At 33.2% G+C, this 576,716-nt stretch overlaps 27 protein-coding genes, 3 long non-coding RNA genes and 1 other non-coding gene across 62 annotated transcripts; 14 read left to right on the top strand and 17 right to left on the bottom strand.

The window, feature by feature from the left end:
• Positions 1–14,044: 14,044 nt before the first annotated feature.
• Positions 14,045–187,221, top strand: LOC123676731 (headcase protein). 5 transcript variants are annotated; one of them, XM_045612892.1, is made up of 15 exons: positions 14,045–14,178; positions 16,297–16,304; positions 16,358–16,540; positions 17,095–17,199; positions 17,258–17,344; positions 18,024–18,125; positions 18,179–18,277; positions 18,760–18,843; positions 19,491–19,553; positions 19,772–19,867; positions 19,921–20,022; positions 94,299–94,395; positions 182,454–182,642; positions 182,863–183,048; positions 186,417–187,221. In XM_045612892.1, the coding sequence occupies exons 1-15, from the start codon at positions 14,125–14,127 to the stop codon at positions 186,588–186,590; spliced, it is 1,629 nt and encodes a 542-aa protein (XP_045468848.1). In that variant the 5' UTR covers positions 14,045–14,124; the 3' UTR covers positions 186,591–187,221. The 5 variants fall into 5 exon arrangements, with proteins under 5 accessions (XP_045468848.1, XP_045468849.1, XP_045468850.1 ...); XM_045612893.1 differs by having other exon boundaries at positions 14,134–14,178; positions 17,261–17,344; XM_045612894.1 differs by having other exon boundaries at positions 14,134–14,178; positions 19,781–19,867.
• LOC123676732 lies at positions 80,612–81,780 on the bottom strand. Its single transcript, XR_006746999.1, has 2 exons — positions 81,447–81,780; positions 80,612–80,883 (listed from the first exon to the last, which is right to left on the bottom strand). It is a non-coding gene; the product is annotated as an uncharacterized LOC123676732 (long non-coding RNA).
• On the top strand, positions 92,749–92,821 carry Trnaa-agc. The gene has a single exon. It is a non-coding gene; the product is annotated as a tRNA-Ala (tRNA).
• A 63,301-nt stretch (positions 187,222–250,522) lies between the features above and the next one.
• On the bottom strand, positions 250,523–269,034 carry LOC123676847. Of its 2 annotated transcripts, XM_045613105.1 has the most exons (4): positions 268,827–269,034; positions 255,615–255,840; positions 252,150–252,190; positions 250,523–250,710 (listed from the first exon to the last, which is right to left on the bottom strand). In XM_045613105.1, the coding sequence occupies exons 1-3, from the start codon at positions 268,833–268,835 to the stop codon at positions 252,168–252,170; spliced, it is 258 nt and encodes an 85-aa protein (XP_045469061.1). In that variant the 5' UTR covers positions 268,836–269,034; the 3' UTR covers positions 250,523–250,710; positions 252,150–252,167. The 2 variants fall into 2 exon arrangements, with proteins under 2 accessions (XP_045469061.1, XP_045469059.1); XM_045613103.1 differs by lacking the exon at positions 252,150–252,190 and having other exon boundaries at positions 268,827–269,032.
• Positions 269,035–269,089: 55 nt separating this feature from the next.
• On the top strand, positions 269,090–287,029 carry LOC123676842 (sorbitol dehydrogenase-like). Of its 2 annotated transcripts, none has more exons than XM_045613097.1 (10): positions 269,090–269,323; positions 281,011–281,123; positions 281,177–281,210; positions 281,270–281,374; positions 282,482–282,541; positions 282,598–282,757; positions 283,552–283,736; positions 284,532–284,707; positions 285,940–286,061; positions 286,717–287,029. In XM_045613097.1, the coding sequence occupies exons 1-10, from the start codon at positions 269,230–269,232 to the stop codon at positions 286,901–286,903; spliced, it is 1,236 nt and encodes a 411-aa protein (XP_045469053.1). In that variant the 5' UTR covers positions 269,090–269,229; the 3' UTR covers positions 286,904–287,029. The 2 variants fall into 2 exon arrangements, with proteins under 2 accessions (XP_045469053.1, XP_045469054.1); XM_045613098.1 differs by lacking the exon at positions 269,090–269,323 and adding an exon at positions 280,818–280,960.
• Positions 287,030–287,185: 156 nt separating this feature from the next.
• Positions 287,186–296,703, top strand: LOC123676840 (mitogen-activated protein kinase kinase kinase 15). 2 transcript variants are annotated; one of them, XM_045613094.1, is made up of 17 exons: positions 287,186–287,488; positions 287,548–287,753; positions 287,845–288,039; positions 288,102–288,247; positions 288,300–288,787; positions 288,968–289,219; positions 289,540–289,754; positions 290,510–290,688; positions 290,778–290,997; positions 291,084–291,283; positions 291,344–291,510; positions 291,567–291,860; positions 291,975–292,107; positions 294,595–294,675; positions 295,177–295,582; positions 295,810–296,091; positions 296,175–296,703. In XM_045613094.1, exons 1-17 carry the CDS (start codon positions 287,446–287,448, stop codon positions 296,481–296,483), a joined length of 3,816 nt encoding a protein of 1,271 aa, XP_045469050.1. In that variant the 5' UTR covers positions 287,186–287,445; the 3' UTR covers positions 296,484–296,703. The 2 variants fall into 2 exon arrangements, with proteins under 2 accessions (XP_045469050.1, XP_045469051.1); XM_045613095.1 differs by lacking the exon at positions 294,595–294,675.
• LOC123676848 lies at positions 291,523–295,181 on the bottom strand. The gene is made up of 2 exons (XR_006747008.1): positions 294,226–295,181; positions 291,523–291,887 (listed from the first exon to the last, which is right to left on the bottom strand). It is a non-coding gene; the product is annotated as an uncharacterized LOC123676848 (long non-coding RNA).
• Positions 296,704–296,958: 255 nt separating the features above from the next.
• On the bottom strand, positions 296,959–316,034 carry LOC123676845 (muscle-specific protein 20-like). Its single transcript, XM_045613101.1, has 3 exons — positions 315,899–316,034; positions 297,859–298,070; positions 296,959–297,330 (listed from the first exon to the last, which is right to left on the bottom strand). The coding sequence occupies exons 1-3, from the start codon at positions 315,926–315,928 to the stop codon at positions 297,018–297,020; spliced, it is 555 nt and encodes a 184-aa protein (XP_045469057.1). The 5' UTR covers positions 315,929–316,034; the 3' UTR covers positions 296,959–297,017.
• Positions 298,520–299,856, bottom strand: LOC123676843 (cytochrome b5 domain-containing protein 1). The gene has a single exon (XM_045613099.1). It carries the CDS (start codon positions 299,788–299,790, stop codon positions 298,903–298,905), a length of 888 nt encoding a protein of 295 aa, XP_045469055.1. The 5' UTR covers positions 299,791–299,856; the 3' UTR covers positions 298,520–298,902.
• On the top strand, positions 301,212–304,439 carry LOC123676846 (myophilin). The gene is made up of 3 exons (XM_045613102.1): positions 301,212–301,296; positions 303,018–303,305; positions 303,950–304,439. Exons 1-3 carry the CDS (start codon positions 301,288–301,290, stop codon positions 304,163–304,165), a joined length of 513 nt encoding a protein of 170 aa, XP_045469058.1. The 5' UTR covers positions 301,212–301,287; the 3' UTR covers positions 304,166–304,439.
• On the top strand, positions 307,923–314,820 carry LOC123676844. Its single transcript, XM_045613100.1, has 5 exons — positions 307,923–308,242; positions 310,797–310,945; positions 311,728–311,956; positions 313,908–314,057; positions 314,111–314,820. Exons 1-5 carry the CDS (start codon positions 308,173–308,175, stop codon positions 314,290–314,292), a joined length of 780 nt encoding a protein of 259 aa, XP_045469056.1. The 5' UTR covers positions 307,923–308,172; the 3' UTR covers positions 314,293–314,820.
• Positions 316,035–321,515: 5,481 nt separating the features above from the next.
• On the bottom strand, positions 321,516–326,899 carry LOC123675799 (sorbitol dehydrogenase-like). Its single transcript, XM_045611319.1, has 9 exons — positions 326,692–326,899; positions 325,363–325,396; positions 324,808–324,912; positions 324,687–324,746; positions 323,331–323,490; positions 322,279–322,463; positions 322,008–322,186; positions 321,784–321,905; positions 321,516–321,724 (listed from the first exon to the last, which is right to left on the bottom strand). The coding sequence occupies exons 1-9, from the start codon at positions 326,743–326,745 to the stop codon at positions 321,559–321,561; spliced, it is 1,065 nt and encodes a 354-aa protein (XP_045467275.1). The 5' UTR covers positions 326,746–326,899; the 3' UTR covers positions 321,516–321,558.
• A 491-nt stretch (positions 326,900–327,390) lies between these two features.
• Positions 327,391–333,289, bottom strand: LOC123674956. The gene is made up of 8 exons (XM_045610144.1): positions 332,636–333,289; positions 332,149–332,254; positions 331,479–331,666; positions 330,575–331,080; positions 328,894–328,993; positions 328,721–328,822; positions 328,201–328,356; positions 327,391–327,611 (listed from the first exon to the last, which is right to left on the bottom strand). Exons 2-8 carry the CDS (start codon positions 332,201–332,203, stop codon positions 327,540–327,542), a joined length of 1,179 nt encoding a protein of 392 aa, XP_045466100.1. The 5' UTR covers positions 332,204–332,254; positions 332,636–333,289; the 3' UTR covers positions 327,391–327,539.
• Positions 333,290–335,566: 2,277 nt separating this feature from the next.
• LOC123677079 (dmX-like protein 2) lies at positions 335,567–358,176 on the bottom strand. Of its 12 annotated transcripts, none has more exons than XM_045613524.1 (38): positions 357,960–358,176; positions 357,700–357,897; positions 357,259–357,508; positions 355,909–355,947; positions 354,740–354,883; positions 354,546–354,666; positions 354,314–354,496; positions 353,895–354,025; positions 353,625–353,802; positions 353,408–353,566; positions 353,126–353,354; positions 351,982–352,245; positions 351,273–351,924; positions 350,847–351,214; positions 349,538–350,489; positions 348,975–349,382; positions 348,501–348,918; positions 347,011–347,319; positions 346,669–346,955; positions 346,195–346,617; positions 345,758–345,939; positions 345,434–345,671; positions 344,341–344,571; positions 344,028–344,284; positions 343,485–343,622; positions 343,133–343,410; positions 342,822–343,074; positions 340,561–340,752; positions 340,206–340,387; positions 339,902–340,148; positions 339,500–339,751; positions 339,003–339,044; positions 338,252–338,335; positions 337,323–337,383; positions 337,022–337,230; positions 336,900–336,969; positions 336,553–336,845; positions 335,567–336,147 (listed from the first exon to the last, which is right to left on the bottom strand). In XM_045613524.1, exons 1-38 carry the CDS (start codon positions 358,044–358,046, stop codon positions 335,953–335,955), a joined length of 9,204 nt encoding a protein of 3,067 aa, XP_045469480.1. In that variant the 5' UTR covers positions 358,047–358,176; the 3' UTR covers positions 335,567–335,952. The 12 variants fall into 12 exon arrangements, with proteins under 12 accessions (XP_045469480.1, XP_045469483.1, XP_045469482.1 ...); XM_045613527.1 differs by having other exon boundaries at positions 345,467–345,671; XM_045613526.1 differs by having other exon boundaries at positions 351,982–352,239.
• A 344-nt stretch (positions 358,177–358,520) lies between these two features.
• On the top strand, positions 358,521–375,556 carry LOC123677088 (PH and SEC7 domain-containing protein). Of its 3 annotated transcripts, none has more exons than XM_045613552.1 (14): positions 358,521–358,975; positions 368,114–368,180; positions 368,399–368,452; positions 368,756–369,084; positions 369,466–369,677; positions 369,987–370,620; positions 371,229–371,458; positions 371,519–371,712; positions 371,947–372,139; positions 372,200–372,354; positions 373,281–373,509; positions 373,864–374,008; positions 374,623–374,766; positions 374,828–375,556. In XM_045613552.1, the coding sequence occupies exons 1-14, from the start codon at positions 358,841–358,843 to the stop codon at positions 375,074–375,076; spliced, it is 2,970 nt and encodes a 989-aa protein (XP_045469508.1). In that variant the 5' UTR covers positions 358,521–358,840; the 3' UTR covers positions 375,077–375,556. The 3 variants fall into 3 exon arrangements, with proteins under 3 accessions (XP_045469508.1, XP_045469506.1, XP_045469507.1); XM_045613550.1 differs by having other exon boundaries at positions 373,260–373,509; positions 374,611–374,766; XM_045613551.1 differs by having other exon boundaries at positions 358,522–358,975; positions 373,260–373,509.
• Positions 375,557–375,645: 89 nt separating this feature from the next.
• On the bottom strand, positions 375,646–377,961 carry LOC123677089 (uncharacterized protein C16orf52 homolog A). The gene has a single exon (XM_045613553.1). The coding sequence runs from the start codon at positions 377,607–377,609 to the stop codon at positions 377,106–377,108; it is 504 nt and encodes a 167-aa protein (XP_045469509.1). The 5' UTR covers positions 377,610–377,961; the 3' UTR covers positions 375,646–377,105.
• A 6,003-nt stretch (positions 377,962–383,964) lies between these two features.
• On the top strand, positions 383,965–387,878 carry LOC123676883 (YEATS domain-containing protein 2). The gene is made up of 9 exons (XM_045613146.1): positions 383,965–384,153; positions 384,204–384,473; positions 384,552–384,948; positions 385,050–385,195; positions 385,511–385,693; positions 385,754–386,403; positions 386,991–387,243; positions 387,298–387,541; positions 387,704–387,878. Exons 1-9 carry the CDS (start codon positions 384,072–384,074, stop codon positions 387,810–387,812), a joined length of 2,334 nt encoding a protein of 777 aa, XP_045469102.1. The 5' UTR covers positions 383,965–384,071; the 3' UTR covers positions 387,813–387,878.
• Positions 387,879–388,275: 397 nt separating this feature from the next.
• Positions 388,276–395,044, bottom strand: LOC123676882 (DNA polymerase theta). Its single transcript, XM_045613145.1, has 6 exons — positions 393,885–395,044; positions 390,813–393,793; positions 390,361–390,562; positions 389,517–390,163; positions 389,086–389,350; positions 388,276–388,687 (listed from the first exon to the last, which is right to left on the bottom strand). The coding sequence occupies exons 1-6, from the start codon at positions 394,978–394,980 to the stop codon at positions 388,386–388,388; spliced, it is 5,493 nt and encodes a 1,830-aa protein (XP_045469101.1). The 5' UTR covers positions 394,981–395,044; the 3' UTR covers positions 388,276–388,385.
• A 349-nt stretch (positions 395,045–395,393) lies between these two features.
• LOC123676884 (mannosyl-oligosaccharide alpha-1,2-mannosidase IA-like) lies at positions 395,394–429,918 on the top strand. 2 transcript variants are annotated; one of them, XM_045613147.1, is made up of 8 exons: positions 395,394–396,122; positions 421,815–422,033; positions 426,131–426,310; positions 426,539–426,752; positions 427,074–427,298; positions 427,359–427,642; positions 427,698–427,814; positions 428,880–429,918. In XM_045613147.1, the coding sequence occupies exons 1-8, from the start codon at positions 395,553–395,555 to the stop codon at positions 429,000–429,002; spliced, it is 1,932 nt and encodes a 643-aa protein (XP_045469103.1). In that variant the 5' UTR covers positions 395,394–395,552; the 3' UTR covers positions 429,003–429,918. The 2 variants fall into 2 exon arrangements, with proteins under 2 accessions (XP_045469103.1, XP_045469104.1); XM_045613148.1 differs by lacking the exon at positions 395,394–396,122 and adding an exon at positions 408,995–409,382.
• On the bottom strand, positions 396,110–404,215 carry LOC123676885 (catalase-like). Its single transcript, XM_045613149.1, has 4 exons — positions 403,915–404,215; positions 400,878–401,202; positions 397,873–398,202; positions 396,110–397,036 (listed from the first exon to the last, which is right to left on the bottom strand). The coding sequence occupies exons 1-4, from the start codon at positions 403,966–403,968 to the stop codon at positions 396,240–396,242; spliced, it is 1,506 nt and encodes a 501-aa protein (XP_045469105.1). The 5' UTR covers positions 403,969–404,215; the 3' UTR covers positions 396,110–396,239.
• Positions 429,919–431,398: 1,480 nt separating the features above from the next.
• LOC123675102 (xaa-Pro aminopeptidase 1-like) lies at positions 431,399–445,028 on the top strand. The gene is made up of 10 exons (XM_045610350.1): positions 431,399–431,538; positions 440,516–440,886; positions 441,165–441,573; positions 441,915–442,179; positions 442,476–442,743; positions 442,919–443,132; positions 443,452–443,685; positions 443,774–443,842; positions 444,455–444,630; positions 444,686–445,028. The coding sequence occupies exons 1-10, from the start codon at positions 431,493–431,495 to the stop codon at positions 444,893–444,895; spliced, it is 2,262 nt and encodes a 753-aa protein (XP_045466306.1). The 5' UTR covers positions 431,399–431,492; the 3' UTR covers positions 444,896–445,028.
• LOC123675105 (catalase-like) lies at positions 433,728–438,795 on the bottom strand. Its single transcript, XM_045610354.1, has 5 exons — positions 438,633–438,795; positions 438,021–438,321; positions 435,976–436,338; positions 434,363–434,665; positions 433,728–434,291 (listed from the first exon to the last, which is right to left on the bottom strand). Exons 1-5 carry the CDS (start codon positions 438,690–438,692, stop codon positions 433,795–433,797), a joined length of 1,524 nt encoding a protein of 507 aa, XP_045466310.1. The 5' UTR covers positions 438,693–438,795; the 3' UTR covers positions 433,728–433,794.
• Positions 445,029–445,920: 892 nt separating the features above from the next.
• Positions 445,921–509,957, bottom strand: LOC123675100. Of its 3 annotated transcripts, XM_045610346.1 has the most exons (6): positions 509,595–509,957; positions 498,619–498,777; positions 468,536–468,628; positions 451,640–451,939; positions 451,314–451,451; positions 445,921–451,226 (listed from the first exon to the last, which is right to left on the bottom strand). In XM_045610346.1, the coding sequence occupies exons 2-6, from the start codon at positions 498,757–498,759 to the stop codon at positions 446,382–446,384; spliced, it is 5,517 nt and encodes a 1,838-aa protein (XP_045466302.1). In that variant the 5' UTR covers positions 498,760–498,777; positions 509,595–509,957; the 3' UTR covers positions 445,921–446,381. The 3 variants fall into 3 exon arrangements, with proteins under 3 accessions (XP_045466302.1, XP_045466304.1, XP_045466303.1); XM_045610348.1 differs by lacking the exons at positions 498,619–498,777; positions 509,595–509,957 and adding an exon at positions 474,732–474,947; XM_045610347.1 differs by lacking the exons at positions 468,536–468,628; positions 498,619–498,777; positions 509,595–509,957 and adding an exon at positions 458,541–458,873.
• Positions 509,958–516,377: 6,420 nt separating this feature from the next.
• On the top strand, positions 516,378–518,737 carry LOC123675110. The gene is made up of 2 exons (XR_006746755.1): positions 516,378–516,564; positions 518,611–518,737. It is a non-coding gene; the product is annotated as an uncharacterized LOC123675110 (long non-coding RNA).
• On the bottom strand, positions 517,099–519,862 carry LOC123675106 (DNA excision repair protein ERCC-1). Of its 2 annotated transcripts, XM_045610356.1 has the most exons (8): positions 519,695–519,862; positions 519,358–519,635; positions 519,008–519,193; positions 518,531–518,932; positions 518,120–518,469; positions 517,831–518,033; positions 517,595–517,778; positions 517,099–517,473 (listed from the first exon to the last, which is right to left on the bottom strand). In XM_045610356.1, the coding sequence occupies exons 1-4, from the start codon at positions 519,711–519,713 to the stop codon at positions 518,747–518,749; spliced, it is 669 nt and encodes a 222-aa protein (XP_045466312.1). In that variant the 5' UTR covers positions 519,714–519,862; the 3' UTR covers positions 517,099–517,473; positions 517,595–517,778; positions 517,831–518,033; positions 518,120–518,469; positions 518,531–518,746. The 2 variants fall into 2 exon arrangements, with proteins under 2 accessions (XP_045466312.1, XP_045466311.1); XM_045610355.1 differs by lacking the exons at positions 519,008–519,193; positions 519,358–519,635; positions 519,695–519,862 and having other exon boundaries at positions 518,531–518,680.
• Positions 519,863–520,710: 848 nt separating this feature from the next.
• On the bottom strand, positions 520,711–522,983 carry LOC123675109 (uncharacterized protein C16orf52 homolog A-like). Its single transcript, XM_045610360.1, has 2 exons — positions 522,777–522,983; positions 520,711–522,725 (listed from the first exon to the last, which is right to left on the bottom strand). Exons 1-2 carry the CDS (start codon positions 522,834–522,836, stop codon positions 522,315–522,317), a joined length of 471 nt encoding a protein of 156 aa, XP_045466316.1. The 5' UTR covers positions 522,837–522,983; the 3' UTR covers positions 520,711–522,314.
• Positions 522,984–522,990: 7 nt separating this feature from the next.
• Positions 522,991–526,541, top strand: LOC123675103 (dynactin subunit 4). Of its 3 annotated transcripts, none has more exons than XM_045610352.1 (9): positions 522,991–523,125; positions 523,330–523,466; positions 523,528–523,765; positions 523,934–524,079; positions 524,135–524,306; positions 524,363–524,546; positions 525,592–525,820; positions 525,933–526,150; positions 526,269–526,541. In XM_045610352.1, exons 2-9 carry the CDS (start codon positions 523,335–523,337, stop codon positions 526,483–526,485), a joined length of 1,536 nt encoding a protein of 511 aa, XP_045466308.1. In that variant the 5' UTR covers positions 522,991–523,125; positions 523,330–523,334; the 3' UTR covers positions 526,486–526,541. The 3 variants fall into 3 exon arrangements, with proteins under 3 accessions (XP_045466308.1, XP_045466309.1, XP_045466307.1); XM_045610353.1 differs by having other exon boundaries at positions 523,058–523,197; XM_045610351.1 differs by having other exon boundaries at positions 523,077–523,216.
• Positions 526,542–527,949: 1,408 nt separating this feature from the next.
• On the bottom strand, positions 527,950–529,452 carry LOC123675107. Its single transcript, XM_045610357.1, has 3 exons — positions 528,935–529,452; positions 528,694–528,810; positions 527,950–528,585 (listed from the first exon to the last, which is right to left on the bottom strand). The coding sequence occupies exons 1-3, from the start codon at positions 529,182–529,184 to the stop codon at positions 527,984–527,986; spliced, it is 969 nt and encodes a 322-aa protein (XP_045466313.1). The 5' UTR covers positions 529,185–529,452; the 3' UTR covers positions 527,950–527,983.
• Positions 529,453–529,602: 150 nt separating this feature from the next.
• LOC123675101 (zinc finger SWIM domain-containing protein 8 homolog) lies at positions 529,603–569,076 on the top strand. The gene is made up of 12 exons (XM_045610349.1): positions 529,603–530,140; positions 556,291–556,545; positions 558,621–558,784; positions 559,061–559,371; positions 559,463–559,907; positions 559,972–560,205; positions 560,575–561,478; positions 561,621–562,304; positions 562,533–562,949; positions 563,857–565,098; positions 565,353–565,677; positions 566,065–569,076. The coding sequence occupies exons 2-12, from the start codon at positions 556,521–556,523 to the stop codon at positions 566,129–566,131; spliced, it is 4,818 nt and encodes a 1,605-aa protein (XP_045466305.1). The 5' UTR covers positions 529,603–530,140; positions 556,291–556,520; the 3' UTR covers positions 566,132–569,076.
• LOC123675108 (zinc finger BED domain-containing protein 4-like) lies at positions 532,389–533,631 on the top strand. The gene has a single exon (XM_045610359.1). It carries the CDS (start codon positions 532,487–532,489, stop codon positions 533,330–533,332), a length of 846 nt encoding a protein of 281 aa, XP_045466315.1. The 5' UTR covers positions 532,389–532,486; the 3' UTR covers positions 533,333–533,631.
• A 1,552-nt stretch (positions 569,077–570,628) lies between the features above and the next one.
• LOC123674824 lies at positions 570,629–576,297 on the bottom strand. 6 transcript variants are annotated; one of them, XM_045609918.1, is made up of 9 exons: positions 575,629–576,286; positions 572,676–572,894; positions 572,385–572,603; positions 572,071–572,214; positions 571,802–571,864; positions 571,542–571,646; positions 571,268–571,488; positions 571,015–571,174; positions 570,629–570,756 (listed from the first exon to the last, which is right to left on the bottom strand). In XM_045609918.1, exons 2-9 carry the CDS (start codon positions 572,869–572,871, stop codon positions 570,653–570,655), a joined length of 1,212 nt encoding a protein of 403 aa, XP_045465874.1. In that variant the 5' UTR covers positions 572,872–572,894; positions 575,629–576,286; the 3' UTR covers positions 570,629–570,652. The 6 variants fall into 6 exon arrangements, with proteins under 6 accessions (XP_045465874.1, XP_045465876.1, XP_045465877.1 ...); XM_045609920.1 differs by having other exon boundaries at positions 572,071–572,184; positions 575,629–576,284; XM_045609921.1 differs by lacking the exon at positions 575,629–576,286 and having other exon boundaries at positions 572,071–572,184; positions 572,676–573,404.
• Between the last annotated feature and the right edge of the window lie 419 nt (positions 576,298–576,716).

Here is a 576,716-nt window from a genome sequence, read left to right as displayed (position 1 = left end):
GAATAATGTTGCAAATCATTTCACTATATCCAAATCATATTATATTGACAATTGACGTGTGTTGAAATTTTATAGGATCGGAAGTCAGTATAGACAACCACAAAACAAAAAATATAACTGAAAACAATGCAGAAATAAGCTCATTACATCACTGTTTTCAGTACTGTAATCACGATGCTGAAATAGAGAAATCAATAATTATAATAATAATATGAGCTGCAAACATCAAAATTAGTCCCTCCGGCAAGATTTCAAACGAAGATATCGATCAAAATATAGATAAAAATGTACTATGTAACACAAAAAATGTAACCGTTGCATATGTCAATAATTTATGTTATGACGTTCTGTGTGAATGGCAGTAATAAGCTAGATGGAGATTATAGCAACAAAAATAAGCATTAATAGAATGAATGCAACTTTTGAAGCCTTTCATTTCCTTAAATACTTGAAATCAGACATATGTTCTTATAATGTTTTTTTGTTGAAATTATGTTTTTTTGTTGAAATTTCATATGGCAAAGTTTTTTGGTAAGCTAATAAATCACCTTGTGCACAAGGCAGGGCCGTCGCTAGGGGGTAGGCAGGGTAGGCGGTCGCCTAGGGCGGCATTTCAAGCTTAATCAACAAAAATCACATGTGTAGAAATTCAAAGTACCAAATGAGATTTAATTCAGTCAGCAACAACAGGAATGAATACCGACAAATTTAATTAACATCAAAAACCATAAAAGGTCCTCATTATACATTATACTCATAAATATCCAGATGTGTTTACAAGTTATTGAAAAACAAATGCACTCATCAGGCTTGTCGGCATTCCCTTTACGTTGCCGAGTTTATTGCCTCTTGGGGTTCTGGATTATTTTCTTTTCAATTCCCTAATTATAGTGTTGATTCCTCAGAATGGAATGGAAAATATAAGAAAACGATTCCATTTCATCACTTCCAACTGATCCTTCTCAAGAAATATAAGAAGTTTTATTATTTCATACCACATTCCATTTTTTTATAATATTCTTCATTTTTTATATCAAATTAACTAGTGTTGGGCGTGGGCGAATTCGAATTAGATAATGGTTCATCCGCATCATCCGATTGTTTTACTCGATAACCTTAAACAAACAAATTTTCAACCTTTTTTTAAAGTCGCAGGGCCCACTTTAGAGGGGCGGCAAATAATAGAGGGCGGCATTATCTATATTTACTGTAAGAATGAATTGAATTTTTTTTTTTTGATTTGAACGTATTTCACTAATGATTTTTTTTTATCAAATCCACTAATCTTAAACATTTTTGCATCGTGAATATCTGTAATCTATTCGAATTCAAAATAATAGTTCATTCGCATCATTCGGTTGATAAATTTCATCATATCAAAGAAAAAGAAAACGAAGGATCTGAAACCTGAACTCAATTAATATATTTTATCATTTATTCATTAGAATTCAGTTGAGCACGTTTATTGTTTATCACATTCCACTTATCCTAAATCATCTATTGGATTAAAATTTTAATCCATAAAAAATAGAACGGTAGAAACGCTTGATTATCCAATATTGATTTTTAGCATTCTACAGAGTTAGCTTCTATTAGGGCGGCAAAATGGGTCTCTGCCTAGGGCGGCAATTTGGCTAGCGACGGCCCTGGCACAAGGTGTATATGAATAGTTGCGGAAAAATTTAGGTAATGATTCCTTGTCAAAAAATAGGGCGAGTTTTTCATATAACTTTTTTTTGAGTTCCCTCCCAGCTTTGTTACAGCCCCCTAAAGATGGCGCCCGAAAAGTAGTTTTTATTTTTTTCTTAAAAACCAAGAAATTCACGAAAATGAAATAAGTTGACATTTTATGCGGGCAAGAAAGCATTCAACAAATTTTTTGGTGGTGTTCGTCCAAGGGGTAGAAAAAGCCACTCCTCATTCTTGTTTCGGAAAAACTTTTTATATGTTCATATTTCAACATAAAAAAAATTAATTTTGGATAGAGTGATGAATTCTAAAGAAAGTAGGTCTCTTTTAATTCTTTTTAAAATTCACGGTTTTTGTGAAAAAAAATTATTAACAGATAATACGCCTGAGTTGTGGAGATTTAAATAATTTTCAACCCTAAATTCGAAAATAAGCGGATGTCTAAATGATATTTTCATTGAGAACGGGTACAAATATAAAATAAATTGAACAAAAAATAGCAATTATAAACTATTTACAAATAAAAAACTACTTTTCGAGTGCCATCTTCAGGGGGCTGCAACTGAGCAGGGGAAGGATAAAAAAAAGTTTATATGAAAGACCCACCCTATTTTTGACAAGAAATAGCCCTCTAAATTATTTCGCAACTATTCATATAAACCTTTGACTTTCAAAATGAAAAATGGAACTTATGATGAATTTCTCGATATTCGAAGCTGAAAATATGCTGAAACCAATTCAATTATATATGTAATCAATGCAATACAAAATTTACACATTTTTCACTTGAAACTCTGCTTTTAGATATAGAACCACCAAACTGATCATACCCTGAGAAACATTTTCGAAAGTGTTACATCAAATCTGTTCAGTTATTCCGATGTTTAAAACTCTAATAACCCACCTACAGAGTTGCCCACCTATTGCCCCAATTCCCCACTCAATCCAGCCCTAACAACAACCAGCCATACTTGCCTCCTTTCAGTTCCTACCCCTTGCCAGAGCGATGTGTATTATTAGGACAACCCTTCACTTCTTTTATTCCCGTTTTAATCATCCTCTCTTTTTTAATCAGCAATGACTCCACAAAGCAACGTTGACAAGTTGAAAACCGGTATCGTATTCTCTGAAGAGACTTTTTTGAATGGATGTGGATTTTTTGCAGTAATCCGTTGAGAGATGTGGATCAGATGGGGTTTTTCAATTCGGGGGAAATGTGAGACAGGAAGCTGTGGCAGTTAATTGAAAAGTGTTTTGTTTCAAGAACCAATATTCCGTTCGATTACAGAGTGTCAGCCACAATATCGAATTATATGAGTCGCGCAGTGGACATCAGAAGAAATGTTTATTTTGTCGGTTTCTTTCAAAGGCGTGATACTTTTATGAATCAATTCAGTACTATATACAAAAAAATCATACAGTGGTTTAATTTTTCCTCAGATAATATCTCCAATGGTTGCAAAAAATTGAAATGAAGAAGCATATCGGATACTGTCGATACTTAACTATGTCTTACGTTAGACGTCATAAGTCATGCGTCATACGAACGAACGCTAAACCTGCAGGTAAGACTACGATAATCACATCGAAGCAATAAGGGACTTTGCGATGGAGAACTGATCCTTCTATCATTTCCCTACATTGCTATTTTCAAATTTGGAGTCAGTAATGGTCCCAAATTATAAAGTTCCACTCACTGATGACGAATTCTTCCTAATTTTCGATTAATAATAATAATAATAATAAAGTTTATTTGACTATAAAAACAAAATGAACATGCATGATTACTTTCGAGTAGGTTCGTAACCTGAACGCAGCTGTCTTATGGGTTCCGTAAATATTCTATCGATTGCATTTAGATGTAGAATAGCAATTCGAAGGATCCTGAAAAAATTTATGTTGATTGCTTAATTATACCGATTCAGCGATCAGTTCAAAAATTAGTACATTTCATTTTACGTTTGGGACCATCGATCTGTATGAGGTTTTCACTATTATTCATTTTAAAAAGTTCGTCATTTATTAATCATTTCTCTAAGTGGTAGAAAAGTACGGTAAATCAGAGGAATGTTGAGATTGCTTTACTCGTCCTGAATGGTGGTAGAGAAAGAAGTAATTAAACTTTGACAGATCATAAGAAAGCCACGTTGTATAAACCCATCTTAACCAGAACCATAGAAAATTCAAGAAAAATACAATAGTTTTGTTTGTGCTCAAAAAGTAACGCGTAACATTCTTTATTAGTTAAATTAACAATATTATCGAAAATACTTATTGTCTAGCGCCGATTGGTTTGAATGTAACACCCTGTAGTTTTTACATTTTTGGATTAATAAAAATGAGCTGTTTCCAAACATTCGAACCAATTGCCGCTAGATGATAAGAATTTTTGATAATATTATTAATTTAACTAATAAAGAATATTACGCGTTACTTTATGATCACACACAAAACTATTGTATTTTTGTCCACGCTGTTCCAATTGGAATCAACATGTGATACGTTTTTGGAATCAGCTCAGCTAGAGTAATCGGAAAATTGAGACAAAATGGGGGTGTTCAATTAAAAAAAATGACGGTGACGTCATAACTCGGAAGTAATACACCCTGTATATTAGATTATTATTTCAAAATACGGTAAACTAAAATAAAAAATCGACGTGTTTCAGGATTATTTCTTAAAATGGTCTGTTTAGCTAAAAATGAATTTGTTCCATACTTTACGGACAGAGTGTAGACAATATTCTATAATAACAAACTTATTCCTGCAATTCTGCAATGCAGTAACTTGAGAGAAAGAGGCGTAAATCGAAATATTATATTTTCGTCGAATTACCACCTCATAAATCTTTCGCATCAATTTAGGAACACCCTGTATGAATATTTTCAAACGAGTTCAGATATTTTATGACATAAAAGGAAATAACGAACCGTGGTATAAAACTTGCTCTCCAGAAGAAAATAACATAAATACGGCTTTCATTCTTATAAATAATTCACGGATTTCATACCACCCATCGGATCTAATCAGCTAGAAGCTGAGCTTTTATGAGAATTTATATCCGACTAAAGTCGAGCATATCGCGAGATATGTATACTCAAATTTTACGAGACTCTAGTGGGTGCGAACAACATAATTACCATCTAGTTTCTTGTTGCGGTAGGCACCCAACACCAAGAATAATATTCCTCGATACAGGGAACATACACCGGTGCCCACATTGACGACGTCGTTTCTCTAATCTCTCACTAAAAGATCGAATCCATTCTAATCATGGTTTGGAGATAGTGGCGTAGTCAGGATGTTTTTTTTTGGTAAAGAGGAGGTCTAGGAAACTAAACTCAGGAGCAAAAATAACGCAACAAGTTGATTTTTGGTAAAATTTGAAAAATCGTAGTTTTTAAGTTTTACCCCAATTTTCGAAATTTTTCAGAAAACTGTGAATAAAATTATTAATTTCAACTCATATATTCAATATTTTATTAAATGAGAAAAAGTAGAGAAAAGTTATCGACTGTAGGATTGATACAACAAAAATTATTGGGATAAACAGTCAGGTTAAGATTAGAAGACTCTTTTCAATTTATTCGAGCTTTCGCTAACTGTTTTATTAGCATCTTCTGGAATCTATAAAAATATTCAGTGTAACTATCATGTTCACAATAATCTACAAACAGATTATCACTCGGACAATATCAAATGTTAAAATTACTTTTGTGATTTCTATGTTTTAACCTCATTTTGTGACAAATGGTAAAAGTAATTTTGAATTTCGATATTATTGAAGACGAAGAAAATCTGGAGTTTGGTAATTCATTGTTGATGATAACAGTTGCAATTTTAATTTTTGATTATTGTCCGAGCGAAAGCTCGAATGAATTGAAAAGAGTCTTCTAATCTTAACCTGACTGTTTATCCAAATAATTTTTGTTGTTAATTGATGGCTTATTAGTCACTATACAGGGTTAATCAGAAGTTTGTTGTAAAACCCAAACTTAAAACATCCTGTGGAATCGTTTCGTAGTAAAATTTGTTCGAAGTACCAATTTTCCTCAAGAACCATTTCTTTTGAACATTTTGTTTTTTGATTCATGACTTCAGGTGCACTAGATCATTTTGAAGGGTCGAATAAATAGTTTACAAAATTTCAAGAAATGAAGAAATTTTTACTTACAATATGGCTTTGCTCATTGTGCCATAATGTTAGTGGGAAAGCTTAGTTTATCAGTCTAGCAATTAGAAGGCAACAATATGTTGTTGAGTTATAATGATTATCAATCAGCTCAAAATTGATTTACGCGAATTTATTGAATTGAAGTGAAAAATCAAAACAAATCAATTTACCTGTTACGTAAATAACCTAATTAATTTCCCTCTAAAAAATAAAGCAGTACACTATGATACAAAAACAAAATGTTGAAAAGAAATGGATCTTGATGAAAATTGGTAATTCGAACAAATTTCACTACGAAATTTGGGGGTTGAGTGGAGTAGCCTTGGCTAGACTTCGCCCCTAGAATTTTGCTAAATAAAGACACTATTATTATTAAATTATTCCACAAGGACCTTTAAAAATTAGGGTCCAACAACAAACCCTATATAGTGACTAATAAACCAGCACTTAACAAGGAAATTGATATGCAAGTGGAAATTATGAATTTTATCTACAGTTTACTGAAGAAATTTTGAAAATTCATCGAAAAATAAGAAAACCATAAGACTTAAAATTTTACTACATATCAACTTGTTGCGTTATTTTTTGCACCTGAGTGTAGGATATGAAATAAAACTTCTAGGATGTAGTTCTGCTTATTATGCAGAATCACATTGTGTGAGTGAACACCACTCATTTCATACGTAAAATTGACTGGAAGAATAAAAAATATACGTTGAAAAATGAAAAAGTTCTTTCGAAAACAAACTTTTTCTGCAGAAAAATGCAAAAAAAAATAAGGTAAGTAGTTCTTGTCGTCATCATTTTTTTCATAAGAAGCTCATTTTGTCCTCGCGATCGGAAGTGATACCTTCTAATGTCTCTAGCTTTGTAATTTTGATGTTGAATAATAGATGGCCAAACAATTGTGCTCAAAAGTGGATTAAGAATTTGGAATCTAAGTCCAAGAAAAGTTCAGAAAAACGAGTTACAGTAATCACTTCTGAACGAAGGAAATATTTCAAGACTTATTACTTAATACATCATTTTCTTCAGTCCCTTGAGTACTAGGTCCTTGAATTTTCAAAATCAGCATTTTTTGAGATTCAGACGATAACCTTAGTATCTAAAGGTGGGGCTAACCACCCATGCCCCACTCTCCACATCAATGTTTCTCATTCGAAGATCGATTTCATTCTAATCATGTTCTGGAGAGTAACGAACTTCGCCTCAGATCGAACTGCACCCACTGCTTTCATTATTTTCCAGCCATAATTCTGCAATTCAGTTAATTGATCTTTTATTGCTGGCTCGTACGCGCTCGTAAATCCAACCTACATTCCCGCCATTTTGCAGGAATCGAACATGTACAGGCAGTGTTAATTCATGGCTTTGAATAGCGTCTCCCAACGTCGTATCGAGAACTTGATAATTTTAATGTCTGATTCCGAGAACGCGAGATATGGTTGAAATTTGTTTTCGGAATCGATAAATAAAATGGGTACGTAATTGATTTAATTAGAAGAATTGACAAATTTTGAGAACTCAATTACTTGGATATGGTTAATTGTTATAATCAAGGATAGAAAAACGACATAAATTGTTTCCAAGAAAATGAATAATTATTTTTTTATTTTGGCATATGAGACGACACTTTTTGAAACTCATCAACGTTTTGAAACGTTTCTTTATCAATTTGAAATACAGAGATTGTTGTTATACTGAACTGCCTATTTTCCATGTAATTTTCTCCAAGGATGTTTATGGATATATTTTGTTTATTAATTATGGGATAAGACACATACATTATTTCAGAAATTATAAGTAAAAAACTGAAATTTCCCAAAAATCATGGATGATATTCCCGAGGCTGCAACTTCTCCTGGACGTAAGCTACGCCCTTGAAACCTCATTATATTTCAGATCAGAACCCGATGTTCAAAAAGCTTTTTATTTGAGGTGTCTGTGACGAATAATTCAGGAGATATATCGATTTTTAGATGAAAATTCAATTTTTCCCAAATTTCGAGTTCGAATTACCTCAAAACTGTGAGGTCTTCGCAAAATCGGTGAGCGGTTCCAGAATTGACGATCCCTGCTTAGCCGAATTTTGATCTCACCTGAAAAATTTTTTGTCGGAAAATTTTCGTAAAATTTTCCATACTTAACCCTTAGAAAATTGAAAAAAAATCAAAAGTTCCTTAATGGGATTATTGTACCATTTTATCGATTGATTCGACTATGTAGATTACGAAAATGCTGTCAGTTTGGCGATTAGTACCTACACTATTTCAGAAATTAAAGGTAAAAATCTGAAATTTTCGAAAAAAAAATGGATGAAATTCTCGAGGCTGCAACTTATTCTGGACGTAAACTATGCCCTTGAAACCTTACTATGTTTCAGATCAGAATCCGATGTTCAAAAAACGTTTTTATTTGAGGGGTCTTTGACGAATAATTTAGGAGATATAACGATTTTTGGATGGAAATTGAATTTTCTCCCTAATTTCTAGTTCGAATTTCGTCAAAACTGTGAGGTCAACGTAAAATCGGTGAGCGGTGAGCGAATTGACGATGCCTGATTAGCCGAATTTTGATTTCACCTGAAAAATTTCTCGTCGAAAAATTTTCCATATACCCAACCCTTAGAAAATTGAAAAAAATTCAAAAGTTCCTTCATGGGACTATTGTACAATTTTATTGATTGATTCGACTATGCAGATCACGAAAATGCTTGCAGATTGGCGATAATTACAAATTATAGGTAAAAATCTGAAATTTTCGAAAAAAAAATGGATGAAATTCCCGAGTCTGCAACTTCTCCTGGACGTAAGCTACGCCCTTGAAACCTCACTATGTTTCAGATCAGAAACCGATGTTCAAAAAACTCTTGTATTTGAGGGGTCTGTGACGAATAATTTAGGAGATATAACGATTTTTGGATGGAAATAAAATTTTTTCCCAAATTTCGAGTTCGAATTTCCTCAAAACTGTGAGGTCTACACAAAATCGGTGAGCGGTGAGAATGTTCAATAGGTTGATTACAAAGATTATATATATTGTTAACTATCCCGCATTCTTGCGGATTTGCGGGATTGATATTATGGTGCGGGATTGGATTGCTTTGATAAGAGGTATGGCAGAATGAACAGATTTTCCAGTCACAGATTTAGAGAAAAGAATGAATGACACGTGTTGATTGTCAATAATCGAAAAATTACCCATATAAAAGAAAATATTAAAAAATTAGAAGAAACATCCAATATTCATGCGAAATTGTTAAAGATTTTTTAAAATAGAATTTTTTTTTTCAGAATATGGGCGTCAGATTTTTCAGTTTATCTTTGAGGAACTTTTCAACAGATCGTCTGGATACAAAGCTCCGTTCAATGAATGATATAGTGATTAATGTAAAATAGAATGATGCATATAATTATATACATTTATTTTTGAAACACGTTTTATGAAGAAAGAGATGAAAACAACGAGAACCTATGTATATATACGATTACCACCGTGTTGGACCGGCAATAATTTTTCAATTTCTTCAACATTTGAACGCTCATACTACACATAAATCATCAATCAATAATTCCAACATAGTTATGAGATATGAAATAGGGGACTAAGAACCATTCGTTCTGAAATTGTACTTGTTTTATATTTCAGCTTGTGAAATTTATGGGGCAACCCTAATTGAAAATTATATCGTTGGTCAGTGTAGCACCATGTGATGTTTTACAGCTTTTGAGCCCCGTTAATAGAAATCGTATAATGGAAGGCTACCGTTTCATCAAGCTGCAATTGGTGTTAGTGTAATAAATTTTTCAGATAGCCGGCTGGATTGAGCCTTGGTGTTATATGTTGTTCAAACCGTTGATGAATAATGAGAAAAAGTCTCATTGTTCGAAGCTAGAGTAATCCAATTAACGAACTTTCATCAACCAAGTGTCAAAATAGCTTCGAGGGCACACATTTTTCGTTGATTTTTCAATAATGAGACCAAATTAATAATTCTGTTGTGCTATTGATTTTGGACATTTAGTTGTAGTACAACTATAATTTTTTGGATGACATTCAGATAATGCGATTCCCTACTGAAATATACTAACTGACAAAAAACTGCGACACCCAGAAAGAGCTAAAAAACTGCTACACTCAGAAGGAGCTGTTCAAATTTTATTTTTTTTTTTGGTAAAACATAGATAGTATACCCTGGAGTCCATTTATGAAATTTGGAGAAGAACCGAAGGGTTTACAATTCATTTCAATAAATTTGTTAATAATGTGTTTGTCCACCGCGATTATCTATACACTCCCGAAGACGTCTAGGCATTGATGCAATAAGATGGTCTATTTCTTCTTGAGGGAAACCATCTCAAACTACATTTACTTCATGTCTCAGAGCCGCCAAAGTCCGTGGGGGCTGGGGTAAATTTTCAAGCCTTCTACCCAATATGTCCCAAACATGCTCTATAGGCGAAAATATGAGTCGCTTCGAAAAAGTTCAAACAAACTCTGGCAACATGAGGTCGGGCATTTTCTTGCTGAAATATTGGATTCTCGAGACGGTTAAGGTAAGGGAGAACATATGGCTTCACTATTTCTTGAAGGTACGCAGCGCTCTCATGTTACCTCGAATAAAGACTAAAGGTGACCTACTTGCATGTGCAATAGCACCCCATACCATTACACCTACTGTCCGGTGTGCATGACGCTCAACATCAAGCTGAGGTTCACGTCTTTCTGCCCGACGTCGTCTAACCCTTCTTCGGCCATCATGAGCACCCAAATATAATCGAGATTCATCAGAAAAGATGACCAGATGCCATTCCACATTCCAATGTTGACCTTCTCTGCACCACTGTAATCGTTACCGGCGATGCTCAACTGTCAGAGGTAACACAAGATGGGGTCGATAATGCTGCAGTCCAAAAGACCTTATTTGGCGGTAAACCGTTCAGATAATTACAGGATAGCATTGTTCTCCTAAACACTCATCAGCCAAAGATCGAGTTGTCGCAAATCGGTCTCTAATGGCCATAAGTCTTAGACGTCGATCTTGAACTTCATTTGTGCCCCTTTGACGTCCAGTGCCTACCTACTCTTCTTCGAATCAGGGCATTATCAAACCACGCTTGCAACATCTCATAACAGCATTTGGATTTCTGTTTGTACGGTTAGCGATTTCCAAAAATTGCAACCCCGCCTCCCGTAGACCAATAATACGACCTCTTTCAAATTCAGTTAGCTGGCGATAAATTCTGCTTACATGTGCTCTAGGCATTTTAACAACAACTATACATCGACTTTGGATCTCCTCGAATAGCTGGTTTGTTGTGAAATTTAAAAAACTTGTAAACAACGACTACAATATTTAAGTAACAAAAATTGTTTACATGAAAAAAACTTCGATTTTTTTCTCCAAATCCAATCCTTTATTCCTTTAACTATGTTTTACCAAAAAAAAATTTGAAATTTAAACAGCTCCATCTAGGTGTTGCAGTTTCCTTGTTAGTATTTTTCAAAAGACTTGAAGTGTCATATTTTAAGTGGTGGAAGCACCTTACTGATTACTCATTCTCTAGTAGAGCCAGGTTAAAAACATAAAACTTTCATTGTGGGAGAAATTTTGCGGGCTATTTCGAAAGTTATAGAAAACAAAATGATGGGCAAAACCTAAACTAACTGGAAAATTTGGCGCCATATTCCTTGATATATTGCCGACACCTACCCAACTCAAATTCAAACCAAAACTGATTTCTTCTGCGTCCGGCCGTTTCAACTATATGCATATATGATAAGGCGCGTGTTTTATTTTCAATTAAACTAATGGACAGTGGCCGAACTTCCGAAATATTCAGAGCAAAACTAATTGAGTTTAGCAACATGGATTCGCTTTCGACGTGACACGCGAAAAGGGGAGATATTCGAGTCCTGCTGTGGCAGTAAAAAGGAACCGGAAGTGTTTTATAATGAATTCTTTCGGTTATTTCGCCCGTCTCATGCGGATTCACTCGTATGTGTCCGATTTTGACATTCACGTCAGAATTTGGATGATGGGGGAACATTCAATTAGGAAAAACGCACGGATGGCATGGTTTTTCACTGAAAAGATTCGATGAATAGGGTAAATTCGTAATTTTTTTTCCGATGTTATAATATTGAATAGATGTGCATAATTATTTTTGTTATCGAAAAAGTTTGACTTGAATATTTTTGATTGGCTTGAAATCAAGTCAATCTTTCTGACAAATGATTCGAGTCAAATCAAACTGGACAATGGTTACAGGTTAGAAAATTCAAACTGTTTGTCAAACTAGTTTCAAAGAGTTTAGTAGATATGACTTGAATGGGTAAAATACTTATGTTGAATATTGTGGGTACAACAAATACCTACATTAATTTAAAGCAAAAAGAAAATACATTATTTTGATTTTTTTTTAATCAACTTGTCACCTGAAAAGTGAAGTTTTCACTTCAGTACTTCTTAAAAATTGAGTGAATGCTGTAAACAAGAGATCTGGCCCTAGAGTCCCCTGCTAATAAAAATTACAAGTACAATAAAACAAACCGAATATTTTCAACTTTAAGAATGAGGGAGCCGACGTCCAAAAACCATTTTGACAATTTTGGATCCAACGTTTTATGTTGTTACTATCACAAATACTACTCGATCCAGAAGGTGTTGCTTCCTGCGAAAATTCTACTCCATACAAATTTTTGTCACTCTTTATCGAATGTCGCTGAAAAACTAGTTCCAGTATTGGCATTTTTTACCGTTGTTCTTTATTTTCACGTAATTTGCAATTTCCAATTCTCATTGTTCTGAAATCGCCTGCCGCAACATCCAAAAAAAATATGTATAATTCTTTTTCTTGTTGCTTAATTTTGCCTCGTCTACAGATTTTTTCCTCATAGAGTTTGAGGAGGGGGGGATTTTCAAAACTAGACTCAATTTGTTCTGGTACGTATTCCGAGCTGAATGAGCTACATGAAAAAAGTTCAGGTTCAGACATTTCGAGTTCAGACACAACGCACAAAAGACAGGTTTAGACATGCTGCGCAATGTGATATTCAAATTCAACCTGTTTGAAGAAGTTTGATTTTAAGCCAAATCTAAAGATACAGAAATCAAGTCAAGTCAAACTTTTTCAAATAAAAAGTTTTTCAAGTCAAGTCCATTTTGTGAGTAAAATCAAACTAGATTGACTTGAATCTCTAAAGATTATACAGTGCGTTAATAGTGTTCGATCAGTCGATAACTCTTGGAAAGTTTGGGACAGGAGAATGATTCAAATTTTGACGGTTGACAGAAGTTACCTAGTGCATAAGCTTAAATTATTTTTTACTTCACTGGATGCCCCCAAAGTGGCGAAACACGATATTACCCTGTTTTTCTAAATGAAAATAGGTACCCAATTTTTATTATTATTTTTTTTTTTAAATTTAATTTAATTTTTTTCATTAATTCATATGAAATTTTGATTTTGAAATAACCCCACTTGTCATAATTTATTTGTGGTACTTTTTGATATATGCCACTTTATCCAACAAATTTCACGGATATAAAGGTTTAAACTGAAGATCATAACCGTTCTAGATTATTGTTGCTTTTTTTTTAATGAATTCCCGAAAAGGTTTTCTGCAAATTTATGTATCACTCTACAGGTGGTATGAAAAAAACTGCAATGTTTGAAAGATGACCTTCAAAAAATCTCAATGAGTCCATTTAGTCAAATGGCATGCCCTGATATTTTTTTGCTATTCGGATAACAATTAATTTTCTGTTGAGACATTTTGCGCCTAAAATGAATAATTTTTGAAATGCTACGTATTTCATGTTTTGTACGGGGTCTGGCAGTATACATACAGTTTCATAGGAATAAGAAAATGTACTGTATATTACTACATTGTGTACAAAACATGCATTTTAGGTATTACATGTCTCAACAGAAAATGAAGACTATTCACTAGGGTATCCGACAGTCAAAAAGAGAATTCAGGGCATGATATTCGAATAAATGGACATTTTAAAAAAATTGCTGTGTCTTTCGGGCTTCAAATCTTTGGTATGAGTTCATCTCAAAACATATCCAGAAAGTTATGAATTCCCTCTTTCATGCAATATACATACTGGGAAACACATTTCCCCTACTGCACTGGTTCATCTTATATGTAATGATGCTAGAAACATATTCTGAAAAAATTATCGAAAACTCTCACATGATCGATGAGGCATTCAATAGTGCATTAGTATACATTTTTCGTTGTTTCTGTTTATGTGTTTTATTGTGTTATCTACTATGAGTAAAAGAAATGGTCATTTACCTGATGTAAGTTGTGTTTACTTGACATTAGAATAATAAACTTCTTGGTATTCGGATAGATACATAAAAGATTCTCTTTACGATAAAATCAATATCATGTTATTTTGTCAATTTTCTAAGATCTTGCAATAGTGCTTGTTATGCATATTGTTCAATATACCTAGTCCTTTTTATATTCCTATATGATTAATTTTCAATTGAATTAAGTATTGTTGTTCCCTTTTTGCCTCATTCTTGTTTAGATGCTACATTCTTATTTTTTGGTCTCTTTGTTAATTGTAAATTGATTTGTATGTAAATTTCTTTTGGTTAATTCTGTATTTTTATGATTCACATCAAATGAATCGCAAAATGAACAATAGTCGGCCATATAATATCGAATACGTACCTATGAGCTTTGAATGTTTCATCAATAATAAGTTTGTAATATGTGAGATGTGCCTTGGCGCAATTCGAATATATTCCGATTTTTAAATTATTTTCGACTTGAAAGTTCAACATAATGATTTCAAATTATAGCATAGATTTTGTGATGATGTGCAGGACCTTATTATTAGTTTCATTATATTTTTTATTTAGGTTTCAGAAATACGCATAGGTACCTAGATAAACCTCACGAATTATATTCACAATTGAAAAATATTGAATGTGTAAATATGCAATGACAATGAAACTGAACTGCTTAGAAAGATATCCCTCATAAAATATATTTAATATTTATTTTTAATTTTTTATATATTCATCTTCGCCAAACTACTATCTGGGTAACCACCCATCCAGACATCGCCCATAACTGCTTGACTTTGAGGTCATATAAACTGAAAATTTTCGCAAATCACTCATTTTATTGACGCCCTGGATGTTCTAACACCCGAAATCTGAGCTGAATGTGGTGACTATTCTCCGAGTTGTGGAATTTTCTCAAAATGTTTTTTTCTTATATTTTCAGTCATATCATCATGAAATTTTGCATAATTTTCATTTTTGCCGAAAAAGTTGTTCGGATTCGATCTTTATGTGTAAAAATCTCCAAAAACATTGAGTGGACTTGAGTTTTACCTACCGAACACATCCCGCGAAAATAGTGACTTCAATCCTTACCATCACCTGAAATATCACACAAAATAGGATTATTCATTTCACCATGAGGTTAAATTCTTCATTCCTTGGGAAAAGGGATTTCCATTCTTCAGTTTAAACCGAGGTTTAAACTTAGAAAGTTTCCTCTCCTCCAGAATCCGGTTCCTTTTCTAAAGGATGAATATGCTGAATAATTGATACCAGAGCCCTTGGTGCAATATTTCTCAAGACTCTCATCACACCGGTAACAAAAAGTTCCGATAGATCTGAAGTTCCAAACAACGAAGTTTCAGACTGGAGCAGATTCGGAGGATGTTCCTTGAGAAGTACAGAACAAACTCGATATCCACTTCACTTTAATTAATAAGTTTACTTCGATTATCTCCAATTTTCAGAAATACAACGTATATTTTGCTCCTATAACCTGAGTGGTTATTCAAGGCAGGCCTAACAATTGGAATTCTTTATGAAGTTTATCCCGACAAGTCAAAACTTCGATAAGGTATTCAGAAATGGAAGTTTCAAGATTTTGGGAGTCGTATAAAATGTTTTGAAGGCTATAATATGGAATATCAGGTCCATTATATCCATTAAATTGAATTCTGCTCCTTTTGTGGAAATCTTTTCATTTTAGCTCTCTTCAGATAGACAAGTAAAGGCTGAAAAAATCCTCAAATCATGCCATTAAATTTGATAAATTTTTGTTCAGAAATATTATATCTATTGACATAGTTTCTGAACTATTGAATACGGGAAAACTATAAGCAAATATTTATGTTTTCAACGTGTGAAATGATATGGCAATCTTTATAAGCGCATCCACCATTTTTTAAATTGCATACATTCGCAAATCGCAGTTCGCACACAATTGAGATTGGATAAATCGCCGATATTTTATGTTCCTATTATTTGGAAACTGCAAGATCGATCAAGATGATATTTATGATTTTTTTCAAATCAGTACCAACCAATATTTCAGAGAACACTTCTATTTAGTTTTCAATATTTCTGAAAAGTTCCTACCGATTTAATTTTCTTTTTCAGGAGACCCAGTAAGTAACCCTTCTTTTTGAAGTAGAAGTTTATTCTGATATTAGCATTTTAGTGACGATGGTGAGGAGAATTCTAAACCCAAGAAAGAAAAAGATAAAGGACTACAGTCTGAAAAAAAGGCTCCCAAATCAGAAAATACAAAAAAACTCGAAAAGAGAATACCGTTGAAATCTCAAGAAAATTTTGGTTCTACATCCACCAAAGATTCAACTTCAACAACAAATGGAAATGCAGCGTGAGTTTCGAGTTTTTATTCCATAGTTTGCTCAATTTTTAGAGAACCTCTTATGTGTTGAATACGCTTAGGTACTCAATCTATCCCATCAAATGGTTAACCAAGTGATATAAATAGAGACAATTCTAGGATTTGATCTCATTCTGATGACAGCAAAGAGTGCTTTCCAGATCTTACAGATTCCTTAAAATGTTCTAATTATTTTTTTTCATAAAATGTTTTCATTACTTCTTTTTCTTTTATGTTTATGTCCAATAATTTCAGACAGTTTTCCACTGAACGAAATAGTTCAAATGATCAATTTCTATAGTATCCTGAAAAAAATTAAATCCTAGGAGTGAGTTTTGAATATTTCTTTTAACAAGTTTGTATGAGAAGCAGCTATGATCTCATTTGAGTAGACAAAATTTATGTTGGCAGTGTTAGTGGTAGATCAGGCTCACAAAAAGAAAAAAAGAATTCAAGGCGAAAAAGTTTTACACATATAGGACTCTGGACAAAATAAAAGGCATCCCAAAATGTATGCTTTCTCTAATAGAAATTTAAAATTTCAGTGGGCCTTCGACTAATGGCGCCAGTGCAGTTAGACAAACTTCATCTAAAACTGAAAAGAAAGAAATAAAATCTAACAAAAATTGTAATCGTAAGGAGAGCGGAAAGTGAGTCCCGTCTGTGATAATTACAAATTTGTGTAAAAGAAAATGTTCCTTTTTTCAGTAGACAAACTTCGAATAGAGGTCTAGTTTTGGCTGATTTTTTCCCAAAAACGTATAGTGATAGTGTGAGATCCGGCCAACAACGAAGGCGAGTACATTTTCCTAAAATGTCTATAGTTTCGATTAAGATCTATTACAAATATCATATCACAGTTATAACGCAAGAATTTCTACAAATACCAAACCAAATGTCAAGGCAACGTATTCAGAAAAAAAACGCAGCATCTATATTATGCTTGATATTCAATATTTATTAATCTCTCTCACAGATTTATTTGTTGGCAATAAAAATTGTAACGATCTCAAATAAATATTCCTCAATATGTTTAAATATTGTTTGCACCACGTCACTAAATGATCCTGGTACACATTTAGTACTGCCAGTGTTATATCAATTTTTTTAATCGTTAGTTGGTGCATATAATAATTTCAGAGCATAGAGTAAGACTTGATCGGGATATTGAAGTTTCGTGTATTGATAAAACACCAGTACATCAACAAGTTCGAAGAGTATTAGAGTACATGTATCAGTTTTGAAAAGGACTTTGTTGACAAATTAGGTCAAATTTTAAATGAATAATGTGTTTTTACTACTGTCCAAGACTTATTGAGTGTACTGTTATCATCAATTAATATTAAAACATAAGGAATAAATATTAATTTCTTCACTTACTTATTTTCCAACGCTACAGCTACATATTGTGTCTCATTTACTTCTTGAGTTTGAGATACATAACAGTAAAATTCTTCATATCCGAAACTTTCAGACAGCCTTCGACCAATGGTGCCAGTTCAGATAGATTATCTACATCGCTTCATGAGCAAAAAGAAACAAACTCTAAGCCTAATAATTCGAATCCAAATGGAGGGTGAGTCTGGACTTTGTTTGTAACAAAAATGTGTGAGAAAAAAATGTTTCCAGGAGACCCATTCCGAAAACAGAACCAATGATGGTTAATCTTCAGAGTTCAGGTTGTTGTAGTGCTAGAAGATCAGACTCAATGCAAGGGATAAATACGAGGCGAGTAAATTTTACACAATCATTGTTTCATTTCAGGTAAATTGTGGATATCGTATCCAGATATTGGGAACGTATGACAACACTGCAGTAGCATCATTAGAACCTCAGAAAATTCAAGCAAAGATATAAAAAACTAAACACTTATATTTGGTTCATAACATAACAGATCCGACAGCTTTAAAACTTTTGCCAATTTAAGTAGAATAGCTATTCCCAGCTTTGTGTTAAATCTTTTGTTGATAGCGGTGTCACAACCATAGAAAATTCAAGCAGACTGTCAAAGAACCTGAGGGAAGTCAGGAGCTTCTGACGGCTCGTTCATGCATGCTTCAATTGCACCCTTGGAGATCACATGTGTATACCTACATACAGTTAGTTATATAATCCCAAGAATGCAATTGGCACATGAAAGAACGAGCACTCATCTTTTAATTAACTTTATCGCGATATCATTGTTTAATTTTTCCTTTTTGAAATTTCAGTGTTACTTCTACCGAGGGTGCCTGTTCAGCTAGATTATCTTCATCACTTCCTGACAGGAGTGAAATAAATTCGATTGCTGAACGGTGAGTCTTGCGTTTTTTAATAACCAGTTTATGCGAGAGAATAGTATATTCGAAAACAAGTTGCAGAATGGGCTCCTATTCCAACACGAATGCGAAATTCGAAAACGAGCGACGAAGGAGCGAGTTTTGGAACGCATGAGTGTTGGAATTGCCTTCTGCAACGAGTATTAGACGATATTTTCTCTATTTCAGTCAAGTTTTGTAAAAGATTGTCGAAATTCAATGAAAAATTCAGATTATATATTCTAGTGACTTTTGTATTGTATCTTGGCAGTTGGTGTGACTGTTACGAAAATTGACATATTACGGGATTTGAATATGAATCGTATGTTTCGAATTTAGACATAATTTACAATTACACATTGAATTCGTGAATTATGTCTGACGAAATCGATTGGACACTACCAGAATTATGAGAATTTGCGAATACGTAGCAAATCATTTCTCTATATCCCCAAATTATATTATATTGACAATTATTGACGTTTGTTGAAATTTGATAGGATTGGAAGTCAGCATAGACAACCACAAAACGAAAAATATTTCTGAAAACGATGCTGTAATGAGTTCATTACAGCACTGTTTTTTAAAACTGTAATGAACTCATTACGATATAGAAATAGAGAAACAATATTTTTTCATTTCAGTTTGCATGTTTTGGGTGATTTTTTCCAATATTCGAGTACTCCTAGAGCAGGCCCACTACTGGGGTGAGTATATTTCACATCATGGTTGTTTCCAATTCACGTCGCATACTGATCGATATCGTATATTTCCGGTATTTCATATACAGGACTGCAGGTTGAATGTCGAAATTGCAGCTTGCAAAAGAATAGCCACCTCGAAATAAAAACTCATTCAATGCTTATTCATCTCCTCACCTTGATTTTTCTGACGCTTCATCTCAATGTACTTGTAAAATTTTTAGACATTTCAGACGACCTTCTGCGAATTATGCCAGTGTATTGAGACAAAATTCATCGCTTGCTGAGAAGAAAGAAATAAATCCTAAACAAACCGAAGGGTGAGTCTTGAAATTATTAGCAAAAAATACGTGTGACAAAAAAAATTTTTCAGGAGACCCAATCCTGGACGTCCTTCATTTTTGCGTGATTTTCTCCAAAGTTCATGTAGTAGTAGTGTTGCTAGATCGGACTCAACGCAGAAGACGAATTCAGTGTGAGTACATTTCATATTGTTTCATTTCATTTTTGGTCAATCGTATTGTGATATTGCAAAGCTGATAATCATGATAACGAAATTTTATTTCTGGAAAGAGAAAAGTTACGTCCAAAGTGTGCATTATTTTAGGTTCATTTATAAGTTCCTTATTAGCTTCCTTTCAATTTTCTATAATCATGTTCTGTACTGGTTGAGAGCAGTGGCGTACCCAGACATAAGCCTTGGGGGGGTGATAAAGAAAAAAGAATTTCAAATTTTCCTTCTTTTGAGGAAGTTTTCCAAATAATTTTGCTTACTCATAATAATATTGTGATATATAAGGTTGTTACATATAATGGATATTCCTTCTGGGGGGGGGATATATCCCCCTTATCCCCCCCTTGAGTACGCCACTGGTTGAGAGCTAATCATGATTTGAAATCTATAAATTTGAATACTTGATGCTGGTCTTGATTTGAATATTTTTGGTTTACATAATTTCAATATCTAATAATCTCATATTGTTTTGTTTTTATTATTGCAATACCTATAGTTCTTCAGAATATCCCATAACTTAATTAGGTATTCGTACCTTCTTGATATCTGATTATCTGAAATTTTTTTTCTGAAATCTTTTAATATGATTATATCATCATATTCCATTTCGATTTCCTTTTTTCGCACTAATTTAAATTGGCTTTGTTTCCAATATTTGACTCAATCAACAACATGGACATGTCCGTAGTCCTCTGACCATTGGAACAACCCGATAAAAGCAACTCAGTAATATTATGAAATTCAAATGATTCCATATCTACTTGATGAAGGTTTTTGAAGTTGAATACTCAATTATTACAACGTGTAATGCCTTTACTTTTGATATATAAATACGTATAGGTTATATATAGATACATAACTACACAATGGCGAAATTATAATATCAATATATAGAAAAAATTTATTATTATCTAAAATTACGAATACAAGAAAACAGAAGTGAAAATGAAATGTCATAGATAATATATCTTAATTTCCATGGTTAAAATCGATATCAGTGGTCTAGTCTTTTCCCTGGCATGTAATCTAACTAATAGTAGACACCAGTCAATGCAGTGGATTCAGTTTGTTGATTTAGTACATTTTTGAAATATAGGATGAATTTTATACAAATACAAATATTCCGAATCATACGTCAGTTCGTCAGTACTAGTGTTAATTAAATTTTGTAGCTGTTAACTAAAAATTACAGTTTTGAATAATCCATTTTTTTTTGGTCGATACAACCATTTTTTCTTGAAATAATTATATTTCTGGACAAATATTTATTGCATCATTCAAAGTGATAATTCAATATTGATACAGTAATATTATTTTATGTCCTTCATATGAGCCGACAAAAGTAGATATTGTTAGATTTTTTCAATGAGTATAAAAAAAGGCAACTGCTGCTATCGATTTATTTGTATTGCCAGCAGTTCATCCACATTTATCGCTTGAGAGGTTTTCTAGGAATTAGGGAGTGCGCACTGTAAAATGTCGTCCAATAACAGGATCCATTACATCCTTGATAGGAGCAGGAAAAATTTTCTTATTTTGGTTGGAGAAGTAAATATGAAACATTTTTAAATGGTCTTCCGTATTTTTCATCAATCTCAATAGAATCTTGGTATCAAAGCCAATGATCTTTTAAACCTTCTTATCTGGAAAGAACCGCAGAAAATTCAATAAAGGGATGAACAATATCTCGTGACCTCAGTTTTTTTTTTAAATTATATGGCTGATGTTGGCACATAGTTATGAGATGCTTTTATATAATTAAATTTTAATTATTGTCATTTTAATGAACTCTATAAATCTCTGATCTTGTTTCTCTATACCAAAATCCCATATTTATTTCGTTATATCCATATTTGAGGTAATGCCTCGAAAAGAGGAAGAAATTCAATCTTATAAATTGAAAATTTTGGGTATAACTCCATGGGAACATCTTAAGTAAATTACCCGGTATTTTCCTACATAAACGTAAAGAATAGAATATTTATCCCAGAATTAATCATGAACCTGGAACTGTGATTGAAATGGGATGGAACCCAGGAGTGAATTATGTATTTTTCTCTGGCGACAAACAGCGCGAAGAACGCTTTCATTCTATTCAATATTTCAGTCATGTTTCCGACGTTCTATCACAAACATAATAAAAATTTTCAGCCGTTACTCAATACCGCCATAAAGAAAGAAAAATAACAACAATAAAATTTTGACAGTATATTTACTAAAAATACAAGCTCACGTTTATGCATAGGAAATGCTTATTGAACGTCATATTTCAAGTTTATAGATTTAGGGAGCGAATAAATTCGCGCAAATCTATGCAATTTATCCTGGTGCGATTCAAATCATGGGCTGGAAATCGGCCATCTTTCAATATCTCCTATATCCCAACCAAAAATGAACACATTTTTTTACAATATTACTTCGATAACTGTGCCATAACGTTAGCAGATTTTTTCCATTGCTTTTTTTCTACAATTTTATTTCGGTTTTTTTTCAAAATGAATATCAGTTAATTCCATTCAGTAATTTCCTAGTTCAATCGAAAATAGCTTTCAATAGAATGTTATATAATTACGATGAAAAACTTGAATTATCTGGATATTTAAAAAAGCATATACAATTATACCAATCTCTTTTAAAATTCACATGCACAAATTGCAGTAATTAGTTTAATAATGATTGATTTTCTTGTTACAATTGCACTAACGAAGAATATAATATATAATATATATAATTGATGATAAATGATTTTTTATTATTTGAGACTAGATCATAATTTTTCGTGGAATAAATACAAATTGAGTGATTTGAATATAATGAAGAGTAGAATATGACATTGAAAAATATAACTAGCCAACCAGAACGATGGAGCTATCTGAAAGAAGTTGTTTTTTTACAGTTTTCAGTGGCGTCTTATATGTTTTCTCAAATGATGTGTACTTTCCACATACATAAACACCTGAATCAAGGATTTTCAATTCAATATTGTCATTTGGAGAACCTTCGATAGAAAAACAACAATTGCTGTGACACTGAAACAGTAGACTATCGGGGATCTAAATAAATATTTAATTAAATATTCAAATGGTACTCTTCCTCGTCCATACACAGAGGTTCGGATCGAATCTAGTCCTCACGTTCATAGCATTATTGGCGTTATTTTTTTACATTCTTCTATAATTCGTTGCCTCAGCTTCTGCAATGATACTATTGGTGTACAAATTTGTTTCCGTCATTTTGCAATAGATGACTACGGGAAGTGGTAGTTGAAATAAATGGACTTTAGATGTCATACAATAAGCTTAAATATTTTTGAATATAACGCCATTGAAATAGTAGTCTATTTGTGTCTGCATCATTAAATTATTATCGATTAAACATGTCAGCTTACGTCTAAATTCTCCTCATTTGCGAAAGGTTTTGATATTCTGCTTTAATATGAAGAAATCTGGGGCTGAGGCTCATCAAATACTCTTAAATAACTATGGTGGGGCCTCTATTAGTGAAAGAACGTGCCGAAAGTAGTTTCAACGCTTCAAGAACGGTGATTACGACGTCGAAGACCAGAATAGCGGTTTTCGAAAATGCAGAATTGGAGGCATTACTTGATCAAGACTCTTGTTAAACGGAACAAGAATTGGCAGAATCATTGGAAGTGACACAACAAGCCATTTCAAAACGCTTGAAAGTCATGGGAATGATTCAGAAACAAGAAAATTGGGTGTTGTACAAGTTGAAGCCAAGATATGTTGAACGGCGTTTGTTTGCTTGTGAACAGCTGCTTGCAAGTCGAAGATGGAAGGGATTTCTGCATCGCATCAGGAATGGAGACGAAAAATGGGCGCATTACGATAATCCCAAGCGCAGCAAATCATGGGGATATCCCGGTCATGCTTTCAGGCCAAACCGAATCTACACGGTTCCAGGGTCATGCTCAGTATTTGGTGAAACCACCTCGGAGTTGTGTATTATGAGTTGTTAAAACCGACTGAAACAATCACTGGTGGTCGTTATCAAACGAAATTAATGCGTTGGAGCCGAGCATTGAAGAACAAACGGCTGCAATACAACGAGAGACATGAAAAAGTGATTTTACAGCATGACAATGCTCAACCCCATGTTGCGAAAGTGGTCAAGACATACTTGGAAATGTTGAAATGGGAAGTCCTACCCCACCCGCCGTATTCTCCAGATGTTGGTCACTCGGACTATCGCTTGTTTCGAGCAGTGGCACACAGCCTGACTGACCACCAATTCCAGTTTTATGAAAAAGTAAAAAATTGGATCGATTCGTGGATGGCTTATGCTTTGACAGTCTGTCACCGAAAGCAGATCTGATGTTGTAATTTGCGCTCTCGACAAACATGCAGTTTCTTAAAGTTTTCAATTTTTCAATAATTGGCGAATGACTCGAAAACTAGTCAAGAAAGCTATAGAAAACATCCGAACAGGGTGACCATTTGAAATGAGTAAGTTGAACTTGTATTGACTTTGAAAATGACTTTCACCTAACTCAAATGAAGGCACACTGTAAAAAATTCAGAAACCACAATCCGGCAAATACATTTTTTTTTTTTTTAGATTTAACGGACCCACCACGATATATAAAAAAATGAACGATTCTTCGAAGTTTATTTTATTATAGTTCTATTAGCATGGAATCAAGTGTTCCAAGATTGTTAATAAATCTTCCCGAAGTAGGTGCACTAATCCAGCACAAATTACTCAACCCTTCCGGATCCTCCTGAAAATTCCTCCCCAATTCCTCAGACCGTGAATAATTAAGAAAGTACATCATCCACCCTCCGAGATTATATTAATACCCGAACTGATTTTTCAACCTCATTTTCCACACCGCTGTTAATAATCGAACTTCTTTGTTTCCATCTTCGAGTAATTTCAGGAATCCCCACTCCGAAACAAGTTAATGGGTTTTCCGATCACAATACTTTTCGACTTTTTTTAATTACCGGTATTCAAATCATCGGAAATATTTCCCATCCTATTACTCCGACCCCCTTCAATTTTTCAATGAGTGATTGCTTTTATCGAATGATTTTTTAATTTTCTTCAGATAGCGTCTAATCGAATTAAAGGGAGTCTGTTCCTCTCCCTCCCTAATGGGTTTCATGAAAATAATCGGTCATTCGATATTTGGAAGTTTTTACGAAGTATAAAACCGCCAAATAGAGATTGATCTTGCAGGCGTATCCGAATGCGCATTTATCTCATGCTTATAAAATATAAAGTTAATTTCGGACCAACACGGAAGAAATTTCTTAGAAATCGTGCCAAACAAAACCCCCATAATGGATGATGTAATATAAGATTACTTATGAACAAAGGCGTACAACTTTGCTTCCACCGTTTTTCTTCCGAAATTAGAGGTTTCTTGTAGAAAACTGGTTAAACATTCGTGATTCAAAGTATTGTCCATCGCTGGCCACTACTTCCTTCCATTTTTCTGGCAGCGTACGAATCCCGCGTTGAAAAAACTGGTTATCTTTTGAAGCGATCCACGAATCGATCCAATTTTTTACTTCTTCATAAGACCGAAAGGGCTGGTTAGCCAGGCCGTGTGTGATTGATCGAAACAAGTGATAGTCCAAGGGAACAACGTCTGGATAATACGGTGGGTGGGGTAGGACTTCCCATTTCAACGTTTCCAAGTATTTCTTGACCATTTTCGCAACATGGGGTCGAACATTTTCATTCTGTAAAATAACTTCATAATGTCTCTCGTTGTATTGCGGCCGTTTGTCTTTCAATACTCGGCTCAAACGCCTTCATTGCGTTCAATAACGATCGTTTGTGATTGATTCAGTCGGTTTTAACAACTCATTATACACTACGCCGAGCTGGTCCCACCAAATACTGAGCATGACCTTGGAACCGTGTATATTCGGTTTGGCCGTCGACGTGGCCGGGATATCCGTTTGATTTTCTGCGCTTGGGTTCAAATATGAATATGCGATGCAGAAATTCCTTCCATCTTTGCCTTGCAACCAGTAGTTCACAAGTAAACAAGTTCAACATATCTCGGCTTCAACTCGTATGGCACCCAATTTCCTTGTTTCTGAATCATTCCTGTGACTTTCAGGCGTTTTGAAATGGCTTGTTCCGTCACTTCCAATGATCCTGATAGTTCTTGTTGCGTTTGACCCGAGTCTTGATCAAGTAATGCCTCCAATTCTGTAACTTCGAAAACCTTCTCTCTTCTTCCATCATGTTGGTCTTCGTCGTCAAAATCACCGTTCTTGAAGCGTTGAGAACACTCTCGGCATATTCTTTCACTAATAGCGTGTTTAAGAGCATTCGATAAGCCTCAGGCGCAGATTTCTTCATTTTGGAGTAGAAAATTTAAACCTCCCGCAAATAACGAGAATTTGATGGTTTGTAAGCTGACACTTGATGATGCAGACACAAATCGACTAATATTTCGATGACGTTATGTTTTCAAATTCCTAAGCTTATTGTATGACATCTACTATCTATTTATTTCGACCACCACATCTATTGCAAAGAGGCGGAAGCAAAGTTGTACACCAATAAATTTAAAAAAAGTTAATTTCGGACCAACGGGAAAAAAACTTCTTCGAAATTGTGCCAAACAAAACCTCCATAATGGATGATGTAATATAAGATTGCTTCATTCAATTATGTATATAGTCATTTAAAATGTTTCAATATGGTGCAATTGAATTATCATTGGAGTAATTCAAGAGGTCTTATCGATCATTCGGCCATTCAATTAAATAGTGATACAATGTAGCTCAAAAGAAACTCAATGAATTCATCAACAAATTCCTTGTGGCTAAACTCAGTGATGTAGTTATCGAAGAAGAAAATCAAAAATAGTCCAGATATCGTATTTGCTACAATAATCATAGAAAACTTGGAAACATATTGTGATGAAATTGAAAAGGAATGTCACTGAATATACAATTTTTTTACCGTCAAATCCTAGCTCCTATAGTATTAGAGCAATGGCTTATTGAAATTTTGTTTCAGCATCGGAAATCAAAATTTGCAATTTTTGTTGAATCATGAGCACTCCAAATGACGTTGATAGATGAAACGCTTCGTCATTCCGTGATTTAGTATAGCTCATCATGAACACCATTAAGTCATATTCAAATTTCCCGAAAAAAAAACTTAATTTTTTTTGCACCCCAATCTAGCAACACTGACCGCAAAATATTCAAATGAGACCGCTTAAAACTACCACTAACTGCAAAACAAACACTCGCATCCTGAATTCATTATCCTCAATAAAAATTCCCCCATCCTCTGAAAATTATGCACCATCTTAACCGAAACAATTTGAAGTCATTCCGACCGGAAAGCAATTCTGCGATATTCCTCCGAAGGTATATAATTTTTTTCGTGTGAGATAAGCAATCTGATATCTCCGCAATTACATTCACGATTCTGTTTCCCAACGCAGTGGCGGCTCGTGGTACTTCAAACAGGTGAGGGTCGAAGAAGGAAGTAATTTCCACGCCACCTTGATGCTCAGACATATGAGGTTTTAATTCTTGACTCGTGGATCTTTTATACGGAGGTCAATAGCCTAACTAAAACCATAAAAAAGGGAATATCTCCATGTGACTCCTTAATTCGAAACGAAATTATAGATTTTTCCTCTTACATCCATCAGGGATGTAAGATGTAAGATGAAAAATCTATTTTCACATAATTTCTTTAAATAATAATCTACATGGTAGAATGACAATATTTTAATTTGAAAAAAAAATTATGATAACGTTTCGTTTTTCGCGAAAAAATTGATGATATGTTTATTTATTTATTTAAATTAACGTGTCTCGACAGCTATGGTCATTGACACAAGATCACATTGAAAGTAGTCAATATTACATCAAAAAAGATTTAAATAATAGAGTACAGTTCATTATCTTTGAGAAATCGTATGGTTGCTTCGATCTGGATGGGTGAACTTAGTACATCATGCATATGTTTGATATACAAAGAATCGATCTATTTTCGAAATATTCGTGAAGAAAACCACAAAAATTCATTACAAAAGAGGTAAAACTATTTTGGACAAAAATAATTGACCTTCGTGCAGTGCTGCCTTTTACTTATATAATTCTTGAAGAGAAAGAAGATTTACAACTCCGTACGCCGTATCAAGTTTGGTTATCGCAGGAGCGCCAGAGGAGGAATGTTTAACAGAAACGCTGAAAGCCACGTGGTGGTATTCCCTCTTAAACTCTAACTTTTATTTTCAAGAACAAAAACCAATAATCAAATGCAATAACAATTTGTATTTTATAAAACAAAAAAAATGTTTTCTGCTTTCGATCTTGGCTGATGAGTGGTTAAGAGAACAAGGCCACCAGAAACTAATCGAACAGTTTACCGCCCCATAAGGTCTTTTGGACTGCAGCATCATCGACCCCATCTTGTGTTACCCATGATGGTTGAGCATCGCCGGCAATGATTGACGTGGTGCAGAGAACGTCAGCATTGGAATGTGAAATGACATCAAGTCGTATTTTTTGATGAATCTCAATTCTCTTTTGGCGCACTAATGGCCAAAGAAGGGTTAAACGACGTCGGGGAGAAAGACGTGAACCTCAGTTTGATATTGAGCGTCATGTACATACACCGGACAGTAGGCGTTATGGTATGGGGTGCTATTGCATATGCAAGTATACTTTATTATGCGCTCGGGCAACGATTTGAGCGTTTAGAATTAAAGTTGTATAGTTGAAAGGGATGCGCGCTCAATTTGAAAAGTGAAAATTCGAAACTTTGATGGAAATTCGATTAAAAATTAAAAAATGTTTCATATTCAAATAAATAATGTGTCAAAAATTTTACATTTTATTAATTTTCACATGTGAGGCTTGGCCTTAGTTGCCCCATACAACGAGTCGCCTCTGTTGCAATGGCATTCGCGTGATGACCAGCGATACACCTCGATTGTTCAAAACCCCCGTGTCCAAAGGGCGGAACGTGTATGACCCACTAAATCGCGCACAAAGGAATCAGATCTGGCCTTGACATCGGTGTAGCGTAGCACGCCGAGGAAGAAAAAACGCAATTCAATGGGAATTTTAAGAGCTCGAAAAAATAAGAACCCTCCTAGGTTCCCATTCATCCTCCCGTTTCAATGCACCAGGTGTTCCCTTATTACTATGCAAGATCTTCAGCTCCACCCCACAGTTCTGGTTTTACTACTGCGCATAATTCCGTCAAAGATGGGTCATTTGAATTTGAATTAAACTCGGTCTTCTATAGCGCTATTAGTCACCAGTAATAAAACAAAGCTTCTCGTCCTTTCTCTTCTTGAAGATTTTATTATCTGGAGCGGAAAAGTTTGGGGGGTAGAATGAATGGAAGCTGCGGTGATTTCGAACATCTTCTGGTGGTGACACAAGAGAATTGTCTTGATTGATTTGACGTTTGATAGACGTGACGTAATGTGAGATATGGATCTATTTGCTTTTCATGTTTTTCTCACGGCTTATCAATTGTAAAAGTAGAAGCAATTGATTTAAATCATAAAAAAAACTCATTACAGGTCTTCTTTTTGTTTAAGGACTGAAATATGTTTCCCTACGCCTCTTCTATAATTTCTCCAAATTTTTACTGTTGTTCATTTGAGAGAGTTTTCTCACTTCTACATTTCACTATCTTCCTCTATTTGCTTCTTTGAAAAAGCTACTTCCTGTTGTCTGTCTTTCTTGTTCGGATTTGTATTATCTTTCTAAATTCTCTATACTCGTGCGCTTTTAGCGTCTCTATTTTCTTCTTTATTTGTTTGTTTACTTATTTACCAATAGCTTCGATTCTCAATTCCTCTCTGATTTGTTAATTGCTAATATACCATGGGGAACCAACCGCTATTCTGATTACTGTATTCGGTGTACTTTGTATTTGATCTTTCTCTTTGTCTGTCGTTTTATACCAGATTATTCCTGTATACGTAATGCTTGGTATTAGCACAGTTTTCATTATCTTCAGCTTGGTTTCTAAGGAAAGTTTACTTTTAGGGTTAAGTAGCGGGTGCAATTGCCTTTTTTTTTCCTGTTTTCTTCTATCTATTTCATTCTTTCATCTAGATTAACTTCCAGATATTTTGCTTCCTTTTTCCTTTCTATCGTCTGATTTTCTTTCGTTTCCTCCTTTTTCTTTTTTTTACTGTTGTTTCTCCGAAGTATATTGCAACTGTTCTAATCGATATCACTTTGAATGTTCATTTCTTGCAGTTTATCAGTTCATCAGTTTATCTAGATCTATCTGTAACTGCCTAGTAATTGATTTCCACGTTCTCCTGTGGAAGTAAATAGCGGTGTCATTTACTGGGCTATCTCGCATCTAATCATTTTTGGTATGACCGCCATGTACAAGTTGAACAACAGCGATTCTATCACCGATCCTTGGGAAACTTCGGCATCAATTTCTCTGATCGTCGACCTGGTACTATCAATATTCACTCTAAATTTCCTATTTTCCAGGAACGATTTTAGGAACCTCGAAAATTTGGTTGAAAACATCAACTTAATTTTGTATATCAGATTCAAGGTCTGTGATTGTGCTCAGCTGGCATTTAACATTTTCTGCTTGACTATATGGCTTATAGTTATAACCAGTAAATACCTATCCCTTACAGATGTAGTACAGATTTCGGCCTTTGCAGATCCTTTCAAAATTCAAAATCTTTTATATTGAACATAATTTTTATTTATGACTAGTCTTTTTTGAGGTTGATGTTATTGTTTAGTTAAACTTCAATCTCTATTTCTCTCTATTCGTCCTTTTTTTTTCAAAATAGGATGTTGCTTATGTTTCCTCTCCTTGCCTTTGATTGCCTTGAGGTAAATTAGGACTATATGGCAATACAAATTTTAAATACTTAGTATGACTCATATGATAACTTGTCTCGGTATGTAGGTTCACTATAGGTATGTATTTCTAGTTTCTACTGCTAGTATTTTAGCCTAAAACAATTAGACAAAACCTGTACAACCAAGAGGGTTTTATATTCTGGCAGTTGACATATTTTATATAACTTTCGAGGAAAACTGGATTGGTGTATTTTGGCCTCAATGGAACTCCAATCTGAATACACTAGATTTGAATCGTGAACAGAGTTTATGTTTTGTTTTTTTTTAATAGTTAATTTTTTTTTTTTTAATAATGAATTAAAAAGAGGTTCCAAAATAGCTTCATTAGTACAATAATTGTAAACAAGACTAATTTGATATTTACAGACTAGTATTAATCATTTGAAACATTCACAATTCTCATGTTTTCGAAAGCTGTCCATTGAGAACTTGATGATCATGATGATGATAAAGATATCACAAACAAAATTTTAACATTATTGAGGCTAACTCACATTCTTAACCAAATTAAAAAAAATTAGATAATATTCTTCAGTCCACTTTATACCATTTCAATCAGAGGTTTCTCAAAATATATCGAATGCAACTAACTCACTTTTTAATGTATGTCCATGAATTCATGGGTTGAAAATGAGTGATATCAATTATACATAATATAGTATACATAAGTTAATTCGATGAGTAGAAAAGTAGATAATGAAACTATGAAAACGAGAAATGATCACATTTTTCTGTTTCAATTACAAATTCAGATGTGAAAAATCCAATGATTCGATGAAAAGCCAATTACCATACCATTGTTAAAAGTTCTTTTTTTGTCTTTTTTATTGAGTAATGCGCCTTAAATGTAAGTACTTCTCGCAATAAGCGATTAAAAGAAAATTTTGCTATTAGCTCCAAAATATTCAGGAGTTGAAATTCTTATAATTCTAAGGATAAATTTTGACGGCCTAGGCCGGAAAAGCTAATTTTCTGGACCGAGAACAGTCCAGGAAAGTTCGTTGTATATTGACAGATCAGAATACGGGACTAGCGTATTTGGTGGTCTGACTTTATCCCTAGAAAGTAAAAATTCCTGAACGATTGAAGAAAAAGAATATATATTTCTCATTTTGTTATACAGGGTGTTTCCTAAACATGCGGCAAAAATTCAGGGGGTTGTTCCTTGGACTATTTTAAGCATGTTTTGTCCTTGGATGATTTTTGAAAAACCTCTTTGTTTCGAAGATACAGGGCGAACAACATTTTTCATATTTTTAAAATTAATAATAGTTTAAATAAAAATGCGTACCGCACTGTGTTTACTAAGTAGGTACAATTTATTTTTAAATTTGTTTAACAACATTCCAATTACTAAAAACGGCTTAAACCCCTTAGATTATTTCCTATGGGGCCATCTAAAATCATTAGTTTATACCACTCCAGTAGAAAATGTGGAAGACTTGCGAAATCGGATCATTGCTGGGTGTAACTTAATAAGAAATGATCCTGGTGTTTTTGAAAGGGAGAAGGGGAGAAGATTGGATGCTTGTATGCTGGCTAGAGGTGGTCATTTTCAACAGTTTGTGTAGGTTGAGTTGAATTTTCATGTAATTTTTCATAATAAAATGTTATTATCTGAAATTTTGTTTCCCCTATATCTTCGAAACAAATAGGTTTTTCAAAAATCATCAAAGGACAAAATATTCTTAGAATAGTCCAAGGAACAACCCCCTGAATTTTTGCCGCATGTTTAGGAAACACCCTGTATAAGTAACTACCTAAATATTTTCATTCAAGTTGAATTTCCTTAATTTATCATCCGATAATTTCCAATTCTCCTCGTGTTTGATTTTTTCGATTTGCCATTGAATTTCTCCCAAAAAAGGCAGACAATAGATATTTAGTTATCTTTCCCAATGGGAATATCACATGGGAAAACGCAAAGAACCGTTGAACAAAATTTCCGAACGTACACAGCCTCCTGAAAAAGCGATCATTATGAAATCTCCAAACACGCATTCAAATTATCCTACAGTATGCTCTGTTCAGAGAGCCAGGTTGTTATTCCTTGGTTCGTAGAAGTCGCTCACGTGTGATTCGATTCGAATGTGAGTTTCGTTCCATGAATTTGTAAAGGTTAACATTCCCTGTGCATGTTCCTGAAAATGTTTATGTTCGAAATCTTATTGTAGTTCCCATTCGTTAGCGTGAGCTGACTCAGATATCCTTCCCATAAATAGTTGCTAATGCTCCCTATTGTGCTGCTTTTTGTTCGTCTCTAGTGATTAAGACGATTTGCTTTTATTGTTATGATGTTATCTCGTTACTTTCCTAATTATTCGTTGTTGCTGAATTCATATATACTCGTTGTCCCTTCCTTTTTGCTGGATGCAGCTATTCCCTCTTCAGCTGAAAAAGTGAAATGGGAATTAGATGGTGATTCCAGAAAAATTATGAGGTGAACTGAGATTATACACTGGGATAAGCGATATCTTTTTTTTCAATGTATTTTGATTGAACTTTTAGATTTTTTCTGGTCAGAGCCAGAGTATTGAAAATAATAATAATTAGAATATTCCGACTGATATCATCAGTTTAAATGTAACCTGATGAAGCCACAGTCTTGGCAAAACAATTGCCGCAAATATAAAGACTAATTTCTTCGTTTTTATCACATTTAAGTTTATGACATTCAAGATAATATGATCTCAGACAATAAGTATGGCGGTGCTAGTATTAAATTCATATGATTTTTAGTTGGTACCAACCTTCAAACGATACGTGTCAAAATTTGACAGCAGTCCAACCACTAGTTTGTGAGATATAGCGTTGCAAGTGTAGCTACTCTTGTTATTCGAAAAAACGAGGAAAAAAAATTCGTGTGCTGATAAAATATTGCTTTTTAAGGAAAAAAAAAACAAATTAAGCAAAATCTTGAACTAGAGTTTCCGGGGTCTGGACCAGGAAAATCAACTATCATTGATTGGCATGTTAAGTTTAAACGTGGTGAAATGAGCACCGAAGACGGTGAAAGCAAGGGACGCCCTAAAGAGGCTTCGATTTGGTATTGAACTTCTTGATTTCTTGTTGATTTGTGGTTTCTGCTACAGATGTCGAGAAAAAAATTCCGTACTATTCTTTCGAAATTCTCGGGAAAATTCAAATTATCAACAAATCCCTGTCAATAAGCGGTGAGAAATGAGTAAACGAATTCCGGTTCTTATATTCCCGATCTGTAACAATGATTCATATAGATTCGATAAACTATGATCATCGAGAAAAAAGTAGAACTACAAGAAACACTCTGTATATCTCGAAGACAATCTGTCTTCTCACCCGTTTTCGGGCTTATATTTATAGTTTTTTTTTAATTTTCTGAATAATCTCTTAATATCATTTTTTCCTTCAATCGATTGACTGTATATAATGAACATTTTTTTTTCGGAATTTTGTGTCTACTTATGACTTACTTCTGACTTTATTATCGAGTTTCATGCTATAAGGTTCTTCGAAGATTTGCTATCAATATACATAGAAAATTATTCAAATTGTTTCAATTTAAGGGATGAATCCATTTAATAAAATATTTTTTGTAGTTTACAGTTCGATGAAATCTGAGAAATCTCATATAACTCAGAAATTGTTGAATTTCAGGCCCATAAGCCTTTTGAAATTCTTCCACTATTTTAATCCAAATCCAGCACACTAATTAAAAAATAAGTGCTAATTCGAAAACAATTTTCAGGCTAATATTCCTTGTGATAATGTTTTTAAATCCGAAAGTACGACACCCTCCCACATTCTTCTACTTCGAAAATGTGAGGACGGTTTATGTTTAGGATATTAAGAATATCTAAGCCTAGATAATTATACAAATACTAACTACGCATTCTACCGATTTTTTCAGTTTTTATATTGGTTTTATGAAACCTATTTGGAATAATGCTACATTTGAAACAAAGAGTCATTCAGAGTTGAAAATTTAATTATATCAAAGAAGAATTTTTTTTTGTACGTCAGTTCCAAAAATATTGTAGCTTCTTAGAGAATATCGAATAATATTATTATTGTAATTTTCAGAATTCAAATAACCCTAGTTCTACATAAACGTCTCATAAGTACTTGAACTTGGGACACCTTGTATAGAGTTACGATATACAGTATACAATATTTTTAACCACAAAGTCCTAGCACTTATAGTTCCGCAGGAATAAATTTTTAAGATTTCCATGCAGATTTTGGGATTGAAATTCATTAATAAGGATAATAAGGATTATTGTGGCCTATTGAGATATTTCGAGTTGAAAGAGATAATAATGAACCATAGGGTAAGATTTGCTACAGTTCTGTTGAAATAACCAGAAATTCCTCATTGCCATCCCAGACGCCTATGAATTAATGAAAGGAAGGAGCTCCCATATCGGCGTCGGCAGCGTCCTCCTATGCACGATGACGTCGGACACTTCCATTGTGTTTGACATTTCGACATCGGCATTGTTTACGTATTGATAAATCAAACCTGTAATAACAAGCTAGTCGGGCTCTGCACGTATAGGGATGATTGACCGTTGAATGTACCTCTGATGAAGTTTATTCCAGGATCCTGGAATTGCATTCGTGACGTCGCTGAGAACCAGATGATGTTGTTACCATTTGGTGGAGTTGGTGTTCGCCTGTATGGGAGGTGAAAAAACACATTAATAATGATTTGTAGACTGGATGGATTGAATAAAATGCTTTTTGAGGTGATTTCACAATGTTTCGATCGAGTTGTTGGTGATAAAGGGTGTTTTTTTTAAAACTATAGAACTTTAAATTGCAATAAAACAACGATGGATTATTCGATTGACATGAATTTTATTCATCCCCAAGATAATCTTGTGGCATTATATTTAAAATATGAGTTCTGGCATATGACCGCCATGATTGGCTCGGATGTAGTCCAATCTGGACGTCCAATTTTCGATGACTTTTTCCAACATTTGTGGCCGTATATCGACAATAACACGGCGAATGTTGTCTTTCAAATGGTCAAGGGTTTGTGGCTTATCCGCATAGACCAATGACTTTACATAGCCCCACAGAAAGTAGTAAATCACAAGATCTCGGAGGTCCAAAACGTGAAATTAGGCGGTCACCAAACGTGTCTTTCAATAAATCGATTGTGACACGAGCTGTGTGACATGTTGCGCCGTCTTGTTGGAACCACAGCTCCTGGACATCATGGTTGTTCAATTCAGAAACTGAAAAATTAGTAATCATGGCTCTATACCGATCACCATTGACTGTAATGTTCTGGCCATCATCGTTTTCGAAGAAGTACGGACCAATGATTCCACGAGCCCATAAACCGCACCAAAAAGTCAGTTTTTCTGGATGTAACGTTGTTTCGACATATACTTGAGGATTAGCTTCACTCCAAATGCGGCAGTTTTGTTTGTTGACGTAGCCATTCAACCAGAAGTGCGCTTCATCGCTAAACAAAATAAAATGGACGTAGTGCTTGATACGTATTTCGCACAGAACCATTATTTTTGAAATAAAATTGCACTATTTGCAAGCGTTGTTCAGGCGTGAGTCTATTCATGATGAATTGCCAAACCAAACTGAGAATAAATCACTTGACAGCTGTTGATCGGTCGCAATTTCGAACAGTAAAGCCAACTTAAAGTTATATACCTCGAAAAAAAAAACACCCTATATTTTGAAATTTTTAGTGGATCAAAAAATACCGCAAAATTTGTACTATAGTTCAAGAGAGAACACCATCACGCAGCTGCTCGCTTCAAAACGAAATTATAACTATTTTTTCTTATAAATCACTGTTCTCTTCACATAATTTCCTCAAACAAAAATCTACATGGAAGAAAGTAAATATTTTCGATTTGCGAAAATAAAAAAAAAATTGGTAACTTTTCGTTTTTCGCAAAAAAATTGATGATGTGTACTTTGTACAAAGCACTGATATATTATTGAAATATTCGTGAAAAAAAATTACCAACAATCATTACAAAAGAGGTAAAACCATAATTTCGTGTAAGTCATCGTACAGTGCTGCCCTCTACTTATTTGCCGAACACCGTATAAAGTTTGGTCCTCGCAGGAGCGCCAGAGGTAAAATGAATAGGTATCAAAGTTTGACTGATAAGCGAAAATCCACTTGCGGGTTATTTCTCTTAATATTGCTTCGAATAATTAAAGGAAGCGGTAATTAAATGAAAAAAAAAAAATAATCGGATAACGGTGCACTTGAACCCAATCCGCCCGCGCCAGAACTTCGTTGGCTAACGCCTGAGTTATTGTATCATATCGAAAAATAATATATTTAAAAATTTAAAACTCCGAATCTATAAATGTTCAGACTTTGCTTTGAAAAATATTGTACTCACTATCAATTCCACATTTATGTGCTGTAAGGTTTCGAGATGTGGAAATGCCTATAAGCAAGTTTGAGGAAGTTGTTAAATTTTTTTTGAGCATTCATATCAATGTTGTGCTTCTATAATTTCATTAATTTATAATCTCGACAGTATTATGACCAAATCGTGACATTTTGAAAACAGTGAAAACAGCCCATAGGATATGTTTTTAGTAAAATGTTGTTCTGATTGTTTGTGTTCAATCAAATGACCCCAAATTAATTGATTTCATTGAATTTCCACTGGACCAAAATTTTTTCGATAAAACAACGAAAAAATATTTTGGCTGTTCAGCTCGAATCTAGTCATTTGAATGGTTGAACCAACAAAATATTTTTTGCATAATTTTCTTTTTAAGAAAAGAATTATTTCAAAATATAATAACTCGATCGCTCTTCGGCGGTCTTTATTTTTTAATAAATTACTATACTAATTTACAAGCACAAACATGTTCTAAATATTTAAATAGGTTAATCGATTCAATTCGTAGATTGTAGATATGATATTACTATCAAAATTTTCGTAAATTTTTTGTTGATTTTAATTCTCAGTTTGTGAGTCAGAACAACTGGAATTATTTTCAATATTTCTTGATAAAAGTTTACTTGGCATATTATTCGTCATTATACCTTTTCGCACTAGTGCCGGGATCCAAAGTTCCGAAATGTTAGACTACTGTAAAAAAATGTTTTGTAAAACCCGCTCTAAATACAAGACGAATTGTTCACAATGATGAGGAATTCGCAGATTTATAGGCATAAATAAAAATAACTCTTCGAAAATGAATGAAAACCTGCTACGAATTACGATCTAGATAATTATTGCCTAAGGCGATGCAATGTAGTAATATCCGTCAATCACGAAAGTGACTTTATTTACCAAGATAGTTTTCAACCACAAAAACAATCTTACATATTATTTCGAAGAATAATTATATGGAATTATCGGGAAAGAATGATATTTATAAGTAGTTTGCATTTTTGCACGCTGGTTTCAAGTTGAAGCTCGTTATAATTATAACCATTTTATTTTAAATAATCCTAATAAGTTCGTTTATATGCAAAATCTTCTCACTGGTTTCGGAAACACTGCCATCTGAAATATTTTTCCTTATAATCCTAAATATACCAGGTTAAAATTTTTGATTTAGTTGTCAAATAACGACACCAATTCCATGAATATCCTATCACTATGAGATGAAAACAAAATCTTCTAAATATATTCAGAATATATTTGCCACATCCTGCAGTAATGTTGGGCGCACGAACAAAGCTGTATGACAATAATCAGGCTTTTTTTATTGAAAAATTCTAATTTTTCTGATTCTATTTAGGAGAAAACCAATAATGAGTTCATTACAGTGTTTTTCTACTATTTGCTGGCAATAGCTGAAAAAATAAACTGAAGTGACAAGGATCAAATCTTTTGAGAAATAATTTTTCATCATTTAAAAATCATAAATTCTAAAAGAAACATTTCAAACGATTCCGTATTTTATAAAGATAGGAGTGGGGATTGCACGTGAATAAACAATCGAGCGTAAAATACTAACTTCTTTCAAATTTCATTCGAATAAATGAACTCAAACGAGTGAAAAGAAAAGAAGAAATTTAGATTTCCCCGAAATATTTTGTCTATGCGCGTCTGAAATTTTGAATAAGTGAATTAATTGAATTAAGTCTATTCTGCTTGAAATGAAATAGATAAAACTTACCTTCTGTTTCATCAGTTGAACCGAAAAAACAATCATAAAATTTGATTCGTTTCCTTGGTCAATCATATAATCAATACTATCCCTCACAGAAGAATTTAAAAAGAAAACTGAACAACTGAATAAAAAGTAAAATTTTTTATTTAGGTTTCTATCCTTGTAACAAATATTAGACCGTGAGAAAACCTTCCAATAATTCGATATTCGTTTACTTATATTAATCGAAGAAATTTTATATTCTACAATAATTTCTAGTTTTGTGAAAAATTGAAAATTCAGTGATTGTTTTTTGTCGATATTGGACTATTTACTATTCATCTTGAATAATATCAGCTGTTAATGCTAACGAAGTCAGTCCGAATTTTATCACCTACAGGGATTCAGAATTGATTTCTAGGAGTCGAAAAATTCGATATCTATCTGAGTATAAAAAAAAACTATTTGTATTAATGTGAAGAAAAGGACGAATGATGTGATTTTCAGTTCCAATATTATTTCTGACTAGAAGTTGAAAACTGTCGGATACAACATTCGACTTGTGGTACGAAAACTACGAATCAAACCTTTTCCACTGAATGTCATCTATTTTTTTTGTTATTACGAAAGCGACAGCAGCAAAAGTCTTTGAATTCTTCGTAAAAAAAATACAACCCGTCGCAAAAACTCTTTTACCAACTAACATGCTGTGATATATCTCCGGCACCGGAAGCTGCGTCGATTCAACTATCCGACGAAGCCGGCGCCTGCATCCTCTATACGTGGTGCTGCATCCGACGAGGGCGACGCCAACGAGCGTCTCGACGGCCAGCGTCGGTCAGGGCTGATCGAGAGTGAAAGCGGGGGCGCAAGCGTCGACTAAGGAAAGTGAAAAGCTCAACCCCCACCAATTCCCCTACCTTTCGCTTTCAGTCCTTCAGGCAGCCTCCCCTCCAAGATAACTTTCCCCGGCTTGGTGCGATGCGTGTGCATCGCCGACCACGATTTCGCTGCACTGTTGCGGCACGGCAGTAGGCTGTGGAGTGAGCCGCCTGTAAGACGTACAGAGCCAAGGTCACTTTCGTAGGAGTCCAAAGCGGTTTTAGTGGCACGCACGTCGCGCGCCAATTCTCGGTTAAACGTGGATGCAGATAGAGTAGGCATGGCACCGCGACGTCACTTTGGCCAAGTTCAAGGCCTCCTGGGCATCGAATCCCTGGAGGAGACCACCAGCAATGTCACCAGGTGTTGCGTTCCGACTGGAGAGTGTCTTCGCGCCCAACAGCAGCAAATGCTGCACAATAACAATGATCCTATGCTCATTTCTCTGGACGATTTGAGGGACACTGTTCGTGTGACGTGCAACAACGAATTGTGCACCAGCGGACGTTATATGCACCGTGAGTGTTTCGAACAGTGGGAACAGACGGTACTTGCCTATTTAAAAACTTGCGGTAGGGCACGGTCTTGGTCCGAGCGTCAGAGACATCAGAATCTCTGGACGAAAAAAGGCTACGATCTGGCCTACAAAGCCTGTGCCTGTAAATGCGGAAGGGGTCACCTAAAAAAAGACTTAGATTGGATGCCTCCGCCGCCCACGAGTAATATCTTCGGACGTATTGAGGAAATCGACACCGGCAAGAAGAAGAAGAGACGTAATCGTAATTCTAGACCTGTATTAGCTGTCAATACTAATCACAATCTTACAACGGTTATGGAGAGTCGTGGTAGAACAGGAAGTCTTTCATCTAGTAACCGTTCTTCGTCACCACCGGCTTCTGGAAGCGAGCCAAGCATCTCTCCTGTACACGCTCATATGAAGAAGAAGTCGAAGATTGAAATTCCCGAAAGAATACGGTGAGTTTGAGTTACCGGCTTTCAGCATGCAAAACTATAAATTCCATAAATATCACTTATGTAAAACTCACATTTGCACAATCCTTCCAAATTCATGTGATTTTGCGAAACATTGTGTTATCCACTTGTTTACGTCTAGATCCAAAACATTTGTTATCGAAAAAAATCGTTGCTTTATAGTTGACGTCACACTAGATTTTTTTTCAAGATATTTCTCGCCACATTATCCAATTTGAGTGGAGCCAATGTTACTTGTTATATGACCTCTTAATGTGTTTAAAATACGAAGGATAAGAACTAGTGATTCATAATGAGATATTTTTGATTCACTTCAGTTCAAGGAGAATGTCGCAATGTTTCTTCGTGGGTGTAAATAAATATTGAATAGGTATTCATAAGATAGGACATTTAATTTGCATTGAGTTCTCGCCTCGGTTCTCGCCTTTTCGTTTTTATAGTTAATATGTATGTTAATTTCTAATTTTCGAAAACCTGCATACCAAAAATTTTATCATCGGAAGAATCAAAATGATAATCACCGAAGAATAGAACTGAAATATTTATATCTTTACATTGTTAGATATATTTTATATACATATACCTATATAGAATTTAAAGACTTGATTGAAATGAAATAAGTACATAATTTCAAAAATTTTTCGATTCTCCTTCCCCATCGATACATCGTTAAATATATTTTATTAGAATTATAGAGAGTTCACAGACTTGATTGAAATGAAATACGTATTTTATAATTTTTCCAATTCACCTCTAAAAACAAAACAATTTCGTTCACCTTTGGTTTATGACCCATAACAAATGATTTTACAAATGCTGTCAATTTTACATACTCACTCGTGAAGGTTGTTAGATATTTCCGAGGATATTTCCATATTAATCGATTCAATCAATATCACATAACTTAAAAACTATAAGGAGTGGTAATGTTTTGATTTTCTTTGCGTAAGGCTCGACTTAAGGTAATAAAAAAGACATTTCATAGTCCTACTAGGTATTTTAAATGATTTGTTTTTTTTAGATCTACTTTCATAGGTAAACTCGGGTAAATTCTTGCATGAATTGAAATAACTTTGAATTTCTTGAATTCAGAAAGCTAGCAGATTCTCAATAAGTGACTTCCAAAGTGCAAGAAAGTACTAGCGAGGGTACTAGGTACTTAATACATACCTACTTAGGATTTGGGATACAGAACTCGGAATAACTCGGAATATCAAAATCATTTGGCAAAAATTAATATTAAGTTACATAGTGAGAATATGACGTCTTCTAGAGAAATCGAATTTTTATTTATGATAAGTTTGATTCTATTTATATGAGTTCGAGATTTCCTCATTCATTCTTGTGAAACACTGAATTTATGAATGAAATCCGATGGGATATTAGATTTTGAAAAAAATTTATGAATATTTTCTTATGAGACTTCATAGAAATATCGAAAATTTAAGTTTAATCACTAACAGTTGATACCTGAAGGGCTCAATAATCTCTCTGAAACATGCAACAATGATTCCTAACTATTTTTTTATTCATTCTAAAAAAGAAATACCGAGAGAAATACTCAAACCTTGACTTTAACTTTTTCCATATTCTCTGTTTTTCAGTTATGTGTGTAAAATCAATTTCAAGATCGTCGATTTTTTTTCTGAATGAACGCATTTTTTTAATCACTTTTATTTTGAAAAGATAAATTTTTCTACAGCGGTATGTTAAATTTAACTTTCTCCACATAAAAAAAGTGTATGTTATATTCCACTTTTTGAGAAAAGTTCGAAGAAGTATAGATAATAACGCTAAGCCTCATAAATAATATATTTTATAGAAACCTCGATAGAAAAAAACTTAGTTTCACACGTTTTCTATATATTCTGATAAAAACTTATATACTTACAGTCCTCTTACCGAGCCTCTTACCTTTTGAAAAAAATTGTGTGTTAAGATATTTTTTCACTCATTGTATTGTCTGATTTAAAAACATTTGATTCGAAAAAAAAAGAATCGCTCGACACTCTAGTTGTATAGATAATTATTTGAATTATTTTTTTTCGCAGAAGAGAGAATTGATATCTATTTATATAAAAAATATGCTGATCCATTCTATTAATTCTCAATTTTCTGGCACAAAGTAATAAAAAACACAAACATATTATTTGTGTTACTGCCTGTGGATATTTGAATAGGAAAATAGATGAAAACGTGCATCGAATCCCAAAAGGAATTAACAACAATGGCAAATATTCATATTGCCAACCGAACAAATAACAAGTCCTCATTTGAATAATCGAATTTATGCAATGCTGCCTGAATTCTCCATCGTTTCATTCTCGGCTCTTTTGATGTCATTCCCAATCCTGACATTCTAAAAAACAACACCATAAATATATCGATAATGTGCCCGTTCTGACGAAAGACAATTGGTCCAGAAAGACGAGCCAAATCTATTCGTGTGAGGTCATCAATTCGGGAACTGGCCTGTATAAAACCAAAACCTATTTGTGTGGAATGAATTTTCATTAGGGTCTAGTTAGCAGTCGCCTACACTCGTACAGTTATTTATGGAACGTAAAACCAAAACTTCCTGTGAACATGTCGGCTGACCTTCACCGAGAAAAAAAATCACCTACTCGACCGAGCTATCGTATTGCGAAAAGAACTGAGTTATAGAAACTCTATACTTCATGAGCGGCTGATACTGATACTCTCGCGTATCAATAATATCGTTTTTCGGGCAGACGTTCTTCGTATTTCTATCGCTGATAGTTATCTCATAATGAAAGCGCTCTGTTAGAATTTATGTGAAGTTGCAGTAACGTTACGTTTGAAATAATTTAATGATGAAGTTTCAGTTATTATCAGGAGTTTCTGGATATAATGGAGGTATTGATAAAATTCTGCTTTTTTGCGGTCTTTGAGTTATGTCACCGCGTATTAGTTCTTTTACCATTTAGGAAAATCGAGCATTATTTATAAAGGTTAGATTTCACTTAAGTATTTTACTTTTTCTAGGTACTACTCTCTGTAATATTCGAATTTTGAGCCTGGGATTGAAATTTTCAGGATAGGTTCGGATCTCATATGCCACGGTCAAGATCGTTAATTGTAAAAATCCTGCAAGGGTTCCGTGAGAATGACCTTTCGAAACTCTACATTTCTTATAATTTAAAAATTATGAATTCGATCTAAATCAGAATCATAAAAATTTGGGGGAGAATATCGAAAAAAAATTATCTATTAAATTTGTGACCAAAAAACCGACGGATTGAGATTTTGAATGTTGTAAAAAATAGAAATTTTAAGCTTCGTTTCGTATTGATAGCGTCGTCAGATCAGGAAAATGTATTTATATTATAAGAGTTATAATACTTTATTGAAATGAAATAAGTATTTCAGAATTTTTTCAATTCACCTTTAAAAAGAGAACAATTTGGTTCAGCCTAGGTTCATGAGCCATAACGAATGGTTGCACAAAGGCTGTCAATTTTACATACACACTCGTGAAGATTAGTTATTCCGAAGAATCCGAAGATATTTCCATATTAATCAACTCAATCAAAATCAAAAATTTCTTTTCAGTGAGGTACTTAATGAGAAAGTCATTTCATACACTTCAACTAGGAATTTTAAATGAGATGAATCGGAGGATAAATCAGATTTCTTTTAGCTCTACTTTAAGAGGAAAATTCTTGCATCAAGTGGAATTGCATTGAATTCAGAAGGCTATAATTGAGGCTATAGTAGATTCTGGATAATAGTTTCCCAAACTTCACATAATTTTTCTCTGAAATTCATAGAAACTGCAAACAGATCATTAAAAAAAAAATAAAACGCTGTCTCGAAGTCAATAGCTTTTGAGCGCTCGCATTAATGCGCCAATTAACATAACTACCTACATATACAGGGTATTCCTGAGTTGGGGGCACAAACGAAAATGACAGATTCCTCGGACCATTTTAAGAGACAAATCCAATTAAACATTACCGCCAAGTACTTTGTTTTCGAGGTACAGGGTGTTGAAGTTAAATTTTTTTTTCAAATTTTTTCTCATAGCACCTTCCCTAACATAAATTCGGCATAGATATTTCAATTTGAAATTTTTATCTTATGACTCGTGAAGCTCATTTTGTATGCAAATCTACAGTGTGTTATTTTTCTGGGGCAGTGACTGCTTCTTTCCTTCAGAACCTTTTCTTGGCAGACCACTGGTAATTCAGAAAAATACAAATAGAATTTTTGGTCCAGTACTGCACTCTTTGGATTCTTGTATTTTTGTCATATCTGCTTTTGGGAAACAAATTTCAAACAATTCTCTGGTAATCTTCAGAAAAATCGTAAAAAATCTGAAATTTCATAAGATCCAAATAGTAGACTGTGATGAATAAATTAATTATAAGTTTTGGTACTTATTTATCCAATTTGTAGCGGATATTTATACATTTCAAAATTTATTTTTATATTATTCAAAAATATGAAAAAAGTTTACATCAATTCACCCTCTAAAATGCATCATTTTCGAGACATTGAAAAAAAATTGTTTTTTTGCAAATATTTTCGGAATCTTTTATCGTACAGAAAACAGTTTTCGCAAACATTTTCTAATCATAATTAGTTATGTTTTGTGTGTATTTCTTTTTTCAAGTCTTAATTGGTGAACGTTTTGAAGGAATAGTGGATGTTTTCCTCCCCTGTTTTACTTTTATGAAAAAAGTACGTTTTTTGAGACGCTCATTTGAACCGCCAATGTTTTCTACACAAAAAAAGCATTCCTAGTCATACGCTCTAAAGTCGACAATTTTCGAGAAATATAAACTTCTATATTGAAAAACATGGTATTCACTGGTTTTCTTTTTTTTAACACAAAAACTACAGATTAACAATTCAAAATTATTTTTTGAACAACTGAACAATGCTCACGAAAGCTTTCTTTTGTACGATAAAAAGTTCTGGAAATATCTACAAGCGATTTTTTCTTTCAAATTCAACACCCAGTATCTCGAAAATGATGCATTTTAGAGGGTAGGTTAATCGAATTTTTTTTATACTTTGGACGAGCTATCATATCCTGAAGTCCATATATTATGAAACACCCTTTATAGACTCGATAAAGCGCTGTAATCATCACAAAAAATAGAAACACCTGATTTCGAAAACAAAACGTTTGCGGGCCTATGTTTACCGGACTTTTTTTTGCACGATAATTGAAATTGTTCTTTTAATTACACAACCCAACGTCGTCAAAATCAGATCTCTCATAACGGAAATATTAGGCATTGCTTTTGCAATAATCTTCTTCAATGGTTGTTATGATGTTTACAGGACTTTTTTTTTCTTAAAATTGTCCAAGGAATTTTTCATTTTCCTTTGTACCTCTATTTCAGGAACACCCTGCACTGTTCGAGGAACGCACAAAAACTAAAAACATTATCACAAAAACTCCTGAAATTTGTCACAAAAATGTCAATGAAAAATATTCAATATTGGATGAAATTCTCTATCTTCAATTCCATTCGAATTTCCATAAAATTCATACATCCTACAACATCCTCCACGACTTCCGGACCCCGATATCTTTCCTTGGCGGCATCCTCGCTCTTATGAATGAACGCGAACTCTCCTCGTTCCGGTCGGGAAAAACCAAAGGACGACCGCAGCAGCAGCGAGCCTCCAAGCGTCGTCTCCTAAGCTGGCGCGTAATGTTGCGGGGGCGTAAGCCGCGTTAGAGTCGCGTAGGTCAAGGTGAGGAGCCGCGGTAAACAGAGCCCCTATCGATTCACACAGCGTCGGTTTGCCGGGCAAAAATGCACCAGACCGTTGTTTCCTTCGAGGTTGTTACTGCGGAAGAAATCGTGCCAATTCTTGCGGCAGTGGTCTCCAAGGTACCCCAGAAGACGAAATTGAATTGGGATCCGCCTGTTAGGTACTGCAGAGGTTGTAATGAGTTGGTTGGAATGGCTTTTCTTAATTCGTGTGTTCACGTCGTGGGTTGTGAAGTTTGTTTGGATTTTGTTGCTTGACCTTTTGAATTGCAGGAGCTCATTCCCATAGATTTTTGTTTGACAAAAACGATCCTTTTAAAATAGGAATTTGTAAAAATGAAAAATGATTACCGGTTAATTTCAAATGTTTTTGTAGACCTTTATACCCTTAATAAGAAAAGCTGATCAGAAGACTTTGGTCAAAGCTGGTTCCCAAGTTATAGGGTGTTCAAAAAAGACAACGTAAAATCTTCAAGAGTAATATTATCACAACTTTTGAGTCGGGGAACATATATTATCTGAATAGTCTTTTCGCTACTCTGCTGGTGAAATTGCTATTCCCCAATTGATCGCTAAGGTTTTTCTTTAATTTTTCAGCGCTATTTATCTTTTTCATACATGAGTCTACTTTGAACACCATATAACGTAGGGACCAGCCTCGGGACCAGCATTGACCAGTGTCTTCTGATCAGCTTTTTTGATTAAGGACCTAAAGGTCTACTAAAAACTATTCTTACATTTGAAATTAATCAATTAATCATTTTTCATATCTCTAGCTAGTCCTTCAGGAACTACCGAAAGTCCAATTCTATCACGAAAAGATCGAACAAGATTTTTTCTTCATGATGAACTCTTGTTACTGAAATATTAGGTTTTTTTTTCTATATTCCTCCAAAATATCTATGGTTCGGAGGATGATATCAGCACAAAATTTTGCACGGTGATTGAAATTGTTATTTCAAATACACATGCAATATCGTCCAAATCAAATCTCTCATCACGGAAATATAAGGCATTTCTTTTGCAATAATCTTCTTCTATGGTTGTGATGACGTGAGCATGAACTTTTGCAAGAAGATTGATATTGTTGTTTCAATTCTGCTGGTTTTGTGGTCAAAGAAATATTGCTCAAAATTGTAACTTCACCTCTGAATACAAATTTCAACTCCGATGGAATAGGTTTGATCTCAGAGTAATAAACATAGATAGACGGAGCATATGTCATTTTCAGTACCTAAGCAAATTTTGTCACCAATATGAACTATCTTTGTCATGAAGTGCGCGGATACGATATTTCACTCAATTCGCGAGTTTCTCCACGAAGAACGCACTTTTTATGTCCCATAGTGAATCAACGTTTCATATTAACTCAAAATATATTGAAATAAATACCCAAATATATAAAAAATTCAAAACTTCAAGCGCGCCAATCGACGTGAAACAACCGATGACACTAGGAGAGCAAAAGTTGTCAAACCTTGGATTTCAGCAGGTAGATACAAAAAATAACAAATATTCTGCTTATTATAAATTCGACAATTAGGAAAAGTATCGGATTCCAAATGTTCAAATTCGCATATTTAATCGGGAATAACTCAAATAAATATATTTCATTCATAACGATATAGTAAAATTATGGATTTGAAAATATATCACAATTCGACAACGTAATCTAACCATGTTGGGGACATGTAAAAATTGCGCAACTCTCTCTATCTATGTTTATTACTTTATGTTGGATTGAAATTTTCCGGAAAACTGAATTACGAACGGCCCTTTGTCCGATTTTAAGCACTAACGAACATAACCGCTGTAGTTAGAATTTCAAATTTCATGGTGTTTTCGTTTGAGAGTTATCGTGTTCACGAATTCCTGGACAAATGGCGTTTTGAGGACGGATTCATCATCAGTGAGTCGTTGAAGACCATCCCGGCTAGAAATTCGAAAATTACAAATATTTGAAGTAAAATAATTGAGAAAGTAAAAAAAAAATTTGTGACAAAAAGTTCTCGATATCGAAAAAATCATTAAAATTCTTGCAGTGCGTAACTGAACGCTTCATGAAAGATCCCCTCATTTTACGTCTGAAATAACGCAATAGAATAATCCAAACGATCTCTACCGAAGACTAAAAAAAGACACGCAGGATGCGCAAACAACTGGATGTTACAATTCCGTCCTGCAGAACGAATTGTTTTCCGTTCTCACCATTAACATTCTTCGCGTTCGATTATCTCAGCGTTAATTTCATTACTAACCCACTCAGCCAGCCTCCGATGCACTTCTAATTCAATTACCCCGACCTGAACTTTTTATTGCTTCTGTCTACTATCCCGAGTGAGATTTTAATCGACGGCCACTGCCTCCAAGAGGACGCTTTCCCGTTTCTTACTCCGGTGGCATTCTAGACACGTGCAGATTTACCTCGATACGGAAAGTTGCTCCGGCTGAGGCCGTTCGAGGCGCAAAAAATTCCCCGTTTGACATCGGATTACTGTAAAACCTCTCTTGTATACATACATCGATACTCGTTCACCGACTGAATCGAATGGCGATTCGAGATTGTGTTTCGAAAATAAAGATGTGAATGGTCCTGGAAAATTCAGATCGAAGGACCAGAAACGGGAATGATATGAAATCCTTTTTGTTACGTCTGTCTGGATGTGTGGGATCAGATGCGAGTCTGCTGTTCAGCATTGTGGGGTAGAAAAGGAGCTAGAGGTAACGCAAAAAAAACTGTTTACTTTTGGTATACAGGGTCCGGGCCTAGTCCGGGAAGTACGTACTTTCCGGACTAGGCCGGGAAATGCTACTTTCTCAGAGAAAAAGCGTCCAGGAAGTGAGCACTTCCCGGGCGGTTGCCGAAAAAAATAGATTTTTTTCGAAAAAACCGTTCCAATACGTATTATAAAACTGTTTGTGGTTTGAACCAAAAATGTACAAGGTGTTTATGGGAAGATCATGAACTTGTATAACTCAAATTCATCGATAGTCAAGATTTTCAAAGTCCAGCCTTTATTTTTTATTCCTTCAGACAATTCTACTTAAGCAAACCCAATACCTAAAATGGAAACTTCAAAAGTTATCAAGAAATAAATAGTCTAGCGAAACTGAAAGTTGATGTTTCGATAACTAAATTTGAGTTTTTATTCATATCTAGTGGAAAATTTTTACTGGTCTATCGATTCCCAATAATTCCCAGGTACGATTCATGGAATGTCAAATTAATTTATGGAAACACCGAAATTTAATGTTTTCTTTCGGTGCGAACGTAAAGATCATTGGAAATCATGAAACATTCAAATGTCTCTTATATTTTTTCATCAATGGGAAGAAAATATTTCTGATTTCATCACACTCGCTTATGAAATCTCCTGCTTCCAAGTTCATCAAGTGAAATGATTTTACGATAATTGAATTTATGATTATTATGGAAAAATAATTCCTTATTGTAAATGCACCTTCCACTAATTTAAAAATAGAAAAGACGTTGAATTAATCGATACTTCTCCTTCCAAAGTCCGAAGTTTTTTTATAGAATATCTTAGGCTCGATCTTATGCAAATGGCATATATTGCAATACAAATGTCAGTTGTTAGGTATTATAGCGCCAAGATTTCCATTTCATTAAAATAATTAACACATTTGTTCGTCACATTTCTGAAAGGTCCAACTTCTAGAGATATGGCGTCAACAAAGTTATCATTTAGATAGCTCGCTGAAATAAGCTTTTGAGTTTAAAATAATATGTGTGCCTCTATGCTTCCTTCGCTATTAAAATCATCACTACATTGTAAGTTATTTCCCATTTTTCAAGAATTGCTGATTCACGCTCTTGCAGCTCACAACGTATATTCTAAAGAGCTGAAATTCTTATGTTACCATTGATTTTTCAACCCATATCCAATTTCATTGAAATCGAAGGAGCAGAACTATAAAGAAATACCGAGAATTTCACGTTTGTGCTTATTTTACGAGTACCATTTATCTGGAATTGCTGAAATTCCTATATATTACCTACAATCTACATCCCAAACAGGATACTCATATATTGAACTGTTTCAGCCGTTACTAAGTAATAGTTAGTTGATCATGATTGAAACAAGTTTTATAATTTCTATGTTTTCTCTACCAAAAATGTAATATTAACAATTTGGGGACTACATTGTATAGCCTCGCAGTTTCGAACTTATATCAAGTTTATCATCAGACACAGAATATTCCACAAGTATGTATAAGGATTCAGGTACAAAAAAGGATAATGAAAATACTAAAAAAAACGAAAAAATGGCGAAGAAGGAGAAAACATTTCTGATCAAGTTAAATATTTTGGAATATCACAGTTTCGTTTGTTCAGTCATTAATATGTCTGTTCAATAATTTCGATGAAAAGATAATCATCTACTTTTTCATTTATATCATCTTCTTTGTTTTTTACGATGGGGTATACTCCATTTATGGATATTTGTGATATTTTATGCTGAACCCATTGCTTCCATCTAATGTTTTTGTGATTTTTGTTTCAGTTTCGCGGTTTACTTTGGATAATGGCAATATTAAAGCTCTGTGAATCATTGATCGAATTGTTGAGATTTTGAAAGAATATGAGTGGTTTGAATGCATATATGAGTGGATGTGGGTTATCTAAACAAGTTAAATTCAATTGTTCGAGTGTGATTGTCTGAAAGGTCTCAGAATGTTATATGGTTGTTCGTTTGTTTTGGAATTTTAAGTTTGGGTGTAAACTCGCATCAATTCCCATCGAAATCAGTTGAGAATTGTAGAAATTGCTATTAAAAAGTTTTGCGGACACACAGGCCGACATACATAACGAAGTTGTTCAGAATACTCTGAAATCCATTTCGCAATCGTAAACTTAAAATCGAAGAGCAAAATTACAATGACCTCAATGCTTCTCCTCTTTCGGTAGACAGGAAAGCTCATAATGAAAGCTATAGTTCAAGTTCAAGTTCAACCCTCGGTTCAACCATAAAGAATCAGAGACAAACCAAATAATTTTCCACCAAATTTAAGAGTTTTTTTTACCTAATAAAATTGTTTTTAGGAATCAATAGTAGATAAAAAAACGATCAAATAGGTATTTTCGTGGTACACATATATTCATTCCCGAGATAAATTGAATTTCAAACGTTGTTCAGCATCTTCTGCAGCATCCAGACAAAACGACGTATTGGTTTCTGTCTAGCTCGAGACTAATGAGATTATTTATTCGTCGGAAAAGCAATTAAATAATTAGGGACAAATTTCACAGTCGAAGGGTGGTACTCCTGTCGCTGGGAGCAAAAAGAGAGTCTTGTCACATCAGAAGTGGGATTGAAAACCACACAGCGAGAGTCAAATTGGCTACGACGACGTCTAGGTGGTTGATTGGGTTAGTTTGGAGAGACATTCTCAGGGTCGTGGAAAAGTTTCCTTACAGACCTCAACTAATAGAATTCCTTCTCTTACTCCTTTTAGTTTCGGTTGTCTTGAAATTGGAGAGTAATGATCGGAGGTAATAACTCGTAGTCATTCGCAGATAATAGGGATTTTATCTCTGAAATTCTCATCTGAGTTGGATGTAGTGACTAGAATCGTGATGAGGAAAGCTTCTCTCTATGGATGTAACGTTAATGAAACACGAATCTTCAGTGGTCTCTTAGGTATTCATTTTTTGAGTGATTTATAACTTGACAATTTCAGCATTTTATAATATAAGATCATCTATCTATGATGATCAACTCGATCGTTTGGAATCATTCGGAATTTTTTTCATGATAATTTTAAAACCACGTATTAGCTCCAGATGATAACGAAGATCAACAATGAAAGGATTCCCCTAAATATTTGCTGCCCTCCCCCCTTACATGAGCAAAAAATTCAACATGATTTTTAAATTAAACTAGATGAACCTGGAAATCCTGCTCCCCTTTAAAAAAATCCTGGCACCTCCTTGGCCCCCCTATTCTTGAAAGCTGGCGTCGCCACTTGTTCAGAGCAATCTAGCCTTTCCAAATGAAAGCGCCATTGTGTCTTGAGCATACTAGATCTAAATTCACACTTGTACAAAATTCAAGTTGTCGATATTTATATTGAAGTCTAGTGACTATGCCAATATATTGCAGTTTGCTGACAAAATACTTCAATGTTTTCTCAACCTAAATGAATTCTGAGGCATCTTTTCAATTAAATGAACACGTAACAGTCAAAATTGTATACCTGAGATGACACTGACCTGTAACTAACTAAAAACATCTGCACTCAGCGAAAAGTCTTCACTTCGATGAAGATCAAAGAAGCCGACCTGTCACTGTCAATACACAGCATGCGTTGCGAATAAACAGCATTTTTTCGCATCATTGTTGCAGGAATTCACAGTCGTAGGAATTTTCAATCAAAGATACTTACAAGATCAACAATATGCTACATCTCCAATGATTCTACATATAACAGCCATTGGAGGAATTATTGGCCAAAAAATGATATCAAGAGGTGATGTCATTATCTGGTCCAATTGCAAGCCGGAATTCTTCATCATCTTCTTTCTTCCTTAAATATAATAAGAGCAAAGCCTACGTTTGTGACGTAGAGTCTACTTAAAGAAGCAAATCATGTCACTAACATGATCAACAGGAGTATTTTTACTGGTTTACGGGTTGTGAATAGTTTCGAAATATGTATTTTGATCAACAATGCCATTCGAAGCCTCAATTCAATTCAATTTTGTGCTAAACTTGAATTGTTCGACGGAATCTTGGAGAATTCATTATCTATAATCCTGCAACTAAAAATATAATCCTATATCAGATCAAAGCATCCTACCTTCCCTAATTACATCAAGAACAATCCTAGCGATTCAAAGGGAACATTCAACATCTTCAGCTAATTGGCATTATCTTCGACCTGAAGAGAGATTAGATAATTGCGTTCGAACATAATAAATCCTATTGCAGATAACCTATGCCAGCTGAATCGAACTGTTGCTGATCAGTATCTTGAACCCGACCACACTGAACTCCAAACAACATATAGCTAAATGGGATCGTCCATAAGCTAATCCAGTCGCAAATTGCTTCTCCAGATTATTGTTTAGAGCTTTGGCCGGCTTTGAATGTAATAAGTTCGACAATGAAGTTTTGGCATAATTGGTAGAAGGTGGTTTAGTAATATATCAAATAATTGAGAGAAGCTCTTGACTTCCATTTAATACATCTAACAATATTGTGGATCTAATATTATATTTAATGATTCTGTGGATCTATCAGCTATCCATTTACAGACTATGTAGATTTATCAGCAACATGCTAATTTCTTAGCACTATTAGATAAGCGTTATGGTTGAAATATGTACGTAAGATTCACACCTAATTTCTTCGTAGATTATTTAGATTCGATTTTTATTAAGTTGATTCATTATTATTTTCATAAATAATGCCGAATGTGAAAAATAGATTTTGATAGTAAGTACCGGGTTTTTTCACCATAATTTGACCCCCCCTTTAACTATGTGACAAAAAAGGGTACAAAAAAATGTTTTCTACAAAATTTCCACGAAATCGACTAGTGTTTTCTAAAATGATCATCTTAGTAATCAGTTTTCAAGTGGAAGGCTGCGATAATTCGAAATGCTTTTTTTTTGAGTATCTCGTTGGCAACGATATCATATACGTTTTTCATTTCAAATTGGAATTGTATGATTTCGATGCAACTTCATAACTCTCTCCTTGTAGCTTCCTTATTTTTATTGTTTTTCACATGAAACAAAAATATTTCAACTTCTGTGTAGTGCATATTCGATGAATAGTTTCATTCATTGACAAACGTATGTCGTATATCGTTGCCAACGAGATAACTCAAAAAAGGGCATCTTGAATTATCGCAGCCTTCCACTTGAAAACTGATTACTTAGCTTGCCAGGTGGTTCTTGAAATTTGAAACTGTGTGGTACTCAGAATGACAGAGAAAGGGCGACATATGTTATATATTCGTAATCAGGGAAAAAAGAGCTAGTCAAATATAGAAAAAAATACAAATCGTTCCATTAGAAAAAATGAAGTTGCAATCAATATGTTGCCCACTGTGTATATATTTCGTTTTGTGAAATCATTTTAAAAACCACTATTCGATTTCGTGAAACTTTTCTGGAAAACATTTTTTTGTACCTCTTTTAGTTACAAAATTAAAGGGGGGGTCAAATTATGGTGAAAAACCCGGTACATATTCGAATAAAGCCTCACTTTTTCTGGGAATAAAATTTTAAATCAGGAAAAAAGTAATTGAGTCTTTCCTAATCATAATGTTAGTATCACTTTACAGTTGATAATAAAAATAATTTATCTTGCAATATCTTCGCAGTAATCTTCGTGTGAGTGCTATCATCAATAATGCAGTTTTATTCTGAAACTAATTTCTTCATTTTCATGCATGATCTGAAGAGAAAATTTCGAATTACGAAGGAGCTTTATACTTCTGGGTTTTCTAATTTGCAAGGAATATAAATCAACTAAAAATATGGCGAACATGATTAATTTGTTTTTGATAGGACAACATTATTGTTATTGTGTTGAAGTTCCTTGGGTAAAATGTGTTTCCTACGATGTGTTTCGATGATAGCGTTTGACAAAGTGACCTTTACCTGATCCTTGTTTCCACAGCATCTAGAAAATGAATATTGTCATGGCCATTTCACACAGAAAACTGTAATAATGACCCAGGATATTATAATCATTTGCGGTTTTGTTGTTTACGAAGGAAACTGAATATAAACTCACTATCAGGAGTAAGTTATTGATAGTTCTGAATAGCTATTATTTCTCGACTATATTTCATTTCACGATAATGCATAAAACCGACTGCGATGGTCTAGCTCTGTTTTGATCGTGACCTAAGTAACATTTTGAGGAAGGTATAAACAACATCTATCCAAGAAATTCACTGGACTCGTTCGAATAAACAGCTCGAAATAACCGATATATTAATACCTCCTCACATTCTCTAAATAGAAATGATAACTATTTCAATAACAGAATCAACGCTACCTGAGATGAAGGTAATGGAAATAAATGATACTCGAGAGGCTGAACTGCAGCTGCAGATATCATGATGATTTCAAAATTGCAGATTCGATCTGGATGAAAATTTGCATTTGGAAGTAGAACGATAATTTTAACTCTCATGAATGAACACTCAAACGCTTGTTTCTGACTTTAAATCAATGCTTTCCTCATTTGTTTGTTAATAAGGTTCTGAAGCTTTCGTATATACAGCTAGTTCTAGAAGTTCAAGGAGGATAGCTGCACTCATTCTGATTATATTTTTTGAATCAACAGGTCTAATTCGTTTCCGTTCAGAAGTTACAAGAAATTGAAAAAACATTTTTTTTCTTTAAAAATTCTGTCTACCTTCCTCAACAATATACAATAAAAATTGTTCGATATGTCCGCCTTTGGCTTGAATGCAAGCCTCACATCGACTATCTGAAGATTCCGTTACTCGACTAATCAGATATGGGTCGTTCTTATTGGGTATACTGCATTTTGAATTATAGCATGATAGATAAGCTGCTTCTTATGTCCCCGTTAATAAAAATCTAACAGATTGAGATCCGGTGAACTAGATAGCCATGGCATTAGTCCTTTGACCTTTTCATTTATTCGGAAAATATTCATTTAACCAAGCACCTACTTCTTTCTCTCTCTCTTTGTGGTGGTGTGACATCGTGCTGATACCACATATTTGTTAAGCTCTTGTGAAATAGGTTGTGCTGCAACAATTTTTTACAAATCCTCATTTAAACGATCATTTATAACATTTTTTGGAATCATATCATTGTTGAAAGTCAACCCCAATCGTTCTTGTGATTATCTTAATCTTATGGTTAATGAATTTTGCTGTGCTCATACATTTTTATTATATGTTCATCAAAGCTTCCTTAGTAAAACGAGCCTTGTCAGATTACATGACAAGTGAAATAAATCTATTGTTTTGTGTATCTTGTAGAATTGACAAAATTCATATCTACTAGTATAAACATAAATTTTTCATATTCAGGTAACTGCTGAAAGAATACAAATCGGAACTAGATAGCCAACTATGTTCATAGGAAACAAATTTTAAAAATGAGTACAATTATAATCTGTCAAGAACTTGTAAAACACCTTTTATGTGTGAGTGCTTATAGGTACATCAATTTTTTTTACCAGTATTATTTGACCGTATGTACAAACAGACGATTTCTTATGAACAGGTTGAAACAGATAACAATTGAGCACCTCTTTCATTGAGTTTCCACTAGTAAATTTAATGGGTGAAACTAATCGTAGTTTTGAGTTTAACACTTTGTCTAACTCTAAAGAAACCGCTCAAGTTATTTGAAGCGACACCTACCATTTCAACTCCAAACATAGCAAACAATGGTTCTCTTTCGAGTATATTCAGCAGACTTACGGTTATTATACCATCTGAGTTATTATGCCAACTGACGTTTCAGTATAATGTTAGTTTCCCAAAGATGTTATTAAGGAAGTATAAATCTCCAGATATCTACGTCGTCTGGGTATCATTCTCGCCAAATTAGGAGAAAAACTACGAAATTATTACGTTCTACTATTTGGCAGCGACATGCCAGGAATGGCAACATCTCAGCTTGAAACAGGGACTCCGGTATAACGAAATAGGAGAGGATTATATTTATTGAATGGTTCTTCTGAAAGTTGGTTTTATTAAAGCTAGAAATCTTGCTTGCGATTCTGTATACCTAGAAGTTCAAGCGAATCAGCGATATCTTACATGACACCTTAAGATTTTACTATGAGCGTAGCATTTTATCATAGAAGGTGTGGCATAGAAATGTATCTTTATCGTGTTCTCATTTGATTCATATGTATATTCCATAGAAAAGGAAAATTGTGTAATACTTGTTCAGCACTTCAATGGACGATTGCAATGCTTATTTTACTATTATGTGTAATTTAAAGAAAGCTATTCAGAAAGACGTAATTCGGTGCTCTTGAATTTTTCACCAATCTCGATCTTTTCAGCACGTTGATACCCATCAAAGTAATCTCTTTTTTGATCTGACATTTTTCAAAACAAGTTAAATTCTGACTTAAAAGCATTATATACTCCAGCTGAAGGTTCATCAAATTCTCCTTGACTGATTTCTTGTTTATCTCGTAAAATAATAATCGATCAGAAGTTTGTTGAACTTTGGAAAACCTTGTGAAACAGATATACATTTCAGACATCTGCTGCTATTGCTTTGACGTAAGCACGATGTGAGATTATGTTGATGTTTTGTTGTCCCAAAAAACTGATGAAACGAACATGTGAGAATTCGAATCGGCCAGCACTAAATTATTTTTCACATATGTTGGTGGTATGTTAAATTTCGATGACGATGCTATGAGAATACATTCGAAAAGGTTGTCATTGTTTCCTCTCGATTCAAAGTGTAATATGAAAATTTTGCCAAATTCTCTGCTTCTGGCATATCAAATTATTTCGTTGAATTTATTATGCTGTTAGGGTATTAATTTGGATTTATTGTGATTCAACTCCAGACGCATGCTTCAACTTCGGACATGACAAGGTAGAGATGAATCTGTAATATGTGCATGTATATTCATAAAAAAATTATTGAGTTAAATTATTATTTTTATGGTATTGCCTCTAACGACTTTATATCATAAAAAAAATAATGAAGTTATTGAAATGGTAAATTTCAGGTGAGCAGTTTTGAATTTTCCATAAAATTTGATATTTCCTATATAATCTGCCTTGATGTTAGGTATGTTGATTACTATCTCGAGATGAATATTTCATTCATTTGCTTAATGAGAATCCTGAATGTATTTATAATCGTTTCTCATATATAAATCATTCTTTACGGCCGAGTTCGGATATTGTTTTCCATTTTTACTTTTATCATCATATTAATATTCTGAACTAATAAATGCAAAACAAAACCACAGAAATTTTCTAATTAAATTTCACAAAATTTCGCAATATACTCAGTCTTTTGATCACAAATTTGAAACGGAAACTTCCTGGTCTCAGACATTCCATGAAAACATAGAATTTTTGACATATACAAATAATGAATGTAATTCTTGAAAATATCGATTTTTCTGCTTTCGATATAGATTGCGCAAAATCATGGGAGGAAATTCTGCATTCAAATCATTTTGGATTAAATTAATCTTTTTTTTTAATTAAAACACTGCATCATTTTGCCATAAATTCGAAATACTCACCAAAACTCCGTCCTTCTTGTATTTTTCATTTTGCTTAAACCATAGAGCAAATTTTACTGCGAATGTTGATTGACGAAACCAACCGATATATTCGGACGCTGAACCTGATTAACAATTTCTTAAGGCACATTCTGTTTTGGAATTTTCGTGTGAACGATGAATGGCCGGACGTAATCTATTTCAACCTCAAATTCTTCATCAGTGTGTGGAAACCACTAATAACACTCTCGGCTAGTTTGAAAAAAATAAAGACATTATTTTGAGGTGTTCCCTGGCGCAAGCATGCAGCTAAAGATTTAATCAGTCGAACAAAATTCAGGTTTCAATCATTATTATAATGATAGTCGTGGTTTACGCATTACATAAAGTGATAATTTAATATTCACATTGAAAAACATAATATTTAAAATGCCTTCTCCAGGGAAATTCTGGTATGTGTTAACTGAATATTGTTGCGTTGAAGTGGTTGAGAAATTCTGGTAGATGTCAACTGAATAATGTTGCATTGAAGTCCCAACAGTGGTTGATCAGCTTAAAATCATATTCTATGCATAAAAGCACATAACCATAAATATTAATGAAGCCATAACTCGATCTTTCTTATTCTTTATTAGTATTTCAGATAAATATTTATGTGGCTGAGCGTTAACTTGCAGAAAGTCAACAAGTATTAACTCGTTATCTACTTCATATTATATAAATAAGATAAGTGAAAGAACAGCTGCTGGTCGCGGCGAAAAACCCAAGATGCATTCAGCGGTTTTTGAAAATATCTTATAAATAGAATGTTTATTTGCCATAGCGCGCTTGATAACTCTGCGATAACGATTGTGAATAATATGTTTGCGTTTTTTGGTGTACAATGGTATAATTGTTCGGTCATGAGTTTATCGGTTTTATTATGAGAAAAGTGATTGCATTGTACGAGTTCAATTATTACGAGAAGAATTCTTCATTCTGCTATACGCTGAATGGAATCATGATTCTAAGAAGTGTGTCTCATCATTGGGAATGAATGATTCCTTCTCCATCATGAATTGGCTTAAATTTAGATTCCACAAGAAAAGGGGGATTGAAAATACAATGATCCATTCGTGAGTTGATTCTCAAGTTGTTCTAACATTATTCATTTAAATTTGGAGCATAAATTAGATGAATAATCCAAATATTTATATACAATTAAATGAAAAATGATAATTTTCTTTCTGAAGGATTTAACTTAGAAGTGCTCACTCAAGTTATCGCAGTTATTCTGATAGATCTGATTGTTTTATTTCAATGCTGATCTAAGGTACCATGTGGTCTATTTTCATTTTCTACGAAAAAATTCATTTGATATCCCGCAGACTGCGAAAGGTATAAAAAAGGAGAATCATCAACAAGAGCTCTTGGGGGATCGTTAAATGTGCCTATTGGAGACCACATAATTACGTGAGTTGTGATTAATCATGATGCGTGATGTCATTATGGTCGGTTAATAGGTGTATCTATTTCATCTAGTTCAGCTGAAGTTATCAACAACAAATTTCGAATAAATTTAAAACTTTTATTATAATAAATAAACAATAATTTCAACTCGGTGAAATCTGCTGTCATTGAAATATCTGGTATTTCATTTTGATATTCTTTTCGAATTTTTTATAGTTCACTTAAAACAAGCAACACGAAATTCCGCACTAGGGATTGAATTGTTGTTTTATGTCTACATGCAGAAAATCAAAACTTTCGAATCTTTTGTCTCTGAAAAATTAAATACATATTACTTTTTCGATATTCTGCTTGAATTTTTTCTGTGCAAGTGCAGGAGGCATTGATATTCTTCCACGAGTACAAAATTCAAAAACGAGCCACGAAGTTGGTGACCTTTTTTTATGAATGAGAGATAGAATGAGCCTCCTGTACGGATATTATACATTATTTTCTCTAATTCACTGAACTTTCATTGAAATCAATGAGATATTTCCATAAATATCGTTTTTTGAATTGGAAAATGTGTGTTGTCAGAACAGTTTTCTATATCGCAAATTTGACACACAATAGATAAATTAGTGGCTGGAGAGTTCCGAGTACCAACATAATATAAAATAAGGAAATATAACCATTAAATCTTTGCGAATCTAAGATATTTTGTTCTACAAGATGTAGCAGAATGAACAGATTAGCCACAGAATCAGAATAGTATATTCTAGAAAAAGTTGCAGAATGGGCTCCTATTCCAACACGAATAAGGAGCGAGTTTTCGAACGCATGAGTGTTGGAATTGCCTTCTGCAACGAGTATTAGACGATATTTTTTCTATTTCAGTCAAGTTTTGTGAAATATTGTCGAAATTCAATGACAAATTCAGATTATATATCCTAGTTACTTTTGTTTGTATCTTGGCGGTTGAAATTGAAATAATTTACAATTACGAATTGAATTCGTGAATTATGTCTGACGAAATCGATTTAACACCACCAGAATTAAAAGAAACTGCGTATAATGTTGCAAATCATTTCACTATATCCAAATTATATTATATTGACAATTATCGACGTTTGTTGAAATTTGATAGGATTGGAAGTTGGTATAGACAACCACAAAACGAGTAATATAACTGAAAATGTTGCTGTAATGAGTTCATTACAGCACTGTTTTTAGAACTGTAATGAACTCATTACGATACTGAAATAGAGAAAAAAATCTTGTTTTACTGATTTTTATATCCTTCGGTGGTATAACTTATGTGCGCAGTTACGGAATCTATATTCTCCTATTTATCTCTTGTAATGAAAACACACACTATCACTATTCCTGTAACAAGCGTTTTCAACGTGTTTACTAGGAATTGTCGTTGAAATTTAACACTGTTCGAGTAAATATGCTATAAAGTGCTTCGAATTCAATTTAGAATGCTTTCCACACAACTGCATCACATGATTACTCATTATTCTGCATAATCAATCCAAGGTGACACTGATACATGGCGCCAACACTGAGCGTAAACAAACATTGATTATGGTAAATTAAACTATTTGTGTTCGACTTTACAACCCACGCAGTTGTCGTCATTCTCGAAAATTTTGTGCCAATCTGCAGGTGGCTTGCTGCCGCACAGGTCGTTCATCAAATTTGTCAAATGCTTTACTCGGTTCTGCATTAATGCATGGCACGTTGCGATTACGCAAATCAGATAATAGGTATTATACATTCGCAGCTGTTCTATGCCAGGAGTTAGTTGATTGAAAGCTACTTTAAAATTAAATGATGCTCGCAGAGAAAAAGATGAGTGTGTTAAAATTCATCATTACTAATTGTGAGCTATTATTTATTTCATAAGTAGGAAATACTTTCATCTCAGAATATTTGAATTGTAATTGAAGAATTCGTAAACTGACAAACAACTTTAATGTGGCAACACCATTTGATTATACTTAAATAGTAAGACATTATCAATAACTGCAAGCATACCAAAATTGTACTTGTAAGACCCATTTGCCCAATGTATCTAGTGGGAACATTTTGAAGAAAAACTACTTTGAATATCTCCATATTAAGTATGAAATAACTCCACACCTAGTGAGAATTTCTTTTTACTGCTTGAAGCGTTCACAAAACTGTGGATATTTTTTCGCCCTAATGTTACCTAGGCTGTGGCATTGAGTTACGATGTGTCATTTTTCATTCAAATTTGACGTAACCATTTCATTCTTTTCAAAATTGATTATTAAATTTTATTACAATACATCAGATGATTTGATATATTTGTAGTGAAATATGATGATTAACCAGTGGAAATTTCCGTATTTCCACTATGTCCGTAAAGTATGGAACAAATTCATTTTTAGCTAAACAGACCATTTTAAGAAATAATCCTGAAACACTTCGATTTTTTATTTTAATTTACCGTATTTTAAAATAATAATCTGATATATAGGGTGTATTACTTTCGAGTAATGACGTCACCGTCATTTCTTTCAAATGGAACACCCCCATTTTGTCTCAATTTTGTGATTACTCTTGCTGAGCTGATTCCAAAAATGTATCTCATGTTGATTCCAATTGGTACAGGTGGACAAAAATACAATAGTTTTGTGTGTGCTCATAAAGTAACGCGTAACATTCTTTATTAGTTGAATTAACAATATTATCAAAAATACTTATTGTCTAGCGGCAATTGGTTTCAATGTAACCCCCTGTAGTTTATTACATTCACTACATGTTTTTAAATTGATAATAAATAATTTCTTTCATATTCTGTCTGCTAGACCACAAGTACCAAACATGTTTGGAAACAGCTCATTTTTATTAATCTAAAAATGTAACAAACTACAGGGTGTTACATTCAAACTAATTGCCGCTAGACAATAATTATTTTTGATAATACTGTTAATTCAACTAATAAAGAATATTACGCGTTACTTTATGAGCATACACAAAACTATTGTATTTTTGTTCCCCCTGTACCAATTGGAATCAACATGTGATACATTTTTGGAATCAGCTCAGCTAGAGTAATCGGAAAATTGCGACGAAATTTGAAGAAAAATGACGGTGACGTCATTACTTGAAAGTAATTCACCCTGTATATTAGATTATTATTTTAAAATTCGGTAAATTAAAATAAAAAATCGACGTGTTTCAGGATTATTTCTTGAAATGGTCTGTTTAGCTAAAAATGAATTTGTTCCATACTTTACGGACAGTGTATAATGACTCGAATAATATAACAGTATGCTATACAATGCATACTCGTTTTTCGAAATCCAACAAAAATTCTAAGGTTGAGATTATTTCTCTACAACTAATTGTTGATTTTATGATGAAACTAGGAAAATATCCACAGTCTGGCAACAATGCGACAAAACATTTCATTTTGTCATGGCACTGTTAAAATGAACCGACTATAAGATATGATTGAATGAATAATGAACACTGAAAATTTCATAATTATGTGAATGCAATAATTGAAATTGACAGATATTCACATCAGATTCTATATATGATTATCTGCGTTCTATTTCCTTCAGATTAGTTCATTCAACCCAAAAAAAATATTACAAGAACAAAAAGTATAACCAGATGTGGGAAAACACTAAAATAACTCCTACAAAACCATCGTATTCATCTCACTGGTACATAATATCGAGTTAAAAATAACACACCTTACTCGAGCCTCTTATTTACTGACTTCAAATAAGATCATGCTGAATGAACTTCAGTAAACAATAATAGCCATCATTTTTATTTCCTATTTTACAAATATTTATCCATGAATTCACATTATCATAACCGCTGAGCAAATGGAATTCAATGATGTGGTTAAATGCTGGAATGCAATTTTTTTTAATGCTAGACAGTAGCAACGTTATATAGACTATTCGAGACTTTATGAATTATTCATTTGAATTTTACGTCACCAAGACAAAGTCATCGCTATTTATTCTCAGAAAATGAGGAAGAATATCAAATACCCATATATGCAGTTGGGGAAGAGAGAAAGATGTGATGAGATGAGTAATTAAATTATTTTTGGTTATATTTTTTTCAATGAGTTCTGTTTCTTCAAAGCGAAACCGTTTTTTTTTCACTTTTCAGGTTTCTATATGAAAAATAAAAGATACATTATATCAACCCTTACAACGAAAATATTGATGGTCCAAAAATATTTTTATTACATAGATCCCCAGCAATAAAGATATCTAATTAAAAATTAGATTCATATCTCTTTGCTAACAGGAGATATAGAATACTGATCCATTTTGGAGAATTTAGAAAATCAGAAATAATTGTGTTTTTTTAACCAAGTATGATTTGTCTGCATGGATTATTATAAGGAAAAGCTATCTCTATGAGTTATATTGAAGGGACTGCAAAATGATATTTTTGCATATTTCACTCCATTCAAAAGCTTATCTATTAAGTTGGAGGTTTAAAATTAAAGGAGATAAATGCCATTCTCAACATCATATGATCTATTATCAAATCAACAACTGGAATGATATAATGACTCACTACGCAGATAAAGCCATACGTTTCAGTACTCTTGAATGGGTTTTACCTCAATTACATCTTGAAATTGCTATGCAACGTACAACTACAATATAACTGCTAGTTGTTCCTTCTTTAATAACCTGATAGGCTTACACAGCCACCATTATCAACGCTGGAACTATGAATGCTTCAGTTGTATACTAGAATGGGTAATAATGTTCGCGACAGTTGTAACCTCTAACTTATTACCAAACCGACAACACGACAATTTTTACATAGAACAACAATGGATCGTAAAAATAGAAAAACAATGAAAACAAAGATTGAAATTGTATGAAATCGAAATTACGAGGTTAATGCACTTGTAATCAAGAATATGTCCACTTTGTTGTTATTTTAGAACTGCTTTCTGAATGGAATCACTTTGTTATTTCTTTTTTATGAGGTAATATCAGGAAATTGCATTTGAGGACTTTGATATGAGGATAAAAATCATTTGCACTCCATAAAATGAGTTTGTACTGGCTATGGGTAAAACATATTTGTGAATTTGTGGCTCTTGCAGTAGCATTTGAGAAAAATTGAGTGGATATGCAAATAAGTCTTGAATAGTCTTGAGCAACTTTATACGAAGGAATCTGAATCTTGTTGCAGCCCTGCTAGTCGCGATATCTATAAAATTTGGTATTGACACCGATTCATCAGTATTTCTGCAGAAATTTAAGTTTTTTTGGATATACATTTCGCATTGCCAAGGTCTCAATTTTTGACGTTTTACTGCTCCGATCTGGATGAAATTGGGTATAGGTATTTTGGATGGTTCCAAAGGATTTTATGATCGGAGCTAAAAGAAGCATAATTTTGAAATTTGCATTTGTTCTGTCAAAAGTCAAAAAAATCACATTTCAAATGATTTGTTGTTGATTTAACCTCGAAACGGCATTGACAGAAAGACGACGTGAGCGCCATGACAAATGATGCGGTAATCAAGTGAAAAGGGACCAATACCATTAAAATCCAAAGAGGCTAGTCCCTTCAAAAATCGCCACTTTAATCTCAATTTTTCAAGAGTAAGTGAGCACACCAGTGTTTCAGACATCTTAGTTTAACTCATTTCGCGTGAATATTGTATTGTTAGCTGAGAAACATTTAATTCCAAATGTGAACTTGGGTGAGATTGTTTACAAATCTCAGTTAAACAACTTAATCATATTTCATTGTTGAAAGGCAACAATATAATAAGAGGGCCTTTGATATAAAACCTCATTTAACCCATGATGAATGCCTCATCTACTTATCACCGTTAGAATTAATATTGAAGTTGTTTGCAGTACTGATGAAAGCAATATTAAAGGTCAACATCCAGAAGCGTTTTATTCGATGATACTGAACCGGCATTAATCTAAGCCCTCTCATAATAACGAAAACCATTACTTCGAGTACGAATGTCTGGAGAATCTCTCGAATTTCGAAAGCGTAGACTTGCATATCTCCAATATCAGAAAATGATGATATAAACGTAAACCAACCTTAATATTTTTGTTGCCGCAAGAGAACTGAAAATATACAACAATACATAGAGCAGCGTTCATGAAAAGAAATGAAAACGACCCTTTCAGCATAGAAGCCAGGCGAACGCTATCAACATGAATTCGGATACCCCAAGATAAATATTGCAACGTCTTCATCAAGGATTCCAAACCAGGCGGACATAAAACAGCCAATCTATCCGGTGCATCCCAAGGAAAAAGACATGTCTCCCAGCTCCCATTCCGCAAATGACGCAGTGTACCCAGCGTTTTAATTTCTCGCTAGAACAAACCACGAAGAAATGCAGACTAATCTTATTTCGGGTTGTATTTATTCTTTAACAAAACGCGAATAAACAGAACGGCAGCAGAGGCGTATAAAAAGACCATAAAATGTTTTATTTCCTCATCTGGGTGGATCGGGGCTTTACGATATCGAATAAAATGAAGTTACACCTCGACTTGTTCGGAAAGGGAGGGAAGTACTAGCGTTAAAAATAGATGAATTGTTCCTTCTTATATTCATCACGTGCTGGTAGTTATGGGTTGTCGAATTCTCCTGACCTCGCCGTCTGGGTTCGTTTTCATCCTTCACCAGGGTCAAGGGATGGAATAGTCGATAAATCTTTTCTTGAGGAGCGTCCCTTTCAACCGAAGGTTTTATATCAGTTAATTGTTCATTAGTTCCTCTTATAGAGACATCAATTGTACATACAACAAATCCAAATAAGGGTTACAAGCTTTCATATTGATTACGTCACATACATTCAAGATGCATATAAAAAATCAATATTCTTATGACAACAGATTCAACCAAGTTGAGAATCTGCTTGCAGATAAAGGTTTCTCCAATAGGAATGAAACAATTTGAAATCGTTATAATGGCAACCTCGTGCATTATTTTTTGAAATTTCGTATGTCGTTTGTATTCAGTAGGTTGTTGAATTGTTTCATCAAGATCAGTGTTCATTGGTGAATATTGAGTGATATTCAAGATCAATTCGAGAACGGCCTTATTCAATCACTAATGGTGATGAGCCGCCACTGTCCAAGTGTTTTTCAAGCAAAGATCCTTGCAATCGAAAAATGTGTGAAAATGAACCTAAGTAAGTAACTATCAGAAATGTGCTTTGAGCTCAAATATAATTGATTGTGAGATGGTATGGAATGCCAAAGAAAACTAAAGAAAATATACAAAAATAACAATGTCCCTATCATCTGGGTTCCCGGCGTTCCCGGTCACTTGGGAATTAAAGGGAATGAAGAGGCCAACACACTTACCAGAAAAATAACACAAACTTCTTTCATTGACCCAGAACCTTTATGTGGTATAGTTAAATGATCCCATAAGAAAGAGTTGTAGGAGAAGAAAAAAACCTCTGACGGAATCTTCTTTGGTTGAATCATTCCAAAAAGTTTGTTCCAATCTTTGATACTTCAAGATCTAAGAAGTATCTGGAATTTAACAAGAATATCCTACACCTTTTTACTGGGTTCCTTATAGGGCATTGCCGCCTCAGAATGCAACTTATGAGAATCAGTCTAGCAGAAAACAACGAGTGCAAATCCTTGGGAGGAGGAAGCAACTCTGGATCATCTGGTGATGGAATGCATTGCCATCGGTAGCCAATACAAAAATGCTTTGGATAAGAAACTTGAACAAATAGGGAAGTAACCTCCTATAGCCATCTCAGATATCGAACTTCATTAGAAGTCTGGAAATAGAGGGCTAGCTGTAGACTACCACAACTAATTGGGAGAACATGATGGGGAGCACAATCTTTCTAATATAGCCTTTCAATATTTATTTGAAAAAAAAAACAAACTTTTAATGACAACGCATTCAATCAAGTTGAGAATCTGCTTGCAGATATAACACTTTCAAAATAAAAAATAAAAAATTTGTATAGATCGCATCATCAGAAGCATACAAAATTCAAACAAGATACAGAAAGAGAACTCTACACGTCTAACACAGTAAACATTTTGCATCTGGTTTTCAGAACGTTATTTTCATTCGTTCAAAAAAAAATGGGTTATAATGAGAGTTTCATGTTTCATATTTGTACTTCCGATAAAGAACTCCAGTATTCTGGTAGATACGAATTTTTGTTTGGAATTATCAAAACCATAGAACTCCCAAATTTTGATCGTAAACAATATTTATACTCTCAAAAGAAATCGCTCGAAAAATTGTTGGAATAGAAGATCTCGTTGGCCTTTCTCACTTCATCCAGGCTCCAGCAATACTACCAACTTTTACGGTTCATTCTATTCCCTACTTATATGCGTTCAAAATATTTACCGGAAAGAATTCTTCATGCTTGCATCACATGTTTCTATATAAATCTTTCCGTATAGGGTATATGTAGTATGAAAATCCGATCAAAATACTGAAAGCCATTCGTTCTCTATTGCACAAAGGGATATTTTCTGCTAAATTCGGGGTATTTGCGAAATTTTCCAATGAAATTTACGACTTTCTTTCGGAAGACGTTTCCACTGTTCGTAAATATGTCGCAGATTTATGTTACAGACAAATAATGTGTACTTCTTCCAAATCCAGTTTCAACGTACAGAACCAGCGGAGGAAGTCGTCAAAAGTAATGTTCATTTCTCAAAAAAGTCTGGACAAACTAAATAAATAAATAATGTTGTGTTTGTTGGAGAAAACTTCAAGAGAACCATTTAATTCAAGTTTTTTATATCTAGCGAATGAAACGTGCAGATATACATGTACTGTTAAAAGCTGATTTCCTAGAAATTTGATAATATTTCTTATTAAACCGTTGATAATTGTTTGAGAAATTCTTATATGATTATAGAGAACTCATGAGTACATGTAAGCAATCACGTAACATGTAAGGTTCATCAGTTTATCATCTATGAGATCATTAACATTTTCGCAGAAAAAAGTATAATCATTTCAACGCAATAAAATAATAAAGCGGAAATAAGTTATTTTACTTTTTAATCATCAAGATGAATTTCCGACAAGTAAAGACTGAGACAATCAAACACATTTCAACGCAATTACACTGGTTTGTAGTTTTTCAAAAAATCATAATAAAATATTGATTTCGTCATCACATTACATATTCCTACCACGTACAGAAGCTAGGCTACTCAGGTCAACATTAAATGACCGTTAAAAGTGCATTCTCCTCTTCTTGAGTTATACAGGGTGATTTTCTGGTTTTCCCGAAAACTTAGATCCGTCAAAACTTTTGAACCATTATCCCGAATCAATTGAAATTCTCAGGGAATATTGTCTTCAAGTACCTCAAGAAACCGACGTTTTCAGAATTCTGGAAATCCTGGACCGGTTTTATTAATTTTGGTGGTTTTGGTGTTCTTTTGCAAAAATTTCACCCTTATTATGGTTTGGTTTGTTTGGTTCAATGACAAATATTAAAAACGGTTGCGATTGAAAAGGAAAACTGTCAAAAAGGTATTTACTAACATTGTTGTATGATTTTTAATTAGGTAAACAATGAATTCTAGTTTTATTTTTGTTTAGCATAAAATGATGATTTTCTCATTAAATTCAGAATGAAAGATATAATAAATCCTTGTCTGAAATCAATTGAATTAATTATTAAATTGGTTTTTATAGTTTCTTTAGATTCATGTTGAATCTTAGTATCACTTTTGTAGAAGAAAATCTGCTAGTTTTATTCAAATATGTACTATTGATTATCAACTTAACAACCAAAAGGGGGCTCCGGTTGATACGGCATGTAGAAAATATAATACAAGATCAACAAGGGAAAAAACTTTCAGCGTTCCGTTCAAATCTACAAACGTCACCCAAAGATTCATATCATATTATGGTCCAATTCTCTTCAATAGGCTGCCTGCAGAGCTTAAAAACAGTTATCAAAATCCTAGAAGTTTTAAGATCAAAGTAAAACAATTTTTATTAGCGCACCAGAGCTTTTTTAATGAACTTTTCTAGGAAAAAAAAAATCATTTTATATGGTTTCATTCTGGACTTTTTCTCCGGTCCGTTCCTGCCGCCGGGCTGTTGCCTTCATCTCAAAGCCTATGAATTCAAATGTAATTTTTTTGGGAAGAGATAATTAGCACACAAGATACATTTCTTTATGTAGCTTAGGTCGATTTTTCTTCCTTAATATATGCTCATAAAATTTTGTTTTATTTTAAAATTTATTTTTGTAATTGTTGTTACTTACTTCTGAATAAACTTTCTATCTTTCTTTCTTCTTCTTATAACGAAAGTTCATATAGTGAAATCAAATAAGTCGTTGGGGTAATAAATAGTGATGCATACACGCGAAAAACATTACCCTCCCTCTGGGACAGTAGGGTGAAAAATATATGATAGCCGAACGTTCGTGTCTGACGTAATTCCCCTTGAATTCAATTGTCACAAAACTTCCACGAAAGTCCCCCGAACAGCAAATCATCGAAATTAACGAGGCAAATGTGAGAAACTCTAACTCACCTCAAGTTCCTTTGTTAAATAACGAGTGGTCCTGGATAGAGCAGACTTGTTTTATGGAGTTGTTCGAGATACGACATGCCTTCCTAATCCTGCGCAGTGTTATTCCTAAGGCTTAAGCTCTAATTGAATTAATTACTCCAATTAGCCCTCTCCCGAATGTTGTTATTCCTTGACGCTTATTTAAATATTAACGACTTTGACTTTGGCGCGAGTTGAAATTAGCACCGAGATCTTGTGCATGTAGCGCAATTAAAGGAACCTATCCCGAATGTGTGACTGAGGCCGCTGAGGCGTTTGCTCTGCCTCGTCATTGTTTGCTTTTCTAATGGCATGTAACTTAACTTCTCGTGCACAACTTCGATGTGCTTGGTGAAAACTGAAATCTGCATCTTTGTCTTCATACAGTTGATGTTTGGCGAGATTTTCATGCGGTCTGCTATCGTATTCGTAAGATTATGAGATGTCCTGCCACCTGCTCTTTCCATTATAATTGATTAGATCGTTAATTTCAATTTGGCTATGGATGCAGCTGCAGATACTTTATTTGGAAAACAATTATATGAAATATAAGCTTTTGAACGCTGGCGCTGGTTCAATAGTGCGCTAAAAGTGACTTTGCAGACCATCGAACTGTAACAGGTTAATTAAAAATCCCCGGTCTTCCAAAGTAAAACACAATTTTTTGGCAAAATTCGATTTTATTATTCAACATAGTTGTCTTCCAGGGCGATACAGCGATTATAGCGATCTTCCAACTTTTCGGTAACATTTTCGTAGTACGATTTATCTTTTGCTTCAAAATAGGACTCAGTTTCGGCGATAACTTCTTCATTGACACTAAATTTCTTTGCAGCGAGCATTCTTTAGAGGTCTGAGAACAGGAAAAGGTCGCTAGGGGCCAGATCTGGCGAATACGGTGGATGCAGAAGAAATTCGAAGCCCAATTCATACAATTTTGCCATTGTTTTCATTGATTTGTGACACGGCGCAATGTCTTGATGAAACAGCACCTTTTTTCTTCATATGGGGTCGTAAATGGGGTAATATTTAGGTATAACTATAAGGGTGCATGGATGAAGGAGCGATCAAAAGCTCCTGGCTTCACGTCAGCGTTATCCTCCTTTTTTTGAGATATTCTGATTGAATTTCATGTAATCAATCAAATGTTGAAATCTTGAAATAGTTTTTCTCAATATATATTGATACCATTACGTGTAGTTGGGCGGTCAGTCTATTATTTCATGAATTATAGGTAATAATCTGAAATTAAAAATGATAATTTTCTCGAGGCTCCCACTTCATCTGGTCACTTGAAATTTTACTATGTTTTAGATATCAATTAAAAAACTGAAATCTCAACTGATCTGATCTGATGTTACGGAAATAAACGGCCTCTTTTTCTTTTCCAATATTCTTGTCGAATTTTTTTATGGTTTTTATGACAAATGATCTGCATGAAATTCGTTCGCCGGTTCAGTTGTCGAGAAAATTATAGTTTTTTATATTTCTTCTAGACATTCTTCTTGGATTTCCTCTGGTTCTATTACGCGATTAACATGAAATTTTGCACGGAGATTGGAATTGTTATTTTACATCTACTTGCATATCGGTGAAAATCATTCAGTAGCTTTGTAGTTGATGGAGAAGACACAATAGAGAGTTTTAATTTTCGTTTCAGAAAAAACTAGGATGATCCTATGTCAAAGAACTCTTCAGCGATGGTTTACCGTAATTCAGTCAGTTTGAATTAATTTTTGTTTCATTTTTCCTTCATTTCCGTAAATTTGCTGATTTGATAACCATTTCCTGAAATTATTTTGTTCTTCAGATGAAATTTACATCACGTCATGTAAGCTATTAATTCAGCTTGCCGATTTTATTCACAATAAGGAACTTGTATGTTAATAACTATCGTTTTTGTTTTAAGGTTTTCCTGGTTTCTATATCATTGTAGTTATAGAATATTATTTTCCATTTTCTTGGGTATCTATGTGTGGTATATTCAAATGAATTCCTTCCTCTTGAACATTTTCAATATAAATTCAATTCTTTCCAGATAACTGATGCTGATATGAGTATTTACTTTAATCGTATTTGTTCTCGTGATTTTTCATTTTATTGAATGTAAAACTTCAAATCCACAATTTTACTATATCATTATGCATGTGTATTAAATTGAATGAACTATATTTATTTCATTGATTCCCGATTAACTATGACAATTTGAATATTTGGAATATTTTTCCTAATTGTTGAATTTATAAAAAGCAGAATATTTATTATTTTCTGTATCTACATGCTGAAATCCAAGGTTTGGCAACTTTTGCTCTCCTAGTGTCATCGGTTGTTTAACGTCGCTTGAATTTTGTTTTCTGAATTTTTAATTTATTTAGGTATGTATTACAATATAATTTGAGTGAATATGAAACGTTCATTAACTATGGGACATAAGAAGTGCGTTCTTTGTGGAGAAACTCGCGAATTGACTGAAATATCGTATCACTAATATGTTTTAATTTCCGCGCTTCATGTCAAATTTGATAGTTCATGTTGGGGACAAAATTTGCTCACTGAAAGTGACATATGCTCCCTCTATCTATGTTTATTACTCTGAGGTCGAATCCTTCTGGACATGATCCGAAAATATTTGCAATAGATAGATTTTTTTTATGAATTGAGGTATTTTTCAATAAATGAGAAAAATGATGGATCAATGTTTATCAATTTCCAGTGTTTCTAGACAAACCCAAATACTTACTCAAGTAAGCGAACACTGAATACGAGAGAAGTAAAACAAATAAAAATGACAAACTCCGACGCAAACATATTATCAATTTCAAACTATCCAATCGACAAAAAAAAAAAAAATCAATGTCCACCATTGAAATTACCCAGACAGAACGCGTGTAACAAGAATCGGAACGATCAAATTAAATCTGGCTATGTTCTCTGCTACCAGATTAAACAATGGCTAATCGCTAATTTTTTCACGGAATGAGCTACCAAGAATTATCGGAAATTTGATTTGCCAGACAGCTTGTAAATCCGTCAGGCGTAGGGTTGGTCACGTCCCATACGGCACACTGTTAACATTGTGAAATTACCTGCTCGGAGTTTGAACACGAAAGATTCCGTTTATGGCCGCCATTTCAGCGGGTGTCATAATGCACACATCAAATGTGTCTGAGGGTATTGGGTTTTAATACTCGGAGCCGTGGTTGCGCTTGCTTCATGGCTCTTTTTGAATGCGGGAAAGTCGTTTTCATGGCTTAAATTGATCGATAATGAGAACCTGCGATGACTTGAATGGATTCTGTTCGATTTTGGTACTATTGGCAACATTGGCTGTTGATAGATGACACATATCCTAGCGTAGCTACCAGGGAAATGCTCACGGGTGCGCCCATTACAAACTCCAAAAAAAGATGAGAAAAACATATTGTCACCCTCTCACATCATCGTGGAGAGGTGACTCTGCTGCAACGAGGCGACCCCTATAAATCCGCCGAGTCCGAAGTAGAGTGTGGCGTTACACCCATAACGCCATCTCTCTTGAAGACAGAGGCACTACAATAAAAAAGGAATAATAAGGGTGATTGAAATCAAAGGAAAAGTTTAAGGAAACATCCTTCAAGGAGAAGCGCTAAACGTAGACATGTGTTTCGGGCTTTAGGCCCTCATCAGCACGGTGAAATAGAGTTGGGATGAGCAACAAATTCGTGTTAGAGACACATGTCAAGTGGCTCCATCCTGCTGAAACCATGTTCTTTGATTGAAGTCAGGAATGTTCTATGTTCAGGCAACAAATTCAAAATACTTGCACGTTTCTGAAGGGATATGTCGGGATCATCACGAACAAATCGAACAACCTGTTCTACGTTTTCTTTCGTTTTGAATAATTTTGGTCGCCTGGCTATTGGTTTACCTAATATTGATAAAAAGTATCTAGTATTTGACAAAAATTAAAATCGCAATTGTGATGAGCAACTCATAGGAGTGATTCATCTGCTCCTCAAAGAAATAAACATAAATAGAGGAAGCATAATGTCATTTTCAGTAAGCAAATTTTGTCCCAAACATAAACTATCAAATTTGACATGAAGCGAGCGGAAATGAAAACATATCAGTGAAGTGATACGATATTTCACTCAATTCGCGAGTTTCTCAAGAGATCGTACTTCTTATGTCCCATAGTGAATCATATTTACTCCAAATATATTAAAATAAATACCCAAGTATATCAGAAATTCAGAAAACAAACTTGAAGCACGCCAAACGACGTGAAACAACCGATGACACTAGGAGAGCAAAAGTTGTCAAACCTTTGATTTCAGCAGGTAGATACAGAAAATAATTAATATTCTGCTCATTTTAAATTCGACAATTAGAAAAAATATCGGATTGCAAATATTCAAATTTGCATATCTAATTGGGAATCACTCAAATGAATATATTTCATTCAATATAAAATACATTCATAACGATATAGTAAAATTGTGGATTTGAAAATATATCACATCTGACAATGTAATCTAACCATCTTGGGGACATGTAAAAATTGCGTATACTTGCTCTATCTATGTTTATTATTCTATGATCTATTTTCACATATTGGTTTGAAATTTGATTCAGTAAAAAAAATGTATTAGTTTTCATCGAATTTTCAGAATGAGATTTTATATTTAAGTGTCTATAAAAATATGCTAACGAGCATTTTTTCAGCAGCACAGATGAATCAAATTTCCTATCCAGTTCAGCATCGTTTCCAGCTGATTATTACCAACTCATTGGCTTGTTAGCATGTGTCAGATTCTATTCTTCGAATTTATCATATGCCTAGACAGATCCTTCCACATCTGTTTGTGATAAATTCAGCCGCCAAAGAAACTAGATGTTTCAATTTTAGTTCGAACTATGAACGAATGATATTATTAAATTTGGCATTCTCCTCGGATAACAATGTGATATTTGTTCATCTCATCCAATCTAATACCTATTATCGAACATACAAGGCGCAATCAGCAACAACAGCAAGAAACTTGGTTTAACCGGAGTATACGATATTTACACAGCGTCCGTGATTTGTGTTTACACATCGGCCAAATTAATCAAGAAGATCGGAAATTCGGCACGTCTACAGTTCCCAAGGGCGCCCACGTGACCGCTTGCAGGACACTTTGGGGGGAATAAATAGCAATTGTTTTCCCTCATTATTTACTGACAGGGTCCCTGTTGATTTTTGCAACAGCTCTGCCATGCAAGAGGCGTGTTTCATTCTCAATTTGATGTGTTAGTCATCACAATTAATATACAGAGTGTTCCTCAATCAGAGGTGTAATGGAAAATGAAAGATTCCTTACATATCTAATTCCAAGAAAAAATATCATATAAACATGGGAAGCGAACGCTTTGTTTTCGAGATGAAGGTGGTTCTTGTTGTCCTACTTTTTTGTCATATCAGTCTTTCGAATCTTTATTAATCTTCGCTACATATCAGGTAAATAAGTACCAAAACTTATAATTCATTCATCGGTCTAAGCTTACTGAGTCTTTATAATACTTTGGATTTTCCTAAGGATTACTAGAGAATTGTTTGAAATTTTTTTAAAACTACCAGAAACCAAAAAGTGTAGTAATGGACCAAAGTTTCTTTTCACACTTCTCGAAACTACCATTGGTCTACCAATAAAGTGTTCTGGAGGAAAGAAGCGGAGACCGTTCCAGAAAAAATGTCATCCTGTAGATCTGCATTTCAAATTAGCATACCACATGATGAAAACTTTGAATTGAAATGTCTATGCAAAATTTAAGTTGAATATCTGGTGGAAAAAAGGTGCTATGAGGAAAAAATTTGAAAAATATCAAACTTCAACACCCTGTATCTCGAGAACAAAGCGTTTGCAGGACCATGTTCATATGACTTCTAATTATTAAAATGATCCGTAGAACAGGAACAGTAGAAAATTACGTTACGCTATTTCTTTCATCTACAAGATGAAGGCAATAGCCACAACGTAATTTCTTGTATTGCTATCGGTATTTTCAGTTTCAAGTTCAATAGAAGGCAATATTTCTCTGAATAAATCGGAGCTTGAGAGAAAAAAGGAGATCATCAATTTAGAGTCGGTGTTCATAACACATATTTCAGTGTTCCGAATGATATTGGTGAAGAAACCATATTTGTATACCGTGACAGCTTCTGCCGGAAGTTACAATGCTCAAACATTAAGTTTTCTCATATTCAAACAGTACATAAATCCTGGTTGGGTTGAGACCACTTCCTTTCAGTCGAGATAGTGTTAAAAATCGATTTGCCTCTACTCATGCAGCTTGAAATAACTCTTCGCATGTTGAAATTATGAATCCATTTCATCTAAGGCACTCGAGTCACTGCACTCTCATAGAAAGGTATGACAGAAACCACCACTCCTCTGTGCTAGACCCAGACGATATAACTGTGTTTCTACACGATTATATTAGTCGCCTTATTCATGTAATGCATTCCCTCTTGCTACCCATACATTTAACTACTAGACATTTGCGTGCCACTAAATTTAATTTACCCTTTCGCAGTTGAGGATATATGGTGAGAGCTTGGAGAAAAATGTACAAATCTTGATACTGGTACGATGTCAACGAAAATGGCACGGAACGCCCATATCAACATGCGATTTGCGCCATTAACGCACACCGCTGAGAATTTACGTCTAATGGAAAAACGCTGTAAATTTTACATAATCATTTCGTTTCCTCTATAATTTACAACTTGCCTCTGGCCATTCTCGAAAATTTTTGTACATCTTCGTGAAATGATTATTGTGTTCTGCATCAAGATGAAAATTTCCTACGACCATAGAGAATCTGATGAATTCATACGTCCATAGAAAAAAAACATACTCGTTTCTACTACTAGTTTTTATTTCATTTTAATGGAAATTTAATCTTAGGTGCAATTTTTCTCAGCAAAACTTTCGCTGATGGTATGCTCTTATAAAGGGGAAATAAAAATTTCATTTTTTTTTCAGAAACCGTAAAATTTACCAAATTTTCAAAAAAAACTGTCAAAATCCTTTCTCAGATGTCAACAAGAATAGGGAACGAGAGTTTTATGCGTTACCTCTTGATTTTTTCCTCAAGAAAAGAGCCCTTCAATTTTTTTGTGAAAAAAATATTATCGGCATTAGATTTTCCGTGAAAAATTAGGACTATGACTGAATTTCCATTAAAATTAATCGAAGGTTATTGCAGAAATTACCGGGTTTTTCCATGTTATCGTATACAGACAATATCTAGCTTATTCAACAAAAAAATAAAAAAATTGCTTTGTATAACATCAAAGGAACTTTCCAATGATAAAATATAAAAAAGTTTCGTACATTTGACAGCCCTGTGGTAGCTACCCCTCACTTTTAATTTTCAAATGTCACCTCCTGTATATTATCAGTGGAAATTGCATGTCATTCTATTTTTTCATTAATAAAAACATCAACATTTTGTGGAGTATAAATTGCAACCAAAATACCTACTATGCAATTCAAAAAACGAAGAAACATTTAAAACAAGTTTTTGTTATAAAAATTTCGGTTTTTTAAAACATTCATCTACTTCTCATAAGTGAAGTTTGTCAAACATGGGTGGAGGATATTTTTATAAGGATAATTAAATAACGTAAAAGAATTCACAAAATATTAATGTTTTTGTTGTTATAACTGAAAAAATACCAAGTATGTGCAATAGTTGTATTCCAAATAGACTGACACGATATTTTCATTGACAATATACAGGCGGTGCCATTTGAAAATAAAAAGTGAAGGGTGGCTACCACAGGGCTATCTAATGTAAGAACCTTTTTTATGTACTTTGATGTTATTCAAAGCAATTTTTAAATTTTTTAATTATCTTGACAAATAAGCTAGAGATTGCCTGTATACGATAACTTGGGACACCCGGTATATGACTAAAATAAAGACTACAGATGGCTGTAATTCGAAGAGGAAGCATTTTTCGGACATGTGTTTATGTATACTTTTTTTCTCATTTTGATGAGTACTATCACCTCCTGAAATTTTGAGGTAGAAAACATCTCTTAAATCAAAGAAGGGTTAAGAATATTATAAGAATAATACAGCTGTTCTCTTTAAATTTCTTTAGAACACTTTCAGTTCAGAATCGATGGAAATAACTTCATCAATTAAATGCTTAATATAACTCTTTGAAAATGTTACGTGATATTATTATGCAATAAACTTCCACCTCGTTTTAAACTAACAGTTAATGCATGGCTGTCTTCAAGAATGTGTGATTTTATGCACATTCTCGAAGTGTTCAGATTCTATTTTTACTTTCAAGAAACAATGGAGTCAATCTATGTGGGTAGTAGCGTTAAGAACCGATAGTAACATAAGGTTATCCGCTTTGTCAACAGCAAAAAGCCTTCATTATGACGTCAAACATTTTTTATCAATTAAAATCCGTTACGACAACCTCTCTGTATAGTTGAAGCTCCAATCTGCTATGACGAATGCATTTTGCTGGCGATTCAAGAAGAATTTTTCAATTTGAAAATTTTACCTCTTGAAAGCAAAGGGAAAATATCAGATCATTTCTGTGTCCAACTTCATTTTTCAGGTCCCACTCAAAATGCGATCTATTCAATCACATCTTATGTACCCACCTATATACCTGTATATAGGTGATTCTGTGGTGGGTGCAAGGCTTTCAAAAGCACCTTAGGACACATCAGTGCTTTTTTATTTTTCCTTGATATTATGCCAGAATTTTTCATTTCTATAATTCTGATGACGCGGTGAATAAAAAGTTTTGCATAATCTGGGTTATCTAGGGTAACTGATAATTTTGTTCGCTATTGCTTCATTTTGAAGGAAAATATTCTTAAAACTCGTCATTATTCTTCATAATTCAACAGAATGAATATTGTTTTACACTATGCATAGTTTATGATTTTGGAGACTATTGAAAACATTTTGAATATTTCTCGTCGAATTCATTTTGCAGAAATTTCAAATTTCATCAATTTCCGGAAGATTAAATTGATGTTGATTGAGGTTAGGCTTCTTCTCCTCAAATTAAAAAAGCGTGTAATTATCCTGCGAAATCGTAACTAATGGACATCTCTGATTGGAGTGAGGTTCCACCATTCAAATCCTGCAGAATAAAAAATCTATAAAAGATTCCCTCTACATCGGCAAAAACAAAAACGTACGTTCCATTGGGGATTAGCTTATTCTGAGCAAGATTCTCCACTCTCAGAGTTCACCACCAGACTTGCTGCGAAGCTTTTTAGTCCCAGTAATTCTATCCCAGGTGAAAACCTACCAGACTCTATTCATTCTACGGCACTATACGGGCAACTTTGATCCCTTTATCGGAAGAGATTAAGGCCGGTTGTTCAACGCAAAAACTCATGATATTGTGCTCAAATGAGAATTTTAATTGGACTTTCCTAACGCGGATTAGCTTAAATTATTTTTTATGAATCAACAACTCAGGACATTATCTCGTTTTATCGTTTTCTCCCAATATTATTTCACAATTTTTATAGAATCTGGTGAAGAACTACCTTTTTTTGGAAATCATTCATGAACAAATATTCCCAGTATATTTCACAAAATTTTCACGGTGGTGATTGTCATGTGTCTGGTGTCATGTGATTTTTAGTCCAGTATTCGTTCCATCATTGATGTTTGTGAAACTCACAGAAAATCTTCGAAACAAAAATATTTGAATAATTTTATTGTACTACATCAAGTTGACTAGCTTTTGAACGAATTACAATTATGGAATTGAATAGACATGTTGAAAATGCATCATCATACGTTTTAATAATTCAATTTATTCATAAATGAAATCATCTTATTCTAAGTAGGTGAAAACCAACAGAATTAAAGTTTATTTGTTGTCATAATTCTAATATACCAATCTGTTCATTTAACTTCCAAACACTTTCCTGAGAATATTTCCTGACAAACCAGTCCTTGGTCTTCTTATCTGAAGAAAATAAAGTAGTGTTATTATTTTATTATATATTTTATTTATTGAATAGGTTTAAATAAATTATTAGGTGTTTACATAGCTATCAACATAATACCATATCAAATCTAAAAGTTCACCTTCTCGATGTCAGGTATTTCCTAAGACATGAATACTTTAATGGATGTTAAATCATTGAAGTTTAACATCATGAGGCACGTATTCACAAAACGATGAAGTGCTTGCTTGTAAAAATTTCGTATTGAGTGTCATGGCTTGATTGCCGAATTCGACCTAATTTCACATCAATAAATCGAGCCATAAATGAAATCAAAGATTAGTTTATTCGATAGTATTCTTCACAAAACTTTGATCGACCGATCAACATTGAGTTCTATAGTGGATCCAAAAGTGCGCTGAAATTAAACACTGAAATGATGCTGAGTTCCTAGAAATCACAACAGTAAAAGTTTTGTGAAACTCGCTATTAATGGAATCATAGGACATACCGGAAACTTAACACTCTCAATTCCATGAAATCGATGAAACTACTGAAATAAATGAAATTTTATGTTACTTACGAATTTTATTCTGGGTTCGGCCATGGGTTCTGGATCTGGCTGTGGTACTGCACTAGCCAGAGAGAAGAGTGCTACAAGCAACGCAACGAGAACAAGATAGTTGAACTTCATTTTCGACTCAATTGAATCAACAAGCTTGGTTTCGATTTAAATACCCTGGAATTTTTATCATTTTTTCCTGTTGAATTTGATTAACGTTTCCCTATAGATTTCTGATATCCAGTGAGACTTTTTATCAATATTTGATCAACTTCCTTGCAAGAGAAAACATTGTATATTATCATTCTACTTATGCTGATTGTTTCTTGCTTGAGATTCCGTATTATGCGTTTCTTTTTTTAGGTGATTCAGTTTTTACAGGTTGGCATTATCAAGGAATAACTTCGTGATTCATAACCTTTAGGGATTTTAAATATGTAGTCGTGAAATATTTCTTCGAAATGAAATTCTAAAAAATTGAACAAAATGTCTCATTATATTATAGCGAAATACCTCATGAATCGAATTCCGATCAAATATTGTTTTATTTAGAAAAATATTACCTCATTATTCGAATTACTTTACAGAGAAAAATTGAATTCATCTCATTACTTTGAAGAAGTTCTGCCTCAAAAACATAAACGAAAATAGGTTGGAATATTTCAAACGCCCTCTTCGAGTTCGTGCTGACGCTTATTCAGTAAGCGAGAAAAGAGTTCCAGAAAATGGAAATTAATTGCTGCAGAAAACATTTTCATCATTTAACTCTTGATTTTTGCATAATTGGTTAGTGTTTCATTCCCACAGTTTTTCTTGATGTGGTCCATGAAATACCGCTGTGGTCTGGAATTATTTTCGCGACCATTCTGAATAATTCTTTACTTAGGGGAGAAAAACAGGGGCGGTTCATTCACAAAAAATTTCTCATTGAAAATTCCACCGTTTCTCTTGGAACGATTAGGGAATTTGCTAAATGACTCGTGAGAAAAAATGTTTCAAGTTCATAATTAGTCTCAAACACAACGAATTTTCCTCATTTTGATGGGTTTCGAAACCTTTATTCACACCAAGTCGATGAAGCAGAATCGGAATTAGCTTATGCACGAGCTAAGAATAACAAGTGTCTACTGTAAATGAAGTTCAAAAATGTATAGGAGGAACTTTGAAGGTGTTTTCATTCAAAGAGCTCTCTAACAATCATGGATTTTTTCTGAATGTTGAAATATTATGACTGAAATTTCTCCGATATATCAGAACAATTCATATATACATTTTCCGAAATAATTTTTTCTATTTGTATTTGATTCATCGAAAAAAATTGTTAAAAATTGCCTCAAACTAATATTGATATCTTTTTGCAAGGAAAAATATTGAATGAAAATCTTCGATATGTTAGATTGAAATCATATTACTAGTTCAAATTGACACAACCTTCACAAAAATAGAATTTTAAACCACTACACGTGTCGACGTGTCCCGCTATCATAGTAGCATCCTCAGATAGTTAAGGTCGAAGCTATTTTATCCTTACCAATTCTATTCTTATAAGTTGAACATACGAGTTAGATGTCAGTTTCAGATCTAGTAGTGTCAACATCGAAAATATTGAAAAATTCATCAAATTCCAACTAAAACACATAAGAATCAAATCAAAGAATGGATTCTGTGAGTTGAATTCATTGCTCTGTAATACTAACTAACAAAGAAACTGCAACACCTAGAAGTTTTTTACATCAAACCAGCTATTCGAGGAGATCCAAAGTCGATGTTTAGTTAATGTTAAAATGCCTAGAGCAAAATCGAAAAAGAGTAGGACCGGACGTCGAAGGGGCACAAATGAAGTTCAAGATCGACTTCTAAGACTATGGCCATTAGATACCGATTTGCGACAAATCGATCTTTGGCTGATGAGTGGCTAGGAGAACAAGGCCATATTGTAACTGTCCGAATGGTTTACTGCCGGATAAGGTCTTTTGGACTGCAGCATTATGGACCCCATCTTGTGTTACCTCTGACGGTTGAGCATCACCGGCAACGATTACAGTGGTGCAGAGAACCTTTACCGCCGAATAAGGTCTTTTGAACTATTTCACACCTCAATCCTCACATGACAACTGCAGTGCTCACCATATTGTAAGATAACCACTCCTATTTAATTATTAAACAAAGTCCTCAATTCGAGATGCCTTCAGAAGTACTATAAAATAATGTTATCATCTTGAGTCAGGGTCTATACAAAATTGCAAGCAAGATAATATTTGTTCATATATATCTCGAGATGCATCACAATAGCTTCTCAGTGATTCAATTCCCGTTGATAGATAACTCCTCGTTGTGTCATTCTGCCAGAATGGCGACCTGCCTCAATAAGTAAGTTGCGAGGCCAAACAAATATTTTTATCATTGTTAACGTCCTCGTTGCTATGGATTCGTCGGGATCTGATTAGTTCAAGGCCTATAGTTTATGATTCCTATGATGCTTCAGAATGCACTATGGCCATACTTGATGACAAACAATTGATTTATTCAGATTGTTTTGCAAATGTTATCATTCCAGAGGATTCAAGTTGAACTGATCGATGACATTGAGGAATTACTATGTATGTGATCTAAACACTAGGTTTGCGCGCTTCATTCGGGCCTTTTGCGCCACAAGGTTTTAAATTATGGGTTCGACACAGTGATGAAGAATAGATACATATAAAAAAATGACATCAACTCCGTTTTTGACAAGGATTCCCCAATATTTATATAACCACAAGATGGACTGATTTCTTATGACTTTTTTCTCTTATTGGCAAGAAGGTTTGATGAATTTTCGTGAAGTGTCGAGTTCATGCAAAAAAAGTGGAAAAAGTTTTAGTAAACTTAAAAGAGAAAGGTAAATAACAAAAGAAAAATCAATAAAGTCCGAGATAGACATTTTTCGATTTAAAATGTTGTTTTTCTATGATTTGATAACGATATACGTTTATAATGGTATCATCATCAAGTAATATTTTGTTGATTCGAAATATATTCGAATGTACTTCACGTAGAGTTGTGAGTAAATATTTTTGTATCCTACAGCTCTTGAGAGTTCAGTGAATAAATTGGTTTGAAATCGATTGCACTGAATATACAGGAAAGGAAGAGAATTGATTAAAACGTGATATAATAGGGATGTATCAATTTTATGCTACTAAGTACGTCGGTTTAATTTTATTCATCACAAAATATTTTTTCCCTGCTATCATCCGATAAAAACTGCGCAGTAAAATTATATCGTTTAGAATATCCTGTGGGTAATGAAAATCTAATCAGGAAGTTTTTCTTCCATTCTATATCTCTTGGTGAATGATGACATGGTATTCAATGTGGTGAAACAAGAGTTTCATCATGACACAAAAGTAAGGATAACAATAATATTAGCAAGCATTTGTGGATTCACCAGAAAGTATTCACATGATCCACAGCTTCGCTGCACCTTAAAAAGAGAGTGAAATAGAAGCCGAAGTAATGAATGATGCCTGGGATTAACATTCTGTATTTAGTTGACATAATATCGTGCCACATTTCAAGCAATTCCAAAAAAAAAATTACAGCTGCTTGCTTTCATTCCTTGAGGGTCCAGTTATACCACACAGAGCGTAATCTTCCTTCACGAAAACTTACAATCTGAGCTTTAAACGATATCTTAGTGTTGAAAATTGACTTATGGGTATTCGAATCATAATATATAGATTCCGTAGAATCTCCTAATTTTTTTTCTGAGCTCCTTGTATGTATTTGATTAGTATCTGGATGGGTGATTGATTTTTCGGGAACTGCATGTTGCATTTGTTACAAACGTCAATGACTATACGCCATTGATCATCCTCAAGTATACGGTCCAAGAATTTTTAAAATAAAATATCAAGGAAACAAGATCAAAAAATTAATGATTCGAAAAATTAACAAGACATAGACATGAAATTGAACACAAACATTGGTAGGATTAGACCGAACACAATATTTTTACCGCGAACTCGTAGATATTATAGTATATAGTATAGTATAGAATTTTTTTATATATATTATTTTCTCATGTTTATCTTATTCACGGAGAGAAATAGCTTGAGGGTCCTTTGGCGCTGAGGACCTGGGTTCAAATCCGGTGTGAGCTTATTTATTAATAATATTGTTAACAGCTTTTTTGAATTATATGAAGTACATATTTAGCGAGGAAATAATAATCCATAGTATAAATTATGCAGTGTTTCACATTGTGTTGTTGATCTAACATAGGAGATTGTTGAACAGCGTCGTAGTTTACAAGTGAATAGCCGATCATAAACAGTAAAATTCTACGTTTCCTGCCAGTTCACTATTTGTTCGAACTATTTCATTTGGAGTTTGATAACTAGCTACGTGATGTAACTACTTTCTATTAATAGAACCAATTTTGATGTTTACAGTTTCAACTTGGGTACACTCACTGCTATCGAAGTTAACCTTGGCCATGGCCAACTCCTGCTGTTCCGCCGACGCAACCTTCTATTGCCCTCCAAGGTTATGATTTACTAGCGCGCATTTTACTATTACATTCGTGAATTTATTCGTTCCTTGGGGAAAACATCCTTCGGATTTCATCCAGATATAATCTCTTATTTATTCCTGGGCAGTCATTTGCCAAATCTGCAGTTGATTGATGAGAAAATGCACGATTTGTCGAGAACAATATCCAAATTAATCCTGTGAATTTGGGGAAATTTTTTTGAGTGTTATTTGTGATGAAAATATCTATTGGCTGACTTTCATTCTTGGTCATCGAAAAACCCCACATAATGACTTTTTTATTGGTTTATGTTCCACATAACTTCATAAAAGCTTGAAAAACTATAAAATTGTTTGCTCCGAGTTTTGAACCCTGGTTTATTTGGCGTCATTTCAAATCTTCACTATTCATAATTCTATTGAACCTTTTGCGAAATTCATTCATTATCATCGTGAAAATTTTATAATTATTATACATTATCATGAAGCTTTCCAGAAAATTGCTCATAAATTAGCTTTAGACGAGGATAAAATATTTCAAAATGCGTACTATAAAATTAATTCGCCGGATATTCTTCCCACCCTATAAGAACTTATGATAAAATTTTAAATTACGTAATTGAAGATAAAGGAGTAGATAGATATATGTAGAAAAAAATCATAAACATGATTATAAATATAATCTAGTGTCCTTATCTCGAGGAAAATGCAGTACCTACCCATATTGATTTATCTATAAATAGTAAAAACAATAATGTTATTGAACTTCGAGAATTGAGTCATATTGATTGAGTAGAAAAAACCGGTAAGAATCGATCTTTTAAACAACTCTTTCAAGGGATTTTCGAACTTCTTTCTGTGGCTATGTTGGTAATATTGTCTTCTGTACCGAGTAAGGATTCACGGCTTGGCTTAATATTCAAGCTACTTGGCTCAAGCTCAAGTAGCTTGAGCTTGACTTGAAATCAACTCAAGTTCAAGTCAAGTAGTAGTTTTTCAAGGTCAAGTCAAGTAGGTATTTATTTATTAAGTACTTGCCTTAACATTGAAAAACTACTACTCGACTTGAACTTGAGTTGATTTCAAGTCAAGCTCAAGCTACTTGAGCTTGAGCCAAGTAGCTTGAATATTAAGCCAAGCCGTGAATCCCTAATACCAAGGCAGAATTTTGGTTTTTGTTATTCAGTTAATTTTATTTTTTCTGTTCATCGCAACAACATTTTTCGATTTTTAAAAAGGTTTATGATATTTAACCGAAAATCTTTTTTCATTAGTTTCTCATTATAACTGGAATTTTCTATGTCGAACGGCTGCAAATTTTGCATGAAGCTAACATTAAAACGACTCAATCAGAAACAGAAGCCTATGATTCGATTACTTTTTCAACCCTTACAGAAATTTTACAGTTCACGTTTTCAAATATGTATAATCCAAAATCGAAAGTAAAAATTCAATAACAGCAAGAGCTTCAGCAACTTTTCCAAGCTTGCAGATTAATGCTCCTCTTGCGCCCTTGGAAGCCACTCTGTGAAGAACTGATATGAAATGTGATTTATTATGATCTCATTGTAGTTGGTTAGTTAATTCAGATGAAATATTCTGCTAGTCCGAATTGTTGTCTCTACGAAACAATTAGATAGTTTGATTTTTATAAAAAAGAAAAAAATAGATACATAAAAAAAATTGATTAATCAGATTGGTGTCTTCTAGGAACTTGTCAGCCGTTGTTTTTGATAATTTGAGATATTCTACACACTCGCAGAAAATGAGGAAGAAAATAATAAACTATACTGTAAAGTTCACATTCTCTTTTCATTGTGAATGTACCAATATTAGAGAACACATCTACCTTTGGTTGTCTCATATTCCCTCAAATGAAAAATTGTATCCCTTCCGTTGTCATCGATAAAAAATGAGCCAGCCTGAGCCTGGACTTATCCCCGAATGCGAGGATAATCCACCACCGAACGAAAAAACTGTTCGGACTGAAACTTCTTTTCATTAAGTCCATCCGTGGGACATCAGAACGTACTGTACACAGAATGGAATGGAACTTTTCAGTTGTATCGTGTCTGCAATTTTCCGATCGTTTTGTAGCTGGAACCACTCGACACAAAAAACCTTTTATTAGCCATTTGGGGTTTTCAGTTCGAACTATTAGTCAACTCAATTGTGAACATTATCTGAGTGGAGATCCTTGTAAATAACTGTGGGAGTAGCGATGGTACACTGGACGACAAATTGTTGGTGGCAAAGGTGATTTATTTTATGTTGTCTCGTGAGAAATATGAAAGGGACATATGTATAATACATTGCGCAATATTAATATTAATGATGCTTAAACCTTGCTTCATAAAAGGTTTTTTCTATTTTAGTATCGTAATGAGTTCATTACAGTACTAAAAACAGTGCTGTAATGAATCATTACAGTATTGTTTTCAATTATATTTTTCGTTTTGTGGTTGTCTACACTGACTTCCAATCCTATCAAATTTCAACAAAAGTCAATAATTGTCAATATGATATCATTTGGAAATAGTGAAATTATTTGCGACATTATTCGCAATGTCTCTTGATTCTGATGCTGTTGAATCGATTTCATCAGACATAATTCACGAATTTAATGCGTAATAATATATTATTTCAGAATTCGAAACGTACGATTCAAATTAAAATTCCGTAATCTGTCAATTTTCGTAACATCCACACCACCTGCCAAGATACATTACAAAAGTCACTAGGATGTATAATCTGAATTTTTCATTGATTTTCGACAATATTTCACGAAACTTGACTGAAATAGAGGAAAATATCGTCTAATTTCAACACTCATGAGTTTTCGAATTACGCATTCGTGTTGGAATAGGAGTCCATTCTGCAACTTGGTTTAGAATGTACTATTCTGAAATTGTTAAAAATGCCTTCTTTTTCGGAACAAATTCACAGAAAAAATACGCTATTCCAAAATATGGACGCCATCAACTTCTTAGACAAGTGGGAGAAGTTTACAATCATTACATTTTCAGATCGGGAGGTTGTCTTCCCTTTTTCCATTAGCTTCTAGAGAATCTACCTATACTTTCTCATATCTGAAACCGAAGTTTTTCAAAGTACGTCCTTTAAGACTTTACTTTATTTATAGTAATATCAGTGATAAATTCGATATTTTCTGGAATTTCAATTTTTCGGTCTCTCACAGCCCGTTTCAATTTCCCAAAATAATAACAGAAATAATAAAATTTATTTAGAAGAAAACAATATCTCTATTAGTAACAAGTCAAAGTAGTTCAAGATGAAGAACACAAGTTGTCACAGGTATGGTACTAGAAAAACGAAAAATCTGAAGGTACTCCAAACAAAGACTACATTGTTCCAAAGATTTATCTGCACCACTGGACCAAAGATATTCAATTGTATATCACAAAATTTGAAAAATATTAAAAACTACTGCTCCAAAACTCTGTGGAATTATTTTTCTTTTTTTTATTCCTGAGAATATATGTTCGTACCATGACCACACTGAAGAATTTCAAGTTATGCACAACTCCTCATGGAGTTAGGTGCAGTTTATTCAATTCATATAATCATGTTACATCCTGTAGTTGTCAGAGTTATTTAATAAATTTAAGATGAAAAAAAAATTAAATTTAAAAGCTGATAAGTTAAAACTTGAAAAATATCGTTACAATTATCTCTTGTAGACGACAACACAATAATTAAAAATATCTGTACCGGTCTGCTCCCATAAATAGATTTCTCCTCAAAGAACTAAAACATAAATTTTTATTCCAAATATGGGAAGACAAGTCTGGGCATTTAAGCAGTGTTGTTACAGGTATTCTTCGTCATCAACTGTGGTAGGCACCTTCAGATTCTCACCGCTCGTTCTCAGTGGAAAGTTACCATATCCACTGCCTAAAAAAAATGGGAGTTGTTCTAAGAAATTTATTTCCTTACCATTCCATGAATCATATCGAACCTTCCAAGAATCTTGATCGTACTTCCGCGATATCTTGATCATCTTTCCATCCTAAATTCAAGGAGAACGTGACTTGAATTCTTCCCGAACTCATTGAACTGTCAGAATCCAATCTGACGAGCTGAATCTGATTGAATTTTCATGCCCAATATCATTGGCGGTATAACTACCTCGGCGGAATAATAACAAGGAAATTAAATCATTGGAACGCCTCAAAGCGTGGTAAATTGACCAGGTTATCAAAATCACCTCGAACGTACCCGTTTAGCAATTAAGCGCATTGGAATACACTACATTCATAGACTAGCAGACTCCGCGCTCTTGTAATTGCTACTTGTGAGGTCTCAATTGAGGATGACTACGAAGAATAGATTCTTCAAGGTACATAATTACTGGTGGATTTCTTACGATGGCTGGTTTTATCGATGAAAAAAGTTTTAGCAGGGGTTTTTCATTCATAAACTGTAAGGTTGAAATTTTAGGAATGAAATATGTGAACAAGGCCGGCGAGAGTGATTTTGGCGCCTGAAGCAGAGAATTTTTTGGCAGCACTGCCGAAAAAATATCAATAATGATGATAATACATAACTTTTTTCTACCGATCCTGGCAATCATGCCAGAATCAAGGATTAAATATAAAAAGATGGCCAGAAAACTCGACCGAATTTCCGCCGCTCAAATGGAGGCGCCTGAAACGGTCTTTTCACTGTTTCACCCCTAACGACGGTCCTGAATGTGAATGTTTTCAATTTTTGTGCGATTGTTTACCGAACATCACTTTGTGGTGCTGGCTCGATAACTCTCAAACTGAACAACCAAGAAATTTTTAGTGTAAGGAGGGAACTATATCTTGAACTCCGTTTAGAGATTCTACAGATAAAGCCATTGTTTTTCTGATAATTTCAAAACTACCAATTCGATCAAATTTGAATGTTGTATTTAGATGTAAAATAACATGAAGCTGAAACAAGCTTCAAGCAAAATTTCATGGAGATCGCGTCACCAGAAACATATGAAATTCAGGAAAAATAACGAAAAAATGGGGTGACCATACCTTCAATGATTTTGGGGAAATGAATGCATTTTAAAATATAGATATCCAACTGCAAAATTTTGTGCTGATCACATCATCAGATACATAGAAAATCCAAGAAGATTATTATATTCGCCATAGCAAATATTTCCGTCAAAACAGATTTCATTGTTTTGAGATTTTGATTGAATACGCAAAAAATATCAATTACAAGCTCTGTAAAATTTTTTGTGTGGTTAGCCTTATCCAAACTCCAAACCATGAAAATTCAAATAGTATATGAAAAAAACTGTTAAGTCATTGACAGATTCGACTAGGTGGACAATTGATTTGCTTCATAGACAAATGCTAATATTGATATAGCCTGAGGTTTGGATATGTAATAAAAACCACTTAAAGTGTTCATGACCAATTTGGAGATCCCAAATCTATGATACGGATATCTATGTGAATCAATCCACACTTTCTTGAATTTTTTTTATTGTCTTTATTTTATTTTTTCAATTTGTTGTATCCGTGATTAATTTATTGATTTGGGACTTCGGAACATTTATTATTGTTAATATTATCTCACAAATGGGAGAAATATGCCAAAGAATACTTTCGAAAATAATTTTGCGTTGTTTAGAAAAATATTTCAACGTATGTAGTATCAAAGGCAGCTAGTAGAGCTGTTACTATTTCTTAAAGTTTTCAAGGGAAAGAGCAGACAATAGAAAGACCACTGAAACTTCAAAATGATTATGGCAACGATCAACAGCAGTGTTACGGTTTTTTCCTAATTTATCTTTTAAATTGCGGATGTAAAGATTCATAATTGTTTATTTATAAATGAAATGATATATTTTTATACAACTAGAGATTATATTTCTGATTTTGTAATTAATTTGAGGATGAGCTTGATTTTTATCGTTTTTGGATTTCCATACTTCCGATTCTTCATTCTAATTTTGAAAATTATCGCAGTCACAAAACAGGCAGAAAATAAGACGGAAATGCAGATATGGTGCGAAACCAACTATAATCATATCCTGCGTTCCTAATTTCAGCAACGAATTGATAATTCCATGGGAAGATAGTGATAATGAACTAAGGTTTGTGCAAACATTCAAGTGTTTGTATAGTTCACAACAGGAAGACTCCAATTTTTTCAAGGGTTTTGATGGTAAAATAAAACGACTATCGATAACGCAAACACAAGTGGTGTTCGGTATACAGGATCGTCCGTCTGTGTTTGCTTTAACAATTTTAGTCAGGCATCAATTCAAGGCCAACTGGTCTTCTGTTCGCTAGAATGCTCCAGTGCCTTCAAAACAATGTGAAGGTTAAGCGGGCCATTCTTGCATCATTAAGACCCGCATCACATTTCATTTTGCTTTTGTTTTTTTTGCGGCTTGTCCAAAAGCTCCCAAAACAAAGAAGCCAAGGAATATTACGTCATGTCAGGTGTTATATAAGAGTTCGTTCTGGTTGCTTTTTTTTTCGCGAACCAGAATGTTTTTTATTTGAAGTTATAGATCTACCTCATAAATTCCACATGCTTTGTTTCCCTTAGAGAATTTTTAATATATTATGAATGGCAAAAAGTGGATGGATGACCCATGAAAAAATTGTTTTGAAAACAAGGTCAAATTGTACAGGTACTTCACATAAAAATTCACCTTAATGCTCGTTATAGAAATGTCAGTTAAATGTTCAAGACGGTTTTATGCAACTGCTGGATCTTGTTAACCACACCCAATAATAATCTAGGTCGATACTACCTTCTATATTGCAACAAATCAAGTTTGAATATCGGGGGCGTAGCTCAGATGGTAGAGCGCTCGCTTAGCATGCGAGAGGTACCGGGATCGATGCCCGGCGCCTCCAATAATTTTTTAACAGTATTAAAGGATTTCCGAATTGTTTGTTTCAATTGTAACAACCGATATATTTTCCTGTGAAGGGTTTTGGATAGCGTACTGATAAATTGTTGTGATTAAATTTCCAACAGTAATCATCTAGCTTTACTGCAATAATTCTCAAGATGTTGCAGTTGCAGTTAATCCAGAACTTGCTCAGTGAATGTTTCAATCAAGTTCGTAGACCGAAAACAACTACAATCACGAATAACTAACGGGTTCATGTCTAGTAAGTACAGGGGACAATCAGCGCATTCATTCTTATAGAGCTAATTAGCCAATTCCTCCGCTTCATTGAGTAGAACCCAGATAAAGTCACCATCAAGGAACTCCACAGCTGGCAATAAGAACTGGTTGTGAACTTCGCGATTTGTGAACTACATGGGAAATAAAGTTGGGTTAGTTTCGAAGTGTTGTTACTTTGTCCTCAGAGAGCGCTTGTTTCTCACTTCGTAATATTAGATTTGTAACGTTATATCTGTCGCAAACATCGTCGGGCAGATATAAATTCCCCAGCATAATATAATACGAGAAATGTTATTAAATTACGCATTGAATGTAACTTGTTAATATCAAGTCAGGGTGGAATATTGCGATGCTTGTTAGTATTTTCAGAACCCCGTATCTTCATTTAGTTGGAACGCACCTGATGAGAAACTTGTGAGTTCGAAATTCCACGTTTTGAATTATACAACATTCAATATTTTCGTTTTTTTCTGAAATGGTCTTTCTTCTTTACTTTATTTATCATATCAGTAGTGCTCTGAATTTTGTCTGATCGATCTATTTGTTTTGGGCTAGCGAATTAATAATACTTTCGATGTTTTTTCACACTTAACACTATCATCAGAAACTTTTTTTTCTACTTATAAAATCTCTTAATTGAATTAATTTTTCATATGATTATATCAATACTATTATCGATTTTTTTATGGCTGGAATAATTTGTTATGTAGAAAGGAAATAACAATTCATTGATCGATTGATTACCCGGAAAAGCTAATGGTAATAAAAAATAACAATTATTTACTCCCATCAAGATATCTCCATTCTGAAGTAATTGTGATATTGTAATGATTAGAAGTAATGTAACTCTAATGTAAAAACAAATCAGATTAATTGATGAAAGAATCAATTCAACAAAGATATATAAATCAATTCAACAAAGATATATAAACCTTGAACTTAATACCACAAAAAAATTTTTTACACAACAATTGTTTCGTAAATATGTAGGTAGTTACATGTTAACTTCTTCAGGCGAGTATATAACCTATAACTGACCTGAGGAAGTATTTATTGAACATAATATTGTTCGCTATAAAAGCAAAAAGGTTTAAATTTGAAGCTATTTTAATTTTAAACAGTTTCATGATGAATTTTCGTAAAGTAGATTGGACCATGACAATAAAACAATTGTAGTAAAGTTCGATTTTTAATTTCAGAGTTGCTGGAGGTGCTAATGGAATTTTCACTCGTCGACAAGATTTCAGTTCATTCAATTCACTTCCAAAAATCAAGCTGAACTCCTATCAAATTAAGGTAAGTCGAATTTAATTCGTTTCTAAGAACGTTATAGAAGTTGAGCTAAACATCCAACTAATGGTACTTTTTTATTGGTTTACCTGCTTTCAATAAACATTTATTATCATTCTTAAGAGATTTTTGCTGTTAATTAAAAAGAGGTTGATCATCATACTGAAATTCTTTGAAATTCTAAAAATTCTCGTCAAGTTTAATTTCATCTTTCTACTATCAACGACCATTATTATACTGAAGCAAATACTTTTCATCATAATCTTGGCTCATAAAGTCCTGTTCAAACATTTAACGAAGCTCTCATCAGTCTCAACTATTCAGGCGAAAAACACCGATTAACATTGTTCAAATACACAACAATACAATACAGAAATAACACTGCCATTTCAACCGTTACATAAACAAGTATTCCAACGTGTTATATTTAGATGTAAACAAAACCAAACCTGAGCCTAGACACGTTACTTCAGGGAAGTTGCGCCATTCGTAATGTTTTTATAGTGATATTATATGGAAATTCAGCTCTTTTATCCGAATGAATAGGCGTCAATTAAATAACCATGACGTTGACTCACGACAATGCAGTTTTATCTCGGAGTATACATCGTAATATCTTTCCAATATTCACGTAGGTTCTTGGAAATATGTCACAATGTTTTTATAAAACGCCGGACAGTCACGTTTTATGAATTTTATTTACGAGAATGCAGTCGCCAAATGTGAGATTTCTGTTTAAAATACCCAGAATATAAAAGATAATTTCATAAGAATATATCTATATTAGTTAATAATATGGAATAATTTGTGTTGGTTTCTATTTTTATCCTTCTGATTATAAATTATTTTTAATGGGAATTATTGTGATGTTGAGAAAACACTCATCAATTGTCGACGAAGGTAGCAATTTATCGAAAACAGGTTTTGTGTTAATGAATGAGAAATGGAAGTTTCTGTTCAATGCAACCAGTTGTACTGCTGTGGCTTGAAGACGTGGGTAGGTGGAAGAGTAATTACAGGGTTTTTTGAAATTCTCGCGGTTAAAACAAATACTGACTACGCTTATACGTGAACACGTTTTTCTTCGAAAAGTTAACTAGTAGTTAACGGTAACAATTGAAGATGTCCTTATAAGAAAAAATATAGGTATGAACGAATCATATTTATTCAAATTAAAATTTCCGAATCGAAATTATATTCCATAATATAATTCAATTATATTAATTCGAAGGCGACATATACTAGGTGGCTATAATGAAATGAAAAAATCCAATCTAAATCGAATCTTTAAACAGCTGCGTCTTATTTTGAACGAAAATTATCAGTTTTGAAGAAAACAAAAACTAATGCTATCAATGTTTGATTAGTTGAAGTAAATACATACTACTATGACAAAAAAGTTTCGATAATTCGACAATGAATAATATATTAATCGATATTCATTGTATCGCCTTCAGATCTGGGAAAACGCTTAGCCTTCTGAAATTATAATTTCTTTTCAGTCAATAAGTCTCAGAGTTTGTGGCGCACACATGGCAACGCCACTGCAATTTTTTTCTCGATATTACTTAACAATAATTTTTTTCAGGTTAAGAGCATTTCAAAATCAAAGAACGTTTTATTGTCATCATATTGGCCATTAATATGTCGCGATTAGTTTTCTTCTTGTATTTATGTCTCTCAAAGGAACTGGTAGAAGACTGAGAAATTTCGGACGCATGAAGCAAAAATGTCTCTGTAAAAGACTTTTTTTGCAAGTACGGCACTCCTGTGAGTGCATTTTTTCTAAATCTTGTGGAATAATTGTGATCAACATAATTTTTATTGTTCCTAATTTGGTATATCGAATAGGTGAGGACGTATAACTGCCAGATATTAAATTTTTTTTTCTTAAAATAAATGTTTCAGTACTGAAGGTTTGTCTCACATATAATATAATTTTGAAAATGAATTTTTGAATTATTCGTAACCCCTTTAGGGCATTATTATAACATGAATTGGCAATTTGAAGCTTTGTGTGAACACCTAGGTTTAACAAGATTATTGCAAAAGAAATATCCAATATTTCCTTGATAACATCTCCGATTAGGTTTAACTAATCATAAAGCATTCAATCTCACATTCACCATTAAAGGTAAACCGTTAATAAATATAAATAATAATAAATAATATCAGATATGAATGAAAGTTCTCATGAAATAGCGCCAGAGGTTTTTAGATCATCAAATTCTTTTTTTGTTGTTATTGATTTAATTTTAGAGTTCGAGAGAAATTACTGAATCCGTGGTAAAGTTAAAATTAGACATATCTGACTGTCTTATTTATATCAATTTATATCTTTATAATGGTAATCTGTTTATTATCTGATTCATTAATAACTTTATTTACGAGTTGATCATCCTCAAAATTGTGGTAGAATTTTCTTCATGAAATCGGTTGGAAAGAGGTTGAATAAAGTTTTTTATGGCACTTACTTTGTAGGATTTTGTCTTGTGTTATAATTGAATATCCTTAGATGAATCAATCTTTCTTACATAAATATTCATTTCAAAAAGTGAAACTGATAAATTCCATTATTATCTAAACGTCTAAACTTTTTAAGCAAAAATTTCAAACTTTGACACCTTTTATTTATAAACATTTTTCACTTCAACTTACACCTAGTTGGCGCAGTCCAAATTAGTCGTCTGATTCCAATCAAATGTAATGTGAATTACATTACGTATTCATGAATGACAATCATATTGCTTCAAAAAAGATATGTAGGGTTAAGGACGTAACATTATTGTTCTCTTGTAAAATTGGATATTTCATTCAGTTACGATTCACCTTTAAAGGAACAGGTATTCAGTTATGCGGTCTCGAAGGGCGCAAGTAGAACTTGAATGACGAGCCTCCATAAGCTCCTGAGTCACATCAAAGCTTTTCTCATTTTCCATTTTGTACTCCTCCCTTTTTATTGATTCAGAGTACTCTACCCTCATGAAAGAATTAATAAACCAGAGTATGAAATTCACAGTGTTTTTCCCAGAAATTCATCCGATATTACAACCAGCGGCAAATATCCGCTTCCCCTTCAACAGAATTTCGACGTCGAAACATCGAGCGAGGTAGATGCATCCAACCTGAGCCGCTGCATCGGTAGAGATAAGGGCCGAATTCCCGAAAACCAGCCTCAACCCCTGCGTCCGGGTCTGGCCGGCCTACCCCATCGAGGGCATCGTTGCGCCAGCATCTCCCCCCACGCATTATGCGTTTCCAATGCCTACAGGCCTTCCCCACTGCACTCGGCTGGTAACAGGACCCTGCTGCTGATATCCTGGATCGATAATTGGACCTGCTTTTCCCATCAGGATGATTCCCATCCCCCGACGTTTAGTTTCTCTTTCTCCAGTCTCGCGACTGCTGTTTTGTCGTCAAGGGGATTAGTTGGGCGTAATCCCAAATTGAAATTTCCTACTGTTGGGGGTGTTCCTGGTCTTAGTTCTCTATTGGCAGCTAGAGATTGCGAGCTGCAACGTTTGAGAGTAGTATGAGGGGTCAGAGGCAATTCTATTATCTCTGCGTCACTCTTGACCTTTGTTCTGGGAGTTATCGATGCCGTTATTACTGCAAGTTTCGGAGAAGGTTGTTCTAATTCATTTCGGAAGATGTGACAATAGGCTAGATGAAATCCCCTCATATAATCTTATAGATTAAAGGAGGGGATACTTTTCTCGAAAACGAACCCATATTTCGGCATTAAACCTAAGTTGTTAGAAATTATAGCACTTTTTCTAATTTGAATCTAGCCCAATAAAGCTCAAATTTAAGTGTCATGGCGTCTGCTTATGACATAACCTAACCTTTCGTCATCTATAGATATCTATACATACTGAATGAAAAATTCACCAAAATATACTTGATTCTGGTTTATATCCAAATGGCGAGTCCAATTTTTTCTTAAGAAGAGAGAAACAAAGAAAACAAAAATTCGTAAGCTAAACTAAAACAGCACCTTGTAGTTCGAAAACGAAGCGTTTTGCGGGTCCAAGTTCTTTTTGGACTTTTTTTTTTTTAATTATACAAGGAATCTCTCATTTTCCTTTGTACCTCCAATTTTGGAACACCCTTTATATCTACTTGTCATAAGAATAAATGTATATGTCTATTATTTTATTATAACAAAAGTTTCAAGCAGTTTCGAAGGTAATTTTTGGGGATTTCTGAAATATCTCATCATCATAATATTTGATTTTGAAGTCCATTCAAATTTCTCTTCTTAAAAAAAAGGTTGCAATATGGCGAATGCGCTATAAAATTCCTGTGCATAATAATCCACAAAATAAGAATGGCAAAGATGCTTTTCAGTACTTCTCTCTATAAGTATCCTACTTGAGTACCACCTATAAAACTAAATGCTCTGGACGACACTGATTCTAAAAGGACCGGTGCTACTTGCCGTACTGCCAAAGAACTAGAAGGAGATGTTTGAATTTAATTTTTTTTTGGTTGAATATGAATAGTATAGCAAAGAGTAAATGATTCAAATTTGGAGAAAAAAAAAAGAAAGGTTTACAATTTTTTTTAATAAATTTGTTAATAATGTCCACCGCTATTATTTTTACACTCCACAATACGGCATTGATGCAATAAGATGGTCTATTTCTTCTTGAGGGATACTATCCCAAGCTACATCTTATTCAAGTCTCAGAGCCGCCAAAGTCCATGGGGGCTGGGTTAAATTCTCAAGCCTTCTACCCATGATGTCCCAAACAGGTGATATGGGCGAAAGATCGGGGGATCTGGGTGGCCATAGCAAAATATTCACATGAGTCGCTCCGAAAAAGAGAACATATGACTTCACTATTTCTTGAAGGTAACGCATCGCTTTCATATTGCTTCAAATAAAGACTAAAGGTGACCTTCTTGCATGTGCAATAGCACCCCATACCATAACGCCTACTGTCCGGTGAACATGACGCTCAACATCAAACTGAGGTTTGTGCACCCAAGGACAATCGAAAAGACGACTTGATGCCATTTCAATGTAGCAAACAGATTTTAAATAACCATTCAAAAAATAATCGAACCTATAGAAAAATTTCGACATTCCCCATTCAGTCAAGAGCCAAACCTGTCTTGTCACTATTTCAACCAGACATTCCACAAAACGTTTTGTTATCAATCTAGAATTACCAGTTATCAGTGCGCTATAGTGTGCGTAGATGCGAAGTACCTATATGAACACGTACTTTTAAAATATGTAGGTATATCGGACCCTGATTCCTGATAATTTATGGTGAATGGCAAATGATGTCGGTTACGCTCCAAAGAGAGTCGCAGTTTCGAACGACTGACTCCATTTTATGTTCAGCCATCGGTAATGAACCTGTTTTCGCTTGCTCGACTATGTGACGGTTGGGTTTCAATGCAGCAGTTACGTAACCCTACCCAAGCAGGGATTAGTTGACTGACAATGGGTAGGCATGATCAGCGGTGTCAAATTGAAGGTTGGATATTGCTATGGAAAGCTTTGATGCGACGAATACATCAATTATAAATGATGCGGGTAATACGTTCGTTAGTGCGTCTGATTCAATAACAAACAGAAAGAGAAATCAAAATTGATTGATTTTCGGATGCACCCTTTGTCCAACATAATTTAACAGGTATTTAAAATAAATTGTCATTATACAGGGTTAGAACTATTTAGAGGGGCACTAGAGGGATATCAAAAACCGTTAGAGATACAGAGTGGCTTAAATTAGGAAAAGTTGCAATGTTTTGTGATTAGTGTGTTGCTGTTGACAGATCTGAAATATCTCCAATGGTTCTCGAGATATCCCGAGAAACCTAAAAATCGAGATTTTCTTTTTTTCTGTATAACTCATTTGTTTCTGGAGATTACTTCACGAAATTCGGTTTATAGGCATTATTCAATATAGAAATTCTTATGGTGTCTTCAGATTTTTTCTGTTTTCCATTGTTTCACAGACGCGAAAGTCAATTTTTTTTCTAATGGACTCCATATGAGTTCTCCTCATGAGGTGATAAAAAAAATAATTACGAATTCAACAATGTATCACATTCTACAAAAATATCGAGTCTAGCTACGCACGTTTGAACTTCGTTTTTATTTTGTTGTTTAAGCAGTAGGCTGGTGCCGGAATTATCAAATAACTAGTAACTTCGTTCAGTTGTTATGTGAAACCATCACATATATTCAGTAAAAACCTAAATTCTCTTTGATAAGTAACGTGCTATTAATTACATAATCATGCTGATACAAACACTCTATATAACGTACAACTGGTAATGTCTGGAGAAATTGTTTTACATCATTTTGAAAATTCAAGTGATGGTTTCATATAACAAGTGTCAACAAAGTTATTTGACAAATCTGGCTTCAGCTTACTACGTTAATCATTTATCATGTTGATATAACAATGTATTTTCATAACCATTCCATTTGAAGAATTGTCAAATAACTTTGTTGACAGTTGTTATATGAAACCATCACTTGAGTTTTTTTTAATTATGTAGGACAGTTTCTCCAGACATTTCATAAACTGGACTGTCTTTAAATTGAGGATTACTGAATGACTTTTGTTCGAGTGATTTAAAATTCTGTTATACAGGAAAGAAATTTTTGAAATATACGTTATATCAATGTCTTAACTTGATTTTGCAATAACCTTAAAATTGAATTCGAAAAAAGAAGCATAAGCAAGTAGTACTTTGAAAAATTGTGATTATTACGATTGCTAGGAAGCTCACAATATGTGCTTCCTAATGAGTGTCTTGTGAGTTTCTATCATAATGAAATTTTCGGGTAAATCTTATAGAAGTATCAAGTTTAATTCTTAATAATTCGGATTTCCAAAATCGTTGAAAGGAGAGAGAAATATCCTGAATATTCAACAGTATCAGTTTTGAAGTAAAAAAATATGCTAAAGGCTAAATATCATTAAATTCGTCATTTTTTTCCACATACCCTGAGAAAACATGTTTTTCATGCTGAATTCCATTTGGAGGCGAACAATATGAACATATCCATTCTTTCTTACTCCCATCGACATTCAATATCAATGCCAGACATTTCCATTGCTTCTGAAATGAACATCATCGTGTTGTATTTTTCTACTCCGACTGTTACACAATGTGGAAAAACGAATATATGTAGTGACTCTAAACGTCGTTCGAACCACCCAACAAAAATCAATCGTTTTATGTCTGATTCGAACAATCGAAAACACTGTCGGTACGTACAATGGCCGATAATCACGACATCGTTAAAAATTTAACATGCCAGCCATAAGTTTTCTCCAGAACTCGACAGACATTGATTACGTTCAAAGCTTTATTGTATGAATCGAATTTATCTATAATGCAATCTTTGTCGAAACGAAAATCTTTGGTGTAATTCGTGGAACAACACGAGGTACAATGTAGCCTTAATTCCTTCCATATTTATCGCCATGTTTTCGCCTAGTGAAATTTGGCAGATAAGGTCTTTTTGTTGGCCTTGAGAGAGGTGTACGAAATTTAATTAAAACGAAAGTTTACGCTTTCGGGAACTTGGGAAGCACTACCCCGGATCGTCTTGGTTGAAGACTAATTCCATTCTTATCTGCATCCTTTTGGTGCGAGTCTGAAGCCACTTTTATATCAGGACTATTGTTTGAGTTCGCCTTCTTAAGTGAATTCGCATCGGATGTTCGGTTTGATAGCTATGCTCCAGTAACTTTCTCACTTTGACTATAAATTCTGAATTCAATTTAGCCACCGAGAAGGGATTTTTACTGAAATATTATGCTTTCGAATCATGTGATTCAACGGTTCCCTGAAACCCATGAAGAATAGCGAATAAAGTCCACCAAAGTGGAGGAACCGTTAAAATTAGATAGATTCGAAAACTTCGGCTGAAATCTACTACATTTTTCAAGTATGTGTATGTTTGTACGGGTGTTTTTTAGCTGCATGAGATGTTTCGATGGTTGTTGTCTATGGTTTGACAGTTGAAAAGGTCAGACTGTGTTGACATTTCTGTTCAGTAAGGTTTGGCAATTTATCACGAATCGTCTGACGCCAGAACAAAACTTCCAAATAGTGTAAATTCATATTGAAACAAATTAATCTGTTCACGAAGTTCATAGACCTCGTCGTCCATTTTACCGTCAACAAAATCGGCCTAGAGAGCAAACAATTCGTGCAGTTATTGATCGTTTTCGCACTAATTTCTCTCTTCTCAATACAAAACCATCAACAAGATGAAAAATGTGCGTACCAAAGAGAATATTGTTGCTGTAGCGCGAAGTTTTGGAGGAGATATTGAACTTTCGATACGTCGCCGTTCTCAACTTGTTGGCCTTTGACCTTTGACTACGTGTTTCCAAATATTAATCAGCTAAACAGGGATGACATTCGATTTCAACAAGACTGCGTAATTTTCAATACAGTGCGCTCAACCATCAATATATTGTAAAATCAATTTGCTGACAAAATTATTTCCAGAAGTATTTCTGTGAACTTGAGTGGTCTCTTATTATTTCTGCATTTGATATTTTTGCAATATAAGCGAAAGAAAAACACATAAGAAACAATTTATCAATTAAATACGAATTATTTTCGGGAAAGAAAATTATGATATGAAAAGTTGAATGATTATAATTAATTGCCTCATAGTCCAAGACAAAATCGATGATTATAACATTAATATACTTTTATGTCAGAGGTATGTATGAAAAGGATAATGTGAAAAAACAAAGAAAATATAGAATCAAATGAAACGGTCTGAATGTAGAAATAAAAATCTCCAAGAATCGCCAAAAATTGAGGAATGCTGATGTTAACTTTAGGAGTATTATTACCTTCTCCTTCTTATTGCTCCACCATAAAATATTTCAATACTTCACCATTTTCTACGCAAGAGTAAAAATTATCAACAATAACAACAATTATCGTGTAAAAACATCGGATAATAGTCTTCCACATGAAAAAACCAATTTAAAGATGAAATACGATAAATGGTTCCCATCGAATCAGATACGATCGGTATTTTCGGCTATATTTCCACTGGAAATCGGCATTAAACGCTGAGCTCGATTATAAAAAGGCACCGAAACGTTTCTATAAGCTGAAAGGAAAATAACATGAGAATCTCGACATATCGAAGGCAGGTTTGTTATCGCTCTTTGTATTCAGTCGATTTCTATTATTGTTTCGCCTTTCTGCTTGGTTTGGTCCGTCCTGGATCCCTCTGAGAGATTTTGCCAATAAGAAGTGTATCCCAGGAAAACAAGAAGTGATATGACATGATTCCTGACAGGACCGTATTGGGAACATTTTTCGATTTGGCGGAAAAATTGAAATTTTTTTGCTAGTCTATTTCAGACCGTTACATTTATTTCAGATCACCTTATGCAAGCTTTGAGGTTTTAGATGATTGTTCAAAAATAGAGCTGTTTTTTCTATAATCGCTTTTCAAAAGACTTGATAGGAGTTTTGATATTTCAAATCTATTTATACTTTTTTCCTTAATGTATTCCGGAGAATATTACCGTAAAGTTAGTACTGCATTGTAATCAGAAAATCTTTAGTTCGAAAAAGTTAAGTATCATAAAATATGAATACATAAGGTCAATTTATCTGAATAGTTATTTAGAATTATGATACAATTTAATTCATGTGTTGCGATATGTGAAATGCAATTAGTCATCACAACATTTTTATGCAATAATTGTGATAATGTAGCGTAAATAACAAAGCCTTGCATTATATGGCAAAAAGTTGATGACGTTCATGAGTATATTTTCGAGGGAGTATTTGAATCTTGATTAACTGAAAATGTAGTCTTCATATAAGGATTTTCAATTAATTAAATGGATGAAAGATTATTCCTTGACTTATTTCGTAAGCAGTTGATTGAAATGTGAAATATTTCATGCAATGACATGGATTAAAAAGTTTCAAATGAAAGCTTTTTTTTGGTCTAGAAAACATTATTCCAAACTATAGACTGAAGGTAACTCATTCCTACTTGATTATCTAGAAAACATAACATCAGGAATCGCATTTTAGGATACTTTCACTTCAATTCAATTTAATTGATCATTATAAAATAGTTCAGAAAAAAGAATAAACAACATAAATTGCAGAATGAAAAGTTTGAGTATTCTTGTATTCTATCACGTTTTGCATGGACTACTGAACTTGTGATCAAAACTTATCCCTTGAAAAAGTGAAAAAAGTTAAGTGTCAAAAAAACAAAATAAAAGAAAACAGATTACATTTCTGAAATATATATTTTTATTTTGCACAATATCCTTGTCAATTTTTTGTGAAGCTTGATAGCACTAAGATGTTTTCGATTTCATAAGAATTAATAAACTTCTATTTGACGTTTTATAATGGGATTTTTAACATGAAGACTGAAATTCAACTCATTGATTCTAAAGATATAAAAACACCAAGATATACCTACTTCTAATTATTCTTTTCTACGAGTTAAATTCACATTGGTAAGCCTGTAAGGTGACTGATCCACCTCTGCCAATCCACGAAATCCATAACAGAACATCGAATAGTATAAAATCATAGGGCATCGATATTCAGCTCCCCAAGTCTGCCTCTAAAACAATTGCGAAGGAACCAACAGAAAACAACGACATCAGCGTTGTCCTTTAGCAGGAATATTGTGACAATAGAAGTGTGAAACGTGTCCCGAATATCATAAGAAATGTCTAGGCATCGAGGACTATAGGAAACAACCGCCTTGCGGTATCAGACGTGACTGAGGAACGTAGCTTTTTCTATGGAGGGAGTAGGGCGTGCTACCTTTAGCATTGCTAAAAAAAATATAAAAAATAATTTACAAACATAAATTACATAAAATCTTTCGATTATTTCACCTGAATTGAGACGAAATCTCAATCATTTATATCACTTGAATTTTATTGATATTCATCAAGGTTCTCCAAACTTTTGATTGTATAGAATTTTCTAATAGGAATTTAAATTGGTTATAATAGCGATACTTTTTTACAATTATCATTCATTATAACATTTATGTTCAGTTCATACATCGAAAGATACGCACTTCAGCAACGCTTAGAAATTGTTAACTTGTTTCATCGAAATCAGTATTTATTTATTCTTCTTCATTATTTATTCATGAACATTGAGAAATATATAGGAAGAATTTATTAACAATATCATTGAGGTAATCGACACACTAATCGTCATATTGCAGACAAATTTTAAAGCGAATTTTCTTTAGCCGATCCAAGAGTATCAGTACTGAGGCGTAATGGGTAACACTTCCAAATTAGCCATCAACACGATGAAAAGTGAGCCAATTAACTGAATAATGTCGTGAATCGTTCTTGAATTTTTCTCAGTATTCACAATTGAGCGCTATTCTTGTTGAAAGAATTTAACAATTTCTAAACGTTTTGAAACGTGTCTTTTTCAATGATTGAATGTCATAACCAACTGATCAAAAACGACATAACAAATTTCTAAAAGTATTACACAGTGTTATCATTATAATCATTTCAAATTTTAAATCCCTTCGGAAAACCCTTTATTCATAGTGGTATTGTTTTTTGATCAGATCAAGCATCATAGCTTAATGATTTTTATCTCAGAATTTGTTAGTTTTCCGCTGCCAAACACAAATAAGTTCTCCTTCTGGATATTTTCGAAAGAATTCAACATCTATAAAGCGACAAGGATACGGGATATATGAATGAGTCCCTGAAATATTTGTATCTATATTTTTGACCTTTCTCTTTAGTTTCGATAAAATTCCTCTGAAACTCATTAGATGGTGTTGAAAACAAACCTTCACTGTCATTATTGAGACAGTAATAAACATAATTTATGATCGTATTTTCTCAGAGATATGTTATAGTGTGAACAATTTGCATATATTAATTTTCAAAACTGCAATCCGAGCTACTATTAACGATCTTGTTATTCTCCTCCAAAATAGAAGATCTGATTCAGATTAAGTTAATAATGATAATAATAAGAAGAAAAAAGATGACAAGGTTTTTCTTAACTCACCAGATGAAACTCATAGTTTTTGTTCTATATATTACATTTTATAAAATTGAAGTATCTGTCGATCTAGTTCATCTTCCATTTGTGTGTAATTATTTGCTACATTTCTTCAATTATTCGTTGCTCTAGTTCCTGAGTATATAGATGGGAAGTATGTTTTGAATGTAGGGGTTGAATAGAATTTGTACTTATGCTAAGGGAGTGCTTTGAGAATTGTGAGTATTTAGATAGATGGCTGATTAAATTCAATTGTGCTCCTGAGAATTAATACTAATTTTAGATACGTGAGAAAAAAAGGTTTCAAATTGAAAATCACGACAATCAATTAATCATTCAACCTGATGTGCGGATAAAAAAAAGTAAAACGAACAATCAAATCAAAATGTATGATTGATGAATCTGGCCTCTGAAAACTAATCTTGCCCAGAGTACGAAATACTCCCTCCATCCCAATAATTAAATTCATTCCAGATACACCAACTATTCACGAATTTTCATTATAAAAGATTCAGTGCGAAGATGTCAGAATGGGTGCACACTCCGTGGAATAAATTATCTCTATCCTACAGAACATTTCTAAACCGAACACTTCTTTGTCGAAATAAATATATCATTCAGAGTTATCGCAGGGCTTAAGTAGGTCACTGAAAACATGATCTGAATATCCTTTGCACTCTAAGTAGTGTCTTCCCCTTCGTTATAGACGCGTGTTATTCGCACATTGAGACGATGGGACTGCACTTGTTGGATTGTACTGATTCTAAGGACTAATATCCTATGCCGGAGGAAGTTACGTAGTTCAAAAGGGATATTTATTAACTTTTAATGAATTTATTTCATTTCCTCATTACTGAAGTTTCTACAATGTTCAACAAAAATTAAAAATTTTTCATGGAAATCGAAAAAAAAGATTCATTTATTCTAAGGTTGGCTCTAAAACTGTCGTAGTATAAAATATGGTTCGAAAAACCATAACACTCTCATTCGAATATTATTGAATAAACACCATCCACCAAATTTAAAATTTCTCTACATAAAATAACGGAAGTAATAAAAAGAAATTATGGAATTTTTTATACTTTATGACAGCAAACAAAAAATTTAGACAATCAATGAATTCATACCATTTTCAAAGTCATTAACATAGGGTTTTCAATTGGAAAAATATGAAAATCGGGGATAATCTAAATTGAGAATTTATTAGTAATCCACTGAAGATTCCAATCAAATTGGGTCAGAAAATTCCAATTATCCGACAGGAAATGACTAACAAATTTGGGATACTAACGAAATTGAGGCAACCCTTTCCCCAATTTCTGTAATAGGGGCCAACAGCTGTGGGGGATTTGCAAGTGTTTAGGTAGGTATATTATTATTGCTTCGATATCGAATTTAGTATTATTCGGAATATAATTTTTCGAAATTTCGCTGTGATTAAATTTTTCACCATTACAGAGGAATATTGACGTAAATTGAAATGCAAATTGGACGGTGATTATTATTGGGAATTTCGGGAGTATATACTTGTTTTTCACTCTGTACTCACAACTACAGAGGAAATGAATATCATATATTTTGTTGAAGTTTGGAGATTTTTCCCGAAAATTCTAACATTGAAATCATCAGCATTTTTTCTTATTCGACAATCCAATTTTCAGCTTTGTTCTATCGTGTATCACTTCATGTTTGCCTACTCAAACAATTAAATAATATGGCTTCGTTTTTTCTGGTAATGCAACTCAACAAGTCATACAAAAAGCCTTCTTACCTATGTGTTTATGTGAACATGTAATATATTCTCATGCCCTGTCAGAATATTCATGTGAAATTGGATAGAAATTGGATTTTTCAAAGATCAAACTTAAGCATGAAATGTGATCATAACTGATGAAAGACAGAATGAAAACCATTATGGAGAGCAACAAAAAAAATACAGCGATAAAAATGTTTTTGTGCAATATTTTATGATTCAAACATAATTGAATTGATCAAATTTCAACTCGCTCGGATCCATCTTCTTTCAAATATTAGATTTTTGTTTTCAGATATTCTTCTCTAATATCGTATGGTTTTATATATACACGCCAAATCTCAATTCAAATGTATCAATAATCACGAAAATATTCTGTTTTTAGTTTTTCTTTTCCAATATACGTATTTAGTTTTCTATGGATGATGTAACTTGAAATTGTTATTTCGTATAAACCGTCTACATCGTCGGTTTTGTGGTTATAGAAATATTAAGTAATTTTTTTTTATATTTGTCTTCAATAATTTTCTATGCTTCTGGGCTGATCAATATAATATTTTGCAGGATGGATTAAATCGTCATTCTTCATCCAAATGTAAATATTCATTTTGATCGAATGTATACTACGAAAAATTAACAGTAGCGCAAAATTTCGAACAGTTTTATTTATAAAATATCTTTGTGGGATTTTTGAGTAATAAACATATATAGAGGCAGCATATGTCATTTTCAGAAAGGAAATTTCATCCCCAACATGAACCATCAAATTTGACATGAAGCGCGCCGAAATGAAAACACATCAGTGATACGATATTTCACTCAATTCGCAAGTTTCTCAACGAAGAACGTTTTATATTTACTCAAAATAGGTATATTGAAATAAATACTTAAATATATCAGAAATTCAGACAACAAAGTTCAAGCACGCCAAACGATGTGAAACAACCGATGACACTAGGAGAGCAGAAGTTTCCAAACCTTGGATTTCAGCAGTTAAATACAGAGAATAATATTCTGCTTATTATAAATTCGACAATTAGGAAAAGTTTCGGATTACAAATATTCAAATCTGCATATTTACTCGAAAGAATATATTTCATTCAATATTATATACATTCATAACGATATAATAACATTGTGGATTTGAAAATATATCACAATCCGACAACGTAATCTAACCATGTTGGGGACATGTAGAAATTGCTTATACTCCATCTTTCTATGTTTATTACTCTATGGATTTTGCCCATAAATGAACTCAACGAGGCATTTGAGAATTGAACCTACAGTGAAAATTTCAAACATCCAGGTCCTTCTGTTCGATAGTTATCGTGTATACGGACGGACAGAATCGAATTTGGGAAGGATTCATCATCAATAAGTCGAAACTTATCGTTTGAGTCCATCCCTGGCTGAAAATTCAAAAATTGCAGACGAATTGATAGAGCGATAACTCCGAAGAACGCTAAAAAAAAGAAATCTCGCAAATCCCCTTCTTTAACAGATATAACATTCACAACTCCTGTATCAATTACGTATTCATTTTTACTCCAAACCACCAGCCCACGCGGCAACGTATCAGGTTTACTTAAACCTCGGTAGAATATCACGAAACCAAGGAGACGGCCATCACGGCTTATCCTGCTAATCCCAGTTTACGGTACTGCAGGAGCACGAACGTCTCGGCCGCCACTATTTCGATCAGCGCCCTCTATCTCTATTTGGGCCACCTAATTTACAAGGGCGATTATCGAGCTTACATGGCGATATAAAACAGATGCAAAGCAGGCTTAACGCCCGGACTTATTTGCGTCGATTTATGTGAGCCGATTCGGACATGAACAATGAGCTAGACGTGCCGTGATGCCGAATCGCCTCGTTATCAGTACTTCCAACGATCTAATTTCAGGAGACAAGGAGGCCGAAGGAGACGGAGAGATAACGTGAAGTGTTGAAGCCGCTTTACTTTTACGGTTTAATTTTCGTCTGGTTACTTAAGGAAATAAACTTGATCCGTGGAGTTTCTGGGAGGGAAAAATAAGGCGGCCATTCCGCGAATTACCGCAACACGTTTTCGAGGGAATATTTCAGCTTGAATGGCTTGCAGGAAGTTCGCTGTTTCTCGAGTTGAATTTTAAGCACGGCTGATTTTTGATGAAGTTGGCGGTATGATGGAATTAGACGTTGACACAGAAATTCAGCTGGGATGCTATTAGGTCTTGTGTATGAGTCGGTTGTGCTTCCGAGTATGTTGGTAGGGGAAATTAAAAAATTGTTTTCTTCCTTCTCAAAATTTCCGCATGTAAAATGCATGTCAGTCTATTTGAGAGGTTTGGTGTATGTTGGTCCTGCATGTCCGGAAATCCGCAAAAATATGGTATCAGGACCCGGCAAAAATACAAGTCGGGTCCCATCACAGATCTTTTTATTGAACTGGAATTTATTTCCCTACGCCTCCACTATTATTTCTCAAATTTTCTACTGTTGTTTATCTGGGAGTTTTCTTCCTTCTGCATGTCACTTTTTTCTTCTATTTGGTTCTTTGAAAGATGTTTTTCCTTTTGTCTTTATTTCTTATTGAGATATGTATTATCTTCCTTAATTCACTATTTTGTTGCCTTTTAGCCCTTTATTACCTTCTTTATTTGTTTGTATATTTCCACAATAGTTTCAATTTTCAATTCTTCTCTGATTTGTTGGTTGCTTGTATACCAACCGCTAATCTGATTACCATATTTAGTGTACTCTGTAACTGATCTTTCTTGTATTTCGTATCATACCAGGTTACTCCTGCTTACGTAATGCTTGGTATTAGCACTGTATTTATTATCTTTAGCTTTTCTTCTAAAGAAAGTTTACTTTTTGGGTAGAATAGTAGCCTTGCCTTTTTTCTGTTTTCTTCTAGCTGTTTGATCAAATTCATTTGTCTTATTTGATCGTTTGAAAACAATAACCTGTAAGTATTGGTTAGTCTCTCATAAATATGAATGAATAAGTTTTTTAGTGTCGATCTCCAATTGAATAATTTTTTTTCTCATTGGGAAATGTCAACATACCATCTCATCATTTAGAATATGAGATTTGATAACTTCCTTTATGTACTCTCTTGTTTCGTGCAATCGTGCAACACATAATATTAATATAATCTTCTGTAATTCAACAATTTTGAACAAAAATTAATGATGATGATTTCAGGGTTTATATCGAACTTATTGAGGATCATTAGACTAAAAAAAATTGGAAAATTTGAAATACAGAAAATATTAGTAACCGTCAGATTCCTCAGAAATTTTGAGTGTTGAAATGACTATTTTCATGAGAACATTATAGAATTAAATATGATCTGGGAGTCAAACGGGATAGTGTCTGGATGGCATTTAATGTAGTTTAAATGTAAACATTAACAATCCCGGTAAGAAGTCGTTTTCCTAAAATATAACAAATAATCATTTAATTTACCACAAATTTTGAAACTGTGACACGAGCCACACCTCAAAGCTCACATTACGTTACAGATTGTTCAAGATATTCACTTCCCCGAAAATTGGCAAATTAAACGATTTAATAAAATGCAAATATTCGTCCCCTAGGAGGTTTTCGTCACTCTGACTCCACCAGAAGTTATTCGGTGGAGATGAAGAAGCTGCATAAATAACAGACAATCTCTCTTGCGTTCCAGGGTAATTTGCAACTTCTTAGGCTCGTAATCTTCGTTACAGCCTTTTTTATGCGGAGCAGTACACATTCTGGAAGTTGTGCGAAGGAAAGATTTGTGGATGCGAATCGGGATTATCTGTCGCGAGTTTAAGTTACAATTAAATCTAATCTCTCGGCATGAAATGTGATTAAAGCTGGTTTTTTTTGCGAGAGGAGTCGGGTACATAATGGGTTGTGCCGCAGGGTAATATGAATATTATGTTTTCCCTCGATCTGAGGGTTGTGTTGGGTTTTTTCGGCGTCAAGAGACTCGCATTTTATCACATGATAACATCTGAAGGGGTTTCGTGTGTCTTTATAACAAAGCAGAGCCACTACACTTTTAATGCTTTAGGTATTTTGTCTACTGCGGTTTCATCCACTCTCATCATCCAGACTATTTGTTGCATGCAAAAGGTATCTAACATTTTCATGTTCTATTATTTATATTAGGTCTGCTTTCTACACATGCAAACAATGGGTTAATGTTTGTTATTGAAGTTGAGGAAATACCCCACAAAATCATACAGTGTGAATATTCTAAAAAAAAGCAGATATAGAAGATCAGATTAACAGAAATGAAGATGTCTCAAATACTGGTGTGTCCACTGATTTTGTTCAACTGGAGATTCTACGACAACATTTCTAGTACTTCAGTTTTCTTCCGTTGGTGGCGGTATTTTATGAAATGGCCATCTTTCCATTGGAGCGGAATACTTTCCTCAGAAGACGCTAAATGATAACATGTTTTTATTTTCATGGAAACAGCAGTGAAATTTGGTATGAGTGATATGAGAAACGATGCGGAAATCAAGGGAAGTATAGTATATCCAAAGTCATTTGGAGGAAGCCAGAATATTTCGATCATACGAGGGTTGTACAAGTTTCCATAAATTTCAGGGAATTGATTGACTCACAGTACTTTCAAATAAACCCCGTTACACTAGAATGTGTCGATTTGGTTGTTTTCATTGGATAAAATAGTCCACGTTCCGTACGGGTACCAATTTGTTTACTTTCATTGGCTGCAGCTGCGCAACTCTATCACTTCATAATTATCTTTCTTGTGATTCGCATAGATCAGAGAAATTAGCATTTTTGCTATGTTTCGGTTCGTTATGTGAATTGTTTTCAAAGAGATTTGAAGTGTGCCAGAATATTTCTAATATACAAAGGTTTTCAAAGTTCCCAGAAATGTATTAAGAAGCAGGGAATTTATTGTCTTACCAATGCTCTTGAATTAATTCCAGTATGATAGCTGATTATTGTCTATCAAAATAGTATGTATCGATTTGGTCACTTTCATTGCTCTAAATAGTACACGTGCTGTTGCGTTGCAATTTGGTCGCACTTATTGTCAGAAGTTGTGTTCATCTTGAACATCTCACCAAAAAAACAGGTTTGGGAGTTACTAAGAACCGTTTAAGAAAATGTCATCAAAGACCGACGAATTCTACAGTCATCGAGAAAATAAGAGAGGTTTTCAATGATTTGAATGATAACGTTGGGAAAAATTCTGTGACACATGATTTCGCATCCTAAGGACCGTCATACCACTGAAGAAAAAATGATCCTTCTCTGAATGAACACGTCTTTGAAGGAAAAATATGAAATTCATTCAGTCGAAGTTAAGTACACATACAAATTCCTAATTTCATAGTAATCGACTTTTAGAGTAATATTTCTCTGCATTGGATTTTTAGTCTTTAAAATTAATAGAACTGGTTCCCGATGTGAAATGAAAATGTTTTTCTTAAACCTTCTAAAGATTTATGTTTGAAAATAAACTGAAATTGAAAAAAAAAAACAATACAAAAACCAATTAAAACCAGAATAGGTTGTTTCGGTATCCGTTTCGAGATAATCTCCTCGAAAACTTTTTATGGGTTCCTTGAGTCCCGCTAACAAGGAACAGCTCCCTCAATATATTGTTCCAGGAAACAAAATCAAACGCGGCGGCAATTCGGACTTCCCGAAAACTACAGTAATGGCCATTTTATGTTAGAACCGTCTCTTCCTCTAGCAAATCCCATATTAATAACAAAAATTATGACCACATTAAATTTTATATCGAAACTCATACATTCATTCATAAAAAAGCGGCTAAATTTATTCTATTATCGCGGCATTAAAAAGAAGAGCATGGGCCCGTAGCGTAAATTTTACGACATCGAACGTGCAGTTACGTAACAAAAAAATTTACGACTCTCTATCTCTACGGAGACGCCGTCAGTGAAAGAGATGAACGTGAGCAGCATCCCTAACAGGACCGTATTTCTTCTCGTAATTAACATTAATTCCCCATCACGGATGAGGATGTTGCGATTATTCAAAAAGTTTCAGATGTTCGATACAATCATAATAATGTTATGAGGGGACAATAAATCATTTTGATAGTTGTGTATTCTATTGATACTTTTGCTTTTGCTCATTGCCTTACCAGTCCTTTTGAATAAATTCCACTTCGGTAGCTGATTGTCTATTAAAATAGTATGAGTCGATTTGGTCACTTTCATTGCTCAAATTAGTATACGTGATATCACGTTACAATTTGGTCGCTCTTGCACATCTCATCAATAGAACTGGTTTGAGGAGTTATTAAGAGCCGTTTCAGAATATTAATGAATGGATGATCGTAGGGAAAATATAATTTTTTTCTCAGTGGTGGTTTATTATTTCCAATGATAGCTTTGGTTCGGAAGAAAAAATTTAAACCTACCTGAAAATTTCAAATTGGACTGTATGAAATTAAAAGAATCGTCTGTCATTCAGAGTTTTCCTCGGAATCTATAAGAGCTATTAACATTCAGTTTGATACTAAATCCATCATCACATCGTATAGATTCTCCAAGTTTGAGGAACGATCCATGAATTGTTGAGGGTGGAAGACCCGAGTAAAATACATCTTTGTAATTTCGTAAATCTTGTTGTTTCAATAATTTGGATATTCCTTGAGAATGAAATAATAAACCCTACTGTGAAATGAATAGTATTTTTGGGCAGTCGTTTCCCTAACAGATCGACACAAAGTTCATCTTATTATTATTGACTTTATAACATTTTATATATGTTTCTTCTCTACTATAAACTTGCATTCTTCTTCCACATGTATAATTCTAAACAGAAAAATCGATCATAATTAGGATTCATTCAAAAATCTCCTCTCCTTCATCAATTTCTGATTGCCTGGAATACAGTTCTGGCAAAAGTGGAGACCTGTAACCATTAATATTTCGCAATTTCGTTTGCCTGAATAAAATCAGAACAATGAGGTAGTTATATCAACGAAAATTTCACGTTGCGTCCAAATTTACATAAATAGGTCTCGTAAATTGATTACGAACAATAAAGTCATGCATGCGTTGAATACAAATGCATATACAAAGACACGAAACTCAAAACGACATCAGACACACCTTTACTTATGCAAGAGTGAGCCGTTGAAGATTATCCTGATTGGGTGGGACAAAGGGCAGTGGCATACAAATTTATAAATCACTCTTGTTCCGCTCGTCTTATTTTATGGAACAGCTGAAAGAGACATGCCAGAAAGTCGTATTTTCAGTTCAAAACTTGATTTATGAAAATTCCAAGAAAGCTTACTTTTTTATAGCGAAAAACTTAAAATTTTTTTTTGGAAGGTTACTCCCTTAGCCTGTGCGCCACTGTTGAAGTCGCCACATGTGCGTGAAGCTCAAACATTGCGCCGAAACAAGGTGGGCCAAAATAACAATAACCAAGCAGACGTCGTGCCCAAAGGATATTATTTATGTGATATAATGTCCATGATTCAATTGGATACCAGTGTGCATCAGAGTGTGAATAATTATTGGCAAAATAACTATAACTGACTCGAATAACTGTAACTCATGCAACAGTTAATTGGTATTGAGAAAGTGAAGAAAAACCTGTTGTGAAAATCCCTGGTATTTTTGGTCCATATTTTGGATATTGTTGAAATTATTGAATCGTTCGAATATCAAATGTGTTCAACAACAACAACATGCTGCAGAACATTAAAAATGATTTGACGGGTTAAAAATATGAATATTGAAATCCGCCGAGAAAACAAAACGATAAATAACATTATGTGAATGTTTACAATGCTTATATTGTGAATAAAACATGATTTACATATTTATCGCACGATTCTTAATGAGTAGACCCTTTGAAATTACTGTAAACAAAACTCAGAAATAACTTTTCAACTTCGAGTTGTTCATATTAAGTCATATCGTTATGTCGAATGGGCGATCGTTAGAATAAATCAATTGTATTGCTTACTTAAAAAGTCAGCGTTTCTATTGGGTTATAAAATTAACCTATTCAATGAAATAGGTACAGTGGTATATAGAAGTAAACATTTCGAAAGCGCAAATTAGATGATTAATCTCAAGGATTATCGTATCATAAACTGATGAAAATTGGAAAAGGTTTTAATATTAGCACGCACAATATTACTTTGCCAATGAACAATACCATACATATCTCATATAAAGATTTATTGCTTTCTCCTTCGGTTTTTACTCTTTCTGATGTTGCATCTGTTGATATGTCGATGTTCTATTCAGAGTTGGATATACAGGGTTTCCCGTGTTCGAGTGCTTGTCAGACGTTTATGGAGATTGGGATTATGATTTTATTCGATATTATCTACTGAATCAAAGAACTTAAGTTTTTCGGTGTGGTTAGGTTGGGATTTTTTTTCATTTTCTTTATTTAATCCTGAATGACCTTCTGTTTCAAATGTTAAATTTACATTGCAATAATTTGAAAAACGTGAGTTATGACCAAATTTATTTCACGATTTTCGACACAATATTTGAAAAACCCTGTAGGTACCTTATGATATATCTTGAATTCATAAGTGCACGACATTTTACTTATTCGAACTTGGAAAACTCAGATTCCTACTCCAATATGCGAAATATCCACAATTTTCTTATGCTTAAGGGATTAATGATTATTTAATTATTGTATTGGTTTTCACGCTTACATTATTTATTCATTCCGAAAATTGGAAATTTTCCATTATTGTCGTTGATTCTTAGAAATTTAATTCTGAGTTATGTATTTGGAACTATCCTAATAATAGTTATTATTATTAATAGGACGATGGTGAATTAAATTCTAGATAATCACTTTTGTTTGAGTATGAAATTGTTTGATTCTACAATTGTTTCGAATGTTCGTTTTCTGAAGAAATGAATTAATTTTTAAGAAAATATTTCTTGTTTCTAAACAGCATTCATCAAAAGGATCAATAGTGTGTAATACATAACTGTAACTTCCATATATTTCTGGAAGTAATTTCAATTTATCGATGAAGATAAGTTTGCTTATTACTGTTTTATGTAACTATATTTCAATTTATTGTTTTCCAATAATGAAATAAAAAATGTAACCAGGAAGTGAATAATATTTTCCATCAAATGTAAGTATTTAGACGATATATCTTATCCAGAAATAACGTAAACAATTTAACGACTGTATTGTTCGCTAAAAGTCGTTAAAATAAAATTAATAATCTCAATATTTCTACACAATACTGAAAACAACCGGGCCATTTAATTCGACGTATGGTCAAGGAAGTTGTTAAATATTTTATTGACTACAGACAACAAAACTCGTTTCGACGACCGAACTGCTTTGCCAATATGCGCGATATTATGACAAAAATAAGTTTTATGTGCATGTTTTGTAATTAACCCGGTTCATAGGTAATTTTATGTTATTCGAATGAGAAAATGCCATTTGTTTTTAATGAATCAACGAGTATGTACTTCCTCAATGGTGACTTTAATTTATGGTTGGTAACTGAATTCTTACGCAAAGTTGAATGGATTCCAACGCCGAAAAATGGTGCACTCTTTTAGAATAACAACCTTGAGAAGGTATTTCGGTTTGTGTCATTTATGTTAGATAACTAATCTAGATTTTTTTGAAATATATGAAGTTTTGAGCACTCGTTTCTCAAACAGAACTCTCATCGTAATATCTTCAATTTTCGAATTTTGATTCCGGCATTATTTCGTATCATTGATAACTGATGAAAACTTCGTACTCAAATTCTATTATGTTCGACCATCCGGCCGTATACATGATAACTAAAAACATGGAATTTTCGAGTGAGATTCGGATCTAGAATTTTTTCTAAATTCGTTGGAAAAGTTGGAAAAATCCTCAGAGTTGTAAACATAGATAGGGGGAGTATATGTCATTTTCAGTAAGCAAATTTTGTCCTCAAGATTAAGTATCAAATTTGACATGAAGCGCGCGGAAATGAAATCATATCAGTGATACGATATTTCACTCAATTCGCGAGTTTCTCCACAAAGAACGCACTTCTTATGTCCCATAGTGAATCAACGTTCCATATTAACTCAAAAAATATTAAAATAAATACCCAAATATATCAGAAATTCAGAAAACAAACTTCAAGCGCGCTAAACGACGAGAAACAACCGATGACACTAGGAGAGCAAAAGTTGCCAAACCTTGGATTTCAACAGGTAGATGCAGAAAATAATAAATATTGTGCTTATTATAAATTCGAGGATGAGGAAAAATATCGGATTCCAAATATTCAAATTTGCATATTTAATAGGGAATTACTCAAATAAATATATTTCATTCAATAAAATATACATTCATAAGGATATAGTAAAATTGTGGATTTGAAAATATATCACAATCCGACAACGTTATATAACAATGTTGGGGACATGTGAAAATTGTGTATACTCCCTCTATCTATGTTTATGACTCTATGGTTAAGCCATTTAATCATAAAAACAAACATGCTTCCACAACATTGAAAAATTGTTTTATAAAATCAGTGCTTATTTGTGAATACTCAGAAAAATTTAGGAAAAATTCTCGAACGTCATTATTCAGTAAATCGACTCACCATTCGTCGTATTGTAGACGTATGTTTCTCCACACAATTCAAGATACATTTTTCGAAGAATTGTTAAAATAATCACAACTTTTCAATATTCAATTCGGTTCTCGAAAAAAAAAAAGACCAAATGTAGATCCATGTTATGTGATCTTAATATACTCTTGCATATAGAGAGATAACGATCGAAAGGAGGGACTTCATTAAGGATTTAGCAGATACCTCATGAATGAAACGAGCGCCATCAATTCCTCCAGTTCGACGTGAAAAACTTCCCGAAAAGAGATATAAGTAGCGCCATCATTCCGCGAAGAAAATTACTGAAACGGCAATATTCGAATTGGAGCGAGATTTAAGTATCTAAATTCGAAGTAATGGCTGCATAAATATCTCCTAATTGCGTGGAGGAGTAGATCGAAACATTCATAAAAACACAATGCATTTACATTCGTTCATATTTATTGCGAAAAATTGCAGATTTCGCCCGCCATTTTTCAGACGCAGTACTTTTCGCAGACATTTACAAGTTATGGGGGAAAAAGTCGCCCCCTCTCGGCATAAAAAAAGGTGGACTCCACGACGGTGACTGGAGACCGCTAGGGATGATTTAGAGAGTACTTTTCTGTCCGATTCACGGTAAAATAGATGCCCCTACTCGTGCGGTCATGAGAAATTATTGTTGTCGAATGAAAACAAACTTCTACTCCGAATTCAATTCGGGCCGATTGTTCAGGGTAACGGAAAATTCCATTGTTATTGAGATTCCATTGTATCCGGGATTTTCATACGCTAGGCTGAATTTTCTACGTTGTTACGTTCATTGTGGAAATTACTACTATTATTTTTTTTTCCGGGAATAATGGGTTTCAGGAGGCGCATGAGTTAGTCGAACGGAAGCAGTTTATCCCATGAATTTATTTTATTTACTAACGCTGAATAATTTTTATATTTTATGAATTGTTTTTATCGGAGCTCTTCAATACCGAGTTCAATACCAATAATTTTTTGTTCAATATTGTTTTTATCAATTTATATTTATGAAACAAAAGGAAAAAGCTCTCACATGAAGTCAGGAGCTTTTAAGCACTCGTTCATCCATACCCCAATTGCACCCTTTGAGACCACGGATCTGTATATAAAGGGTGAGTCAAAAATGTGTACCGATCTTTCGGGGGGTGATAGTACATAAGAAAATAAGTATATTTTGATGAATAAACTTATGACTCAAAATGCATATTGAGGGAGATATATCCTTCCAAAGTTGATAAAATTTTAAAAAAATTCATCGTATAACTTATAAACAGTGAATGCCACCAGAGTGAAATTACTTATATACTTATTTTTCTGGATCACCATATCTTCTTATGTATGCATGTACTATCACCCCCAGAAACCTCGGTACACATTTTTGACTCACTCTGTAGATCTCCAAGACCTCTCGACTTCAGTTCTTTTCACCCTCTTTTCTAGAAATACTGTTCAGAAATTGGCTATAGTTATTATTACAATTAATTCATACGAAATTTAGCATGGAGCATTAATTTTTTTTACACGCAAAATTACTTAAATTTTCATATTTTGCCTCCAGATTCTATGGTTAAAATATTTGCAATTACATATGGGACACCCTATTACCTACAGGATATTTCTGTTCTTAGATCTTCTTTTGTTTGAGGTCCGGAATTTACATTCCCTACGCCTCTAATTTAATTTCTCCTATTTTCTACTGTTGTCTGATAAGGAGAGTTTCCTCCCTACTTCATGTCACTTTTTCTTCTATTTATTTCTTTGAAAGAGGTATTTCCTCTTATCTGTCATTCTTATTTTGATTTGTAGCATCTTTCTTAATTCCTTATTCTCGTGATCTTTCAGCGTCTCTATTGTCTTCTTCCCTTGTTTGTTGACTATTTCCTCAATAGTTTCAATTTTCAGTTCTTCTCTGATTTGTTGGTTGGTGTTATTTCTGTAGTGAATACCCAAATTTAAAGCGACTTCATTAAAAAAGTTAACTCTTTTGGAGCAGTTCATTCAATTCATCTTGATATGTTAAGAATATAAGTAGCCGATTCGTAAACTCCTTTATTTCAGCGAAATTCGAGAAGATGGACTCGTCAAAATGCAGACTAGAATCCGAATTTTTCATCTAATCGAATTAGAGTTGATTGAATTCGAAATCCTACGCGGAGTCAAATTTTCCTTAACTTATCTCCGAACAAGAAATAACCGATATTCGAGAACTCCGCAGTCAACTGAGAGTTGGCAAATTGAAATAAATCGACTGTTGAAGTTGAAAAAGCTGTCTCAGTTCAGAAACTGCCTTTTTGCATTCACTACCAGGGATGGGGCGACGAGAAAGATAGGAAAGAAAATCAAAACCATTTAGCCGAAATCGATAATAATTAAATTCTGTCAGGACCAGGATTCGTATGCCGGAGAAATCTTGCGTAACTCTTTCAGTTTTTTTTCCCCGCTGGAAGGGATGTTGCTTCATTGAGTTTAAGATTTTCAAATTAGTCAACTCAAGTTGTGGTTTATTCATGGGGTAATGATACTGTAGTTTGAATGAAAAAAGCGTTTGAATTGTTCTGAACTGAAAATTCTTAAGGCGATAAAACATTTCTATATGAGTATTTGTATTCAACCCTTATAATTTGGGGAAATCAACCATTTCAAGATTTTCCACTGAAGTTTATCTCGTACTTTTTGCAATGAAGATGAATTCATCGTAGTACATTACGCATGAATGGAAATATTACGCATGAAGACGAGTAGCAGAGAATTACATACTATTAGTATTATATTATATTATGTAATATATAATAATATAATATATTATATCAGACTGTTATATGTACTTCACCTACCAACAAACTTTAAATTTATTCAGTCTGTGCATTTTGTTTTAAAAAGTTTGCGATTTGTTTACCGTGCGTAATGAACTATTCATTGAGGGTGTAGGTAATTGATTCGCAGCATCCCTTACGTTAGAGCCTCCCTACGACCATATACAATGTGCTAAAATAGCTTGTACTTTAATTTATTCAAACTGTGCATTTGCATTACGAAAACTGTGCGATTGTTTACAGTGCGTAATTGCGTAATGAGATATTTGCTTAGACTAGGTAATTGATTTAAAACACGCATTACGTACTAGCTCACCTTCGACCGAATACAGTATGCTAAAAAGTGTTTATTTTAATTTATTCAAACTGTGGGATTTGTTTACATAAACTGAGATTTGTTCACCATGCGTAATCATTGTGACTGTGTGTTGTGAGTTTTTGCCTGTTTTATACAGTTATCGTAGCTAAAATTGTTCAATAATCTGTAATATTTTTCTTAAATTCAACTCCTCAATTGGAACGTTTATTTAAAGATTAATTTGAATCAAAACGTCAGTTTCGCAGTTCGCTAACGTCTACGCGAGTTGTTTTGCGCAGTATAATTTCACTTTTAGTAAATCTCTTTTCACGGTAATCGATCATTTCGGAAACAATGATTCATTTTCCATTTAAAAATTCTGTATGGGCGAACGAGACCGCAAAAGATCCATTAATAACCAAGGGCTCGAGATGAGGTCCTCGAAACAAATGATGGTCCCAGCAATTAGTAAAGAGATAGCGTATCACATTGTCTCCGGGCTCTTCATTTAGAGAGAAAAGTGGTGAACATCAAAAAGAATATTTGAATTTTTAAGTAATTCTAATCTTTTGATGGACGAACTGAAGGGGTGCATAAGTATTGCTTAATTAAGTGTGCACACCATCGAAAAAACTCCTGGAAGGGAAAGGTAAGTCTATATATTTGTAGGAGTGGATTCGAGAACTTTTTTTTTGTTCGGATTATTATTTCATCAGTGAATAATGTCATTCTGCAGTTTCTTGTGCAGCCCCTCGAAGAAGTTGAGAGTATACATTATTTTGAACATTCCTAATTTCTCGAAAAATAAGTTTTTCCATATAAACTAACCAAAAAAAGCACATAAATATATGAATTTCCTCAAAAAATGAGCCAGAATGAATAAGGTTCCTAATAATAATACTCCGAACAAGTGCAGAAAGAGGTAATACAGTTGAGTGCGGGAATAGTTATTTATAATACAAGTGCAGAAGGCATTGATATTCTTCCACGAGTTCAAAATTCAAAAACGAGCCACGAAGTGGCGAGTTTTGGAATGAACGAGTGGTAGAATGAGCCTTCTGTACGAGTATTATACATTATTTTCTCTAATTCATTGCATTCTCATTGAAATTAATGAAATATTTCCATAAATATAATTTAGTGCTTTTTGCATTGAAAAATGTTGGTTGGCAGAACTGATTTCTTCAAGGCAAATTGATGAATTGACAGATAAAGCCGTGGCGGAAAGTTCGGAGTGCCAACATAGAATAATAAAATATAACCATGAAAACTGTGCGTTTCTGATATATTATCGCACGATTTTGTTCTACAAGATGTGGAAGAATGAATGGAATAACCACAGAATTAGAGAAAGACACTTTCCGCAAAATTAAGAACAACTTTTTTTCCTACAAGCGCTTGAAATAAATTGAAACTCAAAAAATTTGTATTAATTTTTCACATACACATGAATGACAGATGTAATTCTGCATATCGGTACCATAGTTATTTCACCATAGGACATTCTACGCATAGAGACAGAATTTTATTTATTCTTTATTACTTGCGTGCGGAAAAATCTACTGCTATTTATTTCCCGTACAAATGTAGGTACTGAAAAAAATAGCATTGGATTTTCCCGCACTGCGGAAAATATACTCTTTGTGGCTCGAAATGCGTGTAGAAAAAGGGCTGGAAGAGTTTGCTTGTGAAAAAATTAAATCAATATAGGAATAGAATCAAATTCAAAAACCATGGTACAATATCCATATGTACTCGTAAATCAGTCTGGTACAAAATAAAATAATAAGAATAGGAAAGGTAAATGTAATAATGTACTATGAGTCTTGCGAGACATAATCATTGGTGCTTTTTAATCTGCTTCCCTCCATATTACACCGAGTTCATTCTTCTTGGAATTCCTTCAGTGAATTATTCCCCCAAAAGCCAATTTTATCAAGTTCTCGAGGCTGTAATTCTTCAGTCTTTCGGCTGTTTGCTTTTTTGTTTGCACCGCAACTAGAGGTTTAGATATTAAATAACATCCTCCTTTATTATTAAATAGAAGCACGTCATTCCGCAAATTTACGGAGCCAATAATAACTCCGAGCCAGACATCCATAATCATAACGGCACAGGTTGTGATAATGCCAGGCATATTATTATTATTACCACCCCTTAGACGGATGCTTCTCGAATTAGGAGATACATAAAATTAATCATTGAGATCGGGGTGTATATACACTCTAAATCTTCCATCCGTTGCTCAGATAAGGTATGCTATAATTGGATGTAGGTACATCTTAATTAACTAATTAATTAATTTATTAATAACAGGTACCTATTGACTTCTTCAAATATATAATATTCAGCTATTATATTGGAATTGTCAGAAGGCTACATCTGCTACATCAATTAAAAAGCATTAAAAAGGGAATCCACCTTCTGTACAACCGAAATAAATGTACACTTCAACATAAAATGAAATATTTTATTGATGAAACACAGATCAAACCATTTGAATGATTTGTTATAAAATGTTTGGCTTAATTCGACAAATGCAGTGATACTAGTCTTCGGAATAAATGGAGAATAGGATGGATTAGGGCGAAACAGAATTTAATCTTCCGGTTTCAATTATCGATTATATAATGATTTGGAAATACATCTGGAAACATAGGATATTCAACATTATTCCAGAGAATATCATAATCATGGTCCAGTAGAACAGTGTACCAATCAAAACATCTACGCGATACAATATCAAAAAAAATTGGTTTCTCGTTCAATGGCGAAGTGGGAATAGTCACTGTGCTGCGCTGCGGCTTGAATCGATTAGTCAAATAAGTCGCTTTCCAACCGTGAAAGGAGTTCAAATTGAACACGACAGTTTAATCCCATATGAGTACTGTTCTTTGATTATTTATCATCATAATCAAGCCGCAGTGCAGCTCTGTGACCATCCCCACTTCGCCATTGAAAGGGAGCACTCGTTTATTTGATATCGTATCACGGAAATGTTTTGATTGTTACACTATTCTACTAGAACATGAGTATTTTCTGAAATAACGTTGAATATAATATCTTTCAGAATGCACTTCCCTAACCTGTAAGTATAGTTCAAATAAACCATGTGGAATGTATCATTTTTCGAACTTAGGCCGTAGTTGAAACTGTTGAAAGCAAGAATAATATATATTCTCATTATTTTTATCTACGGATCTACAAATAAACCTTACAAACAGATCTTCCAATACAATGAAGAGCTTAATATGTAACCGAAAATCATTACTGCCATTGAAACTTTGTTAAATCTTCTGGCACCAAACATTCGACAATCTAGATACAATGATACCGACTCTGTCATTCATCAAATCGGATCGTCAAAACACATTTGTTCTCAACTATTTATTCAAACTCTGCCTTGCCTTTATGTCATCTCGGAGAAACTGTGTAAGATTGCTAATAAGCGTTTAAACCAACACTCAGTTTCAATATTAACAAACTTTGCTTGTTCGAGGCGCAACCATTTTCAAGTGTTATGTTCGAAAGTGAAACTCTGATGTGTGAGCTGAAGTAATTTGTATGAAGTAAGTACCCGAACGTACACAACAACACCTACGCTGTTCTTGTCCTGGATGAAGGCATAAATTGTTTAATCTTCTGATTAGTTCTTCATTTTCTGGATTATAGAACTGTTAGCTAATTTCTCATTTCAGTCTTGTGCTATAATGGAAAAGTTATTTTCAGTTTCATCTCAAATCTTCATTCCAAACTGTAAGTTGGTTGTGCTTTTTTTTGACAGCTGATGGAGATGAGAAATTCATACAATATTTAGAAGCTAGGATGGCAAATGCTTCCAATTAGTTGTTAGTCATTATATAATTTATAATAATATAATATGATAATAATGTTCCTATACAACCATAAAAAAAGAAAGCACTACCGTAAATCCTGGAGCTTTTGATCGGTGAAGACGCATCACAAATTTTGAAACTGTTGTTTTATATTTTCTTGCAAAATCTCAACTAGATCGGATCTGTTATAACAAAATTATGGCTTTTTTTCTTTTCAATATTCATTTATAATTTTCCTTAAGAAGCTATTCTCATGCTATTTCGCAGTAAGCTAGAAATGGTTATTTTTTATATTCACTAGAAATTTCAACCAGATCGAATCTATAATCACAGAAATATACAACGTGGCTCACTAATTTTCTGCGCGCCGATAAACAATTTTTTTGCAATCTCTTCTCAGATAGCATACGTTTACTTGACTCATCGAATATGGTTTTTCATATATTTAATTATTAGTTTTCTCAACATGTTAAGAGTATTCATTTCGGCAATTCGACTCGTTCACCCAACAATAACGCCTAAGAAGTTTCTGTAGTGTGAAAAAACATAACACATATGAACTCCTTCCAAGAATAACGAAAGATATTATAGCAAAAAATATCTCTTAATTACACTAGACGAGAGCTCGAAAACATCCATTTCGAAGAGACGACATTAATGATATAATAAAATGTGCAGGAATGAGGGCATGGAAATATATAAATGCCTCAGTTAGTTTTATTAATGTATAACTTTTGTACACTGTTTGTTCGTCGTTCATTTGAGCTATGTGAGAAAGCAAGTGGACCTTGTCTTGTCACTATATGGAGAAATAATCATGGAATCATAAAAGACTGTACGATGGGTGATGCGAGTTCTTCGCAGTTTAATTTTTCCCTTCTGAAAAATATGATTGTCGCCAATATAAAATCGAATTATTCAATTACAAATTACCATTGATGATGAAAATAAACAAATTCCGTTGTACTCCAATCTCCTAAATTCACCCGGAAATTTGATTTTCAGCAATTCTGACTCCTACCCTTTCAGCAAACGCCAACCAACCCTCCTCATAATGAATTGCGAAAAATTCCACCCCTGCTGTACACGTGGAAACTGAGTTTTGACCTTGATATTCGACTGTTCCCTTCACGCAACTATGCAAATATCCCCATTCCACCTGAAACTACCCCTGGATGCACCCTAAACAGGGCTTCGTTCACGGCCAGCATAGCAACCCAGACCAGGGATAACTACACTATATCCAATGTTGCGCAATGTAGAGCATTGTGTCGATGGTTAGGACTCGGTGAAATTGCCGGTTGGGGTCCTGCAAAATCAATAAATACTGCGACTGCAATGCAATGCAGGGCTGGACATTGAGCATACCGAAGATTCGATGCATCAGGGGTTTGATAATGATGATTGCTTTCCTTATTGCGAAATGCACCAATCCGAAATAGGATAAATTATGTGATAAATAAGTGAAAACCTATTGCACAAGAGCATTTTCATCTCGACTTTGTGTGAACGGACGTTCCCCGAACAAATTGCTCTATTATTCAGTCACATTCTCTCTAATTTGCAAATTTCGAATGATAAGGTTTGATTCACTGATAAAGAATTCCGAATATCCGACTAGGGGTTTCATAAATGTGACCCTCCGAAATTTTGTTTTCCTGATAATTTCAAACAACAAATTGGATCGACATGAAATTTTGCATTTTGATATAGAAGGGCAATTTCAAACTTAGTGCGAAATGAGAGAATTGAGAGTTGAAAATAAGAAGATTCGATTGATGAAAATCCCAAAATTTGAGTGACAACAGAAATCATATCTATTGGCGCCCAACGTGGGGCACCAATTGATATGGTTTTGACAATGAGGGCTAACTGAGTTTTATCGGTTTACTATTCTGCTAAGATTATCTTAATCTACCAGAAGAAATACACACAAATATTTTCAATGGAGTCACTCTTCGATTAATCCATATTCTATAAACTAACAAAAATCATTCATTTGCCATCGAATCGAGCAAGAAATTAAATATCGGATAATAATATTATTAAAATAATTCGAATTCTTTGAAAGGAATATTGTGGGCGAAGAAATGGATCCTTGTGGAACACCCACTAATTTAACACCTAAGAGCAAGCGAAATTGCGTTACACAATCATTAAGGAATTCCATTTACCGATCCGTTGTAGTGAATTTCCGTATTGCTGAGTAATAATTGTGCTGCATCCGACCCTGCATGCAAGGGGGTAACTACGCATTTCCCCAATTTGCTCACCCTAAAGGCTCGTGGAACAGTGATGAATCATTCTCTCCAATCCGTACCGATTTGAGGATTTCAAAGTGGTATGAGTAATTGGAGGAATACGGAACAGAATTCCAGTTATGGGGTGATGACAAATTCTTTCAAGTTCACTTTCGTTTTTGCTATGGACCATAATATATTGAATATGTGGGGAATTGCTATAATTTTTGTCTTAGCTCACATTTAAGAATGTGCAGCATGTAAAAGTGGCATGCAAAGTATTATTCGCGTCAAGAACTACAGAAACATACAAATTTCATCGGCTTAATTCTGATCCTGCGATATATTTTTAGAAATATCATCAACTTTAAATGGTATTAACAATGTACGATAATATCGAATAAAATTTATTATATCTTAACACAAAATCTCCTTCTCAGCAGAAGGATTTCGGAAGAATAAACCCCTGGTTCTAATCCTTTAACGTGATATGTTTATAAGGAATTTTTCAATGAGTGTTGAGTGTAGCTGTAGGTTATTGTATATGTACACCATAGTTGAAATTTTTTGTGTTTATCAGTCGCATCTTGTTCACTTTTGGACAAAATCAAGTGTGATGCAGTTCCTAAATCATTCCTGATCGAAATGAATTAAATCATCGGCTACGAAAAGTTGATGTTATGATTTTTTCACTAACTTATTCATATCTAATTGATGGTCATGGAATTGATTATGCAAATGACAATAACTTTTCACTTTGAACGTGGTTTTCGTCCACAAATATTGAAGAAAAGAATTAATTAATTTTCTCCAAAAAATACGATATAATTATCGAGCAAAGTATTTTCGAAGAAATTCACAATAAAGTACTTACGAAATATTGATAAACAAGGGGATATTGATGGAAACGAACATAATTGCAAATTCAAGGTCAGAAATTCTCTCCATCGCCTGGTGCGCCTACAGTTATTTCTTAATTATATTTCGAGCTTCTTATCGGCCTATAAGTTTCGTGAAAAATTGAGCCAATTAACTCAATCCTGGAAGGTTGAATTTCTTCACCTGCCTCTCGTAATACTTTAAATTTATGTCGCGTGCCCAAAGAGCACCAGCTGCTGCTAAAAATAAACAATTTCAAACGGAAGCAATGCTTCATTCGAATCGATTTATTTTTCGGGAGTAGTTGAACTAGAAATATTTAATGCTTTAGGCAAATTGCTATGATAAGAGCAAGAGGACGTTCAGTTCCACATTTTGTATATCACTGTTCACTTTTTATTAAAACTGTCATTGTTCTCACATTAACTGTAATAAAATAGACTCGTAATGTGAAAAATTTGTTTATTCGTGTGTATATTCGTAAGTGAAACTTTAAATATTACAGTTATATCAATAACTCCAGATTGATGTATGCCTCAATGAATTGTGCTCGAGTTGAATCATGCATATTTTTGGAACGGAGATTGATTTTCATATTTGTAGCTATTTCGATCTATTATTTTGCTTACGAATACGATTTGTTTTGAGCTGAATTCAATTTTCGAATTTTCATCACAATGGCATTGAGTTTGTGAAGAGTATAATGTTCCTAAATTGGAGGTACAAATGAATATGACAGATTCCTCGGATCATATTAAGAATAAAAAACTATCTGTTAGTCCCTCCTTTTCTCAGGAAGTATAAAAGCTATTTGCATGAAACCTGGTGCAAAAATCAGTTGCTGTACCACAATGATCCTCTAAGCTCGTGAACACGATACATTAATTATGAAGAGAAAAAGATGAGGAAACAAAATTCGAAAAAAATTTATTTCTCAGAATCTTCACTTTTTTTCGTCTATATATATTTTTCTTCACGATTCATTTTGATAAACTGTAGTGTGAAGTTTTCAGTGTTTTTATATTCTGAACTCTTCAAAACTGAAACTGTCAAAATTTCAAGGGGTCAGAATTGAATTGAAAAAACAATATTTCGATTTGATAAAAAGTAAAATGGCTTTTTATCAATCCAAGATGAATTTCCGTCAAGTAGATACAATTCTCATAAACTTTACTACACATAATCATGAAAATAAATTTTAGAACATTCGATATTTTACACTGTGATATGAAGAAAAATAATAGGCTATAGTGGAAATGTTTTATATCTCCAATAATTCCAGCGTAACAACAAGAACAACGTAAAGAGCAATCCGAGGGATAAAGGCTTAATAGCATAGTAGGTTCTTTTGATGACTGTTGAATCTCATTTCGTTTGAAAATAAAAAGAGCAAACCTTTATGACTCACAAAGGAGTACAATGTTGCTACCGCCCAAGCGAACTTAAAATTTAATATTTCTCCAATCTTATTTTTGTGGCTTTCGAAATACTCCTCTGCAGTCTCATATTCCACGGTGTATGAACTTTTTCTTAAAATGGCCGCATAATATGACGGGCTTTCTGCACCTATTATCAGCCATATACGCTTGAGGGAAGTTGTTTGCCGTTTCCTAGAAAATACAAAGGGAACGTTACACGCCATAAGCTCTGCAGGGAGGAATGGGAGCATTTCATTATTTTACGATCAGGAATTCCGACTACAATAATTGTAAAATACACGAGCTCAAGACGAAATATTAAATTTCAGAAAGGTAATAAACATATCTCCTTTACGGTTTATCCTGAAGCAATATGGACTCGAGTCGAGAGATATTTTGAGACACAACAATATCTTTCCGGAAAAATCTCCCTCATAAATATTCACTATCGGAATTCACTCCAGTTTTGAGTATTTAATTTTTGATAATCAATGTTTGTTGTTTCAATTTTTAAAATTTGTTAGCTGCTTATACTCATACGTCTGTTTCCTCATAGGTTTCTTTCAGTTTTAAATATTTAATTTCGTCATTTTAATAGTCTATCCTTGTTTCATCAAAATTTAATTTCTATTGTTTTTTTTACTTCTGCCCTCTAATATTGAATTTCTTAAAAGCCAGAATTCTTCATACACATTTTTGTATTCGTGTACATGAAAAATTGTTCAATAAATTTCGATGAACTTTTTTGTGTGTTTAGAAAAAACCAAGAGAAAAATTATTTTACTCTATGTAGTTATTTCTACTATACTTAAAATATTAACGTTCTTACAAAAAACTATTGCCTACGTATTTTATTATATCATATTCTTCAGGACCAGGAATGTGTGATAACTGCATTGCATATCATGTTTTATTTTCTATAGATAACTAAAAACCACTATAATAATTATGTTATTTCCTGGTCAGTTTGTTATCAGTAAAGTCCTGAATTTATACGGATTGGTTTTCAGGAATTCATATATTGTATATCGAGCTTTGAATATATCTACCTCGTTCCGAAGAGTGAACTTAATGATTATAGAAGTGAATATTATAAAAAATTTGCATTTCAGATAATTATATAATACTTTTCCAACAGCATTCATGACTTTCATCATCCCATTAATAATGTGACATTAAAATGTCAATTCGAAGAACTAATGCTGCGTTTTAAATAAACTAGCAATAATTGACATAAATTCATTTTCAATTGCATGAGTTGTTTTCCTGGCATAAATTTCTATTCGAGCATTTGCACAAATATCTGATTGATCGTCAATATATCAACCAGTTCTTAATATTTGTTCAGCTTTTGAACCAGATGATAAACGGCATTGATAAAATATCATCGAAATTCTTTTACTATACTTGAATCTTTCAATGATCCATAAATCGATGTTTTCAATACTTCACATATTTTCGTTTGAGATATTTCGTAATTCGTCAGTAATAGCAGATACATATGTGAATTCGAAGGATTGTTTAGTAGAATGGATTTCTTTTGGATGTAGTTAGTTCCGACAAATTATTGATAATCCTATATTTCGAGTTGTTTGTTCATTCAATACCTACAGAAACAAATAATCAAATACGTTTCTAAATTTCAAGGTACATATACATTACATGCATCGAAAGTTAAATACATTTGCTTGAATATAACACTGATCATCAAAATCATAAAAACTGTTCATTCAATTTATTATATTTTGACGAATGAGCTAACACCGAGGTCTTAGAGTTATGTCGACAGAAATCATAAAATGTTAGTTCAGTACCATACTCAAAATCAGCAAGCAGGTCAAGATCTTGTGATTTACTTTGTATTGCCTATCCAAATTTTCATTAGCTTCAGATATTGCTGTTTCGTCTGTTTTTGATAGATGTTTCCATGTTCTGAAGACGACGTCATCGAAAATCGATATATCCAAAAACCCAGACCCATAAGTCACCCTAAAATATGTTTCCTTCACATAAGATCCCCCTTATAAATATTGATAAGGTCACGGTTGGTCTGCCCAAATTGACGTTCAATTTAAGTGAAAAAGGTGGGCAAAAACGGTTCGTAAAACCACCGAGGCACACTCACTCCATCTGACCGCAAAGTTTAGAAGCCAGCAGCCCGTGCTGTGCCTAATGGGTACTTGGGAAATATTTTAATGCCGCTGGAGGTAAATAATCCTCTTCAAAATACTCGTGTGGTTGTGTCTGATGTAATGGACGTACATGAACGTAGAATGTTTTTGACGTATTAAATTCCCACCTGTCATGAAACTACTCTCGAGATGTTCAACATAATAGGGTGAATTCTTTTCATGATTGAAATTTTCAGTCTTCATTATTTTTAAGATGTCTAAAAAATGCAATGACATTTGACCAAATTGAGAATATTAGTTTTATTTCGTGGCGGCGCCGCAATGTCATACTTGTCATTTCGAGCTTTTTCCCATTGATTTTGATTTGAATTTGGTTGATGTATTAAGTATCAAATCAACAGATGAGCTCCAAGGATCAGTTTCCTATGTGAAATGAACGTTTGTAATATGTATTTTATCAACTTCTCGTTATAAGAAACATGTACAGAATGTCACTTTGGCGAAAGAAAATATAAAATCCACTAATGACAGGAAAAATATGATAGCACTGAAGGTTTTCTGAATTTTTTTCATGTAAGGCCCTAATTTAAGAAAACAAAGGTACCTAACTCAATTTAATGAACAAGTTGTTTCTATATTATATCTAATAATAATAATAATAATTCAAAGTGCATCCTGTCCAAAGAAAAATGCAAGGAATAATCATCTTGCGAATATTTGTATTTCCTAGGAATTTAACATCTGCAGTGAAATATTCACAAAACGTTCACTAGAATAAATTCAAATATTTGAAATAACAAAATAATCTGTCATAATTTGTTAATAGCGCTACCTACAGATGACATAACGAAGCTTATTTAATATTCTCAAAATTGGTAAAACAAAATCTAATCAGTGCATTCTCCAGGTTTTTAGACATCTTAATTATTTTCCATTTCACGATATCACTTCTTTCCTGAGAGTAAATTTGGGATTACTGCTCTTTGTTCCCTACCTTTGTCTGTTAACAATCTAAACCGATTTCCGTTTTAAGTTGAGAGTATTTTATAACTCTGAATGTGAATTGTTCATCGTCTTCGACGTGTTCAAAGAATAACCTATAAACTTCAACTCGATTTCCTTTATGTTATTCTGTCATCGAGCTGAGAGAAATTTGTTGAGAGTACTCGTATGCAATTCAATGGTATCAAATGACCCATTTTCTCTTATTGAATTTCTTTGATTGTTTGTAATTGAATGGAACACGTTGATTATCGTAACATCAGTTGTGTGTTGGAGTGAACTTTTCTTTAAGATAACAATATTATTAATTATTAATTTAGGTATTAACTGATTGGAAAAAGTACCTATATTTCGTCGAATCTTCTTGGTCTAACTGCTTATGAATTTTGCAGTGCCCATGCAGATGTCATATCAACTGGTATTTTTGTTAGTCGGCCTACTTTCAGTTCAAACATGAAGTAATATGAAGTAATATATTTCAAATTCTTGTGTCTACTAATTGAAAACGAATAGGTCTTATGTTCATATAAATAAGAATTTTCAGAATGAGCGCAATTGTCATCTGTCAAAGTTTGTCATAGAACTTCTAGAACATCCTGTATATAGGTGTTTATGAACTCAAGAAAGATATTTTGGGTATTGATGTTTCGATAAAATTAAGGAGCTACTTTTTGCTCTGAGCTCTTCGTTTTTGAAATTTTGGAAAAAGAATTGTTTTATTGAAAGCCTTTCATATAACTAAAAAAAATTCTGAATAATGAAGTTCAGCAGTCAGCTAACGCTGATTAAATATCACTTTTTGACTGATTTTATCATAGTGAGGTAGAAAAATCATTCTCTACTCCATTTTGCATCAGAACTTGTTGATTCTTCAATATTTCCCAAATCAAAGAAATAGATTCAAGATGAAAAATTTGATATGTAATAGATTTTTTTTTAATTAAATAATCAATTTATGTTCAATATTAATTCGTTTTTATTAGTTATATGAATTCAGGCAGGTGCCTACTGTTAAATTCAGTTCTTCAAATAAATCAAGATTCAAAACAAACACAAGATAGTAGATTGGACTGAGTGTGTAGTGAAATTCTTGAATGGCAGTTGGTATCAATTAGAGTCTTGAGGACAAATTTCATAATAATTATTCAGATTTTAATAATTTCTGGAGGGCTTCTAATTCCAACAGGTCTTAGCTTGAATTTGAAGGTAGAAAAAATCCTGTAAAACACCCTTCTATTTTTCGTCAAATACACATTAAATCCTTCGCATCATTTTATGTATATGCTGCAGTGTAATCAACTGCATATCATTAGCACGTTATTCAAATAATCGTGTTATCATGAACCAATCTCGTAGTACTTTATTGAATTTTCCAATCTCATTCGGAATCATTTCGATCATCCTTTTGGCATGAAAATAACCGAGTATAGCTTCAACCGAATCATCGCATGTCAGCGGATATAATAACAGCCTAAAATCGATGTTACGTCCTATTAGCGCGAAAGAAACATCTCTTGTGACAAGGTTGACGTATAATCTAGCAGTCACTTGGAGATGACAGAGTGGCATGCCCAGATTCAAATCGTTCCAATTTTCCTTTCAAATATCAGCATGCACGAGATGGCGCGGTCACGGTAGAACGAATCAACGAAATACGTCTTTCACACCGTTTTCCACAACATTGGTCTCGAAATAACAAACTACTCTAAAACTGAATTACCTAATAGCTTGGTATAAATAAACATTAGAGTCACTGACCTGTTACCCAATACCTTGCCGAATCATTATTAAATGAAGTTAAAAAAGAGAAAGGATAAAAGGTGTTTACAGATCTACGATAGGTAGTGTAGGTTATTTGTTACCCAAATGAGGTTGTCGGTTATTCTGAATAACAAAGGTTCTATCGGTGGAGATTGGGACGATAATCTGTAATATTCATAAAAAGGATGTTATGAATAAATGAATTTTTAGGTTCACGAAATACTTCAATTTGATGTGTACCTGCCTACGTTGGAGGCCTATTGAGAGAATTTATGCTATATTATTCAACATTTGAATTTTTTACAGGTGTGAGGAAACATCAGATCTCATCGAAATTTTATGAAAAATCCCAATACCATTGTTGAAATTAGTTTCTTCCTTAGTTGTGTGAATCGTTGTATGGAAGATCACAAATTTTAAATCCTTTTTAACAGAACTTAGTTTGTCTGTGAGTATAAACGAAATTTCATATTCAAATTGTTGATAACGTTATCCAAATATTGAGAAAAGTACCGAAGTACTGAAACGGAAGAAATATTTTCTGTAGTACGGTTTACAGGACGGACGGTCAGAATTGTTTTGACTTTGAATTCGTCAAAACCACTCCAACCAACTTGCTCAAAATTGAGAAATTACAAACACTTGTGCTAAATTATATCCTGTTTTTCCTCTGGAGATATTGTGTGGAGAAAAAGGCAAAAAATTGAATTGAAACAATGAGGAAATTACTGACGTGAAGTCAGGAGCTTTTGAGCGCTCGTTCATTAATTCGCCCTTAAAGACCACAGAACTGTGAAGGTATATGAGGTCTCCAAGGGCACAATTTGTGCATGAATGATTGAGCGCTTGAATGCTCCTGAATTCACGTCAATGGTTTCCGAATTATTTTCGATGTTCGTCTCGAATTTTTATGACGTATGACAATATCAGCTAGAAATTTTGCTCGAAATTCACTTCTACATTTCTTATGTTGTTATATAAATTGATAAAATAATAAATAAAATTGTTATATACAATTTATCATTTTGAATAAACTAATATCTATCTAAAAGGGTGTTTTTAGAGAGTGAGTTTTTTTTGAGACATTTTTTTCCGTTGTATTCGTTTTGGTGAAAAAATAGAAGCATTCGATAGAAAGAAGAAAATTACATTATTACTATTATCCAAATACAAGAAATTGAACCGTTTTCGAGATATTCATCGATAACCATGGAATTTATTCCAAAAAAAATCAGGACTCCCCTTCTAAAAACAGCCTTTATAACGATATCAGAAATGTACAAGTCGAGGTACAAGTGTAATGAAAGAATGTATTTCAACAACATAAATTTATGCACGAAATTTCAATCTGGTGGCATTCACCATTTAGAAGTTATGCGGAGATTTTTTTTTATTTGATCAACTTTGGAAGGATATATCTCCCTTGTTATGCATTTCTTGCCATGAGTTTATTCATCAAACTATACTTATTTTTCAATGTACTATCATCCCCAGAAAGCTCGTTACACATTTTTGACTCACCCTGTATATCGCAAAATCTCATCCTGATGGGATTATAAATAATGGATATTTCTCATCAATATTTTTCTTATATTCTCTATGGTTTTGGTGATGTGATCATCTTGTAATTCTGCATGAAGTTTGAAATTATTAGTCAAAGAAATATCTGGTTATGCGATCAGCTTAAAATTATGCAAACAGTTTGAAATTGTCATTCTTCATCAAAAAGCAAAGTTCTATTTCCATTCAAGATTCAAAACTACCCGCAAATTTAAGTTTCTTGGCCCTTCCGTTCGAGAGTTATCGTGTATACGGACAGAATCGAATTTCAATAAGAACTCGTCATCAGCAAGACGAATCTTATCGAGAATGAGCTCTCAAAAACAAGAAATGAAACAGTACACATTTTTATTCTTATTTTGGTTATAACTTAGAATGAAGTTATCCATCATGTTGTTTTCAACTAAGAGAATAGTTCAAGTTCCTGCCAACTGCAATACGAAATCAACGAAATTGAACAAAGTCAAATAACCTCCATACACACACCTGTCTCCCAGCCACTATTTAATTGCTAATAAGTTCATTAATAACGTGGAAACTACGATGGAAAATGCGGAGGTAGAGGAACGAAACTGGGAGTTCCTCATCGAATGTTGAATTGATCAATTATTCAGAGTTAAAGTAAAATATTTGACGTGGAAAATTATGATCGACATCTAACCCTTCATTTCCACAAACTGAACAAAGTTCCATTACGGTAAAATACCCGCAGTTTACTCTATAATCTGCGATGCAGAATGGACGTTCCGCTATCCCTGAAGACATTTATAAATGGATTTTTTGCGTCCCTGTCTTTTCCCTTGACCCAACTTCGTCTTATGTCTGTACCGGGAAAACTGAAAAAACTGAAATGATAAATGGCTGCGTATATTTTTGAATTCCCAGCCGTGTCTAGAGCAACTACGGAATAAATATTTCATAAACACGTAAATTATTTAGCTTGATGTTCAACGGAAATTTATATTGCATGAGGTGAACTTGGACAGAATTTCGTCTGATGTAGGAATTAACCATGTCCTGATGTTTTCGGGTAACCTCAGGGAATGTGGATATCCAGCGGCATTTCTGACATGCTGAAGTGTTTTTTGTTATCTGATATCTACCGAAATCCAAACCCTGTCTAGTGTTTGCTTAATTTAATTACAAAGTTACGATACCGAAGTTCTGATCCGTTATTAGCAAATGCAGGAAATCTGAACTCCGTAATAATTCCTCTTGATAATTGATTTTTTTTTCACAAGGGACTTTAAAATGTGAAAAAATGTTTCAATAATAATGTCGTTCCATATTCTTTTATGAGGTCCGTTTTCTCTGTTGTGTTCCTCACAAATCATTTAAAATACAAATTAGATCGTATTCCAAAAATATCGAGAAAAATATTCTTTGCAGTGGTATGACGATCCTTAGGATGCTAAATCATTTTCTTCAGAACTCGACGTATTATTAGCGACTTTGAAAGTATTTTTTAACATGTACCACAGAATTTTGCCTAACGTCATCGAAATCATTACTATAGACTGTAGAATTCTTCGTCGGTGTTTTGTTAAATTTTCTTTAACGGCTCTTGATAACTCCTCAACCCAGTTCTATTCATTAAATGTGGAAGATAAGCACCACTCCCACCAATAAGAGCTATCAAATGGCCACGTGGCAGCACGTGTACTATTTCGAGAAATGAAAGTGACCAAATTGTCAGATACTATTTCGATAGACAATCAACTAGCATACTGGGATCTATTCAAAAGGACTAGTAAGACAATAAATTCCCTGCTCCCTTAATTAATTAAAATTTCTAGGAACTGGTGTATATTAGAAATATTCTGGCATACTTCAAGTGACTCTGAATATACTGATATAGAGTAAAGAGCTCATTTCATAAGAAAGATAATTAAGAAATTATAGGTGTGTCTAGCTGCAGCCAATGAAAGTAACCAAATCGGCACCCGGCCGGAACGTGGACTATTTTAGCCAATAGAAGCAACCAAATATACTTCTGCTTCCAGAAACGATCCGGGTTTATTACTTTTGACCAATATATCCCATGGTTTCAAATGAAGTGCTGGAAACTTGGGCAACCCTCGTATGATCGAAATATTCTGGCTTCCTCCAAATTACGCATGTATTCATCTGCTTCTAGAATTGTGACTCTTGATTCCGGCTTACCCGACAGCTGTCTTGGTTTTCATGCTTTATAATTAAACATAGGTGTATAAAGCTGAAAAGATAAGAATATAAATACACATGCATTTTATTGCCAATTTCACCTTTTCAAAACTTCTTCCTTAAATTTCATCTGTATAATTAATAATTTTAGTACATGATGATATTTTATGACTCTTCTGAATCTTCCTTTTATTTTCTCCGTCTCCAACAGTGCGCCATTAAAAATCTGATCATAACGGTTGGAGAAATCTAGCACAAGATGAGGACAAATTCGGCCATTATGATTCACACCCTCGTTCCTCGAGTAATTTGTTAAGTCTTCTTGGGGCAAAGCAAATAATAACCCTTGCCATCAGGATGGGATCTTTTGGAGTTTATGACCCCGCTAATGATTCATTCATTTAAACTTTCGAAATTTTAATCCACGCAAACTTCTCTTTCTCGTCTCACGGTGTCCTGTAATTCAGTGTTTAAGATTTTGCACGCGCCAAAGACAGTTATTTTTGAAACAGATGCTCATTAACAACGTGACTGCCACATATTTCAGCAAAAATTGCTGTTGGGGCATTTGGTACTTTCGATGAAAAATTTTATGATGATAAATATAATAAAAGGGTTGTTTTTAATGGGCGCAGAGCGGTAATTTTGTATGAATGAACTTCTTTAATAACTTTCTTCTGTAGGGGAGATAGAAGCATTCGAATACTATATTAGGAGGTATGGAACATATCCCATGCTAATATCTTATGGAAGCCAAAGAACCGACTTCAACGTCACATTGTTGAACAAACGTCGTGAAAGAAGCCAAATTTTGTTCATTTTTGATGTGTTACATGGCCTCATCATTGTGCCTAGTATTTTATCACTTTTCAAGTTAAATGTACCTTACATAAGACTGAGAACTAGAAAAATAATGTTCAAAACTGTTAACGAGAATTCCCCATTGATAACTGCTTAGATACTGTTAACGATTTCCTAAAGGTTTCTGAAACAGACCTACTGAATATCTCAAGAATCTTATTGATCTCCAAACTGTGATATTGAATTTAAACTTGTAATTTTATATCAGATGAGTTGTTCCTATTTGTGTCCCTATTTTGTGTTGTGTTTACGTCGTGTTGTATATTTTTGTATTTTATCTTGTTATAGGTCTATACTTTTTATAGATGTTTAGATTTAAGATTTTCAGTTATATTTCTTTCACACTGCTACATGTAATTAGATTAGGTCTGTTTGTAACAGTATAAATAAATAAATATCGAATCCCTTGACTAACGAAAAAGTGCTAAGAACAGTTACGAGTGTAAAACAGTATATGAAAAATCTATTCAGTTTACTTTTTTCAACGTCTTTCATTTATCCGATTCTCTTCAAGCAATGCTGAACAGAAAAGATTCCTGTGGTGTAACCAAATGTGAAAACCATTCTCTCGGAAAGATCAAGATCAGAGAGAATTTTTTATGAATCGAACTTCATGAACATCGAATACAAAAAGCCGCAAAAACCACGGTCAGTAAACATCTTCGAACGGCAGCAAAGAAATTTACATTTTCCTCCTATAAAGGAAAAGTGAAAACTCCAGGGACAAACAGCGTAATCTATAAGCTGATATCTTGCCTGGCGTTTACCTCAGCAATTCAGACCTTTATTTGTGCCTTTTCTCGGAGACCAGAAGTATAAAACGGAATAACGTCGGTAGACATGGTGGAGTCTGTCAGAATTACCCGGGTTTTACAATGTATTTGTCCGCTCCTCAGCGAGATATACGAAGTTGTACAGCGCATTGTCTTTACGCTTGTCTATGGTCTCAACGTACATTACCTGAACAAACCATCATGTATCTAGCTGAACAATGGGAACTCCTATTATATTAACACCCGCTACAGATAAGACATGACGGCCTGATACGTGAGTAATAATTATTCCTTCTTATGTCGGCTTATCTCGAAAAATGTAATCGTGAATTTCCTCTCACTCCTCCAGGTGCAGTAACTCTTGCAACTTGAAAGAAATAATGCTGGGTTTGTTGAAAAAAGTCAGAATTGTTTTTATGGAATGAGCCAACCCACAACTGGAATGTGATGAAGTATTCGTTTGACTTTTCTGTTATTTCTTGAATTAATGATGACATGGAAGTTAGCAGAAAGGTTCGACTGCAAAGTGTTCGCCGCGAGAATTGTTTTATATTATTTTGAGCGACCAAAATGTGTTGAATTTTTGAACTTTTATCCTGAAATGGTTCCATAGCATCATAGAAAATTCAAACAGAATATCGAAAAAAAATCTTTCATTTCAGTACCAACAGATAACAATTGCAAACTTATTGCAATCATGAAAAAATTTGTGAAGAATATGTAAAAAAAATTATGAAGGCGACAATTGCTGCATTGAGGACCACATATACTTACATACAATTCTGTAGAGAAGTAGGTGTAAAATAGGTCCTTTGAGGATACTAAAAGAAAAATAAAATAATTTCTTTACTTTAGTTTCAAAACGAATTTTACCTTTTTTTTATGTATTTTACGTGTGCTTCAAAATCTTGAAATTATTCTCCTAACGAATTTTTCCTTCTTTTATGTATTTTACGTGTGCTTCAAAATCTTGAAATTATTCTCCTAAAACTCTCATGAATTTTTGAGAAAAAAATTACCACTTAATTCACTCCCTGATCAATTATTTCTAACATGACGAACCATCCAAACACATACATATGAATAAAATTATATGATAATAAATTTTTTCTTCTTTCATTTAATATTAAAGCATATATTATCACAACAAGAGTGTTCAATGAAAATATAGAAAAAAATTAGATGTAGGGTTCATTCGTTCAGGAATAAGAATAAAACATGCAAAAACTTTTCAGTCTGAAACTTTTCGAGAGAAAAATTGTATTCGTAGTATTATCATGATAATTTAAGTTGTCAGGTTGCTGAGAAAGATTCTCCTGAAATTAGGTTCTTCTATTAGTTTTTTTTTGTCTTCAAAATTAATGAATGATTAATGAAGTATAATACGCAACAATAGAATATCACAAAGACCATTAGACCCTTGTAGTCTAAAATTCACATGTCTATCTATATGAACTTATCTACGAAGACTATCATGTAAATTTCTTGTTTTCAGGACAAAACTATGAATTGTGTTTTACTCTGGAAGTTTATCAAATTGAATAATAATTCTGCAACCATTCTTTGACAACTTCCATAAATTCGCTCTGGTTCCTACAAGCCTTGGTAAACTGAATCAATTTTCTGAGAGAATGATATGTTCTCAGATACGGGGACTATAAAATCGTAATTAAGGTTTTAAGGACTTTACTGAACAGTTCCGAGAGAGGCGGCGTTTCTGTTTCGAGTATTTGAATCGGGGAACTAACCCATTGAAATAAATTATTCATTCCTTTGAGAATTACAGGCCTTCAGACTACCAGCACTTTATTCGTATTCATAAAAAGCCCAGAGCTAGTATTCCCCGTCTGCTTCAGCTATTTCGCAAATGAACACTGACCTTTTCTCTATAAGGATCGTAGTTGAAGTGGATTTTTGGTTTTTTTATGTTCCATCTTCATCAAACTACATCATATTGTCATTGCAAACCATCACCCAATAATTCCATAGCGTTTAATCAATGAGATCCAGACTGTAAACCAGTGAGAATGAAGTTATCTCTAAACCATCTGAAACTGGGATGTGTCTCAATAGTAGTATGTCGTGTTTGAGTTTCATGTGTTCGATATCATGGTGTGAGTAGCTATTACGTTGCCAATCAAGTCAAATCGGGCGAATACATCATTTAGCCCAATGATGGCTCAGACGTATCGATCATAATAGTTAGGGGAAAATTCTGTTTGCATAAGAGCTATTCAAAGTGTCGGTAGATCATTATCTTGTCCCTCTCTTAGTTATTCAATCATACAAGACAACAACACCTCCCTGAAATTAATATAATACAAAAAAGTAGGCAGGTACTGGAGCTAGAATAGGTTGAATAAATTCCACTGCTTAAGACGAAGAATACCAGTAGGATTATCTTTAAATTATAAAGATTCCAGAAAACATTAATACTCTTTGGTTCAACTTCAATGTTTCTGCTCCAATTAGAATGTCATATGATTTGAACATTTTCCTTTGTATATCTATGTTCACAGAAGACATATGTTGACAGAAATTTCAATAGAACCAAACAATGACAGAGATATCGACTTTCACGACTATTTTGATGGAATGATTCTGAAAGTCTTTTTCTCTAATTCTGTGGTTATTCCGTTCATTCTTCCACATCTTGTAGAACAAAATCGTGCGAGAATATATCAGAAACGCACAGTTTTCATGGTTATATTTGATTATTATATGTTGGTACTCCGAACTTTCCAACACGGTTTTATCTGTCAATTCTTCAATTTGCCTTAAAGAAATCAGTTCTGCCAACCAACATTTTTCAATGCAAAAATCACTAAATGATATTTATGGAAATATTTCATTAATTTCATTAAAAATGCAATGAATTAGAGAAAATAATGTATAATACTCGTACAGAAGGCTCATTCTACCACTCGTTCATTCAAAAACTCGCCACTTCGTGGCTCGTTTTTGAATTTTGAACTCGTGGAAGAATATCAATGCCTTCTGCACTTGTATTATAAATAACTATTCATGAATCTTATTGACGTTGTTTTCCAAGTAAAATTGAATTGACTCCTGCAGTTTGAATGCAGAACTACAGATTAAATTTATCGAAACGACAAGAATGCAAAACATTGAATGGAATACATTTCATATCATTTGGGTACCTGTTGAGATTCGAATTTAAGAAACAATATTTGCTTTCGAGCAAAATGCCTGAAGGTTTGACAGATATTTCATTATCTATTTGAATATTTGAAATTCTATTCCTATGATACAAAACAATAACCCCTAAAGGAAAATATAAAAGAGAGAAACAGGTAGCAAAGACGAAATCTGTGAATTTTTCTCTCTGCAATGATTCGTAAGATGTTTAGCATTCTTCTCAGGATAAGTCAAATCGAATAATGTGCAAGTATTAGATAATAGCAAGCACTCACACGGAAATGCTTCCAGAGGCATTTTGGCGTCAAGAATATCGTCGAGACGCATCGTGTTTGCCAGACTGTGCCAAGATAACTTGTTCGGAATCTTGGAACAGACGACTTTTCGATTTTATATCGTATCTTCCTGAACATTAGATTTCGGGATATTCCTACACCAACAACAGAATATATTTGTTCACAGAATTCGTTCAGGCATGCCTGAATTATGGAAATATAATAAACATCAATAATATTTTCTGCTTTCAGTTTCGTTCGTTTCAAGCGAAGCTCAAAATGAAAAAAAATGTTTTCGTATTGTGGAATGAAAATTTCGTAAGCTACACAATAACTTTATGAATGAACTATTCAATAAAATTTTCTTCAGTCACCGAACTGACATAAAAAATTTCATTATTTTAATATGATAAAATAAAAGAGGATCACTCAATAGAAATTTAGTTTTTCAGTATCAGACATCTTGAATATTTCAAATTTCTATGGATATTCAAGATAAGAAGTATACAAGGTTTGGCAACTTTTGCTCTCCTAGTGTCATCGGTTGTTTCACGTCGTTTGGCGCGCTTGAAGTTTGTATTCTGAATTTCTGATATATTTAGGTATTGACTGAAGTGCGTTCTTTGTCGAAAAACTCGCGAATTTAGTGAAATATCGTATCACTGATATGTTTTCATTTCCGCGCGCCTCATGTCAAAGTTGATAGCTCCTGTTGGGGACAAAATTTGCTTACTTGCTCCCTCTATCTATGCTTATTACTCTGAGGTTCGATTGAAACATTGAATAATTTTTCTACTCATTTCTTGATCATATCTAAAATATTTAATTTGCATATTGGTACATATGGGTAATATATTATTCTCGTATATTGTACATATTCAGCATGTTTCAAACAAAAGCCCTTAAAAACCGTAGTGAATTAAATTCTTTGTTCTTCTAAGTTGTTCATCAAAGTCATAGAACAATCGTTCACAACGAACCTGAAAAAAAAAACCTGATACCATCTTCTTTTTCATTTCTTTCACGCATAGTTAAATGAACATGCTGCCTACAAAGTTTTTCGTTCCCACATTTTCATTTATCAAATCGTATTAATAGCTTTCATCATTATCAGAGGAAATGAAACGCATGCTCGGCATCAGCTATTGTCGCTCTCGTGCAAACTTGATGAATATTCAAATTCAACCAGTGAATTAATCAAAATCAAAACAGTTATCTATATGGAACGATCAGATTCATTCTACCCATGCTAATGAGAATAGGTCAGTTTGGAAACTGATGGAAAAGAGATTTACCGGAAAGCGATATCGAATGAATTTTTTCACAATATTGGATGGGAATTCATTTTATCTATTCAATTAAATTTTTTAATTTTGCAATAGTTCAGTTGATAAATCTTTCGCCTAGCTAGAATAACTTTGATTCCTTCAATTACCTATAATATAATTCGAAATACGTAGGTTCTGAAAAGCAGAATTGCTTATTGATAAATTTGTTCCATGAAATTCATACTTCTGAAAACAAGTCAATAGCGAAGTTACATAAATCGAACATTGTTAATTACCGGCTTAAATACAAACTTGAAATTGGCGGCTCGATACAGGGTGTCCTCAGACCTCAATGGGATGTACAAATGAAAATGATCAATTTAAGAAAAAATTCCTATGAACACTTGTTCTCAAGATACAAGGTGTTGAAGTTTGATTTTTTTTAAAGTTTTTTTTTCATAGCACCTTTCATCCACAGGTTTTTCAACTCAAATTTGGCATAAGCATTCCTATTTATAGTTTTCATTATGTGATATGCTAATTTTGAATGCAAATCTACAGGGTGTTATTTTTTTAGGAACAATGTCCACTCCCTACCTCCAGAACTTTTTGTAGGTGGACCACTGGTTGTTCAGATTAATGTAAAAAGAAGCTTTGATCCAGTTATACATTTTTTAGTTACTTGTATAGTTTTATTGTATCTATTAATGATTTAAAAAAAAAATTCAAACAATTCTCTAGTTATCTGGTGAAATTCAAATTATAATAAAGATCCTGTTAGTAAACTGTAATGAATGAATTAAGTTTTTTGGTACTTATTTTCCCAATCTGTGGTGAAGATTAATGAAGATTCGATAAAATTATGTAATCATCACGAAAAGGGAGAAATACAAGGAATACCCTATATCTCGAAAACAATGTGTTTGCGGACCCATGTTTATAACACTTTTTTTCTTAAAACTATTCAAGGAATCTCTCATTTTGCTTCGTACTTCATATTTAGGAACACCATGTATAAAAATATATACTTTTTCTAATTTGCCCGGCTTCTCCTTCCACTTGAAGTCGAAACGTTGATCCCAACTTTTAACCGGTCCATCACAATATAACTCCGCATTTTCCGCTGTATCTTCTTCGAATATAATTCAGAAATGGATGAAAGAAAAACCCTTTTCCGAGGTAAAACAGACGGCCGTAAAACGCGCTGAACAGAAATGCCTTCTAGTTTTACGATCGTCTGCCAGGTAGCAGAGACAATATGAGGCATCGCCTGGAAAAAAAAATAAAAAAATTGTTTCAACATCTAGTGCGACCGACATAACAAAGTAAAAGATATGAAGAGAATGCATCTACTTTGATGTAATGTCGTTACGTGAAAAGGTGAACTTTGGCGAACTCGGGGAGAAAAACTCGATGTGTAAGGTGGGAAATCTCTTCGAAACTCCCTGGAAATATGAAAATGGAAACCTGCTGTCAAGGAGTTGTTTCAATTCGCGCTGCTCCTTTTACGTATTCTGAAGTGTGAGTGCGATCAGTGTTGTGAGAAATGTATCACGAAAATATATTTATCTTGATATGTAAATTTTCGATATCGTATACATTCCTTTCAGGGGAAGAAATTGAATTATTTTCAACAATAGGGTGATCTCCAAAGCTTTATCATTTTTTTCTGAGACAAATGTTGCACACGTTTTGTTTCTTGTTTTTTTACTTTTTTTGCAATTCAAATCTTGCCATGAATTATAAATTGTTTTGAGTGACAAAATCTGTTTAAATTTTAAATTTTGTTCGGTGAAACATAGATAGTATAGCAAGGAGTAAATATTTGAATTTGAAGAAAAAATTCTTCACCAAAAAAAATTTTTAATTTAAACAGCTCCTTCTAGGTGTTGCACATTCTTTGTCAGTTAGTATATTAATAATTATACCACATTTATGGTCTGAATTTCTCCTAGTAGATCAGTTTACATGCTTGTAGATTTATTGGAACGTATTAATGACATCGTTCTCCCCAGCTAATATACCTACTTCAAAATGAAGTAGCCCATTACATAAACCAGAACAAGATGTTCTCAATGGAAACTTGAGAAGTTTCATTGTATATTCCCATGATGTCCTAAGTTTTGCCACTAATTATGAGGGATTGATATGATAGTCTGTAACATCGGCATCTCAAAGACTAAAGTGGTTTAAGTTGAAGGTTTAGTGAACAAGTTTCTCTGTAGAATATCAAGATCGATTGTGAAGCCATATTTCATCAGGTAGTAGATGAGGGTTAAAGATTATTTTAATCTTGTTACTACCATTCATCTGAGAACTGAAACATTGTTTTTTTATATCAATAACTCAAGCAAATTCACAATAATGCTTTCTCCTGTTTCATCTCTTATATATATTTTTTTGTTACAGGTGAGAACATAGCAAATATCCTAGTGGAATGTGAGTACCAATTTTTTAAAAATTCACTGATGTCAACCCTAAGAATTCCTTCTACATAACAATCGGTATTCAATCTAATATTACATCCACAAATGATGCATGATGCATTTTCGTGCAACTACTGCCCCTCAAGCATTCAATAAGTCTTTCACAAATCATTTATTGTATCGGTTTTCTTACTAGCTCGGAAGACAGCTCCATGTTTGAAGGTTAATTTGTTTGCCTTTCATTTATCAGATGTAAAATCACTCCAAATATTTAGATTGCACAATTCTGAGTTTAACGATCTCCTTTATTATCATTATAATGTCAGTATATTTATCATCCCGGTGTGTAGGTAGGCAATAAAACTGTTAAATGTCCTTTAATGATGAAAAATTTGTTTTGTTAGTCATCTCGAGTCCAACTTCAAAAGAATAATGAGTTAGATGGCTGAATAAAGATCTCTACCTAAAACAAACACAAGAAAATGTCAAGTGCTAATTGTTTGAGTGGATGTTTAATTGAAGAACGAAATTATAAATGGAAAATTTTAATTCCATAGAACTTGGAGACGTATTGATAGATGAGGCATGTCATTGCATAATTTCACCTCTCTTTGAATGATTAACAATGTCAAGAGATGCTTTTCCATTTGAAAATAACTTTTTTATCGCGTGAAGTATTATCAATAATTGATTTTTAATTTTTATATAAGAATTAGTTGATGTAGAGGGGCTCGAATAATGAATTCCACTTAAGGAGTATTTTCTGCGACCCATTGAACTAAGAAGCGCCAATCATAATAAAAAAAATCAATCAATTCCTAGGAATTAAATTAAAATTCCTGACTTTCTATAGATATGGCAACGTCGCAAAATTTATGTAAAGACTATTCTTCCAGCAACAGTTGAAATCTAATCATAAAATTTCTGATAATTCCTACCAATTCACTATAGACTACGTGAACTGTAGTTTATACATTGGAAAATTGAGGAAAACTCGGAAACTGTTTATCCGATTCCCATAAATTACAATCAACTCTTGTGGACAGTTGACCCACAAATTTGAACGACATGCAACATGCTCTAATGAAAGCATTGCAAACACAGATAATATACATTCGCCTAATTTTTGTGTTCGGAAAGCTCCTGTAATTTAATTATTTACTTGGGTTATTTGATTACGTTCACACTCGTGAATGATAGCTTCGATGATATATTCAGCAAATAAGATGCTCTCATTCACGTAATGAACACGATTGAAATGATGGATATTTTTTTTCTCACTAATGTGGTGGATTTTTCAAGATATGTTTCAATAGGAATGATTTGAACGATTTGAAATAGTAATAATGGCAACACTGTATATATTTTTGTGACATTTCTTATATCCTGTAGTTAATCATTGAAATATGCTTACATGATTCAACAAAGTAAAAAAATTGTTGAATTGTTTTATAAAAACACTAAAAACAGGGCCCATTTGTGAATACTCAGAGAAAATTAAGAAGAAGAACGTAAAACCATATTTGCATACAATACAACTATTAGTGAGTTGTTTAACTGAATAATGTGTCCATGAATTCATCATAAACTTCTTCCAATATTTACAAATTAGCACTAATTTTGATAAAGCCATTCAACAATTTTTAAACGTTGTTGGAGGGTGCCATGATTTAATGACATAAGATACTGAACACAAATGATTAGTTATCTTCAATAAACTACCTGAAAAGAATATTGCAATAATTATAAGGAATTTAAACAATTTTTAATGAGTTATATTTATGAAGAATTCAATTAATTAGTGGATTACATTTGTATTGTTTTCAATAGGCGAGTGCTAAATAAAGTTCATTATTATTATTATTAATCAAAAAATAATTCATAGTTTTGCCATCGTAATCATTTTAAATTGTATCAATGCTATGGGAAAACGCTTTATGATCTTAATGATTTCTTTAATGAGGTGATGGTAGAACCGTATATTCTGCTGAACAAAGAATGATTCCTCCAGGAATATTCATCATCCTTACAACCAGCAGTGTAGAAGAAAGTATGACCGTCTCTGATTAGTTTCCTGATGCTGGATTATATTGTTATCAAATTCCTGTCGGAGTGGAAGGAACGAAACTGCAGAACAAAACAGCGTTGACATTTTATCTCTTTCTGGGAACTCATAATACAAAACAGCTCGTATTTCACCGGTTTTTTGTCACGTCGCTCGCCAGGAAAAATACATCGACATGGAGGCAAGAAAAAGTGATATATATTTTCGCATTGTTAGATGAGAAACAGATTAAAATGGATATTCCCGGTAATCACATCTACTGATCTCCCTCCCTCACTGCCGTAGACAAACAAAAAAGGGGAGAGCATAGTTGAAAAGTTCATTGGCTAGGACGACAAAAAAAAAGGGATAGATAAAATCCCTAATCGCTTGAGTGCCTTATTTGTCGCTCTGCTAAATGATGAACCATTTCCATTATGCATTATTTATCCCACGGCGTATCGTTCCCGATGACAATCCAAGAAGCCAAACCGATTTCACTCGTCGAGACAAAGATCGTACGGTATTGTAGTCGAATAGTCGGGTAAATAGTTGATTTGATCCTATCAAGCATCGGTGGCTTGGATAATCGTTTTCCAGAAGTGGATTATCCGCTTGGAGATCTATAATTGGACAAGTTTTTCATCGAATACTTCGTTTCAATTCATTGTTGCATTAGACAGTCGGGAATTTTTCATCTCCTGATCTGGACCTAACTGATCGATATTTTTTAGTTTGGTCCTTATATGATGTCATCTCTGAATAGGCTCATGCTGGGTGAATCATCTTTTTTCGCGCTCGAACAGCTTCCATTTCGACACAATGTCTGCAATTTTTGATGTTCGAGTCGACATGGTATCAAACAATTAGATTGGACTCGCAGATAAGGATTTCGACTACTGATACCTAGAGTTAATCAAATGGCAGAGTTCTGAAATTTTACTCCCCTCTAAGAAAATACCGATACGATTATGGATTTCGAACATTGATTCCCTAAAGAATTTATGATCAGGGACTCAAGTCCTTTTTCCTTTTCTTGAATGCCAGATTAATAATAGGTACCATGAATATGAAATGAACTATTTTGAAAGTTTCAAGTGCGTAGTATTCGTAGCTATATTTGTATTGAGATGAATGGAACGAAGAATCTATCATTCTATTGTGAACCTATAAATTCGAACAAAAAATGTAATCAAAATTCGACATTGTGACGAATGATAGAACACAAAAGATGAATTTGGGAGGTTTTGATTTTTTAAAAGGTCTATTAAAAATTAAGTTCGTTGTTTCTGGCATAAATTATTATGTTGTTGTCCTCCTCCCAAATTCATCTTTTGCGTTCTATCATTTCGTCACAATGTCGAATTTTGATTAAATTTTTTGTTCGAATTTTGATCCAAAAATGGTCTAAAGCAATTAGGTTCGACTCAATGATGACGAATTTGCTCTGAAATGCGATTCTGACCGCCGAAAACACGATAACAGCCAAATGAGAAGATCGTAAACTCAAAGTTTTCAATGATGGCCTAATATTACTTCAGATTAGTACTTCATCAGCGGTCACCCTTCGTTTCTAACTTTTCCCCGGAAATAATAATGTCCCTAATAGAGACATAATGATTATAATAGGAGAAATAATGACTGTCCCTGGGAACATAATTACTCGTACTATGGTTTTAAGAAGTACAAATTGTCAGAATGTGATCTATTTGATTATTGCTTGATGGCATTTTTCGTATAATTTCCAAGGAGGAATTATAAATGGGAAACATCGAATGAAAAATTTCCCTACAACTCCCCAAACAAACGTGCATGTGTTTTAATCAGTCATTTCTGCATGACGATCAATCAGACCCCATCAAAAATACGCGTTGAATCTCACAGGAAATCTTCTGGACGAAAAATGATTAATAAACTGAGATCTAGGGACCAGATGACTACGTACTTGATAGATGAAATTGTGCTTCAAACACCTCAAAATAAAAATTAGTTTTTGTTATTTTAGAGTAGGTACATTTGTCAATAATGACCTAATATTACCTCGGATTTGTGCTTTATCAGCGCTCACTCCGTTACTAACTTTTCCTCGGGAATAATAATATCCCTAATAGGGACATAATGATTATAATAGGAGAAATAATGACTGTCCCCGGGAACATAATTACTCGTACTATGGTTATAAGAAGTACAAATTGTCAGAATGTGATCTATTTGATTATTGCTTGATGGTATTTTTCGTATAATCTCCAAGGAGTAATTATAAATGGGAAACATCGAATGAAAAATTTCCCTACAACTCCCCAAACAAACGTGAATGTGTTTTAATCAGTCATTTCTGCATGACGATCAATCAGGCCCCATCAAAAATACGCGATGAATCTCACAGGAAATCTTCTGGACGAAAAATGATTAATAAACTGAGGTCCAGGGACCAGATGACTACGTACTCTACATATTTAATTTTCGCTGGGGACCATTAAAATCCGAAATTAATTAGTACGGAGTATGGTCCTTACGTCCGATTTTAATGAAAAACGGCCTGACAAATTCCCCGTGAAATTTTTGAACAAAGAGTTAGAGAACGGGCCGCGGTGCTAACCGGAGAAACAGCTGCGAGGAGCGGCCATAATTTGTCATTTTTTAAATTAGCCCGAAAGCGGGATGGTCACTAATTTGGAGGGGTGCTCTCGTATGGAGTAAATGACGCGTGGAGGAGTGTACGAGACAAGTGAATGACAAGATGGACGGATCTGTCATGGCGGACACCTCAGTTAATAACGGCTATAAGTAGCAGATGAAAGAGGGCGCTGCCATCGGGTACAGGAGATAGTGAGCAGGAGTAATGAAGTGAGAATGGGCTATAACGTTTTCTCAAAGACTGTCGGGCATGGACAGTGTTGCCAGGTCTGGGGATTCTTCTGCAGAACTGGGGAAATTCGAAGTATGGACTACGAAAAAATTTTATGGAACAATCGAAATTTGGAGAAAATCTGATATGGAACCTGTGAAAATTTTCTGATTATTTGAGACAGTTACTTAATTAGGCTATCAATATTTCGCACAAAACGATATACAGAGTGGGCCGCGGTCGATTGTACCCTGGAATTGAAATATCGAATCTGTTAGTAATTTTTGATATAAGTGGCAACGTCGCAGTACAGAAAATGTTTCAGATCGATTAAACATTGGTTCGTACCCAAGGATTTTCAATAAAATCCTACATTTCGTTCTCCCTGAAACTCCAATCGACTGTGGCCCACTCTGTATATACAAGGTGAGTGAAAAATGTGTACCGAGCTTTCTGGGGGTAATAGTATACATTGCGAAATGAGTATAGTTTGATGGATACACTTATGCGTATTATGGAAGATATATCCTTCCAAAGTTAATTAAAAAAATTTCTCCGCATAACTTCTAAACGATAATTGCCACCAGATTGAAATTTCATGCATAAATGTATGTTGTTAAAATACATTTTTTATAACACTTCTACATTTCTGATATTGTTATAAAGGCAGTTTTTAGAGGGTGAGTCATGATTTTTTTGGAACAACTTCTATGGTTATCGATGAATCTCGCGATAAATAAATCTGCTGACTTCATGTTACTACAAAAACTTGAATATCTGGAAACAGTTCGATTTTTGTATTTGGATGAGAATACCTTTTTCGTGTAATTTACTTCGTTTCATCGAATGCTTTTATTTTTTCACCGAAACGGATACTACGGAAGGAGTTGTCCCAAAAATACATGACTCATCCTGTAAAAACTGCCTTTATAATAATATCCAAAATGTAGAATTGTATGAAAATATATATTTCAACAACATACATTTATGCACGATTTGGAAGTTACGAAAAGAATTTTTTTTAATTTTATCAACTTTCGGCCATAAGTTTATGCATCAAACTGTACTTATTTTTCAATTTACAAACACTCCCAGAAAGCTCGGTACACATTTTTGATCCACCCTTCAGTCAATTTCATTTCAAATTAGAAAAAAAAAAGAAATAAAGCTGATGCTATATTTTTCAGGTTTTAATTTATCACATTGCACTCTATCTGAAAATATCGATTATAACTTGAAATATTAATCAATCGATGGATGAGTATTTAAAAAAAAAATTAAACATGAATGGTTTTTTGGTTTTTTTTAATAGTTTCAGAGTAAGTATAGTGGCGATATTCAAGTTTTACGCCATCGGAGCGTTATTTGTGAAAATCCCACAAACCAAATTTGTCTTGGAAGAATTTCGCAGGTTAAATATGGACTCATTTATTATGCGTCAGACTCAAGGAACAATGGCAAGGCGACCATGATTTTCGATGATACTTCCTGATATCCAAAGAGATGCATCATTTTACGTTCCTCGTCAATTTATAACAAGCAAGCTGAATAGACAATGGCTTTTGATTAATTCATTGCCAGCCTACTCTGTCCCACAAGATCGGTATTGAACATAAATTTTTCTTATACAACCGCCTTCTCAGTCGTCTGTACGTCTCCCAATATGGGAATAGGTTATTAAAACGGTGTCTACAGCCTCCGGTCTGCATAGCGATGCAATATGTCGAATGCTGAAATGGAGTGCACACTCAGTACACACCTTGATATGCAGTTACTTCACGCAGGGACGTATTTAATGATAATGATAAATTAATTTCTGTTCGATTTTGCGTTTCTGTCACTATGACATTCCTAAAAGAGGTGCATCGTTTTTTACTAGCTTAAAATATGATATTAAACTTGATTTTGTCAAACCTTGATGTTCGCCTATCATTGTGAGTGTAGGAGAGAAAACTCCCCCCGCAGTTTTCATTTCCCTCTTAAGAGAACATTCACTCAACCCGGAATATTTCAAATGTCATAAGGATAGAGCTGCGTCCGGTCCTTGTGGCCCCTCTGGTCCTCTTTCAAGTGATCCCACCGATTTTTGGGCCTATCCATCGAATACCAAAAATTTTTTCACTGTCCTTGGTGTACCTGAAAAACAGCTTTCTACATTATTTATATTACAGATATAATCAATATTTTCTAGTGTTTCGCGAACTACATCGAGTGAAGAGGTTCGTATAATCGAAATATATTGTCTTTGCTCTAGTGGAATTTGTTACGATTATATCCAATGACATTTCACTCAGCTCGACTCTTCTTTTTTGGCGAACGTCCAAGAATGTTACAATGGGAATTATCCCAATATGGCAAAAGGCGAAACACCAAAACGATTATACCAAGTAGGGAAAAAATTAATTTTTGGCTAAACAGACCATTTCGAGAAATAATCCTGAAACACGTCGATTTTTTATTTTAATTTAACGTATTTTAAAATAATAATCTAATATACAGGGTGAATTACTTTCGAGTAATGACTTCACCGTATTTTTTTTCAAATGGAACTCTTCCATTTTGTCTCAATTATACTATTACTTTAGCTGAGCTGATTCCAAAAATGTATCACATGTTGTTTCCATTTGGTACAGGGTGGACAAAAATACAATAGTATTATGTGTGCTCATAAAGTAACGCGTAACATTCTTTATTAGTTAAATTAACAATATTATCAAAAATACTTATTGTCCAGCGGCAATTGGTTTGAATGTAACACCCTGTAGTTTGTTACATTTTTGGATAAATAAAAATGAGTTTTTTCCAAACATGTTTGGTACTTGTGGTCTAGCAGACAGAATATGAAAGAAATTATTCCTCATCAATTTAAAAAAACATAGTCGTCTAGTTTTTTGTGAAATGTCATTATTTGTTCAGTAATTTATTGGTGTTCAATGACAGTTTAGTACTACAATATTTTTGGTATTCGTGAATGATTTATTTATTGCTTAGATTTAATTTATTATTTTTGTTCACCCTGTACCAATTGGAATCAACTCAGCTAGAGTAATCGGAAAATTGAGACAAAATGAAGGTGTTCCATTTAGAAAAATGACGGTAATGTCATTACTCGAAAGTAATTCAACCTGTATATTAGATTATTATATTGAAATACGGTAAATTAAAATCAAAAATCGACGTGTTTCAGGATTATTTCCTAAAATGGTCTGTTTACCTAAAAATGAATTTGTTCCATACTTTTCTCTAATTCTGTGGTTATTCCGTACATTCTTCCACATCTTGTAGAACAAAATCGTGCGAGAATATATCAGAAACGCACAGTTTTCATGGTTATATTTTATTATTCTATGTTGGCACAGTTCTGCCAACCAACATTTTTCAATGCAAAAATCACTAAATCATATTTATGGAAATATTTCATTAATTTCAATGAAAATGCAATGAATTAGAGAAAATAATATATAATACTCGTACAGAAAGCTCATTCTACCACTCGTTCATTCCAAAACTCGCCACTTCGTGGCTCGTTTTTGAATTTTGAACTCGTGGAAGAATATCAATGCCTTCTGCACTTGTATTATAAATAACTATTCGGACACAGTGTATAATCAGCAATATTTCAGTAGATATATCAACATTCCAATTATTATCAGTCCACCGTGCTCGATGTAATTCTATCTATATTCGATATCAAGAAATAGGTACAGATACTTATATATTTATGAGAATTGGCGGCAAATTTGTTCTTAGAATCCCGTCTGATGCCTATCATCTCTACACAATCATTTTATATCCAGAAAGTAACTATTCCTAATATGCATCAAATCGTTTCGGACGTTATTCCGCATAAATCCTGGACAATGAACCTTCGATAGAAATAACCTCGAACAAAAGCTAACAGTATAGCGCAAAAAGAACAATCGAAACTAATAATATACTTTTTGTCGAGCGTGACTGTCCGACCACTTCCATAAAAATTCCCTTTTTTTTTTCATTTTTCGCCGCTGCAGTCATAACTTTTCGTCATAATTTCCATTCGAGAATGCGAACGCACATTACGAGTCGTTAAAATTGTCCTCCTGTGTAGTCATTGTTTGTATTCGCAAAGTGGGACGCCTATCTTATTTTTTTTTTCCTTTTTATTTTCGTCAGGCTTCGTCTGACCTAAGAGAAATGCAATAAATGGATTGTATATGGCCCAGAGTTCATTACCCAAACATCACAATTGTTTGCATTACGGAGCGAAAAGTAATGGTTTATTAGGTACAGTGGCGTACATGTCTCCGTCGAAAAAAAACTGCTTAGCATGCAGTGGAAGTCTCACTTTATTTTCACGTTCAGTTGCGACGATATTTCTTTTTACCATTTTTTATTTGAAAAAAAAAATTACTCTACAATCCAGACGCAATTTTCTTCTTCTAGTATGATCGCCTTTACGCTGAAATATATGGGCGTAGTTAGAAGTTCATCTTGACTTACTAATGAAAAAGATATATACGTATGAAACTGCATATCAATTATTTTTCAACAGGGAAATTAAATTTGCATGTTCATCGTTGAATTTCCAGCGAAAATATACAACTTCGTTATATTCTGTACTACACAGTATTTATGTTAGTTAGGTTAATGAAGTAGATTGTTTTATTTTATTTCAAATTAAATCTAATAGTGTGTCAATGAATCTTCACCATCATGGCAGGACCGTTAGTAATAATCTATGATAATAATAGTTATTTGAAGATTTACGTTGTCTGCAACATGTGTGATAACTATTAGAAAGGTTTATTGAGAATCGCTGATTTTATGCTATTTAGAAAACTTAATGATAACTGTGAAATGATGAGACATAGTGTAGAAGAATGTAACAGTAATAGCTTATTCATTATACATTTTTTGATGAGTCTTCAGCCCCTAAAATAAGTTTTTATGTAAAACGTTATTTAGAATTCAAGAATCTCTTTTTTCATCAACTGATGTTTCAATTTCAACTCATAGCTAATCGACTAAAGATGGCTGTTCAAGCTGATATCATTAAAGTTCATCACTTGTTTGGTACATAGTACATACTAAATTGAAGTAGAAATGCCTGACATTGTTTTTCTCGGATTCGAATGGATTCAAATTTTAAAAAAATTATATCTTCAGACTATATTACAGTGGGCTATTTAATGTAAACTGAAGCTCTTAGGCCTTTCCTATGACAAACGACAAAAAAAAAACTTATATTCTCCTTGAAATTGCTGAAGAAAATAGAATACGGAGTGCATGTTTCGCTCGTCTATATACACTGTGTCCGTAAAGTATGGAACAAATTCATTTTTAGCTAAACAGACCATTTTGAGAAAAAATCCTGAAACACGTCGATTTTTTATTTTAATTTACTGTATTTTAAAATAATAGTCTAATATACAGGGTGAATTACTTTCGAGTAATGACGTCACCGTCATTTTTTCTGAATGGAACACCCCCATTTTGTCTCAATTTTCCGATTACTCTAGCTGAGCTGATTCCAAAAATGTATCACATGTTGATTCCAATTGGTACAGGGTGGACAAAAATACAATAGTTTTGTGTGTGCTCATAAAGTAACGCGTAACATTCTTTATTAAAATTAACAATATTATCAAAAATACTTACTGTCTAGCGGCAATTGGTTTTAATGAAACACCCTGTAGTTTGAACCATTTTTAGATTAATAAAAATGAGCTGTTTCCAAGCATGTTTGGTACTTGTAGTCTAGCAGACAGAATATGAAAGGAATTATTTCTTAATTTTATACATTTTTATTAATATAAAATGTAACAAACTACAGGGTGTTACATTCAAACCAATTGCCGCTAAAAAATAAGTATTTTTGATAATATTGTTAATTCAACTAATAAAAAATGTTACGCGTTTCTTTATGAGCACACACAAAACTATCGTATTTGTGGTGTATTGTAGGTTATCATTTTTTTGTACCCAAAAATTCTCTGCTCATTTTTGGTTATCCTGTTCATTCAATATCCTTTCAAGTACCTATCACTCATTTGGCATTATTTGTTTCATTTCGTTGCAAAACTTTTGTCGGCGGTTTGTGAGTCTGATTCGGCGCTACTGTGTGAAGTACCTACAAAATTTTGTGCTTGGCTCAGTTGACACATAATGATTAATGACAAAATAAATACATGTAATATCATGACCCGCCATGAACCTATCAAGCCAAGGGACAACGAACGAAACAAATGCACTCTGATGCTAATATCGAATACAAGGCCGCCTAATTTTAAATGCATTGGCTTTCGTCTACGCTACAACATGGCCTACCATAACGCGTTTCATGCTATTCGACAGAATAATATGTGTGGGATAACTCTGCATTTTTTTCGTGTACGATAAACCATTCGCTTGCTACTTTATTTCGCGGATGATTACTTATGCATTTTATGCGATAAAAAAATTGCATTTGTTATTGTGCTACTGCTAACGGAACGTTCCCTCTTTATAATTCGAAAGTTGAAGAATGGGACCTACTGAAGACTGTATAAGAGGCGATATTACTTCCATTCATAAATATGGGCGTGCCTCAATTTCTCTACTGATATTGAGAAATTGCATTTTTATTTTCTTTTTTTTTCACGTCATGTGCAATGCGCCAAGCCTAAGTGTATTCATCTCGTATTCTATGGTCTTCCTGATATCCACATCATTATTTTTTCCCTTGTGAATTGTTCGATCATCGTTTCAAATTGTGTAATCTTCTTTCCATTGCGTTGTTTAGATTGAGTACTATTTTATGTTCTTCAATTTAAGTGAATGATGCATTCGCATAAATTCACTTCCTTTTACGAAATGTGATTATCTGAGGCTGAGAGTGTCTTATTTTGTTTTTAATCACAAGATCTCGGTGGAAAATTATGATCATCACGTCGAGATATAACACGGCCAGAAAACTTTTCTTGCAGAATTGTAACTTCTTTTGCGGAATGTCCAATTCTCAAGATAGACGAGGAATCCACCAACCTGGGTTTTCGTCAACACTACGGGCTACAGCAGCTACATTCTCAGTTGTTCTTGAGCGATGCACACGGTTTCGATCCTTCACACCACTAACTTGTCCAACAGTTTCACTATTGTCGGCCGAGAAGATGCTTCACGACAACCCAAAAGTGCTTTAGTTTTGCGAACGGTGACTGCAAAATTTTCTCCATTTTGTCGTGAATTTTAACAATTTTGAAGCGTGTTTCGTTCCATTTTAGTAATGGCTAGTTTCTACTTTTCAAATGTCAAAAAATAGCAGCTTCCCAAGTGGCAACTGTTCAGATAGCGGGCTTTTCAAAATGGAACTTTCATTCGGAAATCCTTCATTTATTTAATTTCGTTGACTATTTCACGCACTTGTTGAATCAACTAATCAGGAGCTCTAGTCGAGTTTAAATTATTGAATTATTTAAATATTCAAAGACCTATAGGGATATTGAAAGTGTACGAAGTTTCAGAAGGGCAGTTAATGATTTCTTAATGTCTCAATGTTTCTATACCCTATCTGAATATTATGATTGTTGTAAGCATATCAGGTTAGGAAGTTGATATACTTAATATGTTTTAAATAATGGCTAGTATGTGAAATTTTTCCTTCTATTGTTGTTTTATTGACTTGTCCAATACGTATTTGTAATATGTCGCTATGGATGAATAAATTATCCGACTTTTGCCTATACGCGTAGGATTTATCCTCGCCGTCGGCTTCTCACTCCTCGCTAAGAGGAACATTCACTCAATCCCAGATATTTAAAATATCAGAAGGGTAGAGCTCGGTCGTGTCCGGTCCTTGTGGTCCCCCTGGTTGTCGTCGAACTTCTGGTCCTCTTACACGCGATCCTTGGACCTGTCCTTCGCTTCCTAGGAATTTTCTCACCGTCCTTGCAGTACCTAAAAGAACAGCTTTTTGCATTACATTACATATATACTCACTAAGCCCTAGTTGCTTGATATTTCTCTTGAGATTTTTGGGTACTATTCCTGTTGTTGAGATGATAATTGGAATAGTTCTCGTTGATATCATTCCCCACTGGCGCTTTATCTGAAATTCGAGGTCCCTATATTTTGAAATTTTTTCGACCTCTTTTTGACGCAAGTTGTTGTTATTAGGTATTGCTACGTCGATGAGTATAGCTGCCTTTTGATGTTTATCAACTAGCAATATATCTGGCCTGTTGTGAGGGACTGTTTTATCAGTCAAAACTGTACGATCCCAGTACAGTTTATAGCGTTCGTTTTCCAGGATGGTCTCCGGTCGGTACTTGTAGTATGGTACTTTTTCAGCTTGAATTAGTGTTAATTTAGTTGCCATTTCTTGGTGTAATATCTTTGCTACTGCATCGTGTCTCTCTTTATATTCATTTCCTGCAAACATCTGACATCCACCCGTGATATGTTGTATTGTCTCATTTGTTGGACACCCATATCGGCATCGATCGTCGGTAATAGTTCGATCCTTTATGATATGCCTGCAGTAATTTCTAGTTGAGATCACTTGATCTTGGATGGCTAAAAGAAAACCCTCTGTTTCTGGGTACATTGCACCTGATGTGAGCCAATAGTTCGACGCTTCAATGTCGACATGATCCTGGTTCACCTCGTTGAAATGTCTTCCATGCAGGGGCTTCTCTCTCCATCTATCCAATTTTTCTTGGTTTGTCTGGTGGTTGTATGAAAATTGCTCCTTGTGAAGTTGTAAAGGTGTTGATTCGTCTGCTTCACACAGTATTTTGTAGAACTCTGATGTACTTGCTTGATCTCTGAAGTATTCCCGTAGGCTTTCTATCTGCCCACTAGCAAGTTCCATGATGTCCGTAAGACCCCTGCCTCCTTTATTTCTCGGCAGTGTAGTCCTCTCAATGCTGCTTTTCGGATGGTGCTTGTTTGCTTTTGTCATCAACGTTCTCATTTTACGTTGCAAGTTTTCGATGTCTGTTTTGCTCCATGGAACTATACCGAATGAGTATGTTAGAATTGAACATGCATATGTGTTGATGGCTCTCGTCATGTTCCTGCTGTTTAGGTTTGTTTTTAAGATTTTTTTGGTTCTCCTAATGAACTCAGTCGTTAAGTCTTGCTTCATTCTTTGGTGGTTGATTCGTCGATTCTGTTTCATTCCAAGATATTTATAAAGATCATCCAACTTCATTGCTTCTATTTGCTGTCCATTTGCGAGAGTGATCGGTTCATCTTGTATTCTTCCTCTCACTACGCTGAGAGTACGACATTTGTCCAAACCGAATTCCATACCTACATCTTTCGAAAAATGTTCCACTAGCTTGACCATAATTTCTAGGTGGTTCTTATTGCCTGTTATCAGTTTCAAATCATCCATGTACAGCAAATGATTGAGGGTGGTAGTATTATTATTTCCTTTAATGTTGAAACCCTTTTCAGTAGCGTTTAGCTGTTTAGAGAGTGGGTTCAGCGCCAAGCAGAACCATAAAGGGTTCATGGAGTCACCTTGGAAAATTCCCCTCTTAATTGGAATCAGTTTGGTTTTTATGTTTGCCGTGGAAAGCTCGATGTTCGTTTTCCAATTGTCCATTGCAAGCTTTAGAAAATTGGTTATAATTGGATCGATCTTGTATATCTCCAAAATTTTCTTCAGCCAGCCATGTGGAAGTGAGTCGAAAGCCTTCTTATAATCAAAATAAGTCATGAAAAGGTTTCTATGTTTCTTGAAGGCTTGGTTGCATATGATGGAATCTATTACCAGCTGTTCCTTCGATCCTTGTGCATTCTTGGAACATCCTTTCTGCTGTGTTGTTATTATTTTATTTTTCTCGCAATGTTTGTAGATACGAGATGCTAAACATGATGTGATGATTTTGTATATTGTTGGTAGGCATGTTATAGGTCTATATTTTGATGGATCCATAGTGTTTTGAAAATCCTTCGGTATTAGGTAAGTGATACCTGTTGTTAAAAATGTTGGCATTTCTGTTGGATTATGTATTATGTTATTTATGTATTCGACTAGCCTGCCGTGCAGACACCAAAACTTCTTCAACCAGAAGTTGTGAATTCCATCTGGGCCTGGAGATTTCCAATTGTGAGTGTTCTTCAATATTTCCTGTAGTTCTTCAGACGTTATTACACTATGTGGCATATTTTCTATGGTCTCACATGATTTCTCCTCTCTTCTTATCCAATGCGCTTTGGAGTTAAAAGGAGTTGGTGTTGACAGTTGATCGGTCCAAAAACTCTCCATATCTTCGGCGCTTGGAGGACTCACTAATTTAGTTGACGTTTGTTCATTAAGCATTCTATAAAAGTTCTTTTCGGAGTTTTCAAAAATCATATTGTCATGTTTTCGTTTATAGCTCTCATTGTATCTTCTCAGTCGTTCAGAGTATACACTTAATTTTTGTTTGAGTGTATCTAGAGTTTCTTGAGCACTTTTATTGTTGGCGTCGTAATTTGCATGTCGCCTATGGCGATCCATAATTGCATCCACTATTTTCTGTAGTTTTCTCGACGGAGAACCTTTTTCAAATTGTGTTAACCGTCCTATATCTTGTCGGAGGCTATGTACTTTTGCTTCTAGCCTATTTTGCCAATGTGGTTTGTTATGCTGTTTTTTCTGTGCTGGTTGCTCACTTCTAGGTTTTGGCTTCACACCGAGCACTGCTGATATTGTAGAGGCTGCACAGTAGGTAATAAGATGCAATGACTCTAGGTTTTGGTCATTCGAAAAAAACGGTGGAATTATCTCTTTGTTCATTATGTGCAGAATATGTGAGAGTTTTTTCGATGTCTTCAGTCTAGGAAGAATTGGTCGTTTAAGAGGATCAGTACCCTCGAATTCTATAAAATATCTATTCATTGTAACAGATAATTGCTCTAATAGATCTCTTCGACTTTCTTCTCGGTTTTCCATAGTCGCAGTTTGTATATTCCGCCATTGCTCATCTCTTGCTAGTGCCAAATCTCCGCTGTTTTGTTCCTCAGTATTAATTTGTGCATTGATGTTGTGTTGGTTTTCAGCACAATCGTAGTTTTCTTCAATTGTCACTTCGTTGTTAGTGGGGTTCCTATTCTGTAGCCTCAGTTGGACTTCATTTTTTATTGTGTTAAGTCTCTCATCGGGTACAAGTTTATTTCTCAATATGACCCGGTATTGGTCGGCTACTCTTTGTTCAGAAACTTGAAGTTCGGGATAGTTTCTGTGGAATTCTGCAAACAGCTTTTGCCGGTAGCCTATTTTATCCTCTTCCATATTAGTTACTTCATAGTATATGCGCATGATCGTTTCATTTATCGAACTTGTCCATTTCATGCGTCTTCTTGGTAGACCTGCTTGGGTGAGTGCTGGTTGGGGATCCTGCACAGCACCTTCAGCAGTCGGAGAAACTCGTGTTATTCTTCTCCTAGAATGTTGAGATTGTGGAGGCGTAGCATTTTGATCGACAGACGCCCGTCTCCTTAGCACTCTGTCACCGACGTCCCGCATACTGTCATGTCCAGCGCCGGCTCCAGACACGCCCTGACGAACCTCAGGCAGCGGCTCTATATTTCGATTCCTTAAATTCACCATCATTCATGGGTTCCTCCGTGTCGTGGGGGAGACGGCCTTTGATCGCTTTTTACGATCCGCAGAGCTACGGTGGGAGAATTCTTGAGCTGCTTTCCACACGGCTTCGTCCGTTACCCTGGACAGGGACCCTTCGACAGGTTACAGCTTCCCGGGTCAGGGAGCTCCTGGAATCTGCGGTGGGGAATAAATTATTATTATTATTATTATTATTGATAACTCACCAGACTTATCGCGAAAATTCAATAATTTCTGATATAACTATACGTATATTAAAAATTAACATCTGCGGGATTCATAGAGTAATAAACGTAGAGCGAGTATACGCAATTTTTACATGTCCCCAACATGGTAAGATTACGTTGTCGGATTGTGATATATTTTCAAATCCTCAATTTTACTATGTCGTTATTAATGTATATTATATTGAATGAAATATATATATATATATTTGAGTGATACCCGATCAAATATGCAAATTTGAATATTTGGAATCCGATATTTTTCTTAATTGTCGAATTCATAATAAGCAGAATATTTATTATTTTCTGAATCTACCTGCTGAAATCCAAGGTTTGGCAACTTCTGCTCTCCTAGTGTCTCGCTTGAAGTTTGTTTTCTGAATTTCTGATATATTTAGGTATTTATCGCAATATATTTTGAGTTAATATGAAACGTTGATTCACTGCGGGACATAAGATGTGCGTTCTTTGTGGAGAAACTCGCGAATTGAGTGAAATATCGTATCACTTATATGTTTTCATTTCCGCGCGCTCGATGTCAAATTTCAGTTCATGTTGGGGACAAAATTTGCTTACTGAAAATGTCATATGCTCCCTCTACCTATGTTTATTACTCTGAGGCTGGATTCCAAAGAATTCATTATTGTCGAAAAAACATATGTATTGCCCTCCTTTCATTTACCAAAATTCAGTATTCAGCAAAGTTTAACCAGAGATATACACTCAGCATTTTCCATTCTGGAATTTTCATGACCAAATAGTTTTTATGTTAGTCCTTGAACACAAAATAAGGTTCAACCTATTCTCTAGTAACTACAAAGAGAAAACAGGCAGATTTGAATACCTGCGAAATGCTCTGCGGTCTTGTGATCAGGTTCATTTACGTAACCTTCATTACTAAAGTTCAACTATTTGTTCCAACTCAATTATGAATAGCTCATTATGATTGAATTTCGTCGTGGTTTCCGAAACTTCCAGATGGCAGAACTCTCGAGCTTACACATCTATATTTTCCTCGCAAAACTATCCAATTATGCTCGAGTTACGGCCGTCAGGATCAACTCTATAATTGTCCAATGAAACCGTGGGTTCATAATTTCAGCGGAGGAAATATCATACTGGCAATAAATAGAGAATTAGCGTCTACCTACGACGTTGGCACGTCAAATTGAAAATAGGTTAACAATTAGGTAGTTCACCGCTGTGTAATTTATGTTATTCCACAAATATGGTTCGAGAAATCTACCAGTTGGATAAGGAGTAACGTTTCTTCTTGAAAAAAAGCTACCATTTCATGGATTCTCGGAGCAACTGGAATTCTTCTCTGATGGAAAAACGGTGAATTCATTTCATGCATATAAATCGAATCCATATTCGTAGAGAGAAATGACGGGGCTTTGTAAGATGTCTTTTCAATTTTGTCTCGGGAATTATACGCTCAAAACTTGGACTTTCATTATTGTATATTTCGCATCTGAAGTAACAGTTTTGCATTGAATATTTTTGGAGAATAAATTAAACGAAACTGCTTTATCTCAAATTGAAAATAATTTTTGAAATCATCATTCATTTTTGAACAATTTGATCTCTTAATTTTGTTTGTCCGACGTATGGTAAGAAAAATAAAACTTTTTTTTACTACATCAGGGACAATTTGCTAAAATTGCCATGGAATGAGTACATTCCACGGAATATGCTTGCGTATCGGCAAAAATTAAATTAATAGCTCAAATTGATTTCCCCTGTATCTCGAAAGTTAGAACGTTTACGACATACGTTTATTTGAAGTTTTTTGCTGAAAATGCCTCCAAGAATATCCCCCTTAAATATTAGCCCATCATTAAGACACACCCTGTGATCTTGAATAATAGTCATAAAAATATATCTTAATTGAATGTTATTTAGAGGATTATCATATCCTTTTTGTCCAAATGTAGAGACAAATTGTGAATGAATTATCACACTTAAATCATACAGTATTAATAAAAAATATACAGATTAAATCGTATGCTAAGTATATAAATCAAAATTTATCGATGCATATTACCTACCAGCTTGGTACTATTATAAGTAGGTGTAATTATACAGGGTGTTTCCTAAACATGCGGCAAAAATTCAGGGGGTTGTTCCTTGGACTATTCTAAGAATATTTTGTCATTTGATGATTTTTGAAAAACTTATTTGTTTCGAAGATATAGGGGAAACAAAATTTCAGATAATAACATTTTATTATGAAAAATTACATGAAAATTCAACTCAACCTACAAAAACTGTTGAAAATGACCACCTCTAGCCAGCATACAAGCATCCAATCTTCTCCTCATTGACTGCCGAACCCTTTCAAAAACACCAGGATCATTTCTTATTAAGTTACACCCAGCAAACGAATTCAAATGAAAACCGTGTTTAATCAGTATTCCTTTACCATCTGCACTTATCAATTTTTAGTCAAAAAACTGGCCGTTTTTAGTAATTGGAATGTTGTTGAACAAATTTAAAAATAAATTGTACCTACTTAGTAAACACAGTGCGGTACGCATTTTTATTTAAACTATTATTAATTTTAAAAATATGAAAAATGTTGTTCGCCCTGTATCTTCGAAACAAAGAGGTTTTTCAAAAATCATCCAAGGGCAAAACATGCTTAAAATAGTCCAAGGAACAACCCCCTGAATTTTTGCCGCATGTTTAGGAAACACCCTGTATAGAGAAAATTGTTTTTCCATATATCCAATAAGCTTCTCTCACCGAAGCCTTTATATTATCCTATCGACTTCAAATGAATACCTTTTAATATAAAAAATGATCCCAGTATGAAATTTCCAAATTTCTGCCATTATCGTCTTCGTGAAATTCCTAGTTTCAATTAGAGCGGGTTCATTCAACACTGAACTCCTCAGAATTTCATTATCAGATAAGCAAGAGGTTATTTCACATTATCTGTAGACGGAAAGAATGGAAATTTGCCAGTAAAAACCCTGAAGTACATTCGAAAGTTTTCATTGTTCTCAAGGAACCAATTTAAATTAATGTCCTCGTAAACTTTACGTCATCTTATATCACGATGAACTGAAGACGGACGGAATCAATAAAAAAAAATGCGGAATTGGATGGGAGTTAGAACTTTTTGGATTGATGTGTAATTTTATTTTGCTGAGACGTTGAAAGAGTAGGTATGTTTTGTAGATATTGCTTTTCCAACATCTCACGATTTCATTTATTCTAACTAAGCATATTCCAAAGAAAAATATTTCAATTCTGTCACAAAACTTTTTTAAAGTATAAATCTTCGATTGTATAAAACCTGGAAATTGACCGATCCGTGTTTAAAATGTTTTCTCTGAAGAGCTCTCGCATGAAATTCAGTATTTTTTCTAGATTGTGAAAGATGTTAACACATTGAAAGAAACTATTTCTCAGACACTAAATGATAATGATATCTAAGGAATATTGAAATGAAAAAGTTATTAGTGCTTTTTTTTACAACACTGCAGTGCTGAAAATATTTTGAATCGATAGAGCAATAGTTCCCACTCATAGAGTAAAAAACATAGATAGAGGGAGTGTATGCAATTTTTACATGTCCTCAACATGGTTAGATTACGTTGTCGGATTGTGTTATATTTTCAAATTCACAATTTTACTATATCGTTATGAATGTATATTATATTGAATGAAATATATTTATTTGAGTGATTCCCTATTGAATATGCAAATTTGTTGAATACTTGGAATCCGATATTTCTCTTAATTGTCGAATTAATAATATTTATTATTTTCTGTATCTACTTGCTGAAATCCAAAGTTTGGCGCCTTTTGCTCTCCTAGTGTCATCGGTTGTTTCACGTCGTTTGGCGCGCTGGAAGTTTGTTTTCTGAATTTCTGATATATTAGGTATTTATTTATTGAAATAAATATTTTGAGTAAATATGAAACGTTGATTCACTATGGGACATAAAAAGTGCTTTCTTCGTGGAGAAACTGGCGAATTGAGTGAAATATCGTATCACTGATATGTTTTCATTTCCGCGAGCTTCATGTCAAATGTGATAGTTCGTATTGGGGACAAAATTTGCTTACTGAAAATGACATATGTTCCCTCTATCTATGTTTATTACTTTTGAGGTTCCTACTCAAGAAACCAAATTTCCAATGAAATCGTACCTTCCGTTCTACGTAGTCTAGGATTCCATCGACCGTGGCCCACCCTGTATACCTAGTTTGAAAGAAAAGGCTGTGTTAATTTTCGGTGAGAAGAAAATTAAAAATATTTTTCTCTGATTCGAACCTCTTCAGTCAATTAATTTAAACCCAACAAATCAGATATAATTTCATACATCATACAAAATCATGAATGAACGTTATCGTTATCATCGAGTTCTACCTCTGGTTAAGGAAATATCTAGATTTCTCATCTCTCGAAATGGTCCCATTCGAAATCCCTCGATATGCGCCTCAACTTCGTCTTTTATGCATGTAAAGTATGAGTGTAGAACTTCTTAAAGTCTGCACATCACTCTCGTCCGTCATATTTGCTCATGGTTTATGTAGTAACATTTTATTTTACTCGCTTGGTAGCACCTGCGATTTCGCGCCTCTTAGCGCAGTTCGTCTCGCGACACAACTGCAATTTTATAGTCGTCTCCGTTTTATGTTAAGTGTACTCTCGGAATGAAAAAAAGTAGTTGCCAGGATATATTCGAAGATGTGGAGCATATAAATGAATTTGCAGGGAAATGCTCCTTCCTTGAGTGCTTTTTCTTCTAAAAAACTTGAAACATGTATTAAGAGATGTTTTCAAACCAATCAACGTGAAAGACTCGGATCCGATAACTGTCACCATAAACAAGGTCTTACGTCAATAATAATTTTCTATGATTTTCATGTGTTGACATTTCAGAATGAGCAGAACTATAAAACTATTAATAATTCAATAGTATTTGTTCCTGTTTCTAAAATTGATATATTCAATCACTTGAATTCATCAATATGAATTATTAATTTCAGTGTTGTTTCCTCAAGCTTGGTTAATAAATATCATTTTTGAGGGTTAAAAAAAATATATGCATTAATTATGAGAGGTTAATTAAGTCTATTCAACTAAGAAAATTAGTCTCATATGTCATAATAAGATACTATATATATATATATATATATATATATATATATATATATATATATATATATATATATATATTATTCAAATGGTAACTGAAATAACCGTTCGCAGTATTGAACTCTGGAAAACTCAGAAGGAAATAATAGAATTTCAGAAGGCCAATTGTCAAATGAAAAAAAGGGTCAATAGATGGGATTAATCGAAAACCATAAACTTCAAGAAGTCTTCGGTAAGTTCAGAAATTAATAACGAACTGAGCACGATATTAGGCGGATTCAGAAAAAAGGTGGTCGAATTCAACTCCAATATTTATTACTTCAGATCCAACTGAATTATTAACTCCTCTATCGAATTCGTTTTTCATTTTAATCTTCATCCCCCGGTTTATTCCCTGATCGGTTCATCGGAATAAATTTAATTCTTGTTTTCCAGGAAGAGTCTTCACTATTCTTTGAAAGTTTTATTCAATTCGATCTGTTGATATTTAGGAGACAATTTGATGCACTCTGGAGATTAATTGAGAGAAATAAAAACAATCCCTCTAAACCTCCATATATTAAATATGAAATGGATTCGGTCTTTGGTGGAAATTCATTTTATATAAAATAAAACAAAATAATTTTCACTGGACTATTTAATTGTTAGCAACAATTGTTTCACCACACTGTGGCTTCAACAGGCTACATTTTTGACTGATAAGAGTACAGAGTTTTTCGGAAAATAATATAGGAACAAAAATGAGACACTGGCAGAAAAATATTCGATAGGATATCATAATCTTCAAAGTAATATTGGACAGTTTGCCGCCTGGGATTTCCAAACTATCGAAAAAAATTCAGTGAAGGAGATGAATTGAAATGAAATTTGATAGAAATCGCAATTGTTGGAATGGTTGGTTGGTATGGAAATGTATATGTCTATGATAATTATAGTTTGAAAATTTATGAAATATCTGACTGTTTTTTTGGAAAAATATCGGATATACATATTAATATTTTAGACAGTACTTAGGAGTACTTACTCTCCCAGAAATAAGGAGGGTAGAAAAATATTGATTGTCAAAAAATGTCAAATGTTTTATTCACATTGAGAATAATCATTTGCCTAGGCAGGAAAAGTAATATACTATGATGATTGATATATGTCTCCAAAATCAATAATTGTTGTCGGTCTGAGAAAAAATAATTTTATCGCATCAAGATTTCACTTGGGAGTTTTCGATAATACCAATTAACAGAATTTATTGGTCTTCAGTAGCTACTGAAACATCCAAAAAAAGTCATGGTTTTAAATATTGAACATTCGAGGAGGTTAAATTCTGAGAGTCTAGCGAAAATGAAGGAGAATCAATTCAGATAGTCTACTTGTTAATCATCCATTTACATTTCCTACACAAAACATTAGACAGTCAATACTTTTCTTTCCTAGACAAATGCCACTCCGAAACATTAAAAACTCATTATCAGTTCCCGAGTGAAGTAAGCTATAAAATTCGGGTAAGGTAATATCTCAATGGAAGGTTGCAACTCAAGAAGTGAACAACCTGAATGTAGGATGGGGGATCAGCCATTAGTCATATCTGCGAAAAATCTTCCATTATTTGGAAGGCTTCTGCGACGAGCATCCTAATCGGCTTTATTCCACTTTTAATCCTGTCGTTCGCAAGTCGCCACCTCGCAAAATTAAGTCCTAATCAGATCTTCCACCCCGGATTTAGAGAAAACGAAAATCCTCGTAAATGTATTCTCATTCCGAACGAGGGAGCTTCTATTTATAAGGAAAAATAATTTCACGCTATCGCCCACGGGACTAAAATAAAATCTTTTTCGGCAGATGAGGATTAAAGGATATGCTTCCGACATTCGGAACAAGAGTCTCTGGAGCATCGGGAATATAAATCCTGATGATAATATTCTTGTTTGATGAAACCCAAAAAACTCCGGGGCTCTAAGACTTGATCTCTTATATCTGTTTTCGCTGTCGTACGTGAAAGCAAGTAGAAGAACCAATCATGTCAGTTGCAATTTTTACGTCAAAACAACGAGAAATATTTTCTTTCTTTGCCACCGAATATCTCATGGAACAAAAATTTTCATTCGTGTTGGAGGATTTATTAACATTCTAGAACATTATTTTTTTAGTGGACTTAAATTTTTCCTTACGCCTTTTGGCTAATTGATACTGCACTTTTTTTTACAATTGTTTTCGGGGTAAGCTAAACATCCCCCATATGAATTCTCTACTGGTCTCTGTGATTTTTATCTCTTTTTGTTAATAATTTACTTATTTCGTTATTTGTATGTACTTTCCTTCGTTGAATAAACTGTATGTCTTTCTATTTATTATCTTTTCCATAATTTCCATCTTCAGGTCTTCACTTATCTGTTGATGGTTAACGTAGCATGAAGCTCCTATGGTATGTCTAATTATTTAGTTATGTGCAGTAATGGAAGGCATTCTTGGAATTTTTCACATTAAGTTATGTGCTTCCTGCATATGTGATGCTTGCTATTGTAACTGTCTCTATTTTACAATGATAAGTTTCTCGTCGAGTTGATGAATAGGATGAAAACACAGCCTATACCCTTTGTTTAGGCTGTGTTTTCATCCTATTTTCCTCAAATTGTTCGGTAAAACTCAATTGCCTACATATTTGGTTTTCTGATTTTCTGTGATTAAACTGATTGGGACTTTGCGTTAAGCTGCATTATTAATCTTAAGAAATAAAAATCAACTTTTTCAACGTCCTCCTAATGTTATCTAGTCCCTTAAATTATTCATCATCTCTGAGGTATCTGAAACGAAAAATATTAAACAGTAAGGAGCCTATAACCCTTGTGGTAATTTTGCTTCAGAATTTTCTGTTGTTAACTTCGTTCCCTTTATTTGAACTCTCAATTTTTTGATTCCCAGATATTTCCACCAGCTTTATCAGGAATTTCTTCATTTTATAATTTAATCATTAGTGCCAGTGCCATATTTTGTCTAAGATTTCGCAAGCCCAGAACAACGGCTGTTGTACGTTTCGTTATATTCAACTTTTATTTATATCCTCATCAATTCGTCAACTGGACTATCCATTGATTTTTCTGGAATCCTCATTATTATTTGTGTAATATTGCTTTTTTTGTAACGGATTCGATCAGTTTTTTTATATATTATTCACTTTTACTGCTTTCTCATTCACACACGCTTGACTGATGTGCTCAATTGTCTTTGAGAACTGACCAACAGACGAGATTTTTGTATAAATCTTGTCTATTCAAATATATTAAAAAATTTTGAGTTACTATAATGAGCAATTTGTTCATCAGGAATTAATTTCTTGTAGCCTCCTAGAGCCGAAAATTTATGAGAATCAATTTAAGTATATGAATGTATATTCCTTTTTTTGTGAGCTTACAAAACCTGATTATCTATTATCATATCAGTGAACATCATACTGCTTATTGTCTTAGCATAGTTATATAACATCATAATTTTTGAATTGATGAATTTCTCAAGAAGAGTGTAAGCTTTCCAGCTTGGATTCTTTCTGATTTATGTCAACCGATTGTCACATTCTCCGAGCCAAAATTTAGATAAAAAGCCATCAGTGCTTATTTTCAATGCTTTCCTAATTCTGCATATCAACTGTCAAAATTTCTAAAGGGCTAATCGTAAGTTCATTATGGAAACTAATAAACCAATAGTGTTAGATAATCAAGTACCCCCAATATTGGACCATCTGTTGCGAGTGTCGGTTGAATGTGATCCCCCACGTAATCATATCTCGTTTCATTCCTGTCTATATCAGTTGCGTCCATGATCGAAACCTCCGTTACATGATCCGTTGCCTTCGCTCACTTATCTTCCAATAAATCTGCTCACTAATCCATGATGAACGAGACGACGTCGTAAAAGCCCCAGATATTGATTCTACACCGCCCCTCAAAGAAATCACTTCATGAGGTTATTAGGGTTCATCCATTTATTTATCAATCAGGCCCACGTCAAAATTGGCAAGAATGCCCCTTGGTCTCTCGATACAAGAAATTTCCGATTGTCAGTGTTTCGATATCCGGAGCCGGATCCTCTCGGAGTCTGACAACCTCCCCCGCCCTCTATGGAGGTGATTCTTCGTTCGCCGGCATCAGACGAAAATTACGGAATGGATTTGGAAACGGCTCCTCAATAAAGAGTTTTACGTTTCGTAATATCTGAGCTCCCGGATGGCTCGTAAAAATATGAAACGCCCGTTGGATAGATCGATTTTGATTGGGTCCCAATTCTATATTGTAGGAAGAGTTATTGAATTCTTGGATACCTGAAAGTTCCGACGGAATTGATTGCAGATCGTAATACAGCCACCGACGGCTTAGAATTTGCTGATGAAACTTGAATTCGACGGTACGAATCATAGACTTATTATCCTACGTCTATGGTACGAATCAAATGCGCGCATTCGCCATTTTGTGACATTTCAATATATTTTTTTTTTTAATTATCTCTATTTCAGTATCCTAATGAGTTTATTACAATACTAAAAAACAGTGCTGTAATGAACTCATTACAGCATTGTTTTCAGTTATATTTTTCGCTTTGTGATTATCTACACTGACTTCCGATCCTATCAAATATCCAACACACTTCAATTGTCAATATAATATAGTTTCGATATAGTAAAATAATTTGCAACTTTAATCTCAATTCCTCTTGATTCTGGTGGTGTGAAATCGATTTCGTCTGACATAATTCTCGAATTAATTGCATAATTATACATTTTTTCAAAATTCGAAACGTACGATTCATATTCAATTTCCAATCACACCAACCGCCAAGATACAATACAAAAGTCACTAGGATATATACTCTGAATTTTTCATTGAATCTCCACAATGTTTCACAAAACTTGACTGAAATAGAGAAAATATCGTCTAATACTCGTTGCAGAAGGCAATTCCATCACTCATGCGTTTGAAAACTTCTCATCCGTGTTGGAATAGAAGCCCATTCTGCAACTTGTTTCAAAAGATTTTATCTCAATACTCACTCTTTTAATGACTTCTAAGTTTCCGAACTAGACTACCTCAGGATTTAAAAAAAAAATGTACACCAAAGGATTTAAAAAATTATCTAGGTATACAACTCGAGTAATATGAATTTTCGTTTGACTTCTCTCGAAAATCTTCTAGTTCCTATAAATAGCTAATATTGTTGGTGAAGTTATTTTGTCAAAACAGGAGAATATGCTCACCCTTTATATATTTCTTTCATCTGTCATTTTTCAAATGACTTGTTGGCATTCCAAAAAATCTTCTGATTCTGCACCAAGTTTTTTGACAACTGAATATAAAATGAGATTGATCCTACAAATATTTCACGTTCTCAAAGAATTTCATCGTGGACATCCTATCGTAATTCTATAAATGTTCAATTTATAATTCGTTTGAGCGCACATATACACAATCAAAAAAGGTGAATATATATTTTTCCAACTGTTCAAACTGAAACATGAAAGCTTTTTATTTATAACCTCCATTTTTTACGTTTGAATGGTCGAAAATGCAGGTTATTACTATTTTTAATACCTAAAAATATTGTGTGTTGTACAAAAATTCATTTATATCAATGATTCATATTTACCTACCGCCAGTGTCATGAATGTTTAATGCATTTGATTAATTGAACACAAAACTAAATCGGCAATAAATTCATTTTAATTGTATTTTTTATGGGAATTTATCATCGTTATCAATGCGATTTGAAATAAATACTGAAAACTATTTGTAATGCTTCATTTCTCATTGGGACCTAACAATTTTTGAGCGCTCTTTTGCTGAAAAAATCGCTCTTCGATTTCGTTACACTATATATTTACAATAGAATATATATTTTTCGAATTTTGATCTCAAACGATAGGTTCGGCTAACTCACGGCAAATTCCATTTTGTTTGCCCGTCCGTAAATACGCTAACTCCCGAACGAGAAGACTATAAGCTTGAAATTTTCAGTGAAGGTTAGTATCCAATATAAGAGTTAGTTGCCTATAACACATTCTTATTTCATCCTGTAATTTCAAAGAATGAAAATCAAGGAATCAAATTGAAAAAAAAATTTTTTCGCAAATACTTTAAGATGCACTTTCGAATATGCTAAAAAGTTCGTGAGATAACAGGATCGAACAAACCGCTGCGTGAAATCCTTTCCACTACATTTGGAAATATTTATGACCATTTCACATTTTCGACCAATCAACTGGAATCCAATTTTCGAAAGGTCTTTTTTCATCGGGCCTCTATCGATGATCCTATTTACGAGATCCTGGAGATGTTTACACAACCGCCGTCCATCAATAATCATCCCCACTGTTGACAAATGATATCGGATACAAACCAATTTCTCATATTGACAACGTCGTTCCCCTTTAGTGGTTTCTTTTTGCTTCCGATATTTTTTCCTTTGATGTCTGCCGCTTCTTGCCACATCGCCTGTTAGTCCCGCCCCCAATCTGGGTTCTGGTCAGTGTCTAATGGCCACCAAACTTTGCTTTCGATGCCATTAATACTTTTTATGCCCGGACTAGTTTTTGTTTTGTCGATGAATGATATGGGACAGCCTTCTAGACTGGGGATTCACGCTTTTTTGGCTCTTTTTGTTGTTGAATCTGAGCGCAAAACGGTGCAGTCCGATAATAAGTGTCGATTAGCCTAATTCCGATTTGATTTATCTTCGTTGGTTGGGAATGAGCTCACAGAAAAATCATGTCGATTTATACTGATGAAAGCTTGAAAGAACTTGTTCAAAAATTGAGGAATGCACTAACATACAGTTAGCACCTTTTGAGCGCTCGTTCATTTCAACAAAAGGAAAATATGGCCGGAGTTAGAAGATACTAGTGTGGACGATGATATTCAACAAGACGGTGCTACGTGTCACACAAGCAACGAAACAATCATAATTTTACAAGAAAAGTGTCCTTTCAGACTTTATTCTTCAGAGCCACATGAAAGATTAGGTGAAGATGAAATTCTTGAAGTTATCGAGAATATACAGTCACAAATGTGTGAATTGGCCATGAAAAATTTCATGAAGAGAATATTATACTGTAGCAATCTACTCGTTTGTTTTTTCAAAATGAAACCTCTTATTGGAGAACCCCTTATGTAATGCCACCCTTGTTGGCAATGTATTCTTTGAATGAAGACAACACATTTTTTCACTAAGCACTCAACGAGATTTCAACTTTCATATTAATGATAATCCATAAGTCAGAAATAATCAAAATTTTTATACGATATAAAATTACTGAAATTTTATGTTTTCTAGGAATAACTATCAATAAATATCTTTTATTTGTATGATTTTCAAACTCATGCAATCGCAATGAACAGACATATTGTATATTTATTTCACCACTGGCATGACGTCATCGATGACGAATCCGAGATACCAACTGTGACCACCTGGAAAACTACCACACACACAAAATCAGAGTTTGTATTGCCAATCCTTTAATATGTTACCGATGTACTTACTCCGATAGTGCGCATTTATAATGATTGTTTTCGATTAGATGTTCATCTACTAGACTCAGGTTTATTTGAAGTATTAATTCCAAAAGAATATGAATGAATTATAATTAATATACTAGAATATAATGTAGCGTTCGAAATAAAATCCCAAAGTAATTTTTGTGAGCAGTAAAAGAACTATTTTGACTGGCAACGACATTTTCCTTTGATCGCTGACGTCATGTAATTGCTAAAATAACTGCATAATCATTTAAATATCGAACGAATTCTATCAGCGGACCAATATTGGATGAAACCGGACCTCTCAACGTATTTGAATGATTGCCAATTTCACACTATCCGAGATCCACGCATTGATGTTCCCTAATAGTTCGGAAATATACCAATTTTTTTCCGCAAAAAGCATCGACAAAGGCATCCTCGTCTTTTGAAGAGCCGTCTGAAAGGACTGAAAACTCGCTATGCATCAATGTTTACAGAGTCAATTTGAAAATGTACAGGAGTTAAATGGATTGCTCCACGAATAGGTTTGAATGGTACAAGGGTTACGAAATCATATAAAGGAACCTCCACTCCCTTTTTTACAATCTCGGAATGCGATAGGGGTTGCCGGAGACCGTTGGAGGCTGAAAAGATCCATGATTTATATCTCACGCTTCCAGGGCGGCCAACTTAACGTAAGCGGGGTTTCAGACTCCATCAATCCTGAGATTAAAATAGAATGAGATCTGACCAGAGGATGAGTCTTGTTTGCACCCTGATATTTCAATGCTTCGATTTACGACCACTTCGTGAACGTTGATTGTGTATTTTACAAGATGAAATAGGCCTTTTTTTCAATAGTATGGAATCAATGGCTTATCTGATATAATATCACTAGATATACAGATTGAGTCGGGAGGAACTATGCAAAACTCCAGGAGCTTATTGTATACGTGAAAATAATTCAAAAAACTCATATGTTCTATTACGATTCTCATTTGTTCGAGATGAAGTTAAAGTTAGAATTTTTTTCAAGTTTTTCTCTTATAGTATCTACACTTCACAAGATATTCAACTGAAATTTGGCATGAATATTATCATTGATAGTTTACACCATGTGACATGCCAATTTCGATAGCAAATCTACAGGGTGATATTTTCTCTGGAACGCTATCCATTGTTTTCCTCCAGAACTTTTTTTTTTGGTGAGCCACTGTTAATTTGAAGAAATGTAAACAGAATCTTTGTTGATATACTAAACTTTATGTTCTCTTGTAGTTTTATCGTATCTGCTACCGATTTCGAGAAAAATTTTTTGAACGATTATCTCGAAATCCTCAGAACAATCCAACTTGTCATGAAAATTGCAGGTAGTAAGCTGTGGTGAATAAATTCAATATTAGTTTTTCTAGTTATTTTTCCGATCTGTAGCAATGATTCATAAAGATTCGATAAACTCGTATAATCATTACAAAAAATGTATTCAAACTTCAACACCCTGTATCTCGAAAACAAATGAGAATCCTATGAAAATATATTAGTTTTTTTGAATTTTTTTACGTGTACAATACGCTCCTGGAGTTTGGCCCGTTGCTCCCGACTCACCCTGTATAATTAGAACTGCTTAAATTTCATCTCGAGTGGTGTTCAATTTAGCTAGTCCACGAGAAATTTAGTCTAAAACTTAAATATGATAATGTTTGAGGTGTACAATAAAACAACAAAATTCTGGAAAAACCAGGTTTTGTAATAATAAATTAAACCATGTCGATTTTTGAATTAATTTTCATGTTATTGAAAATAACAGTTATTGCAGATCATTATTTGGAGACTATTCGTCTCTATTTCAATAATTCAGTCTGAAAAATGATCTGATCCAAATTCTATTTTTTTAGAAATTTGATTGGCCGCAGATGTATGAATAAGTTTTGAAGGATGTTCTACTTCTAGTTGTAAATATGGTTTTATTTTTTTAGAAGTATGCACTCAAATGATTTGTAATTAATATTAATGGTTGTCTTTATTCTCACATCAATAAACTGTTACATGATAATCACAGGTATAGTAATAAATATGAGAGAAGGTGAAGTCCGGATATAGGCAAACATAATCTGCTCCTCTTAACCTATAATTTTAATAACCTTCAATTAATTTTTCTCAATTAACTCCTTTTTTGGCTAATACTGAAATGGCTCTGTGGTAATGGTTTATTGTTTTTAACTTTTTCATGCTCATTCCTGTATTTTTCTCAGATGTAATTGCCCATTTTGATATTACCTATTATCCCTGAAGTCGTGTTTTTTGTATCTATTTCCTCTTCTGTCATTTGGATTTGTCGGTCTTTTTTCAGGTATAAGAAAACATGAAATAATTCTTTTTTTCTTGATTTTTGGAATGATTGCATCGTCAGAACCATGGAAAATTCGAGACGAATTTCGAAAAAGAAAGTCTAATATTTCAGAGAATTCGGATACGACCAAGTTGAAATTTTGGGTGTGTGAACAGAAAAGCAATCTCAAGCCTGTTGACGAATTTCGTCCTGATAGCGCCATCTTCAGATGGCGCTATCAGGAAACCTTCAGGTTTAATTCTGGCTAGGTGAACCGAATTAAAAAAGTACCCAATCTGATCCTACATAAATCAATTCATCACATCTGACGATTTCTTAATAGAAAATTAGTTAGACATAATTGAAGAAATCAAGATTAAGAACTCTATTACGGACAGTAGTTAGGATATTAATAGATAAAAGCTAAAATAAATTCAGATCAAAGATTGGGCTTGAAAAATACGTACACATGAATTAAATTATAAGTTTCAATAAATAATCTTTTTTTTTCATGTGAATTCGTTTCCTGAATAGTTTACATATTATAGTGAATTATATTACTCGTAAAAGAGAGCTATTCCAAAAACTAGTAAGAAGGCGTGTCCTAGGTTTAGTCAAAATTGGAAAAAAAACAAAAATTCATCAATATCAATAGTTCAATAGTGTGAATAAGTGTAGTGAAATATTACTGGAAAGGTATTCCGAAAACAAGTATAAAAGCGTGTTCCAGATTTAGTCAAAATTAAAAAAAAAAAAACAAAAATTCAAGTGGAAATTATATCAATAGTGTGAATAAGTGTAGTGTATCTAGATCTATTTTTGCAAACAGTTTCACTGATTTTCAGCATGTGTTAAATCAAATCAGAGAAAAGGATCTTTTAGCTATCTCCAGGCTGAAAAATAAGAGTGAAAAATGAATTATCTCGAAAAAATCAATTCGTTGAGTTCGAATTGAATAATTTCGAAAGTGGTTATGGATATAATCTTCGCCAAATTTTTCTGAAAAAGTTGAATTCATAATAATCATTACATTAATCATCATTGAAAATTTGACTTCTGTTTTATTGGTTATTTTATTCGACTTGCTTACCATGACAAAAATTGTTTTAAGGTCCATTCCCACACGAGTACTAAAGATATATTGTGAATATCGGTCAGCTGGATCTCTTTTATATTCGTAGGAAACGATGATTCGAATACCCACTCCCATTCAAAGGAGACCCCAGGTGCCATAATAAGAAACTCGCCCCGTGATTTCATTCAGTAAGTAAACCGGAAAACCCACCCCTCTGATGTTCGTCCCACATTCGAGGTGAGACGAGGTGCTCCTTTACGGAAGTAATAACAGCTCTCCGTACACAAATGAACCCAATGTTCAGCTCCTGAGGGATGTTTTCATGACCCAGAAAGTAAATATTTAAGGATTCCCTAATATCATATTGGATAAACATCAACCCCCCTCCCCTTCACGTGATGTTGTAGGTTTTGCGCCAAGATCAAAGGATCGGTGAAGGATAACCACAAACGACCCTTTTTGCAGATGTCATTTCCCAAGTACAATTAAAATTCTGTGTCCTCAGTGTCCCGCAAAGCTCAGCAGAAACATTTCTGTGATGATCTTAAAAAGGAGATTCACAAGTGATAACCATTTCAATAGACTTTATTTTTATCAAGGAATTCCAGGATTATAGGGGAAGTTGTTATATTCAGTTTTTTAACGATTTAATCCTATAAAGGATCCAATAATGCTATACAGGGTGGCCGTTTGAAAACGAAACAGACGAGATTACAAACGAAATAAAGTTTTTCGATAGAAATGCTCGGACAGGTCGATTTCTGTTCCGAGGGGGACAACTTAAGATGTAGGTTACGGACGCATAGCGCTTCAACCCTTGCTACTACAACCCTCACCCCCAAATTTTGAATAGGGAAGATGGGGTGAGTGATACCTCATTTGAAAGGTATTTTTATACTGATTTCAGCACAGTAATTGTTTTTTCATTTTATGTATTAGTTCTCGAAATATTCTTAACTAAGTATTTGAAAATGAAGTGGTGTTTTTATGGCACTTGTAGTGTTTTGTGAAAAATCGACATTTTGAGCTTCAAAACAACCATGACTGTGGCTTCCTTCCTAACTAACTAACGCATGAATATTTCGAGAACTAATCCCATCTTCCCTATTCAAAAATTGGGGGTGGGGGTTGTAGCAGCAAGGGTTGAAGCGCTATGCGTCCGTAACCTACATCTTAAGTTGTCCCCCTCGAAACAGAAATCGACCTGTCCGAGCATTTCTATCGAAAAACTTTATTTCGTCTGTAATCTCGTCTGTTTCGTTTTCAAATGGCCACCCTGTATATAATTCTAATGGGGCCGTTTTTTAACAATTTAATCCGTAAAGGATCCAATAATGCTATATAATAATCGCTGTTGATGGTCTGGCCCTTTTGGAGGTAATCAATGAATATTATACCTTGCTCATCCCAGAATACTGATGCCATAACCTTGCCAACTGACTGTTGTGTTTTTCCTCGCTTTGCATTCGGTTCATCGTGTGCAGTCCACTCAGCTGACTATGGATTGGCCTCCGGAATTAATTGATGGAGCCATGTTTTCCATTGTCATGAATCGACGCAAAAATTCAGGTTTATTGCACTTAAACAGCTTCAAACACTGCTCAGAATCATTAACACGTTGTTGCTTTTGATCGACTGTGAGCTCGCGCGGCACCCATTTTGCACACAGCTTTCTCATGTACAAAAATTCGTGAATGATATGATGTACACGTTCAGATGATATCTTCACAATGTCTGCTATCTCGATCAACTTCACTTTACGGTCATTCAAAATTATTTTGTGACCTTTTTTGATTTTTTCATCGGTGACAGCCTCTTTTGGGCGTCCACTGCGTTCGCCATCTTCGGTGCTCATTTCACCAAGTTTGAAAAAAATTTGGCATGATTATTCATGTTGACGCATTAAAGAATCCATAAAAATTTAGCATTATTACACATTCATTGCCACAGTTTTTTTCTTGAACCATTCCAAAAGGGTTCAATTGAATACTGATACATGCTTATGTTTTTATTTTCCATTATTTACCTCTTCATATTTTATTAAATTGAGTTTCAATTGTTTCAGACGGAAGATGAGGGCAACCATGGAAACGATGATACACGTTGCTTCATTTTATCCACTCTAGCATCACATAATCGATCCAAGGTCCAATGTGTCCTCTGCGAGGAATATCTGCTAGTTTTCGATAGGTATCCTCTGGTAGATGGCACATTCTTTTTGAGTCCGCGACAACATTCAAAATCCTGTATTGAGGTGAGTTTCTCAAACATATTATACTGTAAAACACTGGCAAAGCCAAATATTTAAATTTTTTCCAATGCTCATTCCCAGACATTGAAGAATAATTTGTTAATATTTCGTATTCGTGTTTCAGTTCAGTCCTACCAAACCAAAATACTGGTTGTGCCACTGTTTCAGAATATTGCAAATTTCAGAAAAATGGAAAAAGCAAATGAATCCTTTTTCTTTCCAGGTGAAAGTAGAGGGACGAACACAGTTTTTGACATGTGTCTGTATGGGATGTTTGGAGGGAAATCCAGGAAGACAGATTTGCTGCAGATTCTGTAACAATCGATGGGATGGTTCATCCTTAGTTCTAGGGACCATGTATTCCTATGATATTTTTGCAGCTATGCCCTGTTGTACAGAACGTATCAAAGTAAGTTGGTTTACCGTCACTTCGTAGTTGTTCATCAATGTCGGTACTTGTTTGGCTCATTGATACAAAACCAAATTATTATATCAAGGCAAAACTGATGCATAGTTTTTGAATATCATTTCAACATCAGTAGTGTCCAAAAAGTAGGCTACATCATAATTAATCAGATAAGATCAATCAGATACCGCGGTAAATTAACGATAATGAGTTGAAGAACGAATTTATCAGTTTGTGACCAACATATAAAACTTCCAAATAGGTTTTCTATTTTACAGCATCGAGTTCTCATAAAATGAAATAAAGTCGGGCCAACAAATGCCTTGTTTTCGAGAAACAGGGTGTTTTTTTTCAAGATTATTGCTCATAGCACCTTCGCTCCACAAAATATTTAATTCAGATTTGATTAGATATTCTAATTTTGAGTTTTTATCATGTGATAATATTGAATGAAAATCATCATAGTGATATTTTTTCTGGAACTGTGCCGGCTTTTGCTTTCAGAAGGTCTTCATCCGCCTTATGAGGAAATTTCAAAATTAAATAACTGAAACAAAATTTTCCTTCCAAGTTGAAAGAAGAGTGGAACTTGGCAATTCTATTTCCACTTTTAAAGGTGGAAATAGAATAACTGTCATCTAATTTCTATCAAATTTCAAACTAAGTTGGCTAGTACTTCAATTCTTAAATCTGAGACATGACTTCATAGTAAATATTCATTTCTGTGGTTTTTTTTTCCACAATAGAACAGAGTTGCATTCAGCCAAAGTACCCAATTTTTTTAATTTCACAGATAATTTTTTTTTTTTAAGATCAAGTTATTCGAAAACGGCGCTTTGTACGAGAAAATATGAAGAATACTTTTATTTTTCAAATTAGCCAAATATTCTTCAATGAACGTTCAAATTACTATTAAGAGTTGGTTTCTTCGAATTTCTGGTATTTTTATGGTATGTTATGTTCATAACAAAGAAACAGAAGAATGTGTATGGAATCTGGTGTTCGGAGAAGATGTATCACATCAAAAAAAAGCTATATTTCAAAAATCATTTCCTTCGATAGAACCATTTACGAGATATAGCCGAAAATCACATTTTTTTAACGATTTTCAACAGCCTGTATCTTTTTAACCGGGCCGAATCGGAAAAAATGGTAAAGGAAAAAAGTGTTTCTTTTGACCTCAGGAATCTTGGGTTAAAATATATGTACAAGTCAAAGACTCACCCTGTATAAAATCAATCAATATTTGAAACATTCTTTTTGATTCTAAACATTTTTTGCTTCGATTCAGATGCACCCGGTATATTCGCGAAGAAATGCAATTTTCCAATATGTATACTATGGCAATTTCCGTTAGCTTTTCTCAGGACTGGTGGATGGTGCTCCCAAAAATAGTTCCTAAAACATACGTATATAGAGTTTTCAATTTCGTACTTGTTTGAGGAAGTGAAAGGTGGCAGACTTATAAATTGACAAATGAATACGGAGAAAATTGTCGATTTCCTCTGCGAAGCACAGTAAGAGCGATATTTGCGAAAGTCCCGTTTCAGATGGAAAGCACCATATGGGAAAACGTATTCACTGTTTGGTATTGGCATTTGACATCGATCATTGCAAATCTAATCTTGGATGTTTCTCAGATATTTTCGCGATAAAGTTCCCCACTTCATCTTACATTCAATGGCAAAACGAGTGCCTCCACGACTTGACTGATCGATTGGAAGACATTTTTGCCATTCGGGACTCTTTGTAACTAGATTGAAAATACAGATATATGCTTCTCGATATTTGGTTATTCGTTGCTGAATATTTGATAGTAGACTTGTTATTCGGTTTGGGAAATTTTCAAAAGTCTGATGTGGAGTTTGGATGAAAGCAGTGAAATGCATAATTTGGCAGTATAATAAATATGAATGTTTATCGAAGTTCCAATAGAACTGGATGATCTGAATTTCGTGCATTATCAGAGTTGTTCGCAAATGTTTTCATATGGAAATTTTATAGTATGGTTTGTCTCGATTAAGTAAAAACAAATATAAGTATAACGATTTCAGTCGAAATTTTTTTTGGATTAGTCTAGAAAATCACTACCATATTATACGCGTAAACATACTAGGTGGTCCAAAAAGGTCCAACGAATCATTTTAGTGGATTCTACGTACAAAAATAGTGGGGGTTGCTCAAGCAATCCCTATACCTGAAATGAATACTTGAGAGTTATCGAGGAAGAACTTTAAATGAGGAAAAACCGCAATTCCTGTTTGGAGTTGTCTGTTGAACTTCCGAAAAACACAGAAAGAAACTAAAATCTTATATTTCATTTCATACAAATTTTTCGCTGGGATTGTTAGGAAATACATAAACCAATACAATTTTCAATTACGAATAATTCATTACAATTCTTGAAATATCAAAATTTAGTTATCGAAACATAGAATTTCAGTTTCTTTCTGTGTCACAGATTACTCCACACAGTTAGAAATTGCAGTTTTTTCATATTTAAATTTCCTCCTCTATAACTCTTTAAATATTCAGTCAAGGTATAGGGTTTGCTTGAGTAATCCCTACTCTATTTATACGTAAAATCGACTGAAATAATAGAAAATATTAGTTCTAATTTGCAAATCTTGAGTTTTGATGAATTTGAGTTGTTTATGTTCATAATCTTCTGATGAACACCCTGTACATTTTTCGTCCAAAAAAGTTGATAATACAACTTATTTGCAGAATCGACAATGATCAAGGTTTTTTCGAAAAAACTTTTTCTGCAAAAATATTTAAAAAAATTTGATATCTCGTCGCCTTTTTTTTTCACCTTTTTTTTCATAAGAATCCCATTAACTCATGAATCGTTGAGTTTTTACCCAAGGTATGGCAAATTCCTGAAATGGTCATCGAAAAAGTTATCTAATGGTTCAATGAATATCTCGGTGTGCCATTTGAAATAAGGAAGAAGTATTCTTTTTCCGGTATAACCGGAAGTTGTGGCGATCTGAAAATATTTTAGCGTGAAAAATCATTATCTCAAACCCTGAAATTCAAATTTTCAGCACAAACTCATGATAAGTTTTACATAAACGTTTAATACGCCATCATGGTGAATCACCCTGAATATAATAGGAACCAACTGGGTGGAATTATCATAATCATCCGTGGCAGAGTGGTTAAGCCGTTGGTTTATCATACCTCTATATCGTACATTGGAGTATTTTTGTTATTTAATTGATGGAATCCTTGTGTTTCAATGATTTGAATATTTTATAAGATATAGGAAATAACAAACCATAGTCTAAAATTTGCAATGTTTTTGTCTTGCTAGTCAATGATTTTATCAAACTCCCTAAATTAACATGAAATCAATTCTTTTTCAGTGCAACTCATGCTTTAAACCCGTGCTACATCCAGCTCAACGCCTCAACTACTTCAGCGACTACAGCCACATGGTTCCCTGCCCTCACTGTCGCACGCTGGATACGCATTTCGTCAAGTCTCTCCAGTACTGCTTCATCCAGAACTCCGTGCGTCCTTTCTCTAGGTGGCCATAGCCCATTGCCCCCGCCAAGGCACCTCAGATGGCACCACCATCACCCTCTCCAGATCCGCTAGATCTGGATCTGGGGCTCCTTTGGCGGGAGTTGGCAGGAATGCGTCTGGATGAGTTTTGCCATATACAGCTCACGAGGTCGCGGTAGACCAAGGCGCACGCGCATAATTCCGTAGGCGGTAATGGTAAATCTCACCGCATTTAGTTTCATTTGTTATTATGTTGTTGCATTTTTAAATTCGCATGTTCGTTGAAAGTAACTTCTTTTTATATTGTTGTATCTCAATTTAACCGGACAGTCAAATCATGTTGCTTCAATTAGGTATCGAAAGATGTTTCCATTAGAGTTTAAATTCAACGAAGTAACGACACTTATACATTATGGTCTTCTGGGGGAATTGTGAGAAGTTGGTTTCAACACATGCTTAATATAAATTCGTTGTGTTATTAGTTTCATTATTATTCGTTCGTTAGCTTTTAGTAAATTTAACTCTAAGTCTTGAGACAAAATATTTAATATATGGAAATGTGATTATATTATGTTAAGTTAGATCAAATTCATTTCACAATGTTTATTATATGCACCCTAGTGCTAAGGAAGAAAAGAAATTAATACACTTTTTCAATTTTTTCATTGGTATATTATTTGCATTGGACTGATGCATGTTTACTGTTTGGTTCCGTGGTCTGTGAGACATATTGATGAATTTTGAAAAATGATTATACATTATGAACTTAGTAATATCTATCGATAAATTATATTTGCTGTGTCCCAATAACTAGTGATAGGTGTGACATAAGACGACGTCCAACGTTTAGGATCAGTCGTCATCAGGGCGTGAGTGTGTTGTTTTTATACCGTTGAAATTCTTCAACATCTAATGCGAGAATCGAGTTGAAAAGAATTGTCGGTCTCCCTGCGAGTAGCACTGCCAATCAGTGGGGGCGGTTGTATTTTTTTTCTTTAATTCTTCGATAGAATTCCGACTGAGAATTTTAAAGTAGGTATAGTTCCCTAGAAAGAACTTAAAAAGGTTAATCAACAATCCTTGAATTCATCGAAAAACTGCTGGTTAAAATTTTTAACCAACTATTCAGTTCTGAAAATAAACATGTCATTGTTGTATTATTGAAAGATAATATATGAGAAAACATAGCGAACAAAAAGCAATAAAAATTATGAAAGCAATAATTACTCATATTGAGTATCATTTGACTTCTATCGATAGTGGTCGACGACATATTTCATTGTGCCAAAAAGTTCTTAACGTTTAACAACCGTCCCCCAAACATTCGCTGCCGCATTCAGTAAGCCTTCCAGAAAATAACGTACAAAAAACTCAACCGCGCTCAGATCTATTTGCAAAATACCTCAAAACAAATACCTCTTTTTCAGATCAGTAAAACAGACCTTAAGGCGGATTTAGGAAATTGCTTCAAGTACAAACGGTTCGTTACTTTTGCAAATTTTATATGATAATGAATAATAATAAATACATTTAACCAATTGTTGAGGGTAATAATAAACTAATTCCTATCTCCGGTTAGCCAAAGTTTAAATCAAGGCGCCTTGATGCTCTCTCAGAAACAAAGTTGACGAAAACAACTCAGGATTTAATCTCATGGTATAGCCGTTGAATAATCTTACTCAGGAATTTTCGACACGATCGTTGATATACAGTCTCAAGTTCAAGACTATTCCTTGTTTCATTGAGAATTGTACAGTTTTTGAGGGTTTTCAATAGACTCCATCTGCTCCATAGTATACCATTCAGGAGAAGGTGGATGAATATTAACCAAAAATATATCAAAATAATAGTACAAGATGATTGTGGTGTGACTGTGACTTTTGTTTCTTAGATATCTCGAGATTTATTTAAACCCAACTCTCATATAAAAACACACTTTTTTAATTATAAAGTTGTTTATCTAGTACTCTGAAAATTATTCGATGTCTAAAATGTTACTGTTGAATATAATAATCATTTCACCCTAATAAAAACCTTGTATATGAGCCATCATGAGTAGATGTTCTAAAGAAATTATTATAAACTGAGATTTCTGAGAAAGCACTAAGGTCATTTATAAACCTACAAACTTGACCGACTTGTTTTTGTACGCGTGGACGAGTGTGCTTCAAAGATTAGTGGCTCTTTATGTATAGTAGCCCTTAGATATCCTAGTATTGTGTCCCCCCCTTTAGAGTAATGCTTGTTTTGCATTCTTAACACCCACAAGAACTATAATATTCACCTGCTTGTGCTACCCCTACCATAGTCTTATGCTCGTATATTGAAACGCATGTTTCAAATTGGAACTTCTTGTAAATCGTTGACATAAAATGGCGGATGGTAGAAAATTTTCAGTGGAACCTTCGAAGTTAAATCACTTAAAACTAGTATCATATATTATGTAATAAGTTATATCAGCCAGATCAATCAAACATTTTTGTTGTCCTCAGACTATCATTCACAGTTTTTCCACACAGAAACGCTCAGAACCATAACCTGAAACCAAATGAAAATAGTGACTCAAGAATTTTTAGGAAGAGCAGTTATTTTGATTACCACTTCATGCTAAAATCAATTTTATTCTCTATCTTGAAAAATTGAATTCTGCAATAGTTTAAGGTCTCTCATTGCCCCAAACTGAATTTTCTTGGTTTCATAATATCTGTTCAGATTAGAAACTGATGTAAATGATGAAAGTGAACGAAATTTACAGTAGAATCCGTCCATTATCTAACAAACTTATGACCTTTAAAAAAAATAACCAATTAAATATCAATCAATAGTTCTATCCAGAAATTGAAAAATATGCAATTGTGATAGTCGAAAATTTTCTTCCATTCTCCGAAAACCATTTAAGTGATCAAGACGACCCCTATCGTCTCTCAAGTTAAGGCCTAAAATTAAGAAATCATTGTTTCAATATTGAAACCTAGTGAAAGGCTTCGAAAAAATTGTAAATATAATGTTTTTGAGCGTATGAGAACCCAAAATAAATTGATCATTTCGAGAACGATTGCATTGTATGAATATAACAATAATCTTAGTGTCGAGTACTCGTAAGTTTAGGACATATATAGTAGTTTTTATACTTGATTGTATGAACATAAAGTTACGAATCTAGGTGTAGTCTTTAAAAGAGGCGTGGGCACCCCAGCTGGTGCGAGGACCAAAAGGTGGCTGCCAGAGCTCGACTCATTCCAAATGAAAGATGTAATCCAAAATGGATGAGCAGACTTGAAGGAAACTGTATGATATTCACCTCAAAATCACCTCATCATTCTCATGGCGAGTTACTTCCGTATTACTTCCTTGTGTTGCTTTGCTGCTTCGAAATTTATTCATCACAATAAGTATCTATCAAATGTCAGATTCGATCTCCTACAAAATTAACCTCTTCTGCCTCAAGAGGTACCTGAAGGTACCGCTTAAGGAAAAGGTACCAATCTATTTTGAAGAGTAAAATAAGACAGTTGCTCAGCAGGTAGCACAATGAAGAAATACTGAATCTAATCACGAAATAAAGACTGTTTTTAATAGTTAAGGCTTCACACACAATCATACATCATTGTTGAATGTCATTCAGTTTCTAGTTGAAATGCAGTCTAGTGTGTCCTCATATCGGTTTGTTTAGCCGTCCCCCATTTACACGAAAAACAATTGAAAAATTCGAAAAAGTAAAGCGAGTGGCTTCATCGACGATATTCCCGAATAAATAAAAACTGTATTCAAACAAAAAAACGGATTCCTTGAAATTATCTACATTCTTCAAGCTGTGTACGTTTTTAAGCATGAAAAGTTGGCAGATTGAAGAGAATTGCTATTCAAATACAATTCATACTAAATCGATAGGAGTCACTGAATTCTCATATCGCGCCCTAGCGATCTTGGGCTTCTTTTCGATAAGGCTGTCGATTCACAATATTTAAAGGCATAATCAGGGTAAGGGTCGTACCACACCACCTTAATTTAACGAGTAGATTGTAGTGTTAGTCGATAGCTTCGCTGCAAGTAGATAATAACATATAATGTATTGATATGATGTGTGTATTTTCGCTTATGTGGTAACTGTTTTTAGTCTCCACCACCAACCATGATGGGGGTAAGAGGGGGGTTGAAGTCGTGGGAAGCTAGAGTCAGAAATTTGGAAGTTTTACTGAGAGACGTTGTGATCTGATCCAAAGTCATGCCTGTTAGGCACAGATGTTTTGTACACATTTTAGGTAGGAGCAAACAAGTGATGGCATTTTACAATTTTGTGATGATATATTTTTGTACAATTGGCTAACGTAGAGTAAGAATCTGAAAAGGAACGCCTCGTCTTATTTTCGACATTTTTCTATTTTTATAATGTGGCTCAACATTGAATTTCTACCATTGATTGAATTACGAGGCGTTCTGAAGAGTGTGATCAAAATTTTAGAGGTACGAATATAACAAGTGATAAATTTTTATATAAAATCAAGAAAAACAAACTATTTGAAATTAAATTTTAAGGATAGAGTTAAGGCCTGAGGCATTCGATATTAAGTTAGGATTCAGGCTGGTCCAGTTGAAAGTTGTATATCTCCTTGAACATATTAGGTATAGAAGTTTGTTGGATGGTTTGGTGTCGTTTTGTGGTCATGGTTGGATGGTTATCCCTTGCTTTTGCATCATGGCTCCAATGGTGTAGCACTCTGATATATATGCCACCATATCAGCCATTCCTTTTTATCTTATTGAAGTACAAATCCATTATAATTGATACCTATTATTGGTTATTTCCTTAGTCTCCGACTAAGTTTGGGTGTTGTAATGTGGAGTCTTTCTTGCTCTATATAAGTATAAGAACTTAAGGAAACTCGACCACTCACTATCTCTCCGATTCAATCACTCCAATTCCATTCATTTCCTCACTAGAAATGAAAAGAACTATATTCCTTCCGCACAAACCCATAGACTTGAATATCATCAATGTCGAGTTTTCTCAACTTCTGTTCTATTCGAGAATTTTTCGTAGAGTAGCCACTATAGGATGCTCCCTCGCTGTTTTCAATTATTATTATTGATATTGGAAAGTGTTGCACGTTGAAAAAGTTAGTTTATGTATGTTGATAGTGTACTGTAGTAGCGGTGGTTAGATCGGCAGAAAAAAGGGTTTTGGCTTCAGCGTTTGGCCGAATGGCGTTACTCGATAGTTAATCTGGTGGTACAAGTAGAGCAAATGCGAGTCAGCCCTATGTTGTTGATGATAGGTCGTTAGATTTATGCAGATGCAACCCGAACTTGAAGTTTTCGTGATTTATATCGAAAAATCCCTCAGAAAGTTCAGTAATATTTCATATCATTGTTTTTTGTTTGAGTGTTATAACACTCGACTCAAATTTAAACGATCAGTCGGGAATTTTCCGAAAATGGCACTATTTACTATAACTATTTATCTTGCAAGTTATGATGTTAACAAAGTAAAGTGAATTTTTTGTCAGAATATATGTTCGGGTTGCACTGCCGAAAAGTAAGTAACAAATCTAAAAGTGATCACTGAATGAGTACAAAATTCTGCCGATCATCCCCGTTTCGGTTTTATTATCTTATCCTCATTATTGACATTTTATTATTCAGAGTTTAGCTTGAGCCGATATTGCCAGAGATTTTGTTTTATACAGATGGGGCAACAGGATATCCGCAATTTATATAATCATTGAATATCTTTATATCCTTTTCATAAACGATTCGTATTGTTATAAAAAAACGATTAGGTAATATTTGTTTTATGAAATATTGCCAATGAACTGGACAATGTATACCAAGAACTATTCTACTATTGGAATACTATATTATTTAGATAATTTATCATCATTCAAATACATGAAAATCATCGTTCTCATTCCATCAGCAAAATAGGAAAATAGAATAATTTTTAACCAACAATATTTAACGTAATTTCTAGTATATTTTATCGTTTAATCATATCTTCGAATTGTATAGAATAATTTTTTGTTATAAGGATCCTCGTTGCTACCATTTTGTCACTGATGATATTTTGTTGAACTGAACTCTTCAAGGATTCCACTTCTTGTCACAAAACACTGTGCCATATGGAAAATCTAGATATCGTGGAGGTCCAGAAGAGTTCAGGTAATTTTATGAAATTATATTCAATTTAAGCTTATTCCAATGGATTCTGTAGTTGAAAAACACAGGCATTTCTTCATTAGTACTGCTACTTCTGAAGGAGCTTGTTTTCGACCCAATCCCTTGGAATCAGCCATATCTACAAAAAAGATATTTTATTGACACTACTAGTACCTATACTCCGCTGGAAAAGCTGATTTGTTCGGTTTTTAGAGTAGTGTAAATTATCTATTTGTAACAATAAGCTAACATATTAGTGACGTGTCCAGTGGATCGACATAAACCTTTTTTTAGGGTACTTAAAAATTGGAACCATTAATTTTGAACAATATGTGTTCATGAATCATGAGGAAGATACTCGAAATCACTTTCTTCCATCATTTTGTTCCATCAAAAATGACTTTGGGTTATGTCGATCTATTATGATTGGATTAAGTACGTGAAATTGTTTTATATGCGTGAAACTTGATATCAGTATGGATATATTTCAGAATGATCGAGCTTTTGACGGCTTTCATATATGTAACACAATGGGGTTATACATTTTTGAAGCGTAATAAATATAACCATTGTCTGAAATTGTCTTTTATTCAATTTTCCCTTCCCATCTCCTCAATGAAAATCCCATTCAAATCAGTGGTTAATAATATGTTCTCAATAAATTGATTCCTTCAACAATGGAACGTAAAATTCAATTATTCGAAAAAGTTGAGATATTAGTCATTGGACCTCAAACTGCTTCAAGAATTATTTTCTTGAAATTCCACAGATATCATAATTAGACTACAGTTGCTGAGTTGTCAATCATTCTTTGGAGAAGTTCCGTTGTGTTCAATATCCTCAAAAATATTCGAAAAAAATGAGTAACTCGTATGTTATAAATACAAGAGAAAAATATAGAAATAACTACATTATTTCAAGTGTACTAATGTTAAAAAATAAATGACAGTAGATAGTTGCATATTTGTTTGACTCGAATCGAGGCAAAATCATAAATGTATTTGAAGACCATTATTATTTTATTGAACTAGAGGATGCCTTTGGCTAACTTCCACATTTCAAAGGGCTATTAAAAAATCAAATCATACAATCAATCACAAAAAAATATGCACCTTAAAAATGAGCGTAACAAGAAAAACTGGAAGATAACATATCCAAACGATGAGTATCAAGATATTTTTAGATATTATTATAATGAAATAGTATATAATAGTTATCTGTTATACAGGGTGGCCATTTGAAAACGAAACAGACGAGATTACAGACGAAATAAAGTTTTTCGATAGAAATGCTCGGACAGGTCGATTTCTGTTCAGAGGGGGACAACTTAAGATGTAGGTTACGGACGCATAGCGCTTCAACCCTTGCTGCTACAACCCCCACCCCCAATTTTTGAATAGGGAAGATGGGGTGAGTGATACCTCAATTTAAAGGTATTTTTATACTGATTTCAGCACAGTAATTGTTTTTTCATTTTATGCATTAGTTCTCGAAATATTCATGCGTTAGTTAGTTAGGAAGGAAGCCACAGTCATGGTTGTTTTGAAGCTCAAATGTCGATTTTTCACAAAACACAACAAGTGCCATGAAAACACCACTTCATTTTCAAATACTTAGTTAAGAATATTTCGAGAACTAATGCATAAAATGAAAAAACAATTACTGTGCTGAAATCAGTATAAAAATACCTTTCAAATGAGGTATCACTCACCCCATCTTCCCTATTCAAAATTTGGGGGTGGGGGTTGTAGTAGCAAGGGTTGAAGCGCTATGCGTCCGTAACCTACATCTTAAGTTGTCCCCCTCGAAACAGAAATCGACCTGTCCGAGCATTTCTATCGAAAAACTTTATTTCGTCTGTAATCTCGTCTGTTTCGTTTTCAAATGGCCACCCTGTATAAGTGGGATAAAGGCATCCTTACTACATGAGTTTATAAGTTGAGAACGAGTATACGAAGCAAGAGTTATGTAATCACACATGTACCTATAGAACAACATTTTATCTACGACAATCTATAATGAACACACGTTATTATTAAATTCTGTGAAACCAAACTGGAAATATCCTGTGCAGAATGGTAATATTGGTTTGTAAGACAATGACATTTATAAGTGATATTTTCGGCTAGTATTTGATGTTTGATCGATATGAGTGATTCAAGTAAACTTCCATCCTATATAGAAGAAACAGCCGATATTGGTTAAATTTAATGTAAGTGCAGTTAATGTCTGAATTATCATCCGAAAATAATCCATTACATAATGAAGTTTGAGTTGTGTAATGAGTTTCATTACATACATGGACCAAATGCAGTTGTCAAATAGCTTCAAAATGAAGCAGTCGTAGATAATGGATATTTCGAATTGTTTAGAAATGTAATTCAGCCTCTCTTATTGCAATTATAATATCTCTTGAAAGATCGAAACATATGTAGCCATTTTAATAAAAGACATTTAGTCGACATAGGGAGCTTTTCTTTTCTCCTTCAGAAAATATTCAATAATCAGTTCTTATTTGGGCAGTTGAAGTTCGAAATTATCTAAGAATAAATGATGATAATAAGAAACAAAAATGTTCCCTACACATGAGTAAGTCAAGCAACGAACTCATTTCTCTCTTAATAAAATCATGTAGGGGGCGACTTCAAGACCAAAATCCTCAAAGAACTTTTCTTGACATTGAAGTGATTCTCCTCAGTTAATTAACTTATCAACCTATGCGGAAAGAACATCTTGTCGATCTTTCCGTGACTGCTGATGACAGTATTTACCATCAGGACTACTTGACTGCTTTTACTGGTCGGAGGTCGTCCATCATCTATGTATTCAAGATGTTTGATCTTTAAGTCACCGTCATCCTTTATTCAAACAAGTCCCCAAAATGCCGGCCTGGATTTACCTCTGGGATTTACGATCGTGATCTGGATTCGCCACCACTTTTCATGTATAAATATTGGCGTGTGTCCGCTCATGTGTCTTGACTCATCTCTCTTGATCGGGCATATTGGAGGCCAGAGGATGGTTCAAGGATGAATGCATAAAATATGAGGGTAGATCTTATAGGTAAGCCGCTGGCTTAAACTGATTGCGATACGTACATACATTTTATTGTAGGGTCTTGAAATGGAAGAGAATCGAATGATGAACATCTCGAGAAATGAGCCGCAATTGAAGTTTTTCTGAGATTATAGAGAGTTGAAAAATTATAACAGATTTACGATAACTCTTTTGTTGAATCTTCTGAATCATAAATTACTGAATGGTAGAAATGTTTCCATAAGAATATTAATGATAACTGTACTTACTGCACGTATCTGAAAAAATAGTGTTTTCCAATAAGAAGTTTCATTCTGATATTAAAAGAGAAAGTATATTTCAAGATGAATCAATGCGTGTTCATTTCATTCTGAAGAGGAAAGTATGCCTTTAACAATGACAGAGGATACCTGCCAAATCGCCGCCATGCAACGTCGGTTGCAGTACCGTATCCTTTTTATGAAACTTTCTATGATTAATTCGCACATTTTCGGCTGTGTCCCCGATAACTTCACGAATACCATCTCGATTGTGTAGCATTGGCATAGAGCTTATCTTTTACTCGGCTCCAGAGAAAGAAGTCTAAAGGTGTTGAATCACAAGATCTTGGTGGCCAATTGTGATCACTTCTTCAGAAAAAACCAAGGCCAAAAAACGTTGGCAATATTGCAATTGTTTCGTTGCTCGTGTGGCACGTAGATGCATCATGTTGAGGATATACATCAATATCTTCCAATTCCGGCCATAAAAAATCATTAATCATAGCTCGGTATCGCAATCCATTCACGTAAAAGTTGTACCAGCCTCATTTTCTAATAATAATTTTTCGAATATTTGATTGATTCGGTCTTCTCTTGATGGAAATTCATTTTAAATAAATAATAATACACTGCTGATTTCCACAAAATTTTGTGGAAATCAGCAGTGTATTATTATTTATTTAAATAATTTTTCGATGTTGTAAAGGGTGTTTTTTTAGAGCTATAGAACTTCGAATTGCAATAAAACAACGATGGATTATTCGATTGACATGAATTTTATAAATTCGCAAGATAATCTTGTGGCATTACATTTTAAATATGATTTCTGGCATATAACCGCCACGGCTGGCTCGGATGTAGTCCAATCTGGACGTCCAATTTTCGATGAATTTTTCCAAAATTTGTGGCCGTATATCGGCAATAACACGGCGAATGTTGTCTTCCTAATGGTCAAGGGTTTGTGGCTTATCCCCATAGACCAATGACTTTACATAGCCCCACAGAAAGTAGTCTAGCGGAGTTAAATCATAAGATCTTGGAGGCCAATTCACAGGTCCAAAACGTGAAATTAGGCGGTCACCAAATGTGTCTTTCAAAAAATCGATTGTGGCACGAGTTGTGTGACATGTTGCGCCGTCTTGTTGGAACTACAGCTTCTGGACATCGTGGTTGTTCAATTCAGGAATGAAAAAGTTAGTAATCATGGCTCTATACCGATCACCATTGACTGTAACGTTCTGGCCATCATCGTTTTTGAAGAAGTACGGACCAATGATTCCACCAGCCCATAAAGCGCACCAAACAGTCAGTTTTTCTGTATGTAACGGTGTTTCGATATACACTTGAGGATTAGCTTCACTGCAAATGCGGCAGTTTTGTTTGTTGACGTAGCCATTCAACCAGAAGTGCGCTTCATCGCTCAACAAAATAAAATGGACGTAGAGCGCGATACCATTATTTTCGAAATAAAATTGCACTATTTGCAGGCGTTTTTCAGGCGTGAGTCTATTTACGATGAATTGCCAAACCAAACTGAGAATAAATCACTTGACAGCTGTTAAATCGGTCCTCATCTCGAACAGTAATGCCAACTTAAAGTTATATACCTCGAAAAAAAACACCCATTAGATGAATTTTCTATGGTTCTGATGGGTCTATTGTCGCGAAATTTCGTAGGGATCTTGAAATTGTTATTTTCATCAATTTTTCAAGTTTTTGGATGACTAGTCGTTCACCATATGCATTCACAAAACTTTCAAAATAAACCCATACCATAACAACCCTCCTATCGTTTCAGAACATGTCAGCACTAAACTTTTCAGGGCCCACGATCAATATATCAGGAATCGGTTAGAAAACGACGCATTTCCCTAAGAAAACCAGCCGGTGTCAAATCCCATCGTCAAATTTTATTTCTGTCCGATGCCCCCTACGATGGACGTTCAAACTTTACGAGGAATTGCGTTCGATTGATTTAGAATGGACGTCCGAAGAATCGGATCGGACCAAAAATGAAATTCCTCAGCAGACCGAGGTGGTCGTGAAAAATATGGCATCCCAATGTCCATCCCGTTTTATCTCACGGTCAATGAAACCGGTGATGTATATTCAAATTCCGGAGAAAGGTTATGACTTCCATTCTAGTCTTGTGCGGAGTGTTGGAAAATACGATAGTTTCTAGCCATTTTTGGAGATAAATGTTCGTCTATGTGTGATAAGGAATGGTTGGCTATTCGTATAGTTGAATTTCACCTTCAACTATGCTATACAATACAGGATTATTCACGAAAAGTTAATCATCAGGTGTTTCCTCAGAATAATAAAAATAGGGGCATATTATGTCATTTTCAGTAAGCAAATTTCATCCCCAACATGAACTGTCAAATCTGACATGGAGCGCGCGGAAATGAAAATATATCAATGATACGATATTTCAATCAATTCGCGAGTGCCTCCACAAAGAACGCACTTCTTATGTCCCATAGTGAATCAATGTTTCATATCAACTCAAAATATATTGAAATAAATACCTAAATATAACAGAAATTCAGAAAACAAACGCGCTAGAAAGCGCGCCAAACGAGGTGAAACAACAGATGACACTAGGAGAGCAAAAGTTGCCAAATCTTGGATTTCAGCAGGTAGATACAGAAAATAATAAATATTCTGCTTATTATAAATTCGAGAATTAGGAAAAATATCGGAATCCAAATATTCAAATTTGCATATTTAATCGGGAATCACTCAAATAAATATATTTCATTCAATATAATATACATTCATAACGATATAGTGAAATTGTGGATTTGAAAATATATCACAATCCGACACCGTAATCTAACCATGTTGGGGACATGTAAAAATTGCGTATACTCCCTCTATCTATGTTTATTAATTTATCGACGTTCCTGAAGAACCAAATAGTATCCATTTTTCAATATTGTCATTAGATGGTTTTGGCAAGCGGACATCCTGGCTAAAATATTTCTGAGTTAGTGTTTTCCAATAAAAGGTTTCATTTTGATATTAAAAAACAAAAAACATTTAGAATATTTTAAGGGAGATCACTGGATGTTTATTTCATTGTAAATGACATCAACAATGGAAAACGAGAATACCCGATTGCACCATATCCTTCTCATGAAATTTTCCATGATTTCTTCGCATATTTCTGGCTGTATATCTCCATCAGAGCCGCATTTATTTATCTGAAGCATTCTTTTGAGGTCTGCAAAAAGCCAGTATTATCTGGGGCTCATTTATAGAAAATTATCTTGGTGGTCAAGCAGTTGGAAACGCATTTCGGTCAATTCGTCCGTGGTTCTCATCGATTTGTGACGAAGAGCATTGTATTAAATGCTCGAAACTCGTTTTTACCATTTTTCAAACAACAACAAATGTAGCGTCGCTTAACCGTCGTCAATCCATACTTGATTCTGAAATTTTCACACGAATCTTTCGAAGATTGATTGGTACTAATAAAAAAAATGGAGTTTAGCACTGACTGTGTCTTTTGTACGTAGACCTGGGATATATTGAATCTGTTATTAACTCGTCAATATTTTAGATAGCTATAATTTTTCTAAATAAATAATTTTTTTTATGCGGACACAATTTTTTCAACCGAATGAATCAATATTTTTTGTTCCCATCCATTTGGCTGAATGTAAATAGATTTACGATGACTAATCACTTGGATCTTCATTCTCAAATAAAATCAATCGATTAAACTCTTTCGTCCGATCGCAAGACGACATGAAGCTACAAACAGAATCGTTATTTATCGAAAAGTTGAAGTAACAACGTCTAGTTTCGTCCGTTAGAATTCATCAAAGCACTTAATCTCGATATATTACCGGACAAGAACTCATCCACGAAGTTTTAATCATTACAGTGAATGGCTCCTGCTCCTTCCAGAGGAAAAGATCCCAATGTTCCCTTATCCAATAAAAACTTTCAGGTTTCAAACGAAGTAACGTTGTTTGTACTAAGAACCGTTTCTAGCATGCGAAACGGAGGGAAATTTGCACGATGGCACGTATCTGATAAATCGAATGGTCAAATCAAAAGGGAACAACATTCACTAAGTTATTCAAAGGGAATTCGAATGACAGATTGGCGGATGCGCCTGGTCTAGAATAATAATTCTACCCAAGACGTTTCCACCCTCTGGTTCGGTGATAACGATGGACAGAATATCGCAAATTCAAGCCTTGATGATACTTGACTGACTGAGGGTAGACAGGAAGGGTAGTTTGTCCGAGATGTCCTGTCGAACCTTGAATACTAAAAGGGGAAATGCTGATTTTTATTCTTACGTGCCCCTGAATATGTATGCAGCTTCGTCGGCCAAGCCTAGTTTAGCTTATTGGATACGTTTCAGTATTTCATCTATTCTTCGTATTTTTTTCTATGTTTTTCGGTTCAATATAATCATGATCTATCAATATGAATTATGGCCAAAAAAAAACCTATTGAACACTTGTGACAAAAAGTAAAATCTATTGAATTATCGCAAAATAGTTCGATGAAGAAAAAATGCATAGAACAGAGTTTTCCAAGCTTAATATTATCAAGTCTGCCTAAACCGTGAATAAATAATATTTTCATGCCCCCCTATTAGTGCTGAAATCTAAGTAGACACAATGTATACTTCAACATCAATCAGAATAAAAACTTCTACGGAAACTGTATTGAAAAGTAAGAGGAGAGTACCTGTATTCCTCTCGAGAAAATGTGTTTTTATAAGTACACCTTTACATTTTTGAACTGATTTACATAATGTTGTATCTTCAGTAGATGTAAATTTTTCTTAAGTTTGATATATTCTGTTATACACGGGCTAGAGACACATCAAAAATCATAAAAACCAGTCCCACCGTTCTAGTTATAAATGGTCTAACTAATCCTCAACTTTATATAGGCATAATCAACGGTGATGATAGGAGCTTCACGGAACTAGTAGTTATTTGTATAGTTGTGGATTATAACAGATTCAAAGCCAAGCTTTTATCAAGTCAATTTGCAATTTCCCAAACGAAATACTACCGATTATAAAGTACGCTTTCATCTCTACTCCACCTCATTTTATATTTCAGAAATAACAATGATAATTGAAAGTACGGCAATAATAAATAAAATATGCTTTATATCCCCTATCGCTGAGTATCCGAAGTTTTCCTATCTCCTCAGATTTTCACTGTCATCGTTCAAGATAATGGCTTTTCTGTCCGTCTTCCTATAAATTTTATAGGATCATTGAGTTTTAAATATGTAGTTTTGCAGCTATATCCAATAAGTGGAATAGCTAAGCTAGGTAGCTACCAAAGCTGGAGGCTCTCCAAGAAGATTGTGATGTTTATTTCCTTTTTATTCCAGCTTTATGATAGATTCTCCACATAAAAGTAGCGCTTCTTTCTTCGTTTCAAACCTGACAAAACAGGTAATAAAATATACTGAGTGTGTCGTAAAACAGAATACTATCGATCCAGTTGAATGTTTCTCCTCTCTGGTCGTTATGAGTTTGTGGAAATTAAGTGTTTTGAATAGAGTGGAGAGTACACTCTCAGGATTTTTGTCTTACTATCCAGATAATCCTGAAATCACTCGGATTGGATCTGGACAATATAGAATAAACTAAAATTATTCAATTTGAAATGTTTGTATTTAAGTATCTTGATGGGTTCTCAATATTGAAAAAATTTCTAAAATGAGTAACTAGATATAATAATAAACTGTGAAAAAAAAAACATGTTTCAATTGCTTTCGAAAATTTTTTGTACGAACAAAAATTTTATTGGCTAACGTGTTGAGCATGGAAAGTTGATGATCTATTAATAAACTAGCGAGAACTGGTCCATCTAGTTTATGTTGAATTCAAGTTGTATTTTTTGTTCATGCAATATTTCTGGGAAGACAGCAGAAATTAAGGGGGTCCTGGGCCCCTAGTGACACCACCGGGTGTACCGCTAACAAAGATAAAAATAAATCAGTCTCGGAGTTTTCCAGATAAACTTATATGGTTGGACTATTTTATGTGGGCTACCCGGTATAAAATGATATCCATAACGCACGTATTTTCCAAAATAAGAATTCAGTTACATTTTGTTCCACCAGAGTACGTAAAAGAAGTCTTTCAAAAAAAAATTCTCATTTGCATTTGATTAACTTGATTTCATTAATTTTTTCTAATGTTGTTTGCATTTTATCAGAAAAAATTCAATTTCGGGAACATAACGCTGCTTCATTTGAGCATAGAAAGAAGGAATCTGAGCAGCTTCTATCGAGAGTAATTTATATCCCACCCCAACCAATTCCGAACTGAATTAAATATGCTTTCAAAAAATTTAGATTAAAAATATACAAAAGCACATTTGTTAAATTGAATGATATTGTTGAGTAGAGGCTCGTTTAATTTTGCTGGAAGTAGACGTTCATGAATTAATTTTAATATTACATCTTCCATTTTCTCTCTTTCTGGGCCATTGTATTTTGCCTGAGTGGGGAAATAGAACGTTGTGAATCATAATGCAAATCATTTTTAATCTTTATGGAGGCAAACAATTCTTATATGCGCATGAAGTCAAGGGGATGAAATTTGGATTAAGAGGGATTGCTTTGAGGGCCTTTTATATTTATTTTTTCGCGGCACAAAATAATCCTTGTCCCAAGTTTGAAAAATTCAGAACTGAGTATACATTGATATACGCATTACTGTTTATGTTCAGATGGTAGTACAATGAAGTAATCAGTTTAGGAAACTAATGCTAGCTTTTTATGGGCTCATTCAACAAACATATAGAATTTTTTGTGAGACTAGTGAAAAATGGTTCATCATTAATTATTTTGACAGATGGTCCAGATTTGTTGTCTAACGAGAGAATAATCGTAAAATTAGTAACTACTGGAGTCAGAAATTAGAGAAATTGAAAACAGCATATCAATATTTTAATACAGTTATGACCGAAAATTGTTGTTTCTCTAATTCTGTGGTTAATCCATCCATTCTGCCACATCTTGTAGAACAAAATCGTACGAGAATATTGCAGATTTGCACACCTAATCTGTCACATTTGTTATACAAAAAACTGTTTGCTCACATAAATTTTTCGATGCGAAAATCATTAGACGATATTTATGGAAATATTCACTATTTGTTGTGCTCAATGGAATAGTATCTGTTTCTTTTTCTATTGATACAAACCATACGATGTTGCATATTTTTGAAATAAGTAAAAATTAAGCTTTCAAAAATAGCACACAAATCTAGTGTTCCCATTTAAAAAAATATAACTGTGGGTCATAGCTTCCTAATTGATAATTCTGCTAAAAATATGAACACGCCACTGGATTCTGTGTAAAAAAAGTGCCCGTATAATGTTTCAATTTCAGAGCTCTATCATCAGTATTAGCGGAGATATAATTTTTTTCGATATCGCCAATTATTCCTTTTTCGCTTATAACTCCAAAACAAAAATAAATTGCCAAAAATGAATACTACTCTCGTCAGTTGCTCAGAAAAACAGAACGAGAATTAGGTATCAAATTTTTTCTTCTCTGTTTCAAAGGTTGTAGTGCTAAAACATCGAAATTTATCCACCCTGTACAATGTAGATATATTATTCCTTCAAAATATTCTTTAAAAAACCTACCAAAATTAAAAATTAACATTATTTTTGAAAAAAAAAATTATCGATCGTCGTACAGTGCTGCTCTCTACTTATTTGCTTATTTTTACGTTCGCAAAAAGAAAGAAGACAAGGCAAATGTACAACTTTGTACACCAGGAGCGCCAGAGAGGTAATAAATGGGTACCAAAGCTTGACTGATACGCGGAAATCCACATGGTGGTAATCCCTCTTAACGTTCTATATTCAAAATTTCAAGTTTCTAGGTAGTTTCGTTCAAAATTTATTGGACGAACAGAATTAAATTCGAGGAAGGTTTCAGCATCAGTGAGTCCTTTGACACCATTACCGGTTTGAAATTCGAAAAATAGAGGCATTGCATCAAAATTATGAAGCGGTTGGGTTTGAGAATGAGCGGTTGAAAACATAAAGTCGAAATTATTCAAAGATGTTTTCCTACACCTGAAAAGCGACATTCCTAGGGAATATTCCGACAATTCAAAATCCCTATTCACCAAACTTCCAAATATATTCGAAATGAATGACAGTCCAAAGTTGTTCAAAACTTTCGGAAAGTGCATTAATAAATTAGCCGTTTCATGTGCTCCCCAGAAATCATTCTGGATAAAAGAGGCAGACTGATCTACATGCATTTTTCAGTACAAACCCGCGTTATAATATTGATTTAGTTGAAGTTAAACTCGGTATGAATGTTTTATGGACTGATATGCAGCGTTGGAGAGCAATCGATAAGTCCAGTGCAGTTTTTCCATCAGAGGGAGACAGGCTGACTGTCCACTCCGCAGAGGTCGTTGTTTCGACAATGATTCCATGAATAACAGATCCTTACCGAATTCGCTGTGAGAGATCAATGCAATGCCCTGAAAACTGTCTGCCGTTGGAACACAAAAGGATCGGGACAGATTCAAGCTTCTATGAAAATTCAATGTCATCAGAGTGCTGACAGGGAACATTGATATGAAAATCGATGATCTTGATTCACTGAATTCCAGCATTTGTTATTCAAGCTTCTCCATTTGTTATCTAGGATGGGACATAGATGGAATTCGCTTTGGTTCGCGAATATATTATTTATCTACGACTGCTTCAATTTGATGCTATTCGACCAATGAATTTAGTCCACTTTTGTTACATAATACATAGGCGTACAACTTTGCTTCCGCTGGTTATACATTTATGATTCGCTGGCTACTACTTTCTCCCATCTTTCGGGTAGCGTACGAATCCCGCGTTGAAAAAACTGGTCATCTTTCGAAGCGATCCACGAATCGATCCAAATTTTCACGATGTACTGGTCAGCCAGGCCGTGTGCCATTGACCGAAACAAGTGATAGTCCGGGGGAGCAATGTCTGGAGAATACCGCGGGTAGGGTAGGACTACCCATTTCAACGTTTCCAAGTATGTCTGGACCACTTTCACAATATGGGGTCGAGCATTGTTATGCTGTAAAATGACTTTATTATGTCTCTCGTTGTATTGCAGCCGTTTGTCTTTCAATGCTCGGCTTAAACGCATTAATTGCTTACGATAATGATCGCCTGTGATTTTTTTCAATCGGTTTTAACAACTCATAATACAGTACGCCTGAGTATGACCCTGGAACCGCGAATATTCGCAGATGTCTTCATATTGAAGCAGAAATGAATCCTGCAAATGATGAGAATTTGGCTCATAGCTAACATGTTTAATAACTTTTTGATGCAGACATAAATCTACTTATCTTTCGATGGTGTTATGTTTATTGTATGATATCTACGATTTATTTATTTCGACTACCACTTACTGCTACAGGCATATTGCAAAACGGTGGAAGCAAAGTTGTACACCTATTAATATTGAACTTAACGTCAAAAGGTGATGTTGGATATGTTGAATAGAACCGACCAAACACAAGAACGTAAGAGTTTTGAAGAAGAAGAAAAGAATTCCTATGAGGACATTATCCCGAAAAAAGCACCTGAGGGTGGCAACAACCCCCAAAAAATTTGTCGTTGGGACCAAAACCAAGCAAATGTCTGATGGGACATAAAACCATAAATTTTAGCAACGAAAATTTGAAAATGAATCAGTTCCACTGAAATTGAAATTTTTCCACTTATCGAAAAACTCAGCGAAAAGTAGGAATAAAATTCATCATCTATAAAGTATCCAAATTCGCTTTCCAATACTCTTTTCATTTTATCAATCTCTAAAAAATATATGGAATTTTTCTTATTGATTATTATATACTTCTCCTCATGCCAAAATATTTTTTTTATAGAGGAAATAATGAACTATAATTCACTGCAGACAATTATAACAACAAGAACAGTCCATTAGTTCCAAACAACGTCTCAGTCAGCTTTCATAATATTCATTTATATTCCATTCATCCTGAATCCAAGTTTCGAAAACTGCTGGTAAATATTTTTCTGTGCAGTGGGAGCAAGGCAACCTGATTAAGTAGAAAACTTCACCTTCCCTAAAGAAGCACCTGCACCAAATTAGCGAGATACAGAAATGATCCCGACGGTGCCACACAGTCTGGATGAAACAAATTTCATTTGTATATTTTTACGAATCTAATTTGTCTTTCGTGTACATTTCGTCTCCGCCAAAAAACTGAATATAATGTTTGCTCAAGTTCATGGAGGAATATGAATTTGAGAACTCTTCTGATTTTATTTCTATAAAACACTCCAGACTGTTTGTTGCTTATATTGTTGGAGAAGACCATAAAAGATCTAGTAAAGAATGGATGATTAATTTGAAATGTTTTGTCGTGTCTGTCGTAGGTACCTATCTAATAGATATCTAACAATATGATAATGTATTATATTATTGCAAAGAAATATATATTGTAGGGCTCTTATTGAAAGATATTTACGCGCTAACGAACTATCCAAGTCTCAATTTTTTCTTCAATTGCATAATACCATTGCGCAGACATTCAACTTAGAGAATAAGAAGAGGAAGAAGAAATTCACGGTGTACAATATGATTTAATGTTTATAACCCAGGTATAAAACTGAGAAAAAGGGAGTTCAGTGTGGTAAGTTACGAGGTGATGACCAGTTGAGTTAGTAGAGTGTTCAAGGATATTTCCAAATGCTGTACTACATTAAAGTTATCGCCTCTGTCGAAAACGCGATACCCCAAACACTCTTTTCTCTATTTCAATAGATTTTCATTGAAATTATTGAAATATTTCCATGAATATCGATTAGTGAATTCTGCAATGAAAAATGTTTGTTGGTAGAACTGATTTCTGTATCACAATTCTGACAGATAATTTATTGATAAATCCATGACAGGAGAGTTTCGAGTACCAACAGATAATAATGAAATATAACCATTAGATCTGTGTGAAATTCGGATTCGATTTTGTTCTGCAAGTTATGAGACAACGAACGGATTTGCCACAGAATTAGAGGAAATATATTCCACGTCTAGTTTTCATCATTCTATCCTATTCGAACGTTTTCCAACTCAATATCAAAGCAACTCGCCCTATTCAGGAGTAAATACCAACGAATCAAGACTGGACAATAAAATTTTCCGAGTTTCTTTCTGAAACGTTCATTTTTTTTTCATAAATCAACAACGCATACCTATCTGGAAGTTAATTAAGTGCTGCTCTAAAAAATAATAAACTCGGGACGTCTATAGGTGGTAGTATTAATTGGAATTCCAGGACGTATAGGGGACCCGCAGATGGGAAAAAAATCAATTCAGAGCGATGGACATTTGTTTTTCTTTATCACGTCCACCACTATTTGAAGTGGAAATATTTCCCATTTTCAATCCCGAACTCTTTGTCGACGACGTTCGTCCGACAGGAATTCAAATGCTTTTGTTTTAAATTTGGTCCCGACTTTTCAAATATGTGGACCCTGTTTCCTTTCCCTTCCACGCATGAGAAAGTTGAGGACTGAGAAAAGATTTGGCCTTCTCGAATAAACAGAATATCAAACAGTTCTAAGGGAAGGAGAATGTCACAATGAAAAAAGTTTACGGGAGGAAGTTGGTTAGTTTCGAAACATCTCATACTGAAGAAAAAGGCCAGTCGGATGTAAAAAATATTTACAGTGAAATGTTTCCAGAGTTTCTTTTTCCGCTATCGAGTTTTGACGTAGGGTTTCTGATTTTCACTGGTGAATAAACATTTTTGATATGAGTGGTTGAAAACTTTCTACATATCAGTCCGCGTAATAAAGCAGATTACTGTTATCTATTGCTAGTTTATTTTAATTCGAAATAAATAATGTATCAATGCCGTGAACAATATTTCTTCTTCACTGAAGAAATAATATAAATATGTACTTCTATGTATGTAGGCTTGGTTAATCGATCGTCTAGAGTTATGATTCGATTACCTGGCCTTTTGTCTTTTTCTCCGTGACTTTGTTGGATTTGTAATAATTAAACTCTTTTGAATTATTTACATCTATTTACAAAGCCACAATTATACAGTACAAAATCAGTATTGAGAAGATCCTAATTACGTCTTAATTAACAAGTTTCTCACTACGATACTGAATTTCTTCTTCAACTCGTTTGTTGATTACTCGAAACGTCTTCGTCGTACTTCAAGTTTTCGGTCGTCTCGTCTCTAACTCGTCTTAATTTAGTCCGCGAACCGTCTTTTCGTCTTACGTCTTAAATTGACCGACCGAACTTGACTCGTCTTCGGCTCAAGTTGAACTGTACCCGTCTTCGGCTCTAATTTTGAACTGTGCCCGTCTTCGGCTTAATTTTAACTGTGCTCTCTCCCAAATCCCGATTGGAACTTACCATGTCTCGAATATCGACCTCCCTTCTTTCGGCTTGACCACACCCTTAGGGAAAGTACCATCCCCTAGTCCAATGAGAGCTTTGCCGTACCGCCCACAAAGATCTTCGCGGATTCCTGGAAATCGAATATTCCCGAAGGACTAGAACCTGATACACAGATGTAACAGATCTGGTACGACCGTATTGTCTTCGAACTTTCTCAACCCCCCAATAAATCTCTTCAAGTTTTACCACTCCATGACATATCTTCGACACCTCGAAGAATTACACATCCTTTTCACATTATATGTAGAATAACAATTCGTTCCCTGTAAATCAATTGAAACTGTCATCCCCTCGACACTAAAAGAAACTAATAGGTCTCCAAGCATCCGGTTGACCATCGCAATTATTTACAGGGAACAATAACTGGATCCTACATGTATGTATAGTATAGGTAATCTTAACGAAGTTTTGTTGATTTATAAAAAAACGCTAATTTTTTATTTTATTATTTTTGACCAGTCTCGGAGACGAGTGCTCAAGAATAATAATTTCAAATTTTTGTCACAATGTTTGTAATTTTATAATTTTGGACCGGGGTTGGTTTCAAATTATGAAGTTCGACTTACTGATACAAATTCTTTCTCAAATGAAATAGTGAATTCGGATGTGAAATATCAATTCAAGCTTCATGCGAAAGTTTTTGGGTATAGAATAACCTGTTGCAGAATTATGGATTTATTTTTTATTTTCATTAGTTTTGAAGTTAATCTACAAACTTCTATTTTTAAATGTACACCATTACAATTTCCATAACAAATTAAATCGCTTTTTTTCCTTTTCAAAATAATATAACATGATATGTAAATTTCCAATCAAACTATAAAAATCATCAAAAGCTTCAGTTTCACAGCAAATAAACATTGCCTATCTATAACAATCTGTGAACTTCAGATAATTAAAATAATTCAACATTAGATTTTTCCTTTGATCACATTTGAAGAACAACAGTTATCATTTTGAAATTGTTGAAATATGGAACAAATCTAACGTTTTCAAATCCGGAGACCTTGGTGGCCACCAGGTATTTTAATTCACAAATTTTTATAGATCTGTACTAGATTGTTTGCCGTGTGGAACTGAAACTTTTGATGGTTGTTATAATTTGATTAGAAATTTATGTTATAATACATGTGTTATATTTTTGAAGAGGAAAAAAAGTGATTTTTTTTTGTTATTTGTAGTTCACCTTCAACTATGCTATACAATACAGAATTATTAACAAAAGGTTTATCATTAGGCCTTCCCTCAGAGTAATTAAGATAGATAGAGGGAGCATATACATATAATTTTCAGTAAGCAAATTTATTCCCCAACATGAACTATCAAATTTGACATAAAGGTGCGCGGAAATGAGAACATATCAGTAATACGATATTTCACTAAATTTACAAGTTTCTCCACTAAGAACGCACCTCTATATCCCATAGTAAATTAAGGTTTCATATTAACTCAAAATATATTGAAATAAATACCTAAATATATCAGAAATTCAGAAAACAAACTTCAAGTGCCAAACGACGTGAAACAACCGATGACACTAGGAAAGCAAAAGTTGCCAAACCTTGGATTTCAGCAGGTAGATACAGAAAATAATAAATATTCTGCTTATTACAAATTCGTCAATTAGGAAAAATATCGGACTCCAAATATTCAAATCTGCACATATAATCGGGAATCACTCAAATAAATATATTTAATTCAATATAATATACATTCATAACGATATAGTAAAATTGTAGATTTGAAAATATATCACAATCCGACAACGTAATCTAACCATGTTGGGGACATGTAAAAATTGAGTATACTTTCTCTATCTATGTTTATGATTCGCCCTCAGATCAAACGATAGTTCCAGTGAGACGAATCCGATATCACATAATAATAGGCCTTTCAAACGGACCACCGTAAATTGTTTGACCATCCTAACTGCAAAGTAGTCCGTTAGATTTTCAAACTCCGTGGGCAGTCAATAATTAAAATTACTCCCAAAATGGAAATGTCACACACAGAAGAGAAGGCTGTATACAGAGACCGGCCATTCTACGGTCAAACTCAGCAATAACAATAAATTGAAATAGTTGCGTATTAGAGTATGACCAACCCCGAAAGCGCCATGCATATTACATGTGATAATAAACAACGTCCCCAGGGTGGAATCCAGGGTGGATCACCCCTTAATCACCTTCCGAACAGAGTCCAATCCGAACTGATCGCGGCTCTTTATGGTTTCCTATTAAAAATAAGTGCTAATTCGTTTAGTTGAATTATTGAAATTTGAATAGGAACCCCCAAGTTCATAACACATAACATTCGGTTTTTCGGCCAGAAAATATTGTTCAACTATTGATCTTGGGGCTATATATTAGGTGTACAACTTTGATTCCGCCATTTTGCAATAGATGGCTGTAGCGTAAAGGGGTAGTCGAAATAAATAGATCGTAGATGTTATACAATAAGCTCAGTTCTTTGTAAACATAACGCCATCGAATTATTAATTCAATTTGTGTTTGCATCAAAAAGCTATTCTCGATTAAAAATGTCAGCTTACGAGTCAAATTATCGTGATTTGCGGGAGGTTTTGATTTTCTGCTTCAATATGAAAAATCTGCTGCTGATGCTCATCGAATGCTCTCATATACCTAAGGTGAAACCGATTTTAGTGAATGAACGTGCCGAGAGTAGTTTTAACGCTTCTACAATAGTGATTTTGACGTTGAATGGCGTGTTCGAAGATGCAGAATTGGAGGCATTACTTGATCAATACTCGTGTCAAACGCAACAAGAATTGGCAGGATCATTGGTAGTAAGACAAAATAATGTACAAACAACGTGAATGACTTGATAAGTGTGCCCGATCAACAACAATGGTTGAAATCTGGTATACTGGCATAAAACGTGGTCGAAGAATTACCGACTATGTTGAACGCTCTGCTTTACCCTAATTCGGATGTTGTTTCAGAAAACTTAAAAAAATTCCACGAAATGCAGTGTGCATTCTATTTACACTATTAATTTTTTAATTCTATTTTCTATTAGAGCTGTTTAAGCGAATTTTTCAATATTTATTTTTTATATTCATAAGGTGTAAATTAGTATGTACTAGCATTTCTAGATGATTCATTCGTTATTCTTTCAAAGTGTATCAATTCTATCAAAAAAAATTTTATTAAAGAATTTGAGGGGTTTTGGTGTCAATATGATGTATAAAGCATGGATTCATCACTACAACCCTGAGTCAAAGAGAAAATCAACTGAGTGAAAAGCAGTAAGTGAAAGCCGAACAAAATTTCAAACATCAGCTGGCAAAGTTACGGCATCCGTATTCTGAGATGTACATGATGCTCATTAGCTATCTTTTCAAAGGTAAAACCATCAAGAAACAGTATTACATATGGTCAAATTGACCTAATTGCTTTTCCAGCTGCTTCATTACCCATCTTATCCTCCAGAACTGGTAACCAATGATTACTTGCTTCAAGCAAACACTCAAACAATGCTCAAGGGAAAGAAATTTTATTCTAACGAAGAAGTGATTGTCGATGTTGAAGCCTATTTTGAAAGCATAGACGAATATTTCTACGAAAAGGTGTTGAGAAGTTAGAGAAACGTTGGAGTACATGTATCAATCTTGAAGGTGACCATGTTGACCAATAAAGTCGAAGTGTTTATACCCTGTGGAACGTTTCATTCACTAAAGAATATTATAAATTGACAAAATTGAAAAATTACCAATACCGAAACATTATTGGATAACAAGGAGAGACCTGTATAAGATGGTAACAGTTTTTAATTCAATCGTATGTCTCATCAAGTCCATATATTCTTGACTTGATTTGACAAGAACAACATTCAAGACAGGAGACTCGAGTTTCAGTTTTGGAATGAAGGTTGAGAAGAATTAATTTTGTTTTAAAACCTCCCTTGCCATCTCCTGCGTCTCAACCCTTGCACATGAAGTACTGCCCTGTACTTATCCCACAGCTTCCAGCTCACGCTGCTGGTTTGGGTCAATAATCTATGCACATTATCAGAGTTGGTTTTACATAATGGCGGACATATGAAGAATAACGGTCCAACGCTGATACCGATATTAGATTTCGGGATGAAATTTTTAATGAGATTCTCATTGTTTATCGGTGCCGCTTTAAGCGATGCTAAAGCTGAAAATATTCTGGAAATTATCCAAAATGCTTGAGTAAATTCGCCAGAGGAAGTTCTGAATTTGTAATCAGTCGGTTTTTCGTGAATAATAGGCCTTTTATAATTTTTGGAAACCGATATAGGTACAGGAAATTTTAAACTGAATGATAAATAGATTCTTTTTGTGCAGTGAATTTTATGTTTCAAAATAATTTGATGTCTTTAGGAGATTCGAATCAGGAAAAAAAGGTACGAATATGTGCGAAAAGACGTATTAGGTTTTTCAATCTACTTCAGTTGAGCTTCCGATTTTATATCAAACTTTATATAATATGGATTGAGAACAAATGAAAAAATTTAATTTCTTGCGAAAATATAGGGTGTCAGTGCTGTAAGCTCACTCCTAGACTAGCGAAGGAGAGTTCTGGGAAGAAAACATTCTTTTTCTGTTTTCTAAATCTATACTGACTTAATACATTTCAGGCCAAACAGTAAAACTTCAATATCATGTCCGTCCATGGTAAGATCTGTGTATCCTAAAATCGTTGTAACAACCTTAACAAAATATATTTCAGAAATATTGCACTCCTTTATTAGCAGGATTATGTAAGACTTTTTCGAACTTTTGAAACTCCAGAGTAAAATGCTACAAGAAATTCAATAGTTCTTTTCAATAGGAATAGTAAAATTTAAAATGGTTATGATGGCAACACTGCATTATTTTTTGTCATTTCTTGTGTTATTTGTACTCAGTAGATTATGCCATTTAATCATGGATATATACAGGCTGCAGCAGAGAAATTGTTATATTGCTTCATCAAAATCAGTACTTATTCGTGAATACTGAAAGAAATTCAACAAGAATCCATGGATGATTTCATTCAGTTAATAGATTCACTATTTCCCGTATTGCAGATGAATTTGAAAGTGGTACCAAATTCGATGCTCACTGAAAGCATCTCGAGAACTATTAGATTTACAGAAAAAATCGATCTCTTCTTTCAAAATAATGAGATATCAGAAAGCAGATTATAGATATCTTGATTCGTTCTAGAGTTACACGTCAATCAAATTCTTTTGCAAAACATAAGGTAACAAAATAAAATAATAATAAAAAATTGATTTTAGAAAATTTAATTTTGAACTGAGATTCACTAATTTGCAATTCAGAAATACCAAATTGTATTTCAGAATTGGTTACATCTATTAAAATTTCGAAAATGATTAATGAATAGCCATATCTATGAAACACCTGTGTTGTTTATTGAGGTTCGTCTGTTGCTGAAAGATATATAGAGGATGTACTTATATCTTCAAAAAATTATTGCAGGCATACATTTTCAGTCTTTTTTTTTTGTTTACAGAATAACCAGACAATGAAATTTGAATCAGTCTTACATTCATGGTATCCTTTAAGAATAGCCAATAAAAATATTGATAGTGTTCAAAATTCATTAGATAGATATAAAATTATTTCTCTCTTCACATAATGCCCAAAGACCATAAAATGTTCAGATTCTGACCAAACGCATTATGTACTCTACAATAATTTATAACTGAGCATTGAAATAAAAATAACAAACTAGTATGACAAAAAACCATGCGTTGAAAATTAATTAATTCAGAGTAATCCCAGTTTTCAGCCATTTTACCAGGAACGAATTACAAAAACTCACAAAATTACACATATATTTTCGAAACAGAATGTGTAAATACGCTGCTGGCTGTGAAACGGGTATCACATTTATCAATATAGAAGCCTGAAGCTGGACAGTTCTGCCACCACACAGAGCTCATTCGATATCAATTAGGTGGAATGAATTTATTGGCGTTATATGCAAATAAGCCAGATTGTCCTTCTAGCCGTCTAGTCTGGACGTAAACACCCATCTCTCCTATTCATTTCGATGTCTCCCGAGTTATCCCAATGTTGAATTAATGGCGACAGGACGTCTCAACCCAAAAATTCAATCAGCAGGATATATAGCTTATTCTGAAAGCTCACAGAATAGTCGGTAAAGGACGACAACATGCGGAGATTTATCGCTATGTATTAGTTCGTATTATTGAAATCAGAGAAATTATTCGTCGATTCCGATATATTTGTTCATTCAATTTGTTTGTAAGTGGAAATACAAGGGTTACTATTTATGTAATGAGAATACAAAAAATAAACAAGTGCATTGGATGCAAAATATTTTCACTGCATTTCAAAATAATCGCCTTTAAGATCTATACACATTTGCATGAGATTGAAGAACCATCATTCGAAATATTTTTCCAGTCAGAAGATGGTAGTTCTAAATCATGCGTTTTGAAGGCCTCAAAATGAAAATCGTTATTCACAAAGTTCATTTTTAATTTCTGAGAAGAGACAGAAGTCATTTAGTGCCAAGTCGAGGCTGTAAGGCGGATAACCCATTGATTCGATTCTTTGTGTGTCCAAAAGTCCAAATACAAATGTCTGTGAGCTCACATTGTCATGATGCAAGGATGATTCGTCGTTTTGGGTTTGCTTCTCTCAATGTACAAACTCAATTTTTCTGTGCTCATCAACAGTTGAAACCAAAGAAATATTGAGATTTTTAGGTAAAAAATGGTTTTCGACCATTTTTTGTTATTCATGTTGATACAAACCATACGATGTTATATATTTTTGAAATCAGGAAAAAATAAGCTCTCAAAAAATGGCACAGAAATCTAGTGTTCCCATTTGAAAAAACATAACTTTGGGTCATAGCTTGGTAATTAAACACCCTTTTGAAAAGACAAGCACGCCACTGGATTCTACGTAAAAAAGTGCCTGTATAATGTTTTAATTTCAGAGCTCTATCATCAGTATAAGCGGAGATATGAATGTTTTTCGATATCACCATTTTTCCAATTTTCGCTTATAACTCGAAAACAAAAGAAGGTGGCCAAAAACGAATACTACCCTTGTTAGTTTGGGAGAATGGGGTATCAGATTTTGTCTATCTCCTCTGGTTTGAAACTTGTAGTGCTAAAACATCGAAAGCCCACCCTGTACAATTGAAAAGATAGTTGAAAATTCTAAGAAAATGGACCCGTTACGGTAAATTTTTACAAAAAGGGCCCCTAGTATTTTTGACTTTTTTATTATTATTCACCAAAGGTACGTTTGAGATTGTTTCACTTATCCTGAAAAGTGGTGAAATCTAAGAAACGCTGATGAGCGAGTAGTAGTTAAACATTGACTGATCACGAGGATGCCACGTGGTATAAACCCCTTTTAATAACCTGGAAACCACGAAATACATCGAAATGGAAATCACATATAGCCAGAATAGCGTTGACACATATTTGGACGATAATCAAGTTGATTGGTTGCCTTAGTCTCCTAGATCTCCCGATCTTTCACCCATTGAACATATCTGGATTATTATGGAGAGATGACCACTGCATATTAGAGATACGTCAAGAGGAAATCGATCGTCTAATAAGAAGTATACCCAGACGTATTTCTTAGTGCAAAAGGCACCGTGGAGGTACAAATATAATTCATTAATCTTTCTTCATTTTTTCCAAAGAAATGTTGTAATAATTTAATTTTTACTTCTTTCTTTTCTCTGTTCCTATGTTTCTTTCTACTGGAAATTTTAAACGCGATATAAAGTGGGAACATCGAATATTTGTCGTTCAGCTATCACAATCCGCGATCTCGAATTTCCTATCGAGTTAATAAAAGAAGTCAGCACTTCCTATGCACGACGTCTCCCCAAAACTAATCCAATCAGGTTTCTTGCTTGTTTGCAGGGGAAAAATGATAATTCTGTTAAGAGTTCTCTTTCTTAATCTTCTTCTTAATAGTCTAGTCCGCTATGAGGACTCAACCTTGCATATTCAAATGACTGGCGACTTGATTTGATTAAAAGTTTTATTCCTTCCTGAAATTTTAATGCTGGGAAAGGATAACCTTGTTAGTGGTGAAATCAATTAGATTCTGTGAGTATCGGGTGGGTACATGATATGATGAGGTTGATGACAGCCTTTGAAAATGTTAACCTTTATCTCGACATATATCGATTTGACTTCTTGTTATATATATATTCTTTTGAGATAGAGCAATACAAAAATTATCAACTTCAAATAACAGAGCATGTGTAGATGTGATTTCAGTATTAGCAGAGGAAATGTAAACAGGTCATTTCAACGTATGATACAAGAGAACAGATAAAAATATCAGCCAAAACTCTGTATCCCCGTATAGGTGTAGTGACTGGTTTGTGGATACGTTTACAGAATAAGCTGACATATTTATATTGAAGGGCTTCCTCTTCAACCAAAACAAAATTTTCTCCATCCTCTCTCTTCACCAATGGTTGACGACTTTATAATTGAATCCTAAAACAAAAAAAGAACCAGAAAGGAGTACTAAATATTAGTTTCCATTATATTGATTTGAAGTTAGCGACTCATTCTAAGAAAGAATCTTAAACTGAATGGTTAGCTTGGAAACCACCATGAAATTTATAAATTGGACAATTATTCACCAAGTGGTCAATGGTTTCTTCTACACCACACTCACATAGTGGGCTATCAATAGAATGCCATTTGAGAAGTTTACTATTACAACGACCATGACCAGTCCTAAGTCGATTTAAAAGACACCAAATTATCCTAGCAAGATTGAAACCTAGAACTTTTTCTGAAGGATCAACGATAAGACTTTTGTTGGAGACATTACAAGAACTCCATTCCGAACGCCAAATTTCCTTATCGCTTTCATTAGATTGAATGAAGGTATTAATCCATAAAGGTTTGCTTGACTTAAATCTAGCAGTCTAGAATCTGGGAGGTAGGATACAATTGGAAATAAGTTTGGGTAGAAATGAAATTTATCCCAAGATTTCTTGACTGCAACCTGTCTACAACTTTCATATAGTGAATTTTTTTGTTCTGATCGGTAAATAGGCTGGGAGTTGTATTGCCAAGAAGAATGATGAATTAACCAAACTTGTTGGATTTAACGATTTTTTTCAATATTTCATATCTAGATTCTTCCAGGTCTCTGTGGAACTTCTCAGAAGCTGAAGGTTTGTACGAATCTGAATAACTGATTGCGTTTTGTTAGGCTTTGTTATTGCGTCCCATCGCCACTTCACTGTTAATTTTTTATCCAACAGCAAATAGTTAGACGTTTCTCTGTGACGGGAAAATTTCTTTCTTGGCCTGGGGCTAGAACTCCCGACCTGCCCTAAGGGATATGTGACTCGACCACCGACCGACCAATGGAAGGTTGAAAACTCCAAGAGGAATTTATGTTTTCATATCCAGCAATCGTTGTTTACTCCAGAATTGTGGGGGTTAAAGAGACTTTCCATTGCTTTATACTTATGGATATAACTTTATATCCCTTCGATGAGTAAGTAAGAAATCTCGAATATTCAAAATTAACCACGTTTTGTCATAAATTCCCATGAATTCCTTTATTCCTCGTGTGAAACCACTTCGGAAATTCCATTTTTTCTCGGGATAAATTCCCGGTGCTCGATAAAAAAAAGTATTCATGCGAATAAATCTGTTCTCTTAAAGGTTCTCATACTCCCTGAAAATCGAAGTTTTAAGTTCGGCTTAATATCCCCAGGAAAAAGCGGTAACAATTCAGCGAACCACCCTCTCCGGAAATTCCACGATGTAATCTCCATCCGACATCTTCAATGTATGACTGCGATCACACATGTTCTTGCACACGCTCTTCCATAATCTTTATGGAAAAAGAATGTTGGGTTGGGATATTCTAACTTAAACTTTTCTCTCATGGGATCTTTTTCCAATTGATGTTGTGTACTCATGTATATGGTTATCAAGGCATTGGAAGTCTAGAATCTTATCTTTTCTAATATTCTCCTATAACGAATTCATAAATATTAATAATTTTCATTTCAGTGAGTTCGACCTTTTCATGTTCTCGTAGTAGGTACGATCCATATTAAATAAAAGGCTAATTGAAAAGTCCCCAGTCTCCCATAGTAAAACACATTTTTTTGGCAAAATTCGTTTTTATTATTCAACATAATTGCCTTCGAGGGTGACACAGCGATTATATGCGATTTTCCAACTTTTCGATACCATTTTTGGAGTACGATTTGTCTTTAGCTTAAAAATAGGCCTCAGTTTCGAAGATTACTTCTTCATTGGCGCTAAATTTCTTTCGAGGTCTGAGAACAGAAGAAAGTAGCTGGGGGCCAGATCTGGCGAATACGGTGGATGCAAGAGCAATTCAAAGCCCAATTTATGCAATTTCGCCATTGTTTCATTGATTTGTGACACGGCGTATTGTCTTGATGAAACACCACCTTTTTTCTTCAAATGGGCCGTTTTCTAAAGATTTCATCCTTTGAACGATCCAATAACGCTATATAATAATCGCTGTTGATGGGAATCAATGAATATTATACCTTTCGCATCCCAGAATACTGATGCCATAACCTTTCCGGCTGACTGTTGTGTTTTTCCTCGCTTCGAATTCGGTCCATCGTATGCAGTCAACTCAGCTGACTGTATATTGGACTCCGGAGTGAGATGATGGAGCCATGTTTCTTCCATTGTCACATATCGACGCAAAAATTCAGGTTTATTGCACTTAAACAGCTTCAGACACTGCTCAGAATCATTAACACGTTGTTGCTTTTGATCCATTCTGATCTTGCGCGGCACCCATTTTGCACACATCTTTCTCATGTACAAATATTCGTGAATGATATGATGTACACGTTCAGATTATATCTTTACAATGTCTGCTATCTCTATCAACACCACTTTACGGTCATTCAAAATTATTTTGTGAACTTTTTTTATTTTTTCGCCCAATTCGTTCGCAGTGCACATTTCACCACGTTTAAACTTAGCATACCAATCCATGAGGTTGGATTATCCTGGTGCAGACCCCGGAAACTCTTCAACAAGCCAAGATTTGGCTTCAACTTTTTTCCCTTCAAAAAGCAATATTTTATCAGCACACGAAAATCTTTTCTTTCCTTTTTTTCGAATAACAAAAGTAGCTACACTCACAACACAATACCCTCACAAACTAATGGTCAGCATCCTATCAAATTTTGACACGTATCGTTTGAAGGTTGGTACTAACTAAAAATCATATGGATTTAATACTAGCACCGCCATCTGTGCATCAGACTGGGGACTTTTCAATTGGCCTAATAGCAATAATAAGGTAGAGTTGTGGGCTAGACAGATTTGCTGGCTGAGTAGATCTGAGGCGCGTTCTAATCACAAATCATACGAATTTCAATCAGTAATGAATAATTAATAAATTTTTTCACCGAGAACTATCCTCAAATTTCAAAATTCTTCGAAATCAGTACTCTAGCGTTTCAAGTCCGATGAACATCATCCTGTCCATTTCATGTATCGATCACGAAACTAATTAACAGCACAGGAGGCTAATTACCGAAACGTAAACACGTCATTTGCATACATGTCATTCTTGACATAACCAAACACAATTGGAATTGTTGACATTGTTGGACCAGACAATAAACTGTTGCTGGGTCCAACGCCTTCTATTTCTGAGTTTTGGATAGAAACATTCCGCGAGTCCAGTTTTGGGCCACTGCTGACACCCTTGTGGTTGGGTTTGCTCCCGATCCTCAAGTCCGGGATTACTCTGGACAGTCGGTAAGTTGGCCAGGAATAACTGGATTCGGTTTTGATAGTGACGTGAGACCGACCGCAGGGTCAGCAGTGGTGGAACTTTGGCTTCACAACTATTTTGCCGGACATCACAAATTCATTAGAATTTAATTCAAATCCCATATCTTCCTGCAATTTTCATGGGAGGGTTTCGGAGGCTAAATTGATTATAAATAGTATTTACGTTGATTTGTTTTGATAGTTTGGAAGAGATTTGCTGGGGATTTAGGGTCCAACAGAAACGTAAACACTACACCTTTTCCAATTGTAATTCAGAAAATCGAAGTTCATTTGCAGAAAAGGCAACATTTATTTTATAATAATTGTTTTAATTTGAGAAAAACGAAATTGAAAATTCCGATAAGGTTAGAAGTTAGAATTCAGAAAAATTTTGTAGAAGAATTTCAAAAAAAGGAAATTCTGATTCAGAGGTTATCAATTCATTTTCAGATAATATAATACGTAATTCAGAACACCAACGAATGTAAGGTATCAGTAAAAATATGCAACACCGGTAGGGATTCATCAAGCCTAGTAGCTTGACATTTCAATCATTTACTTGACTTTTAAATCGTGAAAAATTCACTTGACTTGATATCAATCTACTTGATATTACTTGAGCTTGATATGCACGCGTCGCACGGTATATATTTCTGCAATCTTGTGGGCGCTCATACTAAATTAGGGGATTCCTCGAGCGCCAAGAGACTGAAGCATTTGCCAGTGTGACTTTATTAGTAGTTTTCTCACATTTCTATGAAATCTATTGATATATTTAGGTAGTTTCAGAAATATCTTTCCAAACTTGGTCGAAAGGGCAAAGGATTTTTTATCAACGCTAGTATCTTCAGCTCCTGATGAAAGACAATATTCCAGAGCTCCTCTCACAGTTACAAAAACCCCCAATAGGTTAGGCGACAAATCTATAAGATGCCTCATGAGTCTTAGATCCTGGATTTAAAATTATGAAATCAAGCAAAGCCTTGAGGTTTCTCAATATTAAGAAACTTTATTTTTTTATTATTATTTATTTTGTTTTGATTTATAGTGATTTAATTTATGTTTCTATTTCAAAAAAGTTTCCTTCTCATTTCAACATTTTCTCATTGATGTGACAATACACAAAAAAAATGTTAAAAATCAACTAGCTTGATATGATTAAAATATTTGGTGAATAAGTACTTGACTTGAGATTGAAAAACTACTACTTGACATGAGCTTGACTTGATTTCAAGCCAAGTAGCATGAAAATCAAGCCAAGCCGTGAATCCCTGTTCAGAGCAGTAGCGAATGTGAGGTACCAGTACAAATATGCAACACAACAGGTATGAGATAGAGGTAGTTATGGCTATTCTACCTATTTTCTTTATTAATTCTGAAGAACATGTAACCAATTCTGAATACCAATTTTGCATTTCTGAATTCTAAATTAGTAAGTCTCAGTCAAAATTATATTTAATTGACCAAGAGCAACCAAATTTTGATTCGACTAGGCTGAGACTTTTACAACTAAAACAATAGTGGAATAATAATAATAGTAAAACAATGAACAAAACCGGTCCAATATCGACAATACAATTATAATATTCGTTTTTTTTTGTTGATTTTCGGAGGGGGAGGTTTTTCAAAAAAAATTATACCAAACACACACCCTAATTTTCATCATAGATTCACCCCTTACATTTTTTCGGTGTTATTCAGACACAACCTATATATATAGAAATATGGAAAATGTGCGTTTTCCAAGAGCGCAATTGGCGCATGTACGAACGAGCGCTAAAATACTGCACGTCATTTCTTTCCTCATTTTTTCAGAATTCAATTCGTTCATCCCTCAACTTCCCTTCATTCGATGTGGATTCATGAACATTTCCGTTTGTTCAAGTGATGAAACTGTTTGTGTGGAAACTGAAGTGGCTCGCTTTCATTTAGATAAATGAGAACCTCTCGATGTTTAACTTTCGGCAAAAACATCAAAGAGATGCGCCTCTTTCTGTCGTCCCGCTGCGAGCAATGCAAAATATTTATTTGTGTTAATTATTCAGGCTTGAGCAGTGAGGTGTGAAAAAAAATTTAATAAAAAACGAATTCCTGTCCGAATTGACGGAAAGAAAAGTAGGGTTGTTATTGAGTTCAGCCAACAAGATGATCAAATTGAAATTTCGGTGTGGAATTGTCCTTTAGGTTCCTATGCAATATGGGACAAGAAATCTTTGCGAGCAATAATGTTTTCTTCAGAGAAAAAAAATTTTTTTTTCAGAGAAATAAGGTTTTGACAAACTTTCAAACAAACAAAAAAGTGAAAATCAAAAACTGCAACTAGATAAATATTTTAAGATATTTTCATATTGTCCTCAATAAAATTTTCATTACCTACTCAAATATATTTAAGATGCTACTTTGCAAAGCCTCTTGAAGAAGCAGTATTGCATGATGTCATAAATGAAATTAATTGAATCTTGAAACTGTTGATTATTTCTATTATTACTTGAAGAGAATGGAATAAAAACACTGCAAATATTGAACGATTGTTTAAAATTTCCTCCTATGTAAAACACAAAAATTTTTTGAAAAAAAGAAACGAAAAAGAATTACAAATAATTCAGAATAGAACCTGCAGGCCCTGAAAAGAAGCGAAGCTTGTAAACTACCAGATCATGTTCACAGAACAAAGTTGGAATATTACATATTCGGAGAGAACTATTAAAAAATTCCGGAACTATTGGAGATAAGACTTTGCGATGAAACATATCATATCTAGTATAATAATGAAATTTGATAATTCTGTAAGCCTATTCAGTTTGTATAGAATAAATGTACAATAGGATTTAAATGACTATCAGAAGAAGAATGTTGAACGAAAAGGTTCCTTCAGAACTGTGATATGCAATCCATAGGATAAGAGCCGAAATTTTGTATAAAATTATACGTTCTTTAGTGTCTTTCGGAGAAAACGAAGACAATGTACTTATAAACACTTGAAGCCATGGGAATATTGAGGGAATCAGTTGAAATTAAGCTTTCAAAAAATGGCACATAAATCTAGTGTTCTTATTAAAAAAAATTGGGTTATAGCTTCGTCATTAAGACTCCTGCTAGAAAGACGAACACGACAGTGGATTCTAAGTAAAAGGGTGTCTGTATGATGTTTTGATTTCAGAGCTCTATCATCAGTATCAGCGGGGATATAAGTTTTTTTTCGATATCGCCATTCTTCCAATTTTCTCTTATAAATCGAAAATAAAAGAAGGTGCCCAAAAAATTAATACTGCTCTTGTTATTTTCTCGCAGAAAAAGAGAATGAGGTATCAAATTTTGCTTATCTCCTCTGAATTGAAAGTTGTAATGCTAAAATATCGAAATTTGCCCACCCTGTACAATATGAAGGCATTATGTGAAACCACATTCTTTCTCTCCAACGTAATCATTACTTCTATAATATTAAATATAATTAAATATCTAACTTATAAAATAAGGAAAAAAGAGCACGTTCCATACACCAAAACGACAAACATTGGAGACAACCTTTATAGATGCATTCCATGGTCAGCTGGCTTCTTCTTGCGTCAATTGAACCTTATAAGGATGGAGATTCTAGTTCGAATGAAAAATAAGGCATATCGTGCAGTAAGAGAGGCCCAAGGGTTGTGCGCGCCGAGGAATCGTCGACCACCCGAGCAAATCACTAAAAAAACCGCTACAAATCGGTTTGTTCTCTAAAAGATATTCTACTATAATAAGAAAGCAACCGTTGGAATTCATTATCAACATACTTATTCGATTATGTGCTACACGTGAAAACTCTGACTTAGAATATACTTTTCGGAAATTTCAGCATTCTACATGTCATCCACTTTTGTAAGATACATCAAGGTTGTTATGTGAACGAGCTGACTTGAAGTCCCAATTAGCACAACGCGAGTTACATTCTCAACCACCAATTTGGCGAAATGTTAGTGTGGTTAATCAGTCAAAATCAGTTTCCGGAAATCATTAGCAATTTCGAGCACCTTGAGGGATTAGAAGGGCATTGTGTCACGCTGAGATTATCATTATCGGGTGTTTACCAGAGCATTCGCTAAGGTTTGAATCTCCTGCAGGGATGACGCTTAGACGTTATCGAAATTTGACACCCTAGGGGTTTTAATTATTCTCCGAATCAATACACTTTCACTTGGGTTCTAGTGTTAATTCATTTCGATTGAAAGGAACTCCAAATTGAAATCTGAAATAATGAGATAATCGGCATCCCAAGATTACTATGCCTATTCCAATGGGAATTTGCTACTGCTATAATTTTTCTTTAATTTCTCAATTAAGAGTAAGTATTATATCCGAAGGACCAATATCGAAAACTGAAATCAACACTCTATTTTTCCTTCAACTGGTGGAAAGCGATTGTGTGTTATCAAATTATGATGTAGGCGAATTTCATAAGAAAAAGTAAGAAGTCGGACTTTTCGTCTTCTTTCCATGGATCTAGTAGGCGTTGTCCTACCTAGAAATCCAGGAATGCGGCTTCCATTTCATTGGAAACAATTTATTCTGAAAATAAGAACAGCGTGTATAGGGATTCATCAAGCCAAGTACCTTGACATTTTAACCAACTACTTGACTTGAAAATCAAGCTCGTGAAAAATTACCTACTTGAGCTTGATTTTAGATATTCATTGCTTGACTTGATATCAAGCTACTTGATAATACTTGAGCTTGATATGCACGCATCGCACGGCATATATTTCTGCAATCTCGTGCGCACTTAGACTAAATAAGAGGATTCCTCGAGCGCCGAGAGACCGAAGCATTTCCCAGTGTGACTTTATCAGTAGTTCCACATTTCTATGAAATCTATCGGTAGATTTTGGTAATTTCAAAAATATCTCTTCAAACTTGGCCAAAGATTTTTTATCAACGCCAGCATCCTCAGCTCCTATATTGAGAGACAATTTTCCAGATCTACTCTTAGTTAGAAAAACCCGCAATAGCTTAGGAGACAAATCTATAAGATCCCACATGTTTCTTAGACATCAAACAGAGACTGGAGGTTTCTCCTTATTAAGAAACTTAATTTTTTTATTAGGTTTCATTTTGTTATGTTTTATAGTGATTCAATTTATGTTTTTATTTCAAAGAAGTGGATATATTCGGTTTTTTTATTGAATAAATTTAATAAATAAAAGTGATTTTTGCAAGGTTCCTTCTCATTTCATCATTTTTATTGAAGTAAATATATTAAATAAAACTGCTAAAAATCAAGTAACCTGATAAGATTCAAGTACTTATACCTTAAATAAATACTTGACTTGACTTGAGATCGAAAAATTAACACTTGACTTGAAATCAAGTCAAGCTCAAGCCAAATAGTTTGAAAATCAAGCCAAGCCTTGAATACCTAGCTAGAAATAGGGATGAGGAAGTTGATACGCCGGAAAAAGTAATTGTATAAAGGGTGTCGAATTTGAAATATCGAAGTTGTAGTACCACTGAAGGTATTCTAGATCGATAGAGCAAGAAATCTTATTTTCAATAAAATCGTACTCTACGTTTCCTGTATAAGTGTAGAATAACAGCGACCGTAGCCCACCCTGTATATGTATAAATGTTATTATTGTCAACAAATAATATTGAATTCATGAAATTTTGGTCGACCCTCATCCAATAGATTTTAACTCATTTCTTCCGCAATGTTATGGATAAGAACTAGCTGCAGAAGAGACCTAATTTGTATATAAATGAAATCCTATGCAACTTATGCATTTGAATTGATTTGATGATACAGCATTTAATCCATACATATAATTTCTTCCGCCACTTTCAACCATTTTCGGGGTCCGGAAACCTGCTGAAATCCACTTAAAATTCTGGACTCGGCAATACACGATAAAATTCCCTGCAACGAAAAAGGGTGGAAAGTGACAAATTCAATTGGCAAGGGAAAAGTACTTTCGGCCTTGCACGCAGAGCACACTCGATTATACTAGATCAAAGTATGTGAGCCCGGTGGAAATCTCATTATCAGACCTATCCCGTTCATTTAAATTACATGGGCTACTGAAAAAATGCCAACCAAAATATTTAACCCTATTAAAATACTCTGTAGGAAAGTTATAAATATATTCCGGCCTTTAAATTGCTTTTAAACATCAACCGCAGCCTGGAACCCACTCATCTGGGATATGCCTTTTTGTAGGTCCAAATACACGTTGAAATTGTACCTATTTGTGAAGAGAAGATATAAAATTATCTCACTAGCAAAATAACATGTTTTCAACAATGTAGAAATGGAATTAGGAGCAATCGAAATGTATTAAAAGGAAATCATGATAGTTGTGAAATATTGGAGCCCAATTTCCATATATTAGAGTCTATAAAGGACTTCAGAAGGAATAAACGAATAGGCTTTGAGATATAAAAACAGTGAATAGGAAGGGTTGAAATCTGTTCATACAGAAATTAATACTCTGAAAAAAGAGAAAACAAACAGAATTAAATTAGCAGATTGAACTCAGTAATAAATTGGTTATACAATATGATATTTGAGGTCAAAATCTTCATCTCAAATAAGAGAGAAAATTATCATTAACTCCAAAATTTACTACAATATTGCAGAATATGTAGAATCAATGACAGTATACTGAAATGGCCAAGCTGACAATAATCAAATAAGATACAAATTCATAAAGATTAACTGTTGTATTGATGGCGTCGTCAGAACCATATGAAATTCAAGCAGAATATCGAAAAAAATGGAATAAACACTGACGTGAAATCAGGAGCTTTTGTGTTCTCGTTTATCATGCACCGATTGCGCCCTTAGAGAACACATAACTATGTGTTCAAGAGTGCAATAGACGTATTAATGACTAGGGCTCAAATGCTATTGAATGAATAATATAGTGTTTTCCTCGTTTTACATTATTCTTATGAAAAATATCTATTAGTATAAGGAACTTATTTTTTCCAAAACTCCATCAATCAAGAAGGAAAAAAATAATCTGCACTGAAAAATATAACTTTCTTTTTGAAAGAATAAAGCTGACTTTGGAATTATCTTGAAGTCGAGGTCATGGTTAACACAAAATATGGTAATTTCCTTTCTCTCTTGATACCTAACAATTTTTATTTGTAACATAGTTTGTGAAAAAATTCAATGTCTCAAGTTGAATGCCGCACCCTGTATAGTGATAGGTAGATACTACACTGGTAATTATACCGTATGTTTTGTCAATTTTCAATGAACATTGATTGAATTTTTAGCTCTTTTCTGAACTCATAAATTCATAAAGTAGATAGAATTTGCGCATCCACCATTTCATGAAAGTTCTTTACCTAACAACTAAAGGGTGTTTTTTTCAGAGCTATAGAACTTCAAATTGCAATAAAACAACGATGGATTATTCGATTGACATGGATTTCATTTATTCGTAATCCGTATATCTTGTGGCATTAGATTTTAAATATGATTTCTGGCATATGACCGCCACGGCTGGCTCGGATGTAGTCCAATCTGGACGTCCAATTTTCGTAGACTTTTTCCAACATTAGTGGCAGTATATCGGCAATAACACGGCGAATGTTGTCTTCCAAATGGTCAAGGGTTTGTGGCTTATCCGCATAGACCAATCACTTTACATAGCCCCACAGAAAGTAGTCTAGCGGTGTTAAATCACAAGATCTTGGAGGCCAATTCACAGGTCGAAAACGTGAAATTAGGCGGTCACCAAACGTGTCTTTCAATAAATCGATTGTGGCACGAGCTGTGTGACATGTTGCGCCGTCTTGTTGGAACCTCAGCTCCTGGACATCATGGTTGTTCAATTCAGGAATGAAAAAGTAATCATGGCTCTATACCGATCACCATTGACTGTAACGTTCTGGCCACCATCGTTTTTGAAGAAGTACGGACCAATGATTCCACCAGCCCATTGAGCGCACCAAACAGTCAGTTTTTCTGGAAATAACGGTGTTTCGACATACACTTGAGGATAAGCTTGACTCCAAATGCGGCAGTTTTGTTTGTTGACGTAGCTATTCAACCAGAAGTGCGCTTCATCGCTAAACAAAATAAAATGGACGTGCGCGATACGTATTCCGCACAGAACCATTATTTTCGAAATAAAATTGCACTATTTGCAAGCGTTGTTCAGGCATTAGTCTATTCATGATGAATTGCCAAACCAAACTGAGAATAAATCACTTAACAGCTGTTAAATCGGTTGCCATCTTGAACAGTAATGCCAACTTATATACCTCGAAAAAAAACACGCGTTATTTCAGAAATATGCTCACAAATTTGTGTAGGTTTTTCTTCTTTTCTTTTTTCTAGACTTAACCATCTAGTTATTAAGAGATATGTAATTATTGAATTCATAGCTGTTTCCAAAGGCAGCTAAATCTGTAATAGTAGTAGGATTTTCGCTTTCGCCATTTCATAACATTTAATTTCCTTAGTGATAGTAATAATAAAACATGAAGATGAAATCACATCAAGATTTAGAGCTGACAATATGTGTCACTAATTCAACGTAATTGAAGCGTACTATACATCATCAATTCAAAGATAAATAAAAAGTGTGGGTAACAAAATTACATAGGGACGCGCAAAGGACAGGAAGCAGTTGGGGTTGTCACCAGCCCGTTTGACTCTCTGAGATCCGCTTCCTGTAGACCCTTAATTCCGCAGGCCAAGCCAACTTTGCTGACTCTACACAGATGCGCGAGATAATTCTAGCGTACAGGATGGCAAGGGTGAGAAGAGGAATGACCAGCACCAATTAGGATAACGAAAACAGGTTTTCACTTGAACTCAATCTTATTAGTCCCTAGTTAATAGATTTGCCTACCAACCCTTACGCTCGGAATAATTCTAAGGGACGTTGATTTAATGCCATTATCTTTGAAATTCGATTCGCTTTCATTCGTCGCTATTATGTCTACGAGGATATCAATTTACGATTGGAGATTGGGAGAAACAAACAGGAATATTTATACGGATTGGGTTTGGGTTTGGATCAGGATGACTGTTCGATGAACCTTCGAAAACAACCTTTTAGGATTTTTGTTAGCTACCATTGCTGTCTAATGAGAGATTGATGGGATTCACGGGAATTTTCATTTCAACACTTGCTATTTTATATGTCGATACCTACTCAAAACAGTGATGACTGATGAGTATCGCCAATCAATTGAATATATTATTTCAATATGGGAAAAAAATTAATCTACAAGCTCTGTTTGAAAATGAAATGGACTACCTAAGTACCTACTACTACGACATCACCTTCGACATAATGTCGCTCAACCAAAGCTCAGGTTCATTGATGAATAATTACTTCTGTAATTGAAAATGTAACTTTAAATGTAGTTGTTTGGTTAACATCGCTTTTTTTGCTTTTTTCCTTTTAAATAGTTACTTCTGATGAAAATTTTATATCAATAAGTCGGTAGTATCTAATTTGAATATAATTCAAATAAAAAAAATCTTACAGGATGTTTCCAAATTAGATGTTAACCTTGGAGGACGTGTTAGTATGACTCATTTACTGTCGTATGAGCCATATTTAGTGATAAAAATCTACAGTTTACGAGATATTTGTGTTCTTGTGATTATTAAAAGATTTCACACCTTACTCTATTTCTCAATTTTGATGAGACCAAATTTGATTATAATTTTGGATTACTTTCGTGGCCAGCGAGAAGTCTGGATCTACCACCGTTAGAATAGACGAAGCAGCGAAATTTTAGGCGGAAAGTAAAAACTAAAGAAATAAGAAAGAAGGCAAGTCCTTAAAACAGGCCAATTGAAAAGTACCCGGTTTACTTCTAGTAAAACACATTTTTTTGGCAAAATTCGATTTTATTATTCAACATAGTTGCCTTCGAGGGCGATACAGCGATTATAGCGCTCTTCCAACTTTTCGATACCATTTTTGTAGTACGATTTGTCTATCGCTTCAAAATAGGCCTCAGTTTTGGGATTACTTCTTCATTGGCGCTAAATTTCTTTCAGAGAGCATTCTTTTTAGGTCTGAGAACAGGAAAAAGTCGCTAGGGGCCAGATCTGGCAAATACGGTAGATGCAGAAGCAATTCGAAGCCCAATTCATGCAATTTTGCGATTGTTTTCATTGTTTTATGACACGGCGCATTGTCTTGATGATACAGCACCTTTCTTTCTTCGAATGGGGCCGTTTTTTAACGAGTTCATCGTTTGAACGATCCAATAACTCTATATAATAATCGCTGTTGGTGGTCTGGCCCTTTTGGAGGTGATCAATGGATATTATACCTTGCGCATCCCAGAATACCATAACCTTGTCAGTTGACTGTTGTGTTTTTCCTCGCTTTGGATTCGGTTCATCTTGTGCAGTCCACTCAGCTGACTGTCGATTGAACTCCGGAGTGAAATGATGGAGCCATGTTTCATACTTATTCTTATTCGACATCTAATACAGCATAGTTTTGCTTTTTTCATACATATCATATTCTTTTCTGATGAAAATAAGATCTATCAATACTTTTGCGCATTGTCAGCCACAAAACTAGTGAACACATAAAGTTAGTTTTGCATTTTTTTATAATCTCTGTCAATCTTCAATTTTCTTAAAATTCTACAGTTATACTAGACATTTGCATCTGACATACTCGAATCGAACTAATACTCTTCTTCATGTCGTTTCCTATTTGCTTCGAAGTTTACAAGGTTCAATTAAAGTGGAACGTGTTGGGGTGAAACAGTTGTGGAAATTCTCGTCCTAATTTCTGAGAGGAAAATTGGACTGCATAATAGAGTAGGAGGTTGACATCCGAGACCACGGTTATTATATTCGAACCCTTTGCTGACCAAGTCATCAAAAGATCATGTTTCAGACAAGCTCGATGTCATAAGGGGATAATTAAACTACATATTGAGCTATATCTATCTGTTGCATCTGTTAGATCGTGGATGGAAAAATATGAAATCAAACAAAGCTTGCAGGTTTGTCAATATTAAGAAACTTTGTTTTTTTTTTATTTTTGTTATGATTTATAGTGATTTAATTTATGTTTCTATTTAAAAAAAGTTGATATTTTCGGTTCTTGTATACAATAAGATTAATGAGTAAAAGCTCAAGTCAAGTAGCTTGAAAATTAAGCCAAGCCGTGAATCCCTATTCACAGACTACTCTACTCAGTTAGAAATTGCGAATTTCCTCAGTTCGAGTTTTTCCTCGGTAACAATTAAAGTTTTTCTTTTGAGTATAGGTTTTGCTACATTAACCCTACCCCTTTTTACACGTAGAATTGACTGAAAGAATGAAAAATTCAGGTTATATTTTGAAAATCTTGAGTTTCAATGAATTTGAGTTATCCATGTTCATGATCTTCTCATAAACGTCCTGTAAATTTTTAGCCCAAACTACAAATAGTCTTATAATACTAAGAACATATTAGCAGAGTCGGAAATGGAAAACTTTCTTCCGAAAAAAAGTTTTTGCGTAGAAATATCTGAAAAAATGTGAATCCTCGTCGCAACCATTTTTTTCCTAAGAATCTCAGTTAGTCATTGAACCATTGGGTTTGTACCCAGTTATGGCATATTGCTGAAATTTTCATCAAATAAGTTATCTAATGATGTAATAATATAAATAAATAATATAAAATAATAAAGTCGTAGAGATCTGAGAATATTTTAGGAAGAAAGATCATTTTCTCAAACCCCAATATTTTCAGCACAAATTTATGATTAGTTTTCCATAAACGTCTAATAGTCCACCTGTCCATTGCATGGCCTATAAGTTTCAATTACCCTTCCCAGAAAAATCCTAGCGACGCCCTTGGTGGAATAGCTACTCTCATTATGACAAAATTATTCTTATCATATGATAACAACCGCCCAAAAAAAGTTTCATATCAGAAATAATGAACCGAAATGCAACATCGCAATCCAACAAACACTTGATGCAAATGATCCCGTCGATTCCAACGTTGCAAAGAATCCCTCGACTTTATTCCCGGTGTTAATTTCGCTGTCACTTCTCACACAAGAATTTCGATCGGCCCCTCCGCTTCTTGGTATTCATCGGACACGTGTAATCAAGCCCGATTCCTGCCTTTTGAATTGGGGATCCCCCTCAACTCATTCGCGTTGATCCGGTGGGTCTTCCGTTGGATCAGAATTAATACAGCCCCTCTTGCGACCCCGTTATTCTCCAAGGTAATTGTGGAGTTATTATGTTTCCAAGAATTAATTCCGTTCTACGGTTTCTCATTCGAGATGCGGTATAGCTGTTCTGATTGGTTTGGAGTCGAAGTACTGATGCTCAGAAGGTACTTTCGTGTTCGTAAGACGTGGCTTATTTAATATTTTAGGAATAACTTTTTATATACAGGATGCTGCAGCGATGGCGCCGGTGGTCGACTGTCTATAACAACCATTCAAGGAACTCGAATGAGATGATGTTTAGAAATCAAGTTATTTTAAAATTACACCTCCCAATGAAATCAACGCAAAAAAATAGCCGACCGTTTAAGATACATAGGAGTACAACTTTGCTTCCGCCGTTTTTTTCCAAAATTCTTGGCTTTATTCTAAGGAACTGGTTATACATTTATGATTCAATGTATTGTCCATCGCTGGCCACTACTTTCTCCCATCTTTCGGGCAGCGTACGAATCCCGCGTTGAAGAAGCTGGTCATCTTTTGAAGCGATCCACAAATCTATCCAATTTTTTACTTCCTCATTAGACCGGAAGTGCTGGTCAGCCAGGCCGTGTGACATTGCTCGAAACAACGGCTGGAGAATACGGCGGGTGAGGTAGGACTTCCCATTTCAACGTTTCCAAGTATGTCTTCACCACTTTCGCAACATGGTGTCGAGCATTGTCATGCTGTAAAATCACTTTATCATGTCTCTCGTTGTATTGCGGCCTTTATTTGCGTCCGATAACGATCGCCTGTGATTGTTTCAGTCGGTTTTAAAACTCATAATACACTACGCCGAGCTGCTCCCATCAAATACTGAGCATTACCTTGGAACCGTGAATATTCCGTTTGGCCATCGATGTGGAAGCATGGCCAGGATATCCCCATTATTTTCTGCACTTGGGATGATCATAATGAACTCATTTTTCGTCTCCAATGACAATGTGATGCAGAAATCCTTTCCGTCCTTGCCTTGCAAACAGCTTTTCACAAGCAAACAAACGCCGTTCAACATCTCTTGGCTTCAACTCGTATGGCACCTCATTTCTAAATTATTCCCATGACTTTCAGGCGTTTTGAAATGGCTTGTTGCGTCACTCCCAATGATTCTGTCAATTTTTGTTGCGTTTGACACGAGTCTTGATCAAGTAATGCCTCCAATTTTGCATCTTCGAAAGCCTTCTCTATTCAACCGTCATGCTGGTCTTCGACGTCAAAATCACCGTTTCTGTAGCGTTGAAACCACTCTCTGCACGTTCCTTCACTAATAGCGGTCTCACCATAGGTATTTGAAAGCATTCGATGAGCCTCAGTTGTAGATTTCTTTATATTAAAGCAGAGAATTAAAACCTCCCCCAAACGACGAGAATTTGGCTCGTAAGCAGATATGTTTATTCGAGGACTTTATGATGCAGACACAAACGACTAATATTTCGATAGCGTTATGTTAAAATGCCTAAGCTTATTGTATGATCTACAATATATTTATTTCGACTAACATTTACCGCTGAAGCCATCTATTGCAAAACGGCGGACGCAAAGTTGTAAGCCTATACATTTTCGTCAAAACTAGGTACTTGTAACGATTTGTACTTTTTTTTAATGACAATTTTCCATCTGACGTGAAATAGTCAATTGAATGTATAATAGAATTTCAAGAGGATCGATATATTCAACCAAAGATAGGTGATATGCACAAGGGAAAGGGCGCACAAAAATAAAATTCTTCAAACGTTTCAAAAAAGGTTTGATGAGAGGAACTTAACAAAGACACATACAATACTTAATTAACGTATATTTCTGTTTACGATTTGATTGTTCCTTCTAGTGTTAGGGATGAATAAAATATAAACAATTTCCGGCAAAGTTATGCTTCATCGCCACCAATATATTTAAAAAAGGTCACCCCTCGTAAAAGATTTTTACTGGCGGAATTATAGTGGATTGTGTTAACGTCATCAGCGTCACCTACTAAATGAAATAATTAAATTCAAATGCACCAAAAAGAGTATAAAGGTTTTATGACAGCCAAACTCGTAAAATCCAGACGCGGTCGTATAAGCCTTTAGCGGCGCATTCATATCATACCCATTAAAATTTTATCTTGCATAAATTAGTTGCCAGAAGGGCCGTAGTCGCTGTGAATTGTTAGATGGCGCTCGATCGTTAAATTTCGAATATACGTAATTTATTTTTTCGAAACTGCCGGGAGAAATGTCTTCCGGAATCAGAGGGGTCGGTCTAGGGGATGATAATAAGATATAATATAAATATAACAAGTGGATCCAGAACATCCAGAGGAGGTTGTGCTGCCAGAAGTTCGGCTTCCATTCTGGTGGCACAATTGAGTATGTACTCAACGCAAATTAAATTTTAATAGTTCTCTATATAAATAACTTTATTTGAATTTGACTTATTTAGTATTATAGGATATTGAGTTGGGGAGTTTTTCAATAATAATATTTCCACTTTCATTATTTACTCAAAGTCTGCACAGGTGAAAAACTGCAAAATGGGATTGGAGCTGATCTCAAGTCACAACACAATTGCGGTTGGGGTTCAATCTTCAGCACACATGTCATAACCTCTTTTCTAACCTATTAATGTCATTGAGTGATAGTCAGAGTCACATATTCATAAAGAAGTACAACATAGAATATAGTGTAGGAAACCCAAGATAGACAAAATTTATATATACTTCCATGAATACAGATGAAATTCCGAACTTATTTGGAATTCTGACAAATGCTAATTTTAAATATCGAAACATTAGAATTTCAGAATGTTCAATATTGTGTATCCCTCATGTTATAATTAAATTTTTTTCTGCATACAGAACAATATTTCTGGTCAAATTGAAAGCCCATTATTTTTTTGCAATTTGACATTAAGGATTCTCGGTTTGGCTTGATTTTCAAGTCAAGTCAAGTATTTATTTATCAAGTACTTGAAATATATCAAGCTACTTGATTTTTGGCAGTTTTATTGTGTTGGGTCATATCAATGATAAAATGATGAAATGAGAAAGAACCTTGCAAAAAAAACTTTTATTTATTAAACTTATTGTATAAAAGAACTGAAAATATCAACTTTTTTGAAAAAGAAACATGAATTAAATCACTATAAATCATAACAAAATAATGAAAAATGAAGTTTCTCAATATTGAGAAGCCTCCAGGCTGTCAAATCTTATAGATTTTTCTCCTTACCTACTACGGGTTTTTGCAACTGTAAAAGCTGCTCTGGAAAATTGGCTTTCAAAAGGAGCTGAAGTTGCTGGCGTTGATAAAAAATCCTTCTTTGGTCAAGTTTGGAAAGATATTTTTGAAACTACCAAAATATACAAATAGATTTGTTGAAATGAGAGAAAACAACTAATAAAATCCTACATAGTCTCGGCGCTCGAAGAATCCCCTTATTTAGTCTATGCGCCCACGAGATTGCAGAAATATATACCGTGCAAAACGTGCATATCAAGTTCAAATAATATCAAGTAACTTGATAAAGTCAAGCAATAAATATCTAAAATCAAGTCAAGTCAAGCTCAAGTATGTAATTTTACACGAGTTTAGTTTTCATGTCAAGTAGTTGGTTAAAATGTCAAGCTACCTGGTTCAATGAATCCCTACTTGACATGGATTGACCCATATATTTCCGTGACATCAAAACTGACAGAGTTAAGATTTCGGGTAATGATATAAAATGACAATTTCAAACTCGTTGCAAATTCTTGTTGATGGCATCAGCAGAACCATAGAATATATAAAAAAAAATTTCAATGGTTTTGTGGAAGAAAATATGAAATAACAATTCCAAACTTTACCTATACCAAATATCGTTTTGATCGCGCAATAAGTATTTAAGAAAATTCAAGCAGAATCTCAGAAAAAAAAAATGAGGAACACTGACGTGAAATCAGGAGCTTTTGAGCTCTCGTTCAATGCAAATTCTGTGGTTTCTAGAGGTGCAATTGACACATGAATGACTACGTCATTTGCTTTCTTTATTTTTAACTGTTCTACCTTGATAGGTAGATATTGTTCCAACATTAAGATCTACAATTTCTCTAGATTCACTAAAACACATCTTTCTCATCGATTTACAAATGAACAAACACTATTCGTTCCTCACAGACTATTCTTATTAGATAAATTTTGTTTCTCTAATTCTGTGGTTATTCCGTTCATTCTTCCACATCTTGTAGAACAAAATCGTGCGAGAATATATCAGAAACGCACAGTTTTCATGGTTATATTTTATTATTCTATGTTGGAACTCCGAACTTTCCGCCACGGCTTTATCTGTCAATTCATCAATTTGCCTTAAAGAAATCAGTTCTGCCAACCAACATTTTTCAATGCAAAAATCACTAAATTATATTTATGGAAATATTTCATTAATTTCAATGAAAATGCAATGAATTAGAGAAAATAATGTATAATACTTGTACAGAAGGCTCATTCTACCACTCGTTCATTCCAAAACTCGCCACTTCGTGGCTCGTTTTTGAATTTTGAACTCGTGGAAGAATAGCAATGCCTTCTGCACTTGTATTATAAATAACTATTCCGTGGTAGGTATTAGCTATCGGAAAAATGTTTTAATTGGAGAAGAATAAATAAGAATCATTTATCTATAGCCATTTATGTCTCATTACATGGTGGTGAAGTGAGACAACGAAAAATAATAATTTTATCTCTCGACATGATACAACCATAAAATTCAAAACACGTATTTTACATTGATTAACAATCATGAGTGTGATATTTTTGTACCACAAACTCCCAACCGTAATAGTTCCACTTGATGGTTATTTCAAGATTTTTTTACAGGTTGGGGAACTTTGTGATGAAAGAAGAAATAATGAGCCATGGTGTAGGATTTCCAGTATTTCATTCAAATTATATCATTAATAAGTAACATGTGAACATTAAAAGGTGGTGACATGGTGATAACGACTTGAAGCATTGGTTACTATGAAATTTTCTTGAGAAGTTCTTCTGCATAGTTAAGGATGAGAAATATTTCTTATATCCTATATTTTTTTTCAGTACGGTGGCTTTCAAGAATAGGGGGGCCAAGGAGGGGCCAGGATTTTTTAAGGAGGGCCAAGATGTCCAGGTCCAACTGGTTTACGTAAAAAGCAAAAATTCAGGGGGGGGCTGGTCCCTCTGACTCCCCTATAGCAACGCCACCGTTTCAGTGATAACAAATATTGAGAAGAATTCAATAAAAATAGCCGGAAAACTGTAGATTTTGTCATTGGTTAGTATTTCTAGTCTAGAATGTTGTGATATGAAATCAAGCCAACCCCCTAACGCACGTTTGTGTGTAGTACGTCAATGGGGACGCCTGCGGTAATAAAATGTAGAGCGAACTTTGTGGACGTTTATGCGACTATAAGTTATCATCTCGCGCTTTGTTCGAAGTAATCTAGAGGGCGCTCGTCACTGTTTAATGACATCGTAAATTTCCGCTTTGGTCACCGTCAGGTTCTGAATTCAAAGTTGCCAAAAACCCCCATGGACTAAGGGTTCACAGCTGAGCGCCCAAAGATATATGTTCATCGTATTAAGGACCAATGTAAAAGACCCTTTACGACCTATGTTTGCATATTTAGAGGGCGATAAAAATATTCTTCTATACTCAACTGTTGTGGTGAAACGCTCGGGAAGTGTGGGGGCCCATTTCAAAGGAGATAAAAAAATTAGGGGGGGACAACTGGCTCGAAGACTAACTATGAGAAGGTTGGATCGAATTCTGAAAAACACCCAACAAAATAATTATTTTGTTGGGTGTTGGTATTCATCCATTTCGATTCACACATTGACCTTATTTATATAATTTGTTTATTCATACCTTGAATGAATTTAGGTCCCTAATTGAAAATGTTCGATAGATACTTCCAGATCATTGAAAAAGACATAAAATTTTGATTAATTGAAAGTGCAAGTAAAATAACGAACAGAAAAATTATATTCCACTGACATAACAACCCTATGTGATCTTTAATCTCTACCGAATATGAATCTTACGGCATATTACGGCTCTATGTGGATATAATGGTAATTGAAAAAAATAATAATAAAGGCCAGCGCATTCCCCAATTTGCAGCTATATTACTTGTATGTGCGAATATGGCCCTTCGATATTTTCTGTTTCTATCTTTTCATCCATTCGTTCATTTCGGAACTGCCAAATTTTGATAAAACATCAGAAATATAGAGAATTAAGAAATAATTTCGAAAGACAATTACCCAATATTTTCGACGTATTGAGATTTTGGGCATTGAAATGTAATACCATTTTCAAGCTGATCACTTCTTCAGAAGCATATAAAATTCAAGTAGAATATTGATGAAGAATAACCCAATATTTCCGTGATAAATGATCCCATCCGGTTGATATTTTGCTACCCTTTCCAACATCGCTTTGAGGAAAGCTTGGTACAAGTAGGTCTATTGGAAATGATGGTTTTCAGCAGAGTTTCTACTACGAACTACGTAGCAGAGCTAACAAAATTTTGCAGAGGTAGGGTATGTACTCTTTCTTTATTTCTAATTAGACTTCCAAGGTTTGTGGAAGAAAAGAGGAAAAACTTAGTCGTCCTCGATTTGACTTTCGGCATGCATATTACACTTCTTTTGCGTTGCTATTACAACAATATTCTAGATTGACAACCTCATCTGATGAAAAGGTGAACCTGCAGATATAGCGCAGTTGAATAAATATTCACTAAAATTAATATTAAGTCATCAATATCAGTTACAATCTATAACATAGGAACCTCTGGAGGTATAATTACTGAAGCTGAAGGCGAAACCATCTGTGAAAAATTACCTTAACCATAGATAAATAAAAAAATAGAAATTTCTTAAAGCAATTTCAGCCGTGATAGCTCTATGTTCATCTACTAGTTGGCATAGCAGTTGAAATTATTTTCCGATTTCAATTTTAGATAACATAATTCAAGAACAAGGAATATTCAACCTGTTGGAATCAATATTCATTATTTCAATAGTTATTATTTCATTATGTTGTATCCAGAGATTCAAGTCAATTAATAGAGATTTTGAAATATACATAGCAAATTGGTGCATGCGCTGGTTTGTGTATTTTAGGTTATATTATCTTCTTCAAATTTTATTTTGTTTTTCTACATTCATTTAGTTTTATAGATGGAAAACCCGTTATCTTTTCTATTGAGTGACTCAAAAGAGATAGAAGGTAAAATCCACAGAACTGAACATATTCACCAGTTTAGGCCCCTTTTGCTTTTTGAAATGTAATCAGTTTCTAGTTCTTTCCACTGTTTCGAAAGAAATTAGGACTAATGAAAATACATAATCGAAAATAAATCTTTTAATAAATAGAATACTCACCAAAAATCTAGAGTTATTCGAAAAAAATACGGGTAGATATTTTTTCGTTTGATAAAATTTGAAGTTTAAATATATACATGTTATATCTCTATGTTGTGAGATGAATAATATTGATTAATCCATCAAATTCAATAGCGCGTTTACTCTAAATTTGATTGTATTTTGAAAATAGAAGAAATCATTTTTATGCTAATAAATTGTTGTATGCTTTAAGCTTACAAGAGGTATCACGAAGCCTTAGGACAATTGAGATAGAAAACATTGATAATGTAAACGTCTCTTCTTATTATCATTCCTGTTTTCCAATTGAATCCACAAAGTGATAGGAAAATACCAATGGCCCATTTTCAACTGGTCCAAAAAACGCTGTCATTCATTCTTTGCATCTGACTTCGATCGTTGACACCCCCTTATACGGAAATGATGAAGTGTTTCGAGGATTTATTCCGAATGCTACCCCAGAATCCAGAAAAATCCCCATCACCTGAGATCCAAATCCAAGCAACGAACCCTCGTTCGCGGATCATGGTAACCTATGAATATATAAAATATTAATCTCTTTTATCAAACTGTTGAATGCTCTCCATTCATAAATCACTACCTAATGCCCTTTATTTACATATATCATTTATACCGAATGACATGTAAGCGTTAACTTTCCATGAAAAATACACCTCGACAACAAGAATGAAAAATTGTCAGTGAATGTATAATTTGTTTACGAAAAGCACATCCCTGGTTACTGTTCTTAGAGCGTGAGTCTGTTTTCGTGTGCAGGAGAAATTTCATGTATCTGTTGCATCGATAACAACGTTTCTGATTTGGGAATCAAAACAACAAGCAACTGGGGTCAATTACTGATTTTCAACAATATTATTCCATTCCGTTTTGTTCGTACCGTACATTTTCTGTTATATACTGTGAATAATTCACAAACGCTTTTGTTCCATATTTTTTTCTGAAGCACATTCCTGGACATTTACTTTATCATTTCGTCCCAATGTCTGTAATTCTAGGGATTGGTCTTATTCAGTAATGATGACTCCGTGCTCAAACTCAAGAATGTTCGTCCATCCGACCGTAAACACGATCACTCCTAGAAACTTGAAATTTTCAATGTAGGTTCTAGAAGGGCAAGGTCAAGTTCTTTAGGGTATAATACGAATAAAGTTTTCGTGAATATAACAGATCGAAATTTTGTTTTCCGATTAATTTCAAAACTGAATATATACAAGAGCGTCGAAACCTAGCCTATAGAAAAACTTGTGTCTATTGAACTTTTTGTTTAGAATGGCTTGGACTATAAAAGATCTAAAATTAAGTCAATTTGACAGGGCGCCACTTTCTTCAATAAAGCTTTCGGTGTCCTTTCAAGTAATAGTACATTTTGTTCTAGAGTTATCGTGTATACGGCATCATAATTGATTTTAACGTCAAATTCTTCATCAGTGGGTTAATCAAAAACATTCGATCACACTCGTGTTCAGAAAATTTCAAACATTCGTTCAGAGACATTTTCTGCAGATCTCCTGGAATAAGTCCGCAAAACTGGAGCACAATAATATAAAACAAACTTGAGGCAACTTCAGAAGTTCTCGGGAAATTGTCAGCTTCCCTTCATGGTTCAAAAAAATCCAATTTGGCTATTCTGATAATTGAAAATTGAGTACACCAAAGTTCCATAAAGCCACGCCAATGTACTCCACTTTATCGGTCCACAGAACGATGGCGAACACATTGAAGATTAGGAAATATGAGGATGTGTATGAGCTTTTAGTCCCGTCGTCTAAAATGATGTACTCTTTGATATGTGTTTTCTGTTAGCTGGAAAGCATACACTCTCATCGGATCCGTCTGTTGATGGTAACTGAAATTGAAATCCCTAATTCTTTCTTGCCTCCGGCCATATTATTCATTTTCGTAAAATGTCCTCCATCTTCTCCTCATTTTTTGGCTTATATATGTGCACGATCGTAAAACAAGGATTTATTTGACAAGAAATATCCCTTTCATGATGATAAAATCTGAAGCGTAATAAATTCAGCAAATATTTTTTTTCAGTGAAGAGCATGTCATATCAGCTCTCATTTCAGTTTTCGTTCATTTTCCTCTGCAGTTTCAGTGAAAGAAAAGCTATTATCAAAAACATTTTTTTCAATATGGATAATGTGCTCTATTTTTTTTTTCAATAAACAGAGTAACAAAGCCTTTATTGGACAACGCAAAATTTTCTCTTCATAGAAACGAGAACTCACAAGTCTGTTTGAATAAATTATTGGTATATCAAAATTATCAAAACATCAAAATAAGTGTACATTTAATCAAATTTTCTTAAGGTCACATATACATTCTACTGACAACTAGACTGTACCTAACGGAAAATTAAGTGATGAACATATATGATCACTTTTTTCTTCTTCTTCTTCTTCCACTTTGAATAGGACTATGTCCTGTGTTTTCTGCTTTCTGCCTGTTATTGTGTTTCCTGGGACAACGAGTTCCAGCTCTCTTTCCAACGCTTTGGAGGGCGCCCTAATGGTCTGCGTGTACTGGGTTTTTGTGTTTCCGCCCATTTGGCTAGTCTCTCATCCGGCATCCTCTCCACGTGGTCTCTCCAGAACCTCCTGCGTGCTCTCACCCATCTGACGACATCCTGCACCTCCAGTTCTTCCCTTATGTCTGAACTCCTCACATGGTCTCTGAGTGTTATCCCTTTGATTGATCTTAGTATCCTCATTTCGGTTGTTCTCGCCATTCTCTTCGTTGTCGACGTTTCTGCCCTCGTTTCGGCGGCGTATGTGAGCACTGGTCTCACACACGCTTTGTATATGCGAGTTTTCGCTTTGTGACTCATGGTTTTGTTGTTCCAGACTATATCTCTGAGGCTGCCTCCTATCTTAGCTGCTTTGTGCGCCTGTGTTCGGACTTCTTCTACGATGCATCGTTCACTGGATACTGTCACTCCTAGGTAGATAAATCTTGACACTTGCTCCAGGATTTTTCCGTTAATTACTATCTTGCATCGGATAGGCTCTTTGGCGAAAACCATGGTCTTGGATTTCTCGCATGAGATAATCATATTCAGCTCTTCTGCAGCTTTTGTGAATTCGTATGCAAGGCGCTGGAGGTCATCTTCATCTTCAGCTGCTAGAAAGACGTCGTCAGCATAGCACATGATGTTCAATGAGCGGCGTCCCATCTTATAGCCTGCCCGTATCTTCTTCACTCTTTCAACAATTCGGTCCATTACAAGATTGAAAAGTAGTGGACTCAGGCTGTCCCCTTGTCGTATGCCAGTGGATATGCTGATCTCCTCAGATAATCCACATTGTGTTTTTATCCTGGTGGTGTTGTGGGTATTAAGATGTTTAATAATTCTGATGTATTTTTCAGAGATATTCTTAGCTTGAAGGGTTTCAAGAACGTCGTGGAGTCTAATTCTGTCGAAAGCCTTTGTTAAGTCGAGAAAGCATGTGAACATTGGTTTGTTGAACTCGATTGATTTCTCTATCATTTGCCGCAAAGTAAAAATCGCGTCCACCGTTGACCTGTTGCGTCTGAATCCTTGTTGTTCTTCGGATATATTAACTTGGCTGGAGATTTTATTAGTCAATATCTTAGTGAACAGTTTGTGTGTGGAGTTCAACAGTGTTATGTTTCTATAATTATCAGGGTCCTTTCTTTTGCCCTTCTTGTATATTGGTACGGATAAGCTGGTTTTCCATTCACGAGGCACTTCACCGGTTCTGATGATATTTTGGAAGAGTTTTGTTATTTCTTGATGTATTTCTCTTCCTCCGTATTTGATCATTTCATTTGTGATGTTATCCGTTCCGGGTGATTTCCGATTGATCACTTTTTTACTAGGTATAATGGAAGGTACAATTGTGCTTCTTATTTTGTGTATGCTAATTATCAGCATAAATGGCTTATATTATTTTCTATTTATTCCTCCGTCGATGGAACACATTCAAATGAATGTTCCGGAGAAATTCCTAGATGAATTCTATAGTTTTAGTTAGAATAAATAACACATTTCGGTGACCAAACTATTCAGGGATACTTTTTGGGTACAGAATCCAAAATAGGCTTCAGATTTCGTCTATTGGATCTATTTTTGAGATATGCTATATTTAGCATTTTTATTTTCAACTTTTGTATTTCATGTGATGAATATCACTATTGTGTGTTCGAAAAAATTAATGGATTTAATTTTTTTATTTATTAACGAAAACATATAATGGATATAAGTATTTATCACAGAATTCACATATATTAGTCACTTATCACTCAAAAATGTCCTTTTATATCACTTTCTAGAATGGAGTTTAGATGTTCTCCGTATTTGTTATTTTTAACTAGTGTAAATGTTTCATATTTCTTCTTCAAAGAGTAGAATGATCAACAGAAATTGTATGTTAACGTTATATAAATGAACACATTTCAATTTACGTTTTGACATGGTAATCAAAAGGCACCAATCATCAGATTGTATTCTATCGAACCCATTTTTTGCTGAAAGTCCTTTTATATTGTTATAGAAATGCAGGTTATTTTTCTTGATTCAGTTATAATTGCAGATATTTATTTGGCTAACTCGATTTTAATTTTGAGAAGGAAATTTCTATTTCGACTATAATTTATAATTGATTTCAATTTTTTTGGCTAGTATCAGAACTGACGTCAATTAACTTGAATCTCAAAAACTACAAACTAGAACAGATAACAAAATATCGTGGCGTTTATTGAATAAGGACATTTTGAAAGTACCTAAAATCAGTTGTGGGTTTTCCGGCATCGAATTTTGTTATGAATTTCTTTAGGCTAATTGCAGAATTCAACTTGTTATAGATGTATTCCCCCCATCAAGAATTATCAGTTTTTAGTGCTAATTAAACTGTAAAATAATTAATCATAGAAAACTGAACGATTTGAATAGTATGAAATGTGATTGTGATTTTGAATTTCAAAATCCTTATTAGTTACCGAATCATAAATTTTTTAGAAGGTTCTTCAGGGGTTTGCTAGTGTAAGTTCTGGAAACGATCTTGATAAATCCCAAATTGGTACTGTACCGTAAATGTGTAATAATTAACTTGTGTTTCCTACCGACCTTCTCTCGAACAAGAATCAACTACCTTATAGATTAGTAATTAAAGCAGATCACTAATACTTTATAATTTAAATAGTTTAATCAGAGGGTCACTTTTTTTGTTAAATTGGTTACAAGATTTTGCACACCACTTCTGACCACAATTATTGTACACTCGTTCCAGCAAAATCGAAGTATATTAAGTTAATTCAAGTTGACATTGAAAGTAGTTGGTAAGAAATATTAATTTGAGTCGACTTTCTAGAGGTTAATGAGTAATCACGTGTACTCACCGGTTGTGAATCATATGGTGTTCCGACTATAATATTGTATGGTTTTCATATTTTAATTATGTATTTAATTATTTTTGACTTGAATGGGTGAAAATACATTTTGAATAATATTCATTGATCATACCTGCTACATATGTATGAAATTACCGTACCCATACCAAAATTATCGTGAGAATTATTTTAATAGAGAGAAAATGTGCTTCTGAGGGCTCGTTCCCCGAACAGACGTGTGTTTTTTAGAAAGTTAATCGATTGGAATTTCGAATCATTGTTATTTATCAGTTCTTTCTTCAGCTGTAACTTTTATACTTCATGATTTCTTCATGACTTTTAACAAGGAAAAATATTAAAATTTAATGAATCAGAGAAAATTCAAGACTATTGTATACTAAAAATTATGTATCTCCAAAACTAAGTGTTGGTGGTACCATGTTTTAAGGTCTTTTTTCTCCTAAAATGATCCAAGGAATTTGTCATTTCGTTTGTATCTGCAATTTAAGAATAGCCTGAAGAGCTTAAAATGCTTTACATTACATTCTGAAGGATGTTATATTGAATTATATTCTTCCCAGTGTGAATATATTTTGAAATAGAGACTTTAAAAAGTCTGCAACTTCTGTGCATAAGTGGCATGTGAAGAGATCCAATTCTTTTATGCCAAGAAATTCAATGAATATTTCAAAATATCTTTGTGTATGAATAATATATGTACATACAAAACAAAATATGTAGCCTAATAATTTTAGGTATGAAATGACTAAGCAAAAACTTCTTGAAGCGTTTACAAATTACCCTATTGTTGATATCGAATCACAATGTTGCTGATGTTTGTAATAATTTGACATCCATTTGATTTCATGGTAAAATTTGGAAAAAATCAATAATCGTGCAAGAATGGTGGAAAACGTTTCATGACGTCATTTCATCTGTTATAAATATTCTATAACAAAGATCTGTTCATTTGTCTTTCCATTAGCTGACGCCATAGATTGCTGACACTTCTGCATCGTTAATTTTTATCAAAATGTTCCCTTTTATAGAAAAATGTGAATTGAAATCCAGAATATGTTCACCTAAAAGTGAATGATTGATTTCGAATTTAGTATATGTTATTTCACATAAGGTTATATTTTTGATGTCATTGGCCACTGCAATTAGAAAACTATTTGATTGATTTCAACAAAACGCACCCAGCCTATTGAAAGCTTGAAAAACTGGATTCTGATTTTGAAAGTAGTATTTTTTTAGGAGAAATGAAATAGAGCCGCTATTTTATGCGTTCAAATGAAAATTAATCTCGGTCAGGTACAAGATAAGGCACTGAATTAATGAATTATGTCTATTGGATTGATAAGACTTGGTTGAGGTAACTAATATCGCTAAATTTCTGGGTATGTGATAACCACAACCAAAAAAAATACTTGATCAATCCCTCATTATCATTAATCCTCTTACGTTATCAGACCACAATCCCACTTGATCGAGATTCAGCTATATTGTTGTAGAAGTCCTATTAAGCCTTACCCCGAGGACAACTAAATCTCCTTCCAACCACACAATGTCTTTAATACCGCAGCCATTACTCCCAACAGTAAATATTCCTCCCACGGGTAGTGCATCAAAGAGCAAACACAATGTGCTAATTGAAAATACAAATAGCAATATATTGTAGGAAACGTTCATTGCAACTTGACACAATGGCAGCGCCAAGAAAAGCCGGGATTCTAATCTAGTAGGCCTGCTCGTTTCGGACTAACGCCCGTCATTTGTTATGTTAATGTAGAATATTCGCAGACACCTTACAAATGACTTTTCTTTGTCGGAGTTCCGACGCATCTCGGAGAATGCCAGGATATTATATTCCATCTTTACGTAAGAATTATTCTAATATTGACAGAAGAAAAATTCGAGACGTATTATGTCTTAATCTCAACTCCGGAATCACCGAGTTGAAAACTGAGATGATGAAAGACGTACCAGATACATCTCATCGAGGTTTTTCCTTCTCCCTTCGCATCTCCTTCAGTTTCGGCTCTCGTTTCTGGAGATATCGAATTATTCAACGTTCAAGGTGTTTGTTCATTCTTCTCTTTCTAGATCAGTGAGGTTTTCATTCAATATTATTTGGGTAAATTGTTGCTTTCTCATGTAATGCAGCTACTCTTCGTTGAATGAAAAGCAAAATTAATACGAGGTCAAACTTACTAGACATGTCATAACATTTGAACAGATACATTTCAGGTTCACTCGGAATTTTCGAAAAAATGAAAATAATTATTTGTCATGCTTTTACTTCAATAAGAGATATCAGTTTAATATTCATATTCGCCATGTTCTTAGAGAAATCAATGGATGTTTATTTTATTATTATTCAAATGATAATAATTGGATGATGCAGATGAACCATTATTTAATTCGAATGCGCCCACGTAAACACTAGATAATTTGAAATGAAGAATATCATAAAATAATGAAATGTGGTATGAAATAATAAAACTTCTTATATTTCTTGAGAAGGATCAGTTGGAAGTGATGAAGGAAGCAATATTCTGATTAGAGAATTGAAAAGAAAATAATCCAGAACCTCAAGTGGCAATAAAATTCGGTAACGTAAAGCGAACGCCGACAAGCCTGATTAGTGTATGTGTTTTTTTAGCGTCAATAACTCGTAAACAGCACTATGAGGGGATCACGCCACATCTGGATATTTATGAGTATAATATATCGGGTGTCCCAAGGTGAGTGGCCTATTAGATTATTATGGAAACTATTGATGGTAAAGATTTCAAATTTTGTGGATAGATATTTGGCCATGTAAGGTACATTTTTAAAATAATTTCACATTTCCAGTGTTGCCGGATGTACGACAATTTGGCAACAACTTTGTTATTTTGAATAGGACATCCGGTATTTCTATTTTTTTTATGATACTCCATAAAATATTGAATCTATTCACTCTTACTTGTCCATCCCTATCTTCAACGGTTTTTGAGTTATTAATTATTTTTCGAAATTTTAGATCAAATTGGCGTATTACGGAAATGACTCTAGTTCGTTCAATATTTGAGATTTAAGTCAGAAATTTTGCAAGTCGTTAGATATTGATCTGATCTGTGTCACTGCTCTTGAATTATGGTTGTCAATAATACAGGACGGACCAAAAAAAATCATCATTTGCCAAGTTACAAAACTGTAAAAAAGTCTATTTTTTCAAATTAGACACCTAGTATATTTTTCAATTTTTGGAATCAGTACAACACACTCTACAATTTTTCTATTCACGTCCCTATACCTATCTCAACTGGATTCCGAGTTATATGCGTTATATGTGTATATCTTTCTTGAGCCATTATTTATAGAAAAACCTCGGAACAAAACACCTGTTAGGCAATAATTGTTTATTTTGACATTTATGGATTGAACTGATTCATTGATATATCGATCTATGAACGACAAAGAGAAAATAACAATACAAAAGAAATTAACACTTATTGAATCAATGTGAAATCTAATAAACGCATATAACTCGGAATCCAGTTGAGATAGGTATAGGGACGTGAATAGAAAAATTGTAGAGTGTGTTGTACTGATTCCAAAAATTGAAAAATATACTAGGTGTCTAATTTGAAAAAATAGACTTTTTCACAATTTTGTAACTTGGCAAATGATGAATTTTTTTGGTCCGTCCTGTATTATTGACAACCATAATTCAAAAGCAGTGACACAGATCAGATCAATATCTAACGACTTGCAAAATTTCTGACTTAAATCTCAAATATTGAGCGAACTAGAGTCGTTTTTGTAATACGCCAATTTGATCTAAAATTTCGAAAAATAATTAATAACTCAAAAACCGTTGAAGATAGGGATGGAAAAGTAAGAGTGAATAGATTTAATATTTTATGGAGTATCATAAAAAAAATAGAAATACCGGATGTCCTATTCAAAATAACAAAGTTGTTGCCAAATTGTCGTACATCCGGCAACACTGGAAATGTGAAATTATTTTAAAAATGTACCTTATATGGCCAAATATCTATCCACAAAATTTGAAATTTTTACTATCAATAGTTTCCATAATAATCTAATAGGCCACTCACCTTGGGACACCCGATATAATGCGGCACCTTTGATGGTTTTTGATGTTAATTAAATTTGTCGGTATTCTTTCCCATCGTTGCTGATTGAATCATTTGGTACTTTTAATTTATACACATGTAATTTTTGTTAATCAAGCTTGAAATGGCGCCCTTGAATTTTGCCGCCCTAGGCGACTGCCTACCCTGCCTACCCCCAAGCGACGGCCCTGTGCAGCACCATATCCTTTTCATGACCAATTCGCACATTTGCGGCTGTTTTTCCTCGATAACTTCACAATTTTCATCTTAAGATCTTGAATCGATAGTGGAGCATAATTCCCAAGATGAACAAAAAATCTATGAACCTGGGTTTTCGTAAGCGCTACAGCAGCAACATTCTCAGTTCTTGAGTGACATTACATTTAGATCTTTACGTCACTAACTTGCTCAAATTTTTCAACCAAACGAGAAGGTGCTTCACGACGACCCAAAAGTGCTTTAGTTTTGCTAATTGTGACTACAAAATTTTCCCAATTTTTGTAGTGAATTTTAAATGTTTTCAGTCCGTTAATAAAGCGTATATCGTTCCATTTTAAGTAATGGCGTAATTTTTATTTGTCAAATTTCGAAAGATGACAGTTTTATAAGTGACAGCTGACCAGCTAGCGGACTCTTCAAAATAGAACCACTTATTGGGAAAATCTTTGTCATCTTCATGTATAAAATCTCAAGTCAATGAAAAAGGCTCACAAAATAAGGAAGACATCGATTAGGGACTTCTCAAATGATATAATACTATTCAAAAATCTTCCTTTTGCGCCATGTTCATCGATATGTTTACAGCCCTTCTAGGTAGGCAGATTGTGTTTTTTGCATTACAATATAATGCAACTGCTCCATGTAGTGATTATTTTCTTTATAATCTTATAAAATTTGTAGTACTTCTACTTACGATTTTATTGTTGTATCCCCAGAAAAACTTCCTAATCACGATTTATAAGAAATAAACAACCATTAGAACAGTTAATCCTTTAACGATGTCATTATTCTTCGACTATCTAAGCAGGAAACAGAGTTAACCTTTAAAAGCCTGAATTTACATTTTCACTTTCGATACTAATTTATATTCACCAAAGTACTGTTTTCCTCATTCCCCAAAGATACATATGATTAGTCATTGAAAGGGTAAAAAATACGTCAATTTTCTAAAAACAAATTTAATAAATAACATTGCACAACATCCTTAACATAATTCTTTAAATAATTATTCTAACATTTAACATTTACAATTTCGACAATCCTTGGTAAGAACCATTCGCATTTGAGACAAATAATCCATAATCAGATTGTCGGTACTGCATCAGTAGAATCCAAAGAAACTCCTGTATCCTAAAAATAGAACAAACACTCGTTAGGACTGAAATTCATCTGAATAATAAAATAAAAACTCAAATAATCAGAGCTTTAATATAATACTTGAGAGTAATATTCTCATATATTTCAAATTTTCGATCTGATCTGAAGTTAGTGGGTTCAATACTGGTAATTCCAGATGCCAATCTTCATTTGTGGTTCAAGCCAACGGAAGTGCCTTGATACATTCACAATGTCAAGTTTAATAAACCAAGAAATGTTGATCTATAAGCGAGACGTGATGTATGGAGTGTTATGCAGTTAAAAATGTCCTTGATATGTCTTTAACAGGATTTGCATGGGTAGCAGAGAGAAAAGATTTTTTCCTAATAGAGTTCCGCTTATTCACTTGAGACAAATAATTTATTACAAGAGATTTCAGCTGTTTCTACCAATCTTTTGACCACATTATCTAGTTTCAAACGTTCGAAACTGAAAAAGGAGTCTTTTTCTACTCAATTCAGGAATTCAACGTCATTACCATCAAATGTGATAAAAATCAGCTGAACAGTATGATAAATTTTAAATTATGTGAAAGACTTCGTGATAACACAAGAACTGAGTATAAAAGCCGAGTGCAGACTGCAAATACTGAGCATTAACGAAAGTTGCAGTTCTCGTGAGGAATTTAAGAATAAGCAAAAAAAAAAACAGAAAGGAAAAATATTGTCACACACGTTCAATATGAATTATTCTTAATTAGTATTTCTTAATGCCTTGGTTTTACAATTCTGAATGAATTAAGCTGAGAAATAAATAGAATCCATAAATTTCAATATGTTGAAAAAATTTCCTGTGGTGCAATATGATGTTCTTCCTTCCATTAACGTACGTGATCTACTTAGTCATGAACAACCTCGATACATGAGGAATTCAACCCTAACCTTGTTTTCATAACCTATGGCCTCGCTTGAAACTGAAATAAAAATTCACGATTTGCAACCGTAAAATTCAGTTTTCTGTGAGAAATCAGTCTGATAAACATATACATGAAACTAAATCCCATTATATCGCAATGTCTATTACCCAACCAACTGGAATTGTTCGCTCGTATCTTCACTTGAATTCCTTAAGATTCGAATAAAAATATAAAGAAAACAATTGGTGAATGAATTCAAATTTATATGTATTTCTCATGGGAATCGGATGGTGTCATGAGTGCTTATGAATTTATTTATTTGAGATAATGTTATTTCAATCATTTTCTCACGATATGAGGTGTCGAAGGAATGTGATGAGATCTTATATAACAAAAGCAAGATATATAGGAATGTCCTTCTCGAGTAAAACTGAATAGCCAACATAATATATACAAAATGTTTATTTCATTGATATATGAGGTAGTAAACACAACAATTCAAAATAACAATCATTGAGAACGGTCTTCTTCAACAAATTGCGAAGTTCATACGCACCTTGTCCATTTTGAAACGTTAACGCTGTTTGAGTGAAGGACCTGTAAAGAAATTGAACTAGAAATATCTGAACAGAAAACTAAAAGTTTCCCAGTTTAATGGTGAGACAGCAACAACTTCTACGATGGTTCTGGATGATCTTCTACATTTGTCCAGCAAATAAATATGAAGAACTACATGTACATCTAAGTTTCTACATGAACGAAAATGAGGGATAACTCATTCAAATATGGATTATCTAATGAATATGAGTTTCAACATATTACACTACCATCAAATAATATAATATAAAACTTTATGAAAATCACGAATTAATTTTTATGGTTGGGTTAGTGCAACGAGGTGTTTAAGATTCAATATGAAGAGTTTTTCTGCAGAAGAAAAGTAAATTTTTGATGGTCACTTCAAAACTACTATCTTGTTCAATTATGACATCTTGTTCAGTGCAACAATACATTTTCTTCATTTCAGTATCGTAATGAATTCATAACAGTACTAAAAACAGTGCTGTAATGATTTCATTACAGATTTGTTTTCAGTTTTATTTTTTGTTTGGTGATTGCCTACACTGACCGATCATATCAAATTTCTCCACACGTCAATTGTCAATATAATAAAATTTGGATATAGTGAAATGATTGGCAACATTATTCGCAACTTCTCTTATTTCTGATGGTGTTAAATCGATTTCGTCACAAATAATCCACGAATTTCATGCGTAATTATAAATTATTTCAAAATTCGAAACGTACGATTCAAATTAAAGTTGCATAGTCTGTCAATTTTAGTAACAGTTACACCAACTGCCAAGATACAATACAAAAGTCACTAGGATGTATATGTGAATTTTTCATTGAATTTCGAAAATATTTCACAAAACTCGACTGGAAGAGAGAAAATGTCGTCAAATACTTTTTGCAGAAGGCAATTCCAACACTCATGCGTTCGAATTTCGTATTCGTGTTGGGATAGGAGCCCATTATGCAACTTGTTTTAGAATATACTATTATTATATGTATTGATACATTCTATTATGCATCGTTGTGACAGTAGAAATAGTTGCTTTTTTTAGAGCTCCTTCAGAAAAGTGAGAAAATCACCAGACATTTAGTTTCCAAAAGATTCAATCTACAGATTGTAGTTTTCCTAAGAATCTTCGCTCCTGACAAATGATTATAACAAGATGGACCCCGTCATCTTCATCGGTCTCTCACATCTCTTAAAGTCATTCCAGTCGAGTGAGTTGATGAGCCCCAAATGGGATATTGTGTTTCCATGTCTCGGTGAGCATGAAATCCGCCCATCTCTTCAAGAGTTAGTTCTCCAAGGATGACCTAAACATGTCGATGGAAATGATGGCATCCATTTTAACACGGTCGGACAAAGTAAATAGGTTAGGTTGCATTGTTCAGGGGCGGTCAGTCGATTCGAAGATAACCCAAACTTTCTGACAAAGATAGGAAAGGGACCGATTCTACGGACTCGGATGGCGTCGCATTCAATTCACAAGTTGGCGAGACTGATTAACCAAAACCTCGGAACAAAGACATTTCCCTGGAAGTTTCCCGGGAATTGTTGAACGCCTTCTTGATTAATAAGAATCAAGGATTTGATGAAGTGGAGGGATTAATCATGCATTGCTTCAGGAGGATGGCTTGAGTGTGGCCTGGAATGTCACTTGAATGGCTCTCAGGATGGAATAAATTCGGATATGGAGTTTGGAACAAAAGTTCTCATCAAGAAAATATGATTTCCAGATCCCTGACAGGAATAAACGAATCTTTTACCGATGTTCGCGATGCAAAATAAGATGGAACGATCATAGAAATTATGTGATTGCTTTAAATTCAAGTGGTATTCTGGAATATTTTGTAAAAAAAAATTTCATAAAAAAAGATTATCCATATTTATTTTTCTTCGGTGTTTTTCAAATTATAATGTTCATTTGAAGAATGAAAATGTAGAATCTTGTTCTTTAGTCTTTGACTTTTATTGAACACATATTCATTGAAGAAGCTCAATAGGATCCGCAACAAAGTTTTTTGCAATTTAAATTGTTGTAAAAAGCATCAGATGATTATGTGAAGGAAAAACTAATTGATACCAAAAAGTGATCTGATTCAACTGCTTCAAAATCATCAAAATAAAACTCTAATAGTATGCATGAAATCAAAAACAATATCTTCATAATGCTGAATCCGTATAGGAGTCTTTTTCAATAGGATACGCAACAAATATTTCTGCAATTTAAATTGTTGTAAAAAACATCAGATGATACTTAAATAGTGATCTGACTCAGCTGCTTCAAAATCATCAAAATAAAACTCTAATAGTGAGCACGAACTCAATAACAATATCTTCATAATACTGAAAACTGAATCCGAGTCTATAAACAGAATTCAACGATTTATATCGAGAAAAAACAAGAACGTCAATGAAGCATAAATTTAAAAAAATTATGACAAAAACTATTAAACCAAGGAATTTAAATCCCCGTCATCATCCATTCTTACCGACAAGAAGATAATTTGCCAAACTAGATAATAGAAAAAGAAAAAAATCAACCTTGATGGCCATTTTATCGAGAAATGCAAATCAACTAGAACGAATAGAATTGAAGAATGAATTATTGGAGCTGAAGTATAGGTAGACAATTCATCAACATATCTGCATTTTTATCCTTTCGTTCTTCAATTTACTCAATACTTACAGCGAATTTCTATATGAAAAGTTCAAAAATGTTTCTATTTTGTTATTTTATGTAACATCAAAAAGTTGAAATTCTTGAGTTATCGATAATATGTTCAACGACTCAGGAAGTTTAGAGAAGCAGCTAATGTAGTCGTATCAAACTGTAATTGGCATTATAACATTATTATCTTGTTGAGATGCAGCTTTCTTTCGTGAAACTGATTAGTGAATCTTCCATACTTGATTTTAAGGAAGTAGTTTGTAAGATTATATTTTTTTATGGATGAGTAAGCTTGTAACCACACTTTGTTGGAGTTCAGTGAGTTTCACAATCCTCTTACGACTACTTTGGATTTTAAAATTCTAAACATTAGTATGGATAAATAATTAAACATTTTCTGAAAGCACCTATTTTGTTTAACAATTCACTACGCAAAATTCTTAATCGAACTCATTCTTTGTTAGCAAGAGTGATCAAACAATCTTTTGCTACCAAAGGGTTTGATTTTTCACACACTTAGGTTTTTGTCTTTCGAAAATTTCACATTTCATCATCAAAAACCTTACAAACTTTTAGTTACTTGATGCTAATCATCAAAGAATTAGTCAGGTACCACTTATATCTGCTACAAAACTGAGGCATTCAATAAATTATGAACTAAATTGCATGAGAGACTAATCTAAATGAATTCATTAATGGAATAAGCTGAATGATCGATTCCATATTACTTGATCTGTGAAATGCAAGTTAAATGAGTTTTCGCCACAACTTACTCTGCGCACTTGGGGGTACAAATCCGAATCCTGATGCTCCTACTACTACTCCACTGGTTTCACCGTTGTCTGGTGGTGAAGGTGGAAAGACTACTGGTCCAGGGTTCTGTCTTGGATCTCTAACGGATGTGAGTGCAGAATCCAATGCAAATCCTCCGAACTGGCCGAAGTTTGAAAATTGACCCCTGACAATGGCTGACAGGCAGATGACGAAGAACAAAATTACCTTGAAAAAAAGGAAAATATATTTCAATAAAATATATTAGATTTTGAGGAAATTTCTTATGTTTATCCTTAATTGCCAAAGCTCTGAGCTTCTAAGGCGTATCACAGAGACCTATGAATTGTATTTTATTTTGAATACGTACGCAAAAACTCAACTCGGTTGGATCTGTTGTTACTGAAATATTAGGTTTTTTTCGATAATTATCAGGAACACAATATCTACGGAACCCTCACTCGGATTTTGCCCATCAGCAAATTGAACCTCGGCATTCGTGATTCAAACCTACCCTGAAAGTTTCCAGTTACCTATATTGTTCAGAGTCAGACGGTAGGACATATTTTAACTTGGATCATTTAAGACCTATACCACCTCAAATTTCGAAAATTACAGAGATCGTAATGAAATGGTAGAGCAATACATACAGGAAAACACCTCTGAAAATGAAAGTGTTCAAAAACAAGATGTTCTTTATGGTCTTCAAAGTTGATTTCCATATAACTAGCGACGAACTAACTTGTGAGAAAAAATTTGTTCATCTCAATAATAATTTGATGCTCAATGATATATTTAGGAAACTCAACATATTTCAGAAGATTTCTCAACAGAAAAAATTTACTAAAAAAGCAATAAAGCCTGGAATTTCCTAATCCTAATAATCGGCCAATATATTCTGGAATATCCTCTGCTTAAATATCAACATCTACATTCAGTGGCAGTGCTTTGTGAAGGAAATTATGACTCAGCATCGGTAAAAGACCTAAGGATGCGGATATGTTAATAACTCATTGTGAGAAAAGCTATGTAATTCTATTAAGTATCGAAAAATCATACAGATGTAGAATATTTGGAAGTTAACCTCAAAACAAGATGCTATCTTATCTTGCGAAGTGTAAATTATATCATTATGATCTAATTTTATCACTTAATTAGTAGATTCAAAATTAAGCCATCGAAATACCAGAGCAAATTCGATAATTCCATTGATTGGAAAAAGTGGAAACAAATATAGTATGTGATTAGTTCCTTTAACACCTCCAAACCAAGAAAAAAAAAATACCAGTTGGCTGTTAAGTATACACCAATCCATTTTTTGCCCGTCATTTATTTACAAGCGTTATGAAGTAATTCTGCAAATAACACGTTGGGAGGCATAAAAACTATCGCAGGTCCAGCTGGTAATCAAATTAAGATATACCTGCGGAAATATCGAAAGGAGATCATGACAAGGATATAAAAAATTCGATTAAACCCACTATTGATAAGCAGCCTCATGCGATAACCTTAACGCTGTGATCTACTTTCGAACGTTCTGTTTGCGGAACACAACTACGGCCAATAATTTCAATGTCTTAGTCGCATACTGACGGAGTCTGTGATGCAACGGCAAGTGAACCCTTTCGATAGATCTCGCGACATTGGCAACAATAACCCAGATACGGATTTCTTGGATAATGAGTCGGGCGGATTGAATTTATGCTTAGAGAATGTGCGTTTAGAACGCCCACCTGTGTATGTCGAGAATGCAGAAAGAAAAGCCATCAGAAGTATTATCCATCAAAAAGATTTTCCAAGGCGTTGGTTGCTTATGTATCGGGTGTACCTGTGATTTCCGGACTTAACACTGTTAGATTTTTTCGACATTTCATTATTTTCAGATTATTAAAGTTGTCCTTTAAATGCGACCAAAGGAAAAATCTAACGGTGTTAAATCCGGAAACCTTGGTGACCACCAAATTTTTTAATTATCTGAGGTTCACAGAATATTATAGATAGGCTGATGGTTTTCATTGTTTGATAATAAATTTATATATCATGTTATTTATTATTGAAAGGGGCAAAAAGCGATTTTATTTCTTATAGAAATATTTATGGTTTGCATTTAAAAAACAAAAGTTTGTACTATAAATTCAAAACTGATTCGAATTAAGAACAAATGATCACACCATTGGTTCTATTAAAAAAATTGCCAGGAAAATATTTTTGTTTCATGTTCATAGCACCAGTAATAAAGAAGTTATGAGAACTTTTCATTTCACGCCTTTTTCCAATTTTCTCTCATAGTTGAATTTATGTGGTTTGCACAGTTGGATTTATGAGGTTTGCGGTTTTCACCAAATTAATTCTCTCTAAAATCTCTAAAAAGTTTGAAAATGCGTCATCCATTTTTGACTAGCTCAAATGGATTTTTAGATCCTCTCCCTAGATAACGAATTTTGTGATATCCAATACATCAAATTTACTATTTCCTTATAGAAAAATGGTTATTATATACATAAAGAGTATTCCTTAATTGGAGATACAAAGGAAAATAAGAGATACCCTGGATAATTTTGAGAAAAAAAGTCCTATAAACATGGTCCCGCAAACGCTTTGTTTTCAATTGGGTGTTCCTTGTAGACCTTTTTTTTATATGATAATTAAGAGTTTATCCAATCTTTAGCACAGGCTCGGACTGAGAAAATTTTAATTTTGATGATTCATCTAGTAAATCACCATTTACATAAAACACTGTTTTTGATTGAAAAAATACTGTGCAAGCAAAGCAATGACTAGATGGCATTTTATTCGAAAGTGAAATGGTTGAAAGGTGGTATTCTGACTCTGGTTCTAGTGAAAAAATGATTTCTTGTTTCGAAGACAAAGACGAATCTTTCTACAGAAAAGGTATTGAAAAATTAGAAGAGTATATAAATCACTGTTATGGTTTTTTTTTAAGAAGAAATGAGTTGTTACTCGTTAGGGGACTTATTGAGCAAAGTATCAGGTAGGTAGATATCTTCTCGGGTTACTAAGTAAACTTGACAACAACATAATAACTAGCCATCATCTTTTTGTCGCTGGAAGTCAAGGCATAGAAATTAATCATTATACATTATAATGAATTATTTCGAATCAAAGTTGATGGAACTAGCCATTTCGTGTCAATGCCACATTATTATTCTTAACAGCAAAAACTGTGAAACATAGTAACAAGCGAGAAGATAACGCTTCTTTCTATTGGGTCTTCAATGTCAACGACTGAACGTCAAACTCAAACATTCTTTTCAATGAAATAATCAGAATTTTATTGATTTACAATTCACGCAAAAGTTATTGAAGAATTTGCAACCCACTTTCAAAGAAACTCCTCAAGCAGGCAAAAATAACATAAAATAACATACTTGGATCTGGAACTCTGGAATTATTTCTATGAAAGATTAGCGAAGGAAAACTTGATAGATAAAAGTGATTAATTAATAAACTACTGAAGATACTGACTTAGTTCTTGTTGGAAATGTTAGAGAATAAATAAATAATAAAATGTGTTCCTCTCAAAAAACAATATATCATAACAATCACGAAAACACATTCAATTCAGAAGATGAATCTCTGCAGAATTGATTGCCGAAATGAATGAGCATGTAGAACTTTAATATGTTGGATTACGATGATAAATTAATATAGGTGTCCTAGAAACAAACAGAAGAAGGCATAGATATAATATCACTCGAAAACTTTTGACTTGTGATTTATATACAAAGAAATTACAATGATTTATTATGGGGATAATGATCTTGATAATATGAAAAGGTCTTTCACAGTGCCATAAATAAACCTTGATTTTTTTAGGCTATTCAAACGAATCAAGAACAGAAATGCATATAACTGATATTTTTTTTTTGTCAATCGAATAATTCATCAAAACATGAACTCTCTGAAAATATTTCAATATTTTTTCTGAGTTATTATTGTGTTGGTTTCATCACGTCATCAAATTCAGGGAAAGTATGACTCACTATCGTCTTTACCTTATATCGACTAGAATTGCATATAATCAATGATTTGCCAATATTACTGTGCAGGTACCACATAAAACAACAGTGTGGCGCTATTTTGTAATCGTAATATTACAACATGACCAATAATTCCTTCAATGGCAGTCAGTATATGAGTCCCAAGCACATTGTGTAGATATTTCTCCCTCATCTTCAATTTTATTGTTTTACGATAAAAACTTTGTATAGTTTCGCTTCATAGAGGCTCAACCACAAAATATTAATCGTTGATAATTCAAATCAAAATTTGCAACAAGATATTCATCCAGTATTCCAGTGTTTATGATAAGTTTTTTATCAATTCAAAATATATTAATAATCTTTTTTTCATATTCGAAATAGAAACTATCGCAATTCAAACTAGAGTATCGCAGCTAGGAAATAAACATGATAAACCTCAGAGTTTACATAAGATCAAAACAACTAAGCAGATTATGATTTATGTATCATGAAAATTGTTCTTCGAGAAAAATACCTATTGAAAACATGTACAAGTTTCAGTCGAGATTCCGTGGCATTTTTTGTGATTTATCAAATAAATAATCTTTTATTCCCTTCTACTCAATTTGTGGGTGTCGGCAAATATTGACACTCCGCATTCTTGTGATATTTCCAACAAAAGCAAAGCTTTCCCTCACAACAAAAAATCATATTATGTCTATCCGGTAGGTGTGGTGGATTTTTAATAAGGAGACGAACAATAAACTGATTAAATGTTATGAAGTGTTATGACTACAAAGCAACCTTGGGCGCATAGAATAAGGAAAAAGATGTTGAAATTGAATTTAGCGTGAATACCGATTCGAATATCCAAATAAATAGAAACATTCAATATTTTACTACATAATTTGTACTTGAAATATACGTGACCAGTTGGTTTTCAATTTAATCAGTAAATTATTATAAAATAGAAAAACATATTATTCTCATATCATGGATATTCATGTGGTTTGAGAAGTGTACACGAATATCGTAAAATGTTATGTATCTCCCATTTTCCGTATCTCCCCTGTTTATCTTCAGGTGGCGCTATTTAATAAAATGACCATATTTCCATGGAAACGACAGAATTTGATGTGAGCGACATAGTAAGCCAGGCGGAAAACAAGTCAAATAACGGTAAGCTCCTTTAAATCCAAGAATGCAGCTTCCTTCAAAAGTCACCGGTTTAATCTTAAACTTTTTCAAGAGTGAGTGAACGCATCAGTATTCATAAACAAACAACTGCTCAGGTCTTTCAATTTCTTCTCGGAAAGACATAAAATTGATATCTCAATGTTAAATTAGGCATCAGAGTACTTTTTCGAAACAAATGTAGGAACTTAATTTTAATGAAATGTAATGAACAGGACTGAAACTTCTCTCGATGTAGAGATCTGAAGAGGAATGGGAGAAAAATGTCTTCAATGAATATATACCGGAACACGTTGTCAGGAAGAAGTTATCCTTTCGGTTTTGGACATGCTACCATTCACTACTCAGACAATAAGAGGTTAATTGCAACTAAACTGTGCGCGTCCTTGTCTCGAATCCTTTTAAGTGAAGAGTCTAACGTCAATTATAAATGTGTGTGAACTGAGTATTCTATAACTGAGGAAATAGTAAACAATCCAATTAATTCCAATTTGAATAATATGTCATAATTTTTCAAGGTTCTTACGAAAGAAATCGATGTTCAAAAGATTGAAATGCGAGCGAACAATGGTAATAAATGAAGAAAAATTGTTTTAATAACACTAATTATTCCATTGATACTGAGCACGTAAAGAAGATTATATCAGTGAAAATTCCTCAATGATTCAGATCTCAAGACCTTTTAAGGTCATTTGAGATATTTGTAATGATCTTTGAATATATGTAGTCCATACCTGTCAGTAATCACCATGAATTTTATTTCAAGCCTTCTATCTACTAAAACATTCATTTCATACCCACATCTCCATCTTTTTTAATCAAATTTGTGACATTTTTGCTCAAGAAATTCAAGAATTTATGTCAGATAAATGTTCGATATCATTATCGTCAATTTGACAAGATCGAGAACTGTGACAAAAAAAAACTGTAATAGTATTTAACGCCTCCTCTCTTATGGTCAATAGCCAATTATTTTCTATTAAATTTTGCTTCTTGGCCCAACGCAGTTATTTTCAGCAAAAATACTTAATTGGTGTTGATTAACACAATTCAGGAAACGAAGAATGGAAGTGTTCAAACGCACGTATATCGAATTAAATCGTAACAGAACAGAGTCGATCATTGTGTTCAATACAAATTACAACGAGCAATCAACTATGCCCAAAGCTAAAGGTTTGACTAGTATGCAAGTCATGCTCTGTTTCTTCTGAAGTGGGTTTGTTCTACAGTCTTCATAAATTACCCCAACTGACAGCCAAACGAAGTGAAAAAATTTTTGAGCGATCAGTTTCAGATTACAAAAGTGATAAGGATACATTGTTTGCAAACTTGACTTGAATGAAATCATACATATATTTATTTTGGAAATGGTCATATTCGAACAGAAGAGATGATCAATGTTTTCAGTGGAATTGAAATGTTTTGTCTTCATGTTTATTATGAGAGAAAATTAGTCAAATTGCAAACAGAATAAACAGACTGGAGGAATATTGTTTCAAATATCAATTTCGAAAGAATGTAACTATTTTATTATTTTGTTACTACATTCTCACATAGGAAGTTTTAAACAGTTTAACCATTGTACGTTTATGTGCAGATAAATTTGCTCAGCAATTTTATTTCAATGAATTTGAAAGCGACGACACTTAGTGCCAATTGTTTATACAAACACAGAGTTTAAATAACTTTTCCCATGAAATATTCCTCAATGAATTTCTGAAATTAAAACCATTGTAATTCCATTCTTGTTAACGCCGTGGAAATCAATACATCTTACATAAAATGTCAACCTACAAAAATAAATACATTCACATAATATTTCTTTTTTCTTTCGATTATTTAATATGAATTTGGATAACTTTCTGTTCAATGTAAGAAAACTATCTGAATGAATCCAAGAACGGCAAACACTACATAAACAAAGGTCAAAGTCACCAACATACTACTAATAATAGAAACACCTATTACAAAATCAAATTAATGTGAGTATTTATAATATGAAGCAGATATATGCAAATCGAGTGATTTTTCTTTGAGTCATTTCCATACTCATTGACGAAAACAGTAAGCAAGATGTCATTATAACTATATTAGCGAACTTTGGAATCAACTTGACCCAAAAATAATGGACACATCTTCAATATAATCAATTCAATTGAAAGGCAGTAATATACACTTTTTTCAAGCATATTCTAAACTTCAATTGAATAGATGAATTTGATGGTTCAGCAACATCGTTGAAAAGATGTGGATTTATGAAAAGTAACACTAATAAAGGTAGGAAGCATTCCATTTTTCATCAGTATATTCGTGAACAAAAATGCTGCCAATTAATGTAAATATCTGACTGGCAATCAGACGCTGTCAAAAAATGGAACGGTATAGAAGTGAAAATTCGACAGATGGCCAACGAAAGTTCATTATTTGGACAAATGAAATCGAATTTCTTTCATTTAGAGCTAACCGTATCATCTGCAACACGAACAAGGTTTATAATGCCCTGGAGCACAATCATGTTATTGAAAAAGTGAATTTTTCATTCGTCTCTACTCTCATTATTATAAATTGAATCGAAATATTTGGAAGAATGTGGATATTGAATTTACGATTGTTTAGCTTCTCAGAGAAAAATTTTTGTATGAACATTGATAATAATCCTAGAACTTCATTGGAAAAATGGAAAATGGGAATTTCATACAAATAATCGGGATCATTATGATTATTGGTTATAAGAGTAATTATAGTGCTGGCACCATGTTAACATGCTTCATGAGCGGATAACAGTGATGAGCCCTCATTCAAGTACAAAATTAGATGAAAAAATTTCATTGAAAATGACAAGTAAGTATTTCTTCCAAGTAAAAAAAAATAGACACTTTCGCTTAAAAATAAAAAATAAGTATAAGTAAAAAATTTTGAATTTGATTCTTTATTCTTTCTCGTTATCTGGAAGAAATCTTAACCATCCAGTTTCATCAGTGAAATTTGTTTCCACATCATTAACCAACTGATTTTAATATCTTTTGACCAAACTGTAAATAATTAGAGTGCATGAAGAAGGAAAGTCCTCCAGTTGTTCGAATAACTTTATAATTTTAAATTTTATGTGACAATTAACAATTTAAATTGCATAACCCACTATTATGTCGGTTTGGTGCACAAGAATATAAAAAAGACTTAGTGCTTGAACCAGCGAATAAAACATCGAAGTTCTATTCAAATAGGAACGCCAACAAAAAGCAGAAATGTGTATTAGTTATCCGATAGTACTCGTAACAGTTCAGTGGAACGATTGTTCCAAAATTACCTAATAAACATATTACCGATCAGATAAAATTGGATTGAATCACTCTAAACTATAATCAGATACTCGGATACGACCCTTTCTATTATACTTTCAACAGCACAAAATATTCTTTATTTAGATCACGAGTTTAAAAATAAAGCTGATGAAATTGAATTTTTCGATTAATGGGAAATTACATCAGTGAAATGGATTTAAAGGTGAGTTCTCAAGATCAATACAAAAATTCTTTCAACTTGAAATCTACCTTCATCTGAATAATGTACACATTAACAGATTTTTGGTATCGAAGGCAAACTAACAATTAAACGATATAAAATTTTCTTTGTTATACCTGAATCAGAATTTTTACTCTATGAATTGAAAAAAATATATGCACAATGCCAATGGGTAGAGAAACAAGAATAATTTTTAATTTTCGGTGTTACTTCTCGATCCAAACTTGTCATGATTTTTAATTAATAGATTTTTATTTTAATACGAAATTCTGGATTTTTCTGATGTTAATTTTGTTCTGTATACTTGGCTAACTTCAAAATTTCGGATGATAGTTTTTGATTCAAAATTTTTAACCCATATGAATTTCATAAAAACATTATACTGATTTTAAATTCATTTCTATTATTTTTATCGAATTTATGATGAAAAACCCAATGAAAAAAGGGTATAACACAAATGTTAAAGTGGTAACGAATCTGAATACTCATATAAATTTCATTCATTGATTTAAGAAACAGATTTGAAAATAAAATAAAAAATAAATGAGAATGAGATCAAAATGAAATTAACTGACGATAAATGAAGTAAATTTGTATAAATTGTAGGGATTTTTCTTCTTCAAAACGGCTACTTTCACCTCAAATAATAGAAGGAAGTGAGTTTCTTGTTCATGTTCTTGTCTTTACGAAGCAATTGAAATCATCTATGAATTTGTGTCAACTGTGATAGGAAATATCCACTTGCCTTGGGTCAGTATAAGTAAGGCACAAATTACCCAGCCAATCTACTAGTTTTATCTCTGCAATCCTATTAATGAATATCAGATACGCGGGTGTCGATTTTTCCAAAACTTCACACCTTCGAATGTCGAAAGCATTTGAGCACATTTAGCCTACTTGAATAGTAATTAATTTTCGCATAGATTTCTACAAATTACCATTCAGGTTGCGCCATCATTAGCGATATTTGTTGTAATATCAATTAAAATTCTTTGTTTTCCTAATTATAAAGGCCCTAGGTATATTTGCATCTGAAAATATACCCCTTTTCATTATTAGCTTCTAAGCTAGAACATATAAAAGGAATATTTGAATAATTTATTAATTTCCACAAATTATGAGAAATGAGTAAAATAAGTTCTCCTGATTATTTTAATGTTAGACTCTTATTTCTGGATTTAAGTTTGTGTGAAATTGACGTACAAATAATGTTTTTTTTAAATATTGTTTTTTTTTTATAGTAATCTTTTGAAAGGAGTGTGTGCCAACTTATTCATTTCTTGTACTTCTCGGCTCTATAAGAACATTTCAAAAGTATGAGTGTGTTTGGTTGTATTTGAAACTGTTCGATTGCTTGATGTCACTTTCAATATAAAAAAGGTTATCACCGTCCAACATCTGCCACTTTGCGTTCAGATATGGAATATTCAACCAGTTACCGGGGAATGTGGAAACCAGACTGAATTTCACAAATGGAGATGATTGAAGATGTCTTGATCACCGATCTCAAAATGTAAATAACCTTGTCCACTTTCAAAGGTCGGTAGTTTCTTTGTTTGAACTAGTTGAATAGAAAAAAAAGGAAAAAAGTTCATATTCAGATTTATTCTCAATATTCATCCTTCGATATTTATTATTCATCAGTCAACGTGCTTCTCTGCACGTAACAAAAACTAATAAACATTCATTTATGCAGATTTCATCTCGATTTTTCGGTTTTTTTCAAACAATAAAAGGTCATTTTGAAGCAAAATTAGCAGGGGATTCTAAAGATATATTTAATAATATAATCGTTTAACTGGATATACTTAAGTATTTACTTACATTTCGACTAATTTGTGAGATCGAATACGGATGAATTTGTTTCACTTTCAATTCCGCTGGTAAGAAAATGGTACGAGCAAATAAGAGGATAATCAATAATGCAGTAATTTAGGTATTGATGATTACAGTGAAAGTGAAACAGAGTAACGTTCTATACAATTAAATTCGTAAATCATGCATCGACATGCTCTTCATATCAGCAAAGATAATGGCAGGTTATCACGAATTGCTAAGAAAATCGCTTACTATTATGAACATAAAAAAAGATTCTCTATAAACTACTGGAAAAAAAGTTGGAAAGTGACAATCACATATTGAAAAATTAATATTATATTGAAAAACCAGATATTGTTCCAAACTATAAGGGTAGATTAGTATTCTTCATTCTCAAAACAAAAATATATAAATAATAGACCAAATAGAAATAAAATATTGTATAAATGAATTTAACAGTGTGAAGAGAGAATATTTTGAAGTAAAAACTAACTTATGGTTGACTGACGACAATTATCTCAAGTATTACTTATATTGAAGGATAGCATCGTTGAATTGAAGAATGAGATTGTTCACTTTTTCCTATAATTTAAAAGAATAAATATGCGTTAAGGCAAGGTTAAGTATGCATGGATAGATTGAGGATATTACAATCATACCATCATCAAAGGCAGAATCAATTAAACTTCATTTAACAAATTTGAATTGCTACAGGAATCACGCACATGGCATCCCACTCATTCTCGAGAAATTCCGATGATTATGTAAATAAAATATTTGAATACATTGAAATTCATATTTTCAACATTCAATGCTTCTTCTTTAGTTATTTGTATTTGTTGTCAATGAGAATGAGAGTGGTCCAATAAACTTGACCTGCTAAACGATGAACATAATAGTTTCGTAATATACCCAGAAAACTGCACATCATTTCTCAAAAGTTGTTATAATGTTCGAAAATTATGATTATTTGGCTGTTAATTTGGATGATTATATCAAGTGGAGATACAAAAAGATGACTAAATAGCCATCTGTCGTATTTAAATAGTTATGGATTGTTTAAAGAAAACTATCGAAATATGGGTCATCTTAATTAGTGACAAAAACAAAAATTGCATGAAAAAATTAAATAAGAGAGTCTTGAATAAAAAATTTTGAAATTTCTAATTCCCTTCATTACGAATTAATTTAGTGAAACCATTTGTAAACTGCAAAATTTGACGTGAAAACCATTGGCAGCGAAAAGATCATTTTCATTAATTTAATATTAGATACCCTGAACAAATGAATTTCTTTATGTAATTGTTCATTAAACAACTTCCTGTACTTTCAAAATATGAATTATTCGAAACAAAATTGAAACATTACACACTAATCTGATAATTAATCTAATCAAAAAGATGAACTATCAATTTCAGAATCAACTCGTAACGCTACTAATAAATAGTAGAAATCCAGTTATAGTGGAATGCTCAAGTGGAAAATGAACATACAAACAAACGGAGAAAATCAACTAACCTAGTTATGTTATACAGCTCAAATTGATTTATTTCAAAGAGGTGCATTGTCAAGATGAATAGCGAAAAATATTCAAGATCAATTTTTTGATCTAATTGAGGATGAAATGGATAAAGTAAAAGAATTCATTTTACGACAGGTGGAATAGTAGAAAATAATTTGCTGGGTATAGCTTAGGTTTCACTTTTTATTTGCTTGTCATTTGGAAACACATGATAAGATTTAGGAATGGAGAAATTGAACCAAAACCTAGTATTTGAATTCAAGTTGATTTATCTCAGAACGATCATCAATATGGAAAGTAAAAAAACTGAAAATCAAATTGTTTGATCTGATTAAGGCTTGATTGGGTGAGCAATAAAAATTCATTCCACGATAGGTGGAATTTTAGAAAATTATTCATCATCTTCTTGATAGTGTGTATTTAACTTTGTATGCGCTTTTGATTTGAAAACTTCTATAGAAGAGATAAATTAATATCTAGGTGCATGCAAGCAAATTAAGGATCTAGTTATGCTCTTCACATCGAATTGAATTATTTGAGAGAAGTCTATTGACAAGATGAATAGTAAAAATTTGAGATTATCAATGTTCTGATCTAATTGAGGATGAAATATCATCAAAAGTTGTTTTTTCTACGACAGATACAATAGTGAAAAATGATTCATTATTTACTTTATAGTGTGAATTTCACTTGATTTTGAAAAAAGATTTGTAAAACTGAATAATTTAATCGTATAAACAAATCAAGAATTAACTAACTCAAATAGATTTGATTCTGGTAAGTGCATTGTTTAGATGAATATTGGACAAAGTTTGAAGACCAATGAGATTCAATGAGATCAAAAGAATTCATTTAAAAATTTCTCTTCGAATTTTTTTTTCAATCCTAAATGAAATTGGGGAAATAACGCGTATGAAAAAAATTAGTAAAAATATTAAATACACTAATCGATTTTGCAGAGGGTGAAAAAGTAGAAAATGTAACATCTGCTTAATCTTGTAGATTCCACTTTATATTTACTGTTAAAAAAACTGAAACTGAAGATTCGATAACCATTTAAAATTTTCTCTTAAAAATCACTCGACATCACATAACACTTTTTATGCAACACGCAGATGGGATTCACACTTTTCACTATTTGACCACCAATGCAGCACCAGGTATTGAACACTTACTACTTTCATGTTGATTTAGGGGTGGTTTTCGGCAAGATGAAAAATCTCGATTTTTGGGTTGCTGTCACCAGGGGTGAATCCACGAATGGAACTGTCACAGACACTGAATGGGTTGAAATGGATAAGGGGGCAGTGATCGCTCTTTAGTTATATATCGAAATGCAGCCTCGAAGAGCGAGGCCAACGTGCGGAAGAACGCGATCACATTAAGCAGACGGCGAAGGTCCCCACGTGCTTTACCAGGCGCTGCTGGTAGTGTGGCTTCTTCGATGGGTGCAAGTGAATCGGTCCTTAGCGGCATGCATTGAGGATGCAGTTCGCTGTTTAGCTGTTCCAGTCACCTGGATTTTCCGTAACAGGGAGTTTTCAGGAGTTTCCTAGGAGATGATGTCCATTTTTGCTGATGAATACTAATAATGATTATTTTACGAAGATCCTGGGAAAGTACGTACTGGGAAAGTGTCGAGAAGACAACATTAACAAAGATTCATCATTAGGTAGGTACTTTTAAATATGAATTTCATTTCCTCTATTTCAGTATCGTAATGAGTTCATTACAGTTCTAAAAACAGTGCTGTGATGAACCCATTACAGCATTGTTTTCAGTTAAACTTTTCGTTTTGTGGTTGTCTACACTTACTTTCGATCCTATCAAATTTCAACATACGTAAATTGTCAAAATAATATAATTTGGATAAAGTGAAATGATTTGCAACATTATTTTTAATTCTTTTAATTCTGGTGGTGTTAAATCGATTTCGTCAGACATAATTCACGAATTTAATGCGCAATTATAAATTATTTCAGAATTCGAAACGTACTATTCAAATTCCGTAATCTGATATCAATTTTCGTAACAGTCACACCAACTGTCAATACAAAAGTCACTAGAATATACAATAATCTGAATTTTTCATTTGATTTCGACAATATTTCAGAAAACTTGACTGAAATAGAGAAAATATCGTCTAATACTCGTTGCAGAAGGCAATTCCAACAATCATATCGCTCCTTCGTAGCTCGTATTCAAATTTCGCATTCGTGTTGGAATAGGAGCTCATTCTGCAACTTGGTTCAGAATATACTATTGAGTAAAATGATTACAATTCACTTCCTGAAATGTGTGATTTATGATAATAAAATGTTCAAGAGAAATACTGAAAAAGAAATACCCAATATTACAGTTATTTCGTATTTCATTAGGTTGATATTTTACGTTTTGATTTGGAATAACGATGTTGAGCTCCATCATTACAGTATCGCTAGAATCATAGAAATTCCAAGAAGAATATCAAAGTTGAAATTTTGCGTGTATAGAAATAATATCAATTTCAAGCCTCTTGCAGAATGTCTTGCTGATATCATCAAAAATCAAGAAGAATACTAAAAAAAAGGAAAACACCGACGTGAAGTCAGAAGCTTTAGGGCACTTGTTCATTCATGCATTAATTGTACTTTTGGGGACTACATATTATTATATTTTCAGAATGATAGAAAGTTCGAGAAGAACATTGGAAAATAAATACTGAATACTAAACCCTAAATATTTCCGGGATTACAGAGTAAGTGCGGATAGCGTTAATATAACCACATGAATTCCAAAAAAATATTTAAAAAAATGAGAAAAACAAAGACGTGATTTCAGGAGTTTTAGAAGAGGCGTCGAATAATTTCTGAGCGGAACGATAATCAGGAAATTGTACATAAGACTTCATGTCGTTAATATAATAATAGAATTCAATTCAACGAATTGATTTTTTTATCATTTAGGGGCAAATAAAATTTGAAACTCTCAAGCCCTTTGACGGATTTGGCTTTCTCCGAAACACCGATAGAGCAGAACTTGTCATTTAAGAATCCATCTGAAATATGTTTACTTCTCTACAAAGAAGTCTCAGAGTCCACCGATATTTCAAGGTAGACAGTAAATTTTTCACGAAAAAATGTACAAAATTTTGTTGTAATCAATTGGAATTTATGGAAATATGTAACATAGATACATGCATTCAATATTATGTCGGTATTTATGTTATTTTGAATGTTTTTTCTTGTGGCAATTCAAAGGATATGAGAATTAGACTAATTTCATATTGAGTAACATCATTGAACTTGAAACTTTGTTGTTCTAAATATTTTGTTATAATTTTCATCATTTCCTAGTTATTCTCCACATTGTCGAATATTTCACAATAATTCACAATCTCACTCGAGAATGAACTACGAGTAAATTTGAATATCAATGGATGACAAATCAACAACCTTCATAGTTAATCCAAGAAATTATGTTTGATCTTGAAATATTACTGAAGAATTTTAGGAATGCATGCAATATATTATTTGTGTTTTATCTCCATGAAGAAGATACCACTTCTCAGAATTGGAAAAATCATACTAATTAATATTAAACAGGTTTATTCATGTTTGTCTGTTCGTTGAAGTCACGGAAAAGAAAAGAGATATCTGGAAAAATTTTTGAGGTGAGGTATTTTTCAGTAGGAAACTAATATGTTTTTATTATATTTATTTTTCAAATAAAGTTCCACTAAGAAACTAGAAAAATGAACAAGGAACGTTTTTTTCTTAAATTATCGATAGACCACAGCCATCGATACTGGAGGCTGGAGGTACCTTCTTCTGTGAGTTAATTCGAGGTTCCTGCTCAATGAGAAGTATCAGCGATGATCAGATGAACCTTAGACCACAAATCATCGAAAATCGATGTTTCTGGTGCATTTGGCAAGTAAGTCAATGTTGTGCAGATTACGCAACTGTGAAAGAGATATTGATGATTATTCGTTTATCTAAGTGATAACCTTTTTATAAACGTGCTTTTCATGGTTGTGATTTTCTATGCATTATTTATTTTTATAAGGTACAATCATTCTTCAATTAAAACAATTTCGCACCATTGAACAATTGGAAGAACCTCATCAAGGGCGTTATAAGAAATGATCGATTGAATCAGAACAAACTGAATTCAACTATTGGGATACCTTTTCCGTTAACTAAAGTTTGGCAATAATTCTTTAGAAATATCCTTCCTTTGCATCAGTTGTTTCAAGTATGTTATCTACTTAAAATTCTTTGATGTATTTTGAAGAGCCTGAGGAAATTGATCATTCAAAAAAAGATCACTTGGAGATATTGTCGAATTCTTGGTTTTACTAAGTTGACACCACTGTTCTCTTTGCTAAGGCAGAGTATTCGGTATTTTTTTTTTTATTCACTATTCAGCATGGTTTAATAGCAAACATTCTATTTTGATTTTTAGAATAAATGCAGTTATTTATCTTTGGATTTATTCTGTTCATCAATATCTCAATTATTGATTTCACCTGATACTTCTCATATTGAAAGAAACTACGTTTGTTGTTTACGGAAGTATCAACACACTTTTAAAATGCTCCTCGTATCGATTTCATATTCAAATGTTCACCATTAAAATTCCGATAAATTAGTATTCTAATTGATATAGAAGTGTAAACTATTGGATCATTTTCTGAACATTGCAGGAGTGGAGTTAATAATATTTCGTTACTCTTCCACAATATACCTACTCTATCACGATTACCTAAAAATAATACATATTAACTTTTTCCTAAATCAGCTGCACGGTACAATTCCAATTGCCAGAATTTGTTTTGCAATTGTTCTACGGACCGTATCATTAATTCTTTCTTTCAAAACGGTCATTGAAAATCGCTCTTGATGTATGTTATAGAAAGAGAAGGACCCACAAAGATCGAAACAATGCGGAACGATAAGATATGCTTTATACAATACTTAACAAGAAATATCGGCTACTTCAGCGTGTAGTACTTTCCTCCATGTGATCCAAAACTAATCCAACTTGACAGTACAAGTTCAAGGAAAACAGTATCAACTAGAAACACTCTTTTGCTTAAAAATTTTGTAATTTTTTAGTTTTCAGTTGTTTTGCTTTGTATTTCTTTCATTCTCTGAAACTACAACTCAAGGAATTATTTTAGATTGAAAACTTGAATTTGAAGGCATCTTAACAGCAGTTTGTATAACAATATTGATATATTAGGTTGATTTCTTTCTCTATCTTATTCTATAAGTTAAAAGATTCATATCCTGGCTATCTAAAATATCATTTGAGATTTAACCAGGTCGTATCCGGTCCTCGTCGACCTCCTGATCTCTCCAGCCGTCAGTCTTGTCTAGTGCTTTTCAGGAATTTTCACACCTTCGCTGCTCTGACGATAGAAATGCCCTCTCAATGGTTAAATTGCAAAAATATTTCCCAACGGCCTATTCTAACGTTGATCTTGAAGTTTTCAGATATTATTCCTGTAGTTGAGATGAAAAAATTTCTCTCTAACTCTTCGGCATATACTTCACCAGAGAGAGAAATATATCATCAACTAATATTGGTTTTCACTTTTTTCATTTCCTGCAATTATTTGACTTCCTCCTGAGATACCTACTTTGAATGATTTAATTCCTAAAGGTATCGGTCATCAATTTGAAACTTTTATGATATTGACATCCTCATATAGTTTTAAAAACGATATATGCTAATTTGACAAATATCTATGTTATTAAATCAGAAAAAACTCGAATAATTAATTCCTATTATCACGTGATGAGAAACTAACTGAACTAGGCGAATTTACGATGGAGTCGATTCAAAGTAAGCACGTGTGCAATTAGCATTTTAATTCATTTGCGTTAGTGCTATACTGCGAATTTCAACATTTTCTACATTGAAATATGCTAGTAATTTTTAAAGCCTGAACACTGAATTTAAATCTCAAGCAGATTGCTATAGTGATTGGTTGAACCAATAATAAGAACAAACGATTTAGTACCTTCATGGACTTGATTGTTTATATTTCCAAGTGGATTCTTCATTTTGCGTAGAATTGCATTTTGGCGGACTCGAATTTCATTTGAATATCACATATTAAAAAATTAAAAATATCCATAGATTTGAGGAATTGAAAAATTTGTCAAATAACTCACTCATTTAGTCTAGGAGAAAGTATTCCGTTTTTGGGTAGATTCTGAGTGATATAATATTATGTCAATCAATAAGTCTCGAGCCTGGTGCACACACAGATGGCACCTTTAGGGCTATACCATTTTTTTCTCGTCAGTACCAAGAAGCAGCAAAGTAGATTAACTGTCGCGGCTAACAGTTGGCTGATAATTCAGCCAAGGCAATATACCTTGCTGCCTAGTTGAACAAATGATTTTTTCTCCAATTGGTCATGATGATATGTAGGATTTTAATTTGCAAATTATTACAATTCTCATAATCTTCTTATTATTCCTAAAGTGATAAAATAAAACGAAATTTGATAAAAATCGCAATTATAATTGTAATTGGTTCGTTGCTATGGAAATGTAAGAAAAAAAGATGCTGTTCCATCAAGACAATGCGCCGTATCACAAATCAATGAAAACAATGGCAAAATTGCATGAATTGGGCTTCGAATTGCTTCTGGATCCACCGTTTTCGCCAGATCTGGCCCCCAGCGACTATTTCCTGTTCTCAGACCTCAAAAGAATGCTCGCTGGAAACAAATTTAGCGCCAATGCAGAAGTAATCGCCGAAACAGAGGCCTATTTTGAAGCGAAAGACAAATCGTACTACAAAAATGGTATCGAAAAATTGGAGGATCGCTATAATCGCTGTATCGCCCTCGAAGGCAACTATGTTGATAATAAAATCGAATTTTGCCAAAAAAATGTGTTTTAGTATGATAGAGCGGGGACTTTTCAATTGGCCTGCTACCTCATCAAAATGGCTATCATAATTTTGGTCGGTGTCAAGAACGTTTCGTGCTTTTACTTTTTTTTCCACTGTCTAAATTGCGAAACTTTTCCATGAAAAAATTTTATACCATTTAACAACATAAACCAAAACAACTACATCATGGCGAAAGTGAATATTCATCCATAATTCGGCACCCTATAATCATTATCTTCTCATGAGTTTCGAATTTCTATACACAAAGAGTAAAGACGATAAGACTATCTCGAAAAAAACAATAGCAATTTGAATAATTCGCAAACACGTGTATCCAAGAATAATTTTTCACGAATATGTGCGAAATTCTGCATTCAACAACAGAATTGCGGTTTTGATGGTTGTTCTCGATTCCGTCCAAAACCCGAATTTTCAGTCCATAATCCATTTTTCTGACGTACCTCATTAAAACGGCTCCCATGCACGGGATATTATTATCAGATTTTACCGCATTAGTTTTAATGAAATACATGATTTTGATCGGCGTTAAGAACGTTTGGTGCTTTTACTTTTTTGTCCACAGTCTTCAATTACGAAACTTTACTATGAAAAATAAATTTACCATTTAACAACATAAACCAAAGCCATATAATGGTGATATGTGAATATTTAGTAATATATCACAAGAGCATAGACAATATTCGATTATACACCGATTCATGAGACGTAGTTCGCGAAAAATCACGAAAGCGCAGCTCTAGTGGTGTTTCTCGAACTACGTCGAGTGAAGAGGTTCGTATAATCGAAATATATTGTCTATGCTCGAGTGGTATTCGTTATTATTGTATAACGAATAATTTCAATAACTATAACCAAAGCACTGCATTTTGATAATTCAATGACATTTCACTCAGCTTGACTTTTATTTTTTGGCGAACGTCCAAGAATGTTACCATGGAAATGATCCCAATATGGCAGGAGGTGAAACACCAAAACGATTATACCACGTCGTCAAGTAGTATATTCGCTTATCCATACGCCGTAACTATGGGAAATTTACGGATTATTTTCGCTCATCAGAACATGAGTTGTATAATCTCCTGTAATTTGGTAAAACGCCATATTATACTTATCTTCTCATAAGTTTCGAATTTCTATACACGAAGAGTAAAGACGAGAGGACTAATTCGAAAAAAACAATAGCAATTTGAATAATTCGCAAACACGTGTGTCCAAGAATAATTTTTCACGAACATGTGCGAAATTCTGCATCCAACAACAGAATTGGTTCTGCATGTTCTCGATTCCGCCCAAAACCCGAATTTTCAGTCGATGGCATTCAAATTCGGTAGGTGGTTAATTAATCACCATTGTTCCACACGACTAGTGAAAGCTCATTTAATTTTAAACGCCATTATTTTAATTGTATAGCCGTTAAATGGTGTTCTTATGAACAATTTGAGAAATAATTATTATATGTGAATTGTCCGTGATACTATTAAGAATGCGTTGCGTCAATATTTGAGCAATTCTTCGTTATGGTTGTTACACACCCAATGGATGCAATGAATGTGTGACAGTTTTATATTATTCAAAGTTTCATCAGAGTTCGTTGGAATGATCTGTAGCGTGACAGGATAGTTTCGCTAAAAATTTGAAATTGACGGAGTCCGGTCTAAGTTTGTATCGTTCTTGGACTAGAAACAGAGACACACGTAAAGGTGCTATTGTAACTTATTTGCGTATTCACTCGAGTTAGTGTGAAAGAATTTCATTTATATACATTGTTGACTTCGAGATGAGCACTCAAACTGCAGATATTAGTTGATGACTTTGCTGTACATTCTTCTTATCTCCTTTTACTGGTGGATTTTCTTACCCCTTGAAAATTCACACAGTTCACGTTTTCGAAAAAGTGGAAACCAAAAATTAAATAAAAACAATCTTTAGGTCCGCCGCACCGGTTTTCTCAAAAAGAAGTAGAGCTTTTTATCAAATTCAGTATACAAAAGAATTGAAGAAGTGATTCTTTGTACACAGTTGTTTCATCACTTATTTTGGAAACATTTTTTTGGAGAGCGCGGGAAGCATATAAAAAATAGTCTAAATGGAAAAAATCAATAATAAATAAAATTAAAAAAAATAATTTCCACGAATATTTTGATGTTTACTACAATTATTTCGCCAACTCTGATTCCTTCTTCAGTTTCCATTTAGACTATTTTACTTTGCTTAATTTTATTTACATATAAGTAATGAATTTCCATCAAGTGAGGACAGAATCCTTCAAATAAAAATAAGAAATACATGATTGAATGATTCTATATTTTCCATTTCCATAAATGAGCCATTCAAAGTTGTTTATTTCGGATGAAATTTCAATGAAATTAACAATTTTCTAAATAATTGGTTCACCGGGAGATATTCTATAAATTGAATAATTATCAGTAAAATCTACAATAAATTTTTCTGATAACTTACGAAAAAACGAAAACAAAAAAATTTACATAGAGGATTTTCCAATAATAGGTTTCATTTTGATATTGAGAAAAAAAGGTATATTTAAAGATAAATCATTGAATGTTTATTTTATTGTAAAGAGGTAGGTATGCCATTAAAAATTAGGAAACGATATCAGCCAAATGGCTGACTAAGATTTCAGCACCATATCCTCTTCATGAAATATGGCCTCAAAGAAAAGTCTAAAGGTGTTAGATCAGAAGATCTTGGTGGCCAATTGTGATCACCTCTTCGAGAAATAACACGAGCAGGAAACTCTTCTGGAAAAATTATGATAGTTGGTTGCTTCTGTGGCACGTAGCACCGTTTTGTAAAAAATAAACGCCGTCCACATCAATATCTTTCAATTCCGGCCATATAATCATAGCTCGGTAGCCTAATACCTTCTCCATAACATTTGCACCAGCCAATCACACCACCAGCCCTAAAACAGCGACGCACAAGATTTCGATTGTTCAGATCATTAACTTGTCCCAACAGCTCAAATTTTTCCACCAGTTGCACTTTTGCAGGCCGAGAAGGTGCTTCACCACGACCCAAAAGTGCTTCATTTGGTCTAAATGTGACTGCAAAATTTTTACAATTTTTGTAGAGAATTTTATCAATTTCAATCCTTTTTTTGAAGCGTGTAGTATTCCATTTTTAGTAATGGAGTAATTTTTACTTGTCAAAGGTCAAAATATGACCCTTCAAAGGTGACAGCTGTCCAGATAGCGGGCTATTCTGAATGAACATTCGTCTTACTAATTTGCAACTGATTTCTAAATTTCAGTTCGATCGGATCAATATTCTTCATCTAGGTAAATCATTTGAGACCGCTCTAGGCTCAAAACTCCAGAATATGAGACATTTGGGTTGAATACTTGTTGAATGTTGTTCTCCCACAAGAAACCCGCAAAAATGCAAAGAATAAATTCTTGGAAAATTAATTTCTTGGGAAAATGATGACGCAGAATGAAAAAACATCAGTTGTCACAATTGAAGTAAGCAACTACTTCATAAGCACAAATAAGGATTATCAGAGGTTGAAAGCGTTTGGAAAATTCATCTGTCTAAAATGAATTTTTCATTGCTTTTTTCGATAGTAGCGAGAATTATCCAATTTGCCCAAAAATATCACACATTGATCCTCCAGCTTGCAACTACAATCTATCAATTTCAAAGGCTGGACATAAAGATATCCATTCTTTAGAAATTAAAATCATTAAAACTTGATTTCTTTTTTTTTTGTCCATTCGACAATAGAATTTGTTATGTTTCATTTCAATGAATTGAGATATCTTCTTAAATATCAACGATTAAAATACAATTGTATGAAATTCTCAGTTTTGTACAAATAATTTATATCAATTTTATATTTTACTCATTTCAAAACGGGAACTCAACTATTTAAAAAAATATTCTTCTTCTGCCGATTTGAAAGGTTTATTATCGGAAATATGAAACCAAAATCAATAAAAATCCTCTAAAACATTTCAGCTAACAACTTTCGATCAAGGAAGACTGGTGAAGGGCAGATTTGTAAATATGCAATTTCGTGCAAAGTACCCATGGTTCATAAAATCATATTTATCTCGTAATCCTTGACTTTGACCAAATCACCACATTGTTATTTCAAACTACTTTTTATGGGAAGCTGAAACTCCGTACCATTGAATGTAGAAACAAGATGTCCATGCGTTCTCTTCCATATATTTCGAGAATGAACTATCGGTAGCAAATCAGATTCACATTCCCCTCGTGATTCACCAAGAGGGCTATGCGGAAAATTTAATATTCCAAGGGCGTCTATTCCAAATTTTTCGGAAATACTTCCGTCATCCGTGTTTAATCACCTATCTAATTAATTGATTGCGATGGACGTCCAATCCCACAATAAGGTACTGAAGAAGGAACTTTTGGAAATTGTTCCGACAACCTTCAGACATAGACCACTTTCTTTCGGAATTTAACTGAATTTCGAACTGATCGAGGTCGTTATTTTATTACGATCATATGTGTATTTTCTACTTCCTTATTTCGCTAAACGTCTATACGAAGTCACAAGCTACAGTTTAAACGGAAGACAAGGTTAGTTTCCGCGGGCGTCAATAAATAAGCTAATTCAATTATTAATTTCGTTGGAACAGTGACGCAAATATGCAGATCGGGTGATCTACTTACCTCATGAGAATGTTTAGTAATGATTTTTTGATATTTGTCTTCTGCGTGTACCTAGATAATCAATTAAAGTGCTCCACTGGATTTAAGGTTATCGTATTTAATTGCTTTTACCTACGCAATCGGAAAATTCTTGGTGAAAAAGTGATGCCAATTTTACGCAATTGTTAATATTTCCTCTACCGTGTCTAACCACAAAACTTCAAGTTGCTAGAAATAATTTTTTTTTTAAATAAATCCATGGGTTGTTTCGTATTTCAATTTCAATGTTAGATTCCGAAAAATAATTTTGTGATTTCGTGATTTTCACCTTTAAAATTCAAGTGTAGGTATCCAAAAAATTCAAATTTGAATGAATACCAAATATACTATCTCTTTCTCTACAATTTTTCCAAATACCTATATTGATTATTGATGGATTCTGAAGTGGGAGAGAACGGGCTTTCACAGGATTGAAAATTTTTAGGGTGCATAAAAAAAATTATTTTCCGATTTTTATTTTTTTTGTGAAAGTGTTAATTGATGGCACTGATGAATCCTTGAAAGTTTTTCTATTCAAGTACATGGAAACACCCTGTGGAATTGAAATTAACGGGGTTGAAACACTGAGCAATTATATAATATCAAATTATACAGGTTGATTCCTATCTACGGTACAAAACTTCAGAGAATGATTCATTAGGTCATTTGAAGAAAAAAGGTCCTACCGGAGTTGCTTCGTTTCCGAGATACAGGGCGTTGAATTTAAAAAAGCACGGTAGGTATTCATAAATTAACGTAAATATTTTTTGCAGTTTTTTATTTTATTAGGTTAACAACTAGAAAGACAACTTTTCGGTCTCCTGCGCTATATTCATATAGAGCTCAGTTTTCCAGAAAATAAAACAACTGTTACGCTTTGTCTTCATCAAAGCAGGTGTTCATATGCAATAGAATGGCTTCAATTCTGTCTCTCGAAAACGAAGCTTGATATAAAAAAACACAGGAGACCAAAAAGTTCCATTTTTAGTTGCTCTATCTTTGAAAAACCACAAAAATGCAGTGGCATAATTTTTTCCTTAATAAGTATTGTTGGCTGTTGTGCCCACTGAGGCGCCACTGGACCTAAAAATTTCAATCTAGTTAAAGCTAAATAAGATCATAAATACTTCAAATAACTTCACCAAATTTCAACTAAACTGATTTGAGAATGTTTGATAATAGCTATAAGAAAAAATTGAAAAATGGTGTGAAATGTAAAGTTCTCATAACTTCTTTATTACTGGTGCCATAGACATGAAACAAAAACATTTTACTGACACTTTTTTCAGTAGAATCCATTGTTGTAACCTTTTTTTATTTCAATTAGTTTTTTCCCTTTCTCATAAATAAGGTTGTGGTTTTCACCAAATTAATTCTTTCGAAAAACTAGCTCGAATCGAATTTTGGACACCGAATACATCAGATTTACTTAATGGCAATCAAGAGATAGTTCCAATAGTTTAGTATTACAATTATTCAGTACTTTTGAAAATTGGTAGTGAAATATACATTTCATCAACAGTTGCGAATTATCATAACATCAATTGAATATTATAAAAAGTCACTGTATATGTCAAAATTAGACATTTTGCCGAACAGAATTCGATATGGCAATGTCAGTTTTGAACAACCACTATTAATCTCGTTAAATTCCAGTTGATTTTTTGGCACTCAGAAATGATGACCCAAATCCATTTATTCAAAATCCAATCAGGCACGACAGTTCCCAAGTTTAACATCGGGACTAACTTTTCACCTTTTCAGCTTTCAAAGTATCATGGAGACCACAACATATATTGAAGAGATTTCATTGTGGAGATAAAGGAGAAATTGATAATTTGAGTGCTGTGATTCACGGCATCAACGATTTGAGATTGGTGCTTTATTTCCGAAAAAACATTCCTCAAAAAGTAAATTCGATTCTTTTTAGGAAAATCGACCCATTCCTGTAACTAAACCCAATCGTAAAGATATTGAGAACAAATTGTAAGGAGGTGCTTCTATATACATCTGTTAATTGAAGAGGTATTGGTACAGATGGAATCTGTTGGTATCTGTGGTTCTGACGTGCAATTCTTAGTTAAAGGAAGAATAGGACCTTTTATCATCAAAAAACCTATGGTTATAGGTAATTTTTTTCTTTTTTTCTTACTCAACACTCCTAAACATCTGATACATCTCACAATCATTAAACTTGTTCGAGTAAGGTAAACCTGTTGTATTTCCTATAGCTTCATTACTGTGCCTCCACCTCAGGCACAATATTGTTAATTATTTACTCTACAAGTGATTGGTGGAAGAGTAACTTGACCAAGTGAGAAAATAATGAGAATAATCGTTAATTTATATTGGATAACCTCTCAATGCAAGAAAAATTGGTCAAACGATTTTGTTGCAATCTTCTTGGAGAATCTTCTAGAGAAACATTACTTCTCCCATACACATAAAAATTACCTTATATCGCATCTGGTTACGAACTCCTTTATGGTTAAAGCGAAGTTTTATAGTAACCTTGAAAATTAATTTAATTGGAATAAAAATCCAAAATGAATGTACAGATATAGTATTACAAAAATAATTAGTTCAGCATTGAGTTTATTTTCACAACTTTGGCAGTTTCCGATTTCATCTTTCTGTGACCATGTACCAATACCATGTTACTAAATGAAATTAAACGACATTTCATAGCATGCAAAAATCAGATTTTGGAATCAAAATTAGATATTGAAGATGATATAAGGCAGGCAGGGCTCTTGATACCTATATTTCAGAGGCAGTGCTACAGTGCATAAAAATTTTTAAAATGTTAAAGACACTTTGAAATTCACTCTTCCATTTTTAATGTTTCAGCAATGCTTAATCTTGAAAATTTCTTATATGTTAAAATCAAATCTATTTCATCACATCCTGAATGAAGACGAAAAAAAGAACAATTCTATTTTTTTTTTCAAATTATTCAATCCGGTCTCTAGTTCATATTTCAATGGATTTTTGTCAATTTGATTGTCACTACTAAAAACCTACTCAACACAATTCACTGAATTTTTTTATTTATCAATTGAATATAAATGTGTATATTAAATGAGTTCTCTAATTAGTCTCGACAAAATGATAAGAGTTGCTCATTTGTTAGTTACCTAGTTAGGTAACTAAATGAATGTGATTTCAATATTGATTGATTATGATTGAATTATATTCTCCGATGTAACTAAAATAAAGTACTTTTTTTTCGAAGGACATGAAGGATGTGGCACTGTGGTCAAAACTGGAAAACAAGTTGAAAATCTCAAAATTGGTATACATTTGATTATAATTAATTAATGAATATGTTAATGTGGAACTATTCCTTAGGAGATCGCGTTGCCATAGAACCTGGAGTTCCATGTAGAAAATGTCAGAACTGTAGGGAAGGAAGATATCACCTTTGCCCACAAATTTATTTTTGTGCAACACCACCCGATGATGGCCTACTCCAAAGATTCTATGCGCATGATGCCGATTTTTGTTTCAATTGAGTATTTTTTCATATATTCGTTGCGGGAAGAACTGCATTCATTCACACAAAAATCATGATAATCACCACAATAATACATAGGCGTACGTTTTTTTCCGAAATTCGAGACTTTATTGTAAAAAACTGGTTCACATGCAAACAAAAACAAACGCCGTTCAACATCTCTCGGCTTCAACTTCCCTGTTTCTGAATCATTCCCATGACTTTCAGGCGTTTTGAAATGGCTTGTTGCGTCACTCACAATGATCCTGCCAATCCTTGTTGCGTTTGACACTAATCTTGATCAAGTAATACCTCAAATTCTGCATCTTCGAAAACCTTCTCTATTCCACCGCTGGTCTTAGCGTCAAAATCACCATTCTTGGAGCGTTGAAACCAATCTCGGCACGTTCTTTCACTAATAGCGGCCTCACCATAGGTATTTGAGAGCATTCGATGAGCCTTAGCCACAGATTTCCCCATATTGAAGCATAAAATCAAAACCTTCCGCAAATGACGAGAATTTGGTTTGTAACCTGGCATGTTTAATCGAAAATAACTTTATGATGCATACACAAATCGATTAATATTTCGATGGCGTTATGTTTACAAATACCTAAGCTTATTGTATGACATCTACGATGTATTTATTTCGACATACTTACCGATAATTGGGATACGAAATACAATTTTCTTTAGAAACCATGGTAAATGTAAAATTGAGAATAAAAGCTTGTTAATAAATCAAACAGGCACAAATGGAAACAATTTTCTCGTATAGTTCTCTGTTTTCACTTCATGGATCATTACAGATTAGCAGATAACATGGATTTCGATGAAGGAGCGGCTGTTGAACCCTTAGCATGTGCATGTAGAGCATGCAGGAGAGGAAAAGTAAAAATTGGTTCTAACATTATGATATTGGGATGCGGACCAGTGGGTTTGATGACTCTAATGGCATCAAAAGCTATGGGTGCTGATGGAGTAGTTGTTCTGGGTAATTCCTATGTTGCTCACTTGCAGATCAATCACTAGGTTGAAAAAATGAGCCTTTCATTTCAGAAATATTATACATAGAGAAGGAATACGTCAGTCAAAGAAAACAAAATCAAATATTCTTACAAAAAAATTGAATTCTCCCATATAATTGAATTCACATTCAATAATACCTGAGTAATTGAATCTCTTTCTTGAATAAATTAGGTTGCCTTTGCCTATCATGAAATTTCTCAGGCAACAAATCAAACAATTTAAAGCATACATAAGCCACATTAGACTCCGTAATACTCAGATAATGAGAATTAAGGGTATAGGAATTGTGAGTTTTGCTTTGTTTAGTTATATTGATGTTTTTAGAATTGATAAAATAATTTGGATTCTTACATACAAGTGATAAGCATCTTCCTTAAATGGCAAAATCCGACTAAGGCTTAATATATAAAAAATTAAAAAAATTATCCAATATTTCCTTGGCCACAAAAAGAGCAGATGAATGAAATACAGTTTTGATGAACCTGTCAATGCTAGTCCATCATTGGTTCAAATTCAAAATTCCTTAACCTCTCCTTCATGATACAGTAGTCCAATCTTCCTCTATTTAATGTTGGAGTCAACGATATGCACTTGGCGGTCGCCCTAGAGCGCATCTACGTATCATCAAATGATTGAACAAACTACACTTCATTTTTCGATATACAAAAGTTCTAAAAATTTAGGAATACTTTTTATTAATTTCAAAATTTTGTAATAGTTAGTATATAAGAATATTTTGATAATTTATGCTAAAATATAGATAACAAATTGCATCGCTTGGAAAAATCCAAAGAACTTGGAGCAGATCACATCATAGATATAAGTGGAATGGAGGAAAATGAAATTGTTGAAAAAGTTTTTCAGTTGCTGAATTGTAAACCCTCCATTAGTTTTGAATGTTCAGGAGCAGAACTTTCCGTTCGCATCGGAATGATGGTAAGTTGAAAATCAAATCAAGAAGACAACTCAGGTTTTGCACTACAATTAAAAATTTTTGGTCATATACTTAAAAGTCTTATCTATCAATAATTCACCGGAAGAACGTCACCGCTTGGGACATAAACCCAACCATTCTACGCTCTCCGCTATGGATATGGAGGTGTATATGGCAGGGACACCCAAGATAGGGCACACCATATATCGCTCATCCGAAAGCAATCAAAATTGAGTTGGCAATATTTTTATATTAAGGTTGGCAACAATGACTAACCACAGCTGAGTGTGTTAGCTTAGCCGCCATTATAATATAGAGAGAATGAAGCGAAGTAGATGAACTGGTAGATGTGTGCTGTATAAGAATAAATAAAAGTTATTTTTAAAGCAATATTTTTATTATTACTTTCACAAGCTTCCACCAAATGATTTTTCAATGATAAATTCATATATTTTGAACCATTTCATGGCAGAATCAAGAAATTCAATATTTTTGACAAGTGACACTTTTCTTTTGGATGGGCGATATAATTGTCTGAGAACGCTTTGTCGAAAAAAATAGACTATTGGAAAGTAGGACCTGACAGATCTTGTCCTATTTATTCGACATCCTCAGACTTCCAAGAAATAATATCTAATATTAATTTGATAAAAAATGTTATTTAAAAAAAAACTATAAAACCTCGAATTTCAACATTCTCTACAACAGAAACAATTTTTTTTTTCTATAAAAAAGAAAATTCGTTTAAAACGTAAGGCATTTGAAACAACATTGAATTATAACCTGGAACATATTGCTATATTAAGAATTTTATTCAATTCAATATTTACTGAATAATTTGAAAGAATTTGTCAAATAGACTATTTGTGACGATTACTGAGGTCGATTTGTTTGTTTATTGTGTCTAACTATTATACACTAAATAAATAACTGCAGATAAATACATAATTGTTTCATATTAAATTATCCATTTCCATATATTCATATTTATAAGTATTATTATCATAATCGATTCCAATATTTAAATGTTTAAATTTGAGTAAAACGTCGATTTTAATGGGGAAATATTCCTCAGCTGTGTTCATTTGATAAAGCGACTCTCATTGAAAGGTGTTCTTTTCGCGATTATTGAACTGTACACGGAGGTTTCCCCTATAACTGAGAATTCTAAACCGTGAAGCCCCCAAGTAGGATTTCCATTCAACTGCAGTTTTAAGGAATTGTTTTTCCCCAGGCCACGAGAACGGGTGGCAAATTCATCATCGTGGGATGTGGTGCGGATCAAATGAGACTGCCTTTCATGCCTGCAGCTCTGAGCGAAATTGATATGCTCGGAGTTTTCCGATACGTTAACGAGTGAGTAACTGAGTATATCTGGCGAAAGACTTTATCGAAGATTAAGAGCAATTCTACCTGAACTCTACTGTAAATACTATTACTTTTCAATAGATTATAGAAATAATAATGCAAAATAAATCATTACACAACTATTTCTGATATTTTGTGTACCACACCACAATCCCTCTCCACATCTGGATGCGCCACTGGTTTCAGCTCAATATTTTCAACATCATTCATAACTTCATTAGCTTCGGAATGAATGAATTTCGTTATTGGGTTCGAAGAATCCCTGTAATTACGACTTTTGTGCTTTATATCATAAGCAATTCTCATAGTGATTTATTTCGTATCGAATCCGGAATTTAAAATAATATGTGAATATAAACAATTTCATTTTTTGTAAGCAATTTAAAAAACAGTATCCTGTATCGTGGGTTGCCTGCGGTCAAATTAGTCATGAACCGATTTTGAAATAATTCGTGGAAATACTTTAAAACATAACCATTCTCAACCTTTCATGAGTCAAATGAATCATTTTCCATTATTACCTTGGTAATAACGTAAACGCAATAAATCATACATTTTAAGGTTTCATCCATTTTTTTTTTTAATTTTCACATTCTGTATTTGAATAAAAATTGTCATTAATTTCATATGTAATATTTTCCAGATATCCCACAGCAATTGGATTAATCAGCAGTAAGAAAGTAAAAGCCAAAACAATAATAACTCATCACTTCAGTATGGAAGAAAGTGCTTCAGCTTTTGACATTGCAAGGACTGGAAAATGCAACCCAATAAAAATAATAATACATCCAAATTCAAAATGGAAAGCTTCTGTCTCTTCGAATACCTGATTCGGAATTCTAATCATCCGTTTTTTCCTCTAAATATAGCATTTCTTACGAAAATTAAGTTTTTCAACTCGTTAATATAGGTAATAAACACATTCTGTGAGTTCAATACTTCCAGACTGATCCATTTGAATAAAAAATATTTATTACAAACTTCAAATTCGGGATACATCTCATTATTTGTTCAAATTCGAAAATTACTGAAATTTGTGCTCAAAACAAAACTTATCAGAAATTTAAAAATTATTCGAGTTTAGTTGTCACATTTGACAACTGGCGTCTGACAAGAATCCAATGTCAATATTGTCAATTTGTTATGAAATTGAAATTGAACTTTTCCACCTGTGACATATTTTTTGTTTTTATCCAAAATACTTACTTGGAACCTAAGAAAATTAATCGTACTGTTTATTACTGAAATATTAACCATTCAAACAAAAGTGTCACTAATAAAGCTATGGGAAAATAACACAGGTGCGCTATTACTACAATGTAGACTATATCCAAGGAATTGATATCACTCTCTTGATATTGTTCAAAGAAACATGCCATTACTTCCAACATCGACTCCTTTAGAGCCTGACTCAGGTATTTATATTACAACAATAATAAAGTTGATGTCATCATTTCCCTGCTCCTGTTTTCAGAATGTCGTAGTATTACAGACAGTGTTGGATCTCATTCTGATGTGTCAGGACACACAGTCCAACCTCCAGCTATGGCTAGGCCTCATATGGATGTAGTTTGTGTTATAGATATGTGTCAGATTGATCATCTTGCAGATAGGAAAAAAGCTTTGGATGAGGTGAAACAGGCTTGCCTTCAAGTTGGAGCAAATCTTAATCACATCCAAGTAGGGTAACTGCTACATCAAAGCAATTTTCAAATTCAAACATGAATTTCGTACCTTAGAGATCAGAATATTAAAGATACACTTATTTCAGTTCAAAAATCTTGATTTTGGTGAAGCTAATGTTGTTAGCAGCTTTTATAATGCCGATCTTGCCATAGTTGATCTATCTGTTTTGGTTCAACAGACTACTTTATTTTACCATCTTGGAGTTAGAGAAAGTTTTAATATGAAACAGAATTTACTTATATACAATGATACAGACCGAGATGTCACCTTACGTCTCAAGGTAAACTGAAGTTGTTTTCATCAATATCATTATAATATATTTTAATGTTTTTAATTTTTCAGTTGTCTTGTAGTACTTACACATTTATGTCTTATAAATTGACAGATGATGGAATCATTGTTGCAGCTGGACCTAAAGCAGATGATGGCATTGTTGAAATGTCACAAAAATTAAAAAAATTGCTTCAGGATGTTGAAATACAAACAAAGTCAGTGTTATCACATATGAATAATATAAATATTTAGTATATTTGTTTTTAGAGCTCATATGAAGGAAAAATTTCTCTCTGATTTGAAGAAGATAAAAGAACAGAAAAGTGGACCTGAAAAGAAAGAAGCTCTACACAACATATGTAAAAGATTAGATGACCCTAATGTTTTATCTTCTGATGTTGTGCTAGATATGTTACTATGTTTTCGTGATATCCAAGATTATGACTCTATGGTTCACTTAGTTGACGATCTGCGCACTTTACCTATGACAAGAAAATACCTCAATTCCTATATAAATTTCTTGTATGCTTTTGCACTGAATAGGAGAAAACAAGAAGGAGACAGAGAGAAAGCACTTGAAGTTTGCATTGATGCATTGAAAAAGAAGGAAAACCATTTTCCAGACATGCTATGTTTATGTGGTAGAATATATAAAGATAAATTCACCGAATCCGAGTATCAAGATTCTGACAGTCTGCAACAAGCAACACATTGGTACAGAAAAGGGTTTGAAGTGCAACCAAATGAATATGCAGGTAAAATTATTATTTGTATAATAATTTCTTAGAACATAAAAGGAATTATAATTGTATTCTATATCCCTGAAGAGGTTTCTCAAAAACTGCTTCAAAAATACCTTTTGTTGGAGGTTTTGATAAATAGTATTTATATTTCTATGTTTAAATAGGTACATTAATTCATTTATTTTATTACAGCAATCAACTTGGCTACACTTCTAGTGATTGCAGGTGCAGAAGTTGATAAATCTGAGGAACTTCAGCACATAGGTATGGTTTTGTCTAATTTAATTGGAAAAAAAGGTAGCCTTCCTTCCTTACAAGATTACTGGGATGTTGCCACATATTTTGAATTCTCTGTTCTTTTTCAACAATATGGCAAAGCAGTTCAAGCAGCTGAATGTATGTTCAAATTAAAACCTCCTGATTGGTATCTGAAGTCTACAGTAGGTAGGTCCATTATAAGAGGTGGGGCAATTAAATTAATGGACTTCTGCTTATTTTCAACATTACATAATGTTATAGAATTAATTTGCATTCTTAGACTAAAATTTGAGGAGCAAATGAACTTCTTCAAAAATCATTTGAACTATTTGAGGAACAAATGACCTACTTCAAAAATCATTTGAACTATATGTTGATAAGAGCACCTAGCCTGTTACATAATTGCCTTACCCATTGCCTCCACAAGTTTCATTGGAATTGCCGGACAAAACATTGTCTGGTCTTAGGTTCATGGCAATGTTTTTTGTATGTTCATTTTCCTATAGGCAATATTCAATTAATTGACAGCTATCGCAAACGGAACGATGAAGCAACGCCCGATGAACAAATATTCAATTTTTGGATGGAATTTTTTCTTGAGGCAACTAGACCACCAGAGGAAAGAAGTTTCAGATTTCCAGCTCTAATTTTAGAACCCAGTAAAGAGTATATGCCAAGCCATGTTTGTATAAACTTACAAGCAGAACAACAAACTCTTAAAGTAAGATTGAAAGATTTTTATTATTTGAAAGTGATTTAGAAAATTTTCATCTGATATACTATACTCGATGAGAATTTCACTGGTCAGGACCTTTGCCTGCTTGTTCAAACTCTGGATCATCTAATTTTTTCACAAAATTCGCATCTGAAGTTGAAACTTTGTACTGTGCCAAACCATTTAAATATAAAAACAACAAATTATTTTCTACCCTGAAAATTTCAAGTCTCTAGCCCAGAAGGACGGATAGAATCTATTTCGACAAAGAATTCTTTATCAGTGAATCGAACCCAATTGTTTGGGACCAATCTCGTCTGAATATTCCTCTATAATCACAGATATTTGTATAGAATGATAGCCTACTGTTCTCCTTGAACAAGCAAGCAAAAATGGCTCGTATCACTGTGATGGCTTCTTGAAAGGCTCAAATATTTAAGGAAATATCAATGAATAATTCACCCGGTTGCATGAACCTTCATTAAAATTTAATGCCTCAATTAAAATTTTCATCGTCCAATAAGAGGATCCTATGTGCTACCTGCACCATTTGATGGAAAATTAAAATTTTAATGTGTGTTTCTACAACTAGGTGATAATTAATATAATAAATAAAAAGAACAATGTTAGCTTCAAATAATTTAACTATTTGTATTGAGTTCTCCTTCAAACAATATTTTCTTACAATTTGAATTTTCTACCACACTTTCAAAAATACTTGCCGATTCTCAAAGAATGAAAGTAAATGTTTGTATTTTCAGCTTAGTAATCTTTGCAAAAAGTGCCTTATGGGAGATTGTACACAAATACATGACTGGGAATTCACTGCAAACAGTATTAGAAGTGTCAGTTTCAATAAGAGAGACGAGAGATGTTTCTTCCTATATGTTCATCACAATTCTGATGACTTTCAGATATACTTTCCTTCAGAGGCATGCAGGTGAATTCTATATTCCGCTAAATATTTCCATTGAGGATCATTGAATGGAAATTTGAAAAAGCTAAAATTTTAAACATTTATTTTTCTAGGCAATGTTTTTATGGGCTAATACTTGAACTTACTGATCATCAAGAGGGGCTCATAGAAACAGAACCACCAAGAGAGATTAACTATGAATATGAAACAGATGAAAATGACAAGCGAATTGTATTAGGGAGAGGTACTTATGGAGTGGTCTATGCTGCTAGAGACTTGAACACACAAGTCAGAATAGCAGTAAAAGAAATACCTGAAAAAAATCTAGGAGCAGTATGTTATTTTATTTTCTTAATGAAAAATTGCTATTTCATGTCATATATTCATATATTATTTACTACTGTTCAATACTTTTTTAGGTTCAACCGTTACATGAAGAAATAAGACTGCATTCTCAATTGAGACATCGTAATATTGTCCAGTATTTAGGTTCAAAATCAGAGGACAACTATTTCAAGATATTTATGGAACAAGTGCCTGGAGGTTCCCTTAGCCAGTTATTACGCTCAAAATGGGGTTCCCTGAAATCTAATGAAAAGATAATGGCATATTACACAAGGTAATATATAATGCAATTAATTATCTTCAATATAATAATTCTATAAATTTTTTCACAAAGGCAAATTCTTGAAGGTCTGAAATATTTACATGATCAAAAGATTGTCCATCGTGATATTAAAGGTGACAACGTACTTGTTAATACTTATAGTGGAATAGTGAAAATTTCTGATTTTGGTACCTCCAAACGACTGGCAGGTCTTTGCAGAACAACGGAAACATTTGCAGGTATTTCTTGGGTTTCTTCAACAGCAGAAATTTGGTATAGTGCTATTATTTACTAGGTACTCTTCAGTATATGGCCCCAGAGGTAATCGACAAAGGGCAGCGAGGTTATGGTGCTCCAGCAGATATTTGGTCTTTGGGATGCACTGTGGTTGAAATGGCTACTGGTAAGCCACCGTTCAATGAATTGGGTTCGCCTCAAGCTGCTGTGTTCAAAGTAGGATATTATAAAATTCATCCTGAAGTTCCAAAAGAGCTGTCAGAGGTTGCAAGAAATTTCATTCTCAGATGTTTCGAACCAAACCCTGATAAACGGGCAACAGCAAGTCAACTCTTAGAGGATCCTTTCTTAGGTAATTTGATTTCATTATTCTTGATAGCTTATACACAGAAGATGCAGACTCTCTTTTTTATCAGTATTGTGTGGGTTTTTGTTTTTGCTGTCAGTTTCTGAACTCATTTTGCAGGCTGTGATCGAAAAAAAAATGTACGTCTCAACACAGAACTGAGTAGGAGCGTATCTGTACCTGTAGACAAAGTAAATACAAGGTTACCAGGTTCGAGTGCTCCGAATCAAACTCCAACTACTCCGGATTCTGAGTGAGTAGTGTTTCGAATTATCAATTTTTTTATTGATTACTGGTAAGAGGTTGTCTTGCACCGCAACTTAAATCTCATTACTTAACCTGAATTAATTTTTGTGATAATCATTTTTTCACCACCCTACAAACAAATAGTTGAAGATTTGAGTAATGTTATACGAAAAAAAAAATAAAACACAGCTCCAGAGCTTTTCGTCTGTGTTATCAAAACCCAAAAGTTTTAACATCAAAATAATGTAATATATCTCTATATTATACAAAAATTAAGGGATTGAAAATTCATTTCAGTTAAATATTCATCAATCAAATATTCTCTTCAACAAAGTTCTAGCCCTAAACTGCCAGACTTTGGAAATAATAAATTATAAATCGAAGAAATAATTAGAGCCCTATAGATGAAAGTTTGGGCCTCCATTGTCAACTATTAGATAAAAGATAACAAGTTCCGCTTCTAGTATAATGCAATTTTTTTTTCTTACCTAGATTTCAAATTTTTACATAATTTTTCGTTCAGATTAAAAAGTTTTTTTTGTCATAAGATATAAATGGTGTAATAACACTTTAAATATCGCTATTTTCCTTGCTTTATGAATTCATTTTATCACTCATTTGGATGTTGTTTTATAACTGTAGTACTTGGCTTAGTTTCCTTTAACTTTATTTGGTATTTTGTGTTATAAGAGTAATTGTTCCATTACAATCAAAAATTTCTGTGAATATTTCTACTTACTGCCTCTAGTATAATTCAACTCTTGTATTTACACTAGTTACTTTTACTCGGGAAATTAATATAATCAACTGAACTGTTATATGAAATTACTCATATCATATGAGTTTGCATTATGAGAATCTATTTCTCATTTTCAGAAACAAAGATTGGAGTTTAGTTTTGAAAATAAAGCCTTTGGAGTTTTTCATCATTCTTATATAAATACATTATTGATATCATGAACTTTTAGTGCATTTTAAATTTTCCCAAAAAAAGTTCCTGCACACATAAATTAGAAGAATTTCAAAAGTAGGAAGTTCAATCTCTTTTCCTTTATACAGAGAGGGCCATTGAAAACGAAACAGCGGCTCTGTAAGTCGGCAGAACCGAGTTACATAAAAACGCTCGGACACGTCAACAACATTTTCGAGGGGGACATCTTTCGCGATGAAATTCACACGAAATACATTTCATCCCTCGGAGCTGTGACCGCCACCCCTAAATTTTTAAATGGCACCATATGGCAAGTGATGCCTCATTTGAAAGGTAGTTTCCTTTTTAATATCAAACAACAAAAATAAATTAATTCTATCGATTCGTTTTCGAGATATAGGAACTTGAAGTTGGGAAATAACTTTTTATCCACTCAATCGTTACCATGAAGAGCACTTGAAATTTCAACAAGTTTTTAGATAGAATGTTTCCTGGAAGTTGGATTGGAAGAAGAGGCGCTATAGGGTGGCCAGCCAGATCTCCAGATTTAACCCCACTCGACTTTTTCCTGTGGGGTCACTTGAAAAACAAAATCTATGCAACCGAACCAGAATCTCTGGAAGATTTACGACGTAGAATAATTGAAGAATGCCGTCGAATAACGCCGGAAATGCTACGAAATGTGAGGTGAGTGAGGTCTCATTTTGAACAGAACTTGTACTATGGTATGGAAATGGGTGGTAAACAGTTAGATCATTTAATTCCTTGACAATGATAATTATCTTTGAACAGTTGTAATGTTAGATCTAATTTTTATTGATTGAGTGAATAAAAAGTTATTTCCCAACTTCAAGTTCCTATATCTCGAAAACGAATCGATAGAATTAATTTATTTTTGCTGTTTGATATTAAGAAGGAAACTACCTTTCAATGAGGTATCACTTGCCATATGGTGCCATTTAAAAATTTAGGGGTGGCGGTCACAGCTCCGAGGGATGGAATGTATTTCGGGTGAATTTCATCGCGAACGATGTCCCCCTCGAAAATGTTGTTGACGTGTCCGAGCGTTTTTATATAACTCGGTTCTGCCGACTTACAGAGCCGCTGTTTCGTTTTCAATGGCCCTCTCTGTATAATGCAAACAAAATTTTTTCCTTGCCCTGCTAAACATTGTGACTAATAATTATAACTTACTCTGAGTTCTTTTTTCTGTTGCACTTTGTAAGAATCAATATGTGTTTATAACAATACCTACAAAATCGTGCAAACATAATTCCTTCTTTTCTGCTTACATGGCTCTTTAAGTTAATTAATAATCTCAATGTTTTTTCACTAGAAGTATAAAAATGTATCAATTTTTAGGCAACAATAATGACAAAATTCCGATAATTTTATTTTCTCAATCATTATTCATTCAATGTTTTGATCTTTTTTGTTGAAAAATATAACCATATGTGCTTCCATGTGTTTGCACATTATTTGATTGAAATTGTCAGTAATAATAATTGTAATTAATGTTTTGTGATATGTTTGTGACGTTTTGTTATATTTGTTGTGATTTAGTCGCAACAGTGATTCCAGAAACCAGAGTAAAGGGGCCCTTCTACCACCCATCCATATGCCTAGCACTTTATCATTCAGCAGGTAACCAAATCCTATTCAGTACTCCTAAAAACATTTTTAGGTTAAATTAAAAATCAGAAATTGTCTTGTGTAACTTTAGAGCACCAAATTTAATAGATGATTAAATTAAATTTCAATATTCCCCTTTAAATAAAGTTAACATTTTTTATTATCGAGCATTACATTTCGATGATTTGATCAAACAGTTCAATATTAGTTTATACAAACTGGCGGTTTGTAGAATCAGATTCTACCTTAATTTGAATTCAATCACTTATTGATCATTCAAATTTGATAGCAAATACTCTATTTGTTTTTTGTGCAAGACATTTGAATATTTCATTGAAAAATACTTGTCTCAATTATTTGAGAAATTTATGTTGTTTGAGATGAAATATACCACATCAAAAAACAACTTTAAATAAATATAAAATAAATAATAAATAATCAATATAAATCAAATGAAAGTATGAAATATTATCATTATTATTATTGAAAAAAATTCAATTTTTTTGGTTATAGTCTAGCCTCTACTCCATCCTTAGACATAGAGGCAACTCAAGAATCTCAAGAATATAGACGAAATTCGACTGGTACCCTACTTTCACCAGATGCTGAAGGAGGTGTTGAGACTGACGGCTTTTATCTACTGAAGAAAGATTCTCAAAGACGACAAACTCTCACAAAGGTTCTTAGCCAGGACGGTGCCAAGATATGTGATTTATGGATGTTGAAAATTAAGGAGAAGAATCAGGGACAAACATATCTCACTGTCCAGCACCTTTCTTTGCTAATGGACGGACTGAAAAATTATCTGACTGAAACTTCAACTTCTGTGATAGAAAATGTCATAAGTCGATTAAAAGCTGAGCTTCATTACGAAGAAACTGCTATTAACCAGTTGGAGTTTGCGATTTATCTCTACCAGGTATGTACTGAAATAAAATTCCATAATTTTCACGAAAAAATATTTATGTTCTTTTGAAAAAGTCATTGAAAATTGGTGGAAATATGTATTGACATTGTTTCATCAATGAATATTGATTGGGTAGAATAATGAACTTGGAGTTCATTGACAATATCGAATTAAATGGACGTTTCCATTTATACGTACTTTTTATTTCTTTTTTCTATTTTTATTTATTAAATTTCTAGGAGGCGGTAATTGAAGTACTTAGATCTCATCCAATAAAACCTCATTGGATGTTTGCCTTGGATAACTTAGTAAGAGCAAGTGTACAGGCTGCCATAACAGTACTATCACCTGAATTAGGAGAAAATCTTGCCAACCATAGTTCCCCTAGTACAATTAATTCCTCTAAATCAAGTAAAAGTACAGAAAGCTTTGATGTTCCTGAACAAATTTTACAATTAAGGACTGAGAATAATAGACAATTCCAGGAAATGCTAGACATGCATAAACAACTCCAATCTTTTGTAAGTATAATAAAAATCAAAACAAATAAATAATCGAATGTACAATTATTACAACAATTTTTCTTAGACATTCTTTTTTTCAGATGAAGCAGCTAGTAGATAATACGAATCGTTTATTGAATTGTAGTTGTCAAGCACAAGAAATATTACCTGAAGATCAGAGACTCAAGGTATGGTTGAATCATATAGGCCTCCATGAAGTAGCTCAAAATAAAATATTGGCTGAAGGATATTCTCTGGAAGAAGTCCAACAGCATATTACTAGAGATGATTTGAAGAAATTGAAATTAAGAGGTTCATCAGAATTGCGAGTTTGGATGGCAATAGAACAATATAGGCGAAATGACCACACTACGAATAATAATCGATTGAACAATGGCAATCTTTACTGACAATTTGTAGAGGATAGATTCCAAATGTAGTACTGAATTACTATTTTAAATAGTTCATGTTGAGTGCCTTTTAATAATTTGAGAAAAATTATTTTATTTTTAATTGAAATTTTTAATCCAGTGTAGAATTTCAATATTGTTTAAATTTTGAAATTATATCCTAAGTTATAAATAAGTCTAATATTGTTGACTAATGAATAAATCAGTTGATTTTTTAATATTTTAGTGTTTGCTTTCAATCTTCTATTCGAAACAAATTTTATATTGTAAATCCCATAACTCCATTATTACAGAAAAATTTGGAGAAAACCTGTATCAAAGTTACAAATTGAGAAACATTTGAAAATTCGTACCATAGTGGTTGACAAAACTTTAGGTGGAAAAACCGATTAGACTGCTGAAAGGTTTTGTTTTCATCTAATTGAATTGAAAATTGGAGATTTTTAGGCCTTTTGGATTAAATAAAAGTCTCGAATAATATTCAAAAAATAAATATTTCTTCATATAATAAATAATATTTTCAATACTAAAAACTTATTTGCCCAGAATGATTTTTCTTGAGGCTCCAAAGTTTTGACCAGCTTGAGTGGCACCCTTATTTGTTCCAGCTTGTAGTCCTATGATGCCTTCACTAGCTCTCAATGTTTGTTCTGAAAATTCTCTACGATTTTCTTCTGAAGGCTTTGGTCCTAAACATGGTCCTCTCCATTCTGGATGTTTGTAAGCAGTACGACCAATTGCAAATATCGTTGTAGTAACGAGAACAATATTTTTTTGATCCCATAGATCTGTTGTTTGGAATAGATCAACATCTGCTACTCCGTATTTCACGCAGGCTTTGTGAAATCTAAAACAAGTTTCAAATTCTTAAAAAAAAATCAGGTCATAATAAATTTTGTTTAACAAAATTTGTATTCATTATGAATCAATTATTCTATGTATTATCATCCTTTTTGATCTCAACATTCATCCAACGTTAGAGGAGGACCGGGGGTACAGCACCCCTCAGATTCTTGCTGACCCTCCCTGAAATATCGCATGAGAAAACAAATACAACATAAATTTAACGTAAACTAAATGGATCTAGAAATCTTGCCCCCCCTCCCATTCTTGAAAGCTGGCGTCGCCACTGGTTTTCGGGTTAAGACATTAATGGTTCCATAGCAATTTTATCTTTTTTAAAGAAATATTGTGCGTTGCTTATGCGAATTCAGAAACTAGTGATACAATATCAAAAGTTTAGGGTTTTCCGATAAGAGGCTTCATGTGTATAGCCCACTATCTGAACAGCTTTCACTTTTGAAGCTGTTAACTTTTGACAGTACTGTAGGAGGCTAATTTTAGGAGTGAAGTTGATTTAATACTATATACTTACTGGCTCAAATTATCCATCATTTTATAATCTCCTCCACTTGTATTGATTTTGGTGATGATTCCAGGTTGAAGTCTATTCATCAATTTGCAAAGAATTATTCCATCTCTAAGTGCTATTTCATAGGGGACACCTGGTGGAAACCTCTCACCAATTACGGTTTCAATCCAAGCTTGAGCTTCTTGTTCCTGTTGAGGATCACGCTTGCCGGCAACCTGAAAAGTTTGGTTTCCTTTATTTGAGGCAAAATCGCAATTTATTGAAATAATTCTTGAATAAATATTATCCCTGAAAGTATGAACCCGAGGATAGATACATCCAAAATTTTATAATTCTGAAACTATAACACATTCTCAATGATTTTATGTTGTTTAGTTTTTCAGAAACTATATTTTCACTAGAATTCACACGATTAGTGACTAGAATGACCAAACCTAGCTTCACAGACTTTGAAGTTGTTCTACAAAAAATGGTCATACCAAAACAATATTTATTTCGTAAATGGAATATAACTTCTGTTAATTTTTTTGAATTAATAAGAATATCAGACTGGATGAAAGAGTGCTGCTATCGAAAGTGAGTAGCGTTAGACCAGTTTCGTCTTTTTTGAGATTTCATCAGTACAACCCGAAAAAAATAGATGACAACCAAATGAAAACAGATCGTAGGTAGGTATGTATTTAATTGGCGTCCAGCATATTTATTTATCTTCGGTCGCTCTCTATTACAGCGTTTTTCAATATTTTTATTACATTTTTTAATTACTTTGTCGAAAATATAAGATGGAAGATTTGAGATGGTTAGTTTTTGAAAAGATTTTTTTTATATTCAGTGATAATTTTCGAAGATCAAATACCGAAGAATGCAAAAGTCAATTGATGGACATTGATTGTTTTTTTTTATCTACCTGATATTTGTTCGAAAAACATGTCAGGTAGATACCTATACATTTTGTGAAAAAGCTTCAAATTTCTTCAACATAATATATTCAGTTCTTCTTTTCAATTTCATAAATTGAAATTTCTTACATCTAAGTATGATATAATCTCAAACTCTTTGGTCTTCCGAGTTTTCTTGGAAACTCAATTGCTTGAAGTATTTCTCAAGATCTACATCTACTTCATGTTCTTCTTCTTCTTCTTCTATATCATCACACACACAAGGATCAATTGATTGAAACGTCGGAGTGAGAATCCTATATGGCACTCCATGACCTATTCCAGAAATCTTGTCATCTGATAAATCCTTGTAATAAGTGAACGATTCCTCTTCACCTTGAGAATACTTCAAATCGTCCTTATAGAACAAAAACACAACTGGGATGTAGAAATTTTGAGGCATACCAAACTCAGTAAATTTATCCCTATCATCCACTATACCATTTTCATCCATCGTTTTGTCCAAGTCGATTTCTTGATCGAAATATCTCCAAGCGTAGCTGTCGGGGTCTTTGTTGAAGATGGAGTAACGCTCCTGTATCCTTCTGAATGTATCTTCGCAGCATACATTTATCTGAACTTCATGAAATGTCAGCATGTTGATTATCTTCAAGGATCTCACGCGCTTTGTTAAAATACCAATTTGGTATTGGGGTCGATCCCACCATGGAGGACCATTGATGGCTCGCCATTGTGAGTCGGGAACTTGGCATTGAACGTCTGGAAACGCTCCATTTGGACAGTAGGGCGTTAACACGCCTGTTACTGGGTGGATTCTGTGACGGATGGCTCCAGTTTTTGCATCAAACCAATGGCTTAAGTCTTTTCCAGCTAGGGCAATTAGGGGTTTTACGCAAGCTTGACCTTCATACTGCTTGATTAACGGTGTTATGTCGAATACTTTGCCAAGGACTGATACCCAACAGTCTGTAGCTTTGTTGTGGACAACAACTTCGAATGGAGCTATGTACGGTAGTTTCTTTTTCTCTAGGTTCATAGTTTCAAAAAAATTCTAATTTGTATTAAAACTGTCATATTAAAAAATGACAGTTTTTAGGGAAAGTGATGGTGGAATCTATGAATCATATGTTTACAGAAAATCTTATCAGAATATTGTTTATCTACTATTTTTGAAGGGTGACTTTACCATTTCGTCATGATCTCTGTAATTTTGAGCAGCAAATTGTCCCAAACGATCCGTTTTCAAATTCAAAAGAGGACATTTCCAGGGTAAGTTCGAATTACGAATGCAACTCTCGAAGAAAACTACCTAGAAACTTAAATGTTTCAGGATAGATTCAAAGCTCGAATGATCCGTTGAAGTGTTGATCGCCTAACCAGAATCTGAGAAAATTCAAGAAGCATATCGAATGAAAATACTCAACATTTCTGTGACAATAGATCCTCCCAAGTTGAAATTTTGTGAGCAGATGAATAATTATGGTTTTAAGTAAAATTTCTTGTTGATCGTCTTGAAAACGATACAAAACTGGCAGAATATCGGGAAAAAAACTTATTTTTTTCTTATTTATTTATTGACCCCCTCAGAAACACCATCAAGATAGTAATTACATGTGAAATACAGAAAAGAAAAAGTAAAACAACAGAGAAGAGGAAAAAACTGAAACAAAACGATATAAAAGATCAGAAACTTAATCTATAGCTCAGCCTTTATCTTTTGGAGATCAGTACCTACCTATTGAACAAATCTATTCGAACCTCATTATAAAATTACTATCCTTCTTTTGTTGGAAGTATTATATCATAATCTGTAGATCTACACTAAAAATTGTCTTATCATTATAATATTTCAAAGACAACACGTGACGAGCGATCAAAGCTGAGTCACGTAAGTGAATCAGGAGGGGTTAATTTTTTTGTTAACGTTTCCAAACATTCTTTATTGCAAAAATAAACCAAAACTTGATGACATAAAGTTATTGAATTGGAATCATAAATTATTACAAGTTCCATGAATACAATATTCTCCACAAAAAATTTTAACTCATTTTTTTTTTAATATTTAAATGTTTTTTCATTTGGATTTGAGAACCAACAACTTTCAGTCCAACGCAGCTTTCAGAAATATATTATAAGTTATTTTTTCATATAAGGTGAGATAATCATCTGTGATAACATAGGAAATACTCGAAGTGATAAAATTCCCAAAAGACTTTTTTCAAAAGTTGCGATCAACTACCGAAACCTTCGATAACGTATCCAATTCACTCTTACTTTTTGTTTACGGAAATCAAAGGAGAAATTTCCAATCAATCAATCCGGAAGTAATAAATAATAACATCAGTAGCTTTTTGCTGCAGAAGAACGAACATAAAATTAACTAATTGACGAAATAGCAGAAAATATGAATGATGTTAAAAAACATATGTGTTCCGCCTACGCATGAAACTTACGAATAAAGTCTATCATCTCGAAACAGACGCCTCAGTTAAACTCATTCCGACGCCAAAGATAAACTACCGACGCTCTAATCATGTCTGGCGTAAGTACAATTTGTACAATTTCTGTTCAAACTTTTAGTAATGACATTAAGCAAATAAAATGAAAAAATGTATAATCGAAATCACAATATATCCTTCTTTCTCCTACTAATGTTAAAAATTCAATTAGAAATTTATATGTTTACTACTTAATCTTATTTTGTTTGACAAATGTTCTACATTAACTTTTTTCTCATTTGTTAACCACGAATATATGATGTTGTGTGTCTATTCTTCAGTAGAATTCTATTAATTCACACACATTTCATCAAATCCATTTATTTATTCAAATTGCTATTGTGAAAGTGATCCTTATTTCAATTCTTTTGATGGGATAATTGTTAAATTCTCAATTTACCAATGAATTGAAGAAATATCGAGGTTGTTTTCTAAAAAATCTCAAAGCACTTGTTTCGAAAATTTTCCTTCGATGATGTCTTCTCTCTAGAAATCATTATCGTTACCTACTTGATGAAGGTGTAATTTTTGTTTGTTTTTGGAATCAATCATATCACAACCTCTTAATGAGAAATCTTTCCATATAAATATCCATATTATAAAGATTCAATGAGAAAAATAAAAATATGATCGCCTCTAAGAGTATACAAGATTGAGTATTTCAATTAATGCTCAACATTTAAATGCTTAATCTTTTCATTTATATTTTCCATTGATATTTGAAAATTTTCAGTATAAGCTTCCTAAGATATGATTATATCCTGAACTTGAATACATTTGTGTGCATATAACTGGCATGTTTATGATTCAGGTGCTACCTATTTGCTCTGTAAAAATACTCTTTTCATAATCCAACACCTGTAGGTCGAAAAGTATCAAAATAACCCACTTCATTTGCCAAAACTTGCATTACTAATTGCCTGTCTAAATATAATTTTTTTGTAATTCTTCAACATCGGCGAATTAATCGAAAGATGCCCAAGGAAATTAAGAATACATTCTGGTCAGAGATACAGCATCCAAAGCTTATTTTCTCTGCGGTATTTTCGGAGATGATTCCCTTGCATTTACTTTGAGTTTATGGGTTTTAAAATTAGTTATCTGGAGTAAACGCCTGCATTTGATGTGTGGGATCTAAAAATAATTATTACTTGGAAGTTATACGTTTTTCTATTCACAAAATTTCGAAAAATAGTGGTGTTTGTTCAGATCGATCGATTGTAAATTTCGATACTTGAATCCATTATTTTTTGGAGGTGTTTCTTTGAAACGAGCAGTTTCAATGAACATAAAATCGGATAATTTTTTGTGGTAACATAAAATTTTTACGGACTATAATAAAACAAAAGCTTTAAGCATTATTTCATTTCATGAATTTCGTGAGATAATAACATCAACTATAAAGACGACTGAAATTTGGCTTGAGCTGGTTCTTATAAAAACGAATATAGAGGAATAATTATTGAGATCGCGAAAATATTTCGAAAAAATTTTCAATTTCATTGATTATGTATATCATCGAGTCTTTTGAGAATAGGGAAGTCGCATAATAGAGTGTTAATAGAATTGCTTCAATTTCTGATGACGAGCCAACTGATCAATGAATCCTCAATTTGATACACTTGTTAACCTGTTCCCATCACTCGAATTGGGCGCCAAATATAATATAATTAATCACTTCAAACAACACTTAATTGTTATAAATTCACTTGATAAAGTGGCTCGTTGAATGTTCTTATGTGTTCAACATGAATAATCTCAACAGAAAAGAGACAAACAGCTGGAATCTGAGGTTTTGAACTGGATTTTCGAGGTTCTTGGGGAACCTGTACCAAAAGGGGAATTCGAAGATATTTTGAAAGATGGCGTTGTTCTATGTAATCTAATCAACAAGCTGGCTCCAGGTTCCGTGAAAAAAATCCAATCCAAAGGAACGAATTTCCAGTTGATGGAAAACATTCAACGGTTCCAAGCTGCTATCAAAGCTTATGGTTTGCCCCAGGAAGAAATATTCCAGACTGCAGATTTGTTCGAGAGGAGAAATATTTCACAGGTAAGTCATAGAATAATTTTTTCAACGTATTTTGAAATTTTTAATATTGATTTCTCTAATCAGGATCAGAAACTGAATAGTTTCATATCTCTTATGAAAACAATGGTTGAAAGAAAGAGTATCAAAATTTCTATCATTAAAGAAAACAGCAAACCTCAAATATCGAGAAGATAACTAATCAAATTTGAGATTGCGACCCTCAGTGGATTTTTCGTCGTGGTACTTTAAAATTGTCCACAGAGGACTGAGACTTGAATGTCAAAATAATCCGCAACACCTCGTATACTCGAAAACCGAGAGGAAAATCGAAGAACAAGAACTATAAATTCTTGTTGAATTAATATAAAAAATTCATGAAATTTGGTACAATATCAGTTTGGGAATTATAGTTAGGTGGGTACTAGTTATTGAAATTTATTCTCCTAAGAATATTTTGTATTGAAAAAATTGGCCTATCGTCATCTGAATTTTTCAATTGAAAATAACCTGTAGGCCTGTAGGTACACACAAAAATAAAATTTAATTGAAATTTTAAATTCTGAAAGTAAAAAAAATTATCCTTGAAAATAAAAAAATGAGAATTCACCAAGAGCCTAAAATATCAAATAGATTGTTTCTGGTATTTTAATCTATTATTTTTCTAGGTTGCACTCTCGCTATTCGCCTTAGGCCGTATTACACAAAAGCATCCTGAATGGAATGGACCCACATTAGGGCCCAAAATGGCTGAGAAAAATGAGAGGCATTTCACAGATGAACAACTTAGAGCTCATGAAGGAGAACTGAACCTCCAAATGGGATTTAATAAAGGAGCATCACAATCTGGTCTGGGCTCCTTTGGCAATACAAGGCACATGTAGATAATTGAAATATTTCAAAAAATATTATTTTTATATATCTTCAACTGAAGTCTTGCACATTTGAAGTAACAAATAATTTTCAATGCTTCATTTCTAGTTTAAGCTTACATGTTGGAAATTGTGTTCTTACAGAAATATTGCAAAAAAGTATTATTTTTATAGTGTTAGTCTATTATACGCAAGCTACAAATGTTATTTTTGAGATTCACAGTAAGACATGTTGTAGACCTCAGAAAATGTTGAATCTTAAAGAATAAAGTATTTTAGGATAAAATGTGGGGTTTCGACATTCACCCACAATATGTTTTGGCAGTGGTCCTCATATATCAAAGATTGATGGTTTTTCTAATTTACAAGTTAAAAATCTTTCATCAAACAAACAAATTTTACGAGAATTTTCTGGTTGGAAGCCAGAAACGGAACTTAATGTTTCCGTAAATATATTGAAGAGGAAACGGAATATGAATACTGATCTAGCAGAAAACTTAGACCAAATTGAATTATTAGATCTCAATGTTCAGATTCTGAATGATCTATATCGATTCATACAACTGAATAGTTTTATATATCTTGAAATGAGTACCTACTTCGCAATATTATAAATCATTGAACTTATTATTTGCGAACTTTCATTTTTTATATCACTTCGTCTATTCTATCTTGTTAGAAATTTTATTTTTATTTTTCTACCTAACTGCGGAAATTGAATAAGGATTCATTATATCTCCTTATTTGTCTTTCGAAATTTATTCAGGATAAATTAAATATTAATTCGATATGTTCTGAGAGAATTGAGGATTACTTCCCTAATTTTGAATAGTACATAGGTATATAATTGGCTTTTTCGATTTCATAGTAGAATGTAATTCGACAAAGGAAGTGCCTTGCGTTTGCGAAAAAATATTTTCTGGAGATAATAGTCTTACAAGCCCGAAATTAATTTAGGTTTGAGTGTTGATTTTTTAGTAACGAGAGTCGAGGAAATATAATGCAGTACTCATTTGCAAAGAATTCCAATTCCTATCAATAAACATTTTCAATAAAACAATGACACACTATGAATGATTGCTTACAGTGTTCAGATTCTGAATGATCTATAATCTATATCGATTAATACAACTCCATTCAACTGCTACTCATTTACGATTGGGTCATATCGTTCTTTCATGAATTAATCAACGAAGTAGAACAAAATAGGTAGAAATTCAGCAATTATATAACTTCCATCGCATGCATCTGAATTTTATTCGATTATGATCCAAATGTCGAAAGAAGTTATGCAGGAAATGAATGAAAAAAAAATGGTAAATAGGGCAAAAATGACCATTAACAAATCATAAGTGTTTATCATAATTATCACTGCGAGGTCATTGTGAAAAACGTTTTGGCGAATTTGTCGAAATAGGTACCTACTCTGGTTTATATCACTCACACAGTTTTGAATTGCGATTGATACCATAACAAGAGAAGAGCGGAAAAGAGAACCTATTAGGAACACATTTTTTTTATATTTTATATGATAATTAATCTTCCACAATATTTTGATATCTTGATCGTGATATTGTGATCAGAAAATTTTTGAATAAATTTTTATTTTTCTAGTAACTATTCCTCTCAATAATTATTAACCTTTAAAATAGGAAAAAATTTACATAGGTAGGTACCTACTTCCATTGAATTTTCCATGACTTACATTGCAGATATAGTGTTGAAAAAATATCCGAATGGAAAAATATGTGTGAAATTCATTGATTCGATAAGAAATAATTGGGATTGTTCGAGAAAAAGTTTTTTGAACTTCTGAGTTATAAAAAATTGAAATTGGAAAATTCAAATATTGGAAGAAATTCATAAAATATGGCACCCTTCACAAAACTTATGAATTTTAGAATTCAAACACAAATTTAAGAGAATGATTTATTAGTTGTTTTCTTCATACATCACCAATATAAAATTTCGAAATTTGCATTGAATATTATTGTATTACACCTAAACAGTCGTTAGAAGAAGAGAGATTCTTCGACTTGTAGGAATGAGATCTCGAGCTAATATAATGGGACACTAATAAATTGTGGTATAGCCACTAAAATCTATACAATACCTATTCAATGCAAATGATTATTATTTTTTTCGAGAAAAACTGAGCGTTTACGATATTATGATTCTACACATTTCAAAACATAATTTCAGAAATTAGATTAATGTAGGTACACTCTTTCACTTATGATTATATTCTTTCATAATAAAAAGCACAGCCGAGGTAAGCCAAAATTCACAAAAAACTAGGCAATGCACCAATTTTAGTTCTAGTGCTTTATGGAAATGCGTATAGGAGGTATAGGTAGGTACTCATAATTTATTACAGATTGAAGAATCAGAATCTAAATTGATTAATTTCTGAAAAAGTATTTCATATCTATAACGTTATTTATATCAATATAAATCTCCGTGTGTATCACTCATTTTGAAAATTTCATTCAAATTTTATTTTCACAATAGCTATTATAGATCATAATTCATTAACTTCCTGAGACGTGTGGAGGAGTTTTAAAGCTTTACGCTTGAGTGTTTTGGTTCTTTGCCCGTGATATTTATTCATTAAGTTTATTTTTTATTTTTGGAATCTAGGTCAGGTCATACCTACTGGAGAAAATATTCTTAAAAGTAAGGCAAATCGTATATTAGAACTTCCATAGCTTATTAATATAATTTTTTCGCCTACATTGCTGTCGAATTTTTTCTTGCTCATAACATATCTATTTCGAATAATAATGACAAAACATAATAAGCATGTCTTTTTTAATAGCTCGTTACCCGCACCATCAAATGCTATATAATTTCATCAGCATATAAATATTTTTCGATTATTGCACGGGGAATGGTCTCAAACGATAAGGTGCAACTCATTTATAACGAATCCGTCCTCAAATATATTTCTGGCTGCCCATCTCACGAAAGGAGATGCCTAGAAATTGTAAAATCGATTAAAGGTTCCGTGAATATGGCAGTTCGAAATTTCTTCTAATTTCAGAACATACAGCGTTAAGATTTCGGATGAAGATATAAAATAACACAAATTGTGCAGAATTTGGAGCTTATTATAACCGTAGAAAATGAAAGAAGAATATTGAAAAAAATTCCTGCTAAATTCCAAGCTGAGTACATAATCAGAATATGGAAAATTCAAGATTGGAAAAAATTGCTATTATTTTTATTATTATTTTGGGATTAACAAGTATGATCTAACACACAAATTTTCATGCCGTCTAAATAAAACAACCAACAGTAATGACACTATTTCTCCTTACTTATTGTTGTAGTACCCAGAAATAAAGATATATTCTATTCTATAGTAAATCACATCTCATAAATGAAGAGGTATACAGTTCTTTGGTCTCCAAGGGCGAAATACACGCACGAATTAACGAGAGCTCAAAATTCCTGACTCCAAATCGATGCTCATTTCGAATTTTGATTCATAATTACCTACTTATTTTAGTCTTAAACCACATTTTCGATCAAAATAATATTCATCAATGAATCGGCCTCGAGCTTAACAGGAAGGAAGTTGATAATTAAATTTGTTACGAATTCTATACAAAATTCGAAAAAAGCTGTAATCTACAAGCAGACGAAAAAGTTCTTTAGAATTCAACATCTTTTACAACAAGTATCGCAACTCTTACAAAGCAGGTTGAATTTTATCTTAATCTCATTTTTCAATTTTCGTTGAAAACATTCGATCAAAACCAATTCATTTATTAATTAATTATTTGTACTACTCGACGGTGGAAGTGACTCCTAAGGCGAAGACGACAACAACGGTCAATGAAGATGCTGATATATTACCTAATTTCGTCTGCAAGTATTTCACCTAGTGATATATAAACTGCTAACCGAGATATTCAGATACACAACAATTATGTAATACCGCATGCAACCAGAAAAGTATACAAGTGAAAGTAACCCAAGACACTACCACAATACAGCTTGAGCGGTTCAGTAAGATGTTTCTCACCACCCTATTAGTTTGTTTTTTCTCGGACATTGCATTTGGAGATTATTATAAAGTTCAACGTAAGTATAGAATTTTTTTTCTAATTTTTTCTTTAGTTTTTTCATCAAATATCATTTTTTTTTCTCAATTTTCAAAAACGAACTTTTGAACTGAAATTATTAAAGCCAAAACATTTTTGAATTTTTTCGGTGATTTCACATTGAGTGTATTCAATCAATTCACTACATGTTAAGGCCACTCAACGAGTTATTTTTGAGTTGAACTTGAAGATTTTTATTATCTATTATCATGACTTCATAATTCGATATGGACAAATTCTTCGGTTGAAAGAAGAATTTAACTATTTATACAGCAATTTTCTTTTTTTCACCTTATCTACTGGTTGCTTATGTTTCGATGAAGGAATTTAATTAAGATCAGCTATTGAACATATCAGGTACTGATTTTGTTAATATTTAATTCTGTCTAAATATTGATCTTAGGAAGTGATGAAATATTGTTTATATTTACAACAAAATAGTGCCAAATTGCATTGACGTTTTAACTGTTTTAATTCTGCAGTTCAAGGAATGTTAACATAAACAAACTAGAACTAATCTTAACAAGAATTTTTTGGAGAGAGAGGCTGATATCGATTTTTTTTTCGCAAATTTCGGTGACCTCTTTTATCTTTCATTAGACAATAGAATACCTTTGTATGAAGTTTTCAAAATTCTACCGTGACATTAATAATATCCAATCAATAGCGAAATTTGTAATTGATGGTTAACTTAATTGTATATTTGAGTTGTACCTAATTGGTATGACTAATTAAAGCCTATAGTGAATAAACATTGTTTACCTTTTCGTTCGAAGATTTTTGGAATTAACAACCTTCGCGTTACTTCTATTTCTACAACAAAAAATAGGTTGACATGAAGTAACTCTACCGGTTTTTTCAAGAGAAAGCATTCGATGGGTAAATATAAAATATACGCTGGTTTCCAAACTTGTGTAAATATAGGTAGGCATTATGTACCATATTTCGAAAATGTCAAATGTAGACGAGAAACTATTGCAGTAATTCCAAATGAATATTATTACATCGAGATAATATGTTGAAATCTACTGTGAGAATTCTCAGTTGAAAACATTGCAAAATCGACAGAAAAATTAGATTACGAACCGTATTTGGTGAAACATTGGTTCAATCGAGGCTAACGCACAAGAATTCTTCCTAGTTGAGTTGGTAGTTTTGGATCGGAATATATTCTTGAAAATTATGTACGTACTAATTAGAGTTTCACTTCACTTATGCAAACCTCTTTTCTGATTCTGATATACAGGCTGAGGTTTGAAGTTGTATCTACATTAAAATTAACGATGAATTCCTCCCTTTTTTTATTTACTACCTTTCCAGATTAGGCTCAGGTAAAATCAATCTTAGTGTGAACTTTACTAACTAAGAGATATATTCTTCAATAATAATTAGCATAAAGAAAGCAATTAGAGATAATCCAAAGTCACTATTAGAATACCACAATTTTGAAGGTATTTAAAGATGAATTTTCACTGATTTTTAATTGAAATCAGTGAAAAATTCAACGAATTGCACCTTAATTATATATCCAACCCCTGAACAAGGAAATCCCGTGAACACAGCAATGTTTCCTCGCTCTGTAAAAATGGTATATTAAAAAAGGGTTTCATATGATGAAAGGAAGCTCCAGTTAGGTATATGTAATGTAAAACTTTATGGAATGGAATGGAATGGAATTATTGGTTGGGGCGGCGTGAATGATAATCATTTGGAGAACTTAAATGTAATGCAAAGATGGATACTTAGAATTATTTACGGTAAACCACTCATGTTCTCCAACGATAGTTTGTACAGGGAGTCCGGGATGCTTGATATAAGACAACTCTTCTGTCTCAGTATGCTAATAAATATGAAAAAGTCGAAAATTACTTCCGATCCAGTTGACCACTGTTATAACACCAGAAATAGATCAAGCTCCTTAAACATACCCCGTTGTGAAAAGAATATAGGACAGCGCTGCTGTAACTACCTTGCTCCGAAAGTTTTCAATCAGCTACCCTCGTACATAAAGAAACTCAACAGTTTAAGTTTGTTCAGAAAGATGTCAAGGAAGTGGATAGTATCTATCGGAAGATCAGGATTGATTGCTCTGATCAGCCAAAGGCTGTTCTAGGTGGAACTACAGGAAGCAGAAATATTTCTCGTTTTGTTGTGTATTTTGAGTTTGTTCGTTCACTTGTCAATAAAGGATAGTTAAATCTAGGTTGATTATATCGCGTACAAGCAATAGCTTTCGTAGCTAAAGCTTCTGTGATTAACACTTTATTCACTCCTTTATTTGTTATAATACATGATTTTATTATTATGTGAGCATTTATGTTCTCCACTCATGTTTTGTATTTTCTTACTGTGTATATATGTTGTAATGTAGTCAGTGAAATTATTACTTGAAAACTAAAAGAGCTAAAGCAGGAATTTATTATATACCGCATTAATCCTCAATTTGTAATTTGTCCAAAAATTAAAAAGTTGATATTCGATTCAAAGTTTTTTGTTCATATGAAAATACCACCATTAATGAAAATATTTTCTAGCCGATTTCGTTAAAACATGTCTGAAGGACGACCCAGGATTCATCAATTGTTCTACTCATGCTGTACAAATTTTATTCAACAAGATACCAGAAGGTTTGCCAGAAATCGGATTACCTCCTTTAGACCCCTTACATTTAGATGAACTCAAAGTAAGTTTTTCATGCCATTATTCTCTAAGTTTAAAAAAAGTTATCACATCGATCTCCCTGTTACTTTCAACCATATCCAAAATTTCCACAGTTGGAATTTTGTAGAATCCGAATCCAAAGCTTCACTCGGAAATTGAATTATTCAGTCATTTTGAAGTAATCGCATTGATAACGTTTGTTTGATAATCAAATTGATAGATATTATTGATTGACAATTAAATTATTTTTTATTGTTTATAAGCAGTGCTGGCAAGTCGATATCTCAGGAAGTAATATCAATGTATCAGAAACAATAACAATCCAATGGGAAAGACAAGTAAAGTAGGTAAATGCCCTGCCTCTACAAAACTTTCAACAAGCATACGTGTACTTCCCTGTCCTCAAAATGATGTTGGAATAAAATTATTTAAATGACCGCATCTACTATCTGTAGTTAACTGATGGGATCTCATATATTACTATTTTACTCGAATTGGATATTGAATATCAATAACTATTGTTGCCAACACTGTATATACGACATACTTCCAATATTTCGGAATTGTGCACTAATATTCGTAGGATGAAACCCCTTCAACAAGTTGGAATATTCTTTTGAATAATAAGTATTGAGCTGTTGTGTGAAATACATATGAAGTAGGAATTTTCATTCGATTTGGAACACATTCTGAAACGTCAATTTAAAAAATTGTGGAGATTGATTTTTTCAAGAACTTTATTCCTAATTTTCATTTTCGAGATTCATTCATCTAAATTTAAATAATTATTTTCTGCTTTTACAGATCTTGCAGGGTGGTGGTGGACCTGTGACAGTTAATGCATCTCTCACAAATGTGACAATAAGAGGATTTGGAAAAACGAAGATTCTATATAACAGCGTGGACCCAAAGACATATGATTTCTTAACAAAACTGCATTTGGATAGACTGAGATTGGAAGGTGACTACAAACTACTTGGACGTATTCTTGTTATTCCTTTGAGAGGTAAAGGAAACTGCTGGTTTGATGCAAGTAAGTACAAACTAAATAAATCCAGAAAGGTGTATATTTCAAGACCACTGAGATCCAAAAAAACCTATCAAACCTTTCATAAACATATACATTGAAGTACATATATCCATCAACAATCACCTTATAAATGTATTTTCGAGCAAGAATTCCCTTATCTTGAAAAACTTTCCGAGGAAACTTAAAACATTTATGTCTACTTGATATTTGCATATTGATGAATACTTAGCAGCTTTTTTCGATTAATTCTGATTGCACAGAAATCTCAGTTGATGAAACCTTTAATGCCCATTGCTTCAATATTATAATTAACTTTACACAATTAAATAATTACAAGATGTTTGTTACGTAACTAATTTCGTATGCTTTTCTGGGAATTTATCGATTTCGTCGATCTTTTTATTGCAATTTCTGATCCGTAAAATGAAGATTCGAAGAAACGCGAGAAACCTTATAATGAACAATCATCAGTTCAATCATTTTGCATAATTATTTCACATATCCATTTATTCCATGGAAAATATTCCATTCGCAGAATATTTCACACATTTATTGTGGCATCTCTTCAGTTTCTACTTAACCAACTATAACATATTTTATTTCCAAATAAATCCTTGGAATATTTTGAGAAAATAAACTGAAACATTAACCTAAACAATTTAAGTTTGTAATTTGAAGAATCCAAAAAATCGATAAAATCGGAGAATCAATTTCAAAAAATTGTTTCTCGAAAAACTGACATTTACTTATGAAATTAAAAAAAATAGTGTAACGGTAATAATACTGAATGAAATATTTTGAAAGCAATGTCTTAAGTCTAATATAGTATCGGAGTTATTGTGTCTGAAAATTTCATTCGAATTATGGAATCCCATAGTTTGATATTTATCATGTTTTTTCGTATGACATAATTTTCGATTTTTTATGGAGTATAATTCCTTGAAAAACACTTATTCATCTGAAAAATTCTTTTTCCATATCCAAGATAATCTATATCTATTTTGTTGGGTATTTCAAACTACAATCAACAAGTTCATTCGGTCAATTGAAATTTTGTGAAATCCGCCTTTATTATTTCTTCAAACTTATTCATAGTTCAAACGTAAAATACTTTCTCTAATTCTGTGGTTATTCCGTTCATTCTTCCACATCTTGTAGAACAAAATCGTGCGAGAATATATCAGAAACGCACAGTTTTCATGGTTATATTTTATTATTATATGTTGGTACTCCGAACATTCCGCCACGGCTTTATCTGTCAATTCATCAATTTGCCTTGATGAAATCAGTTCTGCCAACCAACATTTTTCAATGCAAAAATCACTAAATGATATTTATGGAAATATTTCATTGATTTCAATAAAAATGCAATGAATTAGAGAAAATAATGTATAATACTCGTACAGAAGGCTCATTCTACCACTCGTTCTTTCAAAAACTCGGCACTTCGTGGCTCGTTTTTGAATTTTGAACTCGTGGAAGAATATGAATGCCTTCTGCACTTGTATTATAAATAACTATAATAGAAGATTTCGATTCAAAGTAACAGGAGATGAGTTTTATGTGCTTGATGTTCACAAACACAGAATACAGTAATTTCTTGTCCTCTATCAAGATTGATTAACAGTAACCTACTTTTACGATGCTCCATTTGAGCTGAGATTTATTGCTGTATATTTTTGGATTTTCGGTTTAGTTTTGATATGTTCGTGTATTTATAAATATGTTTGAATGAATGAGATTTTTATTTTTGTCACATCAAAACAAATTGTATTGTCATAAATCACGTAAATCGAATTTCAATACGTCTATATACAAAGGAGAGAGAAATATTCCTAAACTACTTATTTCATTATTATTCAATTTTTTTAGATTTTTTGAAACTGGCATCTAATGCTATGTATCCAATTGAAGAATTGAATTGGACAGAAATTAATTATGTCACTTTTTTTAGAAAATATATCGATAGTAGCCAAAAGTGATGTCACGTTGATTAAAAAAGGTGGTTTCACCTTTTACAACATAACTGGAATCCACGTAAAATTCGATATTGGAGGCTTGAAATTCCACATGGGTAATTTGTTTGATGGTATCAAGGCTTTAGGTAAGCTTCGAATAAACAATTGGATTTTTTATAACCAATTAATCGTTTTTCAGAGGAATCAACTAATACTTATTTGAACGCTAATTGGAGACCAGTAGCAGATTCCCTAAATCCAATTTTGACAAAAACAATAGAGGACATCATGATAGGAATATTGAAAACAGTTTTCGATAATCTACCAGCCGACTTTTTCTTAGGGGATATTGGTGAAGATTTGGACAGCAACATTTCGTAGTTTCAGCTCGAATTATTATGACGAAAGCTGTTAAATTCAGCAATATTATGCATCTTTTTGATCGAGCGTTTCTGAGTTATTTCAGAAGTTGGTTGCACTTAAATTTAACTCGACTAGTTATTTGGATCTCATGCCTAATTAGACTTGCATTCCGATGTTATTATTTGGCGTTTTGAATTTCAGCCGAATATTGGAAGTTTCAAGATTTACTTGAGAAAATTATGAAATTCAAATTGAGCTTTAAGATTTCATCACAATCACAAATATTATTTTTAAGGAATAGACGAAATGTAGATATTGTATATATAAGACCTAAATGATATAGGTAAGGGAACAATTTTATGATAGAACAGAAGTGATAGGGTACAAAAAACTATGTACATTTACAAATGTATATCATATTTACTTTCACTTGAATTGAATTTCCAAAAAGTTACAGAATATTCAAATAATTCGAATTTTAAAAAATTAACTAATTTTTCAGTTGGTTTTACAACCAAAACACAAAATAAAAATAAAATAAAATAGTTTCTAAATAAGTTGAGTTTCAATTAATCAATCAATATCTGAATCATCCCATCCATAGTCTTCAAAATAATATATGCCTGGTGTTCGAAAATTGCTGAAAAACATTAATTATATATCAGAGAACTTCATTTGTAGAGTTCGCATCAGCCGAATGTCAAACATATTCACGTTATTAAAACTTGAATTGATGTACCCTCTATTGAAATTTATAAATTATTTATATTTATGCATTGTGAATGTTGTCCTCAAACTTAATTTCAAGGAAAGTGTTGAAGAAATATCCTCATCCATGATTCATTTATCGAGACTAGCCATTTTTATACCTTTTTAACAAAGTACTTTATTGTGATTTGTGGAGAAAAGTTCTGAGCTATATCAAAATCAAACCAATTAATTATTTCGATGGATAATTACACAAAAATATATAACTTGAACCATTCCAGGAAAAAAATTAAATGCCGCTGAAAATTACACAGATTATGTATTGGAATATATATAGAATTCAAATATTGAAAAAAAAAGGTTACCTTACAATATATTTTTATCATATAAACTTTTTCTGGATAGAATTACAGTTGATCGATTCAACCAATAAACATCTACTCAATATAATAAAATTTAATTAATTCAATTTGAGTTATATTTCTAAAATTTCCAGAAATTTGTTTTACACTTCTTGTTCATACTAAACAGAAGTCTGAAATTTCAACTGAATGATAATTTTACTTTAAAAATGAGGTAAAAGAAATAAACACAGACAAACTATCCAGAAAAGAGTAAATGAATTATCTTGGCATCATAAATAGATTGCTGATATTTAAAAATTCGAAATTCCACATTTCATCTGCATGGATACACAAGAAAAATTCGATTTGACAATATTGTACTGGCTGTGTTCCAAATCCATATTCACGAAAAACAGCAAAGTGATGACACTTTCCAAAAATACTTCAACAATCATACATAAACAATTTTCAATTTAATTAGTAACTTGATGAGGAGAATGCAGGATATAAAATAAAAAAGATCACGAATATAAGACAGATAAATAAAGTACCAAACAAAAGCTAACACTGACCTGCCAAAGAGGACGAGAAGGACCGGGCATTTTTGAAAAAAGGGTTAAGTTAATTAGTTCACACTCAACAATGCTGAAGGTTCAGAGTAATACTAGTGGATTTTCCCGTGAAAAGCGTTTTTATAGTGTTCCATTTTCAGTGGCGGCTCGTCCAACGCCTACGCTGGGCCCCATATCGAACACAAATCTGGATGACTCACCTCTTACCTACCTTGTTATGACGTTTTATTTTTGTTGTGATTTCAGTCATTCCCAGAGTGATCCTGATTCAATTGGGAACATTCGCGAAGGATAATATTCTCTCACCATGACAATGACCTAGAATTTGAAGGTACAGAAATAGGCCCTATAAATTGAAACGTGTCGGCTTTGAGTCATTTTTTGATTATTTTAACTTTTTTAATGGTCTGTGGGATCGAGTTGAGAAATTGAAAATGCTCGAAATTCTCTCTCTGAAATCTATTCTGGGAAAGCAACATTTGTTTGTATTTCGGCAAGATGTTCGGGATAATAACCAGAGTACACATGATCATCAGCGATATGGATATTCAAAATGGGTACATTCCTATTTGAGACGGAATCGGATGAAAAACAATCCTAAATGAAGAGAAAAAGTGTTCTGACAAATGATCACAAAGGTATTCTTCAAATTCTTTATGTCGACAAGTTGGTACAATTGTCCTATACATAGAATCACACGAATATTCAGCAACATTTAAATTGTAAGTATTCCCATTTGAATTTTCGCTCCATTTTCTCAGTTCATCTGTGTATTTTGAATTTTGACAATTCATAAAGAAATCGAACCAATAAGGAATTGTTTCGTGTGTCAATGAGCTGAAAATATTAAATTTATAAAAACACGTTGAATCAACTTCAAGAAAATAAGAGCGTTTGAATGCGCTTCCAAATTCAGCAGAAGCCGAAAAGAACATATCTACAAAGATCAAAAGCGAAGGTACGGTTGATATTTCATTCTTTGAATATTGCGGCGTTGAACACTAATAATTCTTACCAGAAGACTACACAGTAAGGAAAGGAAGATATAATTTTAGTATTAGCATGTGGCGTTAAATAGAACAAATCCAACGAGAAAAACCATCAGATACACTTAATGGTAATAACATCAATTTATTGTTGAGATCACACATTTTAAAATTACTTTCAAAAATATCCCAAAAAAAAATGAATATGAAATAAGTTCTTAACTGCAAGGTTACAAAATATAATCCTCAAAAAACTTTTCTTTATTCATAACCAACCACCAAATAGGAATGGCTGAAACAGTTCAATATTCAACAAAATACCCAACCTCAGTTTTCTGGTATATGTACCTGATTCTGATTGTATCATAAATTGGAGGTAGAAGAGAATATGAGAAATTTTTTTTTGGATCATTTAAAGAAAAAAAATACAGGGTGTTTCAATCCTAATTTTCTGTGAATTTTTATTTTAATACTATTTATTTTCGCTAGAGATTATGTAAATAAGTACTAAAACCAATAATTAATTTATTCATCACAGCTCACAAATAGTTTGATTTTTTTTTTCGAAATCGGTTGCAGATGCGACAAAACTATAAGAAACCGAAAAGTGTAGTACTGGACCAAAGTTCCTTTTCACTAGAAAATATCACATGATGAAAACTTTAAACTGGAATATCTATACCAAATTTAAGTTGAATATCTTGTGAAGTGAAGATACTATGAGAAAGACAATAGAAAAAAATCAAACTTTAACACCCTGTTTATTGAAAACAAAGAGTTTGCGAGCCCATATTTATAGAACTCTCTTCTTAAAATGATCCGAGGAATCTGGCCTGTAAAATTTTTTCATTCCTTCAAATTTAAAATTCTACGGAATTTGCAAAATAACAAAAACCCAAACAATTCTCTCGAACTCCTCAGATACAAATTATCATAGAAATTCAGTTAGTAAGCTGTGATGAATAAAAATCAATTATTATTTTGGTGCTTATTTTCCCGATAATGATTGATAAAAATTCGATAAACTAGTATCATCTTCAAAAAAAGTAGAAATACAAGAAACCATTAAATTCAATTAAAATCAGGTACCCAAGAAACTTCTCATTTTCGTTTGTACATTTAAGAACACCCTGTATAAAAAAAATTACGGCCAAATCTTGGCATAGACATTCCCAATTTAGAGTTTACATCTCTTTCCTCTGAGGTTTACATCATGTTATAATGTCAATTTCGATTGCAAACCAACAGTGCTCGCCTTTTCCTCCAAAACATTTTTTTGGTGCACCATTGGTATTTTAAAAGAATGTATAAAGAAACTTTGGTATAGTACCTAGATATACATATACTAACCTTTTTGGTCTCTTGTAGTTTTATCGTATCTGCTACCGAATTCCAGAAAAAAATTTCAAGCAATTCTCTCGAAATTCTCAAGAAAATCCAAATATCGAGGAAATTCAGTAGTAAGATGTGTTGAATTAATTACATAATAAAAATTAAATTATTGGTTTTCGTACTTTTTCCCGATATTTGGCAATAATTCATAAAGATTCGATAAACTCACATTACCTAAAGTAGGACTACAAAAACACCCTGTATCTCGAAAATAAATCGTTAGCAGGCCAATGTTCTCAGTGCTTTTTCTTCAAAATTATCCAAGTAAATCTTTTTTCATTTGTAACTTCAATTCAGAAAGAACATTGTGTAAACTATCGAATCTTCCATCCCTAATCGAGTCCTCTCATTTGAATTTGTCATTCATTATCGAAATACAACAAAGGAAGTAAGTAAGCCATGCTGCCATGCCGCGAAAGGTATGCGAAGAATGCGGAGAAAAGGTATTCGTAGACTCCAACAGGCCCGCTAAACATTAGGAGACCAGAAACGCGAAGAGGTCGTCGACGTATTTGAAATACCAATTTTAAAATCGCACTAAATATCTCAATTCTGACAAACTGTACAATCGCGAAATGAATCTGGCAGGACGTGACACGCAATAAACCTCATCAATATCCCTTGATTTGTTGAGGATAATCTAATATGTGGAATCTGAGTAATTTCGTTCAGTATTCGGTATCGATTGGATGGGCCCATATCGGCCATATCGCATTGGATATCAGAAATATTGGCTAGTTAACGGTTATCTCCTCCTCGACTCTGCTTTCCTGTCAGACCAAATCAGGACCTATTTCAACCGTTATTGGTTGCGGGCATTGATTTGATCGGTTTCTTCGGTTTCCAATGTTCCCGATATTTGGGTTTCGAGGATGCGCACATAGAGCTTTCGAAGGAAAGACAAGCAAGATAGGCACAGGTGAGAAAGAAGTTTCCGAATATCGAATCGAATCGAATGCAACTTTGATGTAATTGACAATGATGGATAACTTGACTTGATAACATGAAAAATGATTTGTGGTAATTTTGAATTAAATATCAAGATTTGTTCTACTTATTTTTTCTTCATTTTAATGAATTTGCATGAATGAAGATTCAAGATATTTTATAAAAACGCTACAATTGATAAGGATTCACCGTTATGATATGACTTAGTTTTTAATTAATCGAATTCGTAATGAGGGATTAAGTAGATAGGTACAGGGTGTTTCACGTAAGCGGGTCATTGAATTTTGTGGCTTATCCTTTGAGTTGAGGCATATTGAAAAATGACTCATCACAATGATAGTATTTTACTGAGGCTATCCAAATATGTTATCGGAAAAACTATCGAACCAAGGAAAGTTATTGGGGGAAAAGCACTTTTCCGAAAAAAATTTTTTGAAAATTTGACTGGTTTTTGAAATAAGAAGGTCTAGGAACAATTTCTGACCTATTACTTATTCATTCGAACTCCCAATTTTCTAGAAAACAGACAATTTTTCCTTGCAAAAACAACTTCATAATATTCTCCCATACTTTCTGAAGGCCCAATCGAATCTGAATACATATTTGTAAATATAGTGGTAGTTTTTTATTTTTTCAAGCAATTCCATTCAAAATCAACTTGAGAAAAATCAGATTCCATATTCGGAAAATATATCTATGTTGTCTATGGTTCTATAAATATCTTATTGTCGAATTCTGAAGTTTTCATTCTCAATTATTAAAGAAGCTAAAATATATAAAGGATGAATTTTCATTCAAAGCTCTCAATATGTTTACTCTTCAAGAAAAAAGTGATATTTTGGAAATAATTTTTCAAGAGTAAACATATTGAGAGCTTCGAATAAAAATTCATGCTTTATATTTCAGCTTTTATTATAATCGATAATGAAAACTTCAAAATTTGACTATCAAATGACCGCTTACGTGAAAGACCCTGTACCTATAAAGGATCAAATATGAAAGAAAAAAATGCGGAAACACTGATGCAAAGTCAGCTTTTGAGCACCCGTTTATTTATGTGACAATTATTACACACCTTTGGAGACTACAGGACTGTATGTAGGCATATACAGGTTTTTCCCGAATTGGAGATACAAACGAAAATGAGATATATTTCATATTATTTCAAGAAAAAAAGCCCAATAAACATGCCAATGCAAACGTGTTGTTACAGGGTATTAAAGTATGATTATTTTCCAAGTTTTTTCTCATAGCATCTGTACTTTATAAATAAGATATTTAACTTAAATTTTGGCCTATATATTCCAATTAAGAGTTAACATTACGTGATATGCCAATTTTGATTGCGAATCTATGGAGTGATCTGGAACAGTGCCCAATTTTTTTCTTAAGAAATTTTTTTGGCGAACCATTGGTAGATTAAGAAAAAATAGAAAGAAACTTTGATCTAGCAAAAACTTTGGTTTCTTGTAGTTTCATCGTATCTGCTACCGTTTCCAACGAAAAAAAAACCGCAATCGCTTTATTTTCGAGATACAGGGTTTTGAAGTTTCTTTTTTTTTCATAGCATCTGCACTTCACAACATAAAGCACGCTCAGAAGCTCCTTTTATTTTGAATTCATGAAAATATTTAGTAATATTTTTCGATATTCTTCTTGGATTTTCTATCTAGCTCATTTGACAAGATAATAAAAAAATAAATAAATTGCTTTGAATAACATCAAAGTACCTACCTTCCCAATGATGAATATAAAAGGTTCTTACATTTGACATCCCTGTGGTAGCTACCCCTAACTTTTTATTTTCAAATGGCAAATGGCTGTATATTGTCAGTGAAAATTGCAAATACTTGGTATTTTTTCATTAATAACAACAAAACATTAACATTTTGTGAATTATGAATTGTAACCAAAATAGTAAGTAATTCAAAAAACGAAGAAACATTTAAATCGAGTGTTCAAAATTATTTACTATCTAATTATTTCCCGTTTTTTTCAAACAGAAAATTCATATAGGTATCTATGTGAAGTTTGTTTGCTTCTGATGAAATTTGATACGATGCTTTGAAATTCATTCTATATCCAAACGAAAATTTTCATATCAATTGATGAGCAATTAGAAATTCGAAAATTACAGTCATTGCCTGTAATTTTCGAATTTTTTGCCAATATTGGTCTCAAACGATATGGTTTAACTATGCTGTACAGTAACGTATAATATGCTTTCATTTTCAAATTGAATAGGTAATCGAAATTTCATAGGTTCAAAATTGATTATATAAATTTAAAAATTAAGCGAATGAAGAAACCACTTTATTGATATTGTTTCATTATTCAAAGATCAGTCTTGTTGGGATATATCAAAATCTTGATTGGATTTCCTTCTCCACTTATTGCTGTTTTGAAAGCTTTGCAAGTATCCTCCATTTTGAATTTATGTGTGATCAAAGGTTTAACATTAATTTTTCCAGTCTTCACCATTTCGATAGACAATGGATAACTAAAAAAAAAAACATATTTATCTTGTAAAATTTAGGTACATAATATTTTGGTACTCACTCATTGCAGTATCTGAATACTCCTCTGATATCAATTTCTCTGATTAGAGCAGAAGTCAAAGGAACTGTCTGTTCGTCTTTACCCATTCCTACAAGAACTGCTGTTCCACCAGTTTTAGTAGACTAAAACAAATATTTTCTTTCAGGGTACACTAGGTATGGTTATGAAGTGTTTTGAAATTTTTTTCATTGGTTATAATATGAAAAAATTCCTGGAAAATTCACCTTGAGGGCTACTCTCACACACATTTCTACTCCAGTGCAATCTAAACTGATAGTTGGTTCCTCTCCCATAATATTGATAATTTCTTTGACAATATCATCTTCAGTCATATTTCTTTCGATTTTAAGAACATGATCGGCGCCAAGTTCCTTTGCCGTTTTCAAGCGAATATCAACCAAATCTATTGGAATGAAAAAATAAATACAAAGAAAAGATGATTTATATAAGTCCAGTTTGAATTGACTAGCGGATTACAAGAACGTTTGACATCACCTGTTATCAAAACTTTTGATGCTCCAAATGCTTTGGCAGCCAACAAGGTAACAAGGCCTATAGGACCTGCTCCAAGAACCAACACAGTGGACCCAACACAGACATTAGCTCTTCTACAAGCATGTACTCCAACTGACAAAGGTTCCATCAGCGCACCTTCTTCAAATGACATGTGATCAGGTATTCTGAAAAAAAAAGGAAACACGACTAACATTTTATTCAGATTCTACATATTATTTTGAATTATTAGTTTTAGGGAAAGTTGAATTCCCAAACAGAGGAAGAAAATAAGAAAAGAACTGATTATAGATGTCGGGAACTTTTGAACGCTCGTTATTCGTGCGCCTATTGTTTTCCTCAAAAGCTAGCAATGCCACCCAAACAATTTCCTCAGTGGTTTCAATTACATTTTGATGAAATTCCCAAGATTTTTACTACTTTTTGCATTTCAGCAATTTCAGTATTTGTAGAAGGAAACTTCTTCTTTTGTTCTCATATCATTTTGATCAATATGAATCTAATTATTCAGCCTTCCAATTTGGAGAATCGAAAATTTTACGATTACTTTTGATGCTAAATGCTGAAAATACGAGTATTACATTTTTACAATAATTAGATCATTACACTGTCGTAAGTTCGCTATGCGCCTAGGTAACTTAGAATCTTTTTTAGTCCAAAAATGAACGAAATGTCGAAGGTCCAAAATTCATTTGTTGTAAACTCAAAAGAATTGTCGCTCTTTTTTTTCTAGGGGATGGCTCTGCTAACGTACCTTATATCTGAAATACCAAAAAAATCATTGAATAACCCTAATAGTTTATGGGTAATTGTTGAAGTCTAAGAAATGGACGGACGGATAGAATTGAATTTGATTGAGCCGCTTCAAAATTCTAAAATTACGTGACGAAATGATATAGCTCTGTTTTATGCACTTTGTACGGGTAACGAACGATCAAAAAGGAGTAATCATCATCATCATTCAGCATTTAAATTCCACTGCTGGACAAAAAGGTTCAAGAAGGAGTATTTCCTTCTCTTGTAGGTATACTCACTTGTGGCAAAAATCTGCTGCGTGACAATAATATCTAGACAAATTTCCATCATCTGGTGGAGTAGCACAGAAGAAAATCTTTGGACAAAGGTGATATGATCCTTCTTTACAGTATGTGCACATTCTGCATGGTACACCTGGTTCAATTGCAACTCTGTCTCCTATCCAAAATAATACAAAAATTCAATAATTTTTATGAGAGAATATTTTTTTTAAAGAATTTCAATTTTTCAGTTGGAAATTTGAATTTCATTAGTCTAATAATTTGCCTTGCAGAGTATATAGATTCCTTTTTTCGGTATATACCTACTAAACTAGACTAACATGACCCTGGAGTCAAAGGTTGCTATTGCTTGAGATAGGATCTGAGATGACTTTCGCATCAACACAAATCTTCCTAAAGGTTCATAGATTGGAGTATTTGACCTTGAAATCCCTTATTTCGTTACAAAATATTTACGCAATTATGAATATATCACGCTTTGAATTATCTACTTATAATAATCATGGCAGTTTAATGTATACCTAATTAATCTTCATCAAATATTGTTTGAGTACAAGAATCTTCAGCAATTTGCAACTCGAATCGTGTAGTCTAAACAAGAGTTTTTTAGAAAACACTTCAACAAATATTACGTAATCACTCAGCGATCTTCAATTATCATTGACACTTCAGATTAATTCGTGATATAAGAATTTGTTAAAGTGCTTTGATTATTTCGATATGAATGCTACTATAAATAATCAAGATATATTTGTAGATCTGAGAATTGTTTTGTTCACAGTAGGTATTACCTCACTGAATTGGTCTTTGTCATTCATAAGGCAGGAGGAGTGTTAAATATGCCATTGTTTATCAACTTGCTTCGCAGCTCATGAACTGTACAGGAGGAGATAATTTTTTTAAAAATAGCATTGCGCCAATTAAGCTTTGAAATTTTAAATTTTCATAAATACACATTTAGTCTTAGAGAAAGTTAATATTTCTAATAATTCAACCTAAGTCATTCCTTGTTATAGTGAGCTATGACAAAATTTTTTCAATTAGAGTTTTCAATCAATAAGAATTCAAATTATTTGTTTTTCAAACGTACAATAACAACGCCATATTTTGACTGACAGGATCATCGAAAAGTGTTACTTTTCCTCCACTGGAGGGAAAAGTGTTGCTATGTCAACGATGAATTACTTTTCCGTCTGCCTGAGAGGGAAGTGTTGCCTAGCAATGTAGATTATTAGAATATGCATTAATATTTTTTTCAGCTAAATTCGAACCAATGGTGAACACAATTCAATGTAATTGCAGGATATTCATTGAGAAGAAAATAATAATATTTTTCTGTAAATAGTTTCATACCTGGCTTCAAATTTTCAACGTTCTTTCCCACTTCAACAACTTGTCCAGATGCTTCGTGACCTGTCATAAAGAAAAATTGAATTCTCTACTGTGTTTATTAATCGCGATGATAAATAATCACCAATAATCATCGGTTTTTCGACCACAAAAGGACCAATTCTTCCCTTAGTCAAGTAATGAACATCAGATCCACAAATTCCCACTACTTCCATTTTCAGGAGAACCTCTGAAATGAAAGATGTAAGAATAAACCTGAATGTTAGTAACATTATAAATACATAAAAATATTCAGCAAGCACCTAAATCTCGAATAAATTTGTATGTAATTATGTTGAAACCTATAAGAAAAGTAAAATGAATAAATGGGTAACATATTTGTAACGCAGTCTAATGCGCTTCATTAAATAAGCGTCACTTCCTTACAGTTTATTTCACGTCTTGTGAGAAAGTGTTGAAGTGTAAAGATTTCAGTTTATCTTGGTTAAATTGAATTTATATTTTAGATTTTTAGGTAGGTATAACAACTTATAAGACTTCGAATAAACTGACTCGAAGTCACATTAGTACTGCTAACCACACTGCGTTATAAATTTATAATTTGTTTGTGAATTATATGAACTAGCACTAGCACCAGCAATATTTCTTGGTCAATGAATAATCAATGTGAAAAACTCACCATTTTCTTTTGGTTTAGGTATTGGTCTCTGTTCCTAAAAATAAATGTCATGAATGAAATATTTGATATAAATTTATACTAGGTATATATGGGAATCATCCAAAAAAAAATCATTAAATAAGTATACCTAACATGAAAAAATAATATAAATACATAGAAAAATATTCTATGCTAATTTGGCGAATGAGATTGTCAATTCTAATAAAAAAAATATATCTATTATTACTTTGTTTAAAATTGAAGTTGTCCATTCAAATTTATAGTTAGCAATTATTCAATTGAACCGTTATTAAAAAAAACTTGTGGTGCAGTAGTACAACAGAGATAATTCTATAATCGATTCTTAGTTAATGTCAATGTTTTTTAGTTGTTGAGTCAAGAACTGATTCATTGCAATAATTAATTAATTTGAAATCGTCATTTTAACCTAATATTTTAATATTATGAATTGAAAATTCTTTGAATTCATAAGCTATTAGCTATAGTGCAAAAGGTGACAGGATGTCATCCAGAATAGCCCGCTCTCTGGACAGCTGTCACTTTTGAAACGCTCATCATTTGACATTTGACAACTAAAACTACGCCATCACTAAAAATGCAACTATACACGCTTCAACAACACATTGAAATTTTTAGCATTCATTAGAAACGCGGTGAAATTTTGAAATTTTTTGAAATTGGGACCTTCTCGATTGCCAATAGAGAAACTGTTGAGCTGATGAATTGCAATTGATAATTTCAAAACGAATGAAGATATTACATCCAAAATTAGTTAAGTATCGCTTTCGAAGGTGTAAAATCCTATTTCATGGTTAATTTTTCAAGAATTTCGATACAATTTCAACATCCTATCTGTTTTCAACCTGTATATTGATATAAAAAGATCAGTTAAAAATGTTTTTGTCATACAATTAAAATCTATAATTTTTCGGAAAGGTCTAAAGAAATAAGCAGCATAAATTTGATTGATTTTAGTAATAAGGGTGTCAGACTTCTAGTTCAATAAATCAAAAATAGAACATAGGCTGTAGGTAAACATTGTATCCACTTGATTTCCGATTTTTAGGATTCTAATTGATTTTGATTTAATTTAAAATTTTAACTAACTGAGAACTAAATTACTTATTACAAATAAGTCAACAAATCATAAGGAATGAAATGATCCTATATATTTGTTCATGTATCAAGTTGAAATCGAGACCCATCAAAATGAGAACAACAAATATAAGTCTCGAATTAAAATCAATAAACCTCAACCTTGAGTTGTACGGTTTCAAAATCGTCCTAACCTCAGTTGAAACAGTATGCAATCCTAAATATAATTCTTACCAGTCTCATATCATTAATGCCGTATAACACAGCAGACAAGTTATCTTTAGCCATTTTTAGAAGTAGAGATTATCAACTGACTGAAATTGTGATCTCTTCTAGACGCTCTGTCACAGCACTGATCGGAAAGTATTATGTTTTACATTCTAGCATAACTATTTTGAAAGTGGGAGAATTTACCAACGCCTAATCTACTTCATTAAATTGGTGTTTGTGTTTCACGTTGTTTTCATTGAGGAGTATCAGGAAATTATTTGTCTAATAAATTGATCACAACGGCATCAGTGCACTATACCCGGTGTTTCAGAAAAAAGTTTGCTACTTTCATTATGTTTCAATATTGAATAGGTAGCTTTTTGTCAGCGAATCATGGAAATGGAATGTTTTGAACAAAAAAATTATGGTTTTCATATGGATTTTGATCTGGACATCCTTTTTGTGTCGTATGGGATGGTCCTATACTAGGTTCTACCATAGTATATCATGGTTCTATCTACTAGTTCGATTTTGATGAGATTTGTTGAGTATATTCGGATTGGGTTGTAAGTAGTTCTATAGTTCTTCTTGCTCGTGCGCAAAATTACTGCGATTTCAATATTACGCGTTATGCTAATTATGACAAAGCATCAACTCTTACTTTTTTCACTAATAGTAAAATATATGTAGGTATAATATATTTTGAAATAAATGATTTAATGAATAATACTATCTTATGTTGTTTGAACATTTTACTATTTGTTTATACAATTATATTGTGTGCGTGTTTAAAAAATTCAGGATGCAATGAAAAAAGGACCTTCAAAAATGTGTGTGAATTATAAATCTATATATAGATGCAACTGCCATACTCAGACATCCTTTTTTCTGAGCGCAACTATTTGCTGAACGGTTGCAAGTGAAGAGAAGACAAACTTATAAACCTGAAAAAAAATTATATCAAAAATAATTCCCAAATTAAAAATTATTCATTTATTGTTTTAGTATTCATAACATGATATTGTTCTTGTATTATCAGCATTAAACTTCAGATGAATCCACAGAAGAAAGTCATATGTTGTCGAATAATAAGTTTTTGCTGGATAATTCACGAAGCTATTTTGGAAAATAAAATTTATGAATATTATTAGTGGTATTGGTTTTAAGGGAATACCTCGAGGAATTCCACCACGTGACTGCTCAGTTCAAAATGATTTTTTTTTTTTACAACCACCGATTTTTATGGGGTTTTTAAACATAATTTCTTTAGACAATAATCGATATTGCAGATTCAATATTTTTAATTTGCGAATGAAAAAAAATTTTGATTCGTGAAGAGAAAGAAGTTGTATTCAATGTACAGTTTCGTACACCGTACAAAGTTTGGTGGTCATCGCATGACCGACAGAGATGAAATGAATTGGTAACAAAGTTTGACTGACACGCGGTAAGCCACTTGATGGTAATCCCTCTTAATAGTAAATTTCACGTTGCGTTGTTTTGACTCATTATCTCATGTAGGAGTGTAATTACCTTCAAAACTAAAGTTGCATCACAGTCAACAAAACCCAGTAAACTCAGACGAAATGGTTTGCTTGTAGTGACCATAAATAGACTTAAAAGGTTACAATTTTTTTTGTTGAATCCGTACCATGGTAAGCAATATAAGGCACTGTTTACTCTTTCACACTGAAATAGAAATACTAATTGAGTTAATTAGTAAGTAGTGTTTATTTTTCGCGCTTGTTCTAAAAACAAGGTATTTCGCTAAATGTTTTGAATAAACGATTTGATAACAAGAATTATATCAAAATCACACGGAAATATCAGGTAATTTTTTTAAATAGTCTGCTTGTATTTTTAATGATTCTGGTGAACCGAACATCAATATTGAAATAATCAGCAGGCAAAATTTCAACTCAATCGAATTTGTTGATATATCAGTTTTGTTTATAATTTAGTTGAACTTTTTTCAAAATTATGTCAACCTGAAAAATACATGGATATATTCAATCTTCTATAAAATGAATAACATTTTCCTATAATAATTCACCTGATTGGCAAGTGATTGGCCACTCATGGCATAAAGAGTAACGCTGCACACACTCACACCACCTAAACATGCAACTCTTGGAAAAGCTTCTAAAGATGCTTGCTGGAAAAATTATTTGGACTATTATTATGCTACTAAGTAAGTAAGTAAGTATAATAAGGAATTAAGCTTACTGCGAAAACGAAATAAACATAACTGAGTAGCATAACAAAGCTTCCTACTGTAGTTGGTACCATTGCCCAAAATATCCATTCAACCAATTGATTCATGCATCTACAAGAATTCTATGTATAAAATAGTTTTCTATAAAATTTCAACTGTGTTACTGTTAATTTATTCCTTGGTTTTTTCGTATATCAACATGTTTTTGTGTATCAACATGTTTCTATCCCTATTAACCGAAATTCTCGTTGGATTCAGAATAACAACACATCCTATAGTCAAGACGTTTCAAAATATAGGATGTCCCAAAAAGTGGTTTCATTTCGATATTAAAAAAAAAAAACGAATATATTTTAAGAGAAATGGATGTTAATTTCATTGTAAAGAGGAAGGTATTCCATTAACGATAGAAAACGATATCATTCAAATAGCAACCTCGACTACTTATGCAACATCATATCCTTTCCATGAAATTTTTCACAACCCATTCGCTGATTTGTAGAGCTGTATGTCACATTTAAGGTCTTGAATTCATTGTAGAGCATTGGCATTGTCCTTCACGTGACCCAAAAAAAAAGTCTAAAGGTGTTAAATCACAAGATCTTGATGGCCAACTGTGATCACCTCTTCGAGAAATAAAACGACCAGGAAACTTTTCTTGCAAGATTGGGATTTTTTCGTTGCGTGTGTGGCACGTAGCGCCGTTTTGCTAAAAATAAACATCTTCCACATCAATTTATTTCAATTCTGGCCATAAAAACTCATTAATCATTCCCAAGATCGACGAGGAATCGACAAACCTGGTTTCGTAAACATACAGGCTGCAACAGCAATATTTTCAGTTGTTCACATGGTTTCTATTTCTCACATCACTAATGTGCTTCGGTTTTACGTAGTGTGACTGCAAAATTGTCTCAATTTCTGTTGTGAATTTTAACAATTTCAATACGTTGTTAGGGATTCACGCCTTGGCTTGATTTTCAAGCTACTTGGCTTGAGCTTGAGTTGATTTCAATTTTGGAAAGATATTTCTGGAACTACCTCAACCTACCAATAGATTTCATAGAAATGTGAGAAAACTACTAATAAAGTTACACTGGCGAATGCTTCAGTCTCTTGGCGCTTGAGGAATCCCCTTATTTTATAAGTCTAAGCGCTCACGAGATTGCATATATATTCCGTGCTACGCGTGCATATCAAGCTCAGTAATATCAAGTAGCTTGATATCAAGTCAAGCAATAAATATCTGAAATTAAGTCAAGCTCAAGTATGTAACTTTTCGAGAGCTTGATTTTCAAGTCAAGTAGTTGGTTAAAATGTCAAGCTACTTGGTTTGATGAATCCCTATGCGTTGTTGAAGCGTGTATCGTTCCGTTTTTAATAATGGCGTAGTTTTTACTTGTCAAATGTCGGAAGATGATAGCTTCAAGGTGGCCAGATGGTGGGCAATTCAAAATGAAATCAATTCTTGGAAAACCCTTTAGAGAAGTCGGCAACAATCTATTTATCTCTTATCAACTTTTTTTCACTCCCGCCTATGTTTTTATGCCGATTTTGTCTTCTCGAAACGTCTCAACTATACTACCAATTATTCATCAAATTTCTCATCTTTCCAAAAGTTATCATTTGCTTACAATGAATCAAGAACCATTTTACTTTACAACAATCCTTAATATCACCATCAAATCTTACTTTTTTATACACATATAATGTTTGATGCAAGCTTTCAAATTGTCATTAATAAATCTTTGTTGAATCCTGCCATCGATTTTTTCCATATCTCTGATATTATCTTCCACTATAATCAACTGAAATTGCATATGAGAGAAAAAATATAGAATGAAGTGAACTTGTATTCCAGCGCTTGAAACGTAAGTGTAAGTTGCGAAGTAAAAAGATATACGAAGTGCATATACTATGTAACGTCCAAAAATAGGTTTGATATATTCATTGAAGAAGAATACAGGAAAATAGTATTCATCTTCGTATCCGAATATTGGCCAGAAGAAAAAGAACAACAGTTGTAGGAATACCATGTTCAATAAAAACACGTATCTTCTTGTGAGTATTGATTTTGATATTTTTTCGTAAGTGCTTGCTTTGATACGATCCAGTTTTGTATAATAGGCATCCTGGTAGTCCATTAGGTCTAGTGCACCCTTTTCGAATTGAAGACAAATCCAAGCAGCCATATATCCCTGAAATTATGGATTATACATAAGAATAAGCATAGTTTATTTGCTAAGAACAAAAAATTTATTGAAAGAGCTTTACACAATACGTCTTTCAATGTCCTGATATACTTTAAAATTTCCTTATAATGAAATTGTTTCATACAGGATAGTTGTTCAGTTTATAACTTCAACTCAGAGTTTGTGTATTATCAAACTCCAATTCAGTTCAATGAATGGATTGTATTGAAAATGAAAATTATAAAAAATTTCATGAGGATTGTTTTAAGTGTAACATCAATTTTCTAATTTTGGAAAAATTCTTAATATCTTGGGATCTCAAAACCATTCACAATAAAAATTCATTGCGAGTTATTGGGAACTTAGGTATATAAAAATTTTTTTTTAATTTCTCTTATACTCACATGTATGGCTCCAACGTTGAGTGAAAAATATTGAATAAACTGTTGCAGGTTGAAGTTCAAAGAGAAATATAGTATTTGAATCAGGAATAAAGCTAAATTATATAATAAGCCCAATTTAAGCAATATCTTGAGAATCCTTATTTTTGCAAGTTCAATTGTAGTCAATCGAACTAAATATAAGGGATCGGCTAAAAAGTAAATGATTCCAAAATAATGTCAATAAACTATACACAATATTTTCTGAAAAAATCTCAGCTACAGCTATAACAAAGTCAATTTATCTAATATGCCTATTATAATGAAGTTGTAGTAACTGCATTCTAATTCACGGGATCTTGATACCTAAATGAATCGTTTTAACAATCATTTTGTCATCTTCAGAAGCAAAACTTACAGTAACTTCTTGGTTCTGAAGATCAAACTTCCTTGAACGCTTATAAATATTCTGTGATTTAATATTACGTCCACAGTGAACTAAACAAAAATTCATATATCTACTATTAATAAGTTTATAGAATTTCATGATAATATGTGTTCTACCCATAATAGTTTTGCAACAATTCTTGAAAATTTTATTCAAAATTCTCGTTCGTTCTTGTGGTGAGCATAAATATTTAGAAACTCTTATCTGGACTAAAGTCAAGAATACTTTCAGCTTGAATATAATTACCTTTGTTATAGTTCAACAGCTCATTCAATCTCTGGAGAAGATAAGAAAAAATCATGGTTAAATTTTTTTTCCAACCAACCTCCTCTAATTGGATAGGCAGATAATCCTATATAATAAATGGTTCCTTACATTGCTTACTTCTATAGTTTAATGTGTATAAGGATATGAAATGAAAAACAATACTGACACGCGCAAATAAATGCTGAGCATATAGTCTAAATGTTATAATAAGAAAAGAATGAGATATAATTAAATATCATTTTAAATTATATCATAAAGTAAAGACTTTTTAATAAAACTAACTTCTTATCGATACTGCAACTAACTAATCAATGTTTTTCAAGAAATAGATTAAACATATTATTTTAGGAGCCGAAAATATTCAATTCCAAAACCCTAAAAAGGGTTTATTAAAGGTTTAAATTTCAAGGAAATTTTCGAAAAGAAAAGAACAGTTTGCAATTCTGCATTACACTAGTTTTCATACCTGAAATAATGTCCAAAAATCAAATGAAACGAAAAATATAAGTGTCCAAGTATTCAATATTTCCTTGGAGTTTGAAATGTTGAAAATTCGCTTCGATGTAATGAATTAAGTGTTATTCAATTATCAAGTGTCTTCTAAGAATTATGGCTGATAATATTAAGTAAGGAAATTACGTAGATAGTGAGTATTAGGTAGTTTTATAACCAGAGAAGGATTAAGATCAATCAGCAGGGTAACAATTCCCAAAGGAAGAAATCAATAGAATGTTCCTTGCTATGATGAGTCCATCGGTGATTTCGAATGAAAAGCAATCCAGAGAAAACAAATGGAAAAATCTTACAGTTAGGTAGGCACACATTTTCCTCAAAATATACAAATATCTCTTATTCAATAGAAGTATTTTTCCTGAAATAATTTTTACCTACCATACTCTCAATTTCGATAGGATTCCTATTAAATAGGATATATCCTAGGGTCGCATAGTACCAAATTCACATGAAAAGGAAAAAAAGGAAGTCTTTCTTCCATTTTTCAACATGCATCATCGCTCAAAGGAAGGAAGCGCTCCTGCACCCCCTTTTTTTTGTCTTGTATTTTCTTTGTTCATCCGATGTTGCATAGGATTTTCAACGTACCTATACTTCCATTTCATTGATAAACATAGGAATATGTCTTCTTTGCTTCTTTCCAGAGCATAAAATGAGTATAATATTTTTCATGGAAAAGGAAATAACTTAATTTCCAAGTATGAAAGAAGAAATTCATATCTAATGAATTCCTTTTATACTTAGAAATCAAGTTATTTCCTTTTCCGTTCGCGTAGTTCAGTTAGCCATAAATATTTTTATAGCGATTTCTCGAAGTTCACCCCTGTAAAAAATTCATTATGTGAAAATGAAGACGATACTAATTCAATAACCCTTATTATTTCCAATTTACGAAGATAGGTTATTGAATAACTCTTGAAAGGGTGGATACATTATTACTAATAGTAAGCGATGAATAATAATCGGTGGAATTATGAATACAATGAATAACATTAAATGGGAAGTATACAGAAATTTATCATTTTTGAGCGCTCGTCGCTCATCAGATCACCAATCGTTCTATCATTTCATCGCAGTATCCGTAATTTTCGAATTTTAAGCCGGGAATGGTCCCAAACGATAAGGTTCGACTTTCTAATGACGAATCTGTTGCCTAATTCTGCCCTTCCCTAAACTTTTACTGATGGGAGGATTCAGATCCTCAAAGCCGCGGTTCAAGTTCGTGCAAAGTTCTGCGTTGATACCATATAAAATAAATACCATAAAAAATTAAGCAGAATATAAAAAAAAATTAGCTAAAAATTCCGTAACAATAGAGATATCCGAACCAGATTTTGTTTTTATCCAAAATTTCAAGTTGACCTCGTCATCACAATTAGGAAAAATTCAAGTGAAATATTGGAAAAGAAAAAGCTAATATTTCTTGATTACAGATCCGATCGGTTTGAGATATAGAAAAATCAATTTTTCTACAAGCGGGCGCTTTTAACTCTTTTTCCTCAGGCATTTTAAGTCAGAAAAGGTCACTTTCCCCCACAGTTCGGGAAGAACCCCTGCTACTTCTTTTCCGCACGGATATGTGTGCGGGAAAGAAATAGCAGGGGATTTTCCCGCACGCAAGTATTAAATAAATTGAATTCTGTCATGTCTCTGTGCACCGAACGCCCAATTAACGTCAAGAATGACATAAATATGGTAACGACTAAGATGCATAGAATACCTGGTGTGTTTACTGATTCGATTTTGTTTCAGACTTTTTGGGAGACCCACCTGTTGCTTTGGTGGTCTGCTTCACCAGAGTTCTGTAAGGGGGCGCTCTTCAAAAAATTTCGAATTCCCGCTATCTGCCAGGTGCCGTTTAAAAAGGAAATACTGATTTTAGACACTGCAAACATTCACAATAAATTACAATTCAGTTCATATCGAATTTTTAATCAAATGAATGGAATATAATGACAGACCATAGAATATAAAATATTATTCTTCTATACTCAAAGTTTACGACAAGAGCGTAGAAATGGGGGGATACTGGGGGTAATTACACGGTGTTCCTAAATTGGAGATACAAATGAATATGACAGATTTCCGGATCATTTTAAGAAAAAAAGTCCTATAACATGAGTCCCCAAACATTTTGTTTTGAGATACATGTGTTAAAGTTTAAGTTTTTTTTCTCGTATAACCTTCCCTTCACAAGATATTTAATTTGAATTGGCCATAGATATTCCAGTTTAAAGTTGTCACCATGTGATATGCTAAATTTGAATGCAAATCTAAGGGGGATATTTTTTCTGGAAGGATACCTGCTTCCTTCCTCCAAAACTATATTTTGGTGAATGGCTGTTAGTTTAGAATAATCGGACCAATAAAATAATCAGATGAGTTATACAAAAATATATCGATTTACACCTCATATAAACATTAAAATTTATTTTCTCTGACCATGTTTGGCTTTTTCAAGAGGTTAACTGACAATTACTGTACATTATGCACTCGATTTAATGTAATGTAATGTTGAGGAAAATTTGGATTCCTTCTTCATTGAAATATGGTGGATGAGCCTATTGACAGATCGAATTTTTCGAAAGTAAATTCATGTTTTTAAGGATAAAGACTAGACGACAAAAATTCCAATCAATCAAAACTTTCTCACAAAAAATATTGAAGACAATTCTTTTTGCCATGCCACATTCAAAATTAATATTTTTGAAGGAATTCATAAAAAAATAAAGTGACATATTGCAACAACATTGTCATATTCAATTTCCTATAATATCGTAACTAATTAATCTTATTTAGTTCAATAAATTTTAATGAATTATCAGAGTAAACACACTTTGTTTTGAATTTTTTCAAACAGGGAGGATATTAAAAAAATGGTCAGTTGAGATGATGATAATTTATAAATAAAATACATACAACATGAACATTTAAAATTCGTTATAGATAAGTATTTCACTCCTATACGCATGAATATATACGAGTAGGTACATTGCAATTATAAGCTTTCTAACAATAATATAAGATTTTCTATGATAATACAGCCATCAAAATACCACAAATAAAATATTAATCGTTCCATTCTCGACGTCACTCTATTCTAAACAAAAGTAAATAAGGAAATTCTGATTCAATCTGCATGCAATCTTTCTTGATTCAAAAAAATATCAATGGAATGGAACCAATTACAATTTTTCAAAGATAACAACTTCTGCAATAAATTTCTAGATTTATTTTAAATTCTTCTTCCAAACAAATGCTTTGAAGCATTTAATGGTGCAGTAATGTTTCCCTATCTGGTAATTGCCGAACTTTCATACTGCCATCTGTTCCACAAGAGAATAACCTTGCACTTGCATCTAGATATAACTGAGTTACTCCTTGACCAATATTCTTGAAAAATGTACTCCTGGAATGTTCAGATGGGAGAGACATCAGGCAGTGTGGTATCGTCACTCCCCAAATCTATAGAAAATAATCATATGTGTAAAGGTTCACTATTTGAACATGAATAAAAAAATATTCAATACTTGATAAATCTAGAACCATCAAAGGTTGAACTGAAAGTTTAAATAATGTTGTCTTTAGAATCATCATACCATCGCGAAATTTGAGATCTGTTATAACATAAATTATTTTATGGTCTAGTAACTCTTGAAAATTATTGTAATTCTTGAATATATCGATAAATGCGAGGTTTTTTCATCATTCTATTATAATCGTATATTCTAAAAATTCCAAGGGTGGTTTTTATATTTCTTGGCTAATGAGCTAGAGAATTCGAATTTTAAAATAATAAAACAGAAAATGGATAACACAAATATCTATTTATCAAATTGAATTATTTGAAAAAATAACTATTAGCATTACCTTAATGTCCCCATCTGCTGACCCTGTCGCAAAATATTCTTCATGAGGATCTAAGGCTATGCATTTTACGGCACTTTCATGAGCCATATACTTGTGCCTTATAACTTTAGACCTAACATCCATTATACATACATCTCCTCTTTTTCCTGTTGAAATAATTATTTGATGTTGTGGAGCAAATACCAAGCTACTAGATCCTTGATCATGGCAAGTGAAAGCTACCACTAAAGCTTTACCGTGAGGTAAGATAGAATCCCAGATAGCGACGTTCTTGCTTTCAGAACTATGACCAGCTGTAATCATTATTTACTTAGAAAAAATCTCTGGTATTTCACATTACATGTTACCTGTGGCTAATAAACTACAAGATCCTAAGAATACAAAGTCGCTGATACCTTTATTATGGCACATGAGCGTCTAAAAATATACAAATTATCATAATTGAATAAGTTTATTTGAGAATACTTACAAAGAAGGGTCTAGTTGCATTAGCACTTAGTCCTACTTGGAATAAACTCAAATTTCCATCGGAGTCAGCCACTCCAAATTTATTTCCATGCTGTGAAAATCTTACCCTCGTAACCTTGGCGTAAGTTCCAGGTGGGCGGGGTGTAGCAACAGGCTGGGCGTGGCCCCATTCCCAGAGTTGTACAGAGCCGTCTTGACCTCCAGTCAAATCTGATCATAATAAATAAGGATTGTTATTTTGAAATATATACATAAAAATGAAGGTTGATCATAGCATTGAGTATTTCATATGATATACTTACATAATGGCAGAAGAGGGTGTGAACTGATCCGTCTCACATTATCAATCTTGTGTTTTTGAAGCTGAAGATATCAAAATAATCACATAGTTATTATGGGGGTCAAGTACATTGGCAAATGACATATTAACATGCTACAAACTGGCTTTCCATCTTCATATCAAAGTAGGAAGTGTTAACAGCAAATGAAAATCAAAGCAGGAAGAGCAAAATCATTTTAAAGGTGGAAAATCAGTTTCATATCATGATGAACATCTGATTTCACTATAACCCTCTGACAGATTTTTCAATAAGCAACTTCTATGCTTGATTAAAGTCTCTATAAGTATCAGGATACATATTTCAATATGTAGTGATTTGTAACTATGTTAGCATGCAATACTTCTATTTCAGGTATTTTGAGTTTTCAGTTTACATCAACTAGCAAAGTAGTATTTTTCTAACGATTCCTTCAATTTTGGGAACAGATTAACTCAACGCCAATCATGCAGGAAAATTTTAGAGTGCTAAGATATACTATACAATTCATTCCAAACCCCAAAGACAGGCATTTTACCAAGTAAATAAACTCTGAAAATCAATGGAAAACACTCAATATTACAGTTATGAGTGATAATTGTAGTTTCATTTGCTTGAGTAAACTGAATAGCATATTAAAGGCCAAATAATTTTTTCAATTTCGTAACAATAACTTTACTTGCAAAGAGCTAACATTTAAGTTTTCGACTTTTGATCGAATGAATTGTAATGAGTGAGAGTGTTTCCACTACAATAAACTTAGAAGTTCAGCTTGGAGCCCTTCCAGACAACATTGTGAAACTAATTTTCAATCTAACATCAACATATCTACAAACGACAAAACACGTAGCAACTAAACATAGGGATAGAACAAGCATTAGACAAAAGGGTAAACTCTTTGGAATAACACACACCGGCCTAAGCATGTGTGCTGAACGCAGTAGAACCAAGTTGACAAAATTTGGATCGTGACACCCTGGGAAGCTTAACCCCTTCATCTAAAGACAAAGGGTTAAGTTTACACATAAAATAGTTGACGGGTTATAAAAATTAATTCTATTATTGAAACAAATTCACACAAACACACTTCAACTCACACTGCAACTCTAAAATCTGGTGTGACATGTATTATATAGAAATACTCAGTGAACCTTAGTTCTCCACATAATTCAATATTTTAAAAATCGCATTGAAAAATTTAAATATTCAACCTGCAGGTAATATTTTATGTAAAAATATTTTCGATTCAACTGAATATGTACAGCATCAGCAATGATAACTCTTGATGAATCGATCAGTTGAAAGATTTATATCACAATAAAAATTTTTTTTTGGTTCATAATTCACTATGACTAGTATCTTTCTGAAATCACCAATTTCCTGCAATTAACACTAATAGTTTCTGAACATAACTATCTTGACGTTGGATAAAACAATTTTTCACTTAATATAACATGTAAAATTTGTATTGTGGAAACTGTATTGTATAAAGAATTTCTGAATCAATCGAAAGTGAATTTACAGTTAAACCTATTGAATTAGTTTCAAACAGATCATTGGCACTTTTTTTTTTTTAATTTGAAAACTAATAAATCTATTAATTATTAGGTTCAATAAAAAAAACATATTAGTTGAATTTTCATATTTTCTTCAACAAAAACTCACCAATTCAACCTCAGGGGAAGTTTGATAACCCTTTGATGAACACTTCAAATGAAAGTTAAGTGTTATTGTTATGCCATTATCATTTTTCTAAGCAAAATATGTCCCAACCCTCAATAAAGCTATCAAAGAGTGTGCCAAAGCACCAGCCTTTGACAATAGCGTCACTATCAGGCGCTATCAATTTATGTATTGATTATAACTTTCTAATTGATATCACTATGAATTTTGGAAAATCATGCATAAAAAAAGTTGGGATCTGCACTTTATATTTTTGTTAAGTTTAATCTATTTCTTTCATTTTGTACGTCAATTTGATTAATTTCTTTAAAAACCATTTGTTTTGCGGACCTTACTCAAAATAAAAATTGTAAAATTAATATGCACTGAATATCTCTCCAGTTGCATTTGTGATAATACCACTTATACCCATCAACCACCTACTTGATGACAAAGAGATTATAATTCAATAAATGAGAGAAGAAAATTATTCTACCTACCACACTAGTACCACGACCACTCTGACTTGGCATTGCACCTGAGGGGCTTCCAGGTTGTGTATCCTTGGCTTTATCTCCTGCACTTTGAATAACAAGGAAAGGAGGTGCACTTGAATCAACTATTTCTTTATTCATATTCAGAATATCCAATTCACATTCATCCTCTAACCAAGCAGGTAGTTCTAGAAGTAGGGATATGTCCATTTCTTGTAATTCCCTAGGGGTTGCAATAACAATCAATCCAGTTGAAACCTGTAGTAAACCCAATTTTGAATCTTAATATATGATTGGTTAGACTTCCACAAAAAAATGTCATGATTCACAAAGTATTAAGAATTTCACTATAAAAAACATTTGAATGGGAAACAAATTATACAAAAATGATTGCCTGCAAAAACTCACCTGATTCAAACTGAAGGAAGCAATGGAATCTTGCTCCTTATGGATAATACGCACAGGCTCTTGGACTGGTGGTTCCGGTTGAGGAGAATCACCATCTATAGAATTAGAAGAACGTCTCTTTCCAAATACTGCTCTTATGAATATATCTTGGACTCCTTCTTGATGAACCAGGTAGGTCCATAGACGACGAGCTGCAGCAGCAGAATTTTTTGTACTGAAGGGTGTATTTTGGGGCTCTAATAGTTGTCTGGAAAAATATGATATTCAATATTTGATAAATTTTACATGATCATCTTTGAAAAACCTGTATTTCTGAATTGGTGGTCCATATGTACTCTCTACAAAACATCCTGGGATGTATTCCAGTGGAGTTTGTCTCATGTCAAGTTCTCTCTTCAATTTTTCTTGCCAATTCGAGATTCTTCTCAAGCAGGAGTGAATCAATGGACTCGCAACTGGTAGTTCAGAAGATTCAATGCCTGCAATCTGAAACAAATAAATCGCCATTATGTCTTTTTAAAAATAAACAGATTTCATTTGAATGTAACATTCACCAGTCAAACTATTCAATAAATTCGATAAATTAGCAGCGTGATATAACTTAAATGAATACCATAGACCTAATATCCATGGATATTAGGTCTATGATGAATACTTACAGTTAAGAAATCATTGAGCTTCATTTGAGCTATCCTCAGACTAGCTAATTTAAGCACAAGCCAAGAGTATGAATTTGGATCCGAATGTTCGGTATTCGTTGATGATAATGCACGAACATTGTTGTCAAAAACATCTTCATCATCGCTTTCTGAATCACTAGATCCTTCTTCTATATCAGCTAATGTCTCCGGCTGAAAAAATTATTAATAAGGGGTGAGATTTCAAGTAAACACAAAAAAATTAAAAATGGTATTTTACATTCCTGAAAAAATCCTTTAATGAATGTTATGCTGCAGGATTTGTAAGCCGTTAAGAAATTCAATCAAATTTCCATGAATTGTATTCAATATCATGTTTACAGTTTAGGGAAATCAATTTTATTTTTTTTAATATTTACTCTATTTTTAGATCCTTTGAAATTCAAAGATCGGATTCCATTGCTAGGAGCTCAGAGGAACCTCTGATATTAGGAGGATCAATACAATATAAATTATTTATTATAACAATTGTTGTGCTACACTGTATTATTCAAAAATTTAAAATATCTGAAGAAGCTACTGTATAGCGAAACAATTGTTATATTAAATAATTAATTTAATTATTAAGTGGATACAGAATAACTATCATATAATTTCTATTAAAATAAATTTCCATCAAGTGAAGACCGAATCAATCTGTGGCGGCTTCTCATAAAGCTCCACATAGCTACAATAAACACAGCACCCGGTAGCCTAGAGGTTAAGAGTGTAGACTCCCTCACCGAGTTGCGACTAGGTGCCGGGTTCGAGTCCCGGCGGCTCCCGATAATAATAAATTCCCCAAGCGTCTGTGACACGGCACACACAAATATACCAAAGTCACACTGATGAGTACGGTGTGTGTGTGCCAGGGACGAAACGCATAAGTAGGCATATGTGAAATCCTACAAATCCAATATGAGATGAAAAAGGTTCAATAAGTTATGGCGGTTTAAAAAAAATGGTGGAGAGTATTTCTCTGTTTATTTGAAAATTTAAAAATTACGTAAAAAATGGCGTACTACTGAACTGTAGTGCCGGCATTTGGAGGTGCCTTAAATGAAACCCATCCGTAACCCCCCGAATTTGGAAATGGCGGACGTTCAAGTAACCAGCAGATGACGACCGTGCGGCTAGGCATCGATCGGGTCCGTTGGTTGCTGGATCGACCACGTGACCGCACTTTACTGAGCAGATCAGCAGCAAGTTATGAGCGATCAATGTTCAGCTGTGCCATCACTGACACACACCTCCAACAGAACTATGATATTATTTGGTATATAAGCTAACTCTTCCGAAAACCAATGAGTATTATAAGACAATATTTTTCCTCCATAAAGAATGAACAATTAATTCAAAACTTTTTAAACTCAACTGAATTATAGAGGAATACTAATATAAATCAATTGCAGTTACAAAAATACACAAAATATATCATTTTGCGTTCAAAAACTTGGAAAACATTCGAAATTTCGATTCTGCCCCTGAAGTAGACAACCCAACAAACACGGAGAGCAGCGTTGTCACTTCTACAATCTATCTGAAGAAATGGGGAAATCTCTTCGAATCGTGAATTGGCAACAAAAAAAAGTTCGATAATAATTATTGCGAAAACACTGCAAATTTTATAATAATAATAATAATAACTATCGTTTATTATTTCCTCTTTCTACGAAAAATATATTGAAATGTCCGAAAAACATTTAATATACAGGGAATCTGGTGAAGATAGAGCAGGTCAAGTATGTGAGTTGGAATATGATTTTTAAAGTTACAGGACACTCGTTTTCGAGATACAGGGTGTTTTCGAAAATTTTGAAAAAATTTAAACAGCTTTAACTTTCATAATGATCAACTGACTTTGGTGATTTTTTGTACAATTTGTTAGTGACATAAGAGAGTTGAGTTTGTGACAAAAAATTATTTCCGAAATTCCAGGACCGTAATAAGCGATTTTAATTGTTTTAATTTGTGGAAAATTGTAGATCAACTGCTGTGGATGCTGCCTCATAGCACAAACAGAATTTAATTTAATCACTAATTCTTCAAAAGTGATTCCAAACCAATTGTCAGAACATTATCAGCTGAAAATTCTAAAATTACAAGCATTGATACTAAATGAAAGAAAGCTCAATACTACCATTATTGTGAGAAAAATTTTCTTTTCATCTATAAACATTCATATTTGTATTTCACCAATTTCCATAAAATGTAACTCAATTTTTAATGAAAAATATTCTTACCTTTGTCAATAAATAAGCCAGTATACTCATTTGTGGTGGCAAGAATTGTTCACGGTATGTGGGTTTATCCTCTTTCATTATTGAAGGTTGATGACCTAAAAGCTTAGTATTGAGCTTTACTCTCTGTTTATTCAACCAGTTTGTTGCTCCTCCTATTTCTTCGGTAGGTGTAGCAGATTGGGACTGATTTGTTCCAGTAGAACCAGAGACACTTGCTGTTCTCAACAATTTTTTTATTCCACCACCAAATAGTCTGAAACAGACATTATCATAAAGTTTTATTATTCTATTATATTGTACCTAACACTTACAGCCCCCAAACTTCTTGAGTAAATTTCTGCCCTGTCACATGATACAATATAATGCAATCACATGTACAGAGCCCGTAGAGAAGTAAAGATAAATAAGTTGCCGTAAAAGCCTCACACAACACAACATTCAGTCTTGGTGTATCTTCGTCTTTTTCTCTGGCTAACAACGATCTCAAGCTAGTAACTCCAGGCCATTTAGAAGGTAAAGTTGTTATATGATGACCCTCATTAATTGAAATTCTTCTTCTTTTTCCCACCAGATGAGTTGCACAAGCATCCTATCAATAATATATCACTTACACATAATGCAGAAAAATAATGTAATAAAATTTTTATTTGCAGATCAACTCACCTTGGCATCTTGAAAACTACTTTTGAATGTATCTGAATCACATAGAGATTGATAAATACAAGCAGATAATGCTATGGCAAGATCTCTAAGTACCAGAAGTTGACTTTGTCCCATTCCAGGTTGAGCAAGTTCCACCATCTGTCAAATAAAAACAAAATATGTTTATAATTGAGAAATAAGATGATTGGTTGGTTTAAGAGGAAAATAAGTATTTTTAATTCTTCTTCTTCTTCAACCAAGACAGTGGTTGCTATGGGGCCGCTCGAGAACTATTTTTAATGATATTTCTGCATTTTATTCATCTATATTTTAAAAGGTTAAAATAAAATATATAATATTATGCAAATATGGTATTTTATTCATTGTAAATATTGCAAACCACACTTGCAATAAAGTGACGAAATGGGGACACTGAATCAAACTAAATGAATGTATTTCTCATTATCTCTCCAATTTCTTCAAAGTTTCTAATATTTTATTCAAATGTGACACGATGTGGGATAGCCATTACTGAACCGTAGTTAAGGATTCATTCAAACTTACTGTGTGGAGCATATCATGGGTGAGGCATTGTAAATATCTTATTGGATCTGCTATAACAGTCTTACTACTAGCAACACTAGCTGCAAGTAATGGTAAACTTGTTGGAAAAGGTAATGGACTCAAGAGCTGATGATGGGTTTTCTCTTGTTGAAGTTCTTGCAACAATAATACCAATTCCATTCTTACTGAAGCTAAACCTCCAGTAGCTCCATGCAAAGAACAATAACTCAACAGTGTTCTCAAAAGAGTTTCGTTCGCTGAAAAGAGAAAATCAATATTTTTCAAAACCGAGAATGAACATTATCAAGGATACCTCTTAGCCACATTCTCCTCTTAACTGCCCTCTGTACTTTGGCTTCGAAATCAAGTTTTTCTTGAATCAAAATTTCGTGAAGAGTAGGCCTAGGATTTACTTCGCCAGGCTCAGGCTCTTGTTCCAAATCCGCCAATTCAGATATTTCAGTTGGACTGTAGTTACAAAGCTGTCTTAGGGCTTCAACTTCTTTTTCTAGCCAAATATAAAGTTGATACCGTAGCTGACCACCTAGCCAAAATGAACACAAACTGTATGTAAATATTGATTATATGACAAAATTTTTTTCATTGCAGAGAATCTTTATTTATGGATGCACAATAGAAATTTGTAATTTTTTAGATAATATTTTCTATGAGTATTGCACTGAATAGCTTATTAGTATCAATATTTTAACGCATAGAGCCTACTGTAAATCACAAGAATGTTAATTACTTCAACAGATACATTCCACTTGGGGTTATTGGTCTCTTCATCGTTAACTTAGTTTCAATTGTAAAGACCAACAACACATTTCAATAAAGAAACATATATCATTGTTAAAAATTTTTCATTGTTTAATAAATAGTGCAGTTGAAATTTGAGCAATAATTTCACAAAAAACAAGTTTTGCAATACTGTGCTCAATAGCATAAGAATGGATTATCATATGAACATATCACTCACAGCCATTTACTAGTTTAGTGACCTTGAATTCCCTAAGATAACAAAATCGTAGTCAAAACGGCGTCTAACGTAAATACAATTTTTGTGAACAAGAATTCTTTCAACTTTGAGTCCTTATATCAAGTATAAAATCATAATGGAAATATTCAGAAATAATGTTCAATTGAAAATATTCCTATCTGAGTAATATCAAAATCCATGAAGTTAGCTACTTTTCATTAGACGTAATATAAAGTTGACTCTACCAGTCACATTTGTTATTATTCAAACCTTTTTAAGTAGCGTTTTTAATATGCATGCTTGTTTTGTTTCCCAGCATTTACTACCTATAACTAAAAAGATCTGTTCGTTAGTAGAAAAACAACATTGAATACACAAGAAAATCCTTGCTGAAAACTCCGTGCGACATTTATTTTAACGAACAGACCTGTTATCCCTGAAGGCAAAAAAAATTGAGTACCATCAACTTCAAATCCAGTGGCTAATGTAGAAAGTTCTTCCATGAGTATTTTAAGGCAGGCTACAAATTTCAACTGTTGTGCCATGATATCAATTTGTTGATATCCATCTTCCTTATCTACATTATCAGGTTCAATTTCTGAGGTTGTTTCCTTTTTAGAACCATCTATGTTCATACTTATCATACCATCTGAACCGTCAGAATCCTAAAAATTGAGGTAAGTAGTACTCATGTGACTACAGAATACATATTAAGTATTAAGAAATTTGAATAAAATGACAATATTGTTACCTTATCATCTTCATCATCACTCCATTTGAGTTCAAAATCATCAGTTTTCACGCCAAAACCAGTAACGGGGGCACCCCAATCCACTGCACAGGATTCTTGATTACTTTCAAGCTTTACACCATCCCAACTGAGAATACCAGTGTCTATCTCAGGTATAGTTTTGATTTCCTTTGGTGTTGAAGCTAAAAATTTTTATCATAGTCAATGATATTTAAAATATTGTATTTGTTACAAATACAAATTAACATTTTGAGAATATGAATGAATTGAAATCTTAATATTATTACAAATTAATTTCCTTGAGTGAGTATTTGAACTGTTCAAATTTTACTGAAGGAACTATCACTTACCCTTGTATACTTTACCTATTCAGGTTGTAAACCTTGTATATAAAGGGAAGGTGACTGTTTCTTCAGTAAAATTTCATTATTATTTACCTGGAGTGTTTTTAGGATCAGCAACAACTAATGGAAGTTTCGACAAAACTTCCAGAGCTAACGCTGGACATCCGGCTCTGAAATGACCATGAGCAGTAGTGAAGTAGAGCTGTCTCTCCAAAGGGGTAATTGATTCTTCCACTACCACTTGTTTTCCACCATGCAACCACACTTTTCTTTGTCCTCTACTGGCAACATGCTGTCTAATCAAAAGAGGATGGGTTCTTAAGTAAATATAGAAATTAAATACATTAGGATTAGTTTCTCTTGGTTCTTTTGTTTCATCATCATGGTATTTGTGTTGTGTTCCAGCATTTCCTATTAACAGTGTGCTAAGTGCAGCTTGATGATCTTTCAATGTCCACAAGGCCATAGAACGCAAAAATGGATCAGGATGTGCTTTACAAATATCTTGATTGTTACCTTTAAAAAAATTAAGATTAAATATTGTACATCTATGGGAGACATTCTTACCATCTTCATCACACCCTAATATCTCTGTATAGAGTAACTTTTTTAGCATATTATCATCTCCTTCGTACAACCGAATGATAATAATAGCTAATTGAATGTCATTTAAACGATTAATACATATTTCAACAGCATCCTTGAGATTTCCAGCAAGTAAAAAGAAAGCTGCAGCATGATCAAATCTTTGCTTTCCCAATAATGCATAGGCATTTTTCAAAGCAGCTCTTCTCCATCTTTCTTCGCTGAAGTTATTTGAGAAGAAATTGGTCATTCTCTCATCATGTTTAGATCTAAAACATATTTTCTCCACAATCTTACTCAATCTTAATTATTTTAATACCTTACCTATAAAGTCCCCACAGTAAACTTTTTTTATTCATGGCTAAATAGTAAAGGGCTGCATCCATCGGATCTTGTTTAGCTTGGAAAGAGGCTTTAGCAAGTACTTGGACACACTGTTTCAAGAGACTCATATTTCTTATCCACCAAGCAACTCCTAATTCTCTCAAAGTAGGCCAAGTAGGCTCTGCTTTTGCATAGCTGGGAATGAGATTTAAAAGCTCTTCTTGACTTTCTGAATGGAAAGCCCAAGCTAAGTTATTTGTTCCAACTCCTTGCTTCTGGAACTGAGCTCTTTGTGCCAATGGAAGACATCTATTAAGAAACATTGTTATAAATATGGAGCTCTTTTTAGAATTGGCATAGTTTTATTTTATTATTTTTCAATCACTTCTTCTTATTAGGTAGGCTTTTTGCAATCAAATAACATTGATAAAATATTTGCACTCCAATTTGAAAGCTCATAGAATTTGAGGAATTATTCGACATCAAATATTTCTAACTGTTATTTAAAATGAGATACAACTATCTCACAAGTCGTAACTAAAATAAGTGTCCGTGAAGTTTTTTTTTGCATTCGTTAGTAACTATTTGTAACATAAAAATTTTCGTTTGTACCTCAAGGACTCTGGTAGAAAAATACCGCATTCCGCTGGGGTGGCAACTTCACGTTTTTTTCGAATTACTATCGGAAGCAAGAGAAAAAATATGAAAATTTTGAAAAAGTGGGTGCTAACTTCGCCCTTTTCGGAGGGATATTTTTTCATTACAGGTAAGGTTAAAAACAAACATTTTTGTATTGATAACAGTACTAATGATGTACTTTCAAACTGAATTTTTTCGAGAAAAATCGGAAAAAAGCGTGAAGTTGGCACCCCAGCGGAATGCGATATTTTTCTACCGTAATCTTTGTGGTACAAACTAAAATTTTGGTGTTACAAAAAGTTATCAACGAGTTACTAACGAATGAAGGAAAAAAATTCTTCATTTTCCAAAAAATGGGTGCTAACTTCGCATTCTAGGAGTGATATTTTTCATTAGTCATTTTTTTGTGCTATTCAATTATATGCAATAATAAATCTTGAAAATTAACTATTGGTAATGAATTGTTAATGGACAGAAGGTTGTTAATGGATACAATTTTTGACACATCTTCTTGATACCTTGTGTTGTACTTGTAAATTGAGTTAATAGTTTAATTAACACTATTTACTTAACACTTCGTTGACACTTAGGACTAGACACAATAGATAGGAGTGTGAATTTTCAAACCCATGTTCTAAGTACCTAGTCAAAATGCCATTGAGATTTATCATTAGGAGTATTTATTGCAATTTGATTACTGCAATTTTGATTTTCCATAAAACAAAAAAGTGATTTAGCAGACTTCATTCTATAAAGGAGTATTGAACATAACCAACTCAAATTCAATATTCACCTGAGCACATATTTGCAATGGAATAGGTTATTATGGTGTGATATTCTGCACTCCTTACCTTAATAAGTAACCATAATGCTTCATGGCCAATAAAAATCTAAGTCCACAGTCATCTAAAGAATCTGCAATAACTTCATCTGGCTGGCCTACAAGATTTTCTTTCGCCATTGCCGACTTAGCAGCATCAATGGCAAATCTTTCAGCTAAATCAGTGTTGCAAGTAGCTACAGTGTCAGCAAGAGCTAATAAATGCATCTGATCCAAACTTGAAAGGCCTGGTAAATGCATATGTGTTAGAAGACGAGACAAAATACGTCCTTGTTTAGGAGTAAAATGTGTTAAACCGACGTGTCTTTCAGATGGACGTCTTTCAAGTCTTGAAACTTCTTGATCTTCCAAAAGAGTATCCAATGATTCTTCCATTACTACATTGTTATCGAAAAGTTCATTGTAATCTTTTTTTTCTTCCTGGACAACTAAAAATTCAAGTAGGTTATTAAATTGCAATGTATTTTTATAAAAGAATAATCACCTGGTCTCTCTTTGTCTGCCGCCAAAAGTGTCCATAATGGTAAAGGCGCAATATTTTGTATTTCATCATAATCTAAAGCAATTTCTCCTATGCTTGCCCTATGTTCAGGACTACCAGCAGGGTAACTGACTGATAAAGTTCTAGCTCTTGCCCAATTTTGTATTTCTTCTGGAGTGTCTTGTGTAGCACCACCAATACACTTAACAAGATGGCCCAAAATTGCCTTCACCCAACGTATTTTTCCTGAATTAAGCAATTCCATCAATTGTTTTGGATGATATTGTGGTAAAACTGGACAGGCTATTCTTGATGCCTCGAACAATCCGTAGTCAGGCATATAATCAATATTTATGTCTTTATTTGCCCTCTTTCTGTCTAAGATTTGAAGATTTACTGAACTAATCCTTCCTATAAAGCAAAAAAATTAATCATCATCAATAACTCAATATTTCACACAAAACACAATATATTTTCCTCATCAAAATTCTAAATTTCTGAAAAACTTCTCAAGTCTGTGATAGTTGATATAAAAGAAACATTGTAAGTGTCAAATTACTACAAACCTAAAGTTGGTACTGCTGCAAGCTTTCTTTGGTTCTCTTGAGTTAAAGTCCTAAAATCAACCTCTCTTCCTGCTCTACAATCTATTTCATCTGTCTCTGTTTTCTGGTCACAATTTTGAGGTTTCCACTGAGTATAAACATGCATTTCAGAGTCCATTCCCACCACTAATATACCATCTCTGACCCAACTAATTTGCATGGGTAGAGCAGGTAAGCCGTCAGCTGTTTCTAGTTCAATTTTCCTTAAAGTCATCCATTTGAAATCGTCAACAAACATAGGTTGTGCAAGAGAACTAGCCTTTCTCAAAATAGGGCGATAATTACTTATAGATTCTTTCATTGCTTTAACATTAGCTTGTGCTAAGTCAGTAGAAAGAGGTGTGTAGAGCATAATCTTACTTCCACATGCTACAGTAAGAATATGAGATCCATCTTCACAAGACACCCAATCTAGTTGGACAATATGCTTTTGAGTTATTGGACAAATATTTCCCATTTCAGCAATGGATTTTCTAAGTGATTGAAGTGTAGTAAAGCTTGGAACTGCTAATAAAGTAGGTTTCATTGGTTCTGCCGATAAAGTGTTAGGTCGATCTTCAGCTAGAGTATGTAAAACCTCATTCAATCTCTGTTGCTTCTTTTTTAAAGTCCTTGAATCATATAGGTAGCTCAAATCAAGATGCCTATCTATATTTATTTTAGGCAAAACAATATTCTTCAAATGGATTACATCTTCAAGTATCCATTCTGTACCACCAGTGCTTTCACATTCATAAATTGCAACACATAAATTAATATATCTTGAGTCATGATCATTTTTATTTGGTCTTGTGAAGCTTTTTCCATATTTATATGCGCACGCTAACCTGCCTGAGTAAGCGACACTAATATTAAGAACCTGTCCTTCTATCTCTATAGCTGATTCCTTGTGCATATTCCATTCAACCCATACCTGAAAAACATTTTGATCAATTGAAATAAAATTTAATAAATTAATAGATTTCGATTTGGTATATACGGTGGAACCAGAAATTAACTCAAACTGAATCATTGATCATGAAAATTTTATTGAACCCACAATTAAGATGTCTAGAAACAGTGGTCGGCACACTCTTAAAAAGTTTAAGGTCTGATTGGCGACTTTTGTAGTGAACAGTCCTCTTAAGTTGATTTCCGCATACTGTTCTATGGTGCTCACATTAAATTACTAGACATCTTACCCAGAAACGCCTTTCAATAAGGTTTGAGTGAATATTTCAACAGTTTTTCATTATGGTATCAGAAAAAAAGTGTTGATTTATTTGCTTACCTTCTTTGTATCAACTTTTTCACCATTTTCTTCAAGCATCATGTGATTATATTGTTTGACTGTTTGTATGTCACTAGAAACAGACCAAAACCTAATTATTCCATCACTGCAAGCTGTTGCAAAGCAATATGGCGCTAAACAAGCAGGATATATCGATGCTGAACTCAAGTGTCCAGCTGCAGGAGCTGCATGAACGATTTCAACGCCCTCTGGTATAGGAAGAATCTGTTTAACTTCTCTTCTGGTTGTGATATTGATATGCGGCGTAACTTTTGCATGTTTCAAATGTAGAGATTCCAAACTATTTCTCCTCGACAGATCATTTTCATCCTGAACTAGATTACAATCAGGTACATACATTTGACTTCCTGTTAACAAAAATAATAAATTACTAACATCAATTAACTGTGATAACCTTGTATATACCTGTTAGAGACATTTCACCTTCATTAGATGCAATTACCAACTTCCACATATGAATGATGGTATTCTGATCTGTACAATCTAGCAGGACTATGAAAAATGGTTCTTCGAAAACCGTGGATTGCTGTAGATCAACCATAGCATCATTTCCAGATAAGTTTATAGGAGTAGTTCTTTGTCCAGTAATTAGCTGTTCTTGATAAACATGAAGGAAAATAGTGTTGTGCCATTGAATAGCTTCCGAAATAGTTTCTAATTGAATTATACACCCTGGTCTGGATGTACTTTGTTGCGATACAATGTTTATATTTTCAAGTAAGGTAGCTTCATCCATTGAGGACAAGTCAGACATGGCACTTTCATTATCTTCATTTTTACGATTTTCTTTAACTGAGAGCTCTGCAAGTAAAGTACGGGCATCAATTACAGCTTGATAAACTCTCAAGCAATGACCATCAGAAGCAACAAAGCAAGCACTTGGGGAGTTTGAAAAGGTTCCTAGTGTACTTGATGGTAGTAGAGTTGGAATCCATGCAACATTACTAAAAGCAGATGGTTCTGGGGAGCTTATTCTTGCTAATTCTGAAATGCCTCCAGATTTAGATAGAGGACCAACTGCATCTACTCTCCATAAAATCAGCTCGCTACAAAATCCCTGAAAAAATACAATCAATTACTAATCTAGAGAATATACTGAGTGAATTCAACTTACACTCTTGCTTTCTGTTTTATTGGAATCAACAATATTGTGATGACTAGTAGTGAGTAATAAAGGTAGAACTGGATGGCATGTAATATCATTAACTCTAAACCTGTGTCCAGAAGCACGACTCCTGTGCCCTATACTGAGTACTTGACTGAACTTCGTATTTTCGGCAAAAGTTAACTCCCACAAATTCAAAGTACCATTATCATGTTTAGTAACTAAAGATACATGTGGGGAAGTGCCTGCCTGTTCCTCCTTAACTTGCTGCTCCTTGAATATAATTAATCATATATGGGTGTGAAGTGACAGACAGATAAATTCCTAACAGAACTCGAAAACTCTCCCAAAGATAAAAAGAATTGCTTAGCTTGTTTCAAGTTTACATATGATAAAATAAGTGGTATTTGGTTATATGCCTATATGATAGTTTTGAAGGGAAGTAAGGAGCTTTTTTATTGAAAGTATGGTACTGTATCTTTCTGCAAACTCAAATATCTGAAGTTTCATGTATTTGAGTAGTTTTTGTTTGGTCAGCTTTAATGTATCTATACAAATAATACAGTAGTAGAAATCGGTTTGGCCCTACATTTTATAAATTCATGAAAAAATTAGCATGGGCACTGAGAAAATTATTATAATAAGTGAAATCTAGAATACCTTTTTGAAATGGCCATTAATTAGGATCAAAATTGGTAAAAGGTTTTCTAAATTTTTGATTTCAGTTGGCGTTTCTTTGTTTCAGTGTTAATTAGCATAGTTTGATGTTTTCGACTATGTTTTTTTCCTACTTGGTGTATTTCTTACAGTTTAAATTCTAACTTATTTCTTTATCAAGTTCTTTGTTCTTGCTTTGTCATTGTTAAAATCATACTAAAAATGATTATAAGCGATAAAGAAAAGTTACAGGACAAAATAGGGTTTTTCAGAATTTTTGTCTGTCAATATGTACACACTTATCTCCGAAAATACTGAACGGATTGTGTTACAGTTTCCACAGATAAATTGAACTTCTTTTTAAGGCTGTTTCTATTGAATTAAGACGAAGGGAAAAATGTAAGAAGTTTTTGAAGATGCTCTTTCGAGTGAATGTGGTCTAATTTATAAATAAGTATTGTTATTATTACAAATTCAATAGTTTTATATATATTACCTCTGAAATTTTCTTATTTTCATTTGATTCTTTGATGATAGGAAGATTATCTTTATTGATACAATCCTTCACTAAATGTTTTAATAAAGGTGCTGCATGATATAAACTGACTGTTGTGGACATACTCATAGAATCACCTATGGGAAAGGCTTGAGGAATTCGTGTGGAAAATGAAACCTGTGCTTGTCTGAAAGAGCCTGGATGATATTCATCCAACCACTCAATTACCCTGAAATGAATAATTTGAATGTGTTGTAGAAAATTTCCTCTTCATAAACTAACCATATAAGAAAACTTCCATCTAAGGGGTGTATACTGAACAATAAATCAGGACTATGATGCCAATCCCTCAAGAGTGTTTCTATACGAGCATCTAATCCATCAGATCCTCCTGATTCTAAAGGTTCCTCTGTGTGATCTTCCATATGAACCGACGTACGTCTATAAAAAGATTTGTTCAAAATATTAAATGAAGTACTATATCAGAATTCATAATTACTTGGTGTATTCTTCCAATAAGGATTCAGCTTGCAGACTGAAGTGCATTTCTTTGTTGTCAAGCCAATGTAGAACAAAAGCAGGTCTAGGATTGCAAAAACTAATATTTGGCACCAGAGGAATATCAGTTTCGGCATTCACACTGGCAGCCAAATGAAAATGTAATCCAGGAGTTACTCCTAAATGAACAAAAACATTTAGTTGAAATTGAACATTTCCTGTGTATTCCAAACATCAAAGTCTATAGCGTAAATTATTTGAATGAATTTACCTGTGCCGTGGTATCCATATGAATGAAAATCATGCACACTGTAAGTTGATGGTAATGTAGGTATTGGAGGAGATGTACCAATAGTTCCTTGTGCCTGATGCTTTGCATGACGACGGATGTGGAAGCAAGTCCTGAGATATGTATTATAATCAATACTGAATTTTTTTTTTAACCTAAATTTTTAGTAATCAGTTATGAAAAGTGCTTTCGAATAATAACCTGCCAATAATAAATTAACTACAATGCTTCAGTTGCAACAATATCAATGAAGTAGAAGGTAAGATACCCTTGCTATAAAAATTATCTTTTTTCCTAATTCAATTTAAATGAGTATTTGAAAACATACATTTATGTATATTTTACAATGATTATACCTAATTTGTCTGTTCACTAGTCTTTTTACACTAACATCCACTTACTTCATATGTTTCAATCTCATCAGAAATCTATGCTTGTGTCGATGTGTTCTAAATTTTGGATGGTTAGCTTGGGGATCTAACTGAGATAAATTAACTAAACCATCTTCTGGAAGCACAGTCTCAACCCACAATCTGCAGATATTATCTTTGCATGATGTTACCAACATATTTGAAACTGACCCTCTAAAAGTATTTGATTAATTTTAAGATCCTTAAAATATATTGGACTTACTTTGGCATGTATTTGCTGGTAGTCCTCCAAGACAAGTGTGTTACAGCTCTAGGATGAGCAATGTAAACAAATGTGTATTCTAACTCCCTTGGCTCTTCAGATGACTTTGAAGTGAATAAAACTAAAATTTTCATACAATATTTTATTGAATCTCTGATTATTTATCACTGAAAAAATAGCTGACATGTTCTTACATTGTTTGTTCTCATACCAAATCTTCACAAGTCTGTCATCCTCTCCACAAGTTGCAAATAACGTACCATCTGGGCTGAAAGCCAAATGTTGCACAGGAATTGCTGTTGTTGCTTTCCATACACACTGCCATGATTGTTCAGGTTCTAAAACCATGTTAAAATTGTTTAATTCATAATAATATAAATACACTAATACAATTATTTAAATTGATTGAGTACATAAAATTTAAATTAGTATATTAATACAAACATTTCATCAACATTTTTCCATATACCAAGGAAAGTAGGAAAAGTTAGCTTGAAATATATATGATCAAAAACAACATAAAAATGTTCTCTATCCAATTTTCACAAAATATCTGTAATTATTACAGTAAAAAGACAAAGTATTCAATGTTATATGACTTATGTGAATTTCAAATTGGACATAATTAAAAACATAAGCACATATTACAATACATAATATCTCTATATAATGTTTCTAATCCTACTAACATATTTATTAGTATGACCAAATCTTATTCGGTTATTAGAATTTAGGATAAAACCTTATTCACCTATAATATCTTCTTTTGAGTAATTATTCAGTTATTATTATCTCACTAAATATTTTCTTGATTTTAATTGAAATCAACTTTTAAGTCAAAATAAAATAAAAAAATATTGGAGAATTTTTAGCAACAATAATTTTCAAGTTACCCTTAGACTTCTAGCCATCAAAATGCTTGAACTGAAATCTCTACTTAGTGGAATTGTTGGCGGAATAAATAGTCTTTTTATGTAAAATATCATAATTAATCTTTAGTCACTGAGAAAGCTTTAGACGAAGAAATAAATTATTTCTGATTCTTCCTTTAAATTTTTTTCTGTTTATTGTCATATGTTTCATCAAGCTAAATTTCCCTTTTAGTTAAATTAGTACAACCTTGAAGTATTATTGAACAGAAACAACTGTTACTGAAAGAAGAATGTTACAAGTTAACCATTCAAGAACCTTTCACATACATTATAGTTTTCAGCGGCCAACTGGACACAGCAGATGAAGAATTTTAAATAAAAAAAACTTATTAAAACGTGATAAGTTTAAAATCTGGAGAAGCATAGAAGCTGAAGCCGAAAATAAGAGTTCACCTTGCAACACCAACATTATCCGTAGACAGATTACTCACTTGGAGTTTTTGGTTTGGTCCTTAATGCCTCTGATGCTTCTTGAGGCAAATATTGTGGATAAAATGTTGAAACAGAGGAAGACAACAGTTAGTGCTTTTTGTTGTGAAAGTGTGCTTATCAAATGATAATGTATTAAACAAATAGGTTTAACATATAAGCATTAGGATACAAGTCTCTCTTGAATTGTGTATATACATTATGAAAATTTAGCAATTAAGCAGACTAAAAGCAGTCCAATAAAACTTCAAATTATTACAGAAATAATAAGTGAAATATCAGACTTGTTAATGATATTTTTATTCTTTGAAATTTTTACTTTTTCATGTTTCAAAATATCACTTTTACAATAACAGAGTAACAAATAAAAAAATTTCAATTACTCCATTAAAGAAAGATGAAGTGTTATACAATTTTATTATCTTCAGAATGAATATTTATGTAAGATGAGTAAGATTTATGTAACGAGTGACTATGTTTGATATTTTCTATCCTGAATCTTCTAGGCCCCTCAGAAGCTTAGAGTTTTTATGAGTAAGAAGGTTCTGTGTAGACTTTGTTACTGTGTGCCCCATCAGTACTTCACGAACATCACTGTTAATTTTTTACTCAACATCCTTTTTTCTGTAGTAGATCACAATCATAAAAACTAATATATTATTTGACAAAAAAAATCCTTATTCCTATGTGGGTATATCCCAATAATTTATTGTATATCTGTTTGCTTTGACTGAGCTAAAATCAACTAACAAATTATAACATTTTTGGGTTTTGTTCAGTATATTTTGATATTCTTAGAGCAAAAATAGAAAAAAAAATTATTCACCAATACCTATATTAAATTTATCAATGAAAATACCAGAATACCTGATGGAATTGATATTGAGCATGTGTAACACACCAAATAAACAACAAGGAATACAAATCAATTCAGAACTGAAATAGTTCATGAGATTTGAGTAACTTATTTCCAATTTATTATTTGTATGATAGGACCTAATTTTCAATTCAGGTCTATGATAATTTCTTAGTGTATCATATGATATTCAATTTAGAATTAAATAAGAATTTTATTCTATTAGCAGTGTAATTTTAAGAAGTAAATAACTAAATTCATTTGTGAAAAAAGTTTTTTTTCAAATTATAAAAGATTGTTACTCGTAACTTCTACTTCAAGCTGTAGTATTTCAAGATCCTTAATTTTTTATCAAAAACAAAAATGTACTGAACTCATCATAATTTCTGAAAATATTCAGTCCAAAATCAGATGAAATTAATGATTATTAGGTACATGAAATTAAATCATTCAAAAAAAAAAAACAACCACTTGATGAATCATGTAAGATAATCACCTGAAGGTGTTTTATCCGAATCTTCAGCATCACCTCCTTCAGAGGTTTCATTTGTTTCGCCACCAAGAGTGAAGGTAACACCTTCATTTTGTGTATCATCTTTTTCCTCAGGAGCAAATGTTTTGAGATGCCATAACTGCACATGTTCACCAGCTGTTAATAGTCTTGTACCTTCAAGGTTCCAACTTAATGTTTTGATAGTGGATTCAGTTTTGAAAGTACCAGTTTGAACCCAGCGATAATCCAGACCCTAAACAGTTTTTTGTGATATAAACTTTAATACATCTAATAATAATAATTAATAAAGAAGTTAATAATTTTTTTTAAATGATTAATTTTATTGGTAATATATGTTTTACAGATCATCAAATAAACAGTGAAAAACAATTTAACACTCATTACTCTCTTGTAGAATTCAAGCTCCTGATTATTTCCACTTACATGGGAGGAGTTATTAGATATTAAAGGTGTTGGCTCATATATACAAACAGTGTTATCATAAGCTGCTGCAATTTTACCAGTATCACTAGAACAATCAATAGCTGTGATTCTAATGTAATCATGCACAGCTCCTGGAATAATTTGCACTCGTTCAAAAGTAGGAGCCAACAAAACTATATTACATCCAGCTGCATAGGCCTTGAAAGAGATATATGTAGAAAAATTAACTATTAAAATCATAAATTACAGGTTGTGCTCACTGTAAATGGGACACCTTCCACACTTCCCACAGCAAAACATTTATCGCCTGCATTACAAGCTCCACTAACAATTTGATGTAGATTCATATTCCTTAAATTTAGAGTTAGTTTTTATAATTCATATTCAATGAAATGTTGAAATATTGCAATTAATTTCAATTAGAGTTTGTCGTTTGTTGATTCCTTGGCAGGAATCAGCTGACCACACTGACAGTAATATATAATATTCTGTGGATGTGCGCGTTCAAATAATATGGGCGTTGTCTGTTGATTTAAAATAGAATATATTTTCAAATTTTCTCTACTTGCAGTTTCAATCAATGAATTTATGGTACGAATTCAATTCAATGGTCTTCTCCTATTTGATTATTAAATTTTTTCAATATTTCATTGTTTTACCTCATGTTTCTTTTAATTTTTACCAACTAGTTTTACATATGAATTAATTTTAATATAATCTTAAAGATCATTTGAATAAAATGAAGAATTTGAATTCGAAAGAATTTCATGTTTTTGTTGTTATTGATTTTCTATGTTTATTGTAACCCCTCCTCAATACGGTCCTGTTTTCCGGATGTCCATCTGCCAAATAATTTTTGATATGATATGAACTGCTATGTTTGATAGGTTTCTTTTATCAAAATTTGGATAGTTTCAGAAAATAAATCAATATTGATTGTTAATATTCTCTAAAATAAGGATATTATTCCGTGGTTAAAAAAGAGGTCATTGCCATTGATACTGTATCCTTTCATTCATTTTAAGTCAAGGAAACGCCACTGGTAACTTAGGGATGTCGGTAAAGAGGTTATGGGAGTAGCAGGAGGAGTCAATTATTTGTTATTTATGGTGCTGTTTTTCGAAATCAATGTTTTTTGAGTATGGCTGAAGAGTTATTAGTGGTTTTAAAACGAAGTGAACAATCTGGACTTGGGTTTTCTTTACTTGGGAAACCAGGATTACCCCCGATAATCTACAATATCTCGGAGGATTCTCCAGCTGCCGAGAGCGGTGAGGTATGTAGTTTACCTTCACTTGTCTATTATCAGTGTTTTTTTACTTTATTAAGTTGAAAACATCTCGAAAATGTTTATCGATATTTCATCAATGTACTATGTACCCAATTCGTTGTCAATAAATGTAAATATGATATTATTTGGCAGCGTTAAATTGATAGCCAAAAATATCGAATTTATTTATTGATTCCATTGGCGTGGCAAAGGGCATATTCGTTAGATGCTGATTTTGAATCTGCATAAAACTATTGCATTTACATCTATAGTACATTCTCACTTAAACAGAATCATTAATATTTAAATGTGAATATCAGTACTACCTTTGCTTCTCAAAACAATCAACAGTAACATAGTAAACTGACATTTCTTCTAAATATTTGAAAATGGTTATCGAAAACAATAGATGCAATTATAGTCATACTATGTAAATTGTATTTACTCCACAGATTTGTCCTTATGAGATGATAGTAGTTGTTCACAGACAGGTCTTAAGAAAAGGATCAAAAAGATGGAAGGGTTTTTGTTGACAGCTTATTACTTATTTGAATTTGTTTTCATAATATTTTTCATTGTAATGAAAAATACGTATACTGTAACAAGACCAGCCTATATTAACCTTCAGTTTATTCGGTTGGTAAGCTAATTTTTATGGTAGTATCGATTTGTTACCAATGTCGCTTACTATTGATATTTGCTCTAATGATTAAGATTTCAGAATGAGCAACGCAAAATATTCTTATGATTTTCTCTATTTCGTATAATAATTGGGTTACTAGTCCTATGATTAAGAGAGAGATTTGGCATGAATATTAACTATTTCTTTTTTTCACTATTTGAATGTTTTATTCATTATAGTAAAGAAAATGTTTTGCTGTTATTACTTTTGCATTTTTGTATCTTCGTGATTCAAAAACCTATTTGATATTTTTATGGTTTGTTTGAAACTATTTGGCTATAGTATTCTGCAACATTCTCTATATATGTAATTGTCCAAAATGGGAATTAATGTCTTTATTATTCTATTTCAGTTCAATATTGTTTTCAATAATAATCAATTCAACTTAGTTCATTGTTTCTTAAAGAGAATAAAAATCACACTGGTCAGCAATCGTTTTTTGATCTGTTAATCCTATCATTCTTATTCCTATGCATAGTAGTGCTTTGGTATTTTTGATTCCCTTTCAAAATTTTCTTGAACTAAAATTTTTAATTTTTGCATCTTGTTGACCTTGCAACAAGGGTTTGAATTTGGGAAAATTTTCTGCATTTTCATAGAAATTGAACCAAGCAGCTTCTCTTATAAAACAATTGCAATATTAGATTTCTTGCATTCATTCTTTGTTATGATGAATAGCGAACAAAAGAAATTAAAGGTGTGGAACTAATTGGTGCAAAGAAATGAAATTAGAGGCTAAGATAAGAGTATAATGGCAGGACTAATTCTGATTTTTCCATTCTGTTTGAATCAGCAATTTAATTATTTGATTTGATCAGAGTTTTATTGTAATGCAAAACAATTTTTTAAACTATTTGTTCGAATCAAAGATCTTAATATACGATCTTCAGTAACCAATATTGCTCATAATGATTTTGATAATTTCCTAACCCGATTTCTGAAACAAAATAATATTATAATTATGTAAGCTAAATAATAAATATTTTATTAGTCGCCTTCAACAAATGACAGATTTAAAACATATGATTTCAAGGTCATTCTATATTTTTATCGTCATTTGCTTTTCGAATTGTATGCTAATACTGATCTTTTTCAAATATTTCAATAAATTTATCCACTAAATTATTAATATACTGGTACCAGTCAGTACATCTTCATGATATAGGGGACACATTTTGAAATTGAATAGCTAATTTCACTTCAAAAAATTATTTCCTGTAATAGGGTGATCTAACCCAACTTCCTAGATTTGGGTTTGAAAGTTGTGTTTTAAAATTATCCAAAGATGAACGAATCGATTTTTATCAACTGTAATAAAAAGTCGCAATGCGGTTCATATGATTCGCAAACATGAGGATTACATGTTCATTGTTCATGCAATGCAGACGGTAGGGATATGCTCATAATATTATCTCACACTGTAATAGCTCAAATAAACTATGCTTTAATTAAATTGAATTTTCGAAGGTGAGTTCAATATTTGTCGCGCTTTATTATTATGCAACTTGAAAGGCTAACTGAATTTAAAGCCCAGTTCTTACGACTCTTTATCAGAAGATTCTCTGAATTTAGGGAAAAAATAAATGCGAAAATTTAGTTGCTCCAAGTTTTGGAATGTGTAGAATTCAAAAATCAAATAACAATCCTCTCTTCTCTTTGGTTGCTACATCGCAACACCTACCAACTTAATAAATCTAGCCATAAATTTCAAAAGGTAAAAATTAAATTAAAATATCTATTTCTCAGGAATTATACAAAATACATTCTGCCTTCAATCATTTTAAAAACTCACTTAGAGGAATTGAAGAAATTATTTTTATTGCAAAGTTAGCACAGTTATTCTTTATACTTTATGACGAAAGTCATTAAGTTTGTGTACCACAATTCCCTTTAACCTTTTTTGTTTGTTTTTGTGTTTGCGTGAGCAATATTTCGTATTCGATGGTGGTAATTATCGAAATTTGAACAGAGAATCGTCAAAAAATAAGGTTTGACCCACTGATGGCGCATCCTTGTTCAAATTCAGTTCTGTCCGTCCGGACGTCTGCAAACACAATATCACTTGAAATCTGCAAAATTGCAGAGAAAATTCGAATCTTAAATGCCGCGGTTAGATTCGTTAAAGGGCAAAACACTCTTTGGGGTTCCGTAAATATAGTGTTTAGAAATGTTGTTTCCCTAATAAATTCAAAAATACGAATTCGATCGATATGAGATGCGTCTAAACCATAGAGTAATAAACATAGATAGAGGGAGTATACGCAATTTTTACATGTCCCCCAACATGGTTAGATTACGTTGTCGGATTGTGATATATTTTCAAATCCACGAGTTTACTATATCTTCATGATATTATATATTATAGTATATTATATTGAATGAGATATATTTATTTGAGTGATTCTCAATTAAATATGCAAATTTGAATATTTGGAATCCGTTATTTTCCCTAATTGTCGAATTTATAATATGCAGAATATTAATTTTTTTCAGTATCTACCTGCCGGAATCCAAGGTTTGGTAACTATTGATCTCCTACTGTCCTCCATTGTTTCAAGTCGTTCGGCGCGCTTGAAGTTTGTTTTCTGAATTTCTGATATATTTAGGTATTCATCTCAATATATTCTGAGTTGATTCGCTATGGATCATAATAATTGCGTCCTTTGTGGAGAAACTCGCGAATTGAGTGAAATATCGTATCACTGATATGTTTTAATTTCCGCGCGCTTCATGTCAAATTTGATAGTTCATGTTGGGGACAAAATTTGCTTACTGAAAATGACATATACTCCCTCTATCTATCTATCTTTATTACTCTGAGTATTCGTCAAATAATCATTTGAATTATTGCCACTGATTATGACATAATACATATTCCTATATACAGTCCTGTGCTCTCCAACGGCGCAATAGGTGCATGAATGAACGAGCGTTGAAAAGCTCCTGACACCAATTCAATAGTTTTCGCTAATGTTGTTCATTGCGATTTATCAAAATTTTAATTGATTATTATTTGACTTTTCGGTAATTCACTGAATTTCCCCTCAATTTAACTAGCATTTTTTAATAATGATAATAATTTATGAAGCCTTATGATATTACTTTCTTCAAAAAGTATTCTCTTAATCAATCAAAATGTGTCGCTTACAACGGGTCGAAAACATTCTCATTTTCATATACCATAAAATACTTATCATTATAAAGAAATTTATTATTGAGAATAAAGTTCCTGTCGAAGTTCATTTCAATATTGCACCTATTAGCTTCACGAAATGCTACAAAAGCGATCTTGAAGTGTTCGAACAATCATGCATACGGTAAACTTATCAAAAATGCTCTGATTTAATGCCCTCCTTAATGATTGTGTGTTAAAAAATCGATATTATAACATTAGTTTGTAATTACATTTTTAGATCGTTTCGAATAGAATCGCGCCTGTAATAGCCTCTCTAGAATAATAATCGTTTCATGCAAGAGGTGATTTTCTGAACGCTTATAAAATTCATCAGAATGATTGACTTTGACAAGAAGTAAAGGTTCAGGGAAGTAACGCGAAGCGTAAATTATCTAAGATTGAAAATTTCGTAAATATTCAATTTTGGTTTACTGAAATATTTGATTTCATTCATTTCAGTTCACTGGAGAAGGTAAAATATGAGAACACTACAAATTTTACACTCTTATTTATTACATTCATACATCAAGATTCAACTGTATCAGTTGACATCGTAATGTATACACATCACAAGAATATAGTCGATCGAATATTGATTAAACCCAGGAATTCTTATTTAATTCATCCTCAGAGTAATAAACATAGATATAGGGAGCATATGTCATTTTCAGTAAGCAAATTTTGTACCCAATATAAACTATCAAATTTGACATGAAGCGCGCGGAAATGAAAACATATCAGTCATACGATATTTCACTCAATTTGCGCGTTCTCAAAAAAGAAAACACATATCAGGTCCCATAGTGAATCAACGTTTCATATTAACCCAAAATATATTGAAATAAATACCTAAATATATCAGAAATTCAGAAAACAAACTTCAAGTGCGCCAAACGACGTGAAACAACCGATGACACTAGGAGAGCAAAAGTTGCCAAACCTTGGATTTCAGCAGGTGGATACAGAAAATAATAAATATTCTGCTTAATATTATAAATTCGACAATTAGGAAAAATATCGGATTCCAAATATTCAAATTTGCATATTTAATCGGTAATCACTCAAATAAATATATTTCATTCAATATAATATACATTCATAAGGATATAGAAAAATTGTGGATTTGAAAATATATCACAATGCGACAACGTAATCTAACCATGATGGGGACATGTAAAAATTGCGGGAGTATACACACTCTATCTATATTTATTAATCTATAAATTCATCTTAAGTTTAAGACAAATATAATGATTTTTATGTTTCTGTGATTCTTCACTAGCTTGAAAAAGACGTCAGATAAACGTCGAAACGTCGCTAGGTGAACCATAGTGTATTATTTGTTCCTTATAGAACCGAAATAATTTCTTTGAATGTAATACAGTTTTTCAATTTCAAAAAACTAATTTAACAATCAATATACCTAGGTATTCATTTAATGGAAAAATATCAATAATCAATATAGTTACTTGGTATTAAAAATCAATTTTCTCCATTTTTCTCAGCTGTAGAACTGATGACAAAATAAATGATATCAATCACATCTAACACAAACAACGGCAATCGTAACCACTAGTAATCTTAATTTGCTCAACATTGGCTTAGGGACAGAGTAGAATTTGTCTGTAGTGCAAATTGTATGGGTAGGAAGCGGCATTATCCAGAAATAGTGAAAGTGGATAAAAACCAACTGGAAACAGGCAAATTTTTGCCACTTCCATTGAAAATGACCAATTTTAAAGATTTGTCAGCAATACATGAACAAAGTATAAGTTGGGAATTCCATCTATGAAATTCAAAGAAAACCCAACAAAAGATTGATTCCTGAAAAAATCATTATCAACATACATCATGAAATATTTTTCACCACAAATCTCTACCTTAGTAAAAACGTTTTTAAGCGTTTTGATAAGACTGTAGACAACGTATGTATGTAGATTGAATAAATTATTAACAAACTAATTTGAGCCCGATTAAAAGATTAGCTTCGAATGACAAACGCCCCTTTTACTTTCATCCAATTTTTTTAAACAAAACTGAATGAATATATCTGCAAAAACCGGTAGAAAATTCGTTCGGTGTTTTCGGAGAGTACAGACAGACAAACATTATTACATAAAAAAACCCTTTTTTGGTGTAGTGTTACCGAGAGTCTTACTCCCTTTGAATAGCCCTCACTCAGTTCTTGTTGAATTCTTTCAATGTACCATTTCATTTTGGTTTATGATTTCTTATAATAAACCTTTGGAATTGTTCAAAAAAAAATTAAACCCCTCCAGAAATGTTCAGTCACTGTTTTGGAATTTTTAGAATCCAAAAATCGAATAAAAAATAATACAAATTTTACACTATGGTTTATTATTTTCTCTTTCAACACAATATATCTCGGATCGTGAAGAAAACACATGATAATTGCAAAGAAAAACAAATTAACGAATATTCAGCGGCGGGATTCGAACCCGGGATCATATTTTGTATTGAAACAGGAAATAATTAACCTTTGATTGATTGAAATTTTCAGTATTTTATGATATGGACTGAAGTAACAGGATATCGTGAAGGACATAGTAGTAGGTTCATAGTAACTGAAAAGGACGGTAAAATTTTCGAATCAATGATAAGGTGGTTATTCAGATAAACATTTTCCTGGTTAGTCTTTTCCAAATCCGTTTGTTACTTGAATGGGAGAAATTCATTGATCTACGTCATACCCAAGGCCATAGGTGTTCCCGTTTGAATTTACAAAATTCACCCCTTAATTCCTCCCACAAGGAAGAATTAAATGGAAGAAAATCCTGCATAAGTAGACTTTCCCCTCAGACCCAACCAAACTTTTATTCGAAAAATTTTTCCTTTTCGATATTTTCGACTGACTCGACTTGAAAAATCACCCGGTACACAGGATTTTCCTAAATTGTAAGTATAAACGGAAATGACAGATTCCTCGGATTTTTTTAAGAAAAAAAAGTTCTATAAACATGGGCCCGCAAACACTTTATTTAAGAGATACAGGGTGTTTTTTTTTCCTAATAGTATCTTCCCTTCTTAGGATTTTTAACTTAATTTTGGCATAGATATTCCAATTTGAAGTGTTAATCATGTGATGTGCTAATTTTGAATGCAAATCCACAGGGTGATTATTTTCTGGAACAGTGGCCGTTTCTTTCCTTCAGAACTTTTTTGGTGGACCACTGGTTATTTAGAATGTTGAAAGAAACTTTGGTCCAGGTCCACTTTTTGGTGACTTGTAATTTTGTCATATCTGCTACTGATTTCGAGAAAAAATTCAAACAGTTCTCTAGTAATCCTCAGGAAAATCCAAATTATGATAAGGATCCAGTTTAAGCTGTGATGAATTAATTAATTATGAGTTTTGGTACTTATTAGTTGCCCAATCTTTATCGAAGATTAATAAAGATTCGATAAACTGGTGTAATCATCACAAAAAAAAGACTACAAGAAACACGTTGTATCTCGAAAACAAAGCGTTTAAGGACCCATGTTCATAGGACTATGTTTTCTTGAAATTATGCCAGTAATCTTCCATTTTCCCTATACTTCAAATTTTGGAACACACTGTATACATTTTATTATTGAAAAATTATTGGTTACAAACTCCGAAATATTATTCTAGAGCCTAAGTCAACTAAACCACCCCCTCCAAATTTTTTCTAGTTACGGCCTTGTTCAGAGTAATACCATTTTAGTTATTCAGTTGAATACTTTTACTTATAAAAATGGTTTGACGAGAAATTTTGAATGAGTTAAATGCAGATTGAAATCAGTTCGAAAAATGATCATAAATTATTTTTAGATTATTGATTTTTAATTCAAACAAATTTTAGCACCTGTCAGCTACAGAAAGTCGGTTATTTTTGAAGCGTTTCATTTTCAGAAGTTGTAAAAAGGTAACTGGAACCTATCTATATTTATCACTTATACTTTTCTCTTAATGCGTAGTCAAAGCCATGGAAATGATTCCGTTTTTGGAATATGTAGATAATGCTACTGCGCTAACTGAAAAATATTAACCAATTTAATTTTTTGGCTAATGTTTCATTCGCATATACTGTTCATTTCCTTGAAAATCAGGAAATATTCAACTAACCTCCAAGTAACCAGACTGTCATAAGTAATGTATGAAATATTTCTATTTTTAGAAGATTACATTAAATATACAATAATGGCGTCTGAAGGAAAATTTGCATTGAACTCAGTAGAAAATTGTACTTGTTGAATTACAAATTTTTGTACTTAAAATTATGTATTTCATTATTACAGGGTCATTCTATCTTCCTCAATATGTTATATACATATTGGGGAAGATAGAATCTACTGAGTTCAATGCAAATACTTGCTTTAATGTATATTATTAGAGCAAGTATACTTCTGAATTGATTATTTTACTAATATTGGATCAATTCCATGAAGTAAAAAGGTATTTGTTGAACTATTACTATTTCCCTTTAAAAATTTCCATGAGAAACACTGCAAAAGCATTCACTTCTTCTTCTGTCGTACAGAATATCTAAATTCATTTTAAAAACAATTAAAAATAAATATTATTGCATAGTGGTCGAACTAAAATTTACAAATTACTAAACAAATATTCACAAAATCTAAACTATTACTGCTCAAACATTGCAGAAGAAAATATTTCAAATATCATTGTCTTAATTGCATTATATTATACAGTATATTATATTATGCTGTATAAATATATATTTTTTATTCAATTTTTTATCTTTTGAATGATATATGTACTTGGATCAGAATCTAAATCTAGTAGAATAAATCGGTGTACGAAATACCGATATCATATGTATATGTATATCAAAATTTCAGTAAACCCTTTTTTTCTTAAAGAAGCCCTGGATTATATAGCTGTCATTTCTATTTAATTCGATTTTATGATTATGCAAACTTCCAGCAGGAGAAATGTTCTCACATGTTTCCAATAGTTTATTATCGAAAACTTTAATGTTGAAACGATATGATAGCATTGAGCATTTCTTTCAATTCCTTTCTATTAGGTCAAATGCGCTTCCAAATCTTGAAACACCCACTGTCTATATCATTTTCTCCACCAAATGTACTTGATCAAAGTTATATTTAAATGATAATTTTTATTAACTTTTCTCTATATGGAGCCTACACATTAACATAGTTCCAAATATGCCCATATTAGAAGAATGATTTTACTATCGCTTCAAAATGTCACTTGTTAACATTTAATTTTTTAATAATCTAATGAATGGTACATTTTTAGTTTTTTATTTTATTTTAGGTTGAGGTTGGCGATGTAATCCTTAGAGTCAATGAAATAGATGTTAATAGATTAAGTACAAAAGAAGGTAATTTTTAAATGATTTTCATTTCTTCAGTTTCATTACTTTTGCTATGAATCAAGCAACTTTTAGTTCAGTATCATCAGTATTCAATAAAGTTCAAAGAAACTGTTGATATTCAACATACATAGTTTCTCTGAAAAAAATGTTTGAAATTTGCTTGAATAGAACTTGTATTTCTTCTTTCCTTTTTTCTGTCTCAAAAAATTTTTTTTTTTTTTTAGTGTTGAAATGCCTTCGATTATCTGAAGACCCAGTTAAACTCAAAATTAAACGTGGTATGTAACATTTTGAAAACTCATTTTCACATTTGTCTTGTTCAACTTTTTCTGTCACATTTTTTTAATGGAATGTCTTTGTGAATATCTGAAAAATTTCATAGTATTTATACAAATAAAAAAGGAGCAGTTCAAGTGAACACTTTTTGATCTTTTTTTCATCATTCTCAGAGCTTATAAACTGTCTGTATCATTATGCTTCCCTAGCAAAAACTAATTTATCACCTCAGCTTATCAGGAAAATAACAAAGTGGATAATAAAACACGATTTTCACAGTTACTAGAGATACTAACATTTTTCAGATCCTAAAATCAAAGCAACAGTTCAAACACATCTACTAACAAACTGCGATGAATCAGAGAGTATTTGCACATCAAAACTCAAAAAATATAGTCCCAATCGCCCTCAGCCTTCTGTGCATCAAACACATGTCTTGAACAAAAGTATCCCAGAGAAAGAGCCTCTACTGATGAATCATGGGGACAATGATCGATTACTATGGCAGCCCCTCTCCAATCAAGAATGCGTCAAAAAGTCGCAACCCAAATTTGAGGCTTATATGATGACCGGAGAAAAAATCCTTAATATATCTAAAATACCCCAATCCACATCATTAGCTAAACACAGAAGGGTAAGTTCTAGGTGTATATCAAATCATTTTCATGCTTTATTTTTCTTTAATATTCCTTTTTTATGGGTAATCCTAATCCCTAACAATTATTTTTGAATATAGGGAGGTTCTTGGGTGTAAATTTCAAAAACAACATAATAATTTCACAAATGCATTTTATATTATGTAATTTAATTGCATGAAAGCATGCTGGATAAAAAAGAACACCCAGTATTTATTTGTAGAATTATTTGAAAATTAATATTTCAGTAAAACTCTCAATAAGCTTATCTGAGTGTTCTTTTTTCTATGTTATTTGTTATGAATCCTGTACTTTCCGTTATTGAATATTATGAAGTGGGTTGCTCATTTTCAATATCATGAGGAACCTTCTCATTATAGATGGCTAATCCAAAGTTTCACAATAACCATTCCAATCAAATGACCCACTCGATGAATAATTCTGTGCCAAATAGTCCCAACGAGTCAGAACTTGGCCAAAAAGTTTATGGAGCAGCATCTTTGACTACTTCCCCTGAATGTGCCACCAGAAGACTTGGTGATACTACTTCCAATACTAATAATTCCTCTGGAAACTATGTGAGAAACAGCAGGTGAGACATCAGTTTATTTTGTTTTATTTAAGTTTGGATTAATATATTGAAAGAAACTAATACAAAGTGCCCTGAGTTAAAATTTGAAAATTGGGATTATGATATTAGGCTGTATGACATTATTAAAGAATCAAAAACTGGTCATGTTAAAGGTATTCTAAAAGTGACATGATTTAAATTATATAGATGCCATAATTTACCTTAAAACATGATTTTATTGGCGAAATAAGGTTTTTTTTAGAAATAGTAGATATATTCACATATTACATCTAGCCCATTACCATGATTATTCTTGAAATTCATTTGTAGGTCGGAGGACCAATTACAAGGCCAAAATTATGACATTGATGAACGGTCCTCGAATGCTGAAGGAAATGATGATATGACTTCTTCATTGAATACTCTCCTGGATACAGCTTCCGACAACACAAATGTCAGTGATGACAGTGATAGGATTGTATGGACTTACAATGCGCCAATAAGTGAAAACGCCAAACATTCACACCAGCTGTCTAATGGCAGCAATTCCTCCCACAGCAACTCCTCTCCAACTTCTCTTAGTCCTCCCCATTCAGAATCTCCAGCCTCTCCCACATCTGTGTCTTCCTCGGTAATGTCTAGCCATTCTGGATCTAGAAAACTACCTTACTCTCTCAACAATTTACCACATCATTCAGTGAATGATGCCAGCATGTCCGAGGCAATCTCGAATATTTCAAGTCCTGATTACCATGATGACGACAGTATGGGAATGCGTGATTGTATTATGGAAATCAGTGATCCAAGTGATAGTGATAGTACACTTTTAGTTTCGGAACCTTACCAAAGGCATCGGGGTAGTGATAATGATCACCGAATTGTTATACAAGTGAAGGGGCCTGACAAAAGTTGTTTCAGGGAGAAACAGAACGAAAATACTGTTACTCCTCAAAATGGATGTGAGGTGTGTATGATTCTGTTAAATAATATTTTACCCCAAGTATTTAATTTTACAAAATATTCTTTTGTATAAATAACATTTAAAAAAAAGATCTTCATTCAGATTGATAAGAAATTGCAGATGCATATTTTTCATTTGGTTCATTACAACTTTTAAACACAATATTACAAAAATAAAATAAAAAAGTATCTTGCTGTAAACTAAAATCAATCAAGTGAGTGTGCTAATAAAAAAAATAACAAATGTTATAAAACCAGAATATTTATTACTAATGGTTTGTAAATTGGAATATCAATTGGGGATTAACAAGTCCATCAAATTGTTGTTCTCTTCACATACACAACCAGATTCTATAATGAATTCTATTCCAGTTACTATTTAATTTGAACTGGTTTCATACTTCATTTGAATAAGGAAAAATGTATAATGGAATAAAATTAAGTACTTGGAAATGGAAACCGTATTTTTTTTTTTTTGATTTTCTAAAAGTAAAAATATATTTTGGAATAAGTGCTTGAAATTTCAAAATATTCAAAAACAGATTAGGCTGTTTGGAGATACTTCAAGTCCTCATAATTCTTTTCTATAACTAAATATCTATATTCTTTCAGATAAATTGTGATCTAATGGAACAAAATTTAGTAGATTATGATTCAAATTGTGATATTAAAAGAGATTCATCTCCTACCTTAATAGAAGATGACAGTGATATAGAAAGCCTGCATAGTTTTCATTATTCTCCTAAAGCAGTGGATGTTCCATCAGCTATTCGGCTGGCTAAGAGATTGTATAGTTTAGACGGTTTCAAGAAATCTGACGTTTCAAGACATTTGAGCAAAAAGTGAGTAATACAGTTTAATGCTGTTTTTTTTATATAACTTGATCATCAATTATTTTCCAGCAATGACTTCAGCAGAGCTGTAGCTGAAGAGTACTTAAAATATTTCGAGTTTGAAAATGATACATTAGATGCAGCCTTGAGGAAATTTTTAAAACAGTTTTCTCTTACGGGGGAAACCCAGGAAAGAGAAAGAGTCTTGGTTCACTTTTCAAAAAGATATTTATTTTGCAATCCTGGCTCTTTTAATTCTCAAGGTATGTCTTTCATTAATGACCTATTCAAATAGTGAAATATAATAATAATAATAATAATAAAATGGTTAATTCTGTATATATATTGCCTTTAACTATAGTTTAATTCACCATACACATGAGATTCTATAATAACTTTCTACTTGTATAACTGAGAATTAGAGAGCATTGAAGCACAATATATCATGTCTTCAGCTTTCATTACCTGAATTTGTCTATAAGAAAAAATGATTTTAGATGCTGTACACACATTGACATGTGCAATTATGCTGCTCAACACAGACCTCCATGGACAAAATATGAATAGAAAAATGACTTGTAATGAATTCATTGATAATTTAGCAGATTTGAATGAAGGAAAGAATTTTCCACGCGAAGTTTTGAAACTAATTTATTATTCGATCAAAAATTACCCATTAGAATGGGCATTGTAAGTATTTCTATTCTAGATGTTGTATTTACATCAGAACACTTATAACTGTTATTTAAGGGATGATTGCACATCACCAGCTCAAAATAAGGTCCATGAACACATTCCATATGGAGTAAATCCATTCTTAGAAATTCCTTCCAATATGAGTACAGTGGAATATAAGAAAGGCTATGTTATGAGGAAATGTTGTTTTGAAACAAATGCTAAAAGAAGTGAGTATGGATCTTTGTTAGTTTGGTGGTTGGTTAATTAAAATATAATAATAACATAGCTTTATGTACTAAAAAGGAAATTGTTAATTTATAAAACTCCAGAAGGAGTGTTCAAACAAAAACTTGATCTTGAGTTCTCAAAGAATAGTAAAGGAGTCATAATCATTTATGAGGTAACATACGTAAATCAGTCCATCCGTTAATATATTTTCTGTTCATACTAAATTCTTCTTCTTTTTGTTTCATTTCAATTGATATTTGGCATTTATTTATTTTTTGAACCCAAGAAGTACACAATCCAAATAAATATAATTCAGAATGTAATCAATAATTCTCAAAAGACGGGCGTATAATTCCAAAAACATTCAAATTCCAGAACATAATAATAATAATAATAAATCATGATTATATTATTGACTAAAAATTAATGAATAGCACCATACATGCTAAATGTTTTATTGCACTCGCTGCTTTGCTTTGCAACAACCATGATAGATCCATATTATTAGCTTTTAAAATCGAATTGAACTCAAAACAGTAAAAAAGATAAAAAGTAATTAAATGAAATTTGGTATCATTAATAAAAATGTGGGACAGATAATTATTTGCATATTGAGTGGTTTATTAGGCTTGAGCTAAATTCTAGCAGTAATAAAAACCTTTTTATGAGCTAATATGTAACACTATAACTTTAACACAAGACACATACCTGTTACATTTGCAGCTTGCTTTTATTGCTGCAAGGATATAATTAAAATGCATGATGCCATTTTGAAGAATTCTCATTGTTCTTCATTTTCTTCTATACAATAATTTCATTACACATATCACACTAATTGAACTAACACAAGTATAAATAGATGTAATCTTAAGGCATGTTGAAATACATAATAGCTTTTTCGAAGGCCTTTGCTGCGTTTTTTTAGCGCCGTTCCACAAACGTAGCTGGAAGATGTTCTACTGTACTCTGAGGGATCTGATGCTGTTCCTTCACAAGGATGAAAATGGCTTCAGAAAAAACGAGATGAGTGACAATCCACATAACGCAATCCGGATACACCATGCATTAGCTACAAAAGCATCTGACTACGTTAAGAAGCAGTATGTTTTTAGGCTGCAGACAGCAGATCAAGCAGAATATTTGTTTCAAACAAGGTGAATATTTGAAGCCAAATTGATTATAATTCATAATAGAATTAGGATAATTTTTATGTCCAAGGTCGCGCCTTTACAAACTTGTTAAAACATAATTTGATTTTGATAATTATGAAGTGATAGTCTTATACCCAGTTGCAGGTAATTCATTAAAATTTAATGCTACCTTAAAATTTTAATTCGCCATTATGACATAGCTGGAGGATGAAAATTTTAATGACAGCATTAAATTTTAATGAACGTTCATGCAATTGGGTGTTACTGAAATAATTTAACCTTCAATGATAAAAAAAAAAATTATTGTATTTGGAAATGAGAAAATTTGCAAATATTGTATGAATGTATTTTTTTTAGTGATTCCAAGGAGCTACAGTCATGGATCGACACAATCAATTTTGTTTGTGCAAGTTTTTCTGCTCCACCTTTAGAAGCAGCTGTGGGTTCTCAGAAAAAATTCCAAAGACCGCTCTTGCCATCTAGTCTTACAAAGTTTCATTTGGTAAGATATTGCTAGTATTAATAGTAATAGAGTATCTTTATAAATGATTTTTACATCGTATTGACCTTCGAAGTGTTCTTCAATGCTTTTGACTAATGCTGGCAACTATTCTATATAGTACAATTTGTGTTTTATCAATTCTTATTCAAATACTGAAGTTGTACCTCAGTTTAAACCATAGAATCCTTATAAGTATTTAACGAATTGTTTCGACAACGATATTTTCATCTTCATAAGTTACTTACAAAAATTTACCAAAATATCTACCTGAATTACAATGACATCATATCTCATATGTATACAGTTCTGTGATCTTAAGGACACAATAGGGGCATGTTGAATTTCAGGAAGATTGCCCCACAGTCTCAATAAGATTTAATGAATGAGCACACAAAAGCTCATAATCAGTACTTTCCTCGAATTTCCTCTTTACTATGGCTCATTAGAATAACTCTCTGAGGAACTTTCTAAAAAATAAGGGTACTTTGAAATGTATATGTTTTGTACCAGCTGATTGGGAACAATACTTGTTGGAATTCATATGAGTCTAAGTTTGTCTTGAATGTCCATAATTTCTAGGACAAGTTTAGGGTGAAATTCAGCTTTTATTTCAGAGGGAACAATTGAGAGATCACGAGGAGAGAGTAACTAGACTTGAAACAGAGTTAGATGAGCATAGAAGGTCCCTACCTGAGAAAGGGTCAAAATCGTTGATAGTCCAAAATTATAAAGAAAAGGAAATTTACCTAAATTTCGAGGTAGAAATTTTTAAGTTTTTCTGTTATCAAGCAAATCAATATATTCATCTAATGTTTTAAGGTAAAGCGATACAGAACCTATGCTTATATACTAAGATCAAGAATGGCTCTATTTCAAGAAGTGACTGAATTGAAAGAAAATAGTATAGGCGAGTTGGATGAGGCTATGGGTGTGACATTAATGGATGAAACAAGTGCATTAGTTCCCCCTCCGATTCCCGATAGAATGTCACCTTCAACAAACAGGCATAGTTACAGACAAGCCATCTATAGTAGAAATACAATCCACAGTGAATCTGAAAATGGTTAAGAATAAATAGAAACATCTTTGAAATCAATTAGTCACGTGCAATTATAAAATACATTGTGACACAAAGGTTTGAATTGAGTTTTCAGGGAACTACATTTTAATCTTTATTAATTTTTACAAATTTTATGCATATTATATAGTAGAAGATTTTAAAATTGAGAAGCCAACATATTCATCACTAAAGATTTTTATATTGATTTTTGAACTTCCTATGAACTCTACTTTGAACTTTTTTGTTACATATAGTGGGGAGGAACCATTTTAAATATCGACATATACCTGTTTATTTAATTTTATATATACATCTAAAATATTGTTTTATTATTTAAAAATAAACTATTGTAAATTGGCAGTATTAATAATTAGTTTTACTTCAAAGAGGAACAAAAGATTAGTGTTAAAATGTTATAAAGTTGTTGAATGAGCGAACTAAGCTCCAAATGGTAATTTAAGAAATAATAAAATTGTATTGATTCGAGATTCCCGCGTTTAATCCCTCATGACCTGAATATTTCTCAATATGAACTATTTCATGGCATCATGTATTATGGGTTGATAAAAAAAATTCATAATGGGAAATTTATATTTCAATACATCATTCTACATAAAAAATTCTTTATCACAGCTAATTGGGGATAATTTCCAAAACAAATCCTAAGAATATGTTCAAATTGCAGGCAATGGAGATATTATACATTTACTTTGATATACATTGCATTACTTGCACTCAACAATTTGAAAATGGGTATTTAAATTGAACATAATACTACAAAGTTCTTTCAGAAGATACTACTTAAATTAAAAATTCGCTTTTTAATTTTTCTTACCAAACTCATAAATCCAACTTCCAAACTGGGCAAAGAATAATACACATTTCATGATATTCATTACTTATTTATGGGAAATTCAACAAAATGTGATTACTACATGTTCAATGTATTATTATTAATGTTTTCAGTCATAAGGAACTGCTGGTATTAACAATTAATTCCCATAGGAATATTTCAAAAATAGTATTTCTTCTCTGAATTTGAATGCTTCAAAGGATTTTTGATTGAATATTTATAAGCCTGAAGAAGAGAAGAAATACTTCTTGAAACATTGTTGCGTGAATGAATTGTTCTCTCTCTCTCTCTCTCTTCAGCCGTTTGACATCCAATGTTGGATATAGGCCTCTTCTAAACTCTTCCATGTTTTCCTATCCCGTGCTTTCTTCATCCACTGATTTTCTGAGATCTCCTTGATGTCATCTCGCCATCTCTTAATTGGTCTCCCAATGCTTCTTTTACTCATGCGTAGTCTCCATTGAGTTATTTTCAATGTCCATCTATTCGGATTCTGGCGTGCAACATGTCCAGCCCACTGCCACTTCAACTTTGCTATCTGCTTTGTGATATCTTTTACTTTTGTCCTCTCCCAAATGATTTTGTTGGAGATTTTATCTTTCAGAGTTACGCCCATCATAGCACTCTCCATGGCTCTTTGGCACACACCCTTTTTTTTCATACTCTTTTTTGTTAGGGTCATAGTTTCTAGCCCGAATTGTTACTACAAGCAATTCCCTGAAAACTTTTTTCATTGATGATGCATTAAAAAAACCAAAAATTGGTTGATGAGTATGCTCATTAAAAATTTTTTTAATAATTTATGTATATATCAAAGGGTTTTGTTTTTTAATATTTTATTCAGGTAAAGTGTGAGCTTTTATATTACCAAACTTATCAACAGTGATGCATTATTTTTTTAATTTAAATGTAAATTAAAGTTTATTCCATACAAAAAATTAATCAAATTAGATTTTAAATTTGAAGCATTATTCACATGGAACTTCGATTATTATATCTTAAGGTAAAAACAGCAATACAAGCACCTTAACCCAAAACTAAATCTGAGTAAATTTGGAATAGACTCTGTGATTATTTTATAACGTTATAAACTATGAATTATGATTTTGTAGAATATTAACAAATTGAAATTATTATCACAGAAGACTGTCATAGATATACAAATCTAAATAAAAAAAAACATTTCAAAAGTGAGGTAAACAAACCTTTCCTGCAAACAATTCTGATATAACAGTTACCCATAATGCTAATACAAATATTATATATGAAATTCCAACTTGGTGGCTATTAGGAAGTTGATAGGGCTGTCCCCCTATCTCATCAACATGAAAACCCATTGGAAATATAACAGCTGCTAAACAAAACAATACCATTGCAGTAAAACCAACCCACCTTGCATATGGTAGTACATTTCTGTCCCAATGAGAAGAAACAAGTAAGATTATTGTTGTTGTTATACATATACATCCGACAAATATACAAACAAGAGCAAGTAACCATTCAGGCTGAAGGTCAGGAGTGAAGCATATTTGAGGTCTGTTATACAAAGTCATACATGTCCACATTAGTCCCAATTGTGTATCACCACCAACATCAGTAATTATCCAATCTGGCAAAGCCAAACTTACTATGGCAAATATATCAGCTGCCATGAACAAAGTTCCTGATATTAATGTTAATTTATCCATGTGGAAAAGTGAATTTTCACAAAAGATATTAATTAAAATCTTGCATTTATTGCATTTCAAGCAGTCTGCTTTGAAACGATATTGAATTATTTAGATTAGGTTTTAACCTTTTGACAGTATCTTATTTATTTTTCTTCTTCTTCTTCAATCCTTTACTATGTGCTGGGTTTGTCACCATCTACACATCGAACAATTTGGACCATCGAGTGGGGTTCAAGTTTTCTAAATTCCAAAAATATTGGCCCCAATTCAAGGTGTTAAATACTGAGCTATTATTGGAGATCAACTTTCTCACGTTACATTTATCTCTCTCTCCCTTTTTTTTTTTTTTTTTTTTTTTTTTTTTTTTTTTTTTTTTTTTTTTTTTTTTTTTTTATTATAATTTTTAATGCAAGGTTTCCGTGGCGCATGTGAAGGTAGGGAAGGGTTCCCTCATGCACACAAAATACAACAAGGAAAGTATCATGAGGGGAAAACCAATTAGGGAACAGATGATACACATAACACATTTATTTTTATTTTATTTATTTTTTTATTTATTTTTTTTTTTTTTTCCTTTATTTTTATAAATGGATTCCTGAGGCCACCAGGAAGTTGTACAATAACCTATAAACGAGAACATTTTCAGAAAAGATCAAATCATAGATGTTAATAGGGTAGGATTTTATGGATTTAACCTCATATAGGTCACTGCAAAACTTCAAACAATTCGACAAGTTTACCCGACAATTGAAGAATATGTGAGGGATATCACCCCTGTCTCCGCAAGCACACAAATCGGTCTGAGCAACATGTATCCTATAAAGATGACAAGGAGAAGAACAGTGGTTAGAGCGCAATCTATTTATAGTGACCACATTGCCTCTAGAGAGCTCCGCATCCAGAAACCAAGGGCGATTGCCTAAGGATCTGGGGTATACATATTGCGAAAAGGTACGGTTTCCCATCAATTCCCTCCATTCACGCTTCCACCTTTCCCAAATGATTCGCTTGAAAGAAGGCCAGAACTCACTAACATGAGCCCTCCTAATAACAGAGTTTTCTGAAGCTGTTTTTGCAAGATTGTCCGCTTTATCATTACCATCTATATTAGTGTGACTTGGAACCCAAACTAGTTTTACATTACAGGAATTATTGCAGAGGTACAGAATATTGTCTCTAATCGCTAGTGTAATATGATCATTACTAGCTGAAATCTTCCACTTAGTAATTTTCTCCAACGCACTCATGGAGTCCGTGATAATAAGAACCTTTTTAAAATTTCTTCTTTTGATTTCCCAGGTCGCCTCAAGGATTGCAATCAGTTCAGCGGAGCAGATGGAAAAGTGATTTGGAAGTCTTTTCGATATTGAGATACCCGTAGGGCTATAAATTCCTATGCCTGTATGAGAAGGGGACTTGGAAGCATCAGTGTAAACTCTGTCGAAACTGGGGAATTTTTCCAGACAAGCAACCTCAAAGGATAAAGCGTTGTCCTGTGAAGACTTTGAGAGCCCAAGGGAGTAGTAGCCAATATGGGTGGTATGGACTTTTAAATCTCTGTCAAAGCAGGGCAGATGAGAGGAGGAGTAAAAGTCTTCGGAGTTAGACAGGAGCGAATGGACCTCTACTATGGGAGGGGGATTACCCAGATTTGACCAGTGTTTAATTGAAGACACCTTTGATAGAACAGGGTCATTATGAAGTCTATACAGCTTGGATAGAAACTTTAACGCAAGGAACTGACGACGAAACTTAAGAGGGAGCTCGTTGCTTTCGGCAAGTATGATTGGGATAGGAGTGGACTTCATGTAGCCCATAGCCACTCTCAAAGCGGCATACTGGATCCTGTCCAATTTCTTCAGAAGAACTTTGGAACATTTTCCGTAGAAAAGGCTGCCATAGTCGAGGAAGGGTCGAATTGTGGCCCTGTATAACAATAGCTGAGTTGCTGGATGACAGCCCCACCAGGTTCTGCACAATGCTCTCATAACATTTATACCCTGAAGAGATTTCGAGCACATATCGGAGATATGTAAAGACCAATTCAAATTCTGATGAATCGAAACGCCCAGGTATTTCACGGAATCAGCCCATGGAATGGCAGTTTTAAAAAGGCGAAGAGGAGGCTTAAGTGGAAGGACCTTATTTTTATGGCAGCATAATGCCTTGGATTTTTCCGGAGATAACTGGAGGGATTTTGCCATTGACCATTTTTCTACCAATACCAAGGCTTTGGACATTTTTTCAAATGCAGAATCAAAGGTAGGACCAGAAGCAATTATTGCCTTATCATCTGCAAATTTCAGAGTTGTAACTCCTGGAACATTCACAACATTTGGGAGATCACTGACGAATATGTTAAAAAGTATTGGAGCCTTTGGGGAGCCCTGAGCCAACCCTATATTCGATTGCTCTGGACCAATAAGTTCCTTTGTAAGGGGATCAACCAGGAATATGTTTCTCTGGACTACAAGAGATCTGATAAGTTCAATAACCGAGAGTGGGAGATCCATAGAAAGTAAAGTACGTTCGAGAAGATCAAACTGAACCGAATCATAGGCCTGTCTGACGTCCAGAAACACCACTATCACGAACTCGTTTCTGAGGAAGGAGGCATAAATCGTTGAAATCAAGAATGAAAGGGCATCATTAACGGACTTTCCCTTACGGAAACCAAACTGTAGTTCACGATCGTCTATCGATTTCTGATACACTCTCTCTAATCTGGTTGCTAACAAAGATTCAAGAACTTTAAGGAGACAGGAGGTGAGAGCAATGGGACGAAAACTCAAGGGGTCCTCTGGGGATTTTCCCGGCTTGCATATGGGAATGATGATAGTATCCTTCAGGGATAATGGAATCTGAGGTGATGAAAGCTGATCATTAAATAACTCAGCTAGCACCTGTTTGGAATGGATTGGGAGAGACTTCAACATATTGTATGTTATACCGTCCTTGCCTGGAGCTGACTCCTTCTTGGACTTAATACACAAGGACAGTTCATCGAGGGTGATAGGGGGAAAAGGAGCAGGAGAGTAGTTAATGGGAGCTGATGACTGAACTGAAGCAGGGGTTGAAAGAGGGCACAGGCGAGAGAGGATTTCTTGACCACAAGTGGGAGAGGAAGTTCGAGGAGCAGAGGGTTTACAACCATATTTGAATCTGGATATATCTGACCACAATTTTCTGCCATTACAAGGCGACAGACCTTCGCAGAAACTTCTGAATGATTCTCTTTTGGCCTTTCTGATCTTAGCTTTGACTGCTGATTGGATGCTTTTAGCTGAGAGAAAGTGCTCCATTGAAGGATTACGAAGGTAAGCTCTGAAAGCATCAGATCTTCTCTTAACAGCCAAAGAGAGATCATCATTCCACCACGATTTCCTATATGTTGGTGAAGAAGGTTGGAAAGGTCTCCTCAAGGGAATGCAGAATTCAGCAGCCTCAACAACTAGATCTCTAAATTCTAGAATGGAATTAGGGCGATTATTCCTAATATTATTGTCAATTACCTCCTGAAATCTGAACCAATCTGCCTGGGCGGTGTTGAACCTTCTGGAGGAAAATCGGGAATGAGAGGGAGGGGACGAGAGAGGGAAAAAACAGAGAGAGATCATAAGTGGAAAATGATCACTTCCTCCAGGGTCAGAAATTACTTCCCATTGGGAGTTAACTCTAAGACAGCTAGAACATAATGTGATATCTGGGGCACTAGGATTTTCGCCTGGTGGGGAGATTCTGGTAGGAGAGCCATTGTTTAGGATACATATATCCTCACCTAGAATAAAATCCTCAAGGACTTTACCACTGGGATTCCGAAAACCAGAACCCCAGATAGGGTTCTGGGCATTAAAATCACCACCAATCATAAATGGGGTAGTTATACTATCCATCAGGTTGCTCCAAAAAGAAATGGGAAGATTGATGTTGGGGGGACAGTACACATTAATGATAGAAAGCAGAGGAGAAGCTACTTTGATACCTTGGAGCTGAACTCTATCAGGAACAAGAAGGTTGGAAAAATCAATTGGAACAAATGGTAGGTCAAGTTTGACTAGAAGGGCAATACCACCACCTCTATCGCTTCGATCCTGTCTGAGAGAGTAGAATCCTGATACCCTGAGATTATGGGATTCATTAAGCCACGTTTCCTGAAGCATGACCACACTGGGGGAGTTCTCTTCTATTAGCAATTTCAGGTTGTCAATGTTAGAGTGAATTGATCTTATGTTCCACTGTATAATGTCTAACATGGTAAGGCCGAGGGAGGTGAGGGAGACTGAGATAAAAGAAGAGAACAGTCGAACAAATTTTAGAACTATATGGACTCTTCAACAGTGGGAATGGGAATGCTATCTTCTAGAACATTTGAAGGATAATTGTTTTTAAATAATACAGAAAGACTCTTTATAAACTCGGAATTTTCTTTATTTTGAAGACGCTTGGAAACAATTTCAAATATTAATTCATCTGAGAGAGGGGAACCAGAAAAGGAAGGTATTTGATCACTCTGAGAATGAGAAGGGCTCCCAAGTATTGGGGATAAGGGAAGGGAAGTGTTGTATAACTGAGATTCATGAAGATCTCGGTCATATCCTGGAGATTGCGGATTTTTCTTCCTTTTCTTATTCAGGGCTGTGGAATAAGAAAGAGGGGTGGAAGACCCATTGTCAAGGAGATTTCTTCTGTCATGGACGGAAATAACAGCAGAATCCCTAACCGAGTTAGTGAGTCTTGAGGGTAGCTGTGGAAACAGCTGAGGCCTCAGATCAAAAGAGAATTGGTCATTACGCAAGAGGGGAGAAGTTGCATTATAATTTTTCGGGATCATTTTAACAGCCTCAAAATATGAAATGTTCTCTACCGCTATTAATCTATTAATTTGTTTCTGGCGTAGAAACTCTGGGCAGGAGCGATCAGTAGAGGCATGTTCTCCAGAGCAGAAAACACACTTCGGATGGGAGGGGTCAGGACATTCTTGTTCCTCATGATTCTCAGCGCAGTTCCTGCAACGTTTAGATTTGGATGGATTGTTACAATTGGCCTTGGTATGTCCATACCTCAGACAATTGTAGCATTGGATAACTGGTCCAACATATAGAGAAACGTGCCTTAAGCAGCCCCAAAGGGCAATCTTTTCTGGGAGATTTTTGCCCTGGAAAGTAAGAATCCAAGTAGAAGAGGGGACGTAGGAAACTATGCCATCAGTGACAGTTCTTCGATTGAGTTGTCGGGCATCTAATATTTTTACTTTGGAGTGGGCATGAAGCTCAATGTCTTCCTTAGTAATTTCTGAACCAACATTTCTAATGATACCTTTGCTTGTAACCATTCTTGAAGGAATAAACACGTCTATTGCAGGGTCACCAGAGAAGGGATTCTCAGTGACAAAATTGTTCGCCCTATCAGGGAGATCAAATTCAATAGATATTCTTTTTTTACCTCTTTTAGCTATATTTTTAATTCCTTTGACATTTGAGGCGGCTAATTTCTTGGCAAAATTCATAGGATGGATATTACCGATATTACCAACAGCATTAGATTCAATTATCACCATAAATGGTCCAAAGTCATTCAAACTGTATTTCAATTCAAGTTTAGATTTTTTGGGGGCATTAGCATTCGATCTAATTAAACGAGAAATTGACTGGGAGAGCTCTTCAGCCTCATTGAGAACTTCCAAGTCATCGGTAAAAATTGCTCTAACCGACTGAATTTCCCTTGAAAGGATAGTTAAGTCAGCTAGGGAGTGATAGTCCTTATTAGAACCATCATTACCTAGGTTCAAATTGTTGAGTATTTTTTGAGATGTAGGTGTTAGTGCATTAAACGCTTTGGGAGACAAAGGCGATCTAGGGGGGTCATCAGACCCCCCCGGGTTCCAATCCATTAAAAAAGGAACTCTTATCAGTAGGTAGAGATGACACCAGAGTTAATATAACTGACCCCAGAAAGTCCTACCTTGAAAATTCAATATACCACAAATAATTAGTGGGAATTAAGAAATTTACTCACACAAATATCAATATATGTTAAGATTATTTAATCAATTTAAAGGAAAATTTATAGGAAGCACGCGCTTATGTCAACGGTTAACCTCCGAATCCATCTTATTTATTTATTATTAGTTTGAACCACAGAGTTAATACTATGGTTCTATATTTTTGTTTTAAGTTGAATTGTTGAATATGAAGAAAATATTCCATCAATTCAATTCTATTGAATAAAATATATATTATATATAAATAAATTATAGTATTGCTCTTAAGATGTTTAGACATCTTATATTGCTCAAAATGATATTTCAATTTATTCTGTTTATTAATTCTATGATTCTGATATATTTACAAAATTCTATGAGCAACCAAATTAGTTTCCTGTCAATATTTGTTATTTAACCTGAATGTTAATTTAATATTTTGAAGGAAGAAGTAAACAATTATTATATTATTAAATTCCAATTAGAACTGAATTACCAAAATGAATGTAAATGATAGTGAAACTGATCCTGATTATGCTACCCACAACATCGCATTGAAAAGAGCTGAAAAATTAAAAGAAGGTATATTCCTGATTGGTTAACGTTATATTTTTTATCCAGATATTTTTCAGAGAGTATTAATTCAGTGGAAAAGATTAAAGAAATACTCAACCAAGAATTCAATAAAGAATTAACTGAACGACAAAATCAATTAGAACAAATTGAGAAACAAATACATAAAACCAGAAAACTTATGCATCTTATGAGATATGTTTTAATAAGTTCATATTATAACAAAAAAGAATTAGAATATAATGGTAATGATGAAGTATTAGCAAAAGCTGAAACCAGCTATCTGTTTGATCAAAATAGGATTCATCCAGCCTTGAAAAAACTACTAGGTAAAACAAAATACTTCTCAAAATTCTAAAAAATGGTAACTATTTTGATTCAATGTCTTAACCCTGGCATGCTTTCAGGTAAAAATGGATCTGCTCCTGATTTTACGATGTGCAGAAGTGCTAGAAGAAATAAAGGAGATAACAAGCCTAATTTGATGGTAGAAAATTTAAATAGTGGTAAATCTAATAATTCCGACAATAAAAGTAACAAACCTTCATCCAGTCATAGTGTAGATGGCAATAGCCACTCTCAACAAAGTACAAATTTCGATAGGAACAGACAGAAAATCAAAAATCAAATAATAGTTGGCAATATTTCTAAATGGATGCCTTCATCCGAAGAAGAAAAATTGACCCATAAGTGGATGGTGTATGTAAGAGGCCCAAAAGAAAATCCTGATGTTTCACACTTCATTGAGAAAGTAGTTTTTTATCTACATCCTTCTTATAAACCAGATGATAAAGTAGAAGTCAGGTAAAAAATTTGACAGATCCCCATTTTACTTTGCAGTTTGAAATGAAATAATGGTAAACATTTCTACAAGTTTGTGATATTATTAAATATTATTATTCTAGTAAACCACCATTTCATCTATCTAGAATGGGATGGGGAGAATTCCCTATAAGATTACAGATATATTTTGTATGCCCCATGAATAAGCCAGTAGATATAGTTCATAATTTAAAATTGGACAAAACTTACTCAGGAAGACAAACTTTAGGTGAGTAATTGGAGTTCATTACCATATTAACATTTTTTCATTAGATTGTTTTTGTAATTCCTTATCATTCGAAATATGGTTATTTTTTATATATTGTACAACATTTTATGAGAAATTGCTCTCTGTATGCATATAATTCAGATTTCCATATAGAAAATATTTCAGAATTGATTCGATATTAATAAACAGGAAATGTACATTATAGTTTGAAGTATTCATTTCATATTAATTGAATAAAGTTGGAAACAACTAAATATATATTCATTATAAAAAAAATAATAAAGTATTAGGGTACATCTAAAATTTTTCTTACAGGAAATGAAACAATTATTGATCTTTATTTATATAATGATAAGCTGAACACCTCATCAGAATCTGAAGATATTCACAGCAATAATATTTCAATGGATTCTATGGTAGGAGATTCAAAAAAGCATGAAATAGTTGCTGTAACTGATATATGCGAAAAAGAAAAACCATCTATGAGTGCTACTAAAGGTTTGTATTATATTTTTATTTCTAACTGAATTGATATTACTTCAATTCAATTTGTTTTAGAAATCATTCCAAATTTTGAACATGATTATTGTACTGAAGATGTGAAACCAAACATGAATGAAATGATTTTGAATAGAAATGAAAGTGTTTCTCTCAATTATGAACATTCGTATAGCTACCCCCCTACCCATGAATTTTTCAATATAGATGTAAAGAAGAGTAAGCCAGAGGCAATTGAGCAAGAAAAAAATCCTCTTATATATGGTTTAGATGATTCATATTCAGAAACATGTTCAGATATGAAAAGAAAGGAACCATTGTTTTATCGTAAAACATTAGTTTATACAACAAAAGAACCTAATAAAAGTAATCAAACCACTTTATTGAATAAAGGCAAAGCTGCTGGAACTAAAAGAAAATCTCAAGATTCCCTACTCAAAAAAATGTATACCAAAAAGTTGTATGCACAAGTTGCTTCTTCCAGTAATCAGAATTCTGAAAAATGTAGTACAGATAGTCTTCAAGTTTACATGAAGCTTCCTAGGAACGATTCCAACATGCTCAAATTCAAAAATTTAGGAGAAGCTTTACCATATATATTCAAGCGTATGCCTCTGATTTTAGATGTCAAAAAAACATTGTTTCCTTTCACAGCTTCTTCTTCAGAGGAATACTATTCTTGGAGTGTATTCAAACAAACAAATGCAGAAGTAAGATATTCCATAGTGTAGAGAAAAAAATTGCAAGACTTCATAAATTAAGGTTCAGCCTGATTAAAGAACAGCTTGAGCTTTTTCAATTTACAATGGGTAGTCTTTCAACAGTTCTTCTATATATTCCATATCAAATTTGATTGAACTGTGAAATTTTATCATCTTTCTGTGCAATAATGGAAAAACTAGTTTGATATAGTGTTGAAAAAATCTGTCAGTTTCAAAAGCATTGTTCGAAAGTTATATAGTTACTTTTTTATTCTGTTAAAAGCCTAATTTTTAGCATCTCACATGCAAAATAAATTTCATATTTAGATCATATTCGTCATATTGATTATTTTCTTGAAATAATTATTTAAAAAATCAAATAATAGTAGGCACTATTTTTAAATGAATACCGTCATCTGGAAAAAAAATGGACAGTATATGTTAGAGGCTCAAAAGGGAAAGAGTTGTTATTTGGGGATTAAAAAGATATATATTTAAAAAAAAATGTTAATATTGAAGAACTTCTGTGTATTTTAATATTTTCATTTGAATCTTATGTCCTATCAGTTCCGTTATTAATGATTTTTACTTTTCAGTGGAGTAGAGCTAAAATAATTAAAAATTTAATAGATATTGAAGAAGTCTATGAACATCAAAAATGGAGTGCCAAGGCAATAATGACATATGGAAAATCCCATGGATATACTCCTAATACTGATTTCAATACACTTGAAAAGAATACAGCTGAAATCAAACTGATAAATAATTGTTTTAGTTCTTCATTGGATATACCTTACAACACTCCTGTATGTACTCCTGACATTTCCTTAGACATCTTAAATGAGTCAGGTATGTGCTAATATTTTGTTCCTAATATTATTATGTATTTGAAACTTATTTTAGTATCTCCAAAGAAGAAAAAATCAAAAATATCATGTGTAAATATAACAGATCCATCTCTTCAAATGGAATGTTCGTATATTCGAGAGGAAGCTCTAGAATGTGGAATTGTTTTGAAAAATGAACAGATTGAAGATAATGTTGTTTTAAATGGAGCAGAGAGAATGATTTTAGAAGCAGTAAAATGTTTAGCTAATCAGCTTGTGAGACGTTCATTACACATAGCAACTACTTCACGTAGTTTTGAGTGAGTATTAATTATTGGTGTAAAGCAAATTTTTACATTGACTGCATCATAATTTTCAATTGAAATGAATTAACGCAAGACCTATGTCAGCAACATAATTTTTTGAATATCATTTAAGTTTTGTATTGGGTGGAATTGCCTTATTAATGAAATTTTTTGTAGTGGGGAAATCAATACTGTGCATTTGCAGAAGGCTATGGAGGAAAGAAAAGAATTAAAGTCTCTCTCACAATTCCGCATCAAACAGACAAATAAGAAATATTTCTTCTAGTCCATATTACCAATAATGCATTGTACATAAATGATAATTGTATTATATTATTAATTACTATTGAAATGGATTTTACATGAACTCTGCCAAAAGGTTTGAAACACTGTGTTTCCCCATCCTTCTCCTAATAATACGCCCTCCAAAGTAATTTGTTTTGATCTAATCAAACTATTCCTGGAGTTTTCTGAGAATTGCGTATTGTTAACGTGTACCTTATATCTGGCTGAAATTTGTATAACACCAAATAGGATTTCCATAACAAGTTTTATTGAATTTGCAGAAACTAATAATATGAGCACATAGATAGACATGGAACCATAGTTGTTCAGAATGGTTTGAAAGGCATTTTTCGAGCAGAAATTGTGAAAAAAAATTTTTTGTTCTGAAAGTAATCACAAAATTTTTCTCTACTTCAGCTAATAAAATTCATGCAATACAAGCATGTTCAAAACAAACATCTGAAGCTTTTTAATAAAATATATTCAGGACATTAATGTATATCAAGTATAAAAAACAATGGGAAATTATTACCTAAAAATTTGATAAGTTCTTCTTTTGATAAAATATAATAATTCAATAAATATCACATTGTTCCCTCAAAGTGCCCCAGGACTCGCCAATCTTGAGCTTCACTGGAAAAGGAACAGAAAGGCTAACTGATTCCATACATTTTTTTAATAAATGTGCGGTTTTGGAAAGATATTTCCTATTGACTTCAAATAGAAGTTCATCATGCAAATGTAGAACTAGAGTTGGTTTTTCTTTTGACTCAAAATTGTCATTAAAACTATCCTCAATCCTCTTCATTGCATTTTTTACAAGATCCGCAGCTGATCCTTGGATAGTTGTATTTACTGCCTGTCTTTCTGCATGACCTTTGAACAAAACATAACGAAAGTTAGTCAAAGCTGAAATCAATTCTGTCCAGCTATCCACTGTGTACAAGAACAGAATGTACTAGAGAGAAATGAAATTTTCAAATAGGTGTTCAGGTTGAAATTGTAGGTCCAAATATCTATATTCTCTTATAACTTGAAAACAGTTGAACTTATGAGGTTGCGGTTTTCCCCAAATGAATTATCTCAAAAATCTAGCCCGAAAATGTGCCATTAATTTTTTCTAGCTCAAAGCGGTTCTGAGATCCCCTCACTAGACAATAAATTTGGGACACTCGATACAATGAAATGAAGAGATTTGTCCGAAATTTCATAAATACGAATTTGAACAAGTGTGTAAAACCTTTGTCGAGATATGTATATAATTTTCAACTTACTTCTTATTGCTGGATTTTCATCCCCGATTAGTGATAGATTTCTCCTTCTGCCAGATATAGTTTCAACAAAACCTTTTTCCCTGCAGTGATCTATAACATTCTGTATATATTTTTTCAGACCAGGATAAGTATTTTTAAAATTTTCCATAAAGGTTGAAGCCTCTTCAACACCAATTTTCAGTTGTTGAGATAATGCTTTACTTCCTATGCCATAAATGATTCCATAACAAATTTGTTTTGTTTGATTTCTTATAATTTCTGTCACCTGAAAAAAAAATGCTGTGAAAATGAATGACTATACGTTTTGATTTTTTTTTGTTCTGGTTCACTTGAAACTGAAAAATGCAATCTTTGCCATGAAAAGAAGATGAAAGTGTGATAATAAAGTAAATACTTTACAATGAAGAAGTGTTCTTGGATTATATACACACCTGTTTTTCAGAAATTTTGTTCCACTTTGCAGCTATGCTCTTAAAAATATCCCCATCCTTATTTAATATATTACGTAAAAGTTCATCACCAGACAAATGAGTCAACATTCTCAATTCTAGTTGACAATAATCAGCTGATATGAAGATATTGTCTTTTTTGGGGATAAAGATGCTTCTGCAGCTTATAGAAACTATCTCCTTGCTAATTGTATTTTCAAAATCGAAGTCTTTAGCTACATTCTGAATATTGGGTTCATGCATGGATATTCTACCAGTTGAAGTATGAGATATATATCTTCCATGCACTCTATTATTCTTTATCATACCTAACAACGGTTGTAACATCTTGCTCAACGTGCAAGATAATTTTCTCCAAATAATTATGAGATTAGATATAGGATGATTACTTTCTTCTAGGATTTGTTTATTTGTACTTGTTCTTTTAGATGTTCTTAATCCTATAGCTTTTGCTATTTCTTTACTAGAAGTGAGTGAAAATTTCCTACCAGCTATACTAAAAATTTTCTGTTCTATGGCTTTAGAACTTGACTTAATAGAAGACATAAGAGATTCCAAGGCAGATATATCAATTCCTATACCTGATATTTCCATTTTTGAAGTAATCAATATTACATCCATTTCTAATTCTGAAATTAACATAATTTTTTTCAATGAATTCAATTGTTTATAGGAGCAAGACATAGAAACAAAATGAAAATACTATTCTGAACTATTATAAAATGAATAACATGATTTGTAATGAATAGAATCTAATTAAAAATGGATTCTACTTGAATCTTTACTGAATTTAAGTGACTTATATCACCACATCATTGTTACTCACCAAATGTTTCAATAACATTATTGGGATACTCCGCAAGTATTTCTTTCATGACAGCCATCAAATTCCAAGTTACTACAGCTTCAACTGATGCTCTCATTCTTGGCTCTATCGAATTTTCTACATTCATACCCAAACTTTGATGACCTCTACAAGTTTCCATTAGTGTTGAAAGGCCTTTAGCTTCAAGGCAATATTTGTTCATCTGAAATCTTTATTTTTATTCACATCTTTGAATTAATGTAATATAAATTTTAATTATAAATAAAAATCCATAACAAATACTCTCAGTGAAAGAATGCCATAAAATAATGAAATAATTCCTTGACAAAAAAAAGAAATTAAGTATGTACATCGAAGAAATCATAAATCCAAAAATTTGTTCTTCAATAGAAGTATTCAGTATATTCAGAATATTATTATACAAGCTATCGAAAGTAGTAAAATCGACATACCATTGAATGGAAATCCTTTTCTCTACCATCTGGTTCAAGTAGCCAGTCCAGTACTTTAGGATCTTCTATTTTTGTGCACACATCAAGGCCAATAGCTTTATTTAACATTAAAATACATTCTTTACTATTAAAGAATTCAACACAATTTTCTTTAATTTGTAGATAATTTTTGAGTATATTGAATTTTTCTTCACAGCCATTATCGTCCATAAATAAATAAAAAACGTGTTTTCCATCCCACGTGATTGCTACTCCATCTACTTTCCTATTTTCAAAAATATATTTATAATTATTTCTAGCAATTTTTTCTACATTCAGTCCTATTTTTGGTGTACCATCTTCTATATTTCTACAAGCTAAAGATAAACAAATTTTTTTTTGGTTTCTCAATTCCATACAGAAGCTTTGGTATAGTTTATGATGTTTACATACATCAATAATAAAAAACTTCGATAAATCAATAGGTTCAGATGACAAATCCTTTTTATCTCTGAAATCAAAAGATGAATCTTGAGATTGTATAGGAATATTCTGATCTGTATCAACTTTTACTTTTTTTGAAATTGGGGCCATTTTTGATTTATGAACTCTTTTTCTGCTATCAACAGATAATGAGGATACTTTTTCAATTGTTTCCTCTAAACTTTCTTCGAATAAATCATCGTTTGAACTGGAATTCAAACTAGATCCATTACTTCTTGGTGTTTCTGATGGTAAGGATATACCACTATCGAAACATATATTCTCATTTTTGGGTAATGGTTCTTTTGGTCTAGAGTCATTTATTATATGTACTTTATTAATTTGAGGTAATATTGATTGAATATTAATCTGCTTATGATTATTTGACACATCCTTTACTGGTTTACTATTAGTTGTTATTTGATTCACTGGATTGTCATGTTTTCTCATTTGTATTGCGGATTCATTGTTTATACTTGGCTCTTCTTTTTCATCTATAGTTTGACCTAAAGTATTTGTTTCCTGTTCTGAATTTTCTTCGTCCTTTTCTGTACCCCATTTTATGTTTTTAACACCCATTTCATGCTCGAGATATTTCCTGGCATCATTCAAAATTAAATTTGCAGCATCTCTTTCAGTCAAACCCTGCTTTCCAGTTATCCAAATAGTTCTTAGTCTATTTCTTTCTTTGAAATCATATTCATTTTCACCTTCTCTTTCTTGAGCATTTTCAAAAGGCATTACTTTATGTAAAATATTTTCTATAGTATAAACATCTGAATTAGCAAGTTGAATTAAATTCTCAATTCCAGCATCATAGAAAGTTCTTGCTTGTTTGCTATTCAAGCAAGGCAACTTCATTAAATCTAACAAATCCCTGCTCACCCCAAACTGGAGCCGATCTTGAAATTGTGAGATAAGAATTTCTACACTAGACCATCCTAATTGTCGGCTGAAAGATGTGACCATTCCAGCAAATGTAGAAGCAGATTGCTGTAGAGACTGAAGTAGACCTCTGTTGCAAGTGAATTTTGTAGCTACTTCATCTAAAGGTTTTTCATTTACCAAGTCCTGCAAAGCCAAAGCTATAAAAAATCTCTTGTGGATTAATAGCTTTGGAGATTCTTGGACTGAACCTCTCGTTGCATTTATTATAAATGATTCTCGAACACCAACTAGTTCACCAACTTTTTTCATACTCAGTGGCAACTTTTCCCAAAATTCCAAATAAAGCATCCAGTCTATTCTTGGCCATTGGTAACATGAACTATAAGGTGTCACTAAATAAATAAGATGCAACTCTGTTTCTAACACAAAGCACTGTCTTGCTTTTTCTAGTTCTGTAAATAATTCCAAACCTTCTCCTGGAGGTAAAGAAGATGATAAGCATGCTTTACCTAAAGCTGTTGGCATATACCTATTCAAGCCATCTTCAGTTTTCTGTAATCTGATAAAATTGAAGTTTTTCAAAAATTCAACCACTTGCGATACTGGACTTAATTTTTCTGAAGTTTCATCTTCTTGTATTGAAATCAGTGTGGATTTAGAGAAAACCTCTAAATCTTCTGGAGATGAGGCAACACCACTAGCTATTATTTCTAGAATAGCTCTCTTAAATTTACTAACATCTTTCAAGCAACTAGAGACAGGTTTTAAAGAAGACTGAGTTAGAAATTTCGCTGTATTATAATCTGATTTTTGACAGATCAGGATACTTTGACCTTCTGTATCTATACCCATCCTACCCGCACGTCCAATCATTTGACGATATGTTAAAATATCAATAGGACGTCCATTGAATATGGGAGATCGAATGATAACTCTTCTAGCAGGTAAATTAACACCAGAAGAAAGAGTTGAAGTTGCAATCAACAACTTTATGCCACCATTTCTGAATCCACCCTCTATGATATCCCTTTCTTCCATTGTCAGACCTGCATGATGAAAAGCTACTCCAAAAGCAACAGTGTTTTTTAATATCCTATCCAAACCTGATGGACAATATTTTAGTTGTTCTAGAATTTCAGATATTTTATCTATGCTCAGGTTTTCATGTAATATTTTACTTAATTCTGAATCTGACTTTCCAATTCTCCAGAAAGCCATTGCAGTTTGTTGTGCTAGATTTTCACACCAATTTTTTGTAGGACAAAATATCAAGACTGAAGATGAAATCTTGATTGTCTCAAGACATAGCTGTAATATATCATCTGTATCTGTGACTAGATCAGGAAAAGTTGATAGCTTTCTCAAAAGTTTGAATTCATTATTATATAGCTCCTTATTGACATAAACCATCTCATGAAGTGGAATTGGTCGGAAGTTTGTAGTGTATAATTCTGCATTTAGCCAATTGGCTAATAAATCTAGATTTGGTAGTGTGGCACTCATTCCAACTATCTGAATTTGTACATTTGTATTTTTAGCCATCACATATTTCAATTTAGTCAATAATAATTCCAACAGATAACCCCTATGAGGGTCACCAATTAAATGCATTTCATCAATAATCACCAATCCTGTAAATATAAATTTGATTAGAAGGCAAATAGATTGTCAAAAAAGTTAATTGTTCAGAACATTACAGGAACAGAACTTTAAACAATTTACCTATGTCTTCCAATTTGTTTTCTTCCATCAACCGATTCACTAAACTGTTGCATTTTTCTATCGTACCAACAGCTAAATGAACAGATTGAAAACCTCCTGGTGGATTATAAGAACCCATGAATCCTTCTACCCTTTTGCCTGATGAACCCAAAAGGTCTTGAAAATAGTATACTTTCTCTCTAACAACTGATATAAAAGGAAGAATAAATAAAACTTTTTTTTTTCGTTCAAAAAGACATTTCATTGCCAATATTTCAGCTACCAAGGTCTTGCCAGCTGAGGTAGGAGCTGAATAAACAAGATTTTTATCTTTATCAAATATACCATCTTTACTTAGACATTCTAATTGCCAATCAAACATTAATGTAATTTTTCGTTTTCGATAGCTCTTCAATACTGATTCGGGTAAACCCCAAGATGACAACAACTGACTGTCTCTAGAATCAATATCAACTGTTAGCTTATCATTTTTAATAATATCCTTACTACAATGTTCTGTTTCTTCCACTTCAAAAATTTCAAGAGGAGTTTCTGGAACTTCAAATGGTTTTTGTGATATTGCATTCCCATTAAATTGAGTATTTATAAGTTTTTCTTCCACTGCTTTATTGTTCAGCCCTGGTGAAATAAAATTATCGGAATTATCATTTATCTTTTTTGAAGGATCTGATAATTCTAGTTCTGAATAATGACCATTATGTATTTTACTTTCTTGATTTATATTATGTGTAAGAAAAAAGACATTTTTCAGAGATTGATTTTCATTGTCTACAGTTATATTATTTTCAGTTGTGTTGTTAGATGATAGTTCCTCAAACTTCTTCTGATCCAATGTGGCATTTCGAAAAACATCATTTTCATTTTGTTTCGAATTATCTTCATTACTATTTTCAATTGGTAAATTATCACCGTATTTAATGGCAGATAATACTTGGGAATTGTAGTCTTGTAAAAATAGGGAATCGTCAAATGATATACTGCTTTGTAATTCCCGGGAACTTCCTTCAATGTCTTGGTTTCGTTGTGTTTTCAATAAATTCTCTGTAACGAAGTTCTCTATTTGAGTTTCGGCAAAATAATCCAAAGTATCATTCATAATATATATTATTTAAATACTTGCGCATTTAAAGTAAAATGAAGAATATGGAATATTTCGTTTATTTTTCTAGTTATGAAGATGAGGTTATATTTTCAAAAATTCACATTGAACTAATTCCAATAATTCCATATTTATGAACTACTTTGTGATGAATATGTATATGTATATATTTACTTATTTTATTAACATAAAAGTTAAACTAATTTCATATATTGATTAATACTATTAAGATAATACTAAATAATAATAAATTATAGAAGAAAATAGAGCAGATTATTTGGTGTAATGTGAAAGATTCACATAATGAAAGTTAAAATCTGTAGTTTCAACCGCTATACATTTTAGTTCGTTAAGATCAAAACTTTTTCTGCATGTCAGATTGCAGAAATGCTTTAAACTATTCTGTTGTCATTTGTCAAGTGCACGGTCAACATAACACATGTCATTTTCATTTGCAGCCACTCTGCTACCGTGAAGAAAACAAATGACACAGGCAGGTGTCAATACAGTTCGGGTAATAGTGTTTATTGAAAGACTGATAACAAATTTTAATTAATTTAATTATAAAAATGACAACAAGTATCTTTCCATCCTATCAAAGGTTAGCAAATAGAATTCCTCTATCCTTTTCCAGGAGATCATTTAGGTCATGCGAAAAATACATTATCTTATTAGTGTTTATAACTTTTGGTTTAGTGTGTTTCGGAACATTATTTTTTTTACCTGAATTTCGAAACTCGGCTACCAGATCTGAAAGTGTTTATAGAGTGTATGATCATTTCAAAAGAGCAGCTCCAGAGCTCTTAATACCTCCTCCACCCTTGGACAACAGTAGAGAGGCACCAAAGTTATTGAGACATGAAATGGATACTCAGGGTGAAGATCCTCATCTAGTTGGGGATCGAGAAAAATTCAGAGCTAAAATTGAACAAGATTCTGAACTGAAAGTTTTGGAGAGACCAGATATTGGTAGATTTTATCGTAGGACCTCCACACCCTCTAATCAGGGGAAGCAAGGATATGCTCATGAATCTGGTATTGTGACCATTCCACCAGCTAGCAGTGATCATTATCCTCTAGTTATTAATGGGGAAGATAGTGACCCAGTTATAAGAGAAAGAAGAAATAAAATCAAAGAAGTAAGTACCTTATATTCTCAGTTGTTTCATTGAATAATTCACAAAATATATCTTATATTTCTGCTAAAAACAATATGTAGATATGTTATAATTGTTCCATAAAAAAATTGAAAATTTTTAAAATCCTTCATGCTTTATAGATTTTCTCAATTTCTCTTTCAAATTATCTCCAAAAGTCTGATCTACATTAGAAAACATTTGCAAAACGTTATTCTTCACTTTTTCACATGTTATTTTTTTAATAGTAGACAGTAAGTTATCTTCAAGTCGTCCTCTTGCAGTGGCATCCAAAACTTTGTTGTAAAAGATATTGGCTTGATGATAATTATTCTCAGTTTTTCCTGTATCATAATGCCCAACATTTCCTTCAATATGTTGTGGTAGTGGATAGTTATAAGGACATTCAGGTGTTTCCCTAAAAGTGTTGGGGTAATAATTTGGAGTACCTCCTTGATTTATTATATTTGCAGCACCATCTCGTTCATAAGTGTTAATTTTAAAGGGGCAATTTATTGGTAGTTGGGCGTAATTTGCTCCCAGTCTGTATCTATGGGCATCAGCATAAGAAAATAAACGACCTTGTAAAAATCTGTCGGGGGAAATCCATATTCCTGGAGTTATATTACTAGGACTGAATGCTAGTTGTTCAACTTCTGCAAAGTAGTTCGAGGGATTTTTATTCAACACCAACTTGCCAACCTTTATCAGAGGATGCTCAGAATGGGGCCACACCTTTGTGATATCAAAGGGATCATAACTTTTTTGTTTAGCCTCTTGTGGAGTCATTAATTGAACGTAAAAAGTCCATGATGGATAATCCTTATTTTCTATTGCATCATAGAGATCTCTGCCATAATAATTTGGATCTTCTCCAGCAATCTGTTGGGCTTCTGCAGGTGTAAGATTCTTAATACCTCAAAAAATAAAATGGTTTATTATATTTTTTAATGTTAAAGTGGATCATTGATTAGCAAATTGTTCATCTAGATTCTCTAATGAAAATATTCAGTACTCTACGATTCAATATCTTTAAACGGCTGAAATACAGGGTGGCCATTTGAAAACGAAACAGACGAGATTACAGACGAAATAAAGTTTTTCGATAGAAATGCTCGGACAGGTCGATTTCTGTTTCGAGGGGGACAACTTAAGATGTAGGTTACGGACGCATAGCGCTTCAACCCTTGCTGCTACAACCCCCACCCCCAATTTTTGAATAGGGAAGATGGGGTGAGTGATACCTCAATTTAAAGGTATTTTTATACTGATTTCAGCACAGTAATTGTTTTTTCATTTTATGCATTAGTTCTCGAAATATTCATGCGTTAGTTAGTTAGGAAGGAAGCCACAGTCATGGTTGTTTTGAAGCTCAAAATGTCGATTTTTCACAAAACACTACAAGTGCCATGAAAACACTACTTCATTTTCAAATACTTTGTTGAAAATATTTCGAGAACTAATGCATAAAATGAAAAAACAATTACTGTGCTGAAATCAGTATAAAAATACCTTTCAAATGAGGTATCACTCACCCCATTTTCCCTATTCAAAATTTGGGGGTGAGGGTTGTAGTAGCAAGGGTTGAAGCGCTATGCGTCCGTAACCTACATCTTAAGTTGTCCCCCTCGAAACAGAAATCGACCTGTCCGAGCATTTCTATCGAAAAACTTTATTTCGTCTGTAATCTCGTCTGTTTCGTTTTCAAATGGCCACCCTGTATAATTTTTCTTTCCAATAGAAACAAACATACCTTGATCGGTTTTGTAATGGAATTTGCAGTAAATGAGCTTCTGGTTCTTATCAACTAATGAGAAAGTATGCGAGCCATATCCATGCATATGCCTATAACTTTTTGGTATTCCCCTGTCAGAAAATAGAAACATAACTTGGTGCACAGATTCTTGTCTAAGAGAAAGGAAGTCCCAAAACTGATTCCATTCTCTCAGGTTCGTAACAGGGTTGGGTTTCTGAGAATGGATGAATTGAGGGAATAAAATGGGGTCCTTGACGAAGAAAATCGGTGTGTTATTTCCAACCAAATCCCAATTGCCCTCTTCTGTATAAAATTTAATTGCAAAACCTGTGAATGAGATTTGATAGATTGATATTTAAATATGTGCATTTTCATTAGTTACAATCGGTTCTGTTATTTCATACAAACGGTGATCTTCTTAGAGATCTGAAAGGGGTCTAAGATTATTAGGACAAAAAACATATATTACAGTCCTACATAAATATGTTGATATTTAGATATAATTGGTTCTTTCGAACATTCATATTCTGTTTTTAATATCAAATTTTTGATTACTTTATTTAAAATTGGGAATGACAAACATTTTACTCGTTGAACGCAGTTTTATCCAGAATTCCAGAATTTATTATCGGAGTAGTAAATTATGAAATATTTCATGGTGTTCTTTTTTATTTTCAATTTCATCGAATAGAAACAATCAGATCAATTCAAACTTATTCGAGATTTCTGTTTTCCTCAAATTTATGATATTTTTATGGCATTCTTTGTTATTGATGTTACTATTGTTTTCGAACTTTCTGATCCATTAATTTTGGTGAATGACAATCTAGGTACTAGTTGATCTTCAAATAAATTTTATTTTCTAATTTCAAATTATACAACATTAAAAAGACTTGTTGTGGAAAAATATGGTAGCATGAAATATGGACATTTGCAGCGTTCCTGTAATTTGTTTGGTAGTAGTGTTCTGGGAAACCTACTACTAATGATGGGAGAATAAATGGTAGTTGGAACCAAAATTTCTGTGAAATGATTCTAACTCACTTTCAATGGAAAGCTAATTAGCATGTTGGACGCGGTCAGTGCTCTCTTTACACTTGTATACTCGTTCGTAATCATTGTGCAGTGCCGTACCTTTCCTCGAAGTAAACTTTCCTTCGACTTTCTAAATAAGGAAAACCATCGATTGATCGTCCGTTAGTGCGCCAAACTGATGGTTGAACTGGAAATAACGGTATCGTTTTTCTCGCTCTCTCTTTAAAAGGAAGTAATTGCGGAAAACTCACCATTATCTCATCGATCTGTGCAATTATTTAAGCACATTATGTCTCTAATTCTTTTAAGACGTCTGCTTTTTTTATTATTTATTCTGTCAAGGAGGAGATCGTTTAATAGACCGCTTGGGATTTTCGAAATAACACTCACGAGTGGTTTGGGCATTATCTATCATTCAACTACAATGCTCCATTTTATTGATTCATATCTCAGAGTAATAAACATAGGTAGAGAGAGCATGTCATTTTTAGTACACAAATTTTGTCCCCAACTTGAACTATCAAATTTGACATGAAGCGCGCGGAAATGAAAACGTATCAGTGATACGATATTTCACTCAATTCACGAATTTCTACACAAAGACGCACTTCTTATGTCCCATAGCGAATCAACGTTTCATATCAACTCAAAATATATTGAAAGAAATACCTGAACATATCAGAAATTCAGAAAACAAACTTCGAGCGCGCCAAACGACTTTAAACAACCGATGACACTAGGAGAGCAAAAGTTGCCAAACCTTGATACAGAAGATGATAAATATTGTGCTTATTATAAATTCGACAATCAGGAAAACTATCAGACTCAAAATATTTAAATTTGCATATTTTATCGGGAATCACTCAAATAAAAATATTTCATTCATAACGATATAGTAAAATTGTGGATTTGAAAATATATCACAATCCGACAACGTAATCTATTCATGTTGGGGTCATGTAAAAATTGCGTTTACTTCCTCTATCTATTTTTATTACTCTATGGCTTTGATCAGTTTTTGAGATACACAGGGTAATACAGGGTGTTTCATTGGTAAATGTACATACGTTAACCTTAGGTAGAGCTATCCTAGACGAGTCCAAAAAACCTATATATGATAGGTCTAATCTTCTCCATGGCCGAGATACAGGGTGGTTTATGAATTCACCAATATTTTCAATTCCTTATAACTTTTGAACCACGCAGTATATTTGATTGATATTTGGAACGAACAATTAACTCTATTAGGTCCTTCGATTAATTGAAAAATTGAAAAAAATCAGGTCCGTATTAGAAAAATATGGGACATCCAAATATCAATCAAATATACTGGGTGGTTCAAAAGTTATAAGGAATTGAAAATATTGGTGAATTCATAAACCACCCTGTATCTCGGCCATGGGGAAGATTAGACCTATCATATATAGGTTTTTTGGACTCGTCTAGGGTAGCTCTTCCTCAGGTTAACGTATATACATTTACCAATGAAACACCCTGTATATTAAGAGGCGCGACCGTTATTACAAAAGTTTTATACAATGAAAATTTCATGTAAAGTGACGGTAAGAAACCCGTTGGCGTTCACTTATTGTTTTGTCATTGTACAATGAAAGACATTATACAGGGTGACCCAAATTCGATGCTCACTTAGAACATCTCAAAAATTATAAGACCCAATTTCTTTTTCCGAAATAATAAGATTTCAGAAAGCACATCATAGATATCTTGATTCGTTCTCGAGTTACAGGGCGTTTCTGAAAAATTTTTGCTGCAAATATTTGGAAAGGTCCTTTTTCAGAAACGCCTTATAACTTGAGAACGAATCAATATCTCTATGATTTGCTTTCTTTTATCTTATTATTTCGAAAAAAGAGATCGGAGGTTGAAGATTTTTTCTTTCAGTCTTATAGTTCTCGGGATGCTTTCAGTGAGAATTCTATTTGGGACACCCTGTACAGTGTTTGTACCTCTTGGGTCCAGATCTGTGTCGGCCGACCCCAAACTGCCAGCCACTCTTGAAAATCTGACCGCAATCGGAGTTTTTTTCCCCATCTCGAAGACTTTGGACGTGGTGTATTTGGTGATGTCATTGGTGACCTCGAAATAACCGAACGCAGCTGAACCTTTGGCGTGAACAACTCTTTCCGGTATTCTTTCCCTGTTGAAGTGAGCCAGGGACTCTATCAGGTTCGAGTCGTAAAGGACGATTGGTCCATGTTCTCCGACAGTGATGCTGCTGGTAGGATGCGTTATCGGTATTCCTTCAGCAGTTGTGATGCATTTCCTTTGGTCCTGCAAATGTTTGTTTAGCATTGGGTGGGAAGGCCAGGAAGAAGTACAGGGTGTCCCAAATTCGATGCCCATTGAAAGCATCTCGAGAACTATAAGACTTACACCCAGTTGCAGTGAAGTTCATCAAAATTTAATGCCGTAATTGAAAATTTAATCCTCCATTAAACGTTGCAGGTAGCCAATAGCTCCTTCTACTGGAGGTTTGAAATTTAAATGATGCCATTGAATTTTAATGAACGTTCCTGCAACTGGATGTTGGGGAAAAATCTTCAAGGATCCCCGAACCCTTTATTCGAAATAATAAGGTATCAAAAACCAGATCAAAGACATCTTGATTCTTCTCGCATTACCAAACAAATTACCGAGAAAAAAAAAAACGTTTTAGAAATTTTCGAATATCTCTAACATAAACCAAGATATAGCGATATATTCGAAAGAGTCATTTTTCAGAAACACTCTGTAACTCGATAACGAATCAAGACATCTATGATCTGCTTAGTTATTTTATTATTATAAAAAAAAGATCGGGGATCTTGAAGATTTTTTTCCAAGGCCAGTTTAATAATCTAAAGTAGTTTCCTTTAGAGATGAAATTTGTTCCAAAAACTAATTTCAAGGCTAGAGGACACTCTAAAGTTTCCTTTAACCTTTAAATTGGTTTTTGGAACACGTTCCATCTCTAAAGGAGACTTTACTTTAGATCATGAAATTAGCCCATATAGTTCTAGAGATGCTTTCAGTGAGCATCGAATTTGGAACACCCTGTACATTTTGAGCGTTAGTTTCCTGAATTTTGAGCTGGAAATGGTCTCAAACGATTAGATTCGACTCACTGATGTCCCCGAATCAATTCTGCCCGGCCGCTAACAGTAATATTTCGTAAATGAACATTTTTTAAAAACACCCGTTAACTATGTAAGGGTAATAACTATGGAGATGCAGTTTTCGCCGATGAGTTTCTCATGAAAATTGGCCCTCAGACACCAACATCTCCATCTAGTATAGAAATACTACTTCTCATTCAAAAGTGTCAAATTCGGCCCACCCTGTACAACGTGAACAGCTGGAAGCCAAGTTCATTTCTGAATTCCAAAATAACTGCGCGCAAATGTTTTTATTTTCGCTTTTCTCGAATTCCTAATTAGCATCGCTCCTAAATTAATTTAGATCGTCACATTAATTATTATTCGATAAAAAATTTACATAAAATTTTCACGTCATATAGATCTAAAAAAAACTCACAATTTGAATGGGATTAATTGAATTTGTTTCTCCTTTATATTGCATAACCTTGAGAATTCCTGATAGTATAATGTTTATATCGGGAATTCTAGTTGAACGACATTTTTTTATCATGATTTGTTAATTATGTTCGATAGAATGAATTATTGGATTGGAATATGGAATCAGCATAACCTAATTTCGTTCAAGTTTTCTTATGAATGCAGTTTTGTAATGTGATAATCTTTAAGAGGTGAAGAAAAATCTTCAGATTGCTATGTGATGTAAATCCATCTTATATTCAGCGAATAATCATTAATTTACTGAAAATTACAGTATTTAGCGATTCTAGAAGAATTTGCTGGGTGTGTTTCTGGGAATTTTATATTTGAAGGAGCTGAAAGTACCATCAGGTTTCACATCACAAAGAAAATTTATTAGAGTTGATTTCATTCATTTAGCAAAACTTTCGTTTAGCAAAAAGTGATATGTTTGTTATTCAAAGGTTAAGCGATAATCAGATAATGAATATTCATTTCGCTATTGATTATGAAAAAGCAAGTCTTTTTCTTCTTCTTCTTTTTGATTATAATAATTTATTTCGTGAACACCAAATATTCCCAAGTTGATGCTTTTCTCGTGTTTTGTATCCGATTGTGAATTGCTAGTATCGCCCGAACTAAAAAAAATCTTACCTCGTCTGAAATATTCATCGTTTAAACAGTGGGAAAATCCAAAGATTGAAAACATATTATTTAGTTGTCGCTCTCCTTCAGACCTTTTTTATCAGTAACACTTAAAGCTTTTTTCAAAGAATTGTTACCAGATTACCAGGTATTGATATTTTTGGACTAAAACTACAATTACTTAAAAAAGATAAAAGCCATTAAATTATTATATTTTTTAACCGAAGGTCCTGAGTTTAAGTTGCCGAATTAATGATACGAAACTAATAACTGAAATAAATTCAATTATATTCAATAGTCAATAGTTTTTCTTAATTGCATCATCTACGTCCTAGTAATATAGTTAACAAGATCTTGTGAAAACTTACTTCACAAGGTCTAATCATTTTTATGTCTTATGTTTCTATAATGGGAAACCCTTTTCGTTCATTTTGTTAATATTTGAGAACTATTTAATGTTTGATATTGATACGTAGACTTCTTTGTCACTTTGGGTTATTGAAAATTGGTTTTCATTGAATTTGAAAATTTTATATTTAATAATTACTTTCGAAGAACGAAATGAGCTTAGACATTTTCGGTTCAACAAAAGTAAAATGAAATAATTTGAATGATTTCAGTATTGATATTTAATCAATCTACACGTACTGATATATACTTATTTTACTACCTTTTCCGAAATATTGAATCAACAAATTAGAGAAATGCACAAGGCGCAATATGCTCAAAAGCATCTGACTTCACGTCAGTGAAAAAAAAATGACTTTCTAACGGGTGAATTCAGAATAAATCAAATGTGACTTACTTTATTGTTTTTTTTCCATCTGGGTAATTGGGTCGTAGAAGGTAAGGGTTTCATTTTTGTTTCAAACAAAACTTAAAACACGTTTGTGCATCTAAACACGTTCGAGTAGAAATGTTTACAAAAAAAATGTTAGCTTCTTAAATATCTAAATAACTGTCTGGAAGAAACGGATATTGTGGGAAAAATAGACACGACATTATCTGTTCTAATCGAATCACCAAAATTTGATGTCTGATTCTTTCTTGCGATATACATGTTTACTGTCTGGAAGCGGGATATATTTTTCCATGCAAGTAACTATAATTTATTGGAAACTGGATAGTTTCTATCGATTGATTGTACAGAAAGTCACTTATCTGTATCTGATGTTGAACTATAAAATTTTAATTTAGTCGTAGATTTTCTACTCAACAGTGTACATATTATTCATTTTTTCGGATACGAGTATCTACATCACTTTTCGAAACAAATAGATTGAATAAACTTCATTCGATCGACAGAAAACTCCAGTATACATAGGAGTCTAGACTAATTTATCTTTTATTGTATCGACTCGATCTTTTCTTGATGGAAATTCATAGAAGAAAAGAAATCAAATTACAGTAATTCTATATCCACTTTTTCAGTTATTCGAAATCTGAATAATCTGCTGTGCAGAGAAACATAAACAGAGAATATAAACCCTAGTTTTCCATATAAACTATAGGTCAAAAAGGCTTCGTTTCGGATTTACAGGGTATTAAAGTTCAATTGAAAAATTAGTTGAATAACTTTATTTTAAATAATAAACAGCTATATTTTTCTTCAGGCTGAAAAACCCAATTAAAGAAGAAATTACAATAGAAATTGAAATTGGCACTATGGCCGAAATAATTGCACTCAATTGGCTCAATTCGAATTATTAAGATGGATTGGACAAGGTGGATCTATTCCATGGCCACCTCGCTTTCCAGATCTGTCGTGTCTGGATTTTTATTTTTGGGGGTACATGAAACAAGTGGTGTACCTTGATGAAAAAAAAATGAAGGAGAAAATTTGATGGAGAGAATTGATGCGGCATCTCTTACCATAAGGCAAAATTTAAAACAATTCAAAGCGGTTAACTTTATGTATACTTAGACGTTCAGTCTGAAGGGTCCACCAGAAGTAATTGACGAAATTTCGAGCAATTTCTGTGAATATGACTATTAAAACTTATTAGAAATTATTTTGTGTTTCTTTTTGGTTTTTCAAATGGACTTTAACACTCTAAATCCAAGACTGATCCTTGCAAAATGTTGATATTGTATGCTCGATCTATTTGTGTAAAAAGTGATTTTATATTTTCATCTTATTCTTCATGATGAATCAGTTTAGGCCTTCAAAAATGTATCATGCAAAATTTCCTGTTGATATGTCGTCGCTAGAACCATAGGTTCTTCAAGTAAAATATCCAAAAGCTCTGATTTTAGATGAAGTCAGAAGATTTTGTGTGCATATACATAGAGCTTCCCATGATATTTTGTATGTACCATAGAAATGTCAAGAAGATTATCAAGAAAATGAGGAAAACATAGTCGTGACGCTAATTCAAGCGCCAATTACACCCTTGGAAATCACATATGCACCATAGAAAATGCAAAAATATTATGAAAAAATCCTAATTTTTCAGACTTAAGGTGCTTCCGATGTATTGAAGCATAGTCGAGACCATAGAAAATTCAAGCGGAATATAGAAAAAAAATAATAAATGTGAATGTGAAGTTAGGAACTTTTGAGCGCTCGTCATTCATTTGCCCTTGGAGATTCCATATACACTTATATGCAATTTAGTGGTGTCTAATGATGCAATTGGCGTATGAATGAAAGAGCGCTCAAAAACCCCTCAGTTTTTGGCAGTGTTTTCCTCATTTTTATTCGGTTATGAAGTAGGAAATTATAAACGATAGTGTGAATTTGTAGCATTTTATTTTTAGCGATGCGTGTCATAAAATCTGAGTTATTAAGAGTGTGATGTCATAATTTCATAGGAAATCTAGAAGTAGATAATAGTTTACATAATATTTAAACCAATATTTCTGTTTGATCACTTCCGTATCAGTAATTCCAGCTCATTTGTCAACAATTATTTAGATCTCTATTTTTTGTTATTCAATGATTATAAATGCTCAGATTTGAGTTTATTTGAAAAAATAATGTTTCAAAATCTCAATATGAAATCCTTTTTTGTAGGATATGGAAGAATGTTATATTCATTGTACAGCTATTGAATTATTATTTGCAATAATGATTTTCTTGGAAACAATTGAAGGTAGGTGTATCAAAATCATTATTGAAATTGTAATGACCTTCATTGTTTGTTTGATAATCTAATTCGTTTTGATGCATAGAAGTGAAGGGTACAACCTAAAATAAAAAGATCTGAAAAACTGTAGCATCATGTGAAAATCGTATAATTATATGTATATGAAATATTATGTTTCATTTGGAATTGAAAACAATTATCGCCGGACTCATACATACAATTTTTATCAGAGAGGTCCTCAAGTACTCTATAAACAATCTTGGGATAAGAAAAAATTACGAAAATAGTAAAACTCTTTGTTCATTTTGTTTTAACGTTATTGGTAGAGTATGGATTCATAAATATAAATCTGATGGATACCGATGACTGAACTAAAATTATTATTATTTATCTTGAAATAAAAAGATGCTATACTAAACACACGTTGCCAAGTATTCATAATTCAATGAAGCGTTGAATACATTCGAATTATGAAATCGATTTCACGAAGTTATCACATGCTTCTTCGTAATACACTCCAGTTTATGTAAAACATAACGATATATTCTCATTATCAGTACTAATTCACCAGATATTGGTTTATTTCAGTACATTGTAAATGATGAATTCATTATAGATTCGGGTTAGTTATTTATAATATCTGAATTGCAAGTGGTTTAAAATAAAATATTGAATGAATTTTCAAGAGGAAAACTTCATATATGAACGTATGTCGTAAACGTGCTAATTTTTTGAAATACAGGGTGGTAAAGTTTCCAGAAAAAATATTTTTTTTATAATTAGAATGATGCTATTGCTGATATCTCGATGAAATTTGGTACACGTTTTCACTGCATCTCGATACATTTTCTGATGTAGGACCAATTTTATTATTTTCACAAGTGAAGTCTGTATAGGTTTTGTATCGAATATTTTTGGAGAAAAAAGGGCTTGGACTCAGCTTTTTATGAAATTTTTGGAAATTTTATTAGTTTTGAAATTCTTGTACATTTCTAAACAATCTCTTGCTTTTACTTTGTCCGGCGCATGGTTTTCGCTTAAAAAAATTAAAATATTTTTACTTCAGGGACAAATTGCCAAAAGTATCATGGGGCGACCATTCCGTGGGAATTGCTTGCGTATCGTCTGAAATTAAATTAAGAGCTCACATTAGTTCAAAAACGATTGAGAATTCAAAAAATATATTTTCGTCGTTCGATTTCTCAATTGAAAAAAAAAACTGAACATCTTAAAAAAACACATTTTCATAAAAAAATCAACATAAAATTTTCAGGAATTGGGCCCCGAATTAAAACGAATTTAATTTTTTTAAGCGAAAACCATGCGCCGGACAAAGTGAAATCAGGAGATAAAATTTGCTCAGAAATAAATGAGAATTTTAAATATAATTATCAATTTGTGAAAACCACTGACGTTCTTGCTCGCAAACGCTTCGTTACCGAACTACAGAGTGTCAAAGTTTCATGATATTTCAGTTTTTTTTATAGCTCTTTCAGTTTTTGATATATTAAGATCAAATTTAAGATATAGAATTTTTATTTTTTAGGTGATGTTTAAGCAAACTTGTCACTTAGATCACAAACCATATACATGTATGCAGAGGTTTTTAATTTTATTGTTATAAGTTCCTACCTTTTGTTAAAAAATTTAATTAAATGTAGCGAATGATTTTACTTATTTCTCGATAACGATAGGAGATGGATAAAAATTACAAGAGACAAAAAAAATGAATGAACAAAATAAAAAATTCATTTCATATCTTCAAATCCACCAGTGGCTTACTACAAAAAACTTTATGGGGCGAAAAAGGGCTTGACCCCTGAAAAGATATCACCCTGTAGCTATAAGCTTGTGAAAACCACCCGGCATAGTGGATGATGTAAACCCTTAAACGTAACCTTATTTCAAATTTGATCTTAATATCTCGGAAACTGAATGAGCTATGAAGAAAAATCAAAAAAATCTTGAAACTTTAACGGACTGTAGTTCGGTAACGAAGCGTTTACGTACACATGTTTACGAGAAAAAAACTAATTATGACTTGAAAAATACTCCTCTGAAATCTTGATACTTTATTTTGAATCACCCTGTATACATTCCAAAAACGTAGTGTGAAATTTTCAGGGGATGTTTAAAATTAGTTCCTTGATCGATTTCCAAACATGAACATCCAACAGTGAATGGGGACGCCACTGGTGAAAATGATAAAATCGTTCCTACATCAGTAAATGTATCTTGATGAAGTAAAAACGTGTTCCAAATTTTACAGAAATATCTGCAAAAGCATCATTGTGGTTATAAAAAAAAATTATATTTTTCAGGAAATCTCACCACCCTGTATCTCAAAAGTTGGTATGTTTACGACATATGTTCATATAAGGTTTTTTCTAAAAATGGCTCCAAGAATACCCCCTTTTAATATCAGCATATCATTAAGGAACACCCTGTATACATTCTAAAAACGTAAACTGTAAAATTTTCAGGGGATGTTTGAAATTTTTTTCTTGGCCAGTTCCCAAAATTCATTATTGACCAAATAATAATAATAAATTATAAAATAATAAAAATAATTTGGCTAACAAACCAAAATTCAGCTACCATATTCTCAGGGGGTCAAACACGATGTTTTGAGATCTCGCTTGTGAAAAGATCGTATCTGTAAATAGAACGCAACTTCAAACATGAACATCCAACAGTGGACCTGTGTTTATTATAGTAAGTAGAATGTAGCAATAATTAGTAATTTTGATTGGCTTCTTGAGACCACGCGATTATATTGGCTCCATTCCACGGCATATCCATCACAGCGATAAAATGTCGATTGATAAATGGCTGATAACTCTTGTGCTCTTCTCCAAATCAGAAATGGTGATGTGATGCCGTTGTCCTGTCGGAAGTAACAGTTCTTTGTTCTGACCCGTGATTCCTGTGTTTGTGTTCGAACGTTACGTGGTGAGAGATGCAGCTCGTCGCTCCCAGCGTGGGGTCTGCGATATTCGTGATGACGTGGACCGGTATATACCTGTCCACCAAGCGACAGGGAGGGCATTCCTCCCCGGGATTCGAACCTCTGCCGAATGTTTCGGCAACCGCCGTTGACGATTTCGATTACGATTACCAGGGAGACGACGCTTCGGTCAGGACTAACGATACTGTGACACAGAGGAGAGATAAAATCAAAGAGGTAACAAGTGATCCAATTGAATAGGTTATTTCGTAGTACAGTTAAAGTACAGTTATCCGGGGGTAGAGTGGAGGGAGACTCATCTGAAAACTCGGTTAATCTTAATTTATACTTTATCCATTCAAAAAAATACACACCGATACTTTGAACCGTTTATTTAAGTTAAAAACATGTAACTAATGCCTCTTAGTCATCTTAAGGGTAGAACAATGTCCGTCGAGGTAGATAATTACCTATGATATGAACTGAATCTTGGAGTCCCTCAGGGTTCTGTTCTTGGGCCGCTTCTGTTCCTGTTATTCGTCAATGATTAACCTGTTGATTTGGGAGAGATAATAGCTGATATTGCAAATGTACCCGACTCCCTTTCATTGCAAAATATGATACGTATACTTTTGTTTGCCCATAACACTTCGATGTTAGCTACTGCTTTGATGGCCTGCAGGAGTTGTATTGCAGGTTAGTGCGGTACTTCTCTCTCTGATGTTTAACATCGACAAGACCCAATGAATTCATTGAGATTCATTAATTTCAAGTCAAACTTGAAATTGAGTCAAACTCAAGTGAATCTCAAACTTTCAAATCGAACTTGTGCAACTCTATTTAGTGTGGCCAAACTACTCCCCTGATTCAGTCCTCTGCGATTTTTCTGATTCTGATAATTTCATTCAACAGTGTTTGGTATAGAGTATTTGATATTGGTACTGTTCCATCGTGAATGAAGAAGAAACGCACCAATTTCCACAAATTAAAAATAAAATTATCATGAAAGAACCACTAGTATTCAAACCAGTTATACATTATGTTTTTTATATTTGTTATTTCTACATTCACGTTAATAAAACGTGATTATATCGTGAATGATTTAACCTATCGATTTCACATGTTTATTTATTGGATTAGTTATTGTTATTGACGAAATTGGTTTGTTTTATTCAATTGAACTTGAAGAAAGTCATTGAAGTTGTGATTTTACGTCAAACCATTCTGTCGAGTCTTTCTGAAAAAAAAGAATATACAGGGTCATGAAACAGTGGCGAGGTGCACCATATCTCTAACTTATTGCTTGAGCACTACGTAATAAAATATTTTTTTTCCGATAATGTATACTCAGTATAATTTGTTAAGTTTCCAATGAATAAGAAATTTTCAAAGAAAACCAGTGGATTTCGCTTCCTAGGGTCAATTTGAACTAAAGAAAACTCTGGAAATTTTCAATCACAAAATTTGTCAACCTGTTTTTATACCCTGTATATCGCAGGTCCATTTCAGATATACCGGTCAAGAGAGTGATTCACGTACCTATATTATTGGACCATAACATTGTAATATCACGTAGAAATCGAAAGAGAAAAAAAAAGAAGAAGATTTTGCCTATCGAAATTACGCAGTTGGTTGTCGTCCAGGAAAAACTGAACACCTTGTGTGTCCGAAAATATTTTTATAACGTAGAGCTCAAGCAATAAGGTACCTATAAAAAAATCAAATTCTTATCTCTTTCCTTCCTAGATAAAGGGAACACCGCAGCCGCTGTGGCTGGACCCGGCATATTGCATTACTCAAATAAGAAGCTAATTTCTAAACCAGTGACACTAATTATTATCGCACACATTAGAGCTGCTCGAAGGAATCTAGGTCGAATTTCATTTGATGAATGAGTAATCTTTTAAGAAACTTAACTGAAGCTCTAAGCATTCCATCCGTAATTATTGCATTGAAATTACAACACAGGAGAAGGCTGTAATTGACGTTATATCGGTGACATTAGGATTGTAACAGGCCAATTGAAGAGTCTCCGATCTACCGTAGTAAAACACATTTTTTTGCCAAAATTAGATTTCATTATTAAACATAGTTGCCTTCAAGGGCGATACAGCGATTATAGCGATCTTCCAACTTCTCGATACGATTTTTGTAGCACGATTTGTCTTTCGCTTCAAAATAGGTCTCAGTTTCGGCGATTACTTCCTCATTGGCGCTAAATTTCTTTCCAGCGAGCATTCTTTTGAGGTTTGAGAACAGGAAAAAGTCGCTGGGGGCCAGATCTGGCGAATACGGTGGATGCAGAAGCAATTCGAAGCCCAATTCATGCAATGTTGCCATCGTATTCATTGATTTGTGACACGTTGTTGTGTTTTTTCTCGCTTTGGATTCGGTTCATCGTGTGCAGTCCACTCAGTTGACTGTCGATTGGACTCCGGAGTGAAATGATGGAGCCATGTTTCATCCATTGTCACAAATCGACGAAAAAATTCAGGTTTATTGCACTTATGAAGACGTACATTTTCAAACTCTGCTCAGAATCATTAACACGTTGTTGCTTTTGATCGATTGTCAGCTCGCGCGGCACCCATTCTGCACGCAGCTTTCTCATGTACAAATATTAGTGAATGATATGATGTACACGTTCAGAAGATATCTTTTTTGTTTTTTTCATCGATGAAAGTCTCTTTTGGGCGTCTACTGCGTTCGCCGTTTTCGGTGCTCATTTCACCACGTTTAAAGCATACCACTCACTGATGGTTGATTTTCCTGATGCAGGAAGCCAAGCCAAGATTTTGCTTCAACTGTATTCGTTCGCTTCAAAAAGCAATATTTTATCAGCACACGCAATTCTTTTTTCCATCTTTTTTTCAAATAACAAAAGTAGCTACACTCACAACGCAATATCTCACAAACTGATGGTCGGACTGCTGTCAAATTTTGATACGTATCGTTTGAAGGTTGGTACAAATTAAAAATTATATGATTTAATGATTTAATACTAGCACCGCCATCTGTGCATTGAACCGGGGACTTAAATTGGCCTAATAATACCTACAAAAGAAAGGAAAGTATGAAAGTGTTTCAAAAATGTTATTGAATATCAGCAATTTATTAATTCTAATGAATGGATTTTGAAGAATCGAAATTTTCATAGATTTTAGGGAATTCCAAATTATCAGGAACATATTTATTTTTATGCTGGAAAGTAAACGGATGATTACTCAACCAGTAAGATGAGAGATGTTTCGACGTTTAAGATCATCAATTGCCATTTTAATAGACGAGTAGATAATTAAACTTTTCCGTCGACCTTATTACTGATGACATGAAGGAATTCGTGATTAGAAAATAATTATTCAACAGAATGAATTCTATGAATTCCATGAACTAATTTTCATAACGTGATATCTTGAGAATATTCTGATTTGAATATTTCAAATGTTTCTTTATCATTTTCAATATTTAACCCCTGAAATATTTGGACCACTCCTTAAATTAACACAGTTCATGTTATGGAGAATATATAAATCCAAAAATCGCCTGTAGTAGGTCGTCTAGAGCTTTTTTGAACACAGCAAGAGGTATACATATTTGTATAAAATTTGTAACATATATAAAGTGACATCTCTCTTTGATTGTAGGGAGCTTGATAATCAGATACATTAAATTCAAGGATTCAAAACCAACAAATTCAATTATTTCGTATAACGATTGACCCAAAATATATTATAATTTTTTGCATTATTGTAAACTATAAATCTATTATTTATGATACAAATCGTGCTGTATATTTTTTGGTAATTATGCTGGACCATAACGAATTTCCTATACAGGATGATTCTTACCAACATGCCTAATATAAATATTTAATTTTTCCGAGATACCAGGTGGTTGAAGTTTAAATATGATTTTTATGTTCTTAACAAATTTTATTTGAAAATTGGCAATTTTATAGGTTTTTGGGCATGAGGAGTGCAAGTTCGAACTCTAATTCAGTTTTGCTAATAGAGAGCACTAGTTACACTTGGTTGTGTTCAGTTAATCAAATAGTATGATCAAAATATTAAAAAACGCAAAATTATACAAGAAAGATACTTTCATTTGTCTAGATCTCCCTTAGAGAGTTAGTTCTTCTTTAGATGGACTACTTCTATTTGATTCATGTAACTAAGTCTCCCCGATTAGTAGGTAATGCCTAATTTAAGCCAAAAAATGTCCAAAACGAAATATCGCTAATTTTTAAAGAGGAGTTGTTTAAACATGAAAATTTTATGGCGAAAATAAAAATTTATATTTAAATTTTAAACACCCGATATCTTGGAAACCAGAAATATTTGTATTTTAGGCAGAAACATCTTATTTGGAGGCCTAGAATCTACAATTCAGAGATAGGCCAATCTTAACGAATGTATCTACATTGAAAATACTTTTATTAAATGCATGGTCGAATTAAGAATTACTGATATAGATTATGAAAAAAATGATCGACATATTATGTTATTCAATTGGATTGTCATGCTCGAAAAAGTTGTTCATAACCACAAAAAATACGGCCAATTTGTTGCAATTGTATTATCTACGATTTCCGTTGAAATGCAGAATGAAAAGCACATCAGGAAATGCTATTCTAGTAGTTCATTATTAGAAATTTATACTAGAAGCGGAAAAGTTTAATCGCAGAAGGAAATGATTCTTTTCTGCGAAATTTGCAACACATTATTTACCTACATGTTCCTCAATCTACAAATGGCATTTGGCTATTTTTCCGCCAATCATGTAATCACTTAGCGTAATACCACGAAGTAAATAATGCTTTTTATCTATTCGGAATCGTTCGAGTGGAAATTTAGATTCAGGCTTACGAATTTAACGAGAACTAAATTGCGCCATTGGATTACCTGATATTTGATAATTACCGGCGTTTTCGAATCTACGTGGTCGTGGGAATCGAACATTCAATGGGATCATTGGTAGATAAAAACAGTTCCAGGAATAGAACGAGCTTAACAAAACACCTTAGTCTGTACCGCTAGTTTTAGTAGGTTGTTACATGGTAGAAAACTTGTAACCCGCATTTTATGGGAATATTTATGGGGTGGAAACCAACACAATTTTGTTTCAATAGCGTAACAAAAGAAAATTCAAGAAGAACATCGAAAAAATTACCCTGTATTTAAACTGAGATTCCTAGTTTTTATGTGAAATAATCTTTTATTTTAGCTGATCAAATCATCAGAAGCATAGAAAGTTGAAGAAGAATATTTGAAGAAAAATACCCAATATTTCCTTGACTACACACCCGATAAGGTTGATATTTTGCGTGTATATACGGGGTAATTCACCGAGATGGCCAATTAGACTTATCATAATTTTGTGCTGAAACATTTCATGTTGGGGTTTGAGAAAATGAGCTGACTCCCAAAAATATTTTCAGACCTCTACAACTTCCGGTTGTACCGAAAACAGACTACTACTTTCTTATTTCAATTGGCACACCCAGTATATTATTGCATCATTAGATAGATGGATTAAATAGATATCTATTAGATAGATAGACACTACATTTTGGCAGAATCGAAAATAAAAAAGGCTTTTTCGAAAAAAACTTTTTCTTGAGAAATATTCAACAAATTGTGAGTCCTCGTCGCCACCATTTTTTTTCATGAGAATCCCATTAACTCATGAGCCGTTGAGTTTACACTCAAGTTATGGCATCTTACTCAAATTGTCATAAAATAATCTAGTTAATGACGCAATCATTTACTGAATGTGCCATTTGAAATAAAGAAGTAGTAGTCTGTTTCCGGTATAACAGGAAGCTGTAGAGGCCTGAAATTATTTTAGGTAAAAAGATGATTGTCTCAAACTCCAATATGCAAATTTTCAACACAGAATTATGATTATTTTTCCATAAAAAGACCAGCGCGGTGAATCACCCTGTATAAGTGCATACCGATTTTTCGCACAAAATTATTTTTGGTGACGAGGCCCATTCTCATATCATTGGCTTTGTTTACAGAAGAACATGACACATTTGGGGCTTAAAAAAATACACTTATGATTAATAAATCAGGAATGTACCACTCAAATATCATTTGTTTTGTGTTTTGTTGTTGGATGTCTGGTGAAATAATTAGACCTCGAATTAGACCGTTTTTCTTGGGAAACGGACCGTATAATAGCAGTAACAAGCACGTTATTGTGTCTCAGTGGAATATAAGTGGTTTCAGTAAGATTGCGTCACCTGCCATACCACCACAAAACACCAACAGTTCCGTTCTATGATTGTCTTCAACGCTCAAGAGTATTGACACAATACTCCACTGCTGTGTTACAATAGTATATTCCAAAACAAGTTGCAGAATGGGTTCCTATTCCAACACGCATGACTGTTGGAATTGCCTTCTGCAACGAGTATTAGACGATATTTTCTCTATTTCAGTCGAGTTTTTTGAAATAATGTCGAAATTCAACTAAAAATTCAGATTATACATCCTAGTGACTTTTGTATTGTATCTTGGCAGTTGGTGTGACTGTTACGAAAATTGACAGATTACGGAATATGAATTTGAATCGTTGTTTCTAGTTTTGAAATAATTTATAATTACGCATTAGATTCGTGAATTATGACTGACGAAATCGATTTAACACCACCAGTATTGAGAGAAATTGCTAATAATGTTCCAAATCATTCCACTATATCCAAATTATATTATATTGACAATTGACGTGTTGAAAGTTGATAGGATCGGAAGTCAGTCTAGACAACCACAAAACTGAAAATATAACTGAAAACAATGCTGAAATGAGTTGATTACAGCACTGTTTTTAGTACTGTGAAGAACTCATTACGATACTCAAATAGAGAAAAATACATTCCATTTGAAATATACTTTGTTCTTCTATTTCCAATTGGGCGATTGAAAAAACAGAGTAATAAAAACGTGGACTGCGATCAAAATCATATTGTTCCATCCATAAATGATCTATGAATATTTATCGTGTAGCGGTTTCATCGATCCTTATTCAAATTTCGTCTTACATCATCCTCGCGAATGATGGAATTGTTTATGAACACGAAGACAAGCTTAAAATCGAGCATTAGGCGTTATTACGTTTTATGACCCTAAATTCAACTGGTTTTGGTCGAGTCCCCCGAGCTCTTGTTTTTTTCTTTTTGGATATTTGCTACTTTCTCGGGTGAATTTTACATGCCTTCGAAACGTTTTTCGAATGCGAATCGTACCGTCGATCGGTCCAGTGGCGTAGAGAGTCCGATGTCAATACACAAGGGTGTGGAAATCTTATTACGGACATTTTATACTGTGTTAAGGATAAGCTTTGCCAAGACTTCAACCGATTTCAAATAAATCCTAAATCTCAAAAACATCTGGGCTCAATATACCTGTGAATACCACATAGAACTCTGCACAGTAGTTTTAGACATTAGAGTGTGAAAACAACAATATTGAAGACTGTTTTTTTGTGTTCTGTCGCCTTTTTTAACGATCAGTAATTACTTGATCAATTTATTTGAATGTACTCGTACCAGCACAAACTTTTTGGCTAGATAAATTCCTGAAGCCATATCGTTTAATTTCTCAATATTGCGATCTCAAATTTAATAGTAGAAATATATCGTGTTGCTTAGAAACGAAATACAAGGTTACTAATTAAGAAGTGCTGGAGAGGTTTTATCACTGATCAAAACGATGCAACGACATCAAAGTGACCAAAGCGCAAGATTCAGTTGACATTTTTATATTCTAATAAAATCAATATACAGGCTGTTTAAACCATTAACCACCAATATGGCTGAGCGCTGAAATTTTCGATTTTTTTTTGGTACAGTATCATTGGGCTCCATTAGAGTAACATTCTCAAATTGTTTGGAATTACACAGGGTGTACCAAAAGAGCGTGAATGACCAAACATATGTTTTTCATATGTAATAACCTACATTTTGCTGAATTTTAGATTGCACGGAATAAATGAACCCAAGTTTGTTCGAAGCTTCGTATGCTTAAAACTTACCGTTTTCGAGATATTTTATTTTTTCATAAATTGGAAGATTTTTGGAAAAACGAAAAACCTTATAACTTCGAAATTAATACATTTATTTGAGTGACATTTTGAAACTGAATATTTAAAGAACGGAGGTTAGTACTGAGTTTTTGATAATAATAATAATAATAATTATTGAGTGCTCCACTGGATGCTCAAAATGAATTGAGATGATTCATTGATTCAAACGTTAATATTAGGATTTTATTTTGTATGTTCTGATGTAATCAGCTTTCACTAGCTAGGATAGGAAATATACAATTTCAAAAGGTTTTAATGACAACGTGTATTATTCTTTGACATTTCTTAAATCATTTTTGTTCAGTAGGTTGTACCAGTAGTCATGGAAAGATTCACGCTTCAACAATGTGCAGAAATTATTTTATCAAAATCAGTGCTCATTTGGGAATGAAATTTAAGAAGAATTCATGTACGCCATTATTCAGTTAATCGACTCATTATTCGTCATACTCACTCTCAAATTTGTCCACAATACTAATAGTTACTCGATTAAGTGAATTATGTCGATCATGAAATTCTTCTTAAATTTCTCTCAGTATCCACAAATCAGCACTGATTGGGATGAAATAATAAAACGATTTCTAAACGTTGTTGAAGCGTGTTTATTTCCATGATTAAATTATATAACCTAGTGAACACAAATGACATAATCAATGTCAAAAATTATACACAGTGTGCCATTATAACCATTTTGAATTGTATTATTCATATTGGAGAACCCTTTACACCCAGCATCAATTCAGAAGGAATAAGAGAATAATATGCTTATTCTTACAGGATAATACTTAGCTTCATAGAACTTATTTGGTTGGATCTGGAAATAATTCCAGGTCACGCCAATGGTCACGCGACTACAACATACCAACCTAACGATTTGCATATCGACTCTGTAGAAATAACAATGGGACATCCCAAGATCCGTAATTCCTATTCACGTTCTCCATTGTACCAATTCTGGCTTGAAAATTTGCAGTCATTTTTTCATCTACAATTCCTTGATGTATTTTTTCACGAGAAAGCCGATTATCCCAATCAAACGATATCAGAATCGTTCGAGAAAATGGGTATCGTAAAAAAAACCTGTAAAATTTAATCATTGGTTTAATTTTTTTTCTGTTAATACAAAATACGCAAAAAAAAATATATATATCAAAATTTAATTAGGCTTTCCAGGGTAAATTTCACACGAACTTTTATGTACCTCAATATTTTCGAATTCTGAGCAAGATTTCTAAAATCCAATGTTCGTGCTAAATGAATATATATACTCATTTTTTTCCTTCATAATTTCGCCGTTTCGAGAAAAACGTATTTTAAAACTTCTCAATATAGAATGCTTCTTTTTCTGCCTTTTTACCCTTGAACAATTTTAATAGTATACTTACAGAAGTAGTCAAAGCACCCAAGTAACAAGAGTAATACCAAATTTAATGATTTTTGCTGCTTTTATTTTCGAGAAAATAAAATCCTTCTCCCAGGTCCTACTTTTTAAATTTTAATGTAACAGTGAGAAAAATTTTTTTGAAAAACATTTATTTGAATTTTCCTCAATATTTTTGATCATCGGAGAATACAGTAGTTAATTATTGACCACTAATTCTGGCACACTGCGTATTCAAATTTTGATTTCTCAAGAAATAGTAGAGTTTGAAGACAACAAAAATAGCGAAAGGCGAGAAAACATATTTCCATAATTATTGGCTGAATTTTTTCGTTTTATCAATTCTCGATTCATTTGAAATATTATTATTATTATTGAAAAATCTTTTCAAATATTTGTTTTCCTGAATTTTTCTACGAAGTGTTATTTTGAGTTGATTATAAATAATTATCATAAGATTGAATATTAATGAAGATTAGTTTCTTAATAAGATCTCAAATAATCCTCGAGTTATCTTGTTTTTTATCATCTCGATAATCTTTTCGTTTCCAATCATTGGGGCTCCGATCAATAAAAATATATTAATCTGCTTTTCTAGAGTATCGATCGTGAATAAAAAGCTTGCACATTTTTTTTTCATGCGATGATTATCTCAAACCTACCTGACTTGAATTGGTAGGATGTGCTTGAAATCAACAAAGCTGATTAACAAAGTATGTTATTTCTCGAAAATTAAACGAGAAGGATCTCAAGGTTGAAAATACAATGGAAAGAACGAATTGTTGGCTATCGAATTTCTTGTGCCAATTTCATAACCCAAGGCTATCTCCTGTCTTATTACATTCGAAGAGATAAAGTTGATTCATAGCTTTTCAAATACAATTACAGGAATTAGACTTTATCGTTTTGAAGAATCACTTTGTTATCGGCTAACTTTTTAGTTTGCTATTTCTGATACGGAACCTTTAGAAATGTAATTATTTCACAATCATCAGATTGAAAACAAAATGAGAAAAACACCGATTGGAAGTTGGTTATTATGGCAATTTACAATTAAAAATCACTCAATAAGTCCCGTATCTGGAGCACAGATGGCAAAGCCAGAGTCAAAATTTCGGAATATAGAATTAAGTGTGAATTAAGATATTGAAGATTAACGACTAGTTTCAGAATAGTTATTTCTCTAATTCTGTGGTTATTCCGTGCATTCTTCCACATCTTGTAGAACAAAATCGTGCGAGAATATATCAGAAACGCACAATTTTCATGGTTATATTTTATTATTCTATGTTGGTACTCCGAACTTTCCGCCACGGCTTTATCTGTCAATTCATCAATTTGCCTTAAAGAAATCAGTTCTGCCAACCAACATTTTTCAATGCAAAAATCACTAAAATATATTTATGGAAATATTTCATTATTTTCAATGAAAATGCAATGAATTAGAGAAAATAATGTATAATACTCGTACAGAAGGCTCATTCTAGCACTCGTTCATTCCAAAACTCGCCACTTCGTGGCTCGTTTTTGAATTTTGAACTCGTGGAAGAATATCAATGCCTTCTGCACTTGTATTATAATAGTTATTTATAATACAAGTGCAGAAGGCATTGATATTCTTCCACGAGTTCAAAATTCAAAAACGAGCCACGAAGTGGCGAGTTTTGGAATGAACGAGTGCTAGAATGAGCCTTCTGTACGAGTATTATACATTATTTTCTCTAATTCATTGCATTTTCATTGAAATTAATGAAATATTTCCATTAAAATATTTTATTGATTTTTGCATTGAAAAATGTTGGTTGGCAGAACTGATTTCTTTAAGGCAAATTGATGAATTGACAGATAAAGCCGTGGCGGAAAGTTCGGAGTACTAACATAGAATAATAAAATATAACCATGAAAACTGTGCGTTTCTGATATATTCTCGCACGATTTTGTTCTACAAGATGTGGAAGCATGAACGGAATAACCACAGAATTAGAGAAAAGTTAGATTGACCGATCAACTCGTTGATTGCAGTTTTGAATATATGGAAATGTCGAAAATGAAACGAAATTGAACACAGAAATGATTTGATCGAGAAAATCACCACGATAAAAGTTTTCTCTATTTCAGTATCGTAATGAGTTCATCACAGTACTAAAAACAGTGCTGTAATTAACTCATTACAGCATTGTTTTCAGTTATATTTTTCAATTTGTGGTTGTCTACAACCACTTCCGATCCTATCAAATTTAAACACACTTCAATTGTCAATATAATATAATTCGGATATAGTGAAATGATTTGCAACATTATTCGCAATTTTTATTAATTCTGGTGGTGTTAAATCGATTTCGTCAGACGTAATTCACGAATTTAATGAGTAATTATAAATTATTTCAAAATTCGAATCGAACGATTCAAATTCCGTAATCTGCCAATTTTCGTAACAGTCACACCAACTGCCAAAATACAATACAAAAGTCACTAGGATGTATTATCGGAATTTTTCATTGAATTTAGACAATTTTTCACAAAACTTGACTGAAATGAAGAAAATATCGTCTAATACAAGCCCATTCTGCAACTTTTTTTAGAATATACTATTCTGAAATGGGTATGTCTAGCTGAAATGTATAGAATTGCATCTTTCCTCAGAGCACTCAACAAACAAATTCGGTAAATTTAAACTGCATAATTCATAAATCTTGTCTTGTGGCTTTCGTCTTCGCTTATTTTTATAAAACAAAAAAAGAAGTGTTTTATTATCGGTACGCTGAGAAAAACACTCAGCCTCATAGATATTTATAATCGTTATATTCAATTGGTTGAGTTTTTTTAAATTGAATTTGCAGTAAGAACATCTATGGTACCAGGTTTTGTTAAACAGGTTCTATAATTATAAGATTATTCGCTGTCTCAAGATCAGATTCCAAGAGGTAATAATATAAGGTTGCAATTGGATGTAGTATAATATTCTGGTGGGAAGAATTTTCTAAAATATTCAGATCCATTAGTAATCGAAAAACAGAAAATTCTTTCCGGTATCTTACTTATCAATTATTGTATTACTTGGACCGTATTTCTTATAAAATGTTCGGTAGAATTCTTAAATTCTTCCCGGGCGACTTTTGGTCTGTCGAATATTTTATCAAATTTTCAAAAAAAAAAAAAAAAAAAATTGGACAACAAAATTTACACGATTTTTCTTTCAGATGGCCCAACATGCCTGGGACAACTATGTGAAGTACGCTTGGGGTAAAAATGAGCTGAGACCTATCAGCAAACATGGACATAGTGCCAGTATTTTTGGCACAATGCCACTGGGGGCTACGATACTCGACGGTTTGGACACCTTGTATATAATGGGGATGGAAAAGGAATTCAAACAAGCTAGGGACTGGGTAGCTAATACTTTAGATCTCAGTCAAATGGTGAGTATTAAAAGAATATAAAAAGATCCTTATATACTATATTAAACTCGTAAGCGCTCCTCCCACCGAAAATCGAACGATTTTGGACCGATTTTGCGGTCGAGTGTTCTCGGCTCTGGGAGAGATACGAGAAAAACTAAAAGTACGGAAAGAAAGAGAAAATGTCGAATTAACTCCCGCGGATATTCCCGTTTCCCGATTTTTCGGGATTACCTGGGAATGAACGGATAAAGTTTGGGAAATTTCCCGACGAATTTCCAGATTCACGTCGACGTGAACGACCAATAGGAAAATACTACGATGTCCTTGGGTAGCAACGAGCCTAGCAACGTCCGCGGCAATTGACGTTTCTAGAATATTTAGGTTTTATATTATTTTTACTGTGTCCATTAGAGGGCTCTTGATGAATAGAACTATTTGAAATATGAATAACTGTATAATAAAATCAAGGATCAATCTAATAATCTATTCAAAATATTCTGACGTTTTAACCAATTCTGTGCTAATTCATGAAATCGTCGAAATACAGAATGAAAATGGGAAACGTCAGATGATATTTTAATGGAAATGTTGAAATTTGGACGAATCGAGAGGAAATATGCAAGAAAAGATGAATCAGATGCGATTTATATCCCTTTTTCCATGTATATTTTATGATATTTTCAAGCGGAATCGTTTTGTGTCAGTGGAAAGCTTGGTTTGCCAGAAGCCTCTACAGGAGTCATTTGGTTATTTGAAAAGTTTTTAACGAGAAATTTGAGGAAATAATAGACTACACCTGTATGTACCGCCCTTTTATGATGGTATTTTTGCGTTTTGTTGATATTTTCATGGAAATTGGTCAAATCTTGAAGCATTCCGTTTCATGTGAATTGTTAAGGTAAATATATCATTTTGGAAAGATATCAGCATTTGAGGCGAAAAAAATTGGTAGGTAGAGATATTTTAATTCGATTTCCCTTATATTTAACGAGTTTTCAAACGAAATTCATGAAAATTCATCAATTTATAGAATCTCTGTCACCAGTTATTTTGACATTATTCCTATAAAGAGCACAAATGCACATAATTATGCAAAGGCATTGTGGCCGGGTCGTTAGGGATGCGGTCGTATAATCTGAGGTCTCTTTTGGGATGCGAGTTCAAATCTTGCAGCAGGTGATAATTTTTTTTTTCTTAATTTTTCGCCAGTTATTAATTTTTATATTATTTGGCGGTGAATGCTTCGGATTATTGAAATGGATCAATTTTTTGTTTAGTCTATTGTGTGAATGATTTCGTAGTATACACATATTATTATGTTTTTCCGATTTTCAAAGTACATATAAGAATAACGATTATACATTGTTTTTTTTCAAGTTGCCTATTGGAGGTTTTTCGATAAATTGACCATATTATACAGGGTGTACAATTTTCGAGCGCCAATTATGCTTTTCTGTAAAATTGAAAACTTATGAAATCTGAAAATTGAAATTTCAAGTTAGATTTCTCTCACATAATTTGCGAAGATATACGTGCGATGAATAACGTTTATACAGAGTGTACAATTTCCGAGATGTCTCTGGAGAACTGAAAACTTTTCTTATAGTTGTCATGTTAGCTCTATAGGTTATCATTCAATTGCATAATTCTTGAAGGTATACAGGTGGGGATTGACGATTATATACAGGGTGTACAATTTTCAAGCGCCAATTATACATTTCTGGAAAATCGAGACCTTATGAAATCTGGAAATTGGAATAAGAGCTTTAGATTTGTTTTCTCTTGCATAATTTGCGAAGATATACGTGCGATGAATATTTTTTATACAGTGCGATATCGATTTTACAGGAGATATGGAAGTATTTATGAATGAATTAAAATATGGATCTATGGGCTATATTGATCAACCTAAAAGGTAGATCTATGGGCTATGATGATCTACCTACAAGGTAGATCTATGGACAACATTGATCTACCTACAAGGTAGATCTGTGGGCAACATTGATCTACCTACAAGGTAGATCTATGGGCAACATTGATCTACCTATTAGGTAGATCTACAGGATATATTGATCTACCTACAAGGTAGATCTATGGGCGTACTAGTATACTATATTAAACTCGTAAGCGCTCCTCCCACCGAAAATCGAACGATTTTGGACCGATTTTGCGGTCGAGTGTTCTCGGCTCTGGGAGAGATATGAGAAAAACTAAAAGTACGGGAAGAAAGAGAAAATGTCGAATTAACTCCCGCGGATATTCCCGTTTCCCGATTTTTCGGGATTACCTGGGAATGAACGGATAAAGTTTGGGAAATTTCCCGACGAATTTCCAGATTCACGTCGACGTGAACGACCAATAGGAAAATACTACGATGTCCTTGGGTAGCAACGGGCCTAGCAACGTCCGCGGCAATTGACGTTTCTAGAATATTTAGGTTTTATATTATTTTTACTGTGTCCATTAGAGGGCTCTTGATGAATAGAACTATTTGAAATATGAATAACTATATGATAAAATCAAGGATCAATCTAATAATCTATTCAAAATATTCTGACGTTTTAACCAATTCTGTGCTCATTCATGAAATCGTCGAAATACAGAATGAAAATGGGAAACGTCAGATGATATTTTAATGGAAATGTTGAAATTTGGACGAATCGAGAGGAAATATGCAAGAAAAGATGAATCAGATGCGATTTATATCCCTTTTTCCATGTATATTTTATGATATTTTCAAGCGGAATCGTTTTGTGTCAGTGGAAAGCTTGGTTTGCCAGAAGCCTCTACAGGAGTCATTTGGTTATTTGAAAAGTTTTTAACGAGAAATTTGAGGAAATAATAGACTACTCCTGTATGTACCGCCCTTTTATGATGGTATTTTTGCGTTTTGTTGATATTTTCATGGAAATTGGTCAAATCTTGAAGCATTCCGTTTCATGTGAATTGTCAAGGTAAATATATCATTTTGGAAAGATATCAGCATTTGAGGCGAAGAAAACTGGTAGGTAGAGATATTTTAATTCGATTTCCTTTATATTTAACGATTTTTTAAACGAAATTCATGAAAATTTATCAATTTATAGAATCTGTCACCAGTTATTTTGACATTATTCCTATAAGAAGCACAAATGCACCTAATTATGCAAAGGCATTTTGGCCGGGTCGTTAGGGATGCGGTCGTACAATCTGAGGTCTCTTTTGGGATGCGAGTTCAAATCTTGCAGCAGGTGATAATTTTTTTTTTCTTAATTTTTCGCCAGTTATTAATTTTTATATTATTTGGCGGTGAATGCTTCGGATTATTGAAATGGATCAATTTTTTGTTTAGTCTATTGTGTGAATGATTTCGTAGTATACACATATAATTATGTTTTTCAAAGTACATATAAGAATAACGATTATACATTGTTTTTTTTCAAGTTGCCTATTGGAGGTTTTTCGATAAATTGACCATATTATACAGGGTGTACAATTTCCGAGCGCCAATTATGCTTTTCTGTAAAATTGAAAACTTATGAAATCTGAAAATTGAAATTTCAAGTTAGATTTCTCTCACATAATTTGCGAAGATATACGTGCGATGAATAACGTTTATACAGAGTGTACAATTTCCGAGATGTCTCTGGAGAACTGAAAACTTTTCTTATAGTTGTCATGTTAGCTCTATAGGTTATCATTCAATTGCATAATTCTTGAAGGTATACAGGTGGGGATTGACGATTATATACAGGGTGTACAATTTTCAAGCGCCAATTATACATTTCTGGAACATCGAGACCTTATGAAATCTGGAAATTGGAATAAGAGCTTTAGATTTGTTTTCTCTTGCATAATTTGCGAAGATATACGTGCAATGAATATTTTTTATACAGTGCGATATCGATTTTACAGGAGATATGGAAGTATTTATGAATGAATTAAAATATGGATCTATGGGCTATATTGATCAACCTAAAAGGTAGATCTATGGGCTATGATGATCTACCTACAAGGTAGATCTATGGACAACATTGATCTACCTATTAGGTAGATCTACAGGATATATTGATCTACCTACAAGGTAGATCTATGGGCGTACTAGTATGATTAATAAATGTATTGTTCTTTTTCAGACAAATGATGTTTCCGTGTTCGAAACGAATATTAGATTTGTTGGTGGTTTGCTTTCTTGCTATGCGTTAACTGGTGATGTTATGTTTAGGGACAAGGCTCAACAAATTGCAGATAAGCTCTTACCAGCCTTCCAAACTCCCACAGGCATTCCATATGCTATTGTTAATTTCAAAACTGGGGTACGTATTCAAAAGTCAAGTACATATGTAATTAAATCAAATACATACTACTCAAACCTTTTTTGTATCACAGTAATTCCCAACATATATTCGAAAGAGGCGAAATAGATACAATAGCTTTCCAACCTGAATATTCATATAAAATTTCATAAAAATTGAAGTAGTAATTCACGGTATATCGAGGTCCTAGACATTTGACGTTTTGCCCATTATTATTTTTTTTTTCAGACTAGCAAAAACTATGGATGGGCTAGTGGTGGATCAAGTATACTGTCAGAGTTTGGTACCCTGCACCTAGAATTTGCTTATCTGAGCGACGTCACTGGTAACCCAATTTATCGTAACAAAGTGGAGAAAATAAGACAAGTTATTCAGAAAACAGATAAACCTAATGGATTGTATCCAAATTACTTCAATCCAAAAACTGGAAAATGGGGACAGCGTAAGTATCACATTCTATTGAAGTGTAATGAACTAACAACTAAATTTCGTTTGAAGAAAATGTTATATGAATCCACGAAACACCGCATTTTCATATGAAAAGAAACACCAAAATAGTAAAGAATCATCATATAATCGTTTGTAATGATATATTGGGATCTCTATTTTCCTCTTAACACCTAATAAATTGGATTCAAGTTAATTGACTAGTTGACAAAAGATTTGATATTCCTTTGATATACCATTAAGCTGTAGCTACCAAAATGGTATCATAATGAAAAATTCCAGACGTAGGTCAATTATTACCATGTTATCGTTCCAGATCACATGTCGATGGGAGCTCTTGGTGACAGTTTTTACGAATACTTATTGAAAGCATGGATACAATCCAACAAGGAAGATAACGAAGTTCGTCAGATGTTTGACGATGCTATGGAAGGTGTTTTCAAGCATATGCTCCAAACATCTCCAAGCGGATTGATGTATTTTTCTGATCTCAAATTTGACCGTCCAGAACACAAAATGGATCACTTGGCATGTTTTTCTGGTAATTTTTAATTTATATTTTGGCCAGAACATTTTATTAATTCATAACAATAATTTCCAGGTGGTCTACTAGCCTTAGGATCCAATACTCTTAAAAATCATATGTCAGATAAATATATGGACGTTGGTAAAGGTATAACAAAGACTTGTCATGAATCTTATGATCGTTCATATACGAAATTGGGACCTGAAGCGTTCAGATTTACGGAGGGCGCTGAAGCTAGAGCGCTCAAAAGTACAGAAAAATACTATATACTCAGACCAGAAGTTATTGAATCATATTTTTATTTATATAGATTAACTAAAGACTCTAAATATAGAGATTGGGCATGGGAGGCAGCACAGGTAACTATTCCCATTTTCTGGAGAACGAACTGGAAATGAATAAATATTTTTTCAGGCTCTGGAGAAGCATTGCAGAGTTAATGGAGGATATACAGGTTTGAAAAATGTGTATACAGAAGAACCTCAACAAGATGATGTGCAGCAGAGTTTCTTTTTAGCAGAAACACTTAAAGTAAGTAATCATGTTATGGTCTATGGAATAACATTGTTTTGAACGTAGTTAAAATTTGCGCATTTTCTGAGCGCCAAATCTACAGTTTGTTTAAAGTCATCAAGGGTAAAATGGACAAAATTATTTTTTTCCCAAAATTGTCATCGATTACTTGTTGAATGATCCGATTTCTAACGTTTTCTATTGCTTACTATCTCACACTTATCAGTCATGAAATAATTGATGTGTTATAATTTTTATTGACGAACCCTTCAGTTTGGAATGTTCCTTCAAGAGTTGAGAAAAAAAGCAAAAATCACAAGTTTGCCGAAAATAAATATTAATTTTTATTATACTAATGAGTTACAACAATACAAACAATTACTCTGAATAAAAAGATGGGTCTTAAACTAATGAGTGCAGGACACACCACCGCCTTTGATGGATATAAATACATGAGTTTGAGGCTATCAGTTCAAACTTATCATGATATAACCTAAGGCTAAGATTGTTCTGAAAATGCTTACCGCACTTGTAGTTAAAATGAACTTGCAAGTTGTTGAAAAAATAAAAATAAAGCTTAAAATAACAATTTTTCATATAATATCCAGCAACAGGGTAAGTTTAAATGTACATTAAATTTAACTATAGATTCTTCTCGTCAAACAAAATACTTTCGTTTTTTTATCATTTTTCCATATTCGGTTCGGTTGAAAAGATACAGGGTGTTAAAATTTTAATTTCATTATTCTAAATATGTTTTCTGAATCGATTTTATTTATTTTCATTTTTGAATAGTTTTATTACTGTTCCTTAATGATAATTAATATATTTATAATGATTTTGATGATTTGATTGATTGATTTTACTTTGAGAGAACGACTGGAAATGAATAACTTTTTACCTGAGTCAAAACTGTAAATGAAAAAAGTGCTTTATTACATGAAAGCTATCTATAGTTGAATTTTATGTATAACTTTGAAACTCACTTTGTTTCAGCATTTTTGTAGTTTCTTATCAGCTCAAACCTCGCATATACCTTTTTTTATTTCTAAAATTTTAACTGACTCATATTTTTTGTTTCAGTACTTGTACTTGATATTCTCAGATGATAATCTGATCTCTCTAGATGAGTGGGTTTTTAATACAGAAGCTCATCCTCTTCCAATCAAAGGAGTGAATCCTTACTACAGAGAGGCGATAGTGTAATGAAAACTAACTTAAAATTGTAAACTAGGTGAATTGAGGTTAATAGTTAAGTAATTTATTTTATTTTAAATGCACTGGGGTGTACAGGATTGAGTAGAGATGACGAGTGGATGGTTTGTTAGAATGAATATGTGATTTTATAATACCTTTAAAAATGTATATAGTTTCTTCTGATAGTTGAAATTGGAAATAATGTTCCAATGGGACAATGTCTCGATTGAGAAAAGTTCACTTTAGAATTTATGAGATTAGATATTTACCTTCAAATTTATTGAAGATTGTAGCTGATATTCTTCATACTTGTTGAAGTAGGGAGTAAAAATAAGTGAGATTTTTTTTTTTCTATTTGCTCTTACCTCTCAAATCGATGAACGCATTTATATTTTCAGGAAATAAGATTTGTTTTCGTTATCTGTATTATGTATGTAACTGAAGGTTCTGTGAATTCTTCAGAATATGGATTTCTTAATTTAGAATTTTAAGTCATAGCAAGTGATATTTGAAATAATTTACATAATTATTGTGTTTGTATTTATAGAAGTTGTTGATAATAGAGTCATATATTTAAAAGTATTTAGCATCAATATATTCCAGTACGAATTGATCTGAGGTAGTTTGTAGGAATTATAAAATGTTTTGATATAAAAAATGAAATTATTCATTATTTTATATTATAAACTCTGAAAATGTTTTCCCAATGGCTCATCAGATAAGTATATTTGAAAGATGATTGCTTTGACTTCAAATTTTCAATTGAGACATTCGAGCCCTATCCATTCAAAGATGTATTTTGTAAAATACAAAATAATTGTAAATATCTATATTATATTTTTAATCCTTTTAACGTTTTGTATAAATCAACTTTTTTTTTTGACTTGAATTACCATATTTATTAAAACTGATTTAAAAAACTCAAGTTTGTTGTTTCATTCAATATTCTCATTCCTTATCCAAATGCTGAGGGAACCTATGAAAAAACACTGGAAATTAAAACTTATTGATGATTGTTACCTCTTTTATCATGAAGTAGGTATCTCAATATGTATGAAAACAAATCATAATAAATAGCAATATTAAATATGTATCCACAAATACGTAACGGTAAGATTCAAATGCTCTGGAACTATGAGAATTAGAATTGTATGACATTTCATGGTGGAATGTCGTCAATTTTTCGTTAAAAAAATTTTTTTGATGCCTTATTTTTTAGCCTTCAAAATCAAAATTTCAGAGCTAGCAGTCAATGAGGTAGAGCAACCGATTTTGGTTCATTATTATCAATATCCTTCTGAATAGGACAAGGAAAACATTTTTGACTCTCTTTGAAATTACCACTTTGCATAATATACAAAAATCGAATAGAAAAAAAATTGCCTTCGCCATTTAGAACTTTTTTATGAGAGATATTTGCATAAAATTTGTTACAAAATTGGTTGTTTCACCGCATTGATCTCCCAAGCTCAAGAACACGATTAATAATTTAAGGGAAAAATCAAAACATTGATGATCTGGTTATGCGATCAAAGAATATTCAATATCGAAAAAAATGTATCCTTATACAATGGTAATTTCTATGATTCAAGTTACCTAGAATATATGCCATTTAAGAAGAGATTTTAAGATATACCAAAGTATTCCATCTATCATTTCATGAATAATAGTAAAGAAGGAATTATGAGAATCGGAAGGTTTTCTTTAGGATTTTTTTCCTTTTGAAATAACTGCTGGTGTTGATTTTGAAAAAGTTATAGTCAGCGTACTAGAAAAAATTTCGCTACCACTCAAAAATATGAGAGAACAGTAATGCGAGTATTATGAAGGGAAAGGAAAAAGGTTTATTTTTTCTTACAAATCCTAAAATGAATATTTTTATACAGGTTTTGAAATTGTTGCTTTTTGTTAATAAATACTTCTCTTATGTTAGTATTAAAATTATGCAAAGAGATGCCTCCAATTTTTTCATATCTGTGCATAAGGATCGGATTACCCAATAATAATTTTTTTCCATTCTGCAGAGTTGATTTTTGGTAGGGCGGCAAATTAGGTATCGGTCTAGGATATATCTATGTTAAAAACCACAGGAACATTGTAGAAGGATTGCGCAATTTTCAAAAAAAAAGATTTCATATTAATTTCTTCGTTTTCAAATTTGAGTGTTTTCGGTCTGTAAGAAACTCAAGACACTTTTTAGTAAGGTGTCTCGATGTAATAGTAAAATTCCTATAAATATGTCAGGCTTCGCTTGAGAAAGTTTCACATGATAAGAAACACTCGGAGGGTGAACGACAACTTTGAGTGAAGAAATCTTGAAAAAGTGGCGCGTGGGGAAAATCAGAATAAGATATTTGAAAATGTTGATTGTCATTGCGCATGCGTAAATCTGTGTGTTCGAATATTTCATACTTCGCGCTCCGTATATTTGTAAATTTATTTTTGCACGAATGTATGCATCGTAACCTCGTTTCGTGACCGTATAGTTTTGTGACAGAAATGTTTGCGAAGGCGTTAAAATGGAATATCATAATTCATTTTTTATGTAAGTTTCTGCTAAACATAAAAAATATTTTATTATGTTAAAAATAGGTATATGATATATAAGGGAAAAAAGAAATATAGTAGTGTTTCATCGAAAAGTCGTAAAGTAATGCAATTTTTTTCTTAAATGGGAATTCAATTTGTATAAAATTGTAAAACGAGATTTTGCGATAACAAAAATTTTCTTAATGTTTGCCTCCGATATTTCGATATTAACATATGCATTTTTATATTCGAAGTCAAATATTTTCAGAAGTTTAACGACACGATAATTTGAATTATATGTTTATTTTTCTTGAGCAGTATACAGCTCATAAAATCTATTTTATGGTCAATAAATCACATAATTTTCTGAAATAAGTCTCAATTCAAGATAAACAAAATAAGAATAATGTAAATTCGTGATCAAATATTTTAATTATGTAAAAATTAAATGAATTGTTCAAGGCAGGTTGCAGTGTAGTTTTTCTCTTTTGAGTCAATGAATGCAAAGCGACAATAATTATTTCTATACTTATAGTTTATTTTAAATTTTTGAAAAAATGATTACAGTTATGCATTATCATGCCTTTCAAAAGAAAAGCGTAGAATTTTAGAGGGGTTCACAACAAAATATCATAGTTGAAGTGAATATTAACTAACAATTCTATTTATGATTGAACTGAAATTAAACGCAGAATAACAACTCAATAAAAAGTTACTTCCTTGAATTTTGCAGGAATGTGCATAGAATGAATAGTCCAATTCAGGATTGATTAAGAGTAAAAATGACTTTATTTCCGCAAAATTTCAATACCATTGTATTTTTCTCGCAATGGCTGCGCCTTTCAAATAATCATTTGGGAATACGATAACTTCCTTATAAGAAAGCACATCGCAAAAATCGATCAATACCCAACCCTAAATCTAGTCGAATCAAGTGAAATGTCACTAATTGTGAAGGAAAAGTTCAAGTTCCGGTTGACCCTATTTTCTACCTCCAGTAATAGTCTTTTACGTTAGAAACAGGAAGAGTTGAAATATATGGATTCAAAGATGTTTGTTAGCATATATTTGCTACTCGATATAGAGACAAATTCTTTTCCAATCGTGTAATTGATATTCAATAGGGATTTTTCAGTTCTACTGAGTTCATTCGCACTGATTATTATGGCAAATGCTGAGATTGCAAAAATGAAAATGCATCAAAGGTTATCATTCAATTATACGTATTTAAGCGAAATAACAATTTCGAATTGAATAACCAATTTTATATAGTTTTTCATTTCATAAGCATTTCAAATAAGTGTGACCTTTTTTATATTCGTTGAAATTAAAAAAAAAAAGAAAATGATTCTGAATATACATACGATTAGAAAAATGAAATTCAATTTAGTGTGAGTCAGATTGATGGATGACTTAGTGGTTAAAATTATCTATCTCATTTCAACATTGAACCGAAATATGAATGAAAATTAGTCAGGAAATTTATTTTTACACTTCGATTAATTCTCGAAAACGATTTAGCTGTCAAAGTTATTTTCATTTAATTAGTGAACTACAACTCGCCTCATAGATTCAAATTTTTAATGTTGTTTTGTTTGAAATTTGGCAGAAAAGTTTTCCTTCTGAGAGCTTGTTCTTTGAACAATTTTTTTTAGTCACTATGACTGTAATTTTAGAATTTTGTGCCGAGTATGGTCTCAACCGATAAGATTTTATTCGCTGATGACGAATACGCCCTCAAATTATATTGTAGATAGGAAAAGTATCTTTCTGTGGAGCATCCTTCTGATGTCTGGAAAAATCCAGTCATTACTGGAGGCCAGATCAGAAAAATAAGCTGGGTGATTAAGCACTTGGAAGCACAATTCGTTCAATTCAGTTTTCATCGATTTGTGACAAAAAGCATTGTCAATACACGAAATTCATTTTTATCCATTTTTCAAACAATAACAAATGTAGCATCACTCAACCTTCAATATCTCGATTTAGACTTAACTTTAAGATTAAGTTCCACAATTTTCATACATTTTACACGTTACAAGGATTTAACTTTGATCTTCGGTTAATATGAAGAATATGCTCACTTTTGAAGTTTCTGGTATCAAATTTCCTGGAAGGTACATTGTGAATATTCCTGAAGAAAATATATGAAAGATAAAAAGATAGGACAGAAAAGGAAATATAGAGAGCAAGAGAACAAAGTAATGTAATGCAAATATAAAACTTTATTAGAAAATACCAAAATTGACAAATTTCAATCCTATCAAATCAATTAAACATGAGCAGAGACATGACTTTTCGCCAGAATTCCTTCCCTAATAAGTCTACCAAAATCTTCATTAACTTGAGCGAAGTTTCTGATCGCTCTTTCTTGTATCACCGCATTGGCCCTACGTAACCAATCCACGATATTATCAACCAATCTTCTCCTTTCCAAAGGGGTCAAAACACGCTCATAAAGCAATCTGGCCTGGCTGAAGTTGTCGTTCAGACCATTATCGTACCTTGCTGCATCACCAGCTATTGGTAGGATGGGAGCCAATGCTTTTGCTCTTAAATCTGATTCCGGGCCTCCAAAGCTGTTTGGGTGGTAGTTTGGAGCGCCTCCTTGACTCTCGAAAGTCATTGTACCGTCTCTGCTGAAATTTTTCATTCGGAAAGGACTGTTGACTGGAAGTTGGTTGCTGTTTACACCTAAGCGGTATCTGTGGGTGTCACCATAATTGAAAAGCCTGCCTTGTAGCATTCTATCTGGGCTGGGTTCTATGCCTAACAAGAAGTCGCTTATTCAGTAATAGTAGGTATGATGATAAATATGAGTTAATTATCTTTATATTCACCTGGTATAAGATGAGCCACATCGAAAGCTATCTGTTCGACTTCTGCGAAATAGTTAACTTGATTCTTATTCAGAACAAATCTCCCAACTTGTATAAGAGGAAAATCGGCATGCAGCCAAACTTTGGTGACATCGAAGGGATCATACGCATAGGTTGCAGCTTGTTCTGGAGTCATTATTTGTACGTAAAAAGTCCAAGAGGGATAATTTCCATTAGCGATACTGTTGTAAAGATCTCTTATTGAGTATTCTGGATCTTCTCCAGCAATCTTTGTCGCTTCATCTGACAGCAAATTTCGTATGCCTATAACAAAATAAGATATGGTATACATATCGTAGAAAGTATAAGAACCAAAAGTAATATTTATTTTCATCTTTTTGTCATTTATGCATTATTAGACCTTGAATTTCGTATGCCTATAACAAAAATAAGATACAGTATAAATTTCGCAGAAAGTATAAGAACCAAAAGTAATATTTATCTTCATCTTTTTGTCATTTATGCATTATTAGACCTTGAATTCTTTCAGGTTTAGTATTATGCCAGAATGTATATATCCATTGAAATTTTATCTGTTTGGTACTCTAAACTTTTAATATTGTACCTAATTAGTGGACTATCAGATTTTTCTCCAAGGAAAATATGCGAAATATGAGCTTCTTAGGTTGATGGTAGAAGGAAAGACACAGGGCAGAAGATCGGTGGGTAGAAGACAGAATTCTTGGCTGAAGGATTTGAGAAGATGGTTTGGTTGCACCTCCACCGACATTTTTAGGACAGCTACATCTAGAGTTTTGATTGCCAGATGGATCGCCAACCTTCGTTAGGAGACGGCGTACTAAGAAGAAGATACTCTGTTCGTGATGATCCCGACCTCCCCATTCTGAAGCTTGCAAGTGTTTTGAATGTGCATAGATCATTGCTACACTGCATTTTTCACAAAGATCTAAAGCTACAACCCTTGTCCAAACGCAATTGGTGCAAGAATTGAAACACCAAGATGCGATTCGGAGGTTAGAATTCGTAAACAAGGAAATTGAGCGCAGTTTTATGTGTTTCTGTCTTCAGTTTGTGAAAGTGATCTCCCGAAGAGGTAATATTCATTACCACCTCTCCTATTTTCTAAAAAACTATATACAGGCTAGAGAAAAACTATTAGTTCCATTAAAAATAAAATTCAGTGACAAGTCGTTTATTCATAACTGTAAATCCCTTTTGGAAGCCTGACAAAGCATGGTATAAGAATACTCTTGAGGGACGGAATACAATAAGTTTCTGGACAATCAAACAATCAGCAAAAACCGACCTCAATACAGAAAACGGAAAACTCAGTTTGAACCTTTTTACAATTACAGTCTCGACTGTTGGAATCTATCATTAACTTTGATTGTGCTCTATACAAGTCTTGATTGAAGTTCTGTTTGTTACTTAGTTTATACGTAATGTAATTATGCATGTAAGACCTATTTTCGAGTGAAATTTTTTTTCTTGATATTCTCTATTGTGGTTGCTGTTTTTGAGTTCCACACCTGTTTTAAGCCCCAATTCTCTAAATAAAAATAATCAAAAATCATGCGCAAGCGTAATGTTTTTAACGGAAACAGCCTACATACCTTGATCACTTAAATAATGAAATTTGCAGTAATAAAATTTTCCCTCAGCATTGACGAAAGCAAACGTGTTCGATCCATAGCCGTGCATATATCTATAACCATCAGGAATACCCCTGTCTGAGAACAATACCATGGTTTGATGGGTTGATTCTGGTCTTAGAGATATGAAGTCCCAAAACATGTCATAGTCAGGTCTAATATGAGTTGTGGGGTTTCTTTTCAAGATGTGGATGAAGCTTGGGAATAAGATGGGGTCTCTTATGAAGAAAATTGGTGTGTTGTTGCCAACAAGATCCCATATACCGTCTTCCGTGTAAAACTTGATTGCGAAACCTCTTACATCTCTTACTGTATCTGGATAACCTGAAAGATAAATTGGGGAAGTGGAAAATTGTCATATTTTTCAATTTTGAAATTTCATAGACTCAGTATGTTGATAAGGTTGTTATTTTTCATGTTACATTCAGTCACTAAAATACATATATGCAACGGATAAAAATAGAAATGAAATATGATTTTTTCGAGAAATATAAAATTACCTGATGATTCAGTTTTTGTTGTTGAGGAATTATAAGGAAAAAAAAATTTAGATATTATGAAAACCTCGTGATATTTGATTCTTTTGAAAAAAATTCAGTGGGTGATTGAATTTTCCCTAACGAATTGGAATATGAATTTGGATCAAAAATTGTGACACGACTGATCATGTATAATTAAATTTTTCTCGTAAAATATAAGAGCTAATAGCTTGGGATTTGGTGTTGAAACTGGCTGTTTTACCACATTGATCCTCCTATAGTTCGAGAACACAATTTATGAACCGAATCAAGTAATCCAATTCATAAAAATTTTTGATCGAGAAATTCACAACATAAGATCATCTAATTCAAAACTAGGTGTTACTAGGTATATACTAAATACAGTGGGTACTTTTCACTGATGAATCCTATAGTCTAAGATCCCGATATAAAACGACCTTCACCGAGATGCTTATTTGATAAAACGTATTTTATATTTAATTTAACATGTCAATAAATGTATCACATATAGGTTGCCTAACAAATTTTAGTCCAGAGTAGGTTTAATTAATAATTAAAAAAAAATTTTTTTTCGAACATTTCACCGGTTTGCTTATTAGATGAATTCAATACCAATCGAAAGTATGAAGCCCATAGAATGTGCAAACGTTAGGTTGCTTATTTTTTTCCGGTCACAACTCTCGGGTTGCCAGGTATAAACAGGTCAATCTATACTAGCATTTTGCAACGGTCTGACTATTTAATCAAAATCAATATAATTAAAGATTATTTCATTATGAACACGGTGGTATAGGGTTGCCTGCGAAAAATCAGTCCAGAATCCCGGTTGTCGAATTTTAAAAAGTTAAATATTGCTGCGAGTGAATGTGTGCGACTGAGAGGTCCCAATCAACCATCTCATGCGATAGAAGAGGACACAGCATAGCAGCTGTTTGAAGTCCGTCCTGTGAAAGAAAGAGAGTGCGCATGCTATTTGTTCTTGGAAATGAAAAGGATAGCGATAGACTCGTATCTCTCAGTCGCACACATTCACTCGCAGCAATATTTAATTTTTTAAAATTCGACAACCGGGATTCTGAACTGATTTTTCGCAGGCAACCCTATACCACCGTGTTCATAATGAAATAATATTCAATTTTATTGATTTTGATTAAATAGTCAGACCGTTGCAAAATGCTAGTATAGATTGACCTGTTTATACCTGGCTACCAGAGAGTTGTGACCGGAAAAAAATAGGCAACCTAACGTTTGCACATTCTATGGGCTTCATACTTTTGATGGGTATAGAATTTATCTAATAAGCAAACCGGTGAAATGTTCGAAAAAAATTTTTTTTTTAATTATTAATTAAACCTACTCTGGACTAAAATTTGTTAGGCAACCCATATGTGATATATTTATTGACATGTTAAATTAAATATAAAATACGTTTTATCAAATAAGCATCTCGGTGAAGGTCGTTTTATATTGGGATCCTATACTACTAGTCTCAATGAATTTTCTTACCCATTTCTCCAGCAACCTGCGAGAACCTAACAGCAATAGGAGTCTTCTTTCCAATGTGAGAAAAAACTTTGGCTGCAGTATATTTGGTGATATCATGGGTGACTTCGAAGTATCCGAAAGCACCAGCTCCTTTAGCATGTACGACCCTTTCAGGAACCCTCTCTCTGCTAAAATGACCCAATTCATCGTACAGATAATAGTCCTGAAAAAGGATTGGCCCTTTCGGTCCTACTGTTAGACTAGCATCTTTGTACGTCAAAGGCTGACCAGTGGTTGTTGTTGCAGATTCAATTTCGGGTTTCTAAAATTAAAAATTGAGAGAAGCACTTACGTGAAGACAGGAGCTTTTGAGCGCTAGCTCACTCATGCGTCTATTGTGCCCTTGGAGACTACAGAACTGAATATAGCTATATGTGGTCTCCGATGGCACATTAATGAGCGAGCACTCACAAAATCCTGACTTTCTTCTTCTTTTGAATGTTTGCTTGAACTTTCAACAGTTCGACAGCACTAAATTTTACATGAAGCAACTGTTATTTTTCATGAAAAGAACCAAAACATTTCTCAGCATTACAAAAATTGAAACAATATACTGTAACTGTAAGTAAATACCTTATTTTTTGTAGAGAACTCAAGGAGTTGGTTGTCTACTGGTGTTCTGATGTTGGACATTTTCGATCCTTATTCTAACTATAGGGACGTACACAAAATAACAAAACAAGCTTTCCGACTCAATTTATAAGCATACGATTTTTTTTCTTTTTTTTTTCGTTTTGAAGATATAACTAACACAATAATATGTAGGTATGATAAATAAAATTTTTAAAAATGATGTTTACAGGATGTTGCGGTTGAGTATAGTGAGCTTTTTCATATGATCTAGTCTAAATAATTCCAAATACATATTATGATCCAAATGTAAAATATTGAAAATTCGTATTACATAATTCAATATTAACTCGCAAGGATTTTATTGAAAAAATGTTTGTGATATTTTCTGTTTTTTATACTCTTTTGTATTCTTCCCATTTCTAAATGAGTAATATTGAAAATTCAGTGGAACCTATTCAATTCGACAAAATAAAAGAAACAAAAGATTTTAGGTCACTCTTATCTTGAGACAATTTTTCATTATTCTTTATTATAAGGAATTGAAAGATTAATTCGAAAATATTGTTGTTTAATTAGTTTACATAGGAATATCTTCATGAAAAAATTGGAAAACAGGACAGGTAAATAACGAATTTATATTCTCGCAAAATATATAGAGAAGGAATAAGGAATTTATTCTATTGGTTGAAGCTTCTGCAAATTCGTGTTATTAATTACACACTTCTTGAAACGTTCTGTATGCCTGGTATTTTCCGATACAATGTGCTGGTTCTGATTGTGGAACGCACCCAAGAACAAAGACAACAAATTGCCAACGCCCTATCATCCAACGATTTCCCATTTATCATGAATACTGGAGAACAGAGTCGGTTTTTTTATTTCAGTTTTGAAGATACCGAACTGGCTAACTTTTTGTTCATGTATTTATTATTTCTTTACAAATAATGAGAAGGGTATTTTTTGGTGTTGATTAAAGAAAAACTCAATACGACAATAGTTTGAATAAGTAATAAGTTAATAGTATAAAATAGTTTTCGAATGAAATTTGATTGAATTTCGAATCTTCGAATTGCCTACGGTTCATTTTTAAACACTAACAGTTTTTTTGGTCAACATTTGATGTTGTAACCTTACGAAAAACACTCTTAGTGCAGATGCATGCTTCAAGGGATGAACGTGAAATTCACAATCACAAGATGTCCCCCTCAAAAAATAAAGACCTTTTGACTTCTGATTATAAATTCTCACCATGATTCATAATTGAGATTAAAAGTACAGTATCTCTGACGTTTTCGAACTTAATACGGACCATGCCAAGTTGTTCCTTCAGATTCGTGCAACACGATAGTCCGTTTGCAGAAGGGAATGCAATCTATTTGGGAATTGTTTACTTTTACCTCTTCACGAATATGATACCCTGGCAACTTGTTGACGTCAAAACAGCAGATACAAGAAGGAGCGAAATGAAATTTTATTCCGTTTCATTTCAATTTTTATTTCAGAAATCTGATTCTTTCCATATTGGAAATAAAAAATTATTCTAAAGAATCTGCACTTGTTTTCTGCTAGAGGTGCTTCCTGAGGCAACAATGCATTACAAGGAATCCAGTTAAGATGTGTAGCATATTCTTGCTAAGATCTGAATCTTAGCATCGAAACTTTGATGTTGCTAGATCTGAGAAGTATCTGAATATTTCTTAGATCTCGCTTATCAAAGTTTCGAAGAATCTTTTTGAATGATTCCATCGGTGTGTTTCACTTTCGAATATTTCCTTCTCTTGACACTTCACATTTCTATACCTATGGGCCACTGAAAGGAGTTTGTGCTCTTAAATTAAAATTATTCTCTTGAAACAAAATCTTCAATTGGTTTTTTTTTCTAGTTCATATTTTACTCATCAACTGTTCACCTTCGAATCACGAAACAAAGCAAATAAGTACACCAGATGCTCAAAAAGTAGAAGAACAAAAGAAACTGGATGCCGTTCGAAAATCTGAAGAGAAGAGGAAGCTCGAAGAAGCACGCAAAGAAGAAGAAAAAGAAAGATCTGAAGAATTACTGAGAATTGAAAGAATGAGAATTTCTGGAGAGCTCAGGAAAGCTTGCTCTAAAAGGGGGAATGCTGTCTTGCCTGCCACAAGGGTGAATACAACCATGGCGTTGCTCCAACTAAGAAAAATTATGAACCAATCAACAGTGATAGGAGAAGATGCAATTGATGGTTACATTATTACATCTGATGATGAACATCAGGTTGGTGATGAGAATTATAAATATAAATTCGTTTCCATTGTATTAATTCAACCATATAATTTGAGTTTGTTTCTTTTTGGGTCACAATACCCTTTATTGCATATAAAAGTATGTTTATTACTTTTTTGGGGATACGTTTACTCACAACAACGTTAGGCTGCCATAATTTTGAATTTGAAATGAAAATGTTTCATTCATTGTTTTGGTCTCTTTAAAAAAAAGGAAGGGATGGGTTTATTGTGATCATGGAAATGTTGTCATTACGTTCGCTTTTTCAGACTGAGTTTGTTAGTGAATATGATCGGAGAAGACAATTTATAACAGGCTTCAGTGGAAGTCATGGAACTGCTATAGTAACACAGGCTAAAGCTGCGTTGTGGACTGATGGAAGATACCATTTAGAAGCTGATGATCAGATGAGCTGCGATTGGTTACTCTTGAGATCTGGTCAAAGAGATATTCCAACAATGTCAGAATGGTTGAAAAAAGAATTTCCAAAAGGTGCTAGAATTGGCGTGGATCCCAAGTTCATTTCAGAGCATATGTGGCAAACATTTATCAGTGATTTCAAGAACACATCTTTAACTTTGGTTCCTATTGGAATTAATCTTATAGATATGATCTGGACCAAAGAAAGACCAACTAAAAGGAATAAGAGTGTTTTTATTCAACAAGAGAAATATGCAGGTAACTTCTTGAGAAACTTATATGAATAATTCTAAAATTTCTAAATAGTTCGAAAAGTTATACTTTTCTACACTTGATTGTTAATATTGTTATTACTTGAACAAACCTCTTGCAAATTTTGGGTACCTTTTTTATTTTTGGCTTCAAAAGTATAAATTCACAAAAAAATACCTAGTTTTTTTTTGGATATTTTGTTCCTTATCAGAAAGAAGAATAATAAAGAACCAATCAATAAATCAATCATGAAAATCAGAATTGTTAAAATAAGAAATTAATTTCTAAAATTTCAAATTGCTGGCTGAAATTGTAAATGTAATTGAATAATTCGGGGTTTTTTGTAGGAAGGTCTTGGATATCAAAAGTGGAAGATCTAAGAAACCAGACCAGGATTTTAGGTGCGGATGCAATAATAGTTACAGCTTTGGATGAAATAGCTTGGTTATTGAATATAAGAGGAAGAGATGTACCTTATTCACCATTCGTGAGAAGCTATGTTCTTGTAGATATGGTTAAAGTAATTTTGTATATAAACCAAACACAAATGATTAAGCACAATGTAAAAGCGCATTTTCTGAATACTGAAGGAGTAAGTGAGCATTCGTTTGAGTAAGTGAGATATCATTAAGTAGTGAGTGAGAGAAAAATACGTTTAGCATATATTAATTATGTTGATAAGAATTTTTACATTGCATTTTTGTGTTGGGTTCTTTTGATTTTTTCGACGAAGTTTTTGTTTTTCTGATGAATAGAAAAAAGCAAAAAGCTAAATTGTGAAAGGAGCGATTAATTTGCGTCATAAAATGTATAAACTGTGTACAATTTGAGCCATTTTTTCGACCATATCTCCATCTGAAAGGTATTTTGTACTTCGGAGCTCTTAATATAAATTTTCTTTTTTTCAGATTCAAAGACTACAACGACGTGTGGACTGATCTTCCAACACAAACTCAAGCATATAATCGTCTTCTCATTCCAACATTATGTGAAATGTCCCTAGGAGCAAGTCATGCAATTTATGAATTGATACCACAGCATAAACAATTCCCAAATCATTCACCGATAATTTATATGAAAGCAGTGAAAAATCCAACAGAAATTGAGGGAATGAAAAATGCCCACATAAGAGATGCTGCAGCTATGTGTGAATTTTTTGCCTATTTGGATGAAAGGGTAGGTTCTTGCAATATAGTGGGTGGTGTAACATGACCACATTAATATCAGAAAGGAAATAAAGAACAATCTTGTATCACAAGTTCTCTCTTGAATAGCCAGACCTGAACTAGAAATACTGTTTTGCTGACCATTCCCAATCAATTCCTTATTTGTATATGTTTACATTTTTCAGTTCAAAGAAAATGATGTATTCACTGAATTAGATTTGGTGAAGACACTTGACGAGTTTCGTTTTGCACAAGAGATGAGTATAGGCAATAGTTTTAGAACTATTGTCGCCTTTGGTACAAATGCTGCTTATCCCCGGTATGAACCTAGGAATATAACGAATAAAGTCATTTTTAACAACAGTACTTTGATATTGGACTCTGGAGGACAATATTTAGGTGAGTTTTAAAATTCTGCATCTATAAATAATATTTCATTTACTTATAACTTTTTTGAGGATGCGTTCTCATCCAATTTTAAGGTGTATCCTGCTCTCTCGTAGGATTGCGGTGTTTCTTGGCGGGACCACTGATGGAGTTATCAAAATGGCAACTCAGTGGCCCCTGCCCAGTACACCTCAAGACTTCATAGTGGAGTAAGGTGATTTGGCCGTAGAACCGTTGGGTCTATGTTCCGAGAGGTGCCGTTCTTACGAGAAGCACACATCCTTCGACGCCATCTTTCGGGCTAGTAAAAAGCAACCAAACTTCGTTTCAGATGGAACTACTGATGTTACCAGAACAATTCATCTAGGAGTTCCAACCCAAGCACAGAGAAGAGCCTATACAAAAGTATTGATAGGACACATTCAGATGTCAACTCTTACGTTTCCTGAAAATCTGCATGTTTCATCAGTGGATGTTTTGGCAAGAGCACCTTTATGGGAAGTTGGCCTAGATTACCTTCACCCTACTAGTCACGGAGTTGGTTCTTTTCTTGCAGTTCATGAATGTAAGAACTCAGATAATTTTAAGTAATACAAAAATTGATATATAAAGTATTACATGAAATGTAATTTTGTTTTCTGATACTTATATAGCTCCTATAAAGGTGGAATTCAAATCTTATGGTAATCAAACTTTCAAACCAGGATATTTTCTATCATTAGGTAGGTGTGAAAATTATATTGATATTTTTGATAATTATGTTCAATAAAAAAATTATCACGAAAAAACATACTGGGAATTCTATAAATTTATATAGATGACCATTGGAAGTTTCGCATTTCTTAAGCCTATAATAGTTTTCCCGAAATAATTTTCAAATCTATTATTTTTTGCCAAGCTTGAAGCTAGTGATAATTCATCCTAAAATAGTAATTTACGTAACAAGTCCGGAAAATAGGGTTTTTTTGGACGAATAGACAAAATTCCAGGACGAGCGTAAGCGAGTCCTGGAAGTCTGTGAGTCCAAAAAAACCATTTTCGGGCGTGTTGCGTACAATATTTTTTCGGCAACCATGTAAAATAACACTATCGCTGCTGCTTTCCATATTTTATTGCGATTGCGATAAAAAAACATGCAAATTTTTGACAACTAATTTCATATGAACTGTCAGTCGTTATCTCGGTTGCTATGTATTCTATGATTCTTTTCCGGCCTAGTCCGGGAAGTACGTACTTTCCGGACTAGGCCGGGAAATGCTACTTTCTCATAAAAAAAGCGTCCGGGAAGTGAGCACTTCCCGGACGGCCGCCGAAAAAATATTTATTGCTTTTAGAACCAGGGTATTATAGTGAAGGTGAATTCGGCGTAAGATTAGAAAATGTTGTTGAAGTAGTCGAAAAAAAATGGTTACCACCAGTTCATGGTTACAAATTTCTGGGATTCAAAGATAGAACTCTGGTGCCTTACAATTCCAAATTACTGGATATGGAACTATTATCATCATTTCATGTAAGCTCGTTTGGAATTTCCTTGATATTTGAATAATTATTTTTTATTGTTTCAGAGGAGGTGGCTGAACAAATATAATAAAAAAATTAGAACGCTTGTAGGATTAGAACTCAAGAAGCAAATGTTGGAGAAAGGATTTCGATGGTTGATGGACAATACTGCCTACATTCCTGAAAATAGTCGAAGCAGTAGATTAGTCTTTCATTCATCACTCTTTTTATTACCTCTTTCGATCATTTTAAAAGTGAATTTTCGATATTTATGACAGTATAACCAAATCAAATGATGGAATTTTTTTTCAATTTCAAATGTCTACTACTTGGTTTCGAAAGACTCCTCATGAAAATTACTTAATTGTATTGATATGATTCGAAGACGCTACTATGAAAAATATATAAGAGATCGAAAATAGAAAATATACAGGGTGTTTCCTAAACATGCGGCAAAAATTCAGGGGGTTGTTCCTTGGACTATTTTAAGCATGTTTTGTCCTTGGATGATTTTTGAAAAACCTCTTTGTTTCGAAGATACAGGGCGAACAACATTTTTCATATTTTTAAAATTAATAATAGTTTAAATAAAAATGCGTACCGCACTGTGTTTACTAAGTAGGTACAATTTATTTTTAAATTTGTTTAACAACATTCCAATTACTAAACCCCTTAGATTATTTCCTATGGGGCCATCTAAAATCATTAGTTTATACCACTCCAGTAGAAAATGTGGAAGACTTGCGAAATCGGATCATTGCTGGGTGTAACTTAATAAGAAATTATCCTGGTGTTTTTGAAAGGGTTCGGCAGTCAATGAGGAGAAGATTGGATGCTTGTATGCTGGCTAGAGGTGGTCATTTTCAACAGTTTTTGTAGGTTGATTTGAATTTTCATGTAATTTTTCATAATAAAATGTTATTATCTGAAATTTTGTTTCCCCTATATCTTCGAAACAAATAGGTTTTTCAAAAATCATCAAAGGACAAAATATTCTTAGAATAGTCCTTGGACTATTCTAAGAATATTTTGTCCTTTGATGATTGTTGTTCCTTGGAACAACCCCCTGAATTTTTGCCGCATGTTTAGGAAACACCCTGTATAAGTGAATCGAAAAATAGATGGAGAAACTGAAGACTTTGAACAATTGGTTGACTTAACTTGAATGATGTCAAGAACTGTTGAAATAATAGGGGCACAAAATTAATAAGTTTCGCCGGCTTGAATTGATAGTTGTAGTAATGATAGCTATACTTCACTACTTATATTGAATAATTGTACTAGGTTTGAAAATAAAGACTTTTTATTCAAAACAATTTTTATTTATACATTCTCATTCAATGTAGGATACAAAAGTAACAAAATATATAGTTTTCTTAGAAGAAATATATTTTTATGAAAAATATATCCCTCTGTAAAAATTTGCTTAGATTATTCTAGAATCTAATTCGATATGAGATCTTTCAGTAGCACCAGTATTCTAAAAGAAAGAAATCAATACAAACAAATTTGATTCATCAAATTGGCAAGATTCAAACATATTTAGATCCAAGTACTACCATCCGCATCCCTTGAAAAATCCCTCATAGAATTTTTTCAACGTAAGACGACATTTTTAATATAAAAATATATACAAATAATTTTAACTTAAAATTAATATCACAAATTCATGATATTTTTGTACAACAGGCATGCGCAACAAAATAATTTTTTCGAATTTAAAATTGCACTCTGGAACATCAGTCGAAATTTAACATTTATTTAAACTTTCGGCTTAAATCGCGACATGTAGTACTCGCAATCAGTACAATATAAGTTACTTAAAACTACGACTTTCTTCCTACACAAGTTACACTTGGTCTTGTCGGGAATACTGTTATTGGCGTTGTTCACTAAAATAGGCGTCACTACAGCCTTCGACATAAGGGGGTCAGTTCTTTCAATATTACTTCCGTCGAAATTCTTCATTGCAGCCAATGGGGGTACTTGATTATAAGTGTCTCTTTCACTATAAGGGGAGGGTACACTCTGGTATGGATCGTATAGTTTTTGGTGCTCCTGATCAGCACTGTAAGTCCTTGATGGGATTCTCTGGTATGCAGGATTTTGATTCGTGTTATAATCACTAGAGGGCACTCTTTGATAAACAGGATTAGGCGTTTGTTTATTCGAATAAGGCACCGACTGGTAAACTCCAGCAGATGTTCTCGAAAGCTGGCTGTGACTTTTCACAGGTTGTGGTGGATGTTGATAGACTGGCCTTGAATGTTGACCATTATAATTTTGTTGCAATATATTTGGAGACTGGCGGCAAATTCCTTCACTACCATAGGAATTTTGAGGATTTTGCTGGGCCATATAACCTGCTGGTGACGACGGTGGGTATGAACTCTGAGGAGAGACATTCTGGGGATAGGAACTTGATGGATGATTGGAATGTAATGAGTTCATCTGGTGTGATTTTTGTTGATAAGGGTGATTGTAGTGAGCACTAGCAGGTAGGTAGGATGGGGTTTGATGTGAATTTTGGAGTGAATAATTGTATGAAGGAGCTTGATGAATTTGTTGAGATTGTTGTGGATGACTGAGTTCTTGTTGTAGTTGGTGGTGAGTCTGAGGTTGTTGATGATGGACCAGTGGTTGTTGTTGTGGATGATGAACCAGTGGTTGCTGTTGTGGATGATGAACCTGTGACTGTTGTTGTGGATGGTGAACTTGTGATTGCTGTTGTGGATGATAAGCCAAAGGCTGTTGTTTATGTTGATTCTGTGGCAACTGTTGTTGATGGTGAACTTGATGTGGCAGATGATCGAAAGCTTCGCCTCTACTAATATATGATGGATGCTGTGGATGGCCAGGATAAGTGACTTGCTGTGGATAATTTGACTGTTGTGAAGCAGAAGGATTCTGGGAGACGTAGTTATAACTATTCATGGCATTTTCTTGATACGATGGACCATAACTGTCATATTGTTGATGATTGCCTTGTGGAGGTTGTTGAGGGACACCAGAAGGAAATTGTGAATATTGATTTCCCGAGTAAAGTGGTTGAGTAGATGGCACACCATTCGATAATGTAGGACCAGTTGGAATAGTATTCCTATTGTGAGCAAAAGCTACACTAGAATAGGCCGATTGGTATTGTATTGGTGCAACAACTTTCTGGGTATCTGTGATTTTAGTGATTAGGTTTGGATTCGCTATTTTAGAATTCTCCATTGTATTCCTCATTGTGATATCAAATAGATTTTCTGATGAGGTTTTGTGTTCTTCCATTGCGGATACGTTATTAAAATCGTTTGATATTCTACCACCATCTTCTGATGAAGTTTTGCTTTCAATTTCACTAGTTTCTGGTTTATTAATAGCTGAACGTAGTACTCTTTCAAGAATTGGATTAGGAATATAACTATCATCTTCTTGATCCTCAGCTGTAGCGACCAAAATCACTTGGTCACAGAAGGACACGCTCTTTTTCTTGCCCAATTTATTCTTCTTACGTTCCTCGATTGCGTTCTGTTTGTTACAATTGAAAGTTTCTTGTAATGAAGCATTTATCCTTTCAACCTCTCTGATTTCTTCAGCAATTTGTTCGGGGGCAATGGATTCCATTTCATGTTTTTTAATCGAAACAGGATTAATCTCTTCATTCAAACTCATAGGAATTTGCTGTGGAGGAATATCTGCAGAAGGTTTAATTTCGAACTTGGATGTCAAATCCCTAACGGATGCAGCTTTCAGACTCAATTCTCCTGGCGTGTAACGCTGTGTGTTGACAACATCACACCCGCCATCATTCCTCTTATTGAAACTTTCTATTCGTTTGATTTTCAGAGCAGCTTGTTTGGCTTGTAATTCCTTCAACCAAGTATCTCCTCCCGGAGAAACTGAACTGATTTCCAGAGGTTGTTTGACAGGTTCGTAGGAGAAGATCTGTTCCCTTTTATTTTGAAGTTGACCTTGTAAACTGTCATTCGCAATTCTTGGTGGAGGTTGTGGGAGATGTTCGTCAAGAGCCGAGAGATCTAATGGAGGGGGTGGAGGGGGAAAATCTTCACTTGCTTGTCTTGAATGTACTGTTGAACCTGCTGGACTTGGATATGGTGGTAGATCCAAACTTTGCAGTAAATGCTTGGGCATAGGACAATCAACTTCATCGACACTAGCAGTATTCAAATGATCAGTAGATCCTTTTGGTTCTCTATGAACGTCAGCTGTTGTCACTAAGGTTGTTGATTGAGTACCATAACTACTCGAACTAGTATTGAAGCTGTTATTACTGTTAGAGCTGTCATTGAATCTTTGCTGCATTTGTTCGAATCTCAGCCTTTCGATTATTGAGGTATCATATTTCATACTGTTATTCAACTCATAAAGATTCTGATACTCGTTCTTGCAATCCTTGATTTCATCATCGGTAAGCGGCTTTGAAGCAGTCAATTGAGATGTAGTTCGCAACGGTGGAGGAGGGGGAACTTTCGGAACACTGAGTATTTTACCAGCACTAGCATAAAAACTTTTCTTCATCAATTTGCTCTTTTTCAGGTTAGGATTCGTATTGTTTGCACTAAATTCTAGATGGCCTTCAGATAAATATCCACTCATAGATTTACTGTTATCAACATTCTCTTTGAGTCCAACATTACTGTCATCAACAGAACTCAATTTAGGAGGAACTTCTGGTGACTTCATTTCTGGATTAGCGTCAGTCAAATCAGGCATGCTTCTATTTTTTCTTTTAATCAATCCTCCCATCAAAAGCTTCCTGCGTATTTTGTGTTGTTTTTTCGACTTGCCATCCTTTTCTTTTTCTTGTTTATCGTTTTTTTCTTCTTTCACTTTAGGCTTGATATCGATAATTTCAGGGGTTAGCGTGAATTCTACAACTCTTTTGCTTCTGTCTTCGCTTCTTGAACGTTTTTCTCTTTTACTATTGTCTTTCTGCTTGGATCTCGAGAAGAAACTACGTGTTTCTTTGAGGGGCTCCTTTTCATTTTTAATTGGTTGGATTGGTTCATCGATATTGATACTCTCGATACGATTTTTTAATAAATCCTTTCTTTTTGGGAGGGTGGCGTATATTTCAATATTTTTATGGGTTGGTTTATCCGGTTGTGGAAGATTGGTCAGTAATTCTTTGCTGTTTTGTCGGGAGTGTTGACCCTTGTCTCTAGAATTTTGACGAGAATGTTTTCCACTGCCACTACTGCCTTCTCTTGTATGCCTTATTTCTGGAGGTGCTGTTTCCTTGTTAGGAGCCGTTTGCGTCATTCTCCTGTGTAAGCTTCTAGCTCTCATGATACAGGTGTTGTGCTTCATTCTGGCTAAAGTAAGCGTTTGGGGATTGTTATATGGAGCATTCATCGCAGCTCTTGCTTTAGTTGCAGCAGCATTACATAAAGCTAAGGCTAGTACGAGATCATGTTCATCTTCAAGTTGTCTTGATTTGACCAACAGCTCATCAGCTTCGTCGCAAAGCACATCGCAACTTTGAGTACCTTGCCCTGACATGTTGTTATAATCTTCTGGAATTTTAGCTAAATGTCCAATTTTCATCATATGTTGCAATGTAGTCATGGTTGAGCTATCGTTAGAGGACAGTGAGTAAGAATCATATCCTGCATCATAAATAGCGCTTCCAGCACTAGATGAGTCACTTTTGACCAACGTTGGACTATCTGGAACATTACCATGAGGCACTTTTCCAACCAGGTAGAGATAAGGATTTTCCATTGTAGTTGAAGACGCAGAAGAAGCGCTGTTTCTATCTCCACTCCAATTACCAGAGTCTCTTCTTCTAGGAAAATTCATACTATCTGACATACCATCGATTCCTGACGAAGATCCATTACTGAGTGTTCTATGAATGTTAACAGAAGGTTTATTTATGGCATCCATGTCTATTTTTCGTACATAAGGTTCTTTGCGACCTACGTAACCATCTGGAACATCGCTTCCATTATGTAAATTATTTTGAATAACGGATAGATTTTGGTATTCGTTGTATGGTTTTGGCAAGGGTGGTTTCTGATTTAACGCACAATCTGGATTGGGAGTGATGGCCCTTCTTGTACTTCCAACATTTGGTTTTTCTGGGCTTGGTGTTACAGAACGACGAACAAAGTTCTGAGGAGGATTCGTTTTCTTAGTCGATGATTTCTGCGGACAGATTTGAGTGATTTGTTTAGGAGCATTTTCAGTGTTGACTGGAGTTCCATCTGGTGTTGCGTATAGGAGTAGAAGAGGTTGGTATCTTCCTTTTCTACATTTTTCCACAACTTGTTCCCAATGTGGACCAACTTGGCGAACAGTGGCATCGTCGAAATAAATCCATACTCTGAGTTTGGTGTGGAAGAAGAATGTTGAGTAATGTTTCCCATAATAGGTGACCACCCCAACAAGATTGTGTGTGCAGTTTTCAGTCCATTTTTTCTCCATGACAGATGTGAATACGTCTCCCAAAAGCATTGTTGTTCCAATTGTGGAGAATACTTCCATTATATGTTCTAAAGATGGCCTTTCGGAATTCCAGACTAGTCCTATTGAGACGATCTCTGGCCAGTTCATCAGAGTTCTAGTAATTTGAATAACGGCACCACAATGGCTCTGGAATTAAAAAAGAGAAAGTATTAATGGAAAAAAAATATCAGAGAAGGTTTGAATGATAATTATATTTTTTGAAGTATAACTTACTGGGCACATTCTCACATCGCCCATATTTCCAGCCTTTCTGAGTAATTGACCAAAAGATGCATGGTTATACGGAGATGCTCTAGCATTTCCATTTCGGACTTGGTAGACTAGAGTGGATGTGGAGACATAGTGCACCATCTGAAAAATAATCTTCATCAGTTCACCCCGAAAAGATAGAGTTAACTGATTATTGGCATAGATAGATTTTTAGTTGAATCTTTCAATATGTAAAATATCATCAGGTTCACTCCTATCATTATATTTTCCACAGTTTCATTATGATATTGGTATTGGAAATTAACCATCAGAAACTGATTTTTACTGACCTGGGTGTATGACAGTGGTTCTGAAGTGGCTCCACAAGATCCACATACTGTTTGTTCTACCAGAGTCATAGCAAATTTCTGATGTGGTATGCAATGTTGTGCATTGCACATGTCTTGGGATTCGCCATGTGCAATGTGCATGTGTATTCTGAGCAGAATGTTCTCGAAACATTCTGCCGCATCATCCATGAATCCCAATTGAAAACGCTGTTGGTCTGAAAAACTTTCAGCCAATGCTTTTCTAAGGGCATCTGGAGGCAGTGCAGATTCATTTGAGAATTGGAGTTGCGAGAAGAGTTCCTATAACAATAAGAAATAAATATTAATATCGTTGTTCAAAATACGTGTTTGTTTTGTACATAATGCTTCAATTAATTTTAGGTAGTAGTAGTTTTTATAGTATCTCAATTGACGATGGTTTGGATAGGAAAATTTGGAGAGTAGGCAGAAGTTAATTGATGCATTACTCGCAATATAATGAAGATTTTGGAAATGTTTAATGAATTTCAGAAATGATACAATAATTCTATTATCATGTTGATATTTGATTTAATTCAGGCACTAAGTTATTGAATTGAAAATCCAGCAATGATCTAAACTGCCATTGATATATAATTAAGACTTTAATTTTGCTCATTTGATGCGCATTAGTGCTGTCAATGTGTAGATTCAGGCAGGCAATGAATGTATTATTCGTCCATCATGTTTTGGTTCACCATAAATAGTCTTATTTTATATTGTACCATATTTTTAATAGATTATTTTCAAGTTTTTGAAATTATTGAGAGTTCTAGAATCTTAGGTAGGTATAATTCGAGGCTTTCGAAGCTTCTTCGCATCAGGTAGAGCTGCAAATTCTTCCGGAAATGCCTTAGTCGTGAGAGGCCAAGATTTAAGAGAGTCGTGCAGTAAAAGTCAGCTCATTTCCAAGAACTGTATCACATCGAGAGACGCCATTGTTGCTTTGTTAGCGAGGTAGGAGAAACTCTCAAGAGTATGACTAATCAAGATTCGTGGCTTAAAATGTCTACGTTTACAAATAGGAATAGTTCAATCACTGTTGTGAAATCAAGACACATTGAGTGGTTTACTGTTAACAAAGGAATGAACTTGAATTCTTAAATATCCACCTCTTTTCATTGCGTGAGTGAAAATTATTCAGATCAGCATGGATAATGTATGAACTTTATGCTCACGATATTATTCAGACCAGCATTAGGTGTGAGCGATTAGAGCACGCTGTCGATATAGATATAAGTGGTTATTATGTCATATCATGGGGGACTTTTCCACCTACACCACTCCCTAATTCAAATATATCTACGACCAACTGAAAAATTGTATTATCTACCAAAAAAAATTGAAAATGAGTCATCAGTGATCATTTTGATTTTTGCAATCGGTTTGGTAATTGGATCATGATAATCTTGATGATTATGTAGTGATATTGAAAATTAATTCGATTTTTTCTCTTTTTTTGTTAAACAACTTGGATCAAATACTTAATGAGTCTGATCATAATGTAAATATTAAGTTCTTTTTATTTTCTGCTGGAATTCACAATAACTTGATAATATCTTCATAAAAGTACTATTATTTTACGAATTCCGTCAATAAGGTCTTTGCTACAGTTTTCATCACTTCAGCTTCCATTTTCTATAAACATATTTATGATAAGTTGCAAGAAAATAATATGTAAAATCATAGACGTCATTCCATATTTCGAAATGAGAGATGAATGGAAAACGCTTAAAAAAATATGTTAATTCACTATAAAGAAGAAATGATTATTTCAAATCTTTGATTATCATTCTTCTCTTGAAACTGATATAGAACCTTTGAACGTGAATATTTAATCGAATAACATCAATCAATATAGCTATTTGTTGATTACTGATCAGCAAATATTGAATTGTGAGGTATAAAGATCAAATATAGAAATGAGAAGATATACAGCGATGAACTTCACAATTGTAGCTTGTAGGTACATAGGAATTGATAACAACTTCAATAGAACTTCATAACACATCGAGTATTGGAAATAAATAATCTGATTATACCAAGAAGTCTCATGTTATAGAGAAGTAATTAATGTTCAATTGGGTATCGAATAATCAAGGTGAGAACTTTGGATTATAAGCAAAATAAAATGGTGATCTATATTGCTATTGGAATTTCGTCATAATTATTGAATTTTTGAGTTTCTAATCATGTGAACTGTAGATAGAGTAATTTTCCTCTTACAACTAATAATTATTTCTGCAAGCAAATATTTCTGTAGCCCATTTCACGGATGAATTAATAATGAGTTCTGAAAGGTTGAATCGATTTCGGCACTGCTATTAACATACTTCAGAAGAAAGTTACACCTGAATTCATATTAGTCAAATCACTGCTTTTGTCTACAACACGCTGAACAATGAACATGTAGGAAAACTACATACTGCATGGTTAGTTCGAAAGATACATAGTTTTTTTCAACTGTTCTTTTTCAAGCTTCATTCAATTTTGTCATATAGGTAATAAAAAAAAGTGAGGAGAAGTACATGGGCAAGCCCACCTAAAAGTAGGTTTTGCAAGTAACGGTACATGGTCGAATGGAGCTAGGTCATAATCTCCAATCTCTCAGCCAAGTCTCTTTATTCATTCACGTTGGTTGCCTCTCATGATAGCACGGATAAAACCGCACAAATTGCAATACAAAACCGGTATTTGAAAACGACAGTACCTCTGGCTATTTTCGGTTATATGGTTGTCATTAATCCAACAGAGATGGCAGACTTTATGGCACGTAAGTCCCGAGAAGGCTTTAGCAAGAGTTTGCCATCAATCGAGAAATTTTCCATCAATTTAAATACGATAGAGAAATTTATCGAACTTTTGTCGATTGCCTCTAAACGCTCTGTATTTTTTGAATTTTGGTTCGACTCAGTGATGACGAATCCGAGGTCAAATTATCTTTTTTTCGATTTTATATTGTTTTAATATTCATAAAAGAATGTATGATTGAATATTCACTTTTAATTCGACTGAATATGCAATAAAGAAAAATATAAGAAAATCGCTGCAAATTTCACAATAGAAAAGCTGTAGAACCCTTGATAAAATTGAATAGCAAAAAAGAAAATATTATATAGGATTGTCCAATAGGAATGTTACAATTTAAAATGGTTATAATGGCAATAATTATTATTATTATTAGTATTATTATTTGATATTTTTATGTCATTTTATTACGGAAAGCTTGGAACTTGTTAAATTGATTCATAGAAATCAGTGCTCATTTATGAATACTGAGAGGAATTTTAAGAATAGTTCATGAACATTATTCAGTTTATCGACTCACTACTCGTCGTTTTGTAGATAATTTTGAAAGTGAAATTGAAATTTGAAGACGTTATTGGTAAGGCTCAGTATTTGGCGTATCTTTCCATAATTAAATCACATAACCTACTGAGTACAAATGACATAATAAATTTGAAAAATAATTTACACTGTTGCAATTATAACCATTCTGAATTGTATAATTCCTAATTAAAAACCTTTTTAAACAAAAAAGGATGAATAAAACACCGTTTGAAATTCCTACATTTACGCATTCTATTGAAAAAAAAAATAAAAATAAATATGAAAAAATCCAATTTAATTTTCATTTTCTGTTATAAAAAAATTCAATTTATTTTTGTTCAGTAGAGTGCGTAGCGTAAATGTAGGGATTTCTAAAAAGAAAGGCCCATAAAGATTCATTGAATATAAATTGCTCCTATTTCTGAAATCTCTTTTATTCATTTATCTTGAAATGTTAAGTATATCGAACTGAGATAGATTAGATATATTATAAAGATATATATTGAAAATATAAACATCGAAGTTTCAAATTTGCAAAATATTCAGGTTAAAATATGAATTTAGGACTATTAGTCTCCACCTAGATATATTAGGAACAATTAACCTTGATTTAATATGCATCCAATCTCTTTATGTATTCATTTATCAAGGACTTTTATAGCCTATCCTTCTCTTTTAAAGTTTCTTATTTCTATATCACGTCATATTCGGGAATAACTATATTATTATGTTATTTACCATATAGGTCTTTGAGAAAGAGAATATACTGATCTAACATTGTGTTATGACTCTTCTTCAATTCCATATTTTCTTAAAAGGTAAAAATTTCAATAATAATTATATTATTCAATTAGGTATATGTATATCAATAAAAAAAATGTCCTGGAAGGCGAAAAGAAGAACATTGTCTCAAAAAATAAGAGTTTTCCATGTCTGTGATATTACTCTCATATTTACTAGATCATCGAACCTATTTACAAAACTTACAAAACTCGCTAATCTGCAATTAATTTTTTCTCATGACTCTTCTCATCATATTTGCTATCCTATTTGTTCCATCTTGAACTCGTATTTGAACTCTTATGTTGAAGTGGAAGGGGCTTCCTTTCAGAATATGGTAGTATTTAGTTTACACAAATTCCAATAATTAAAACAATTAAAAAGAAGACTTTGGATTGAGATTACATCTATCCGTTCACCATAAGACTTACGTCCGCCAGACCTTACTGAAAAGCTTAGAAGAAAGGAAATTCCCATGGGATATTTCCATTGTTTGAGTTTGAGTAATTACCAAAAGTCTCAGAACTCAGTGTCAATGTTTTTTCCTCCATTGAAAATGGACTTGTGTAAGAGAAGCATGGGAATTTCACTCATGGTTTTTAGGTGAAAGATGGCTTCAAGTTCTTCGGGTGATTCATTCCTCTGGCACTTACAGCGAGTATGCAACTGGTTGGTGGTGATTCAGTTCTTCAGATATTCGAAGAAGAATTGAGTCACTCAAATTTTCCATGCAAGAAAGAGGCCAGCTCATAAAAATCGATGGATATGTCAGTAATTGGGATGGACGGATATTTCTCATCGATTTCATTCAGTAGAGAACTGGTTTTGATTAATTGCTCTACATAGTTTAGACCTAAGCAACCAATGGCCAGCCTACGACATATCTTACAGATTGCCAAATTTGTTCACTTTCCTCACAGAGCTTTAATTTCAGGTAACCTTATTGCCTAGCATTACTTTGATCTATTAATCTTCAAATTTGTATGTTTCAAATTGAAAATCGAATTTTCAAGCTGATCGGAAACCATGAACTGCAATAAATTGGTAAGGTGTTGATTCCTCAATTGAACAAACATTATTCAGAATAATGTTTCGACATTTGGTTACAAAAATCTTATCAATCACAGTAGGTAAACAAATAATTTGAATTGTTACCTTTTAAAAATATTGACGGATCTTATCAATCATAGTTAAAACATTTTTGGTCAGAGGAAATTCATTCATATCTTCATAAAAAATTAAAATTGGCATCAACATTTTTTCGATGTTATTTCTAGGAAGCTTTTAGATGGTGCATTTTGTATAAGTCACCATGAGATAACAACTCATCAAGATAAGATATAGGAAATTATCTTCTCCACATCCTTATATGCCCAGACGATATTATTCTGATTAGGCCCTTACTTTGAATTTTTGGAGATAAATTCAAAATGATTGGACAAGTTCATTTTTTAGCGCTCGTTTCCTGAACAGATCATTTCTATCTATAGAACGCAAAAACCTGAAATTTTCAGGGCAGGTTCAGATCTCGTTAATGGACATAATACGGCCTTTGAAAATTTTGTTTTCCTATTAATTTCAAAGCTGCTGATTTGATGAGGGTGAAAATTTGCATTTGAATGTAAAATAACAATTTCAAGCATCGTGCAAAATTTCGTGTTGATCACAGCAATGGAAATTTCGAGTAGAATATCAAAAAAAAAATTAAAAATCGCTATGAGCTTAGATTTAGTAAATATAAACTAACAATTTCAAGCTTCAAGCAAAATTTCATGTTGATTGTGATATCAGAGTCATAAAAAATTCAAGTAAAATACCTATCGAAGGAAAACGCTGACGCTTTTGAGCGGCTGTCCAATAATGCGCCAATTATGCCCTTGGAGACCACATCCAACTATATAAAGTTATGTGGCCTCCAAGGGTACAATTGTCGCAGAATGAAGTGAGTAGAGTTATGAATTCATACGAACAAAATCAATTCCCTAAATATCTCACAACCGCATAACTAAAATCCATTTTTTTTCATTATTCTGGTAGGAATATTCAAGCTGCAATTGCCCTTGAATACCAGGACCAGTGAAAAATTGAGCTCATTTAGAACGAAGCATTCGGTTGTAGAAAAAATATAACAAGTGTATTAGTAATTGGAAAATGGAAATACATCATACACCTACTCTTTGATACATATAGAAAATCATAAACAACTTCAAAGATTTTCAACCTACGAATTAAGAATCCTTCAACAAATTCCTTTCTTTTCACATATTAATATACATATATCCTTCAATAATGAATATATGGGCGCCTGATAAGTATTGGGACATCCTGTATAACTTTATGATTCTGATAAAGTGTGTATTAAAATCATATCTATTCGAATTAAAAACTTAATTGAATTTTTATAGTCAACTATCATTATGAATTGAAACAAAAAATTTTCCTGCATGTTGACTTGTTCTGAAACCTTTTAACAAAGCACATGTACGCCACTGTTTGCATGATATTGGATTCCTTCAAAAATGGAATTGCGTCGAAAATACAAGCTACAATTTTTACTGTCAATAGTTTAGTAATAAATTTATCATTAGAGTTTAAGTATTGAAATTATTACGGTCATAATATAAAAAAAGAGCGAAAAAAAACTTTAAAAATTTAATTTTAGGGTTCATTATGATCAAAGAATTTCAACCCTCTCGAAAAATGTACCTGACTTATCGAGGATCATTTCAAAACTTCTCAGGATTTAAATGGCTTTACGTTTTTTCATACGTACCCTAAAGGCTTTCGTTAGATTGTCGTCCAATACAGGTGCGCTAGATGACCCGCTTGTTTTAATATCCTCACTCTTTTCACTAGTTTTCTTATCACTAACATTACTCGAGATAACAGCAGCAGTCTTCGCGACATTCTGTGTAGGTTTCCGATACCGAAACTTGCTGATCATATTGAAAAATCACTATCGAATTATCATTAAAGAACTAAAGACACAAAACCTAACAGTAACTCTCATGCTACCTGTTGCTATGAGTCAAGATGTTGAACTGAAATGGGAATATAGAGTTGCGTTGAACTTTCGATAGTTCCTTTACTACGAACACTACAACGCGGCTATACGAAGCTGGGTGCACGAGATACAATCATGGTTCTCCTTACCAGGTACAAGAGCCAGAAGGTACGCTGAAGAACTGGAGGTTAGATTGATCAGACTGCGTTTACGTTTCGTGGATTGGGTTTTTTGAAGTTTCTTGGGGTAGAGATGGGTTTCTTCCTTTAGAATTGTCTTTAGAAGTAACATGAGTTTATGAATTGCACTGATGCAAATTATGGACTTTCAGTTTTTGAAAACATATCTAGAAAGTAGTGAAACTTGATAATAATCTCGAGTCATAAAATACAGTTCAAGATTTCATTGGCGTTTATGCTGCAAGAAGACCTAAACCTTTACATGGCGTTTATGTGATTTATCAATTACATCAAATATACAGGGTGTTCTGATTTGTTTCCGACAAACTGAAACGGGTGATAGATCACATCATTTTAAGCAAAAAAGTTCCTATGAACATGGGTCCGGAAATGCTTCGTTTCCGAGATACAGGGTGTTAAAGTTGAAAAAATATTTCGCGTTTTCTTAAATATCTTTCGACTGATTCCAAATGGATGCTTGAAAGTTGGTACATAGGGTTTTTTGAGGTGAGAAATTCAAATTTGTGGTCGATTTGGTTGTATTTTCTAGAGGGCGCCACTGGCAATCATTTCGTCCCCTTTAAACCGTAGCAACTTTTCTGTGCTACCCTGTACGTCATTCTGGACTAAAAAAATCGATTCCCCTGACTTTTCTAGTTAAAAGAGGTATAACTCATTTAAGTTGCTAGGGGCAACCGTTTCAGAGAAAAACGCATTTAAAGCCAAATCCATATTTTTGTAATCTCTAAAACATGTAGAAGCAAATTTGTAATAATTTTAAATTAAATATTTTTCAGAAGTAACAATTTAGAACAAAACAAAATAACATAATAATTTTTAAAGAAGGTGTTCGAAATGTCCACCGTTCTGTTGAATGCACAAATGACATCTTCGAATGATTGTTTTACATTCAACAATTGTTGCGGCAATAGATTTAAAATGGCTATACACAATGACAGATACTTATTAGTGGGCAATAGAAAATCCGCATGCATTTCGCCTTTTCAAAATGAATTTAAATTTAATATTTGAAAAGGAATAATTTCATGAAAGGATTTCGAAGCAGTCAAAACATATTAAATAAAACGCGAATTATTTTTTCAACTTTAACACCCTGTATCTCGGAAACGAAGCATTTCCGGACCCATGTTCATAGGAACTTTTTTGCTTAAAATGATGTGATCTATCACCCATTTCAGTTTGACGGAAACAAATCAGAACACCCTGTATACAGGTTATTCTTAAATAAGAGATAAAAACAAAATTGGCAGAATCCTCTGATTATTTCAAGAAAAAAGTCCTTTAAACAAGATGTCAGAGTTCGATTTTTTCAATTTTTTTCTCATAACGCCTACCCTTCACAAGATATTCAACTTGAATTTGGCATAGAAATTCCAATTTGAAGTTTGCATCATGTGATATGCTAATTTCTAATGCAAATCTACGGGGTGATATTTTTTCTGAAATAGTATCCACTTCTTCTCTCCAGACCTTTTTTTGGTAGACCACTGGTAGTGGAGAAAAATCTAATAAGGAACTATGGTCTAATACTAATACTGCACAAGATCCAGTGAGTGAGCTGTGATGAATAAATTAATTATAAGTTTTGGTACTTATATATCCAATATGTAACGGAGATCAATAAATATTGGATAAATTGGATGAACTCATCACAAAAAGTTGGACTACAAGAAACACCCTGTATAACGAAAAGAAAGCGTTTGCGGGCTCATGGTTATAGAACTTTTTTTTCTTAAAATTATCCAAGGAATCTCCCATTACACCATTACACACTATAAAATTGGAGAGATATAATCAAACAAAGTACTTTCAGCACCTAGACTTAATTTTATAGTTCCAGAATTATTATTTGAAACAAAAAAATATTCGGAAATAGAAATAAACAATCCCAAATTACATTGATTTTTATATTTTTTAATATTAGTTTAGATACCATCATCGAGTAAGATTTGTAATGCTCTCGTATAACTTTTCTGAATTGAATTGTTCTTATTTTATTTTCTTTTTATTTTTCAAATTGAAATTAAATTAAAAATTCCTTTCCCCAAATAGAATAGCTCAGGTCTGAATAGGAATATATTTATAAATCACAAAATATTTCAATCTATTAACTATTGAAAAGTTATGATCAAAGGATGAATTATGAATCTTACAACAAAATCTTTTTTTTCACGTATTACATATAATATATCTTTCGATGAACATATGATGGCTGAATACTGAATCCTGAATAATTTTATGATTCTGGAAAAGGTAATATTTGCAATGCTCTTGTATAACTTTTCTGAATCAAAGTGTCCTTATTTCCTCTTCTTTTTTCTTCTCAAATTAAAATGAAATTCGATATTCTTTCCACCAAATAGTAAAGCTCATATTACGGTAGGTAATAAGTTGCCTTTGAAAAGTATATTAGGTCGAAGACAGTAATCGTAGACAGAGTTAAAGGGCTTTAGACTAAGGAACTCGAGAACTTGTTGCTTGCAACTAAAAGTAAACAAGTTAAAAGACGATATATACCGCCTTTACGTTTCAATGCAATATGTCGAGCTAGTTGACATAACGTCTTGCCTTTTACGTTACCCAGATGATTTTTCCAGCTAGCTAACTGGTTTATAAGCAAATCGCTCGCATTCGAGAATCGAGAGGTCTCTAGTTCACAAAGAACAATGAGATCTAATTTTTCACAATGAGATTATTCATATGAGGGAGTGGTCGTCTCAAGAACATTAGAGACTGAACTCAATGGAAAACTAATTGAATAGGGGATATGCATGATAAAAGCTTAATCAAATAAGTGTTGAATAAACATTATTAGAGAATAAGTAATGAAGAAAAAAGATTCGTGCAAACAAAAACTCAATTGACATATTCGTTCGCATCATTCATAATAAGGAAGGTAGCCAACTTTTTGATTAAAGGTATCTATATAGAAGAGGGTGTCAGATTTGAAGTAGTCCCATTTTGGCTTTTGATTTTTTGCTTTTAAAATTTTTGGATCGTATTTTCGAGCTAAAATGATATTCGATTTATTTAGCAAATATAGTTGACCAGAAGAGCTTTGGATTTTAAACATTCCAAAACGTAAACTATTAATTAATTTTTCCTCGAATATCAAATTTAAAATGCCAAAATCAATGAATTTGATCAATAAAATCATTTATCGACGAAAAATATATTTTATTTTTTTTTTCATTGTTCTAAATTTTAAATATTATTCGTTATAGGAGGTATTTCAGTAGGAATGATACAATTTAAAATGGTTATAACGGTAATGATATGTATTATTTTTTGACATTTTCCATGCCATTTGTAATCATTTAGACGAAAAACTTGGAAAGATTAACAACGTTCAAAAATTGTTGAATTATTTTATCAAAATTGGTACTCATTTCTGAATAATAATAATAAAACTGAGACTTAAATATCCCTCAGTAATCACAAAAGACCTCTGATTTTGATGAAACAATTTCTAAATGTTGTTGAAGCGTGTATCTCTCCATGGAATAATATACTGAGTACAAATGACAAATGTCAAAAATAATACTCAGCGTTGCCAGTATAACCATTTTGAATTGAACATTCCTATTGGAAAATATATAACAATCTTAATGGAAACTATACATTCCAAAACGTTAACTGTATAAATTTCAAGGGGGTTGAAATTTATTTTTCCTCGATCTATTCCAGAGATTTCTTATTCAAAATAATAAACCAAAAAAAGACAATTTCACCCGCAGGTTCATTCTATAAGAAACGTTTCAAGTAGAACATTGATCTCTGTACACGTTATAACATTTCCTACAATTAACAAAATTCACAGCAGCAAAATTTCAGAATATATACGTGGGAAAACCTATCGCCTACCTGAACATTCAAAATTGCGAATGACCCTATAGAATTGGGAATATATCCTCACCTGTGTAACGTGGGAGTTTGGCGTTAACAATAGATTCTTACTACTCACATACTGTTGTTAACAGTATTTGGACGTAGATGAATTGTGTTTCGACAAAATTTATTATTTTCAAACAGGATATATTGCACATTTCCTCACAGGAACTGAGAAGAGTTACATGACATGTAGAAATGAACAAAATTTAGATATTCTTTTTTGCATGAAATTTAGCAAAGCTTTTACCGTCTCTAGAAAAGGAAACTGGATATTCCTTACAGAAAACACGTGTTATTAATTTTTAAATGTTTTATGGATAAACATTTATATAACACTTCAAAATTTATTTCATAACATCGATCTGACATGGAGATATTGGGTGGATGTGTGGGATGACTTAGGCGCCAGCTAAATATTACTCATTGGCATCTTCTAATCTTGAAAAGAAAACAGACGTGTTCAATTCGCATAGAAAAAGGAAGCATTTAGAGACAGAGCGATATTAATGGTCGATTTTCTCTGAAACACGACTAAAATGGGTGTGATATCGATTTGGTTGAGTTGTTTTCCTGACAATATACCTATCGTATCATATCGTAGGAATTAATAATGAATATTTTCAGCGCGTTTATTAATATACATGACCTGTCACGGAAATAAAATACTTGTAGATGTTTTCGAATTACGTGTTATTTTTTATATTCACCTAAAGTGTTTTGAGGTGTTTGAAATATTGAAGAATGAACACATAAACAAGACGTTCAGTTATTTGATTGATCAATTTCACTACAAATTGAAGAGGTCATTGCGATCATGATTTGAAATGGTATCGCATTGTGAAAATATGTAAAAAACAAATTGAAGAACACCAGGGTGAATATGTTGTTAACTAATGTATATAGGTATTACAGTTATCCTCAATTATTATTTAGGAATTGTCATATTGAGAAAATGAATCAACGGAATAATTTGAGCTTGAACTACAAATATTATAAAAATTTAAAACAATACTTACAAAGATTTCCTCATTGACCATTACATCTCACATATGATATTTTCAGAAATATTCCTTAATGTTATATAAAATCTAGTAGGTATATAGGTACGTTTAATATTATCCTGATGATAAATTAGGAATACGACGGTTTTCCAATAAGAATGATACAATTAGAAATTGTTATAATGGCAATACTGTGTGTTATTTTTTATTATTTGTGTTCAGAAAGGTATATACCATTTGGTCATAAAAAGATATACAATTCAAAAACATTTAAAAATGTTTAATTGTTTTATCAAAATCAGTGCTCATTTGTTAACAATGATAGAAATTTAATTCAGTTAATCGACTCGCTTTTTGTCGTACTGTAGAATAATTTGGAAGATAATTTATTGTTCCCGAAAAAAACAATCAGAGAGTGTAAGAATTTTGAATGCAATGATAAATACCAATTTAAAAATTCACAAAGAAAGGAAGATTAGCATCAATATATGTTCACCATTTGAAAATGCAGCAAATTTTAAACAGTTTGGTTATTTAGTTCAAATAAAAAGAAATGAAAGTCGAAATTAATTCAAAAATCTGGAAATTTTGATTAAGAATTTTAAAAAATTCACATTTTCATATAATTCTCAAACTATAAGGGGTAAATTAAGTTGCTTAATATTTTCATGAATTAATTTAATTAATTTTCAAAGAATTCGTAGAATTGCATCGAGTTATCATAGGTCACAAAATGTGCGAGAAATCCAATTCCAAACTTATTAATCATAAGGTTCGAGCACGAAGGAGAATCAGTTCAGTCCATTAACGTCAACATGAAACAGACCACTTAAAGCCTGAAGTGGCACCGTATGGTTGAAACTGACTAATAAGAAACGCTTGGGATAGTTCGAATTCATGAAATTAAATTTTGAAGCTAATGGCACCTGGAACGAGTTGACAGACAAATGTTCGTAAAGTTTTGAAACCATTTATTTGGAGTTAAGAAGTATACCTATTTATCATTTTGACAAGGAATGCGTAATAACAAATTTGAGCATTAATGATGAAATTCAACGCATGAGAGATATGGTTGATCGATTTAATAGCTATCAGATTCACCTGAAATACCAATTAATCTTTAAAAATTAAAAACACTCAAAATGATTATTCCGGTTAAAATTAGTTTGGTAAATAGTTTATATCATCAGAATGTCATACAGTTAAGTAATTTCCTGACGCACCCAATTGTGAATAATATTCGCTATACATAATTATGTTAATAATTCGATAATCCCTTATGAAAGTGCAGATTCATCACTTAGTACAATAAAGGCAATATATCTTTTCATTTTCATCATTAGCAAAAATTTCAGGAGGGGTTAAACTTTCTATCTCGGAAGTATTATTATAAATAATAATACCTAAATTTAAAAAAAAATAATAGAAAATTCTTATCAGAAAATAGCTCTTTTCCTGAGAGCAGAATAAAACTGATTTTTTTCAATGTTGTTTCATACAATTCTCAACATTTGAAAAAAATTGTCGGTAGACTGATTTTTATGAAACCTTTGGATAAAATGGACATATTATTATTAGAAATAATAAGACAAAATCATCATGTAGTAGAAGCCTAAGTAAATAATACTTAAAAATAGTCAGCCTTTCGTTTGATGGACTCATCAGAGTGCATTTTCTAATCTGATCCAAAGTCACGTCTAAGCTGATAAAAATCTTGGGACAGACTCTGAAATATGTATTGCAGATGAGCACAAGTAATTTGTACAGTGGCGTAGAAATTGAAGCTGAGAAATTCAGTGCACACACTTCGTAATTTCTCACCAATAATGGAATATTTATGTACAAAACTAAAAAGTGTGTAATACGATATTTCTCTTGAAAGAACAGTAAATTTTATTGTAATTTATTCTTGCAATATAGGTAGAACGCAATGAAATATTTCTTTATTAATACCTGTACTGAGAATATAAACGAGACTTTCAAATGGCAAGGTTGCATGCTAGTCAGCATCTTTAACATTCCTTCGTCAAGTGTAGATACATCTTAGAGTATCTTTCGATATTGAAGATTAATTGAGAAATGCATTGTTATGAATATAATAATTTGAATGAATTCATATGAAGATCTGTATTGTTATGCTGACAAGAAAAACTGAAGCTACTCATGATTTATAAGATAACCGAGTTATTCAAACCATCAAGGAACTTGACTGTCAATACTAATTTCTAAAATGGAGAAATGTAATGTTCGACTATATCGTGGTGAAAATAATAGTAATTTACGTAACAAGTCCGGAAAATAGGGTTTTTTTGGACGAATAGACAGGACGCTTACGCTCGTCCTGGAAGTCTGTGAGTCCAAAAAAACCATTTTCGGGCGTGTTGCGTACAATATTTTTTCGGCAACCATGTAAAATTACACTATCGCTGCTGCTTTCCATATTTTATTGCGATTGCGATAAAAAACATGCAAATTTTTGACAACTAATTTCATATGAACTGTCAGCCGTTATCTCGGTTGCTATGGATTCTATGATTCTTTTCCGGCCTAGTCCGGAAAGTACGTACTTTCCGGACTAGGCCGGGAAATGCTACTTTCTCAGAGAAAAAGCGTCCGGGAAGTGAGCACTTCCCGGACGGTTGCCGAAAAAATTAATTTTATTTGATACTGGGTGGTAATGGTGAACCTGAAAAGTTTTTTTTTTATTGAATGGAATCGAAAATCAACAGGAAATATATGATATTGACTTCAAAACAAGAGAAAATATAGTACTGTACGTACTACGTACTATCATGACTAATGTTTAATGTTCTCAAGAATTTAACGACATAACTCAATTCACAGTACTGTGAGATGTTCAATTCATATCATCTACCTTTTTTGTATAACAAAAACAAAAAAAAATGTTCTTCATAAATTGAATTGTTTTCTTTCTCTGATGTTACTGTTGCATTGATTTATATGTATTTCACAACAATCGTCTGTATGAACTTCAATTACCATCTGGTAGGCTTAGCTAGCTCATGTAATTGAGAATTCCAAACTTGAACTTCAACTTCTTCATTATGATGTACGCCGTCGCCTTATTGGCAAAGCTGATTCCAAGAAATATTTACGAATTCAAAATTCAGTCACACCTTATGCAAATAAAGCGCGATGTTTACTGTTCAAAGTTGTAATACCCATTTTACATGCAATATAAGATAAATTTATATTCTAATCTTGGTGGCTAGATAGTGGACCTTTAAATCACTAGACCAGCTGAGTCGTCTTAATCAAAAGCGCTTGACACGCTTAGAAAATACCTGAGCGACTCAACGTCAAAGAATTGTTTGTATGCTCTTAGGTAACTTTCTTCAACCAATCACGAACGAGGTCAACTGGTCATAAGGGGCACAGCACGAAGAACATAGCTACAGGCTTCGAGAGGCTGGAACTGAAGACTAGGAACAAAGAGAGTCGGAGAACGAGGAAATTACGGACTAAAAAGTGTAACCAACGACGTCAACCATAAAAAGTTTTACGATCTCTTCGCTAGATGTCAGCACAGGCGCCATTCTGTGATACAACGGCGGGAAATTTAACCTCGATGGAATCGGTGTTGTGTCATAAAACTCACAGCTATTGATTTACGACGTATTGAACAAAGGGTTCTAGACATAATAGTTCGATTTCATTCTATAGTTCCAATAGAAGCTATTGGCTATTGGTCAATGCGAAATTGCGAATTTTGAAGGTTATTATTGCATGAGTTGACTTTGAGTAGGATTAAGATATCTTCAATAGTTCGTCAGACAGCTATAAAGGTTTTGAATGGATATTTGCCAATTGTTGAAAGATACCTATATTCATGGTTGATAATTTCAGAGAGAAATTTCATTATTCATCTGAATTGTTAACAAGTTAGCATATTTATTTTGTTTCATGATCGATTTCAGCTATTTTCCTATCTTTTTTAATGCCATTTTTTTTGCATAATTTCAGGTGAAAAGACTAGTATTGATTTTATTTTGTTTTCACCCTTCGAAATTTGTCGGCTTAATTTTGAGTACTTGAGGCAATCATTCATGCTAAATCCCATTTGGATAGCTGTGGACAGCGGACAGATACAATTTTTGATTCGAATTTCACGAAATACATCGTGAATATTTTTCGCGACTTTGATGTCTTCTAAATTCTTTTGTGAGAATATTTTATGAACTGTGTAATTTGTTATGCCTAGAGGATAAGTACATTGTACCTTGAATCAATGGCCTAGCTGCTGAGACACGTTAATTTGAATTAAAATATAGGATTAAAAATCCTATATTCTTTTTTATCGGTTGGTATAAATATTTTTCTGATTATTTCAGTATTTGATTTATGGACTTCAACTGAACCTTCATGCTTTTTTTAATAAATAATTAATTAAAGGATCATCACAGATATAGTGCAAAATATTAAATTTTTTTCAAATTTACTCATGAACATTATGATTCGCAAAATAAAGTATAAAACATGATGAATTGTTGTTTTCCCCAAATAAGAACAGTGCAATCCCAAATCCTTACAGGCATTGACATTTACCCACTGTATCTTGTAGGGCTGGTCCCTAATATGAACAAATTGATAGTAGTCCCGAACAGGAAGGGATTAACAATGATTATTTAATAAGGAAAAAAGTTAAACTCACCTTTAAGGCACAAAAAATGCAAGAATCTGCCATACAGGCATGGCCCATCAGGTCCCTAAAACTCCGTCTGAAGATATCCAGATGCCACAGCACCTGCAAACAAAATAGCACGTGTCAGCATATGGCAGACTAAAGTTTTCAATCAAGATATCGATATTAACTGGCCAATCTGCTCAATCCCAGTCACCTCGACAGGTGGGGTATGTATGATAAACGAATCTATTCATTGATCAAACAAATAGGCATTATCGTTACCTTGACTAACTATCACCCCTTTTACATCAAGTGTAAAATCAATAATTGATACAATATTCATCTTTTTGGGGGTTTTACAACGCTGTTAATGAAGAATGGTAGGTTATTATTATTTAAATTACTTTGCACCCTACAACAACTAGATAATATCAAAAAAATAACATTTTTATACATACCAGAATAAATGTATTACATATGAGTTCGAAATCCATGTATAGGGTGCTAACAATGCTAACATTTTTCTTTGGCGAAGATCTTTCAGAGAAGTAGTTATTCTCTCTTCAAATGGACCCCACAAAAAAAAAGTTATAGAGGTATCAAAATCGGTGGTTTTTGGTCATATAGGACCTTTCTAAGAAAGTACCAGCTTCTTTTATAGATCTTCGCCAGAGAATAGAGCTTGTAATGAAATAATAGCTGAAATGTAACAGAATCTAAAATAAAATGTTGCACAGAGACACTAGTCCAGTTAAGAAATGAACGGTAGCCAACTTGGGCAAATTAATATTATTTCAAAAACCAGATCTTCTCTTTTTTACATAGAACGATGCCAAACATATATATTTTTTGCATAGTCGTAAAAAGAATTATAAATTTTTTGTTATTCCAACTCTATTGCCATTCAAGATCTTGAAAAGTTGCCATCCAACTCGAGGGGTGAAATTTGCCTCACAAGATGTCTCCCTTCAAATTAAAATAGACTTTTCTCGCTTTTCTCAAAAAGATGAATGTATAATGTAAAATTCCAACAAGAATTATAACAGATATTTACCTCAAAAAAGGCACCTGTTTCGATGTGTTTATTCATTGATTATAATTAAAAAGAACGAGAGCATAATCATAACATAACTATGTTCTTGAAATTCAAGATGTAGAGTAAGCTTTCAAATTTTCAAACCAAATGAGTAGAGTTCAAAAGTTTGATATTATATTCAACGATAAAAAAACCGTTATTTAATTAATGTTTTGAGTGTAACCAGATGATTCTTTGATGTTATGTAGAAAATGTCTTTACTCTTCTTTTTGTTTATATTTTTTTGTATATTTGTTTATACATATTTCAAGATTGCTTTCTTTCCAGAAGTAATGATAATATATATGTAAGGCCCGTAATTAGGTAAAAATTTTCAATAAAAATTTTAGTATTTAGTCATAAAATCTTCCAAGTAACATGCGTAGATATACATATTTCAAGGTCTCAAGGCACTATATCCGAATACCTATCGTATCTGGCACAGTGCGAATGAAATATATGAAAAAATAGGGTAAACGCGTATTCCTATGCTGTTTAACTGTTACCAGAATTCGAACAAACAAGAAATTCCACTAAATAAAAAAAAATCAATTAAAAAACGAACCTTTCTCAGGAAACACCTAGTTATGAAGACTACCGCTAGGATGAGTCAGACAGTCACTTGTTTTAAAACAGTTGAACTATTCACTTCCGCCTGATCCGATTGTAAACTGAAACGCTGAATAATTCATCCCTCTGTTACATCCCAATAAAAATTTCCGTTGATCATGCAGGTGTAACAACCCCCCCTTCGTAGCAGATGCACCAACCATTAAATCATCAGGGGTGAATCATATTTTCGGTCGAATTGGCATCAGAACCTAGTGTGATACACTTTACGGTGAACTTCGACTCCTAGCATCATGATAATTGATAACTTTATTTTAATTATTTATTTATTATTATTCGGTTATTTTCATTAAAATCACACCCAAAATATTTTTATAGAATTCAGAATTGATGTATTTGTATTTTTGATGATCCTAGATTCGATAAATAAGAATATTAAATATATTATGTGTAGGTTTCATTACTGTTTCATTCATTCACGTTCTGTCAGGCAACCCAAAATACATCCTTCGAAGTGTCAAATTATACTCCATGATTGCGTCTGGTCGAGGAAAAGGAGAGTTTCCTTGGATAATAAGATTAGTACTAGATCAATGTTCGTTTTCACTACCAGTGGTCCACTAAAAAAAATATTCAGGAGAAGAAAAAGAGAAAAACGAAAAGCGACTGTTCAAAAAGACATAAGCTTGTAAATTTGCAATCGAAAGTGATATAAACTCTAAATTGGAATGTCTATATTAAATTTCAGTTTAATTCTCTTGTGAAGTGCAAATACTATAAGGAAAAGACTTTAAAAAAATCAAACTTTAACACCCTGTATCTCGAAAGCAAAGCGTTTGCGAGCACATATGTATAGGACTTTTTTATCAAAAAATTATCCGAGAGATCTCTCATTTTCGTTTTTACCTCCAGTTTACGAACATCCTGTATATATAGAGATTTATTTCTACAATACCAACATTGAATTTTCTACAGAAAATATACTCAAAACTTAAAACAAATACAGAAAAATAAATCAACCTTAGAAACGGCAATCAGCACGAATTGAGTGATATACTGAAATAAACTCATGCCTCTAATGATTTATCGATATTATGAATGATTTCCTGTAAAACCTGATGCACAAAATTGTTCAGTAAGTACTCTCGACGAGACTTGAAATGATTCAATTACCTACATCTAATTCCGTTTCATCAAAAACACTCTTCCGTGACACTCAATTAATGTTAAATGTTAATAGGAGAAATTGCTGGGAAGATTATCACATACAAAAAACAATTAATGCACTTTCTTCTTAAAGCTTGCGTCTTAATTAACAATATATTTTCCACATGCGAATTCTAAATTTGAAAATTCACGGTTCACATGATGGTATTGTATAGAGAAATTTGATGAAGTGTCACGAGAGTTATATATGATGAAATTACTTTAAACTTATTACTCAGCCTCCGTAAGGGTGCATTCAATTGCTTGAATATCAGATTCATCTTACATAAGATGAAGCATCTTTGAAAATTTTATGGAATGAATAATTCAATTTTTTTTTTCAAATCAATTAATCAATAATTTTTCTATTTGAGGAGGATCAAACGATGCGCCAATATTTCTTATTGCTCAATCATCTTTTTATAATTATAATGTTCTGCGTACACATATTATTCCTCCTCCTGCAATTAGCCATATGCATTTAAATCTAGATGATGCATACCAAATAGGAAACTCGAATAAATCAACATTAATTAATCACTTCTGTTTAATTTTAATTGTCTAATCCTCCCAGTTGTTTAGTTAATTCGCATTTTTCAAGTCATTATGAAAAATTGATTTTTTTTTAAATCGAAACAATTACCTTTCTGATTTATTCAATTACTCACTGGTTAAGATATAAATATGAGTTTCCTAGATAATATTTATATGAATAACAGTTGCCTTAAAGCGGATAAAAGGTTAAATTCTTTCCTGTCGTTTTCTGTTTGAGGGAGTAAATATTGCTAGTAAATGAGTAATTTCCGCTGACACAGGAAACTGATTGTAAGTTACAAAAATATCGATGGTGGAACAAACTGTTATTATATTAAAAACACATTTATTTTGCATGCAAGTGTTACCTTTTGTTGAAATTCATTGATATTGCTGATGATGGTGTCGAATATAATTATGGAAATATTTAAGAATATTGTATCAAATTACTACAAAATAAAGGTACAATATACAAAATTAAGGACATCTGGACGAAATAAAAGGACTTAAAAATTGAATGAATGCCTCCCCCTACCATAACATAAGTCAAATCTTTATATAAGCACAGATGATGACAATGAATTTGATTGCGTAAAACGCATAATGTGATTCATGTTTTAAAGATGGATCAAGCAATAATATCGTTCAACGACAATGGTAACAGCATCATAAATAGAAAGTTTCATGAACACATAAAACATCATACTGTTCTCCGTCATAAATATCAAGAACAATCACATTGAGTCAATTCAATTGTGTTCAATGTCTTGTATTGTATTGTATTATTTATTGTAAATTTTATATTTCTCATCTATTCTCGGAAAGATGATTTGCGAAAGCTAAGAATTATTGAGAATAAATCGAAAATAATTCGAATAACAGAAAGAAAAGAAAAGTTTGAATTTTCACTATCTTACATTCTCAAGGATGGAAAAGCAGAAGTTATGATATTCACTTTCACCGGAATGAAAGATCCGATAACTCACGGAATTAGAAAAGTGAATGATCCGATTATCTCTTAATTTCGAAATATCCCTTATACATATCACGATATATGATATTCAGTTTCCAATTCCAATAGCAGTAACTGAAACGTATAATACACAAAAATAATAATGAGCATATCATATCTCATACCACTTTGAATGGTAGTTATAGATTGAATTACACTTGTGCCATTCAGCTGTCTCTGAGCATTTCTACACATTGTTGTTAACATGGTAGTTTCTAATTTTTGCTCTATAAGCTAGAACAAAAACTGCAGTGTATATTGTTATGTAATTGATGATGATAGTAAATTTGATACCGAAAATTATATTAACGTAAATATTTTTCCTCGTGATATGCCTGAAATAATAGATCCTTATTTTGTTGTTTTAATTTTGAACTTGAATCGCTAAAAAATTGTTGATTGATTCCTGGTATACATGGAAATAACCTATTTTCGGTTCTCATATAGATTTTCCATGATTGAGCAATTTGCTAATACAGATTTGTTGTTTGTGCTTGTTGATTTTCTGTAGGAATAGCCGAAAAATTCAATCTTCTTCACATTTATTAAATTAAATTTATAGGAAACGACTATATGTATTACTTGCCGCGCATGACAACGTCGAACTTGAGTTCAATGCAAGAACAAGAAGGGATTCTGTGAAAAAGTATGGAGAGCATGTGTGCCAATTTTTCCATAAGATATTACTACTTGAAGAAAAATTTTGGAACAGTACCTACGAAAACCATTCAAATGGTGACACTCAATGCTTTTGGTTTATTATTTTCAATGATAATTTCACAGTGTGAAAGTGAATTGAAAAGAATCCATCTGTCCACCGTCCAGAGCATTTTCGGAAACTAAGAGAATTATTGGCATGAAATTTGGCACAAAAATTAATTGCTATACTTCATTGATACCCCCAACCCCAGTTCGATCCATGAATTTTCAAAAAATCCAATAAATCATGGAATCATATTTAACAAAAATGCATTTCTCAGAAAATTAACATTACATAATCATGAAATTGAAAGGATAAATTGCTACAATGATACTTGGTACAATATTTTTTACAGCAATATCCTAGCACTTACAGTTTACGAGATGTGAATTATTGAAATTTTTATTCGGATTTCGGAACTAATGACTCTGGGTTCGAATCCCGGGTTTGGATATTGATTAAAAATGTTGACATTGTTATTTTTCGCAGGGAATTTGCATTGGATATGGAAATAATAAACCATAATCTAAAATTTGCAGTGTTTTGTACTTAAAACTAGGAAATAATGTGACAAAGACTAGTAAAACCACGAAAAGAAATGACCATATACTTAATGATACCCTACATTTATAATGATATATATAAGTAAATTCAAGGGCAATCATTAGTCTCTTCGTAGGTAACAATTTTATACAATTCATGACTAAAAATCATAGAACAAGTCGAAATATTGAAAACAATCAAAAAGTTCTGAACTGGACATAGATTATCTCGTGAATTGCAGTTATATGCACTTGTATCGCTTTGTAGGTACATAATATTATAGTTTTTTACAAGTGCAGTGTATGAAGGTATCATTGTAATTGTATATTAAGCTAAACATAGAAAATTCAAAGTGGACCTTGACCATTTGGCAGGTATGTTCGATTTTCAAATGTGAATTGTCAACAACCAAATTATCGACAAAGTTGAAACAAAATCTACACATCTGAAAAGATTTTGTTTCAACTGTTTTGTTTACCTCCAGTATCCCTCAAAGGAACACACAGGTCTTAAGTCAACATGGCCACCACAAAACAGTCGACCAAGGCAATATGCAAATAAACGTAAACAAATCTGGACTTACTTTTGATATCTGAAACAGAGCCCTGGCTCTAGAGGCCTTTCCTTTCGTCATCTTTCCAAATCCGTCGTCAAAAACGATTTCCCATAGATATTTCCCGGAAAAACCGCCAATTTCTACATGGTAAACCAAGTAAACATCACTTTCAGGGACAGGTTCGTGAACAAAATACAGACAGAGGTTTCGAGATACGACCACAAAAGCCGGTCGAGCGAGCTCACTGTACCTGCACAGGTGTAACGGAGCGAGGCCCCTTCTTAGGGGGGACAAGGGGGTCGCACCTCACGAGCGGGGCTAGTGTCTTGGTGTCGACCAAATAGCGGGCTCTGGGGCCTTTAAAATTCAACATGGTGGCGAAGGAAGAGGCAGACAGGAAGATTCGATTTTAATATTGTTTTTGGGTAGTTTTGATGGTACTGCTCGATGCAATTTGAATTTGAAAATGTTAAATTAATAGAGTAATGAACATAGATAAAGAAAGTATACGCAATTTTTACATGTCCCCAACATGGTTAGATTACGTTGTCGGATTGTGATGTATTTTCAAATCCACAATTTTACTATATCGTTATGAATGTATAACATATTGAATGAAATATATTTATTTGAGCGAATCTCAATTGAATATCAAATTTGAATCCGATATTTTTCCTAATTGTCGATTTTATTATAAGCAAAATATTTATTATTTTCTGGAACTAGGTACCCAAAGAAATTCAAAGTTTGGCAACTTTTGCTCTCCTAGTGGCATCGGTTGTTTCACGTCGTTTGGCGCGCTTGAAGTTTGTTTTATGAATTTCTGATATATTTAGGTATTTATTTCAATATATTTTGAGTCAATATTGGTTTACAACTGTATACCAGAACGATTGAACATAATAAAGAAAGAGGAACTTAAGAAGATACTGAAAAGCTTCCTGATAAAAAAAGCTTATTATAGCATGGAAAAATTCTGGAAATTCAAATTTGCTCACTTATAATGTTCGTCTGAATTGTTTAAGTTAAATTGTCCATATGTCTTCATACCTTTTATGTATGTGTATATATATTTACTGACACACCATGTAATATTTGATGGGCTTTATTATTCATTATGTTAATAGTTAACATCTGAATAAATTACTATTATTATTAATATGAAACGTTGATTCACTATTGGACATATGAATTGCATTCTTTGTGGAGAAACTCGCGAATTGAGTGAAATATCGAATCACTGATATGTTTTCATTTCCGCGCGCTTCATGTCGAATTTAGTAGTTCATGTTGGGGACAAAATTTGCTTACTGAAAATGACATATGTTCCCTCTATCTATATGTTTATTACCCTGAGGCATTTCCAAAGGGATTTTGAAATAGATCTTCCACCAAGAGAATAACTCTAACCTCACAATATTATGTTCATTACTTGTTCATGTATTTCAGTATACACTGTGTCCCTAAATTAAGGAACAAATTCATTTTTAGCTAAACAGACCATTTTAAGAAATGATCCTGAAACAAGTCGATTTTTTATTTCAATTTACCGTATTTTAAAATAATAATATATTATACAGGGTGAATTACTTTTGAGTAATGACGTCACCGTCATTTTTTTTAAATGGAACACCCCATTTTGTCTCAATTTTCCGATTACTCTAGCTGAGCTGATTCAAAAATTTATCACATGTTGATTCCAATTGGTACAGGGTGGACAAAAATACAATAGTTTTGTTTGTGCTCTCAAAATGACGTGTAACATTCTTTATTAGTTAAAAAACTAAATTAACAATATTATCAAAAGTACTTATTGTCTAACGGCAATTGGTTTGAATGTAACACCCTGTAGTCGTTACATTTTTAGATTAATAAAAATGAGCTGGTTCCAAACATGTTTGGTACTTGTGGTCTAGCAGACAGAATATGAAAGAAATCATTTCTTATTTTTATACATTTTTATTAATCTAAAAATGTAACAAACTACAGGGTTTTACATTCAAACCAATTGCCGCTAGACAATAAGTATTTTTGATAATATTGTTAATTTAACTAATAAAAAATGTTACGCGTAACTTTATGAGCAAACACAAAACTATTGTATTTTTGTCCACCCTGTACCAATTGGAATCAACATGTGATACATTTTTGGAATCAGCTCAGCTAGAGTAATCGGAAAATTGAGACAAAATGGGGGTGTTCCATTTAAAAATATGACCGTGACGTCATTACTCGAAAGTAATTCACCCTGTATATTAGATTATTATTTTAAAATACGGTAAATTAAAATAAAAAATCCACGTGTTTCAGGATTATTTCTTAAAATGGTCTGTTTAGCTAAAAATGAATTTGTTCCATACTTTACGGACACAGTGTATAACATATTGAATGAAATATATTTATTTGAGTGATTCTTAATTGAATATGCAAATTTGAATATTTGGAATCTGATATCTTCCTAATTGTCGAATTTATAATAAGCAGAATATTTATTATTTTCTGTATATACCTGCTGAAATCTAAGGTTTAGCAACTTTTGCTCTTCTAGTGTCATCGGTTGTTTCACGTCGTTTGGCGCGCTTGAAGTTTGTTTTCTGAATTTTTGATATATTTAGATATTTATTTCAATATATTTTGAGTCAATAGGAAACGTTGATTCACATAAGAATGGGACATAAGAAGTGCATTATTTGTGGAGAAACTCGCGAATTGAGGGAAATATCGTACCACTGAAATGTTTTCATTTCCGCGCGCTTCATGTCGAACTTTAAAGTTCATGTTGGAGACAAAATTTGCTTACTGAAAATGACATATGCACATGCACCCTCTATCTATGTTTATTACTCGAAGGTATTTCCTAAGTGATTTTGAAATAGATCTCCCGCCAAGAGAATAACTCTAACCTGACAATATTATGTTTATTAGGTACTTGTTCACGTACTTAGGTATAAGTAAAAAGAATTTTTATAGTGCTAACCGAAAATCATGTCAAATAGTACAAACCATATGTCATTGAATTGAATTAACTATAAATGGTTCGAAAAAAATCTCATTCATCAATACCTCAAATCTTTTATTTATGTTCCTGTAATAATTCCAAGTAATCCAAGTGTATACGTAGAATTAAAATACGTTGAGCACACTTTACCCATCCATGTAAGACATCTGTTGTGGTTAGCGTGAAATAAACATTCACCATGCCTGGTGTTCATGAGTATTATTTCAATTACGACTGAAAAGGATAATGAAGTAGTAAGGATACATATCAGTTATATTCTTAATTGGTGCCTCGTTAGGAAATTAAGGGGAAACAGATTTTTGTTGAGCCTAAAGACTCAAGAAACTGCAAATTTGTAAAATTCGACCGGAATGTCTTTGTATTAACTTTTTCTCAATGAAGACAAAGTTGGCATATAGGTACTCAGTAAGAAAATAATATTTATTTATGGACTAGTCCCGTGAAAAATCTATTTCTGTGAAGGAAGCTGGGTTTTTTTTTACAAAATTCAAAGCGAATTCTGAAGACAATATTCACATTCAGAAGAGGTTAAAAAGAGAAATTGTCCGAAATCTATAGTAGATGCAAAAACTGAATTTAAATACAGAATAGGAATAAAATGCATGATTGAGATTACTCGTTTCATCACTACTTTCGGCGCTAATCAACATCTTTGCTGTACCAAACAGGTGCATTATAAAACGCATTGGTGGCTGGAAATCTAGCAATGTTGCAGAGAGTAGTGAAAATTCGCAAAAGGTATGCATTTCAAACTATCCTGAATAACTATGATTTCGTATCTGTGGGTCCATACACCCTTGTATTGTAGCATTCTTCACTTCTACTCTATTTATGCTATTTCACAGGAATATGGTATGGTCTGGTTTGAGCCGTAGATAGTCCCATAGGACCATATACGAGAATTTCATATAGTCCTATGGGACTATCTACGGCTCAACTATCTACTACTACGACTATCTAAAGTTGAAATTCTCGGAATTTTCATATCTCGCGTTCTATTGGAAAGATCTTGATGGAAATTAGTGATAATATTTGCTTCAAGCAGTTAGTGGTTCCATGATTATAGCTGAGATCTGAATATTTCGCATTCTACTAGTCAGGTTTTCATGAAATTTTTTATAAATAAAAAAAAAAGGTTTCAACAGAATTTAGTCTTTTTAAATAGTATGCATGTGCAAATCAGAACTTCTCCGGAAATAAGACTTGGACAGCTGATTTTTTAGAAGTGAAGAACAAGGTGGCATATTGACACATTCATTGGCAGGGTTTTTTTGGATGTCCTTTTCACTGTTTCCCTTTTTGTTATTAATGTCCAACTAACGAGGAAAAATTTCAAATTGCAGAGTATATTATAAGCAAGAGATGTTGATCCAGTCAAGTTGAAATTCAGTAGGTGGAGTATAAGACTTAGACAACCAATGCATGAAATCCCTGGCGCCAAGCCAGTACCTTTCTTTAATTTGTGTGGTATCAAAATATATTCATGATGCTCATAAAATTTTTTGATACCCCAATATATTCACGATGCTCGTCAAATACTTATGTCATATAGGAACAAAGGACTTCCATTTTCAAATGACTAAAACTTTACTGCATGTGGGTGTAGTAACCAGAAACGGTCATCTCCAAATCGTCTTCTAGACGTGATCCAACTCACAATATTATGATCACAATAAAAATAAATTGAAGAGATATGAATGTTATTTTTAGATGTAATATTTGATTATCAGTATTTTCTTTTACTGAATATTATCGCATACACAACAAACTATATCATTAAAGATATCACTTCAAGTAGTAAACACAATTGCAGTGAAATAGTACAGGATTAAGTCCAAAAACGTATCACCAAATGGTGTTTTTCATTACGACCATCCTAGACTTGTGTCAGATCTCTCAATTCAGAGATTGTAGCAGTTGTGTTAGTCAATGGTTGTGTTCTGAAAAGGCTTTGCGAACCCAAGACTTGTCAGCGATTTCACGACATGACAACCCCGTCCTCCGTAGACCAATAATTCGACCTCTTTCAAATTCACTTAGCTGGCGATAAATTCCGCGTATACGTAATCTAGGCATTTTAACAACTGAACATCGACTTTGGATCTCCTCGAAGAGCTGATTTGTTGTAAAATTTAAAAAACTTGCAAAAAACTACTACAATATTCGAGTAACAGAAATTGTTTACATGAAAAAACCTTCACGATTTTTTTCTCCGAATTCAATCATTTACTCCTTGCTATATTATCTATATTTCCCAAAAAACAAATTGAAATTTAAACTGCTCCTTCTGGGAGATGATGTTTCTTTGTCATTTAGTTAGTATAGTAGTAGATAGTAATTTAATAAAATTGCTTTTCACCAATCAGTACATTTGTTCTCACTAGAATTAGTTAACCGTGTCATGTACGTATTCGTATTGTTCGTATATTCTTGGTTTTAGTTTAGCACTAATCCGTCATTATCAAACTAGGGTATCAACATCAAAAAAGTTTAACTAACCAATATATTTTCATCCTCTTCTGATATAACTATCTTTGACTATGATTCAAAATTACAGCATGCATACAGACTATTGAATGTCTGGTCTTGAGATCATTATGATCTAGGTTACAAATGAAAGTTTTTGCTCCCATAACACCACGTAACTAATGATCAATCCCATTATCTGCCGAATTCAATGTGCGATAAATATCTCTCAATGGTGATCAAAGCAATTTCCAGTAATAATGATTGTTTGGATACAGGAATTGCAACGAAACCTGAGAAATGATAGATTAGATTTGTACTCGCTTACAATCGAGTGAACCATTGTTTTTAGGAGACTGCATTTTATTTCATTCAATCAAATTGGATTTTAATTATTGGTTTTGGTGTGAGAACAGTCATGGTACTTGTAGTATTTAGAGAAGAGATGCATAGATAACGTAGACGGTCTATAGAATTTTTTTTGGGATGTATTCCATGTAGGTAGTTTGATGTAATTGCTTTACTACTTATGTTATCATTGAGTACATTATACCCTTAAGCAAATAATTTAAATCCTTTATGAAATTGGCAATTCTTGAAGAATCCCGTTGATGTTAGATTGCCTGTAGCAAAAATTGTCTAATTATCAACTTTCTGTAAAATTATACCATACTCAGACGGCATGTCTGCGAGCATTCTCATTAATTTCGTCTTTTCTAAAAATTGAACAAACGGGTTTTGTATCGGTATTTATCTCTGGTACATTTACCAAAAGAGCTGACTTTTTATCTTCCACTTGAGTTACTAATATATTGATAAGTTCTTGTCGTCGGCATACAGCAAATACATCGAATGTAAATGCAAATTTGTGATCATGAATAAATTTCAAAGCATCTTTTCTAGCCAGAATTATGGACTTTTTTGGCTGATATTCTTTCGATCCTTGCTTCAAATTCCTATTCCACAAAATTATGTTAATTTTGGAAATTAATATTACTATTTACCATCAAAGACTTCTTTACCATTGAATATTTGGAACTTAAGAACTAGCAGAAAAGAGAGAATTTCATTAATTCATACCACACAGTATTCTGCCATCCATCTTCACAAAATTTTGGAACTCTTTGTCATGGAAAGTTCGTGAACTTTTTAGCAATAAGTTGTCTATTGCCTATTTTGCTAATTTAAATTTTTTTCTCGAAATCGGAGGCAGATACGATAAAACTACAAGAAATCAAAAAGTGTAGTACTGGATATAAGAATCTTTTAACATTTTTCTAAACTACCAGCGCTCCATCAAAGAAAAGTTCCGGAGCAAAGAAACGGGCACTGTTCCAGAAAAAATATCACCCTGTAGATTTAGATTTAATTAGGGAGGTTACGTTTCACTGCGACCTAATGGTCTATTGTGCCCCCCATCAGAGCTATTCTCTCCATAACGTAATCTACAGCTCGCCTTCCAGTTCCAGAGTTCTGATGAACTCCAATATCTAGGATGGCTTCAAGGAGGCTAATTCCTCACTTCTATAAGTTTCGTGTCCAAGGCAGGTTTTGCGTTGGCTAGCGATGGCGAGGCATTCTGTCACCAGGTGATCCGGAGTTTCTTCCTCCTTGACACAGAATCTGCACTCGTCATTTTCTGTTAGACCCATTCTCATGAGTTGTTTCCTAAGGCGGCAATGCCCAGCGAGGAATCCAGTGAGGAGGTGTAGCATATTCTTACTAATATCCAGATACTTCTTGGATCTTGTAGAGTCAAAGTTTCAAAGAAACTTTTTGGAGTCATCCAGACCAGGAAGATTCCGCCGGAGTTTTTCTCTTTCGGTTACCACTTTTTCCTGAAACTCTTTCTTGTAGGTGCATTTGTCTACATCACAGAAAGGTTCCGGGCCGATGAAAGGAGTTTGTGCTCCTTTTCTGGCAAGTGTGTTGGCCTCCTCATTCCCTCTGAGTCCCGAGTGGCCGGGAACCCAGAATATCACCCTGTAAATTTGCATTCAAACTTAGCACGTCACATGAGGAAAACTTCAAATTTAAAATGAATATCTTGTGAAGAGAAGATGCTATGAGGAAAAAATTAATCTTTACCACCCCGTATCTTGAAAACAAAGCGTTTGCGAGCACATTATTATAGAACCTTTTTTTATGATTTTGTTTGTACCTCCAATTTAGGAAAACCCTGTACAATGAATTTCTATGAAGGACCGAATCCATTAAATATTTAATTAACACTCTTCATCAACCTTTCAGAAACAACTCATACGGTTTTAAGTGAAAACTCCTGCACCCTTCATTCATACCAACTCCTTACAATACATTTTTAATTGAATCTAGTCGTCAGGGTTAGACGCAGCATAATTCGTAGTAGCATCGTTCCTAGAGGCGCAATTTGAATATAATACGAATTAATATCGCCTTATTACGGTGTAAAATTAGAAGTAGATGTGGGAAAATTTAGCGGTGCGTGTCTTTACCCATACTTCTGAGAGTATCCAACGTTTCATTCTTCGCTCCATGTGAACCAAGCCATTTCTTTAGGTTTATGAGAACCACAGAGAGGCGCCAATCTTCGATCAAGAGATTCAGAACGTTTCGCTATCTGGTTCCGATCGGATGGAAGTTTGCGTGTAATATATCATTGCTTGGTTGAAGTGTGAGAAATAAGAAATAGCAGCCATCATCACCAGCATCAATCACAGTAACACAAAGCGTTGGTGTATGGTGTGGATGAGATGACCTGCCTATGAGAAATCAAATGTGACGATATTCTCATTTCTGGATTGCTTGGTGGATCCTATTTCAGAATATTGGTTTCCGGATATTTTGTTATTCATCCGGAAACATTGTTACGTATCTCAATGACCGCTTGATCTGATTATAACGAATTTTACAAAAGAAATTATACAGTTGAAATTGGTTACATTGGCAATATTGTGTATTTTGTTGTCATTTATCATTTTTTATGTCATTTATGTTGAGTAGGTCATTCAATCAAAAAAAGATTGAGTTGGAGGATAGGAGGAGGCAACATAAGTTAGTTTCTCTAATTCTGTGGTTATTCCGTTAATTCTTCCACATCTTGTAGAACAAAATCGTGCGAGAATATATCAGAAAAGCACAGTTTTCATGGTTATATTTTATTATTCTATGTTGGTACTCCGAACTTTCCGCCACGGCTTTATCTGTCAATTCATCAATTTGCCTCAAAGAAATCAATTCTGCCAACCAACATTTTTCAATGCAAAAATCACTAAAATATATTTATGGAAATATTTCATTAATTTCAATGGAAATGCTATGAATTAGAGAAAATAATGTATAATTCTCGTACAGAAGGCTCATTCTACCACTCGTTCATTCCAAAACTCGCCACTTCGTGGCTCGTTTTTGAATTTTGAACTCGTGGAAGAATATCAATGCCTTCTGCACTTGTATTATAAATAACTATTCCTAACATAAAATTATTATGGATGAGAAGCCAACAACCTAAAAAGATCATATTCACAAAGATCATGTTCACAATCCAAATATAAGATCAAAAGATTCAAGAACACCACCAATTCATAAGGCACTGTCTTTCAGATTTGAATTATATTATAGATTTTATGTAGAATACTCTTCCATATCAATATAAGTCTATGACTGACTGTAGATTTAGAGCTAATCTTACAAGGTGATTCAACAGGATGGCCTATTAGACGTTTATGGAAAACTAATCATAATTTTGAGCTGAAAATTTTTATATTGGGGTTTGAGACAATGATCTTTCTCCCTAAAATTTTCAGATCTCTACAATTTCTGGTTATACCGGAAACATACTAGTACTTCCTTATTTCAAATGGCACATGCAGTATATTATTGCATCATTGAATAGCTTTTTTGACGACAATTTCGGCAATGTGCCATACCTTGGGTGAAAACTGAACGGTTCATGAGTTAATTCTTTTGAAAAAAATTGTGGCTATGAGGACTCACTTTTTTTTATATTTCTGCAGAAAAAATTATTTTCGAACAATTTTTTTCTTTTTCGATTCTGCAAATGCGTAGTATTATAAAACTCTTCGCGGTTCATTTCAGACGATTCTACGTACAAGAATAGTGGGGGTTACTTAAGCAAACCCTACACCTAAAATGAATACTTTAATAGTTATCGAGGAGTAAATGAGTAAAAACAGCAATGACTAAATTTTACATTTCATGAATTATAATTAATTTTTCGTTGGAATTGTTGAAAAATCCATGAACCAATACAATTTTCAATTACGAATAATTCATTACAATTCTTGAAATATCAAATTGAGTTATGGAAACATCGAATTTCAGTTTCTTTCTAATTTATTTTCCGGAAGTCGCAGACTACTCCACACAGTTATGAATTGCTGTTTTTACTCATTTAAAGTTCTTCCTCGATAACTCTTCAAGTATTCATTTTAGGTATAGAGTTTGCTTAAGTAACTGATACTCTTTTTGTACGTAGAATTGACTGAAAAAATTAAAATATAGGTTCTAACTTGAAAATCTTGAGTTTTTGGTCCGAACCGCAATCTTAAAAAACTACGTATTTCCAGAATCCAAAACGAAAAGAAAATTCGAAAAGAGCTTTTTCTGCCGAAATATTCAAAAAAATGTGAGTCTCCTTCGCTACCATTTTTTTTATAAGAATCCCATTAACTCATGAACCGTTGAGTTTTTACCCAAAGTATGACATATTGTCGAAATTGTCGTCAAAAAAGTTATCTAATGATGCAATAATATATTGGGTGTGCCATTTGAAGTTTTTCCGTTGCAGAGGAACAAATTAATTGTTTCTCTTATATCGTAGCTGCCTGAGTTTATCGAACATTCTCAATTATCAATTATTATTCATGACGAATATCAGAATAATTTCATCACCTCACAAAATTTTAAATGGTAGTAGTTAAATATACCAAATTTTTTTCAGAATCTCTCCCGATACTGCTGTTTTCCTGTCAAATTGAATAAAACCATGCTAAATTATGAATGAATTATCACCATAACATGGCACGCTCAGTTTAACTCAATAATAGCAACACTCATTATCAAATTTTCTTATTTGCACATTTACTGAAATTCGTCTCTGCAAATCACCGCACAATAAATTATTTACAAGACAATTACACACTATAGGTTTGATCTGTGAAACAGATCATAATTTGCGGAAATTTCCGTTTAAATATTCATGAACCTGGGTACCTAATATGTAACCAAAACGGTATTTCCGTGCATTGTTTCCTGAATAAGAAAATCATTCGTTTCATGAATGAAGTAGATGTTGATCGTGAAGAAATACCTTTAGAGCGACATTAGAACTGCAGACCGTATATAACGTTCTGTGGTCTCCATGGGCGCAAGTGGCGCATGAATGAACGAGTCACAACTTCGAATCGCTGCTTTTTGTTAATTATTATCTATAACATATAGTTTTCTCTTCAATCGAATTGTTGAACCTTTGAATTGAGATATTACCTGTTTCGGAAACAATTTCCAACATTTCATTTGTTGGAATATTTAGAATCCAGACTTCGCAAATTTCAAAAGAGTAATTCCAAGCTAATTATTGAAAATTATTAAGCAAAAAGCAGCTGTCCAACAAGAATAAATATTGTTGAGATTCTAGAATGAGCACTAGCGGATTGAGTTAACATTGATGGGTACTGGGAAACCATCAATTTTCTTTGCTTACAGAACTATTTACTTTTATGAGTGGGTAATGTGAGATACATACTAGAGTTTTATGATGCCTTGGATAAATTTAGATTGTCGAAACATTGTTGAAGTTCTTTTCGAACTGTGTAGAACAAAGTGAAAAAGATTGCAATTGCCAGCAGCTGAGTGTTCTCTTATTTCTATTAGAAAAATATAATATTACCTAGAAAATCTATCGATAATTAATAATCTATTCATTTTCGTTCTCGGAAACTATCAATAATTGTATAAGGTCAGAATCATCATATTTTGAGGTTTAGAATCTACAATTTAGAGAGTCCTAATGAATCACCTTGTATAATAACACAACATTGTTGGAGTTATTTTTATCAATAAGTTAGTACAACTATTCTTTTCATTCTCGATTATTTTCAACGTCGTCATTCAGTTTGCAATTGATGAAAACATTAAAGAATAATTAAAAAAATTTAAGATATCATAGTGCGCTTCCGCCATTTTGCAACATAACTTCGACCTTTTGATGACTTTCAACTTCTCAAGATTTAGGTATATTAATAATAAAATAACTGTTTTCTGTTTGTCGACTTTAAACGATGATTTTAGTCATACTGTGTCAAAACACTAATTTTGTAGAATGTTACTGGTATTCTTGTTCTCGACTCGGACATTTTCACTTTACTTGATATCACAACTAAAAATACCTTGAAATTGTTATAATGTACCCTATGAAAATCTAATATTTGTTTCAATTTTTTCTGGAAGGTAAGAATTGTGACTGACTGCTCAAAGTAACTATGATTCTCGGAACAATAACTTTTTAATATTTAGATGCTAGAATTATGCTAGAATTTTCAATTTTGATGACGCCTTCAACATGTAATTTTTATTGAAGCTTGTAATGGTTATTTTATATCAATTATACTATTCTATTTATATCAGATGTCTACCCGATATGTATCCCAGAGAACGAGCTCCCAAATTGGACGTATGTTGTGAAAAGTAGATATTGAAGAGTACCTATATTCATTTTTCTATTGAAAAATCAAAATAAGAGGGAACATTATTGAAGATAATTATATTTAGAACTAAATATAAAGCCTATTTTTCTATTCACAAGGTAAAAACCGTTCCAGCATGCAAAAAAGATTCTCTTTCTATTCTTGTTACTGATCATTAAATGAATCTGTAGAGAATTATTATGGGTTTCACAAAATTATTTATGGTAACCAAACTACCGCGCGAAAAATCTTGAGAACAAACGATCATATCCATCCTAACATAATCACCTCCAACACGAACAATGTTCCCAAAAATCTTTTTACGGAATTGTCAACTCAACCAATTAAGTTACATCATACTAAACAGCCATTCATGCCAACTTTGTGTACGGTATGGCGCATTGTGTGCACTGTAAACACCATTATCTACTTTTTCATTCGGAACTTGTATTATTTCCACATCCTCTACGTTCATAATTTTGGTTGAAACAAGGCAATGCTCCTACACGTCTCTGTGATGAATTTTAACCGGAAGCAGGTCGATTGTGTATAACCACCTTAAGCCGGCTATAATTATATTCTTTCCGGTAACCGCTGACCCATGACGTAAATTCAACAATGAAGGCTCCGATTGACCCTTTGTTAAACTTCGTTAGTTCCTTAGAATTAGTCATAGCGTCTATTTTTCTTAGGTGCAACCCAGACGGAAGCAACAGACTGAGACCATGGGAAATGATACACCTGTTTTTCAGCGGATCAGCTTTGATCTCTATCGGATCGCGATCATAACCGAATCCAACGATTCGATCACGATGTTTTTTATACGAATCATTGATTTTTCTTGGAGATTAATATAGACTATTTATCGCAACAAATTAACCACGATGGATCGAATCAATATGGGAATTAACAAGCATAGAAAGTTGAAAAATATCTTTCGGCGAGTTTCACAAAACTATTATCGTGATGAAATGTCATACGCTCTTGAAAAAGACTGAAATCGGACAGGCAACTTTTGTAGTGACAACCCTCCTTGTATTGGATTTAAGGCAAATTGATAAAACAGTTGATTTCCGCATGGATTGCTATGACACTTACATCAAAGGTCACTGTCGTTTCCGTGCAGATATGGATGGTTTATTGTTTATTCAGAGCCACCTACTGAAGGAAAGGAAAGTTTGGATAATCTCAAGTTCGTATCGCATGAATTGTCTTGAATAAAATCAGGGGAGAAGAGTGTTCAATTTGAGTTGATTTTGGGTGGACCCACTAGAATTCAAACTTAGTGTTTTAAACCTATTCATACATTGCTTCAAATAGTACTCTCGATTTCATTTATGTTAAAAGTGTTCTTATTTTGAAGATGATTAAACCCTTCATTTCCTATTGCCTCATATCAATAATAGGTATATTTTAATCAAATCTAGTTTTGGTTCGAAAAAAATAGAAAAACACTGATTGATACAATCGCCAATTGCATCCTTGGAGGCCGCATAACTGTATAAAGGTAGGTGTATAATTGGTCTTCAAGAGCACAATTGCCAAATGAATGAAGCTTTTTATTTTTTCAAATAATATTCTTCTTGAATTTTTTATGATTTTGATGACGGTATCAGCACGAAATTTTGTAAGGGGCTGGAAATTGATTATATGCGCAAAATTTAAAAACGGTGGGATCAGCACGAAATTTCGCACGGAACTTGACATGGTCATTCTATACAGGGTGTTATAAGGATAAAAGATTAGTAGAAATAACTTTTTTTATTAATTTATCTACAGGGTGTTCCTAAATTGGAGGTACAAACGAAAATAACAGATTCCACAGATCATTTCGAGAAAAAAAGGGGAAAATATTAGTATTCTTTCAGCTTCACGCAGCTTGAAAGCAGTTACAAACACGTACGCTGAACAAGTCACGGTTCTTTAAAGTTGACCCCCCGTGTCATTCGTTCCACTTCTACAGCCTATTTCGAAAACCTGTAGAACGTATCCAACCAGTCTTATCACAGCAGTTCAAGTCTGTGTTTTCACCAAAACTCCTTCTCTTATGGGCGCGAGCAAAGATTATTTCGACGTGATTGGTTTACACCAAACGGGTTTGACAACAATATTCTCATATTACTACGGTATATTGTCAGCGAGCTTACCAAAAATGAATTTTCAATTATATCCGATTGAATGGAGATTCGAAGTGATTGGAGCTTTAATAAAATGTATGAATAATTGAACTCAACATCAGCTTCTTCGCCAAAAAGCATGAAACATTCTCACGCATTTCATTTTGAAGAATATTTCCGTGATTACACTTCCGATCGAGTTGATATTTTGCATGTATACAGGGTGTTTCAATATAAAGTGAACAAACATATATAGTAGTGTAGATGACACCGGGAGAATCATTTGCCTCATGACATATATCTCGTTTTCGAAGCATAAGCGAGATACAGGGTGTGCAACGTCATTTCTGGGCATTATTCTATTGAGTGTGGTCAGTTATGTATTATAACCAACCTTTGAAATTACAATTTCTGGTCACATCAGAGTATTTTTGAATGCTCGAGGTGAAGAATTTAGAAAAAAATTTAAAAATGGCGGAAAACCTACAATGTTCGTGATTTCTTTTGTTTTCAAATCGAATTGAATTTTGTGAATGAACTCAATTTTTTAAGAATTTCCGTGAAAAAAATTCATAAATCGAACATTTCTACAGCGAAAAAAAATTTCACCCAAAAATTTTTCAAGATTGTACTTTTTTTCATATCTAACACGAATATGAGGTCACATGTACCTATCATCTAATATGTGGCCCCATAGGGGGCAAATCGCGCAATAATTACTAACGCTCAAAAGATCCAAAGTGCACATCAGTGTTTAAATAGTCATTTTGAAAGTTTGAACAGTTTTCTTAGAGTTGAAAATGAGCCATGAAGTGTCGAGTTTTTGAATGAACGAGTTTTAGGATGAGATGTACGAGTATTTTACTACAACTTTTCATATCTTATAAGATTTCAAAATTGTAAATTCTGAAACGAGTTGCAGAATGGGCTCCTATTCCAACACGGATGCGAAATTCGAAAACGAGCGAAAGAGCGAGTTTTGGAACGAATGAGTGTTGGAATTGCCTTCTGCAACGAGTATTAGACAATATTTTCTCTATTTCAGACAAATTCTGAGAAATACTGTCGAAAATCCATGAAAAATGCAGATTATACATCCTAGTGACTTTTGTATTGTATCTTGGCAGTTGGTGTGACTGTTACGAAAATTGACAGATTACGGAATTTGAATTTGAATCGTACGTTTCGAATTTCGAAATAATTTATAATTATGCATTAAATTCGTGAATTATGTCAAACGAAATCGATTTAACATCACCAGAATTAAGATAAATTGCGAATAATGTTGTAAATCATTTCACTATATCCAAATTATATTATATTGACAATTAACGCGTGTTGAAATTTTAAAAGATCGGAAGTCAGTGTAGACAACCACAAAACGAAAAATATAACTGAAAACAATGCTGTTATGAGTTCATTACAGCACTGTTTTTAGTACTATAATGAACTAATTACGATACTAAAATAGAGAAATGAATATATTCCATTCTCCGAAACAAAAGTATAATTGATCTCTTTCGAGATTAGCAATACTGTTCCGTTATTCAATATCGACTTCTGTGAACTAGAAGCACTAAAATTCCATAGAATCATTAATTTATCCTTCGAACACTTGCACAACCATACTGAACAAATTCAAAATAAACCCCATTCGCTTCAATGCAACCGTAATAATTACAAATATAGAAAATTATCTACCTCGACAGAGAATTCTTGACACGTTCCAGTAAAGGTGGTTACTGGTTTTTGTTTTGTTGGATCGATTATCCAAGAATGCGGCACTCGATATACCTTGATTGGTTAGAATTGTAATCACCTGCTCTATAGTAGTTCAAGGCGTGTAGGTTCTGCTGACCATAGATGAGTATATCGAGGATATGTCTTATTAAGCTCTTCACCTAAATACTGTAATATTTATGGATTCGCTTCCTCGCTTCCTTTATACCTACAAAGAGCGAAAATGATACGTGTATCGATGTACTGGTTTCATTTGACTTTGGACTGCCAGAATCAATTCATTCTTGGAATATATGTATTACATTTGGCAGCTGGAAATGAAAAAACCAAAATGATCAAAATCACCCAAGGAGAAACATTTTTTGACATATTTGAAATTTTCAGTTTATTTTGAAATGTACCTATCATACTATACCATCAAATTCAAAATTTCAGTTATGAAATTTTTAGTATTTATATTCTCCTGTAAGAGGAAACATAGTCAAGTTTTTTTGGAAGATGCTGATGAAACAAAATGTATATATTTATCTATCTCCATCTTTATGTGTTTACGAAAATAAAGCAAGAATGATAAACAGCTGTCGGTAAGACCAAATTTTATGATTTATGTTCATATTTTATGTTTTGTGCCTGCCCAACAGTAACTCAAAATATCATGTTCCATTTTCATAGGTAGTAAAGGTTGAAAAGATATAGGTAACCAAATTCCTTTCGTTTTATGGCACATTTCGCATTCACAAAAGATATTTACTTACAAAATCTTTGTGCCAAATATGTTGCAATTTGAAAATTTTCTTGACAGTTCTCTGTAAAATGAATCGTACGATGCAGAATTAAGTTTTTAAAATAATTTTGTCATACATAAATTGTGGTATTCGAAAGTTGTATATATATTAGAAATTTACTATTCTTTTCTTCATATAACAACTTTTAAATCATACTGATTTTTATTCGACATCTAATACAGTATAGTTTTGCTTTTTTCATAAATATCAAATCCTTTTATGATGAAAATAATCCAAAATTTGAAGTAAAAGTAAGTTGAGAAATTTCTCAAACAACTGATTTTTTTTCGGAAACTATTGATTTTCTGTTATCAATAAATATGACTATATCGAAAGCAAATGATTGATTTTAACACCTCCTTCAAGGTTCACGTCTAAATTGAAAAAACCCTGTAGGTATATTGGACAAAGATATTTTCAGATAAAAATTAAAGAACAAAAAATAAGAGTTTCCTTAACAGCAACAATAATTTTACCTATTCCCATAACTTATTGGAATTAGGTTAAGGCATACGTTTAACCATCATTTTGAAATTCAAATACCGAAAATAAAAGTTATGGTCTAATCTTCTTAGAAGCTCTAGAAATAGACACACTAAAATTATGATATTATCAAACGACCAATTGGAAATTAACCACTGCAACAGCAAATTGCTGAGTTTCCCTTAAGATGTTCACCAAAAGAATTATTAATGAGGGCATAAATATATTCAGGTGATTTCAATTCTACATACCGGGTGTACCAAGTTATCGTATACAGGCAATATCTAGCTTATTTGACAAGATAATAAAAAAATTGCTTTGAATAACATCAAAGAAGCTTCCTAATCATGTATAACATCATTTGATATTTGACATTTGACAGCCCTGTGGTAGCTACCTCTCACTTTTTATTTTTAAATGGCAACCCCTGTATATTGTCACTGAAAATTGCGTGTCATTCTATTTGGGATACAACGATAGTACATACTTGGTATTTAATAACAACATAAACATTAACTTTTTGCGAAGTGTGAATTGCAACTAAAATACCTACTATGCAATTCAAAAAACGAAGAAACATTTAAAGCAAGCGTTCAAAATTATTTGTTTTATTATTTCTCGGTTTTTAAAACAGAAAATTCATCTACTCCTCATATGTGAAGTTTTTATTAACATGGGTGGATGCATTCCATTTTTATAAGGAGAAAAAATAACGTAAAAAAGTCACAAAATATTATTGTTTTTGTTGTTACTAAAAAAAATATGTATGTGCTATCGTTGTATTCCAAAAAGAATAGCACGCAATTTTCACTGACAATATACAGGAGGTGCCATTTGAAATTAAAAAGTGAGGGGTAGCTACCACAGGGCTGTCAAATGTAAGAACCTTTTTTATACATCATAAGGAAGATACTTTGATGTAATTCGAAGCAATTTTTTTTATTTTTTTATTATCTCGTCAAATAAGTGAGATATTGCCTGTATCCAATAACTTGTGACACCCGGTATAATTATATTATCAACAAAACTGATTAATCCCCAAAGATCCATCAAAATCAGCCTCCTCCGAAAGTGACTCGGAATTCCTTCATCTCTCCACAAAACACCATAATTCCAGATGGTCTTGTATAACTCCTTACGGTGTAATTATTCGATCGCATAAACGCCGATTTATGACAGGCGGGCGCACGAGCCAAGGAGGAAAAAACCCGCTGTAGAAGCTGGTTTCGATAAAGAATCACTCCCGCCATTTCTCATTTTGATGCAGCCAGGCAGCTCAGCGGGCATCTTGCGGTCATGGCTCCTCTCGTTCAACCCGAGGTTCAACAGATCTTTGCGTTCGACTCACGTCGGACGATTATTTATAGTCGATGTTATTCTATCGTTACTGATTGATTTCGTACTTTTTTGTTTTGGGGTGGTTGAGAGAGAGGAAGGATGTTCGCTATTAGATTCCGAGGAAATGGCTGCTGCTAAGGATTTATACTTAGTGGATAATTTTGTTGTACTTTTATGCTGATACCATAATTGGCCCATGCCCGCTTTATTCTCGTTAGTACCAAGCTTCAAAAGAAGTGTGTCAAAATTTTGGAACAAAGAATTAAGTCTAATGAATTGAAATATTGAAGGTTAAGAATTGCTATATTTGTTGGATAAAAACTTGTATCGCATATTCATAAAACATGGTCCAATTACCGACGATGCTTTGGCAGTTGTTTCAGAAAACATCCAAAAATCCATTTAATGGTTTTGAACGATCGTGAATTGTAAATGCGTAAGAGCAATGTATTCAAAAATATTAGAAGGCAGTGTTTTTACTATTTTACGTAAAAATTTCTTCATGAGAGAGCTTACCGCTGGTCAAAAGCAATTACGAATCCTCGATTTCAAACGCTGTTTGAGAGTTGTTTAAACGAAATAAACACAATTTTTTTGCTTCTATATGTGACAATAGATTGAAAGCCACCCACAGCCAGCAAAATCTCAAACATCAGCAGATGGCAAGGTTATTTATTTTGGTGAGTGCATTGTATATTGATCATTGACTATCTCGACGAAGGAAATGATCAAAAGTGAATATTACATAAACTTATTGGATTTATTGAGTGCAAAAATTTATAAAAAGTCCTCAAATGCGAAAAAAGAATTATCTTTCACCAAGGCAATAATCCTAGTTACAAATCGATGAAAACCATGGTCAAATTTGAGGAAGAAAGTTTCTAACTCTCAACTTATTATCCAGATCTGGCCACCAGCAAACCTCAAAAAATGTTTCATGGAAAGAAATACGATTCTAATGAAAATGTGATTGCTAAGGTTGGGGCCTATTTCAAAAGCAAATACGAATATTTCTACAGAAAAGTTATCAAAACGTACGAAATTTCAAGATTGAAACACGTGTTTTGAAAATTCTGTTGTTTTCGAATCAATATCTACATTAGATAACATCTTTTCTTATTTGTAATTATACGTATTTTTGAATGTTTCTCAAATCCAATTTGATACAGAATCTTCTGCATCTTTGATTAAATTTCGGATGATAGTCATCTTTGATTCCCAACAATAATTATGGAATTATCAACTACATGAACTGTCAGTTTTCTCAACAACAAGAACATTATTCTGATCTAAAATTGATTTCCAGGATAGTTATTGATGCTGGAAAATAAAAAATGAGGAAAGCACTATCGGGAAGTCAGTAAGCCCTTGAAGACCACATAACTGTATATGGGTTCGTTGTAGTCTACTTTGGTGATACAAAAGTAATGAAAAAAGCAGAAAACGTCAAGATAAAAAATCAGTCGATAAAATGGATAAAGAAGCAAAATATCTGGAGGTAGCAGCAAACAGCTATAAAAGAAAACAGGAAAAAAACAATTGCACGGTCGACTGTACCGACTACGCAACCAAAACAGCTAACTATCATTGGCAAATAAGTTGAAAATCATAAATAGAGTGCTTATATAACGTATAATAGGTACACACAGGAGTTACCTGGTACAATTATAAAAACTACATGAAGGAACTTTTGCGATAGTAGAAAAATCAAACCCTCATACAAAAGAAGACCTATGCCTACTATTACATCGATGTGTTTTATCGTAAAATATAAAATAAATGTTCCAGTTTCATTTGTGATGGGTACTCATGTGAAAAAACAAATGACATAAGTGAGTGGGTTGCCCGATATTTATTTGGTAGATGTTAATATTATTCAAACCTACACTTTGGTCGATATGGAAAAGCTAATTTGTGGTACTTCAATGGATGTTATTGCATTTTACTCTTCCATAAAAAGATTATTCAAATAAAGAGGTGCGTAGGTTCCTTCCACGATATTTCGGATAAGAGGTCTTGTTCAGGATAACTGGTCAGATTTATTTCGACAAAATTCAAGTGTGAAAGATATTGACTCGATTATTGTAATTGCAGTGTAGGACTTAACGTTTGGTTGGTGAATCACCAATATAATAAACGAAGTTTGTTTTTGGTGACATGAGTATTTGCACTATTTCTACTAAAAAGAAGTTTCCATAATATTCGACTGCTACAATCTGATGAAAACTTTAAAAATACAACCCATATGATATCAATTTCTACATACGAGAATTTCAGAGAATAAAAACACCTTTACCAAAGCTTGCTAAATATTCAAATGACTCTAGAATAAAAATTCATATATGGATTCTATTGAAGCATGTGGAATTCAAATAATAAGTTTCTTCCGATGACAATATCCGCTTTCTCTATTTTAAATATATAAATTATAAGTCTTATTTCCTATTCGCACTCCTCTGCCTTATACACATGTGTTGGATCAGAAGTGGATTACATACTTAGTTGTTTTAGGTATTTCTCTAAGCCATGAATATGGATCGATAGGTACTATTATTGCATCCTGGAAGTAGATACAACATACATAATAACAAAACTGTCTCATAAAAAGTTCTATTATTTCCTTTACCTCATTAAATACATCAAATTAAACAGAAAAATAAAAATTTCTGAATATGAGTGAACCAGTGAACGCAACAATACAGAATTGGGCGGAGATGAATTTTGATGTTTCAATTAATAATACAATTTTGAATATGGTTTTTTTCGCAATACATAATGCCACTAGTTCAATTTTTTTAAATTTTTTTTGCTAATTTTTGAATTTTCTTGAGAACTATCAGATCTAGATATTTGATAGGAAAAATTATTATTAACTATGTTGTATACTATTGCTTTGGAATAGAGTCATAAATCATTAAAATATATAACATTAAGATTATTACAAATATTACAAGATTACAAATATATCAAAACTTAACACACAATGTTTTCGACACCAAGCCTCATCACTAATGATGAGCAAGTAGAAAATTTCTTATAAATGTCTGTAGAGTTGTAATAACTTGAAATGATTGAAGAATTTCAATGATTTTGAATATTTAATGAGATGCAGAATAGGACAAATCTAAAATTTGCAGACTTGATAGTATTATGACACCAAAAAATCAATAATAACTAAGGCATCAGGTACGGTATAGTAACAAAGACTAGTTTCAATTAATTTTATGTCTTTTATTTCACACTAGATTATTACGAAGATAAAGACATATTTTCTAACTTCAGTGGATGACCTTTAAAAAGAGTATTCTTGTTTTTATTGACAACAACAATCTATTGTCTACATACCGTTGTCTAAAGAAAACAAATCATATTTTGCATTCAATCACAAGTAAATGGGCTGTTGGCTGTAAGTTATGCAAAAGTCCCAACGTCAATAATGCATTTTATGGTCATTTCACACCTGCATAAAGGAACGTCAAGCTGGATGATTCCAATACAGGAAATTGATTGATTTATAAAGCAAGAATAGCCTCCTCGAGTATCTAGCTTCTTACCCGAATGGCTTCTTTTATAATACCAATAATGGTTACTACAAATCATTCAGGATCCCTTGGTACCTATGTTGTTATTGTTGTTTTGTATACCATCAATAGTATCCATCACATATTATTTAAATATGGGAAGTATAATTATTGTCAATAATATGCATTTTGTTGGGGTTTCTTTTATAGTTGTGACGATTGAGGGGTTTTCCCCTAGGTATGATATAATTTGAAATGGTTATAATGGCAACTCTGTTATATTTTTGACATTTCTTATGTCATTTGTGTTCAGTAGGTTATGCCATTTAATTATGGAAAGATACACTCATCAACAACGTTTACAGATTGTTGAATTGTTTTATCGAAATAAGTGCCGTAAGAAATGTCAAAAAATAATGTGTTGCCATCATATCAATTGTATCAGATCAGATTAAACGTTTAACCACGTTTAAAGACAGTATACCGTTTTTTGATCGTTGTTGTCGATGGAGCAAAGTCGGAATAACACTTGTCATATTTGTCAGGCAATATTTTGATTGCCTAATATTTTTTTCCATAAAAATCATTGTCATTATCAAATCACATAACCATTTTTTAAACAATAAATGTCGCGTCACTTAACCTTCAATATCTCGATCCAGACATCACTCTATGTTTTTTGATACGTTCCTTTCAAAGTTTGGTATTAACAAGAAAAAAAGGGTATGGCTGTGGCTATCTGTACGCCAAGCCCTGGATTAATAGAATGACACTATAAATATTGAATTTTACCAAAATTGAGTCGAGCATTATTTTTTAAGAACTGATTGCTATTCGTTTTTTTTCATAATTGTTTTATTTATTTTTTTTTTTGAAATATCTGTTTTTATCAGTGATGGTGACTGCAGAAATTAGTTAAATGTGTACCAATACCGAAAAGAAACTGCAGACTGAACAAAGATGTCGGGCAGAGTACAGCGAGTTTAGCATAAGTTTCATGATACAGAGTGTATTGAAGAGAGGGGTGAGCCAAACTTGTCTGCGGCTTTATATGGTCCAGAACCAGAACCTTTATTGGATATGGGTGTAGCAGAAGATTACGAGATAGGTCAATACCATCTTAAGTTGGCGTTGGATAGGTAGGGAACTATTAAGTAACAATAAAAAGTTTGTGATGTTTTACTGACATCCCATTGTATAGATTCATTTGGATCTGAGGTAGATATCATGAAAACTTCTTTTATATATTGAACGATAAACAACATTGGCCATGTTGGGACATCATAATAGCTACTACATAGGTATTAGAAAATCTCGAAATCCAAAAAAAATTTGATACCAATTACCATCTAGCAACCACGTGGATCAGCGAATTCCTTTTGGACAGTAACTAACGGATCTCTGATGCAATTAAAATGAATAGCTCTATAATGCTACTTTTAATGAGATCGGGAGCCTGTTATTAGAAGAGTAGAGATATCCTCTAATACCAGGTGGAGAATCATCTCATTTCCGAGGTATTTCTATTAAAACTGAAATGCAACACGTGATCACTTGAAAATAGTTCAAATGTTGCAGTTGTTGGCACTACAGAAAGATATGATATTGTTTTCTTTACAGTTATCCAAAAAGTCGATTGCAGGAGGTATCAAATAAATGTAGTTTCAAAAAGACAATATTGTTTGATATTCATATGATTTTTTTTTAATTACTTGAACTTCTAGACTAGGCTTTTTGAAGGTATAATTTTTTGACTTACCTGTACTGCACTATTAAGGAAACAGTTGTTTTGTCCAGGTTCATTGAGCAGGCCTTTTGTGGTAGTACAAGGCATGCTGTCTCTAGATGGTGTTGCTATAGACATCAGTATGGGGTGGTTTGAAACCCCTGGAGGAGACATTTTGTCAGACTGTTTTTACTGAAAGCAGAGAAGAAATAAATTTAGTATGTATTATTTCTCCAATTCTAAATCTTTCATTTTGATCAAGGAAAAAGACAAGTTATTGATATTTTGCTCGCTTGTAATGGGGGAACCAAAGTGAGAGATTTTTTTGCCCATTTAAAGTAATGTGATTTGCGAATTTTCAGCCGAGAATGGTCTCAAGATCGACCATCATGTAACTTCTGTATCAAATGACTTTAATATAAACACTTCGATGTAATTATTCAGATAGTTAAGTGGTTAATTTGCTATTTTAGCATGAACATTGTTGTAATAATTTCTTCATGTATCATTCATGCAGAGGTAACCTGATTTCTAAAATAGCCTCAAGTTATAATTCAAATATTTTGCATTGTGAAACAAGAAAATTTGTAGGAGATGATTTCAACATCAGCTCAATAAAATCAAAAGGTGTTTGGTATAATTTTGATCATCTATCTTAGTATTTTTCAGTATCAGACAAAACTAAAAACAAAGGAATTTGTCCATTTTTTTATAATAATCACGAATTTCCTGCTAGATCAGTTCCTTCTTCATAACAAATTCAGGAATTCTTGAATACATTAAATTATGGATGTGACGGTTATAAAATTCATAAACGCCTACCCGAAAATTCATGGCCTCAAGTAACCATCAGAGAATTTCACATCAACTCAAATCTCTGATATTAATAACTATAATCGCAATCTCACCTCATACGTGAGCTCGATCCAAGCTCGAAAATGTTTAAAATCGGTATAGGTACGTTGAATTTAAATTGATAGTTCGGTAGCTTTCACCGAAGATTAGATGCTAAGACTCAAATCAGGATTCTTCTTGACTTAAATCTGTACGACTCAAATTGCCGTAAAATATATTTATATTATTCCGTAATCTTTAATTCCCTTTTAATCACAAAATTCTCCATCAAGATTGAGCATTTTTCTAGATGACCACCATTTATATCTTTCAATTTATTTTTACGTTTCTCTTAATTTACTAATGAGATTCTGTACCTGCATTTTGATTGCTGTAATTATTTTTTTATATATCAAATTAAAAATTTGCTCGCTTGTTCAAATTCCTATATTCACTTAATTTTTTCACGCCATAACTCCAGAACGCCTGAAGCTATCGCATTGCGACCTTTTGGTTTTTTAATACAAATTTTATGGGATTTCTGTTTCTGTCAGAACTTAAAAACACAAATTGGTTTTTTGCAGTGCATCAGTTGAAGAATATCTTCTTTCGGCCATAACTTCAGAACGCCTGAAAATATCGCTTTACGACCTCCAGGTTTTTTCATGCAAATTTGATGGAATTTCTGTTTCTGTTAAGAAAATCCTATCATTACATTTGAAATTTCGGAGTAAAAGGAACAAAACAATGAACTTCTGACTTAGCGCCCCCTATCGAAAGCAGCAAAAACAAATTTATCATGAGTATATTTTGTCATCAATCAACAAGATATTACCTCTCAGACGAGATCTAATTTGCTCAAAAATGTTGAGCCAAACTGAAGTTACAGACATTTCAATCAGTCAGATTTCTCCCTTTCACCTACCCTTATTTGATGTCGTAAAATCGAAAGTGACAATTCAAAAAGATAGAGAATCTTTCAAGGATTACAGTGATGATATTTTTTCTTCAACTTCATATGAAACATTTTCGAGTAAAATTCATTTTTCTACTCGACGGTAGCTATTGCGCCCCCTAGCGGTAGAGGTATTAACTTCAAAACAATTTCCAGTGTGTTTTCTTGAACACTTTAGTGATAAAAATTTTTACCGCAAGTCTCTACGATGAGTGGATCCTGAGATATAGCCGCTTACCTCGCTTATTTGCCCACCCTGTACAAAGCCGGACGAACAGAATGGATTTTGATCTAGAATTCTTCAACAATTAATGAAATCCAATCATTCGAAACCATTTTTTCCTTGAACGATTTTATAAATTCATTTTTGGAAATGATGAAATAAATGAGTTCAAACACCACAGGATAGTATCCACATCTGAATTTTTTGAGTTAGTTGAAATAATCTGTGCAATTGAAAAAATTCTTAACCATTTTTTGAAATAATTGAATATCAAAATAAAGATAAACTTATCTGTGATAAATTTACATGATGGAAGATAAAAAGAAAGGAAAAACATTTTTTGGAAAACTACGCATTTAAAAATCCTGCAGCACAATGCACAACGGAAATTTCATTGAGGTGCACCAAACAAACAAACGTACATAATCAGGCTAGACAAAAATCATTTAATCTAATGAATACACATATTTATCCCCCCTATAATTAAATATAGCAGCTCCTACAGTCTCTAGGGAATTGTTCTTCTCATTTCAATATTAGTCCGTTAAAAGATACGGTTCAAGAAGTTCAGTCTCCCTTTTCTTGACAATCCCCATCGTTTTACACCAAACCATGAGCTAGAAGTCATGAGAACACCGATACAATTAAACGCAACACTAGATAATCATACAGTACCGTTAATAAATTTATTTTAGTTTAAATAATTGATATTTCAGAGCTAATGAGAATTCGTATGTACCTGTGTTGGACTAATTACAACTTGCCAGTAATCATGCTTTTGTTCTACTGAAAACTAAATGACGGTCTCAACAAGAACGGATGTGTATACTTTCACTAGAAGTGAAAAAGTTATGAATGAATGTGATAGACAGAGATGAAGTGTGAGAATGAGATTAAAATAATGCAGATTTAATTATTATTAGGTTACCGTATATGCATTTATCTGATGGACACACTTGTTCTATACTGAATTGCGCAAGATCGTCTACAGCATAATTCAATTAATTCAATTCAGTTTGCCTCTAAGATTTCAGATCAAATTGGTTTCGAAGATAAATTCCAAAATCTATTTTAAATGCGGAGTATTTCAAATTAAGAATACAAAGGATAATGGACGATTCCTTGGGTAATTTTAAGAAAAAAAGTCTTTTAACATGGGCCCGCAAACGCTTTGTTTATGAGATAAGGGTGTTTCTTGTAACCCTACTTTCTTGCGGAGATTATACCAGTTTATTGAATCTTTATTAATCTTCATTACAGATCGGGTAAATAATTACCAAAACTTCATTTCTGAGAACTTAATACTTAATATGTTGGCGGGGCAATGTCACAATTATATTTGTTAACCTGTTTTCCTTTCATTTTAATCACATCAATTTTATTCATCGTCTGATGAAACCATCATAATAAGACGTGAGTCCCCAATTTGAAGGAGTTGAATAAACCAAGATTCATACCAAAATAACGGTTCTATCCTAATGTATTTGACATTTCGACAGATAAATTCTACTCTATCGCTTATTCCGTCATGATTATCACTTCTTCTGAGAAACAGATTTAATCTATAGATTAATATTCCTAATGACAATGGCGCTAATGGCTGACCTATAGGTGTGACGTTGGTATCTCCTACTTTATAATATCTATTTTAAAGGCAATTTTGAAAATCTCGTGGTCTCTATTTATTTCTCTACTTCTTCAGGTTGAGTGATGAGGAAGAGTTTAGAAATTTGTATTATTATCAGATTATTTGTATTTTTATGGTATAACACAGATGGCGTTGCCAGGCCATACTACTGGTTTTTTTTTACCAAGCTTCATAAGATGCGTGTCAAAAAACATAGACTTAAGTCTGGATCAAGATATTGAAGATTCATTACGCAACCTTTGTTGTTTAAGAACTGGATAAAAACGAGATTCGTTATACTGACATAACTATGCGTTCATTTTGGCCATGCTTTCCATCGATTTGTGACAAGAAATATTGTCAATACACAGAAACTCGTTTTTATCCTATTTCCAAAAAACATACAGTATACAACCATAAATTCAAAAATTTATTAACTGTTTCAAGCTATCGGTAGATCCGAACAAATATTCAAAATATTACTCATAAACTACTAGACTAGAAAATATAAATAAACCAGTAACAACATCATAACAGGCTCAAAATTTCAAGTTGATAATACGCCTCTATTTCTTTCACTTCGAGATTTTGTGCGCATGAACGGCAACAAGGCCAATAATGAATAACAACTCATAATTTCATACAATTTTCTTTTATAGTTTTCGGGAGTCTAATTGAAAAAATAAAGCATAAGTTCGTATACAAAATTACAGAAATTAAGTGCAAGTCGACTTGCACTTCAGAGTTCGTATTGAGATCGCAAGTAAGTTCAGAGAAACACAATTAGGTGCAGGTGCTAGCACTGCCTCCGATGGATAAATAGGTGGTTGTGAAGATGGCACGTTTTGTGTAGGGCAGAACCGTATTTATTCACCTGCTCATTTATTTTTTGCCTCTTGAGATGTTTACTCTCCTCAGCAAGACATTTTGCGATAACTCTATCCCAGAGTTCACTTTTAGTAAAAAGGGCGAATGTAACTATTTACTTTTTTGAGCTTTTTAATATAAGGACTCAGACAAGATACTTAATGTTAAGTTATGATATAATGTGAGATAAATAGAAACAAATTTACATAAAGGTTTCAAATTTTTCTTGATCATTATTAAAATAATTAATTTTACCATTGAAAAAACACCTTTTATCGCAAAATATAATATGTCTTCCCTGGTGAATTACATTTCACAATATATATTATGCTTGTTTGTCTCCCAAAAATAGTAATTTACGTAACAAGTCCGGAAAATAGGGTTTTTTTGGACGAATAGACAAAATTCCAGGACGAGCGTGAGCGAGTCCTGGAAGTCTGTGAGTCCAAAAAAACCATTTTCGGGCGTGTTGCGTACAATATTTTTTCGGGAACCATGTAAAATAACACTATCGCTGCTGCTTTCCATATTTTCTTGCGATTGTAATAAAAAAACATGCAAATTTTTGACAACTAATTTCATATGAACTGTCAGCCGTTATCTCGGTTTCTATGGATTCTATGATTCTTTTCCGGCCTAGTCCGGGAAGTACGTACTTTCCGGAATAGGCCGGGAAATGCTACTTTCTCAGAGAAAAAGCGTCCGGAAAGTGAGCACTTCCCGGACGGTTGCCGAAAAAATTATATTTCATTTGATTTTTTTGCCTTCTAACTTTATGGATTATCTTCTCTGGTAGGTTAGAAGGTTCATATAAATGAAGGCAGCGTTACACATAGTCAAGGGCGACAGACACCCTCTGGATTTGAGATACATATTTCCGAGCATATTTCCTTTCAGGCGCCACTTGAGATGCAATAACTTAAATTTGCTGTAGTATCAAATAACAGTTCGGTTGATTTCGATATTTTTCTAGGACTAGGTTTATTATGAAATATATTTGTTTTTGAACTTCCAAAGAATTTGCATTTTTTTATTTATCGATGTACTTAATTTTTGTCATTTTCTTTATTTTGTAGGTACTCGGATTTTTGTATAATTTATCATAATACCACAATAAACAGATTTGTTACAATGTGCGGAAATTTTTGAATTGAAGGAAAGAACTGAGATGTTCCACCATATATTCAAATGAAATACCACCTGCTAGAGCTGATAATAAAATACAAATAATAAAATTTACAATGTTAATTTCATACTATCAATTTGTAAATTCATTGTTCATTAACGACTTTTATTATTATCAATTATATTATTATTTGGTTCCTTGATTTTCACTTTTGAGTTTCGATAGGTTATTTGGTTTGAGTTTTTTTGATATACACTCACCGGGAAAAAAATAAAGAACTTTCGTAATTTTTCATCTATTTCAATTTTTACTACACTAAATTGGAGATGAATTCTTTGATATAAAACTTCAGTGAAGTTTTCCAAAAATATTGATAGGTTCAATTTCTTAACTTAACTTCTTAATTTTTTTACGTCAGTTTTTTACAAAGACCTTTCTTTTCACCATTTTTCAGTTTCATTTCACCTTAATATTTTAATTTCCTGTGAAGATACACTATTCAAATAAAAGCCTGGAATTGTTTCAGGCAAAAATTTTTATGTTTTAATATTCAACAGAAATTTGAGACAAAAAAAAACATTACTTGCATTTTTCAATATTTTTCAGTATAAACCTCATCCAAAAATTGGTGAAATGCATTGACGTGCATTAAATTAATGAAGTCATCTCCAGCAAATGGAGCATAGGGAACTACAGCTTCCCGAAGAACGTTTTTAATGTTTTTATATTGTTGAGCATTTACAGCTCCGTTTTCAATAAATAATAATTCGGTATGTGCTGATCTTTATAAATCAGCCTGTTTTGTTATACGGCTTGGCATGTTTATAGAACTTCAGGCTTTCAACATTTTTGTAAACCTCTTCTGGAGTTTATTTTAATACCAAGGAATTTCTCTTCAATTTGGCGAAGAAAAAATTTAAATCGATGAAAAATTATCGCACAACGAACTCCAGCAAATTTTTTTTGCCGGTGAGTGTATGTATTTCACGCTTTTCAAGATGCAATTTGCGAATATTTCAGGATTTCTTTGTCAGCAAAGTAATTTCGTCTTTGGAATAAATTATCTATTTCGAAATTATATAAAAGTTCTTGTAATTATAGTAAAACAAGAAAAACTAAAAAACATAAGAATGTATCTACATTCAAAAATATTTGGATCACGAACATTTGAAAAAGTAGTTACGGTACTGGATGCGACCATTCAGAAATGCCTCAGGTGTTCCTGGAACCTCCACAAAGCCCTTGTAGAAGGTAATCTACTTCTTACCTGTTCTACAGCTCAAAATAACAGGCGTTTGTCTCTACATGCTTTCGAAAAAACAACCGAATCGCGTGTAGAGAGGAGCTCACTTCGGTATTCTCTTTGGTAAAAATGATAACCCTATAATAACTTTCTGTAATTACCTTTCGTGTTGCATCGGAAAGAGTAATGAGTAGAAAAATAGCTCTCGTCGTTTGTAGGGAAGTTTTTTCAAGACTAATATCCACAGATTTGACAAAAATTATATTACATTCTTTCTCGTATAGGGATGAAAATTGAATAACTTGAAATAAAAATGTACAGTTTGTAACTAAGTATAGTATTCTGATCATTATTGTTGAAAAACAATTAAATCAAAATGAAATCAATATCAATTACATTTCGCCTACATCAGGTACCTATAAAAATTTTATGACTACATGCCTCAACCACTATTTCTCAATTTCTTCTTTCCACCATTATATTTTTAGTGCTGATTCAATGTATTGAAAGCGATGTTTAAATTTAAATGAAAACTGTATGGAATCGGTTCATCAATCCATTAGTAAACAAACGTTCGAAGTTATTTGATCGAAACGTAAACGTTCTGAGTATTATTTTCATTGCAGACCAAAAATACAGTTGCGGTTACATTGTCCAGTTCATTGCTTCCAGTTGTAGTTCTTCAAATATGTTATTGTGTAACATGATAGTTATTTATTTATTTCTGCTCTATTAATATTTTCTATCATAGCATTAGCTTGGGCATAATTCTAATCTATTTATGAGAAAATATTTACAGATGAGTAGAGAGCAAGAATCACTGAAAGAACGACCTACATTACTATGGAAATTTTAAATGTTTTCACCGTTACATCTCAGTACCGTAAAATATTAAACATATTTGACAACTGTGAGACAAATAATTTTCTTTGTAGGTAGATAATTCAGCGTTCAAAAATTACATATTTGAGGAAAGACATACTGACAACAATCTAACTAAAGATCAAATGAAAAATGTCTTGAATTATAAAAAACCAATTGGGAATAATAAAATGATCACAACGAATATGAATAAAGTGTTAGATTGGAAATTGGGAAAGAACATGAATAATTTTATAGCTTTATATTGAGTTGAAATTTAGAAAGCTGAGATTTTTTCTCAACTCTCAGATCTCTTATGTGACATCCTATCGAAATAGTCAAGTTGAAAGTGTAGAAGTGATTTGAAATTCGTTGTTTACAGAAAAGCATGTACATTTCGTGCTATATGTTTTGTATGGGACTTGATTTGTTTTGGCTAGTAAAAAAATGAGTTGAAGGTTAAAGCTTCTTCAAATGAAGTTCCTTCATTTAATGAGATGGATTAATCGTTTCCCATAAAAAATATTTCGGAAACAACCTTGTAATGTTACTGGTATATTTATCGCAAGTTGTCTATTACATAGGAAATGATAATTATGTGTTATTCAACGAATACCTGCTGGTCGAACCAGATCTTGATGAATTTCAACCAATTCCCAGAGCACATGCCATTATATTTCAATCGTGTTAATTATTTAATAGATATGAACGTAGTTAACACATTTTGACTTGAAAAAATTGATAATTCTATTCCAATAGTAGGTACAAAACGAAATTTCTGAATTCATTGGATATAACAGGGATTTCCAATAGGAGAGATATAGTTTAAAATAATACAATATAAATGACAACATTGTGTTTAATTTTTTTGTCATTTGTATTCAGAAGGTGCCATTTAATCATGTGAAGATACAACGCTTCAACCTTCAACAAAATGAAAAAATTGTTTCAACAAAATCAGTGCTCATTTGTGATTTGTGAACACGGAGAAATTTCAGAAAAATTGATGGACGACATCATTCAGTTAATCGACGCCGATCGACGCACTTTTCGACGTATTGTGAACAAATTTGAGAGTGATTTTTCTTAACACCATACAAGAATAATATCAGTAGGTACCTACAATAAAGAAATTCACAAATGCATGAACATGGAGCTCACTGAATAATTTAGGTGTGTATATGTTTTGTATTGTATCATCGTTATTGGAAAAAAACAATTAGAATACACTTTAGTATTTGATCAGTTTATTACTCATCCAAATACAAAAACATAATTATGTATATCTATGTATTTGGTTTCATTCCATGATATGGGTAAGTCCTCACGGAATTGTGATACCAACAATCTTTTTAGATATAGAAGCAACTTTCTGTGATCAGCCGGTGAAAAGTGGGTTATTTGATAACGCCCCATATAATTTGAACACGAATCTTTACTTCGGGTTGTTAATTGTTTTTTTTTTCGATAATAATCACCATACTATTTTTCCACTCAATAAAAAACGGCAAAATCGACATTGTGCAATTGGTCTTTAAGAGAGTTTGTCGTAATTCTTTTGTCGCCAAGTTGGCGCAACTGTCTCCCATACTCACGCGGACGCTCAAGGATCAATTTTATTTACCATTCAGTTTTTAACAGTGCTCTACTAGATCAAATGAAATTTTGGATTGTTGATGAAATTTCTGTACCGAAATGCAGTTCTTAATTTTAACGAATCATTGAAAAAGATCAGATTTTTTCAAAGAAGACTGGTAAATACTGCTCCATAGTAAAGCACCACTCGCATCGAACATAAACAAAAAAAAACCTATTCTAACTATCCCCAATTCTCTTGAAATGATTTTGGAATCCAAAATACAAATTTCCACTTTGAGCCAACAGTTTTGTCTTAAAAATACTTCTTACCTACACCATATACCTATATGTAGTGAAATAGTATCTACACATTTTTCAAATTAGAATCCTTTCACATTTCAAATCATAAAGTTCGTGAATTTTACTTAAACAGAACTGTATGTAAATATCCAAAAGTGCAATAGACGCATGAATGAACCAGCGCTCAAAAGCTTCTTACTTCGTGATAGGGCTTTCGTCTTTATTTTCCCTATATCCTACTTGAATTTTCTATGGTTCCGATGTCGCTATAAACACGAAATTTTGAACGACGCTTGAAATTATTATTCTGAAAAAAACACCCCCAATCTTATCCGTTTTACGGAAATAATGCGTATTTCTTCTTCGTATTTTCTATGGTTCTAATGATGTAATCAATTCGAAATGATGCAGGAAGCTTGAAATTGTTATTTCATATCAACACCCAAACTATCAACTACGACGGTTTTGTGATCACGGAAATATTGGGTAATTTTTGTTTCGATATTCATCTAGCATTTTCTATGGTTTTGAGATCGAAACTGCAGTTTCGAAATAATCAAGGAAACAAAATTTGGAACGGTGATATTTACGGAACCCCTAGTCAGATTATGCTTATTAATGTTCTCAACCGTGGCATTCTAGAGCCGAACCTATCCTGAAAATTTCAAGTTTCTAGCTCTTTTCATTCAGGAGTTACGGACGGATAATCTTTAATTTTACCACGAATCCATCGAACCTTATCATTTGAGACCACTCCCGGCTCAAAATTTCAAATTGTAGACTTCGTAACGAAATGATCTGTCTGGTGGATAAGCGCTCAACAATGCATTCATAACACTCTAATCAAATCCTCGTATTGATCAGATTTTTTAATTCAGATTTAAGAATCTTAAGACGGTAATTGATGTTCATGAAATAATATTCAGATATAAAGAAGAAATAAAGAAAGAAAGTTTATTCAGAACTAGTTAACAGAAAATCAATCAAAATTTCTTACAATGACACAAATTATAATAAATTTTAAAATAACCAAAATCTTATGGGCCTAAATTGCAGAAGAGAAGTCTACCTAAGCTACATGAAGAAATGTATCTTGTGTGCCAATTATCACTTATATGATCAAATGAACAAATCATAGGATTAAAAAGTAAAAAAATCAATTAACAACATGATGTATGTATAAGATCTAAAAATCACAAACATCTTGATTTCCAGTTGAGAGCAATTTGAAAGATTGTCTTTATTGGTTAGGGTAATAAGTAAACAGATTTGTTATAAGCTGAATAAATCACAAACATCTTGATTTCCAGTTGTCATAATTTGCTTCAAATTTTCGTTAGCAATTTGAAAGATTGTCTGTGCTCTTTATTTGAATAAACACAAGCATAAACTCACCATTCTATTCGGAAGATGTTTACATAGAACTGTCATAACAAAGGTAGTCAAATTAATCCAATGTTTTGATATCACTCAATAAATCCTTTCGAGTTATTGTCTATACGGATATGTTCGAACAATGTAAAAACTATCATTTAACCACTCGGTATTTCGGAAATGAGGCCGAGTTTACATATGCGGACACACACTCAAAACAGTTCACCGGCGTTCTTCGAGAACGTTTCGACTTACCGTGCAAGACGTGCTCAAGGTGCTATAGCAGAGTAGAGAGCGCCTGCCGCCTAGCCAAAGTTTCGACCAGGCTTAGAACTTGAAGTCGTATAATAGCCCGCCTTGCCTTGTCGTACGCACGTCCAATGATGGAGAGTAATGTAGTAGTACCGTGAACCATCATGGGCAAGGCGAGGCTGCCAGCTTCTCGATGCCATTGTTCTTGATTCATTAGCACAGGAGTCGAGTTCGTGTCGAGATAACAGCTGATGAAACTGGATGGGTTTTTAAATTCTTCCATCTTGTACCGGGCGTCTTGTGGTTTACCGTCACCCCCCTCAGCTTCTCTTAATTATACACTCAGGTGCAAATAATGCAGGAAGTTGATCTTAGTCCAGTCAATATGTGTTTCTCACAGGAAAGTTTTGGGGTAGTTTTGATTTCTTTCAATTAATATGTACATTCTTAAGGGGGGTTGAATCAGTGCCGAAAAAAATGCAAAAAAAACTCATTTTTTTGCGGTTTTTTTGCATATAACTCGAAAATATTATTTTTTGCGAATGACCCTCTCCATACAAAAGGAAAATATATGAAATTTCCTGCAAATTTCTTTCATTAAGTTTTTTTGTCCCATAAACTGTTCTGGCCAAAACGATAGTTGAAAATTGGCTGATTTTAAAGTCTCTGCAAAAACCCACTTTTTGGGGTAGTTTTCATTTCTTCGATTATCAATGTTTTTTGAGATGCTGAATCTGAATCTAAAGTTTGCCACCAAAAGACGGGAGACGGGACATTGAAAGAAATTCAATTTATTTGCGGTTTTCTGCATATAACTCGGAAAATATTAATTTTTCGCGAATGACCTGTTCATACAAAAACAAAGTGAATGGAATTTCCTACAATTTTTTTTCATATAAACCGTTTTGGTTCAAACTATAGTTGAAAATTGATGTATTTTATCTGTTTCTACGAAAACCCACTTTTTCCACTCCAAAACTTTAATTCATTATGAACGGCATGTCTTCTACTCAATAATTTCTTCTTCCAATAGCATCCAGATGGGTTTGAACTATAAAGCCAACATCAGTTTAGGAAAAATCATTTTCAAAATCACTTTTTGAAATTTAGTTTATTTCTTCATATTGATAGATATCATTGAATAATACCGTTTTCGTACAGTAGAGTAACCGAGAGAACAACTCAAATTCAAAGTTTTGTATAAGAAGGTCATCCACAAAAATTTATATTTTCTGAAGTGCATTTTGATAATATTCTCGAGGCGGCCAACTCTCCTTGAGGCAAGACAGGGATTTTAAACCTCAATATGTTTTAGATCACAGCTCGATCTATTGAAACATTTTCCTTTGAAGAGGCTGTAACCAATTTAGCTATGACCAAAATTTCAGGAGATATTACGGTTTTTGTGTAGAAATCCAATTTTTACGTTTTTTTTTCCAAATTTCGAGTTCAAAATTCTCATAAACTGTGAGCTCTACGAACAATCGGTAAGCGAGATTAGAATAAAACATCCCCAATGAGCCGAATTTCGTACTCACCCGAACATTTTTTGATCGAAAAATTTCACAAAAATTTTCAATACCCAACCCTTAAAAAAATACGAAAACTTAAAAGTTCCTACATGGGAAGTTTATACCATTCTTCCGATTGATACGATGACGTAGATCGCAAAAATGGCTGTAGTCAACTGATTAGTTAATTATTTCAGGATTTATAGGCTGTAAACTGCAATTTTCAAAGAAAATTTTAATAATATTCTCGAGGTTGTCAATTCTCCTTGAAGCAAGATACGGACTTGAAACCTCAATATGTTTCAGATCACATCTCGATATATAGAAAACGTTTTTGTTTGAGGGGGCTATGACCAATATTTCAGGAGATATTACGGTTTTTGCGTAGAAATTCAATTTTTACGATTTTTTGTCCAAATTTCGGATTCAAAATTCTCATGAACTGTGAGCTCTACGAACAATCGGTGAGCGATGTAAAAATGAACCACCCCAATGAGCCGAATTTCGTACTCACCCGAAAATTTTTTGTTCGAAAAATTTCACAAAAATTTTCATTTGAAAAAAATTTTTTTGAGGAAAAATTTAAAGTTCCCATTTGGGAATTTTATACCATCATATCAATTGATTCATAATGCAGATTCCGAAAGTGCTTGCAGTTCAGAGATTAGTCCTTTATTCCAGAGATAATATGCTATAAACTGAAATTTTAAAAAAAAATTTTGATAATATTCTCGAGGCTGCCAACTCTCCTTGAGGCAAAATAAGAATTTGAATCTTCAATATGTTTTGGACCATAGCTTGATCTATGAAAAACGTTCGTTGAGGTGGGTGTGACCAATATTTTAGAAAAAAATATTAAATTTTTGACCTGTTTTGCATTTTTCCCATGTTCCGTCACGAAATTTTGGTGGCAAATTTCAGATTCGGATATAGCACCTCAAAAAAAAAATTTAATCGAAGAAATCAAAACTACCCCAAGAAGTGGATTTGCTGAGACAGATAAAATACGGCGATATTCAAATATCGTTTGAGCCAGAACGGTTTATCGGACAAATTGAGCATCTGATCAACTCGATAGTAGTTTAAAATAAATTGTGGATTCAAAAATGAACGATCTAAAAAAGAAAAATAAAATGAACCAGCGGGAATCAAATCAGGGTCAGAAATTCGTAACAGGATATTCATAATGACAAATACCTTTTAAAAAACCTCAATAAACTTCAAGAAGTTTCAGGTGTTCTTTCCACTTTCCAAAAAGAAGTAAAGTGCATTGGGAGAGAGCTGTAAAACTTTATTGACAAAATATAAAGACAGTCGAGACCAGGTATAGCTAACATTTTCGAAGAAGTAAGACCAATTACTGAAAACTTCGTAGTAATGATAAATTATTTGTGTACCTAGTTATAAGGTTCGAAAACTCCCAATAAATCCAACAGATTTTCCAATCTATTTAATCTATGATGATCTATAAAATTTGGCAATAACTAAATAAAATTTCCACCTTAGATAAAGATACAAGGACATATTTCATGCTAATATTAATAAAATAAACATTTCCTAAACAAACAATGATAACACAAACTTATATAATACCTAAGTATTTATTAATGTCAATTAAGGAATTATCTCGTACTTCTTCAAAGTTCATCTTATCCAAACTTAGACGAAATATTATAGATCGATATCAATAATAATATGTATCTACTTTACCTACACTTTAGGTTCATATAGTCATTCATGTTATTCTTCATTCACGAATAGAATTGCATGATTGAAAAAAAAACCTAAACAATACAATTAGTCCAGTAGGCAAATACAAAAAAGGTGGATCTGCTGGAATAAATTCCGAACTGAAACTTCTACAGGTTGCTCGGATGTGTTGTGGGATGACTCTGAAAAGTTATCCAACTCGAGAATCCTGTCGCTGGTTGTTCGATAAAATTATTGAGTTTTTGAACAGAAATTCGTTATATGATTCGTAATCGTAATATTCATGGGCGTTCTCTCCACTAATTTGGTGTTTTTTATAGAAGCACATCGGGATATGAAAATCCATTATAATTGAAATAAATGAAGTGCCGATGATGAAGGGTACTTTTAATTTACATATATGTAGGTATAGGACATTTGGAAACAGTTCACAATATTTGAATAATAATTGGTAAAAATGAGATATAAATGTGCTTTCTAATAATGCCTGTATCACTACGATATAATATATCGGGTGTCCCAAGGTGAGTGGCCTATTAGATTATTATGGAAACTATTGATGGTAAAGATTTCAAATTTTGTGGATAGATATTTGGCCATGTAAGGTACATTTTTAAAATAAATTCACATTTCCAGTGTTGCCGGATGTACGACAATTTGGCAACAACTTTGTTATTTTAAATGGGACATCCGGTATTTCTATTTTTTATGATACTCCATAAAATATTAAATCTATTCACTCTTACTTTTCCATCCCTATCTTTAACAGTTTTTGAGTTATTAATTATTTTTCGAAATTTTAGATCAAATTGGCGTATTACGAAAATGACTCTAGTTCGCTCAATATTTGAGATTTAAGTCAGAAATTTTGCAAGTCGTTAGATATTGATCTGATCTGTGTCACTGCTTTTGCATTATGGTTGTCAATAATACAGGACGGACCAAAAAAATCATCATTTGCCAAGTTACAAAATTGTAAAAAAGTCTATTTTTTCAAATTAGACACCTAGTATATTTTTCAATTTTTGGAATCAGTACAACACACTCTACAATTTTTCTATTCACGTCTCTATACCTATCTCAACTGGATTCCGAGTTATATGCGTTATATGTGTATATCTTTCTTGAGCCATTATTTATAGAAAAATCTCGGAACAAAACACCTGTTAGGCAATAATTGTTTATTTTGACATTTATGGATTGAACTGATTCATTGATATATCGATCTATGAACGACATAGAGAAAATAACAATACAAAAGAAATTAACGCTTATTGAATCAATGTGAAATCTAATAAACGCATATAACTCGGAATCCAGTTGAGATAGGTACAGGGACGTGAATAGAAAAATTGTAGAGTGTGTTGTACTGATTCCAAAAATTGAAAAATATACTAGGTGTCTAATTTGAAAAAATAGACTTTTTTACAATTTTGTAACTTGGCAAATGATGATTTTTTTTGGTCCGTCCTGTATTATTGACAACCATAATGCAAAAACAGTGACACAGATCAGATCAATATCTAACGACTTGCAAAATTTCTGACTTAAATCTCAAATATTGAGTGAACTAGAGTCATTTTCGTAATACGCCAATTTGATCTAAAATTTCGAAAAATAATTAATAACTCAAAAACTGTTAAAGATAGGAATGAAAAAGTAAGAGTGAATAGATTCAATATTTTATGGAGTATCATAAAAAAATAGAAATACCGGATGTCCCATTTCAAATAACAAAGTTGTTGCCAAATTGTCGTACATCCGGCAACACTGGAAATGTGAAATTATTTAAAAAATGTACCTTACATGGCCAAATATCTATCCACAAAATTTGAAATCTTTACCATCAATAGTTTCCGTAATAATCTAATAGGCCACTCACCTTGGGACACCCGATATATCACATTTTTATATATCGAATAGTTTCCATCAGTATTAGACCAAGTTCACATGAAAAGCGTTCAACGCGCGTTTACAAGTACGCACATGCACGTACGTACACATCTTACGCCCGCCACTCACGAGGCGTTTTCTCGAGACTTTGGACGCCAGGTACCCAAGAGATTCCAGTCGGGCAGTCAAGTTCATTCTTTGATTTACAGTCGTGCGGCCGTGTCTCGAGCTGCCCGACTGTAAAATGATCCGAACGCTCGAACATGGATACGTCTAAAGGCGGCCACTCACGAGGCACCCATGTTCGAGCGTTCGGATCATTTTACAGTCGGGCAGCTCGGGACACGGCCTCACGACTGTAAATCAAAGAATGAACTTGACTGCCCGACTGGAATCTCTTGGACGCCTGGCGTCCAAAGTCTCGAGAAAACGCCTCGTGAGTGGCGGGCGTAAGATGTGTACGTACGTGCATGTGCGTACTTGTAAACGCGCGTTGAACGCTTTTCATGTGAACTTGGTCTAATACTGATGGAAACTATTCGATATATAAAAATGTGATATATATTATATCGTAGTGGTACAGGCATTATTAGAAAGCACATTTATATCTCATTTTTACCAATTATTATTCAAATATTGTGAACTGTTTCCAAATTTCCTATACGCCTCGTTACTGGCGGGCTTTAGGACTTTAGGTACACATGCCAACGCGCGTCGAACGCTGCGCCAGCGCTCGACCTTTGAGATCATAGGTTGTCTATTCTACCGTTCAGATTAGTGCGTCTGCGCGCGCTGATGAAGCTGATTCTTTTCTATTTTCTTTCGGTGTTTTTATCCAGAAATGGAAATTTTTAATACGGAAATATTCATATATGAAGGATGAATCAGAGAAACGAGAAACGCCCAGCAAAATGGGTCATGACAGATAGAGTTTATTCAGATAAGAACTTAAAGGCTTAGGAAGAACTTGCCTTTATATTCTGCGAAGGAAATGACAATGAATAAAAGAAGAAATTTTTATGCGAGTACATTTACATTTTCAGTCAGTTTTATAAATTAAATATTGTGTTCTAGCCGATCAATTTTTCATTCGTTGGCGAAGTAATACGTATTAAATATCTCGAATATTGTCCGCATGTTGCACAGGACGCTCGGTATAATCTGAGACAAGATTTTCAGTGGTGAGGTAAAAATTTATTTTCATAATTGTAGTCATCCCTCATTCATAATTGGGTAGTGTACATACATATAGATTTTACGACATTTTCTGCAAAACTGGTTCATCTAAGAGCCTTTGTAAAATACTCAATTTATTGCACCTTATGCCAAAAGTACATTCGACATACTGGCGGGCTAATGTCAAACGGTTATTAAACGTTTTTTAGCAGAAGTTAGTGCGGCAACGCACACTCAACGCTTGGCAAGCGCCCACCAAGCAGCGTGCGTTGAACGCTTGCCATGTGAACCTACGGTTAGTGAAAAACGATAAAGAACATTTCACATGCCACTAGCCCACTACAATAATTTGTAAAGACAATATTCTTGGTTTATTATAATAATATAATAACCACTTTATTTCCATAAGCTAGAATGTTCACGTATATTTTGGAAGATCACCTAAAGAGGTAAAAAGTAGCATACAAAATGCTAAATTAGTGTAAAAATTCGAATAGACTATAAAAACATCGATAAATTAAGAAAGATTTCAACTTTTTCTTAAATATAAATGTATTATCTGAGTTCATATTTTCACAATTTAATTCATTATTGCATGCCTTCATTCCTAAATACATTAGTGATCATCGTCCTGTCCTAAATTTAAATGCAGGAATAATTAAATCATTATGATTACTAATAAATTTTATTTGACTGAAAGAAATCTGTGAACCTCTGAAATAAACTACCCTATTTTTCGGTATGTGTAGAATTTAAAAATTATTTCTAAGTAACTATGCCTGATTATTTATCAATACAAAATCAGTTGCTACAACACATTGAGATATAATGCTGGAAAATTTAATACTGAATTAGGAAGATCGAAATAGAACTGTCAATTTTCAGGTGAACAGTTGACAAATGCTCTAAATGAATTCAACCAGTACTTTATCATTATTTTGATGTTGTGAGTTTGTATGAGGAAAATATGAAAATAAGATAACGAGAGATAATTTAAATTTATTAATCAATTATCATACTTCAATTATTTGTCTCTTGAGGATAATTCATATCAAACCAAGACGCTGCTTCTATATCCACTGAACAGTTGCTACAGTGCAACCTGACAGTACTACCTTTTTCTGTATCCAATAAAGTGTTTGGATCGAATGCTTGAATTTGTTTTACATTAACATTTTCATGAATGTTAATACTTTGACTCTCAATATGGAAGTTAGTCTTTTCTTGACATTCCTCTGATAAACGTAATAAAAGATACCCACTGGATATATTAATACTGGAATTTTCAGTTACTCGTGACAGATTAATATCTGCATTTCCACTTTCTTGAAATAAAATTAACTGGCCATCAAAGCTAGCTAAAAAGAGTAAAAGGAATTATCAGTTTTTCAAAAAATATTCATCATAAATTAATTCATTCAAATTTTACCTATAAATATTGATTTCATTTATTGATTTTGAATAGATGAAAATACCTACTCATTTTAATATTTCCTAATTTTTCATTGATAACTTCACAGTGTTTATGGATATTCTTCAAATGCATATCACCTTGTCCAACTGTAAACTTGCTTGTTTTACAATATGAACTGTTAACATTTATATTTCCAAGTTTGGTTGTAATGCATGCATTTTCTCCTAGTAATTTATTGATGAATATCGACTGAAATTTAAACGTTCCACTAAATTATCAGGAACAGGATTTATTGTGTTACCCCTTTATCTGATATGAAAACATTCAATATTGAGGACTGCACAATTCCTTCTAATTTAACATCCCCATTTTCAGTGTTTATATTGATTTCTCTTCCTTGAAACCCATTTACTGTAATACTGCCACTGACACTTTTTGCAAGGATTTTATCACCATTGAAATTGTTTATCTTAATATCTCCAAGCTCAGAATTCACAATCAAATCTGGAATAATGAGAAAATTAAATTTTCCACAAATTGTATTAGAGACATTACGAGAAGTGTAAAAATTATATATTTGCCGAACTTACTTGCCTTCATAGGAGCTATAATTGTATAACTCAAATCATTCAGTAATTGACTTTCTGAAGAGGAATCTTTTATATGAATGTTGTCACCTTTTTGAACAATTACTAATGGTTCTTCAACTTCATTTTCATTGGAATTGTTGTGTATCACAAATACTTTATCACAATTTTTATATTTGTGCACATCTAATGGTACTATATTAAGACTGTATCGAGTATCTATTTTTATATTACAAAATGTGGGAACTGATAATTCTTTTTTAAAAAATAACTTCTGATATAAAGTAAACAAACGATGAGATTTATATGGCCGAATTCTATTAAGGATTTTAAATGTCTGACTCAATAATGACCTAAAAAAAATGAGAGAAAATATTATATATTTTATACTTTTATAGAGAGATGTAAACATACATTTTAGGTTCAAAGAAGCAATTTTTTTAATATCTATAGATCTTCCTTCCAATAACAAAAACCAGTTTCGTATTTTGCAGGTTAGGACATGTCATGACCACAGAATTCAATAAAACCCATAAATGTGAATTATCAAATTTACCTTATATTTACCAATTAATATTGTATAACATTGTATTAAAATAGACTAATAGACAGATAAAAATTCTTTGGGTTTCATCTACAAAATTGTTCATGTAAAGTAGCATATAATTTCTTAGCTTTTTTGGTTCCAAAACCCGGGCATTCAGATAATTGGAATTCTGTAGCATTCAGAATACCCTCTAATGTTTTGAATTTTGTTAGAAGCGTCATTGCATCAGTTTTATTTACTGGTTTAATAGACGAAAGAGCTTGGACCAACTGAAATTAATTTATTCATTATTTTTTATATTTTAATATTAAGGGAGAATTATACTGCTAATAATGATAACTTACAACTAAGTAGGGTGAAGATTCACTTCGCTCCATTAGGTTATCTGCGGGCTTATTTTCATATATTTTATAAGTTTCTAGAATTTTACCAGCCTCTTCTGAACTCCAAGCTAATACAAGCGTCAGATCTGCAAGAATACATATTCTCGTGAGATTTTTAATGTGATGGTGAGGATCATTTACATCCACCTGCAAGAATAATTCAAATTGATGTATTTCAATGTGTCTCCCAGACCTCTGAACAACTACTTAGAAAGCAAGCTAGCCAGTTAAAAGGAACGGTTGAGCTCAATTTTTGTTTGCATACAGTAATTGTTTTTGAAAAAATATTGCTAAATTAGAAAAGTAATTACCAGAACTAGTAGTACTCTCAATTCATATTTATTTCCTAACTTTTTCAATCTATTATGAATGTAATCTGGATTCAAACTATGGTATCGTAATGATAAAAATAGAGCGCACATATTGGTGCCCATTTCATAGTCAGCATCAGTTTCTCCATATTCCCAAGATACATTTGTTACTGCTTTTAATAAAGGATTTCCCCTTTGTGTAAAATTAACCAATAAGCTTTTATTAGAAGCTCTGTTCGAGCAAGATGCCACACTAGTACAAGACTTTCCCTGATTATCTGAAAAAAAATATTATTAATTACATCCCCAAATTTTTACTGAAAGAATTTGAACCTACCGCTCGACTTATCTGTCATTTTCAAAACAAAATTTTAATAAATCAATTTGCAATCAAAGAGTAGGACATTTATCTTCTTTTGACACAAATTAAGATGTCTCAAAACAAAATTAAAGTCGGTTGACGTTGAATGAATGTCCTTTATCAATTTTATATAAAATGAAAATCTATGATTTTTTTCAATCAGCTGTTTAAGGGCTCCAGCGATGCCAGTTTGTGAATTTAACCTCAGAACTGAGAATATTCAAAGTAATTTGGAGAGTAGGGAAAAACTTTTCGAAAAAATTATTCTTTAGTTTTGACAATTGTGTAAAATACTAAAATTCAGACCTGTCAGATTCTTTGCGCTATTTGACGTATTTTCATCTTCATAAGTTACAACAATTTTTCAAAATATATACTTACTATACACTAACTCCTTCAAATAGAAATGTATGTGGTATGTTGACCCCCATTGAATTTGAAATGTATATGTTTTGTACCAGTCGCTATTGCTAATTTTCAGGGAACTACATTTTAATCTTTATTAATTTTTACAACTTTTATGCATATTATATAGTAGAAGCATTGTTTAAGGTTGTTCTCCTTAAACAATGGTAGAAGATTTTAAAATTGAGAAGCCAACATATTCATCACTAAAGATTTTTATATTGATTTTTGAACTTCCTATGAACTCTTTTGTTGCATAAATTGGGGAGGAACCATTTTAAATATGGACATATATACCTCTGTTTATTTAATTTTATATATAGATCTCAAATATTGTTTTATTATTTAAAAATAAACTATTGTAAATTGGCAGTATTAATGATTAGTTTTACTTCAGAGGAACAAAAGATTAGTGTTAAAATGTTATAAAGTTGTTGAATGAGCGAACTAAGCTCCAAATGGTAATTTAAGAAATAATAAAATTGTATTGATTCGAGTTTCCCGCTTTTAATCCCTCATGACCTGAATATTTCTCAATATGAGCTATTTCATGGCATCGTGTATTATTGGTTGATAAAAAAAAATCATAATGGGAAATTTATATTTCAGTACATCATTCTACTATTCTACATAAAAAATCGTTTATCACAGTTAAAGGGGGTTAGTTGCCAAAACAAATCCTAAGAGTATTTTCAAATTGCAGGCAATGAGATTCAATTGGGTATATATCCAAATTAAGAATATAATAAAGAGAAGTACAGAAGATATTATACATTTATCTTGATACAGCATTGTATTAATTGAACTTAACAATTTGCAAATAGGTTTTTAGAATGAAATGATTAATTGAACCAACATTATACTATAAAGTTTTGTCAGAAGTTACTACTTAAATTAAAAATTTGCTTTTTAATTTTTCATACCAAACTCTCATAAACCCAACGTTCCAAACTGGGGAAAGAATAATATGATAATAACATTTATGATATTCAAGTGATATTTCTTCTCTGAATTTGAATGCTTCAAAGGATTTTCGATTGCATATTTATAAGCCAAAGAAGGGAAGAAATACCTCTTGAAACTTCACTGTGTGAATAAATTTTTAATACAATCAGTTCGTTGAAACTATTTTTGAAGACCTTTCTCATTAATGATGCATTAAAAAAAATGGTTGATGGGGGTTTAAGAAAATTTAAATAATTTATGCATATCAAAAGATTTGTTTTTTCTTATGCAGACTTTGTTTTTTGAGATTTCAGCCAGGTATAGTGTGAGCTTTAATTTTTCAACAGTGATGCATTATTTTAGTTAGTTTAAATTAAAATTAATTAATAAAGCAGTTAAAAGTATCTTCAATATAGAACATAGTTCTCCAACAAGACATGTATATGAAAAAACAAAAATTCTTGACATAATGAAACTGAGAAAATTAGAACAGATAAAATTAATATATGGCACAAGGAACAATGAATTGAAAACTAGAATAAAATTGAGACAGACACTGCAATACCATAGCCACTTGACAAGACAAAGAGAGACACTTAGAAACGACCTTAGGAGGACAAATTAAACACCGATCTACAGAAGCATAAATGTATTTAACTCCGCCCCTTCGGATTTGGTTAGCATCAGAGATTGGAGGAAGTTTTGCCATGCCTTAAAATACTTTATAAGACTAGAATAGACTTTATTTTTGTTATTATAGTTAAGTTTAGAGTATTATTTATGTTGTTATTTTCTGGTTTCAAGTAGAAATATAATTAGTAGGCCCTGGTGCCAGTAATGTTTTTGCTGTTTAAGGGTCAACAATAAAGATTATTATTATTATATACAGAGCAATCCTCAAAATTAATCGAAGTAAATTTTAAATTTAGAGCATTATTCACATTGAACTTAAATAATTACATCCTGAGGTAAAAACAGCAATACAAGCACCTAAACCCAAAACTAAATTTGGATTGGGACTCTCGACTATTTAATTACGTTTCAAACTATGAATTGGCTGAAAATTCATAAATCAAATAGCGTATTCAACTGGCTGCACCAGTGCGAATTAATTCGAATTTTTGTAGTGCTGAATGACATAATTAGCTCGAATTAATTTGAAGTGGTGCAGCTAGTCGAATACGCTAAAAGTTATTATTACAGAAAACTGTCATGGATATACACAAATCTAAATAAAAAAATCATTTTAAAGGTGAGGTAAACAAACCTTTCCTACGAAAAATTCTGATACAACAGTTACCCATAATGCTAATACAAATATTAGATAAGAAATTCCTACTTGGTGGCTATTAGGAAGTTGATAGGGCTGTCCCCCTATCTCATCAATATGAAAACCCATTGGAAATATAACAGCTGCTAAACAAAACAATATCATTGCAGTAAAACCAACCCACCTTGCATATGGTAGTACATTTCTATCCCAATGAGAAGAAACAAGTAAGATTATTGTTGTTGTTATACATATACATCCGACAAATATACAAACAAGAGCAAGTAACCATTCAGGCTGAAGGTCAGGAGTAAAGCATACTTGAGGTCTGTTATACACAGTCGTACAAGTCCACATTAGTCCCAATTGTGTATCACCACCAGTGATCTGATCATACTCAACATAAGTAATTATCCAATCTGGCAAAGCCAAACTTACTATGGCAAATATATCAGCTGCCATGAACAAAGTTCCTGATATTAATGTGAATTTATCCATGTGGAAAGGTGAATTTTCACAAAAGATATTAATTAAAATCTCTTAAAGTAATGCATTTCAAGCAGTCTGATTTCAAACGATATTGAATTATTTAGGTTTTATCCAGGGAGCCAACCATACGACCATAGACAAACTAATCTTTATCCACAGATTATTGAGGATAACGGATAATAATGTAGACAAAACGTCAGTGTCCGATCTATTCTACTCTGTTTTCTGTGCGTATTTTGACGTTTCGATCTTGCATGTATACTTGGGAAAATATAATTTTTTGTATATAAGAAACAAAGTAAGTATGTGCTTGAATCACATACTTTTCTTTTAATCGTGTAATTAAAAAATTTATCAGAAACTGCTTTGGGTGAGCATGAGTGAGATAGGTAAAATACATAGACCTAATATTAGGTCTCTGGTAAAATACTGATTATTTCAATCACCCATTTATTGCCTTGTCGATGAATTTATTGAGAATATAACAATGATATGTTTTTAGGCAAGATGTCTGCTGGGCACTTGGATGTTGAATGTGTGAAATATGCTTGCACTTGTGGTCATTTAAAAACACTGCACCAGTTATTTTTTTGCCGATACTGCTCCCAACTAAGATGTTCATTTTGTGTAACTCATGAGGTATGTGGTATTCTAATCGTATTAAGTATGGATCATTTTTATTTACTAATAAAATTTATAGGTTGACTCTCATTACTGCGGGAAGTGTTGTGAAAATCTTCCTTCTGCTGAAGCAAAATTGAAAAAAAATAGATGCATTAATTGTTTTGTCTGCCCTTGTTGTTTTCATGAGCTCTCAACGCGTGCAGCAAACAAAACAAATGCTGAGGAAAATAAGACATATAAAAGAACTTATTATTTATCATGCCTTTGTTGTCGGTGGAGCTCTAGAGATATAGGTTTGCCGGACCAAGTGGCTGGTATGAATTTTTTCATATATATTGATCTTTATTTATATGTCTCAATATCTAACAGTAAACAAACATGATTTTTTTATATTAAAATTAGTTAAACATATTAGTAATTTCGTAAATTCAAGCAGCATGCTATAAGTGTATTTCTTGAATTATTTTTTTTTTTATTTCTAGCAACTGGTTCATGGCCAAAACGAGAAAGTGTACATGCAAATCGAGTTCAGGACATAATAAACATGCATAGGGCAATACAAGAGAAAGAAAAATTAGAAAAAGAATTCTTCAAGAAAAAACAGAAAGAAAAAATAATTTCTTATACTGTGTGTATTTCATTTGTATCATAACTTTTCTGGAATTCTTAGTATTATTTTATAGGATAAAACTGGTGTCACTGCTGCTGCCTTGAGAAAGAGAATTGGACTTCCAGAAGATAAACCTCTCATGAAACCTAAGAATACTGTGAAAATAGCAACTCCTTCAAAAGCAGAGGAGAATATTGATGATTTTGATGAGGATATTCTAACTAAACCTCTCAATTTAATGGAGCGTAAGCTGGATTGTATCATTTTTACCGATGTAACCTAAATACCATTAATTTTTCAGTTACAACTTTGGAACAAAGATTGCTTCAGCCAGATCTTCAGCCTGCAAATTTAAGCAACATCTTTCCTATCCAAAAAATGCTTTCTATTAAGCGTGTTTTGAGGTGTAGGAGTTGTGATCATAATGTTAGTAAACCAGAGTATAATCCAAACTCCATCAAATTTAAAATACAGCTTTTTGCATTGTAAGTTATAAGAACATTTTAAGATTCTTTCTATTTTGATTTTTTACGAAACTATTAGTGTAGAGAATATGAATTATAAATTTCAACATTATTAGTAACACCACAATTGAAATAATTTGTTTATACACATTGTTTTAGAATAGTTATTTATAATACAAGTGCAGAAGGCATTGATATTCTTCAACGAGTTCAAAATTCAAAAACGAGCCACGAAGTGGCGAGTTTTGGAATGAACGAGTGGTAGAATGAGCCTTCTGTACGAGTATTATACATTATTTTCTCTAATTCATTGCATTTTCATTGAAATTAATGAAATATTTCCATAAATATAATTTAGTGATTTTTGCATTGAAAAATGTTGGTTGGCAGAACTGATTTCTTTAAGGCAAATTGATGAATTGACAGATAAAGCCATGGCGGAAAGTTCGGAGTTCCAACATAGAATAATAAAATATAACCATGAAAACTGTGCGTTTCTGATATATTCTCGCACGATTTTGTTCTACAAGATGTGGAAGAATGAACGGAATAACCACAGAATTAGAGAAAATATCTTCTGAAATAACGAGTCCACTCATGACAAAAATTAAAAATCTTTACAATCATATTCAAAATTTCATATTGATTTGAAATTATTAGTGATGCAAACCCCAATTTAAGAATATCTTTTTGATATTTCAAAGAGCTCATAGTTTTGATGAGAAATCAGTGTTATATTTTACATTTCATGTATGCTTTTGGGATTTTATTTACTAAATTATGGTAAATACATATGCTTTTTACAAGTCTGTCTACATAACTCTCGTAAAAGTTATAAGCTTCTGGATGATCACACTGAGGTCGAGGGGAGTCTGGACGGAAAATATTGAAACTCTAGGGAAAATTTGAATAATTTATTGTTGACCAATAATGTATTTTTGGTCTTTTATTTTTGATATTGTTTAACTGACATCCATAACTATTGTTATTTTTAGAAGATTTATGTTATAAATATATATTATAAGTTTATAATACTTTCAAATAATTGAGTGACAACATTTTTCAGATATCATGTTCCAGAGATACGTATTATTACTGTGGAACCATTGAGAGCTGGTAAATGTTCTGAATTAATTCTAAAGTTCACAAACCCAACTCAACATCAAATGGCCGTTTCATTGTTGCCATATGACTCTATTATTGAAAAAACAAAAAACCCTATTTTGGAATCTGATAGCCCTAAGAAGGAAGAGCTTTCTTCAGAAGAATCTGATAAGTCTCTTACACCCACAAAGGTGAGAAAACCATTTACTAAAATAATTATTCCTCATAATGTATATGTATTAATTAAAAAAAAAATTGTAGTCCAATTCTGAAATAATAATAGTTACTTTTGTTGAATTATAGAGGAGGATACCTAGTGGAATTAAATATGTTTCAATGATGGAAGACGCAGCTTTAAGTCAGGTAACCCGATCTGCCCGTATTATTCCTCCAAGGCCTATAGATGCAGAGATTAATTGTTCAGTAGGATTTTCATCAAATACTTTCATTCTCCCACCAAGAGATGATGCTGCTGAATATGATGATTATAATGAAACTCAAAATATTCAAGATGATAAGAAGTGAGTTAAAATTACTTGAAAAATATTACTTCTTTGATGCATAAGTTTCTCATCTTAGTTTCTTTCTTGTATTAATTTGCAGCTTTACTAGCATCCATAATTTTCATTATTTTTACAGGTTGATAATATGGAGAAAATCCAATAAAGCTTATGTCAAATGTGTTGCTACCCCTAATGAAGAGAACCCTATTGGTACTACAATTTTTGTTGGTCTTACAATTTCTCATATCCATACCAACATCATGGGACCAGCTGTTGATAATAAAAAACTCCAAAAAACAGAACATAAGTGTAAAGTAGTTTTTAATCTTGGTAAATCTGTAGGTTTAGATTAATTTGTTGAAGAAAAATAATTTACAATTTTTTTTCTAAATATAGAAAATATGTTTAATGCAACTTAAAAATGATAGCTTGTTATAACTTATAATGCATTATATGATGTATTTAATTAAATTATTTAAATTAACCAAAAAAATTGTCAGAATTATTTATTTATTTTTTGGAGTAAATAACCTATTTGCACTAATCTGATATTATGTATAGTGTCTTACATGAAGTATATAGTTCAGACTCCAGCAGTTGCCCTGAATGATTTTCAAAATAAGTAAAAATAGGATGTCTCAAATATGGCTTATTCACTGAAATGTCTAGAAGGTAAACTTGAAGGAGATAATGAGGTATAATATTTAATTATTTAAAACTATATATTACATTTATTCCAAGTTTTCGAGCTTATTGCAGTCAATAATGGTTTTTTAGAAATGATCAAAGTTATTTATTACTTTGTACATCAAGAAATTCAGATCAATTGGCATTCACCCAAGGAGAAGAATTATCATTATTTGAAATATGAAAACTAGGCTCAAAGGAAGCATTCTTTACAGCCTCCAGTGTTTCTGGTAGACTAGAAAATAAGACGCGCTTAAGACAATGATGAATTCGAAAGTTCTTTCATTTGTCTTCTGGATACAGTTGAATACAATATTCATCTAAAATATAAAATACATATTGCACATTTATCATTCAATTTGAATTTTCAGAAATATACTTGTCAAATGAACCGACAGCAATTTTAAGTCGATATAAATAAGAAAATCATGAGTAAATATTTGGTTCCGAGTTCTGATTTTTTTATTTTCAATATTTCAAGTTCATGCAAAATAAAACGTTATTCAGCAGCATCTATTCTATGGTTCTAAGCGAAGCCTACCAGGGACGTTAAAAAACGAGAGGTTAGATAGCCCAGGAAAATCCAACGTTGCCAAATGTAATCAAATGTATGTTATGGCGCGAAATACAAATTAGTTTAAAATTTGAATCAGTTAATTCTGTTTGATAGATGATACTTTAAAATGTCTTATATGTGCATATATTGTGAAAGATTGCTGAATCAATCGTCAAATCAACAGCAAAAAATCTAAATATTTTGACTCTGGCCCGGTGAATTAATTTTAATTGTGAAAAATTTCCCATATAAATATTTTAATTTTTGAGACTAATATATGAATCAATGTTCATTTCGTGAATAAAATGCTTGTATTATTCTATCTTTATTACTTCTCAAAATAATATTTTGGTTATTTTGACTGTTCTTCATGGTTGTAGAAAAACACATAAATGTGATTACATATTGAGGAATAACCCCTACCATAAAATAATTAATGAATAAAAAACAGCAAAAAATATTGAAAAAAAATTTTTCTGATTGATAGTAGTCATGGACAATAAAATAACAGAGATGTAGGTTATATGAAATTGTTTATAAGTAGTTAAAAAAAAGTGATGCAAATCACAAATGGTAGACTGAAAACATTACATATCCAATCAAGTAATTTAACAATATTGATGGTCATTCAGTGGTTCTACGGATTTATAGAGAAATGAATCTTCAGAGGCACGGCTTAAATTTTCTGCTATGTTAATAGCTTCCTGTAATGTTGGTCTTTTGAGACTGGTCTTTGATTTTATGCATTTTTTTTTTGTGGAAGTGAATCTTATTTGGGATTCTATTAACCTTTTATTAGATTCATTTCGCAATTGAAACTTGGTATTGTCATTTGGAAAATTAAAACAACTCGTTATATTTTTTGCAATTATTAGGTGGTGATGAATTTTGTTGATGGTTTCATCATCAAACTTTTCAAAGTCTAAACTCTCAAATTTGGAAGCTAAATCTTTTATATCCTTAATTTTTTGTATTCTTTGATTTGTAACACCATTCACCATTTTAGTAGCAATACTCTGCTTATCGGGTTTTGACAATCTAACATGTTGCAATTCTGAGGTATGTCCATAATGGACTTTCTGCCACTCTACTGTGATTTTATTACTCTCCATAGTAACCTTCAATTCACTTGTGCAAGAGTTTTTCCTTTTACAAGATCCCTGACTCTTCAACAATCTACTTCTTTGATCAACATCTTTAACACTATAGTCTTAAATGAGAAATACATTATTACAACTATTCAAAATTATTAGGTGGGTATATGTTTAATTAGAAGGAAATTACCTATAATAATCAATAATTAACAGTGAAGACTTACTTGTTTTACTTCTGTTACATTTATAAAGTATTACTTCACCGATAGTACTCGCATATTTACTTTTTAGAATATAACAACCATTGGTAACTTCAATGTTTGTCTTCCAGTCCTCAAAATCTAAAAATAATACAATAATTCCTTTTTGACAGAAATATATTTAAATGGTGATCAATTAGTGAATTTTAATTTTTTATTAGATATTTCTAGTGAGAGGCTTCAATAAATAATGAATTTTACTAACCATTAGTATTATTGAATATATAAAACTCTGTCACAAAGTTCATTGAGTGGTCATTATGTAAATGTTGCATTAGATTTTTGTTGTTAGAAAACGATTTATTGCAGTTTGGTTCAAGACAATGGCTACTCCAAACAGTATTCCTTTCATAAGATATTGGCTCGGCAACTTCATTATGCACTTCGTTAATATGTCGATTGTGGTTAGATTGATTGCTGAAGACTTTTTCACAAAATTTACATATAACAGGCATTTTGAGAAATGAACTTGAGAATTACTAATGACTAACAAATAAATGTTCTAAGCCAACGATCAGTTCTTAGCAGCCAAGTACTCAACAGAGACAAATGACAACTTCAAAACTTGTATTTCGCGCCATAACCTAAAATAATTGTATTTCGTACATTTGGCAACGTTGGTTTTTTCTGGGCTATCTATCCTCTCGTCGTTAAAAAATGTATCACTTATTCGTTAAAACGAAAGCGTTTATTGCGATATTTTTCACAGAGTTTATTGGAACTGATTGATAAGAACTAAGAGGGCAGAATTTAAAATTGGAATTTATACTGATCGAGATTTTCTATATTTTTTAGTAGGTGCAAAGTTCTTATATTGCAAGACTGTAGCTCAGACTTTTCAATCTATGGAGCTCTACCAGGTGGCAGCACATTTATTGTTTTGAAAGAAAATCTGACAGGGAATACCGTCACTGACAGCCAGCTAGGGGCCAGTGGCTCCTGTATGTAGTTGATCGTGGGTTCGGGTTCATTAATCGCCATATTTGTTGTTGTCTTGAATGGGGGAGGTCACCACCAAGGAAAAATTATTAATTTTGTCATGTTTTGTGTGAGATTAATATCATTGTGTTATGTAAGTTGTTCTCAGATGTGCTGGTAAAGTGCTGTAAATTTGGATGCGTTTAGTAGACCACTTTCCATTCGTGTATCCCCGGACACATTTGAGAGTCGGAGGTAGTTCTTTGTTTGAAACTGGCGGCGGCCGGAAACCTCCCCGGTGGTGACGGTGACGTTGCGGCCGGGATTCTGGAATGGGAGGAAGTCTCCTTCGAGGATTCTGACCGTTTCGAGGAGGATTCTCTGTGTAGCTGGAGCTCAGAACCTGAGAGTCTGTGCAACAACTGGAGAGGGTGGAAAAAGCCCTCCAATGGCTCGGCCAGTTTCTTCGGGGCGAGTAAAAAGTCGTCGGAAGGTGAGGATAATTTTGATTTATAACCTTTTCAGCTTTTCCCGAAATGATTGGTGAAAGTCACTACTGAGAAGTTTCATGGGTTAAAATTCCTTTTTTACAAATACGACATCCCTGAGAATCATTTGAAAATCATTGTTGAGAGTATTTTTGAATGAAATGACAACGTTAATTCATCATTCATCTAAAATCATAGATGAAAACAGATTCAGTTGAGATATAAAATTATTTACCTGAATTTATTTATGAGGGGTTGAACGTATTGACAGCTGATTCTGTTATCCAAAATATGTTTCGAACAGGTTTCTCTAGTAACTAGATTGAGAAGCATTGCACGTGTCAAAAAAGGTATAAAACCTATATTCTTCATGAGAATTTCATTGGAACTTGAAATTGTGACTTGATAAGAATTCGGTCCACAATCCTTTTTGCATTTTTTTTATTGTTGAGAATATTTTTTCATCCGAAATGATGAATTTAGGATAAGAAAATCTAAGGACATTAATAACAATAATTGCAGATGTTAAGTTCCAAGACTATGTTTCAAATACTCTGTTTTTTCGAATTCTTTTAAATTCAGATTCAAGATATCTCGAATAATTTAAATACCTATGGTCTAGCTTTCTCATTGATGCGATCTTATACACATGTTTCAGCACATGTGTTAATAACTTTTTCGTATTAACACTATTAACATTACTGTGAATAAAGATTTTCTGCATTTTTACATTTGCAATAATAATGAATTAATCTACTGACAAGTCTAAGCCTTCTTAAAGTAGAATAGGTATTCAAATGTTTGTCATATTCTGTTAATTAGTTTTCTGTGCCAAAGTGGAATTATGGAACATATTCACATACCTATTCACTCAAAATAATACAGAAGAATCGAAAAAAAAACAGGGATCCTATTACCCCTAAAAAAAAAAAACTGTCGGACTGTTTCATAGGTATCATACATTGTGAATATAAATTTTCATCATCATTTGAATTTCACACTATTCTCAAAAATGAAATGAAGTGTTGCTAATTTACTCAGTATTGTAATGAGCAAATACATACCTAATAAGACTGAAATTTCAATGGGCTATAGGTACTATTGACTTTTACATAAACTTTGCATGGTGTAAATGAAGTATTAACAGCGCTGTAGAAATCATCATTGATTTAGTATTTACTATTTATGACTTTAAATACAACAAAAATCTGAAATTTGCATATTAGTTTGTTCTTCCAATGTCGCACAATATTTCAACTCAAAAATTTATATTTAAGGGGTTTGAACACGTTGTCTGTTCCGATTCTAATATTCAAAATTAGACGAAAATATATTGCGGTAAAGAAATTTGAATTAAGTTGAATTTTAATCCTTGAATTTCAAGACATCAATATTGAATTCCCAGAAAAGTTTGAACAAGTATGTGGGAAGGTTGGGTATTATATCAGTTTTTTGATTCTGTAAGGATTTTAAAACTTTATGTCAGGCAAGATGAATACATTTTTTTGTACAACTATTCCAAAGCAACAATGTAAATGATGGAAATATTTGAAATACTTCTTCAATTTTTGTGCCATCAGTTGAAGAGTTGAAAGATTTCGTTGCACTCTTATGAATAATTTCACATGTAAATTTGGTCCAAATAAAATTGGACTTTAGCTAGACTTACCAAACCGTATCCTACACGCTTTGAAATAAAATATTCATCAGAGTCCAGATGTAGTGAAGGGTCAATTACTAATTAAGTATTTCATTACAGCATGGCACTAATATAGTATTCTTTCTGTTAGACAAACATTCTAATTGATACAATATATTCAAATATAAATTTCAATCGAAACTTGAATTGTTCTATTTAATAGAAAGGATGTTTCATGATTTGATTCAATGTTGTTTTTTATTCCGAACTCCTAAGCCTCTGTGAGACCTCTCTTTATACCAGTTGTATTCTGCGAAGGTTTTGTTACTGTGTCTCATCGTCACACTTTTAATTTTTATATCCAACTTTGAATGATTGGATTATATGTAAAAATAAATTTATTTAAGTAATTAATAGTGATAGAACGATATCACTTTTTTTTGCCGATACGATATATCGGCCGATACCGATATTTACGTGCCGATATGCCGATATACCGATATATCGTATCGGCAAACCTAACGCCACCCATGAATACATCAACAGTCAAAGAGCTATTAATGATGCAATCGCAAAATCTCGGAAAATCGTGGGACATTTCACTCATTCTCAATTGGCATGTGGTAAACTTGAACAAATTCAAAACCAGTTGAATTTAAAAAAAAAAAAGTTGATTCAGGATATTCAAACGCGTTGGAATTCTACGTACTATATGCTTGAGCGTTTATTGGAACAAAAAGAAGCGATCACATTATATATTACCAACAATGATGGTCTCACCAACCTTACTTACTCTGAATGGGAATTGGTGAAAAACATCCTCAATATTTTAAGGCCATTTGAAGAAATCACAAAAACTGCAAGTAAAGAGCAATGTTGCATTTCTGAAGTGATTCCATTAGTCGTAACATTAAAAGAATATTTATCTAAAGAGGGGCCAATCTTTGCTGGTGTAGGCACAATGAAGAATGAACTTTTAACAAGTTTAGAAAGAAGACTTGGTGAAACAATATTTCAACGAGAAAATCTGTATGTTGCCACATTCTTAGACCCAAGATTTAAAATGAATTTTTTCCCTAAAGATACCAAAGGACAAATATTAACCTGTATTAAAAATTTAATTAAAAGGAAGTATAATACTGTAGCTGAAGTGGATCTCGAATCTTCGGAAGATGATAATATTCCTTTAAGCGATTTAAATAAGGAAAATACATTCTGGGGAACCTTTGACAGTATTGCCTCTACTTCGACCGAAACCACTAAAACAAAAAACATGCAAGCATGGGAAAATGAAGTAATAACATATTTGGAATGTTCAACACAACCGAAAGATAAATCTCCTTTCGAGTGGTGGGAGGCAGAAAAGAAAAAATTTCCTTGTTTGTTCACCGCAGCTTCGGTGTACCTGTCAGCACCTGCTGCCAGTGTGTCTAGTGAGCAACTATTCAGTGAATTAGGCAATATTTATGAACCAAAAAGAAATAGACTTAATGAAGATAGGGCGGAAATGTTGGTGTTTTTACATCACAATATCAAGAAATTAAATTTCAGTTATTAGGAATATGAATATATTAATGTACTGTATTTTGTACCTGCCATATAAAGTTCCTACCTATGTTTGTTAGTATAGTTGTTTAATGTTGATTCGTTTTCCTTTTTTAATAAAAAATATTTCCCTTAGAATGAAAAATCTTATTTTGTTTGATAAAGTATTCCATTTTTGCACTGAGGAGACAAAAAAAATTTGCCGATATTTTTGCCGATATTCTTTGCCGATACGATACGATACGATATATCGGCAACAACTGCCGATATGCCGATATACCGATATCAATATCGGTATCGTTCTATCCCTAGTAATTAATATTTCTACAAATAATAACTGAGATTGAAAACAGAGTTTATAAACACAGTTAAGTGTGAAAATATATCCTGACAAGACAAAACTTCAAGCTATATAATGAATAACAGCGGTTACCGAGGCGGTTATTTATCCAGATACTGGCAAGGATCAACTGCAGGCAGTCTTTGTAGATGACAGAAACAAATTACATGCTAAATTTTATACTTTCTAAGTTTTACTATACCAAAAATATGGTATTAACAGTTTGGGGATTACATTGTGTGACTTCGCAGTTTCGAACTTATTTCGATTTCATCATCAGACTCTGAAGATTATTCAAATGGTATAGGGTATTTATATAGATGCAGCTCGACTAGCTCGAGATACAGGCACAAAAAAGGCCTCTAAGAAAAACGTCTAAAAGTGTTGAAAATCACGAAACCTGATGGCTAATTGTGATCATCTCTTCGAGAATTAACTTTTCTTGAAAAATTGCGATTGTTTCGTTGCTTGAGTGTCACGTAGTGCCGTCTTGCTGAAAATAAACGTTGTTCACATCAATTGCGGCCATAAAAAATCATTAATCGACACTCTTGGATTGGAGAATATCTAAAAAAATAACCTAATATTGCAGTGACGATAATGTCGATTGAAATGAAAGGACCCCGCACGTTTAGTATGGGAAATGGCTTTCCGTGAATTTGGCTGAATTTTTGATATGTTGTAGTTCTTGATGAACTGATCAGAAAAGTCCTTAGTCACAAAGCTCAAAAATGGACAGTTTTCGAGATATGGAGCTTTGAAAATGGGTTTTTTGCAATTTTTGGGGTTTTGCTCATCAATCGGGGAGCTCTCATTTCTGGTTGGGATGGAATTTGGATGTTCGGCGGCCAGAACCCGACTGAGAAATGATCTTCCTTGGTTATATTAGGCACCGCCATCGATAATTTTTTATACACTGCTCCACATTGGCTATGAAATGAGATACAAAATCCAAGATCTTCCATACATCTTTTCATGCCACAAGATGACGCCAGAATAATTCACATGACCGAGAAACGACATATTGTGAGAATTTTTTAAGAGGGACCATAATAAATGAATCCTCATATATCTGATGTCCAATAATATCAAATATGTTGGCCGAAATGTTCATAACCAGGCATCGCGAGCTGTAATGGGGTAAAATGGGAAAATCATAATCATAGATCCTCAGGGATAACAATTGTGATCACTATTGATGTCATTTACATATGATATGTGATTTGTTTCTCGCAAACCTCGATAATCTGACAATGGGGTGCCAAGACATTTTCCTCAGAATGTCTCGAAATTGATGATAGCATCTCACAGATAAACGAATCCGTGAAAATGTCTGCAGTTTTTATACAATATAGTACTATCCGGGTAGAATATAGAAGTCCAAGTGTTGGAAGCTAACTATGAATGGAACTTCCGATATTAACCCACGAATTCTTGAAAATAATTTTTTTTTTCTATGAACTTTTTGAACTTCACACATACGAATGAATACTATCTAATAAATATGATCGTTGGCAAAATGAATGAGTATATCAATCAAAAACAATATAATAATGGGAATAACATTCATAATAATAATAACAATAATGATAATTTTGCCCTCGATTCGATTCATAATATTCTAAATGATTTCTTGCGATTGCTAATATAATTTTAAATTGTTTTTCGTTTATTATCATTATTGTTATTATTATTATTATGAATGTCACTCTCATTATTATATTGTTTTTGATTGATCTACTCATTCATTTTGCCAAATATCATATTATTAGATAGTATTCATTCGTATGTGTGAAGTTCAAAAAGTTCATAGAAAAAAAAAAATATTTTCAAGAATTCGTGGGTTAATATCGGAAGTTCCATTCATAGTTAGCTTCCAACACTTGGACTTCTATATTCTACCCGTATAGTACTATATTGTATCAAAACTGCAGACATTTTCACGGATTCGTTTGTCTGTGAGATGCTATCATCAATTTCGAGACATTCTGAGGAAAATGTCTTGGCACCCCATTGTCAGATTATCGAGATTTGTGAGAAACAAATCACATATAATGTAAATGATAGTAGTGATCACAATTGTTATCCCTGAGGATATATGATTATGATTTTCCCATTTTCCCCCATTACAGCTCGCGATGCCTGGTTATGAACATTTCGACTAAACATATTTGATATTATTGGACATATGAGGATTCAGTTATTATGGTCTCTCTTGAAAAAAATCTCACAATATGTCGTTTCTCGGTCATGTGAATTATTCTGGCATCATCTTGTGGCATGAAAAGATGTATGGAAGATCTTGGATTTTTTATCTCATTTCATAGCCAATGTGGAGCAGTGTATAAGAAATTATCGATGGCGGTGCCTAATATAACCAAGGAATATCATTTCTCAGTCGGGTTTTGGCCGCCGAACATCCAAATTTCATCAAAACCAGAAATAAGAGCTCCCCGATTGATGAGCAAAAACCCCAAAAATTGCAAAAAATCCATTTTCAAAGCTCCATATCTCGAAAACTGTCCATTTTTGAGCTTTGTGGCTAAGGACTTTTCTGAACAGCTCATTAAGGACTACAACATATCAAAAATTCAGCCAAATTCACGGAAAGCCATTTCCCATACTAAACGTGCGGGGTCCTTTGGCGTGCGCATTCAGAATAACAATTCCAAGCTTTTTGTAAAATTTCGTGATAATAGTGTCGCCAGTTCAATAAAAACTTTGATCAGAATATTGAAAAAAATTAGTCAGGATATTTTAAGTGCTCGTTAATTTATGCGCAGTTGTAGGCCAATTTTTGGTGTAGCATTGGTAGTTAAAATTTGAAAGGAAACTTTGGTCCAGTACCACAATTTTTGATTTCTTCCAGTTTCGTCATGTCTGCTACCGATTTCCAGAAAAAACTTCAAACAATTCTCTAGTAATCCTCAGGAAAATCCAAATTATTGTAAAGATCCAATAAGTTTTGGTACTTATTTATCTAATTTGTAGCTGAGATTAATGAATATTCGATAAACTGGTATACTCTCGGGTATACCATATACTCTCGGGATATTATAAAGATCTCTCTTGTGTCGGTTGTACAACCATCGGTTATAGCCGAATTTATTTCGGTTGGCTACAGTGCTCGTTCAATTCTGACAGTTTTCTATTAGATTTCCTAGTCCAAACACAGACACAAAAAGAAAATTGATAATTCTATATGCCTCAATGTTTATAATCCCATTTATTCGTTGACGCTCGGTTGAACTCAACCGAGGGACAACCATCCTTTCGAGCATCCTTTATAATTCCGGTCCTAACCATCACAAAAATGTAGGACTACAAGAAACATCCTGTACTTCGAAAACAAAAAATTTGCGGGCCCATGTTCATGGGATGTTTAAAGGCCGGTATTTCTAGTAAGCAATTCGGTAGTTGACGCAACGGTTGAACTGTCGGTTATCCTTCATAATACTGGCCCTAAGAGGGATTACCACCACGTGGCTTTCCGCGTATCAGTCAAACATTAGGTTCCCATTCATTAACCCTTTGGCGCTTCTGCGATGATCAAACTTTGTACGGTGTACGATGGTCGATAATTTTTTCCATAAAATTATGGGTTCACCTCTTTTATAATCGTTTTTCTGTAGGTTTTTTTCCATGAATATTTTAATAGTATATTTTGTTTTTTTATTTTGGGGTTGAGTGGAGTAGCTTAAGCTAGACTTCGCCCCTATGTCATGTATTATTTTTTTTTCTCTTACAACAAAGGCACTATTATTATTATTATCAAGGAGTGAGCGCCCAAAAGCTCCCGACTTCATGTCGGTGCTTTCCTCGTTTTTGAGGTTTCTTCGGAGAGTTTTGTTGCTTTTGGAGGAAATGATAATCCCGGTTTCCGATTCGCGGCGCTTCCTTACTGGGAAAGTAGGAAGCGGATAACACCGACTGCTGCCACCGCGGTCGACGATCGGCGGGCGAAAACTTGGACCGTCGGGAGTCGGAGAAGTTGTTGTTTTGCTCACGGTCGCGTTCTGGTAGACGGGTCTTCGGGCAGGCAGGGGGTAACGTCCCCAAGAGACGATAACGAACGTACACATCGGTAAACAGGACCGTGTTCGGGGGGCCCCTGTCGGCCCGACAGATTGCAGTCGGCTCCCTCCGTGGACACGTTTTTCGCCAGCCGAAGGTCGAGAACGCTTTCGTTTTCGACGCGTCGTGGATTGGAAAAACAGATTTCGCACTTGGGTTTATTATTTTGGTCATTTATCTAAGAATATCTCAGTCATATGAATAAATCTATGTGGTCTGTGTGGTTTACTGCGTCCATCAAGCGTAAAAAAAATATTTTTCTAATTCTGTGGTTATTCCGTTCATTCTTCCACATCTTGTAGAACAAAATCGTGCGAGAATATATCAGAAACGCACAGTTTTCATGGTTATATTTTATTATTATATGTTGGTACTACGAACATTCCGCCACGGCTTTATCTGTCAATTCATCAATTTGCCTTAAAGAAATCAGTTCTGCCAACCAACATTTTTCAATGCAAAAATCACTAAATGATATTTATGGAAATATTTCATAAATTTCGATAAAAATGAAATGAATTAGAGAAAATAATGTATAATACTCGTACAGAAGGCTCATTCTACCACTCGTTCCTTCAAAAACTCGCCACTTAGTGGCTCGTTTTTGAATTTTGAACTCGTGGAAGAATATCAATGCCTTCTGCACTTGTATTATAAATAACTATTATCGTTCAAAATGGCTGCGGACTCGAAATCAAAATTGTCGTGGACAGTTTGTACGACTGAGAGCATTGATCAAGTCTGAGATTTCTTCGGCTTATGATGATTATGTCACATCTATCATGGAAAAGATGATGTTGGATCCGAAAATTTTCTGGTAATTTATCAACCAGAAGAACAATTGCTCTAGAATACCAGGAGTGATGTATGTCGATGAAGAACCCCATGAATATTTTTGCTGAACATTTTTCCGAATTGAACGTTGAAGCTGCATATGAACCGGAGAATATTCGGTACACCTCTGCTGATCAGTATCCTCCTGTAATCGTACCTGAAATCTCTGAAGATGAAATAAAATCAATTATGTCCAATTTTCCCAACAAAACAACATCTGGAGATGACGGTATCCCATCGTTTTTCTTAGGAAATTACAGTGCTGTTCTTGCTAAACCGTTGACTGTCATTATCAAATTCAGTCTGAAGAACTGCATTTTTCCTTCTCAATGGAAGAGAGCACGTGTAGTTCCGATTTTCAAGAAGAGGAATAATGCACGTGTCCATAATTACAGGCCAATATCTATCCTGTCAAATTTTGCGAAGGTGTACGAGGAGGTGTTATACAAGGATATATATTTCAGTGTTCATTCATATTTGTCCACACAACAGCACGGATTCGTTCGAGGAAGATCTACCGTAACTAACCTGGCAACAATTTCACAATACATCACGGAGTGCTCGGACGAGGGTGGTCAAGTTGATGTTATCTACACTGACCTATCTAGAGCGTTTGATACTGTTGATCATAATATTCTGCTGAGTAAAACAGCTTTTTTCTTCGAAATACTTGAGATGTGACCGAATTGCACGCCACTGGTGTTGCCCCAATATCTAAAATATCTTCATAAAATAGCCCTTAGGTCCTGTATCTCGAAGAATATTTCAAATTCAAAGATTTTTCAATTAAAATCGAGTTATGAAAAAAAAGGATTCAATCTGTTAGGAATCGAACCTGTGGTCGCGAGATTACTAGCGTTCTCTACTACGCCAGCAGTTCCCAAACTTTTGCTCTTCTTGCCCCTCAGTTATAATTCTAAAAATTTTGCTCCCCTTACCCCTACAGTCATAGAGGACTTCAAATTACACGAATGCACCCCTTTTGAGAATACACCAGTTGGATTATAACTACAAGAAAAACAACTGATAGATGTTTCATCAAGTACCTTACAAAAGTCGAACTTTGTTAAAAAATCTTCTGTACTGAGCTTCCGAATGACTGTTATAAAAGCCAAAGCGTCAATGATCCTCTTGCCTTTAACAACGGCTTATCTTTGTGAAATTGGATTTTCTGCACTTGCTACCTGAAAATCCAAAAACAGAAATAAATATCAAGTGGAAAATAAACTCGAGAGAGGCCATCTATAATATGGAACCAAAATTAGAGGAATTGTGCGCCTCAAAACAAACTCATGTTGGGCATTAGCCCTTACATTGGTTCTTTGTTATTTTTTAATAAAATTTCAATGAATATTTTTTTAAAACTCTTATCTTTTTATTTTCAATTCCTTGTGCGCCCTCCTTAGGGGGGCGTCCTACAGTCTGAGGAACGCTGCTCTACGCTATTAATTTAGTCCAGTCAATATGTGTTTCTCACATGAAAACTTAGGGGTAGTTTTGATTCCTTCGATTTTATATGTTTTTTGGGATCTGAATCTGACCACCAACATATAATAAAGAATTTATTGCAGTGCGAACGGTTACTTTGGTTATTTTCAAATAATCTGACAGGCATCTGTGCTTGGGTCACGAATTCCTTCATAATGAATATTGGTGAAAATATTTGTACTGCTCTCGGTAATAAAAAGTAACAAATGTTAAAAGTATAAACAAATACATATAAATCTTATGTTGTTTTGATTTAATATTTGTCAATATAGTGTTTTGCGCGCTTGTGTTTACAATCATTAAGTCTTGATAATGCTGTTATGTAGATGGATAAATGAAAGAGTGATTTATTGGAACAGTTTTGACTGAAGATCGATGAAATTTAGATTTTCCAATGTCTTCTGATAATTTTTGAAATGGTGACTTTCAGTGATTATATCGACGCTTTATATGTCTGTTTAATTCACAGCACAAAATATTGGCGCAATAATGAGCGAGCGCTCAAAGCAGCTGACTTCATGGTGCTTTTCTAATTTTTGATTGTATTATAATTATTTTATCAACCGAGTTTGATAATTACCGCTTTTCGTTTTTTTTTTATTGGAAGAAATTGTGATCTTATATAATGTTCAAAGTTATTTAATGGAATTCGACAATATTCAACAGAACATTCATATATTAAATTAACAAATCAGTATACATATGTATTCCGAAAATTTCAAATTCCAACTCGTAGTCAATTCTTCAAGAAGCCATTGTCTTTCAGGTTGGACAAATTGAATTTTACCACATTTTTTTTTATCAGTAAGGTAAATTGCAAATTGGAACGTCTATAGCTCTTAAACTAAAGACGATGAAATTCTCTTTAATTTGGGTTATAACTGCAAGTTCGAACGTAATTATTATGGATTTTATTCATGATTTTTTCAAATTACCTGCAGTAAATTAAAATTTAGATTTTAAACAAAATTAATCGCATTGTTACGGCTGCACAAAGAGGCAACAGCGCCTTGTAGGAAAGCTTGTACAACCAATCCAATACAAATTACGATATGACAATTAGGTAGTTATGCCTCTATTCCTAACAATCCTAACCCGATCAAATTATAGCTTTCCCTGTTGACCTAATTACAGTAATATATTTGATGCCCTTTTCTATGTAATTTGCAGTCGATGTTGCATTACAGTGCATTAAAAATTAAACGCTTTAAATTTTAAAACGCCATATTTCTTCAATCGACTTTTTTAATGAAATGTTGAATGAATGTTATCTTTTAAATGTCACGTTTTGACAATATTCTATAACGAATGAATGTTTCTCGTTTGAAGGAAAATTCCTCATTGAGCAGAATATATCCCCTATGTTCTTTTGAGCAAGTATAGGCACAATTAAAATAGAAAAAATCCCTCTAACTTTATGCTAATATAAATATCTAATTCTAATACATATTCAATAGGCATTGCATCTGTGTGCTATTATCGCTCTGAATGCATCTGTTTCCGAAGTTCATGGAACAAATTTTATTGCAGCTAAAACTTTTGTTGATTTATTAGATTACGGTTGTTACTTCAGGTACATTGAATTTGTGACGTGTACAAAGTCATGTATTATGTTATACATTCCATTTGAAACTTTAAAATGTGATATGGGTTCTTTTTTCTTTTGGAATTTACTGCAGTTCAGCTATGAAAGGCTGCTACAGATATAGTGCCTCGTGTGATTTCACTCCCTGAAAACATTGACGAATTTTTCACAGATTGAATCCCGACTATGGGACCTACAGAAGGTTAAAGAGTTTTTACGACGACGAGGGGAACCAGTTGTAGATGATACAATGGTACCAAATACGAAATTTTGTAATGCTATCTACTCCTACTTCTGCTTTTGGGGTTTTTATCTATTTTTTATTCATTTTTAAGTTGCTTTTTAAGCTTACATGATTTGAATCGTTGTGCTCAAGTTCCTTCTGAAGGATTTTCCACTGAGAGGTTTCATTTTGATATTAAAAAACGAGCATAGTGTAAGAGAAATCAATCGATCTTTATTTTATTGTAAAGAGGAAGGTATGCCATTAAAGATGGAAAACGATTTCAGTCAAATGTCCGCCACGGCACCATATCCTTTTCATAAAATTTTCCATGATCAAAAGAAGAAAGTCTAAAGGTGTTAAATCACAAGATATGGGTGGCCAATCGTGATCCCCTCTTCGATAGCACGTCTAGGAAACTTTTCTTACAAAATTGAGATTGTTTCTTTGCTTGTGTGGCATGTAGCGCCTAATTGTTGAAAATAAACATCGTTCACATCAATATCTTCCAATTCCGGCCATATTAACATTCATTAATCATAGCTTAATTCGAATTTTGTAGAAATCAGTGAAAAACATAGAAATAATCAGATTGACGGAAGGACACTGCTCTTGTTATAGAAAGCTCAATTTTTATGTTCTCATCAACAGTTGAAACCATAGAAATATTGAGACTCTTAGGTAAAAAAGGTTTTTGACCATTTTCTGTTATTTATTTCAATACAAACCATACGATGTTATATATTTTTGAAATCAGGAAAAATTGAGCTTTCAAAAAATGGCACAGAAATTTAGTGTTCCCATTTGAAAAACATAACTTTGGGTCATAGCTTCGTAATTAAAAACGCTTTTGAAAATACGAGCACGCCACTGGCTTCTACGTAGAAAACTTATAACTCGAAAACAAAAGAAGGTGGCCAAAAATGAATGCTACTCTTGTTAGTTTCTATGAAAAAAAAACCAAGAGTAAGGTAATAGATTTTATCTATCTCCTCTGGTTTAAAAGTTGTAGTGCTAAAACATCGAAATTTGCCCACCCTCTACAATAAAAAGAAAAACCGTTCTTTCTGGTACAGTTGGGCCAAATCCAGCCCTGTCCTTTAGATGACGGCCGGACTGGCTCCGGGTTCAAGCACCCGCTAATCACAAAGAAAATAAACGTACACACCACCGAGACCTTGATTTCTTTCCGAACCGAGTCGAGAACCGTGCGTAGGTAAGAACTCCTTATTCCCTTTTCTGTGCACCACCATCTCGATGCGGCTGACCCATTGTCCGATTTGTGTACCTGACCTGGTGCAGCGTCACCGCGAGGCACCGGAGGAACACGCGTGTTCACCTGGCGCGCGAGGATGCTGGGAACTGCTTCTTCTTCGGGTACTTTTTTCCTGTGGCATTATTCCTATTGTTTGGTCTCAAACACACACTCACCTGTTCTTATTGTACAGCGTGACAGGATGTGCTCTGTGTGTCGATAGGTTCCTTGGAGAAAGTCAAGGTTTCTAGTGTTGGTTTTTCAGCAGGTTGGACTGTTGAAAACCTTTAATTTCGTATTGTTGAAGCATGGAAGAGTCCACTCGGAAATGAGGGGAATTTTTGTTTGTATTGAGATTAGATCGTTTGAGTTTTGAATGGAAAGTTGACTATTTCTTCCAACTCAAGGAATGTTTCGATAGAAATCGAGATAGTTCAATTTTCTAGAATTCTATGTCATCAGTTGAAAAGAATTACAAAAACTTTTAACGCTGAAACTATTGTTGCTACTATGTATAGGATCAGAAATTCGGGGACAGCGTTAGGGGTGAAACAGTGAAGCGACTGTTTCAGGCGCATCCATTCGGGGGGCGGCAATTTAGCCCAGTTTGTGGCCGCCCAAATTTCTGAAAAATGTAGTCTTGATTCTTAAAAACATGAGGTTGGTCCGTTTTGCTCCGTTTATCAACATTCCCCGCAATGAAAATCTTCAAACCGTCTTTACTAAGCTGCTTGTTCAATAAATAACACGGCAACCCAACCAATATAAGCAGCATTGCCTATTACCCTAATTGAATGAGGGATGGAATGTATTTTACACAGACGAAAAACAACACTTCGAATTACGTGGAAGTTGTTCACACATTCAACATATGGAAAATTCCTACGATTCTGAATTCGAAACTAGTTACTGATAAATGTTTAATGTTTTCAGCGGAACATAATGTTTTTAATCCAATTTAGTTTTCGAAGCTTTGCATGCCTTACCGCCCTTTGAATCTTGTGGTGTGATAGGTAATCTTTCATCGATCGTATGTGATCGATTGTGAATGTGAGAATCAGATATATTTCTTACGCATTGTTCATCGGCGTCGATGTAGGTAAAAATGTTCGAAAAAAAAGAAACGACTTTAGAAAGAAGCGATTAGCAAGCTTTTAAAACGGGCCTGTAGTCTGTAGGGATGCGCTTTTATAGCACACACTGTCAGGCTCAGAAATAGACACGAAAAAACCTAGTGTGATACGGGCTTTAAGGCCAGTTTCATAGAAAGTAAAGTCTCCTTTTCTGTGAGAAGTCTGCTTTACAAATGAAACGTGGTCCATAAACCAATTTAAGGTCAGTTTAACGGACATTGTTGTAACGGGAAAATTATTCTCCTTACTTCTACCCTCCATATCAATTACCTTCGTTTGCTTTCACTTTTTCGCAGTTAATTAAACTTCAATTTCTATAAAATATTACCAATGCAAGCAATAAATCACTAGTTTTCAGAATAGCCAAACCTAGGACACTTGAAAGTTACGAATAAAAGGAAGCTTTCTCTAAAAGACAGTCAAACGACTGATAAATAAGGGTAGACATATTGGTTTTGTGGAAATCTAAAAAAATTGATTGGCTTCAAACAGGACTCAGGTATTTGATAAAGTTATAAATTCCCATATAGTTTATAGCTCACAGAAAAAAAGTTCATAACTAGTTTGAGAGATAGTTACTATACCCAACTTACTAAACAATCGAGCAACGACGTAATACATAAAGTTCTGCAGTTTGAGTTGTGAGTTGTCAGTGATTAATATCGGAAAGTTGATAACAATTGAAAGAAGTCTTTGCGGTTGGGTTTTCTCGAACACATTAATATAGTTTCAAAATAGTTACCTACATCAATATAAGTTTCTAACATACCAAAATTTCTATCTGAAAACCTTTCAGTCTATAGAGGAAAATGTTCACAGTTCATATTTTGGAATGTATAGAAATCCTTGCCGCAATAGGTAACTAGCATGTGCTTGGAGCTTTACGTAAAACACTTGGATTCGAATTTTCGATGTCCCATTTTGTTTTATTTTGCAAGTAGTGATTCACGGCTTGCCTTGTTACTCAAGCTACTTGACTTGAAATCAACTCAAATCAAGTATTAGTTTTTCAATGTCAAGTCAATATTTCTTTATTTGATAGTATAGTATTTATTTATTAAATACTCAACATTGGAAAACTACTACTTGACTTGAACTGTAGTTGATTTCAAGTCAAGCTCAAGTCAAATAGCTTGATGTCAAGCCGTGAGTCCCTAATTGTGAGCCCCAATTTTCAATAATTATTGAGCTATAGAAAGAAATGATAAATCTGTGTAAACTTTACAATATTTTTGATATTCCCTGAAGTGTGCTATTGATCGCATAACCAAATTTCATGAAAACTGACTTCACAGTTTGATCCTTGTAAGTTGACGGGTAAAACACCAAGGGAAAGACTAATTATTTTCATTTTCGCTTTGGCAGGGTTTCAGGTTTTTAAGGAAACGTAATAACTTAATGCTCTCAACCCGAAACTCCTGGGGGAATATTGTCTCACCCTGTTATGCTAATACCACTACACTAGGATATTTCAGATGGGATTCGCACTGAGGCTTTTAAATTAAATCCTGATGAGACATAGCGGTACATTCCATTATCTATCTCATCTTGAAATGCAATATCAAATATTAGACAGTCCGGGGTGAGATACAATATAAAAAAAATTCATTCATTTTAGTGTTTTCTAACAAAACTTTGATCTACCTATCAATAGATTAGATTTCATGACAGTATCGTTAAAAAAAATCAAATTTAACACAATGGTTAATTTCGGTTCGGAAAATATTCCAAATTCAAAGAATATTCAATAAAAACGAAATTCTCATTAATAAAAACCAGATCGGTAAGACAATGCTTCAGCAACTAGGATAATAATCAAGAAGGATGTGGAACTTGGTTATGATGCTAAGGTAAAGGGTATGTTTAACCCCCACTTCTTTTCATACGTAGAATTGACTGAAATAATAAAACATAAATGTTCTAATTTGAAAATCTTGAGTTTCGATGAATTTGAATTGTCCAACTTCATGATCTTCTGATGAACAGCCTGTACATTTTTGGTCCAAACTGCAAACGTCTTATAATAGTACGTATTTGCAGAATCGAAAATGAAAAAAAGATTTCTTCTAAAAAAAACCTTTTTCTGCAGAAATATTCAAAAAAATGTGAGTTCTCGTTGCGACCATTTTTTCATAGAATCGCATTAACTCATGAACCGTTGAGTTTATACTTTATACCCAAGCTATCTAATGATGCAATAATATACTGGGTGTACCATTCCAAATATGGAAGTAGTAGTCTGTTTTCGATATAAACGAAAGTTGTAGAGATCTGAAAATATTCTCGGGAGAAAGATCATTGCCTTAAACCCCAACATGCAAATTTTTCACCAAAAAATTATGATTAGTTTTCCATAAACGTCTAATAGGCCATCGCGGTGAATCTACCTGTATTGGAGTAAAAGTTTTTCTACGTAAAAAGCGATGGAAAAACAAATGATCGTGATAAGTGTGATAACTCTAAAAGAACGTGTTTGTATCCTTCCAAACAAAAGTCTCCCGCTATAAAGATACCGCTCCTCAAACATCCAGCACCAGAACAGATAGGAGTAGATTCCTATACACAAGGGGCAAAATGAACGCTTCAGGAGGTCCCAAAAACAACGTACGAAGCGAGGGAGGGGAACGAAATAGATAATTCTGGAACTGGGAGGTGTTCAACCCTCGAATTTCTTTTGGGGTGAACAATGTCATATCGATTTTTCGCTTCACTTGTCTCTCGGTTGGACCAAAAAGTTTTTTGATTATGTTTTCATATTTTGTTTCATTTCGTATAAAATTCACCGGAAAGCACTCGAAATGAACCAATTTTTTTTCCATTCCAATTTCCGCGTATAAATCTGAATTATGATGTTCAATGCGAAATTATTGTTTGGGAGTTTTGAGCTGAAAATGAGGGGAACAATTTTAAATTGTAAAATGAGAAAGATACTGACTTTTTTACATTCCTATTTATGTAACTTTATGAACTTAATCAGCTGCATGGATAACAGACTCAACGATTCACTGTTGTGATGTTACAGACATAAAATCGATAGAATGAAAAATGTTAAAATTGTCCGGCAAATGAAAATTCTCCACGTTTGTCCATGGTCATCAATATGTATGGAATTGAAAATAAAAACCGAAAATAATTGATTCTGTTATGTACGCATCAGCACGTATTAAACAAATTCAATGTCAGTTCATCAAAACAATAATATGACAATAAGAATGATGAATAATGCCGAAACAAGGACAATTATGTTGGTGATAATTTGACGCAATTAAAGAGAAAATGGTATAGAAGGGGTTTATCTTGATAACCTCAATAGTATGAAATTACCGATAAAAATTGCATAATATTCTGAACCTTTGTAGTAATTATATGAGGACAATGAACTGTTGATGTGGATGTCTGTTAATAATGATTGCAATATAAACATTTCTCATGAAATGGATTCGCTCGGTTTCCGTAATTGAGCAAAATTAAACCAGAAATTCGGAATTAAATCAGTCTAGTTATTGAACTGTTGAAAATTTCACCAATAATATCAAACCTAAATGATAACAATGCATTTACAGGATAAAATATGTCTAATGGATGAGCGTTTCTAGGGATTCACGGTTTGGCTTGATTTTCATGCTATTTGGCTTGACCTTGACTTGATTTGAAGTCATTTTTGTAGTATGATTTGTCTTTCTTTTCTTCAAAATAGGTCCCAGTTTCTGCGATTACTTCTTCAATGGCGCTAAATTTCTTTCCAGCGAGCATTCTTTTGAGGTCTGAGAACAGGAAAAATTCGCTGGGGGAGAGATCTGGCGAATACGGTGGATGCAGAAGCAATTCGAAGCCCAATTCATGCAATTTTGCAATTGTTTTCATTGATTTGTGACACGGCGCATTGTCTTGATGAAACAGCACCTATTTTTTCTTCAAATGGGGCCGTTTTTCAACAATTTCCTCCTTTAAATGATATATAATAATCGCTGTTGTTGGTCTTGGCCCTTTTGGAGGTAATCTATGAATATTATACCTTGCGCATCCCAGAATACTGATGCCATAATCTTGTCAGCTGACTGTTGTGTTTTTGCTCGCTTTGGATTTGTTTCATCGTGTGCAGTCCACTCCGCTGACTGTCGATTGGACTCCGGAGTGAAATGATAGATGTTTCCTCCATTGTCACATATCGACGCAAAAATTCAGGTTTATTGCACTTAAAAGTTTCAAACACTGCTCAGAATCATTAACACGATGTTGCTATGATCGATTGCTAGATCGCGCTGCAATCATTTTCCACAAACTTTTTCATGTACAAATATTCGTGAATGATATGATGTACCGGGTTTTTCACCATAATTTGACCCCCCCTTTAACTTTGTTACTGAAAGAGGTGAAAAAAAATGTTTTCTACAAAAGTTTCACGAAATCGACTAGTGTTTTTTAAAATGATTTCACAAAACGAAATATATACAGAGTGGGCCACATATTGATAGCAACTTCATTTTTTCAAATGGAACACCCTGTATATTTTTCTATATTTGAATAGCTTTTTTTCCCCTGATTTCAAATATATAACATATGTTTGGCCTATCTCTCTTATTCTGAGTACCACAGAGTTTCAAATTTTAAGAACCACCTGGCATGCAAGCTGGCAGTTTTCAAGTGGTTGGCTGCGATAACTCAAAATGACCTTTTTTGTGTTATCTCGTTGGCAATTTGACTATATGTCATATCGTTGCCAACGAGATAACTCAAAAAAGAGCATTTTGAGTTATCGCAGCCTACCACTTGAAAACTGATTACTGAGAATGCTAGGTGGTTCTTAAAATTTGAAACTCTGTGGTACTCAGAATGAGAGAGATAGACCAAACATATGTTATATATTCGAAATCAGGGGAAAAAGAGCTAGTCAAGTATAGAAAAATATACAGGGTGTTCCATTTGAAAGAATGAAGTTGCTATCGATTTGTGGCCCACTCTGTATATATTTTGTTTCGTGTAATCATTTCAAAAAACATTAGTCGATTTCGTGAAACTTTTGTGGAAAACATTTTTTTGTACCTCTTTTAGTAACAAAGTTAAAGGGGGGGTCAAATTATGGTGAAAAACCCCCGGTACACGTCCAGATAATATCTTCACAATGTCTGCTATCTCGATCAACTTCACTTTAGGGTCATTCAAAATTATTTTGTGAACTTTCTTGATTTTTTCATCGGTGACAGACTCTTTTGGGCGTCCACTGCGTTCGCCGTCTTCGGTGCTCATTTCTCCACGTTTAAACTTAACATACCAATCAATGATGGTTGATTTTTCTGGTGGAGACCCTGGAAACTCGTTATCAAGTCAAGATTTTGCTTCAACTTTATTTTTTCCCTCCAAAAAGCAATATTATATCGGCACACGAAATTCTTTTTTTTTCCAATTTTTTTCATAAAAGTAGCTACACTCACAACGCAATATCTCACAAACTAATGGTCGGACTGCTGTCAAATTTTGACACGTATCGTCTGAAGATTGGTACTAACTAAAAATCATATGGATTTAATACTAGCATTGCCATCTGTGCATCAGACTGGGGACTTTTCAATTGGCCTAATATGCCTTCCGACGTGTGCATATCAAGCTCTAGTAATATCAAGTAGCTTGATATCAAGTCAAGCAATAAATATCTAAAATCAAGTCAAGTCAAGCTTAAGTATGTAATTTTTCACGAGCGTGAAAATTTTGCAGTGTTTTTTTTTGTGATTTTATTTTGCCTTCCTGCAGAACGGCCCAAAGAGCATTCATTCAGAAAGTGAAAATGCGAGCTATACGCTGGACATCTGGATTAGGCGCTCTCAGTTTTAACAACGTTAGAAGTTAGAAATAGAGAAAATTCCATTCCGTTCGTGGAAAGACCTCCAAGTATTCAATTCAATGGAGCAAAGCGAAATGTGCCCGGTTGCGTCGGGTGCGGTGCTCAAGCTCGAAACTTTTATATTATGTCTATAAATCAGAAAGTGTTCATGGAAATGATGAATATTTCCCTCCGTCACAGAGAGAAACTTTGGCCCCGGCTCGTAAAGCTCATGTAAATCGAACATTAGTCCGATAGGAAAGTCCCAGCGAAAAGCATGAATGAATAATGAACGACGATGTATATTTTTCGTGGATGCATATCGATTTTCATTTTGTCGGAATTACTGATGGGATGACAGTTGAAAACAATGGATATTTGAGCACAACGACGGATAGTTGTAATCAAACTGCAATTTATTATGCACGCTCGATGGATTCGAAACATTTCGATTTACTAGGTTGTATTAGTCTGGTTGAAACATGCACTTTTCGTGTTGTGTTCTTTACGGGGTTTTTTGGTCTGTTATTCTACGTGATGAACTTTATTGGAAAATGTTTTAGATATTTATTTCATATTATTGGTCGATGAACTACACAATATGTATTATTTATTGTATATTTGTGTAACGTTCATAGTTGGACCCCTTTGAAATAAAACACGCCAAGAACTAATTCAATAATTCAAACATTTTATTCCATATTCAGTACCAGGTCCCAGCTCGGGTGCCAGGTAGTTTGACGTGAAAGGTATTTTGAAGTTAATGAAATTTTTATAGGTTACCCAGGGATCCTCTGGGATGCAAATGCTGAGTTTTCATTCTCGTGGTCCTTATGTTGACTCGGGGAGGGGGAAAATCATGATTTTTCCTACTTTTTTCGCCTATAACTCGAAAACTACGCGTCAAATGGAAATGGATTATCCAAGGATCAGGCAGCACCCTGAAAAATTGTCATCGATTAATTTTTTTGAATTTTTCGTATGTTTGAGAAAATGACCTAAACAGGAATCCTACGACTAGTTTTCGAGATACAGGGTTGGATACGAAGTTGGAAATTAGTATTTCTTTAAAGTACCATTTCTCTTAGGAGAACATCTTGAATGAAACACTTGTGCGCAACCAATATTGCTGTATAATACACATGGAGGCTCAACCAATATAAACAGAATTCCTTATTACCCTCATTGAAAGAGGGATAAAATCATTAAGTATTATCATTATGTATTTCACAAAGACGAAAAACAACACTATCTTCGCTTTCTAATTATTTGGAAGCTGATGTTCACGCATTCAACATACATACGTTTTTGCATTCGAAACTAGTTTTTTTACTCACGATTGCAAGATTCCTCATCGGAAGAAGAAGATCCTGTATCATTATCAGAGCAGGTGCTTTATTTTGGGGGATTGTTATGAAGAAGGTCATGTTATTATTGATGATTTTTCAGTAGGGGAGCCGAAAAATTCTTTGCTTCAAGCGCCAAAATTATATATGAGCAAATGGTTCAACCCATTTTTGGTCCCTAGGTGCCTACTGGCCCAGTATCCTCGTTATCATCTTATCATTATTGCGGTGAGAATGAGTAGATTTCTGAAAAAGTTTCAAATCGAAATTTCCCGTTCCAAATTCAGAAAAACAAAAACAATTCCATCTTGTAGAAATTCATTTTCCATATTATTACGATGTCTTCCCAAGTTCGAAAATAGGAATGTGCAATTTCATTGATCGCACAACCTTTACAAAAAACTTGGCTGCTCCACGGATTCTATTTTTGGAAATAATAAGTGTTCTGAATGATAAAGAGTACGATTTTGTTTGATATGGAAGAATTTAATTTTGAGACATGAATAACGCGATGAATGGATATTTGTGCAAAAAAATCGAATTGAATTACATTTGAATTATAATCTCTAACTTTTGTGATACTCTTTTGGTTCAATTTTGGAAATCAATATTAAGTTCAACAAGAGTTGCAAACATCATTCAATTTCAATTAGTTTTTTTTTTGGTTTGAATGATTCTGAAAATTTCTATCTGAAAAATTTCCATTATCTTGTTGAAGTGTCTTGGGACCTATGATGCAAATTTTATGTATAGAAATTCGATTATTCTCTTTTTGAGCAGTCGTTCTCGGAAAAGATCGTTCTAACGATAATATTCGACCCATTTCTGTCCGTCCGCCGGAAACACAATTACTCTCTAACGGAAAGATCTAGAACTCTGAAATCTTCACAGTAGATCTCGAATGTCGCAATTAAGTTTGTTAATTTTGTTTTGACTGAAGGCTTGTTCACATCGCATGATCGTATGAGAACAGAAAAAAGTCGCTATGGTCAGATCTGGCAAATAGGGTGGATGCAGAATCAATACGAAGCCCAATTCATGCAATTTTGCCATTGTTTTCATTGATTTGTGACACGGCGCATTGTCTTGATGACATTTTTTTCTTCAAATGGGACCGTTTTTTAACGATTTCATCCTCTAAACGATCCAATAACGCTATATAATAATCGCTGTTGATAATCTGATCCTTTTGGAGGTAATCAATGAATATTATACCTTGCGCATCCCAGAATACTAATGCCATAACCTTGCCAACTGACTTTGGATTCGGTTCATCGTGTGCATTCCACTCAGCTGACTGTCGATTGGACTCCGGAGTGAAATGATGGAGCCATGTCTCATCCATTGTTACATATCGACGCGAAAATTCAGGTTTATTGTACTCAAATAGCTTTCAAACACTGCTCAGAATCATTAACACGTTGTTGCTTTTGATCGATTATGAGCTCGCCTGGCACCCATTTTGTACACAGCTTTCTCATGTACAAATATTCGTGAATGATATGATGTACACATTCAAATGAAATCTTCAAAATGTCTGCTATCTCGATCAACTTCACTTTACGGTCATTCAAAATTATTTTTTGAACTTTTTTGATTTTTTCGTCGGTAACAGCCTCTTTTGGGCGTCTACTGCATTCGCCGTCTTCGGTGCTCATTTATCCACGGTTGAACTTAGCATACCAATCAATGATGTTTGATTTTCCTGGTGCAGATCCTGGAAACTATTCATCAAGCCAAGATTTTGCTTCAACTGAATTTTTTTTCTCAAAAAAGCAATAGGTATGTTATCAGCACACGAAATTTTTTTTCCATCTTTTTTCAAATAAAAAAAGTAGCTACACTCACAACGCAATATCTTACAAACTAATGGTCGGACTGCTGTCAAATTTTGACACGTATCGTTTGAAGGTTGGTACTAAGATGTCTAAAAACATGGTGAATGCACTCGTCATATTTTGAATGCAATGACATTCGACCAAATTGAAAACATTAGTTTTAGTTCGTGGCGGCGCCGCAATGTCATACTTGTCATTTCGATCTTTTTTCCGTTGTTTTTGATTGGATACATTAATTAAAACCCGATACTGACCAATCAAAAGCGACGTGTAACCGAGTATGATCGTGCAAAGTCGTGAAACAAAACACGAAACGTTTACTGGAATGAATTCAAATATTTGTAATAGAGAGAGTTTATTGGTATTTCAATTACAAGAATTACTTCCATAGATCAGAACTATAATGAAAGATATACATATAGGTACATAATTGCACAAAACTCGTAAATAATAAATAACAAGAATCTTAATTTGTTGATAGCGCTACCTACAGTTGACATAACGAAGCTTAACTAATATTCTCAAAATTGGCAAAACAAAAGCTAATCAGTCCATACACCTGGTTTTTAGACATCTTAGTTGGTACCAACTAAAAATCATATGGATTTAATTCTAGTACAGCCATATGTGCATCAGACCAGGGACTTTTCAATTGGCCTAATATATGGCGTATACTCCTCATACATTGATATTCTCGTAAAATATACGCCTTTTTTCAATCGAATGAATCAAAATGAAACCCTTCAATAAGGGATTATTAATATTCTGTCCAACCACCTGATTTTATCAAAGCTGCGCTAATAAAGAAACCGCGGAAAAATCAACATGGAAAAGTTCACCACGTAGGTACCATCTAACGAACATCATCATCTTCCATCTAATATATCGAACTTGCCGCAGGCAGTATACAACCGTTATTGTAATATATTACACCAGCAATAATTAGGTTTATTAACCGTTCCAGCTCATTATTGTAACTATCGTTATTAATCTTCTCGGTCGAAACCTGAATCATCGCCTACTTGATGTTGCGTGGTGTGAATGCGGAGAGAAAAATTAGCCGATTACGAAAACAAACAGGGAAAGCTGTTGCATGAATTTCCCGGCTGAAAGAAGCTCCGAGGCGTTAAGATGCTTACATTTCGTTTCGTTCCATGCTCATCGTAATCGCTTCGCCATTGGATGGACACGAAGGGAACTGTTGTAATGGCAGGAACAGGAAATTACGCATTGTTTGCCAGTATGCGTCTTCGGGTGTATTGACATTTCTAGTTACACCTGTCCTGCAAGAACGCTCTACCTGCAGAGAAATATACACCTCTTAGGAGCGAATCTCAGCAATCTTAGTATTTCGAATAAAAAAAATATAATAGTGTTCAACAAAAATACTCCGCCACTGGGTGTGGCACCATTCTTCGTCCTTTCTTGGTAAAAATCAGCCAAACCATTTCATTAGTTTGTTTTCGGTGTTGTAAAGGTATTTCCAATAAGAGGTTTCATTTTGAATAGCCCTCTATCTGGGCAGCTGCTACTTTATAAGTTGTCATCTGTCACTTTATAAGTTGTCATCTGTCACTTTTTAAGTTGTCATTTGTCACTTGTTAAGTTGTCATCTTTTGACATTTGTCACTTGAAAAACTACGCCATAACTAAATATGGAACGACACATGCTTCAACGACGCAATGAAATTGTTAAAATTCGCTACAAAAATTTTTAAGTCACCGTTCGCCAAATCAAAGCACTTTTTGGGCTTCGAGAAGCACAATGAAACTGGTGGGAAAATTTGAGCTGTTGGGACATGTTTGTAATTTGTAGAATCGAAATCTTGTCGTCGAAGAACTGTTAATATTTTTGCTGTAGCCGTGCAGCCTCTAGTGTTGACGAAAACCCAGGTTTGTCGATTCCTCGTCGACCTTGGGAATTAGGCTATGATCAATGACTTTTTATTGTCCGGAATTGGAAGGTATTGATATGAACGACGTTTAATTTCAACAAAACGGCGCTACATGTCACACAAGCAACGAAACAATCGCATTTTAGCCTTGTTATTTCTCGAAGAGGCGATCACAATTGGCCACCGAGAAATTTTTAGAATTTTTTCTTTGGGATCACATGAAAAATAAGATCTATTCCAATGCACCTCAATCGATTCGAGACCTTAAATATGGAATTCGTGAAGTTATCTAGGACAAACAGCTGCAAATGTGTGATTTAGTCATGGAAAATTTCTTGAAAATAATATGGTGCTGCAACTGTTGTCATTTGGCTGAGATCGTTTTACATCGTTAATATCTCCCTTTACAATGAAATAAACATTCATTGATTTCTGTTAAAATATACTCGTTTTTTTCAATTGAAATGGAAGCTTTTTATGAAAAAAAATTTTTTTTTTTTGAAAATGATGGTATGTATATTATACATACCATCATTTTCAGAAATTTGTTCGATTGAACTCGAAATATAGAAATCCTTGAAATTCACGTTTGTACATGCGCAAAGCTTGTAATAAATCTGGATTAGCTCAAATTTGTATGGGATCAATTACGATCCAAAAGGAATACCTATATCAAATTCCATTAAAACGGGATAAATATCGTGAATGTTATAGATGTTGCAGAGATACAGAACGGCATAAGCGAACTGAAAGTTGTTCAGAACGGTCTGAAATGCATTTTACTAGTGGAAATTTTGAAATAGGAGACCAATACTTTGTTTATCTAAAGAGAGATCAACAAGCTTTGTTTACCATTGTTTGACTCGGAATCAATAATGATTTGCAATATGCTCTTCCATCTAACCGTTGTAGATGGCACAGTTCAGGAAATTTGATAATACACCTCTCATCTCATCACCATCAAAAACATTTCTCCTGAAACTGTTACGATAAAGGAATAGAAAACTATTCTTTTTGAAGCCATGTCATCTTATCGAGTGAAGTGTTGTGTTCAGTCACCTACTAATTTAACATAGATATTATTATAATTATTGATACACATTACGAAAGAATTATATTTAAACATTGATTTTTTGTTGCAGAACCAACTTCCGCAGTATCCTCCTTGACAGAATTATCTGCAAAATGTGTAGCATCTCACATTCCGTTCGAGCTCGTGGAGCATGTGTTCCCGCCTGTGCCCGAGCTCCTCCAACAGCGAATAGCTTTTTGGAGTTTTCCGAACAACGAGGAGGATATCAGGTTATACTCCTGCCTGGCCAATGGATCTGCAGAAGAATTCACAAGGGGAGAGAATTTGTTCAAAAATCATATGGTCAAGGAGTCCTTACAAATTGGTAAGCATAACATTCTTAGTAACACCAGTAGCTCACTTGAGTTGTACTCTGTGATATTCCGCGAAAGGAATAATTTTTTTAACTTTGTTTTTTGGCAACAGAATGACTGTATTGGTAAATATTTATATTTATCTTTGATGACGAGTCATCTACAGATGACTTTCGGAGTAATGCTTTGGGAGGCTATTGCCTATGATAGTTTGTCGCTAATTATTTTCATTGAGAGACATAATGACGCTTTATTTTGATGATGCCTACGAAGATTTTTGCTGTCTTATCCAGATGGCTATCCACAAATATCTTCTTAGTAAGACATTACACATTCCCACATTGCCCGTCAAAGTGTACACTTGGCAAAAGCAGGTTGTAAAAATATGGTCACCTTGTTCACCGGATTTAATTCCGATGGAATATGTATGGGATATGACGACAATCCAACTGTCCAATTTGCTCCAAACACCACATATTCTGGCGGAGTTGCTCCAAGAAGTGGTTGGTCCTGCAAGCTGAAATCGACCCTATTTGTACAGAAGTTCAGTAGCGATCGCCAAACACTTTTTTTATTACACGATTAAGATATAGGACTACCATATTGTCACAAATTTAATTTGTAGAAATTGAATCCTTGTGGGTGTAACGCTGTAACAGTTTTAATATCACTCAGTTTATTTCGATTAATCTTTTTATTAGAATTGTAACTTCGAAAGCCTACTATCAGTGGTTCCAAAAATACATCATATACCTACCTACTTTGGTCTTTTGTGAGATTTTATTTATCGTTTTTATGTGTATAGAACATAACATTATTTTTATAGGATATAACGTCGATCACCCATCGGCTATAAAAATGTGTAAACATGAGTCTAATTGTCTGTGATAAAATGAAATCATTAATGTTCAACGTTAAATGTGAAAGTTTCTAATAAATAGGACCTTACTAGAAAAGTTGTGGGACATTATGTTTAATTTCAGATTTGATTGGAAACTGTAGTGGTTTTGTAATTAATGAAAAGTTTCGTGAATATTGGAAACTGGATAATATAGAGCGCACCACCCCACAAAAGGGATCACTTATCGAATCATTTCATCTATTTAATGATGGTACATATTTGCAATGTTGGATGTATATTTTAATTTATTTATTCAAATACTGAAAAAATTCTTATAATTATTGATTTTCCGAATTTGATGAATTAGTGATTATTTATCTTTCAAGTGTGTTGATTAAATATTTAGAATTTTGTTGATATTTTGATGTTTATCTCTTATCATATTCGGTGCATACAAACATTGCATCACTTCACTAAATAAAATACTTTATCTATTAGGCAATGCCTTGAAATGACCGCTAGAATTGGCACATTAGTTTTGCTCCAGTAATTATATGGAATGCTTCTAAATTTAGTAAAACAGATTCAGTCTTAGCAGTTTTGCATATTATTCAAATTCAAAAAATCTGTCTCTTCATCAGCTTTTTTGTTCCTTTTCCGGCTATGGAAGTTTTATTTATCTGTATTTATTTATTTATTTTCTCATTCAATTCATGAACAACTATTTATCAACTTCTAATTAATTTTTTATGAGGTGGATCTCTGTTTTCTTTTTAGATTTACTGAAAATATATTCGAATTATCTAATATTTAAGCTCTGTAAAGGATGCAACATAAAGAAGACGTTTGGATGTGTGACCAAACTTGACAGAAATGCAATTTTTTTGTTTTTGTGTTCTTCTTTGCGTCTTGTTGCTGCGATTATGCCTAAAGCACGCCAACGTGAATCCGTCCATACCAAGACCATACCACCATTAGTTTGACACTCCCGTCCAACTAATGGTGGTGTAACACATTATTAATAATAATTACCTTCATCTTTGAAATTTTAAACAATTATTACCTTCGACTAGTTTAACATTTCTAACAAATTTGGTTAAAAAATTCCAAGGCCTTCTTGGTGTTTTATTTTTCATGTTGCATATATCATTCATTTACAATAAGTTAGTTATTTTATTAAATGACTTGATTTGGTTGTTATTTTTTTTCTGATTTTGAGATTTGACGTTGATAATATTTTTCAAGGTTTTCATCTTTCTGCTAATGTTTTGATGCAATCACCTCGTGGAGTTCACAAGGTGGCTATAACGTTTGATAGAAGACGCATATCCTCTTGCAACTGTACTTGTGATTCTGCTGCTTACTGGTGTTCCCACATAGTAGCAGTCTGTCTGACGAGAATACATTCGGTAATTATATTTTATCACTTCAACTGCAATTTTTTCCTATGACAAGCTCATCACATGAATATAAAATTTGTAGTTATCAGTTTTTACAAAGGAATTTGTAAAACTTTTTCTTCGACTATTAGTTCACTTCAACTAACTTTTTTTTAATTGAAGAACTATTATTTCGAAATGGAATTTGAGCATATATACTAGTTTTATCAGAATTTTCATCGAATATAGTTATTATTCCTTTGATTAAATAAAAATGAAATTGGTCTATATTTTTTTAATTTTCAGCCGGAAACTGTTATTCTGAGAGCACCTGTATCAGAATCTTTGTCAAGACTTAAACGAGAGCAGCTTCAGAAATTTGCACAATATCTTATAAGTGAGTTGCCACAACAAATTTTACCGACAGCACAGAAAATCTTAGATGAACTGCTTGGTTCTCAACCGTCAGCTATAAATTCAGTTTGCGGAGCACCAGACCCCACTGCAGGAGCATCTGCCAACGATCAAACCTCATGGTATTTGGATGAGAAAGCCCTCCATGATAATATTAAAAAAATTCTTATAAAATTCTGTGTGCCAGCTCCAATAGTATTTAGGTAAGAATCTTATTTACTTTATTACTATACTATATCGAAATAAAGTACTATACTACTACTATACTAAATATGTATTAAACTTTGATTTCAGTGATGTTAATTATTTGAGTACTGTAGCGCCTCCTGCAGCAGCAGAATGGACCTCACTCTTGAGGCCGTTGCGTGGGAGGGAACCTGAAGGAATGTGGAATTTGCTAAGCATTGTCAGGGAAATGTACAAAAGGAATGACAGAAATGCAATACCTCTCTTAGAAATAATCACGGAGGAATGTATGGCTTGCGATCAAATTCTAATGTGGTGGTTTAACACCAAGGTGGCACTGTTAAGCGGAAGTTCTAGTTATGGTATTGGTGGAGGGGGCAAGCATAATAACGTAAATAGCAATACACATGCATCACAGCATGCTTGTTCATCTTTATGCGATGAAGTTGTTGTCCTTTGGAGATTGGCTGCTCTCAATCCGGGTTTGGCGCCTCAAGAAAGAGATATGCTGCACAATCGTTTCACAACATGGCATTTGAAAATATTAGATAAGGTAGTGAAATTGAAATACTTCCATCCTATATACATCATTTATGTATAAATTTTTTTCAATATAGGTGAGCAAGTTCAGGACGGGTTCTTCTAATCAATCGACAAACAAAAGTATTGCGCTCAAAATAGATTTAGAAGTATTTACTGGATTCAAATCAGCTATAGAAGCATGTTACCTAGATTGGGAAGACTATCCAATGCCAGGAATAACATACACTAATGATTTGAATCCCATGTACCATTGTCCATTCACATGTTTCCGTCATGGTAGTGACAACCAGGGGGAAAATGTAACTCAGGTGAGGATATAATATAAACTTTTTGTTTGTTAGTGTTTCAAAAGTGTTTAGGATTCCAATCAAAATGGTGTTGATATCATTTTATTATTGCAAGATGAAAAAACATCATTAGCATAGGCTGTTCACAAGTTAGGTTGATGTAGACTTATAACTTTTATTTCAAATCCGTAGTTTTCTCTAGTTCCAGCTCACGAAAATTTATATTGTGGATTTTGATGATTACCTTGCTGGTATTTTGTAATAAATTTTTATATTTTGTCTTTAAAAAAACATACAAATTTTTTTCATTACCAGATACAAATACTGGAAGTATTCTAAGAAAAAAAGCAGGTGTAGCAGTCTGTATTAATCGAAATGTTCATTCCAAAGGTGAATTCTAGCAAGGCAGTTTTGAATTGTGAGCATCCCCAAAGTTCAACACATATTCATCATCATCATCATCACCACCATCACCATAATCCTTGGACCAGATACAATTACCCAAATACCATGAGTATGAATCCTGTAGAGTATCCACCTCATTCACATATAGGAGGTACAAGGGATGGCAATAGATCTAGTGTTAGTAGCGAAGGATTTTGCGAAAACGACGACGATGTCAATATAATGCGAGAAGCAACAGAAAACGAACGTTTTGATTCAGATTCGCAGGAAGGTGGAGGCAGTGATTCTTCAAGCAATAGTAGTCGAAGTAGAAGAAATAATGAGCGGGAATCTACAATCAGCAATAGCAATAATTATATGAATAAGCCCATGACCATGGAGGAATGGATGAACAACCCTGAAGCTTCCACTTCAAGAAGGCCATCCAAGGATGAATCGACGACATCTACCAACTCAGAATCTCCACCATCTGGAGATGAGTACAACGTTTACTTTTTCAACGCCAAAGATCAAGACGCTTCAACGACTTCTAACCAGAAAACAGAAAAATTAGAAGATGCAGATAGTAAAGATAACATGTTTTCAAACATTAAGAAATGTGAAGACCCTTGGGACGTGTTGTTTTCTAGAGCAGAAGGTCTTCATGCTCATGGTCACAGCAAAGACGCCTGTATATTAGGTGTTAAACTGGCTGAGGAATTGTTAGCAAATCCTCCGGACTTGATGATTGAAATTCCACCAATTCCTAAGAGGAAAGGAAAGAAACAACACATCAATCCTGCTAACCACCAGTTAAGCTGCTTAGCTTCAGCTACTCTGGGAAAATGTGCCTTCCTATGTTCAGTACTAGCTGAAAATCCAGAGTACTCGCATTTGGCTTTCAGAGTTGGTGAGTGTTTTATTTGTCTTTTTTTGTTTAATTTGAAACCTTCAGAATGAAGTTATTTTTTTGATGTATTTCATTTTTTTTTCATTTAATTTTCATCAGCATTGGAATTGAAAAAATCTAATAAGACTCACTTTTAATATAGGTATGTTCGGTTTACAAATGGCTAGACCACCTGCCAGCACAAAACCTTTGGAAGTGAAACTAGCTAATCAAGAATCAGAATTGGTCAATTTATTGAAAAAAATAACTCTAGGACATAAAGAACTACAAATATTAAGAGAGTTAGCGAACGAACTTAAAGACTGCACACTCAAATCTAAGGGTGAAGCAATGTTGCCTCTGCTCCTAGCAAACTTCATATTTGACTCACTGGCAGTATCAAATGTGGTTGGTAGAGATAGATTGAAAATGGTGAATTCAATAGTACAAACTGAAGAAGTTCTTCGATTGAAAACTGTTACTCCAATAATGCCTAATGATGAAGTTCTAGGCTTTGAAGCTGCAGTCAATGCTTTAGGTCTGAAAGCCAATGTTTCTGAAGCCGATCATCCTTTGCTGTGCGAAGGTACAAGGCGCCAACGGGGAGATTTGGCCATAGCGCTCCTGACATTTTACAAGGATGACGCTTGGAAGATAGCCAGAATTATGGATAAACTTTTGGATAGAGAAGTACATGTTCTTCTGAAATCGCCTATTATAAGCTCATATTATTCAAGTAACCCCCCTGTCAGAAGTCAGTACTCCTTTTGGAGGAGGAAAGACTGCGATAAACTCCTGCCTCTCAATCAGTATTGTCCGCCTGTGGAAATTATGCAACCAGATCCAAGTGAGTATTTTAATGAATTGATTAAATGCAACTCAACTAAATTTTGCGAAAAATGATTTCTCAGTTGAAACTATCTATATTTATACTTCAAACTCTAAAAAACATCATTTTCATTTGGTTGTTCAGTGAAGAAATTCTATTTCATGAGAAACTATTTGTCGAAATATTTTATTATTATAAAAAATCTTTCATGGTAATATTAAATTAATATTAAATTTTCATTTTTAGATTGCTGTAGTAGGCCCCATAGCTCAACTAGTGCCGAAGTTGAACAAGGAATGGCTTGTCTTAGTGTGAATCAAGCTGGTTCTGTACCATCTCAAAGTTTATCCATGCCAACAACCAGCCGCAATAAGGATCTTCGTTACAAAGGGAAAAGAATATACCCATCAATACCGAACCAACCGTCGGAAGCAGGTGCACATTTTATGTTTGAGATGGCCAAAACAGTTTTGAACAAAGCTGGCGGAAGTAGTAGTACATCCTTATTCACTCAATCATCTACAAATCAAAATCCTCATGGACCTAATAGAGCCCTGCACATGTGTGCTTTCCAATTGGGACTGTATGCTCTAGGTTTACATAATTGTGTCAGTCCTAACTGGCTTAGTAGAACATATTCGTCCCATGTTTCTTGGATTACAGGTAGGCTTACACTTTCTTGATTATTGATGTTAGTTCATAATCTGACAATTTCATCTGTCCCCATATTTAAGTTTAAAGTTTAAAACCACTAGAAAATCAATAAGTAAAAAGAATTTAGGCCAGAAAATAATTCATTTTATTTCTAGTAGAATCTCTAATACTCTTTAGCAAACAATTTAAATTTTAATTCACACAATTATTCAAAAAAAATATACAGGGTGGCAACTTTTTCAATTGGATTGTATTGGTAACTTTCAAACCATAAGAGTTAGAAGGTCGGTCAAATGGAGAAAAAGTTGCATTCATAGGAGCATTGTCAAGCAGTTCAAAAAAATCGAGATTATCAGGGCCGGTTATTGAGATATCATAGAAAAAGTAAATTCTGTCATTTTGATTTGTCTTTTTTTCCCACTTTATTTCAAATATTATCAAAAAATGTTTCAGGAATTTTTTATTCGACAGTAAATTATCCTCAATTTGACGTAATCAGATTTCGTATCCAACGTTTCGTACTCCCTGGGCCACCCTCAACCTCATTATTTTCAATACGGACCTGCGTATTTTATGACACTTTTCGAAATAACTTTTAGCGCTGAATTCAACGATATATCATACAATGTCATTCAAAGTTGATTTTCAGGTGATTTTGACCCTTATCCAAATTTCTTTGGGTCGGATCTGTATTACATTTAGGTACTTTTAGTTTAATTAACAACATGCAATACATTTCGATAAGAAAATCAACTAACTCATCTTGAACTGAATGGAACATATTAGAATCAAAGCAAGAAACAAGTAAAAATTATTTACATATTTCAGTTCATACTATTTAAACGGAACTATCATTTAATCAAAGAAAATCAAATGATTATTCAAATTTTATGTGAAAGTGTTTTGTTTTATTCAGGCCAAGCCATGGAAATCGGAACGGCTGCAATATCCTTCCTTATTGAGACTTGGGAGGGTCATCTTACTCCTCCAGAAGCTGCAAGCATGGCAGATAGAGCTTCTAGGGGTTGTGATCCTCATATGGTTAGAGCTGCTGCAGAATTGGCTTTATCATGTTTACCACATGCCCATGCACTCAATCCAAATGAAATTCAAAGAGCAATACAACAATGTAAAGAACAAAGCGATGAAATGCTAGAACACGCCTGCCTTACTGTTGAGATTGCAGCAAAAGGTGGCGGCGTCTACCCAGAAGTTCTGTTTCAAGTTGCGAAATACTGGTACGAATTGTATGTACGTAAGACTCCGGGTGGTGAACACATTATGGAGAATGAAATACCCCACGACACTATGGTGGATCCTCATGGAGCCTTGGTGGCTATTATAGAATCGGGTCCTCAGGAAGTACAATTACCTCCTCAAAATCCGCCACCGGTGTTACCAAACAATTCTGTGGTTGTGACTACAGCGCCTCCACCTTATCAAGTAGCTACAACCTTATCTCCCATGGGAATGTCCATTCCATATGTTAGTCATTATAACTTATTGCATCCACAACATCCTCATCATGTTAGCTATGGGGGCCCTATACACCCTCAGGCAGTACCCATTCATCAACCACCACCTACACATGTTCCATTATATAACTTCCAATATCCTCCTCCAGGAACCAGTGCGCCATTCAATCCTTCTGCGCCCCCTCCTTCATATACTGGTTTGCCACCTCCACCTCCTTCGACATTCCCTATCAACACTAGTTCTGTGCCACCTTATCCTATCACTGCTCCACCCCCAAATCAAGCAAACTATTCACAATCTCAACCACCTACTTACGGTAATATGCCAAATAATGGCCCGCCTCCTCACCCCCCTCATCAGATGCCCCCTAATATTCAGTATTATGGCACAACAGTGACAATATCACAGCCATCCTCCAACATTAATGTGCCAGGTGGTCATATATACCCCTTCTCAGTACCTCCTCCTCCCCCTCAACAAGCCCTCAGAACTGCACATCGGCAACCTCAACAGTTGAATCAGACCCAGCTCAGATATTTGCTCACCGCACACAGGGTTGGAATGTTGGCGCTCGAAACTCTTGCCAGAAGAGTGCACGACGACAGACCTCAGGCGAAATACGCTAGGAATCCCCCTTACGGGGAAGATGTTAAATGGTTGTTGCGGATTTCTAAGCACCTAGGTACGTATACTTAAGTATTCTTGACCTGAATTTCCTTTTGCATTTATGGGAATAGATATTGTCTACCTTCTAAAATTTCACAATATTGAAAGAAATGATATGTTTGCTTCGAATAGCAAATAGCCATATTTTTTGATAATGATCTGAAGATGAATTACAAAAAACCCTATCTGTAAAATCCAGATTCTTGTAAGATTTTGTATCAGTTGAAAAAAATAATCCTACTTCATTACTATTTAATTTATTTTTTAAAGGTACCCAGTATCTCCATCATTTCTGTGTCTGTGCTGTTAATTCCATAGTCAGTCCATTTGTTCTACATGATGTTGCGATCGAAGCCGCCAAATACCTTTCAAGAAACAATCCAAGCTTGGTCATGCAACATTTACGTACAGCATTGACTCCATTGGTGCAAAAGTGTCAACAAATGTACATACAATGCATGCACCAAAAGTTGTATCACTTAACAACAGCAGATTACGATGATTTTGTCAACATTGTTTGTGCTGCTAGGGCAGCCTTCTTGATTACACCAGAAGGAAGCACTCAATTCAAGGAATGGTTGCAGTCAATCAGAAGGTAGGGTTTTGTTCTCGATCATTCAATCAGCATTTACCAGAAAAATTATTCCTTTTACAAAAAGTAATTGGTCTTAGTTAAAATGATTTTTAGTTCATTTACTGAAATAGAGATCTAAAAATTATTTACAAATTTTGTTGATCCAATGATATCATTGCATAAAAATTATATGGTAGGCCAATGGCAGTTCATAATTCTCGAACTAGATGACCCCATTGTTGAATGATTCACTCCAAATTTAGTAAAAATCCCAGGTTATTTATTCTTTCCATCTGAGGCTTTTCATTTTCGTTTTCAACATACGTGAAAAAAATTCTTGAAATATATTTTTTGAAAATAATACATAAAACAAGTCCGTTTTTTGAATTTCTTTGTGGTTTGTTTTAGATCAAAATCGTGCAAAAAGGATCTTTGGGCGCAAATTAATACTGCCTTGCAAGCTAATACCAAATGACAAAGGCCAGACGTAGTGGTAGACAACAGCATGCCTAGCACGAATCACATGCAAGTTTCAGAATCAGAAATTGAATCAGCTCAATATCATACATATTATCGTGCTGTCCAAACACTACCGGTCATTAGTCCAGGGCTTCCATCCGATGTTGGCAATGTTTATGTTATGATCCATCCAGTAGATGTCATTCAATTCCTGCCAATTGAAGAGCATCCCCAAAATGAAACCTGGCCCAGACCTGATGAAGACGATTCCAATTCTAGTTGATTTGTTTGATTGTGATTCGTGACTAAAAGCAATTTTGGTGTTCCCTATCATTTCAATATAAAACAAAACTGAAGTGCTCAGGTTTAGAACTGTTATTGCCTTCTCTTTATTATTAAGTAAATTAATTTTCTCTTGAGTAAGTAGCAAATTTGAATTGTTTTCATACTCTCTGCTGTATACTGTCCCAGTTCAACATTATTGTGACTACTAAATTAAAGTCCAATGTATTTCTAAATTTGTTAGAATTTTCCTTTAATAAAAGGATCTACAAAATCTATTACTTAAAACTTTTTCTTTTATTTTTTTTATTCTTGTTTTCATTATACCCTTTGATGTGAAGTTTATAATCCTTTAAAAAAAAATATTTTTATCTGGAAAACTCTATTTTTACATGTTCTACATTGAAATATATAATTGATTCAGAAAATGTATATTCTATTCAAATTAGGAAAATCTGCCAGAATGATGCACATGAAGTTTCTACTAGTAATAATTAGACTGTAAAATTCTTGAAAACAATGGTGTTTGTGCTATAAGTACGGCTCTGGATGAGAATATAAACTGCTTGTATTCCAATATTCTGTAGTATGAAGAAAAAATATATTGGAAATGTCTCAATGGCCATTTTATAAATAAACAGTGTGATCCAATGAATACCTAACATGAAGGTTTTAGGTTACAATAACAAAATATATAAAATAGCTACATCCAGTAGCTAGCTAAATACATCTTTAGTATTACACCTGAAAACTCCATATTATGTTTCTTCTAGGAAAACCTGTAGAGCCAATGAGATATTTAGATATTGTGAAAAGTATATAAGGTACAGTTGAAAAGATCATAAAATTATGAGTTATGCCAAAATTTCTCTTTTCTTAGTATTTTGAAAACTATTGCATAACCCTTTTTATTTCTGGCATTTTCCTCATAAACATTTACATTTGCAATATGAGTTTTATGAACTCTTAAATTTCAAACAAAGCAGAAAATAAAGAATATAGTTCAAAAGAATAATTCAAAAATCAATTAAAACAATATTCAACATTTTTGATCTAGTACCTTAATTCGCTTTGAAATATTTTCATTTCACCAAGATCAGTGTTTTTTTCATGGACTTCTAAGTTTGAGGTAGATTTTCTTTTTTAATTTGTTGTATTTATTTCAAATAAATGTTTCTTAACATTTATCTCATTCAAATTTTTTAATTACTTGAGAAGGAATGAAATTAAACATATCTTGAATTAATCAAAAACATATCTGTGCTATAAACACTGCTCAATCTGAAAATTTTAAAAGAAGTTATTGCGAAATAAGGTACTAACTCGAAGAAATCATGTATCAATTAAAAAATGTATAAAGCTGCTTATGAACTCTGGTGAAGAATATGTTATGTGTTCAATTGGAGATTTCTGATGTCACTGTTTTATTAAAGTTGTTTTTGACTGATTTCACATTGTTTCTTTTAAGTTTATTTGGAGTTTCCATGGTTTTGTTTTAACATGCCTGAGGGATGTGTTCTGGAAACTAAACTTGTAAATTCGTAGGGCTAGAAGAGTTTTAATTCTGCTGAATGTTGAGCTCTCACTTCTTGTTTTCATTAATAAACTAGGTTATATGTGCAAGCCCATTGAAAAGTTCTCATATTTTTTTCTTTGGAAGAAAATTGCCATCTTCAATTAAAAAGTAATTTTTTTTGAGCTTAATATTCATCAAGAATTAATTAACAGCGTAAGTTTTTTCATGAAATCTACCTGGTTGTTACAAGGTTTTATGTATATTATATTTAAAGCCAACATTCCTTCAAATAACTGAATTTGTTCATTAAATATTAAAGAATTGTGGACGGAATTTTCAATTCAAATGAATTACAAAATGATGGTGTTCTTCTTGTACAGTAAGAGTGTGTTTCATGAAAAAATTGAAATATGGTTAGTGTTGATCTCATTCGTTTCAAATGATATTAGGAAAATTGAACTTTTTGTTTCTTACTTAATATTTCAACAGTCAAAGATGAGCACTAGCTGAATTGACTAACTCTGTGCCTTGGCCTTATATCTTCAGTAAATTTAGTTTTGATTTCTTTGTGATTTACAGCAAAAAGTTCAATTTCACAAGTAATGATAAAAGACATTCGGTCAGTTGAATGGTTTCCTCCGAGTGTTAAAAAAATACTTATTTGAATATTTTTGTGCACTTAGATATTTTGAACCTGAAGGAAGCCATTTGAAATATCATAATTATCAGGTAATGGAAAGAAGACGTATATATTTTAGGCTAAGTTATTTTGAATAGTTTTTCACATATTTGATGTGTAGAATTATCGATATTATAGCATATATAATATGTGTATCGTGAAATTATCTAGTGTTAAATATTTTCAGAAAATTAATAAATTCCATTCAATATCTGTTTGTACAAAGGTTCTGTCGTTACACAATTTGTAAAAAAACCACCATATGCAAATGTATATCATGTTTTTTTAAGTTCGATTCACAAGAGAGAAACAAGGGCTGATTTATGAAGTATGTATAAGGATCCAGCAAATTCCGCCAATATACCACAGGTCAATGTATTTGTTTTCATTCATGCTAATCAGATGTATGTGACTTTGTCTGTATTCTTTCAATACACAGCATTTATTATTCACATTTTGCATTGAAATAAATTATTGCTATTTATCACAACAATTTTTAATTTTATTGCAGACTACAATGGGTTTCAGAAATCTAGATAGTATATAGAGGAAAAAAATCTTAGATGATAAGCTTATAAGGGCTTCACGCATTCATTAAAAATGCTCTTTATTATATTCTAATTGTTTCATCAAGGTTCAACTAAAATAATATGTCGAGTCAGTGGGTATTCAGAGCAGAAACTATCTAGTAGATTTCAAAAAACCTCATAAAATACTCACACACTTTTAGGGGTGATCATGTCTTATCACTAAATCTATACATATAACTAAGCAATATAAACTAGAAAAACTAGCTAGCTTTGGCAATTAGAAAAGAATAGTGGAACACAAAAAACCATTGTTTTAAATTTGTTTCTATCTTGTTATGTTCTAAATCAACCTATGAAAACAATAAAATTTGGGTTTTGTTCCATCAAAATGGGATGGAAGTAAATGTTTTCGAGATTTAAAAATATTTTAATGAGTAGGCTTCCAGTATCTTCAAATTTCCAACACAATAGTGCTAAATGAAGGCATAGGGCATGATCAATAATTTCAAATAGCAAGTTAAACAGTTATTGAAAATACGTGTTTAGTCATACTAATTTTGCTAGAGTTTATAATATGTTAGTGATTTTAATGGATTAGATTGAATAAATATGAAACACTTGGGGTCTGGCCATAATAAGAACTTTTCAAATTTTATTACTGTTAGGCATGAGATTATTAAGGCCGTACTATAGGCAGCGTTTGGGTAAATTTTTACACACAAAAATACCCTTTTCAATTGAATTTTCACGTTTTCCAAATTTCTTCCTGTAAGTATAGGTCCTATGTAAAATTTGTTTTTTTTTAAATGGCGAGATATGAATGATTCATATTTTTGTACTTAAAAATAGGGAGGTATATAATTTCCATGATAGATAAATATGTAGATTATTATAAATGTAGAACTCACTTTAAATTATCTCTTTAATGTTTTCTTGAACTTACTACTCAACTTGAAAAGTAATTTAAAAAGAGGAATACCCATTATTGTGTTTCATAAAAATAATCTTTCAGTACCTAATACCCAGATAGCACAAGAACATTCATATTATATTCATAGAAGCTCTGGTTGGAATGTTTAAATATTCCAAGAATATTACCAAAACACACTTAATATATTCTGGGTACATTCTATGGACATTAAAAGTGGACTGAGTTTCATATTCTATAAATGTTCCCAGAATATTCTTGAGAACATTCTAAGTATATTTACAGAAGATTCGTGAAATATTTCTCATACATTCTAGAAATATTCTATGAAGGTTAAGATTTGAATTGAGAGCACATTCTATGAACGTTCATTGAATGTGCTCCAGAATTTTGGTTTAATTAATAAATAATAATAAATACAAAAGTAAAATATATATTGAAAAAAAAACATAAAACTGATTTTTCAAAACCATAACATAAAATAAAAAAATAAAATATACATTGAAAAAAAAACATAATACTGATTCTTCAAAAACAACATGAAATAAAAGAATAAAATCTAACATTTTTCCAAAAAAATAATATTCTTATAATAATATAAATTATTTTTCTTTGGTGCATCGCTCCTTACACTTAACCAGCCATTGTTTGGCTGATGCTTCCACTTCCGCTGCATTTGAATTTTTATGCACAGCCAATACAGCATCTGCAAAAAATAATATTTTTTATTTTCTACTTCTATGACAGTCTTGAAAAAGATGAAAGGCTTGTTTTGGTTTGCAGTTAGGGCTTTCCTAATTTTTTAAAACACTGAATTAGACATACTGCTTAGACAGTGCACCAAAAAAACATTGTTGCAATTTTTTAGATACTTTATATCTGTACTTAAAGATTGATCAAATTTTAAACCATATCTCTACTGCCCTGCATATTTAATTTCTTTTGAAGTCCATAAAAATCTCACCTATGAGTACTTTGGATATGAGTAAAACTGAGAAGTTCTTTTTTTTCTTAAATCCTATCCAACTGTACTCAACACCAAGTTGACTGCTTATAAGCTTCTCCATTAAACGTCGTACCATAATTTTGGTGGTACCACCACCAATTCTTGATAATTCCAATTGCTGAAAATTAAATAGATAGGTATATACATCTTTACCGCAGGGGAGCCTTGAGCCAACAAATAAGACGGTAATTGTTGAATTCTCTATACTCACCACTTGCTGGTACTTCTCTCTGTCTGCCAAGTGACTCTCAAAATTGTGCAGTTCTTCCTCAGTTGCTAATGGAAAATTGAATTTTGAAAATACTGATGGAGGAAGGTTTGTTGTTACAGTATTTTCTTTAAGCGCTAATCTACCTATATCATCAGCCAACTGATCCAGTTTAAAATTTAAAATGGACAGATTTCGCAGTACTTGCCGCTTAAACTGCTCATCTGCAAAGCAAAAAAATAATTAAATTTCTCACTATAACGAATAAAGCAATCACCTTTCAAGTAATACTGTCTATTGTAGTAGCTCCCTTCGATCTCTGTTGCTGTACATTCTGCCTCATTTCTGTCTGGATTTCCTGGGACAATTCTAAGTGGATTTCCTAAACAGTTGGTTTTATTAAGAACTTTGAAAACAGTACATTAAAGTATAAGTGGACATTAAGGTCTTTAAAACACGCGCGATTTTTCGAGCATGACGACAAAGCTATTTTCTACAAGCTATTCATAGAGGTAGTAATTGAATTTTTTTTCTCACCTGCATTATCAAATCCTGGGACGTTTGACTCAATCCCTAAATCATCATCTGAATAAGGGTACACTGAAAAATACCAAAATCAGATATTGAAAACTGTAACATGCATACTTTGATGAAAGTACAGCGACTCAATGCAGGAGTGCAGCAATATTATTTAATTACAAGAAAAATTTTAAAGAATTAGAACTACTTTTCTCACTAACAGAGTTATTTCAGATAACAGGGATAATTTTTCCTCAAAATGAATCAGAAAAAAATAAAAATCTCACCAGCGCTTTCTTTATCCCTTCTTTTAAGGGTAGACATCACAATTTTAGATGCTTCACCTGCATTATCAGAGCCTACGTATGACTCAAATCCTAAATCATCATCTGAAGGGGCCACTGAAGAAATACCAAAATCAGATATAGAAACTGTAATATACATATGAAAGTAGAGCGACTCAGTGTAGGAGTGCAGCTATATTATTTAATGGCAAAAAAAATTGAAAATAATCAGAACTACTTTTCTCACTTACCGGGTAATTTCAGATAACAGGGATTTGTCCCCAAAATAAAACAAAAAATAGAAACAAAAATCTTACCAGATGTTTTTTCCTCTCTTCTTTTGAGGGTAGGCATCATAATTTTAGATGCTTCTGGTGATAGACTATCCTCTTTGTCTTGTTCTGATGATTCAGAATCCTGATATTTTTTATTCATTCTGATTTTTCTATGTCCCAACCCTAATAGATCAGAATCAGAATTCAAATCAGAGGTACTCTCCGCTTCTAGAGCCTTCATTCGGGCAACAGATAAATCTCCTGTAATGTTATTTTGCTGTATAATCATTTTAAATTACTTCAAAAGTAGATTGGCGATTTTGTTTCACTTACCATATATTTCCCCAATTACTCGTGTTTCATGTACGTCCCAGTTTGAAGAAGGTGGCATACATTTATTGATCGCTGTCTTGAGCTTCAGCCTATTGAAGGGAGGCCAGTGACATTGGTTGGAGCCTCTCAACCAGGAGACTGGTACCGCTTCTACTGTATCCTCCTTTAGAAAATGGACCACTCTCCAAGCATTCATGATAATGAAGTGAACAAAAACTACTAGATAACAAAATTATATCCTGATAAAAAACTTTGTAACTTGTGACTGAAATTTATGAAAAATACAGTTTAAAATACAATTCATTTTTGTTTCTAATTCGAAAGCCAAACTGATTTCGATGTCTAATATCACTTAAGTAAGAGCACCATCTCACTCCAAGTTTCATTAATATTAGTTAGGTTCAAAACCTGGATAAAAAAAATAGCGACAGTTATAAAAAATGGTGAAAGTATCACAAAATCATTTTGAAATATCTAGTAATATAATTTTTTCTGAATAAATCAATAGAAATCAATTCATTGCAATTACATCTTAAAAATTCTAATTATTCTGAAATAAAATATTTTTGGATATATTTCAGCAATCGTGCAAAAAGGGGAATACAATATATCCATCATTATGTGGAAAAGCTACCATTTTTTTTGAGACACTATCCAAAAGCCTGGTTTCTAATGAGCTTTCCTTTCTCACAAAATAAACATCAATGTCAGATGAGTCACATGAACTATTTGGACGAGAAAAAATATCACTTGTTTCTGTAAAAACTTTTCCATATACATATATTTGTTCCTTCTTTGCTATGAAATTGTATACTTTCATAATGTTGCCATCTTGCAGTAAGCAAAATGTATCACCTGACCTCTTTATATTAATTGTGAAATAGTCAAATCTGACCAACTCAAATTGTGTAGAGTATCCTTCTAGAGTAGGACCATCATTATGATGACGTTCATATTTTAAAACTCCAATGTTTTTTGTTTTTGGAACTTTCATCCTTTCAGACAATCTCTTCATGATTTGGGAAAGCGGCTTATCAGGTTTTCTGACCATGTTTTTTAAAACTTGCATGAAATTTTCAAATGGGAATGCACTGTAGTGATCCAGCTTACCAAACATTTTTACATCATCAACAATATGAACCAGTCCATGAATGTTATGGGATATAAATTCTTGACCATAAATATTCCCAAAATCTTGAACAAAATATGTCAGAAGAGATTCAGCCAGTTCAAAATATTCCTTATCAGCAATATGTGTTTCATTACATAATATTCTGATGGCGATGTGCAGGCATATAAAATTTTGATACTGCGCTTGAGGTAGAAATTTTTCCAAAACCACTGGACCAGAATATAAAAGAAAAAAACGAAATTCTGTAGCTTTCCATCTTTTAACATCATCCAGCGAACGAGGTTTTCTAGCAAATTCTATGGGGGTGTGATTTTGAAAAGATAGCAGCATACTGGATATTTCCCCAACTGCTGATGATCCTAATTTGAAAGAAGGTTTACCATATATCCATATATTAACAATGAGCTTTTTCATCACACCAAGACAAATTAAATGCATATACTCCAAGGGAATATCACTTACCATGTTGAAATCAGGTATATTTTCAAGGGCTGAAGTTCCTGTATGATGTTGTATCTGATTCTTTTGTCTGAAATCTTTATCAGTTCTTTTTTTAGAATTTATCTTGGGGAAACATGTACGATTTCTAATGAATTCTCCTTTTTGCACACATTTGGTGCACGAAAAAAATCCTGTGTGACCCTTGGTATAGGAAATAAACGATTTGGCTGGAGCATCAGCAATGAACGCTTTAATTTTGAAGGGAATGCAAGCACCATTCACTTTAATGCCATTATTAGATAGTTCCACTGCATCTTGGACAAATTCTCCCAGAAAATCATTAGCATTCGAAGGTTTCTCATAACCATGGTATACACCAATAACTGCAACTTCTCTTGGATCATCATATAGAGAACAAAGAATTGGGTATATTTGACTGCCAGAGCTTTTGCTGAGAGGTAACCCATCAATATTAATGAGCAATTCTATTTTATCATAACATTTTTTCGTACAGAGATAAGTCACAGCCTCAGTAATACCAACGTGGCAATAAGAGCCTGGATCAATATTTCTTACATCAATGGTTCGCTTTGTTGATAAAATAGTACGAGCATCATTCGGAAGTTCATCTAACTGGGCTTTTGAACTTTTTAATATCTTCAATAAATCACTTAGAGCAACGTGACTTATATTATATTTAATTGACCACAATTTCAACTTAGACTTAATATCTTCCTCTTTATCAACTTTCTTGTTATCAATATGGCTAGTTTTTGTTTGAAGAGAATCTAATATTGGGAATGAATATTCAGAAATGTGTCCACCTTTTCCTTCCTTAATTAACTCAATATTTTCCATCTCATTCAACTCATGCACTGGGTTTTGCAATTCCGGCATGTGCATTTCAACATCATCTTCATTCCTGATCTCATTCTCAACTATCGAAGAAAAAGAAGCAGAGGGTGGAATATTCGGATAACTCAGGCTCATGTCCGTCTGGATTTTCACTTTCTTATAAAAATTTGCTGAATACTTTCTTGCCATGATGGTGATCTTACTTAGTTATGTCAAGTAAAACTATCACTCTACAAGAAAATCAAATAGGTAGTGATAGAATTTTTTATCACCTGATCTTGTCTTACTAAGTTATGCAAAGTAAAATGTAACTTCGAAATCGATTTGCGAACTTCATCAAACACGTAAACATATAAAGTCACAATAATATTGCAATGAATAAGTGCGAGAAAATATATGACTAACCCAAAATGAAAAAAAAAGAAGGTTATGTCACAGAACACACAGGTGTTCTGTGGTTATGTATTCAGAAACTAATTGAGTGATAGATAATATATATTAAATAACATAATAACCATACCTTACCTTATATGCATATGAACCAGCAACAATATTTATATTTCACATTCACAGTTTACGAACCCGAGTTGAAGATCTGCGTTCTGCATTAACCTAACCTAACACAACGCACAAAGTTAACTTTGTGCCACAGAACATACAACATACGCTTTGTGCGTTGTGTTAGCATTTGCGTTTTTACCAAATGGTGAAACGAGAAACTTGATGATTCCGCGTTTTCGGAAACTTACTCTGGTTCACTCGTAACCATTATTTTACCTTCTAAAAGTAAACAAAGATTAGGGATCCAGTGAACCCGAGTAAGTTTCCGAAAACGCGCAATCATCAAGTTTCACCATTTTGTCAAAACACAAAACACCACGCCAGAGAATGCGATTGGAAAATTATCTTGAATCATTCTATGTATATTCCTCCTGAATCATTCTATGAATATTCGTAGTGTTTTAAGAATATCCCATGAATATTCCTTGGAATATTCTACAACATACCTCTTCTGCACTTTGTAGGAATATTCCTAGAACATTATCATGAAACATTCTATGCATATTCTCTTGAATGATACTATGAATATTCGTAAATGTTTTGAGAATATCCCATGAATATTTCTTGGAATATTCTACAACATACCTCTTTTTCACTTTGTAGGAATATTCCTAGAACGTTTGTGCTATCTGGGTATTAGTGATATTAATTAATATATATTCACTGAAAGTTTATCAGGAATGGCTCATCAGAGCTTTGCTCAAATTTATCATTTATCATTATTTTCCTTAAAAACAAATTTCGGAATGAATCATCGAACGAAAATTGCTTTTCTAATCGAATAATTATTTTTGAATGATAATAGTAATAAGTTTTTTTGATGACCGTTACCAAATACTTAACAAGAACTGACACTAGGCCTTACAAGTAATATTTGACTAGATATATAACTTAATTAACATGATTCCACCATCATCTAAGTTAACAATGCAAACATCATGATTGGTGATTGAACGATGTTAATACCAGTAAGTTTGACTCCTGTATCATTCCCCAGATTTTGTAAAAAACCGTGTTTATTAGTTGAACTTCAAGTTCGAACTTTTTGGCAT

Source organism: Harmonia axyridis, chromosome 3, assembly GCF_914767665.1.
Source record: "Harmonia axyridis chromosome 3, icHarAxyr1.1, whole genome shotgun sequence".
Lineage (NCBI taxonomy): Eukaryota > Metazoa > Arthropoda > Insecta > Coleoptera > Coccinellidae > Harmonia > Harmonia axyridis.
This window is presented reverse-complemented; position numbering and strand designations above follow the sequence as displayed.

Coding starts and splice junctions, on each gene's coding strand:
- LOC123676846 (XM_045613102.1), top strand. Junction 303,306..303,949: donor AGAGGAGAAATATTTCACAG/GTAAGTCATAGA, acceptor TTATTTTTCTAG/GTTGCACTCTCGCTATTCGC.
- LOC123675799 (XM_045611319.1), bottom strand. CDS start 326,745: ATGGCTAAAGATAACTTGTCTGCTGTGTTATACGGCATTAATGATATG. Junction 323,491..324,686: donor CGTTGAAAATTTGAAGCCAG/GTATGAAACTAT, acceptor TATTTTGGATAG/GAGACAGAGTTGCAATTGAA. Junction 321,725..321,783: donor GTATTCAGATACTGCAATGA/GTGAGTACCAAA, acceptor TTTTTTTTTTAG/TTATCCATTGTCTATCGAAA.
- LOC123675105 (XM_045610354.1), bottom strand. CDS start 438,692: ATGTCCAACATCAGAACACCAGTAGACAACCAACTCCTTGAGTTCTCT. Junction 436,339..438,020: donor GCAGGTTGCTGGAGAAATGG/GTAAGAAAATTC, acceptor TTTATCTTTCAG/GTTATCCAGATACAGTAAGA. Junction 434,292..434,362: donor TGTGGCTCATCTTATACCAG/GTGAATATAAAG, acceptor ACTTCTTGTTAG/GCATAGAACCCAGCCCAGAT.
- LOC123677079 (XM_045613524.1), bottom strand. CDS start 358,046: ATGAATCTACATCAAATTGTTAGTGGAGCTTGTAATGCAGGCGATAAA. Junction 348,919..348,974: donor GGCAGACAAAGAGAGACCAG/GTGATTATTCTT, acceptor TTGAATTTTTAG/TTGTCCAGGAAGAAAAAAAA. Junction 344,285..344,340: donor GAGGAGAATGTGGCTAAGAG/GTATCCTTGATA, acceptor TTCTCTTTTCAG/CGAACGAAACTCTTTTGAGA.
- LOC123675101 (XM_045610349.1), top strand. CDS start 556,521: ATGGTCAAGGAGTCCTTACAAATTG. Junction 559,908..559,971: donor ATTTGAAAATATTAGATAAG/GTAGTGAAATTG, acceptor TTTTCAATATAG/GTGAGCAAGTTCAGGACGGG. Junction 560,206..560,574: donor AGGGGGAAAATGTAACTCAG/GTGAGGATATAA, acceptor TTCATTCCAAAG/GTGAATTCTAGCAAGGCAGT.
- LOC123676883 (XM_045613146.1), top strand. CDS start 384,072: ATGAATGTAAATGATAGTGAAACTGATCCTGATTATGCTACCCACAAC. Junction 387,244..387,297: donor AGACATCTTAAATGAGTCAG/GTATGTGCTAAT, acceptor AACTTATTTTAG/TATCTCCAAAGAAGAAAAAA. Junction 387,542..387,703: donor ACTACTTCACGTAGTTTTGA/GTGAGTATTAAT, acceptor AATTTTTTGTAG/TGGGGAAATCAATACTGTGC.
- LOC123676843 (XM_045613099.1), bottom strand. CDS start 299,790: ATGAACCTAGAGAAAAAGAAACTACCGTACATAGCTCCATTCGAAGTT.
- LOC123675108 (XM_045610359.1), top strand. CDS start 532,487: ATGCTTGAGCGTTTATTGGAACAAAAAGAAGCGATCACATTATATATT.
- LOC123676882 (XM_045613145.1), bottom strand. CDS start 394,980: ATGAATGATACTTTGGATTATTTTGCCGAAACTCAAATAGAGAACTTC. Junction 390,563..390,812: donor AAAAGGATTTCCATTCAATG/GTATGTCGATTT, acceptor TAAAGATTTCAG/ATGAACAAATATTGCCTTGA. Junction 388,688..389,085: donor TGAAAATCCAGCAATAAGAA/GTAAGTTGAAAA, acceptor TTTTGTTCAAAG/GTCATGCAGAAAGACAGGCA.
- LOC123676845 (XM_045613101.1), bottom strand. CDS start 315,928: ATGCCCGGTCCTTCTCGTCCTCTTTGGCAG. Junction 298,071..315,898: donor CTTCTCGTCCTCTTTGGCAG/GTCAGTGTTAGC, acceptor CAAACTTTTCAG/GTTGCCGGCAAGCGTGATCC. Junction 297,331..297,858: donor ATGATGGATAATTTGAGCCA/GTAAGTATATAG, acceptor AACTTGTTTTAG/ATTTCACAAAGCCTGCGTGA.
- LOC123676885 (XM_045613149.1), bottom strand. CDS start 403,968: ATGAAACCCTTACCTTCTACGACCCAATTACCCAGATGGAAAAAAAAC. Junction 398,203..400,877: donor CACAGATCTGGACCCAAGAG/GTACAAACACTG, acceptor TCTCATTCACAG/GTTTTGCAATTAAATTTTAT. Junction 397,037..397,872: donor CCATTACAAAACCGATCAAG/GTATGTTTGTTT, acceptor TTATTTTTTGAG/GTATTAAGAATCTTACACCT.
- LOC123677089 (XM_045613553.1), bottom strand. CDS start 377,609: ATGGATAAATTAACATTAATATCAGGAACTTTGTTCATGGCAGCTGAT.
- LOC123675106 (XM_045610355.1), bottom strand. Junction 518,034..518,119: donor TATAGCTCCTATGAAGGCAA/GTAAGTTCGGCA, acceptor TCATTATTCCAG/ATTTGATTGTGAATTCTGAG. Junction 517,779..517,830: donor TTTTCATATCAGATAAAGGG/GTAACACAATAA, acceptor TTTAAATTTCAG/TCGATATTCATCAATAAATT.
- LOC123675100 (XM_045610346.1), bottom strand. CDS start 498,759: ATGTCTCCTCCAGGGGTTTCAAACCACCCCATACTGATGTCTATAGCA. Junction 451,940..468,535: donor GCATTTTTTGTGCCTTAAAG/GTGAGTTTAACT, acceptor TTATTGTTATAG/GAACTCTTCTCGCAACTCCA. Junction 451,452..451,639: donor AACCACTGTCATACACCCAG/GTCAGTAAAAAT, acceptor ATTATTTTTCAG/ATGGTGCACTATGTCTCCAC.
- LOC123676840 (XM_045613094.1), top strand. CDS start 287,446: ATGCCATTACTTCCAACATCGACTCCTTTAGAGCCTGACTCAG. Junction 290,689..290,777: donor TTTCCTTCAGAGGCATGCAG/GTGAATTCTATA, acceptor TTATTTTTCTAG/GCAATGTTTTTATGGGCTAA. Junction 292,108..294,594: donor CCAACTACTCCGGATTCTGA/GTGAGTAGTGTT, acceptor GTTGTGATTTAG/TCGCAACAGTGATTCCAGAA.
- LOC123674824 (XM_045609917.1), bottom strand. CDS start 575,292: ATGGCAAGAAAGTATTCAGCAAATTTTTATAAGAAAGTGAAAATCCAG.
- LOC123675107 (XM_045610357.1), bottom strand. CDS start 529,184: ATGCCTGTTATATGTAAATTTTGTGAAAAAGTCTTCAGCAATCAATCT. Junction 528,811..528,934: donor TATATTCAATAATACTAATG/GTTAGTAAAATT, acceptor TATTATTTTTAG/ATTTTGAGGACTGGAAGACA. Junction 528,586..528,693: donor ATGTAACAGAAGTAAAACAA/GTAAGTCTTCAC, acceptor TTCTCATTTAAG/ACTATAGTGTTAAAGATGTT.
- LOC123676847 (XM_045613103.1), bottom strand. Junction 250,711..255,614: donor TGTACCCCCAAGTGCGCAGA/GTAAGTTGTGGC, acceptor TTCTATTTTTAG/GATACAGGAGTTTCTTTGGA.
- LOC123676884 (XM_045613147.1), top strand. CDS start 395,553: ATGACAACAAGTATCTTTCCATCCTATCAAAGGTTAGCAAATAGAATT. Junction 422,034..426,130: donor CTTTAGATCTCAGTCAAATG/GTGAGTATTAAA, acceptor GTTCTTTTTCAG/ACAAATGATGTTTCCGTGTT. Junction 427,643..427,697: donor GGGCATGGGAGGCAGCACAG/GTAACTATTCCC, acceptor ATATTTTTTCAG/GCTCTGGAGAAGCATTGCAG.
- LOC123677088 (XM_045613550.1), top strand. CDS start 358,841: ATGGCTGAAGAGTTATTAGTGGTTTTAAAACGAAGTGAACAATCTGGA. Junction 358,976..368,113: donor CAGCTGCCGAGAGCGGTGAG/GTATGTAGTTTA, acceptor ATTTTATTTTAG/GTTGAGGTTGGCGATGTAAT. Junction 369,678..369,986: donor AACTATGTGAGAAACAGCAG/GTGAGACATCAG, acceptor ATTCATTTGTAG/GTCGGAGGACCAATTACAAG.
- LOC123676844 (XM_045613100.1), top strand. CDS start 308,173: ATGTTTCTCACCACCCTATTAGTTTGTTTTTTCTCGGACATTGCATTT. Junction 308,243..310,796: donor AGATTATTATAAAGTTCAAC/GTAAGTATAGAA, acceptor AATATTTTCTAG/CCGATTTCGTTAAAACATGT. Junction 310,946..311,727: donor TACATTTAGATGAACTCAAA/GTAAGTTTTTCA, acceptor CTGCTTTTACAG/ATCTTGCAGGGTGGTGGTGG.
- LOC123676842 (XM_045613097.1), top strand. CDS start 269,230: ATGAATACTAATAATGATTATTTTACGAAGATCCTGGGAAAGTACGTA. Junction 281,124..281,176: donor GCATCAACGATTTGAGATTG/GTGCTTTATTTC, acceptor GATTCTTTTTAG/GAAAATCGACCCATTCCTGT. Junction 282,542..282,597: donor AGTTGAAAATCTCAAAATTG/GTATACATTTGA, acceptor ACTATTCCTTAG/GAGATCGCGTTGCCATAGAA.
- LOC123675103 (XM_045610351.1), top strand. Junction 524,080..524,134: donor AAAAAATAATTTCTTATACT/GTGTGTATTTCA, acceptor ATTATTTTATAG/GATAAAACTGGTGTCACTGC. Junction 525,821..525,932: donor AGTCTCTTACACCCACAAAG/GTGAGAAAACCA, acceptor GTTGAATTATAG/AGGAGGATACCTAGTGGAAT.
- LOC123675109 (XM_045610360.1), bottom strand. CDS start 522,836: ATGGATAAATTCACATTAATATCAGGAACTTTGTTCATGGCAGCTGAT. Junction 522,726..522,776: donor CAGCTGATATATTTGCCATA/GTAAGTTTGGCT, acceptor GAGTATGATCAG/ATCACTGGTGGTGATACACA.
- LOC123675102 (XM_045610350.1), top strand. CDS start 431,493: ATGTTTGCGAAGGCGTTAAAATGGAATATCATAATTCATTTTTTAT. Junction 431,539..440,515: donor TATCATAATTCATTTTTTAT/GTAAGTTTCTGC, acceptor TTTTTTTTCTAG/TTCATATTTTACTCATCAAC. Junction 442,744..442,918: donor TTGCCTATTTGGATGAAAGG/GTAGGTTCTTGC, acceptor TACATTTTTCAG/TTCAAAGAAAATGATGTATT.
- LOC123676731 (XM_045612892.1), top strand. CDS start 14,125: ATGTGTTTTATTGTGTTATCTACTATGAGTAAAAGAAATGGTCATTTA. Junction 17,345..18,023: donor AGATCCGGCCAACAACGAAG/GCGAGTACATTT, acceptor CGAAACTTTCAG/ACAGCCTTCGACCAATGGTG. Junction 19,868..19,920: donor AATCCTAAACAAACCGAAGG/GTGAGTCTTGAA, acceptor AAAATTTTTCAG/GAGACCCAATCCTGGACGTC.
- LOC123674956 (XM_045610144.1), bottom strand. CDS start 332,203: ATGATTTTTTCTTATCTTCTCCAGAGATTGAATGAGCTGTTGAACTAT. Junction 328,823..328,893: donor ATGTTTATTTCGTTTTCGCA/GTAAGCTTAATT, acceptor TAATTTTTCCAG/CAAGCATCTTTAGAAGCTTT. Junction 328,357..328,720: donor GCCAATCACTTGCCAATCAG/GTGAATTATTAT, acceptor TTTCTATTTCAG/TGTGAAAGAGTAAACAGTGC.